We start from the raw sequence: 512509 nt of genomic DNA, 5'->3' as shown, positions 1-512509 counted from the left end.
ATTCTGTAATACTAGACATCTAAGTGGCTTTCATGTCTAATATGCCTGCTCAACTATAAAAATATACAGCGCCAGTATAGCACAGAGAAGACAAGTAGTGATTCTACAGCATCTTACTATGCTGATAGAAAGCGACTGCAATGGGGTATGTGGTGGGGACTTGATAATAGGGGGAAATCTAGTAACAACAATGTTGCTCATGTAAGTGTATATTAATGATAACAAAATAATAAATAAATAAATAAAGTGAATATATATTGGGATAATGGAGTGCCAAATTCTAGGTCACGAGGTCTGAAGGCCCAGTGACTAGGAGTCCTTTGATGCCGGACAGAAATCAAAATACCAAGTTTTATGAAGAACCATTTAAGTGTGATTAAACATGCTTCAAAGTGCTTTCAAGTGGTTAGTCATTTCTCCCTGCATCCCTCTCTGGACTACGAGCTCCATTTCCCTGATGAAGCTATAAGCATTGAGTTTCTTTTAGAAGCATCAGAGAAAATTCTTTCTCTGTCACAGATTTGATGGGGCAGCAGAGTTGGTGATAACCTCTCAAAATCCCATGTGTCTGGGCTGAGATGAAATGGTCAAGCCCTGTCTTCCAGATCCTTTACCTTGAACTGGAACCCTGGTATCCTCACAGCAGATACCTGGGGACAGAATGCCATCAGTGAACAGTCCTCAGAATTAGAACCCACATCTTTTTCTGGTGCAGTACAGTTCGAAAATCAAATTTTAAGGTGTGGGACAAGAATTACCCTATTGATTGGCTTCAGAGCTGAATAGATTCTGTAAGAGACTGGGGAGGGGCAAGATGCTGTGAGCATCAATTATATATGTGTCAGATGTCCAGAAGCTAAAACCCGGAGGGCACTTTAAGAATAAAAACAGAAACCAACCACACAACTCTGAGAAAACATTATTTTTCTTTCTATTCCAAATAGATTTTTATAATCTCGCCAGTGTATATCTTTTATGACAGTGGGCATAACCTTTTTAGAGCACAGTTTAGCAGTATCTGTCTATTTTAAAAACACACATCTCCTTTGAACAAGTAATGTCACTGCTAGGAATTTACTCTATGGGTATACATGGAATATTTCAACAAAACCTATGTGCAAGGGTGGTCACTGAAGCATTATTTGTCATAGTTTCAAAATTACATCAAAATGTCAGTACAGGGACTGGTTAAATAAAAATGACACATCTATTTAATAGGTCACTATTGGTTGGTTACAAGAATGAGATTGATCTGTGTGTACCACTATGGAAAGATCTCTAAGACACACCATTAAAGGACAAAAAGCCAGGTACAAAACAGTGTATATAGTGTGACCCTTTATGTGTTAAGATCCACACATATATGCACATAATGACATGCAGGTATATGCATGCAAGAATCTCAAGAAATGGCTAGAAGTGGTTACCTCTGAGTAAAGGATTTGAGATGGGGTGAAGAAACAGTGTAACAGGGTGGGGAGGCATTTGGGAGAGAGATCCTGGATCAATTTAGGCTTGTTATTTGTACTCCCCATTATTAAAAATACTAATAAATAATCTATTATTACTTTAAAGGGTTGCTAAGTTAGTGTCTTCAAGAGCAATTGGTTGTGTGGTCAAAGAGGGAAGGAAAAGAGATTCTTTGGAAGAGAGACTGATAGAATATTCTCAGCCAGCTGAGCTAAAGAGGAAGTATTCCACTCCACATAGAGGAAGAAGTTGGCCTCTGCAAAAAATGTTTACTGTGTGTTAGGGTGGAGGGGCAAGTGGGAAGAAGGGTAATAATTCATTGAATTTAATTTTTTCTATTTTGCAAAAATAGAAAAATTAATTTTACTTAGCAAAAGAGACTTTGATAAGAAGAGCTAGCTCTTACCTAAAAATATGAGGCACCAAAATGTTGTTCCAATTATCCAGAAAGAAGGAACATCCTTATCCCTTCCCCACCCTAGCGGCCAATCAGAAGGCTAACCAGAGTGTCGGTGTGGGGGTGGGGTATGTTGACAAAGCTACTTAGCAATAGACCTTGAAGAATGAAGAATATACACTAGCCTTAAAGAACAGACCTTCAAGAGCTGCTGGGGGCTCCGTTTCTACTGAACAACATGTCTCCTTTGTTTTCTTGGGACTGGGAAAGAAAAAAAAACCTTGTGCTTTTGCTTATAGTCTTTAACTGCAACTTCCATTAACCCATTTCATGGTCAGGGCTGATGTGGCATATACAATTGTTTATCTAGACAGCAAGAAAAGATAAAAGGCAAGAGTGAGACTCAAAATAGTCCACCGCAAAGTGTCACCTGTCACACAACTTTTGTTTATAATACACATGAAAGCTTTCTATTGGCCAAAACCCACCTCAATGGCTTTCATTACAAAACAAGGTTGTCAACATTTATCTGAGTAAAATATCTACTGGTATTGGCCTAGATACAAATCCTATAATAAGCACAGCTTTAATAATACTTTCTACCTGATAGTGATTCCCAGATTACCAGTCTCGGGGTACGCACAGAATTTTCCTCTCTTGTCACTCACCATCCAATCACTCACGGTCAGGGCAGAAGAGGGCAGGTTAGCAACATTGTAAGCCTTGTTGGATAATTTCTAAATGCTGAAGCTTCTTCAGGAAGTGGACTTTCCCCTAGCGTAGGTTACTTCGGCTAGTTACAGCACAGGGATAATGAGGCCAAGGTCATGAGCTTATTTACCCTGAGGGACAATTAGCTTTGATCAGCTCCATGGCCACACCCTACATGCCTCAACCCAAACAGCTGTTCGAAAAATGGATGCCCTTGATGACAAGGGGACTGGTCCAAAGTAAAACAGATGTATTAGTTCAAATGCTCCTGCAAAAATGACACAAAGTACGTTAAAAATATTAAAATTACACATGTGGTAAGGGTTCCAATGAGTTCAGGAGTAATGAAATCAAACAGATCTAAAAGATCTAAAAGACAACGATCTAAACAGATCTAAAAGATCTGTACAATTGCTAGACTGGTCTTCAGACAGAAAATAGCTATATGTTCAGAGACAGCTCATTTCTTCTTAAGAAGAAGGCTGTTCATACTAAGTATGAGCCCATTTTTCCACCAAAATAATTCTTCAGAGAAAATTATTTCTTTTAGCATATAAACAAGGCTCTACATGCTGTTTATAGGTATTCCCCAAGGGAGGAGACTGGAATCAAGATGAGTCCTATCAAATTCCATGCTCTTTATATCTCACTAAGTATTTTTATACAAAAATTCAACTGAATGGACATTTTAGTCACTATTTGATCTGAACATTTTTCATGCTGATTAGATACTTTTGCTTCTGCAAACTGATAGTTCTTCAAATTTCCCCAGTTCTTCCCTCACAAGCATGTCCTTCATCCACACACTGCATAACGTACCTCCTTTTTCAGTTGGGTCACATATCCCAACACTGATGCTTTCCCACCATTCATAACAAGAAACAAATTTACAAACCGTCTTGCCCCACACTTCTGTCTATCTCCTGGTTTTTGAAATTTCTAACAAAACCTGCAAACATAATCAATATCTGAAACATCACACGCACCAGTATCTGAAGCACATATGAAGACCTAGAGTTACCCTTAGGGACTATCTCACACACTCACTTTAGTCCATTTAACTTTGGGGGCTATCTAGCCCACTCACCTTGACTTAGAATTGCCTTGGGAGCCAACTTACATAGCTTAAAATCTGGGCACATCTGCAACTATAGACTCTCTGATCTTGAGATAATGAAAGTTTGCAATACTACAAAGAAGAATCACAATTTTTAATCCCTGATCCCAGAAAATGGGCAGCTACACTTTTCCCTTATTGGTATGCACCTGTCCTCTGGGGGAGAAGGGAGTCTCGTTTTCTTCGTTCCTTCTAGCTACCTACAGCTGTCTCCTTAAAGACTGAGAAAAGAGTCTATGGGAGGCTGCCAGATCCACCAGTGTCAGGTGCACAATTCTCCCTGCATGCTGGGACAGGACCTTCTGTTATGGACACTGCCCCACCCATCACTGCTCGTTTGTCTGCAGAGGTGCACTGCAGCTAGATCAGGGAGACACCTCATTCTCCAGAGGTTGAACCTGTTTGGGTAATGATCTGAGAAAGTACGTCCCTGCTCAGCAAGACGTATGCTGCCCATGTATATCTTGATCCAAAAACTGCCACATGTGGTTGAACCGTGGATGACTTTCATCAAGTCAGGCTGAGGACAGAGGCTCTGGGATGTGGAATCCATGCCCTTTTTCCATCCTAGATTTTCTGTTCTTTCCAACTTCTTCAAGAACCTCTCCCAGTTCTCCATGGGCTGTCAGCTACCCCACCTTTCCTCTGTTTATCCCCTTTATGGGATACATAGTACATAAAATAAAGTTCCCTCAAATCCCTCCAAACCATGAAGGATTATATGTGAATATCATTTTACTTAATAAAACTGTACATAATATATAGTTTCCCCCTTACTACTTGTTTATGAGGTCACTATGAAAACCCCTACTATTTTAATGTCTTCCTTCCCTATTTATCTTTGATTCCCCCTTCTCCCTCCCTAGCTTTTCCCTTCTTCTCTATCCTATAGTTCAGAGCCCCTTTTCTTTACTGTATAATTCTAAACACAGCCTCTGCCAATAACCCTGAGCCACTGCTGCAGCACGCTGATTTGCACCAGCTGTGCCTTATGGTGGTTAACCTGCACTTATAACAGGGTCTCCTTAGATCTTCCTCTGAGAACAAGATTCCACATAGACATCTAAAAGTCATAACCAGTGGGGTGGAAACTGAGCCAAGAATAAATAGATCTTGCTTTGAACTACTGAGCACATTAAACACACACACACACACACACACACACACACACACACACACACACACACACACACAGTCGGAAACAAAAATACTACCCAGAGTTGTAGCTTAAAGATTTTCTTGGTCACATACAACAAACTATAAGGATAATCTTCCCCTTCAAACATCCCACTTCCAAATATAATATTAATTTTGTCACTATTAATGGGGGAAAGAGGCAGGCAGGGCAGGGAGTGAACAAAGGGAAGACTGTCGTCATGAAGGACTCAAGTGACAATAGAAAGTAAACTCCCATGTTAAAAGAGCGCAGCCAGGAACTTTATCATGTAACGAGAGTTTGCAAAGCTTAGAGTATTTGAGAATCTTACAAAATTATAAAAAACTAATGCATGGAGCAACAGTTGGGAATTACAGTATAATGATGTTATTCTACAACTTTGGGCAAATCGCAACCTTAGATCATCAGTTTTCCTATCAACTCTGTCCCTGAGGAGTCACTAGCAAGGTCGCCAGATGGTTTGTGTACACTGAATTGTCTGGCCCACTTATTTTCCATTATGAAACCATGTGTAATGGTCCTGTGTTTGAACCTGATCAGATTTGTGAATGACTGTCACTAGGATGTAATCATCCTTCTTCAACTCTGCCCCAGAGCGACTGTGTTCCACCTTCCAAAAAGACCAAGCTCCATTCACCCTATCTCCATAGGATAATGGACAAATGCCATTGGTTTTGTTAAAAGAAGAGTCTCCCAGATTGTAAAATTATTTATTAGTTTCAAAGACTCTGGCTAACCTCAAGATCAGAGATACAAACATGATTCATCTGATGGAAAAGGACATCAGCAGTCTAAGAAAAATATGATGAAATTAACTTTCTATTACAAAGCTCATCTCTTTACAAGTTAGGTTCCCAAAGATGAGCTTCAAGTCCATTTCTCTGTAAGTCCAGGAGGACATTTAACAAGCCATGGCTAAGAATTTCCTGTTGACGGCAGGCAACAATGGTGTCCTTTGGACTGAGACAGCTTCAATCCATCTATGAAAGTTCGTAAGTTGAAAATGTGTAGTAGACAGAACTTCTGTACTTATTTTATTCACTTGAAGTAGTTAGAGTGAGTTTCTGTCCACTAAAAATAGCAGAGACATTACTTCAGGCTCCCCAGAAAATCCAGCATCCATCAAACTCCAAGCACTGAATTATCAAGTCCTGGGCACCAACCACATTGGTACAAAAATGGAGACCCCAGCAACAGTGGTCCACAGGGGTCTTGATGTTTTGGTGGACAAACTCTCATCAGGAGGCACAAAGCTTACATGGCCCTTCATGACCAGACCCCTGCCCACTTTTCAAGGCTTTTCTCCATCTACACTATCTACTTTGGACACTGTCTTTCATCCATATTCAGCTACTCTTCATTCCCATCCCCATGAGCCTCTACACCTTTGCACATGCTTTCCCTCTGCTGTGCACAGGACTGCCCTCCCCACTCCCGTCTCTTGGGTGTGAACCTCCATTCTCCACATTGCATTTTACACATCACTTACTCTCACACATCATTAATTACTCTTTGCTTTTCTTAATCTCCCAAGTTGAAGTAAAATGTACCTCATACGTGATTATATATGTTTTTTTCTGACAACCTTGTATTTCCTTTTAATTGCCCTGATCACATGTATGATGCTGTGGGGTAAATGGAAGTTTTCACCCAGAATGTCCAGAATTTCCCACCTGACCTTAGTCCATTTATATTCCAATAGGTGTTCACCACAGCAGAGCCTCTGATTGATCTGGGGCAAGGAGTGGAAAGAAAACTGCCATTCTCTCCTCCCCTCCGTTCCTGGTACTAATTGGTCTGGTGCCAGTCAGTCACCACAGCCCTGCCATGGAGTTCCTGCCAGAAGGGGCGGGCATGGGCGGGGGAGAGTGTGATCCTCGGCAGGAGAAGATGGACGGAGCGGGGCTTGGCTAGCAAACTACAGCAAGCTGTGAGCAATAAAAACTCCTTCTCCCAACCTGCCCTTCCCCTTGTTCTTTGGTTTCTGCGAATTCATAGCGAACTCACCGCGAACTCACCCTGGGGCAGGAACACCCTTCCCCCCAGAGCTACAGATGCCTTTGAAAAATACATATCTGTATTCCCCACTGGTGTGTAAGCTCCACAGGCAGGCGTTAGATCAGTTCTGTTCATAATAGTTACTCAACAAATATTTATCAAGTAAATGACCTCAATTCACTTTTCTGTATTTACTAAGGTAGGAATTAATTTATTTTAGATGTTTTGTTCATTTCATGATACCTGTCATTATATTTAACTCTTCTGTTCTAACAGGTTTAATTTTTAGAATTACAAAAAATACAGAGAAACACATATATAATCATGTGCATATTACCACCATTTGCAACTGACAAATGTTAACAGTTTTGCATATTACTTCATCTATTCAAGACTATTTTCAAAGGATCAAAATTCAAATGATTTTTTTGACCAATCCTGAGTTAACTTAGAGAGGAAAATGGAAACAATATTATTAAGCACTTGCTATGTGCCAATCATTATCCTAGATGGTTCATATACAGGGTATATTCAACCTTCCCAAAAGAATATTATCCACACTTTATACATGAAGAAACAGGTTTAGATGATTACCACCCAAGGTAATACATCAAGTAAATATCACTACCATGTTCAAACCAAATTCTATCTATCCAAAATCTATAGGGTTTTCCCCTTTGTGTCCAGATCCTCAAATCCTATCATGTCTGGAAGGAACTTGCTCTTTTTGAGCCAGAGAATGTACTATCACATATATTATTCATCCATTCATTTAAGAAATCAATTAAATGCCTACTATAGATTGTGTGTTACTATCTCATAAAAGTGCAGAAAATTAAGTTAACCAGGGTACTACATTCACAAGCATTCTGGTTAATTCAGCTAACAAATAAGAAATTAAGTGGTCAAATAATGCCATGGAAGTTTCTCCACTGCAAAAGAAACGTGCAACCATCAAGGCAGTGAGAAAATAGCATTAAAAGGCTGAATAGGCTCCCCATTGGTTAAGGATGACAAACGGCAAGCCACATGCAGACTACATGGCCCATGAAAGTTTTCTACAATAACTATAATGTCATGATTATGGGGTGACAAGACATTCCGAGGGGACCAGATATTTCAGAGACGTATTTAAAAATTGGCTGTCACTTAGGATTTCTACAGTGTCCTCTATTTTTCTTTTCACAATTTAAAAAAAAGAAACACAGAGATGAATAATTTGGCTCCTTTCTCTGAATATCTTCTCAGCTCTCAGTTCAAATTTTTACGGTTGGATAAAGGTCGGCACCTCGGGGTTGTATAGTGCAGTTCTGGTACACTTATGCCTCTGCACCTTTCCCGGGGGTCCCTGCCTCCCTTCAGAGTAGATGAAACCTTGTTCCCTGTCCCAGAGGGGTTACTTGTCCTTGCATGCCTGCTTTGTATCGAGGGGTTTGCTACATTGCTTCCAGTAAGTCCTGAGTGTCTGGGAATCACTCACTTTCTTTTGGACAGTACTGTCAGCATTTTGGACTTCTTTTACTAAGTTATACTACTTCTGGACTCCCATTAGAATCCACTTTCTTGCTTTCCCAGATCTATTGCCCTCAATTATTCCTTTAAAATAACTTCTCCTCTCACCCTGATAAAGCACAATTGTTCCATCACAATGTTTCAAGTCTCTTTGCCATTTTTAGCTTCCTTGATCAACATTTTTACTTTGAAACAATTCAGAATTGTTCTTGCACTGGATCCATCCTACTTAAAATGAACATTTTTGAAGCAAAAAGGAGTTCGTTTATAAGCATGATTTGACCATAAGGGTAAACAAGAGTAGGTGGAGAGGGTATTTTGCTTACTGTGAACTCTTTCCATCAGGCTATTATTGTCACTGTATTTTTGCTATATACACGTATTGTTGAGCTCCCAGAAATCCAGCAAAATTGTAATGGTTCCTATTACTGAAAAGTACAAGCCCCAAAATGAAACATATGATTCTGGGCCTAAGGCCCGCCCTTTTATGATATCAGACAAACACCCCTGACCCCCAGAAATTCTGTCACTTGGGTGCTTTTCTTAGGGTGAGCATCAACATGTGAGATCATTGTTTATCTGTCCCATTCCTTTGTTCATTAATTCACTCAACAAGCATATCTCAGTAGTGTAGATGTAACTTTGAATAAGACAGATGCAGTTCCTCATGTTAGGAGCTTAAAGTATACTGGAAATAATATAAAATAAGTGATTCCTATATAATGTGATAAATGTACATAAAGGAAATGCAGAGTTCTAAAATAAAAAAATGACAAGGCCACACAACATGGTCTGCAGAGATCACAGAAAATTCCTGAAGTCTGAAGGATGAGGAGGAGTTTGCTAGGTAACAGGGAAGGAAGGGCATTCTAAACAGAGAGTACCACATGATGTGCAAAGGCACTGGGTTACCTATACTGAAGTGTAATGTTTTAAAGAATGCTAATCCTTTCCTATTTGTGATGCTCCCTCCCCCAAATCTCTACATGTCTGAAGTTTCCTGAGATTCCAAGACCTGAGTTTCTCATCAAGCAAAGCAGGTGAATTCCTCAGACGCCAGGTCATAGAGGAAGAGTTTATAGTGGGGAGAGGCACAACTTCTCCCAAGTACTCTCCATTTGTAATCCAAGGATAAATGTAAATAATGTCATCTGTTCCTCACATTTGCCCCCTCAAAGGAGAGATAAGTCTGAAGGAAGTCTACTTCCTTTCCCTTTCATGAGGACTATCCCAGCTGTAAGAGCTTCTCCCCACATTCTCTGCCTCTTTATTGCCTCATGCCAAGCTTATCCTGACATAACAGCACTTTCAAAGGAATAAAAACAGATGCTGATACTCTATGCTGATGGACTCAAAGAATTAACATTATAAAAATGTCTTTACTACCCAAAGCAATATACAGATTCAGTGCAATCAACACATTTTCCAATTTTCACAGAACTAGAACAAATAATTCTAAAATGTGTATGGAACCATGAAAGACCCTGAATAGCCAAAACAATCTTGAGAAAAAAGAACAAAGCTCGAGGTACCATGCTTCCTGGTTTCAGACTATACTACAAAGCTATAGTAATCAAACAGTATGGCACTGGCATAAAAAGAAACACATAGATCAATGGAACAGGTTAGAGAGCCAAGCCCACACATATACAGTCAACTAATTTACAACAAAGGAGGCAAGAATATACAATGGGGAAAAGACAGTTTCTTTAATAGTGTTGAGAAAACTGGACAGCTACATGTAAAAGAATGAAACTGAACCACTATCTCTTACCATACACAAAAGTTAACTGAAAATGAATTAAAGACTTGAAGGTAAGACCTGAAACGATAAACTCCTAGAAGAAAACATAGGTGGTAAGCTCCTTGACATCTGATCTTTGCAATGTTTTCTTGGATCTAACTCCAGTGGCAAGGGCAACAAAAGCAAAAATAAATGGCACTACATCAAACTAAAAAGCATCTGTACAACGATGGAAACTAAACAAAATGAAAAGGCAACGAACTGAATGGGAGAAGATATTTGCAGATCCTATAATCAATAAAGGGTTAATATCAAAAATACATTTAGAAACTCATACAACCTAGTTACCAAAACACAATATGATTAAAAAATGGGCAGACGATCTGAATAAATAGTTTTCCAAAGAAGACACACACTGATGGCCAACAAGCACATGAAAAGACATTCAATATAATTTATTATCAGGGAAATTTAAATCAAAAGCACAATGAGATATCACCTTACAACTGTCAAAATGCCTATTATGAAAAAGATTAGAAACAAGTGTTGGCAAGAATGTGGAGAAAAGGGAACCATCAGACACCACTGGTGGGCATATAAATGGGTGCAGTCACTGTGGAAAACAGTATGAAGGCTAAAATTAAAAATATAGCTACCCTATGATCCAGCAATTCCACTACTGGGTATCTACCCAAAGAAAATGAAAACACTAATTTGGAAAGCTACACACCCTCTATGTTCACTGCAACGTTACTTACTATAGCCAAGATATTGAAACAACCTAAGTGTCCACTGATGGATGACTGGATAAAGATGATGTGGTATATGTATGTATGTATATATATATATATATATACACACACACACATATATACATTATATAATATATATTAAATGGAATACTATTCAGCCATAAAAAAGAAGGAAGCACTATCATTTCTAACAACATGGATGGATCTTGAAGGTATCATGCTAATTGAAATAAGTCAGAAAAAAGACAAGTACCATATGATTTCACTTATACATGGAATTTTAAAAACAAAACAAGCAAAACAAAACCCAGACTCATAGATATAGAAAAAAGATTGGTGGTTGCCAACAGGGTCAGGGGTAGTTGGGGGAGACAAAATGGTTGAAGGGGATTAAGAAGTACAAACTTCCAGTTATAAAGTAAACAGGACATGGGGATGTAATGTTCAGCATAGGAATATAATCAATAATATTGTATTAACTTGGCAACAGATGGTAACTAAAATTACTGTGGTGACCATTTCACAATGTGTACAAATATGAAGTTGCTATGTTGTACACCTGAAATTAATATATAACTTTATGTCAGTTATACATCAATAAATTAAAAGAGAGAGACACTTAGGGTTTACAGTGAACGTGTTTGGAAAACAGACACATTGGGCTGAAACAGATCTGCTTTGCAAACATTTTCTTGGAGACCTAAGACCCCATGAATGCAAGCCCATGAATGAGTGACTTTCAGGTGTCTCCCTCCCTCCCTCCCTCCTTCCCTCCCTCCCTCCTTCCCTTCTTCCCTCCCTCCTTCCTTCCTTCTTCTTTTCCTCTCTTCCTTCCTTCCTTCCTCCCTTTTCCTAATTAACCCGAGTTTCCTTTATTCTCTGTACCAAAATGCAAAGAAATGTTCACTTCTAATATGGTGAAGGCAGGCTTCGTGCTAGGTCTGGAAGCCAAACAAAGCAGACTAAATTGGCTGTAAATGTCTAAGATTTTTACAGGAGAAGTTCTCTACATAAGAATTCTGTCTTATTTTACCCTCTTGGAGGCGTCCACCTTTTCCCATTCAAATGGTCCCCTAAGCAATCTGAATCAGCAGCCAAGATAACACAAGGTCTGGAATCAGCCTGTCTGCTCTGGTTCATGAATACTGTCCCTGAAGAGCACACTGCTGACTGAAGTGTCACCCCTCCTCACACACAGGGGAGAGAAGTTGTAGTGCTAAGTAGTTCTTGAAACACCCCATCTGGCCAGTCCCTAAAATCATGCGTGTATATATATAACACAATGCTGTTTCATCAGGGCTAATTATCTTCCTCCTTGGAAGATCACCTGTCAGAACCATAGTGAGGACAGTCTCACTGGAGTCAGGCAGATTCAAATTCCAGTCATTTAAAAACACAGAAAGGATCCCAGCATGTGGGGCCTTCCAGAGTGTGGGGGAAGTCTTGAATACAGACAGCATGGATCAAAAGCAACTGATATGCTGTTGGGCCAATATGCTGTAACATTTTGTACCCTTCCCTGCTCACAATACATTCAATTAGAATAAAGTCTACATCTATTGCTTACCATGTAGGAGGCACAGTTCTAAGCACTTTATATATGATAACTAATCAGCTCTTACAACAACCCCATTAGTATACCCTTCTTACAGAGAAGGAAATGGAAGAACAGAAAAGTTAAGAAATTGATAAGGTCACACAGCAAATCTGGCTCCAGAGTCACACTCTTAATCCATCCGTATATTTTCTGTATTCAATAAATATTTATTAAGTACATACTATGTTCCAAACACTACAAATAATATTGAACATATGCAGATGAATATGACAGAGGCCTTGCCCTTGAGGAGCTTATAGTCTAGTTTGGAAGACACCAGTATATGAACATACAAGCACCATTCATGTGGTGTCTTATGACATAGATAAGTAGAGTTATTAGAACCACACAGTAAGATCACTAACCCTGACCAGAAGGGTCTAGGATGTCCTCTTTGAAGAGATGATACTTGAGCACCTTCTAACACCAACACTGAAATGTAAAAATAATGAAAGTTTTGACATCCAGAGTATCTGCCTTTTGTCTATTGAAAATGTCATGGCATAACTCAAATGGTCTCACACTGGGCAACCTGGGCCTCTGGCAATAAGAGCTGAAGGATAAAAGTAAGAAGATATAAACTGAGTAGCCTGGAGCTGGAGAGACTTCCCTGATAACATGTGTGTGCCCCATGGTGACAGCAGACTTTGGGGAGCAGTGTTTCAAAGGCATAGGAAAACTCTGATGTGATTCTGGCAGGCTTTAACATCCAAGGAAGTAACAGGAGTTCAGGGAATAGGCAAACATATCCAGGTTCCAAGCAACCAGACTGTTCAGTCAATAGCTTGGGGTATGTGGAGCAGAGCTCCGTTGTACAGAAAAGAGAGCTCAAAGAACTTAGTAGCATTTGAGGGCTCCATTTCAGTAAGATGGAGGTCAGGGCAGGTGCAGTTCTCCATGAGACACTGCAATACTATGTGGGAGAACCGATTAGGAAGCCCAGTCATACAACACCATGAGGGATGGAAGCAAGCTGGGACCCAGTGAGCATTGTTTGTCTGTTGTGAACAATGTTCGTTCACAATAGACGTTGCAGAGCCAAGCTCTAGGAGAGCAAGATTGGTACCATTTGTTAAGCTGTAATTGCTGTCCTGGCCAGGATTAGTTGAAATCTAGGCACAGAAACCAGATGTAGAATCAGATTGATTTAAACAATTTTGGTAGACAGCTTCATAAGGAGTTAAGAGTATAAAATGAAGAAACACAATCTTGAGTGTGAATCTTACTCTGCCACTTACCATCTATGTATCTTTTGAGTGCATGTCTTAACCCCTAATCTTCAAAATCTGTATGAAGAATGTACCTATGGCTGTAACAAATATATTGATGAATATGAAAGTGCCAAGTATATACAGCTCCTGACACAGAGTTGTGTTCAGTAAACGATATTTTCCCTCCCTTAGAGATCTGAACTGAACATTATTCAGTCTCAAAATTCTATTTCTCACTACTGACGATATGTCTACTTTAGTCATGAGTAAAAATACATCAAAGCACTTTTATATATTAATAACTTCCTAGGCAGGACATTTCTATCCATTTGCTTCATATTAAAATTTGCGGCACAGAGAAAAAGAAATTCATTCAGAATCGCAAAGAAGAAACTTAGCTCTGTCATCAAACCACAGTCTTTAAGTCCAGCAGGGAACTGGCTCTTCAAAGAGTAGTACAATGCACTCCCACTGCTTGTCCAAATTGTCATCCAGTTTTAAAAACATTCTCTGTCTCCCTGTCCCTCAGTATGATTTAATCCTGAAAGCATGAGTGATGAACACATTACGATTTCCTCCTCCAAAAATGTAATGTTGAAATGTGGGGCCCCATTCCTGAGCTGGATAGAGAGGAAGAGGTCACATGCCCAGTCTTCTTACAGGCATTCACTAGTTTAATTTCACACAGAGAACATCTCTGTTCCATAGACACATAGAACATTGCTTATCCTGGCAGGCTTCTATCAAATGTTAAAACACTGAGCGGATAAGTTCAGTGCATGGTGGATGACTCAATGCAAATTCAATCAACGATGACAAAAAAAAAAAAAAATCACCACTTAGTGCTTATCCAGTGGTGAATGAAATCAATCACCTTTGTGATTAATGTTACCAGAGATGGCAAAATTTTTATTTATGTTATAATTTAGAGAAACAGCATATTACTATGAAATCATAATCATATAATTACTATGAAAATGATTCTTCAGTCAATAATCAGCTATTTTTTTCAACCTGAGTCCAGCAGTGTGCTAGAGCTTTGGGGTCTAGAAGTGAAGTAGAGTTAAAACTAATGGACATGTCAAGTCTAGCTTGAGAGAGAGGATTCCCATCATGAAAAAGGACCAGCCCAAATAATGCCCAGCATTGATGAGCGCAGTGTAGAAAGAAGAAGAGATCAAAGTGGGCTAGAGTGATTTGGAAGTGTTCTAGGCCATCCTTCTCATGTCTGACAGAATAGCATTTCTAAAAAGCAAACCTGACTGTATCACTACCCCCACCTAAAACCCTTCACTGACTCCCCAAGGCCCACGGGATAAGTTCTGAGTTTCTGAGTGAGGTACATAAGACTTTTCATTATTTGTCCCCTCTCAGCTTTAACTCTTGTCATTCCTCTTCTGTTGCAGAAGCTCCAAACTGCAGGATGTCCTAACACTTCTCTTTACAGTTTTCCCCCTTCCAGGAATATCTCTCTGACTTTCCCTCTAGAATTCCATTTGCTGGGTTAACTTTTACTTTCCCTTTAAGAATGAACTCAAGTATTACCTCACCAGGAAGCTTTCTGTCCCTAACACCCATACCTATGTAAGCATATCATACTCATGCTAGGTTATGGCTCATGCTCTAAGCTTTCAAATACCTGTGGAAATATTTATTGCAGCACTTACCACAGTGTATTGCAATTATTGATTTATTTAACTCTGTTCCCTCACCAAATTGCCCGTTTTTAAGACCAACTTTATTAAGGCATAATTGCATATAACAAAATGCCCATTTTAAATGTACAGTTCAATTAGTTTTGACAAATATGAACACCCATGTAACTACTGGGACAATCAAAGGACAGAACGTTTTCATCACCATAAAAACACGTCCAATATCGTCACTGCTCCTTTGCTCATTTTTAAAACTAAGAGATACTGAGATATTATAGACATTTACTTCTCATATTTGACCATTCTATAAAGGTTTCATTATTTTCTAGTATATACAGGTATTATTTGTAATTTAAAAATTGAATAGTTACATCTTAAATATTTAGAATAATTAAAAACTAATCATGACCCTGAAGATAAAATAACATTTTAGCTTCAAATATATTTGACAGACTGATTTGTACCTGTGCAAAAGTTGTAAATGATTATAAGAAGTAAGTTCTAACTATTCATATGTAAGAAGGTATTTAATTAAATGGGGCCAAAAATAATAATAAAGATTCAATATTATCTGGATGACACTTTCTGACAAGTGAAAGGATTTTTAAAAATAAGTTTTAAAAGCACATTTTTAAGACACTTATTTAAATAACTCACAGAGTGTAAGGCTTATATTTCTAGCAATATGATAGACTGAATACCCTAACTCTCCCAGTAAGAGCAATTAAAAAATGCTTGATAAAATAAACTAAAATACTTTTAAAATTGATAGGCTGACAAGAAATTAAGAACTCGCAAAAGCCAAAACCAGTATGAAAGCAGAGCTCACAGAGATAAGCACTGATGTCAGCTTCATTTAGAGGGCATTGTCAAAACAGGGCGTCATAAGCTTTGCTTTCTGTGATGCCAAAACTGCCCACCAAAATTCTATTTGAGCTTCCCCTTCCATGGCATTGAGTTGTCACTAGTGAGTGGCTGCCCAGCCAGAGATTACATTTGCCCCCCTCACCTTCCTCACATCTGTGTGGGGAAATGGGACTAGTTTTCAGTGATAGAATGTAGGGCTATGACACATGCTACTTCTGGTCCAAGAGGGCTAAGAACTGGGTGTGTCTTCTTCAACCTCTTCTTTTTACTAATTACAAGCTGAACACAGAAGATTCCCAGGTCCCAGAGGATGGCAGAGCTACAAGAAGGAAGCAGTCTGAGTCCCTGAATCACCACATGGGAAAAAGCTGCATTCTCATCAGAAACACCTAAATTAAACTATTATGTGATTGGGAAATAAACTTGTATTATGTTAAGCCACTTAAGTTTTTGGCTATGGTTGTTACAGCATTAGTGCTACTCTAGTTTTTATTACTTTAGAGGGTACAGGGAATAGATAAAGTCCAGGGCTGGCTCAAGAAACAGAATCTACAGGGAATCCCTGCTGCACAAAACTGGAATCCCAAAATATTATTCCCTTAGCATTAAGGTGAACTATGAATGAAATGCCCTCCATGACAATACAAGGAAGTTGTTTATATTGAAATGTGGTGCTGAATAGAAGAGGAAGGAGGGGGAGTCATTTCCCACTTAGAATTAATTACCACAAGCATACCCATCCATAGGTTTCCAGCCTTTATTCACATTGAGTGGTCCAAAAAACCTCAAGTTAAGAATATACTTTAAAGTGACTTTCAGCTTCTGGTAAAAGTACTTTTGGTAGTACTGCCAAAAGTAAATATAAAATCTCCCTGGAGAAAACCCCCTTTACTCTAAGAAAAATGAACCCACAGTCAAAAATCATAACATTCACAAAGAAAAAAAATACCATGTGTAAGAGCCAACAGAAATAATAGATAGTAGAATAAGACTCATAGCTATTAGAATTGCCAACTCAGAATATAAAGCCATTATATTTAATTATATTTAATATTGTTGAGAAACACTCCTCCATGAGTCTCTTGTTCTTGCACATCTTGCTTTGTATCCCTAAAGATCAAGGCCCTGGCTGATCTTTACCCAGTTTTTCAGGCTTCTGTTTGCAGCAGATAACCTTAAAGGGTGAGGTAATGTCTCCCACTAGGAGAAAGTGCAGGCTTACTTACCGTCCACTATAAATTGTCATGTTTGCCAAGATCAACACTCCTCTCCTGTATAGGTGGCTGTCTAGGCCCATCTGTGTAACTCCTATAGGAACCAGGACATAGGGAACCAAAACAAGCATGTTGACACTCTGGCTACTGCTTCTTCTGTGAATAATAAAGTCTGTTCTCTCTGAGACAAAGCCTCACGTCTTCTTTCAGCATCTACACAGTTGTGGCAAGCTAACTTTCAAATAGCATAAAATCTCATAACCTTCACAGTTCTTGACAAATAGTCTTAAAAAATAAAAATATGAATAGGAGGCAAGGAACTGAAAAATGACTAGAAGATTTTAAAAGAACAAAACACAGCTTCTAGAAGCATAAAGTAGAGTAATTTAAAACTCAGAGGTTGAGTTAAAGGGCAGACTGGATACAATTGAAGAGAGAATTAATGAATTGGAAGATAGATCTAAAATTAAGCAGAATACAACACACAGAGAGGGAAAAAAAGATAGTAAATCTTAAAAAGAGGTTAAGGGACATGAACAAAGAATGAGAAAAACAAACATAGATCTTGTTGGAGTTACAGAAGGAAAATGAAGCAAAGGCAATTATTTGTAAAGAAAATTATGGAGATCTTTCCAGACTGATGCAAAACATTAACCCACAAATTTGGGAAGCCCTATGAATTCTAAGAGGTTAAATAAAAAGGAAACCACACCTACACACAGAGGAATGAACCTATAAAACAGCAAAAGTGTAGAGAAGATCTAAATTACTACAGAGAAAAGACTTCATATTCAGAGGGGAAAAAATTAGACTTTCAACTAGTTTACAATAGAAACAACAGCAGGCAGAGGACAATGGAATATTTTCAATGTACTGAGAAACAGTAATCTAAAATCTATACCCATCCAAACTATCATTCTAAGAGTGAACTCAAAATAAAGGCACCTTTAGACCAAAAAAAGAAAAGAAGAAAAGAGACTTTTGCTACATTTAAACCCTCAGAGAAGTAAATTCTAAAAGGCAAAGAAAAATTATCTAAGATGGAGCTGAGATATAAAAAGAATTGATGAGCAAAGAATGATATTCTATTTTATACCAACTAGATTGGAGAAGTTAAGAAACATGACAAATCCAAAATTTGGCAAGGATGTGGAACATGGGAAACTTTGCGCACTGCTGATAGGAGTATACACTGATACCACTTTGGAAACAGTATGACAGTAACTTGCGAGAGAGAACTTGAACATACCTACCTCAAAAATTCACCTAACAGGTATTAGTCAAAAAAGACTCTTACGCATGGGGCGTTTGTACACAGGAGCACAAGACACGTATAAGTATGTCCATAGTAGCATTGTTTGGAATGGCAAAAACTGTAAATAATTGAAATGTCCATCAACATAACCATGAGTAAACAAATCTCATAATGGCATATTATTCAACATGAAAATTAATGAATTGCTACTATGTATATTAAAGTGGATGAATCTTAAAAATCTTAGAAACATGTTGAGTGAAAGAAGCAGGTTGTCAAGGAAATCAGCTATGTATCCTGTATGTAAGACTCTATCACTAGTTTATATAACTAAAAAATATTGGTGGGGGATATGTATATATATGCAATTAAACTTCTAGAAAGACAAAGAATGATTAAACAAAGTTTTTTTCAAGAAAGTAGTTACTTTTGCAGTGAAAGAAATCAAGGGGATAGAATGTGGAATAGTCCACATATGGATTCAACCAACTGGAAATGTTCTAGTTTTTAAGTTGGTTGTGAACTCATAAGTGTTTGTTTTAATATTATGATTTATAACATACATGTGTATTATTTTGTAGGCATTAACTATTATAATATAAAGAAATTCACACTCAGCAAAAAAAAAAAGAAAAAGAATCAAAGGGACTTCCTTAACCTTAGCAGGAAAATCTTACAGCAAAAGGGTATAGGATTAAATATTGGTGAAATATTGAGGGTGAAATGTGGAAGCATGATGTAAAGTCAAGAATTTGACAAGATATTTGCTAAATATCACAAAGATTTTGATACTCCTAAAATTAATTAACAAACTTACTGCAATCCCAATCAAATTCCCAGCAGTCTTTTTTTCTTCATATTTGCAGAATTTAACAAGCTCATCCTAAATTCATATTGAAAATCTAAGTTCCAAAAATAGTCAAGACAATTCTGAAGAGCGGTAATGAAGTGGTGGGTCATGCTCTATCAGATATCCAAAGACCCATCCCAGATATTTAAAGCTGGAATAGTGAAGGGTGCCTCCCATCAGCAAAGAGAGTACGTAAAGAAACATGATACTGAGAGAGAGCATTATAAACTAAACAAGAAATGGTGGACTCTCAGAAATAGTACACGGATAATTGCATTTCCATATGGAAAAATTCATGTTAAAACAACAGGGCTCAAAATCAATTGTTTTGATTGACCCAAAACAATCAGGTTGGCCAGTATTTAAAGGTGTGGCAATATCAGTAACTGGTGAGGATGTACAGTAGGGAGAATTCTTATATGCCACTAGTGGCGATATAAATGTATATCCTCACTGGGGAGACCAATCTAGTAATAACTAGTAAAATGGAAGGTTTTCATACTTTATCACCCAGCATGCCACTTCCAGGTGTCTGTGCTAGAGAAATGTGTTATACATTACACTGCCTGGTATTGAAAGAATGAAAAATTAATCAATAAGATAAGAGATAAATACATTTGACTCTATTAATCAATGGAATATAAGGAGTGGTTAAAATGAAAAACCAGAGCTAGATGTATCAACATGGAAAACAGAATAGAGAGAAAAATGGTAAGTTAAAAAAAGCAAGTTGTAGAAGTAGCTATACAGTGTAAAGCTTATACAAAATTTTTAAAAATGTAAACCAATGCTGTTTATTGGATATGTAGATAACTCATATGTAGCATAGACACTGAAATGGCATAAGAATGATAAATGCCAAATGCAGGATAGCGATGACCTTTGGGGAAGGAGGGAAGGGAACAGAACTGGGTGGCACTGGCAGGACTAGGGCAAAGCAAGCAAGGCACCTAGGGTGCAAAGCATAAGGGCGCATTAAATCTCAAGGTTGAGCAAGCACAGGACACAAACCTAAGAGTGAGTGTTTCCTTAAATTTTGTGCCCTCAACATCTCACTTATCTGGCCCTACTTTTGGCCTTGTTAGGTAGACTATACAAAGAGCTCGACTATTCTCTGTGGACTTTTATTCCTTTAAAAAAAAAAGTCTGTTGTGCAAGTATCCCTGTAGAGAGGGTTTACATTTGCTTTGACTGAATTTCACATGTTTAGGACGTTAGTTGTTATGTTACTTTCTTGAACTGGAATCATCACAACATGTGGAGAATAGAGCTTTGGACTCCCAGTGCAAGTGCTGTGAGGACTTGGTATAATGATTTCTCGTGGAAGATTCATTTTCTCTTTGCAGAATAACCAAGAGAAAGAAACGCAACTAAGCTTGGCAGAGAGCCCCTCTCTCCCCTGGCTTTTGCATCTTGAGCAGAGAAATGTGAGAATAAAGAGAGGGTGGGACCAGTTTGAGATTTATACCAAGGGTAGCTCCCTGAACAGTTCCTGCTGCCTTGGTTCCTGTCCAATTTCCAAGCCCAGTTTTCTAAACTTCTCAGCAATTTGGTAAGCCTCCCAAATCCTCCTGTAATTTCCCATTTTCTTTAAATTAATCAGAATCCATTTATGTTGCATGCAACCAAAGAACTCTAATATGCTTAGCCTCTTGCTGTCAAACAGTGAAATTACATATTTATTCCATCTGTTGTGACTGAGCCTGAGGAATTAACTTTCTTATCAAGGTTTGATTTCCCATTTAGGTTTGGGAGAATCCTATGAGCAGAATGTCTATTTGCATATTTTAAGCCCCTGCTGGCAGTGCGACCTCCCCTGGCTGAATCACTGGGGAGTTAATTAAGGTCCAAGGGACACACTCCTGACTTAACTGTTCTCCAGTCATGTTGGGCCTATAATAAAAATTTGCCAAGCTAGCCTGTGATGCTGGCTACACCAGGAATTAGAGTCTCACGTTTTAAGAAAATCCATTACTGAACCATTTGTGTCATTTACACTTATCTTACCTCTTCTGTCTTTAATACTTCCCATATTGGAGCATGATCTTCCACGAGCCAGTGTCCTGTGCTTTCTACCTTGGTGGAAAGTTTGAGTTTAGACACCAATTGAGAAGGCTCGCCCAAAGGTTTCCCCTCCATCTTGAAAGAGCCAGGCAGGAGGCATCACGGATCTGTGTGGAAGAAAAATGTGAGATCTGGGTTAAAACATTAAGTAACATAAAAATCGATATGAAAGCAAATTATCATGCTTATGTGAGGTTAATGAGACCACTGAAGACAATATCACAATAGCCATCAACTTTTAGGGCCACTTTTTCTATGTTAAATATTCATTATTGGTATTTCAATGCAGGCTTCCAGAGGTAGGGATGCATTTTGATAAAAGAAGAAGCGATACAAACTTTAAAGCAAAGTAAAAAGCATTAGCAGCCTGTGTATCTGCTTGTCGCTTTGCTCTGGCACCCTCAGGAGGATAGACAGAAATAGGTGGGTGTAAGACAAGGCCAAGGGGTGTTTTCCTATTGCCACGCCACTCAGTGCACGTGGAGAAGTATGGCTGTGGTCTCAGGAGTCTTGCTCTTCAAACATCTATGGAGCACTGGCTCATACGAGGCTGCATGCTAGGCATACACAAATAACTCTGTAGTTTGTTTCTTAATCTTAAGAAGCTTAGCACCTCAGGGCAGAAGAGGTTATATAAAGAGTAACCACAACATTCTGTACTACAATATAGTGAGTGAAATGCTGCCATAATCATGTTTCCAAATGACAAAGGAAGCACAGAGGAAGATTGTTTTCAATATTTATTGACTGTTACCTTCCTGAGCCTCAGTTTCATCAGTAGTTGCTGTAAAGGCAATATTTAAAAACTGATACCCATTCTATAAAGTATCTATTTCCTTGACAACTTTCCATCTGCCACTGGCTTGTTCAGAATCACATCATGCCTGCTGGGCACCATACTGTCCAAAGGAATCTCCTTGCCTACAGTCAAGTCACCCTGAATCTATCCTCTTCAGGGTAATTTTGAAAAGGCAAATGTGATCATGTTTTTCCATTCACCTAAAATTTTTCCTAGAGACTAAAACCCTAAGTCCTAAGAGGCATCCAAGGCCGCAGGTGTCTGTTTCCTCCCCGTCCCTCCTCCCACCACGCCCTGTCCTCTCCTCAGCCACTCTGTCTCATTCATTTGCAAGTACTGACGGGGCCCAAATAGAGTCAGTGTCTTTTGCATTTGTTTGTGACACTTCTCCTCCACCCTCAACTCCAAGAAAACAGACCTCTCTTCCCCTGGTACTTTCTATATATACTCTGGACAGATTCCTATCATGCCACCTGTAACACTTCATTATATTTATTTTCTTCCAATACTATTTCCACCTTCTGGTCTTTTAAGCATCTCAAAACTAGAGATCGTATCAAATACAAAGTAAGCACTGAAGAAATGTTTGATGAATTGGTTGCTTCAGTAAATCATGGGAATCCAGTAAAAATGAGGCAGCAGTATATAATCAAATAACAGATGTAAAAGTCAAGTTACCTCTTCTCTTCAACTTTGTTATCGCATTAGTGGGCTCTAATCTCTTCATAAGGAAGGGCCAACTCCAATATTCATCACATGCCCCCCCAGGCACCTAAGAATGCAGGTAGCAATTGCTTATTAGGTAACAACAGACTAGTTTTCAAGGAGATGTCTTCAAGGAACTGAGCATGTTTGCCAAAAGCAGGTCTGATGCTCACATAACCTATCGCCCAAATAAAAGCAAATGGGAAACAGCCCTGAGAAGCCAGGCAGGAGTGCTGGTCAGAGGACCCGAGACAAGCTTGTTGCAAAGCAGAGTTGCTTCTCTGCCTCACATGCTCCATGGAGAGATGCCACCTGCTCGCAGAGTCATGATGAGGGGATGGCTAACCAAAGCCGCTGGGTGGAACTTGGAAACACAGAGCACTTAATACACACCTGCTAGGAACCAGGAAACAGAACCTTTATAATTAATGAACAAAGTTCTTCTGCGTGGACATGCTAATAAATGATGCTGACACACACATGCAAGGAAATAAACAAAGGAGAGTCAGACGGAAGTTTCAGTCCAAAAAAAAGGAAATTCAAATAAACAGGCAAAATGGAAACAGGCCAGATGAGTAGGGAAGGAAATTCCATTGTTGGTATTGGAGATAACATTGTAAACAACAAATAGTAAATTAAAACAAAGTGGAAAAACTACACAAAATTGTTTTGGCTGTATCCTTGAATACTATGGAACTGTAACTGGATAAAATAGACAAAACTACAAAATCTCAGGGTGAACAATGGAACATCTGTAAGCATAATGCATCCTAGTGACCCCGTGGCTCTTACTCCACCATCTGCCCTCAGCTGCTTTCTCATCTCTGCAGTGTGGGTGAAAGTTGGCAAATTTTCAGTGCTAGAGACTAAACTGTACTGTGTACTAACTTCCCACAGATTGTTCCTTACCGAGTTTGGGTAGAAGATGCAATTCTGAGTTTGAAGCCATTCAAAGACACTTGGGAACTGGATGCAGAGAGACAACCAGCTCTTAGGAGTATGTTCAGCATTTTGAGATCCTCCACCTTACTTAAGACCTGACGCCTTTTCACCCATCCTCAGAACATCTCATCATTCACAAAAAAATGACCATATATTTAGTGCCTAATGAGCTCCCATTGCAGACCATCCACTGTGCTAAGGTATTTTCCACATTAACTCTAATCCATTCAATAACCCTGCAACGTGGATATCACCATTTTACAATAATGAAAAATTAGATTCAGAGAGGTTAAGTAACTTTAATACACTGCTAGGAAGTTGTAGAGTTCCCAAGATCATGCTCTCTCTCCTCAGTAGGTTCCAAAGACCCCCAAAGCCCACTCCCCACCCCATCACTGGTGGAATGCGACCTCCCTCTCATGCCCCTGCCCCCATGGGCTAGAGTTAGAGTCAGTGTCTTAGCTACTGGCACAACAGTGCCCCTTTAAGAGAGGGTCCAATCTGACAAGTACATAGGTAAGAGTGGGATAAGATACACAGACGGAAATACTGTGAGAAAATAATTCATTCCTTTTCCTTACTCCCATCTCAACTTCTGGCCAGGCTGTGACCTGCGCAGTCACACAGCGCCCCATGCTTGGTTGAATGCTCTGCTAGCACTGTCTCGAAATTCTTCATTTTCGAATAGGGGTCCCTTCATTCTCATTTTGCACTGGTCCCCCAAATTATATAGCTAACACTGCTGCTGACCCGCTTTTTTCCTCTTCAAATCTGAAGTTCCACTCCATACCTTCTTTAAATAATACAATGTGTTATAGGTTTCCTATCTCTCAAAAATGACCTGGCAGTCTGTATAGTGGAGCCACCTTTTGTTAGAATTCATAGACCTCTTCTGATATACTGCGTGTCTTAAAATGCACACAGTCGAGAATTACAAGCCAACTTAAACACAGATACTGCTAAAATGAGCCCATTCAACAGACCAAAGGAAAAAACTATATAAACCTAAAAGGCAGAATCTTCAATTCTACTTAATAATTGGTCTAAACTATCATAAACCTTACAAGAACTCTTGAAAATGACTTTTGAAGAGCTGTCATCCTAAAACACCTGGTACCCCAAACAGAATTTTTTTTAAACCACTAGATGTTGAGATCATCCTTAAAGTGGAGGTAGGGTAGAGAAAGGAAGCTATATGTGTATAAAGGCAATGATCTGGGAAACTGAGAAGGAAAATTTTGCTGAAACTTTTAAAAGGAAAATTGCCTGAAAACTGTTTTTTCCTAATCGTTAAAGGGTCATGATTAGACACTGTCTCTACTGCATGAAACAAGAGAAGTAAAATAAAAATATGGAAGAAAGATGCTTTCACCTGACACTGAGAAACAATTTGCAGATGAGAAAAGCCATGTAGGGGTTTTTGAGGTTATTCTTCTTTCAAATTCTAGAGCCCTACTCTTCCCATCAAAACTGAAAGGTTTTTTAGCTTTTTAAAGTTAGATTAAAATCCAAAGACTATTCTAATCAATATTTATAAATCCTAGCTGTCTTAAAAGAAATTGGTAGCAGTTAGAAATTGGTGAAAATAATCACTTATTATGATTATATCAATAATAAAAATTATTATGTGATTATATCGATGAGAAAGTATGAATAAGTATGTACTTTCTTAAATTTATTTAAAATAAATGTGCTTTTAAGGTCTGTGTTTTCTTTGCAAAATATTTGCTATACTATGCATATGATATAAAATACATAATATATAATATTTCTCCCATTCCTTCAAAAATAATCAGTGGCTGGAGGTCATAACATTCTCTATGGTCTATGGAGACCCATGCTAATGGCTTCACATCCTAAACAATCATTAAGTACCAAAAGTAAATAAGCAGCTTCTTAGGGGCTAATCTTAAAAACATAAGTATTGAATGACACTCTAAGAACACAAATATTTGTCATTATTGGTGCCTGCTCTTAACTACTTGATAAAAATTATCCATAACTCCCATGAATAACCTTTTTGAAACATGGCTTTAAAAATAAGTGCTAGGGCACAACTTCACTGACATCTGTATTAATTTTATTGCTGGATTTTGTTTGATAAGTCAATCTGTACTTTATTGAATTTGACTTTCCTTCCTATGATAGTAAATAATGTATGAGACATCTGTCTAAATCATTACCTTTTTTTCTCCTTCCTCTCCTCTTTACACATTTTTGGAAGGAAAGAAATTTTAATATTCAGAACCTTACTGGAACAGTTGGATATTTCTTGCTTTTATCTATTAGGGCCACGCTTTCCTTGTGCCCCTGCAGATATGCACTAATATTACGGTATTCCTGCCTTATTCCCTTATGCACCTAAACTCTTGCTTGTGCCTGACAAAATCTTTTGATTTTTTAAGTCAATTCCTATTTCTTCTAATCTTGAAAATGTCCAGCATTTGCCCTGTTCCAGGCTCTTTCCATGATTATTTGTCTTGCTGCCATTCTTACCTCCTACCTTCTCTCATCTTCATTCTTCTTCCTAATGAGTTGAGGTCCTGTCAAGATAAGAGGTTTGTTTATCTTTATCTCCCATTCAACTCTTCCATCTAAAAGCCTATCAAGAACATTTTTTGCACTTTGGTTTTACTCAAAGGTTTGGAATGGCATAGTACAAAAAGCACTGACATTCCAGCCAAGAGACCTAGGTTCAAATCATTAGGCTATGGTATATTTTAGATGTAACCCTTGGGGAAACCATTTCACAGTTCTCAGCCTGTTTCCTCATGTTTAATATGAACAGATAGATTATAAGACTGCTGACACCCCTTACAGATTTATTTATTTTATTCACTTATATAAAATAAAGCTCTCACCTTCCTCCAAATGTAGAAAGCAAAACCAAGATGCATTGAATTCTTTTCCAGAAGGGCCGAGTGATTTACACTACTAAACAAGAGTGAAAGGTTGTGATTTCTGTGGGTCACTCACATATTGTACTTATTCCCACATTATGCATGCATGCAGAAGACAAACAAATGGTATGATATTGTGCCTTTTGGCATTCATGGATTTCACATCTGAGTTTTGACTATTCAGGAACAACCCCAAATTATCTGACAGGTAGTCAACTGCATGTTTGCTGAGGCTTTGTAAAACAAGTGTTTGGACGATCTTGCCAATCCTTAGTATCCAAATCCTGGTTCGAGGGTAGACTTCCCTAAGCATGATTGCTTTTGTGGTATTTACAAACTGCAAGATCCAGGAAGATCTTAAGATACAGCCTCCCTCGTCGTGGGAGTACATCAGAATGGCCTCACTGGTCTATTTCTTCTGAAAACAAAGACAGAAGCAGCTGTCTGGAATCAAGGATTCCTGTGCAGAAATGGAGACTGGGCCACAGAGAGACATCAGACGGGAAGGACTCCAGGAAGCCATGGCATAAAAAGAGATTTGTAGTGGGGGGCAGCATTTATCCCAGGAAAGGAGGCACATCAAATCAGTTCACAGCAATACTAAAAGTTGGTTGTGTTTGAAGTGACAATGTATGTCAATATACCAGGAGTAAATGGATCCTCATTATGGTTTCCTCTTTGGAATCTAAAGGAATTCTAGTCTATATAAGGCAATTCTCTTATGTTCTGCATTGCTTTCTTTTGCCTTCCTTAACTTACGTTTTCCTTAACTCCTCTACCAGACTGCCAGCTTTTTGAGAGCAAGACTGAACATAATTTTATAATATTGCTTTAATTTTTTTAAAAAGCTCTGTCACCCTCTTTTTAAAAACTTCATTTTATTTTCTTTGCATTAAAAAAAAACTTCACAGGAATAAGAGATTAAATAGTCACCATTATGATGTATTTTGGAACAAATGTCAATCATTGGGCAACCATTTTCAAAGGAATTTTAATTATGTACTGTCTTCAGTGAACAGTGAGCAAGGTTGCACAATAGAGTCTGTGGAGTCAGAAGTGACTTTCTCTGAGAGCAACTGTCTCCTGTTAAATGTAGAAAATTAAAGAAGTGCAAGGCATTCCTGCTTCATTCAAGTTGATATTTTTTAAGGGCTGGTCCAACTGCACTGAAGACTTTGTGTACTCTCCCCATTCCACCCAACCTCCCCGCCCAACTGATAGTACTTGGCAGAAGTTTTTAATAATAATTCAATAAAAGAGAAACCCAGACTGAGTTTGTACTACCCTTGTGAACCTCCCTGGAGAAATGGCTGCTCTTTGCTCAGCAATTCCTGCTCAGCACAGAGAGCCCGCACACGGAGAGCAGCTGGGCTCCCTTCCTGGTCTCCGCGCAGCGTTCAGTGCATCCTGGAAACAAATCTGCAAAGACAGCGTGGGGGAGGGAGAGGGGACCTGCACAGTACCGAGGCTGAGATCACAAAGAATCCTGCAGCACTGTAAGAGGGAGAGAATTCTAAGGGACTGAATTTCTTAAGACTGCATTTTTATTATGATAAGAAGTCAGCAGTTATGTTGCCTGAAAGCTTGAAGGGAGATGAAACCGTAAATCACATGACTGTCCCAGGCTTAAATGTTGCACAATTCTGTGGACTCCAGCTTTAACTAGCTGAATGAGGGCAAAGTGCAAAAACCATTAGGGGAACATCATGCACTTGAATGGTCACTGGCTAATTTTATCTTCAGGGTGAAGGAAGTCAAGCTGATTGAGTCCGGTGCCGCCCTTTAGGTGCCAAACAATAACAACAGCAACATCGGTAACATGCCCCCCCAACTGCCCACCACAGTGAATGCCAGGCCCTGGCATCAGTTCCTCCTCAGAACAGCCTCAGGAAAAGCTCAGATCAAGAGAGATGAAGGAACAAGCCCTACAGTTTCAAGCTGTCCTGACCCCAGAGCTGCGCCCTGGTTCACTACATGATGCTGCTACACTTTGTCAATGTTCCACTAACAAAACAGCATCATGTAAATGTTGAAAAGCCTGGATTCCCAGGAATCTGAGCTCTTGAAAGGATTTAGAGGTGGATTTCTCATGGGAGGAATGCAAAAATCTAAAAATGTTAGGTTCAGGGAAGGAAATCTGTTGAGTTTATCAGTTAATGCACAAAAATCACATTAACTGACTTCCAAATAGATTGGTCTTTCCACATCTCAGGTTAAAGAGCAGTCTGTTCTCAATCTTTTACTTTACCAGAAGCAGAAGTCTAACCTATTTAATTACAGTCCTTTACTAGGCCGTAGAGTAATGGTAGGTCCCAATGGGGAGAAATCTCTTTCAAGAAAACAGTTCCGGGAGAGGCATGTGCAGTGAGCTGGCTCTAAGCCAATCCTTATCCTCTCTCTAAGCAGCAAGAACACCAGGATTTTTACATATACCATATATTCTTCATTATAATTCCTCTTTCATTAGATCAGATAACATCTTGCCCCACACAGAGGACTCTGGTTTTACACAGGAATGATTAAATCTAGTTGGTATTATTGAAACCCCAGATGACAATTTGCTGCACTAACCAGGTGTAGGAAACTTTATATTCAGAGCAGAATCTTCGTTTCCATCTAACTATACTGTTCCTTCCCTGACCTTGACCTCTGAAACAGGAGTAAATGCCCATAAGTGGTGCTAAGGCCAAAGAGGGGGTCCAAAATTCATGCAGCATAGGGGAGGAAGGGACCTGGGTGCCTCGTGTTACGGTGAGTTCTACCACTGGCTCCCTTTTTCTTACTTTCTTCTCAGCTTTCTTGATCTGCACCTGTGATATGACATGGCAAACCTATCCCATGTGGGGTCAAAAGCTCAATGACCCAGATGAACACAGGAACACTAGGAGACGATGAAATCAAAAGGGAGAAACCACTAAGATTCTGCTTCCTGACCCTGGCTTTTGCATAGATTTTGTAGGCTTATCACCACATGAACACAACAAAAGTCAAAGCTGTATCTCACAGAATTCTAAGACTGCCTCCCGAAAGCTTGAGCTTACCACAGCATAATGACATTTTCATCAGTAAAGGCAGTTATGTTGGCCATGTTCCATGTATATTGGAAAAGATGCAATCATGATTTTCAATATTTTCTAGTTTTCAAATAGTCTTTTAGTGAACTCTATAAAGACACTTCTTTTAGTCTTTTATTTCTTCCATTTGTTTCCCTTTCATATCAAACTCTGTAAGGGTGTAACCACAGAGAAATAGTCCTGCATTCTTGTGTATATTGGCTGAGAGGCAGCTATTAAATTTACCCACCACAGTCCATTAAGGATAGAACCCTCACAATATTTTGGAGTGAACCAAAAGATCTTAAGCCTAAATGAGGCCTTTGAAAACCAAATCTTATTCTTAAGTCCCATATAGGATTCCAAAACATATTTGAAAACTGCTTTGCATAGCAAGAGTCAGGAGTGTTTTCAGCTCAGCCTATGGGAGGAACTTGTTGGGGTACAATAGTTACTGAATTAGGACCTACTTTTTCTATAAAATTGCAAATGTTCCTAGCAGGGCCAAGCCTGGATTTCTCATCAAACCTTCAGAGCAGCACCAGCCAGCCATCAGTTTTTTCAAAGGCTGCATTAAATGACTTTCATGTACATCTGCAGGGTGTCTGTGTTTGATCCTAGATTATGTTTTCACTAAGGTTAAGGGTTGAAGTTTTGATAGTTGTGGCTGTGGTCTAGTTGGCATTTTATCCACCCTTTTCCACACACACATACAGTATTTGATAGCCAAATTTGTGAAATGTCTCAATTTGAATACCAACAAATGAGGGATGGATGGAATGTGGGGCTTGAGTACTAGGTTAGGTGTCAGTTTTAGTTTCAGAGTCAGTATGAAATCCACTGCAGCATCTGTCAGAGGGGAAATAGGATCATTTCATTTTGTGGCACCATTTCCTTCCAGCTGGGTTGCAGTTTCTATTCTCTTTCTTTAATTTTTCCCTCCTTAAACATTTACAGGAATTTCCACTTTCTCCATTTTTTTCATTGCCATACCTTGACCTTGCTATTTCCAATAAACCAAAGAGGAAACCGAATGATATCATGTCTTAGACGCAGACCTCTTAGCACAATAGCACTTGTGCAAATATACAATTTAGCATCACTGACTTCCTAGCTGAGGGGGTCTGTGGGCCAATCTGACTTACTGCAACAAGATGGTAAACTTCCAGGGACATGGAGGTTGGGTTGCTTAAACCTCATTCATATTATACAGGAGGGAAGGGGAAGTCCCTACCATTCTCCTTAGCTGTAGCCCAATCATTGCACCAGTTGTGAATAATTCAGGGAGAAATAAAGATAAGTAAGCGTCCTCCCTTAATTGGCCTACATGCTGGGAGTTCTTAGTCCCAATCACTGGGAAGTCCCCAGTCACATGAAGAGAAAGAGATAGATTTCAAAATAATAGGCTACATTTCACAGATACACTTCAAAATGATGGATATTGATTCAGATGGCACTGATGCTCAGAGAACTTAAGCGAATTGTTCCAAGTCACACAGCAGAATGCAAATTAGAGAAACAGATCTACTGACTCAGAACAAAACCTCTCTTTCCATTCTGTCATAGTCTTTCAAACTTTTCACAGAATTGTGGCCATTGTAATTTTGGGCTTTGTAACTTTAATAATTAAAAAGAAATACTAACTCTTTGCACTCAAGTAGCGAATGGAAGGCCTAGAGGGTTATCTGAAATTTGTGCTTCTTTACCTGCCAAAGCTGAGAGTCAGCTTCTCCCCACCTCCCTCATGTTCCACTTTGCGGGTTCCTCTACATTCTCTGGTACCTACCCCACTGCCCCAGCCCTGCCCTTCCAGAGCAAAATAAACAAATATGCCATGATTTTTAAAGAGTGGCAGAAAACAGAAGCAAAAATTGACATGGTCAGTTATTTCACTTTGTTCACATGTGTAAATTTTTGCTGCAAAAATATGGTAATCTGTAAATCTAATCAGTTTTTAAGGCTTTCTTTAAAACAACATATGGAAACTGTTATACACTCAGTGACTTCTTCGCTTTCGCTTCTGCTCTGGAAGGTGATGGGTTTATGACTTACCGCTCAAGTGAATGCAGTTCTTGGGTTCACTGCTCCAATTTGATTGTGGTTGGCATTGATTCTGGATACTAGAGAGACTTTAACTGTTAACTTGATTGTGGACTGAAAGATGATTTACATACTAGTGAAGCTTAAGTGGGCTCAGAATCACAACTTCTGTGTACTCACTCCATTTCTCCATTTCAGTCTGAACAAAAAGTAAATATATTCCTTCTGTGTGCCCTAAAAAGGAATTTCGAGCTAAAGACCTTATAAGTATAACATCATGAAAAAGATGAAGTGTAGTGAAAACAGGTCCTAATAATTTTGAGGCCTTACCTGAGAAATAAGTGCATTGATAAGTCAGCCTAGAAATCTGTCAATAGGCTCTCTTGGATGAAGGTTGATTAAATTTCTCTTTCTCTGTTTCCTTGCCACAGACCTCCAGAGTTGTTTAGACTCTACTCCAGTAGAACTCTAGTTCCTACTGGACCAATTCATCAAAAATAGGTTCTGTATTCTCCAAATTAAAATCTGGCAACACTAGCCTTCCATGTATAACAGCCTGTCATAGCTGGTCTCAAATAACAACAACAAAAAAAACTGAAACAGAAATGCAAGACTTTGGACACATCTGAGCATCACATTAGCAGAACATCAATTTACATGTAAGCATCCCCAGCACCGTAGGTGAGCCACTGAGCCCACCTAACACTCTTACTCTTCTTCCACATTATTATCTTACGGAGAAGATGTAGTGAATGAAGTAAACCACCTCTTTCGGGATCCTCCCTGCTGGACCAGCCCATGTGGCACCTTCCTCAGGGTCCAGACTAGGACTTCTATCTAGCAAAGAACCCAGTCTTTTTATCTAAGTTTAGGGGGATGTTGTGTTATTTCACAGCCAAAGTTTGTGCCAAAATAGTTAAATCTTGCTTCACTTGAATTATAATGACCTGCTAGGGCAAAGTACCACAGATATAAAGAAAGTTTCATAAATGTTGGTCATAGTGAGTAATGAGTTGTATACCTATTGCAGGAACAACAAAAAAGACCCAGAAAGAAAAGGAGGCGAAAGGAAGGGTCAGTGAGATTTCCCCAGGGTGAAGCTCTACCACCTCTCTGCTCCGCAATGCTGCACACAGGCCTGGCAGATGTTGTCGCATCCCAATGAGTCCGAAGGGCTTGCACACACCCTTCTTGGTACCCAAACAGACTATGTACTGCGGTGCACACAAAAAATACAGTTTTTAATTACGTGTTTGTTTCATCTTTTTCTATTTTGTTTGTGTTTTATAATGCATGTAAATGTTAGAATAATAGTACATGCATATCATTTATAAATAATTGTATATATATTGAAGGATACTCAAAAAATTGTACTGAGAGGAGTACTGCACCAAAATACTGCCTTCCACACACCAAGCCCATCCACTTCCATACGTTCAACTCACCACGGAAACCTTTCCCTCCTCATGAACTTCCTGAGTGCCAATGGCAATACCATCCACCCAAGTATCCAAACTCGCAATCTCAGCACCACCCTTAACTGCTCCCTGTCACTAAGCCCCTATCCAACGGGTCACCAAGTCCTGCTGATTACTTCTTTGAAGCATTGCAGATAGAAGCCTTCTCTGTATTCCAACCACCACCTTGATAGGGACTCTCATCTCTACTGCAATAGCCGCATTACTACACTTTGCCTCCTGGCCCTTTCTAGCCGCTCTCCATACTGCCACCAGAGCCAATTTCCTAAAAATCTTTTCCTAGGAAACTGCCCTGGTTAGGAACCTGCAACAGGAATGCACCAGCGCAGGATAGAGTGTAAGGTTCTTAAGAAAGTTTGCCGTGGTCTGGCTGTATCCTGACCTTCAAATCGTATCTTGCCCTCTGTCCTCCTCCATTGCCCTGCTCTCTCATATCGCTGAATTTCTCACTAGCCTTCAAACAGTGCCCTTTCATGCCTTCGTTTATGTGGCTACTTCTACTCAAAATACTCCTTTCCCTCCCCTTCTCATGTCTTTGTTAGAGCAGCTTAGCCTATGTCCCCCCCCAAATAAAACAGCTTTCATTTACTCAGCATTTACATGCCTGATAACTGTGTTATACAATTCATGGAAACTTATTTTAAGTCTCATTTGACATAGAAAGTAAGCAGCAGAGCCAGGATTCCAATCTATATCTGCCTGGCCCCAAAAGCATATAATTTTAACCACTGGTAATTAAATTTAATGCAAATGCAAATATCTCATCAGTCCCAAACCACTGGGGAGAGTTAATTACTCCCTGTGTAAGTTGTTCATACTTCTATGGCTGCATTTATAATACTGTATTTTAGTTTGCACTCTAGTAGACTGTGAGGTCAAGGACTCTTGGAGGTCAAGGAATATTTGTACTCACCTTTATAAGTTGGGTACCTAGCACATGCTGGCACATATATATCTATAAAGTGCTCGATAAATATTTGTTGAATAAGCCAACTTACACATTTCTGTCCCTATTCATTACTTGCTAGTTTCCCTCAACCCACTATGCTCCATCACAGCTTGAATAAAGATGCAGAAGTCGTCTTATAGAGTGCCCAATACAGAAAAAAAGCTTTATGGTGACAATTGAGAAATTGTCAACCTTGACATAGTTTCTCTGCACTGACTCCCACCCTTGTCCTAAAACACAGAGCAACTACTATGTACAAGGACAATTTTAATGAGGTATAATTTACATATCTCATGTTCAGAGTATATTCTGTGATTTTTGACTAATGTATACAACCATGTTATCAAAACTAAAATCAAAGTATCTATCTAGCACCGCAAAAGGTCTTCCCAGTTGATCTCACTCTATCACTGCGCTCAGGCAACCACAGACCTGCTGTCTGTAACATGGTACATTTTTCTGGAGTTTCATGTCATCAAATATCACACAGTATTTATACTTCTTTGTCTGACTCCTTTCCCTTCCCATACTTAGAGTTTGATCCATGCTGTTGCATGTCTAGGTAATTCATTCATTTTTGCTGCTGAGTAGTATTCCATTGTTAAATATTTTATTTATACATTCACTTATTGACGGACATTTGTGCTGTTCTAATTTGGGTAACTCTAAATAAAGGTGAGAAGAACATTTGTGTACAACTCTTTATGTAAATATGTACCATCATTGCTCTTAGATAAATATCTAAGCATGGAATTGCTTGATTATGCAGTAAATATATGTCTAACTTTATGAGAAACTGCCAAAACTCTTTTCCAAAATGGTTGTAAAAATTTTTATTCCCATTAGGAGTGTATGAGAGTTCCAGTTGCATCATATCCTTACCAACAGTCGGTATTGTCAGTCATTATAATTTTACCCACTCTAATGTTCTAATAGATGTGTAGTGATATCACATTGTGGTTTTAATTTTCATTTCCCTAATGACAAATGATGTGAGCATCTTTCCATGGATATACTGGCTGTCTGTGTATCTTCTTTGGTGAAGAGTTTATGTAAATATGTCCATTTCTATAGACTTTCCATTGGTTCTATTAATGAGTTGTAAGAGTTTGTATATATTCTGAAAAGCAGTCCTTTGTCAGACATATATATTAATAATATTTTCTCCCAGTCTGTGGCTTGCCTTTTCATTTCCATTTTCCTTTTGGTGTCTTATGAGGAGAAGTTTTCAAATTTGATGTACCCTATTTCAAACATTTTATGTTCATGGTTTTTGTGTCCTATCTAAGAAATCTTTGCCTACCTGAAGTTCACAAAGATTCCTTCAGAAATCTTATAGTTTTCACATTTACATTTAGGGCTATAATCCATTCAAGTTAATTTTTGTGCGTGATAAAGTAAGGGTTGAGGTTCATTTTTTTCTATGTAGATAATAACTTGTTCCAGACCATTTGTTGAAAAGCAATCCTTTCCATACTGAATCACCTTGGCATCTTTGTTGAAAATCAATTGACCGTACATATGTGGGTCTATTTTTGGACTCTGTATTGTGTTTCATTGATCCATGTGTCTAAACTTATGCCAATAGCATATTTACTTGATTACTGTAGCTTTATAGTAAGTGTTAAAATCAGTAAATATAAGTCTCCTAACTTTATTCTTTTTCAGAATTGTTTTGGCTATTCTAGGCATTTAGAGTTCCAAATAAACTTCAGAATCAGCTTGGAAGTTTCTACAAGAAATTGGGATTTCATTGAATCTATAAATCAACTTGGAGAGAAGTGACATTTTAATAATACTGACTCAGTAATAATACTGATTTTATTTGGACCTCACTACATCTATAAATCAATTTGGAGATAAATTATAATAATATTGAGACCTCCAAGCTATAAACATGGTAAATCAACTCATTTAGGTCTTCTTTAATTTCTCAGAGAAATGTTTCTGGTCTTCAGGGTAGAGGTATCATATATTTCATGTTTTGGGATGATATTGCCAATGATATTGTCATATTTTTTATTCTATTTCAACGTAGAAATTATATACAGAAATGCAACTGATTTTTGCATATAGATTTTGTATCTAAAATCTTACTAAAATTCCTTGTTAGTTCTAATAGTGTTTTGTAGATTTGTGAAGATTTGCACTTTGCTTGATCATGTGATCTGTAAATAAAAATGGTTTTACTGGTAGCTTTCTAATTTGTGTGCTTTTTCTTTTCCTTGTCTCATTACACTGGCAAGAATGTCCAGTAGAATGTTGAACAGAAGTGGAGAGAGTGACCTTCCTTATCTTGTTCTTGATCTTAGGGCAAAACCATTCAAGTTTCACCACTTAATGATTTGTTAGCAATAGTTTTTATTAGCTCCTTTATTGAGATATAATTCACATGACAAAATCCAACCATTTAAAGTACACAATCCAGTGGCTTTAGTATATTCTTTGAGATGTGCAGTCTTCAGTCTTTTATCAGATTGAGGAGGTTCCCTTCTATTCTTAATTTGCTGGGAGATTATTATTATGAATGGATGTTGAATTTTTTCAAATGCTTTTCTTGCATCAGTTGAAATGACCATATATACTGTGATAATAAGATGAACTCTTATTATCTCCACTTTGATAATAAGGTGAACTACATTAACTGATTTTCAGTGTTAGTTAATCATGTGTTCTTGGGATAAACACCACTTGGTTATGGTGTATTATGCTTTTTATCTGTAAAAGGTTATTTTATCTTCATGTTTGAAAGGTATCTTCACTTGGTCTAGAATTCTAGGTTGACAAATTTTTTCCCAGCACTTCAAAGATATTACTATCTTCTGATTTTTCATACTTTCTAGGAAAAAGTTTGTTGTAATTCTTATCTTTTGTTCCTCTGCTTATAATGTGTCTTCTCCCCTCTGTCTACCTTTAAGGTTTTTCTCAGAATCAGCAGCTTGGATGGTTCGATTATGAGGATCTTGGTGTGGTGTTTGTGGTATGTATCCTGCTTCTGTATGTTCATTGAGCTCCTTACATCTGTGAGTTTAGATTTTTCATAAAATTTGGAATATACTTGGTCATTATTTCTTCAAATAGTATTCTGTTCTCTTTTTTTCTTTTCTTATTTTTCTGGAGACTCCAGTTTACATATTAATCAATTTGGTATTTCACCACATGTCTGTTTATTTTTTTCCTTCATCTTTATTAATCTCTGTGTGTAAGCTTTGTTTTGGATAATGCCTACTGCTATTTCTTCAAGAGGTTCTATTGATTTAACTTCAATATATCTTTTTTTTATGTCATGTCTGTTCTGTTAACACCTTCATCAAGTGAAATTTTCATTTCAGATAATGAAATGTTCATTTTTGTTACCCTGTTCTCTCCTCATTAAGTCCATATTTTCCACTTAATAATTAATCATATTGAGTATATTTATAATAACTGTTTTTGTGTCTTTGCCTCCTAGCTTTATTATCTGTGTCATTTTGGGGCTTGTTGATATTGACTGATTTTTCTCCTGGCTTTGGGTCATATTTTCCTGCTTTTTTTGCATGTTTTATATTTTTTAGTAGATGTCAAACATTGTGAATTTTGCATTTTAAGTGCTAGGTTTATGTTTAATTCTTTTAAAAATGTTGGACATTGCTCTGAGAGGAAATTAAGTCTCTTGTGGCTTAGTTCGATTCTTTTAATGCTTATTTTTAAGCTTTTTAGTGTGTCTAAATTATTCTTTACTCTAGAGCTATTTTAGGCCCACCACTGACACTCAAGTCTAACATAGTCTCTGCAAAATGTTCTATATGTGGAATGAGGCCTCTCTAACTCTGACTGGTAAAACTCAAATTATTCCAGAAGTTTCATCCTACACTTGTGAAGATTTCTATACAGCAAAAGACTCAAGGGGACCCATACGGAGATACCTGGAGCTCTTTCTCAGTATAGCTCTCTCCCTTCCAGTATTCTGACTCATAAATTATAGCAACCTTGGCCCCAATCTCTCTCTTCTTAATTCAGCAAAATCCAGGGTTCTGTTTTATTCCTACTCATTGTACCATGGCTCAGAAATTGCCTGGATGAAGAAGGCCAAGAAAATCACTAGATTCACGTCATTTGTTTCCCTTCTTAGAAATCATAGTCCTGTGCTGCCTATTGTCTGATGTCTCCAAATATATATTTTGCCCAATTTTCTAGTTGTTTTAGTGACAAGATAAATGGTAACCCTCTTCTTCCCATGGCTGGAAGTAAAAGTCTATGTAGTTGCTTTTGCTCAAAAAAAAAACCCCTATATTTTACATATCTATTATTTGTATAGCAACTCCATATAGCATAAGACAGTTCTAAAAATACAATGGCCAGCCTGTAAATCAAAGGAAGAATGATATAAATCACCTAATATATGAAGAAACTGTAAAATATTTTTGAATATGTAATAAATGAGGAATCAGTACTTTTCTCCAAAATGTAATGAAAGCCTGCCAAACAATCTAAGAATCATTCAAGTCTGAATAATATAATAACTGGTTTTAAGGAAATAAGTAGGTTTTTTTTCAGCAATTCATCTGATAACATTCAATTTCCTAATGTTTTTGGCTCTTGGAAAACTGTCCTGACCATTAGTCAGAATTTTTCTAATATTTCATCATTAATCCTGCTCACTCCTCCTTGTAATAGCCTCCTCTCTTTTTGGCTGTTTCCACTTCTCTGAAATGTAAAGATGGTTTTCATATTAGAGTATTAAACAGAAGATTCCCTATGGCACTGGATGTTTCTCTAGAAAATAAACACTCCTCCAAACTTCGAGACTCATAATAATCAGGAAAAAAATGTTTAATCCTATATCTTTATTTTTATTAGAGATGGAGGTTTTTCCCAATCCTCTATCCCCACATTCCTTCAATAAGACCATCACCACCACTACTACACAACTAGTCCCAGCTTACGTACAGGTTAGCTTACAAACTCTTTTTTACAACACTGGTTACGTAGAACTTGGAACACATTTCATATTAGAGGCTTTTTGAGATGCTGTGTTATATGTCAGAGATTGTGTAGAGGATCCAGGCCAATGCAGAGATCTTTTTAAGAAAGAATATAGCTAAGCATGTTCTCAGGGCAACTTCATGACTCCAGAGTCTACCTATCTTCTGTTTCCCACAAGTATTGAGGTGCTGCCTCAAGAGCAAAGACTGGAGTAGTCCTGGCCTTGGTACAAAGGGTTAGATTAAAAGTGCCATCTCAGTAAATCGCTAGCCAATTGTTCCCTAAATTGGCTGAAGGGCAAAAGCATAAACTAACTTTTCCATTGATTCTGCTCAACCACCCTGCCATACTCCATGAACCATCTCAGTGCTGCAGGCTCTCTGAAGCTTAGCATCTGATTGCTCTGAGGATGCACAGCTTACATACTGCACTGCTGTCTCAGAAGCTTAAAATAAATTCCTGCCAGAATAATTGGGTGTCATGAGGGGAAGAAAAACTAACTTGTCAAATTTCTAACTCAAAACTCTCATTATTGAGTATGGAACATGTGTCACCTCATGTAGTCCTCACAAATCTGCAAAGCAGGTACTTTTATTCCCACTTTCCAGATAAGGAAAGTAAACCTTAGAAAGGTTAAGTACAGAGCCCAAGGTCATGTGAGAGATAGCAGTAGAGCCAAAATTCAAACCCAGGTTTGTATCACAGCCAAAACTGTGTTGTTAATCACAGGGTTAGCTTGCTAAGCCCAAACTGGGCTTTTCATGGGTAGAACTCCCAACATCGACTATCCTTTCAAGTGAAATTACAAACTCTCAAAAGAGAATTGATGCTTATTGTTGATGAAGGGTTTTTTAAAGATTTCATCTGGTGGCAGCGAGAAAGTTCAATTGAAATTGAGGAACAACAGTGTCACAGAGACAAGTCTGAAGCTATTAAAGTAGGCAGGGGTAAAATTAGCATGTGCAAAACACATGCTATGGATATGGAAATAAGAGAATAGAGTTAAGAAATGTAACAAATTGGGAGAGGGGCGGAAGATGGCGGCGTGAGTAGAGCAGCGGAAATCTCCTCCCAAAACCACATATATCTATGAAAATATAACAAAGACAACCCTTCCTAGAATAAAGACCAGAGGACACAGGACAATATCCAGACCACATCCGCACCTGAGAGAACCCAGCGCCTCGCGAAGGGGGTAAGATACAAGCCCCGGCCCCGCGGGAGCCGAGCGCCCCTCCCCCCAGCTCCCGGCGGGAGAAGAGCAGGCAGAGCGGGAGGGAGACGGAGCCCAGGACTGCCGAACACCCAGCCCCAGCCATCCGGGCCAGAGTGCAGACACAGTACGTACCCAGGGGGCCCTGGATACTAGGAAAACAGGGCAGCAAGAACAGTGAGCAGGCACCGGAGGCCGGGCGCCGGAGGACATAAGAAAAGCGCGCGACCATTTATTTTTTTTTTTTTCTGCTTTGTTTTGGCGAGTGCTTTTTGGAAGACTTAAAGGGATAGGGACCCCAATACGAGGGAAACAGGGCAGCAAGACCGGTGAGCAGAGGCCTGAGGCGGGCACTGGAGAATAAAGAAAAACGAGCGACCACCTTTTTTTTTAATTAAAAAAAATTTTTTTTTTTAATTAAAAATTTTTTTCTTTTTTTTTTTTTTGGTGGTCATTGTTTAGTTTTGGTGGGTGCTTTTTGGAGTCTTAAAGGGGCAGGGCGGGACACTTAATCCAGAGGTAGGGAATCCGGGGATCTCTGGGCACCCTAACCCCTGGGCTGCAGGGAGCAGGGAGGCCCCTTACGGAGATAAATAGCCTCCCAGCAGCTCCTGCTCCAACGCGACTCCACCATTTTGGAGTAGCTGCCCGAGCCAGGCCACGCCCACAGCAACAGCGGAGATTAACTCCATAGCAGCCGGGCAGGAAGCAGAAACCCTGTCTGCGTGCAGCTGCGCAGCACAAGCCAATAGAGGTCGCTGTTCTCCCAGGAGAGGAGGGCCACAAACCAACAAGAAAGGAAGTTCTTCCAGCCGTCACTCGTCCCAGTTCTGCAGACTATTCCTATCACCATGAAAAGGCAAAGCTACAGGCAGACAAAGATCACAGAGACAACACCAGAGAAGGAGACAGACCTAACCAGTCTTCCTGAAAAAGAATTCAAAATAAGAATCATAAACATGCTGACAGAGATGCAGAGAAATACGCAAGAGAAATGGGATGAAGTCCGGAGGGAGATCACAGATGCCAGAAAGGAGATCGCAGAAATGAAACAAACTCTGGAAGGGTTGATAAGCAGAATGGATAGGATGCAAGAGGCCATTGATGGAATTGAAATCAGAGAACAGGAACGCGTAGAAGCTGACATAGAGAGAGACAAAAGGATCTCCAGGAATGAAACAATATTAAGAGAACTGTGTGACCAATCCAAAAGGAACAATATCCGTATTATAGGGGTCACAGAAGAAGAAGAGAGAGGAAAAGAGATGGAAAGTATCTTAGAAGAAATAATTGCTGAAAACTTCCCCAAACTGGGGGAGGAAATAATCGAACAGACCACGGAAATACACAGAACCCCCAACAGAAAGGATCCAAGGAGGACAACACCAAGACACATAATAATTAAAATGGCAAAGATCAAGGACAAGGAAAGAGTTTTAAAGGCTAGAGCTAGAGAGAAAAAGGTCACCTATAAAGGGAAACCCATCAGGCTAACATCAGACTTCTCAACAGAAACCCTACAGGCCAGAAGAGAATGGCATGATATATTTAATACAATGAAACAGAAGGGCCTTGAACCAAGGATACTGTATCCAGCACGACTATCATTCAAATATGACGGTGGGATTAAACAATTCCCAGACAAACAAAAGCTGAGGGAATTTGCTTTCCACAAACCACCTCTACAGAACATCTTACAGGGACTGCTCTAGATGGGAGCACTCCTAGAAAGAGCACAGCACAAAACACCCAACATATGAAGAATCGAGGAGGAGGAACAAGAAGGGAGAGAAGAAAAGAATCTCCAGACAGTGTATATAACAGCTCAATAAGCAAGCTAAGTTAGGCAGTAAGATACTAAAGAGGCTAACTTTGAACCTTTGGTAACCACGAATTTAAAGCCTGCAATGACAATAACTACATATCTTTCAATAGTCACCCTAAATGTTAATGGGTTGAATGCACCAATCAAAAGACACAGAGTAACAGAATGGATAAAAAAGCAAGACCCATCTATATGCTGCTTACAAGAAACTCACCTCAAACCCAAAGACATGTACAGTCTAAAAGTCAAGGGATGGAAAAACATATTTCAAGCAAACAACAGCGAGAAGAAAGCAGGGATTGCAGTACTAATATCAGACAAAATAGACAAACAAAGAAAGTAACAAGAGATAAAGAAGGACAGTACATAATGATAAAGGGCTCAGTCAAACAAGAGGATATAACCATTCTAAATATATATGCGCCCAACACAGGAGCACCAGCATAAGTGAAACAAATACCAACAGAACTAAAGGGGGAAATAGACTGCAATGCATTCATTCTAGGAGACTTCAACACACCACTCAGCCCAAAGGATAGATCCACTGGGCAGAAAAAAAGGAAACGGAAACAATGAACAACACAGTAGAGCAGATGGACCTAATAGACATCTATAGAACTCTACATCCAAAAGCAACAGGATATACATTCTTCTCAAGTGCACATGGAACATTCTCCAGAATAGACCACATACTAAGCCACAAAAAGAGCCTCAGAAAATTCCAAAAGATTGAAATCCTACCAACCAACTTTTCAGACCACAAAGGCATAAAACTAGAAATAAACTGTACAAAGAAAGCAAAGAGGCTCACAAACACATGGAGGCTTAACAACACACTCCTAAATAATCAGTGGATCAATGACCAAATCAAAATGGAGATCCAGCAATATATGGAAACAAAGGACAACAACAACACTAAGCCCCAACGTCTGTGGGACACAGCAAAAGCAGTCTTAAGAGGAAAGTATATAGCAATCCAAGCACATTTAAAAAAGGAAGAGCAATCCCAAATGAATGGTCTAATGTCACAATTATCAAAATTGGAAAAAGAAGAACAGATGAGGCCTAAGGTCAGCAGAAGGAGGGACATAATAAAGATCAGAGAAGAAATAAATAAAATTGAGAAGAATAAAACAATAGCAAAAATCAATGAAACCAAGAGCTGGTTCTTCGAGAAAATAAAATAGATAAGCCTCTAGCCAGACTTATTAAGAAGAAAAGAGAGTCAACACAAATCAACAGTATCAGAAACGAGAAAGGAAAAATCACGACGGACCCCACAGAAATACAAAGAATTATTAGAGAATACTATGAAAACCTATATGCTAACAAGCTGGGAAACCTAGGAGAAATGGACAACTTCCTAGAAAAATACAACCTTCCAAGATTGACCCAGAAAGAAACAGAAAATCTAAACAGACCAATTACCAGCAACGAAATTGAAGCGGTAATCAAAAAACTACCAAAGAACAAAACCCCCGGGCCAGATGGATTTACCTCGGAATTTTATCAGACATACAGGGAAGACATAATACCCATTCTCCTTAAAGTATTCCAAGAAATAGAGGAGGAGGGGATACTCCCAAACTCATTCTATGAAGCTAACATCACCCTAATACCAAAACCAGGCAAAGACACCACCAAGAAAGAAAACTACAGACCAATATCCCTGATGAACGTAGATGCAAAAATACTCAACAAAATATTAGCAAACCGAATTCAAAAATACATCAAAAGGATCATACACCATGACCAAGTGGGATTCATCCCAGGGATGCAAGGATGGTACAACATTCGAAAGTCCATCAACATCATTCACCACATCAACAAAAAGAAAGACAAAAACCACCTGATCATCTCCATAGATGCTGAAAAAGCATTTGACAAAGTTCAACATCCATTCATGATAAAAACTCTCAGCAAAATGGGAATAGAGGGCAAGTACCTCAACATAATAAAGGCCATCTATGATAAACCCACAGCCAACATTATATTGAACAGCGAGAAGCTGAAAGCATTTCCTCTGAGATCGGGAACTAGACAGGGATGCCCACTCTCTCCACTGTTATTTAACATAGTACTGGAGGTCCTAGCCACGGCAATTAGACAAAACAAAGAAATACAAGGAATCCAGATTGGTAAAGAGGAAGTTAAACTGTCACTATTTGTAGATGACATGATACTGTACATAAAAAACCCTAAAGACTCCACCCCAAAACTACTAGAACTGATATCGGAATACAGCAAAGTTGCAGGATACAAAATCAACACACAGAAATCTGTGGCTTTCCTATATACTAACAATGAACCAACAGAAAGAGAAATCAGGAAAACAACTCCATTCACAATTGCATCAAAAAAAATAAAATACCTAGGAATAAACCTAACCAAAGAAGTGAAAGACTTATACTCTGAAAACTACAAGTCACTCTTAAGAGAAATTAAAGGGGACACTAACAGATGGAAACTCATCCCATGCTCGTGGCTAGGAAGAATTAATATTGTCAAAATGGCCATCCTGCCCAAAGCAATATACAGATTTGATGCAATCCCTATGAAACTACCAGCAACATTCTTCAATGAACTGGAACAAATAATTCAAAAATTCATATGGAAACACCAAAGACCCCGAATAGCCAAAGCAATCCTGAGAAAGAAGAATAAAGTAGGGGGGATCTCACTCCCCAACTTCAAGCTCTACTATAAAGCCATAGTAATCAAGACTATTTGGTACTGGCACAAGAGCAGAGCCACAGACCAATGGAACAGACTAGAGAATCCAGACATTAACCCAGACATATATGGTCAATTAATATTTGATAAAGGAGCCATGGACATACAATGGCGAAATGACATTCTCTTCAACAGATGGTGCTGGCAAAACTGGACAGCTACATGTAGGAGAATGAAACTGGACCATTGTCTAACCCCATATACAAAAGTAAACTCCAAATGGATCAAAGACCTGAATGTAAGTCATGAAACCATTAAACACTTGGAAGAAAACAAAGGCACAAACCTCTTAGACATAAACATGAGTGACCTCTTCTTGAGCATATCTCCCCGGGCAAGGAAAACAACAGCAAAAATGAGTAAGTGGGACTATATTAAGCTGAAAAGCTTCTGTACAGCAAAAGACACCATCAATAGAACAAAAAGGATCCCTACAGTATGGGAGAATATATTTGAAAATGACACATCCGATAAAGGCTTGACGTCCAGAATATATAAAGAGCTCACACGCCTCAACAAACAAAAAACAAATAACCCAATTAAAAAATGGGCAGAGGAACTGAACAGACAGTTCTCCAAAAAAGAAATACAGATGGCCAACAGACACATGAAAAGATGCTCCACATCGCTAATTATCAGAGAAATGCAAATTAAAACTACAATGAGGTATCACCTCACACCAGTAAGGATGGCTGCCATCCAAAAGACAAACAACAACAAATGTTGGCAAGGCTGTGGAGAAAGGGGAACCCTCCTACAGTGCTGGTGGGAATGTAAGTTAGTTCAACCATTGTGGAAAGCAGTATGGAGGTACATCAAAATGCTCAAAACAGACTTACCATTTGACCCAGGAATTGCACTCCTAGGAATTTACCCTAAGAATGCAGCAATCAAGTATGAGAAAGATCAGTGCACCCCTATGTTTATCACAGCACTATTTACAATAGCCAAGAATTGGAAGCAACCTAAATGTCCATCGATAGATGAATGGATAAAGAAGATGTGGTACATATACACAATGGAATACTACTCAGCCATAAGAAAAGGGCAAATCCAACCATTTGCAGCAACATGGATGGAGCTGGAGGGTATTATGCTCAGTGAAACAAGCCAAGCAGAGAAAGAGAAATACCAAATGATTTCACTTATCTGTGGAATATAAGAACAAAGGAAAAACTGAAGGAACAAAACAGCAGCAGAATCACAGAACTCAAGAATGGACTAACAGGTACCAAAGGGAAAGGGACTGGGGAGGATGGGTGGGTAGGGAGGGATAAGGGGGGGAAGAAGTAGGGGGGTATTAAGATTAGCATGCATGGGGGGGTAGGAGAAAAGGGAGGGCTGTACAACACAGAGAAGGCAAGTAGTGATTCTACAACATTTTGCTATGCTGATGGACAGTGACTGTAAAGGGGTTTATAGGGGAGACCTGGTATAGGGGAGAGCCTAGTAAACATAATATTCGTCATGTAAGTGTAGATTAGTGATACCAAAAACAGAAACAAAAACAAACAAACAAAAAAGGGGCAGTTCCTGTGTGGTAACCTCCAGTGAGTTCTACACAAGGGTATAAAGGGCATATAAAAGTGTAGGCAAAGGGTCTGTTTGTGTTTATACTGAGGATCAAAGCCTAATTGGACTACCCCGAAAATGAACTAAGATACGATATGAAAAAGAACTTCCAACATCAGCACTCTCTGGAAGACTCATGCCAGAAGATGATCATCAAAAAACCCCAACAAAGATCCACGCACTGCTACAGCTGTAGATGCACTCATCCCACCAGCTCCTGGACTTGCCATGGGAATGAAGGAGATATCTAAGCTGGCCTGTGCATACAGTAAAACAACAAATTTGACTGGATCTATACTGTTGGAACTCAACCAAGAATTAGGAGAAGTGCAAATTGTAGCGCTCCAAAATCTTACAACTACAGACTATTTACTGTTAAAAGAACATAAGGGATGTGAACATTCCCCAGGAATGGGTTGTTTTAATTTGTCTGATTTCTCTAAGACTGTTCAGGTTCAGTTGGACAATATCCACCATATCATAGATGAGTTTTCACAAATGCCTAAGGTGCCTAACTGGTTTTCTTGGTTTCACTGGAGATGGCTGGTAATTACAGATATGCTTTGGTTATGTAGCTATACTCCTATTATGTTAATGTGTGTGCGCAATTTAAGTAGTAGCTTAAAACCTATACATGCTGAAGTTACTCTACAAGAAGACATGTCAAAGAAATAATGAATCTTCCCAGGTTTTCTGCCGCCTGCTACTTCTATAGCTTTTCTTCTTCCTTCCTAATTACAACCCTTAAATAGAATTCGTGCCTCATATCAAATTTACCGAGTATCATAATTCTTCCAAGTGGTAAAGATACCTCAAGACAAATGCTGGGCATAGAAGCTACAGGGCATAAATATGCAAAGAAATAAAAAGCTAACCTTTTCAAACAATAAGGCTTCCCTCTCACTTACCAACTTCACATTTCCCTGTATGGCCCCGGAAGATGACTGGTTAGCCAGAGATGGGTAAGATTCCTCAAGGGAGGAACAACCTAAGACAGGCACAGTCGCAGGGGGGTCATCAGGTGAGAAATTGGGGATCAACAGAGGTGAGGCTTAGAACCTCACCCCCCTGTTCTGAGAGAAATCTTCTGCATACGTGGATGTTTTATTGCCCTTGTCTAGCTTGGATTAACACATAGTCTACAGGCACACACCTGATCATCTACATTTGCTCTCTTACAACACTAAACTATGTTTTCTACCTTTATCTTGTATCTACCTACCACTTCAGCATTTTATTAAAAATAATAATAATAAAGAGAGAAATGTGGTATCCACATATAAATCAAGTATAAAAACCACATGAGTATTCATATTTGAACTGACTGTTTATAGTTCATAATGCATGAGCAAAACCGAAGGTTTCTGTGATGACTGCCCTTGTACTGTTCACCATGTAACTTATTCACTATGTAAGAATTTGTTCTCCATGTAAGAACTTGTTTGTTATGCCTCAGAAGATTGGAGACTGACGAAAATTAGGCTTGGGGTGGATTAATGATTGTGCATTGAGCATTGACTCCCCTATACAGAATTTTATTGTTGTTAACAACCATTTGATCAATAAATATGAGAGATGCCCTCAAAAAAAAAAAAAAGACAGACTTCCAATGGTAAAATAAATAAGTAACCGGGATGTAATGTATAGCATAAGGGATATAGTCAAGATATTGTAACAGCTTGGTAGGGTGATAGCTGGAACCTAGAATTATGTATATAAATGTTTTATCACTGTGTTGTACATCTGAAACTAATGTAATGTAATACTGTGCATCAACTACACTTCAATAAAAAATAATTATCTAAAAAAAAAAAAAGAAATGTAACAAATTGAAAAGATGGACACAAGATGAGTGAACTGGATTTGCATGTCGAGGGGAGACAGAGGAAGCAGGAAAAGATAATTCCCACTGAATGATTGGGCTGAAGGAAGAGAACCAAGCTTTGGAGGAAGATGGTAAATTTAATTTAGACATGCCGAGTGTGAACAGCCTGTGGTTCCTCCAGGTGAAAATGTTCCTTCAGTAAGCAGCTGGAAATAGAGGTCTGGAGTCAGGAAAGAGGTCAGGTCTAGAGAATTGGGGAGACGGGGACATTAATCTGAGCTCCATACATCTGTCATCCTCTTGGGCATCTCAGGTTTTTTATCTCCCTTCTCAGCGGCTCCAGTGTCCTCCGTTACAGCCAATTAACCTACCAGCCATCCAGAGCTTTGTCCGGATCATCCTTGACACCTCCGCCTTGCTCAGTATCCATATCCAATCAATCACGAATCCTGTTCTGACATCACAACATATCTCCTCAAAGTCTCAGACACTTGATCTGCTGTAGCCTCCAGCTCCCTAACCAGGTCACCTTTAATTCTCACCAAGACTGCTTCTCACCTGGCATCCCTACGTAAGCTCCTACTCCCTCCCCATCCCACACACCAGGCACTGGGACTACACCATGAGCAAAACAGCCACAGTCTCAGACTTGAAGGGCTTTAAATGAATTGAGGGAGCCTGCCGATTAAACACTTGTGATATGGATGAGTATGTCAAGGCAAACGGACACTGAAACAAATCAGTCCTTTGACAGATGGGGCAGCCCAAGGACACAGATCCTGGCATGTTGGCAGCTCCTATGGGTCAATTCTTACAGGTGCATATATGGTTTGGGGCCAGTGGGAATGAAATAAAAGAATGGCAACAAAGCTTGTGCCTGAAGTGAGAGTACAGGAGTGGCATAAAGATTTCATTTCAGGGCGCACATGCTTGTGTGGGTGCCAGAGGCAAAGGAGTGGCTCTTCTGTGGCATTTTTTATGAGCCACACATTAGGCAAGCTCTGTACTTGTGAGCATTTTTCTCCTGATGTTTTGGCATTACACTTTCCGTTAATGACTTTGAAGGGCCTTACTATATATCTCCCTGTGAATTATCAGCTGTATTTTTTCCCTTACTTCATTTCACGTTTTCCTTCTGCCATATACCTTAGTGAATCCTTCCTTTTGCTTTAGGCAAAAGCCTTCTCAAGGCTGATTTTTCTACCACACCTTACATTTATCTTCTGGTTTCTTTTCTCACTCATTCCCTCAGGTAATTCTAAATCGTCTCTTCTTTAATGCCATCTTCATTCAGCTTCTCTTCCCTTCAGCCTGCCAGACCATGCGAGCTTGCTTCTAAGGTCTCCTTTCCCTTGCGATATTTGCTTCGTCCCTAAAAACCCATGGCCTTAAAAAAAACAAAAAACAAAAGACAAAGCCTCATCAGCTCATCAGGAGATAAGGCCCTCAGCTTCTCCTCCAAGGAAGGCCGCTCTCCTCATGACTGTGCCTCAGTGCACTCCAGAAAGGGCTGCGTGTGCACTGGAGAAAAAGAAGAAAGGAAAGATCTCTGATTTCCTCGGCAAGACTGTCCTCATCTATAAGAAGAGACAACATGTAGTCAGAGCGAGAGCAGCAGAGGCGCAGGTCTTCTGGCCAAGGGTCTCAGCAAACGCTCTGTCTGCACTGTCGAATGATGAGCACTAACTCCTGGGCCAGGAGAACTAGCATTTAGAGCAGAAACACAATGCAGTCTTTGAACTTGGCACTTGGAGTGGAGAAGAGAAGCCCAAATAATAAGGACAGGCAGTACAGCATACTGATAAACTAGTCAGTTTCAGAATGTTAAAGACCTGAGTTATAATTGCAGCTCCATCAATTACAAGTTGTACCTTCTCTAGTTGAGTGATTCTGGATATGTTATGCAACCCTCCGAACATCCACCTCCCTATCAGTAAAACAGGGAAAATAACAACTTGCATCAGATTGTGGTGACACAGGAAGCAATCAGGAAAGAATTACATGAATAGTGTGGTTTGCCTCAAGGTGGTACCCCAATTGAACAAAGGGCTAGATTTGACAATGTACCTTTCAGCTTGCTCTGCAGCCAATGAGGTGACAGAGTTGAATCAGCCCTGCATAGTTGAGAGTAAGCCTATAATGCTGCTAATACAGATAAAATTTATTGAGTCCTTATCCTGAGCTAAGCACTTTATATGCATTACCTCATTAAGCTTTAAATTTTCCTCTGTGTTAGGTCCTGTTTAATAGATGCAGACACTGTAGCTCACAGAGCTGACTCTTCATTACACAACAGGTAATCGTGGACCCAGGATTCCACCCCCAGCAGCCTAAACTCGAAGCCCATATTCAAAGCCTCTACACAGGGCCTTGAAAGTTCTTTGCTCACATATCCTTTAGGGAATTTTTATAAGCTATTTGCCACTCAAACATTTTAGATTGATATTAGAAATTTCTCATTGAGAGTTTAAATAGTTAGAAAATGACATAATTATCTGTATGTGGTAAGTATAGAAATATTTAAAATATTTAAAAATAAAACTTAGGTCACTCTTTCAAATGTATCCAGTGGAATTTAAACACCACAGCAATTTGATACCAATCAGCATCCATTTAAAATATATGTGCACAAGATCTTTAACAGAAATAAACACTGCTCCCCTTTCCCCTCTATCCTTGACCCCCAACTGGAATATAATGTTTGAAATTATATAACTGGATATAAATGTTTGAAAGGAAAGACCACTTCTTCGGTACCTTTATCAAATGTCATCACCTCTGAGAGGCTTCTCTTGACCACTGTGCTTATTTTCTTCATAGCATCTATCATAATCTGAAACTGTCTTGCACATTTACTCATGTATCAGTTTATATTCTGTCTCACCCACTAGTATAATCATCCATAAATGTAGAGTCTGTTTCAATCATCACTACATCCCAAGCATGTAATTTTTCTTTTAGTTCCTTGAAATTGTGTTTCAGCTCCACCTTTGCTATAGAATTTTATCTTAATGTAAAATTGTTTTAAAGTTAAAACTATTTTGTATATAAATCAAAAATAATTTGTATAATTTCTGTGGCTATAAGGGATCAGTTAAATAATATTTTAGCTGTTATATTTTCAGTTAGTAGTAGTTCATAATTGATCAAAACAACATAAATACAAACACATTTTCATAAATAATTATTGAGCATGTAAAATAGAATTTGAATGGAAATGTATCTCTCAATGAAATGGATAGGGGAAGTATATTTAGTATCTTGAATATAAGTGATGCCAATTATTTCCAAAAAATCGTTCTGTTTGGTACCCTAGAGATTTTTACACTTAGAACAATGAATTGTGTATGAGTCAGGATGAGTAACGAGTGGACCTTTCTTTGTAAAGGGGGAGAAGTAAGAAATGACAAAACTCCTTAACTGGAGATGTTCTTTGATCTGATTTAGGAAACATACAAACATGTAAAAGTTAGAGATAACTGATCCTCTTAAAACTGTAACACGTTACCCCTTGGAAAACCTTCATGTATGTCAGGGGCACACACACTCCAGTTAGAAGCAAACTGCCTCCCACAGTCAAGGCCTGTGAAGATCAAGGAGTAACAACTTAGCCAGTAAAGGAGCCCCTAAACTTGGCTCCCAGCTTTGCCAGGATGAAGTTCAGCAGGAGAGAAGGTTTGCTGCATCATTAACCCAGGACTTTCACTGCATCCAGAAAAAAGAACGAGCTGCCTTCATATGGAGTAAGATTTTTTTAAGAGAAATACAAAGCCTTTAGAATCCTATATTCTAAAGCAAAACATATCTTGGATATCAAATGTTTAAACCTCTCATTTTACAGATAAGAAAAGATTATCAGCCAATTAATAGAAAAGCCATTACAAGAATATAGACCTGACTCCGTCCAGAGTGTGACAGAAGGCTAGCTATCCTCTGAAAATTTATGTTCCTCCAACCACTGTGCAGGGTCAGTGGCTGAAAAGTGGGCTGTCCCGCCAAGGACTACATTTCCCAGGCCTCTAGCAGCTAGGTGCCACCACGTGACTGAGCTCCATGCAGAGGAATTTGATAAAAATGTTGGGTGCCGTTCCTCACCTGGCTCCCGGCCCCTGCAGTCTTCCCCTGCGTGCTCCTTTACCTTCCAACCCACTGCAATGGGGATGCCTCCTAGGGTGACCTAAGAAACTGAAGACTGAAGGTGAAAGCGCCTCTTTCAGCTGGGGTCCCTGCTGATTTGTGAACTCGCCCGCTACTTTCTTAGGAGCAAGAAATAAACTTCCGTTATGCTTGAGCCATTATACATTTTGGGGTCTGTTACAACGGTCAGCGCACACAAGGTTTATACAGCATACCACCCTTCCTTTCCTTCGGCCTGTTGAGGGACTTCAACCCCTCTTGAAATGTGAAAAGGTAATAGTTCTAGTCTATGGATATAATAGTTTGGTCCATGGGCTAAAGGTTGTTTAGAGTAATTCATTAAATGTCAGCAACTCTTACCGCTTTGATGTTGTAATGGGTAAATAAGGGCCAACAGCACCCACTGTCATAAACTGAAGGTGCTAGTGACATCCCAGTACCCTGAGAAACAAGGCTTACACCTGAAAGAAACAGGGTTCTACGGTCTCCAGTGGTCCTTTTATTACACTGTCCTGGGAGATGACCTGTAGAATCTACATATCAGTTCACAATCCAGGGGAGTAGAGGGTGGGCGGTGGGTAAGAAGGGTGTAAATTAAATCTCCAAAGCTAAAATCAGTAAAAAGAACAGGATAAAATAGACTCACCAGAATTTGGGACCAAGAAAGAATCTCGGAGGTCATCCAAACACTTCCTCTTCACTGTGAGGCCCAGAAGGGGAAACTGAGCAATAACTTTCGGGTAGTATTATGCAGACCAGGGTTCAAATACACCTCTGCCAATTATTAGCGGTATGACCTTAATTTCAGTAGATTTCCTAACCTTTCTAAACCTCAAATCTTCTCATTCTTAAAATAAGAATAACCTTACCACCTAGCAAAGACGGTAATTAGGATTAAGCAAGATAAAAAGCATACAGCATCCCAGTGCCCAGTAAGTGTTGGCTTCTTTCCTGCAACAAAATGGGAGTCAGAACCTTAGCTGCCCCACCCGACCCCCGGTCAGTCTCACCCCATCCCCACCACACTGCCTCCAATTCCCAATCCCCAGCCTCCTGGCAGTACCTCAAGTACTTCCTAAGACTCACTGATCATGGCCCAGGAAGCTCTTCCAGGTGGCCTGGGGGCTGCATCATGCAAATATAAAAGTGGTTCACATCTCTACTCTTGTTTCTGGCTTTAACCATTTGATATACAGTTACTTAAAAAAAAATAAAAAGGCATTGGCTCTCTGGCTTGCTGTGGCAGCATTGTGGAAAAAATGTATTGAGTCAGAGGACTTAAGTCTTAGCTCCAGTTCCTGAACCTCTTTGCTCTGCACCTCTTTGGGACTTGGCTTCCTGGCGTGTAAACCAAGGGGTTTAAATTACATAATCAGACCAAGATTAGTATTGATTCTCAAATTATATTTGTTCATTGATATCTTATAGAAAGTTTCATCTTCCCTTAATTCTAGAGTGTACTTGTTTCTGTGATTTTGTGGCATTGTTTCTGTGTATGCTGGCAAAGCAGATCTAGATAGAATAGGTTCTCTATCTGATCTTTTAAAGTGGTCCTCAGTTTACAAAAAGTAAGATAAAGCACCTTTCAAAAACTGCACATTGCCAACAGAAAGCTGAATTGCATTGTTCTCTGGCACAGTGTTGTGTGCAACTCAGATGCAAAAAAATTAAAGTAGTTAGGTTAAGTTAAACATCACAGAGACATCTCTATGAAATAATCAAGAAAGCAAGAAAATAAATGAATGTCTACCCAAAAAGAGAGAACAATCACCCACCCATGATACACACTCATTCAAGAAATACTTACAGGAAGGAGTTTGGGGAAAACTTTGGTAGAGTTTTCACAGAAAATCACTGTGGTGAAAGAGTCCCCATATTTCTTGTGGCTTAAGATTTTAGCACTTACGACACCCACACAGGCAACCCCAAAGAGTAAGGACTGAGACCCAGAGGTCACCCCCAATGGTAGGCCATACCCCTTTTGTTAATTGATTCATTCATTAAACAAATATTTATTGAGCACCTTCTATACACCAGGTGTGGTTCCTGTGCTACAGTGGTAAACAAAATATGCAAAATACCTGCATTCTTGGACATCATGTTCTAGTAGCTAATTTATGTCTTGTCCTAGAATTTTTTAAGATAATTTCACTCAAAAGGGTCAGTTAAGAATGGAGTGCTATACTTCTAAATTAAAATAAAATAGAGCTTCTTTAGAAGCCTCCATCCATCCCGCTGGCATCCAGCCACCAAAGGCACAGGAAGGCCAGTGGGTCACGGCTATGCTGCAGACTGCTCGCTGCCACCCGAAGAGAATTACCTCCTCCCAGGAGGGCTGGCAGAGGTAAGGCTTGGAACCTGGGATCTTTCAGAAGGTGCAGTGGCAAAATTAAGGGTCAACAGAGACTTCCCAGTTTATTCCCTTCATAAGAATGTCACAAAAGATTTCTTTATTGTAGCCCCAGAAAATTTGACTTCCATACTCCACTCTACTCTAAGAATTGGGACCAAGGTCTATATGAGGTCACCATTCTCTATGGTCCTTGCTATTAGCCAACACTCCCAACAGTGAGACAAGCTAAATTATTATATGACTTACTGTGTTAGCTTCTTTGTCCAAAAAAACAGGTCATCCTAGTAAAATTTGTTTAAGACCAAGCCTGGAAACCCCCAAAGAATGTGGCCCTCTGGTAATCACAAAGTAAGTGACTAGGAATTGTTCACACGGAGGTATGTGTGTATAAACACACTCATTCAAGCACACGTGGAGAGTTCCCACATCACAGTATCAGATCAGCAGGAGTTAGCAGCTGAACAAAAAATGAACCATTTACAACCTGGGCTGTCCTTCCAGACACGGACATCTCCCTCCCATAAGAGTTGACAACGGCAGGCTGTCAAGTGAATACCTCATGGCCTCCTCCCACTGTCCCAGGCCTCACACTGCAGCTTTACAAAGATAAAATAATTACTATGTGTCAATCAGGCCTTCTTAAACTAGCTCTGTGCAATGTCTGTCCAGGCCCCTCCCAGGCCAGTTCCTGCCAGGAAATTACCACTGTCCAAGGAATGGCTGACAGGTCAAGCATAGCCCCTTACTGGGTTTCTTTGTCAATATTTTTCCCATTTCCACAACTCTTCAAATTTGGAAAATACTTCATGATTATTTTAATTACATGACTTAGGGTACTTAAAGCCTGGGAAAAGCCCTGCCTAGTAAATCTGCATCGCTATTCTGGTTGTATAGATGGGAAAATGGAGAGACTCGCCCAAGACCACACAGCAGTTTGGATCTGTGACTAACCGTGTAGTCCTCGGGTAGATAACGTGACTTGTTCTAGTACCTATTTGCTATCAGAGTTGTCAACTCTGAATGCCTTCTGTTTCTTCTCTGCCTCCTCCCCACCCCGCCCATTCCCAGGGTTCTGGGAACATTGTGGTTACTTGAGAGATACTTAGTGAGCAACTTACTGAGATACCACCCCCGGGCAAAGCCCCAGAGGGTTATTGAATCCACTGAGCACCACAGGTTCAGCTGAATGTACAGCAGGATTCTCCGGGTAATTATAACAGAATGTGGAATGGGTTCCCTTCCAAGGCTTGCCAAGGGGAAGCCCAAGGAATCCCTAGAATTTGGCCATTCAGCCTTAGTAACCATAACCCAGTAAGAGAGGGCTATAATATTTCACTCCTGTCCGTGCTGCTCTTCTGGCATTCGTGCACACAACCCCTACACACCCATTAAGTGCAGGAGGGTGCCGGGTGTTGGAGGGCTCCTGGAAAACCTCTCGCTGAGGCTGGGAGTGACTTCAGATCCCACTGCCAGTGTTCACTGAACTGCACCCAGACAGTTCATGGGAGAAACTGATGGTGGTCCCTGTCACCTGGGTATCTGTGGACATAGAGCCCGGGCCTGCTTCCCTCTGAAGAGGTTGACTGGAGCCAGTGTGCAAAGGCTGGGCACAGTCAGAACGGCAGGCTATACGCTCAACATGAATATGTTTGAGCTTCCCAGGATCCAGGTGGACACTGCAAGGCTAGCCAGGCTTGAGCCATTCTGAGGGGACCCCCATCTAAAAGGGCTGACTCAGTAACAGGCTGTGGGGTCAATCTCCAGGACCAGGAGCTCAGGGTGGGAGTCAAAGAACAATGAAGCAGAGATCCCCCATGAAAGGCCTCAGAAGAGCCCAGAAGAGCCCCCCGCAGGAGAGAAGACAGGTAAGCATGTCACACGTGGAGAGGTCAAGGACCAAGAGGGAGCTGGGTAAGCAGGACAGATATACAAAACAATTGTGTCCCTCTCCTTTTAGTTGCCAGTCTCTACCATTGATCCCAGAAAAGACACCAAAAATATAAAGATATGGAAAAATGAGGAGCAAGAGCATCATGTCATTGAAGGCAATGGGGGGGAGGGGGCAAGAAACTGTCTCCTATCTCGACTCTCATTGACTTGTGTCCATTTATCTGCACAACAGATTAAGATAGACCCTGAGGCCTCTTCTCATAGATCATGCCCCATTCTGCTCAGCCTCTCCATTTCTTCTGACCATGTGATTTTTGGATGAAGCAAGTGATGGGATAAAGAAGCAGGGTAGCGAAATGGAGCGCATCTTCCATTCTCGTAGGAACTTCGTTGTCAGCACCTCAGAAATGAGGGTCCACACTAATAACCAGGTGATCTCCAAGGTCAGTTCCAGGCCAGCTCTAGCAGTAACTTATGTTGAGGCTTCAGAGAATGGAAAACCACCCTTTCCTCATCAAAGGTGGGGAGCCCCTGGTTTGGCAGATTGGTAGTCCACAAAACCAAATTCCAGAATCTGTGTAGAAACAAATCCCTAGGTGATTCCAGGGACAACACTTGATTAATCTAAGTCTCACCCGTTGCCAAAGACTCTTGAAACCTGCTTTCTGTCCATCTTCCCTGGACATGGAAAGACTTCATATGAAATCTGTGTTAACAGTATTATGCAAATGGTCCCAATGTAATACTACGAAGTAGAAATCTGGCCCTAATGCTTTCCTCGGGGGCTGGCCCCAGTGGCCAGTCTGGTTTATCATGGAACTTACTGGGTGGGAAGCTTCCTATTATTTTGTTCATATCTAAGTGGGTTGGGGGTGGGAGTGGGAAGAGGTGTCAGAATGTAGAATTAGTATGGCTACAACCCCTGGGAGAACTGGTACAGTCCCATGTAATCAGAGGAGGTTCAGTCGGTAGGCAAAGCACCACATCCAATATATAACAGTCCAGACAGCAATGGCAAAGGTAAAGCAGATGAGATGGCACTGGATCAACAGTGGGCATAACACAACATCAGAGAATGGCAAGGCAGACACTCCGCAGAAGGCCTGGAATGCAGACTATGAGCTTCAAGTCTGTCTGTTAACAGATGGTAGAACCCAGACTTCAGGTTGGAATTGGGGGCAGATCTTTAGGCCCCAGGGAAAGGATAAGTAAGAACAAGGAAGGAACAGATGAATAGGCAGGATAATTAGAGCCATGATGGAGGAACCAAGCTAGTCAAAAGGCCAGTTCTAAAAAAAAAATAGGGTATAGTAGGGATTGCATACGAGAACAAAGCAAACTTTCAAACATTCAACCAGGGCTAAAGGGCAGAGGCAGACCATTCGCAGTGAGGGTAATGAGGCAGGGGAAGCCTGCACAAAGATGCAGTGGCTCAAGCTGGGGAGAGGAGGAAGCCTGGAGAGGAAAGGCCAGGTTGGGCCTAATGCAATTTGTGTGAGACTGCAGCAGAATCTGCAGACATCAGGATAATATTAGAATCGAGGAATCTTTCACATTATATACCCTCACTTGCCCAACTCAGAATAAAATATGTTGGCCTATACAGAAAGATGTGCTGTCCAGAATACTCCTTGGTGAACTTTGTAAGGTGGACATAGAGATAAAAGATGGAATTATAGTCCAAATTGATGACCTGGAGCAATTTCAGAACAGGCCCTAATGCAGTACCAAAAATGGGGGTAAAATACAATTTCAAGGATGCTTAATAAATCTGGAGCAGTAGCATTCAAATAGTGAAAATAAATTTTGAAACATCATTCAGGGCAAATCACATCAACACATGTTGAGGGGGAACATACTGAGTGAACCCTATTAGATTCTGAGCTATTGACTTTGCAGTGAGTGTATTAGATGACCGGCTGCCTTGCCTCAGAAATACTGGTACCATTAGCCATTTATCGTAGTTCATGGTATCCAAAATGGGCACACAACATATGTGATGAATAAGAAGACTAAACTTTTCACAATTCAATTAAGTGAGAGTGTGGATGTCATATTTCTTCCTACTCCAAAGCAAGGTAACGGTACAGATATTTCAAATGAGACAAATTTTTGTTTTGTATGCTGCTAAAGAGCCTTCCTCAGTTTGCTCAAACATAGCATGGTTGCTCTAATTTGTATTGTTATCAGCTGGGGTATAGGAAAGCAGAAATCATTTCCTGTTTCTACAAGGGAAGGAATTTAGTGCAGGGAATGCCTTACGAAAGTGATCAAGGAACTGAGTCCTCAACAGTCCACTACACAGGAGAATCATCTAGAGATGAGTGACAGCTGGAGGGCACTGTCACTCCTGAACTGGAGAGGTAAAAAGGGAAGGAGCTGTTACCAGAACCCAGAGGCCGGGCCCACGGAAGTGGGCTGTGGTTAACAGTGGCTCTCTGTTGGAGGAAGGCCCTGATTTGTAAAGTTTGCTATTTCTGAGAATTGCAAAAACAAACAAACAAACAAACAAAAACAGCCCACTATGGCTTATTTTAAATCATCAATATGATATCACTAAAGATGGAGCTGGGAAAAAGTGAACAGAATTGTCCCTCCTGAGCTGGTATGACCTGGCTCCAGCATAACACTAGGCTAGAGTCACTTGATGGAAGCCGTAGCCGTGGCAGTGGACTTGAGGAAAAAGAGAGGGAAGCGGAAAACACTGGGGCTCTTTCTCCCTCACCTCCCCGTCAATGACTAGGGCCTCCTATTGGCCCAACCCAGACATAAGGGTGCCCAAATAGTCCCCCTACAACACAGAGCAGAGTGGGGAGGGACAGAATGGTCCTGAGACTCTTGTAATCTTGCTGATATTTTTCACATGCTCAGTAAGATTAACTTTGAAATGCAGGGTTGAAATGCATGGTGCTTAGAACTTCAGATGAAGTATCAGCATGCAATTAAAAGTTTAAATTTGGCCTCAACATGTAAAACTGATGACAATTTTGAATATTTGAGTAAATAATTAAGAGATGGGCACAGAGGTATTTGAGATTTTTTTTAATGACACTATGCAACATCTTATGATATTATATGATACACTTAAGTGGTATTTTGTGCAATACAAGGAGAGTTTAAATTGACTAAAATTCCATTCATCACACATGTTCCCATGGAACCCTTACTGTCCTTCATTCAGCAACCATTTCCCGAGCATCCACTCTGTGCAGATGCTGTTCCAGACATTTGGCATACAGCAGTGGACACAACAGACAAAACCCTGTCCTCGAGGAACCTACACACTAGTTGGGGAGCTAAACAATACAAATAAACAAGCAAACCATATAGAATATTAGAAAGTGATGAACACAATGGAGAGAAAGAAGCAATGGAATAGGTTAGAGAGTGACAAGGCAGGGGTTTGTAATTTTAAAAAGATTGGTCAGGAAAGGCCTCACTGAGGTGTCATCTGAGCAAAGACTCAAAAGAATTAAGGGAGTAAGTCATGGGCATAGGATGGGGCGAGGAGAACCTTCCAGGCAGAGGGAAGGCCTAACTTTTGTAGGACAGCAAAAAAGACTGGGGCAGAGTTGGAGCAAGAGGCAACACGGATCATGAATGTATCATGAATGCCATTGTAAGGTCTTTGGCTTTTGCCATGAGTGAAATGGGGAGCCACTGCAGGATTCTGAGAGGAGGACTGACATCATGAGTATCTGGCTGCTGGGTTTAGAATAAATTGTGTTGGTCCAGCAGTTAAATCAGGGAGGACAGTTAGGAGACTACCGAACTAGTTCAAGCTCTCAAGAGATGATGTGGCTTAGAGCAGGACTTAAGAGAAATAAAATGTCCCATTTGGGGTGCATTTGGAAAGTAGATACAGCATGATTTGCATAAGGTTTGGATATGAGAAAAAGAAAGAAGTACAAGGATGATTCAAAAATTGGGGGCCTGATAGATGACAACTGTGAGCAGACCAGCTTTGAGGAGAAAGATCAGGATTTTGTGTTTGAACATGCTAAGTTTGGGATAGCAGTTAGATTTAAGACAAGGGATTGAAAAGGTGTTGCATGGAACACTCCACCTTGTATTCAGGTAGAGGTCTGAGCTGGAGATATAAATTTGGAAGTCATCAACATATACATAGATGGAATTTAAGGCCATGAAAATGGATCTGATCCCTAATGTCTGTGGACTGATCCTGGCAACCCTTCTCAAGGGAAGTTCTGTGCAAAACTTAAGACAGTTCCTTAAGTAATATGTTAATTTGTATGTAATTAATTTCCCTCCTGAGCAGCTAGAACAGTTACTTACCTCAGAAAAACTAAGAAAACAGTCTTTCAAATTGTTTTCTGTGTTGTGTGATTCAGATGAGAAATCATGGTAGGGAAAGGCTAATGAGGGGACTCCAGTCAGGACTACAAGGAGGGACCAAAAGAGAATCGAGAAGTGGCCAGAGAAGTGGAAAGAAGGCCAGGAGAGAGTGGCTTTGTGGGAAGTAGGTGAAGGAGAGTGATCGAGGATGGCCAGAGCAACTGGCAGGTCCCATGAGGTGAGCACGGAGAGCTCAGGGACAGACGGCTGCATGGAGGGCTGGGGATCTTGACAAGCGCAAGTGCAATTTCAGTAGATGGGATTAGACTGGATTTAAGAGGGAATGGGAAGAGTGGGCCTGTTTTGATTACAATTATATTATGATTCAAAATGATCAAAAATTTCCTATTAATCATTTTTCAAGCTCTGGCTCAATCTGATTGAAGATTATTTTGGGCAGGCTTAGCTGTTAGGAAAAGTATACCCATTTCCAAAATTTATCTCTTAATCAGAATTTTTTTCAATGCTGGGAAACCAGCAAAACTTAAAAATGTATCAGATATTGAGGCTCCAACTGACTACATAAATCAAGATTTCAAAAATTTATGTTCATCATAAATACTCTGTTAGTATTACTGGTTAACTTTAAAACAAGTAATCATTAGAAAACTAAACTTACAAAATTAATTAATGCTAAAAAGTAGAACCTATAGCTTAATATATTTTGGGCTTTTACATAAGTTTCATTTGCCAAAAATATTTAAAAATCACTGATACAATCCAATCATTCCTATTGATTTAAACTTCCCTATACATGTTACATATATGGAGAGATTCAACCACTTTGAAGTTGGCAGCTAACAATATAAAATATACTATTGTATAATTCAGATCCAGTGGTCTGTTAAAATGATTTGCACAAGTTACATAAGTTCTCTGAGACACAGTTTCTTTTTCTATAAACCAAGAATAGTAGTACTGGAAGGATTCATTAAAGATGGTTTAAAACTACTAGCAAATACAGTTTCTTAGTAATGATGGTAATTGACATATTAACACAGGACTACTGGAAAATCTGAGATGTTTACTGACCTACATAGATGATCCAGATGACTCAAGTGAATGCAACAAAAAGGACCCAAAATAATAGCAAGTAAAAATATATTAGGCAGAGCTCCCACAAAGCACCTTTTGGTGTGCTTGCTATAGACTCTCCCGACAGCCTTCAGGTGCCATCAGCATTATGTCACATCTGAAGAGCAGCCTCCACTCACGTACTATGTCATGCACACCTTCACTTAACATGGCTTCAACTCTTTACCACTTAGATCACCCAAAAGCTTTGGTGATTGGGGTATGAGTATTTCAGGTTATGTGGACTACTTTGCTTTTCATTTTCAAGGTTTTTCTGAAAACAGCTGCAGAAATACCAAGACCTTTGGAAAAAGGCTGATCTTACTACATTTTCATCCAGACTGCAAGCTGAGAGAAGTGGAAATATTGCAAGCCTATTTTCCTGAAATCCCTGTCAGAGCTGCTCCAGCAGTTTCTTGGCTTTACACATGACCTCAAAACAAGACAATCGCCCTCTCCAAATCCATCTGCTTTTTTAGCTTGAGCTCTAGCCTTACATTTAAACATGCAATTAAGTCAGGCACAATAGCCCCACAGTCCCAGGAGTACCCGGATTTGTAAAACTGAGTTATGATACGACCATAGGATATATAAATCAGATGGTGAACTCAAATCACAACTTCTATACCCAAAGATTCAACCAAGAAATCTTTTACCAGCAACATACTGCAATATATTTTCAGACTGGCTAAAGACAAATGTGCTATGAAGTGATCTTAAGTGAGGGTTGTGGCTGGTTGGCAAATGTCAAGGATTTCAGTTGGTGTTATCTCATAGCCAGAGTTTTACAATCCAGGAAAACCTAGAGAAAGTTTAAAAGAAATGCGGTTACCAATGTTTAATGCAAAGAATGTGAACGATGGACTTCAAACTAATCTTGTGTACACTTAGTCTGATATTAGCAGACTCAGAAAGCTGTTGTAACCAGCACTGCACAGCCACGCCTGCCTGCGGGGAGCTAGCTATATGTGCTAGCTGCAGCTCAGCACACCACCCTCTCCTGGGGGCTGCTGCATCCAAGAGTTCATGCAGCCAGTACTCTTGGAAAGAAAAGTTAACCTTTCCTTTCCTTTTCCAAGAGCTATAAACTCTCTCCTATGGTCCCTCATCTATTTCCTGGGCAAATGACCAGATGGACACCCACTAAGAAAATCAGAAACCAGGTTGCCAAGAAAACAAGAAGTTAAAAGACAATATTGACATAAGAGGTTATATTGCCCTGTGCCTTGCCTTACAGCTCCTTGAAATCTCTAGAAGACTAGTTTAAATTTGGTCCAGGCTCAAGACACAAGTTTATTCTTTCAAAGGGACAGGAAGCTAACTTTGGATTAGAGACACCCTGGGAGGTCTGACCCAAAGGATACTAAAAGGTCAAGATCAACTCAAGGGCTCCTCTAAAGGCCCTCTGGTTAGTTCTGGACTGCATCCAGTTTCTGGAGCTTGGCTTAGTTCTAACTCAGAACACACGCTCAGCTCCAACAACTGGGGAGGCCCCCAGGTCAGGCTGGATTCCACAGGTGGTTCTCTTAAGCGCAGGGCTTCTAGTTTTGGTTTTATTCTGGCTCAGATGTCCGCCCTCAGGACTGGAGGACTAGACCAGCTTCTCATCACCCTTCACTTCATGTTCCTTCCATGTAATCTAGGGTACCACTTCATCATGTCACAGAGCATCAACTTAACTCAGGAAAGAAAGAGAGGAAGGAAGGAGAGAAGGGAAAGAGGGAGGTCTATTTAAAAAAAAGAGAGAGAAATCAAAGAAAAGTTGAATAACCAAGTAATTTTCAGTTTCCATGTAACATCTTTGAAGTGTGCCCTCTACCAACCTAAAGAGCTAAGAAACATGTGGACCACGCACCCCTAGGAACCCTGCTTTCCCATGGCTTCTAGGACTGTTCTGCTGTACTTTGCTCCATCATTTGCCTCTCAAGTATTAAAAAGATCTTTTTATTTTCCTGTTGGCATTGTTTGCTTTATTTTATGTTTTTTTAAAATTATTGTATAGTAAAATGGACTTTTTTGGTGTACTGTTCTGTGAATTTTAACATATATAGACTTGTGTAGCTACCACCACCATTAGGATACAGAACCGATGGCCCCAGAAGCTTCCTGTGCTAACACTTTGCAATAACAGCCTCCCCCCACTCTTAACTCCAGGGGTCACTCATCTATTCTTCATAAAGAGATCCTTAATACATAGTTTCTTTGTTGCACATTCCCAAACATCTAGAAATGCTATTGTTTATAGCTGGGAAGATGAGTATCCGATTATGCCTTAAATCATATCAAAATTTGTACAAATAAAAACTAGATTTAAGTCAATACTCATGAAATCATAGAACATGAACCATCTGAAACTGCACCCTTTAATTCCAGCCAATGTCAACTTGGGACCAGAGAGCCCAGAAAACCCAACCCTGCACAAGAAGGCTGCACCTCCTCTCATTCCCCTGTGAACCTCATTCACCCTGCTCTTGAATGGCCTCTCATCAGCCTTAGATGGAACTGATGATGCGTGTGATTTCTCTAGTTCTGAGCTGCTGCTCCCCCTTGGACGTGGACTGCCCTCATTCCTGCGCATGATGCACCTCCAGATTCTCTAGTCATCTCACCTAAAGCCCCAAATCCTGGGAGTGGCCCATTAGGCCAAAACACCTCCTTGTCCCCGAGCAAGGGGCAACTTCTGAAGATACTACATTCCCCAGCTTGCAGTGCAATCATCTGCCATGTATATGACTTTTTAAAAAAGTACAAGATAGTAAGAAATCAAAAACTGCACTATATATTACTATAGATAACATATATGATTCTAACATTCTATGTATACATATATGGTGTGTGTGTGTATATGCATGCATACATATATCTTTATATTTATCAGTTTCAAAAAATGGGATTGGACCACCACAGACATTATAATGCATTTTGAACATGCACTGAAGTGACCCTTTATGTTGAATCTTTATGATTTGAACAGTCTATTTCTTATAAAATTATATGAGCTGATAATTTACGTAGTATCTTTCATAATACTTGATTTTAAGACTATTTAAATTCAACTCTAAATTAACATTAGTTATGCATTTTTTAAATCAACATTTCCATCATCAAATTGCTCAGCTCTTCCCATTAAACTTAATTTTAAATAGTGTCTTACTGATGTTTGAGATATAATTGAGGTTTATAAGTTTATTCCCTCTCTCAACACTACTATCTTCTTTAACCATGATCAATTAGTTAATTTTATAAAGAAGGAATTATAGAAAAGTCCCCCACTGTTGCATTATTTCTTTGCATAAACTTACAACTTCTTTGCTCCTCAATTACTGAACTCTTATCAATCCCATAAACCAATAATATGAAACACATCTTACATTACACACAGTCCCTTTTGGAACAAGCCAAAGAACAAATGAACAGACTTATTTTTTCATGTGTCTATTTCCTTCTCATGAACTCACACTTGTGACACGAGAGAGCTTGCATGACTCTAAAGCATGTTTGTGATAGCGAACACTCACTAAATCAGAGAACATAAGCCCATCATTCCTGTCCTTGAAACATTAGTATGTCAAGCTCCAGTTGGCAGCAGCTGAAAAAGGGCTCCAATTTGAGTGTTTTCTATGTATTTTGACCATGCAATATTAAAAGAATCTGCATCTATGGCAAATAACCAAACTAAGTTCAATATGTTCGGTTTTTATGATTAAATACAGATTTTTCATTAAGGGGTAAATTCTTAAATTCAAAAGGTTAAATAGAATAATCCTTTTCAAAGTTAGTTGAACAAAGACACTGACAAAGAAAAAAAATCCCAGCCAAGTCTATAGAATTGTCTGCCTTTGAACCTAGTACATTGTCATTTGGGCAACAATGGGATAAATTTTCAGTCACTTTTAGTTTAGTATTTGGTTTCTCTCAAATAGGCAGTGTTGGCCAAGAATTCTGGCTGTTATTGTTTAGATGATCTCTTTTAATAATTAGCTAAAGATGCCTGATGGTTACTGTTACACTATCAGGGAAATATCATTAATAAATATTAATATCTATATTGTTATTTTGCATCTGCAAGCACTACCATGCATCTCCTTTCTCTCTCTCTTCCCATTCCCTCCCCTGTCCCTGAATTCTTCCTTTGCCCCTCTCTTTAAGACCTCATGAAAAGACAAATGGTTAAAATGCTACCTATTCTCCATTAAAATTACAAAATTTAGCATTCTTTTAAAATTCTACATCTATATCTTCAGAAGCTGCATCTATATCTTCAGAAGCTGAAGTTTGTCCCTGGAAATCTGCCTATATACAAACAACATTTTACAAATACTTCCAGGAGTTTAAAGCCCCTCTCAAGTCTAATCATGGATGTACAAAGGGTTTGTAGCCTTCGGAGGAAACTGTACTCCGCAAGCTGATTCCCACACAGCCAGCCATTCAACTCTCCCCTGGCCCAAGGCTTGCTACCTCCTCGGCCATTCCTTCAGTCAGTACTTTAGCCCAAACTAACGCATCTCTCCCCTGTGAAGCCTCCTCCAACCCCATCAGTTCTAATGCCTTTCTACTTCTTCTGGATTCCTGGTACACATAATCAAGTCTCATAATTTAGCATTCAATTTCCCTCTAAATGATTCATAGAGGTAAGTTATACCTCTGAATTGAACTGGTTATATCCTGAAAGCAGGTGCCATGTATCTCACACCCCTATAGTTGCCCCCACAGCACTACTGCCAAAAACCCAATGAATATTTACTGAATGATCAACCACCCATCTGCTTATCTTCTGTGTAGCTTCCGTCCCACCACTGCCATTTTACTCAAGGAGAAGGATGAAGCCACAAACCACATCTTTTTGAGCAGAATAGAGATTATACAGAGTTCAGGGGCTATCACTCACCATTTTGTTCATTATTTAGCAAAAAATGTATTAATTCCCTACTATGTGCATACAAAAATGACAGAAATGTAAGCAACTGATTCATGATGTACGGTATGCAATAACAGAGGTACACATAAAGCAGCAGTAGAAAAGGAGTGGGCAACTATTTATCCAGAGATGTTAGTAAAGTCATCCCTGAGAATAGTGCTTGAAATGAATGTTGAAGAATTAGTATGGATTTCCTGGATGAGGTAGGGTGGGCGAGGCCTCCCAGAAGAGGGACAGCAAATGCAAAAGCCCAAAACTCATGGAAATACCATGTCTCTTTATCCCCTCATCATTTTGCCTAGTCAGTCCCTGGAGGAGTCTCCATTTAAATAAGGCCAGCTCACCTCACCTTCAGGATTATTTACTTGCACTAAGTCATAAGGATTTCTTTTTAAAGATTGACTAAGGTGTATTGCCTAGTAAACATGAATTTCAAAATACTAAGTAAATTCAGTGCTCTGAATTTTGAGATCCATTACAAATCCAAGCTATGGATTGGGAAAGAAATATATGTGACTTACTCAACATATATTTTATTAGGTTGCATGCTTTTAGAGAAGATTTTTAATATAATTTTAATTTTAAGCCTTCAAGGTATAAAATAACATCAAGAAAAAAATGGTTTTAAAGTTACTTATTCAGTTTTTCCATTCCTGTATCATTTACTTCTCCAAGTGAGTTTTAGCTTCTCTGTCTGCTGGCTTTATAAACCTCTCTTTGGGCTTTAACAACCATGGAATCACTTTTACTCTGAAGTTTCATATCCTGCTTTAAAATCCAAATATGATTCACATATTGCTTCTTCAGTATTTCTAAAACACAACAATCTGCTTGGACTTAAAAAAATTACATTTCTCCAGAACACTTAAAAACATGCCTCCTAATACCTGGAAATGGCACTCATTTAAACACATGCAGTAATACTGCTTCAGGCTCATTTTCCTGCCTGGTATTTTAAGAAGAAAAACTAAAAACACTGCTAAACTAATAGTATTTAAGAAATGCTAATGGTATTAAAATGCATTAAGAGTCTGGCTTAAAAAAAAGTTGAAAAAAAAGTCAGGAACAAATGGTTACCGAGGTGCCATTTCTGGCACTCAGTACTTTTTCAGAGACCTGAGCCTATTAAAGCCTTTTAAGACATGAGAGTCTTCATTCTCTCTTCCACAATATATCCAAAGAAGACTTCATATCTGAGATCCTAGAGGATGCTCACAAATCTGTATCAAAGATAAAGCCTCACTGACTGCACTACATAAAAGGTATTTTTATTGTTGTTCATCTCAGATACACATGAACAATCAATTAAACAAGCAAGCAAAAATTGCCCAGCCAAGTCATTTAAAACTATTTTCAGTTGTTCCATGAAACTGAACTCTGATCATGGTCGGCCTCTTCTAAGCCATGGAAGTTCTTGGACCCCAGAGTTGAAAACAAAGAGAATAAAGACCCAGATCCTCCTACTAAAAGGATGAGATTATGATAATCAGGGTAATGCATTCCATTTGTATCATGTGTAAGAATTCTTTCCTGAGATTCACCTCCTGTAATCATTCCAGGGCTCCAATAGAGATAATAAACCTAGATTCCAGAAGCAATGGAGCCCAAGGACATGAAGCCGGCTACTGGCAAGCCTAGGATAAAGCTCAGATCCTGCTGGTACAAAACCCTTGTTTCCATTACCACAGAAATAGAATGACCAATCAATCTCTCTCCCCACCTTGCCCTCATTTTGTTTTGCATTGCTTAATAGAGTCACTGATTTTTTTTTAAACATAGTATTTCAGTATCCTTAGACCTTCATTTTAAGTTTCTAATTTTAAAAATGTATTAATTAGCCCAATATCAATTTCCTCCTTATTCACAGTTAACCTTTACTGGAAGAAGAGCAGTCCAAAATAAATGAAGATGTTTTGCATTTACTTCTCTTTTTTTCTCTTTTATTATCACTGTGCATACTGAATGCTTCTCTCAACTAGCAAATGTTTCTCCCCTTTCACTTATTGGGTGAAGCCTCTCCCAGAAAACATGGTAATTGGCTTCCTTTTCAGGAATTCACAGAAAACCTCTCAGAAAGATTCCAGGAAGCACAAGATGCATGCAACAAGGCCCAAATGGTGCCATATATTTAAGATTATAAGACTCTGATATTAACTTCAAGAACATATTGTTAAATAAATGTCTTTCAACCTGTTCAATCCTTTAAAAAAACAGTCCTATGAAAACTAGCAAAGGAGTAGTTTCTCTGAATCCCCAGCTGCTGAAAGAGCACCAGATTTCTTCATTTCTTTCATTCATTCATTCAACATGAAACTCATATTGCCAGCAGTGTTCTAGGCCCAGGGATTCAGGGGTAACAAGACAAGTTTCTGCTTTGCAGAACTTACATCCTAGAGGGAGAAAGGCAGGCAACAAGCCCATAAACAAATAATAGTGCATATTGTTAGGTGTAATGAAATAATAAAACGAGGTAATAGGGAACAGTGGAAGCAAAAAAACTAGTTGGCAAGTAGTTATGGTAGCCCAGGTGAGAGATGTAAGTTGGTTGGGAAAAAATAGTTAGATTTAGCACTTGCTGATGGATTTGATGTCAAGCTTGAGGAAGAGAGAAATTGAGGGTTATTCCAGCATTTTTGCCTGAGCAAATGAGTGGCTCATGATGCTACTAGCTAAGATGGAAAAGAACTTGAGAGGAACCAGGAGAGAGGTGGGGACATCAGGAATCCTCTTTATTGCTAAGTCAAGTTTGAGATGCCATTGAAGAGGAGATGCCATTTAAAAAATATATACAATTGGATATACAAGTCTGAAGCTCAGAAAAGAAATCAGGCTAGAAATTTGAGAATCATCAGAATTCAGATTGTATTTAAAATTCATGGAACCAAATGAGCTCACCTCAGGCTATGAGTAACCAGAAGGGGTTCAAATCACAGCTTTGCCACTTATTAGCTAACTTGGGCAAAGTCTTTAACCTTTCCACAACCTTTCTATGTAGGGTTAAAATATATCTGAAATGTGCATAGCACAACTACATGTTGTTGTCAAATAAAATTAAACACCACAGAAAGATAGCAACAGTAAAACCAGGAAAGAAAAATACAAATTTCCTGACAATGGTAATAAATTACCAGTTAGTTTGGCAGAGAAGCAAAAAGATTGTCAGCAAATTCCTTGCAAGAACGTATCATTCAGGATAAAAATGAAGGGTGCCCCTTACCTCTGATCCACTGAAGAGAGAAAAGATTTTCATTAACAAATGCAGCAGGTGAAAATGGTATGCCAAGCTATTAACAGGGAATATTCCAGGGGCTGAGTTAATAAAGAATGATTAATACTTGATATCTTATCACAAACATATATTACTTCAATAATTAGAAAAGAAAGCTACATACAAGGGTAATATAATAAAGAATTATGATTTCTAAATATAATGTTGATTTGGCATGACATATATAACTACTGGGGGAAAAATAGCAATTCATGAATGATTTTCAAGAAGCTCCAGTGTGAGACTAGGAATTACCACAGGACTGATAAACCTGGTCTAGAAGATGGTTCTTGCTAAATTCTAAACTAGTGTGCATTGGTAAAATAAAAAGTAAACTAATAATTAAATGAATATTCTTACAAGAGCTGAGGTTTAAAATATAATTATTCTAGGAATGTCAAAGATCCCATGCATTTACCTATTAGAAAACACAAACTAATGAGTAAATAGACTTTTTCTCTGATTGCATCCACCAACATTTGTTAACTGTTGGAAAGAATTTTTAAAAGAGGTGGTCAAATTAAGGATCACAAAATTAATGTATTACCATACAATAAGTATGGAGGAAGCAAGATTATTATCTGATCATATTCTTGCCATGCTTTTGCTTATTTATATCTGCTTACCCTATTTATGTCATAGATTTATGCAATTTAAGCTATAATCCTAGCTTTTATTAGAACATGCAGAAAACTGCTGCTACAGAAAATATTTCATGTAATCTTTATGAAATTATAACCACTATTTTCAATGTTACTATATGATTTTAAAAATTCAACACAAAGGCAGACTTGGATAAAACTATAGTTTTTGCCATGTTTGAACTAAAAGGAAGACTCTTCTAATTATATAAACCTAGAGTCTTAATGTGGTGAGAAATAATTTTAACACTATGTAAGTCACTGGACATAAAGTAGAGTTTCTTAATCTCCCATGTCTCTTACTGGCACTCCAGTTATAATTCAAGTATAAATGAACAGCTAGGTGGTATTGCTGTTCATTTATTTTCCAGGTCTTATGCTATACTTAAAATCTTTGTTATTAACAAGTTAAAGTTCTTGAGTAATTAAAGAAATTTTAAACATTTCAAATAGGAAAAAAACCTCTTGAGCCAATTTAAGGTGCTTTCTACCTCATTATATAGATTTCCTCAATTGCTATTACTCTAAATCAAATTCTCTAGATGAATTTTTATACCTATGTATAAATATAAAAATAAATGTAAATATGAAAATATTTAAATAAAACATTGGTGTACTTTCAGGTGATAATTATAATTTAAGTGGAAAGAAATAAGGTTCTCCAAAGGAAAACACAGTCTTCCACTGAAGGGCAGTGGAACTTGCTCTGCTAAAGCAACTTGCCCACTGAAGGGGCAGGGAGAAAATTATGGGGTTAGCCTTGCCCCTCTGTGATGTGCTTAGGACCTACATACAAAGGCTCTCCTGTCCACTTTGGGACTGAAGGCTCCTGGTCTTTCCACCTAAAAACCAGAAGTGTCAATATGGCAACTGCCCCACCCCAGCAGCTCCTGTCACTATTTTGGGCTTGTAAAGGGGGACCGACAATGACAGTAAGGGGTTTCTTGCTTCGCCCTTGCAAACACTCTCCTCTGCTCCTGCTGTTCAGTCACACAACTAGTGCAGGGAGTGGATCTTCACTAACCCAAGAAAACTTGAAAATCTAAAGTTTTGGGAAGTAATCTTGCCCTTTCAAACATCATAACTTCTTTTTTTCTTTTAAAGAATCTTGCTCTTTTAAAAAGAGATACAAAGTAGCTTCGCAACTCACCACCAACAAAGAAAATGCGAAATACAAAATTCCTTAAAGCTACAATGGAGATGGCCATTCATCAATTCATTCATTTCCTTAATTAATGTGGCAATGCACCATAAATGGTGCTTGGAGCTAATAAGGCAACAATGGGCAGAGGAGATGGGGGTCCCTGTCTTTATAGGGCCTGCTATTTAGTAATAGGTAGTTAGCAATACAATCTTTTTTAGTGTTGATAACGAGTTAGCAGACAGTAATATCGCCTCAAATCCTTTTTGGAATAAGCCTGCTATAACTCACTGATCATGTTATCATGGCAGAAAAGAAGAGAATCTATGGAAAGTAAGAAAATAATTCAAACGAAGTCACTGGTATTTGGTGCACCGACAATTCCACCCAAAGCAAACTGCATTTCACTGCCTATGAGCTCACACAACACTGCACATGTTCTTTATTTCATTTTTACAAAGAAAAGCAAACAGACATTGTGGATGCTGTACAAGAAAACAAATTGGACCATTTTCCTCAAATTATAACTCCTTTCCCCCCAAAGTTCCACCACATCTATGTCTGCTTTAATAACTTCATCTTTATTTTGGAAGTAAAATAGTATTTTAAAAAAGGACTAGAAGTCACCAACAAAATGTTAAATTACAAATACAGACTTAATTTTATCACAGTGAAAGAAAGTTTTCCATCTTAGAAGGTGATTTTATCTAGAACCTCTATTGAAAATTTAGTCCTGAGGATACCCCATTCGCTCATCATCCTAACATCATTGACTGGGCTCAAGGCCTGATCCACACCTCACTACCAGTGTGACCTGCTCTTCTCATCTCTAAATGGAGATGATACCTATGTCATGGTGATACAACATGACTAAGGAAGATCGGTATGTAAAATGCTTGCAACAGTGCTTTGCACAGAGTAAGGGCTTGATAAAGAGCAACTGTTACAATGTCCAAACTTCAGTGAAGAATTCCATTAATATATTCACAAGAGAGAACTGAAAGCAGATGAGTAAGATTTTAAGAGAGCATCTAGATTTTTAGAGAGCATCAGGATTTTAAGAGAGCATCTTCTCTAAAGAAGCTGAACTTTCCTGGCCTGGCCAATCTATATTCTAGTATATGGAAAGAACTTGGCAAATGAGCATCACTGAGCCAACAGAGGGTATCTTTAAGGAAACTTAGCAAATAAGAGAAAAAGCTGGCAAAAAATAAAGTCCCAATTTTCAAAATGATAGACAAAGCAAGTTTTGCAAACTGCTAGACCACACTCCAGAATAGATTAAAGTATGTGGTCACGTAAAGAAAGCTCTGGGGCCACCACTAAAGATGAGTTCATTTGAACACCATTTCATTCTTTCACAGCTGACAAAGAAGTAGGAAATATGAAGGATGGCCAGGAGATATGAGACCATGATACACATGGTTGAATGGAAGGAAGTGTTTATCTTAGAGAAGAAAAGATGTAGTAGAGCATGAGAATGGCTCAGCTATATGGCTGGCCATAGGGAAAAAAGTCACTCTATTCAGTAGCTGTAACACTTCAACCAATGAAATCCAGCTCACATATGTAGCTAATCATATACTAACTTAATTATGCAAAGCCTTCATGAAAACCTTACTACTTGTGACGTGATACTTTCTATTCTATTCTACTCTCATTCTACTCTATTTCTTCTTCTCCTTCTTCTATTTTAATGCTAGTCATATCCAACTCAAATTACTTCACAACTTTGGATTTCAGTCTAAAATTTGAAAAATGCTGCTCTATGTGGTCCCAAGGAGAGAAATTAAGGAGCAGTGGGTAGACACTACAGCAAAGTATACTTTCACTCAACACAGACAATAATGAACTGTCAGCGCTATTCGAAGTTGCAATGGACTAGTTGAAGACTGAGAGAGTGTCCCATCACTGTAGGTGACATAGATATCCCATCATAGGCTGTGGATAGAATAGAAGAGATTCAAGTATTAGTTAAATGGCTGAAAGAGAGGAGCATTAAGTTTTCTTTCTAATCACAAGGTCTCATTATTCCAAACCACATTTTTGTAATAGAAATAATGCTTTCCCTTCAACAATGTCCTTTTTCCAAAACATTCAGGTATGTCCCAAGGTACCATGGCATAAGGGAAGAAGGAAGGAAGAAAAGAAGGACTGAAGGCAAGGATGAGAGGAAGGAGGAAAAGAAGAAGAAGAAAGAAGAAGGGGAAGGAGCAAGAGTAAGGAAGGTAAGGAAAGAAAAATAAAACAGAGAGAAAGGGGAAATAAAGCCTTATAGAATGTGTTTCCTAAGTAAATTAAAGATCTTTGTCTTCAAAATAAAGTTCAAAATGCTACTTTCCCAATATCAGCAAAAATGTAACTTGGGTTCATCCAAAGTACAAGATCCCCAAGTTCCTTGTATGAAAAAAAGAAGGAAAAAATGGCATCTGAAAATCACTCTGGGCTCTATAATGACCTCTGATGGTTTTCCTTTAGATCATTCTGGATGATCGAATCAAAACTGAAGAGCTGAGACTGGTTCAGGACTTGATGCGTAAAATAGCCTTTCAACAGGATTTGGTCGATCTTTTTCGACAGGTATAAATGTTGCAAGAATCTTCAAAGGCAACTTCTAGAAGAGTCTCCTAACACTTTTTGAAGATACTGCCAAGAAAAGGAACAAAGAAAGAAGAGAAATCTAAATAAGGACAAAATGACGGAAAGGAGGACACTAAGTTGAACCCCAAAGGATGCAACTGAAAAAATTAAAGATTCTATCAGACTACTGACCAACCATTCCATCCACATTTCTGTGACTCATTATGAGCACATAGTGCTCTCTTGCTACCAGATTTCTTGTTTAATCTCCAGAGATATGTCCACAATCAAATGCTAACACCACTGGCTCAGCGCTAGGGGTTGCTCTCTGAGTAAAACTGATGTTTCAGTGGTGATCTCAAGAGGGCTCACTAAAAGAAAAAAAAGACTCCAAGCTGGGGTAAATGATCCATCCAATTCTGCCAACAGTTCTCTGGATGCTTTTCCCTGAACTCAATTTCCTTACAAGGTCTCAGAGTAAAAGGGTGCATGAACTAGAACAGCCACAATCCAGACACAGCTGACTGTATTTGGTATACAGGGAGACAGCTGCTCATAAAGTAAGCAAACGAAAGTAAACCAGAGTGTATATCCTCAACTGTAAACTCCTCCTGACAAAATGAGTGATTCAGCATTTATCCTCGATTAGTGCTACACATATTATCAACATATAATAGAAGGTCTTTGGAATCTACATACTCGATAAGTTGTGTTTTTAAAATGAAGTGGAAAATTAGAAGCTTTTCACTAAGACCAACTGGGCATCCTAGAAATCTGAATTCTGAGTTGGACCCAATCCCACATTGCTATAAATCACACTATGATCTCTCAAATCAGGGACAGAGTCTGCTCTAGAAAGATGAGTCCAGGAAATAAACTGAAACCAGACTTAAGGTTGGCAAGTCAGTGAAATCAGAGACTTGGAAAGAGAAGAAAAAGAATAGAGGTTGACATAACTCAGGTAAGCAGGAATTCAAAGCATGCTGGGACCTTGGCAATATAGACCAGCTAGAGTAAGATGATGCCAAAAGTAGGCTAGGCACAGTCTAGGGAAACATACACAAGCTCCAGAGGCATGTCTGCCAGGTGGACAGCTGCAAACTCAATGTGCCATGTCCAAAGACACAGCAAGTTTGTGCTTGATTCAGGTAGACACTGGGAATAGGAGGATGAATTCAAGGGCAGGGAATGGCCATGAATGCAGAGATTCACAGTCATTGCAAGACTTCTATTTCCAGCAATATTGTGATCTAAATACACATAAAAAACTAGAATCAGTGGATAAAATATAACAAAAATTCTAAATGATTGCTGAGTCACAGGGAAGTTAGGTAAATTCCAGAACCAAAGCCAGAGAAGTACATAAACATAGCTGTGTTTCACTGATGCTGATTGGCCAGATAGTATTTGTTGATACTGGTAAGCAAGAAGGTTAGGTTTTTACAGCAGTATGGAAGTAGATGTTGAAGCCTTGCATCTGCTCAATGTGAAGAAGTGGAACATAGTCCCTCTCTGCCCCCATAAGCCATGAAAGGGTTACTGTCTCAGTAAAAAGAAATAACAAGGAACCTGTCTATCTCAGTACAGATTCTTCGTTGGGGGTGGGGAGGGAGCCCTCCCCAGACCCAAGGATCAAATATGTACTACCTAATTGAAGAAGAAGGAACACTTTCAAACTCATTTTACAATCCCAGCATTACCCTGACAAAAACACTTCAAGAAAAGATCATTATAGGCCAATATCCCTGATGAAAACAGATTTGAAAATTCTCAACAAAATGCTACCAAATTTAAGAGAACATTAAAATGGTCATACACCATGATTGGGATTTATCCCTGGGGTGCTAGGTGCTTCAACATACACAGATCAATAAATCTGATACATTGTATTAACAGAATAAAGGATAATTTCAATAGATGTAGAAAGAGCATTTGACAAAATTCAACACCTTTTCATGATAAAACTCTCAAAAAATTAGGTATAGAAGGAATGCATCTCAGCATAATAAAGACTTTATATAATTAGTCCACAGCTAACATCATACTCATTGGTGAAAAGTTACAAAGCCTTTCCTTTGAGATCAGGAACAAGACAAGCATGCCCACTCTCACGACTTCTAGTCAACACAATGTAGGAAGTCCTAGCCAGAGCAATTAGGTAAGAAAAAGAAAAAAAAAGCATCCAAAGAGGAAATGAAGAAGTAAAATTGTTTCTGTTTGCAGACAACCTGATCTTACATACAGAAAACCCTAAATAAAGACTCTACAAAAAAACTGTTATAATAAATGAGTTCAGTAAAGTTGCAGGACAAAATCAACCAACAAAAAATAATTTGCCTTTCTATACACTAATAATAAGCTATCTGAAATAAATTAAGAAAGTAATCCCCTCTATAATTGCATCAAAAACAATAAAATACTTAGGAATAAAGTTGAACCAAGGAGATGAAAGACCTGTACACTGAAAACTACAAAATGTTGAAAGAAATTAAAGAAAACAAAAAAAATGGAAAAATATCTCATGCTTTTAGATTGGAATAATTAATATTGTTAAATGTCTATATTGCCCAAAGTGATCTACAAATATCACCATATAAAAATTCCAATGAAAAATTTCATTTTTCACAGAAAGAGAAAAAGCTATCCTAAGATTTGTGTGGAACCACAAAAGACCATGAATAGCCAAAGCAGTCTTGTGAAAGAATAAAACTAGAGGCATTACACTTCCTGATTTCAAACTATATTACAAAGCTATAGTAATCAAAAGAGTGTGGTATTGCACACCTGTTAAAACAGCTATTAACAAAAAAATTAAAGACAGCAAATGTTGGCAAGGATGTGGAGAAAAGGGAAACCATATACACTGTTGGTGGAAATGTTCACTGGCATAGCCATTATGGAAAACAGTACAGCAGTTCCTGAAATGGAACAGAATAGAAAGCCCAAAAACAAACCTATGCATAAAGAGTCAACTAATTTTTCTTTGACAAGGGTGCCAAGAACACACAATGGGGAAGGATAGTCTCTTCAACAAGTGGTGTTAGGAAAACTGCATATACACGTGCAAAAAAATGAAACTAGAACCCTATCTTATACCATCCATAAAAATTTAACTCAAAATGAATTAAAGACATAAATGTAAAACCTGAACAATAAAACTCTTAGAAGAAAACAGCGAAAAAGCTCCTTGACATTGGTCTTAGCAATCATTTTTTGAAAAAGCATGGGCAACAAAAGCAAAAATAGTGTGACTACATCAAACTAAAATGCTTCTGCACAGCAAAAGTAACAATCAATAAATTTAAAAAGCAACCTACAGAATAAGAGAAAATATTTGCAAACCGTATATCTAATAAGGGGTTAATACCCAAAATATATAAGGAACTCATACAACTCAATAGCAAAAAAGCAATTTTAAAATGGGCAAAGGATCTGAATAGTCATTTTTCCAAAGAAGACAAATAAATGGCCAATAAATGCATGAAAAGGTGTTCAAAATAAGTAGGGAAGGAGCAAATCACAATCACAATGAGAAAGGAATCCTGTTAAAACAGATATGAACAAACACCTGTTAAAACAGCTATTAACAAAAAAATTAAAGACAGCAAATGTTGGCAAGGATGTGGAGAAAAGGGAAACCATATACACTGTTGGTGGAAATGTTCACTGGCATAGCCATTATGGAAAACAGTACAGCAGTTCCTGAAAAAAATTATAAAATAGAACTACCATGTGATGCAGCAATCCCACTCATGGCTATGAATCCAGAGGAAATGAAATCTGTGTGCCCAAGTTCATTGAGCATTATTCACAACAGCCAGGATATGGAAACAACCTAAATATCCATTAACAGATGAATGGGTAAAATGAAATGTGGTGTGTATATACGTAATGGAATATGGTGCAGGCATAAAAAAGAAGGAAATCCTGCCATTTGTGACAACATGGATGGACCTTAAGGTCATTATGCTAAGTGAAATAAGCCAGACAGAGAGACAAATACTGTCTGGTATTACTTATATGTTGAAACTGAAAAGGAAAGGAAAGGAAAAGGCTGGTTTCATAGAAACAGAATAGAAACCAAGAGGTGGGGGAAGGGGAGATGTAGGTCAATGAGTATAAACTTTCAGTTATAAGATGAGTAGTTCTGAGGATCTAATGTACAGCTTGGTGGCTACAATTAATAATATGGTATTTAATACTTGTTATATATTTGAAAGTTGATGAGAGTAGACATTAAGCATTCTCACTACAAAAAGAAAGAATTAACTATATGAGGTGATGGATGTGTTAATTACCTTGATCCTGCTAATCATTCCACATGTATATGTATATAAAATCATGCGTGTTTTACACTTTAAATATATACAATTGTTTGCCAATTATTCCTCAATGAAGTTGGAAAAACAAACAAAAGAATCAAATTGACTTTGTTGATATTCTCTATTAAAAATGTCTTTCTACTGTTAAAAAAATTATATTAACTATGTAGTTCAATACCCAGAGCTGAGAAATTGATATTAAAGTGATCCAGGGCTGGAAATACATTCATGGTACCTGTAAAAATCAAAGGTAAATTCTCTCTAGAGCAGTGGTTCTCAACGTTGACTGTGGAACTTTAAAAACACTAATGCCTCAGTCTCACACATAGAATATCTGAGTTAACTGATCTAGAGTTCAACCTGCCATCCTGATTTTTAAAGGCTTACTAGGTGATTCTAATAATACAGCAAAGATTGAGAGCCACTGCTTTAGAGAGACATGCCTTCAGCACAAGCCACACAGAATCTCCACCAAGCATGACTTAAACACAAAGTTTTACAACACCCAAAGGAACAATCCACCATAAGCAAGAGTAAAAAGAAGTCAGGGTTAAAGGCCCAAGAACTTTAGATAACAGAATTATTTGTTACAGACTATATTAGAATATTTTAAATGATTAGATTTTAAAAATTGGAAGAAAATACAGGCATGAATAAAACTTCTAGAATGATAACCATATTCACTGATTTTAAAAACTCAATAAATGGGTTAAACAGCAGATTAATTTACCTGTAGTGAAAAGTGGAAACTAGGTGATTTCTCTGGAAGAAATACCCAGAATGCAGTCCTGAAAGATGAATAATAGGAATTACTGTAGACAAATCAAAAGTCATGTAGGATAAATGAGAATGTTCATATACCTGTTCAATGTTCCAAAGAAAAGAAAAAAGAATGAAGGACTGGAATATTTCAAGAGATAATGGCTGGTGTTTTCCAAAATCAGTGAAAAATAAGAATCACCGTATTTGAGTTTCAAGTAGGATAAATAAAACTAAATCCATACCTAAACACATCACATTGAAACTCTAGGACATGAAAGGCAAAGAAAGTGTCTTAAAAGTCACCAGACAGAAAATAAACTATCTGTAAAGAAAAAACAATTATAGTGACACTCTTCCCAACAGCAAGCACTTGGAGGATTTTCAGAGCTCACTATGTCCTTAACTGAGTCTACAGCTCTAATATTTTCTGTCCGCTTTCACATACTCTGCCATAATTGAGCAATGAGCTTGAACTGAGCTCAGCTCAGCACTATCAGTGACTTCATTTGGAAGACATTGGGGCCAGAGGGACTGAAAGCTGTGATAAGCTACATATCAAATTTCTTAGTAAGCGTGGTGCCCTTGGAAAGTTATTGGGGATTAGCTACCCAAAAGAAGAAACAGAAGTACTATAGAATCCCATACGCTTTCACTTACTTCCTGTCAAATGACAAGCTTAAAATAAACCTGTCTTTCTAAATTAATAGATTAATACTTCCTTTCACTGACAAAGGCAAGTGTTGACAAGGATGTAGAGTAACTGGAATGCTCACCCTTTGCTAGTGGGAATATAAAATAAGTACACCACTTCGGGAAAAAGTTTTGCAGTTCTTAGAAATTTGAGATGGCTTTACCATACAGCCTAGCAGTTCCACTCTTAAGTATCTGTCCAAGAGGAATAGAAACATATGCCCACACAAAGACTTGGACATCAATGTTCAGAGCAGCTTTTTTCATAATAGCCAAAAACTAAAAACAACACAAATGTCCATAAACAGATAGATAAATTATAATATGTCTATATAATGGAATATTATTCTATATTAAAAAGGAAAACCACTATTATACAGAATCACATAGATGAATCTCAAAAGCAATATGCTGAGCAATAAGCCAAAGATACCACAGTTCATACCTTATGATTCCATTTATATGAAACTTTGGGGGGGGGAAATCTAATTCATAATAACAGCAAATAGATTTTTTGTTCTCCCTAGAACCGTGGGAAAGGTTGATTGACAGGGTAAGAAGGGACACAGGGAAAATTTTGGGATGATGGAAATGTTCTATGTTTTTATTGTAATGGCGATAAGATGAGTATATACATTTGTCAAAACTCATAAAATTGCACACTTAAAATGTGTGTGTTTTATATGTAAACTATACCTCAATAAAGTTGATTTTTTTAAAATGTCTTTCCTCTTGCCAGCAACATTTTTCAGCTGTTTTCCCATACATGCTTATCATCTTATCATGACACACTTTTTCCTACATTTTCTTTTCTTCTTGACTTTATCATTGGTCTCACTTTTGAAATATGATTTTTCACATTTATATATTTATTATAAGTATACATCGTAAATTTGAAATTATTTTCTTTTGCTTGAAAAAAATGTTATGGAAGGATAATGGTATAAAGAAAAGAGTGCTCTGGGTTCAAATCCCAACTCTACCAATTCCCAAAAATATTATCTAACCATTAGTTAAACACTCTGGACCTCAGTTTCCTCATCTCTTACATTTCCTCATTTATTACACTAAAACGAAAAGTGTAATAATAGCCAACCTGTAGGGATGTATGGCCTGTAAGACTTTTGGCACAGAGTAGGCACTCAGTAAATGTTCAACAAATGATAATTTCATTTAAATTCTTCATCATTTATATTAAAATTTAGTGAACTTAGTCAAGTAGAATCACTTCCTAATAGTGATTTCTGTAGGATGGAAACAGTGCCTGAAAGCAGTGTTGCTCAAACCTGAGTCTGTGAAACAGGGCCTGCCCATAAATTTACCAGCATGAACAAGTACAGAAATTGAGAGTATTTAGAAACTTCAATAGACATTTGATACGAATCCGTATGATCTATATCAGAAAAGTGACTTCGAGTTTAAATCTTGCATAAGAGAAGGTTCTAGAGTATAGCTCGGATTAAGGAGTTTGAGCCAGCATACAAAGCAACACACTGCTTTCTTCATCAAGAAAATCTTACTATGAAAAAAAAGTCAGCTGAACAAAATAACATGCTTAGTGACATAATAAAAACTATGAATTACATAAAGGCTGATGCATTACATTTGGGATTATTCTATGTAATAATATGGAGGCTGATCATAAACAACTGTTATTATAGGATAGGTTCAATGGTTATCTAGGAAAGAAGTTCCCTAGAAAATGTTTGAGCTGTTGAATAAACTCATAGAGTTACTGTTGGACAAGAAAACAGTTTGGTCCCAACTTTTTAAAGATATATATCAAACAGCCAGACTTGCCTATTTATCTGAAATCTTCCATATGGTAATAATCTTAATATTTCTAAACAAAGAAGAAATGTGCATATTTTTCAGCAGCAAATGACTGAAAAGTCAAAATAAATATTAGAAGTGTGGAAGAACAGAGTTTCCACAGATTGTTATATCATATTTCATAATTTAACAACTATTCTCAATGCAACAAGCAATTTTGATATTGCAGATCTGCAAAAAGTGGTTACCAAATACCTGACAGAATTAATAGAATGTTTAAATTTCATTCTCCATCAAGAGAAGACCAAAAATCACGGAACCATAAACCATTCCTTTCATTAATAGGTAATTTAAATTTAATATATTTTATAAGATAATATTGGAACTAGCCACTGAAGAAACCCTGACGAATTTTGAAAATAAAATATCACTTGCTCCATTTTAAGAAAATATTAAAAAATAATATCTTGAGCTTGTGAAATTGCCTTAAAATCTTTTCCTCTATTCTTATTAACATACTGTTAAAACTGGCTTTTCTTATTATGATGCTATTAAAACAAACATAGAAACAGTTTGGATATACATTATAACCTAAAAACAGTATTATCATCAATTCAATCTAGAATAGATGAACTGTCAAGCAAGAAGTCAGTTGTTCACAATAAAAATGTTTCAAATGGATGTTGAAAAATGTGTATGTGTGACATTGAACATAGTTTTCCTATATCTTCATAAATTGTTTGTTTAATATAATTGCAGAATATAATAATAATAATGAGTCTGTATTAATCATCTATCAGTAAATCACTTTCAATAAATGACATGTATTGTTTTGGCATTTTCACTTTTTTTGTTATGTTTGTTCTGTTTGTATTTACATAAAGACAGACATATAGACCAATGGGATGGACAAGAGAGCCAAGAAAAAAACCCACACATATATGATCAAATGATCTTTGACAAGGGTGTCAACTACACAATGGGGAAAGGATAATCTCTTCACCCAGTAGTGTTAGGAAAACTGGATACCTACATGTAAAAGAATGAAATTGGACTCCTATCTTAGACCATACACACACAAAAATCTCAAAATGGATTAAAGACTTAAACATAAGACTTGAACTATAAAAGTCATAGAAGAAAATATAGGGAAAAACTCATAACATTGGTCTTGGCAATGATTTCTGGGATATGACATCAAAACACAAGCAACAAAAGCACAAATAGACAATCGTTCTGTTTATATTTATTAAAACGTAATTTAAACTATGTATCTGTTTATGTCTATTGAACTAATCATTTTTAAAATGGGCTTGTCTATGTCTTTTTGTTCATTTTCTATAAAATAATTTTCATTTACTTTTATAAAATTACTAGTGTATTATGGTTTAGAAACTAAATTGGTCCTTCCCCATGGATAATTTAAAACCTTTCTTGAGCATCTATACAGACTCTGGGAGCAAAGATAGTGCCTTCACCCTGAACTTTCCCTCAGCTTAAGTTTGAGGAGCTACCTTTGATTCCAAATATTTGTTAGCATTTCATTTCCTTAATATAATGGGGAAAACCAAAGCGAATTCTGGAAGTCTGGTTTTAGCAAACTACGGGTGTTCCAACGGAAAGTTACCCACTATTAAGGCTGTGCTGCCACCTTGTGGCCATTCTGCTTATGACCCCAAACTGGGAAATCCATCCTCGGCTTTTTTTTTTTTTTTTTGTCTACCTCAAGGCTTAATCCTAACACTTACCCTATCTTTCCTAACTTCCTGGAAAGCTCCATGAAATCTACTGAATTCTCTGCTCTTCTTTATTTTTTTTATTCATTCTTTATTTTTTTTCTTCAGTTTCTGTTTTTTTAGGTAATTGGCAACTACTACATGAATGTGAGCTTTATTATTCAGTGTCGGCCAAACTGCTGCAAAAACAAGGAATTATGTAATTCATTGGGCACAATACCATTCAAATAAAAGTAAAAACTTTTAGCAGTAAAATGTAAATTATTTTACTTCTTGCTGCCCAAAGAAAATGTCACCTAATATGCAGCAATTAGCAACACACAAGCCATCTTGGATATATCCTAAATTAGGATGGCAGAACAGATTAGAAGAAATTTTGGAGTGTTAAACTGAGCAAAGGTCTTTAAAAAATATATATCAGTGTAGGAGAGTTTGGCCTTTGTAAAGCTTTTTCATTATAGTTGCATGGTATTTTTTTAGGGAATATACATTATAACTCATCTTAATGAAGATGAAACGTGGAAAGTTAACCAAGGAAGACAGAAGAAGAAGTCTGCTTAGGAAGTGAGATGTTTCTTCAAAGCATCTCCCTTCCTGAAATGTCACCTTACCAGTAAAAATAGTGAGCAGGGACCCAATGTCAAAGACTTTCACTTCCTTGAGGCTAAATTCAGTTTTTAAAGTCATTCATGCCACCTAAATGGAGCTTTGCAAAGTTATCCATCCTTTGTAGTTTTCCTACACCTAACAGATGTAAAAAATGGAGGCTTTACAATGGTTGCTCATGCAAAAGATTGAAATTGGACCCCACTTTCACACCATATACAAAAGTTAACTCAAAACAGATTAAAGACATAAATGTAAAAGCTGAAACTGCAAGACTGCTAGAAGGGAACAGAGGCTGAAAGCTTCCTGACATTAGTCTTGTTGATGCCTTTTTGGATGTGACACCAAAAGTGCAGGCATCAAAAGCAAAAACAGACAAGGGGGGGGTTAAATCCAACTAAAAAGCTTCTGCCCAGCAAAAGAAATTTAATCAACAAAGTGAAAAAGCAACCTACAAAAGGGCAGAAAAGATTTGCAAACATCATTTCTCGTAAGGGGTTAATATCCAAAACATGTAAGGAACTCATACAACTCAATGGCAAGAAACAAAAATCCCAAATAATCTGATTTTTTAAAAGGCAAAAGACCTGAGTAAACAGGTCTCAAAAGAAGATACACAAATGGCCAACAGGCATATGAAAAGGTGCTCAAACACCACTAATCATCAGGGAAATCCAAGTCAAAACCACAATGAGATCTCACCTCACACTGGTAGGATGGCTATTATCAAAAAGCCAAAAGATAACAAGTGCTGGCGAGGATGTGGAAAAGACACTTGTGTACTGTTGGTGGGAATGTAAATCAGTGCAATCATTGTGGAAAATAGTATAGCAGTTCCTCAAAAAATTAAAAATAGAACTACCATATTATCCAGCAATCCCACTTCTGGGTATTTATCCAAAAGATTTGGAATCTCAGAGAGATATGCGCACTCAGTATTCACTACAGCGCTATTCACAAGAGTCGAGATATGGAAACAACCTAAATATCCAGTAACAGATGAATGGATAAAGAAGATGCGATATGTACACGCTATGGAATATTATTCATCCTTGAAAAAGGAAATCTTGCCATTTGTAACAACATGGATGAACCTGCAGGACATTTTGCTATGTTAAACCAGACACAAAAAGACAAATACTGCATGATCTCATTTATATGTGGAACCTAAAATAGTCACTCACAGAATAGAATGGTGATTGTCAGCAGCTGAGAGAGAGGGAAATGGAGTGATGTTGGTCAAAGGGTACAAAGTTTCAGGTATGCAAGATGAGTAAATTATGGAGATCTAATGTACAGCATGGCGATTACAGCTAACAATACTATACTGCACACTTGAAATTTGCTAAGATGGTAGATCTTAAGTGTACTCACACCCCTCCAGAACAACCTAACTGTGAGGTGGTAGATACACTAATAAGCTTGATTGCTATTATCATTTCACAATGTATATCAAAAGATCAAATTGTACATCCTAAACATATACATTTTTTATTTGTCAATTATACCTCAATAAAGTTTTAAAAAATAGTGGCTACTGGGGATTGCCTGTCCATCAAATCACCCTAAAATGCAATTGGTAAATATATTAGTGGATAGAGGCTCATGTTTAAGGTAATATTTTTAAATGGAGTATCGTTTATTAAGTTTCAATTAAAGGTAAACTTTGGGGATCAACTTTTGGTTTCATACTTCCAAGTTCACTGAGTTAGGACATGCTCTGAAAATGGAGGCAAGAAGTGGGAACAGCAAAGGCATGATCAGCGGCAGATGGCGGGGAAGGAATGGGATGCAACAGAGTGCGCATGCACCGAAGACAGGATGAAGGAAAATGTAACCGAAAAGTAACTAGCTGAGGAGTTAACGAGTGCGTGTGGGACCCTTCAAAGGCACAGAGATCAACATGAAATATCTAAGCTGGAAGCAGCTCCCCGGGGGAGAAAGCACTGCTGCTGTTGTGGATACTGGAGGTTCCACTTCGGGAAACTAATTAAGAGTGGGGACACTGCTACAGGATGCCTCCAGCTGTTTCCATTTTCCCTGATGGGTTAACTTGTGGAGTAGGAGATAAGAACTTTATGGAGGTGACTGATGGAAATGCACAATGGCGCACTCCTTCAAGTAGCCTGAGGAAGAGGAGAGAGGGGAAAACAGAGTGAACACAACGATGCATGACTGTCCACATGGCTAGCGTCCTAGGAGATGGTGCAGAGCTGCAGGCAGCAGGGGAAAAGAATGTGGAAGGACCAGTGGCTCTCCCATCAGCCACAGAGAAAGGGCCGCCACTGGTCAAGGGTCAAAGCTTGTCTTAAACTGGAGGGAACCACATACACAGCAGTAGCAAAAGCCTCCCAGGGAATTTGGAAGAAGAGGAAAATTGCCAGCACATAATAAACCAGGCCTGTGGACCTATTAGTGAAAAGCATCTTTCAAGGCAAGTCTCTGCTCCCACTCACAGGTACCTCCTCCTGGCAGAAGGGCAAACCTCCCAAGGAGAGGGCTTGGCTCCTCCACAGGCAACAGGACCAACAAACGCTGTCCACACACCAAGCCTGGCCCCTATTCTAGATCAGGACAGAGGCACTGAGGAACCTGACCTCAGAGCTTAATTCTTACAGCCAGAGGTAGAAAAAACCCCAACACAGTCACTGAAACAGTCAGATGTTTATACTTTTATCTAGACCAGAGTAGCATTCATGTATATTTTCATCTTTGGAACAGGTGGTTTGAAATGCAAATAAAGTAATACGTGTCAGAGCCGTATCCTAGCAGTGGCTACTTTGCAAACGTTGCCATGGCACCAATTCAACAGTGTTCTGAGAGGCAGCCACACCTCAGCAAGTTCTTTCTAACTTGGGACAGCCAAGTTCAAAGGAACTAAGAGCCACAAACTGTAAAAGACTCCTGAGCCAATATAGAAGGTGAATCTTTACAGCCCAACTGCCCTGTGAAGCTGCTTGAAATAGGGCACGGGACTTAAAGGGAGGAAAAAAGAGAAATGGACCATCTCCTAGAACACCTGGAATGTGACCCAAGCCTGGAGACAAAATGAAGGTAATTAAAACTGCTAACATTTGGTTTTAGCTGTTAACAGATCGTGCACAGATGGAGAAGGGCAAACTCCATTTCTCCAGTTCCTCTAGTGCAAACTGTGCTTTACCAGGACTCACTAAATCCTAGCTGGGTGAAAAGAGCAGATTGTCCTGTTTGGTTCATTTACATTAAACTAAAGAAGTCTGTCCTCAGATGGCTGCAGTCCAGGGGCCACTCACAACCAGATGCAAGCAGCTGGGTTCTGCAGATCTCTACTTCTTCCTGACACTAGATCTGCTCTACTGAAAGCAACACACATTTCCCAACAACAGAAAAAGCAGAAGGAAAAGGACTTGGTGGTAGGGACACAGGATGCTGGGGAAAAAGTCTTTGCCAACCTGGCCTGTGAGCCAATCAAGTTCCCTCAAGTAGGCCCTGGGCTAAACGGGGCATGTCCCCACCTGGTTGGGGGAGGATGAAATAAAAGATCCCAAAAGCTAACAATAAAAAATGGCCTGTGATCAATAGTAACCTGATTGTATAAACCACAAATTCTTTTAAGAGTTCACAGGGGCAGGAGTTATTTCTTGCTTCCCTTTCAGATGAGGGTGATCACAAAGAACAATCCCAGAAAAACCCTCTAAAAAAGTGAAGACTTAGCCAATAGGAAATCAGTCAGTTGACACTGAAAAGCCATCAGCAAGAATGACACTTCAGAGCTCCCCCCATCACAATGGAAGGCCACTAGGCCTCGAGATGTCCTTAGAGATGGTAACAATGCACCAGCCAAGGCCACAATAGCCATAGGACAGGAGGGCAATGGGAAGAGCACTTAGAAAAGCAATCCAGAGCGCCATACTGCCTTCACCATGGAAGGCACAGACTCCTGCTTCCCAGAGGAGGGATTCTGAGACTACTGTACATAGTTAATCCCCCCACCCCCAAATAAAGACAGGAAAGAGCCTCTTGGTGCTGCTTCTATAACATTTTAGCCAAATCAATCTGTAAATTTTCTATGTGTGAACTGGAACTTGTAATTTGAGTAGTAACCTGGACACTAGATACACCACCCAAGGGCAGACCACATCCAGGGCACAATATTCAAAAGAGAGTAAGACTTCTGGCTTGATTTCAGCAGGTTTTAATATTCAGGGGGATTCAGTGTGATGAGTAAGCCTGACAGAGGAGGAGAAGATACAGGGAGAAAAGAGTGCTCAGTATCACAAACAGGGGCTGGTATCAGGTTCCAGTTGATGAGTCTATTGCCAAGGGTTAAGCAGGGAAAGAGTCCAGGGCCCCAAGAAAAAGCTAGGCAAGGTCTAGGAAGCCTCAGGGCAGGAATTCAGTTGCATCAGGAAAATATAGCACTAAGAAGGAAACTGAGGCAAACACCCAGCCCTGTGCAGTCAGCTGATGTGACAAAGGGAAGGAAAAATCTGGAATTTGACAAGTATGTGATGTACAGACTTACTGTGGAGATATTAGCGTTAGGATAATGGTGACAGGAGTAAAGTCACATTCCATCTACAGCTGGATTGAAGTTCCTAAGATAATTTTTGCTCAGGTCAGAATTAACAAAGGGATTCTGCAGATTTCAGCCTAGAGATCAGGCTATATCAAATACAACAATGACTGAGATGATCCAGGCTGAGAAAGACAGAAGTTGATCAAAGTGCTTCCATATGAGAGGCTGTAATAAACACTTCTGAAATTATAAATTAGATTTAGAAAAGTGAAAAACATTTTGTTGGAATGGTCACTTTATCTCTTTCTAAATTTTGTGCTTTATCAGTTTTGCTGCCTAGACAAAGAGTTAACTGAACTCTTTGAAGTTGTTGAAACCATACATACTAGAAGAAAATGCAGGAAATAATCAACTCCTCTTTGAAGGGAAAGTCCTTTCTAGATACGATCTTAAAAAATAAGTCATAAAGGTAAAGATTAGGCCACATAAAAATGCAAAATGTGGTGCAATTAAAAATCAGCATAATTAAAAGACTACAAATCAGGTAAAATATTTGCAATCAATATGACAGCTAGAATTCTTGATACATAAAAAGTTCTTGCAAATCAATAAAGAAAATCCTAAAAAATGGTAAGGGACCACATTTGTTTCACAGAATAATAAGTATTACAGATCAATAACATACGAGAAAGCGTTCAATCTTACTCAGAATTAAAAAGATACAAATTATAATCATGAAAAGATACTGATGCTCACTTCTCAAACTGGCAAAGGGGGTGATAAATAACACCAGGAGAGAATGTGATATAATTGGCACACATTGCTAGGAAGCAATCTGACAAAGTTTGATCTAATAATAATCTGACTTCTGGCAGTCAACATTAAAGAAAAGAATCAGAGATATGAACAATTAATTTACAGAAATGTTCATCAATGTTATTTATAATAGAAAGAGGCAAGAACCCAAATGTCAGTTATATGATGAAGTTCTAATTAGCCATGAATATTGTGTTTTTTTGAAGAATCTTTCACAACATGGGAAAATGCTCATGACGCAATACTAAGTGAAAAAACAAAGTATAAAACACAATTTTATGTTATCCATACATATATAGCAGAAAGATTGGAGAGCATAACATTGATGGAAAAGTAAACTGATACAAACTAGTTTGAGTATTTTTCATTTATATAAAAATATTGTTTATTCTATAAGAAACATGTAATATTTGTATAATAAGATTTTTTAATGCTTTAAAAACTATTATAATGCTTAAGTTGCTGCTTGGGAACAATAATAACTGATGGAATATTTTTTAAAGGAAAAATCATTAAAGTTCTCAACTTTTGGGGTTTAACATGAGGGGAACTATTTATTAGAAATACTTGCTTTCCAGAATGGCAAAGTTTTCACTATGCTATAACAAGAGGTACCCACTGGAAATAAAACTCTCAAATGTCAATGAATGAGTACCCACAACCCAAAGAATACATAAGTGGCTCTTCTACGATTAAGCAAAAGAGACCCCATGATCCTATTCTCCAAAGAATAACCACCTCCAACCTACAGGCAGCAATTTGAAGAAAGAGCTGATTTTACATGCAAGCACACTCCAAACCTCCGCACCATACATACAAATACTACATATGCAGAAAAAGACACAAGAAGAACATTAGGGAGAAAATGCAAAACCCCTGCTTATTCTCTGCCCTTTCATAAGCAAGAATCATCTACATAACCCTGGATTTGTACATTTACCAGTAAGAGCTAATATTTATTGAGTCCTTAATATGTGTCAGGCACATGACAAAGCATCTTATACTTATTCCATCATTCAGTCCTCAAGATAATCTTATGAGGTAGGTACTGCTCTTCTCCTCACTGTACACACAAGGAAGCCCAGAAGTTAAATGACTTGCCAAAAGTCACAAAGCCAGTAAGTGGCAGAGCCCAGATCTGAAACAAGGCAGTCTGTTTCTAGAACTTGCACTGATAACCCATTTGCCTTACTGCCACAGAATCTATGAAACAGGTAAAGGTGTATTATGCCTTTCTCTTTAGTCTCCTCCCCGCTACCCAGGAGTATCAATAAAGAAAGAGTTCTAATCTATGGATACATATCCCTATATTTTAGAATCAAAGACACTACTATAGTTATTGTTCTACCTCCTTTAAAGAAAAGTATGGCTCTATAAAGTAATGCACTGTCTTCAGTTTTTCCAGCACTGGTTTTACATATAATTTCTCTTCTTTGTTTAGGGTTGTAGCTAGAAGACAACAAAACTAGCAATGGAGCCCTTATATGAAGAATACCTAGCAAATCATGGAACAATAGTAAAGCCTTATTACTGGCTAAGCTTCTCTCTAGATTGCTCCTACTGTCCTTACCACATTCGCACAGGTGAAGAAGCAAGAGTTTCCTACACAGAATTTTATCCAATTTTTGGATTCCCTTATGGGCCAATGTATCCTCAAACAAAACACCTCACATTTTATGAACTAAAAACTTCTTCTGGAAGTCTGGTGCAAAAGGGCCATGCTACCAGTTGCATGGGGAATAATGCTCATCCAGAGTCAATGCTATTCGAGATGAATGGTTATCTTGACTCGGCCGTGCACAATAATGACCGCATCAGGCATATCATTCTGTATTCCAGCAACTCCCCTTGTAATGAAGCTAACCACGGCTGCATCAGCAAAATGTACAATTTCCTGACAATGTATCCAGATGTCACCCTTAGTATTTACTTTTCTCAGCTCTATCATACTGAGACGGAATTTCCTGCCTCGGCATGGAACCGCGAAGCTCTCCGGAGCCTGGCCAGTTTATGGCCACAGGTCACTTTGAGCCCAATAAGTGGTGAGATTTGGCATTCTCTCCTCCACAACTTTGTGAATGATGTCTTGGGTTCAACTGGTTTCCATCCCATTTTAACTGGGAGAGCACTGGCTGACAGGCACAATGCATATGAAATCAGTGCCATAACAGGAGTGAAACCTTATTTCACTGATGTTCTTCCCCAGACAAAAGAGAATCACAGCATGAAAGTTAAGGTAGTTTTACAGAGCTACCCTTTAAACAATGCCTTTCCCAGACAATCTTTTCAAGTGACAAATGGACAACCGCAACTCAATCTGACCCCCGACCTCAGAGTTCCTGTCGTTTCTGTGCTGGTGCCTTTCACAGACTTACCACCAATCTATGTGGATCAAACCCCACATAAACCCAGGAACATCGTAAGACATTTAAATATGCCTCAAGTATCATTCCAGGAAACCAAGGACCTTGGGAGGCCTCCCATTCAGATGCCAGTGGAGAGACAGGAAATCACAAAACAGTTTGCAAATAGCAAAGAGGTGGGTGAGAAGAAGAAGAAAGGGAAAAAATAAAATCTACATTACTGCATCACAAGATCAAATAGCTACCAGAGGACCTATTAGTCAACAAAAATCTGGGGACTTTCTTTCTTAGATGTGACCCAAGATGGAAATAAATTTATATATGAAATGCAAAATCTGAATTATTTACCATCTCATCATAAAGATACACTATTTTTAACATCATCCAAAGTGTTTCTATAAGCAACTTAATCTCTCTCCTTTATTTTAAAAGTGACAGTATCAAAATGGAGCCATTAGTACCTTGCTAATATTTTGGTGTGGAAAAGGAAATGTCATTATTTAAGTCTACCCACATCATCTTTCCACTAAAAAGCCCATGGACTAAATAGCTTCCTAAATTGGTTTCAGTATGAAAATGCACTGTAAAATTGGAAAACAGTCTGAAGTTACTGACATTGAGTGCTGTTTGTTTGCAAAAGCAAACAAGTGATTTTCCATTAATTGTAAACCGTGGACAGGTTTTAAGCAGGGCATTTTTTTCCTACAGTGATTCAAAATAGTTTTGTGTGAGGGAAAAGCCCCTTTGCTAATTGATTAGACATAGCTACAGAAATTGATTTTTGAAACCTAGCCAACTGCTGAGTTCAGTCTTTCCCAGCTCAGACCTCTCCCTCCTGAGAAGAATGGTACATGAGAATCTCCAAAGGCTCCTTCCATCACACACCATGGAAAACCCAAGCCACTCTACTTGGGTTTCAAGGCTCCTCCTCCACCTTTCTGATGCCCTGTCTCACCAGCAAAATTGTAAGTTGCTATAAGTCAAGCACCATCCTTCTCTCTACTTGGTTTTCCCTTCCAATCCATCTTTCACAGAATCCAGGCAACATGTAGTAGCAAGGCTATGAATCTACATCTCAGTAACTTCACCAGTCATTACTCCCCAACACATTCCTTCTGCATTTCAGCCAAGTGCCTGCTTAACCATCCTACAATGGACATTTTGTTGTTAGCATCCATTCCACCTTCTTCTGATATAGCTCCCAATGCACAGTTTATTTTACTTCCCTTCTTTCTGACCCCCTTTTTTTTAACCAGTGCATATTGATACCTCTTAAAATCTTGTTCAAAACACACTTCTAGGAAGTGCTACTTGACTAACCCTCTGAGTGTGTATATTAAAGCACTTTGCTATGTTTAACTAATTTACATTTGCTGCCTCACTCCCCTCTCAGAAATATGTGAAGATGCATTACAAGAAAAATGTACATTCATTTCTAACTTACAACTATGTTTTTTTCTAAATATATGTAAAAAGGAATGCAAAGATAAGATAGTTCTGCCATTAGAAGAAAAAAACTCAAAGCACAGAATTAGCCATGCAGAAGAAGAAAAGAAAAGAAAAATGTTAGAATATAAATTTCTATTGTGATTAAAAGAAATATGAATAAAACTTTTAAAGAAATTTCTATTGTTAACCTGAAAATTTTTATCGAATTATTGACATGTAAAATTGTATTTTTGGTATATAGTAATTACTCTTCAAAGAGACACTATTAAAGTTTATTAGACCATGAAATCGTATGTTTATAATTTGGAATGTAGAGTTTAAAACACCCCAATATGACAATTCAGCATCTCTGATCATTACAAAAGTATAGCCAGGTGGACAAGTTGGCTAATGGCACTGGCGGGTCTCAGGGGCTTTAGGATCCAGTCTGACGCTTCTTACCAGGTTCGCTAATGACACCCCACAGCAGCAGGAAAGACCTGCCCACTTTGAGGACTCCTCAAAAAAAAAAATAGATCCAATTAGTTGTCATGAAATCTGTCTCCAAAGTGGTCAAGAAGACCGTAATTATCAGGCCGCAAAGGATCCAGCTAGAAACATAGTCTGAAATCTATAATGAATTCATATTTCAAATGTAAACCTGGATATCAATGGTATATAGCGAAGAGAGAAATGTTGCCAGAACCACAGTGGAAAAAAATATATACTTTTGGCATTAGTTTTTGTACTGGTTGGGTGAGACTGGGGCTAAGAAGAATGTTTCTGACAGGTCTCCAGTCCAGGCCAATATAGTCAAGCCTTTCACGAGAAACTATTAAGAGACCATAAAGATACATGGCTCGAGGCAAGTAGTCTCTACTTCCTCCTCTTGCTTACCTCACAAGGAGTCCTTGGTCATGCCGGGCTAACCCAGGGATTTAGGGAAGGAGAGAAGTTAGAATGTCCCAGCTCTCTTCAGCGAACTGGCCAGGTGACTATTGCAACACACATGGAAATCCCAATAAAGGAAACATAAGCCAGTAAATTAAAGCAGCTAGTGGTGTGATAATCTAAAAAAAAAGCAAGGCAGGGATATTCCAAGAAAATGAAGAGGGAGGGAGAAGGGAGTGTTTCCTGGGTGAATCTACGATGGTCCAGGATTTGACTCTCCGCTTTGTAAGCTCAACTACCTACTGAGTCAACACAGAGAAATGTTTTTTTTAACTGGTGGTAGATATGGATTAGCAAAGTTCCCAAGACCAACATGTAAAAGCAGAAAACTAACTAACTGATTTCCAGTGAGACTGACAGCTGGATATGCAATCAGATATTCAAGCCATCCAGCCTAAGCAGTCTCTCCATGTAGATGAGCCAGAAGAGAAGCCAAGGTGCCATCACAAGGTTGCTTTGGGGACTAGAGGAGTTCATTACATGATTCACATGTCTAGTGCCACCACACTCTGCTTGCCCGGGAAAGACACCTGCCACTTGGAATGAAATGGTGGGACAAGCACAAGGGCCCCTGTGCCCTGGACAGTGTTTGGGCCAAGATGGTAAGAGACAAGATAAGCCTCAATAACCAATTCCTGTGATGACCAGTATAGTTTCTGTAGATTAATGTTTCATCAGGTTACTTAATCCTGCTGGTCTGGGAGCAAATCTTACCTCTTTAAACTGCCATCACATACCTTTTTTGATTCATAGCATATGTAATCCAAAGGGTTTAACTCACAGAACAGAATGTTATTCATCTTATTTCCAAGGGTTTAAGGAAACCTGCATGGTAACCTACACTAATTAAAAAATATTATTATTACCACCTAGCATTTAATGAGAGCTCTATGTCTGGCACTTTTTTAAGCATTTCTGTGTATTAACTCATTTAATCCTCCCAATAATCCTATGAGGTAGGTATTATTATAATACCTATTTTACAAATAAGGAAACTGTGACACAGAGAGCTTAAGTAACTGCTCCAGTGTAAAGGCTGAGCTGAGAGTCAAACCCAGAGGTTGAGCTCCAGAATCCATGTTCTTAATCACTATGCTTTAATGCATCTCAAATAACAATGTGGACTCACTACAAAGCTTGGCAAAATCAATATCCATTTACTACCGGTCCTGCACCTTTCCTGTAATTCTACTCAAACCATTGTACTGATCAGTATCCTCCCTGTGGGAGTTAGGGAGGCTGTGCTAGGGTGTGCTAGGGTGGAGAACTTAAGCAAGTTCTAGATCCCAGAGTTTGAGCACCCTCTCCACCCCCATTCCTTGTTATTTGGACTTTTTACCAAACATGAGTCCTGATATTATCTTATCTTGATGTCCCTGACTCTCAGAGATGTACCAAATCAGAGACCTAAGGCAATGGAACATTGTTTTATTACCCTATTCAGTTAATCAAGTGGAATTGGTTCCTCAAAAAATTTACAAGAGAATTACCATATGATCCAGCATTCCCACTTCTGGGTATATACCCAAAAGAATTGAAAATTGGGTCTCAAAGAGATATTTGTACACCCATATTCATAGCATAATTATTCATATGTGTGTGTGTGTGTATATATATATGTATATATTGTATATATATGTATGTATACATGCACACACAGGAATATTATTCTCCATTGAAAAAGGAAGGAAATTCTCATTCATGCTACCACATGGATGAATCTTAAGGACCTCAAACTAAGTGAAATAAGCCAGTCACAAAAAGACAAATATTGTTAACAACAAAGCAAAACTAAAGGAAAAAAACAGCAGCAGACTCACAAACTCCAAGAAGGGACTAGCAGTTACCAAAGGGAAGAGGGTGGGGAAGGCGGGTGGGGAGCGAGGGAGAAGGGGATTAAGGGGCACTATTATTAACATACATAATGTAGCGGGGGCACAGGGAAGGCAGAATAGCACAGAAAAGACAAGTAGTGACTCTGCAGCATCTTACTCTGCTAATGGACAGTGACTGCAATGGGGTGTGGGGAGAGGACTTGATAATGTGGGTGAATGTTGAAACCACAGTTTTGCTCATGCAAAACCTTACTAATATTGTATATCAATGATACCTTAAGAAATATATATATGGGAAAAAAAGACAAATACTACATAAAGTACCTAGAGATGTGAAATTAACAGAGACAGAAAGTAAAATGTTGGTTGTCAAAAGCTGGTGAGTTATTGTTTAAGGGGTGAAGAGTCTCAGTTTTGCAAGATAAAAAGAGGTCTGGAAGTTGATGGCTTACAACAATGTGAACATACTTAACACTACTTACCTGTACATTTACAAATTTTTAAGGTGGTAAATTTCATGTTAGGTGTATTTTGCCACAATTTTTAAAAATTAATGAATTACTAATCAAAACCTACAGATTTCCTTATATACCAAAAAGAGTGACATCTTTTATGGTAGACTAAATATTAGGTAACAGGCTGTATGTCTAGTCTGAAAATACCGAGATAAGGTGAGGACAGCACATAGGAATATCTGAAAAACAAATATCTTTTAAAAAAATCATTACAATAACAAGATTTTTTTAAGTTCACAATTCACAGTTTATTACAAGCTATTGTGAGTGTTATTTAGAGCCTGATACTTAGTTCTATCCTTATTTTTAGCACAAGGTAAGTAGTATACTGAGGAATAATGAGAAAGATGTATTGAAAGTAGAGAGTGTTAATTAAAAGCACAAATTTGAAATCTGACAAGTGTAATTCCCATAACGGTCTGCTGCTTGCTAGGTGAGTATTGTGGGCTGAGTTACATTCATAAAGTAGGAAGGAACCTAGAGCTACTCTGAGAATGAAATAACGTAAGTAAAGAGCTTATCTACCAAGTGTCTAATGCACAATAAACATTCATGAGGTGCTTGCTATTATTAGTAAAATATTGACAAAATAAAGATAGACAGTAGAAAAGATAGGAATTAGAGGACCTTTCAAATTTTATCAAAACTGTAAGTCTGAGATGGCCATTTTCTATAAGAAGTAAAGATATGTTGTTAGAATTCATGACAATCAGTTTATGGGGAGAAAAGTGTGTTGAGGTTAATATTGTATTTAAATAACTAATAATAGCACTGAAAAAAGCAGTATGTCCATGGTCATGGAAGACCCTGAAGTAATTGTAAGAAAATGTTTTGTGCAACTTCTTGCTCATAAAATGTCAATCTAGATAAAATGCATGATATACTAGGAAAATGCAAATTCTAAAATTGACTCAAAAGATAAAGAACACCAAATAAGTCAATAACCATAGAAGATAAAAGTGATTAAAGATCTGCTTCTGTAAATGGGAGCGTGCCCAGATAATTCTGGAGGCACATTCCATAATTTTCAAAGAAAAAATAGCATGGTTATTTTCTATTATTCAAACCAATTCCAGAGCACAGAAAAAAGGATGAAAAATTTCTCAATTCTTCTTACAAAGCTAGACTAACTATAATATCAAAACCAGATAGAGATAGCACAAAGAAATAAAACTATGGACCAATCTTACTTATACATATAGATTCTGAAATCATGTAAACAAAATATAAACTAATCAAATGTAGCAACTAATTAAAACTGTAACCAGAGTTTACTCTAGAAATGTGGGAATGGTTCAGCACAGAAAAATACATATAATTCATTATATTCATAAATTAAGAAAACAAAAATTAAAAGCTTTTTATCATTAGATCCCCCAAAAGCATTTGATTATTTCAGTAGTTACTCCTAACAATCAAAAAGCAATAGGAAATATAAACTGGTAAAATACCAAAGACATTTCCATTAAAATAGAAACAAAGAAGAGAAGCCTACACCCAATTTTCAACACTGTTTTAAAGAGTCTAGATAGTGCAGTAAGTAAATAAAAGTGATATAAGTATTGGCAGAGAAGATGAAGATTATTATTATCTCAAATATTATGAATGTATACTGTGACAAAAAAAGTAACCTTAAAAAACAGCTAGTATTAAAAAGATTACAGTAATGAGAAAGAATACAGAATAAATAAATTTTAAAACCCACAGTTTTCTTATTATCTATGAAACTATAGGTAAAAAAAATTAAATAGAAAAGGAGTCCCATTCACCATAGTGTTTGATGCACAAAGTTTATTCTTTCATTAAGCACAAAATGTTTTTCCTGAGACAAGAGTACAGATTAAATTTTTAAATCTTTGAAGTACTAACATATAAGTAAGTAAAGGTCCCATTGTAAAACTGTTCACCCTATCTACTTCAGTGTATAATCATAAAGTTATGTAAAATTAATCACAAGAAGAAACTTGAGGTCTTGAAGACTGGTGGTTTCAACACAGAACCAGATCATTTGGGTATTAAGTGCAAGCATTAAACCGTAACATAGTCTATGAGTAAATGCTAAAAAAACCTTTTTATATTGTAGTAATTACTTTACTAGAGAACAGTGCTATTAAGGCATCATTACCATGAATTTTCCATAAATGAAATTTTCTTGTTTTATATTTATAATACATGCTTGGCATATTTGATTAACACTAAATTCACTTCCACTTCAAATAATAAAAACAGTAGTGCCATACTGCTGGAGTCAATGTGTTTGTTAAGTATTTAGTGGCAAGTTTGGAGAAAAGATGTACATAATAACTAGAATACTTGACTGAGAAGGAAGACCTACTATAGGTAGTTTTATCAAAATCCTTTCTAACTAAAAGGTCCTTCACTCTCTGTATCACCACAGAAAATATGAAGGCGCTACATACTATTATGCAGCATTAATCTTGAGAAAATTCGATTCAGTCTAACTTTAATACTGAACCAAACCAGGTTATTTGCACAATAAACAAAATGTCTTAAAACCTTATGGAGCCCTTATTTCAGGGATAAGCACTCATTATGAAAATTAAAATAGGGAGAACAGTATTACCTGAACTAAATACCATGATTAACATAAAAAATTTGTAGTTTGCAAGAAAATGGAATAATGTGTGTTTTCTAATCAAAAGATAATTGAGGACAGGTTTCACACACACACATTTCCCTAAAGTTTTATAAAGATTTACCTCTTAATTAAAGGGGGTAGGGATGTAGTCAAATGTGTCATTAAAAAATACTCATCTCTAAATATGATTCCAAAATTAACTTATCTAATTATTAATTCATTGCATAGAAACGTGTTGAGTACCTACTATATACTAGGTACTAAGCCTTGTGAGACAATAAAAAATGCAGCATTGGAAAGGACATTTTTCACATTATTACATCTCAAATGTAATATGCATTATGCCACTGAGAATTATATTTAACACATTCAATTTACAGAGCAAAATTCTAAGCAATCAGAACAATTACACCCTTGAGCAACTCAATTTTTTAAATTCCCCTCACTATTCCCTTAAGTTCATTTCTACCCTGAGATTTTTCTCAGTTCTAAAATAGGAGAAAAAGAAATTTCCTAAATAAGACCTAATGTGAAACAATAGAGATGTAAAAGCAGGGTGTATTAGCTCTGAATCCTTGTTTCCACTGTTCTCAATAGTGTTTCTAATGCTCAATTTTCTCTTCAAAGAAAATCTTTATTTAGAAGAACAAAAAGTACAATCATCATTAGTACCTAAACATGTATATTGTTTAGCTCTTATTAAAGTCAGCTAAAGATTGAAACTGAGAAAAAAAGTTGAAACAAATCTTTAATCTGTTATATAATGCCATTCACCACAGTAATGACCTGATACTTCAGTATAATGACTTTTTAAAATAAATAACTACCACTGCTATCACCTAAATGATATATCTTCTAGAAGGGTGATTCAATTAGGAAAAGAAAAATACCATAAATGCTTCTTCCTCCCAAGAAAAAAGAATGTGTTTCACTTATGAGGGAACTTTGTCTCTATATATGTATATGTGCATATATATGTATACATGTAAGTCCAACAAAGGCTTGTTTTTGAGACCTCCCTCTTCTTACTGATTTCTTCTTCTCAGTGTAACTCTCACACTGTATTGGCTTCCACATTTTATCGATTCATCAATGAATAACTGAGTACCTGAATGCATTGAGTACCTTCCACATGCTTAGCTTTATGTCAGATGTAAAGAAACATTCAAAAGAATTATAAGACAGTCTTTGCCCTCTGGAATCATTCCATCTCTTCCAGGGGCAAGATAAGACACTGTGTATCTTTAAGCAATTTATAAACTAGTGCCAAAATTAACAGTACAGGTAACATGCTTTTTACGTTTACATTGAATTTTGGTCTTCCAAGCACTTTCCTGTATTTAATCCTCAAAACAATCTTGTGAAGTACACATTATTGGTCCCACTTTAGCAATGAGGAGCCTCAGATTCAGAATTTTAAGTGGAATGCCTCAATCAAACAGATTATGAGTGGAAGAGTCAAGACTCAAGCCAGGATTTTCTGATTCTAAGCCCAAAGCTCTTTTTAATATAGCACCAGAAATCAAGGATTGGGGTACTTAACAGGGCAACAAACGGCCTTATTCTAGAGATGGAATCAAACTAGACCTGCTAGGGTGTCAGGAAACCATACAGCCATCTAAGCAGTATCCAGTCAATGCCCAGGTTAATTTTATTCTGCAAACAGGTGTACCTCAGTGTTATACACACAGCACAGCTACCATTTCCTTAGGCTTAATGCCTTTGCCTCCTCAATAAGAGCTTTGCTCTCAGACATGTAGATGTCAGATATAGCAAAAAGCTGGCCTCGGGTAATCATATGAATCTTAAATCACAAATATAAATCTTAAAGGTCTGGTTTCTATTAATCCTCACACATTGTGCTTTCCCTTAGCACCAGAGAGCAGAACTCGCCCTTACCTTTTCCAGCATTCTTGTTCCAAACAACACTTATTTTAAGATGTTAATGATTGACCCTACCCCAAATTCCACAGGTTCACCCTAGTTTTGCCACCCGACCCCAGTCCCTGCCCAGACACCTCCCGCCCCTCCCAGTGGATTTAATACCTAGTTCAGGTTCTGCAGCTGCGGTCGCTATGCTGTCACACAGCACTGATAGATATGACCTTTCGACTCCGTCCTTGGGGACCTCCCACTGGCCACGCGGGGTAGTTCCAACCCTGGAAAGGGTTCTGGGCTCGAGAAAGCAAGCCACCGGCAGCGCACGGTCCGAAGTGATTCTCTGACAAGTAGAAAGACGCTGGAAGCCCGCGTGCATCACTCCGCCCCATACTCCTGCCAACTGCAGGGCACTTGGTCCGGCGACCAGTCCATCGCACCCCACAGGTAAGTCCGGGCCAGCCGGACCTCACACAGGTCCTCGATGACAGGTCGCAGGTGGCGGCAGCAAAAGGCACGGCCACCCGCCCCCAGTGGCCATCGCCGCCAGCCTAAGACCCCCGTAGACCGGACCGCAGGGAAGCGTTTCTATGGAAACCCCGGGGACCACGTGATACGCCCGAACAACCAATTGCGTCTTACCTCTGCCGCGGCACCCCTTTGCCCTCCCTTCTGCCCCGCCTCCTCCCGCCCCCGCCTCCTTCGCCCCGCCCCGCCCCTCTGCGGAGAGTCTGCGCCTGCGCACTGCGTCCGGCGCGCTCCCTCGCTCGTTCGCGCTCCCGGGGGAAGCGACGGGGCGGTGTGGGTGGCTGGAGCCGAGCTGGCTCGCGGAAGGAGGAGCGCGGCGAGCGCGCACGCCCAGAACAGCCCGAGCCGCGATTGCAGGCGACGCCCCAGAGCGGAAGAGGGAAGTGAGGGCCCCGGGCTGCGGGCTCCTGCCGGGCTGGGCTGTACTAAGAGCCGCACCCAGAGGAGGCCTTCGCCGCCGGTCCGGATCCGGGATGTCGAAGAACACGGTGTCGTCGGCCCGGTTCCGGAAGGTGGACGTGGATGAGTACGACGAGAACAAGTTCGTGGACGAGGAGGACACGGGCGATGGGCAGGCCGGGCCCGATGAGGGCGAGGTGGACTCCTGCCTGCGGCAATATCCTTGGATTCGGGCCGCCGCCGCCTCTGGGTTGACCGGGCGGAACGGGCTACTCCCGGGGCCGGCGCGGAGCTGCCCCCAGCAGCCCGCGGCTCGAACCCGTCTCTGCGGAGTGCCGCTTCCTGAGAGGGCAGGGGGCTCCCCGATTTCCGACCCCGTCTCCCTGAGGCCCCAGGGTTGCGCCCTCGGGAACTTGCCCTTCCTAGCGCGCCCTCCACGCCCCCGATTCCTCAGGTTGCTCCCGGAGTTACTGCCTCCCAGGAACTGGCTGTGCCGACCGCGCCCTCGCGGCGATGGGGGAGGCATCTGATGCAGGGCGTTTAAGGTTTCCTCCCCAGAACGGTATCTATACTAGGTCCCATTAACTACAGAAATATGTGATTGGGAGGATCGGACGTCTTTCCTTGGTGATTTTGTTTTGGTTGTGTTTGGTAGCTTTAAGGTAGTTTATTCCTTGCCGGGAGAGATGGACACACTTTGCAGAGTTGAGGCCCTCTGTCCTTTCAGCCCGTGGGCTTCCCCCGAGAAAAGGGCTTGGCAAAATATAGGTTGCACAGCATTTGTTAATCGGGTGAAGGGGAGTACAAAACAACCGAAACCCCAGAAAGGGAAGCTTGAAACCTTTCACCTGCTAAGCAAAGGACACTAGAAAGAAGACGGGGAATTCATAAGGAGAATCCCTGGAAATATTTAAAATAAACCCCAATGAATAAAATAGAAGATGAGTCACTTGTACAAAGCAGAATCATTTTTGTAATCCACAAATCGTTTCCATTTTAATTTAAATGTGGTTGTCAGTTCCTGAGTTTGGTCTTTGCATATTTGAATATTCATAACAATTTGCATCAGAACTTTTTTTAAAACTGTAAATGTTGCAATAACGGATTCACTCATTTCTAATCTTGGGCGTATTTATAAGATTAGGTGCTTTAGACTCGTTCTTCGTCAACGTCCTATTAAGTTATAATGGGAAAGTATATGAGTGAAAATATTTGGTAGCAACTATATTTGGTCTTAAAGGCACCTAAAATAGTGTCAAACATTTATCAACATACAGCTGTTTCTTTGATTTCTGCATTTTCAAAATCAGCTGTTGCTCTTTTGCATTACATAAATATGTAAACTTTTTGCATCTTAAAAATGAGCCAGTCTACAAAAGGCAAACTTCTCTAGAAGTCCACTAAGGCCTAAAAATAACAGCTTAGCACCAACCATACGTTTTCTTCTGTCAAACCTTTTTTCTTCATGACACGTGGTGAACATTATTCTGTCTAAAAGCATTCATTGTGATGGATCAGTGTTTTGTAAAACTAACATGTTAGGTGATGTGTGATGACTCTTAAAATGGTGCCTCTGTATCCATATAATAGATCTGATATTTGATCAGTTCATCTGAAAATGTAAGATAATTGTCTCCTTACTCTTGTTACCACCAGAAGAGAGAAGCTCTGCCTGCTCAGGCGCTGCAGATGGAGGAACAAGTAAATTCTGTGTGGTTTTCCTTTTAGGGGAATGACTACATTCTGACAGTCTGATTGGCTTTCCTTGTCTCTACTTGCTAACTAGCTAGTGCTTTCAAATAGACTACAGATAATAGATGTGGCGTAAGACAATTTGAATAACCTTCATTCAAACAGGAGAGGAACTAACCCAAAACAGAAAAATGCAGCTGCCACCTAAGGGTCATTATTATATCTTTTAAAATGCCTCTTTTCATCAGTATTGAGAGATGACTATATCATTCAGATGGCTAGAGTAATCTACCAGTGTTTCAATTAACGTAGAATATAATTCAAGTAAAAGTTTGGTCTTCATTTTTCCAGTTGAAAAGTCATTTTGGTTGAGGATAAGCTGTTTCACTTGGGGTCTGAGAATTCTAATACTGTATTTTAGAGTTTTTAAAATACCACTCTGGATAATATTTGCAGGTGTCTTATGGGAAAATGAAAGGTTATCAAGTTCTCATTTAATAATTAGGACCAAAGATGAAACCATCTTTGCTTTATTATGTTCTGTTTTCAGTATTTTACCTTGATTGACACCCTTGAAACCAACATGTTGAATTTTCCAATATTGAACAGAGGGACCATAGTAATTTTTCATTCTGTGCATAAAGTCATGTCTTAAGAACTAATGGTTCCTGGTAGTTACCGTTTTTCCTGAGGGCTGCCCTTTGCTGCTATCTCCTTAACCTCTATCACAGGAAACATGACAGCTGCCCTACAGGCAGCTCTGAAAAACCCCCCTATCAACACCAAGAGTCAGGCGGTGAAGGTGAGTCACAGAGAACACCAGTCTCTGCTGTCTTAACATGCATACCAAAATCTTCTCTAGTGTCACCAAATCAACAAGTATTTTAACTATTTACTCTCTTTGACATAGAAGAGCTTACAGTGTAGTTAGGTAAAGATTTACATATGAAAAGTAGCACTTTAACATTGAGCAGTCCTAGTGCTGTGTGGAGACACTAAGTTCAAATGACAGATCATTTTTGTGTTTTTAGAGGAGGCCACTTAGGTTGAATTTGAGCAGAGGCTTGAAGAGTAAGTAAAACTTTTACAAAATAAACAGATTATACTTGCTTAAAGGTCTTTTAAAATTAAGCAAGTATTAAATATTTATTGCAGAAAACTCAGAAATGTTAGGGGATAAAAAGCTAATCATCCGTAATCCCATCACCCAGAGATAATAGTTATTTCTGGTGTTATATATGCTTACGATTTTTCTGTGAGTGGTTTATTTTTTTAATAAAAATGGAATTTTATAGCCTACTTTTTCAGCAGTGTACATGAATGTCCTTGGCAGTAAGGTTATTTCTCAAAACATCTTTTCTAATGACTGCATATAGATGTACTGCAGTTTATACATACCAAAATGCTTCTGTCATATATTTAGATTATTGTCCTTGTATTTATGTAAACAGCACTAAAATGAACAGGTTTTTTTTTGTAAACTCTTATATTATTTCCTTTGAATAAATTCCTAGAAGTGAATCATTAGAAAGCACATTTTTTAAGGCATTTAATACACATGATATTGCCATTGGCCCTTCAGAAAGGTTCTGTGACTTCTGTTCCCTGCAGCAGTCTTTCAGTAATTCTTAAGAGCCTATTTACTTACTGTTTAAAATGAAGCCCAGAGCATTGGCCTCAACATAGCTATTCAGACATCCTAGGAGCCCCAAGAATCGCTGTAATTGAATAGTAGAAATAACGTAAGTAAATGCATAATAACTCTCTAGGCAAAATAATTTTTTACAAGAGGAAAAATTTCTTTGGTTTTTAAAAGTTGTGAGGAACATCATTGAAATTTCAATTTTACCACCTTCTGCTTTTACATAGGCGGTTTTTTATCACAGTTTGTGGGTGGAAGGTTATATAGCTCTAGATGCAAGGTTATTTTCTAAATTGGGTAATTGCATGGTCTTTAAAACAGAGATAACAATAGGTGGTAGAAACATTCCATAAGTTCCTGACCAGTAGGAATGCCAAAGGTGTCTGTCACTTTGTCTTGAATAGAAGGAGAACCAAATTGTCGGAAGGGTAAATTAAGTGTTCCCTTTGCTTGGTTTGATAGGTAAAAAAATAACTCTGCTATTGGAGCAGCCTTTCATCAAAGAAAAAAGATTATAAATGAAGATCTCTATATCTTAGATCTGTAATCACTTGAGTATAGATATAAAACAAAATAAGTTTTCTTGAAAAACTTAAATTTTTATTCATTAATATTTCTGACAGGTGGTTCAATGTAGGACTGTAATTCAGTTTTCCTTGTTTGGGTATTTTCAAGGTCAAGAAGTAAAATTTAAATACTGATTTATTAAATTGGTAAATTATCACATCTATTTGTAAGCAGATCCTTCCAGCTCTACCTTCAAATAAAGAATCTGTTCCCTGCTGACCACCACCACACTAGCCAAAACCAACCTACATATTATTGCAATAACTTCCTAACTGGTCTACCTGCTTCTCCCTTGTCCCCTGCCCCCAAACCCCCAGTTCATTCTTATCATTGGCAGCCAAAGTGATCCTGTTAAAGTCTAAGTTAGATTTTTCTCAGTGTTCCCAGAATGTTTCAACATCTTCCCATTTCTCTGAGTACCAGCCAGAGCTCTCACCGTGGCATGCGTGGCGCACGTGACCTGTCTTCCCACTCCCTCTCTGACGTCCTGCCCTGCTTTGGCCACCTTGGGTCTTTTTGCTGTTCCTTGAACCCACAGTAACATCACTTGTTCATTCCTCTGTCTAGAATAACCTCAGCTACCCCCCAGGTTTCCTCTTTGAGGTCCTTTGGGTCTTTACTTAGATCAGTGTGGCCTTCCTAAAACTGTAACCCCACATACCTGTTCTGTTATGTGTTTACCCTCAGGACCGAGCAGGCAGCATTGTCTTGAAGGTGCTCCTCTCTTTTAAAGCTAATGACATTGAAAAGGCAGTTCAATCCCTGGACAAGAATGGTGTGGATCTCCTCATGAAGTATATTTATAAAGGCTTTGAGAGCCCCTCTGACAATAGCAGTGCTGTGTTATTGCAGTGGCATGAAAAGGTAAGTTATGAATTATAAATCTGTATGACTGATTCCTTTATAACAATGACATCCTCTCTTACCTAAATAACTAGTTTGACTTCTTGGTTATACGTCATTGTTACTATAAATCAAATGCATGCAAGTCAAAGTTTAGATATATGCTCACTCACCTGGGTCTAAAGAGATTCTGATTTATAACACATATAACACTGAATGATTATTGTTCATTTAACATAATCATGAACTTTGAACTAAATCAAAACTTTGATGATGGCCAAAAGGTGTAAACAACCCAAATGCCTATTGACTGGTGAACAGGTAAATGTGGTACATACACACAATGGAATATTATTCAACCAAAAAAAGGAAGTTCTGATACATGCTACAGCATGAATGAGCCTTGAAAACACTATGCAAAGTAAAATAAGCCAGCCACAAAAGACAAATACTGTGTGATTCCACTTATGTGAAATATCTACAATAGGCAAATGCATAAAGATAGAGATTAGGTTTCAGGGGCGAGGGAGAAAAGAGAAGAGTTACTGCTTAATGGGCACAGAGTTTCTGTTGGAGGTGATGGAAATGTATTTGAAATAGATAGTGGCGACAGCTGTACAATACTGTGAATGTAATTAATGCCACTTAACTGTACATTTAGTGATGGTTAAAATGGCAAATTTCATGTTACATGTTTAACCACAATTTAAAACAAGAAATTGAGGTGAGCTCCAGAATTAAATTTTTTTTCTGTTTTCATGCATTTTATTTTGCAACATAAGCAGATGCTAGTATACTATCCATCCAAAAAAAAGATGGCTAAGGGAAATTCTTAGCTTTAGGTAAAAACTTGGTAAAGTATTCTTTAATATCCAACTCTCATATTATTCTGGTATAAACTAAATCTAGTCTTAAAATAGACCCAACCATAGGTAAGGGGTGTGTTCTCTGATGTCTTAATAATTCCCAAAATTCAGTGTTTCAGAAGCTATTGTGTGTGTATCTGAGTGAAAATACAGACTAAGAAAAGAATAGGTAGTAAAATTCGGTGTTTAGCCTTGGTCAGGCCACTTTATCCCTCTTATGCTTTTAAATAAAAAGAGCTAACATTTGTGGATAGGGTCACCATACCACCCAGTTTCCTAAAACAGTCCCAACATAATTATGAGCAGTTCCCTTTTGCTCTAGAGTGTACCAATTTGGAAAATAATTTGCATGGTTATTCTATTCATGGAACACTTTCTGTTTATCAGCCACTCTACTATAGTTTATGTTTCATTTAATCCTTATGGCAACCCTACAAAGGATATAAACATCTTTATCCTCAGTTGCCAGATGAAGTGCCAGCTTGAAAACCTAAGCGACCTAGTTCCAGAATAGCCTCGGGATCACAGTAAACACTGATTGAGCACTCACTATATTCCAAGTACTTTATAAATATTAACTCACTCAATCCTCATAAAACTAGTAGAAAACTTGCTGTTATTGCCTTTTTGTAGACAGGGAAACTGAGGCACGTGTTGTCTTCATTTCTTCCTAACATCACTCAGCAATTTTTGCCAGTCTTACCTCATGAACAATGCCCAGATCATCCACTGAGCTTCATCTCTAATGCACCTGTTATTAGTATCTCTCCCAGTCTGTTGCTATAACTTCCTAAACTGGTCTCCTGGCTACCAATTGTCTCCCTCAAATTTGTTCCCCACCCCATCACCAGAATGTTCTCTCTAAAATCCAAAACTGCCGTTATCAGAAGTCCTTTTCCCAAGTCCTGCTTTATCTTCCATGTTGGTCTTATACTCCAGCAGTGAGCATAATAATGTGTTTTCCCTGAATACACCATGTTCCCCGGTATACTCCTCTATACTGTTGCTCAGGATTTCTCTGCCTGAGTGCCTCTTCACCTTTTTATGTCAGTCTGTCACCTGCTTGTCCATTTAATGTGTCATTTTCTCCAGGAAGTCTTTCCTGACCATTCCACATTCCTCTATGCTTTCAGGTTGGGTACGTGTCTGTCTTTTGTGCTTTTATATCACCCAGAGCATTGCTCTGTCATTTCATTATGTTATATTGGAGTGATCTGTGTATAAGTCTGTCTCTTCCCTGTAGGCCAGAAGATGCTGTATTTGTTCCCTATGTATCCCCAGGATCTAGCATGGTACCCCTTACACAGAAGGTTTTTCCAACACAAAGCTCCAAATTCCTAATACTAAATCATGACTTCCAATTCTTCAAGGTGACGTCAAAGTTAAAGTTTCTAAGTCCTTAACTATTAAATAAAACATTCTTAGCTTTGGGGAAAGAAAATTTGACCAACTCTGACTAATCTAAATGGAATTGGGATGGTTGATCCCAGTTTGAATTTCTTCTTGGCAGTGCTGAGAATAAGAGCACAGAATGGATGTCCTGAATTTATATTTGAGCACCTTTTTAAGAACGTTGTGCTACAGATCTGTAAGCACATGAGGGTAGGGACTCTGAAGGTTTTGTTTATTACTGTAGCCCCCATGCCAGGAACAGTGCCTGGGTCATATATAATAGGTGCTCAAGAAATATGTATGAAAATTAGTGAATCCAGGATCAATAGTTGCACATGTTCCTTCCTGAAGAAAAATGAATTGACCCTTTATGATTCTGTCAACATTTACATTTTGGTTTGTTTTTAGGCACTTGCTGCTGGAGGAGTGGGGTCCATTGTTCGAGTCTTGACTGCAAGGAAAACCGTGTAGCCCAGCAGGAACTGGATACCTCCTGCGAGTGTAGGAGTTGCTGGTACAAAGACCAAAACAACCAAATGCTCCCGCTGCCCTTTGGGTAGCATCCATTTCTCTCAGCTTTGCCTTCTTGCTTCCTTTTTCGTAACTAAAGAAAATTACATATCAGTTTTCCTGTAATGAAAATTGGGATAATGTAGAGGACATGTTTCAGGAGGAGCGTTTTCATGCTTTCAAAAACTATATCAGTGACGTGTATACCAATCTGTATATAGTATAATTTACGTTCAAATGTAATTGTGCAATTTTTAACCCCTATTGGCCGTTGTTTGTTTTGTTTTTTCGGGTGTTTTGTTTTCTGGTTCGAGTTTTTGTTTTGTTTCATTTTTGACTAACAGTGAGAGATTTGAGGCCAGTTTCCTAACTTTGCTAGCCAGGAAGTGATCTTTATAAAAGAATATATGTGAGAGACTGGCAGCTATTAACATTGCAAAACTGGACCATACTTCCCTTATTTAAGCAAAATATGTTTCTGGAACAAATGGTGAGTGAACACCACTGCCAAGTTCCAGCTTTGTTTCTGCTTGCCTCCAGATGATGTGCGTTTAAGTATGCTTCTTTTACTCAGCATCCAGTAATCATGGCCTCTTGATTTCTATGTGGTCACCCAGGGTCCAGAGCAAGGAGTCTTGCTCTACACAAGTGTATCTACAAAATTACTAGAACCTGTTTGGTATTAGCATAAAACTCTTGTTCCAATAATATGGCCCCATTTGGGGAAACTACTCCAAATCAGAAAGATGTAGAAACAATGATATTGTTCAAACTCTGGGCAGCCTCTTAATGAAATGCTATTTTCTTGAGAAATACAGCCGCTGCCTTAGCCATTATGAGGTGTGTAACTAGTATTGAATATGCCCTATAAATGTCTCCAGTGTTCTTCAGGGTAATTGGGATCTCAGAAGATTTGGTTCAGATCCAAACACATTACATGTCCTGTATTTTAGCTCAGTGTTTTTTTAAAAAAAGAAAATGCCACACAGCAAAAAGTGTTTACTTCGTTGGACAAACCAAATCGGTTCTCAAAAATTGAGCGGTGCTTATAAAAAGTAGCTATTCAGTAGCTCCAAAACAAACCACCTGAATGCATTGACCAAGAGGGAAACCAGCCTGCTTAGTATTTGCATTGGACACCAGTTTCATATCACTGACTTATGTGAACACTGGTGCAAAAATTCTGTAAACTCTGCTGTTTTTGATACCTGCTTTTTGTTTTGTAAAAACAATGTTCAGAAAATAAAATGTCAGTGTTGAATAATTCATTTGTGTAACCCTTCTTTTAATATTTATGAATGTGTAGTTAATTAAGAGGAAAGAGTTCCTGTTTTACTAATTTGGTGCAAAGGGTTTATAAAACTATTTAAATAAAAAGTAGTGAAGAAGAGAGTCGTTAATGATGGCAGAGCACTGCTGAAGCCTTTGGAGTGATCCATAGCCCTCAGGATCCCAACTGAACTCTTCTAGAATCACTGCCCAGAAACCTAGACTAGATGTGCAAATTAGCCTGGCAGCTATAGTCATTTATTCCAGCTTCTAAACACTTTCTTACACTCAAATCTCTTTCCCTTACCTACTCACAGTAGCCTCTGTTTGCTTTCCCACTGCACCTGACCAGATTCCTGGCTTTAGAAACTTAGAGGCAGTTCAGAGGGCTGTGAGTTAGAGAATCTAAGCAATAGGTAATAGAAGTAGTCAGTCATGTAGTTAGAGAATAAGCACTTAGAAACTTTTAAGATGAAAACAAAAGTGTTTCTCCAGTACTTTCTCATAAAATCCTTAACATCACTTTCACAACTGTCACGCTGGGAAAAATCTGGACTTCATATTTTATAGTCAAGAATAGGTGTGTTCAAAATCTTTCAAGTCTATCAGCTTTACTGAGGGGAGAATAAAATATTTTAAGAATTAGTGCAGCATTGGGACAGAGAATGGATGCCAGCTGGAAACAACTGGTTCAACTGATGATTGCATTTTGGCTAAATGGCACCCCAGGGTGTACTGACCATGAAATAATACTGTCTGTGGAAAGAGGGGGGTGATAGGATGAGTTGTGGAAAAAGGATATTGATGCTAAGGGGCACTTTTGATACGAAAGTGGTTCTTTACCACCCTTTCCCTTCTACTTGAATCTCAGTGGTTTTATTGTTCGTTTCGTGTTAGCCATTTTTGTAATGTTTTTGCCACTTTAAAGTGGTACACATGACCTTTTTTTGGTCATTAGGTAACAGCACCATTTAAGTAACAGTCGTACTTAGTATGACGATATCTTAAGGAAATGCATCAACACACGGGTGAAATCAATCTGTGGATGGTATAAGTTAACCAAATATTTACTTTTTAAACATTTACTGTGTTTCCTCAGAATGATGAAGGAGATAGTAGAAGAGAAGTGTCTGGACCTTGCTCACAAGTTGCTTTCAGCCTAATTGAGAAGATTTAAGTACTTTAAAATTAATTCCTATAGTATTGTATGTGACTGTAAATGTAGTTAGTGTTGGGATAACAGCAAAATCCTAGTGCGTGGAGTCAAAAGAAACTGATCAATCTGAACTAGACCTTGCGAGGGGCAGAATGGACTAGTCCAACTGACATGGACAGAGTTGAAAGAGGAGAAAGTTGAAGTAGCTTTAAATTGTTGCTGTTCTTAACAGTTTTAATGTTTTTAGCAAAGTTCTAGACAGTTATTAAGAGGATTAGGCTTTGATAACTTGTATGTCCACGAGAGATTCAAGAAAGTCATGAGATTACAGAAAATCATTCTTTTTTTAGCTGAAATAGACATTGATGGTCACTTAGTCTTATCCTTTTTGTTTAATAGTAAAAGAATGGGAAAATTAAAATTTTTAAGAGGGAAAGCATCGTAAGTTAGTCATAAAGCTTCACTTAAAAAACAGGTGTTAAAGATTTTGTGCTTTCAATGAAATATTATTCAGCCATAAGAAGAAAACAAATCCTACCATTTGCAACAACATGGATGGAGCTAGAGGGTATTATGCTCAGTGAAATAAGCCAGGTGGAGAAAGAGAAGTGCCAAATGATATACTCATCTGTGGAGCATAAGAACAAAGCAAAAACTGAAGGAACGAAACAGCAGCAGACTCACAGAACCCAGGAATGGACTAACAGTTACCAAGGGGAAAGGGACTGGGGAGGATGGGTGGGAAGGGAGGGATAAGGGGGGGAAAAGGGGCATTATGATTAGTACATATAATGTAGTCAGGGGGGGACATGGGAAAGGCAGTATATACAGAGAAGACAAGGCAATGATCCTATAGCATCTTACTACGCTGATGGACAGTGACTGTAATGGGGTATGTGGGGGGGACTTGATAATAGGAGTCTAGTATGTTCAAGTAATTGTGCATTAACAATACCAAAATAAAATAAAAAATAAAAATAAAAGATTTGTGCTTAAAATATTTTTGGCAATTGCCTAAATGTCAGTTGTGTTTAGAGAATGAATTCATTGCAAGTTGCTTGTTAACGTTGAAACATCAGTATTCCTGCCTAGGTCCATGTGGCTCAGAGTTACACAAGTTTAAGAAATATATAAACTATAACAGATATAACACAAATAGCAGGAAACCAAATAGTACCCCGAGCATGTGGTAGTGATAAGGCTTTTTATTTCCAAAGTGAGATTCTTAGTGAACAGGAGGACTGAAACCCAAAAGCCAACCGTTTCCTGAGTTCTTAATATGTCAGTCCCCTCATATATTTTATCTTCAGAACTGAAGCTTAGAGTATATGAAAGACCACACAGTTTGTAGGGGCCAGGCCAGAATTCCAACTCGCATCTGACTGACTTCAAGGTAATACCACACTTCTTACCAAATCTGATGCCTGGGGAATACAGAATTTCCAGGACAGATGAGGACTGGAACTTTCTCTAGAAATCTCAAAGCTTGATGCTTGGGGGTTACTTTTGAGCGGTAAAATCCACTCAGGAGCCCGCCAGAGGCAAAAGTTGACAGATGTAGCAGTCAGAAGACTTGTAGAGGTGGTACAACTGAAGGCATCCTCAGCAGCACCCAGAACATAGCTATTTTTCCACTGGGAGTTTTACTTGCCTTTTGATGATTTTTAAAATTGTGAGGTTAGAGGTCAACACCCATAACATATGTAGCGCTGCTAGAAAAAAGGGGCTAAGATGGGGCTTCTCTTAGCACACAGTTTAATATTTTTAATAGATAACCTGTTCTCCATGTTTTCATACATGATGTATTTTAACTAATAAACTTCTACTTTCATTAGTTTTGTAGTAATTCCATTTTGCAAGAACCAGGGCTGCAATCCCATTGGATTAACCAAGCTCCACAGATTGTTGGCCATAAATTTTTTGCTTAATGAAATTCCTAAGAATCACTTTGGCCACCTTCATTATAAGTGCATAGGGCTCCCATTCGAAGGCACCCCAGATTGGAAGCTTTTTCTCTGTCCACACTTTTGGAGTGCCCTCACATTCTGGTTTCAAAGCCAGTTTTTGCAGTGGAAAATCCTGGGAAATGGAAGACTCCTGAGATAACTCTGGGACTGAGGAAATTGGGATCAAAATCATAAACCTGCATGGATAAAGAGCCAAGGTAGCATTCACCAGGCAGCAGCTTGATGACAATTACTCGACTGCTCCTGTACGGGGCACCGTCAAGTGCCGGCTGGCCTTTGGTTGGTTTCGTGTGGATTCGGGTTAAGTTCTGACTCACTGTTGCCCGCTTCTGTCCTTTCCATTTCTTGTTTTCGTTTGCCTTGTAGTCTTGCCTTTCCCTAGTTTTTTCATCTCTATCTTTTCTCTGTCTTCTGTCCCTGCATTTGCTGCCTGCCTTCTTTCTCTTTCCTCTCTACTCCCGCCTCCTACTGGTTTATCTTGAGCTCATGCCGTGGCCCTCACAGTTACTTTACTAATTAAATAACATGGTTCTTAGGCAAATTGGGTTATGCCCCCCACCCACCCAATTCTCCAACTGACTCAAAATGTTTCAGTTGCTTATTTCTGTGAAATTGCTGATTTTTAAAACTTCCTTAGGTTGCCTTGGCCAACAAATGAGCAGATAACCCAAAATCTAAGGTCCTTTCTTAAATACATTATTTTCTCTTTAGATTTTATGACCACTTTAGATTTACAGATAACTTCATCTTACAGGTGGAAAAGTACAAAAGAGCACCAAAGTAATTGGAAATGGGAAGATAAGCCCAGTGAGAAGGCAAATCACTTGGGCTCTGGACATTTTAGAAAGGGAGCTCTCAAACAAGGCTGCTTCTGTCCATACTCCTGCCCTGCACCTTTCCGCCACCCCACCTCCACCTCAGCCCAATGTAAGAACATTCTGGGTGCTGAAATACAGGTGCCTCGAGTGCTCATCAAGCTCACAGAGGTACAGCATCTCCCTGGCCTCTAGATGGGGCTACTTCCCCACGTTCATGATGAGCCGATGGCAAGCGACGGGACAGCGTTCATCGTGCCATTTGTTTTCCTTCATCATTTATGTTACTTGGATGTTTAAAGATGATAAAAGATAAATATAAATTACCTATGTTCACGTCTCTTATTTCTCTATGAAACAGTTTTCTAGAGGCCACACACACGAAACTCAAAGTGATGAGTGCATGACTCCCCCTGAATTCCCCAATCCCACATTCTAGGACTCCTGTCATCTCCAGCCCAGCATTGAGCTAATGTTCTCCAGGATACCTTCTCTTGACCTGTCTACTAGACTAGATGGCCTTCCTGAAGTCACAGGAACTATGTCTTACTCTCCACAATCCCCTGACATGGTTGATGTTCAACAAATGTCTATTGGTTGTATAATATTAATTGAGTCAAGTCACCAGACTAAAGATACCCTGAAGTTATATGCATATGTCCTAGGGTGCTAGAATGGGAGAACATTTTAGGAGCACAATTTGAGAACTATGCAAAGAGTAAAATAATCCTCCTCGGAATCAAATAGCCTAAATCCAGTCAAATTCAGTTACAAACAAATCCAATTCACTTCCATGTGGAGACCTAGAGAATTTATCAGCCCGAGGTGGCCAGTAGAGCCCTGCTGGGTAGCAGGTGCAGCCTTTGTAGTGTGTGACCCTGCAAGTCACCAGAGAAAGTGGCTGAGGGACAGACTTCCAGCCCACATCGGGCTGATGGGAATGTTTACAGAACAGTTTTCGTTATTCTGTGGCATCCCCTAAGATCAAAGATGTGTCTCGATACTCTGCTTCCTTTAAAGGTAAAACTCATTAAATGATATCCATGAACTTATGTCACCTTTCTTGACTCTATACTTAGAATTTTCTAATCACGTCGACTCTTAGGGTGATGAACCCATAAACAGACAGTGCCAGTGAATAACATTGTGTTTCCTTTTGTTTATCCCAAAATTGAATCAAGTTTCCACAAGTACCTCTGAATTAAGATTTTTTTCAATTTGATGACTGAGGTACAAGGTCAGTTATTCATTGCCCTATGATTTTACATTTTGGTTCATTTTAATTTTTATTCATATATTTTCAAATAAGTAATTTGTTCATATGTTTTAGTTTTCAAAAGGCAAAAAAAAGATGTTCTATGGTCACGGTGCCTCCCAGTTCCCCTTTTTACAATCAACTGATATTAGTAAATTATTGGCATCCTTTCAGATATAGCATATGCATTTATAAGCAAATATATTTCTCCCTTTGTTTACATAAATACTAACATCCTATGCACAGTGTTCTGTGTCTTCTTTTATCATTGCGGTGTATTTTGGCAATAGTTTCCTATCAGTGCACAAAGAACTTCCTTAGTTGTTTTTATGACTGCATAATATTCTATTGTGTAAATAAATGTACCAGTATTTACCTAGCCATTTTCCTATTGAGTTAGGTGTTTTATGTTATACAATTGCAAACAATGCTACAGTGAATGACATTGTGTGATGCTGCATGAGCCATATATGTTAAACCTATTTATAGAAAAATTCCTAAAAGTTGTATTTTAGGTCAACGGGTGAGCATTTATGATTTTGACAGTCACTGAAGGCTAGAGTGTATTCCCTAGAAGTCATGTCAGTGATAATTCCTCTGGCAATATAGGAGAATCCTTGTTCCCATCCCTTAAGACTCTCCTTATGTGTTTGTCATGAAACATTTTTATCTTTGCAAATCTATAGGTTAAAAAAAGATGGTATCATATATTTACATTTCTGTTCATGTAAGTTTGGTTCAGGATCTTTTCATGTTTAAGAGCCAGTTGCATTTTCTGTTTTCCTATATTTCCTTTACCCATTTAATGGTCTTTTTCTTATTGGTTTGTAGGAGCTCTTTTTATGTTTTTATTTATATAGGAATATAAGCCTCCTGTGTGTAATAGGGATGTCAAATATTTTCTCACAACTTGTCTTTTGACTTTATGTTAGTTTTTATTATGAAGAAAGAAGGTTTTTTTATATATAATATAATTGAGTTTATTGATCTTTTCTTTTATAGCTTTTGGGTTCAAGCCATACTTGGCAAGGTTTTTCCCAGCTCTAAAGTTAAACAAAAAATTCCTTTATCCTTTGTTGTTTTCATGATCTTAAATTTTATATTTTTTGTTTTTAAGTTTAGAACATTTTAGTTTTTTTCTTCTTAACAATTGCTGTTCCAAATTTAAGGATCCTACTGATTAGTTTTTCCTCATGCAAAAGACCCACATGGCTCCTAATTGACTGGTTGCCTTTCTCAGGACTTAAGGGTATGTTTCTTAAGTTATACCACTAAAGCTACCCAAAGTATTTCACATGTTAAGGTATAATTCCACTGTCATTCAAACAAATTATCTACGTACTAGGGGCTACTCAGAGTATGTAAGATACAATCCTTATCTTTCAGGACCTAGACGCCAGGGAGCAGACACACACACAAGCAACATTTGCAATTCCTTAGAAAACAAGGAAGAACAGAGAAAGGAAAAAAGTCAAGTACAATATCAGATGGAGAGCAGTGACATCTCCAAGAGTGAATGTTAGGGAAAAGCTCTAAGAATATAACCATTTCAGTGGTCTTGAAGGCTATCTAAGATCAGAAATCACACAATTAGCATTCTAGAATCCTGTTCACTATTGGAATTAAAGCAAGTTAATTACCTGATACCATGGTACCACTAAGTGATGCAACACTGGTTCCAAGTTTTCTTGGTCCTCAGATAAAAAGCCAAAGGTCTCCTTAACTTGGATGCAATTTCAGTGCTTAGCCGGAAGGGAAAGCATCTGCTGCAGAGACAAAGCAACTTATGCATGACAGGCTACAGCTGTTGGGCCGGGAAGCACACGGGCGGGGCACGTGCTGCACGATGGTACCTCTGGAGTGCTGTGCTGAGTAGGACCTGTTGGGGATCAGCAGGAAGGCGGGCCGGGATAGTGAGTGACGCTGGCAGAGTCTGGAGGGCTGGAATGGCAGCACACATGCCATTCAATTATATTCGGTACCTGACTTACTGGCCCTGGCCTTCGTCTACAGGCCCATTCCCCGACTGAAAGTAGGACTGTCCCATAGCACAACCCCAGGGGACCCCACTCATGTCACACTGTCGTGTTCTAGGAGGTGCCGCTCACAGGAAATCAGTGTAAATGATTCTCCCTGATACTGTACAACATAGTATTAACCAAAACTCTGCTTAACTTCACATGCCAACCACCTAAAACTCAGGCCTACATTTCTCTGCACGTCCGCTCTGTTCTTGTTTATATTGCCAACCCGCTTCCTCTCCTTCACCACTCCTTCACCAGTGAATGACCAACATGTCCAGCAGAAGCCCCCTAAGTTCTCCATCTTGGTGTTCAGGCACTCAGACCAAAACTGACATCTCTTTCTCAGTTCTACTTCCAGAATTTCAGGGAAGTATTCTGATTGGCCCAGCCTGAGTCTAAAATCAATATCTGGACCAAATCAACTGTGAAGAATAGGCTGGATCACACTTCACTAATATGAAAACTTTCACTGTAACTGTGGATAGAACATAAAGGGAGAAAAATCCTCAGAAACAGGGGGTTCTTATTTCACAAAACAATCGATGTGTATTTCATATATAGAATTTTTTAGAGCAGGGTCCATGGAAGACTTATCTTTGGTCATTTCATACAACTTGCACATAATTGGGGTCCTGCATATATTGTATTGAAGAACCAGTTATCTTTTGCTGAATGATGAGTGAATGAATGAATTTAGGTATTACTGTCCCCATTTTAATGAGGTTAGTTTGGAGAATCATATTGCCTGGAGAAATATGTACATTACAGTGATCAATTAGAATTTACATGTCTAGTTATAAAAAAGACTTTCCACAACACAGACTCAAAATGACATCTTATAAGAAATCAGGTGATTAGTATAATAAAACAAGCTTTTGCTTTGAAAAAAAACAGACCTTGCAAACTATGTGGCCTCTTTCAAGTCACTTAACCTTTCTGAGCCTGTGTATTCACCTGGAAAGAGAATACAATGTCATTTATAGCATAAGTTGTTATAGGGCATAAATCAATAAGAAGTCTCAAATGTCTTGCATAACTATTTGATTTAAAGAAATGTTATTTATGTTTCCTTTACGTACTAACTGACTGATCTGGGTCTTAGCTGGAGTTGTTTCTGAATTTCCCAGCTATCCTGCATATCTGCATGTCATCCTATTAGATCCTGCCATTATTGATTTTTTTTTTTAGAACATAGACTCTGAGAGGCCAAAATTTTTGTCTATATATAACTTGCTCTTTTTAAATAATACTAAAAAGAAGGCTGACTGTTCTTGAGAATTGAAAACCTGCTACTTGATGGGAACAATGCCTAGAAACAACTTTCTCCTTGGTCTCTGCACAGATTTCTCCAAATACATTCTGTACACAGTGAGATGTTTTTAAATGAAAGATTTTAAAATCCCAACCATATTACATTTCTTTACTTTTTGAAAGTAGCTTCAAAGGCTTCCCATTGTTTTCAGTATAAAATCCAAACTCTTGAATACGGCCACAAAACTCTGTGGATTGGCCTCTGTCTCCCAGCCTAGTTGGTACTCCTCAGTCACACTGGCCTCCCACCAGTCCCTCTGCCATGCTGCCTCAACCACAGGGCCTTTGCACATCCTGCTTCTTCTGCCTGGAATGCTCTTCTCCTCCCCTTCCCATCACCTAACTCCTTGCTCAGTTTACTTTCTCAGGAAAATCTTTCCTAACCCCATCTGATCTAAACTGGGTCCCCCTCATAGCCCTGAATCACTACAGCCCTTTTCCTATGTAGCACTTGGCACTATTATAACTTACATTTATTTATATAATTATTTGATTATCTGTATCACAACTAAATGGTTCGCTGAAAACAGACACTGTGTCTGTTTTCGCTCACCATGTTTTCTCATGTCTAGCAGTGACTCAATATATAGCAGATGTGCAGAAAATATTTAAATAAACGTTCCACAAAAAAATGACCAAAAATGTATTATTTATTGCCACAGCACAAATTACCCTAACATACAGTAACTTAAAACAAAAATAATAATTTATTACCTCTCACAGTTTCTGTGGGTCAGGAATTTGGTAGTAGCTTAGACAGTGTTTTTCGCTTTAAATCTTTCGTGAGGTTCTAGCCAGATGTCAGAACAAACTACAATCATACGAAGGCTTGTCTGAGGCTAGAGATAGGCCTCCAAGGTGGCTCCCTTGCAAGGCTGGTAGCTTTTTGTTGGCTCTTGGCAAGAAGCCTCAGTTCTTCTCTATGTGCGCCCTTTCTTCTTGGATATTCTCACGACCTATGGCTTCTACCAGAGAAAACTATCCAAGTGGACAAGGCAGGAGCTTGTGACGTAACACTGGAAGTCACAGACAGCCAGGTCTACGGTATCCTACTGGTGACATCAGTCAGCTCTGATTGTTTGTAGGACTAGGCAAGGACACGCATACCTGGAGGCATGGATGGCGGGAAGCTATCTTAGACGCTGGCTGACACAATACTTCTGTTCAACTTGAAGACCCCCGGTGGATGAAACATTTGAACAAAGGAGGTAAGTCATCGTTCCCTGAGTCTTCTCTCCTCCCCTAGAACTATCCTTGGTTTCAAAATTCAGGAACTCTAGTGAAAGTCTTGAAAGGTGGCCATCTCATACAGAATTAACTAAGTTACAGCCCCTCAAAGCCTCTGCCCCATTTAAGGGACTAGATGGCCACCTTAGCTTCCCTGCTATATCACTTAACTACTGCTTCATAACGAATTGCCACAATATGTAAAGGCTTAAAGCACCATGTATTTATCACCTTACAGTTACTGTGGGTCAAGAATTCAGGCACAGCTTAGGGGTTCTGTGACTCAGGGTCTCTCTCAACACTACGTCAAGGTGTGGGGCCAGGAGCCACACTCATCTCAAAGTTCAAGTAAGGTAGGACCAGTTTTGCACAGGTGACTGGACTAAGGGCCTCTGTTTCTTGCTGGCAGTTGCCCAGAGGCTGTCCTCTTGGCCACGTGGGCCTCCCAATAGCGTAGCTCAAACATGGCAGCTGATTTCAACAAAGTGAGTAAGTGTGAGAGAGCGCCGGCAAGAAGGAAATCACAGCTATGTTACCTAATTTTCAATGATATCCTGTCACTTTTGCTGTATTCTTTTTTTTTTCTTTTCATGTTATTTTTTTTTAATTTTTTAATTTTGTTTTATTTTAGTTTTTTTTTTTTCTTACTTCATTTGCCATAACTATTCATTAGAAGAAAGGCAGGAGGTCTGTTCCACATTCAAGGAAAGGGGATGTGATCACAGAAGGACGTGAATACCAGGAGGCTGGGATTACTGGGGGCCATCGGCTGCCTACTAGGCCCACTCACTTCCCTGAGTTAAGGAGCATCTCTCTGCTTAGCAGAAACTTCCATTTCAACCTTCCAGCCCTATTTTACTATTTCCTTCCCCTTTGGGACCAACGTTTTGGATAGCCTAACCTGAAGTTTCTGGAAGCAGTCATGGGAAAAATTCTCTGTGCACTCACTGGTTTCAAGACTTCTTCCTTTTTCTTAAAAGAACAAACAAAAAACTCCGTAGTTTCAAATGATTTCAAAAGCAATACAGGCCTCACTGGAAATTCAAACCATACCAAAATATAAAAACTACAAATAAATGTCTCCTAGCATTCCTCCCATATCCCAGGAAGAAAAAAAAATGCTAATACTGCAGCAAATACTTCTATCCCTTTTTCTTATACATGTGATAATATCATATTCTTATTAATTTACCAGAAAGGTACAAACCCTTCTTTGGGGTTTTGTTTTGTTTTGTGTTGTATTGTTTTACTTAACACGGTAGCTTGCCCATCTTTTGATATAAGATCTACTTTGTTCTATTCCTGTCCACAGGTATCATAATTGTTTAATCATTCCCGTATTGGTGGTCACTTAGAATTTTTTCAAAATTCTTACCTATTATAAACATGACTGTAATGTGTATATATGTGTATATGGGTGGGGGGTATATTTGAACAATTGTGTTTTTCAGCAGAACCTGCTTCTAGAAGTGGAATGCTGAATCAAAGCCTATTTCAAGTATATTGAAAGATGTTCTCTGGAAAGGTTGCACCAATTTCAAAATTTCAAAGCTGACAGTGAGCGTTTTTAGAGTAACATCCCTAAATGAAATGGTCTGCTGCCTTTTCAGGGGACCCACAACTCTTTAATTGGGGGACATCCAAAAACAATAGAAAAAAAATTTCTCTGTCAAAGGCCATGGCTGCAATCAAACTTCAGATTTACTCTCGGCTGATCCTAATTCTGCTTCTGCTTCTTGTCTCTATGCTGGTACAGGCCCACCTTGGAGATATTGTGGGTTTTCATTTGAAACCACCACCATAAAGGAATATTGCAATAAAGTGAGTCAAATGAATTTTTTGGTTTCATTGTGGTGCATATAAACATGTGTTTATATAAGACTATATAGACTATTAAGTGTGAACATTATGTCTAAAAAACAACATACATGCCTTGATTTAAAAATACTTTATTGCTAAAAAAATGCTAACCCAGCTTTCAGTGAGTCATAATCTTTCTGCTGGTGGAGGGTCCTGCCCCATGCCTGCTGACTGAGCAGAGTGATGGCTGCTGAAGGCTAGTGTGGCAATTTCTTAAAATAAAACAACAATGAGGTTTACCACATCAACTGACTCTTCCTTTCAAGAGTGATCTCTCTGAGGCAGGTAGAATTTCTTTCGACACTGGAGTCAATCCTCCCAAACCCTGCTGCTGCTTTATCAACTAAGTTGATGTGATACTCTAAATCCTTTGTTGTCATTTCAACAATCTTCACAGCACCTTCACCAGGAGTAGATTCCATCTCAAGAAACCACTCTCCTTGTTCATCCATAGAAGCAACCCCTCATCGGTTCAAGTTTTATCCTGAGATGCAGCCATTCATCCCATCTTCAGGCTCCACTTCTAATCTAGCTCTGTTGCTATTTCCACCACATCTGCAGTTAGTTCCTCCCCTGAAGTCTGGAACCCCACAAAGTCACCCATGAGGGTTAGAATCAGCGTCTTCTCAATTCCTCTTAATGTTGATATTCTGCACTATTCCCATGAATCACAAATGTTCTTAAGGACATCTAGGATGATGAATCCTTTCCAGAAGGTTTCTGATAGGTTTTCCCCAGATCCATCAGAGGAAACTGTGCCCGCTGTAGCCCTACAAAATGCATTTCTTCAATCATAAAGACTTGAAAATCAAAATGACTCTTTGATCTATGGGCTGCAGAAAGGATGTTGTGTTAGCAGGCATGAAAACAGCATTAATCTCATTATACGTCTCTATCAGAGCGCTTGGGTGACAGGCGCATTCTCAATGAGCAGCAGTATTTTGAAAGGAATCTTTTTTTTCTGAGCATAAGTCTCAACAGCAGGCTTAATATATTCAGCTTCTCCACAGGCACTGCTGCCTCACCTGCTCTCTTACATTACGGAGGCGCCTTCTTTTTTTAGACCTCGTGAACCAGTTTCTGCTGGTTTCAAACTGTTCTTCTGCAGCTTCCTCACCTCTCAACCTTCATGAAATTGAAGAGAGTTAGGGCCTTGCTCTGGATTTAGGCTTTGGCTTAAGGGAATGTTGTGGCTGGTTGTATCTTCTAACCAGATCACTCAAACTTTTCCTTATCGGCAATAAGGAAAATATAACCCATGTGTTCACTGGAATAACACTTTTCATTTCCTTCAAGAATTTTTCCTTTGCATTCACAGCTTAACTAACTGTTTGGTGCCAAGAGGCTTGGCTTTTCAGCCTGTCTTGACTTCTGACATGCCTTCTTCACTGAGCTTAATCGTGTCTAACTTTTGACTTAAAGTGAGAGACATGCGACTCTTCCTTTCAGTTTAACACTTAGAGGCCATCAAAGAGTTAATTGGCCTAATTCCAATTCTGTTGTGTCTCAGGGAATAGGGAGGCCCCAGGGGGAACAGCCAGTTGGTGGAGCGGTCAGAACACACCATACAGCATCTACTAAGTTCACTGTCTAATAGGCATGTGGGCTGTGTTGCCACTGAAGAAGTACAATGGTAACATCCAAGATCACTGATCACGGATCACCAGAACAAATGGAATAATGAAAAAGTTTGAAATATTGTGAGAATCACCAAAATACCGCAGAGACACAAAGTGAGCAAATGCTGTTGGAAAAAAATGGTGCTAAGTGTCTTGCTTGACACAGGGGTTGTGACAAATCTTCAATTTGTAAAAAAACGTAATATCCATGAAGTTCGATAAAGAGAAATGTAATAAAAGGAGGTATGCTGGTCCTTGACCAGGAAATGAAGCTGTGGCCCACCCACATAGCTCACGCTGGGCAGGATGACATGGAGCTGCCCCCACATCACGCAGTTCCTCAGCTGAGGCGGGAGAGTGACCGGTGATTCCAGAACAGACCCACCCACACTCCCACCCGGGACTTCCCAGGGGTTCACTGTGATCAGGCCTCTCCCAAGCAGGTAGAGGGGACACCTCTGGGCTTCTGGGCTGGGAAGTTTTCTTGGTGGAGACATTCCTGTGCAGGAATTGGAGCCAGGGTGGGAGGAGCTGAGGAATTCAAAAGCCAGAACCCCTGTAAACAGTTGGCACCCCGTCAGACCGTTTTGCGTACACAATCAGGCTAGATTTGTCCCAGTTACAAGATGATACTTACAATCCCCCATAATAAGAGAGTGCTCTGGAAGTGATGACACGGGCATATACACAGGTAACAGTACACCGAGCTGCACATTTACATATGTGTACATTTTACTATATGTAAATTATACTTGAAAGGAGAGAAAGGAGGGGACATAAAAGAAAAAAGAAAGGGGGAAGAGAAGGGTCCTGTCCACCCTGCCCCAGCACACTGCTTTTCAGGACACTGAAGGAACAAAGGACCAGTGGACCTTTAGCCCTGAGGTCCAGTCTTTACCACGTGACCTGCCAGCACTGGCCCTGGGCCCTTTGCCCAACAGTGGTGCATCTGTTGCTGACAGTCAATGATACAAGGAATGGAGTAATACAAGAAGAGCATCTACACAATAACAGCATGTGGTGAGGTAATAGTGTGAAGAATGAATGAATGAGGGTCCCTCTCACTCACCTTTTAATTTTGTGACCTTTCCCCCATTTCTGCAGAGAAACAGGAGGCTGCCACTTGTCCCATAGGAGAATAGTCATGGTGGAGCCAGAGAAGAAAGACAGCAAATCGTTGGCTTTTAAGTGCAAAAGCAGTCGTCCTTGTGTAACACTGAAAGAGAGGATGGAGAATGTCTGCTGAGCCAGTCTCCTCCATGCGCCACCATCCTTCGCTTTCAAGCACCCTCTCCCCTACTCCCACCCCCCAACCCCCAGAAGATAAAGGGAGAGAGAACAGCTAGATGGGGGCCCGTGGGAGAGGCACTGCAGGCCGTCATCGCCCAGAAACAGCTAGCTTCAGAGGGAGAAAGTGATAGACCCCCCCCCTAGAAAAGTTTGGGGATTCAGAGTCTAGAAACTTGAATAGGTTTAAACCTGAAGTGCCTGAGTATGCCTGGAACTGAAAAGGATTATGTTTCCTGACACCAGAAGAAAACAAGAACTAAAAATAGAGAGTTTGGAAAAATACAGACTTTTTTTTTTTTTTCGTATCTGTATCAGTAAGAAAATGCATATTTGCCACAAAGGTACAGTTCTCCCAAGTGGATGTTTTTGCTTGCATCTCGCATCACCATTATCATAAAGATGCATTTTCCAAGACTAGAAATCACGTATGTTCCTAACTGGGACAGTTCAGAAAAGAAAAGAAAAAGAAGGATAATAGTTATGGCTCAGTTCTTATCCTCTGGAGATTTTTATCCAGAGTGTCAGCTCAGACACTGCATGAGAAAATAGAAGGCACTAGATTTCTCCTCTACCCTTGCCAAGAAAGATCTGTTTCCCAGGCCCCTGTGCCCAGGCCTGCCAGACCAAATGAGGCAAAAAAGGCCATATGACAACCAGGCTTATTTCACAGCCCTTTCGCTTCCTCACCCTTAATGTGACTCAGGGGACACCCAGGTATTGAGAAGCGGTAGAGGATCCAGCTTGCTTACCAAGCGCCACCTGATGGTGTGCTGTGGCACAAGCAAAGGGACAGACTATGGACAAGCGCTTCCCCAAGCCTGGCTCCACATCCGGACACCTGACCCAGCTCCTCCCTCCCCTGCCCATGCCCAGCCTGACCTCAGCCATCCCTGGAGGTGGAAATGTCCCCCTTGCTCACCCTGAGCATGAATGGTTCTAAAAGCTGAACTGGGGGATCAACTGGCCAAAGGTAACAGGTGGGGGTTTTTTTCTTTTCAAGTTCAAGGGAAGCAAATGAACCTAATATTCTATGGTTTTACCTCACCAAATGGGTGCTTGATAAACGGAAGCATGGAGTAATCGGCTGACATGCAGAAACCCCAATTGGGGTGCTTAAATGATTGGGAAATAGTTTCTAAAACAAGAACAATAATGATAACCAGTCAAATGCTAGCTCTAGATTTAGCCAATTGGACCCAAAAGTGTCACCCAAGGTCTAGACAGGTGTTGCAGTTTCACACATTATAAGAGGCACAGAACATCGGATTGCAAGCCATGTGGCTGCAGGACAACCAAAAAAGAAAAAGCAATCCATTTGGTTCACTGAAGATGGCACATTGGAGCAGCCAATCTGCTGAAACACTTTAATTCTGGAAGAAGGCAGAATTCATTTGAATATATTTGTTCAAAGTCCTGAGAATTTAAGCATAAACCATTTTCATCTTCTGAAAATGCTGGCCAGCCCACACAATGTGGAGCTGATTTTTGTACGGGCTGGTATCGTCCCTCTTTGTTCAAGCTCTTCCTATCTCCAACCACGTGTAGGTTTTTTGAGGGCAAGGACTTTGATCCATCCTTTGCTTCTTAAGCCCCTAGACCTACGTACACTGGGACTCAATTACTTGAGGACTTAACTACGCTTGACGCCAATCATGGATTTCAGTTCTCATCTCCCTTTTCTCAGTTAAAACAAGTATAAAGATCGATAAGAAAATGACTGTAATGTAGTTTGGAAGACAGTTTGAATTCAGAGATACAACATGGTGACTTTTGGCTTGAACAAAATGAAAGGGAATTGCTAGACTTTAAATTGCTAAATTTAAAATGCGACCGTTTGACATAAAAATGTAACAGAGCCAATTAATCAGTTTCTTAAAACTGAGCAGGAAGCATCTGATTCTTAAAGCTACCACATGGTCAACTAAACACAATCTTTATTCCTCAGAATTTTTTCTTGAAGAAAAAACAAATCCCTTTGCAAATGACCCTTCCTTGTTGTGAACAGTTCAGTGCTTTTCCTCAGGCTTCACAGGCGGAGCCCTGCTGAGCTGCCGTGTCTTCCAGCTGGTACCCAGGTTGCTATAGAGATCCCAGGAGTGGAATCCAGAGCGAGCAGTTGTCTGAGGTGTCTCCACGTGGGGTCTGCATGCAGCTCAGTGGGAGCATCAGCAGATAACACAGATTTTTCCCAGAGTTAAAACTAAAGCCCCAGGGAGCAAGGATTCACCTGCTTCTTCCCCAGGCAGAGAAAATCTAGTTAAGAGTTTGTCTCCGTTTGACTTTGGCAAATGACCTTGACTGTACTGTATTTGTACTTTCACAGATCATCTCAGGAAAGCTAGGAGATGCCAAATTCCCAGTGCCACCAGAGGGGACATTCTGCTCCCTCTGCCTGCATTTCTGCAAAAGATGCTCCAGCCTGAGCCAGAGAAGAATTCAGGGACTGCCTGGGCAGCCCCTTCAGACCTGAGAAGGTACTTGGGACCAGGGTGATGGCTAAGGGGATAGGTGGAGGTGGCCCCACGGGGCCAGCACCTTGGGAGGCTAAAGCACCATAGCTGACAAAGGAAGAGTACAGACATGCCAGGGTTTGCAAGTTCCAAACGTCTCTGACATTTTGCAAAGTTCTGGCTAGTTCTGTAATTATTTTGGTATTTATTTACCTTTATAGAAACTTGACTGGGGTCACAGGGTGGGGAAGCATTAACAGTTCATTTAATCTTTTAGAAGTTAGAAGGGCAAGATGCAGACTGCTCTGGCCAGCACTCGTGCTGATGGAAGACCCCACTTCTCCATCTCCCCCCACCCCTACCCCAGCACTGCTGAGGCCCTGCCGTATTCCCCTCTGCCCTCAGCTGTTTCTTCCCAGGCTTGCTTCTCCCATGATCAGTTCCCTATCCGGGAGACTCCATTTTTGATTGACTGACAGGTCCCAGACCAGTGACTATAAAGCAGGTGGTGACAGCTTTTGTACATCTGAAGCATTTTAGGAGACCTCTAAAGGTCAAATGATTCCCTGCCTCAAAGGCAGGCTATCGCCATTCCTGAAAGAAAAGTTCCCTGTTTTTGTTTGCTTGCTTTTTAATTAGGGGGAAAAAACAAGTTTAGAGCTAAGATATCTTTGACCTCCTTCGGATTCTGAGAAAGACAAAAAAATTGCCAAAGTGTATCCAGGAGAAGTGAAATGCTTGGGAGGTGACATTTCTCTTTCGTCTTCTTTACTGAGCATGAAGTGACTTTGGAATCAGAAGGACCGTGTTTAATCCTGGTCGTTTATGAGCTCTGTAACCCTGAACAAGTCACTTAAGCTAAGGCTCAGCTTCTTTTACTGTCAGTGGTTTTCGTAAGGAGTAAATGAAATGATGCACATCAAGGGTTAAAGCTTTCTTGGTGCACAGTAAGAACTCCATGGAGAGTAACTGTTATTGTTACAGTTAGTTGCCCAGGCCCCTCCTTCCCTGAAGGATTCCCAGCCTCTGCCCCTACAGCAATTAGATATGTAATTGTCCTCAGGGGTGAGGCTTGCAAACACGGACTCAGGCTCATTTTGGAGGGTCACAACGGCAAACAGGTAAAAACTCTGGGAAGGAGAGATTGTGGGAGAAGGGGCTGGGAGGGTCCTGCTCATTTTCAGCGAAGGTCTGGGACCTCTATGCTTCCAGCTGGTCATTGGCTTAAGCCCTCAGCTCCCTAACCTTCTCCAAGATAAAGTGGAGACCTGCGTGGACCCGTGTCCCTCCCACTTCCACCCACCTATGAGGGGAGGACTTTTTCTGGTTTATTACAGTCATTACTTCTCTTCCATGTCCACACTACCTTTGTGGCATGTCCACCATTCCAAAGTTTGTGTCCAGAGGTGAGGAAGTACATGTGAAAAATGCCTGGAAACCATTTGCCTCAGGCCTCAACCCCTTGAAGTCAGGCTCTGAAGACCTCAGAGTCCCTCCTACTTGACAATGACCTCTACTCTGGGACCCCAGATGTTTCTTGGCTTATCTGGCGTGCTTTGTAGAAATGAGTGAGGGGTTAGCCTCATTTAGCTGCTCAATTCTGTTCAGGAAGAAGGCAGCTAGAGTTTATGTAAAAAGGAGAAGAAAAACACATTTCATCAGGGGAAAGGTGTTACTACAGACTGACCAACGTTTCAGAAAGACTCTTGAAGCTGTGTGGGGTTCCAGCCAGTGCAAGGAAGACACAGAGGACAAAGGGTGCGGGCCACAGTCCAAGGGCCATATCTCTGTCCCTGTGCCATTCCCGCCGGTTTGGGGCTTCAGGCCTCTTCCTTCCCAAAGTGCACAAGAAAGCAGCCACCGTTTTGTCTCCTTACCTCCCGTTGTCTCCTCAGCTTCTCACGACGTGACTCCTGCCCCCATGGTGCACTGCGCCAGTTCTGCCACTGCGCCCACCTTGGCCTCCAGCCCTCTCCTTCCCCTGCAGCACTCCACACTGTTCACCTTGCTCCTGGAAGAGTCTAATCCCCTGGCACATGTGGCTGCCGAACCCTTACTCTTCTCTTGTCTCTCTTCACACTTCCTTACTGTCTGTCTTGCCAGTGGGTTTCAGCCCCAGGCAAGTTCACTATGGAGTCAGTGAGACTGACAAATGACAATGGAATGTTCTTGGGGCGAAAGGGTTCATGCCCAGCTTTATTCCCCAGGTGGCAGAGTTCTGTCTACCTCAGAGCAAGTCTGCTTGCAGCACGCCGGTCTCTGCCTCTGTGTTCTCTGCCCCCAAAGCCGTCTCAATCTCTGTCCTCGGCGCTGCCAGCACTCCAGCCTCTGCTCTCCTGCAGCCCCAAGCACTGGGCAGAGCTCTTACATAGAGTCAGTAACAATGTATTGCCCACATGTGTGCAGTGCGCAAGCCGACCAGGGTCAGGTGAGAATCCTGGCCGTAGGAGCCTTCATTTTCTCTACGCTGTCCTTCACCAGCTCCACCTGCCCTAATTAGGAATTCCCTAAAATTCCCTCCTCACTTTCTTAAGGCCATATCAGCCAATCTCAGATGTATGCTCTCAAGAGACAACATGGCCAGAAACATAATTTGAGAGTTATTTGTATAAAGCTGTGGAAGTGCATGGGATCACCACTCCATTGCCTCCATTCCCTGCAGCAGCCACTGGTGTCACCAGCCACCCCGTCCCTCCAGCTGGAAACGCCAGGGACTGACTCCTTTGGTTCCTCCTCTCCTTGACCTCCACAGGCAAGACCTCCTTGTCTGTGGCATTTATTTCCACCCTTCCTCTGCTCTTGTGGCCTTAGCATTATTATTTCTTGCCTGGAATATTGCAATTGCTTCTTAATATGCTTCCTTGCACCACTATGAACCACTTCTCCGGGCTTCAGAACACCTCATGCCTCCTTCTTCCTTCCAGGATTTGATATTCCAATGGACAGGATAGAAAAAGAGAGCAAGAGAGGGTCTGGAAGAATCATGACTGTAAGAAATAGATGCCTCGCTATGTAGCCTGTAATCAGACAACCCAAAGAAGGAGGGAGGGAAGTGTGAAAAACTCTGTCTAGTGGAAAATTATGATAGATTCTAAAGCAGGAAGTCCTGTATTCTGTGTAAAAGGGAACTTCTATGGCATTTAATAACCCTGGACAGAGTGCCATGGACTTTACGGCTTTAATTGTACCTTAGTGTATAAGCCAGTCTGCAAAGCTTGGTGTGCTAGGAATGTTAAGGAGGAAATGGCTACAGAGCTAAGAGCAGGCAAACCAGAAGCCAGAGAAAATTGCTTGGACTTTGGACAGAAGTGGAACTGAGCGCCCAAAGGTCCAGATGAGGAGGTGGTGCCCAGCACCCTATGAGACTTCTGCTCAGATCAGCCTGGAGTAGGAGGGTGGGAATGTCAGAACAGCGGATCAGTGCCCCAAGAGCCGACAAAGACCATCTGTTCATTTTTCTGTCATAAATTTGGAAATCCAAAAGCCACCACATGTAAACGGCTGCTTGACACTTTATATGACATCTTCTTTCAGTCTCAGGACAAACCAGCGAGTTACACGCTGTGTTTACAACCATTTTACAGATGAGAAAACTCGGGATCTTGAGAAGTGGAATAACTTATGATGGTTCATTTGCTGAAGACGACAGAGCCAGGATTTGAATCCCAGATTTCTGAACCCATGATGCTTTCTTGGTTAAAACACAGGATGAGAAAGGGCCACAGGGGATTAGGCGGTGCCATGGAGCTCAGGGGCATGGATGGGACAGAAGTCCCTGAAGTGCATCCAAATCCTGCTGTGACCAGTTAAGGCTCCCTGGAAAACCTGGGGAAATTGGAACCAGGCTCTCCCCTGGAGGGATGCTAGGAATGTAGGAATCTTCCTTTGAGGAAGATGTGGGACTAGGACAGGTGTCAGCAGAGGGGCCCTAAGCCACAAAAGAAGTGGCCTGGTTTTAGCCTCCATAGATGGTCCCAAGCGGATGCACTCCACCCAGCAACTTTCAGGAGCAACAGGATACGATCTGGCATGGCAGAGGGGTGGCGGTAAGAGGAGGAGATCAGGTGTGTCTGACATTACATGCCGGGCTGGTCACAGAATTTTCGGGGGCCTCTTGTTCAGAATTATGAAGAACTTGAAGATGGTGACAGCAGAGAATTAAACCAAGCTTGGGGACCTCATAAGCCTGGGGCCCCACGTGACTGCATGGATCACAGACGCTATTATATATTGTATCTGGCTTCACTTCTAGCTGCCATTAGAATTTTTTTGAAAGGAAGAGGTGCTAAGCAGAACAAAGAATCTGACTTCTCTTTCTTCCCCAAGTCTTTCAAAAGCTGAATTATAACAGCACCATTTATCCAGGAGGCACTATGTTCCAAGCACTTGACTATATCATCACTCCTAACTTTCCACATAAGAAAAGCAAGTTTGCATGATGCTGTAAGACCCACAGCCAACAGGAAGAATGTCAAGATTTGAACCCAAGTCTCTGGACTCCAAAGCTCACCCCCTTTCTGTGCATTACCTTTGAACCCTGAAAGCAATGGGGATTTCATAGCTTCTGGCAGGAAAGCTAGGCTGGAGCTTCTCACACTCCAGCCCTTTATATGGCACTTTCATAAGTTTTAGCCGTATTTTCAATTTACCTATGCTGTGGTTTACTTAGTATCTTTCTTTCATTAATTCACTTTTTAAAAACTTTAGCCTCATTATAAAATATAGTAACTATGAAACTTGTGAGTTTGGTGTGCCTAATATTTTTCCTAATACACATTAAAATAAAGAAAACACTCTGCCTCACTCATTATACTTCTGTTAATTTATCCTATAAATAATTTCACAGATGTATGAAATGATATATGTACAGGAACATTCACTGCAACATTGTAATGGTAGCATATACTTGGAAGCAACCTGACTGCCCTTCAACTGGTTAGAAGAAGAAAAACTACACAGCCATAAACAAAGAAGGAGGAAACTCCCTATGTTCTGATAAGGAACTATTGTTAAGAGAAAAGAACCACGTGCAGAACTGTGTATCCAATGGTATGCATAGGAAAGGGGAGGAAGTCTGCATTGGTATATGCTTAAAATCTTTCCTGTGAGAAGAATGACAATAACCTAATACAAGCAGCTCCTGTTGGGTGGGAAGAGTTTGAAGTGATGGAAAGAAAATTTTTCTTATTTGTTCATTGTGAACCACGTGAATGTATTATTTGTCCCCCAAAAATATAATTGAATTAAAATAGCAAAAATTATTATGATAGAAATGCTTATCCAGTTAACTGCCTCAAAGCGTCTTGTGAGTCATCAGTGGCATGTGTCTCTACTTGGACAAACACTACTTTCATGGGTTCAACTCTCTGCCCAAGAGCTCATGTGAAGGGGTGACAGCCTTGGTGTACGCTGTCAAGCAGGTGAAAGTTCTAGACAATGGGAACCAACCCAAGTGCTGAGAAGCAAGTGGAAGAGCCCCATCATTAGAAAGGGCTCTTCAGTCATGTTACCGCCAATGAAGTCCATGCTGCTGACTGCCTGAAGCCCAGAAGACTCTGAGTGAGCCCCAGAGAAGGGGCTGTGTTCCTTTGGGAAGAATTCCTGAGCTATGTTTGCTCTGCCAGTTGAACTGTGACTAGATGAGAAAAAAGGGCTGAAGCAGGCACCTTCCAGACAATGTCTTCTAATTTCAGGGAAGGGTTCTAGGGAAAGAAATGTGCACACCAGCCAGATCAGGATGGGAGCCCTGTGACAGACAGCAAGTACTGCAGATGGAAAAGGATGTGTGCAAGTTTATTCCAAGTCAGAGAGTTGGTGCCAGTCTCCTGAGCTGGTCAACAGAGAGATCACTCAGGTCTTTGGGTGGGTAGTTGAGTCAGGAACCATCTGACACAGAGTGGGTTGCACTTCTGTTAATGTAGCCTACAACTGCATTAGCTGTTTCGGCAACCACATGATTCTGTTGACTCATACTGAGGTTGCGGGCAACCCAAAGAATTAGGCTTCTTCCAACATATTGCTCTTAAAAAGTCTTCTTCCTATGTTTGGGCAGTTGAGATTTTAAACCTAGGAGTAAATCTCTACATTTATCCCTATCAGATCTTGACTGGGAGTTCTGGTGAATCAGTATGAATCAGGCAATATTTTACTTCTGATTCTGTTACTATGCTTGTTACTCTTTCTCCAAGCTTTGAGTCATCTGCAAATCTGATCAAAGTTGTTATAAAAAGGTTAAAAGCACAAGTTGACATTGATACATCAAGAAGACTCTGTGGACATAATATTTAACCAACTAAATCATCTAAATTGTCTTGTCTAAGTAATATCTTGGCCGAGTATCTTTCAATATTTGCTTATGGCATCTTCCCAGTCCACCTATCAGTAAAGTCTTCACAAGAAAGGAAAACAGTTTGCTTTGACCTGACCTGTTCTTGGTAAATGCAGGCTAGTTGCTAAAAGTCCCAGCTTCCATTTTGTTTTTAAGCGCATTGTTTAATAATCTGTATTTTAGAATTCTTTCCAGGGATCACCTGGTAAATCTTTGAGGTCATTTTTAGAATTCATGCCTTTTAGAAAACTAAGAACACACTTATCCATCCATCCTAGCTTTCAAGCATCTATCCCAGTCTTTACAGTGTGTCCATTACTGACAAGATTTTAGGGAGCATACCTGCAAAATCTTTGGGCTCCTGGGATTTAACTAACCTGGATTTGATAGCTGGCATGTCCTTGAAGCACCTCTCAGCTTTCTCCCCATCCTCTATGTCTTCATTCCCTGGGTAACTCGGGAACAAAGTGGGAGCCTAGAAGTTCTGCTTTCTCGTTGACGTCTGTTAAAGTGACATCATCTGTACCAAGCAGTGACCCTCCCTGCCCTTCCTTGGCACCAAGGAGCTCTTTGTGTTACCCTTGGTATTTTTTTGCAACCTCAGCTCACTCTGGACTTCAGCTTTCCCTGTGCCCTGCCTTTGATCTGCCCAGCATCTGGAAGTTTCCTTGGTCAGGAACCGCGTCCTCTATCATTTGCGCATGTCTGGTTCCAGAGAGAGTTCACGGGGCCCCACTGCCTCTCCATTTCCTTCATTTCTGGAATCCCTACATACTCTATATGGTTATGTTTGTTTCTGAGAATTTCTCATCTCTCTTTAGCAATCTCTTTTTTTTTTTTAGAGTCTTGGGCCAGGAGTGCACATCTATTTTTCATTTTTTATTAATCAGGTCTCTCTCTCTCTCTTTCTGTTCTTTGGCATACAGCAAAACTAACAGCAGACTTGGGCAAACACCAAAATTCATTATAAGGTCCTACATGTGTCTGTCAGAGGCTAATGGCACGAATTTGGGCAGGCCTCGGGAAAAGCTGGAATCGGGGGGCTAAAAAGTCATTGGGTTTCACCATCTCTGTCACTTGTCTCTAATTCTCACCAGGCAACGGCTTTATTCTCTCTCCATGCAGGCTGGCCTTTTCTGCTTTCCTGGACCTCATGGAAGAACATGGTAGAACCGCCGCTCCCAGGTTTACATGTCGTGGCTCCAGCTCCCAAAGAGATGAGCCTGCTGTCTCTCAGTCCTAAATTCCAGTTCACAGAGGACGGATCCTAATCAGTCCAGCTTGTCAGATGCCCACCGTGGCCCAACCAGCCGGGAATCATGCAGTGCAAATGTGGCCACAGGGCCTACTCTCCAGCTATGGGGACAGGCAGTTCCTAGAGAAGGAGGGAGAGGAACACAACCTCATGGATGTCTATTCTTTATTCACTTACTCATTCATTCACTCAAAAAATACTTAGATGTCCAGACATTGTTTTAATTGTTGTTAGGAACACTATAGGGGAAGCAATAGAGAATCGAAAAATTCTATTTTGCTAAATGTGAGGTTAATTTCTAACTCCTCTGCACTCTTTTGCCCCCTTTTTTGTATTTGACATGGTCAGTTTCTACTCCTTCTATATCAGTTACTGTCCTATGTAATGCAGCATTTCCCCTTAGATACCCACTGACATGGGATTCAGCTTGCCGGATGGAAATATACTGAAGCAACATATAAATAAAACTATCCAGAGACCCAACTGACCTAGAGAGAAAGACCCACGGAGTATCAAGTGTGTCTAAGGAAATGCAAACTGCATCCCAGGCTCTGTGGCTAAATCACATTTAGTGGGTGTGTAGTATGAAGAGAAGACACCTGACTGAAAAGGTAAATTGCATCCAAAAGGAGGAAGTTAGGAGATGTGCAGGACTAGAATCCAATCAGGCTAGCCATAATTTAAAATAATTTTTAAACCAGCACATATTTATTAATTTTTCTATCTAGATGGTAAGTGCTAAGTCCCACGGAAAAGTAAAGAATTAGAAAGCATACTCCATGCCCTCAAAGAGCTTGCAGCTAGCTGAACAGATAAGGTAGAAAATAGGTAATGTGACATAGAGTATTTGTGTTTTGGAGTCCAGATTATAAATGCTACAAGAATTCAGAAAAATGACAATTGCTGAGGTCAGGGAAGGTTAATGTAGGAGATGAGTCTAAGCCTGGCTTTTAAGGATGGGCAGGATGCATATATGCAGAAAAAAAGTCAAAGAACCATTTTATAGAGAAGATCCCTGTTCTACTCAGGATTCAGAGGTTCCATCTGTATGTTTTCATTCATTAATTCATTCATCAAACTTGTACTGAGTGTCCACCTCTGTGGTGCTAGATACTGTGGGTATAAAGGGTACGGAGATAAAAATGATCCTGGTCTCTAGTGTGCTTAATGTGAGGGTCTCTTAAAAGAATAGGCATTGTACATGCCTTCATTTTCACTAAGGGATGGATACATGCATCCTATACACCAACCATACTTTCTTTATCAGAAAGGAAAAAATGTTTCCTAGAAGCCCTCAGCAGACTTCTAACATCTTATTAACATGAATTATAGCTCATGCTTGCACCTAAACCAGTCAGAACCCCACTCCCTGGGGTAGTGGTGGGGGCTTTTCTCCTAAGCACATGGCCTCAGGAAAAGTAGAGACTTGAACAGAACTGGGGTTCTACCAAAAGAAGGGTGGGGAGTGAGGGGATGCTGAAAAGGCCATCGACTAACAGTATCAATGACTGTGGTAATTAAAAGACAGCAGTAATGACTACGTCTGCATTGGGGGACACAATAATCTCACAGATGATATACAGTTACAAACTATGACAAATGCGGTGGCTGGAGAGATCTGTGTGCTGTGGGAGAGATAACAGGGTGACCATAGCGAGGTCATGGATCAAGAAAGGCCATTCCAAGAAAGTGAAAGATGAGCAGGAACCAGCCGGGCAGGGGCTTGAACGTTCCAGGCAAAGGGAACATGAAAGTTCAGAGCCCAGAGCAGCGGCACCAGGAAGGAGGGAGGGAGGAGGAGAAATGGCCTGAGTGTGGGGCCACAGGCAGGGTCCTTCCTGCACCTGGGAAGGAGTTTGCATTGCATCCTAATAGCAATGCAAAGGCACTGAAGGTTTTCAGACGGGTCAGGATGTGATCTGTCTTGTGTTTTTAAAGCAGTCTGGCTGCTATGTGGAGTGTGTGGAGGGCAAGATGGTAGGAAACTCTATGCTCATCCACTAGTGATGGTGGTTTGGAGACAGGAGGGATGGCGAGAGGGTGGACAGAACTGAGAATGCACAGCGTTGCTAGCATTCCAGGGGTTCAAGGATGGAGAGGTCCAGGACTTCTCCGGAGCATACCGTCTATTCAAGGGGCTAAGACGTGCACGCACACACCTAACTCTACTTTGGTGGAGAGCAATTAAGTGCCACGTGGAAGTTCCGAGGAACACAAGACCACAGGTTTGGGAGCTTGAGGATGCGCCTGACTTCAGGGCGGCTTCTGCAGGAAGGTGATATTAGGAGGGCAGAAGGCTGTGCAAGGTGGGTCTGAAGGTGCTGGCATGGGAAGGCAGCCCAGGGAGAGGAACCAGGGTGGGCCAAAGTAGAGGGGCAGGAATGAAGGCCCAGAGGGCGAGGAGCAAGTAGTAGGGCGAGGCTTTGTGAAGGGACGTTCCAGGAAATAAGGCCAGAAAAGTCATGGGGATCCACTTGAGAAGAGGTCTATGTGGCCAGCTGGGAGAATAAAATGAAAACGGGGGTGGGGGGGGAATTAAAATAAAGTCTAGCTTAGCTACCGAACCCCTTGGTTTTCCTGGGAATGATCAATGTGCTAATCAAGTTTTGACTCTTTATTCATGAGATCTCTTCCTGACACCACTGCTACCTGCAGGTCATTTGGAGTGATTTCTAACTTCTACTTAGAATATATCCCTTCATCATTTATTGAATATTGGTGCCGAGATCCTAGAATGAAAGGCAGCGGCCCAGCCTAGGACTTGAGTAGATGAAGAGATAAACTGCAACAAATATGTAAGAGGTAGTACAAAGGAGGGACAAATTCTCTCTGCGACCCAGAACGTGGGGCTAGAATTCAGAGAGGTGGTGACATTTAACTGGGCCTTAACGGACAAGCAGGAGTTCGCCAGGCAAAGATGTAAGGCGGGAAGGCCTTCCACACATGGGGAATGCTCTGTGCGAAGAGACACACGCAGGTCTTCCTGATTCTCACACGTTCCATCCTATCGGCCCTATGGAATGGATGTTTTTAAGTTTTATTTGGGGTCTCTTAGGGAAGCTGGGTGGTAACTTCTGAGTTTTTTCAGTCGTTACAGAACAAGAGTTGGCATCTAAGTGGTTCACCCTCAGAAACCTGCATTTTACCTATTGGAACTAGTAAATGTATTAGTCATCATTGAGACCCCTTTCCCTTCCAGTTTTCCACAGGAAAGAAAAGTCGTAATTCACTCTCATATCTGGCTCCTAGTTTTGGCATTTTCTGGAAATTGATCCCTTCTGAGCTTCCTAAGTGTTCATAAAAGTCATCTCAGATCCAGATGTACACCCAAGACCATCCTGTCTCAGCCATTTATTGCTGATTTACCTCAAGATAAACAAATAACTAAGATGCTCTATAAAGTTATGAGAAAGTGAGCAAAGAATTCATTTAAGACTGGAAAGAACTACCCTCTCACCCAACACCCTCCTTTAACAAGTATGTATAAACTGAGGGGGAGGTGGGTAGACCTGTGCAGGTTGCCCTGAGCCCTGGGCAGAGCCCTGAGGAGAAACTGCCACAGAAGACAGAGAGGATGAGCTGGGTGACGAGCAGAAGCATTTTGGGGAAGTGATCTCTCACAGACAGTATCTGAGGTACTTCCTCTCTCCTCCACAGTCCGCCCCCAATTGTCCTCTCTCTCTCTGTCTCTTTCCTTTTCTCTCTCAGGGTAGCGTTCTGCGTCAGTTGCCAGAAGGTGGGGACATTTCCTGATGCCTTTGCAACACTGAGAAGTTGTCTTAAGGGAGGCCAGACCACATTCTGAGCACCGGGTCAGGCAAGTGGAAGTCTGGGACAGCCCTGCTGGGAGAGACACCTGCTCACTGGTCCCTGTGTCCTGGCAGCCCTCACAGTCGCCTGCTTTGCACCTGACCATGTCCCTGGCTGAGGCCATCAGCCTCTGGAATGAAGGGGTGCTGGCAGCCGACAAGAAGGACTGGAAGGGAGCCCTACACGCCTTTGACACAGTCCAGGACCCCCACTCCAGGATTTGCTTCAACATTGGCTGCATGCACACAATCCTGGGCAACATGCCAGAGGCGGAGAAGGTGAGTGGAGGCGCCTCTCCTAGACAAGGCTCCCTTGGGCTCTTCTAATTGGTGGTTCTCAACCCAGCTGGCACTTTAGAAGCCCTCGGGAGCTTTAAAAGAACAAAAGCTGCCCAGGCCCTACCCCAGAGATCCTGATTTAATTGGCCTGGGGAGGGGCCTGAGCAGCCAGGGTTTTTAAAAGCTCCCCAGTGGTTCCAAAGGGTGGCCTGCTCAGGAACCTCTAACTTGGAGTCATGCTCTCCTTTCTTCTCCATTATTAAATTCAAATCATTCTGGAATCATTTTTTGACACCTTTATGACAACCCCCCTAGTTACATTTTGCTTCATGATTGTCTACTGGCCACATGATCTCTCGTTCACTGCTTCACACCTGATTATAAATTCTTTTGCTGTCTAAGAATTTCACGTGTGTGAGATTTGCCTGTCCAGCAGGTCAAGAAGAGGCACTTTAAAAAAAAAAGGTTTCATCTCAAGTGACAATTCTTATCAATTATGAGGGGCTTTTAAGGACTTTTTAAGGATTCTGAGGCTGGTGGAAGGAAATCATACTGTGATTGATTAATGAGGTCTGCCAAGGGCACCATGTGGGGTGTCTCAGCATCTTTCTCAAATATTTTTCTCGTATCCCCTAGTTCAGGGCCCAGCATTCTCCAGAATTCCTTTTTGAACTGGTCATGGTAGGCTGGAGAGGGAGGATATGGAGTTTGGAAGCAGAATGTCTGGGATCAAATGCCAGCTCCACCTCTCCTGGTTGGGTCCTTTTCACCAAGTCATGCAGGCTTCTGCCTCAGTTTCTTATGAGGTTAAACATCATGAGGATTAAGTAAGGTACTAAGTATTAAAGTGCTGTGTCATTTCACACCACTGTATAAATACGAGAGTTTTTTTTTTTACCTTTTACTGCCAGTCTTTGCAAGGCCATGTGGACAGATGACAGACTCTCAGAACCTTAGAGAGCCAGGTCCTCCCACAGCCATCCTCACCATGACCAGCAGTGAGCAGAGAGGGGAGAAGCCGCTTGGAAAACCCTCACTGCCTGAGAAGGCCATCTCAGACCCCAGAGAGGGCAGACAGGAGCAGGCCAGGGGGTGGATGGCAGCCCCCACCTCCTCTCAGGGGCCTGCCAAGAGGCTGAGCAAATAGCACCACAGATTCCAAGGGCTGCTGGAGACAAAGTGCACATTGTCGGGGAGAGGAGGCTGCAAAGCACAGCTGCCATCTGGGCACAGCTATGCCAGCAGGGCTCTTTGCTCCTGCCTTGGTGGGGCTCCTTGGCCAGGCGGTGCAGTCATGGCTCACCTCTGGGCTCGCTCATTCCCATGCCTTCCTCCTGCTGCTCTGCTTTTTCCTGGCCTCTGCTTCTGGCTTCTCGTTCTCACTGCCTGTGTTTAGTTCCCACGTGAGTCCTTGCTGCTGTCATTTTATATGCATTCTATTTGTTATTATTTTAATTGTATAGTGTATTTCTACTACATTTATATAAAAAACAAATGTAATACCATATACATTTTAATTATGTTATTTTCATACTTAATTACTTGTATTATTTTAAGCCTGTCAGCAATCTTGAAAGGCATTAACATCACCATTTTACAGAGAAGAAAACTAAGGTTCAAACAGATTAGGCAACTTGCCTCATGCTGTGCCACAAGGAAGTGACAACATAGGGTGTTCTGACCCCTAAGCTTTCTGTACCTTCAAGACACCAGCCATTCTCACGACCTTCCTTGCTCCATCCTCTGACTCATCTCACACCTCCTCAAGCCTGGCTCTCTGACCACGTGTGGACCCTGCTTCTCTCTGCAGGCCTTCACCAAAAGCATTAACCGAGATAAGCACTTGGCGGTGGCCTACTTCCAAAGAGGGATGCTCTACTACCGGATGGAGAAGTAAGTGGTCCAGTGTTGCACAAGCAGGGGGAAGTTCATGAGAAACCCAGAGGGGGTCTCGGTGCTGCTAGACTTAGTGTTTGAGAAGTATCTTCCCAGCCGCTGTTGGGAAGCGTGACTGGACCTTCCCTGGGCAGTTACGCAATAAATCAGCACAAAGCAGAGGCCCTCCCTGGGGAGGGAAGGCTGGCCTACTGCCTGGTTGTAAATCAGCTGTGTCATGGCTCACAATGAGCCTGCTAACCACCACAAGCCTGGTATTCAGCTGGAATGGCACCTCACCAGTGTCCCTAATGAGGCACATTCCGGGCAGTGTAGGTTGTCAGTATTTGGGCCATCAAGGGAACGCATGCGGTGGTCTACTATTCTGGGATAGTGAGCTGTCATACAATAAAGACTATCCTGCAACCACATTAAGAAAAGAAAAAGCCTGGTTTAATGCACTCAATGAATGTAATTCAGCCACCAAAATGAGAATATGAACTATTAATAGTATATGTATAAGTATATCTATTAATACAGATAAATAAGTAGCACATATATAAATACAGAAAAAAATTCACAGTAGATGTTAAATTTAAAACACAGATTTTAAAACAATATGTATAGCACAATCCTATATTCTGTTTCACAGAATAGTCTGGAAGGGCATGGACCAAAACATTGTCAGCGATTCTCTCTCAGTGGTGACATTATAGTTTTCATTTTCTTTTGAGATTACTGATACCAGACTATCTGTAGTTTTTGGTGCATTTACAATCAATATGAAATAATTAGTAAAAATATAACTAAATAGAAAAATGAAAGTTTCCAGAGCAAATAGAAAAAAGATAAATAAAAAATGACAATAAAATAAATACAAAATATAAGTAGAAAAGAAAACCTGCTCCCCTCCGAGATACCCAGTAACAACCATACAAATAACAGGAAAAGTATTCTTAGCATCAATTTAAAATGTTTTAAGAGATGGTAAACTGGCCCTTTGTAGAAAGTATTCCATTAGTGTGCACAAGTTCTGGAGAAGAAGAATTCGGCTCAGGCTAAGGAAGAATTCTCAAACAATAAAAATAGTTGGAGCATGATGTGGTCAGTGTGGGGGGGGTGTGCGTGTGTGTGTGTGTGTGCATGTATGTGTAGTGAGGCAAGGTACTGGGGGAGCAGCAGGAAGGCTGCAGAGAGAGTCCAGGCACAGGGAAGGGGCCTGAGCTCTGAGCCTGTGCAAGTCTTGAAAGGCTTAGATCCTTGGATTTAGTCAGAAACACAGCCTATAAAGTCGCTGTGCTCAGCAGTTGCTAGGGACAACAACAATGAGCTCAGATGCCTTTCAAGATGGAGATACAGTCACCTCGTGAACCAGAGAGAGCAGGAGGGAAGTTCTCCCAGAGAAAAACCCAGACACACAGAGGCCATCTGCACAGAGAAGGCCTGGGACTGAGAGGAGATGTACAGCCATGCACTTAACTTTCGGGCGTATCATGCTTCTGTCTCCCTTCTTAATATCCGTCTCCTTCTCAGCCCCCCTTCCCTGATCCCTGACCTTCTCCAGAAGTACACAATATGCAGGGAGGCCTGTGCATAAATCCTCCAGGTGATCTTAAATCTCAAAGACTCTAAGGCCATCCTTCCATCAGCCCTAACAGTCTATAATGAGGACAGGCAGTGGCAGAGTGGGGGGAGCTCCCAGAAGAAATTTCTCCACGAAAATTCCCAGAAGTCCCAGAATCTGGATTTTGAGTGAGTCAGAAAGATCTTAGAAATGTCTAAGAATAGGAGCCAGGATTCCATTATTCTGCGATTGATTATTGTTAAATCTGAGAGAAAAATCTACCAAATATTTATCTTTAATTCAACAGCTGTCTATGGAGGAAATCATGAGTGAGTCACTACTCTTGGCCCTGAGCTGCCTCCTTTTCTTTTGCTCAATCATTGGCCTTACCTGCCAAAGTTCTGCCCTTGACCCTCTGCCCTTGGACCCCATAGCAGCGGTTGTTAAATGGCAACACTTATGGGTTATCTTTCCAGACAAGCAAATACATAATATGTGCAATTTCAGGGGGTTCAGTGTCTCCTGAAAATCCATGTGCAAATCCTTAGGGATCACACCCTCTCTCAAGTCTTCATATCCGTCGGTCACTAACCAGCTGCTAAATCTCAGCATGGGCTCAACCCAGAATGTCTCTTTTCCTAAAACTGTCAAATTGACCTCTTAAATCCACCCACTTCTCTCCATTCCCACCAGCAATGCCCTGATCTAGACCCTCATTTTTCACCAGGACTACTGCAATCACTTCTACCCTGATTTCCCGGCCACCACTCTTGTCTTCTCCACCCATATTCCAGAGTGATCGTCTGAAAAAACAATTATCATCTGCTTAAGAACTGCCACTGGATTCCATTACCACAGGATAAAGGCCAAATTCCCTCACCTGTCCCTGCACGGCCCCTCCACTGCCCACTCACCCACTCATCCTCCACACGTTTGCCCAGTTGCTCTCAACCACTGGGGCGGCACCCACTTCCTTTGTGCCTTGTTTTTATAAATTTGTCTGCTCTGTGGCAGATAGCTGCTTCTATATTTGTCTCCTCCATACTCTGAGTTTCTGGAGAGAAGAAATCTTAACTTATTCACTCTTACATTTTAGTATCTAGGAGAGTAGTTAATCCATGCTTATTGAATTAATTAAATGAAAGTGTGAGCAAAATAGAGCCTCTGCTTTAAGGAAATTATACATTAAAAGGGGGAAAGGTTACAAAGACTAGTGACTATAATGCAAGGCAGAGCGGGGCAAGTGCCCTAAGAGATGTTGTAAAATTAAGTGTCCTTGGGGACCTCAAAAAATCAGTCCTTAATGAGTGGGCTAGGAATTCCTTCAGGTCAGAAGGGCGCTGGTTTTAGGGTGATGGCATTATAGGTGTTTCCCCCAATTTCCTGTGGTGTTGTGTAACAATCCTGACATTATAAGGTTCCACAGGACAAAGTTAGAGTGTGTTTCTGAGATGGCAGGTGGCATCTCAGTGATGACTGTGGTCAGACTCTCACCTCTGACCCCAGCCTCATCATCTGGAAGGGGAATGGAACTCCAAGTTGCATTTCTAATCCTGGACCTTCGACTCAGAGCTGTGACAATAACAACAAGACCATATAGGGAAGGTGGCCTAACGGGACAACACAGGAAAGCCTTTTCCCTACTGTCTTTGAACAGGGCAAGGACACGACCCGCCACCCCTGTCCTAGAAGTGTTTAATATTTTTACTTCTTCCAGCTTGCTAAATAAAACTACATTTCCCTTGGGACAAATAGGATTCTAGACAGCATGGGGCATGGTAGGGCAGGAACAATCAGGGACACCAGTGGTTCCTGAGAAACCTTTGCAGGGAGTGTTACAAGAATGAGGGCTATAAAACCCTGGCAGCTCAGAGCGTGTGAAAGGCCACAGCCACTGCACTGGCGGGCTCCTGCCTGGAGGCGGTGGGGGGGCTCTGGGTCTCGCACAGCCAAGGCTCCTGGAGGCTGTCACCAGCTGTGGGCCTGACGAAAGTACTCAGGCTCAGCCCAGTGGAGCCTGGCAGGAAGCTGCCAGCACCTTGACCTCCTAGGGGACCCTGTGGATTCCAAGCGGCACCAAAGAGAGCTGAAGACAGGGTGGAGGCAGTCAGGGGCTGCCATGGCAGAGCCCATGGGCACAAAAGGCTGAATGCGATTTTGGAATTTCGCACTGAGCTTATTCAGATCGAGCAGTGCAGCCGGAAACAGAGTTGGGCGTCAGAGATGCCCCAGGGGTGCAGCTCCGGGTAAACAAGTCGGGGGCTGAGGAGAGGCCTGCAGCACGCAGTCAGGGGGATGCTTTCAAAGACACATCTAAAAACAGACACTTGGCAGCGGGGCCCCCCCACCCGGTTTTTTAACACAAAGCACTTTGAATAATTTGTCAGTTTGTTCTTTATCACTCCCACGGAAGCCAGATCTTTACACATCATCATGGACAGGAGAATCATGAGAAGGACCTCACTGGGTTCATTCAATGCCAGGAAGACACAGGCAGTGTTACTTCCAGCTGAAATCCATCTGCTAAGCCAGCTTGCCCGGGCGGAAGGCACATTCACAGGTTAATGCTGACAGTGCTCGGGGCGTGCCCTCTGAGGACCTTCTCACACACAGGCAGTAGAACACAGAGGAAACTATCTGCCCAGGAACAGGACACCTGCGTTTCCACCTGCTCCCCTCCACTCCCTGGCTCAGTGAATCGGAGCCCAGCACCCAATCTTCTGGCTTAGAAAGAAGGAACAAGGATGCTTACCTGCTCCCCATTCCGGGAAGGCTGGGAAGGCTGTGTGAACAATGTCCTGCTTCTTGCCAAATGGCCTGCATGCTTTTAATAGGTTTACAATCACCTTTACTGATGACATTAAAGCCATACTCTGGCTTCAAACCCCGCCTGTCTTCTCCCCTTCTCCTCTAGCCGCTGTGGCTGTGTGAGCAATTTCAAAGCACCTGGAGACAGAATAACTAGCTTCTGCCCCAGCCACCCTGGGTACATGTTCCTTAGGTTTCTCATGGCCAGCCGACCTCTTCGTCAGCTCAAAGCTTCCCTGAGATGAGAATTCCAGATCCTAAAACCATGTATTTTTATCTCCTGATAATACCTAATGCAATATAGTGTATTAAGTAGGCAGGCAATAAATGATTGGTCTATGAATTTAATTGCTAGGGTTTTACAGCTGAAAAAAGTAATAATAATAATAATAGTTGTAAATTTCTGTGCATGCCAGGTACCACCCTAAGCACCTGGATACTTCATTTCATTTAGTTCTCACAAGAATACAGTGAGGCATGTGCCATTATTATTCTGTAATTCTAAAGATGAGAAAATAGACTTAGAGAAATAACTTGCCCTTTGTCACTAGATAGTAAGTGACAGAGCCAGGACTCAAGCCCAGCTTTGACTGCAGGAATTAGACCCAGGGCCACATTCCTGCAAGCTCCTCATATTATATGGTCCTGGAATATAATATGCTCCTGGTACACAATGCACTCCTTGTATTATTGACATGGAACCTGAGGCCAGGGAAGTAATTTGCTGGGATCTCGCAGTTAATGGCAGAGCTGATGGATCTGGTCCGAGCCTCTTGGCCCTTGTCCTAAGGTGCCTTCACTGCACCGTACCACCTTTTGAGGGCCCCGCCAGCCTGTGTCCAAACTCCAGACTTGCCTCCAAGAGAAGCCATGCAAAGCGGCTGCGGGGCAGACAGTGGCCTAGGGACTTCCGCTTCAGTTGCCTGGGTGGTTGCCACAACCTGACAGCCAAATTTGTTCTGGTCTGGGGGGCTGTGGGGGTGTGGTAGCTTCTTTGTGCTGCTCCCACGCCCTGCAGCCCAGCAATGGTTTCCTCTCCCCAGGACCCCTGTGGTGGTCTGGGCAGGCCAAGGAGACCCAGTCCTGCACACACCTGCACAGGCACTGTCAGTGTGGGCAGCTCCATCCTCTGCCACAAATCCAGCGACCGTGGCCCACTCCACCCTGAGCAGTCAGCACCCCTCCGGCGCAGCAAAGCCAAGAGCAGCACCAGCAGGGAGTTAGCCGTGCTACCCGGCTGGAGGGGTTCTTTCTTTATTCTTTTTTCCAAAGTGTGTGAAGGAGGAGGGAAGGAAGAGGAGACTAAGAAGCCCACAAAACCAAGAGCTAAGATGGCTTCAGAAGAAGCTGAGGAAGGCTGTGGGCAGAAAGGTGACATCGGCAGCTGTGAGAAGGGGCCCCTTGGAGCCGTCAGGCTGGCCTGGCCTTCTGGTGGGGAACCAGAAGTGAGCAGGCTGCTAGGCAGCTCCCGAGAGACATGAGGGCACAGGTGCTGGCTCTGCTTGCAGCTCTGGGGAGAAAGGGGGGTCCCTCTGGGAGAGTGACAGGCTGGTGGTTAGAAAGGCAGGGCCGTGTGCAGACAAGAGAGAAGAAAATTACCTGTGGCTGCCCAGCCTGGGGACACCCAGAGTGGCCGTGGTGCACAGCCCTGGGGACGCCAGGGTCAGCAGGGCAAAGGACTTGGAAAGGCTTTTTGTACCGGTGAGATGGATGGGGAGAGGGAAGCAGATGGGCATTTCATTTTACTTTTATTCCGCTGTACCTGGGGTGGATTTATTTCCCCCATCTCTGTCCTGCAGATATGATGCAGCTATTAAAGACCTTAAAGAGGCCTTGACGCAGCTTCGGGGGAACCAGCTGATAGACTACAAGATCCTGGGGCTGCAGTTCAAGCTGTTTGCCTGTGAGGTAAGGAGGGAGGCCTGGCTCACCGCAGTGGATGGTGGCTGAGGGGCAGCTGACAGTCCCGCTGAGCTGGCAGGTCAGATGCACAGCGATCTGCTGACACCTCCAGGAGTTGGAGAAGGCAGTTGGCCACCTGTGCCTTGGGACTCTGATTTTCCCTGAAGAGAAGACTTCAGCCTTTTGTGGAGTCTTCAGGTACCTCAGAGCATGCAGTTTACCAATGGGAGGCTCCAAGAAGCCCCCAGAAATGAGCCTGCTGGGCTCTCTGAAGGGTGGCTGGATCTGCGTGTGTCAACCTGTGAAAGCATTCATAATCATTTGCATAATGCAGGTTGACAAGTCATTTGCTCAGCATTATGTGAACAGATCTGAAATTATGGGCTCGCTATCCATACAGGACCTGGCGTGACCTTGCTCTGTCCCCAAGTTACAGACCACACTCTTTGCTGTTAATGGTTCTGGCCTCATGGGCTTGGGTGATACCCAGACAGAGTGAGGATCATTTGGCACAAATCTGTCTCCTCTTGCTCAAAGGATAGTTCAAAGCACAAATCTAGGCAATGTTTCCATAGACGGGTAGTTATCTTCTGTATTACTAAAGGGAATAGACATGACTGGCTTTTCCTTCATAGGCTCCTGTACTTTTTCAACCAACCCTCCCCACTCACCTCCAAAGCCACACACATATATACACCAGTAGCTTTTAAAATGAAAAAATCCCTGCAAATATCATAGATCTTTATTTAGCAGAATCCCTGGAAAAAGTCCCCTTGCTTTGGTTTCTCAGTCAGGAGAAGCCAAGTGTTCCCAGGGTCACCCAGGGCTAATATTAGTGTCTGCAGCTGCCCAGGCCCCTGAGGACGTGTGGCCCCATCCAGGCCCGCAGTTGGGAAGCGACGTACTTCACTTCTCACAACCTAGGCAAACGAGGTGTGGTGGTGGACTGGCTGGCATTTGGCCACCTTCTAGAGTAGGGTTCTCAACTGTGCCACTGTTACTATGTTGGACCAGGTAATTCTTTGTTGCAGGGGATGGTCCTGGATACTGTGGGATGTTTGGCAACATCCCTCTACCCTCCAGATTCCAGGAGCACTCCACGCCCTGTGTGATGACCTAAATATCTCTAGACATTGCCAGTCACCCCTCATTGAGAGCCACCTATACAGATTAAAGGGTTGAGGGATCAAGTAGCCCTAGAGAAAGCATCCTAAAATAGTGAGGTCAAAGCAGAATGCTGTGGGAAAAATATTACCCCTGTAGTTGGAGTTGAAATGATTGGGGGCAGGAAATAGTGGCTGTATGGACCTCTCTGCAAGTGAAGCTGGATTTTGCAATGTGCAAGGCCCTTGTGCCACATGGGATCCCCCAGTCATTGCCCTCCTTATAAGGCCAGCCCTCCCTTCCCAACAAGGTCTAACCCTGGCTTCTGGGAAATCACACTATCCCTTTGGAAAAGAGTCTTGAACTTCTCCAATCTTAGTGTCATAAAAACCTGCCATGGGAAAGGGTCTTAAGAGAAGGTGGCTGAGAACCAAAGAGGAAGTTTTAAATGGCTTTAGTCTCCCTTCTTCCTGCACATGTGGTCAGGGTGGGCTGGGCCAGCCAGGCATGTAAGCAGAAGGCAACAGCTTATCGAGGCTCAGAAACAGCCTGGGAAAGAAATCTAGATCTCCTCTTCTTGTCTTGGTTCCAATCCCCACCACCCAGCACCAGCCACTAACTCCATAGAGACCCTGCCACCCATCCATACTTGCCTTGATGAACTATTCCTTTTATCTGATTAAGGCTCTGAACCAATCACAGTGTGGGTGGCAGACAGAAATAGAGAAGTTTATTAGTCATCCATTGTTGAACACCAAAGTACTTTACACCATCGTGGCTTAAAACAATACCATTTATTATCTCAGTTTCTAGGGTCAGGAATCCCAGAGTGGCTTGGCTGGGTGGTTCTGGTTCAGTGGCTCTTATGAGGCTGCAGTCAAGGGGCCAGCATGGCTGCTATCGTCTGAAAGCTTGACTGGGGCTGACAGGTGTACTTGAAAGGTGACTTACATGTCTGGCAAGTTAGTGACACTTGTTGGCAGGAGGCCTCGGTCCTTTGCCATATGAACCTCTCCTGAGTCTTGTCCTGACATGGTGGCTGGCTGCCCCCAGGGAAAGTAGTGACCCAAGGGAAAGTGATAGGGAATGTCACTATCTTTTATGACTTAGCCTCAAATGCCAACTCCCTCATTTCTATAATATGCCATGGGCTACATGTTTTCATTGTCAGTTCCACTGGATGTGGGAGGGAACAATGCAGGAGGGTGAGTACCAGGAGGTAAGGTCACCTGGGGGTCATCCTGGAAGCTGACTATCTTTGGAATCAGATAAGTAGAAGTCAAACCCCAGGCCAACACTTTCTAGTTGTACGATCCTCGTAAAGTTATGTATCACTTCTAATTGTCAGGCTCCTCTTCACCTGTAAACAACCACCACGTACTTACCACACGCACATTCATTGATAAATTCATTTACTTGGTATACATTTACAATGCCTGCTGTGTCAGCCAATGGAGGTCCAGCGGTCCACAAGACACGATGTCAGCACCCAGAAGCTCATGGTCACGTGTAATGTGAGTTGGTTAGGGTTAGACCAGTGACGTGCTATGGCGGGACTCTGGAAGCACAGAAGTGAGACCCCTAACTCATGGTGGTTCTGAGGCTTAGAGATAATGCAGAGGAAGTGCCCGGCCATAGTAGGTGGTCAGTAAATGGTATGAAAGATGAGGATGATGGTAGCAATAATGACACTGCCTCCAATAGGCAGCACTGAATTGCAGGAGTTCAAAGTTCTTCATAGATTTAGCCTTGTGATTATAAACACAAAGGGCCTCCAGATGGTTTAGTCTGCAAAACTCAGCCCTGCCATCGTCTGCCAAAGAATGTGGATACTGTCACTGTCACTTCTCTGAGAAGGCATGCAGGACTTGGGGGTGGGGGTGACTGTCCTTTGTTCAGCCTCCTAAATTCCCAAGATAAGTACAGCAGAAATAGTAGTAGTAGTGACTATTTATTGAGCATTTACCATGTACCAAGAGATTGAACTCAGTGCTTTTTACATAAATGGTGATTCATATAAATGCTGGTTTACATAAAGGTGGCTGAGGCCAAACTAGAAAACAGCCCTGGGGCATCCATGTTTTCGACCCCTCCCCTGTATTGTTTCCCCCCTTACAGCTAGGAAGGCCAATACTCGCCTCCTCTAGCTGGGCCTCAGTTGGCCTTTGGGTCTCCTCTCTGAGGCCCTGAAGAACCGCCCTCACCCCACCCCAGAGCAACTTTCATCCGTGAAAAGCTTACAGCAGCTCCCAGCTCTTCAGCTCACCCCACACACAGAGCATGGGGAACCCTAAGAACTTGCTGTGCTGTTGTTATAAAGGAAAGTCAGCCCTTTGTGTTAGTTGCTGTCTTGATTTTCTTCTGCCCTCTGTGGCTTTTCCATCTCTGCTTAGGTCTTTTCTATTTCATTTACTCAAGGAGTTCTTTTTATCTTGCTGATAAATTTGATTCTATGTGTAAGTTGTAAAGCACAATAATAAAACAAACATTCATGAACTGGAAAATTATGACTATTAGTGAACATGCGGTTCCCTCCTGCCCCAGGTGAGGCACTGCCCTGGATTTGTGCCCAGTCCCTTCCTGCTCTACTGGACTTTGCCCATTGAGTTTCCTCATGGGCACATAACTCTATCACAGACTCGTACTCCTTGGTTCTGGGCTGTTCTGGTTCTGCTGGTGTGGGATGATGCCTCTGGAACCGTCTCCCTCCCTCCTTATCTCTCCTCACCCCTCACCTGGCTAGGCTTTCATACCTAAGCTCGGTGGCAGGAGCTGGTACGGAGGCCACATGCATGTATTTTAGTCCTGACTCTTCAAGAAGCCATGAGCATATCATAATTCTCAACACTAAAATAATGCAACAGTTTTATCCCCTCCTGAGCTACTCAGTTGCAAAAGAAGGCACATGATGTTGGATTTATGCATTATGTGTTCTCTTAACACCTCTTGTGCTGGACGTAACTCGGTAGCAAGATTTGATTATATTATACTTTAGATTTTTCCAGGAGCACTGGGAATAGGGGAAATGTCCGCAGGCAACATTCCAGGAGTATACACAGGCAAGCTCTTCCCTGGTACCTAGATTTGCAACAGCTTCAAATCTTATGCTGTGGCCTGCCCTTTTCCAGGTATTATATAATATTGCTTTCATGTTCGCCAAGAAGGAGGAATGGAAAAAGGCCGAAGAACATTTAGCATTGGCTATGAGCATGAAGTCTGAGCCAAGACATTCCAAAATCGACAAGGCCATGGAATGTGTTTGGGTGAGTGTATTGGTGAAGCAGGATGGTGAGATTTCATCGGATTTTTATTTGTTTCAGAGGATGAGCAGATTGAGAAACTATAAAAGTGGGGGGAGGCTTTTACTTTCTCTGAGCTCTGAGTCACGCTGACCCTAGGGTATAGTTCCATGTAGGATCTGGAATCTGGAAGTGCTGAGTAGCCCAGGCCTGCTGTGTGTGGGTCAGCAGACCCCTGCCTCACACCACCCTCCAAGTGGGGCTCCCAGGGCCGCATGGGGGAGCTGGAGGCTGGAAGCTGGAGCCAAGCACACAAGGGCAGAAGCTGTGCCTGCTTGTTCACCATTGAGTCCTTGAAGCCTGGCACAGAGCCAGGTACATGCTGGCTCTCAACAAAAATGCATTGATTATATGAATGAATGGTGAAAATTACCCATAGTTTGAGCACATTTAGGATGAAGCTAGTTTCCGGCTATTTAAAGCCCTGGAAGCTAGGGGGCTCTGGTAGCCTTTACATGCCTGGCCACGCCAGCAGACCCAGTCCCAAGGGAGCACTGTCCCAGGCCCGTGCTTGAGTCCTGGGCCCCGCTGTGGTTGTGGTGCTTCCTGCACTGTGAGTGACAGCCCCACCCAAGCCACCCAGAGTGGAGAGGGGCAGCTTCCCTAGGAAAAGAGGCTGCTGGGCAAATAACACCGACAGCTGTCCAGCCAGCCTCTCCAAGTAAGGGGATATTGAAAACAACTGTGCCCACCTTAGATACCCAGAAATAATAACAGGTTCAGTTCTGACACATTTAGAAAGAGTGCTCTCGCGTGGCCATCTCCACGGACCCTTACATCCATTCAGAGAGGGACGCGGGACAGCATCCTTACCCCCACTCTCCAGGTAGGGAAATCCCATGCTCTGTGTTGTAGAAGGAGAAGCTGTATGAGCCGGTGGTGATCCCTGTGGGCCGGCTCTTTCGGCCGAATGAGAGGCAAGTGGCCCAGCTGGCCAAGAAGGACTACCTGGGCAAGGCGACGGTGAGTGGGCTCCCTCGGCTTCCCCCGGGTCTCCCGCAGTGTGGGCCGGGCAGAGCAAGGTGGAGGGACTCTCAGGAAAGGGGCACCCCCTCCCCTGTGGTTCTGGGCTGGGATGGCAGCGAGAGCCAGTTGACAGTGTGGGCATCTTGCCAACAGATGGGCAAAGGCGCTGTGCACTGCCGGCTGTGTGGCTGGCATAGCTGCCTTCCAAGGTGGGCAAACCCTTGTGCTGCACTTTACCCAAGCTCCCCTCACCCCTCACTTCCAGCCTGGCCCTGGGCTGGAGCACAGGCTCACCCACAGGAAGCTGAGTCTCAGGGAACCCGGGCAGCACGGCACCCTCTTGGCTTGATGCCCTGGTAGCCCCACCACCACACCCCATGATAAGACTCCTTTTTAACCTGGACTCCTTCTCGATCCAGGTCTTAAATCCTTTCAGAAATGACCCAGAATGAGTCAAAAGTCCCATTCCCAGTCCCCTTCCCACACCACACTTGATTTTGACACATCTGTGGTGGGCTAATGTTGCCCACTGGCTGTGTGGCTGGCTCTGGCACAGTAGTGGAGTTCAAGAGAGGCTGGGCCATGGAAACAGCCAATGTCCATCAGAGGGCGAATGGAGACACAAATGTGATATAGCCATGAAAAGGAATGAGGTACCCATACAAGTTATAACATGGATGAGCCTTGAAAACACGATGGTATGTGAGAGAAGCCAGGCACAGAGCTGCATTTTATATAACCCCATTTATGTGAAGTATCTAGAATAGGTATGTGCAGAAATAGAAAGCACGCTGGTGATAGCCAGGTGCTGGGAGTGGAAGGATGTGGACTAACTGCTTAACGTGTGTGACTTTCCCTTTTTGGGGTAATGAACATATTTCTTTACTGGATGGAGGTGGTGGTGCACAGCATTGTGAAAGTACTAAATACCACTGCACTGTTCACTTTGAAAAGGGTGAATTTTATACTATGTGAATTTCACCTCAATATAAAAAGACAGGGTGGGTGGGTATTAGTTTTTCCAGTTGCTGGAACTTCAGTCCAGAGGTCAGCCATCCAATCAGGATGTGAGAGAGGTGGGAATCTTGGGGAAAGGTACAGAAGGAATGGGGAAATGGCACTAGCAGGACGCTCACAGCCTCCTCCCTCGATTTTAGGTTGTGGCTTCCGTGGTGGACCAAGACAGTTTCTCAGGATTTGCCCCTTTGCAGCCACAGGTGAGCTAGCCGGTCCTTCTCCTTGAGTGGAGGTCTCCAGAGCTCTCTGGGAAGCATCTGGCAGGGGATATATCTGTGCTGAGCTGCGTCATTGTAAGGGCTCCTTGGACCAGCAATCCACGCTGCTGAGGGCGTCTGCCTGGCCAGTCCTGGTCACAGGTGCCGTGACTGGTGGGAGAGTAGGGCGACTGTAGGCTCCACCTTCAAGTCCTCTGCTTCTGCCAAGTCCTCTGCTTCCCCCCCAAATGCCAATCTTCACTTTTCTAGGTTCTTAGAGAACTTCAATTGATCATCTTTCCCGAAGCCCTGACCATTCTCTCAGAAAATTACAACACAAGTTATCGGAGACTTTGTAACAATGCCCCCTCTCAGACACAGGGGCTAGTGGGGATGCCCATGGAGCCCAGGGTCCGAGGCTGTGGGCTTTTCTGGCTCCATCCATCCATCTGTGAGCAGGAGATTCCCTTGGGAACACTGCTGAGTGCCCAGAGCAACCCCTTTTGCTGCCCAAGCTGGGCTCAAAGAGATGATTCCAGATGGCCTGGATGAGAGTGGGTCCAGAACCGCAAAGGCAGAGCTTCCTTGTGGAGGGAAGAGGGCTGGGCAGGCTGGGGAAGTCTGAGCTCTGCCACAGTAGGACCGTGATGGACAGGAGAGCTGGGCCGCACTGGCAGAGGTTCTGCACGTACCGGTTACCCCAGAGAGTGGCTCTGACAGCCCTCCAGGGTCAGGGTGATGACTGCTGGCCCAGAATGTGACCAACACTGGGGCCCTGAGGCTGAGGGCGAGATGAGCAAAGGAGGACAGAGAGAGTCAAGATTCTTTGATCTCTTTTTTCACAATAAAGTTGAAGGAAGCCCTTTGGAGGTCCTCTGGGCTTCAGAGAAGTCAGAGGACCTCCAAGTGGGGGTAGAAGCCCAGATAACTGGACTCCATGAAATTCAGCATAGAACAGGAAACACATTGAAAGGAGATTCTTGCCTGGTCAGTGAGTTTTGAGATGATTTTAAATACCCAGAAGTGTCTTGTGATACAGCAGTTTCCTTGGAAACTGTCCTAGGAAAGGGATAGATCAGGGTCAGAAGCACCCTCATGACACCATGCTGCTCTGTGGCAGCTAGACTTTGCCAGAAACCAGGTCTGGCTCAGATGGATTTTTGTGCTGGTAAACCTGCGCCCAGGGAGCCGGTGGGAGGTGTGACTTCCCAGTGTCGAGTCAGGGTGCACTGTGCCCTCTCCCCAGACAGCCCTCGGATGGAGCCAGAAATGCATTCTTTGATTTTCTGGTCTGGGGGAAGGCTCAAACTACCATTAACGATCTGTTCTCCCCACTGCCCCCTTCCCTTCTTGTCCTCCCTTCTTCATTTCTTCGGAATGTTCAATAGGCAGCTGAGCCTCCACCCAGACCCAAAACCCCAGAGATCTTCAGGTAAGTTAGACTGAGGTCAGTGTGCAGCATGGCCACGCTCCCAGCCTGAGCCGACGGCAGTGAAGGGGGTGAAGAAGCCGGGGTCAGGGTCTGAGTCCCGTGGAATTCAGCCCGGCAGGGTGGCCCCTTGTGTTTCGGGTGTTGGAATGGAGTGATACAGAGAGGACGGGAGTCCCGACTGTGGTGGCACTGACTGTGGGTGGGGGCCTGGCTGAGCCGTGTGGTGGCCCTGTGTCCCCACGTCTCCCACACAGTGCAGGGCGCTGCTGAGGTGCAGCAGTGCCCCCATGGGACATAGCGCCCCGGGGCCAGGACACTCACCCAGGGCTGGAGGGCAGCCTCACGCAGCCCCTTCAGAAGTGGGGAGGCCGGAGCTCTCCAGAGTTCGAGAGCAGAGTGGGAAGCCAGAACACCCTTTCCTGTCCCTGTTGGCACATGCTTTCTGAAGAAATAAGAGGAAGGACTCGAGAAAATAAGTCATTCTTCCATAAGATAAGAAGCCAAGAATGACATAATCGGCAGCTTTCGCAACAATTTCCTCTAAGCCAGGAAGTAAGCCTAGCGCCCCCCAGTAAAGAAGGTTTAAAAAAGTAGCAAAACAACTAGAAAAATGATGGGGCTGGATTAGCTCATTCCTAAACTCTGTCCCCTGGAGGAGTCGGTAGCCTCTATAGGCAGACGCTGTTTGGAAACAAAAAGAAGGGTGGAGGGGAAGTAACAGGGGGACCGAGAGGGAGGCGGCCAGCTTCCCCCAGGGGGAGGGGAGGCGGCATGAACCCGAATACTTCAGGCAGTCCTGGAGCCCACCTCTCACTCACATACATATTCCAAAGTGGCACCAATTGGACGCTCCAGAACCTTGAGGAGCAATGTAAGTCTCGAGGAAATGGTAGTGGGGAAATGACATTGCGTAACACACAGCAAGGCAGCCTCAGAACCGCCGTGTGTCCCCCCAGGTCCTCGCAGCTCAGCCTGCCTGTTCTGCACCCCCTGGACGGCTGCTGCCTCCCCGCCGCCCCCGGGCTCGCTCTCATCTGCCTGCTCTTCCCACACTCGCCCCAGCGCAAACCTGGGAGCTGGCCACGCATACCCTGGACACCCCCTCCTCGGAGGGCGGGGGAGGGCAAAGACAGCACGGCCTCGGCCTCACCCAGCGTCCTCCCGCTTGCTGTCTTGTTCTCAGCCCCCTGCGCCAACAGTTCTGGAGCACGTGCGCTGGCATTTCCTGCCAGGTGCTCTGGGCAGCTGGGCAGGCAAGCACTCTGCTCGGGCTCGCACGCACTTAGATGCAGAGTTAGAGGGTGCCCAGCGCGTCTCCGGGCTCCGCGCCTGTTGCTGGCTGTCCCCCCGGCGCCACGGCGGGCGGCCCAGGCTGGAGAGTGACGAGTGACGGGGTCTCGCGTCTGCCCCCCGCAGGGCCCTGGAAGGGGAAGCTCACCGTGTGCTCTTTGGATTTGTGCCAGAAACAGCAGAGGAGCTCCAGGTCATGCCCGGGAACATCGTTTTTGTCTTGAAGAAGGGCAACGATAACTGGGCTACCGTCATGTTCAACGGGCAGGTATTCAGAGGGGCAGGAGTGTTCTTGAGGGCTGGGCATCCCGGCAGCAAGGGGCGGGGCTCACTGGGGAGCAGCACCTGCTGCCTTGTCTGCAGGCCGGCTCCTTGCTCCGTCCACCGGTGCTTCCCCATGTCCCTGGGCTCTGCGGTGTGGGTACTGATGAGCACTGACTTATTCTCTCCCTTCGGGTTCTGTGATGTTACATTGCAGAAGGGGCTGGTTCCCTGCAACTACCTTGAACCAGTCGAACTGCGGATCCATCCTCAGCAGCAGCCCCAGGTAACTTCACGCAAGGGCCTGACACCCTGTCCCCCCAGCCATTGCCAGACCTCTCCATGGGAGGGAGAACGGCAGGCTGAAAAGGTGTTACCACTACCACCACAGAAGACGTGCCAGTCCTGAGCCCGCCTTGCGCTGGGCTGCACCCGGGGGTGAAGGGAAGAACCCAGGCTTGGTGAGGGGAAGCATCTGCAGGACCTCCTGCACCCACCCACTGTGTTTCCTCCTGGTCAGGGACTTGGGACCCAAAGGCTATAGTACATCAAGGCTAGGTCTTCCCAGAAATGTCCTCTTCACCTGGAAGAACAGTGAGCTGGCTGGTGCAAAGCTGCGACCACTCCCTCTGGAGCCCCCCTGCCGGGCCTGGGGAGGGGTCTTGCTGGGTCTGAGTGGCTATGTGGATGGCAGCGGAACCCCCTCTCTCAACCCCATGTCCTCTGTGCGTTTGGCCCTCCCTGTCAGGGTCGCTGTATCCAGATGACCTGAAAAGTGTTAAATGCTACACAAATGAGAAATGGAACTGCTCCTTTGAAGGGGCAAGGTGTGGCGTGAGAGGGGCCTCGGGGTCCTACCCACCCCCCGTGGATTTCCAGTATGGCTGCAAGGGGTGGCCAGGGAGCAGGGGGCCTTTTAGCGGGCTTCCAACTCTTCTGTTGTGATTTGTTCCCGCCAGGCCAGCCCTGCCTCCCCTGTGAACCCACACTTCCCTTTACCTCCCCTGCATGCCACCACCACTCCACTTGTAGGGAGTCGTCTGCGCCTGGCTCCTCTCCGTGGGGGTCTGCAGGGGCTCTCCCTCCTGCCACCGAACTTTGCGTGGAGGTTCTCACCGCCTCTTCCTGTCCCCTCCAGGAGGAAACCTCCCTGGAGTCTGATATCCCAGCTCCTCCCAGTTCCAGTGCTCCTGGGAGACCCCAGCTGTTGCCAGGTGAGTGTCTCTGGAGCGGGGGCCAGGGCCTGGGCACCGGAAGGCTCCCGGGCTGCTTCCCGACCGGGTTGCCTCCCAGTCTTCCAGGAAATTCTGGCTTCTCCTCCTCCCAGCACAACACTGGGTTTGTGACCACACAGCCCCCGAACACCCTCTCGCCTGCACCACCCCCACCCCAAACATAGGAAACACGCCTTTTCTCCCAGCCTGTTTGAGGGCACTCATGGGGCTTGAGTAAATGTAGATGGTTTCTGGGGGCAGTAAGAGTCCCAGCTCAAGTGGCCCCAAACCCCTCAGCCCTTAAGTACCAACACCATGTCTCAGGAGGAAAGGTTGAAGTAATTGCACGTGTTTACCTGAGAGGGAGATCGAGTGGCTATTTTCAAAAGTCTGAGGAGCTCTATCTGGGAAAGAAACTGCTCTGCAGAACCCCAAGGGGTGGACAAAGAACACTAATGCAGGTTAAGCAGAGTCTGCATATGTGCTTGTAGAGACGCACTGAACAGCTGGTCTGTCGAGGTGCTGCATCAGTGATCGTCATGCCCACCCAATTGTCTGAACCACTGGGGTGCTTCCCATCCTCATGTTTTGTTTTGTTTTTAAATGTCAAGCCTCCAGAAAAGTTGGATGTACACTACAATAAACACCAGAATACCGTTTACCTAAATTCACCCATTGTTAACATTTTGCACCATGTATTTGCCTGCTGAGTCACTTGGAAAAAAGTCACAGACTCATGATACTTCACAATACACTTCAGCATGTGTCTCCTAAGAACAAGGACGTTTTTCTGCATAACCTCAATGCAACTCTTATATCTAGGACATTTAAGGTTAATATAATATAGAATGTGCATTTCATATTCAAATTTCCCTACTTGTCTCCCAAAACATCCTTGGTAGCTTTTTTGTTTTTGTTTCTATCTTTTTTTGTCTGGTGTCCCTCAAGGGCCACATATTAACACATATAGGCCTTTGATTCTGGTATTTTAGTATTGGAATTGGGCTTAGGAATCTGTATTTCTAGAAAAACTTCCCAGTGAGTCTAATGATTAGCCAGGTTTGAGATTAGTGGTCTTTTTGATCATGTACCCCTATAGGGTGAATATCTTTATGCATACATCTCTTATAGAAATATATGCATATTTCTGTATTAATATATTATGCACATTAGAAAACATACACAAAAATAAAGGATAAGGTGAAAATATGTGGTTATAATATTTTTTCTTGTGGGTCCTGGGTCATCTCACACACCCTGCTTTTCATTGCTTCAGAACCCACTGGTTTGACTTTTGGGATTCCCTCTAGCTCCGTGGGTTGGTGAGGATGTGATGAGGACCTATATGCTTCATAACAGCACAGACTGGGTTTGTGTTCCTGGCTTTGCCCTTCACATTTCTCCAGAGAGAGATTTCTCCCACAGCTTAAGGTTAATAATAACCCTTGAGATTGAAGGGTAGGAAGTTGGGTGTCCCATGCTAAAAGGCTTCATTCTGTGTATGGCAGGGGCTGGCCAAGAGTGTTCATTCATCGTCTTTTGTTTTACTTCTTACCTTCCCTGTTTAGGTCAGAAGGAAAAAGAAGAGCTCAAGGTAACATTTTTCCTGGTACTATGTGAAGTGGTAGAGAACACAAGGGCTTAGGCTGCCTGCCATGGGCATGTCTCCATGGTTTGTAGCAAGGGTACCAAAGGAGGAGTAGACCAGTTGCCACTAAACACGCAGCCCGTGGGCTAGGGACCCCCCCCCCCACTCCCATGCACACATTTCCTACTGGCCCATGGCCGGTGGGCCAGATCTCATGCAGTCAGAATTCCTATCCAAGCGAGACTTGGGCTGTAGGACCCCTGAAAGCCTGTCACATTACTGTGACACCAATTACCTACTGGCCTCTCCCTGCTGCATAGCCCACGTGCTGTGAGCCAGGGTGTTGCACAGCGGAAAGCTCAGGCGCTCATGAGTTCCCACTGCTTCCTCTCTCCTCAGGACATGAAGCTCACTGTCCCCATGCCCTACACACTCAAGGTGCACTACAAGTACACGGTGGTCATCGAAGCTCAGACTGGACTCCCCTACGGCCAGGTCCGGGACATGGTGGCTAAGAAACTGGAGCTCCTGCCAGAACACACCAAGCTGAGGTGAGGCCCACATAGGTGGCAATTAGGAGTGCAGCACAGAACCTGGCGCTGGCCTGGAGGACAGCTCTACACTGATGTCTCTGACTTGGTTCTTAACTCATTATCCCCACCCAGCTATCGGCCTCGGAACAACAATGAGCTGGTACTGCTTTCAGAAGAGAGCATGAAGGATGCGTGGAGCCAAGTGAAAAACTACTGCCTGACTCTGTGGTGTGAGAACACAGTGGTGAGTGCAGTGAGCCCAGGGGCAGAGGGCTGCTGTCTCAACAACAATTCGTCTTTTATCCAGCACTTTCTGAGCCTGGCACTGAGCTTGGAGTTGGGGATATGGATGGTAGTAAGCCGCAGCTCTGCAGCCTAGCCCAGATTGCAGCCAGGAGAGGGTCTCCCACAGGAGAAGAGCAGGCCCTGAACACAGAAAGCCTCGGAGTCCCTTCCATCTGCTCCACACCTTATTGTTTCAACCTTTAGGCCCATCAGGATCAAGCAAGGTCGGGCTGAAGTCACGGCTTGAGGCTGAGCTCAAAGTCACTCTGCCTTAGTCACTGCTAAGGAAGCAGTGGGAAACTCTTCCTTAAGTTTCCATGGGGAGGCACACTTGGCATGAAAGAAAATGAGCGTTAATTTCCCAAGAGATAATTTGGATAACACCTTCCCCTAATAGCTATCGAGAACTTCCCATGTGCCAGATAACTGTGCTCAGTGGACGCTGTGTATTAACTGTTATAATCCTCACTACTATGTGAAGCAGGTATTGGTAGCCTGTTTTATAATTTAAGTAACAAGGCAAAGGGAAGTCAGCTTGGCCAGGATTTCCCTGCTGGTCAGTAGTGGAGCCAGGCAGGCATTTTGACTTCAGCACCTGCTTTTATTCTTGAAAATCTCGCTGTCCTGACTGTTCAAGGGTAGGTTATCTATAGGCCCTGAGGTCTAAAAAAGGGTTAACTGACTTTCCAGCAATAAAGGGAGTCAGAAGCAAAGTCAGAAGCTAGTGGTAGTAGCTACAAGTTAACACTCTTGAACTTCGTCCCTTAGTCTTTAGGGGACAAGCTGCCCTTTCTTTTTGATGGTGTTAGTTCCTCCCCTGAATCATGGGCCCTGAAAACCATCCATCTGCTTTCTACCAACATACTTTTGGGTTTGCCTTTGATGTCATTTCATCTAAGTGGATCATACAGTATACAACACACACACACTTGTGTTGTACTAGTCTGATTCTTTTGATTGCTAAATGTCATTCCATTGTATGGACACAATTTGCTTACTCATCCACCTGTTGGTGGACATTTAGGTCATTTCCAGTGTTTGTCTAGTAACATTTATTCTTCAACAAACAGGTGCTGAGCGCTTTCTGCTCTCTAGATAGGCACTGGAGATATAAAAACTAGTAAGACACAGGCCCTTCTAGCGGGGAGGATAAGGGCAAACAAATGATTACAAAGCATGTGTTAAGTAAACTGATGGAGATGCACAAATGCTGTGCTATGAGCACTTGGGAGCATCTCTCACCCACAAATGCTAGATAACAGTGGGACAAATCAGAGAAAATGATGCTCAAACTGTCTTGAAACTCAGTTTGAAAATGGTAAATACAGTGGAGCGAGGAGGAGGAGGAGGTTAGGGTGCATTGCATGGATGCAGAAAACAAGTTAGACTGTAGGAGTCAGCACAGTGGGTGAAGGGGCTTGATGCTCCTGGACACAACGGGAGGAGGTGGGGGACAAGGCTGGAAAGGCAGCAGGGCCAGGTGGTGGAAGGCCCGTACACTGCTGCTAGGAGGATGCCGGGGGCAGGGGAGGAATAGGTAGGTCCTGCTTTGGAGTGACGAGGCATGAGCATGAGCAGGGCAGGGAGCGCAGCCGGGCTGGCCAGCGGGCTTCCTCTGAGACACCCGCTCCCCACCCATGCTCCTGAGGCTGGGAGGTCCTGACGCAGAGGTGGTGAGGCCGCCGTCTCCACTGGCCATGCTGGTGTTGACTGGATGCCCTAGGACAGCCTCAGTCTCGCTCTCCTCAGTGGTTTCCTGCTTTAGCACTTTTAGTCTGTGCCATCTGCACTTACATCATTGCAGGGGCTATAATATTAAGTAGTTCATACGTGAATCTTTCAGAGCCACTATTTCCCACCTACAAGTGGATTTTAAGGTCATGGAAATGACCACAGCGGACAGACTATTCCAGACCATGTAGGGCTTGGGTCCCCAATAGGAGGTAGTCCTTCTTCTAAACCCTCATCCCACAGCTGAGCAGGGGCTTCTTGCTAAGCTGGGGAAGGGTCTCTTTGGTAGATTTTTACTCAAATCAAAGACAAATGCTTGCTGGAAAAAAATAAAAGTAGGAGAGGAAGAATTAAAGCGGGTGGGCCTAGAGGAAGGACCTCTAGTAAATAAGCCCCAGGTCAGTGGGATCTGAGTCCAAGTTGCCTTCAGGAAGCAGAGGCTCCCTGCTGCCTCCGGCTAAGAGGAGAGTCCCCAGTTCAGTGGGGTTAGAGTACTAGTGGCAGGGCTGCTTGGGAGTTTGAGGGGTCACTCCTGGTTTTCCAACTGTCTACGTTTAAACTAATCCCTTCACTATGTCTTGAAAGGATTCTGCCTAGGAGTTCTGCTCCAAGTGTGAGTTATTTCATGTAAAAGATTGTCTTTACTGCTTTAAATTATTGCTAATCTTCATCCTCAGAAGACAGCTTTGATCTATTTGGCAGCTATCTGGGGCTAACCCTCCCCGTACTCCCAACACAGTGTTTTTGGAACTCAATCCAGTGTTAGAGGTCATTGTTGAAGTCTTTTTATCCCTGTCTCTTACTCTTGGAGGCAGTAAGTCAGGATGTTCTCATTCACTTACTAGAAGGAAAATGACCTAACATTTATTAAGTATCTATGCAAGAAAAGAACACTTACCATTAACAAGTTTGAATATTTACATATGTTTAGACTAGTACGGTCACAAAGTAGGTGTTCAATAACTGTCAACTATTACTCTGTATCTCATTTTGTTCTTCTAGCCTCAGTTTTAGGGGAGGACACAGGTGCTGAGAGGTTACACTGCTTGCTCAGGGACGCACAGCTGGTAAGCAGTGGAGCTGGGATACCAATGCAGGCTTTTGGACTCCTTGCAGCCCTCTCCACCTTACCGTACTGCCTTTTAATGAGGAGGATCTGCCAAAGAGCAAACAGCATCAGAACCCTGGAACCTTTTACCATTTAGTACATTTAGCCTAGCAGGGTTTCTAATGTTGATTTGCTAAATCCCATGAATCACCTCTCCAGAAACCGTATTCTTCTTCTTTTTAACATTTGTGGAACAAAGTGACCATAATGGGGACTACGATGTGTAGTTACACCTGTAAGATAATAAAGCCATTTTTATGGCTTTAGATAGTATGACATTGTGTAGTGGTTCTCAAACTTCAGCAAGTAACAGAATCACCAAGAGGGTTTGTTGAAACACAGATTGCTGGACCTCATCTGCATAGAGTTCATCATTGAATAGGTTGGGCTGCAGATGAAAATTTGCATTTCAAACAAGGCCCCTAGCATGGTGCTGGGGGAAGGGTGTTCGATTCAGAGTTTGAACCCCAGGTTTGACTTCGGGTTTTATCACATACCTATGACTCAACCTGTTCCTCCGTCTGATAAGAAGTACCAGTAGTACCTATTCTGCCATTTTCAGGATTACTCTAAGTCTTCAGTAAGATTTTAAGAGTATATATGGTCTTACAGACCTTTTGGTTTCATGTATCAACCACCCAGCCTTCATAAAGTCCGTGTTAGGTGTATGCTGGCACTGATCACAATTTATATCCCAGGTGCTCCCCTGACACTTCACTGATGGCTTGAGTAATGTTCAATGCTCACTGGCCAGGAATACAGGAAAACTAACAGGTCCTTTATTATTTCAGGGTGACCAAGGCTTTCCAGATGAACCCAAGGGAAGTGAAAAATTCGATGCTAATGACCCGACAACAGAACCGGAGCTTAAGGAAGGAAGCCAAGTGGTTGCACTCTTCAGTTTTGAGGCTACCCAACCAGAAGACCTGGAGTTTCTAGAGGGGGATGTAATCCTGGTAATATCAATGGGTAAGTGATCCTCCGGGATTACAGAAACTAATCTACACATTGGCAAATATACTCAATGGAAGAGAGAAGAAAAAACATAAACAGCCTACAAACCAAACTTGGGCCAGTAGCTTCAATCTCCTCCCAAGCTTTCAGCTGGAGGGAGCAACCCCGAGTGCTCAGCCTTTCCATCGGTTGCTCTAAGGTGCGGGGAAACTACTAATGGCAGACTTAAGATAGTATTTTGGTTACCAAAGATGGCTTTTTTGGAAGTCATGGATTCTCATCACCAGAGTCCATGAATTGGAGGGTGGCTGGAACCATGCTGCCTTTGCACCAAGCTATATGACACTATCTTCTGCAAGCTATTGTTCTTTGAACTGATTTACTTTTTAAAGTAAGGGGATAAATTTTCCTTTAAAAGCAGCTATTCAGAATGGCGGTCTCTGGTGACTTTCCTGATTGTTAGGAATCAAACCCATTAGAAATTGAACTAGTAAGTAGTTTTTAGTCCTCCTCAAACTTCAGTATGCCCAAACATCCTCTGGAGGATTTGCTAAATCAAATTCTTGGCCCATCTCCCCCAAATTCTGATTCAGGTCTGGGGTGGAGCCTATAAGTTTACATTTCTAACAAGCTTTCAGGAGACACCGGCCTAGTGAGCATACTGAGCAGCACTGTACAGATACATGCTTGACACAGTCGTATTTCTCTATCTGGAAACAAATGAGTCCCATCAAGAACTGTGCTCCTATGGCTGAAATGTGCATAAGTAATGCAAAGTGGTGGAAAGAGAATACTATTATCAGTTTTAACAGAGAATCCAATAGATTATGAAATGAGAGCAGATGGTATTAAAGTTAATGGAGTAGAGAATGAGAACACACGTGACAAAGAACCCAAAATAGGAATGATGAAATAAAGAAGCAGGGTTGCAAAGCCAGTGCCCATCTTCCAACTAGGGAGAATGGAAACTCTTTGTTAAGAATTGGGCTTAGTAACTCCCAGAACCATTTTTCTGTGTCAGTATCAATCAACCAGCTAACCACCCAGTTATTCTGGGGGGTGAGGATGAGATAAAAATGAGAGAACACACAGAAAAATCCTCTGGGTAGATATGGACAGACGTGGTGTCCTCCTTACCGTGATACGTACAGAGAAGTCTAAGGCCAGTTAATTCAGGAAGCACCAGTGTAATATTTTGAAACTTTATCCTAATACTTAAATAGAAAACATAATTTGAGCATAAATATTGGGTGGGTCAGGGGGGTGAGTTCAGCTGTATTAAGTGGTCATGAGACAGTTTCATTCAGAAAGTTTCTCAAACTTTAATGTGAATCACCAAGGAATCTTGTTAAAAATGATTCTGACTCAGGGTGGGGGGTAGGCCTGAGAGTTTGCATTTTTAATATGCTCCCAGGAGCCAGGACAAACAAGTACTTCTGGTCCATGACTTACTTTGGAAATAGGAAGGATCAAGACAGTGGTTTGCAATTAAAACTACCTGAGGAAACTTCAGAAATTCAGATACTAGCCACACCCCACACCAATCAGAGCAGAGATTCTAGGGACAGGATCAGAGCTCCAGGGCTCTGACGTGTACTCTGTAGTCTTAAAAGCAAAGGTGAACTTCAGAACTGGTTGCACAGTCTGGTAGATGAGCTCTGGAGTAGGTCATACCTAAGTCGATATTTACTGGCAGGATGACCAGGAACAAGCCGTTAATCTCTCTGGGTCTCCTTTTCCTTAGTAAAATGGGGCTCACCTGAGTTATTACGCAGTCTGAGTGTATATACACATCCTAGAACACTGTCTGCATTTTACTAAAGGCTCAAAACAGGAGCTAAGAAAACCCCTGTCTTTTACATAGATTAACTCCATCATTAGCTCCAAGTCTCAATTCTTTAATCAATCACTAGTGAATGTTAATATATTCAACCAACCGCATGTCCCTTTCCTGTAATCAAAAAGATTCCCAAAAGAGCTCAGATAAAACTGTTTAAAAAAAAATGTATCTAATGATTCACCATTCAATATCTCTCATTTTATTTCTCTGGCAACTTTTTGAAGAAACCTAATACATTTTGCCACTTTACTTCTCCAGTATTGTGTCTAAGACAGAAACCAGTAACAAGGTGGCGAAGTCCTATGCTCACACGTACTTCAAATCACTTTCCAATACTGACTTTTCCTTGCTAGCACAATTGCAGGGTGGAGGACTCACAAAAGATCTGTGCGGAATGTCCAGGTTATCATTTTTCTATACTGGTTTTAGACATTAACGTATACTTTTCCTTTTATCAGTAAATGAAGACTGGCTGGAAGGGGAGTGCAAAGGGAAGATTGGCATTTTCCCCAAAGCTTTTGTTGAACAACGTGCAACTACAGCCTTGGAAAGCAATCCTAGAGGAGTCTAGGCTGTTTCAAACTACAAAGGTGAAGGAAAGGAGGTACTACCTTTGAAAGATGTAGCATGCCTCTGTTGTAGGGAGACATTGTTTGGAAGTGTCAACTAATCTTCCTGTTAAAAGGTAACCTATCAGTGTTAGAGTTAGTGTGAGAATTAGGATGATGATTATGCCGGGGGTGGGACTGGGTAAGGGGGATGGTTGGAAGTGTATGGAAGGATATGAAGGGGTTGGGTCTTCTAGGGTGCTGATAATGTTTCTTGCTCTGAGTGCTAGCTGTCCAGATGTGTTCACTTTGTGAAAATTCACTTACTTGTGTATTTACTAATGGTGCACTTCTCTGTATGTGTGATGCCTTAATAAAAAACTTAAATACCAAGACACCTGGAGTACAGGCCCAAGGCCTAAGTGTAAAAAATATCCCTATTCCTGTACCATTACTGTTGCAGACTTCTAGAACCTGAAGTAACCATACAAGTAAGTCAGAGGGCATACACACTCAAAATTAATTTTTCTTTTTTGGTTTAAAGTCTACTGCTTAAACAGACTCTCAACTGAGTTAGATACCCATGGAACACTGCTTTCAAGTCCATAGAGATTTAAAATACTAAAACTACATTCCTTTATGTCTTCTCCAAGAAACATTTGTTGAATTCAATACTGCATATATGCCACAAACACTTAAGTGATGAAAAGAAGCCTTGTTTAGGAAGCCAGCTTGTTAGTAATACACTGTTAGTTAACATTTCATAGAATGTACATACTAATATTTATGATAGAATGCTATGGTTGTATTTTGTTTATCATTTAACTGAGTGGCTGGTTTTTCAGGGTTAACTTGGGTGAAGGATTCCATAAATACTAGACCTTAGGACCTGGTCTTAATTACCCTCCCTTCCTTACTGTAGAGTATGACTTAGTTAATAATTTCTCAAGCATGTAGGTGCCTGTGAAAAGCAGAGTTAAGAAATGAAGTGTAGATGGAATCAACACCTAGTGAAGGACGGTTGGTCAAGGTGAATACCCACCACTCAGCTATGGCACTGGCCTCTAGCATACTGCTGAAGGCCCAGCGGGTTACCACTGAAAATACTTCAAGTGTAACCCCAAAGCTAAGCAAACTATTTAGTGTCACTGCTCATCAGACAGTGAATGCTATAGGCCAAGAAGATAAACTACCTCTGAATTGCCTTGTTAACAGTAACAACAGGGATGACAATGGTGGGTTGTTAACTCCTTTGCATAAGCCATTCTTTAGTTATCAAATAAAATAATTTTGACAGTTTCCTTCTACTCATCTCTTTCTACCATAATAATGCACATTGGTTTGGAATACCTCCTAGAAGCAAAAATGATCCTGAAGTGTATCTGATTTCTGACCATCTTTGCCTTCCCCTAGATAACTTGTGAATACTTTAAAAACTTGTTCTTTAAGCTGGATTTTCTTTTAGAAGAGAAAAGGAACAATCTATACACACAGATCTGGTTGGAGAGAACATGGTTTAATTAAAGGCAAAGCTGATTTCAGCAGCTGCAGGTCTTGCACAGACAGACCAAAACAGAACAAAACAAAACAAACACAAAATAAAGCTTACTACACAAAACCAGCTTCAGATGAGGATTCTCCTCTCCCTCTTCCTTATTCCACACTGAGGATGGTAAGGCGAGGAACCTCGCCCCGAGAGTCAGAAAACATTCCAAACACCAAATTCTCATGCAAAAACGGGGCTGCAGATAGGACCTGAGTGCTACTGGGGGTGAGATGGTGAACCTGGTTAGCTTGTCTAGGGTGCAAGAATCAGTGACAGTTCAAACACTGGAATGTTGCAGCTGCCTGAATGCAGAGCTCAAACACTGGAAGTGGAGGGTAAAGGCAGCAGGGAAGAGGCTTGGGAGGGAGGGAGTGGGAGAAACGCGGACGAGGGAAAGGGCTGGAGAGGAGCATAGAGGGTTGTATACTGCCATTGGGTCAGGGGGACTTCACCCTTTTAGACCTTTCAAAACAAAACAAAACAAAACAAAACAAAACCCCAAATGCCATGTCAAATTAAAAAGCAATAATGTAAGCGTACGGCTCCAACCACTCTCTAAAGAGCAGTGAGCATTGAACTCACCCCTTTTCTTTGCTGGGGTTGCCCAGACTCTAGTGACAACCGGGCTCTTGGATGTGCTTTGCTCTGCAGCTGTTTTCCAGTTCATTCCGTCCCACACTAACTCCAAGCACACATACACCACCCGCCCTGGGGAGAGCAGATGGGCGTGTGTCCACACACCCACTCAGACACACACACACACAAGGAGAGACCTCCCAGAAAATAAACCCTCCCACTAGCACAGCAATTGGACATTTAGATTGTTTCCATAATTTCGCCTTAAAATATTACTTTTCCAGGAAATGACTAACAGAAATGCTGTCCTTCTGTTTCTACACAAGACAGTTTCAGTCCTCTTTCCTTCTAATAAATATCAAATAAAAGTTCCTTTTCCTTTCTTTCGCCTTTTTCCAGAATGGACTTCACTGGTTTTCTTCTGTGCAGGATGCACGTGTGTCCGTGTTGCCTTGAGTTTCACTCTGAAAGAGGAGGCTGAGGGACAGCGGCTGGGCGGAGGCCTGGCCCCTCCATGGGCTCTGCAGGCGCTGCTGCTTCCTTCCGCCTCAGACAGTCTTTGGGCCCCACTGCCAGACCCCATTCTGTTGCTTCTTGGGGAGATGTCGTACACAAGAGGAATAAAAACAATTACTAGCATACAGCAAAGGACAGAAAAGGGATGGAGGTAGGGACAGGAGGAGGTGGGTGGTAAGCAGGATGGGGGCACAAAAACCAACCAAACAAAAATGAACCACACTGAAAGCCTCTACCTATTAGAACGTGTCAGGCCGTGAACGGACTAGCCTGCCTTCTGTGAGACTGCCTGCTATGCTACTGTAAAATGTACAGGAATCAAAACGTTAATTTAAAATCCTACAGCAGTCATCTACTAGTCCAGCCCAGCACCACCACCCACACTGCATCCTCGGTTGGGGCTCGAGCACCTACAGAGTGAAGGGCATTTCCTGCTGGAGTCTCCAGGCCAGAGGAGGGCCTACCAGAACCTTCTGAGTGCCAAGTTGAGGACTTGCACTCTCCCGTATGGAACACTCGCCATGGGCTTAAGTGGTCGGCTTCTCCATCCTATTGCCACTAACCTCACAGGAACAGGGAACAGGGCTTTCCTTTCTACACACTGACTAGAAGCAGCACACCTGTGTATGGAAGAATTCAGTGTGATATTTTACTACTGAGAGTCGAAACAACAATAAAAGATGTTTAGGAAAATTTCAACTACATTCTCAGTCAGCAAAGCAATCATTAATGGGTTCCCCATTTTATTCCCCAAAGAGGAAAAAAGCACTGAGAAGTTCCCATTGGCTTCTCCCATCTGCCTCCCCTTCTCAGCTTTCACCTCCCATGTGGCTGGGAACATGCACAATGGAGAAGGTGAGAGGTGGTGATATCTGAGTGAGACAAACAGCAGTTTCCCTCTCCCTCCAGGAGACCCTGCGGGGGTGGAGAGTTTCTGATGGTTTTCTCTTTTTGTTGCACTGCGGACGTTTCGTGCACACTCAGTGGGCTGGTGGAACACTTACACCCTCTTGACAGCAAGAAACAGAAAAGAGGGCTGCCACCTGCAGGGGACTGTGTGGGCCAGTCCTGCAAACCCAACATGCCATGGTTTATGGAGCCTTCATTCCCAGGGTTGCCACTTTGGCCTCAGTGTGGAGGATTCATGGTGCCTTGTCCCCGCTGCTGTTTCTGCTTCTGCTGCATTAACAGCTGCTCCAGAGCGGAAGGTCCAGGATGCATCATGGAACTGGACCAGATAGACTGAAAAACAGCCCAGAGCTTGTCAGCTCAGATCAAATGCCTGACTGTCGGAAAGGGATACGTTTTTCAATCCCAGTCTAATATAAAGACATATATGCCCTAATAGCCCCACCCCCTTAAAAAAAAAACCAGTTATTAGAAAAAGTCATTGTCTTCAAGACCATTGTCAAAAAGACTGTCTTCAAGACCACTGAGCTCCCATTTAGATTATTTTGAACGGGAAAAGGTAAAGTATGTTTTATATAAAGTCTTTTTACTGAAACTCAGCTCCATGTGGGACCACAGGGTATTTGCTATAGGGTTTTAAGCAAACAAACTTTTCTAAAATTAGATACTCTTCTTTTACTTGTTCAATAAAGGTTTAAACATCCAAAGATGAATCAGGATTTTCTTAACCTTAGAATGCAATTTAAAACCTTTGTCTTTCTGTCCCTGTGAACTGCTTTGTCACTGGTGAATTTACAAATTAAAAAAAAAAAAAAGTCCCATTCAAGAATCCCAGACCATGTTTCTAGGACTGCTAGATATGTGCTACCACTCAATCAATTCTAAGGGCCTCACTGTTCTTATGAATAAAAGAGACATCTCTTGTGGTTTTTGTTCCTAAAGTCCACTTACCTTTAGGCTCTCCATGAGAACAGCAGAGGAATCCTCCATGGAGGGGCCGTGGCCTGTCCAGGTGCCACTTGGAGTGCTGGCCTGATGCCAACTGCTCTCAGAGGCTGATGTTGCCGAGAGATAATCAATGCCAAACCCACCCATGGCTAAGGGATGAAGAGACAAGAATTCAAAAAGATGTTCTATCATTGCCAAAGGCAAAAACCAAGGAAGGATGTGGTAAGTCATTCACTTTTGCTCGGCAATGAAGTCTGCCTCTCACCTGGCTTATCAGTTTTCCATCGATCTGCAGTTCTCCTATCCCTGCTATCTGGAGTCCCAATGGGTCCAAAATTGGAGAATGGAACAGAATTATGGTTGTGTGTTGGAGGGGAGCTTGGCAGGCTGCTTGGGTTAGAGGAATGAGGAGACTGGCTGGCTGGTGTTGAATGATCTATTAAATAGTAACAACATTGGACTTCAAATAGATGTTTCACAAACATACCAAGAACTAATAACATCTCCAGTAGATCTGACTGCTTAAATCTACTAAAAATAACCACACTTGTTTGCCTTTGGGGGAAAGACAAAATAAGGACCCCCAAACGGATGGCCAGATGCACTAGTCTGCTTATTGCACATATATCTAAGGCACACTCCTTGCCTTTAAACAAAACAAAACAAAACCAACAAAAGAAGACAAAAAAGAAAAAATAAACAGGCAATTTTGTCAAGTGCATCCACTATTTTTGCATGCTTGATTCAAATTAAGTATCTAAATGGTCTTCTCTATCAGAAATAGAATTGCCTAACTTTAAGAGTTACCATTAAATCAGGGATAAAAAAAATCTCTATTTAAAAAAGTATCTACAAACTAAAGAACAGCTGGGAAACCTTGAGAACCAGTTTTCTCTCTTACAAGTCTGCTGGTTACTGAGGATGTAAAAAAGCTTTTTTAGTGGCATTTACTATGTGAACCAGCTCATCAGACTTTTTTCTATTTTTTTTCAGAAGTTACCTAAAACAAAACAAAAAACAATCATATTCATAATTACAAAAGCATACTAACTCTGAAGTCATCAATTTGAGTGTATAGAAAATGCAAGATTCACAATTTAAAGACTTATCAATACCTGAACTGGCAGGAAGTGATGGAGACCACGGAGTCCCTTCAAAAAGGGAGTACAGTGACGTCTCCTGGGGGGCCAAGGGGGGATTCAGTTCTGCTGTGGAACTGGTTGTTAGGTTTTTCCCATATACCTCATTGAACACACTGTTATTTGGGTATCTTTCCTGAAAGACAATGACAACTGAGTTATAATCTCACTGTAAGGTAAGAGATTTAAGAAAATGCAGTGTTCACATTCACGGATGTTTAATAGGCCTTAAGCTTTTCCTAGCAAGACAAAAAGCCTTTTGAAGGCTTTTATTTGTTTCTTTCAGTTTTCCTGTTAAATTATTTTCCCTTTATTTTCTTTAACTCTTTATTTTGCTCTATGTATACCACCCAGGTTTAAAAATATGAATAATTTATTTGGTTGAGCAACAGAGCCCTTAGGATTTCAATATTAATGAGAAGTTAAAGGGTTCAACCTTATACAAGTCCCTGGCGCACCTCAATCAGAGCAGACGGTAAAATCAATTACCTGGAAGATACCAGCCAATATATGGAGAAGAAACGGAGTAAGAAAAACAGACACTGAAACAGCAGGGGAAAGAAAATACTAGCCTACAATAAAAGCACAAAGCAGGACTCTTCACTGTTTACCCACCTGATTAAGAGAGAAGCCGGTGAGGGACAGGAAAGAAGATGAATGTGACATGAGCTCTGAGGGCTTCTCCAACAAGGATTTCTTCACAGTCCCGAAAAAAAAGGTAGTTAAGTTAGGTCTTCCACTTTCTTAATATTAATCTTAAGATACTACACAACCAAAGTAAGAGACTGTAACTTAAGCAAACCTGTACTTACCCACTGTGTATAATGTAAGGCTTAGAAGATATGAATTCAAATCTGCTAGTGCCATGACAGCAGCTAAGCACCCACTGCTACAGGCAAGTCCTACAGAACCCTCCCTCATCAGTACCTCTAATATGGCAGGGATCCTCCTGGCAGGGACCAGGTCCTGGAAAATGGCAGTTCTGAACGATTACTAGGCACAAACCTCGGAAACCCCCTGGCCAACAGTTGCTGTTAGAATACTCTCAAAACAAGATGTTGAACTGACCTGGTACTGTTTTCTCCCCATATTTCTAAAACACTGACATTAGTGATTTAAAAAAAAAGCCTTTCAAATGTACTTGACAACTGGTCTGGTTAACATGGTTCCTATGCAGCTGTATCTGTGGTATATATTAACATAGTTGCTGAAGTCATACTGGCCCCTAAGAAAGTTAGTAGGGAAAAAAAAGCTACATCTCTGATGATCACTGTCATTGAATAGTTGGTCAACAAAGCATTTATTAAACATCTGCTACTTGCAAGGCACTCTCACACACATTTATATCATTAACGCCGTTAAATATAGGAAGCATTACATTCAAGGTTTTTTTTAAAACATGAACAAAAATCCCCACACAGTAAAAAAGTCTGCCCGCCCTTGCCTCCAATTGTTCCACCATCAGTTTCATTTCCAACGAAGGGGCAAACCCAACAGGAGCTAAGGGATCAGGAAACAAGTGGACAGAGAGGCATGCTCAGTCCCTCAAAGCCACACCAGCAGAAAAGCAGCAAGAAAGGCAAACAGAGAGGCGACAGTTTGGCAGCTGGGCTTCCACAGCCCCTAGATGCTGTCACTGTACTGCTACTGTTTAAGTTTCTAGGACATCTTTTATTTCTGCTAACTTCGGGGGGGAAAATGTGGGAGGTCTCTATGTCCACTTACCCAGGCAAATTCTTAAGAGAACTTCAACTGCCAGGGGCAGCAGCTTCTGTCCTGACAGAAATAAGCTTTTATTTCTCCTATACTAAAATCAATGCATTTTAATCTTGTTGTTTTCCTACTCTGTGTTTATAAGGAACAGCAAGAAAATAAAACTCAGGGTTGTTTTATGTTTTATTAGTATGGAATGAGGGGAGGGAAAAACCTGATAGCATACATTCTCTTCCTATATTTTTTATACACCCCCCCACCTTAGTAAAATACAAGCTTTGACAAGAATACAGAGTGACATACTTGGAAATGCAGACTGGGTTTTAGAAGATTCTTTTTAAAAGATACTAATTCTTGGATTTTATTTTATGTCATCCTAGTTGTTTATTTCTATATTCACTCATTCATAGCACTCCAACAATATTTTTTTATAAATGGAACCCTCTTCTTTTTCACTCATTCTGTTTCTGAATCCAGTTCTGAATTTAGATGAGGGCACTTAGTTAAACAAACAGAAAAGAGCCATATACTGTTCAATAACATCAGTAAAAATTCTAGGACATAACTCATTTCATATTCTGAGTATATAAGGAAAAATCTTACTGCTCTTAAGTAAGATTAAATGACACCTGAAAGTCCTGGGTCCAGAAGGAAATGCCACCTAAAAAGTCAGTCAATTTGCCATGACCACATCCTGTGTGTGACCAGCCCCACAGGATGTTTTCTAGACGACACATACAACAAAGCTACAACTCTGAGATCTGGGGGGAACTATGGAGTCAAGAATGTTCTACCATTTGAAGGCAGTTTGGGCAATCAAGAAAAAAGTTTTACCGTTCTATAAAGAAGGCAGGCCCCAGAAAGAAAAAATCATCTACTCCAAGTACTATAAAAACTCAGACGAGAAACTGGGGTTAGAGCAGGAAGAATTATGTCAAATACATACAAAGAGGCTTCGTCCAGGAAGAGAGGCGAGAGGCCCCAGTAGAGCTGGGTAAAGATCAGGAGGGTTAGAAAAAATCAGCTCTTCCTCTTCCTCCAAGGCAGCCAGACTCTTTAACAGGTCCGGAGGAAGCAGAGGGGAGCCCTTGGGGTCCTAGTGACAGAAAGGATCACAATGAGATGCAATAAGGGATGACAAAAGCACAGAGGAGTAAGTAGCATGATTAAGGGGACAGAGGCAATGAAAGTCAAGAAGGAAGTAATTAACAGCCCCACAGTATTATGCAAAGAGGAAAAGGCTCTGAAAAAAAAAGCAAAGTACATAAGGACAGTGGTAGAGAAAGATCAAGACAACAGAAAGAAGCAAAAGTACTGACAAACACAAAGCAGAATGTAAAAGGTTAATGTGGCTAGTGAGTAAAACAATGCGACAGAGCAAAGTGGTTAGCATATCGTGTGCTGAGAGAAACAGCTCTTTTTAAGTTACAAACACACACCTGTTTCTCATGAATAAAGGGCAAGGAAGGGGAACCCCACCATCACAGACAACTGGCTGACTTTGTTCCTCTCAGAAAGCAATTTGTTTAAATATGCAGTAAACCTATTTTTAAACTTAGATGATTCAGCCCAACTGAACCTTTGTTTCAGAATTCTCTAACATGCTGTTAGAGAGATATCTGCACGATTTCTCTGCCAGACCATCACAGTTCAAATTCAGTAACAGAATTCTTCATTTCCCCCAAACCAAACGTACTATGCAATTGTGAAGGGGGAAACCAGAGCTGTACCCATTACTCGGCAGCATTCTGTAGCACGAATGAATGACAGTGACCTTTATAATAAACATCTACTTGAGAAATTCAAAAGATACGGAGCTCCAGACCTATCTCCAATGTGCTTGGTGACAGGAAAGGACACACACCTCGAATGGCATCCTGGGCGCAGGATCCTGCTCTGGACGGAAGACTCCGGGTGGCCGTTTGCCCCTGCGGTCCGGATTTGCTTGCTGTGCCATTATGGCTCTGTTATCGGCCATGCTGTAGGAAGAATCCCAGTAGAATTCTGGGACCTTGACTTCTGAGGGATTATGGTTATATGGCTCCATGGGAAAAGGCTTCATTTTTTTCTCTAGAGGCTGCTGCTGCATTACAGGGGGTTGCAATGACGGCTCAAACAGTTTTATGGGGTCTTGGGTCTGAAGGTAGTAGGGCTGTTTCACAGGCATGATTTTCCCTAATGGGCCTTGAACCTGAGGGGGATTCCACAGTTGTTTGGAGGCATCTGCCTGTTGATACTAAAAAAAGAGATGCCTGTCATCAAGATGAGGATAAAATGCAATGTTGCTTACACTCAATACTCAGGAATCAAAATGAACTTGAGAGATTTTACAATCAACAAAGCTCTACAACCAAGAAAACTCTAGGCAATGTAGCAGTTTCTTTTATCCTCAAGGATGTTTAATACATGGAGCTTTCTGGGAACAGATCATGTGCACTGAACTTCATATTCTCTTTCAATTCAATTACTTAGGAGGTTTCGTGAATGTGTGTGTGTGTGTGTTTCCTCTTCTTATTTCAAGGATATAATATTTAAGATTGGTGTTATATTTCTCTTAACACTCATCAAGATTATGATTCTGTTTCCTTACTGTAGTTTATGTTCAAATAGGAGAGAATTATTCACAGAAAATCTTTTTTCCATAAAAAGCTGAGTAGTAGTACCAGCAAAGAATGGTAGTAAGATCTATCATTTTCACAAGAGTAAAAATATTTGAACTTTCATCAATAGCAAGAATATTCTTGTGTTCCCCATATCATTACAAATCTATGCAAGAAGTATCTGAAAGCTTAATTAGTATTTTTAATAAATCAAACACAGAATAATTTCAGCCCTCCTCTCTCTCCTGACTCAGCTGGACAGTGCATACAACTGTAACTTACCTGCTGGAATCCAGAGTGGTGAGGAGGGCTTTTCCCCAAAGCCGGCACAGCTTTCGTAGGGGACTGTTGCTGAGCTAGAGCTTGAACCTGCAACTGGCTTGTTGTCTGTGCTGTTGGCTGAGCTGGTAAAGATGTGAGGGGTTGCTGGGAAGGTGGCTGTGGTTGTTGAGGTCCCTGGTTCATTGGCCCTGGTCCAGAGGGCCGTTGCTGGCTGTAAGGAATGTGGGACTGTTTCCCAGCTTGCACCTGGTTTCCTGCTGGAGAGTGAGCTGTAGGCTGAAGAAAGGTTCCTGGGACAGAAACACCAGCTGGGAAGGTGTAACCTGAGCCCATAGAAAATGCCACAGGAGGGGGGATAACATACGTTGGGGGCGGGAACCCTTCAAAATAGAAGAACATAGCTTTAGTTCTAAAGAAACTTAGCAAAAGAAAGGCAAAAATAAGTCATTTTAGAGTGGGGTGGAATGTAGGTCTTCTAATAAATTATAAAATGCAGGGATCAATCATCAAGTGAGACTGATAAGTGTCATCTTTAACTTGATTTGAAGAATTAAAATACAGAATACTGGCTACTACTTCTAACAGGAAAGAAGTGGTTCCTTAAATGCCATGCTTAGAGGTAAGACAGTGGTTTATATAAATTACAGAGGAATGGCTCAAACATAATTTCATAAACGTTAGGAAAAAAAGAATTTCCTTTTACCTTTTAACATTATGCTTTAGTAATGTCACTCCAATAGAGTGTAAGTTACTCAGTGAATAGAAACTACTACACAGATGGGGTTAAGTAGAAGAAACTACAAAACATATATTTACCTGGCCGGCTGGGAAGAGGAGGGAAAGCTCCAGGGTGATGAATGGGGATGAACTGGGAGCTACTTGCTTGACTTGGGGTTTGAGTGACAGGTGTTTTTCTGGCTTCAGATACTGGAGTCTTTCTTAGTTCTGTCTGAGATTTTACCTATGATCAACAGAAACAAAACTGTAACAATCTGAAACTCATCACATGTGTCAAAATGAAGAACCTACTCTAAGGAAATATTTAAAACTCCAGCATGTCAAACAAGAATATATGCTGAAGATATTTAAATTCACCTAAATTAAAAATGGGAAAAATCAAAAGTTTAATTACCAATAAAAGATATTAAAGGCTTAGTTTTACTCATGTATTTTGCTTTCATAAAATCACAAAAATGCTAAATATGGTAAAGGCTTGAGATCACTCATTTTACAAATGAGACACAGTGATGCCAGTAGTTTAAAAAATTTGCCTATGATGTTAAGCCACCTGTTATGGGTCCCAGGGCCCTTTATACTCTGATTCATTAAACAACATACATAAATTATGAATTAATAATGACCATCATACCACAGGTGAGATACTTTGTCCCTCAGTTTAATTTCATTTGAGCAGCTTAAGTGCACAAGTTAGGCATCCACCCTCCACCCTGTAACTGCACCACCCTTCAGAATAAATAGATACTTTCAACAGTAAGGAACAGGACCCGAGATCCTACACATGACACCAGGGGAAGTAGATGCCATATGTGCTGCTCCAGATGAGTAAAATGAGGGAAAATAGGTAGCATTTACAGAAAATTTAGGTACAGGGGGTGGTGATACAGTGACTACTGTCAGACTTTCTTTAATCATCATAAGCAGATTTAAGAAGGCTAAGAGACTGGAAAGGAGATTTTATTTCCAGTCTGGACTTTATTGGGAAGCATTTACAGAGAATGGAGGCAGAGCAGGCAGGAAATGCTGGATTCTTTATCCCTAGAACACTGGTCCTTCGGTTTTATAGCTCATTTGCTTTTTCTCCTTGCCTTTCCCCAGCACCCCTTTCTCTTGCCTTGCCTTTTCTTAATATCTACCATGTTTTTTCCTATTTCTCCCCTTGTCATTAATCTTTAACTTGAACTATTGTTTTTATTTCTTCCTTCTCCACACTCCCAACCCTGCTGAAAAAAAGAGCTTTAAGGAAGAGATATTGAACGTCTGTTCATTTGTAAGCAGCCTTCAATAATGGAAGGAAGGTTCCTATGCCTACTACAAACACTTCTGACAAAGAGTGTTATTAAAATCAAATGGCCACTTAGGTATTTATTCAAACATAAAGGTTGGTATTAATAAAACCAGCAGAGAGTGAAGACCCTTTTCTGTTACTGAAATCAAATTATCTGTATCTCACTGAAAAGAAATTAAAAAAAAAAAAGAACAAAGTCACAAGTAACTGAGCAATGTTTCATCTTTTCCCAGCAAGAAACTTGGGTCCTTGCTGTACAAATTCCCTTGAGCCAGAAGAACACTGAAGTGATATAATGCTACTGGCAGGGACAGGTATAAATGTGAAGAAAAAGGGCCTCATCTTTTTCCAAGAATATACTTTAATTGTGGATAATGAATCTGGAAATAAAAACAAAAAAAAAAGAACCAACTATAAAAGCCTTAATATACTCTTGGTTCTGTAAAAGACCCTAAATTTCCCACTATAGCATTAACAAATGGCAATTACGCCTTCCAAAGAAAATATAATTCTTTGTGGAATTGACAGCTCTGCAACTGGTCATGTCAAACCACTTAAATTGGAAAGGACTGGAAAAATGGCAATTCAGGTCAAGATTCTTATCACATTTTAATTCCCAAGAGCTAACGAAGTTACCTTCTACTATAGCTCTTTATAGGCCTTTCCTATGCAGCATTTGAAGAATGCATTCAAGCTTCCACAATAACCAGTTCTCAAGACTTTAGGAACAAAATGAAAAACCTTGCCTTTTGTGTGAGCCTTCCTCTACCTTCTTTATAGTTCAAATACAGCTTACCTGCACTGCCACATTCTGCTTTCCTGTTTCCTGTAACTTTTCTAAGGTGCATTTCTTGGTTTCTGTTTTCCTCTTGTTGTTGTCCTTCTTTCCATCATTCTTAGTTACAGTTATTCCTTTGCTATAGTCCCTTCTCACCTCTTTGGGAGGAAAACTTCTTCCTTGGTCTCTGTTCACTTCTCGTGGCTTAATGTTCTCTTTGAAGGTGACCACTGGTTTCTCTCCTGTGTCACAGTTGTTGCTTAGACTGCGGCCTGTAGACAGCACTGATTTCAGTCCTGGGTTCCCGTCTGCAGCCAGTGACTCTATCATGGATGTTTCTTGCAGAATGAAGTTCTCTTTGGCTTCACTGGGGTCTTCCAGTATTAACTCTGGGATTTCTGTATTAAACAATAATTTCCCTACCTCATTTTCACACTGAATCAGCCTAAAAAAGTAAAAATAAATCCATATATGAAAAACATGAACCCAAAAACCAATGATAATTGACCTGTGAATGGATCCAACAGTCAATACATTCCCAGCCCTAAAAACTTGGAAACAGCAAGATATAACAGTGTGTATTTAGGTAACAAAAAAGTAGTTACGGAGAAATTCAGATTCTTACCACACTTAATACCACAACACATTCCATGCCCTTTAAATATTTTCTAATAATTAGAGTTATATTTACTGAGCATGTTTTAAGTATAAGGCACAAGGCTAGGTCTTTAAAGTAGCTATCTATAATTTCTATATTATAGGTGTGAAAACTGAAGCTCAGAAGTAGTAAGTTCACCTTAACATGCAAACATTTAAGTTCTCGCAGTATGACAGCAACCTAAATACAAAAATGAATATGAAATAGTTACTGCTATGCAAAGGTTACAGTCAACTTGGGAGATCCTAAGGACACACTCCCAGGAAAATGGCACAACTAGAAACTGAAGTCAAACCCATCTGACTCTAAAACCTGTGCCCTTTCCAATACACCAACTACCACATTTGCTTGGTATTTAACCAACCACCAGCACCGTCCTGGTCTGTCCAGATGGAAACTGACCACCATCTCACTATCAATACAAATCACTACAACTGTGAACATACAATTTAGTTAGATTGACAAAGATGGTCACAAACTGGAGCAGAAATTCATGATAAACAAGGGAGACAAGGCCAATTTCTCTACAACAGGCAGTGTAATGGGAAGACATTAAATAAGGAGTATACTTATGATCACTAGAGTCACAGTTTGATGTTATGTTACCAACACTCGACTTAAGAGTTTATAATCAACAGCATTATACCAAGCCTGAAAAACAGCGGTGTGTGTGCGTGCGTGCGTGTGTGTGTATGTGTGTATCTGATGAAGAATACCTTGGTTGATTATCAGCGATCCACTTGCCTACAGAGATCAAGCGCTGCTGCCGTATTTGTCGTTGCTGACCCTCTTTGTCTCCGGTAATACCCTGGTGGCCTTTGGAAAAATCCAAGTTCCTAAAATTGATGTAAGCAAATTATAGAAAATTAAACTGCTAAAGATATTTCCAGGCAACTAAGTTCCCCTAATTAACTTCAATGGCTTCAGATTTTCCACACAGGCTCACTGTTTGATGTAACCAACTGCATTTGTTTGAATTTTTACTTCCAAAAATTTTAAGTACAATGAAACAAAGCAGAAAAAACAATATACAAATTCATTACATTAACATATCTTTACTTATATTTCACTAATTGAGATCTCAAATAAATCACAACCTTTTATTAGGAAAGACTGTTTACTGTGAGAATAAGATTTTCATTAACACTTACCTTGCATTCTAAGTAACTGGGTTGGAATGACTATGGCAATGCTAAGGGTCTCTGAGATGCCTATTCTAATGAATAATATTAATCTGTCCACTTTAAGGTGGCCCTATCTAAATCAGAAGTATGTAAATATCATCAAGTATACAGAGCAAAAAACGTATTAACATTCAAACTCAGTATACGTTTTTTTTTTCATGTCTAAGAATTGCAGGTAGTAGGCTGGATGTTGAAGACATAAAGATAAATGAGAAATAGTCCCTACCTTAAGGAACAAATAATTGTGATGAGTACTATGATAAGAACTATGCAAAGAATAAAACAGTATAGTAATTAGTTCCTTCGATAAGCTCTGAAAGGTTCATGGAGTGATATCTGAGATAGACCTTAACAGGTATGGGTAAGTGCTTACAGGTTGGTACGGGAAGGGCAGAAGAGGAAAAGGGAATGTTCTAGGCATAGCATGAATAAGATCTTGAAGCAATAAAAATAGTTACTTAGGAATAGGACACAGTGAACAAACAGTAGGTATAAGCGTTAGAGAAGAGGAGGGTACAAGAAGCAGAAAATATAGCTGAAAAATTAAGCAACAGATAGTGATAGAAAAATACGGGTGGAAAACTGAAGCACTTGAACATCAAGTTAAAAAAGATACTGAAACAACTGGGGTGGATAACTGAAGTTTTCCTGTTAGTAATGTGACATCATCAGGCCTATACTTTAAAAATACCATTGTGAAAGCTGGATAGAAATGGACTGTGGGAGAAGGACTTGAAGAAGGGAGATTGATTAGAAAGCTTTTTTATATTCCAGCTAAATGGAGATAAAAGCCTGAACCATAGGGAAATAAATGGGAGAAGGTGGAACTGAAATTTTAAACACAGAATTTATAAACACTTAGTGAGAAAGTTTAACAGAAATAACCAATTTTTAGATTATTTAATTTAGATTACATTAATTAGATTAATTAGATTATCCTGTGTGGATAATAGCACACAGATAAAACAGAAAGAAGATCGTTCTTATGCTGACCAAAATGGAAAATGTAAGCTCATTTTTGGTCATGTTAAAGGTCTGAATGCATAAGGCAGATCCGATTGCTAGAAATCTGAGTCCAAACTCCAAAAGAAGTCAGCAGTGAAAATTTTGGACTTCTATCCATGAGATGAAAGCTTATAACAAAGGGCTGGATTTGATCTCCAGGAAGAATGCAGAAAGTGGGGAAAAAAAAAGCAAGGGAAAAAGACAAGATCACTCATTTTCTGAGGCATGTAGTACAAAAGAAGGAGTAAAAGAGGCTGAGCGTTGAGGGTAGGAGAAGAGTGGTGTCACAGAGCTAAGAAAAAGAAGGTTTCACAACGGAAGGGGATCAACACACTCAACCCTACAGAAAATTAGATAGGATGAAACCACAAAGAAGCTAATGGAATCTGGTAGCTAGGAGAGCCCTGAAAGTTTAGTTGCAGTAGGCTGAGAAATGACTGAGAGTAAAGTAGAGTTTTAGTAAGGTTAGCCCATACTACTATTTTAGGAAGTCTGATGATGAAGGGAAAGATAGGGCAACAATAGAGAAAGGTGGGGTTGTGAACTTAACTTTTCAAAAACAATAAGGCATATCTGAATGTTACCAGGCTAAAAGGAAATTTTCGTTTTGTTAAAGTAATTAAAAGATACTAGAAATACAATGCAGAGAGAAAAACAAATGGAGCAAGGTTCTTGGGGATACAGGAAGGGATGGGATCAAGGGCACATATGAAAGCATTAGACTTGAAAAGGAATAGAAGTTATTCCTCTGAAAGAGGAGGAAGAGAAAAGGATGACTGGAAAAACAATGCTTTATTATTATTGATATATATGTCAAGCAGTAAGTATCCTTTGGTTTACTTTTGGTTCCCATTTTTGAAACTTTCCCTTTTATTTCAAGAAAAGTATAAAAGGTAAAATTCAATGACAAAGTGTCACTTGGGAGAAGCAGTTTTCTTTTCCTCCGTGTTTCTTAAAGCACTCAGTATCAGCATTACCCAGGATTTAAAGGCATGACATATACAAATCCATTTCACATCAAAAAACTTTCAATATTAGTTGTTATTATGAAAATAAAACATAGCTGGAATAGATCAAGGTTCTTCTACACCCAAGCCCAATTCATTTAAATACAGCATTCACTGACAAAGAAATAAATCTACTGCCACCCACCTGAAAGAAGGTCTCAAAGCCAAGAATCCTTGTAACTCAAACTCCTCTGGAAGTGGTGTAGCTAGAGAAGGGAAGAATTCAAGATTTGTAAATACTTTAATTAAAATACAGCATATTGCTGCTCACTTATCAGAGAAAATGAGTATCTTTTTACAAAAATAAGCTACCTCTAATGCTCATAGTTCTCTGCTCTTCTTTAGAGTAATCCTAATAAAATAACTTACCTGTCTGATACTTGCATGCTATCTCTGAGCGCCAGAGATACTGTCTGAATGAATACTCAGCTACTACTCAGTGCTGAGGAGAAGGGTACAATGGACTTTTTTTCAGCAGTCTTACAGATTTACAGCCTCAGATAATCCCAATGTTAAGATTATCTTCTTGTTATCAGAGTAGTCAATAATAACACTGGGAGTTTGTAAGAAATGCAGAATCTTGAGCACTATCCCACATCTAATAAATCATATACTGCATTTTACATCCCAGGTGATACATTTGCAAATTAATACTTGAGCAGCATTGATCTAATAAAAGAAAAATATTCAGAAAGGAGTCAACTACAGATTGTTGAGTGCAGGATTATTTATAATGGAGAAAATTTTTAAATGGACAATGATTAAGTAATGGTATATCCACAGGACAGACTATTATGCAGACAGGTAAAAATCATTTTTCAACATGTTTAAAATGACAAAGCAAAGTGCTAACAATATAACATTAAATTTAAAAAGCAGGTACAAAGCTTTATCTGATACCAATTTAATGCAGGTGTGTGTATATACACGTTAAAAAAAGGCCCAAGGAAAATACACTATCATGTGAACAACACAAAGTATCTCTGTATGCAAGAACTACAGATGACTTCCATTCTTTATGTCTGTATGTCCCAAATGCTCTGATAAAAAGGTATTACTTCCACAGAGCAATGTTGTTCACATTAGTTTCTTTTACTTATTTATTTATTTTTATGGAAGTATGGTTGATATTCAGTATTATATTGGTTTTAAGTATACAACACAGTGATTCAACAGTTACACACCACTATTAAATCCTCATCCCAACTAGTGCAGTTTCTGTCAACATAGAAAGATGTTCCAGAATCATGATATATTCTCCATGCTGAACTTCATCCCCATGACCAACTTTTATTACAACTGAGGTTTGGGGGGGATAAAGAGGCACACAATCACATTAGCTTCTTTTACAAATAAAAATGAGGAGGAAGAGAAGATGATGGAAAGAATCTGAAGGTATTGCATTCTCTGCACTATGATTCAAATGTACCTACACAGAATAAGCTGCTGAAAGAGCTGGAAAAATATTACCTCTACTTCTATCCACTTACTCAGTGTAAAGTTGAGACTCACTTCTGATACACTGAATTTAAAGTCAAACACTTAACAATAAAAATGTGTTTTTTACTATTAGTGATGGAGAACAATGTCAGCCACATAAGGTTAAGACAGTCCTTACCATTAGTGCTTGAAAGATCCTCTTCATGGGGATGGAAACTATTTAGAAGAGAAATTAGCCAGGGCCAAATACTGTAAATTAAAGAGAGAGTTCAGATTTTATTTTAACACACAAGAAACCAAAACGTTAATAAGCCATGAAAATGTTTTCTATAGGACCTAAACTTTATGTATTTTTCCCTTGCTTCAGCATTTTAAAGGCTGTATGATTTCCTGAAACATATTTTCAAAGATATCTACATAAAAGATACACCAGTAGGGTCATATTTCCATGATAGAGCCCTACTAGTGTAGACCACTCCCCCGCTCCTAATGTAACAACTAGTGAAAACAATTTGACAGTTTTAAACACTGAAAATTGGTATTTACTAACTTTGACTAGAGAAACAACATATGCTTTTACAGAACTTTCACATACATTATTATCAGTTGTACAACCCACAGCTAGTTCTTAACCTGTTACAGGGTATGATTTATACCATAGCCAACTCACATTCTGTTTAAAGTAATGAATATGCCTTTTTATAAGAGAAAAAAGTCTACACATTGCAACATGTTTCCTTCTAAACTCTGTTTCCTTATACACAGTTAATTTTTGCAAAAGTTTGTGAAATATTATTTTAAATATTTAAGTAAAAATATTAAGACTAATCATATTCTACCTAAGGTAATATATTAAGCTTTTCTTAGAATTTATGACAACCAATGTTGGTGAAAAATGTGCTTTAAAAGAAAGCTAGGAAATACTGCATGACCCAGTATTTCTACTCATGGGAACCTACCCAAAGAAAACAAAATCACTAATTCAAAAAGATATATGCACTCCTATGTTTATTATAGCATTATTTACAATAGCCAAGATATGGAAGCAATCTAAGCATCCACTGATAGATGAATGGATAAAAAGATGTGGTACATATACACAATGGAATATTACTTGGCCATGAAACAGAATAAAATCTTTCCATCTGTGACAACACGGACGGATCTGGAGGGTATTATGCTAGGTGAAATAAGTCAGACAAAGAAAGACAAATATCATGATTTCACTTACATGTGGAATGTAGAAAAAAACAAATGAACAAACAAACAAAAAAACCAATAGAATAGACTGATGGTTACCACAAGAGAGGGCAACTGAGGGAAGTAATGAGTGAAATAGGTGAATGGGATTAAGAAGTATAAACTTCCAATTATACAATAAATTAATCCTGGAGAACTCAGAAAAAAAAATAGGGGGAAAAAAAAGCCTAGGCTGAGGGGCCCAGGCTACAGAAATGTATTTGATATAACTAATTTCACCATGGAAAAAAACTGGAATTTGACAACTGACAGTTCTGCACTTTGAAATATGGGAATAATCTACTTAAAAAAAAAAACAAATAAACATACATAAAAAAAACATATAAGGAAAGAAACATTGAAGAATGAATGTCCGCTATAAGCATTTGAGGATATAAAAATTACAAGACAGTTGAAAAAGAAGGCAGATCACAAGTTCTAGAGATCGAAAAAATTCTGAAAGTAGAAAGTGAAGATTATTTGAATATATATAAATTTTGAATTCACAAAGAGGGATTGTTTTTTCATTACTTCAAAGATATAAATGAAGATTATTACTTTAATGTATCAAACGTATAAGGAAAACCTCCAATTTTAAAATACCTCACACTACTCTTTAGTATGAATAGTATTGTAATTTAAGATGGAATGAAATACCTGCAAGAGCATAATTCTAAAGATCCTGATAATCTCATAGCAGGAAGGAGAAGAGTAAATGATAGAGAAGAAAGAAGAAAAAAATGTTTATAAATTAAACTATTCCTTTTGGCTGAATATCCATGACAAGAAATGGGAACACACAGAACAGGCCAAAAAGGTCACTGTTTAGGAACAAACAAAACAAAACAAAACAAAACAATCAATCCCTGCCCATAAATATAAGCAAATACAAAACACAGAATTATTTTTTCATAGCATTGCTGATACAGGTTATTGAACAACAACAAAAAAAAAAGCAACACAAGTTTGGGTTCTAAAATATAGAAGAGAAGGAAAATTGTATAGCCTCTAAATCAAGAAATGAGAATCTTGTGGAATGAAGCAATGTCTCAAAGTATGAATTACTTAGTAATACAGACATTGACACAGGAAGGAGACGTGTGGTATGCCATGCTATGCTCTAAATACTACCCATGAGAATGTCAAAATTGATGGAGCTTACAGGTTTGGTTTGAGGGGAAAAAGAAAAGAGAATTACACAATATAGGGATCACAGCGTCTTAAATGTGGCTAGGCGACTACTAGGTTGTGACCTTGGTCAATGTGTAGATGTTGAGCCACAAAACAGAAATTTCAGAGATTCTCCTTATACCCATCATCAAAATATGTATGGGAGGAACTTCCTACTCACTACAACGGCTTATTGGAAGTATTTATTCCTATAATCAAAGGTAAACTGAAAGCTTTCATTTGTCTTTGTAAAATCAGTAGTTCCTAGAACTGTGTCAGAATTATTCTGAGTAGAGATTACAGAGTAAATGAGAGAGCCAAAGTAACTTACAGAAATCTATGCTTAAAACAAACAAATGTAATTTAAATTGGGTATTACTGTAAGGAAACATCAAAAGCTCACAGAAAGAAAATGGAAGAAGCAAAAATCTCTTCCCTTCAACTCCTAAACAGAAAATTGGAGCATACTGTACTGGGTTCATTTCAATTTCATTTTGAAATATAAAAATATCTTTTCCCCAGGATGGCAAACAGGAATAGAGGGAGCACACAGGAGTCAGAAATCCTTAAGACTGTAATCAGATGAAGAACTCAAACAAACAAATGAAAAGCATACAAAGAGGTCTTCAGTTCAATTTCCAGAGAGTAGGTGGAAAAATACAGTCTTCCATTGTTTAAATGTTGCATTTTAGAAAACAGTTTCTACATACATATCTTTGAATATCAAACAAATAAAACATACAAGCTAACAAGAAATTCTCAGATACTTACTACTGTCTTTCATCTACCACTGCCTCCTGAAAGATCCTGGGTCTGAGTCTCAGCCAGTCCATGGAGACCTTGACTGCAGGAAGGGGATAGGTGCTGTAGGACTCCTCCTGAGACTTGTTCCGGAGAGGACACTTGCACAGGATGCCAAGAAAAGACACTTAAAGAAAAAGTGTATTCAGAAAGCATAAGACACTTGAAACTTTGAACCACTCCAAATTAAAAGTATCATGAGCTTTCTGCTGTATCCTACTTAGCTTACAGCTTCTTTCTAAAAAAGGCATTTGCTTTCCCATGTTAAAATGTTGTAGATACAGTTGATGAGGGGGTGGTAGCAGATAAAAGGAGAGATAAAAGGAGAGACCTAGGGTTGAGGCCTCCCATGTCAATATTAAGAAACAGAGGACACATTTTTGTCACTAATGCTTTGTTACAATGATGAAGATGCCTAAGTATGCTTTCCAGAGAAAATGGCACAGGAAGTTAAATGATTTAATACTCACTGAAGAGGGCCAGTAACTGTGTCCAACACAACTGTTCATCTTGGCTATAACTATGCTGCTCTGTTTCATTGCTAAAGTCACGAAGGTGATGAAGTTGAAACAGGTTAATGACAGTGACGTGAACTAACTGCTGAGAGTTGAAAGCTTTTTGGAATAACAGCCTCTGTAAAAGAAGACAGGAATACTACATACATTATCTACAACAGGAGCCATCTTCAAGATGAAACTGGCAGTCTGCATGTAGAGCCACAGGCCTAACAGTAGAGTTACAGATGAGTAAACTGTTCCACTCTTAATCCCAGTATTTTATTTCTAGCCTGATGTTTCTCCTGCTGACTCTTTGCCTTGAAAGGAATTAACCCAGATACCATGGAGTTGTTTAAGCTGTTTCTTACAATATATTTTTTTTCCCTGAGAAACTATATATATTTTTAATATGACCTGAGAAAAAAGTTTTGGGGGGATCCATCAGTAAATGTATACATCCTTAATCCATTAGTAGTTGTTTTGTAAGAGGTGCATACACATTAAAATATTAAATTTGAGCCAATGAGTAGAAAGATGCGCATAGTGAAAAACAAATTTCAAACAAAATGACTGAAAAATATGTTTTTGAACTCTTGTTATTTAACATATGACTTCCAAATTTGTCATAAAATTTACTCTTTCAAAAGCCTACCACATTTAAAGAAACTTATTTATAAACAAGGTATATATCAAGAACACACTCTAGAACACAGGGTAAATGATACACTAAAACACTTCTACAAACTATTACACTGACATTTTCCCCTATTAGCTAAGTACATGCATCATCAAACTTTCTTTTACCTAATAACTATGTGTTCACAACAAACAGCTATAAGGAAAAATTCACCTACTGACTCAACTTAACCACCCTTCTACCTGAATATCTGCAGAAGCTTAAGATTATTCATACAAAAAATATTTTTCAAAGGCAAGTTCCTATCAAAGTTGATAGCTACTAGAGATGACACACTGATTTCACCCTACACATCAGCCATAGCCATCTTCCCTTCCTCCTCAGGGAACATCTTTGGAAACAGTAAGGGGTTCACTGTCACTAGCCTTATGGCGGGCAAGAACCTTACTTACAGTTCTACCAACTGTGACAAGAGATCCTACCATCTTAGAAATTTAGAGCTGCCTTTGTCCAGTCTATTGAGGGTTTTTTTTTTCCTATTTAAATCAGGAATCTGAAATATCCAGAATAAGCTCTATGATTCTGTTACCAAGATCTTTCATACTATCATTGGAGGAAATCACAATTCCATTCCACTTTACTCTTCCTCATATCTCTCAATCTCCTTGCCATCTGCCATTCCAGTACATACATCTAGAATGCTGACTCCTTTTCCAAGGGCTTTTTCTTTCTTCAAAATGTCCTGAAATCCTCTCTCTTCTCCAGAATTCTCCCTAACTACTTCTTTTATATCTACATCCAACTTCTAGATAAGCTGACCATTTATACAAATGCATGATACTGTCATAAAATGAGAATACTAATTTGTGTTTTATAAAAAGCATTTTTCATAAGTATAATATAGCAATGTATCCCTTGTATCTATAAATCCACTGTCTTATTTTAGAAGACAATGTCCCAGAGAACAGAATCACAGCACTTGAAAGGATTTCTAGTGTATGCACAGAAGCATTAATGTATGAGTGCAGCCTAGTACTAGCAAAAGTTCATGAAGGTAAAGATTTTGTCTTATTCTCCCCTGTTGTCTCCCAGAGCCTAGAAAGTGCATGGTCCAGAGAAAATACTCAACAAACACTTACAGAAGGAATAACCCAGATCTTTAGAATGTGCAATTAATTATTCAGTTGTAATTCTGTAAAGTTTAGGTTGTACTGTAGTAAGTAGAGGGCTACTTTTTTGGTTACTCAAGGACACTTTCAACAGCAGTTGAGGAATATACTGAACTAAATACCATTAGGAAACAGCACATATTTAACATAAAAAAAGCCTTCCATCTCATTTCCTAAACTCTAGGCCTTAAATCCTTCAATGAGCCTAAACTTGGTAAATATTTTTGCTTAGTAGCTAAAGATTTCTAGTTAGACATGACACACTGAAGATTACATGTAGACGATACTAATTATCTACATATGCTTTAGAAATACTTTTGAATTATTTACTCAACTATGCTAAAATCTCACTTCAACAATGTTTTTCTGATGTTTCACTATTGGGTAAGTTTTAAAATAGATCTGCCTCATACCAAGTTTAAACTTCGGAGCGTTGAAATGGTACTTCAAAGTGGTTTTAGCAATTGTCCACATACACCCAACAAGAACCTCACATACACAAATATATACCTAAAGAGAACATTAGTGTCTGAGGTTGAACCTCAAATGCAAAATTGACTAAATTCTAAACTAGAATAATTTACATACAGGAGACCTCATTAGGGCAGGTTCCCCTTCCCTCCCCATCTAGGGAGTATATCTTTCATAGAACCAGAGATAGAAGCAATCTCAAGAGGTCACCTGTTCCAAGCCCCTGCTATTAAATAGGACTGCATCTAAACCACCCAAAAAAGATGGCTGTCAATCTCACTTTTAAGGTCTCAAAAGAGAGGACAGAATCCTCAGCAACCCCTTAATAGATTTTTACTTAAAGTCTTAAGATTCAATTTTAATTCTGACCTCAGGAAAGACAAAGATGTATTATTTTATTATAATTCTCCATATATCCGAAAACTTATAATTAAATTGTATAAACTTCTTCGTTATTTCCAAGCTGAATAGCCTTGTGCATTAAAAAGTTAGCTGTTCCTTTCATGCACCCATCTCTATATATAATCATGGATCACAAGAGAAACAAAACAGCACAGGGCTCTAGAAGCTTACTTTAAAACAAATTATTTCTACTATAGTTATTTAGTATAATCTCTTGCCAATAAAAAGTATCAACTGAGAAATGATTATCTGTTAAAAACTATTTCACACTGACTATATTTGGCTAATTTATGTCTCTGAATTCTCAAAGTTCTACAATCTCTAGATAGGAAACTTTTATAATACTTACAGAACTGTAAAACAATTAAGTATATAAATACCAAAAGTAATGAAGAAATGTAAAGTGTTCTCTGAGACTATCTTATTTACTACTGTAAATCCCAAAACAGTGACAAACAACAAAGGTTTGCTGAATAAATGAATTAAAAAGTTAGTACTTAATTTTGACTCCTCCCATATGTTATAAATTACATTGTATATTTTATATATTTATGTCATATATATTTTTTATGTATGTCATATATAAATATCTACTATTTTTATACATTTGACATATATATTTTTTATAAACTAACTTAATACACTAATACCAAACCATTTTCATATATATAAACAGAACAAAGGCTACTTAATGTTATCTACTTACACAAACTAGTAAAATGCATTCTTGTTGAATGAAATTCTTAATTCTTTTCCTTTAAGCTAGAAGCTAGCTCAAATCCTGAAGAATCAAAATCAAAGTACAGTAAGAATAGTGAGCTCAGTTTGCAGAATGGAAATATCTATAAAGTAGGTAACAGAATCATATCTAAGAATATAGTACCCATCAAAAGTCTACTTTCAAAATTAAGAAAGAAAGAAAGGTGTTTGGTCTGAGAAGGAAGGAAGGAGTTGCTTTTTTTCCACTTTGATACTTTCTGCCGAATGGCAGCCAGTCTTTTGTTGCTATTGTTTCTTTATACAGACAGTACACCTTGGTTTAAACTGAGGGGATGCTGTATGTAAGATTTCTATATGCTTCCAATTTAACCAACAGTTCACAGTAATGACATAAAAATGAGATACGGGTAGCATCCTCCAAATCTTGTACTTCCTGATTAAGATAAAACATCTTCTGTTTTTGAAATCTAACCTTAAACTGCTCTTCCAATTTCTCTCGAAGAGGGCTCAACTTTTCCAAGCTCTTACTCAGGTACACATGACCGTGGAATTTAATAAAGGCCTTGATGAAGTCAGAAACACCCCATTTGGTTTTCACCTCATCCCGGCTGAAATGAAAGAAGAACTTCATGAATCTTAAGCAGCAAAATGGCTAAAACCTCTTAAAGGAGGTTTTGGTTTGCAAAACACATTATTTTAGCACCTGGTACACAAGGAGAGAATTCTGCACCTGACTAAATTTTTAACTGCAATACACTCAGATCAGTATTCAGCAGGCTGTACTTCTCTACTAGGGACAAATCAGATGCCGACTGGTCAAAATTCAGCTACAACTACACAAAAAGCTATTACAATATCTCTGTATGTTTAGAAATGAGGCGAATATTAATGAGATGCATAGGTAACTGTTCCTAGTGTGCCCAAAGTTCAGGGGTGAAGGCTACCAGGTTATGTAAAGTCTTGGAAAAAAGCCAACCCTACCTTTCCAGTGCTTTAGAAAGTGCCTTTTGTAGATTAGTGGAGGCAGCTGGGAAAGGAAACTTCACAGCAATGCTTCTGCAGTAGTAGAAAATTGTGGTCAGATGGTCTCCTTTGGAAGAGGCTAAGATAGCCAACTGATTATAAGGCTGGCCTAGAGGAGGAAAGTTAAGATTGCAAAGTAACCCAAGGTGAACAAAGTCTTGCTATCAGTATACAGACGATCAGTTTTTAAACCTTTACATTAATAATGGGGAGTTTTAAATAAAGTACATCTTATGACTGCATTACAACTGGGCATAATGTAAAGCAGCACACGTCAGAGATAGTACATACTCGGTTTAGGTTAGTAAGTCATACAATTAGAGCAGAGAGCACTCTATGCTCAAATAAGACTTCACAAAGGGCTAGAGAGCAAATATTTTTGGCTTTGTTGGCCAAAGTGTCTCTGTCACAACTACTCAACTCTGCAACTGTAGTGGGGAAGTAGCCACAGACAACATGAAACAGTGGGCCCCACTGTCGCCCTGCCTGAGACCCTTTCAAGGGGCGTCTTTGCCAATCTAAAGATACTCCAGTGTGGGTAACAGGAATGACTTACATCACCAAATATTTGCTGTAATTGCCTTAATTCAAGAATCACTGATAATGCCTATTTTGGGGCCATCACAAGACGAAAGTACTATCTTTTAGGCAATGAGAGATAATTTTTCTAGGAGGGAAGTAGTGGTATTACAGAGATAATTATTCTTCAAGTAATAAAGGAAGCCAAAGTAACTATTTTAGATCACATTAGGGGATATTCTATTTATATTGCTTTACTGGCAACAATAATCTTATTTTGAAAAATTCACTCCCAGTTATATAGAATGTACACTTAAAAGGAAAAATATGACAACCAACACCAAAACTCACCATCTTTTGCTTTCATAAAACTTGAAAAATGAGCCTTGAGCTATTTTCCAGTTTATTGTGAAGAATAAACTATCAGGGCCAACCCTAGGTTGACATGAGAGGCCCACTCACCATTAGAGGGGACAAGCTGAGCTGCATGCCTATAGTAGGACTCTGCCTGGCTGGTCTGGTTTCTGTAGCGAGCTGAGAGGAAGAAAAAGAAAATTTAAGTTTAAAAACAAACAAAACAATCAGTAGGGTAATATTTCCATAACAACTATTGTTGTAATTCTAAAGATAATAAACACATTAAAATTAATTTAAGGTCATTAAAAATAGAAACTACTTTAAAGCAAATTAACTATAGGATTATGTGTGAATTGTCCACCTGGCCTTTCCTACTTGGGACATTCAGCATGTAACCGATTTTAAAGCTTACCTAGCCCCCATTTTCAGGTCCTCCAGTGTCATCGTCACCAGCTCCCACTATGGACTATGCTGGTGACCTGGAGCCGGCCCACAAGAAGGGGTGAGTTATAAGGCACTTAAAAACAAAACAAAACAAAAAACACTATACAATATGATCTTGAAATTATGTATTTCTTCAATATCCTATAAAGAGATTTTGAATAATGCCTCATACCTATTGAAATATTAAGTATGTGTGTGCAAAGAAAACACTGAAAGCCCAAACAACCTAAATACACTATTTTTTGAATCTCCCTGCAGAATTTGATGCTTCTCTGCTGTGACCCTCATGAAGACAATGAGTTTACAACATCAAGAAATCTAAAATCTTTTAACTTAAAGAAGTAATGTTCTCCATTCCTTGTTACTTGAGGACAGTTAAAACATAATCCTATAGTTAATTTGTTTCACAACCTTTTTAGGTCACTTAGAGGAATGAACAAGAATAAATAAGTTAAATGACATTCCCAGATAAAATATATAAAATGGAAATACAAATTTAACCATAAAAGAAAACAATTAAAAATGAGCTTTTAATGCACTGGGAGGAAGGAAAAGGTGGCAATCTAGCCTCAGAAGGAGTAATTTATAAACCCTGCAGTTCCAAAAGAATACAGACTTTTAATTTACAAATTACGGCACCACTTTTAAAAATTGAGTTTTGATTATACTTTGCTGTTTATTATTTGCCTACATCTCCATAAATCTGAATAAAATTTAAATCTTAATATGAAAGTTACTTCCTTCAAGATCCTTTGCCATTCCCAAAACAGAGAAAATCTAACTTCCTTAAATTACATTTTATAGCTTCCTCTGATGACAATCAAAATTGTGTCTGAATGCTCAGTTTAAAAGAAAAGTGTCCTTTTATGACTACTCCAAAGAAAGGCATGAATGTATTACCAACTCCTTCACACCAAAGGCTCACCAATGTCTCCAAGGTGGACGAGGCAGTGCTGGCAGATATAGGAACAGGAGCTAGACTGTGGCTTCACTATGGCGCTGGTATGCGTCTGTTTATTGCTGATAATTCCCAACTGGGAAGACTTCACACGGCATGGTAAATCTACATTAAACACTGTACACAGTTCTTGTAATAACTAAAGGAAAACATGAGCAAGATTTAATATTAAGTCAGAATTCATCAGTCAGAAGTGCTGTAACAATAGTTTGCATACTTAAACGTATTGCTCAATATCATATTTTGCTGAGACCTGGGCAAAGACTCAAGAAAATTATATAGTAACCTATCATAAAATAACCAGTATAACTAGTAAACTAGTAGCATTTATTACAATTCATCTTTTGAATTGTTAAGGTATTAAAGCAATCTAGGATGTACATCTAAAAGGAACAGCTGAGTTAAAAAGAAAAAAAAACTACTTGAATAAGGGTATGGTCACATTCAGCAAGCCAATTCCATGAAATTATCTGTCTATCACCTATCTATCTATCTAATCTATCATCTATCAATCTATCATCTATCTATCATCTATCTATCTATCTATCTATCTATCTATCTATCTCTATCAATCATCTATCATCTACCTACCTACCTACCTATCAATCAATCATTCCTCTTATAAACACACAAAACCTATTAAAGACTGGTTGGTTATAGCCAACGTGTTTGTATGACTTTAGGAGTTTCCTGAGATTTATTTTCTTAAGTCCTAGGTCACTTTATGTCTTTGTATACTCAACAAATCCCATGGCATTACAGATCTGGAAAGGATTTTTGACATTATGTAGACCATACATTCTTTTCCTCCTTTCTTTTGTAGTCTTACAGGATGAGCGGTTCCTCCTCCAGGACAGAGCAAACCCATTTCAATCTTTTGCCTCCTGCCTGTCATCCTCTTACTCTTTTATCTACTTTTAAATTCTCATGTATCTTTCCTGTGGCCTATAAATATCAAGTGTTACCCACAGAAAAAAACAATTAAAAAAAAAAAGGCAGAACCGAAACACCCCCCTCCTTGACCTAGATTCTTCCTCTAGCAACCTTCTGATGTCTGTGCCTCTTCTCAAACTCCTTCAGAGGAGTCCACAAGTTTAATACCTGCTTTCTCAATGCCTATTCACTCCTTAATCCAGTATGATCCAGCTCCCACACAAACTCTTCTTCCCATCCCACAATCTACAACTCTCTACTGAAACTGTTATAAATATGACAACTGGTTATCTAGTAAGCAGATACAATGGACATGTCTAGTCATCATCTTATTGGACCTATCTGCTGCATTTAAAGCAGCTGAGCTATAGTTGACCATTGAGCTTTTCTAGTTCTTTTATCTTGTCAGTCATTCCTTTTCAGTCTCCTTCATTTGAAGGATTTTCTCCTCCCACTTGCTCCCCAAGGGTTTCATTCCTGCCCCCCACAGACAGTTATTCACATTCTAGTTTTATTCATTCAAATATTTACTCACAAAAATATTCATTCAAGTATCTGGTTATTGTATCAGACATGATGGTATACAACAGAGATATAAGGGTGAATAAAATCTACATCCTTAAAGAGCTCACAGCCAAATGAGCAAGACAGGTACATAAAAGTAGGGGGAGATAAGGGAATGGGTGGGGAGGGAAGAAGGGAGATATATTAAACATTGTAGTAAGCCACCAGAATATTCTATACTTTAATAAACTTCATTCCCTAGGTTGATGTATTTGCCTCATTTTATTCTTTTGATAAATCAGTAGCAATACAGTATATGTACATATAAAGCTCCACTTTTTTTTCAGATGATATGAAAGCAAATATCAAATGATTTAAGTCAGAATTAGAAATATCACTGATTTATCACCATTCTCCTTGACATGCCCAGAATTCACAATACAAAATAGACACCCTGATGCAACTCACAAGGATTTTAAATGTTCCACCTGTTTCCTAAGATTAAAAACACCTCCATAACGGAACATAAATTCTGTGCACCCTTTCTCACTAAGCACAGGGATTTTCTATTTCATCTTTACTTACACTTGTAAACTTGTAATGGACAAGAAATTTGCTGACATAAAACTGGATAAACAAGTTAGTGCCTAAAATGGCTATAATCAGGAACTGTAAAAGGCAAAAAAGAAGTACAGGAAAGAAACAAAGAAAGGAAAACAAAAACAAAAACAGATGACTGTGGAGGATGGCAATAAGAAACACAACAAAAGGATAAAGAACTGAGTTCAGTAGGTACTGAAAGAACAAAAGGAAAACCTAGGCAAGGCTGAACATATATCAAGAAAAAAGAATGTTCACACAACATAAATCAAACATTCATAGTACAATGTCAGAATAAAATTTTTGCTTGAACCCAGAAGTTGTAGGTGGGAATACCAGAAAAGTTCAAGCTACCTCAAGGATTCTGGGTGAAGAGCATTAGTTGGTTCAGAGTCAGAAACAAGGTGGAATTGAAGAGAAACAGATGTTTCATAAGATGAATGGAACTGAATAAAACTGATGAATATTCTGTGAAAACTAGTACACTATTCCACTGCTCCTTAGCTCTTTACTAGGAATGGAAAACTAACTATGAAGGTAGAAAATATCACATTTTAAATCACTACAGGAACTTAGTGTTTTTTATGGCTCCTGTAAGAACTACTGTTTTGTTCTTTGATGTTTTACAAAAAAAGACAGCAGAACGTTACATCTTTTATCAGGAATTTGGTTCTCACTTGAGGCACCATGCTTTAAGTGATTAACAAAATGATAACTAGGAAGTCAAAATCATCTTCACAGAAAATGTAGCTGAGGTTAAACATGTACCATTCTCTCCTCAATCCACTCCAATCAGATTTCCATCCCCACCACTCTACTGCAGTCACATTTCATTAAATTCAAGATACCAAAAATTATAAGATGAACTATTATTTTATATAACATGGAGGGAAAAAAATCTGCCAATAAAATGGCAACTTACTGTCTTTTGAAACTTATCCCTATTTCAGAGACGTTAAAAATGAAAAATATTTTAGAAATGAAGAAATATATATTCACTGATTTCACTGATGACTTTCATACCACAAGTGTTACTGGTCACTTCTTAAACATCTTACTTGACTTCTTAGCAGCACTCAACAGGGCTGATCACTCCCTCTCCTTATTGAAATGCTTTTTCTCTTGGTTTCCAAGGCAGCAATCTCTGACTTTCTATTTCAATGGTGGCTTCTTTTGTGCTACCCAGACCTGTGGCTTTATATACCAAACACTAATGTCTGACTAAGTCAGAATTCTTTACTGTAATCATAAAATTTACTCTGGCCCTGACTTTTTCACTGAGCTCAAAAGCTAGTTTAGCCAATTACCCACTTGACATCTCCATTTAGATGTCAAACAGATATCTGTCTAATTTAACAGGGACAAACTGCTTTCTCCTCAATAAATGTAACAACAACTAGCTGCTTAATCTGATAACTTAAGTCATCTCCGACTCTTCCCTTACCCCGATGCCACACATCTAACCTAATCCATCAGAAATTTCTATTGGCTATCCTTCAAAACCCATCTACTACTACAGTAGCATTCTAAGTAGCTTCTATTCTTGACCCCTGCTTAATTTCTTCTCCACACAACATCCAGGGTAATTTTTTTTAAATGCAGTTCTTAACACATTATTTTCTTGTCTGCCCTCAAACGGCCTGCATGTACACTTGAGACTGAAATTCAAAATTCATCCTGGCCTGTAAGGTCATACAGTGATTTGGACTTGATCTACTTCCTCAATCTGGTGGCTTAATCTGTACTGCATGTAATCAAGGAAGATGTATGGAATTTGTTAGCAACACCATTAACTGCTGAAAGCTGAAGAAGAGCTTATTGATGCACATCCTACAGTAGTTTTATTTGCTCAACCATTGCCTATGGAACACAGGTAGGGAAAACCAATGCTTGTTATAAAAATTTCAAAAAGTAAATTTCAAAATTAGATTACCCATATAGTTTCCCTTATAAAACGGAGACATCTGAAATTGTCTTATTATTCACCTGTTTATAAAATGTTTTCACAAATACCATTCCCCCTCAATAAAAATGATGATTCTTGCTTTCTTTCTTACAGATCAGTTTTGATCAATGTCCAATTAAATCCTTGGAAATGTGTTACATGTATGTCACATCAGAAAAAAGGTTAAGAATCATCTTCCATGATGACAAAGCAATCTGTGTAATGGTTATTATAAAAATATATTGCAGAATGTTGGATGCCTTCCCTCTCTCCCCACCAGGGCCAGCTGTCATGAGTCCTTCCTTCTTTCCCTATTTCAGTTGTGTTCACAGTTCCACTCTATTGCATAGGGGAAGGAAAACAGATTTGAATCAGAAATGAGAACTGGAGTTTAAAACTGGACTATGTTTCAAAAACTTAAAAGCAATCAGAATGTGATGGAATCTGTCTAAGATGTTATAATAGGGAATGGAACTCAACAAAGCATAGCTGAAGGTGGTCATTAGGGAGAACAAAATACTGCTTTTGTTAATACCCCTGAGAGTAGGGACTACTCAATTAACGTATGGAGTCAAACTGTATATATAATTTTACTTCACAATTTTTCACTTAGTAACAATTTTCTCATCATATAAAACATCTTCCTATCATTTATTACAGTTTCATAAATTTCTACTTTATAGATACACTATAATATATTTAACCATCATTCTATTATAAGATATAGGTGCTATTTTGAAACTTCAAGATTTGAATTATAATATGTATTTATTCCCTTAAATACAACTAGTATTGTCATTAAGTATTCACTGATCTGTAGACCAAGAAAAAACTGTATTAAATAAATATAAAAAAACCTTGATAATTAAAAAAACTTCAAATTCAATGAAAGAACAACATGACAAACTGGAGAAAAAAGATGTCTGCCAAAAATAACAGGAAAAAATCAATACCCTTTACGTATAAAGAGCTCAGACAAATCACCATGGAAAAACCTGGGTCCAAATAATGAATGGGTAAAGAAATGAACAGATGATATCTAATAAGATATGAAAGTTCAACACTAGTAATTCACACATTGCATTTTGAATGAAAAATTATCTTTCATCTATCAAGTATAAGTGACTCACTTCACCATTCATTCACTTTTACTGAAAATACTTAACACTGGTGAGTGTGCGTCAAGACAGACGCTTGCATACACTGCCGGTGGAACTATAAAAACAACAATGTGTATCAACAGTATTAAAACTTCACTCATCCAGTGATTTTTCATTCACCATCCAATGAAGAATTGATCCTCAGGAGGTAATCGAACATTAGAGAAGATGTCTTGTACACAAAGATGCTTATCAAACTTTAACAATAAAAGGAAAAACTTACATTATGTTTCTGAAGTAGATACAAGATTGAATATTTACAGTATATATAGAAGTATAAAAATACCAAAAGGATATACATATTCAAATAGTATTTATCTTGGATTGGAGGACTAATAACAATTTTTTAATTTTTTCATAATTTACAAATTTCCTGAAATTAGTATGCATTGTTTTCATAATCAGAAAGCAAAAAAATTTATCTATCAATGAATATATCCATTTTTCTCTTTATTGAGACTAGATATTCCCTTGAAGGTAAAGATTGTCTCTTTTCCCTCTATACTCTACTTATCTAGCATTGTGCCTTACAAGTAGTAGGCTTTTAATAGCTACCTGTGGAATTAATTAATCTTTTAGTAACTACTTAAGGACTAGTTAGTGGCACACCACAATCCCTCTTTCCCAAAAAATCAACTTCTGCTAAAAGTTGGCACCAATTTGAAAACAAATTTTGAGATTAAAAACCATACTTGACTTATTCCAATGAGAAATGGTGATAAATGTTTTAATCTAAGTAAAACAAACTCTGCAAGATGATGGCTAATTATTTGAGAACTTCCAAAACAGAAAATCTTTTTTCTTCATTCAAAAAAAAAATAGTAAAACCAAAATGGAGCAGAAGTACAGGTAGGAATGGTCAAGTAGCAGCATAGAGAGAAAGGGCCAAAAATTGCTTCCAGTGCAAGATCCTTAAAACCTCATCCTGTCATTATAAGATGGGAATTTACATACATTTGGTCAATTAAATTATGAATGCTATTACAAATAGATGAGTGGCAATTTTTAACAGATTCTGCTTACAGTAAAGGAAATTCATTGTTCAGAAAGACTACTGGCATACCTCAGAGATTTGGTGCCACACCACCACAATAAAATGAGTATTATAATAAAGTGAGTCAGATGACATTTTTTGTTTTCCCAGGGTACATAAAAGTTATGTTTACACTGCACTGTGTCTATTAAGAGTACTATAGCATTATGTCTAAAAAACAATGTACATACCTTAAATAAAAAATACTCATTGCTAAAAAATGCTAACCCTCACCTGAACTCTCAGAGGGGCATAATCCTTTTGCTGGTAGAGGTCTTGCCTCCATGTTCATGGCTGCTGACTAAAGTGATGCCTGCTCAAGGCTGGTGTGGCTATGGCAATTTCTTAAAATAAGACAATGAGATTTGCCCATCAATCCACTCCTCCTTTCACAGATGATCTCTCTGCAGCATGAGATGGTGTTTGACTGCCTTTTGCCCACATTAGAATTTCTTTCAAAACTGGAGTCAATCCTCTCAAAACCTGCTGCTGCTTTATCAACTAAATTGGTGTACTATTTTAAATCCTTTGTCATTTCAACAACTTCACAGCATCTTTATCAGTAGATTCCATCTCAAGAAGCCACTGTCTTTGCTCATCCATAAGAAGCTTCATCCACTCAAATTTTATCCTGAGATGTAGCAACTCATCACATCCTCAGGTTCCATGTCTAATCTAGCTCTGTTGCTATTTCCACATCTGCAGTTACTTCTTACAATGAAGTCTTGAACCTCAGGAAGTCATCTATAAGGGTTGGAATCAACTTCTTCCAAATTCCTGTGAATACTGATGTTTTGAACTATTCCCATGAATTATGAATGTTCTTAATGGCATCTAGAATGAATTCTTTCCAGAAGGTTTCAATCAACTTTGCCCAGATCCATCAGAGAAATCACTATCTATGGCAGCTACAGGCTTACAAAATGCATTTCCTCAATAATAAGACTTGAAAGTCAAAATGACTCCTTGATCCAAGGGGCCACAGAATGGGTTGTGTTAGCAGACATGAAAACATTAATCTCATTGTACATCTCCATCAGAACTCTTGGGTGACCAGGTGCATTGTTATTGAGCAGTAATATTTAAATGAAATCATTTCTTCTGAGCAGTAGGTCTCAACAGTGGGCTTAACATACTTAGTAAACCATGTTGTAAATACATTTGCTGCCATCAGGCTTTGTTGTTCCATTTACAGAGCACAGGCAGAGTAGATTTAGCATAATTCTGCAGAGCCATAGGATTTTTGGAATTCTAGGTCAGTAAGCATTGGCTTTAACTTAAGTCACCAGCTATGTTAGCATCTAACAAAAGTGGCACCCTGTCTTCTGAAGCTTTGAAGCCAGGCACTGACTTCTCCTCTCTTAACTATGAAAGACCTAGATGCCATTTTCTTCCAATAGGAGGCTGTTTCATCTACACTGAAAATCTGTTGTTTAATGTAGCCACCTTCATTAATGATCTTAGCTAGGCCTTCTGGAAAACTTGTGCAGCTTCTCACAGGCACTGCTGTCTCACCTGCACTCTTACATTATGAAGACGGCTTCTTTTCTTAGACCTCAAGAACCAATTTCTGCTAGCTCCAAACTTTTCTTCTGTAGCTTTCTCACCTCTCTCAGCCTTCATAGAATTGAGAAGAGGACGTTGCTCTAAATTAGGCTTTGGCTTAAGGGAATGTTGTAGCTGGTTTATCTGCCATCCAGATCACTAAAACTTTTCCTTATCAGCAACAAACCTGTTTCACTTTCTTATAATCCATGTGTTCACTGGAGTAGCACTTTTAACTTTCTTCAAGAACTTTTCCTTTGTGTTCACAGCTTGGCTAACTGTTTGGAGCCAGAAGACCTAGCTTTTAGCTTACCTCAGCATTCAACACACCTTCCTCACTGAGCTTAATCATGTCTAGCTTTTAATTTGAAGTGAGTGATGTGTAACTATTCCTTTCATTTGAGCACTTAGAAGCCACTGGAAGTACTTAATTGGCCTAATTTCAATATTGTTGTGTCTCAGGGAACAGGGAGGCCCGAGGAGAGAGAGATGGAGCAACAGCTGGTACATGGAGCAGTCAGAACACATACATCATTCACCAACTAAGTTCATCATCTTATGTAGGTGTGGCTCATGACACCCAAAACAACTACAATAGTAACATCCAAAATCACAGACCACAGATCACCCTAACAGAATAATAATAAAAAGTTTGAAATATTGTGCGGATTACCAAAATGGGGCAGAGACAAGAAGTGAGGAAATGCTGTTGGAAAATGGCACTGATAGACTTGCTTGACAGTACTGCCACAATTTGTAAAATTTGTAAAAAATGCACTATCTGTGAAGCACAATGGAAAGAACAATAAAATGAGGTATATCTTTATTTACTCTTTTACCTTGCCTGATTTGGAAGTTATATCAGGATGTAACTAACAACAAGGGAAGTCCCTGAAGGTGACGAACAACATCCTATTATTAAAACTGAGGAAAAGCTACTCCCTTTCTTGAACAGTTTAATAGCATTTGAAACTCAAGATAAATTCTACTGTACACATATTTTAAAAAGTCACCTGACATTACAAATTTTGACTATTTCTTACCTAGCACAAAACAGCTATTACTTTCATAATGATATAACCCATACCCACAAATTTCCTTTTGCTCTAATACCACTTGTGACCACTACTACTGTTTCACTAAGGCACTGCTCTCATCCTTTTTCTACTAACACAGTTGTACCTCCAAACTTCAAGCCAAAACATCAACCTTTCTAAGAGCAGAGTCCTTATTGTTTTAAAAGTCCTATAGTAATCAATTTGTGATATTTTTATTCACTTGAGATTATAGGTGATCAACTCCTGGATGGCCCACATAGTGGTTACAAAAAGTACTTATATGAACAAATAGATGTGTCCAAAGAGAATATTCACCACTAATTCTGGAAAAATTGACATACAGTGCAGAACTCACCTGAGTATAGAAGCCACTAGCTGCCTCTAGGAACAGAGAAAGGTTTGCCTGAACTTCACTCCGATTCGGGTTTGCTCGATTCTTTGCCTGGCCTTGTAGTGTTGTGATCTGATTCTTAAAGGCATGATTCCAGCTGAAAACAAAATGTAATTCTATTTGGTATAGCAGTGACTCACTGGGCAGACACTGGTCCCCCTGAGAACAAGAAAGAACTGTTTGTTATAATTATAACACACTACACAATACCTGCATTAAAGTTATTCACTTATTTAAGTTACTTCATGCTCCACTTTGAGTAGACTAGACATGCAATAGAATCCAACTGACCTTAGTAAACACTTACCAAATGTTCGAATAATCAGATTGTGGCTTCAGCTATTAATCTTTTAAAGCTAACAGAATTAGAGCCTATTTAGGAATCCCAGGACAAAATCACAACCACAGTGGCAAGACCAAAGTAAAAGTAAGCTATTAACTAGTTTCTATACTGGGCCAAAAAAATAATTGAGTGTACCCTATCAAGTGACAGGTATAGATAGAAAGCAAAAGAAGGCTTTTTTGGGTAAATATTAAGCTATATCTATTTCCATAAAATTTTTTCCCATAGCACTCAGTTCTACTTCTATGTAATAGTTTATTTCTCTTGGGGTTAGTATTTTCTTTAAAGCTTGAAATGTAAGCTCATTTTTTGGCATTTCAACTTTGGCTTTTTAAAACAATAAACAGAACAATGATGAAATATGGCATACCAAAATCCTGTTATAAAATGCTTTCATTAATCAAGATTTTTTGAGAATCATTTTAAATTCACTTATGGTGAAACAAGTCACTCCCTAATTTGGTAATACAGGAGAAGAAAGGGAAAAAAAACCAAAGAATACAGACTAGGGTGTAGGGAAGATCCTACTGGCTTATCTAAAGGAAGTAAACACAGATACAGGGTTTACAACCTAGCTGGAAAGAACTTAATTCTTCATCAACACCAACTTTTGAGGTTCTAGAGCCTCGGGTTTTTAAAGATTTATAAGGACAATCACTCCCTCAGAATTTCTAATGACATCTTATCCTTGACTCTAATATTATAAATAAGAATTTTGAATGGTTGTAATTAGGCTCTATTATTAGATCTCCTAAAAATATAATATCTAAGAAAGGTGTGGAAGGTTGAGAAAAACTAATCTTTACTACAGCTTAGGATAATAGCCATTACTAAATAAAATGTTCTTAATTAAGTTTTAATTTTCCATCAGACTAATGTCCTTCTTGCAGTTTTTTAAGGCAAGGCCTTCCACAAAAAGCACTTATTTACTCACTTGGGAATGTGGTCATCTGCCATTTCACCCCTCATAGAAAGAGCAAATGGAAGAGCCTAAGTATACAAGATCTTTTTTTAGTCTTATTAGTGTGTAGGGGGAGTAACACCTATTTATTTGATTAAGAGGAAAACATTCCTTACAATGCAAACACATTTTCCTTTAGGAGAAATTTATAGTTTCACATTTATCAAAGAAAGATTTATTTAAAGCCTACTTTTGAATTTCTGTTTTAAAAAATCATGGCTTCAATGTAGGACTGAATACAATACAGAGAATCCAAACACTGTCTCTTGGTACTTGACATGTATGAATTATATTTTGTTAGAAAAAAATCACAAGACTTAGAACTTTTTTCTCCCCCAATGAAAAGCTTACTCTGAGAAAGATTAAAAAAAAAAACACCAATTGTTCTTTTCTACTCTAAAGCCTCCGTGAGATTCTTGATCTTACAGGAACATCCCAAATGATAATACTTACAGATCCTGTTCTACTTTCTTGTCTAAAGCATATTCCAAATCAGTAACTAGCATTTTCTGGTACAGGTCCTGCAGAGCCTGCCTGGATGTCCAGACCTCAGCTGGACCCAGCTTAGAATCTAAGTAACAAAACAAAAACAGAACAGTAGATACAAATAAACAGATAGTTAAGACCATTATACCACACCAATGATTCCTTCCCTCTTCATTCCCCAAAGCAGAAACCTGCTTTAAGTTTTTAAGTAGATTGTTACACAAGTTTTGTACTACCACATTTCAAATGACTTTCACTGTTTGAATAGTAACAAACCTCATTTAAAATGTTTTTTTATCTGTCTTTTAGCTTTGATATAACACCATGAAATAGAAAAGACTAAAAAAAAATGAATGGTTCACCCTTTGCTTTTGGCTTGGATTTCTATGTATTCACATCATAGGAAGCCATATACCTCTTAAGTCCCCCTTTGAAATGACAGACCGCCAAGTTGGTCAGTTTACTCTCATAACTACATCTCTTTGTCCAAAGCAGTTTTCCTTTTCTTTTGAATCATTCTTATGATTGCCCTTAAAGAATCCTCATGTCAGCTCACAATCCAGCAGCTGTATATATATATCAACCCATTAAAGCCACAACAGTGCGCATTATTTTAGTAATTGGTAGACTGTATGCCAAGACACTTTAGTAAGCAATATGTACTTGCTATTTAATGTAAATGAGGACTGGTAGCAGACAATGACTAAACAGCTCAAGAGACCAAATGAGAGACTGGGTAGACGATGAAATCAAGAAGTCAAGCTATGACTATACATAATATCAAACTGGGGCCAGATTATCTGCCAGAGTCCTGTAAGACAAATTAGCCTTTCCGATTGCTATGCTATGACTGCAATAACTGACAGTGTGCTGCCTCAACAAAACTTAAAAATAATGGACTTGCCATCTACATATTTCCAACTGCTAGTTAGGCTATCTAGTTGTATTTAGTATTTTGCTGCTGCACAACAGCATAATCTTCACTCTTCTTTACATCTGCTTTAGTATCTATAGCCACCATAATCCTACTCGTAAAGAGAATTTCCTAGATATTTGAGTTAATCCTCATAAGAGTTTGCTGGCTACTAAAAACAGAGTCTAGTATCAGCTTCTTGGTCCCTTATTTTTTTTTAATGACTAAATGAATAAATTTATAGATTTATTCAACACTGCTTCATAGATGGCAGAGAAAGGCCTAGAAGGGCTCATTAACTTTGATCTACCAAACAGACTATCATTTAAACAAATAGACAATGTCTTAGTTCATATTTCTGGGCAAATGTCCCCTATAAAAGTCAAACACTAAGCCTATTTACTGAGGGTGTTCAATACTTAAGAAAAAGTAGAAGGTATATAGATGGTTTGACATTGCTCCATGAACACTTTTTGTCATATTATACAGATTATGCTTACAGTGCAAATACAAAAGCATAGCACATTAGCTCAGCACTGACACTGACATCTGCAGTTGTGAAAGATGACGACAATTATGTTATGTTACGTTGTTATGGGAAGAACTGGCATGCTATACTAAGGAAACCTATAAAAATTGGTCTTGGTTTTTTGTTTTTGTTTTCTTCCTTGAACAAGATGACAGTAAGATCACCCACAAATTCTTAAAACACTAGCCTGTAATTCTAGAAGTTAAGAAAAAGGTATCTAAACAGTCTCTTGATTGTATTTTGGCAGATATGCTGGTTACCACAATAGTTTAACTCTTCTTTGTAGATTTCACTGCAGAACAAATTCCTCAAAAATTAGAGTAAGATCCATGATCTCTTTTACATTTTAGGACAGCATGTATTCCTATAGAAAGCATATTGATCACTACACATTACTCCATATATTTCATAATTTTAATCATATTCCTTTTAGTGACTAAATCCATTTATTCTTTCAAAAACACCTTGGTTATTATTCAAAGCAAAAAAGGGAAAAAAGAAAAATAGGTGACAAGGCAGCTCATTCAATTTCAAGGAGTTTCAGTAGAGCTTTCCTGCAAATATTTTTTTCTGAAGGTCTACTTACTATTTAAGTTCGGGGAATTATAAACAGGAAGATAGATTATGAATCTAATACCCTAAGATATTTTATGCATATGAATTCTTTCTTCTGTGTCTTAAATTGGTGATCAATAGTTGATAAAAATTAAATGATTATGTGCATTAAATGAGGTAATACTCAATTCAATGTAGCACAGATTATATGAAGTCTTGACAGGTCATCTAAGGTAAGAATTCAAAGTACAGAAACAATGCACATTAAAGATAAATAGTAAGTTCTCGTCTCTTTTGGCAACTAGGACAGTGCGACAAGCAATACAGGAAAGATGATGCCTTCTCTTAATTTAATGCCATAAAATAAGCTGTAAAAGCAAAGGAGCCATCCAATACCTGTCATGTCAGCTTTCAGGACTTCTGCCTGCCTAAAAAAAGGGAAAGAAGAACATCAGTTAGACACAAGTAGGCCTACCCAAAATAAGTAACACTGTAAGTTAAAAGTTCAATGAAATCATAGACTACAATAAGGCTGTAGAGCAGTTCTATTTGTGGCACTGCAAATAGAATAGTAACCCCGCTTTAATATCCTGGGTGGCACTAGGTGTTGGCAGATTAATGCCATTATTTAAAAGTTTACAGAGTCATCATGAACTCTTCTACTGAACAGAGTTCACTTTCTTGCTGTTTCTCTCTGAATTTGATATCAATATTTAAGATAATATTAAATAATACTCATTATATAAAAAACTTTCCCTCAATTAGGCCAGGAAATACTGTTTCTCAATTCACTAGCCATATTGTAACTATTTCAAATCTACATTCTCCTCAAGCTGCTGGTTTCTGCTGCCTTCCTCAGCCCCAACTCCTTTTAGCAAAGGATAGCCCTATATTTCAGGAACACAACATCCAGTTACTAAATCCTTACAATATTCACACAGCTCTCCTCTTTCTTTTTCTTGTTAAAACTCTACAGGCAGTGCACCTCTTATTCAAGACCTGCAATTCCACTTTAGGTATGCTCTTTCTAGTCTTTCTTAAGGACTTCTGCTACTTTAATTATCTGCTTCCTCTTCCAACAATTTTCAAACTTCCCTCTTATTGGAGCCTTCCTTCTTTCAGTACTTAAACATGCCCAAGTCTCTCACAGATTTTAAAACCTTCTATCCCACATTTTCTTCTAGCTGCTGCTGCTTTCCCCTCTCCCAAATCCTTCAAGAATTGCCTGTATTCAAGAGGGCCAAAACTGAACTCATGACCCATCCACACTCCCAGCCCCCTCTCTTCTCTAGCGTTTTCTACCTGAGCAAATGTACCATGGCTTTCCAGTTGTGAAAAACAGATACCTGGAAGTCATCCATGATACCTTTCTCTCAAATCCCTATTAATCTATCAATTCCAGAGACTTTTTTACCTACTAAGTGTATCCTGAATCTTTGATTCCCCTTCACTCCCTTTCCAGTCACACTTGGTCAGGTGACAGCCACCCTGTGCCTAGACTACTGCAAAACCTCCAAACTGTTTTCTCCATGTCATGCTTACCTTGCATCATTTTGTTCTCCCCACTGCTGTCAGAGGGATCTTTTTAAAATACAGATCTGATCTTAACAGCTGCCCATTTAAAACACTTTAATGATTTTCTAATGCTCTTAGGATAGAAAACAAAAAGCTTTATTAATGTGTCCTACAAAGTTCTCTGCACTGTATTACTATTAGTCTCTTCCCTCCCTGATCTCTGGGCTTGTCACTGGACTTCTGGTTTCTCTGATGTGCTCTGCTCCTTTCACACTCAGGGCCTTTGTGAAGAACAGACCCTCTGCTAGGAATACCTCCTACCTCCTCTACCTTTGGTTAATTACTACTCATTCAGTGTCTCAGTCAGAGACACAACTTCCTCAGGAAGTCTTCCTTGAACCCTACGCAGATGAAGGACGTTCTTCTTTTATGCTAAGAAGTTGTATTTTTTCTTTATAGCACACATCACAGATTTAAGAATGCTCACCATCATAAACCCTATGCCTACTAGCACAGGGCCTAGCACACAGCAGGCATTCAATAAATATTTTTTTAAGTGAAGAAAGGAAAAAAGATAAATCATGTTCATATATTCTGTTTAAGAAGGTTAAGTATAAAAACTTAAGAGATTTCCATTTTTAAAAACACAATTTGACATAAAAGCTACAGAATATTCAGATTCTAAAATTTTTGCTGTTATTTTATGTATTTTATTAGGTATTTAATATCAATGGTGAACTTTCAGGATTATCAAATGTAATGTAAATCTTTTCATTTTCTTAGCCTTTAAAAAGATATTAATGTGTTTTTTTTAATTATGCTTCTAAACAACAGAATCACAATAGGGTGCTATACAAGTAATCATTAACAATATGAGAACTATCAGTATAAATGAACAGTTACACATAGTCCTAAAATGTAACATCACATCAAATTCCATTATCTATACAACCTAGCTTCCCTGTTGCTTTGGGTGTTAAAATTTTTACCATTAAAAAAAAAAGTTCACAAGGTTGTTAGCTTATGCCCTTAAAACTGAAGATCATACAGCTTAATACCACAAATCCTATACTACCAATGACACAACCACCCCTACTTAAAAATCCTACTGGACTACTAATTTATGAACCTTACACTAAGAAAACTAGTGCTAATTATACACCTTTATTGGCTGTAATAACCTATTCATTCTCTCCCTGAGCTGCAAAAATTATACACCTTTATTGGCTTTAATAACCTATTCATTCTCTCCCAGAGCTGCAAAGTTACAAAGCATGTATTTTACTACGCTTTCATGTTGGCAAAAAATTCATACTAAAGTACATACAAGATTTCTTACACTTCAGATCCTATTTTTAAAAGCTTTTTTCTTATTCCAAAGATTTGCTTATAAAGGTGAATATAATTTTATGATGCTGCCATTTGGCCAATGAGGATACCAACTTCCAATCAAATGAGTAACTGGGCTTCATGCTGAAGGAATTAATGAAAAGAATGAATGAACCAAGAACCGAAGAATTAAATATTATGCCTTCAATTAAAGAACAGCACCATCAAAAAGTTACAAAGCTTTCAAATATACTAAATATACTGTCTCAGTTCTTAAATAAAAAAGAGAAATTAAACACTTCTATCAAGCAATAAAAAGAAAAAATCATTTAAAGGCTGAATAAAAATCTGAAACATTCAGTGATACTTGAATGTTTGAAAGCTAACAATGCTCTTAGAGAAAACATGATCATCAAGATCTATAAATACATTTAATGAATTCTAATGTACTAGGTACCAAAATAGCTGATACCATAGCACTTACTATTGCCAGAGGCTGTTTTAAGGACTTTATATAAAGTTACCATTTAATCCACATTACGTACTATTATTGCCTCCACTTTATAGCTAAAGAAACTCAAGAAGACAGAGGTTAAGTAACATGTACGAAGTCATCAAGTTAGTAAGCAGAAAAGGTAGCATTTGACCTCAGTTTGGTTCCAGAGGCTAACTCTTAACCATTATAACAGTTCCTCCTTCCTAAGGTTGTGAGAAAAAGAAAATCTGGAATACTTGATAGTAATCACCCACAGAACTGGGGCTTATAATACGTAAACATTTTATGATAATTTTTTTATAACGTCATAGAGGGAAAAAAACCTGAAGTTAATGGTAAGATCAACTATCTTGATTATACACAGCACTTATGTAAAAGTGCAAGGTCACAAATATAGGGTAATCTTTCTTAAGCACACACTTCAAAATGTGGTTTAAAAATATATTTCCAAATCAGGGACAGATAAAATGGAAAATTCTTCTACCTGAGCCCCAAACCCCTTTCTCCTATGAGCAGAACATGGGACTGTAAGTCAACGTCTTGCAAGCTCACAGTTGCTAAGGAAAGGTGAATCAGTTTCTTTTGTTTTGGGACGTGAGCCTAGAGTAACTTCTTTTAGAAATTTAAGTAAAAGCCACAGTAGGGTTTATTTCAAGTTAATTTGTTTAATTATTTCTGTACAGTACTAAGGAGTATTTGGGATAACAGTATTCATCTATTATAATCATAATAGTCTAATCATAATTATTTGTGCAAAATAACAGGCCAGAGAGTACAAGGCAAGTGTATGCTTATATACACACAGGCACATTCACAATCTATGAATCCCTAAGACATCATCAAATCTCATGGTATTAATCAGAAAAAAATAAATCATAGTGCTTTACTCTTAAAATTTCATGAGGAAAGGAACACCTAGAAGATGCTGCTCCTAAAGGAGCTTTTCTTGGTAAGAGATAATAAAAATACTAATTTGCTTTCTTTGTATGGCACTTTACAATTTGTCATGAATTTTCACATCTCCTGATACTTCAAATGCTCTATATGACAACATTCACTCAATAATCCATATTATTTGAAAACATGTACCTAATTTTATTAAGGGCAAACTCTATCCAGGAATATCAAAAGAAGAGAAGGATTACTCTTCCCAGCTGAGAAAACAACACAACAATAAAAGTAAAGCTAAGCCAGTAAAGAAGTAGACTGAAGCATAAAATGCAAGGTAGGAAGCCACAGATGAGCTGGAGAATCATGTTAAGGAGCTCAGATCGTATCTTTTGAAAGTAGGAAACCAGTGCTGAGTTTTAAGAAGGGGCACAGCACTGTAAGAAAGAACTGCTATTCTAAAAGATTATAACAAGATGTATGGAAGACAATTTTTAAAAGGGCAAGACTGGAAGAGAGGAAGAGATAATACAGATGGACAGAAAAACCTAGATTCAAGAAATATCTAGAAGTTAAACTGGCAGAAGATAAATCAGAAGGAACAGTCTAAAATCATACCCAGATTGTTAGTTTGGACAGGTGCACTTATGATAAAGTGCAGGTGTGTAAGCAGCACTTAAGAAATGAGTGTCAAGCATAAGGGAGTCATCAAGAATAGGGAGGGATACATATGGAGTGACCAGCACACTGATCGTAGTTAAGGCTATGAGAGCAAACGTAACTGCCCCAAAGGCAGAGGGATGGAGCTAGCTTCCCATCTTCAGTTTTTAAGGGGCAGAAAAAGACAGTCCATGAAGAAACCATCAAACAGGTATATGAGGGCAAGAGAAGAATGGTATATGGAAAATAAGAATAAAAAGCAAGAGCAGTGAACAGTATCAAAGGCAGTGGGAAAGTACTGTGAAAACTGGAAAGTGTGTTGGTTTTGGTGAAATAAGGATCTGGGAGCCTTGCCAGAGAAGAGATGTAAAATGCAAGGGGTTGAGGAATGCTTACATGAGAGAAGTTTAAATCAACTCTTCAAACACAGGGCAGTGAAAAGAAGGGAGCCATGGTAAAAAGAAGTTCTTTTTTTTTTTTCAATGGGAGGGAAGGGAGCATGTTTACATGCTAGGATAAAGGAATTGGTTGAAGATATAGGAAAGTAAGAACAAAACTGATAAAGCATGGTTCTGAAAGAGATGGAAGAATTTAAGAATGTCATTAATAAGACACAGGCAACACTGGAAAAATGTGGTAGGAGAATTTAGGAATAGTGCAGGATGGAGAGATGTCAAGAGAATTCACAGTTCCACTGCCTCAATTTCAGAAAGAAATACAGTGGGAGATCGTATTAGTGTCTGAAAGAGGAAAACAAACTGAGGAGAATGTCACCACTGGGATAATTACAAAATGAACAGGAAAGCAGCAAAGGAAAGAATTGAGGAAAAGTGATGACAGTCATTTAGACACAATGAAAAATTAGTATGAAAATGTATTAAGATATTAACAGATAAATGGGCAGAGGACCAAACTGATAATTCAAAAAGGAAACATAACTAGTAACTAGTAGCAAATTAAAACGAGTAAATATTTTTATTCTAAGTAATCAAACCAATGGTACATATGCTAGCCTTAATGATGACAGATACTACTTGCATGTAAGGAATTTAAAGTAGGGTAGAAGATACAAAAGACATATACAGATAATTTCAATACAAATCGTTGAGTACAAGGATAGAGATACATGCCTAAGAGTACATCTAGAGGAAGAGGACACCCACTGGGAGTGAGGGAGAAGACAGTGTTCAGGGTTCTATCCATAACACCTAGAACAGCACCTGATACGTGCTAGCTGTTTGCTAAAATTTTGTTGAGTTAATGAATGGTAAAATTTGCATCACACAGAAGACAAAAAATGATAAGAGAATAAAAAAGACTAAGGTCTGAATCTGGGTTTCCTACATATTAGTAGTGCTACCTTGGAAGCTTTTTCCCATTTCTTCATCTGCAAAACAGGGATACAAACTCCCTTTTAGAATTGTTATGAAGAACAAATAAGACAAGAAAGTTATATAAAAGAACCAAAGTGGTAACGCAAAGAGGAAGGGGTTATCTGATTGTGACAAGACCATCAAATTACTTTTGCTAACCTGTTTACTGACACAGGATCCTTTCTGAAGCAGGACCCTGGGTTGAAGAAGACAACATTGCAAGGTGGAGGTCAAAAATCCCAGGTCATCTACCACCACATAATACCAAGTGACAGAGAGAAGCTGAATGTCACGATGACCACATTCTTAGTATGCACAGAAAATAAAGCCAGAGGTCAATACATATAAATTGGAAAATAACTTATATCATTTCCTTCACTGCTTCTCTGCAAACATTAGTTTTGATTATATAACTTGAATACATTTTAAAAAGTGGACCTGATAACACACCAAGCAACTTCAAATTAGAGAAATGCCACAATAACTGATTGTAGGCTCTAAACTCAACTTATAATAGCGTGATCACTTAGTATTTATCAGGTCCTGTTAAAATGCTTTCATAGATTACTGAATCTTTAATTTGAACAACAAATCTATCAGCTAAGTAATAATATTATCCCCATTTTGCTGATGAGGTAACAGGGGCACGAAGTACTTAAATAATTTCCCAAGGTCATACAACTAGGAAGTGGTGGAGATTGGGTTCCACCCTGAAGTCTAGTTCCAGAGCTCATAAGCATTATGCAGTGAAACAGGTCTTTTAGAATGGCCTGGCAATAGATGTCACTGGCATGGTATCAACTTCTAAAGGCAACTACCATTTCTTATTTAAAAACCACATTTTTGAGATCAAACAGCTTCAAACATTCTGTCATTATAACTGATATAAGCTAACTCACCATGTGGTGGAGAGGGCTTCTTTAGCAAGCCATTATATACCATTTCTATAGGTGCCTAGGAGGCTTGACTGTGTCCATGCTGACATAGAGAACTAAGAGCTGATGCCTCCTGCACTCAAATGAACTGCTATAAGTAACCCAAAACACAAACATTTTCATTCTAAAAGCTAACCCACAAGATGGATTGCAGGTCCCTAAGCTTATCATATTCAGAGACCTCATAAACATAAAATTTTCTTGTACTTACTTTAGTAAATGTTTTAAAATTTTCTTTGGACTACAAGATATAAATGTTCATAACAAAGTAAACATATGCCTAAGTTCTCATGAAGTCCCAGTAAAAAAATTTTATCACTCCCCTCCACCCATCTCAGTCAATACCAAATGCTTCAGAAAGTCTCTAACTCTTCAATTAGTGTTGATAAAACTGGAATACTTTAACCATACATCTCTAAAAGGAATACAAACACGTAGAAATCCCTCGTAATTTTTATCCTACCTAATATTACTTGATTTCAGATGCTCCTCTGATTTCAAGTTTCCGGTCCTCATCTGGGACTTAAATGAAACGTTTTCTCCCACAATGACTATCTGCAAGAACATCCAATTTCTCATAAGGTAGAATGGCTTAAGACATTCTAGATAGAGGAAAGGAGGAAAATATGAGTTAACCCACAATAACAGAGAACCGCCTTGAAGAAAATTATTTTCTGTTTATTTGAAATGATTTAAAAGGCAAAGGAAAAATATCAAAGCTTTTTCTCTTTTTGCATTTAGTTTCCTAGAATATACATTTAAAATTCTTTTTTGTAAATTCCTAATATTGTCATTACAGACCTAAATGTGATCCTAATTATCTTCCCTGTCTGAAAGCTGAGTGATGTCTACAGGTCAAACTGATACCGGTTACCCTGCAGGGTCCTTATAGTACCCAGGTGAGAGCGCCCACAGGAGCAGATGGAGGCTCAAAACTGGACTGTGCATCCAAGGGAAACATGTAAACAATTAAACCACAATTATAGGTGGTATGAATAATATTAAATTCTAAGATCAGCTGAATTTGGCAGGTTCTTAGATCTTCATTCACTCACTGAACAATTTCTATGTGCTAGATACAGTGTTAAGGACTGGTACACAATGAAAACAAATATGGTCCTGCCATGGACTTAAAATCTAATGTAGAAACAGACCAACAAGGAAGGAGGAGGCAGTATAAAGTAGTGGTTAAAAGCATGGGCTTGGATGTGTCACAATGTCTACATTCAATGGCATGCTAGAAGGAAGGAAGGAAAAAAACAGTACAATTTCTTAGGGACATTAATTTAACTCAAAGATGTGGACAAGGTTAAGAAAATATTGGCTACAGATAACCACTTACACTTTCAATTATTATGTGACAGATTCTATGCTAAATGTTCTACACACATGATCTCAGAGAATGGGAATTTAATATAGTAAGTTAAGTGCCTTGTTTTCAGACTGTCTGGGTTCACACCAAGCTCTGCCACTTACTAGCTGTATAGCCTTAGGAAAATCACTTCTCTATGCCCCAGTTTTGTTAGAAGGAGATTAATGAAAGTACCTACCTCACTGAGATGTTTTCAGGACTAAATGAGGTAACAGAAATAAAAGACTTGGGATCATTCTTGGTAAGTAAAGTCCTCAAAAATGTTACTGTTATTGTCATTATCATTACTCTCAATGCCAAAGTTATTCCTCCCCACAACCCTAAGATGTAAATGCTATCATTATCCTTACTCTACAAATTAGGAAATTGAAGAACTCATACTAGTCAATTCTAGAATACAAGAAAAAGTTACTTAATAATGAATACTCATCCTTTTAAAAAAAAATAAATTGATACACAATTATGTTGGTTTTGGTTGTACAACATAGTGATTTGACTACTATATACATTACTAACTGCTCACAATTTTAAGTGTACTTATTACCTGTCATTATACAAAATTTTACTATATTATTGACTATATTATTTATGCTGTACTTTTATCCCTATGATTCTTTTATAATTAGAAGTTTGTGCCTCTTTATCTCCTCCACCTATTTCATCTACCCCACCCCCCATGGCAACGACCAGTCTTTTCTCTACATTCATGAGTCTACTTCTGTTTTATTCATTTGTCTGCAAAAAACACTAGTCTTTAGAAAAATTTTAAATATGCAGGTAGTCTATGTGGACTCTGTCTCATACTTCTAATATAGTCAATCTCCCATAACTTCAGTTGTACTTTAGTGGAAAAGGCTGAGAGAAAATACCTCATGATAAAACCCAAGTTCCTTAGCATAGCATGTAAGGTCCCACAGCTCCCCACTTTACACTTTATGACCCAATAAAACAATTACTTTAAGTTCCTTGCTATTTTGCCCCTCAGTATATCTTTATTCATGTTCTTGCACTCAACATGGAATGCCCATCCACTTCCCTCCTTGTTGGGTTAGTCCATTCTCTTATTTTAAGGCTCAGCAACTCCTGTAAGGACCTTGAAATACTCCCAGGGCATCTAATGCCATCTCTACTATAGCACTCATAGCACTATGAGGTTATTTGTTTACACATTTCTTCCACTAAAGACTGTCTTATTTCAACCTTACATAGCCAGTGCCTAACAGTGCCTGCCAACTAAACTTACATTAATTTGGATTACACTCTCAAAAGACCAAGACCCTAAAAATTCAAGGTTTCTCAAAACTGACAACAGTTTCCAATGTCTTTCAGGAAAGCAAGTTGAATGGTTTTTCATTTAATAACCAAGAGTAATATACTTCCTTTTAAGTTCAGAAAATAAACCATTTTATATAGTCAATTAGAGAAGTCCATGATCATTTACTTGGCTCTCTGAAATTCAGGTTCTGTTTTCTTTATACTGGGATCTACACAGTACATATAGCATAGTACATTATTTCTACAGAAATACAGAATCTGAAACCGCAAACAGAACATGGTAAGTTCAACAACCCAAATGAGTTAAACTAGAAATTTAGCTTAAGCCATCAACAGGAGGAATGCTATTTCCCCTCTCAATATTTACATTAGATGAGGTATGATAGAACAACGGTTTTTCAACCCTACTGGGCCCCATACCTTAGGAAAAAAATGCATTCTTTGCAATAACCCCTGTAGTTTCCTGAAAAAAAATTAAGATTAGTATAAATGAAGTATTTAACACATGAAAAATGAATAAATAAATGCCTTACGGGTAACAGAGAAGATAAAAAAGTAAAGCAATTTTTAATAAAATTAGCACCTCAACATATAGTCAGGTAAGACTACCCTTGAAGACATAATGAAGTAATCACCACTTGGACATACTTATAATGGCAAGAGAAGGTTAAGAGAATTCCAAAGATAGGAAAATAAAAGCCAAAATATAAGTAGACACAAGAATTAAAATGAGTGTTAATGTAAATAATAAAAGACCAGACTTACTGGAAATGGTAAGAATAAGAGAAAAATAACTGACAGATAATACAACCAAACAGTTGATTTGAAGAAAGTAAGGGTATATATGACTAGATCCTTTAACAAGTGACAGGGAACAAAAATTAAATTGGAAAAAGAAAACAATAAACAGTCCTCTACTTAATGTAAAACACCACACAAATTTAGATTAGGGAAAAATAAAGTACAACTTCTCAATTTGAAGCAGGGAGCTAACATGGGAGATGGACAAGTTAACTCAAATAGCTAGCAACATTTAAGATACTGTCTGATTTAACTAAATGAAAGAATCTGTACATTATGTTATTATATAGTATTTAATTTTATTATAACTATTTATTATTTATAATTATTTGCAATTATTAAATTGTATATTACAATTTTTCATTTTATTGTAATTATTTATGTATTTTATAGTATACATATATAAGTAGTCTCTGAAATTAAAGAAGAAAAGATATATGAAAGCCAAATTGGATTTTTCCAAAGAACCATTATTTAGCCCACACTTTCAGCCATCAGTTTTAGCTAGTCGGTTTCTTTTTTATTATTTTCCTAACTAATTAAAGAAACGAGTATTCTATTATATTCCAATAACTTAACAGATTAAACCTGACATAGACCATAGAAGGCCTGTGAAAGATTATTATATTAATGGCCCCTAATGAATCACATACCTTCTAGCATCGTCCCCCTTGTGAACTCCCTTCATATACTGACCCTAGGGTTGGCCAACTCACTTACTTTGGTCAACTGGACTTAAGCAAATGTGACACAGAGGCTTGATAATCAAGCAGTTGTGTATTTGGGCTTGCCCTTTTCTAACACTCTTACCATGTTGTGAAACCAAGGATGACAGACCACATGGAAAGCGGAGTCCCAGTTTTCCTGCCTACCACAGCCATCCCAGCTGAGAGTTCAGACACGGAGTGAGGCTCTCTTGGATCATTCAGGTCAGGCTGAGCCAACGGATGACTAAGCCATCCAAACTGACCTAGATGGTCTTACAGATGAGAAACTTTTGGATATTTTGAGTAGAGAAATGACATTATCTAACCCATATTTTAACAGGTTCCACTGGGCTGCTCTGTTGAAAATTGACTGGCTTGGACCAGTAGGCAGCAGTGGAGATGGTAAGATGTGATCAGACTCGGCCCAACAGCGATATTGAGTTAAAAAAAAAAAAAGAGAGAGAGAGAAAATTTAAAATGATTCACAGTTTTCAGCCTAAGCAGCTGGTAGATATACCATTTAATTGCAATGGTATACAGTAGATATACCATTTAATAACAAGAGGAAGGTGCTAGTGATGAGGCATAGGAGAAAGTCCATTTTGGGATAACAGTACTTAGCATATGGTGTTACATAAACACTTGCTATTACTTTTGATAACAAGTTTGAGATGATTATTATACACCCAAGTGAATGTAATTGGCAGTTAGTTAAAGAGCCTGGAATTTAAAGGAAAGGTTTGGAACTACAGATTGGGAATCATCAGCATATAGAAGCTAGAGATGAAAAGGGAATAGTAAACACACCGAGAATTAATGGCCACAGAGGTAGGAGAAACATTTGTTGAATGTGGTGTCCTGGAAGCCAAATGAAGAACTTCAAGAAAGAGGACAAAATTAAAAAATGCTGCTAACGCATCAAGTAAAATGAGGCCTGTGAACTCTGACTATTGGATTTAGTATATGGAAGTCACTGAGGATCTTGTTGAGAACAATTTTGGTGGAGAAGTAGGGCATAAACTCAAGGAGTGACTTCAATAGAAAATAGGAGAGGGACAGAGACTAAAAATGAGTTTAGACATCTTTATTCAGGGAAGGGAGGCAGTAGCTGAAGGGAGGTGTGAAGGTCAAAAGAGTTTTTAAGATGAAATACATAACATGTTCTTTATGAGATGCAATGGGATAATAACAACATGGGAAAGGTTCAATGGAGACACCCCACTCCCCACATAGAAAAAAGGATGAAAAGTTAAGTGTCATGAACTCCACAGGGGCTTGTTTATGACTGGGATTCAAATCTAGGTGTACCAAAATTCAGGGACTTGAAATAATTCTATTCATTATTCCATGATGCATGGTAGACCTCAATTTTCAACTCACATATTTAAAGCTAAAATGTAAATATCTTATTGCTTTTGATTTACTCAGAATTTGCCTTTTTAAGGCATAAGATCCACCTATATACCTTTTCCCTTATTAAACCTGAAAAACCTGAGTTCTGCAGAAAATCTTCCTGGTTTTAGTTTCTAGCATAGGTTCTGTCCCAGGTCTCTCTAGTTGTTCTTCCTACTTTCTCTTCCTCCTCATCACTGTGAAAAACAAAAAATCCTAATTGTTAGAATATTTGATTAGTTAAGACAATTACCAGATCAGAGGTTTACTGCATTTTCTTGCATGAATTACATAGGAGAAATAAACACACAGACTCCAATGGCAATGGCAGAAATGTTCCTTAGATGGACTGTAGGTCATCAACACGTTATTTTCACTATGGTTTAAGGGCCAAAGCTATTCACAGAAAAGTTCCTGAATATATGATTTTTAAAAAGGGGAGGAGATACCTCTGTGGTCAAATCTTCATGCTATACAACTTCCTTAGATAGCATTTAACATTATAATTAAGTTTTACTATACTCTCCCATCCTGCTCCTCTAAAAGCAAAGATATAACCCAGTCTCTATGTGATTCCAACATCACTCAAATTCCAGTTTTTAAGTTCTTTTCTAAACAAGAAAAAACCCTCATTAGTTATTAAATGTGCATTAACATTTACAACTCTATACCATTTTAACAAAATCAAATTATCAGTTCACTTGGGCAACAGACCCCAAGAAGTTAAGAGTTCTTATCAAACCTGGCTCACATCAATTACAGAAAAAAATTTGAAGAAATAATGACAGTTTTCAAAAACTTGATGGAAGTTATAAACCCACACATCTAAGAAGTTCAATAAACTTTAAGCATTTAAATACAAAGAAAACCATACAAAGATATTGTAATCAAACAATTGAAAAATAATGATAAAGGGAAAATCTTAAGAGCAAGCAGAGAAAAAAGACCTATGTAATAGGAGGGTAAATGATAATGATGGCCAATTTCTTATCAGAAAAAATGCAAGCCAAGAGATAATGCAGTATCTCTAAGTACTGAAAGAGAGAAAAAAAAGCCCTGTTAATCCAAAAGTTTATGTCCAGCAAAAATATCCATTAAAACTGATGGCGAAATAAAGACATTTTCAGAAACACAAAAGCTGAGGAAATTGGATGCCAGAAGATCAATACTGTAAGGAATATTTAAATGTAAGTTCTTGAAGCTGGAAAAAATGATACCAGATGAAAAATTATAATAATACAAAGAAATAAGGAGTGCCAGAAATAATAAATATGTAAGTAAATATTCATATTTGGAGATTTTAAAACTCCTCTTTCAGTAACTGATAGAACAAGTAGATAGAAAACTTGTAAAGTTAGGCCAATACTATCAGTGAACAGAACTGGCATTTATAGAACACTTTCTATTGATGCACATTCTTTCAAGAATACACTTAACATTCACTAAGATAGACTACATGCTGAGCCACAAAATAAGACTCCAGAAATTTAAAATAACTAAAATTACAGAACTACAAATCAATTCAGGGAGATGAAAAATTCATCAAATATTAATCATATGGTTAAAGAAGAAATCACAAAGGAAGTTGGAAAATATTTTAAACTGAATGAAAATGGTAACACATAATGTGCAGGATATAATAAAGGCAGTGCTCAGAGATATATTTATAGCTTTACATGCTTATATTAAAATAGAAAGGCTTAAAAGCACTGAAAGCTGGAAAACTTAAACTACCTGTGTCAAAGCTTTTTATAAAGGTGTGATAATCAGAACAGTATAGTATTGGTATAAGGACAAATAGGTAGACCAATGGAATAGAATAGAGTCCAGAAATAGACTCATCTATTTATGTCTGTATGTATACGCACATAAATGTGTGTGTTTGTGTGTATAGCCAAGTGATTTCTGACAAAAGTGCCAAGGCAATTTAGTGGAGGAAAATAATCTTTTCAACAAGTGGTGCTGAACTGGATAAAAATTTAAAAATTGGAAGAATTTAGCCTCAAATAACACATCACATCATACACAGAAATTCAAAATGGATCACAGACTTAAATCTATAAAATCTCTACAAGAAAATTTAGGGAAAGTTTTTAACCCCCATGTGAAAATAAAGAACTCGGTAAAAGAAAAAAACCTGATAAATTGGATTCATTAAAATTGAAAACTTCTGCTCCTCTTAAGACATCACTGAGAAAGTGAAAAGACAAGCCATACTGGGACACACACACACACAGGAATTATGTTCAAAACATATAAGGAGAACTCAGTAAGGCAATAACTAATTTTTAAAATGGGCTAATAATGATTGAGACCCTACAAAAGAAGATACACATATGACCAATAAATACATGAAAAGAGCATCTTTATTCATCTGGAAGATGTAGATCTACAGTGAAATACCAATTTGTACCCACCAAAATGGCAGTAATTAAAAGGATTATCAATACCAAGTACTGTAGTTGAGGTGTGAATAACTAGAACTTTCATACAGTGTTAGCCAGTGGGAGTATAAAATGTTAAAATCACTTTGGAAAACAGTTTGGCGATTTCTTGTAAAGTTACTATATAACCCAGCAATTCCACTCCTCAGTGTTTACCAAGAGAAAAGCAAAAAGCTAGAAAAGATCCAAAGGTTCATCAAAAGGGAATGATAAACAAATTGTGGTATAGTTACCAAGCAGATTTATCTAAAAAAATATTATGTCAAGCAAAAGAATTCTGACACAAGAGTAATTTTGTATTATTCCATTTATGAAGTTTCAGAACAAGCAAATACAATCTATAGTAACAAAATCAGAACAATAGTTGCCTGGGGTCAGAGGAACAAGTAGGGTTAGAAGTGACTGCAAAGAGGCCTGAGAACTTTTTGAGGATTTGGAAATACTCTGTATCTTGAATAGGGTGGGAGTTATAGGGGTACATGTTCATAAAAATTCATAATTTTACACTTTAAATGAATGTATTTTATTATTATAATGATTATCTCAATGTGATTTAAAATGGAATATGCCATATGATCATAATCTGAGTAGAATACACTATCTGGATATGTATAAAATGATATTCTATATTCATAAAAAAGATTGGGAAGTGTAAACAGCACTGGTGGCAATACTACAAAATTTAACATTCTAATGTTATTTAATATACATATACATTTATAACAATTAAGGGTTATTAAAAATAAGTCTCCTATAAGCCAATTTAAAAATATTTTAGTTAGAATGCTTTCTGCATAGAAAGCTTTCACAGATCAGACTAAGGTAATTTCTACAAGATAAATGAATTATCTTTTCCACTGTCTGCAGAAACCCCATACAAAAATCTAAGTTTTTGTTTTTGTTAAGTCCTTCCAATCTAAGAAAGTTTCCATTGATTCTACTATTCTCAAGCATCCCTCCTTCTCACTGCCTCTAAACTTTTAAAAAAGATAATAAATAGCTACTGCGTTCACATTCTGATCAGTCACTTCTAAACCTGTAATTAGGTCTCCATCCTTATCACTGCTAACAAACTTTCTCAAGAGTTAACAATGGCCTTGCCTAATCTAAGAGCTTTTTCTCAGTCCTCATACTACCTGAACTCTTAGTAGTACTCAATGCTACAGTGTATGATCATTTTTTCAAACTAGCCCACATCAGAATCACTGGAAAAGCTTTGGAAAATGATTGCTAGTCCTCATCCCCATAGTTTCTAATCCAGCAGGTCTGAGATGAGACACAACAATTCTATTTCTAACAAGTTCTCAGGCGATGCACATGCTGCTGCTGGTCTGGGGACCACCCCTTGAGAACTACTGCGTTAGACCAACTCCTACATTAAAACTCCCTGCACACTTAGCTTTTCCTGGCACTTCCTACCTTTTTAACAGAGCACTTATTGTTTCTTCTTTCTCCTTTCACTCATACAGAGTAAGTCATGAAGAATGTAAGTTGACCTTTATTATCATGTTACCCATTCCCTCAGGATCTGGCCCTGATATCCTTATACTTGTACCATTTTTTCCCTGCTTTTGGATTCAAGTCTCACCATTATTGAAGAAGGCTGCAAAGTCAATTATTTCCAAACCAGCTCATGCTATGGCCCCATTTCAACTGCCTATTTGACATCTCAGCATAGATATTTCCCTATTTCTAAGAAAAGCCACAGCCAACTTCATTGTCATCAATGACTCTCCCTCTCCCTTTATATCTAAGCAGTTACTAAAGTCTCATCAATTATACCCCAGTATTATCTCTCACGGACGTTTCCGGAATCCTGATTCAGATTTTGGCAGTTTCCTCAAATGGTCTCCATGAGATTACTTGCACAGAACTCCCAGATTTATCATACAAACAACTCTAAACACATTAATTTCCAGATCAAAAATACTGAATTTCCATTTATTCTCAGCTAACGCCCAACCAAACTAAATAACCTGCCACTCCATATCCCCAACTGTCTTCTCATATCTTCCCCTCCATAAACTATGCTCCAGACACTCTGACTCTGCCTGTGTCATATTTTTTAAATTAATTATATTTTCTCTGCCTGGGATATTCTTCTTCAGTTACCAAAATTCTTCCAATTTTAGGGAGATGATACACCCTTCATAAAATCTTCTTGGGCATTTCTGTTAAGTTCCAACCCTTCCACATACTACATCCTAACATGTTATTTCTTCAAATTAATCTCTGAAAGTGTAATTCACACTATAACCCCCAAAACTACCTGGAAGAATGTTTTATTATCTAATCTTCCCTGAATCAATATGCTTAATGCATATTAGTTAACTAAGATACTATTTGTATATTTTTAAAGTATATGTTAAATAAAAACCTCAAGGTGACAAATATGGTTCAGACACAGAAAAAATCTTAACAGTAAAAAAATTTTAATAGTTAAAAAACAGTAGTAAACAGATTGGTTTATAGTACTACTGGCCAATAGGAGAGAATACAATGCAAGTCATATACACTAACATATGTAACCTATTTCTTTTTACTTAAAAGTAAAAAGCAGTAAGAGAAGTCAATGTATTTTATTTAATCTAACATAGCTAAAACATTAACATTATAACATGTAGTCAATAGAAAAACTATTAAAGATTTCAAATTCTTTTTCTTTGCACTAAGTTGTCAAAAATCTGAAATATATTTTACAATTACAGTTCCTGTTAATTAGCCAATTTTTAATCAGAAATATTTGACCTGTAGTCAGATTTCATAGTTTGCTGCTGAAAGACAGATTTACAAACCCAAATTGTTACAACTCAGCCATGCTTAATTTTTAAAAATATAATTAAAAGTACAGTTCCTAAGTCACATTTCAAATGCTCAATAACCATAGGTGGCTAGTAGTTACTATATTGGACAGTGCAGGTATAAACCATTTATGAGAAGATCACTTATTTTAACAATATGAAAGAGAAAACATTACAAGAAGACTTTTAACTCCTGAAACCAAGAAGATCTTTGGTGGGGGTGGTGGGAGGCCTCCAGAGCAACCACTTTGCTTACTAATACAAACAGCTATAGAACAGAATTCACCATTAATTCTGTCAACAAATATTTGAGGACCTACTATATTCTGAGACACAATTCTAGGACCCAGAATACAACAGTAAAGAAAGTACACAAGATTCCTGCTACCTAAGAACTTGCATTCTGGAATAGTGGTCATGGGAGGAGACCACTAGCAAATTTACATAGTATCTAGTGGGGTCACAGTGTGAAATTCGCTAGGTTTCAGCCTGGGAAGACTCCCTGGGAAAAACTAGATCCATTCTTAGGAGGGTGAGGTCCCAGCCCAAGCTGCAGGATCTACATGCACAACAGCCAAAGTATCCTGGTAACAAGCTCTCAGGAAAACTACACTCAGCCTCATATTGCTCCATTTGCTCTCCTTGCCCAGTCCAAGCTGAAAGATTTGGCAAGAACCTAAGATCAAGGCCCAGACATGGGCAGAGCAGCTAGCCTTTTCAGTATTCTACCATTTAACAAAGTACTTAGCACCCTAGGTACCTTATGTACACTGAGTAGAATTTAGTAATACAAATCCCTTCAAACTCTGCTGTTTGACTGTTGGTCTCTCTGAACTTCAATTACCTATGTGAAAAGTGAGGGTAAATTATGCTTATTTTGAAGGGTTTGTTGTATCAATGAAAATACACAACATATGTGAATCAGTATTATGAACTCTAAAGCACCATATGAAAAGGAAAAATATACCATACATAAAGGTTAAAAAAAAAAAAAGCTTAAACATTATTTTTCCTGATTGACCGTCATTCAATAAACATGTGCTGCCACTAGTATAGATCTGAGCTGTCCAATTTAGCAGACACTACCTACCTAAGTACTTGACATGTGGTTAGTAGACTGAGAAACTGGATTTTTTACTTTACTTAATTTAAATAAATTTTGAATAGTCACCATATGGCTAGTGGCTACCATTTTGGACAACACAGATATATACCGAGCAATACCACTGTTACTGATAACCTAATGGAGTGAAGAGAGGCAAGCCTCAAAACCTGCCTATCTTCCTCATATCACCATTGAAAAGGCAAAGGTATAGCCAAGAGCAGTTAAGCAGGCAAAGATACACTAAATGAAAAGCCTTCACAAAACAGAGGCTTCATGTGAGAGTTTGAGAAAAATAGCACTGATTTCTGTTAAGGAGTTGGCACATGAACATTGTTTTTGACTCCTCTGCTCTGGCTGAAACCAGAACAGAAACAGATGCATATCTCATTTCTGACAGAGTTTATCAAATGAACAGAATTCTCAAACCAATGACTCAATGGTTCATTCTTATATTCTTTCCCTGGTTGGCATTCTTTTTTGAAACCCAGCATCTTAATTACCTCTCCTATTTTAAAAAAATTCCCCAACGTAAAAGATAGAACCTATTCCATTCTAGATTTACTAGCTTCCCTTGCAGCTGGGGTGCAGACACATGAATCAGGCTCTATCAATGAACACAGTAACCCCACATGTAAATGGCAGCTAGTGAGAGAAAGAAGGGACCATGGCAAATCCATCATGGACACTGGCAGCAATTATCAGTGGTCCAGCATGAGTGGTGCTGGGGTGGGTCAGGGATACAAGTTATGAAAAGGATCAAGGTCCTGCACAGCAGTGTCTTCACAGGCTGAAGTTTAAGGTTGTGTGTTCCAAGCCATATAACTGTTGTGGGAGAAAGAACAATGGCTTCCCAAAGATGCCCACATCTTAATTCCCACAACCTGTGAATATGCTACCTTACACTGTATAAGGCACTTAGGTTATGTTAGATATGATTAAATTAAGGATTTGGGGAAGAGGTGACTATCCTAGATTAACTGGATGTACCCAGTTCATCACAACGATCCTTATAAGTAAAAGAGTGAAGAGGCAGAAGAGTCAGAGAAGATGAAATGAAGGAAGCAGAGGGTAGCATAATACAATTACTGGTTTTAAAGATGGAAGAGAGCCATTAGTCAAAGAATGCAAGCAGCCTCAAAAGCTAGAAAAGGCAATGGATACTGTCCTAGAACCTCCAGAGGGAAGAACACCTAGATTTTAGCTTCTTGGGACCCATTTTAAACTTCTGACCTCCAGAACTGTAAAGTAACAAATTTTTGTTGTTTTAGGTCACCCAGTTTGTGGTAATTTGTTGCAGTGGCACTAAGAAACTAATACAGCTGTTGACCCTAGGTCTCTACCTCTTTCATGCTCAAATGGGCCAGTTGTTTCTGTTCCTCTCAACTAAGAACCTAACTGATGATATACTCCCACCTATTCTCCCATCCTTAAACCTATACACTCTATTAGCATTTCTTAAAAACAATGACAGCCTTTGCTTCTTTTCAATACCTAAATAAAGCATGCATAGTTTTGCTTATATCACAATGGAGAGTACTATTATTCAGGCTTATCATTTCTTGAAGACTGAGATACATCAATCAGTCTGAGAAATTAATGTAATTCAAAATGTTTGCAGTAAGAATGATCTCATACTAGTCAACATTTACTGAGTGTCAGTGTTACTCGGAAGTTATACCAAGATAACTGAGAGAAAGCTCCTCTCTCAAATGCTAACACGGGAACAAAAGGGCCAACAAACAAAAGTAACATGACCAATGAAAGAGTACTAAGCATAAAAAGAAATATCCGGTAATTTACCTGACAAAACTCTTAAGATGATTCAAAGATTTTCTGAAAGAAGGACCTTTTCAAAAGAAGTCATGAGAAAAGAAGTTAAGACTATGAGGTGACTAGAGAAGTTGTCCCTTTTTTTCTTACATTAACCACAGTCTTACTCTCACAATTGCAGGGCGACTGTGTTTTAAGAAGGAAAACAGTCAACTCAAAGATGGTAGGCCACATATAAAAACTTTCATAACTTGTTACTTTTAAAAATTCAACACTGAGTAGATGAATGGATAAAGAAGATGTGGTACATATACACAATGGAATATTATTCAGCCATAAGAAGAAAACAAATCCTACCATTTGCAACAACATGGATGGAACTAGAGGGTATTATGCTCAGTGAAACAAGCCAGGTGAAGAAAGACAAGTACCAAATGATTTCACCCATATGTGGAGTATAAGAACAAAGAAAAACTGAAGGAACAAAACAGCAGCAGACTCACACAACCCAAGAATGGAGTAACAGTTACCAAAGGGAAAGGGACTGGGAAGGATAGGTGGGAGGGAGGGATAAGAGGCAGGAAAAAAGAAAGGGGGCCTTACGATTAACATGTATAATGTGGCGGGGGTGCACAGGGAGGGCTGTGCAACACAGAGAAGACAAGTAGTGACTCTACAGCAACTTACTACGCTGATGGACAGTGACTGTAACAGGGTTTGTAGGGGGACTTGATGATGGGGGGAGTCTAGTAAACATAATGTTCCTCATGTAATTGTAGATTAATGATACAAAAAAAAAAAAGAACTTATACAATTTAATAGTAAAAAACAAATAACCCAATTAAAAAATGGACAAAGAAATTTAGAAAAAAAAACACTGTTCATTTTGAAGCAACTTATTATCTAAGCTTTGAATTTCATACATGCAATCATTGTATTTCTTTGTGTAGAAGCTGGCACCTGAACATCTCTGTGAAATAACTCTACAAGTCCATAAGAAAAGGCAATTCCAATCTTCTATAGGTAAGTTAGAAAAACTGACAAGTCATTCTGCACTTTTCCTATTAGTCCAGGTGGGTCAGATCCGTTTTTCCCATTGTAGTTAAGTCTCAATACTACCAAGTCCTGGAAGCTAGCCTGTACTTAAGTAACAACTTTGAGGTAGAACTTGCAGAACAGCTATAATGAGAGAGAGGAGGAGCAGGCCAACTACTCAGTTAAGACAGTTCAAAGCAGTCTAAATTAATTTATTTCAAATAAAAAAGAAAAACAATCTGCCTCCTCTGTTTCCCATAATTAGCTTTCTGACAAAACTAGCCTACCCTCTCACCTTTATTATTCTATAAAAAAATAAATGCATTATTGAGATTGTTGAAAAAACTTTGCTCAGATTATATATACATGTGTATTTATGTACATTATTTTATATAAATAATATAATACACAAATAAACCAAACAAAAATGAAATAAAAACAAAACCTATAATCCTAAGCAAATAAGAATATAAAACTATAGAGAAATAGAGTCCATATATATGTGGTCAAAAGCATGGATTCTGAAGCCTGACTCTTGGGGTTCAAATCATGGCTCTGCTACTTTACGTATAATGCTGCGCTTACTATTCTGCCTTTTCTGTTTGCTCTTCTATAAAATAAAGCCAACAGTATTTACCTCATAGGGTTGCTGTGAGGATTCAGAGTTAAACTGTTTGGAACAGCATCTGACACAAAATAAAATTGTTAGCTTGCCATTATTAATCATCTCAAAAGCACAAACCAGCAGCCTTTCTCTATAAAGTTACCATACCTCACAGTTACTCTACACAATCCTCAGTATTAGAACTGAAAAACAAAAGGCATTTCAGCACTGCCAAATTACAGGACCCACATAACAGAGGGTCTAGAGCACAGTAACTAAGGAACCCAAGCCCAGCCCGCCAAACAACAAACAGGCAAAATGACTCCTAAAAACATTTTTTATAGTAAGATCATAACAAACCAAAACAATTTAAATTAACTCAAGATTCCTTTTCAAATTTTCACAAGAATTATACTAAAGGGTATGGCCACAAAATCAGGATATACTGCACACATTCCCCAAATCCAACACAAAAACAAGTAAATCCTCACACAAAAGAAAGCAATTCCCTGTTAGTATTTAAAGTGAGAGAGAATTACTCATGGTGACACACTTTTCAGTGCTGCCATCACTTGTAGCTTCACACCAGCTGCTAAAAATAGTGGAGACAAAAGACAAATTGTCATTTCAGCTATGAAAAAACAGTGGAGGTAACAAGAAAGCAGGAAACTTGAAGCTACTTTATTAGCTTGGTATTGTATTGTACCATTTCAAACTCACTTCACAGTAAACAGCAGTAATTCCTAGATGCTAAATTGTTCTGTCATTTTCATCTTACCTCACCTGGGAATCTGAAATGAGCTGAGTCTCAACCGCCAAAAAAGTCACTCCAGTCTTAACAAGAAAAGCACCTGCTTCAACAGGGTTCTTGAGTGAAGAAAACAGCTACTGTTAGTTACTCAGTCCAGTGCCCCCACTATTTCTCACCTGGAATCTTCTCATTAATCTCCTAATTCACAAGTGTGGTCTTTCTCCTTCTGATTCTATCATTTTCGGTTTAAAATACTTCTATAACTTGCCATGGCTTTCAGGATCAAACTGCACTGAGCTTGATATTTCACCTGACCACCTCATTAGCCTATGTCCTGCCATTCTCATACACACACCTTTCCCATTAGTGCATGGGTCATGATGCCTTTCAGAAAACAAACTGACCTTCTCGTGGAAATGATGCTATAGATAGAATAGTCTTCTAAGGCTGTTGGAATTGTTTCCCGTAGAAGAGCTAGTAATATCCATCACATAGTCATATCCCAATTTCCTTGAAATCAATCACTAAATAAAAACTACAATAAGTTCTACTAGTATTCTGAGATTGAAAGTATAATGGCCATAAATCAAATGCAGCTGTATTCATTCACAGGCTTGTCCCTGATACATTACCCTTTCAGTCCAGAACTTGGTATATATTCAAATTTTTAAAAATCTAAAAAAATCTATTAAAGATAACATAAGACAACTATTTCCTAAGAATGTGAGGCTTTTATATACCAAATAATATACAGCTACTACTAATATTAATCACACTAATTCCATTTATTGTTTTCTTTTTTTTACTAGGTATAGGCACCATGCTAAGAACTTTTACTCTGTTCTCTCTTTTATTCCTTGTCAAACTCTAGAAACATGTAATTTCCATGTTGCCCCTGAGGAAACTTGAATCAAAAATGTTAAGTAACTTACCTAAGATCACACATTCAGTATTCAAACCCAGAGCTGTGAAAGAGTAAAGGCCTTGCTCTTAAACCACTAAACTTTTAAGTCTTATATTTGGCCAATGCTCTCATTTGGATTATCTGGCTAAACTTTCTGCTAACATAGCTCCAGTTTTTAAATGAAAGTAATACATTGATAAAGTAAATACTATGAGGTTAAGTTTACCATATAAGAATAATTATAAACATAACAAGAAAAACACAAATTAAAAAAGTACCAAATTTAAATGGGGGATGGATGGCAATAAAGACGTAAGACCAAAGCAAAGAGTCATAACAGACAACAGTAAACTCAAGTACATTCATACATTCTTTGAATAAATACTCAGCAAATATATATTAAGATTCCACTATGTGCCAGGCATTAGGGATATATTCATTAACAAAACACTCCCTGTACTTACTTAATGAAGAGAGTCTATGGATTTAAAAACAGAGCAGTTTTTGGTGACCTGGACAAGTATAGTTTCAGTGGAGAAGTGGAGGCAGAAACCAGAGAACAAAGGGTTGAGGAAGTAGAGTCAGTGTAGACTGTTTTTAAGGTGGTAACTGGAGAAGATAAATGACATTACTAGCGAGGGAGAGGTGACAGGGAGCTTGTTTAAATAAATGTTTATGTCAAAGCTTCAATAAAGAGAAAAAGGTTAAATTAAAAAAAAATATTTAAGATCCAGACCAAACACAAAGAAAACAATCTTAATAAGGAGGATGAGAACCTTTTCCTTCCTGAGATGAGGGACATAGGCAAGGACTAATAGAGGAAATAGGAAGCAGATCTGTCTCACCAAAAAGGTTTTGTTTTTATGTTTGCTTTAAAGGCCATCTGCTAAGCAAAGTAAAACTTCAAGAAAATAGTAGAAGTTTAAAATAACTACTGTAAAAAACTGGGCAAAACAGGGTGGGGAGAAAGAAGGACCAACAGATACTGAAGTGGACCAGGACTTTAAACAGCGACTGGCCCAGTCTATAACATTTTTTTCCAGTGAGGCTACCCATAATACCCAAAGCAGATTGTCAGAATCATTCAGAGTTGGATTTTCCCAGATAAGTGAGTGGGAAGGAAAAGGGGCCTGAGGATACTACTAAGACAGTAGCTAAAGTGGTATTTAAAGATGGGCAGGAGGGGAGAGCAAAACAGAAAAAGGAAGAAAAGAGATATTTAGGAAGTGACTAAGAGAAAAAAGGAAAAGGAATCAATATATAAACAGAAGCAACTGGATTAATGGGAATGATGATATGGTCAAAACAAAATGGTTGAATTTAAGATTTTAGAGGTAGAAGAAGTAACAAAGTCTAAGATATAATATGGGCATATGTGAAGGTCAACATATTAAGGGAGAGCCACATTTTCAAACAACTGTTCCAAAAAAACATAATCCCGTGAGATGTGCCATAACTTTGGGAAAACACTAAATTATATCTCCCTCTTGGAGGTTCATAATATGCATTAGCATAACACAAGCTCTGAGAAGTCCTAAATAAAGAATCCAGCTTAACACAGTATTCTTAAATTTATTTTGCCTTGGAAAAACTGACAATCCTACCACCTATGAATTTCCTAGAGAACTGATGTTCAGTGGCATACACTCTGGAAGCTAGAGTATTAGAGAGATTTGCCCATGTGCAGTACAAATAAAGGTATCAGGGTCTGCTTCAAAAAAAAAACGAGATGCATGAAACCTTAAGTACTGGTAAGGAAGTAAGGGAACAGCTACTTTTAAAATACTACTACAGACAGAATTAACAGTACAAACTTTCTGGTGCTTTCTGGCAATCTCTACTGTGTTAAATTCCCCATTGCTGCTATTAACAGATTAGCACAAACTTAGTGGTTTAAAATACAAATTTATCACCTTACAGGTCTGAAAGTCAGAACCTTAAATGAATCCCAATGAGCTAAAATCAAGGTGTCGCCATGGGAGTGTTGCTTTTTGGAGGCTCTTGGGAAGAAACTCCATTTTTTCCTTTTCCAGGTTCCCAAAACTGCCTGTGTTCCTTGGCTTGTGATTCCCTTCCATTCCAGCAGGATGCTCTCTGGTGCTGATTCTTCTGCCTCCCTCTTTCACACTTAAAGGATCCCTGTGATTACACTGGGCCCAATGGGTCTCTTTAAAGTCTGCTCATTAGCAGCATTAATTAATTCCCCCTTGCCATGTAATGTAATATATTCATAGGGTCTGGTAATCAGAACATAGACATCTTTTGGAGGGTGGGGGCACACTATTCTGCCTACCACACCTAACAAAACATTTTTAAATGCACATACCCTGTTGCTCAAAGTGTATACAAGGGTATGTGTGTACAAGGATGTTCACTGTAGCGTTTTTTATAATAATAAAGTATTGGAAACATAAACTTTCATTACTAGGAAATTGGAAAATTATAGTATCCCCAAACAATAGAACAGTATGCTGATGTTTCCAATGATGCTGTAGATGTAAAATTATGAACAAGTCTGACAAAATATCAAGTGGAAAAAAGTTCCAAGATTTCAGAACCATATGATAGTCCCATCCTAGTCACTAAGTAATACACACACACATATTTATGTACAAGTATGTGAAGTTAATATTCATATGAAATGTAACTGAAGGCTACACAACCCAGGATGGTAGGGTGACCGTAAGTTTCTATGTGCCTGGAACAGTCCAAATTTATGCCTGCTGTCCCAGCAATGATTAGCGCACTTTTTCACCATCATATGTTCACTTTTACAATTTTGTGGCTTCTGTTTTATTTAAAAACAAGTATGCACTACTCTCCTAGATGCCAAAAGTGGCAAGAATCAGATCTGCAATAGCACTTGAAATTTTTAAAAATTTAGGTAACTTCCTAGAAATATGCTTTTTATACATGAACTTACAACCACTAACTGTGAACCATCTAAATGACATACATTATACCACTTGACGGCACCAGCAGCAAAGGCAGCTAAGGGAAAGGGAACTTTACATTTTAAGAGTGCTGGCCAAGTATGTGCAATAGACAAAAAGGGGGCAGATTAAGACCAATCCCAACTCTGCCACTAATTAGGTATCTTGAGTCTCATTTTCCTTATCTATAAAATGCTAATCCTGTTATACAGGTTATTGTATGCAAGAGTTTAAGATGACAAATGTACAAAAACATTTTAGAAAATATAAAAAACACTACCAAAATGTTTGGTACTCCTGAGGAATAAAGTAGTCCACTTCACAGTAAAGACCCCTTAACCTTGTAGCCATTTAAGGCACAATTTCTCCCACACAATTCACAGATGACATTAACAAGGTTATTAGTTATATATTGATACATTCAGAATGTAGAAAATGAAGAACAGTGTATAAATTAGGCTCTTTACCCACCTGGAACTATACATATACATCTGGGTTTTACATATACATCTCATCATGTAATTTTCCCATTAATTCTGTCATTGTCTTTTTACAGATAGGAAAATAGAAGAGAAAACTTGAAACTAGAAAGGCTCACATTGCTATACATAGCAGAGCTGGGATCTGAACTCAGGACAATTTAAATACAAATTAGGCCAGTCTTAATTCAAAGACTGTTCATTCAACTCACTACACCATGCTGCTTTCTTAGGAAGTCATAAAGACTTAGGAAACCAAAAAGTTCAGTTGTTAGATCTTACAGACAATGGTATTAGGTGTTTTTTAATTAGACAGTGATTAGTCTGTAAACATTTCCTATTTTATAAACCAGAATTTATTACCAATATGGCTTAACATGTCAGTGTGCTTCCTAAAATGTTCCGACTTTTTTCACTAAAAAACAACAAAGCAAAACAAGATTTCAGCCAAATTGTATTATTTTGGGTATTTAAACTAAACAAAGCAAAATTTGATAAGCATTTTACTGAATTATATTAAAGTTCAAAAAATTCACTGTAAAGTATTTTACACAAACTGTGCACATGCACAAAATTTTGCCGATGCCCTGAGGTACTTTCTATATTCGAATTCATCCTGTGGTAGTTCTCTCAACACTATCTTTTAATTTTTTCCACCAGCAATAAAAAAATCTATCAAGAATTAAAGTACAACTTTAATTCATTTCTTCTCGGAATACCATCTTTCAGTTGCATTTTACTCTGATTATCTTACTAATAAGTGTTACTTACACAACACTGAAATACTAGGTTTTTGGCAAGAGTGGGGAAGGAAAAAAGACTTCAACTTAATGTGTTCAGTGAACCCATGGAATTTTAGGAAACAGACTGAGGTTATTAAAGCATTCATACAGCAGCTCTTAAATATAACAGCTTTCAGAATCATGCTTCTCACTTAGGACAGACACTACAGAAGGAAAAATGCTATCAAGAATTGTGAGAACAAAATGTTAATCATCAAAAAGGGTCTGCAACTGTTTTCTTTATGACAAACTTGAAAAGGTTTAATCCAGAGAGACTTCACTTAATGTTCTGACTTCCCCCTGGAGCTACTGAACTCCTTCCCTCATCTCCACCTCCATTCCATGTCTGATCTCAACAGGTAAGGATTCTATAAGTCCTATCAACCCAAACTTATTTTCAGAATTACATGTGTGCACTAAAACTCTCATCTCCTACATAGTTATTTAATAATGTTCCCAATAAAAAAATGTTTGCCTAAGATATCTTTATGTATCTCAAAGGAAGTACTACAGGCATTACATAAATCTTTCTTTCGTGTCTCCCTGTCACAGGAACATGCACAATAAACAGTCGTTCAAGTATAAATTCTCCCATAAGATTAATGACCAGATTTGCTGAAAAAGAACCTTAGACTCCCAAAGGAAACACAGAATAAGACAGCAACTCATCAATATCTCTTTAATGCATATGACATAACCTGACTGCCAGTCTGATCTGATCACAGTGTTTACATTAACCAAACTTAAATCATTCCTAATGCTAAACTTTGTTAGAGTTCCTCAAACATGCTGCCCCCAGACATTTATTCATTTTGTTCCTCTGTCTACTACATTCTTCCCTTCTTTTTTCACCTAACTGATCCTACTCACCTGTAAGACTGAGCTCAGGAGATCAACTCCAGAAGCTTTCTCTGAACTCCCAGGCAGTAAAAGTTCCACTTCCCTCAGTATACTCATGGCATTCCTTGAAAACACTGAACACAGTATTTGCCACATTGTATTGAAATATCTATGCAACATCTGTCTCCCCCAGACCACTATCCTAAGCAAAAAACCAGTTCATTTGTTCTTCTATTCTCAGAGCCTAACACTGGCATTCCTAAGTAGTCCATAAATGTTTTGCAAGAACAAAACAAAAGCATGAAAATTTTATTCAACACCCATTATGTCACACTGTGTGCATTTAAAAATGTTGAGACATGGTCTCTAACATACTCTGCCTAGCTGCAGTGAATATTCACTTATATAAAGAAAGAGAACATTACAAATTTAAAACATTGTAAGTACCAAATGACTAAGAGGCAGGAAATACCACAAATTTCAAAGAATACAAAAAATCACCCAGGTGTGGACAAGAAGGCTTCATAGAAAAGGTGAAGCTTAAGATAGTGGAGGATGGTATTTCTATAGGGGAAATAGGCTGGGAAGAGGGATGAATAAATCATGATTAAAGGATAAATAGATTACTCTGGCTACAGCAGTTGGTTCCTATCAAAAAGGTAAAGAGGTATGTGACAGAGGTAAAAGAGGGTCATATTACAGAAGGTCGAGAATGCCAGAGTAAGGAGTTTAAGCCAGGGAAAACCATATACAAATGCTTTTCAGGAATATTAATTTAGAAGCAATGCAAAAAATTGGCAGGGGGATGTGTAGTGGGAAGTCTGAAAGAGGTCCAAAATTTGTTAAACATATATAAGCCTTTGTTATTTTGTTTAACACTGAACAGCAGTTTTATGAGATCGATGTTCTATTTTAAGGATAAAGAAATCAAGACACAGAAATGTTAGTTCAAAAACACAAACTACTGGGCAGTATTCAAAAACCCAAAGTCAATGCTTTCTTCTTGCTACTCCTGCAAACTACAGGCAAGATACCAGTTAGAAGACTGCTTCAACAATATGGGTATAAAGTTAACAGTGCTACAAATGAGAAAGAAGAGACATAGGAAAGCAACATTTCCAAAATGGAGTATGTGTGGAAGAGGGTTGGAAAACTAGAACTCAAAGATGACTGCATGATTTCAAACCTGGATGGGAAGATGGAGAGTGGCAGCAATGAGGAAAATAAGAAAACATGAGGAATGGGGTAAGAAGAGAAGGGTATGGATTAGGAGTTTACCTTTAAGAGTGTTGAGTTTGCAATGACAGAAAGACTTCTAAAATTAGGAATGTCCAGAAGACAGGGGTACAAAATTATCAGATTAGTCAGTGTTAGCTGCTACTTTTCAGACTTTAAATATACCTGAAACCCTATATATAATGCTTACCATGTGCCAGACATTTCCAAGCACTTTATACATTAGTTCACTTCATCTTTATAACCCTGTGGGATAGATACTATTATTATCCCCTTACCTCAGATGTGGAAACTGAGGTACAGAAAGCTTAAGTAGCTTGCCCAGTAACACAGTAAGAGCTGTGATATGGATCAGGCAGTTGTGGCACACAGATCATGCTCTAAACCACTATCATCAAATGTACTTGTTATGTATTATGCTTATGCCTATTTCATTAAATAGTTTATAAACTCTCTGAATGACTGGAATGATCTTTTTTTCAGCTTGTCTCCCCAGGACCTAGCACAATGATTTTTACTGAATAGATGCTCGACAGATTTTAAACAATAATGATGTGGTAACAGCATAAGTCCTGCAAGGGGGTGTGATTTTGGAAGAAAAGAAATGTTGAATAAGAGAAAAAAGAGAAAAAGAACTATGACTTTCTTTTGGTCACTGGTGGGGTGAGGTGGACCAGGAAAACAAAGAGAGTAAGAGATAGGATAATCAGAATCATAGAGTCTCAGTGCTAAATACAACAGAGCTCAAGAACTTCCCATGAGCTAAATATATATATCACAGCTTACATATCATAAAAGCTATGAACTATGTGCTAATTATGTACTTATCTGTGGGCCTAGTAAAACTGCTTGAGGGTTTACTGTCTTTATCTCCAAGGACATGGGATACACCATGGCCCAAACTCAATGTTACAGGTGGGCTAGATAGACATGAGAGAGACAAAGAAAAGGAAAAACAAAAGTGTGAGTGTGAGACAGAAAGGAAAATAATTAGTGGATGAATTTGGCCATTAGGTGTTTGGCACCTTTGGAAATATCAACTGTAATCAAGTGTTCGGAAAAACAGCTGGATTAAGGAAAAGTAGACAGCAAATAAAAGGGAAAACATATAGGGCAAATCTGGAATTGTTAGCCATAAAAGAATGGTAAGGAAGGACAGAGCTTAAAGAGAAAATAGAGGAGGAGGAAAGGATTTTTAAGAGAAAACAGACTGGTTCACAGAAGAGAAGTCAAGGGAATAATTAAAAAGACTAAAGAAGAGACAGCACAAATGAAATACAGTTCTAGAGGAACAGTATACAATCAAGAGTATAGGTAAGGGAAGGGATTCTGCAAGACTTTAACAAAATTGCTTTTCCCTTTTCAAGACCTATGCAAGTCATCAAGTCTTCAGTATTACCACCTACATATCTCTACTTCTCTGTCCATAACCTATTTTATCTAAGAAAAACTTAGAAAGGCCTGGCCAGAATCCTAATGTCGTGCATTAAATGGGAATGAGTGAAATTTTTAAATTTTTATTTGGAATAAAGGAGCCAGATGTTCCTCACACCTGAAATGTCAATTTGCCCAATATCCTTTCATAAGTCCCATCTATCTTTCAAAACCCAGATTAAATCTCACCTCCCCTAAAATAACTTCCTTATTCCACCTCCACCTCTGTTGGAATAAAGTTCTTCCTTTTACTTATTTACCCTGTTTCTCTATCATAGCAGTTACAAGTTCATCTGCTATTAAAGTTACTTAAACGTCTTTCTCCAGTGTCACATAGTATTTGATAATTGCCACTAAGGTAAAACACAGATTTTAAAAATTCATTTAAAACATGTACAAGTTTTTATGGCTAAAGTCTAAACATGGTAACCAGCCTATTACTACTTAAAAAGAAAACTTATTAAGAGAAGCCTAAGAAGTTACCTGTGGCTTGAAGGAGGAGAAAACAAGAAAATTAATCTATGCTGTGCATATGTATCTTTCCATTATATATTTTCTAAGTCAATGGTTCTCAACTGGGAATGAATCTGCACCCACAGGGAACATTCAGCAACATGTGAAAACATTCTGGTTGTCACAAATGGGAGAGAATGATACTGGCATCTGGTGGGTAAAGGCTAAACACTCTTTGATGCTCAGGGCTGCTCCCTACAAGAATTATCTGGCCCAAAACATCAGTAAGTGCCAAGGTTAAGAAACTCTGTTATAAATGATGCAAAGAAGAAAAAACAAAACTGCTACCTAGTCTGAGACTCTTCAAGTTTTCTTAAACAATTATCAAGTCACCTACTCTTCCTACTGGCAAAAAATTGGGCCTAAGGAGAGTGAAAACAACCTTCCTAAGGAGCTCTGCTTACATGTTAACAAGAAAGGAGCTGGTTACAAGTTCTCACCATGTGACATGTTTGCCAAAGCTCCATCCCTGTATTTTCCTGTAACTGATTAGCCCTTCTTAGTTACAATTACCTAGACCTTTGATAAATCTATCCACAAAAATTCAGCAACTAAATTAAAATATAGCTTTATTACAAAACTTAAATGGCGATTATGTGACGACCATCTGCCAAAATACCCATATACAGATGAACAATCCATTATCCGAAAGACCTGTGCCTAATAATCTGTTCTCTAAACAAGATCAATCAGTTAAACAAATCCACCTAAACTTTCAGGTCCTCACATTCATGCCACCAATAACAAAAATATGAAAGGTTAGCCAAGGCTGGAGATGTAGCTGGAGACCACAAGCAAAGGATACTTCTCCACTATAAAACAAACTTTTCCACTCTAAACTTTTCTGCTATTACAAACTTCAGACCTTCTAAAGTCTAAACTGCCCTCCACCCCAAACCTGCCTCATGAGAAATGCTACACTAGGTGAGTACAGATCTTACTACAACATATCTTTAAAAACAAAATAAAACCTCAACAAATGCTTCCTCTATCACGAAGGTAGAACACAGCAGCTGTTAAAAAGCAATGAAACGTAGGCTAGGACAGGAAGTAAACATTCTGAATCCAACTAAAACCACAAGGGAAACTGAACCACAAGCAGAATTTTAACAGTCAAAATAATTTAGCCCATCAACATTCAAGTAGGTAAAATGCTATCAACACCATTATAACAAAAAACAGACTTAACATGCCTCAAGAGAGTCTTTTTTTCCCCAAATAATGTTATATTTAGTAAATCAGCCATGTTTGATTGATTCTCTGGCCCCAAGGCTATATTTTAAATCTTGGGGGTGGGGAATGAGGGAATGGGTCAAGATGACTTCTCAACCACGTGAATTAATATTAATATGTACTACAGGATGTTTTCAAGCTTTTAGAGACAGTGAATACTCAGCCCAGAATTATCAGATTCTTCTAGATCACTGTATTTAGTGTGTGTGTGTATGTATACATATGTATTCCTCCCACATGCTCCCACTACCTTCCCTGTTCCTCTCTCCAGGCTAGGCTAAGGCTCTGCTTGCTACTTTATTCCACCTCTTCCTCTGTCTCCATACCAAGATTTACAATGACACATTTTATCTGACAACATACTGGATATTTTAATTAGTATTTAAATGACAACCATTTTTCTGCTGTCTTCTAAAACAACCTGCGGCTATTACATTATTTCTACTTCTGGGAACAAAGTTTCTGACAAGTGTGCCACTGGAATGCAGCTTCTTCACTAACAGAAGTATCATGCAAAAAAAATTCTAACAAAACAATTTGTAGACCTTTCTTGTACAGAAAGGTCTAACACCAAGGATCAACTTCAAGTGGATGTCACTGAAAGAAATTAAAGAGGAGAGCAGAACAGAAAAGGAAGGAAAGGACGGAAGTTGGAGGGAGGGCAGAATATAAGTTGCCTCCCACAACAGCAAATGTCATTCAGTGGCACCTGTGTCACCTTTTATAACAGGATTGGAACTGTTTGACTGGTATTCCCCAAGGCTGTGATTATTCTACCTTCTCAGCTTCCAAAACAACTTCAATGATGACTTCCTTGTCTGGTACTTTAATACTTCCCCCACTTCTGCTTTTCCAACTTTGATATGTTAATTTCCATACTTCTGTTCTTGTAAAGCATAGTATACCTCACCTACTATCTCATCTACAGCCTATCCTCACCCTTCTACCACCCATATCAAATGAACTTATTCAATATACCCTTTTCTTTTACTCAACAGAGGTGGCAAAGTCTTTTAAAATCCTTCATTTTGTCATAAATCAAGGAAAGACTGAATTTTTCTCCAATTTGAGTAACAAATTTCTCAGTCTAGAACCCCTTATTTAAGAGTGTTTATTTTTATAAAATGTAAGAAAGTATTATGAACTTATTTGTTCAGATGAGAATCTTGTTAGTCTATTTCAAAAATGACACCTCCTTGAGGCTTAGAAACTTACCCCCCCTGTTTTGAGAGAAATCTGCATCCGTGGATGTTCTGTTGCCCTTGTCTAGTTTGGATTAATACTTAGTCTATAGGCACAGACCTGATCATCTACATTTGCCCTCTTACAGCACTAAATTATATTTTCTACCTTTATCTTGCATCTACCTACCACCTCAGCATTTCATAAATAAATAAGGGAGAAATATGGGATTCACATATAAATCAAGTATAAAAATCAAATGAATAATCATATCTGACTTGATTGTTTACAGTTCATGGGGCGTGATCAAAACCAAAAGTTTCTGTGATATGACTGCCCTTGCACTGTTCACCATGTAAGAACTTATTCACTATGTAAGAACTTGTTCACCATGTAAGAACTTGTTTGTTATGCTTCAGAAGATTGGAGACTGTTGAGAATTAGGCTTGGGGTTGGTTAATGATTGTGCATTGAGTCCCCTATACAGAATTTTATTGTTGTTAACAACCATTTGATCAATAAATATGAGAGATGCCCTCTCAAAAAAAAAAAAAAAAGACACCTCCTTTCTAACAACAAAATTTTTCATCATCCTTTCTTGCCCAGAACATCACCTTCTTTCCCTACAAAGGATGGCTTTTCTTTCCTTTCATCTCTGCTCTATTTATGCAATTCAAGACTAACTCAGTCCCCTTGGTGCAGAATTCCCTCTCTTTCTTCATCTTACTGATGTTTCTTACCTCACATCTTCATTTTTCACTTTTTTGGAACTGCCATCTTGCCAACACCCACCATTTTAGTGACAGACACCTTACTTCACTTACTCTGAACAAATTAATTCAGCTGATACAAAACCAATTTTCATCTACATGGGGGAAGTCATCTGTAGCTATGCAGTTTAAAATAGCCCAGTCATGGTCTTCCACCATTCACAAAGCTAGGCAACAAAACTCTTCCCAAAGTCAAGGTCACATAGAATGACCGCTATACCCCCAACCACACTCCTTCAGCATTATCTAGCAGCCTCCTAAAGTTGCCTATAAAATCCAGTGGTTCCATTTTCACCAAAGAAAAGTGAACCACTGCCTTCCCAAAGACATTCTCTAGTCTCCCCACAGCCAACTTTAAATGGAATGATAAAGAGAAAGATGGAAATTCAAGCTGATGCAAGCTTTTTTTTAATTACCCCTCCCCACCTCAGTCCCAGACTATCAGCCCTTAAAACTTGCTTTATTTACCTAAGACAGATGTGCAAGACTGAGAAAAGACTGGCTTCCAGGAGGAATCTTTAAGGGACTTCAGGTCCAATGCCTGTTCACCTTTAACTGGAAAATATAGGTTATTTAAACACTGTGTTCATTCTGACTTTTTCACTCTTCTTCAAAGAACTGAATTTATCTCAAGCTGTCTACAAATGATTCCATAACCTATGGATAAGTCTTTCCTACCCAGTTGATGATAAAGTATAAGATACAGTAACTCAGAAACCTCTCAAAGCCAACTGATCTTCTCACTAAAATGCCCACCACTCTCTCAGTCTGCTTTTCATCATATCTTACCAATACCACTTTCACAGTATTATTTCTGGTCTTTACTACCCACCATTGCACTACACAGCTTCATCTTCCCAATACATAGCTATGAACGTGAGAATTTCCTTCACGAATCACCTCAAATTCTCCATTGTCCACCCTTTTTAACTATAACTTACAGATCATGATTCAAGACCCTCTCAAATATGGACAACTTATCAAATTGGCTTTTCTTGATCACCCTGTCTATATAAAACAACATGTCTTTATCTTGGTTGATTTTTCTTCCTAATACTTGTTACCACCTGATAAATATACTTACCTATTCACGTTTACTGACTATATCCTTCTACTAGAATATACTTCCCCTGTTCACCACTGTATTCTCAGTGCCTAGAATATAGTGAGCTCTCAATACGTATTTGTGTTAAGAAAGGCTGAACCCAGACAAGCTGCACAGTACAGCTGATAAGGACTTAGAAGACCTACATTGGAGTTACAGAGCTTCCACATATCAGCTACATGACCCTCAACAATTTTAACTTCTTTGGGCTATACTTTTCCCATCTGTAAAAGGAAGGGGTCAAACTTAATATATACAATCTAAGTTTTTCTGGTGCATCACCCTGTAGTCTTCTTTAACTGGGAGAGATGGGGCAGAACATCTCTCCCAGCTCCCAACCTCCCTATCTTTATAACTGCCCGGTTTCCTTTCATCTGAATTCCCCTCTTCTCAGTCCACAACTATCAGAATATTGTTTATCCTTAAGGTACAGTGTGTCTTTTTCTCCTTGAATCCTAACAAACTGTCAACTCTGTAAGAGCACAGTGGAGTTCTTTTTCATTCTTAACAGTGGTGCAATGCCACCCATTTAGGTGATCAAAAAAAATGACTGATGAACCATAAGAATATGAGTGAGCATATGAACAAAGGAAGTTTTTACTGATTTTCCCCCAACTGCTCAGATAATCTGCCTTTGGGCTGCTTTAACACTTCGCCTCATACTTACCATATTTCCTTCAGTGCTGTTATTAACTTACTTGCATAGTATACTAAACTGCAAATTCCTTTAAATTAAGGACTATCCTAATAGTTTCCATATCCCCCTCTACAGCATCCACCATAGATCTTTGCCACAGTAAGTTTATCTCATATGGTAAACAGTAAAGCGATAACAGGAGACAAAAAGGACCTCGATGTACCTTTCCAACTATCCCCATAGTCACGGGAACACATGTGTGGACCCTGTCCCTGCTGTAAATTCAGGCATTCAACATTTTAAAGATCTCATAATTCTCTCCACTCTGCTTAATAAAAATATGACTATAGTACTTTCAAAAGTAGAATACCCAACCTCATGTATCACTTACCACATAAATTCTCCTGCAATATACATATAGGGATCCACTCAAGGCATCAATACTTTCACTTCACTAAACAACGAAATAGCAAAAGTGACGTTTCTGCTTATTTCAGACTTCTACCTCATCCAATTCCCCCCTCCACAAGGTATGAAACCACTTTTTAAAACTTCTTCCTATAAGCCTGTTCTTAGTTCTCCTCTTGAAAGAAAAAAAGGGCTTGTTTTAAGGTCTTGCTTCCCCTTTTCTAAGCAGTAGCAACTCCCCAGTTAATTTCAGGCTCTAAGAACGTTATTTTTCTCTGCTATCAATATTTTGACCCTCTTTTATCTCTACTTCCAAGCTCTTACTCTGCTTCCACGACACCTTCCTAGCTGCACAAAAGCAGGTGTCTTTCTATTCAATGTGCTCTCATCATCAGGTACTTGGTTCCAAAGTGGCTGCATTTTCCCCACCTTAAAATGTTTATCAATAGCTCTCCTTAGTCCACCCCACACACACATCACATATACACAGTCTGTACCCACGCGTCACTCTACGTCCAACATACAGGTGACTTGCATCATTCTTAATGAATGCACACGACTCTCAGAGTGCTATTTTCCGACTACACTGATTCTAACCTAGTTCCTTCTGGGAAACCCAACCCCGTCCACAGTACCTCCCTTTTTCCTCACTTCCTCATCCATTCCCTCTTTCTATGCTCCCACCACGCCAACTAACTACAAATGACATTATTCCTCAGTACTTCCAATCCGAACGTGAAGAACAAACTCCAGTTTCTTGCAGTCTCCCTCTCCTTAAGTCCTCCCTCCCCAGAATTCCCCCACCCCGCCCCAGGTGTGCAGACTTCAGCCGGTCTTCTTGTGCATCGCCCCAGCCAATCCCACACCATACCGCGTTTTCCCAGCTAGGGACATCAGACTCCTCCACACCCATCTCCACTCGGGGTCCCCGCCGGCTTCCCGGGCGCTTCACACACACACACCCGCCAGCTAGCCGGCGACCCCGGGCGCGCGCGCACCCACATTCTCCCTAACATGCTGCCCTAACCTCCTTCTCCGCACCGTGACCAGCCGGCTAGGCTGGAACTCGGCCCGGCCCGCGGGGGCTAGGAACCCGTGCGTGTGCCCGCTCCGCCCCCTCTCGCAGATTCCCCTTGCAGCCCCCCGCCTCCGGCTGGGGAGAGGACGCAGCAACTCCCCCGCCGCCCCGGACATACCCTCTCTGTCGCTCCAAGCCCCAACCCTCGGCTTGCTCCCCTTTCGTACCGGGTCGGCCTCGACACTCACCGGAGATACTGCGCGCTCTGCAGGCTCATCCTCCGCCGCCGCGTCTTCCCGCGAAGCCTCTGTGGGTCTCTCAGGCTCCTCGGAGCGGCCCCGCGGCCCCGCGGGTACTGGCGGCCGCCGCCATCTTCCTCTCCTCCGGCTCCTCCTCGCTTGGCGGGGGGGTGGGGGTGAGTGAGGCGAGGAGGAGGGAGCGGGGAAAGCTGCTCTCACTGCTGCTCCGGCCGGTGGGGCGCAGGGACACTTCGACCCGGGAGGGGTGAGGAGAGGGAGGGAGGAGAACAGGGCGGGGGAAAGAGAAACCCAGGGAGGAAGTCGTGGTCCCTCTCGCGAGATTCCTGAGGCGCCGGTCCCTCTGGGTGTTTTTCGCCTCTGTAGCGCTCTCTTGGGGTCCGCTAGCTGTGAGCCCTTGTGCTGCTCCTGAGCGGCCCGCTGGAGGCGCTTGGCTGCTTCCGGACAATCCACTTCTCTCCTCCCGCGCGAGAGGGCAAACACAGCCTCTCCAGGTACATCGAGCCCAAATCAACTGGGAGTTACACTCAAAGTCTTCCGCCGTCTTTCCACTCCAGCCGATTTCTCGCTTCCTTTTCCACTCCTCCACTCTTCCCTCCCGGAAACTCCCCCTCTTCCTCCTACAGTTCCTCCAGCCAGTCCCTCGACTCCTCTTCCCTCGCTCCCATGAGAGCGAAGCCAAGGACCCTTTCTTCTTAACTGCGGCCCCTCCCCTTGCGGGTTGGGAGTTTGTTGGAAGGGATTGGGTGGAGCCCAGGGAAGAAGAGAAAGGAAACCGACCGGATTGGATAAGTAGCTGCCATGGCAACCAGTGGCTGTGGTTGTACTGTCATAGTAACCAATGTGGGAGGACTGGGTGACCCTCCTTTGGCGAATGATTTCCGGGAAAATGCCCAGGGTTCCCCTTGGCTTCCCTTCCATCTAAAGGCCTCCCCCAAGTTAGGAATCCGGGTGATAATATCGGGGCGAGGAAGTTCACTTCCTCCTCCCTTTCCCCTAACCGATGGGGGGAGACCTCGAGGCGTTCACCTAGGGCTTTTCCTCTAGCCTGCGGGCGGGAACTACCTCCATAGTTTCCTCTCCGTGCTGGGCGTGGAAAAGGCCAGGCCTGCGAAGGAAACTCGGGGCCTGAAGCCTGGCGGAGGCGGCCTGGAGCTGGGAGGGCGAATGCGCGGCGCGAGGCGGCGGCGAGGGCAAGGGGTTTCCCCACCATTGCCTCCGGCGCTGAGAGGCGGGGTCCCAAGAACGGGGTCCCTGAGGGAGGAGAACGTCGCCCGACTGCCGCGATCCCTGGTCCTACCCACAGGGACATCGACTTTTCCGGAAGGTTGAGCCCTTACAGAAATACCCCAATCCCCATCCCTCTCACACCCTGAGCGACCGAGCCTTTTGGGAGTTTCCGTCCGCGGCCGAGCCACCCTGCAGCCGCAAGGAGGCCAGAGTAAGAGTGGGGGCACGTCTTAGAAGGCTAGCAATAGACCTCCCAGTACCTTCCTTTGCAAACGACCTTCTCTGACGGGTCTGCAGTGTTTTAGAACTTGGCACTCTTTTATCTTTTGGGTCGGAAAGGAACACGTTGGGTAAAATACTATCAAGAGGAACCTAGACAAAAGTCGTCTAGGAAGAGAGGTTTCATTCTCAGAACAAATCCTTTTGAATATTATACGTATTATGTGTCAGGTCTAGGGCTAAAAAGCAGAGATGATAAATGGGGTCAGTGATATTATGGAGTGTGTGAGAAGTAGCTGGAAAAGTCAATGGCTTGAAGGAATTATTTGACATTTTATAGGTTCGTATTGTAGAGTCATTTAAGCAGTTGTCCCAAAATACTTTAGGATGTGTCACGGTGTAAGACCCTCCAGGAATCCTCACTGGATAAATCAGGATCTTAGTGGGCTACTTGGGCCTAGCTCCGTTTGGGTACCTGATCTGCTGCCGTCTTCCGTGCCAGCTGAAGAGGTACTTTCAAGATCCTTCCTTCCCTCAGACCACACCTATTTGTAGACTGGACCAATGCTACTGAAACATCATGTGTAAGTTTAGAGGAAATGAAAGTGCAGGCTACTTTGAAATAAATTCCCAGCGACAGATCATCATTAAAGAAATAGAAACTGAACTATGCTCCTCCTGTTGCCAAGCCCCTACTGTGGCGCGGTGTGACGTGGTGATTGCCTCGGTGCAAGACCCGGTCGCATCCCTCGCTGCACAAACGGGCCACCCACTCACGGACAAGAGAGCCATCTAGTGAGAGATTGCTCTCATTTCTGATGTAGGATTCTGCTCTTCAAACTTGAGCCAAAGGATGGAGATTGCTACTATATATAAGCTAAAATGCTCTACATCTCTTTCCTGGAGTTTATTGGTTAGATTTTTTAAAAGATTTTAGCCAGAATAAAAATATTATGTAACATAATTACCCACTTAGTAATCATCATAATAACAACCTTTTATGTCTGTGGATTATATCTCCAGTAAACAGTGTATTAGCACATATAACACTCCTGGTGAGTGATCTGAGAAAATACTGCTATCTTCTCATTTTGTAAATAAGGAAACTGGGATCAGAAAGATGAATCCTATTGTTGGGCTGTTTATTCAATAAATATTTACTGAGCACTTATATTTCAGGCCCTGTCCAGGGCACTATGGATAGATACCACGATGAAAGAGACATGGTCCCTACTATAGAGGAACCCATCTTCTAGAAGAGATACCAAACAGTAGAGAAGTGATGAGGATGCAGTGTGGTGTGTGCAGTAATTAAGGTAAGAACAAAGTACTTTAGTACGCAGATGAAGGTCAGAAATATAAATAATATTTGTATTTGATAGCCATGTTCCTAAGAATTTTATGATTCTTCAACAGCTTTACAATGTCCCTAAAAATTAGATAAAATAGTAACAATTACACTTTACAGGTTACAAGACCTTGATACCCATCTTGAAAATAGCTTTGAAAAATCAGTAGGACTCAGAAAAAGTATGACCCAGAATTTACATAGTGCTTGATATGTTTTCCAGTCTCTTTCTTTCTACTTCCCCCCATTAACAGATTTGTAGAATACAAGCATCTTTCTGCAATAGCTTTTATTCACTTTTTTCCCATGTAGATATAGCTTATGTTAAAACCAAAGAAAGTAAAAAGATGCTTCTCATTCTGTTTACTAATTACCTGATACTAAGTTTTTCAGTTTGTGTCCAGATGACTTATGGAAAGATCATAAGCTAGCAGACCTGAGTGTGCATTCCAACTCTGCTGTGTCAGTCTCTGAACTTCAGTTTCTTCCTTGACCAAAATGGAAACGTTATTACCTATTGCAGGCTTCCTGTGAACTTTAATGGTGATACATGTGACTGAATGAGTGCCTGACGTACAACACAAGCACTTGATAAATGTTAATTTTCTTTTTGCCCTCATGTTCTTTTATATCAAACCAAAATGAACAATTTAAAACTCCTGCAGCATAAAGTCTTTTTTTTAATAGTAGTTTAATCTTGCCTTTCTCTATAATACTCACAGGCCTGACCACACACCCAAATCTATTCTCATTCAGCACTAGAAAATAGGTTCCTTTATCTATGGCTCTGATTACAGAAAAAAAATACAGTATCAAGATATTGTGAGTCAGATTCTAGACGGTTGAAACTTTTGAAAATCCTTTTATCACTAACAATAGCTTAATATAACCACATTTTTGCCCAACCAAACAGAGTAGACAGTTTTCAACCAGACACCAAGTACTTTCTGAGAAGCTATTCATAACATTCCTGCCAAATTTTCACAAAGATTTGGTAACCTGACATTTGGCAACCTGACGCAATTAACACATAGTAAGCCTCCTCCCTTTTTATAATAATAGACATCTCACCTATTCCATGAAACCATAACAGGCACTAATTTATTTTAATATTTACCCACATATTCTGAATGTTTCCAAATTGTGTGCGCTATTAGGTACTTAAGAAGTGTGTTTCTATTTGGATGAGAAGACTGATTTATCAGATGCAGTACTCAGGTACACAACGTATGTGAAGCTGGCCTGTGCTCTTTTTAGTACCACACCTCAGACCATGGAGCAAAGTGATTCAATCAAGTGAATGATTCATTCTGTTCAAATAATGAGTCAGCTACAAATTGACATTTAAACTTAGGGCTCCCATTGCTTAAGATATCTTAGACCAAGGGTCAGCAGCCTTTCTCAGAGAGTTTGTCAAGTATATATTTGTTCATGTACTTCTAAGAGGGAGTCACTGAGCCTGAAAACAGAAAGCATTGCTTCCAAGATCCAAAAAGAAGAAATTTCTGACTTGTGAGGCAGTGAGGCAAAAGTAGGAGAATGGTTGTTGGAGCTAGCTCTCTCTCTCCTCCTCCATTCTCCTAATATTTACTAAGAGAAACTTTATTAGTCTTCAAGAATTTCTTCCAACTCCCAGTGAGAAAATACCTCTAGGAAAGAACCACATCTTAAAATCTAATCTGCTAATTTAATGAACACAGACCATCTGGAGACGACAAGAAGAAATGCTCACAGGGAAGACTGAAGAGTATTTAAAAAGAAAATTAAAACCTTAGCCTCTTAAACTCTGTATTGTCCAAGGGCCTTAGTGTTCATAGATTTCTTTCTTACTCCAAACAGTAATACTGAAGCTATCTTGGGGTCCCTAGTCTAAAATCAATATATTTCATGTCAACATCTGTTGTATTACCCAGAAGCTGCCATTTTTTTCTTTATAAACACCCACCTAAAAGAAAAAGTATTTAAAATTTTATGTTTCTGATGTTCCTAATTTCTATAAGGTGGACTACTATTTTTGAGCACAGAATGGTAATACTCATTGTCATAAATCTGCTCTTAAAAACCATGGGAAACCACATGTGTACACATATACACATCTTCCTCCTTTCCCTGCCTTTATTATTTTATCACCTCTGTTTGCAGTTCAAGTTAAAATGTAGTATGGATGACAAGCAGAGAAACTCAAGATGTATGTTCATCCCTTCAAGGCATCATAAGTATGTGTACCAAAGTACTGTTCTGCTTTGCTTGACTATCCTAGGGTCTTCTCAATTCTCAGAAAAATTCTAAATAGTTTTCCCATATTTATAAATATTAATATAATTAGATTACTAGACATAAAGAGCACACTCCAGAACAAATTAAATAGTAATGTTTCTTATATTCCACATTTTAAACATATTAAGCTCTTTAAAGATTTTTATTTCCTAGCTTAAATTCTCCATTGGCTTTTCATTGCCCTTAGAATAAAGTTCCTAATCCTACAGATGACCTATGTAATCTGGTCCTTGCCTGCCCCTTTTCTAACATTTCCTGGCATCAACCACTGTAGCTATAGTAAGCTTCTCTTAAGTATAGGCACTATTCTTTTCTACTCAGAGCCTTTGCACAACCTGTCCCCTTATCTAGCAAACTCTTCTCCCTAGACCACTCTTCTCCCTTATGCTTCAAGCCTAAACCTGAATTTCTTTGGAAAAATCTTGTGCGCACCCCCAAACCAATCAGGCTAGGTTAGCTACACCTATTACATATTCCCACAGCACCCTGCCCTTCTTCTTCATGTTATTTGTCATAATTATAATTCTTTGTTCAGTGACCATTGCCTCCAGTTGGCTGGTAAGCTTTCTAAGGGCAGACACTGTATCTATTTTGCTTACTACTGTATTATCACTCCCCTAGCAGGATGACTGGTACAAAGAGTGCTCAATAAATGTTCAATGAATCAATACATTTTAGGGGAAAAAAATAGAAATTTGGACCATGACTTTCATAAATGCTTACTATTCATGAACACCTTACTATGAAATATAGAAGTAATCCTTAAGCAATAGGAAAAGAATTTTACTAGACCTTCAACCCATCCGGGGAATTGAAATCTGCTATTACATTTGAAAAGATGCAGGTTTTAATTAATTGAAATTTGCTTTGGTAATGAGTAAAGAGCACGCTTAAAATATTATGAATAACTCATCGATTATTCCACAGCAAAGCCTCATACTTCAAGGTAGAAAAAAAAGCCTTTAATGTCCAAATCACTTCTCTTTAAGTTTTATGTTTTCTAATTTGGAAATCGGGGAAGTAGCTAACCCGTTTATTATGTAGCAAAAGGAAAGCACAGTGCTGGGGGGAAAGAGAGGCTACCAGCAAATTGAAAAAATAGGATAGAAAAATTAAATTTAAAAATTCAGAAAGGAAACTGGATCAGAGTGTAGAATGGAAAGCTCCCTAATCATTGTATTTCTCACCAGAAAAGTATAAATTCTGGCATTAATATTGTTATTTTTTTCTCTTTTATTATATAGGGCTAAATAAATTAAATGTAAGTTTCTTAAGGAAAGCACCATATGTAACTTCTAAAGCAAATGAAATATTTAAGTTATGTTTCTGGAGGTAGGTCTCTAAGCTCCATTAGATAATGCATGTAATATACTATCCAGTGCCAGGTGCTTAGTAGGCGCTCAATAGGTGGTGCTGCTCTTATTATGTATATAGGATGAATCAGAGCTTCATACACTCAACTTCACACTCTAATTAATGTAGGTTAAACTTGTTTTAAAAAAAACACAAGCACAAAATGTTGCAGAATTGCATTTGTAGAGAGGCACACAAGACACTGTCAAAACCCTATGATGAATTGTATCATATGACCAAGTATAAATTGCCAAGACAAGCAACAGCTTTCACCTACTTACAGAGGATTTCTCTGTTCATTAGCAATTTTATGTTTGAATGAGATGAGATCCGAGATCTGTCAAAGATGAGGAGGATAAGGAGGTTCCTAAGGAGCAAAACCAGCTGCTTGTGCTTTCCCCTGCCCTCTTTCAAACTGACATCTCTGGAATGCCTCTCTGGTACACTCTCTCACTTTCTTGCTCTCTCTCAATCACTGGCTGTAAGCTTCCCATTATGGTCTTCTAGCGATCCAATCCTTTATCCAAGAAAATGTGCATAGTTTTAGTTGTTTAGCTATGTCCTTGTGGTGGGACCAAAACTATATGACATACCAAATACTGTAATGCCAACACCTCCAAAATATAGGCAGCAGTGTTACAGATGTTCCTGAAAGTTTTTAGCTGTACAAAGAAGTCAAAGTTAACTTTCTTTAAGTATTTGTATGACAGCCAAAATTTAGTATTAAAGCACAGTAGGAATCTTAGGTAGAGTTAAGAGTTTAGGATCTATAGGGAATGTTCAACTGATGATCAGTTCCTACCTTTCTCTGCTCTTTCAAGACAAATCTAAATCTAAACCAATACTTTACTTCTGGGAACCTTAATCTGGTGTATCCTAATGCTAAGGAGAAAGCTTGATGAGTTATGGATCCTCTAGAATTTTAACATTTAGTTATTTATTCAGTCTTTCACTCATTCAATCTTTAAAAATATACTGAGAATTTTCTGTGTATTGGGTCATATGCTAGTCACTGGGGTGTGAGTGGTGAGCAGTACAGTCTTGCTCTCAGAGTTTACAATTTAAAGGGGAATTAAGTGATGGGGCAGTTATATTACAGAGTGGTAAGTCTGTGTTAGAGGTCTTTGGAACCATTCCACCTTGAGATCCTGTGTAGGCATGCTCTCAGATAATCCATTAAGTGTCCCAGTCAACTACAAAGGTCCTTCAGTGTGAGATGCAGCAGAGTGTACTTTTTCAAATTCTGTTGCCCAGCAGGAAAAGGAATATATACAGTTTGACCAGCCAGAAAAGTGATGGAAAACCTTGACTAAAAGCATTATAGGATAAAATATGCCCGAAAGACATGAAGCTATATAAAGTATAACTATGAAATTGATGCCGGGGTTCTTGTTCACGAAGTTGAAGAATGAGCTTCACAAACACTCAAGGTAGGAGAGCAACGTACAGGCTTTTTGAAGGGCCCCCACCCGTAAGATGGCGAACTTCCTGCTTCTCTTCCAGGTCTTTGGTTCCCGCCGGCGCCACCCGAGGCCCAATCACCTCTCGCTGCCCCCCCCAATCCCAGCACCTGGCCAAAAGCCACCAGACCCGTTGAAGTGACACCTCAATCAGCTTATGTCCCTCCCTATATAACCTAGTACTTTTCCCCAATAAAGTGGAACTCTCCAGTGAATTGCTGCTGTGTGTCGCTCCTTCCTTTCATTTTGGTGCCAAAACCCGGGAGATGGGACACCCCAACTGGGCCCCGTCTTCCCCCAACACCAGCAGTAGCTTACCCTCGTCTCTTTTTTTGGCGCTGGCTCCTCACACTCACCACTCCTCTTTGGCCTTTGGGTAAGTTTTCCCCCAGAGTGGGCCGCTCTTCCCCAAGCTATCGCAGCACCACTGACCGTGATTGTCCAGCAAGGCCCTGATGCTCGGAGACGAGGAGGGAACTCTCCCCACCTCAGGCCTTCACGGCTACGGTGGACCCTCAGGACCCTCCTCCAACAGCCATAAACGAGGTGACTCCTTTGAGGATGAGAACGCTCCCTTCCCCCCCACTCCTCCTTCTGTTCCTTCCGCCGAAAATTCCTAGTACTAGGTTCCTTGTGACTCCGGCACTCTGCCTTCTTAGAGAAGTCTGGGTGACAACCCACACTTCCTAAGAAATTCCGACTCGTATACGAGTTTCCGCAGACCCCCAAGGATCATCAGGGACGCCCTTTGTCTCCTTGCCGTCTGCTCCCAGTCCAAGGATCCCCGTTCGTCTTCCCCTGTTTGTCTCCTTCTCTGTCCTTTAGCCATGGGAGCCTCCTCATCCCTCCCTGAAAGTTCACCTCTTGAATGCCTGCTCAAGTATCTAGCCACCCTCTCCCTGACACCTGATATAAAACCAAAACTTCTCCGTAAATACTGCTCCCAAGATTGGCCGACATGCCCCCTAGACAATCACAACCAATGGCCCGCAGGGGGAGCTCGTGATCCTAACATCACTCGCGATCTCTTTAACTACTGCCAGCGCCTGAAAAAATGGAAGGAGATTCCCTATATCGAGGCTTTTCGCCTCCTAGCCCAAAATCCTGGCCTCTGCACCACCTTTTCCCCGCCCCAAGTTCTCCTAGCCTGCAGGCCGCCTCCCTCCCCTCCACATACTCCCAGTCCCTCTTCGATTACCTTTGACCCAGCCAACGAACCTCCGCCATACAGGCTTCCCCCTTCAGCCCCTCCCCCTCCTACAACCCCTCCGCCCTCATCCGCCATGGCCACCGCCTCCACCTCCTCCCCCGCAGAGGCCTCCCGCCCACTCCCTTCCCCTTCTTCTCCTACAACAGCCCTTCCCCCTTCCTCTCCCACCATCTCCTCCCCCATCTCACCTCCTCCGCCTTCGCCCCCCTCACCTGCCCCTCCCCCACAGATTGAGCCTGAGCCTTTCAGCCCCCCTTTAACTAGGTCCCAGGGGCCTCCTCTATCTTTGCCCTCATCACCTGTTTCTCCCCCACAGACTGAGCCGGAACCCTTCAGTCCCCCTCAGACTCGGTCCCGGGGGCCTCCCCAAATTATCGCCCCCCTCCAAGAGGTGGCAGGACCCGAAGGCATCATGCGAGTTCACGTACCTTTCTCCTTAGGGGATTTAGCCCAACTTGAAAAACGCCTTGGTTCCTTTTCCACTGATCCCATGACATATATCAGGGAGTTTCAATGGACCCTCCAGTCTTACAGCCTCACACATCATGACATTTTCATGCTCCTAGCCAATACCCTCCTTCCTGAAGAGCGTAGACGAGTTTGGGACTTCGCCCAAACACACGCTACTGAAACCCACAGGACTGACCCCACCTATCCCACTGGCCCCACCGCTGTCCCCGAACAAGACCCGCACTGGGATTATAACACCGCTGTAGGTCTCCGCTCTCGGGATATTTTCGCCTCCTGCTTAATAGCAAGTCTGAAAAAGGCAAATAGTCAATTTTCAAAAGCTCCAGGACATAATTCAAAAAAAGGAAGAAACTCCCTCCGAATTCCTAGATAGACTCACCCAAGCCCTATTACAGTATACCAGCCTAGACCCAGAAATGCCGGACAGAAGACATGTCCTTATGACATACTTCCTGGCTCAAAGCTACCCTGACATTAAAGCTAAACTCAAAAGGTTAGATCAGGGCCCCACGACCCCACAGACTGAGATCCTAACAGTGGCCTTTAAAGTCTTCCATAACCGTGAGGAGGAGAAAGAACGCCGTAAACAAAAGGCTGATCAGGTCAACTTTCAGATGTTGGCCCAGCTGATAAAACCACAACCTGGGCGCCCCTCCACAAACAAGCCCCGCCCCCCAGGAGCTTGTTTCAAGTGCGGAAAAGAAGGACATTGGTCAAGGGCGTGCCCCTCCCCCAGACCTCCTACCACCCCATGCCCAAGATGCCACAAAAAGGGCCACTGGGGGTCTGATTGCCCAACCACCCGAAGGGGAGACTGGACGAACAACCCCCATCCTAAGCCCACCATAGTGGGACTGGTGGAGGAGGATTGACGGGGCCCGGGGTCTTCTTGCCCGAACATTTCCATCACCAAACAGGAGCCCAGGGTTACTTCAACAGTAGACGGTCGCCCCATCTCCTTCCTCCTAGATACAGGAGCCACCTTCTCGGTCTTGCGAGAATACCGGGGCCCTACCACGCCAGCCATTACTCCTATAGTCGGGGTAGGAGGAAAACAGATCTTCCCATTGAAAACCCCTCCCCTTTTACGCACAATCCAGGACAATCCCATACCTTTTTCCCACTCCTTCCTGGTTATGCCCTAGTGTCCCATCCCTTTACTAAGATGGGACATCCTTTCTCTCCTCCATGTTTCCATAACTATATCCACTCCCACAGCCCCCAGTACCCCCTTTCTGATGGCCCTCATAGCCGATGACCCCCCTCTATCCAATGAAAGCTCCAGTTTTGCCCTCATACACCCTGTAGATCCCAAGGTCTGGGACATTACAAGTCCCTCCATGGCTCTATGTCCTCCTGCCTCTGTTAAATTATGGGACCCCTCACAGTATTATCTGTCAGGCCCAATACCCCCTGACCACTTCGGCCCTCATAGGCCTCCAACCCATCATTCAGGACCTTTTAAACAAAAATTACCTCAGACCCACTCACTCTCTGTTTAATACCCCCATATTAGCTGTTAAAAAAACCAACGGATCTTTCCGCCTAGTCCAAGATCTCCGACTCATTAACATGGCCATCGTCCCTATCCATCCCTTAGTTCCAAATCCATACACCCTTTTATCACGGATCCCTGCCTCGGCCTCCCACTTCTCAGTCCTAGATCTCAAGGACGCATTTTTTCTATCCCTCTGGACCCCTCCTCCCAAGACTTTTTCGCCTTCACCTGGACGGACCCATACACAAGACATTCTGAACAACTCACTTGGACAGTTTTGCCACAAGGTTTCCGAGATAGTCCCCATATTTTTGGACAGGTCCTAGCTCAGGACCTCAAACAGTTTCATCATGATCACTCCGAGTCCACCTTATTACAATACGTGGACGATCTTCTACTCTGCAGTCCCTCGTGGGAACAGTCTCAACTTGACACTGCCTCCTTACTTAACCTTCTAGCTTCCAGAGGTTACTGGGTATCCCCCGTCAAGGCTCAAATCTCTTCCCCTTCTGTCGCTTACCTCGGATTCCTTCTATCTCAACAAAGAAAGTCCATTACCTTGGACAGAAAACGACTCCTCTCTGACCTGCCCAGTCCCAAAACCAAGACAGAAATCCTTTCCTTTCTAGGCCTAGCTGGGTATTTTGGAGCATGGATTCCTAACTTCTCCCTGTTGGCAAGACCCCTATACGACCTCAGCAAGGGCCCCCCTGAAGAACCATTATCGTCCTCACCCTGACACTCCTTCATTAAGCTCCGTCAAGCCCTTGTGGAAGCCCCAGCTCTCCATCTTCCTGATTTGTCGAAGCCCTTCTCATTATACATTCATGAGAGGTCCAGTAAAGGTCTAGGAGTCCTAAGCCAATATTATGGCCCATCCTTTGCCCCAGTAGCTTATCTTTCCAAGCAATTAGACCCCACAGTTCGGGGATGGGTCCCCTGCCTATGGGCATTAGCCACTGGACAGCTCTTGCAGAAGGAAGCTCATAAACTGACATTCGGGGCACCCCTTACCATTCTGTCCCCACATCACCTAAAAGACCTCTTAACCTACAAAAGTTTACAGACTCTCCTTCCCTCCAGACTCCTGACCTTACTGTCCTCTTTCCTCCAAAATCCAGACATTTCTTTCCTCCCCTGCCCGCCCCTGAATCCGGCCACTCTTCTTCCCCTACCCTACTCTCCTCATACTCCCTCGCATGATTGCCTGGAAGCCCTTCACAACTTCCTTCCGTGCCACTCCACGATCTCCGAAGGAGCCCTCTCACACTCCCACCTCATCTGGTTTACTGATGGGTCCTCCTTTAAACATGAGGGCACCCACTATGCAGGATACGCAGTAGTCTCCCTCAAAGACGTCATCGAAGCACAAGCCCTACCCCCCGGTACAACCAATCAACAGGCCGAACTCATTGCGGCCACCAGAGCTTGCACTCTAGCCCGGGACACATCTCTCACACTGTACACTGATTCTAAATACGTATTCCACATTCTCTTGTCCCATGTAGCAGTATGGAAAGAATGAGGCCTCCTCACCACAAAAGGAAATTCCATCACTAATTCAGCCTTAATTATCAAACTTATAGAGGCTTCACAACTCCCACACCAACTGGGCATAGTCCACTGCAAATCACATCAAAAAGATGACTCCCCCATTACAAGGGGTAACAACAAAGCTGACAGAGTAGCCCGGTCATTTGCCCTATCAGAAGACGCACCAGACAGCGATCCGTCTGCCCTTGCGGTTTTAGCCTTATCACAAGACACCCTCTGTTCCCAGGACAAAGAGTCCCTCTTCCGCTTCTTACACGATCTGTTCCATCCTAACCCCCAATCCTTGATCCATTTTTTACAATCCTTTTTCTCTCTCTTTCCTGAAGACAAAACGCTACTTAACCAAATCACCCGCAGGTGCACCATCTGCCAACGCACTAACCCTAATACCCCCCTCAAGGCCCGACCCTTCCCGGCTCATCAAGCACGGGGTAATGTCCCCGCTGCAGATTGGCAAATAGACTTCACTAACATGCCCCCCGTATGGCATACCAGGTACCTACTCGTGTTGGTAGATACATTTTCAGGATGGGTTGAAGCTTTCCCCACCACTAACAAACGAGCTTCCATGGTTGCCTCTATCCTCCTCACCCAGATCTTTCCTAGGTTCGGGATGCCCACTTCCCTCCAAGCAGATAACGGCCCTGAGTTCACTGCCCAAATCATTCAGAACCTCTTCAAGTCGCTCTCACTCCCCTGGCATCTACACTGTCCTTATCGACCACAGGCTTCGGGAAAAGTAGAAAGAGCCAATAGGACTCTAAAAGACATCCTGACCAAACTATCTCTAGAATTACACCTTGACTGGGTTCGCTTACTTCCCTTAGCTCTACTCCGCATTTGGGCCCTCCCAAAAAAACCTTCCTTCTTGTCACCCTTTGAGATCATGTACGGCCGCCCAATTTTACCCCCAGGGCTCCCTTCCCACAAAGGACCAATTCCTCCCAACATGGCCCTTCCGCTACTCTTTCTCCTCCACACTGAATTATAGAAATATCAGGATTGGCTCCTCCCGGATCCATCTGCTTCCCAAAACCCTCCTGTCTTATGACCCGGTCAACTAGTGTTTTATAAGCCTCCAGAAAATAAGCCCCCTCTCACCCCAAAATGGGAAGGTCCACACCCAGTCATTCTCTGAACCCCCTCGGCCACTAAGCTCTCACTGCCTGATAACTCTGTCACCCCTTGGATTCATATCTCCAGGTTGAAACCAAACACCCAGGACCCACCTCCTCTGGACACCCAAGACCCAACCCAGAGTCCTTCGGATACAGCCCAAGACGCTGTCTACTCTTACATGCTTCATCCCTCTGATCCCTTGAAACTCCACATCTCCCGTTCATCCCCTTTGCCATCCATACCCGAATCATGACCTTTTCTTCCTTTACTGCTCTCTCGCTCTCGTTCCTCATTTCTATCATCTTCCCCGTCACCTCAGCCTCCTTTGTATGGCGATTCAAGGTCAGACAGACTTACACACAGCATCAAACAAAAACCACTGCCCTCATTACCACATCAGACTGCCCTCTGAAAGGCTGCTCCGAGCCTTTGTACCTTCACTTTCCTCCCTCCACCGAAGTGTTCACTAGCAGCCCCCTTTTCACTCCCTACCTCTGCTTCCTCTATGACCAAAAACAAGCCTCATGCAGGCAGTGGCCAGACACCTATGGGGGATGTCCCTACTGGTCTTGTGCCATTCACTACATGGGTGACTCTCGGTACCCACAGTATTACTCCTCCAACCGTTTCATAAAATATCCCAACAGCTCGTTCTCCTTATCAATCCCTGATCCCTGGGACCCTCGATGGGCCGCTGGAGTCACAGCCTCAGTTTACTACGGGGGGTCCTCGACCCCCCACAGTACTCTTCATATCTCTCGAGAGTATGTTCCTTCTCATTCCCAGATCTCTCAAGTTGCATCAGATATCGGACATTCCGAAAAAAGTCATTATTCAAACATTTGAAGGTGCCTCTTCATCTTCCTATCCCCGCCCCTCTTCTAATTTCTCCTGCTCTTGGTTACAGCTCATTCAAGACACCACCATCTTTCTCAACCACACCCTCAACACCGCTAATTGTTTCTTGTGCGCATCTCTACAGCGCCCACTGCTGGTCGCCGTGCCCCTTAATATTTCCAACTACTCCTTCCATGCAGAAGGACAACCCCTCTGCCCCCTGGCAGACATACCCTTATGGGAACCAGAATACGCAGATAATCTCACCATCCACCACTGTGTAGGCCCAACTCCACCCCCCTCCAGCGCACTTCACTGCCTCTCTATCTACACCCCCACCTCCGACTCTAAAACTTTTACACAACCAGGACACTTCTTTTGGTGCAATGGCAGTCTTTTCAACTCACTGCCTCCCAACTCCAATATACCCTGCATTCTCATCACCCTAATCCCACAGCTTACACTTTACAGCATGGCAGAATTTCTTGAGCTCCAACCTCCCTTGCCCTCATGCACAAAAAGGGCTGCTTTCCTTCCCATCATGGTCGGTATCTCTTTGACCACCTCAGCCATTAGGGCAGGGTTTTTGGGAGGGGCCTTGGGTCACTCTCTGTGGGCAATTAAAGATCTCAACGCCAAACCTGAGGGAGCCCTGACATCCACTGCCGATTCCCTGGCCTCTCTCCAAAGACAGGTCACTTCGCTAGCTAAGGTCACCCTTCAAAACCGGCGGGCCTTAGACCTGCTTACAGCTGAGAAGGGCGGCACCTGCGTCTTCCTCGGGAAGAGTGCTGCTATTTCATCAACGAATCTGGCATTATAGAAACTGACATTACCAAACTCACTGACCTTGCCTCCAGCCTCCACTCTGCTTCCAATTCCAACCCATTCTCTTCAATACTAACAAACCCCTTCCTTACCTGGCTCTGGCCCATTGCAGGCCCCATAATAATCATTCTCCTCGCCTGTCTCTTCTTACCCTGTATAATAAAGTTCATCAAATCCCAAGTCAGAAAAATCTGTAACCAAACTTCCAACCAGCTTTTACTCAGGAACTATCAGCTTCTGGCCACAGAAGATCCCTCACCCTCACGTGACCTCCTCACCACACGCTGAGATGGACCCCTCTCTCCACTGGAAATTGTTCCTGGAAACAATGGCCGCAGATGCCTGGCTCCTGACACCCATATCCTCTTGGCACCATTGGAATCAACAGGTCCTTGACCTATGGTTACAGGGAACCTTCATTAATTTCCAATCTGAAGAAGCCCACATCTACTCGTCCTTACTGTGGGGAGTCCTATCAACCCTTTCCTCCCAGTCCTCAAGCCCTCACTCCCTTCTCCACCCCCGTTCAGCAGGAAGCAGTCAGAGAGAAAGCAACGTCCACAACCCCATAGAGGAGAAAGGGGGGAATGAAGGGCCCCCACCCATAAGATGGCGAACCTCCTGCTTCTCTTCCGGGTCTTCGGTTCCCGCCGGCGCCACCGGAGGCCCAATCATCTCTCGCACCCCCCCAATCCCAGCACCTGGCCAATAGCCACCAGTCCCGTTGAAGTGACACCTCAATCAGCTTATGTCCCTCCCTATATAACCTAGTACTTTTCCCCAATAAAGTGGAACTCTCCGGTGAATTGCTGCTGTGTGTCGCTCCTTCCTTTCACTTTTATTTAGAAATAAAGTGAGAGAATAGAGCTCCTGGCTCACACCAGGAGGGGACAAGAGACCCCGTAGTGGTGCATTGTCTAGGAGGTTTTATAGACAGTTGAGGATTTTTCGAGAACATGAAAAAAACTTAGGGGTGTGGACTTGCATCACCTGCCCTGTCCTCAAGGTGGGCTGGGTCAAAGTCTGATTGTTAGGGCTGACAGCAGAGTCACGGGTTATGCTGATACCATTGCAGAACATTCAAACATTCCAGGCCAAGTTGCTTCTGGCCTTTTGACCTTTAACTGATCTCACTGAAGATGTCTATATTCTTAGGTATCTTTTCCTAGAGAATTAGTGTGACTTTGACTTTACATAATGCTTAACAGAGTTTCAATGGGGACTTCTTTGCCCATTGTTATATTGCTCTCACTGTAAATATTCCCCCCTGCTTTTCCCCCCCTGGAGGCCCTCACCCTACTCTGACTACACCCATGATCCCTGTCTCAAAATAGGATTGCATAGAAAATGGTCAGAAATACAATGAACTATTAATAGCAGTTATTTCTGTCAAGTGAACTGTCAATGGGTAGCTTTTATTGCTTCTACTTTTCAGTATCCCCCACCAATCAAAAAGTAAAGTAGATTTCATTGTTGTTGCTGTTGCTGTTAAGAGTTTCATTGTTTGTCATTGTTTTTAAGCAATGCTGAACTATCTGCCACCTTACAGGAGCCAGAAAGCAACAGTGGAAATTGAAAAGGAGGAAGATTAAAGCTAAATGTAGTAGCTTTCTTTTCACATCCTGGTGATTGAAAAAAAAAGAACTTATTTTAGGCAGTTCCTAGGGTATTTCCTAAGGCTCGCTCTAGTGCAGTATCAGGTACTGATACTTTCGTACAAGCAAAAGCTGACAAGGGTTGTCATCTTTGAATCCATCATTGCTCACCCTGTTCGGTAATTTTGGATCGCTGGGAACCATCACAGCCTGATAATCATGGAATGTCCTAGATGGCATTCACAAAAGGATAATTTTAAGTAATGGAAATCTAAGATTAAGCCTTTGCTTAACCTTTTTGCCTTCTCTTACCTTTACAATGCTCTTCTCCTTGTCCCTCAATTTTAGGTCACACCCCTGACTTCTCCCAGTTATGTAACAACCTGCATTTCCTCATTTCTCTGGAATGTGACCAGTCAAGAACCTCAACATTTGCTTTTTTACCTTTTTTCTATTTATGGATGAAAAAAAGAGGCTGAAAAACTGAACTGAGAAAGAAACCAGAATAGAGAAAGAGAAAAAGAAAGAAAAAATAAAAGGAGTGTAAAGAAGGAAAAAGCAGCACCCTGCCTGGTGGCAGTGATAGTCATCAGAAGCCTGTATCTACCAGAAGCTTCCTTCCATGAGAGATAGTAAGAAGAGAAGACTAGATCCCCGATCTGTCTTAAAAACAAAAAACGGACTTGGTGATCTCTGACATACACTGCCAGACTCAACAATCTCTATCTTCTGAATGGGACATCCCTGGTTCTCACTGCCTATAATCTGTGACAGTGGGATGATTTCCATTTAATGATCCAGTTCAAGGAAACGGGTTTACCCCATGGGAAACTTCATATTTTAAAGATCGACATTCTCCCAAACAAAATGTATCATTTGAATTTGGTCTGTGGGTACAAAGTAGAATGTCACACTGCTCTTACCCATTTTGGTAAGAGTGAAAACACCATTTAAAACAAAACAGTACAAAGCAGTGCAGTCCAGACAATTGCTAAACTACTATATACTCTGAAAAAAGTTATTTTTACCCCCCACCCAGGTGACCTTGAGATCATTGGGAACCTTCTAACTAAATCTAACAATCTTATAAGTTTTTATTCTTTCAAACTTTCTGTTCCACTGGACAATATTAATAATGTTTTGTTTACCAAAACTATTTTCATCTTGAATTCATGACATTTTAATTTGTTTTTATTCTACTCTCTTAACCTCCTCTTTAACTCATGGCTATAGTGGTACTTAAGAAATGCTTGGCTATAAAAATTCCTTAACTGAAAATATGACAAAACTTGGTCATTTATTGGATGTGAGAGAGAGGGAGAGGAAGAAATCAAAAAGACTCCTAGGTTTCTGCTTGGGAAACTGGATGAAAATAGAAAACAAGAGAAGAAATCATTTGGAGTGATGTATGGATGTGGAGAAAATGAACTTGTTTGGGATATGTTGAACTGCAGTCGTTGGAGATTGAGAGATCTTATGGATCTGCAGAACTTGAGAGAAATCTGAGCTAGAGCTGTAGATTCAGGAGCCATCAGCATGTAGATGGGAATTAAAGATACTTGAATGGTTTCAGAAAGCTTGCCTGTAAAATGAGAGAGCTAGGAGAGGTTTTGTCATATAAAGAGGTGAGAAACTTCAGCAGGAAAGGATCCAGGAATAGAGAAATAGTAGTAAGAGAGGCTAAGTAGACAGGAGTGTGGCTTCTAAGGGAGAAGACTGGGAAAAAATAGAGAAATGGGAGAGAATAGATTATCAGGGCACAATTGCAGAGTGGAAAATCTCTTTTCTTGTAGAGTAATAATGAGATTGTAATTGTGGGGTTTTCCTCTCTCCCTATTTTATTTTATTCCTTGCTCTTTTGGATTTCAAAACTTAGGTTTACAAAGTTGCAAAGACCCTGAATTATTCAGGACAATGACTGATCATTTCAGAGTATGGCTTTCAACTTAACGATATATTAAAATTCTCTAATTGGTGTATACAGAAAATCAGAGAGGAGAGCAGGAAACCAGGGAACTTTGTACTATGCCTTGGACCTGGAGCCAGAAGCCCTGGGGAGATTTCTAGAGATTCTAAATAGATTCCTGGCATTTGAGAATAAAAGAAGTCTCAATCACTATTACAAGTAAAGCCAAAAAAGGTAGCAAGACCACAGAGTTCCTCACATCTAGAATGGCACAGAAAATAGTCAAAATGGTATTGTGGGCTCATGCTTTGAATTTCTACATCTTCTCCAAGAACTTCAGTCATAAAAACTTTTTAATTAAAAGATATCTCTGGGTATTTATTAACAAGATAATCATTTCTGGGCATCAGAACTGAAAGTGACACAATTGGGTTACTGGGGCTAGAACTGTGGCCCTGATGGTCTTCAGGGCCTGGAAGCAGGTAGAAGTAGGCTAGGAGCTGGAATCCCAGAGTAATGGAGATCATTGGGACCCATACAGGTATGGCATCTTAGTCAGGCTGTGAAATTGGTATCTGGGGAAAGCTCTGACTTCTACCCTGAGCTAGAGTTTAACAAACAAAACAAGCAAAGAAAGAAACCCCGCTTATCTGTGGTAGTGGAAGAAAGCAGAGAAACCAGTGCAGTAAGACTTGTGCCAATCTGTCTTTTGGCTCAGTAAACAGATCTTCTGTGTTCCCCAATAACCCTGAGGGACAGGAGCCCTGAGACACCTAATTCTGGACTAGAGGATTTTGAATCTACACAGAGGGTGTTCTAAAAGAGGAATTGGAGTGAAGTAGGTAGGAAGATAAAGTTACCATTTATGATGAGCTGCAAACTACAATTTACACAGAATCTAAACACTAAAAATATTAGTTAACCTTTCAATTTTGTTACTGTTTAATTGATCTGTTTCTAATAAAATATTAAAAATTCCCAACATACTTTTCTTGTAATTCTGTTATTTTTTTTATTAAGGTATCATTGATATACAGTCCTATGAAGGTTTCACATGAACAACATAGTGGTTACTACATTCCCCCCATTATTAAGTCCCCACCACACCCCATTGCAATCACTGTCCATCAGCGTAGTAAGATGCTATGAGTCACTACTTGTCTTCTCTGTGCTATACTGCCTTCCCCGTGCGCCCCCCTACATTATGTGTGCTAATCATAATGCCCTCAATCCCCTTCTCCCTCCCCAACCTCTTTCCCTTTGGTAACCACCGGATCATTCTTGGGTTCTGTGAGTCTGCTGCTGTTTCATTCCTTCAGTTTTTGCTTTGTTGTTACACTCCACAGATGAGTGAAATCATTTGGTACTTGTCTTTCTCTGCTTCACTTAGTTTACTGAGCATAATACCCTCTAGCTCCATCCATGTTGCTGCAAATTGTAGGATTTGTTTTCTTCTTATGGCTGAATAATACTCCATTGTGTATATGTACTGCATCTTCTTTATCCATTCATCTATTGATGGACGCTTAGATTGCTTCCATATCTTGGTTATTGTGAATAGTGTTGTGATAAACATAGGGGTGCATATGTCTTTTTGAATCTGTGATCTTGTTTTCTTTGGGTAAATTCCTAGGAATGAAACTCCTGGGTCAAATAGTATTTCTATTTTGAGTTTTTTGAGGAACCTCCATATTGCTTTCCACAATGGTTGAACTAATTTATATTCCCACCAACAGTGTAGGAGATTTCCCGTTTCTTCACATCCTCACCAGCATTTGTTGTTGCTTGTCTTTTGGATGTTGTCCATCCTAACTGGTGTGAGGTGATAATTTCATTGTGGTTTTAATTTACATTTCCCTGATTATAACTCTGTTACTTTTTAAATTATATGGTAATACAGTTACCTGGATAGAACTTCCTGTTTACTGATTTTTAAATCATTTTTTAATATAATTTTCTATCATGTAATGTTTATCATTAATATGTATTTGCTTTAAACTATTTTGTCTGATACTAATATTCTACAGCTTTTTTGTTTTGTTCAGCATTTGCTTGCTATAACTTTTTCCTTCATTTCCAACCTTTCTATGCTATTTCATTATTGGCACATCTTTTGTAAATAGTATGTCATTAATAGTATGCAGCTGAGTTTTTGTTTTTTAATCCTGCCAATTTGGTTTTTTAACTGGAAAGTTCAGTTCACGTAAGTGTGATGTATTTGAAATCATCCCTATATCACTACCATGTACTTTTCATTTGCTGTTTATAATGCTTACTCCTCGTTTTTTCAAAAAGTGTTTGCTTTCCTGCCTTGTTGGGTTGATAACTTTTTTTATTCCCTTTCTTTTACCACTGATGATTTGGAAACTATAGATTATATCCTTTCTATGTTATAAGCAGCTACTTTTAAGTTTTCAAATGCATACTTAACCATTCATTTTTCCTAACAATTTAATTTTTTTTGTATTTTTTAAATGCAATTATCCTTCTGTCCCAGTAAAACTGTCTTTTAACTACCAAATATATTGGGCACTTATTGCTACCTAGAATTCTAGTTCCATATTTATTAGAACATAACATAAATCAGTTACTATACAATCAATGTATGACTAGATTTATCCATCTAATTTATCAATTTTTGTATTTACCATTTGTTTCTTTAATACCACATTTTCACTGTGAATTCACTTTTCTTTTTGCCACAAAGCATCCTTTTAGTAACTCAATAAAGATTTGTGGTTGGTAAACTCAGATTTAAAAGAAAAGTTCTCTATTTCATCACTCTTCTGGAATTATAGCATAGCTACGTATGATATCTGTGTTGCATGTTGTTTTCCCTTCAGTGCTTTGGAGATATTACCACATTGATCTCTGTTATCTGTTGTTGCTATGAGAATTCTCATGTCTAATTATCATTCTTTTATGGGTAATCTATGTTTTCTCTTTAGTACTTTTGAAAATTTCTCTTTATTCTTAGTGTTAGGTATCTCACTACAGTGAATCTGGTATGAATTTTTTTTTTTTTCCATTTATTATGTGCTTTGATTTCAAGAACTTTAGAAAATTCCCAGGATCATCTCTCCAAATATTACTTCCAGCTTTCCTTTTATTCTCTTTTTCTGAAACTTCTGATTAGATACATCCTTCGTGTGTTCTATATATTGCTATATAACAGACCACTCCAAATCACAGTGCCATGAAACATTACCCCCTTTATTATACTTCATTTATTTATTATTGTACAGTAGGGATTTGGATAGGTATGTCCAGGTATCCCCATACTACAAGTTTGAGAGCTGCTGTAAATTAAACTCTAGATGAATTAAAGATCTAAACCTGAAACAATATAAAAAATAACTATTTTAAGAAATTACAGATGAACACATTTATGATCACAAAGGAAGGAAGGATTACTTAAATATCAAATCAAAAGCACAAATTATAAAGGAAAAGCTTAATAAATTTGAACATTACAAATGTAGTACTTCTGTTTGACAAAATATCCCATAAACAATATTAAAAGGAAAGCCATAGTCTGGAAGAAAATAATTGTAACATATATATGAAACAAAGGATTAATATTCAGACACAATGTAAATTCTTTTTATAAATGAGAGAAAGACAAACTAATAGAAAAATCAATAAAAGAAAATACACTCAACCTCCTAGTAATCAAGGAAATGTAAAAGCATCCATCAGATTGGCAACAATTTCTAAATCTGACAAGACCAAGTGTTGGATATTACATGAAAGTAAGAAATCTTACTGCTGGTGGAAGTGTATTCATACAACCACTTAGGAGAGCAATTTGGAAATACCTTGTCCAGTTGAAAGTACCCATCTTTTGTGATTCAGAAACTCCACCTCTAGATACAAAATTAAGAAGAAATGTTGAAAAATGCTTTAAGAAATATTACTTAAATCATTTATTACATAAATATTTGTCAAGTTCCTACCAGAACCAAGCATCATAACAGAGCTTGGGAATAAAATATGAACAAGACTGCTGTCAGGAAACCAAGTGAGACAGACCTTTGGATGGATATATAGGTAGGTAGGTAGGTAGATAGATGGATAGATGGATGGATGGATGGATGGATAGATGGATAGATGGATATAGTATCTATATACTAGACAGATAGATAAAGATGTCACCTCAGGGAGTAAAGAGTACCTTGAAGCAATGTTTAGCCGGTAAAGAGATGGGGGCTGGAGGTGCTATTTTAGGTAGGATGGACAGGGAAGGCCTCTCTGAGGAGGTGAATTTGAGAAGACAAGATCTGTTTAAATTCAGAGGAAAGGGTATTTCAGGCAAAAAGACATGACAAACACAAATGCGCTCAGGCAGAAATGAGCTTGAAACATTGGGAGCTTTAAAGCAAGCCGATGAGGTAAAGTGGAGTTAGTGAGTGGGGTAGGATAGAAAGTTATTACTTTGGTGAGAAGAAATCTTAGTAGCCTGCACTTGTTTGAAAGTGTTGAGAAGTAGTTGGATTCAGGATAAAGAATGGACAACTTGGTGATGGAGATGTGAGGTGTGAGGGAAAGGTTCAAGATGACTTTGAGGTTTTGGGCCAGGCACTAGACCTGGTGCCTGGTGATACCATTTACTGACATAGAAATAACTGAAGGATTAGCAGATGGTGAAAAGGAGTAGTAAAGAGTAGTCATTACCGTATTGTTTGTATTAATAAGACACTGGAAATACCCCAAGAAAGAATGAACAGGGAACAAACTATGGAATGTTCAGAAGTTAAAATAACTAAACTGACTCCATGTCAATACATGGGTAAATCTTGAAAACATTCTGTAGCATTGAATTTGTAGACTACTGTAGACACGTTTGAAAATTAAAATATTTTTTGTTGCTTTTGGCTACAAATATATCAGACAAAAGCACAGCAACATGGACTAGATTTGCACCAAATTCATGGTACTGATTGTCCCTAGGGAATAAGGGAGGGAGTGCAGTGATGCTGGGGGAGCTCATGGGTGCCTTTCCCTTAATCTCTACTGAAGGAAATATAAGAAAGAGTAACACTGGCTCATTTGGGGTGATAAGGGCATGGATGGTTTATATTGTTTGTACTTTCGAAAAATTGTTTTCATGAAAAAAAGACAAAGAAAAATTGATCAGTGTCTAGGAGGATGGGCCCAAGTCAGTCCCATGCTGCAATGGACTGACTTGCTGTGCACCCAAGGGAGGTGAAGGAGCTGCAACCCAGCAGCATCCAGCGAAGGCTGACAGTCAGATGGCTGACGATGATCTGCTAGCTACTGGTGCATATAGACAATGGCTGCAGTCTGAATGGTCTGGATCCCCAAAACCCTGTCCATCCTCCTTGGCATAACGGAATCCCCATCCTCTGAAATAGAGATACAGCCCAGAGAAAGAGAGGGAGTTGGCCAATATTATATTTCTGCCAGTGTCAGGACAGGTTTTGTAATGGACATTGAATTTATTCATAGATAAATAAAACTTTTCAAAAACGTGAATTATCATGGCAGAAAAGAAAGCAGCAAAGGTGGATGGTGATATAGATACATTTCTCATTGGGAAAAAGAGTGCGTTCACTTAGGTAGGAAAGGAAGAGGAAAGGGAAGGTGGCTTGATAAATCGACAGAACAAGTATGGCAAGAATAATGGAATGACGTAGCTGGAAGAACAAGAGCTGTGGTCAGATGGTAAGAGGTATGAGTTTGTGATTTGCAGGACTAAAATCCAACTAATTTTAAGGTGTGGCCATAGAAATATGAGGATGAAGTGAATTAGAAGTGTAGACAACCAGAGTCTCCCTCCTTTTCTCTTAATTTATATTTAGTAATGTATAAAAGAATTCTTTTCCCTTTATTTTGTAAAATGTAATCATGGATGGATTAGTAATGAAAATACACTGTTAATTGTTCAGTATTTTCACGTATCCATGGAATTATAGGAATCATAAAATCAGAGAGCTAGAAAACCCTCAACAGGTATGACTTTCCCCATGACTTCTAAAAGTATCAAGGCCAAATTAGGATGGGTAAGAACCTGTTGGCTTCAGAGTGTTTAACTTTTTGAGGTAACCCTGGCAAAGGGAAGCTTTCATCCTAGAGATGTGTCAAATAGGAGTCCAGGGTAGTAAGGCATTATAAAGGCACTAAGCATTTAGGAGAAATAGAGAAAAGCATGCAACTCTGTAGAGAGTGCCATACAAATCCCACCCGGTTTTTATGAAGCAATCCCTGACTATATAGTTTGTAGAGCAAAGCCATACACCAAAATTACAGGAAGATAAAAAGTCATAGTAATTGAATATAGGTTGACAATAGTCTTTTATCCCTCAGGATTTTTTTTAGCCATAAGAGCACCCAAACCTGTCCCAAAATAGTTTCATACAAATCATCTATCCCAATAGTAATCGATGTATATTCTGAATAATACTAGCTTCTTTGGATATTAATAGGTATTGCTTAAACTTATATGTTCCATGATGAAATAAGTTTGGGCAACAGTAGTTTAAACATGATTTTTTTTTTTGGTGGGACTCCTTAGAGCCTATAATGTGCAAGTGTGTATTTCTTGAAGGGAAAAAAATTATGCAGTGTGCCAAAACTGATCTCCCCACAGAAACTTTTTTTAAACCACAGCACATCTTATGGATAAATGTTGTGTAGGACACTTGGAAATAAGTGAGCCTTTCTACTCTTGCCCTGGCCTCCCCATTCTATACTGATGATTAATTTCATCTTGTCTCACCTTACCCTCCCCTGGATCATTACATATCCTCCATCATGATGTTCATACTTGGAAAGTATTGATCATGCAAGGTCTTTCTTATTACTTGTTACCATATCCCTATGCATGAGTACAAGCAGGAGGCTCTGCATTTTCTGAAGCAATTATAATCTGTAACAGGACTCAGGGAGGTCAGACATTGGAGCAGTCCTTATCAGATTGGAGGAGCAACATCTCACTGTCGGTGAGGCCTGCCCTTCAGGTGTCATGATACTGTCTGTAGCCTGGTCTTGTCTTCCCTTAGGCCTCAAAAACTGGATCCAGGGCTTGGCTTTAAGACTCCCTGAAGCAATAATAGTGTTTCTCTACCTCCACATTTGATTCAACTAAAAATTCCTAAATTCTTTAAGGTCAATTAAATTTCATTAGGAAGTCCAGACCATAGAATGCCACCAAACTCCGCCAACACCCGCTACCAAACATGGTCTGACTTGAGAGTGGGACGCACCTGGCCAACATACTCTCCAAGGGTACAAGAAAGCAGTAGATGGTGGCACCAATGATAATGTTCCTCAAGAGCATCTGATTGTATATATATATATATATATATTACTAAAACTAGAATAGGGCTCACTCCAGCCTTAGTGTCCATCTGAATACTTTATCTCATTCAAAGAATCACAAATCCATTAAGAAGCTTTGTCTTTAAAAGCTAATTTTTCACTGAAGTCCTGAAGAAGTAGCAAAGTGATGAATCACACCACTTACCAAACAACAGAACTTGGTTAAAATCCTCTTTTCCTATTTATTCCCCAAAGCCCCATACCATAGATCAGCAGCTGTCCAAATACCCCTTCTCTGATTTTCAGTCACTCCCCTCCTCTCTCATTTCCCTACTTTCTCTGTCCTCTTCCTTCCATAACTTCTCCACTGTGATAATTGCTTATCTTTTAAAAAATTAATGTAAACCACTTTAGCTTCTCCTCCAGTTCTGTCTATCTTTTATCACCCTTTCCCCCATTATCTTCCTCCACTTACCCCATCAACTCAACAAGGAAGCTGTGGGAGAACAGAAGAGGGAATATAGTTAATTCTTACATGTTACGCTTTGTTTCTGTAGTATATATATATATATATATTCATGCACTATGTATTATGTAGTATATAACATATAACACTTTATATATTATATGTTATGTGTTACATCTAGCAGAGCCTCATTATAACAGTCCTTACCTGCTACAGTCAGTCCTATAAAACTGCCAGATTAGTGCACCAACCAGGTATTTTTTAAAAATACCTCAGTAACTAGTTTTGTTAAAAGTTTATGTCTTTCACTCAGTTTTACAGTATAGCAAGTGGTGTTCTAAGGAGTTTCTCCAAAGATTGTATAATTAAGCTGTATGAGATTAAAACAAATGGCCAAAATGCCCAGGTATTGGTCATTTATATGAATAAAGCTGCCTGTCTTTCTCTGGTCAGATAGTCTGAGCTCACACATGGGAAGACCTTTTTATGTTCTACTTGTGCTAAGCAAGAAAAGGAAACCACTGAGTAGGAACTAGGTCAGCTGTCTCCCACTGCTTATCACAGGCATCAAAGCAAATGTCTTAGGCTTGGAAATTTCATGTCTTTTAAATAGATCCCCTGTTCTCTTTTCTATCTATACAAAACAGAAAGGCATTTATCTGCTAATCACCCCATTTTCAAGCAAGTTTGTACATCATTTGTGTGTGTGTGTGTGTGTAGACTTATGTGATATTTCTAAGTTTATTATTTTTGCCTTGCATATCCAATCATCTGCTGGACAAATGCTTCATATGTAAACTATGCAAAAATGCATATGCAGGCTGAGTATAAGATTTTAGAATCAAAAGTAAGAACTTCAGAGAGAAACTAAACTTGAAAAACGAATAGAAAAATGTCAGAATATACTCTCCAATCCTCCTTCTGCTTGATCTTGGTCAGAGTGAAATCAGGATTTAGTGGTGAAGACCACATCCTGTTACCATGGAAATGATTGTACTGTCACAAATTTAGTACTATGACTTCACAGTGAAGGGGAACAGATGGCCTGGAAGAGAATGAAGGCCTCAGGTTAGCAAAATTGTTTAGGGAATAAGCCATCTTAGCTCTTTTTTGGAATAAGGTAGGAACATAAATAATAAGCAAAAATTACTTCACTTAGTTTTACAAAAGCCATTGAGCAAGAAGGCATTTAGTCAGGGTAAAACTGCAAAGCTCTTTCCCAGTGAGAGCAAAACAAACATTCTACTGTGGGATGGAGCACAGGTAAGAATACAACACAGCTTACAGTAAGTCTATATCCCAAAGCTGCCTATTCACCCTTTGCCACTTCTCACTTAACCACTATTGAAGTTAGTAATATCTAGAACCTTCAGGGCCAGCAGTAAGGCCCACACTTGCCATGCTTTTTACACTGTCCCATTTTTTGGTGTTTCTAGCTTCAGTGTTGGTTTGATTCCAACATCCTGGGTCATAAACTTCTAGAAAACAGCCTGAAGACCGCAGGCTTGAAGAGTCGAGCTGGGAGGGTTAGGACCTGCTATAGAGTCTTACGTAGCTAGCTTGTCTTCCCTGAGTGATCACAGTCCAGAGGGAGTTTGCCAGCCATGTTAGCATTCTGCAAAACAGTCTTTACTGATAGGCCAGTAAAATCAGGGTATCCCCAGCAACTCAAAAATTGACCAAAAGCACCAGCTTTTAGAACTGTCTGCCTGTTATCTTTCCATCATGACATTCTTTGTTTAAAGGGCAATGAAATTTCCCAAGCTTATAAATGCCTCTAAAATCACTCATCCTAGGAACACACCTTTATGTGGAATAGAGGCAATGATAGATTTCCCAGCACTATCACCCTTGGGAATGATTATCAGGTAAAATGCCTAAGAGAAGCCAACATCAGCTAACAACTAGTATGTGCCAGCTTAAGTACTTAACATTTTTGTTTTGAAATAACTTTAGGTTTACAGAAGAGTGCAAATAGAGTACAGAGAGGTTGTGGATATCCTTCATCCAGCTTCCCCTAATGTTAACATGTTATATAATAGTACAACTGACTGTGAAATTAACTTTGGTACAACACTATTAACTAAACTACAGACTTCATTCCAATTTCACCAGTTTTTCCATTAATGTCATTTTATGGTTCTGAGATCCAGTCCATGGTACATTTAGTCATTGTGTCTTAAGTCCACTTCAATCTGTGATAGTTTCTCAGTTTCCCTTGTTTTTCATGACCTGGATAATTGTGAAGAGTGTTGGCCAGGTATTTTGTAGAATATACTTGAATTGGAGTTTTTCTGATGTTTTGTCATGGTTTGATTGAACTCTGTATTTCTGGAAATGATATCACAAACCTGAAGTGCCCTTCTCATTACATCATATATGATAAAGGTATGACTTATTACTGATGATAACTCTGATGACTTGGTTAAGCTGGTTTCTGCCAGGTTTCTCTACTGTCAAGTTAACTATTTTTCCCTTTCTGTGCTCTGTTTGTTAGAAGAAATCACTAAATCCAATCCACATTCCAGGAGAAGAAAATTAGGCTTCACCTTCTGGAAGGGTGATTACCAAAGAATTTGTGGACATATGTTTAAACCACCATAATAATTAATATAATGGTGAGATACTTTGAAGCTATGCAAATTCTGTTTCTCCTTAGTTTCACCTACTAATTTTAAGGGATCTTGCTTATTATCACTGTGCTGCTCTAATAATGATTTTCGATTTCCCTGATTCCTTCTCCACTTACTGTTTAGAATTCTTTGGTAAGAAATATTTGCTCCCCTCACAGATTAATTAATTAATTAATTTCAGTCACTTACTTATGTCAGTATAGATGCATTAGATACCGACTTTATTCTTTGAATTATAAAACAATACTAAAATTATTTACTTTGTCATTAAGATTGTTCCAATTTTGACCATGGGAGTGTTTTTAGGTTGGCACCTGTGTCCTTTTGGTATGCCTGTACAGGAAAAAGTTAACATTGCAGGCCAGAAGCTACTATGTTTAGAAGGGCCTGTTTGCAAGATTGCCCTTGGCTGGCATCTGGAAAACTTGTATTGTGAAAGTTTCCCACACTGATTTGAAAAGTTCCCTACACTGGTAAGGTTGTTTTGCCCACTTAATGTGAGCACATACTTCCTTCCGAGGGCCTGAGATTTTGGTAGTTGCCAGACAAAGAATGCCTACGTTACTAGCCCCCAAGGAAAAACCCTAAACTCTGTGTCTCAAATGGGCTTCCCTTGGAGAAGCATTACATGTGTGCCACTGCATTTGCACTGCTAGAAAAAGGACCATACCTGGTATGAACCCTCCTGGCCTGGGAAGGAAAGTATAGAAATTCTGTGGGTGTGTTTCTCCAGACTGTGCCCAATGTGTCTTTCTCCTTTAATGATCTGCTCTATAACTTTACTGTCATTTTAATAAATTTTAGCCATTTGTGCAACTATATACTGAGTCCCATGAATCCTTCTAGTATAGCACAGAATGTGTGAGTGGTACTGGTTACCCCCAAAACATGCTCTATTCTTTATTTTTTAGCACTACCTTACTTTTGGCATTACAAGAAGCTCCAGGCTTGTATTTTCCTTGGCCCAGTCATAGCATCAGCCATTTCTTCAAGGAGCCTGGTTTCTTTAGAGAGTGGTATTTAGAAAGCATCATCTGGGTGCTCATTGCTATTGAGGTGCCATTGTTTCTAGGCCCTTTGACCAGATAGACAAGGAAATGTTTGCTGACCTATATATAAACACAAATTTATACTTATTTCTGCATCTTTCTACCTGTGTACACATACACAAGTACTGAATTCCTACTGATATCTGAACTAGAATTTAGAACCACAAGTTTCCTCCTAGCCTCCTCTGCTTATTTGTAACTTCTTTCTTTGACAGTGATAAACATAGCTTCCATTAGCTACAATTTATTTACTTATTTGCTCAGCCCTAGTATACATGCAGAGTAGTTTCAGAATTGCTAACTTATACCCAGTGAGAAACAAATTTACCAACTAAGTAAAGCATTTATGCGCAGTTGCATTTGCATTTAGCCTAACAGTAACCAGTCAAAACACATTTCCAAAGTTACTTAGGTCAGCTGCTTTTTCTCCATCCACTTCAGTTAGGTTATATCATATATTTGTAATACAGTTTGATTTGTAGTCTCCATTCCATCCTGGAATCCACCCACATCCCAGTTGATTTTTAAAATTTGCACACAGTAAATTCCACTCTTAGTTTTACAGTAAATTATTCTTTGTTAGAATAGGTGTACTGTTCTATGAATGTTGACAAATACAGTCATGTATCCATCACCATGGAACCATATAGAACATTTCTATCACCTCAACTTTGCCTCATGTTGCCCCTTTGCAGTCAACTCTTCCCTACTCCCGGCAGCACTGATCTGTTTTCTGTCTCTATAGTTTTTGCCCTTTGCAGAATTCCATATAAATAGAATCGCACAATTTGTAGTCTTTTAGGTCTGGCTTCTTTCACTACCAAATGCATGTAAAAGATTTATCTATGTTGCTGTGTGAATCAAGAGTTCATTTTTAAAAAATTGAGTAGAGTTCCATTGTATGGCTGTATTACAGTTTGTTAATTTGTTCACTTCTTGAGGACATCTCAGATGTTTCCAGTTTTTGGTGATTATGAATAAAGCTACTATAAACATTCATTTACAAGTTTCTGTATATGCACATTTTCAGTTCACTTTTGTAAATTACCTAGGGTTAGGAAGGCTGGGCCATATGATAAGTGTGTTTAACTTTCAGAAACTGCCAAACTAGCTGTACCATTTTGTATTCCCACAGCAATGACTGAGGGTGCTTGTCGACCACATCCTCACCAGCATTTGGAACTGTCAATTAAAAAAAAATGTTTAGCTATTCTAATAAGTATGTAGAGGTATCTTATTGTGGTTTTCATTTGTGTTTCTCTAATAATTAGTGATTGGAGCATCTTTTCATATGCTTATTTTTCATTTGCACATTTTTTTTGGAAAAGTGTCTCTGGTGTTTTAGTTTTCTTAATTGTGTTGTTTGTTTTCTAATTGAGTTATAAGAGTTATTTATATTCCACCTACAAATCTTCTATTGGATATGTGATTTGCAACTATTTTCTTTAACTCTTGAGCTCTTAATTCTCTTAACCATGTTTTTCATTTGTTTCTTTGTTTGCAAAGCCAAAGTTTTTTATTTTGATAAGTCTAGCTTATCAATTTTTTTCATTTTATGGATTGTGCTTTTATGGATTGACATATCCAAAAACTTACCACCAAACCCAAGATGATGCACATTTCTCTTTTTCTTCCAGAAGTTTGGTATTTCTACATTTTACACTGAAGTGTATCATCCAGTTTGAGTTAATTTTTGCATAAGGTGTGAAGTATTTGTCAAAGTTTTTTTTTGCATGTATATTTTAAATAGTTTTAGCACCATTTGTTGGAAAGACTATACTTTCTCCATTGAACTGACTTTGTACCTTGTCAAAACTGAATCTATTTCTAGGGTCTTCTGTTTTATTGATCTATGTGTCTATCCTTTTGCCAATTCCACACTGTTTTGATTACTGTAGCTTTATAGTAAATTTTAAAATTGAGCAGTATGACTCCTCCAAATCTCTCTCTCTCTCTCTGTCTCTCTCTCTCTCATATATATATATATGTAGCATTATATTTACTTACTATATAAAAAGTATAATATATAATACTTTTATTTTAATATATAAACATATCTTATATAGTATATATATATATTATATTTTTTAAATCTATAAATATATATATCTGTATATCCCTGTCTAGTTCTAACATCTGTATCAATCTGAGTCTAGTTATGATGATTGCTCTGCCTATTCAGGCTGTCAACCCAGATGCATTTTAAATGCATTATCTCAGTTTTCAAATGCATCTGAGAGTTCAAAGAGGATTGTTTTTAATGTTGCATTTGCATTTTATAATTATCTAATATAAGATTATTGTGGAGCTTGTCATACAGTGTTAGTCTCCATGTCTGTTTCTAGTCAATAAATACCTAAAGTAACAGCATATAATATTTAATGAGTGGAGAGCCATGTCAGACTCCTGTTAATTCTCATATCTCAATGTCAAATGATAATAATTGTCCTGCACATATTGCTCTACTTACGTTGATTAATTTTACCAGTTATGTAGACAAAAATTTCACAGCGATAATATTAGTTATTTTCATAGAAAAATACTTAGGCTTACATTACTTGAAATTTTGTTAAACATGATGAAAATGACATAGTGCCACCTAATGAGTAGCAGCTGGCCTAATATGTAGAATCTTTATTTGCAACAAGGGAAGGCTAAATGATGTCATATTAGCTATACAGAAGAAGTCTAGCAGTTTAAATAGAGGAGTAGGAGAATTAAATAATCTCTACCATAACAGTTTCATATTGCTTAAATATTGCCTTTGTCAGCCCAGCTTAACAGATTATTAGCAGAAGTATAGAAGTACAAGCTTAAAGAGTTTCGTACCAACTAGTATTTTTCCTAGAGTTATATTTTGGGGTGCAGTATTGAATAATGGGTATGCCATACAGACACTCCTCAAAGATTTTGTGGATTCAGTTCCAGACTACTGCAGTAAAGCAAATATTGTAATAAAGTGAGTCAAATGAATTTTGGGGTTTTTTTCCGAGTGCTTATAAAAGTTATGCTTATGCTATACTGTGGTCTACTGAGTGTGCATTATGCCTAAAAAATACTATACATATCTTAATTTTAAAATCTGTTGGTGGCTAAAGAAGATTAACCATCACCTGAGTTTTCAGCAAGTCATAATCATTACAGATCACCATAACAATAATAATAATGAAAAAGATTGAAATATTTCAAGAATTGGAAAATGTGACAGAGACACCAAGCAAGCAAAGGCTGCTGGGAAATGGCACCGACAGATGCTTGGGGAAGGTTTGCCACAAATCTTCAATTTGTAAAAAATGTATTATCTACAACGTGCAATAAAGTGAAGGGCAATAAACAAAGTATGTCTATATTGCATTTGGAGTTAAAAACAAGTTAATGTTTAAAATGAAAAGCAAAACACTAACAACAGCTCAAACTTTGGCCAGGGAATCTCAAAAGTCAAATGACATCAGCAAGTGACAGAAAGCAAGAACTCTCATTGCCCTCTCCCCTTATTTGGAATTGGCAGCTTCAACCTGAGCCCTTTGAACAGAGGCAACCCTCCTGTGTACCATTAAGAGGGAAGTTGGTGTAATGACACCAGGTCACCTGACAAAAGAAGTAAGTGGGACCTGAAATCCGTGTGGAGGAAGAAGCACCTTTTCTAACTTACACAGAGGTATTGAATGGGGTAATGGCAGCTCTAGTTGAAGAATCCTTCTCTTTGCCAGGGCTGTTGTATCAGGATACATATAGCTGCAAGTCACAGAACATGCGACAAAGAATGGCTTAAGCAATTAATGCATTTATCTGGAGACAGTTTCTGGTTTTGGAAGTAGCTTGCTGATGCCATTAAAGTTTTTTTTTTTGTTTTTTTTCTTTTCACTCTGATGTCCTCCAGTGTTGAATGTTCATCCTCAGCTAGTAATCTCATGGTAACAAAATTGCTGTTGCAGCACAAAGATCACATCTTCATACAATTGTATTGAAACCCCATCTCTTTTTATCAGGAATAAAAATCATTCCTAGAAGTAAATCCTCCCAGCCCAGTCCACTGCCCCTGGGGTATCATTGGCCAGAAATGGGTCACAAAGCTACCCTGGCTTCAAAGAAAGCTGGAATGACTGCTTAAAAAGGGGAGAAGAAAGTTGACAACCAACAATGTCTATCACAGCCATAAAAGAAAAAAAACTTTGCTACTTTCTAGCTCAAAGGCAACCTCCACATCTCATGAGACGGAAGCATTTCAGCCTTTTCTTTGACTTTGGAATTTGTTTTCTGAATAACTTTGGAATCCCTATACTCTCACACTTCTTCAGACTGATTGGAAAGAAAATAAATCTGAGTGAGTTTGATATAAAAAAATAAGAATAATTTTAGTAACTTGTATGTCTATCACTTTAAACTGCACTTTATCAGTAAGGACTGGGCCAAGAACTGATACTTCAGAAGAGACTTTAAGGAATGAACACTAATCACCTGGGATAAGTATATTCTTTGTATGCAAATGGATCTACCACGCTTCTTAAGCATTTTTTTTTCTGTGTGCCCCCTGCCATCCTGTTTAATGTGTATCTTTTGTGTGTGTAGGGTGGAGGAGTTGTTAATCAAGGGAACAACTAAAGGAAGTGGGCAAAGTAACACCATATTGGCTTCTTCTTGTAACAATAACTTAGTTTCCTAAATCTTATAACGTGAATGCCCAGTTAGCATCTCGGTATTTAAATAAATCCTATTTGTGATTCTTTCTCTAAAACAAAAAAATTCATCAATAATTGAATAACCAATTCCTAGTGATTTCTTAAGTTTAACATGGATTTACATCCATGTATGAAATTTGATTAATATATAGTTTATACTTAGCTTCCTGCCTTGGTTTTGCTCAGTTGTATTATTTTCAATAGTATACACACCTCCTCTCATAATAAAAATTTCTGGGTAAACTCTTGGTCTTAGGCTTCCTGAGCAAGACATTTCTCTCTTCTCATACATTCATGCACACACCCCGAACAAATATACCAAGCCCCACTTTATGCTCAGAAAACCCCCATCTTGTCTGCACTTGCCTTTTTTTTCTCAGTGGAGGTTTTAGGAGAAAAATGTGAGCAAGCTTCATTCTTCCCCTTATGAATCCCATTCCCAAGACTGATAAATCTGATCTGGGTTATTCTCATGTAAAAAGTACTTCGCTTCAGTGTCTGGATTTGCTGAAGGGCACAATGGTAAGAGATAACAACGTGTCAGAATCAGCTATAAAGTCAGTTACTTATGCATTGCATTGTGAAATTGCCTCCTTTTAGTTAGCATATTTCATTTTAATCCATATTATGGCTCCTGCATTTTTCCAGAGAGGCCAAGAAAGCAAAAGACCCATCATTTCTAATAGTGAAAATTCTTTGATTACCTCAAAGTGCTCACTGTCATTTATGTGAGGAATGACCCCTCCACTGTACATTAATGACGCTTCCTGTACTGTGATGAATTGCTCAAGACTTTTCGGAAACCACCTTAACTCACGGGTATCCTTTAGGGCCTAAAGGAATATTTTAAAGCATTTTTATGTAAACTGGTCAGTTTGGCCAGTGAGCCAGCAAACTTACAAATTCTCATAACCAAAGGGCAGAGAGACCTCCGCAGAGAACAGTGAAGGAGAACGCAGAGAACAGTGAAGGAGAACGCAGAGCAAAGGGATTCCAAGCAGTGAGTCTGCCGTACCTTATCCCACATACCACTGGGATTCCACTGGAGGGTCTCCGGCTGGCAGTCACTTCTGGATGAGTTGGTGTGCTCATCCTGCAGGTGGAAATGTCCCTAGGCTGCAGAATGGGCCGACACAGCAGTCTTCTTGTCCTCATCCAGGAGAGTTATCATGTTTGAGAGTCCAAAGACTTGCACTTCATAGTCCTGCAATTGACAGAGGAAGTCATGTACTGCCATCCACGTCTTCTTTCAAAAAGGCAGCATGGGACCTTGCAACAGGAATAGGCCCTGGACTCCAGCGACTCTTGTTCAGGTCCTGGCTCTGCCATGTGTAGTGGCAGAATGATCTTGGGCAAATCATTAGACTCCTCTGAACCTTTTCCCTGCTAGAAAATTGTGATAATCCTTGCCAACTGCCAACTCCCTCCACACACTCAGGTTTAGAGTAAAAAAGTCAGAAAGCATCTGACTTTTAAGCTCACCTGAGAGTTTCCTTTCCTTCTGTCTCTTTAAAATACATTCCCTGTACTGATGTGGAGAGTGAGAAGATCTCCTATCCAGGGGGATGGCAGGAGAAAAGTTTGTGACCAGTGCAGGCAGGTGGGTGTGTAAACGGCAGATTCAGAGAGCATCATTAATCAAAAGCAGCCATAATGATGAGTCGTGCAATGTATCCTCCTCAACTTTACAAAATGAAATCTCAGACCTTCCAGAGTTTGGACCTCTAAGTGCCTCTTTTCACCTTCAGCTCAAAGAGCTACATGGCCGTCTGTCAGCTTTAAAACGGGGTGTACAGGATGTGTTCATTAACTTCACTGTGGTAATCATTTTACAGTGTATACATACATCAAATCATCGTGTTGACACTTTATACAATATGATTTGTTATTTATGCCACAATAAAGCCTGGGGGTGGAGAGGAGACTGAGTATATATTTATGGACTTCAAATATCCTATATGTTCCCTGCAGTTCTCTTTCTAGAGTGCATATACCAGTAACTTTAAAAATTTCTATACACGCATATCCATGGACAGCAGCTCAGTTCCCAAACTCTCCTTTTTTTGAATCCCCTTTATATCCTGACACATTGTTGCTGGCAAGGTGAGCTCCTCCCTTCTGGCATTTTCTCTCCTACTCAGGGCAGGTAACCCTACCTAAGCCCAGCTAACCACAGAGTGACTGCTTGTACTTACTGAGAAAGGGGCTAGTCTAGGGCAAATGCCACCAGACCTGGTAAATTGGGGGAAGCTCTGTAGTGTCCCTAAGGAAGTGTTTCCTCTTCCTCACAATTCCAAGGTCAGAGCCAGATGCATCTATGTTTATCATGGTGCCAGTCATCCAAGGGACAGAGGACTGTTTTCTTCTCACCAGATACTAAAGTGTCCTCCAGGCAAAGGAAATTAATGCTAGAGTCAACTTCTTTGGGTTCTCCTAAATACCTACTTATTCATCCTTCCCTCTCCCATGCCACTTCTGAGCAGCCATTTGTATACTACACTGCCACAGTAGAGAAGCTCTCTATTCTCCAAGCAAGATCCCTCACCCGGTTGCACTTTAAGGTAGAATTGACAGAGATGATAGAAATTGAAAGCTGAGAAGGGGTCATGTGGAAGGTGGACACTAATACCAGGTGCCCTCTGCAAAGAAGGCGACCCACTCACCATAATTCATGAAGTGCTCAGAGGGTGTGCTGTCTTTAATGTGCTCTTAAAATCAAAACTTACAGTCTCTCGCTTTGCCCCAGTGCCTTTCTCTGTGATGAGTAATAAGAACTCAGACAGACTTTAAAGTACAAGACTGAGTCTACTACAATATGAGAGCATCAAGCCAAGAATATTTATGAAATGCCAAATTTCACCTAACCAGTGTGGAGACTAAATCTGCTTTGCTCCTCAGCTCCATTGCCAGACCTTTCAGGGGCTGGTGGCTGAGAAAAAAGAAAGGCACGTACTAATCTTAAGAAAGGCTAGGTTCTTTATGACTGGGTTCCACAGGCTTTGCATTTAAAAACAACTTTTTAAAGCATGCCTGTCATCCTTGACAATCTGAATTCCTCAATTCTCCCTCATTCTTGAGCCAAAATAATTTGTGTAGCTAGCAGCCTGGAGTACAACTCTGGAATTTGGATTCAAGGTTCTGATCCAGCCACTTACTGGCTGCAGCCTACAGGATGTCACTTAAGCTTTCTGAGCCTTGCTTTCTTTTGTCATATGAAAAACCCACAGCAGGGCCTGCAAACGCTTAGCCCACAGAACCATTCTTTGTAAAGATCAAATCTTAACAAATGTGAGAACACTGAGAGATTTAAATGGCTCTACACATGTAAACAATTAATGGATCAAGTTCAAACAATTATTGGATCAAGTTCTTAATAAAAGTAGTAACTTATTAACCAATTCTGCTCTACTATTCCCTTGTAGAACCTGAGCGTTCTCTGCTCATCTTTCTCTCTTTTCCAAGTCATTATCATTCTACTCGATTCATCCTTCTCACTTCCACTACTTGTGAAACACACACAAAACCTCTAATTATTTCACCCATTATTCTGATTCCTGTCAATCAATTCCTTATTCATTACATATTTACATCCCCAAAATAACTGCATTTACATACAATTTTCTCTTGCCTGCACATAAAGATGGTACAGATAGATACAGCATTTAAGGGGGTGCATCAGTTAGGTTTCAATTCAGCAAACAAACAACTCAAGGTATTTCAAGCAGAAAGGGATTAAAAACAAGGAACTAACTACTTACAAAATTCATTGGAAGAGCTAAAGAAACTGAAGTTAGGGGCTGCCGTGGAGTCCAGATTTCAAGGGCACACCATGACAGCTATAGTCTAGAGGTCAGCTGCCAAACTGCCTCTCAACACCCAGGACTTTGGTAACTAGTATTTGGGGACTACTGGAATGTGGATCCTAGCTTCAAACACACATCAACAGTGTTGCTTAGCAACAAGAGCAATAGCAAGATGGTTTTTGCCTTGCTTGTGTCTTCCAAGTCTCACTTGAGGGCATCACCCTGGTAGAATTTGATTAGTATCCAGAAATGGAGCTGCAAGTGAGTCTGAGAAATGTTGTTTCTAACTTTCTAGGCCCTAAAGTTCAGGAACATACATAGAAGGCCTTGGGAATGGATGCCTACTTCCAGCTTACAGTAACATGCTCAAGGAATGAAAAATACAGCCATGGTCCAAAAGAGAGACCCACATGAAGAGAGAGGGATTTCCTTGGGACAGTCATTTTCTTAGTTTTTAAAATATCTAATTCAGAATAGAAATTAAAAATTATGCATAGATACATGGATGTCTATTGCCCTTGTCTAGCTCGGATTAACACATAGTCTACAGGCACACACCTGATCATCTACATTTGCTCTCTTACAACACTAAACTCTGTTTTCTACCTTTATCTCGTATCTACCTACCACTTCAGCATTTTATTAAAAATAATAATAATAAAGAGAGAAATGTGGTATCCACATATAAATCAACTTTAAAAATCAAATGAATATTCATATTTGAACTGACTGTTTATAGTTCATAATGCATGAACAAAACCGAAAGCTTCTGTGATGACTGCCCTTGCACTGTTCACCATGTAACTTATTCACTATGTAAGAATTTGTACTCCATGTAAGAACTTGTTCGTTATGCATCAGAAGATTGGAGACTGACAAAAATTAGGCTTGGGGTGGATTAATGATTGTGCATTGAGTATTGACCCCCCTATACAGAATTTTATTGTTGTTAACAACTAATTGATCAATAAATATGAGAGATGCTCTCACAAAAAAAAATATATATATATATATATATATATATATATATAAACACACTTCCAATTGTAAAATAAATAAGTAACCAGGATGTAATGTAATGTATAGCATAAGGAATATAGTCAAAATATTGTAACAACTTGGTGATAGCTGGTACCTAGAATTATCATGTATATAAATGTTGAATCACTGTGTTGTACACCTGAAACTAATGTAATACTGTGTGTCAACTACCCTTCAATAAAAAAATTAAAAAAAAATTATGCATAGAGAGTGGAATCACCCATAAACAAAAGTTTTTTATAAACAGTTTTCAACCCTTGCTATATGCCAGACTCTGATAGACATTGGGGATATGACAGTGAACAAGATAGATGCTGTTCCTGCCCTCATGGAGCTTTTACAGAGTAGGGTTTAGAAGTGTCTGGTTAACTGGCCAGGTTCAAAGCCTGTCACCACCACTTATTAGCTGTATGACAAGTTATTTAGCTTCCCTAAGGCTCAGTTTTCTCACCAGTAAGGTAGATATAATCAAATAACCTACTTGATTAAGAATACAGTAAAAAATAAGTGAGAAAATGTATGTAGAGTGCTAAGCATACTGCCTGGTTACACAGTAGGGTCTGAATAAATGTTGGTGGAGGATATAAGCAAATCTGAGGGCAAATACAGTATCAGGACACTGTGGTAATGCTGTGACACAAGAAAAACAGCACATGTGAGGAGAGGCATTAACTCAGATGTAAGAGACTCAGATAAGGCTCAGGAAATAAATTAAATAAATTCTGGGTTGTTACTTGCCAACTAGGAGAAAGCATGCCACATTTGATGACTAAAAGAAGTTCAGGGTGACTGCAATAAAGGCAGCAGGATGAGGCTGGGAGGTAGTTTGGAGCAAGATGTTGAGGAGACTTGTAAGATTTTTAAGAGTTTGAATTTTATTCTGAGGGTACCAGGAAACCAATGAAGAATTCAAAGCCAGACAATGATGTGATCTGATTTATAGTCTAGAAAAAAAATCATTTTGGTTGGGACTGTGGAAAATGGCTTAGAGGAGGGAAAGATTCTGGAAAGGCTGGCCAGAATTCTTCAGTAAATAGAGAAAAAAGGTGGTCTGAACCTGGAAAACAGCAGAAAGATAAAAATGGAACACTTTTGAAGATATGCAGGAAGTAATTGGAAAGTAAGCTATACATGTTTTCTGCTATCTTCCTAACTTTATTAGAAAAGAAAAATCTTTCAACAAATTTATCTTATTAGGTAACAGATCAGTGCTGTAATAGAGACCTCTAGAAGCATATGCCCCATGTTCGTTACCTAACATAGTAGAGATATTACTATTGCAAATTTAGAGCCATATGCAGAAAAACGTGAAGTCAGGACTACATTTGCATTCGGCTCTTGCTTTGGTGGCCCTCAAATTCTGTGGTGTAGTTGAGCAATCCCCATCCATTCCCTTCTTAGGATAATCTTTTGATTTGAGCTACTTCTGTAAGAGCCACCTTAGAGGTAATTAAAAATATGTCACATCATTCCTCTTTTAGTTACTGGGCTGTTCTTCATGGTGTTTAATTTTGGGGTGTGTTTGGGGTATTAGAAGTAGATGGTGCCCCAAATGAAAGAGTAGGTAGAGGGAGACATATTTTTTGGCCCCTTGTGAGTAGACCAAGATAGTCCTTTGACTCAAACTGAGCAAAAAGAATTCTCTCTACAGTTTGTACCAAGACACAGAAACTGAGGTCAGTGGGTGTTGGGAAGTGAAGCCATGTGTGGTCTATGCCACAGTTTGGGCCATGAAAATCCAAACCATTCTTACAGAGCAGCAGAAACAAAGAACCTTTTGGAGAAGATGATATACAGAGAGAAGGATGATGCTGACACATGGCACAGACATGATCATGTGGAGGGAAAAGAGAGAAAGAGAGAAGGGACAGGGAGAGGCAGAGAGACTGGAGTTTAGAAGCTCCTAGATGCCAAGCAAGGACATCTTAGAGTCAGATCCTCAAGAGTGTGTTTCCAACGGTGTCCTCATCCTTGGAAGCGACAGCACAAACATCCTGGATTCATCTGGGACTCTGTTCACCTTGGAATGCTTTGCTCCTTTCTCACCTGCTTCTACCCACCCACCAAAATCAATAAGCCTCAGCTTACTTCCTTTAAGGAGCTGAGTTCTGAATATTAACAAGATGTTTTCTGGGGTTCAGTCAGATTGTTCAGCTTGATGTCTACACTACATATTTTCTTATAACAGCACTGGGGACATAATTTTGCCAAGCTTCTCCTCTTTGCTGGGTAACAATCCTGCCCGGCCAAGTAGTTTGAATGGAGTTGGCCTCTTTCCTGTTTCCCTTCTCCTTCAGGTCCAGGATAGGCAAATGAGCTAGGTTTGGCCAATTAGAATACTTCCTCTTTCTAATTAATCTAGTGATTGATTGAGGGTGGGCACATGACCAGTGCAGGACTCTTCAGAGTCTTCTTAAGACTTTTAAGGATATTCCTGGGAAAGACGTGCCCTCTTTCAATGGGATTATGATTTGTAAGGGCAACATCATTTAAGGCTGCAGGCAACCCTTTGTTTTACTGTAGAAAGCATCCACCTGAAAAAAAAAAAACAATCACAAAGGAAAGTAAACAGAGAAATGGTGAAACAAATATATGGGGTCTTAATGATATTTGAACTCTTGGATACAGCTGTGCCTAAAGCTAGGTCTATCTTTTAGCTTCTTTTGTGTGTGTGTGTGTGTGTGTGTGTGTTTTCTTCCTACATATCTTAATGTTTTGACATCTTAAAAAACCTTTCTTGCCAGGGAGAGACTGTGCCCCCCTGAGCTAGCCAATTCTTAGAGAGAGCAAAGGGCCCAGTGAGGAGCATGCCTTTGATATGCAAACTAGTCCAGAGCCAGACCTCCGCCCTCTGGCCCATAAACTCCAGGGGGCAATATTCCTCTGCCTTAGTCACCCTAGGACCAACTATGGAGCAGCTTAGGGACCACCGCTGTAGCCAAAAGCCCTCCAACACTACTCAAATTAGCTTATCCTAATCTGTTCCCTCTGCCCTGCCTTGCCTTTCTTGTGGAAACCCCAGTAAAGGCTGTGGCTTAAGCTCTCCTCTCCTGTCATCTGCCTCTGACCACCCTGGTGTTTCTCCACATGGCTGTGCAGAGCATGTCATCCTTCCTGTCTCTAGGACTTGGGAGAATAATACACTTTGTTTCCTGAGCCTCTACTGCATCTTCACTTGTGACCCGGCCTGGCTGACCATCTCATAAAAGAATACAAAGCAACTCCCCAATCACATATATCAATACATTCTCTCTTTGGCATAAGCTCGTTTGAATAGGGTTTCTGTCATGGAGTTTTGAAACAGTTCTCAGTGAGACAAGAAACTTATAAAATCTAAAAATAGGTGCAGCTACCAACCTTGAGCCACCTCAGCTCCAGCAACAGAATGAATATGGCTTGTGAAGATTGAAGCTAGCAGGTCCAATTGGTGCAAATGTTTCTTATGCTTCCATTTCCTCTGAAATTAGTTATTACTGGCAAGTTATTAGAGCAGCTCAGCTGCACCGCTGTTATTTTCTACATCTCATAAATTTGGGGAGTCATGGGATTGAAATTCTAGGTTAGCTCTGACTTAACCAAATTGTGAAGTATTGACGTAATGGAAAACATATTTTGTATTTTGAGTTCCTTATCCTTTATTTAACACTCCCTTGGGCCAAATATGTTTTCCATTTGGGTGACTTGAAAGAGGGAGGCAGAGATATTCTCAGATGTCATTTCAGAGAATACTTTTACTTAATCAATTATACCTCTTTCTAAAACCGTTAGAACTGATTTTTTTTTTCTATCTCCTATGTCTTCTCTTGGGAAAACTTTATGATGAGTGGTGAGATCTTCAGTCTCATGATGAAAATAATGATTTGTACACACCCCTCCCCCCTAATATCTGTTAGAGGCCATGATGATTAAATCAGCAAATATCTGCATTAGCTGAAGAAATTTGTTATTTTTAATGGTATATGACACTTACTGGTTTAAAGATGTCTGTACTTTTTTCCTTTCACTATATTGCCAGCAGTATTACTATGTTTATAAACTGATAAACAGGTTTTAAATTTTGTAAGCTTCCTTCATTTGTGAAATATGATTTGAATAATTAGAGAAATAATAAGTCTGAGTGAGATGTGTGGGATTTAGGAAGGAGGATCTTGACCTAGGGACATTTTTCACTCCACGGATGTAAAAGTACTTACTTGTGGGCAAGTTGGGGAGAGTGATGCCAATCATTTTAGCTATGTCTCTGAAGATGCTTATCTTGAAGAGAAATGGAGAATACAAAGGAGAGAGAAATACACAAATGTAGAGAACTGCAGAGAATCCCAAAGAGTTATGGTTTTCTCACATAAAATGTTTACTGAGGAAACATAAAATAAATATTCAACATTTGGCTTGATCCCAGGAACTAAGGGAGCCATATCTTTGTATGTGCCATTTTGCTCTTCCTATAAATGATCCCTGATTTACTTTGCAACCCAGTTTCATAAACATGCAATGGTTTCACCTTGATTTGTGATGCAAATGGAAGATCAGTCTGGACTAAGTAAACAGGGAGGTAAGTGAGCATACAGACCCACTCTGCTAAACTTTACATATGAACATTTCAAATCAGACCCAATAGACATTTAAGCCTGCCTATCAGAACAGGTGTTTACAGCAAAGAAAGTTCTGGGCTGGACTGTCTGCCTTAAACCATTTGGAAACTGAACTGGCTGGAGCAGATTGCAAGGTTTAGGCTAGAGGAGAATGACTGATTCGTTTTCAGCCTAAACCAATTATCCAGCTGTTGAAAAGTTGAAATATTAGACCAAATTATATTACCTAAGTTAAAATAAGCACCACCGAGAATAGATGACTATATATATTAAGGTGCATGTATTTTGCAAGAGCTGACATTTCTATTTCTGTATCTTATGAGCCAATCTTGGAATCTTCATTGAAAATAAATTTGTTGTTAGCATGTTTTTGGCTATTTGTTTTCATTGGTTGATTTATACACTATTGGCACATTCGTAGAGCTATTACCTTGAAAGACTGGAACTTCCAGAAACATCCTTGACAAATCCATTAATAGAAACAGCAAAGCACTTAAAAACAAGAGGTATTTTCTTTGTAACAACTGTGGAGTTTGACCTAAAGCTGCAATGTGCTTTTTTTGAAAAAACCACTTATTCACACATGGTCTTATTTGATCCATATAACATCCCTGTAAAGTACACAGGGCACATATATTTTAGTATCTCCAGTTGAAAAATAAAGCCTTAGCAATAAATGACTTGCCCCAAACCATACAATTAGCAAGTGGCAGAACAAAGACTTGATCTCCATGCTTTGTATTCCAATTCCAGAGCGCTCTTTGTTGATACACAAATTAGATACAAACATAAAGAAAATTACAAGAGATAATTAGAATCATACCCAATTAATCTAATCTGTAAAATTTAAGCCATTATTTAAGATATAAACCTAGAAGACTGAAAACACATAACTGAACACATATTTATTGCACTGTATTACAAATTCATCTTTCATTGCTACTCTCAGGGTACTGGACTGGTGACAGATTTTTATACCTAGCCTGTCCATAAATATTTACTGACCACCATTCTGTGTAGGAATTTTGAGTTGGGTATTTTTTATTAAAATTGACTTGTAGAGTTGAGTGAGTATCCAGTCATTCCATAGCAAGTTACATTGAATTTTGTTGCCTACTCTTCCATTTTTCCTGGGTAAAGAAAGGAAAACCTGAAGACTTGGTAAGGCATTTCTCTCTGCTTTTCAAACCTCTGTTAAGAAGTCATATTCTCTCATTTACAAAATAGTTATCACTTATTAGCCATCTACAATAAGTTAGGTATTCACATAAATTACCGGTAATCTTCACATCTCCTGGTGGGTATAGCTGTCTTCATTTTACATGCAGTTAGCGTAGCATAGCAGTGAAACAAGATGAGATAGTAGCCTTGGATCAAGAGCAGGACCTTCAATCAAAACTACTAGGATTAAAATCAGGCTTCATACATACCAGCTGTCTGAACTTGGACTGGTTATTTATTTCTCTGTTCTTCCCTCATTTCTAAAATGGAATAAAATTACATGAAATTACATGACGTCATAGAGTTGTTGTGAGTGTTAAATGAATTAACACCTGTAACTGGCTTATAGTGCCTGGGCTTCTAGTGCTACCCAATGAATGCTACCTATATTATTAATTGTGTACCCCAGGTCTGAATCTCACCGCCTTTTTTCTTCTTTATATCTCTGCTACTCCCTAGGTGGCCTTATTTAATCCTCTGGTCTTAAATATAAAATTATACCCATGATTCCAAAACTTGTATCTCCTGCCAAACTGGTACTTTTCAATTGTCAGCCAACTCATGTCACTTCTCCATCAAAACCCTCCAGTGGCTTCCTGTCTCAGTGAAAAAAACAAAGCCCCAGCCAGGGCCTCTATGGCTCCATAAATTTGTCCTACTTTTCTGATCTGCCCCCCACCACTTTCCACTTTCTTTCTTTTCTGCAGAAATGCAGGTGCGCTTGCTGAACACTCCCAAGCATTTGTGCTCCTCAGACCCTACATTTGCTCTTCTGCCAGGTGTGCTCTTCCCCTGATATTCAAATGATACATTCTTTCACTTCTTTCAGGTCCCTGCTCAAATACCATTAGAGAGGCCATCTCTGACCACCTAAAATAAGGAAGGATTTCCCCTTCCTTTTCTTCTTATCCTGCTTTATTTTTCATTATGGTATCTATTACCATTATGTTTATTCATTTTTTTATGGCCTGTTTTCCCCTCTGAATATGAGCTGTATTAAAGCAGGGACGTTGTTTTGTTCATAGCCCCCAAATCAAGTACTTGGAACATGGCAGACACTCAATAAATATTTATTGCTTAACTGTAATTATGTTAATTGCCCAGTTAGAGTCAGAGTTTCAAACACATGTCAGCCTCCCTTTAACATCTCTTGCTCTTTCTACCCCCCTAATCTGCATCCCATGTCAGGGTAGATGCAAACCCCATTTATAAATATACATCAATTCTTAGGTGTAATTAAAGTAGAAATTTTATGCACATTACGGTTGATTTGCTATTCAGCATAATTTAACAAACATTTACTGTATACCTACTACATGCTCTTGGATAAGAAACAATGACCAGCCTACTAATATAGGGTAGCAGTTTATCCAAGAATCTTGAAGCAAGAAAGGTAAATATTTGTACTTGTGGATCTCTAAGTTCAGAATTATTATGTACACCTAAAACTAATATAATGTTATATGTCAATTGTATCTCAATTTTTTTAAAAGTCTTTAAAAAAAGAATTATTAGGTTTATCTGCTATATCACAATAGAACACTTGGCCGTCCCTCCAACTTCCTCTCCCCACCTTCCTCAGTTTCAGTCAGTCCCCTCATTTGCTTAAGCCACATTTCTAGCCAATTTCCTAGATTTCTCTTTCCCTCATCCACATTCAGCTCTTCTGCAAAGTCCATAATCTCTATCAGCAAAACTTAGCTTGAGCCCACCTGCTGCTCACCAGCTTCACTTCTATAAATCCTAGTCTGGGGACAACTCTACTTGCCTAAGTATGCAACCAGCAGAATCTCCCAAATGTTTTCCTTGCCTTCCCATTTTCCACCTAGCAGCCAGAGTGAGCTTATAAAAATGTGAATTACTTATCACTCCCCTTTGTAAAAGCATCAGTGGTTTCCTTTTGTTATTCCTCTCTAAGTTATCCCAATCAGAAAAATATCCAAACCTACCCTCGACTCCAAACCTACTTGATTTGGTCCTGATGACTAGTCCGTTCTTCTCACCTAGCATTTCCCCACTTATACACTACACTGGCCACCTTTCACTTTTATAAAGTGAAAGAATCATAGTAATAATTATCATGAAATAATGAAAATAAACCCTTCCCTGTCCCAAAATATTTGTACTAGCAACTCCTTGTAATTTAGGTCTCAGTTTAAATTTCACCTCCGCAGAAAGGCCCTCCCTAACTTTCCCATTTATAGTAGTCCCCTCTCTTTCTCTCACCCTTTGTTCAGACATAGGGTGAATTTTCATTCATTCATTGTGGACTGCACAAGTGCCATCTAACATTTTCCTTCTCTGTTTATAATCTATTTTCCTGCAGCACAATGTAAAACTTGATGAAGACAGGGACTTTACTTTCTCAGTAGGATTTATAACAGAGCCTAACACATAGTGAGCACTCAAGAAACTCATTGAATGGGTAAATCTTTGTCTCACCTTTGATAGCTTATGTAAAATCACAATAGTTTTCTAACACAGTTTCGATAACTCTGCCTCATCCATGTTCTCCCAGTCTGATAGCATCGCTTCAACCTTCAAAAAGGAACAATATACTAGGGAAGGATTCAGGTTCTCCAGATTTTTTGGCAACACTAGGTCAAGATCTGGACTGGGTTCAGTTGTTCAAAATCATCAGATAAGGAGAAAAATTTTAAGGACGGGAGAAAGAAAGTAATTCTTAGGATCACACATTTTTGTTGGAAATGTTAGATAAAGTAGCAGTGGACGGAAAAATGTTAGAGTGAGGGAGGAAAACTAAATCAGGAGGTAAGAGAGAAAGCTCACACCAGGCTTTATAAGTATTCATAGTTCTGGGCTTGAGTACCTTGTCTCTGCCTTGTAGATCAACACTAAGAAAGGGGGTGTGATGGAGTGAGGTGGGGTGGGGGCGAGAGAAAGAGATGGGTAGGAAACCAGATCGAGAGTCGCGAAAGAAACTAAAAAGAGACGAGAAGGGCAGAGCAGAGCCATACAAAGGCAGCCCCAGATATTGCCGGAGCTGCAAGCGTTAAAGAGAGGCGGGGAGTGACGCGGTTTGCGTCTGGAGCGGCTCCTTGGAGTCCACAGCATCCACCGCCGGAGCCTCGCCTTCTTTTCTCCCTCTGCAGACATATCGAGACACAAAAAGAGAGGCGACTCCTGGACCAGAGCGGGAGACCCACCCACACCATGACCGAGACCACCAAAACCCACGTTATCTTGCTTGCCTGCGGCAGCTTCAACCCCATCACCAAAGGGCACATTCAGATGTTCGGTGAGTCCTCCCGCCCACCCCCGGCGGCTGCTTCCTCCTCTCTCCTTTCCCTGGCACCTGTGTTTGCCAGGGCGACTCAACGGTGAGGCGTGTGGCCCTTCGGAAGGGTACGCCAGCTGATCCCGCTGATAGGAGGTCAGCCCCTCTCTCTTCCCGGGTCCCGGGAAGGGACGCAGACTGCGCTTCAGAGGCGTCACTTGCTCCGGCCAGACCATGATCGCAAGGGGCCAGGAGGTGGGGGAGGGGAGGGGTCCGAGGTGAGCGCTGATTTGGGCTGGGTGGACGGTCGAGGTTCTGGAACTGGGGTGAGGTGTGCGGTAGTTTGGCTACTTGGCTGATGAGAATCGCGATGGGAGCAGAGGCTGGGGAGCGGATTAGACGAGGCGTGGAGATAACGTGCTGTTTGTTTCGGATGGGCTGGAAGCTCAAAGGAGTTAAATGGTGTACATGTCTCGGAGACACAAAACACATTCACACACTGCATGCACACCGGTGAAGGGGCTGGGGCGTCAGTGAGATTGATTTAGGGTTTGACTGATGGTTCCGGCCGGCTCAGGGCGAACGTTAGAGGTGGACGACTGAGTGAATGGGGTGGGGGGCGCTGGCCGGCCTGGGCTTGGCGGCCGGGACCCGCTGCCCAGGAGGGGGAGGGGCGGGGAGGCCGCTGCAGGCTCTTCGCTAGCTGGTGTTGATGGATCGCGGCCCAAGTTGGCTGAGGCTCTGCCCAGGGCGGCGATGACACCCGGAAGGCTTGCGGTGTGCGAGTATGTGTGTGTGAGTGTGTGTGAGTTGGGGCGGCGGAGGTACATCAACGCGCGTTTGTTTCTTGGAGGCGTTGGGGCGTGGAGAGAGAGAGGGAGAACGTGGGGGCTTCTGGCTGCTGGTTTGGGATTCCGCAGGGGAAAGGGAAAGGTGATCGATGCCTGTCGGAGATCTCGGGCCGCCGGTGGGTGAGCGAAGCGGCTTCGCTCACGCTCTTGTAGGACCCAAAGGCGCGGGGGCGTGCGCGTTTAGACTGAGGGAGGGACACGGAGGTCACTCTAGAAGCAGGAATTGAGGAGAGACTGGAAGTTGGGGGTGTATTTTTCTGGCATTGAGGGAAACGAGGAGGAGAGCTCGTAGGCTGGCGACGGATGACACCGGTAGGAGGCCTTGACCCGGCAGGCCAGCCAGGCGCTGTCCAGAGGCGGCGGTGCTGAAACGCAGGGCGCGCAGACACTCGCTCTGGGCACACGTGTTTACCCCGAGCCTGAGGATTGCGTGAGCCGTCCTAGGGCTGTTCGGTGAAAGCCACATCACATCGGTAAAGACTGCGCGAGGTGGTTTAGACTAAAAATAATCCTCCTAACCTAAAAGGTGCATTAAACTGGGCCTGCTTATTAAAAACCTCACGAAAAGAATATAGACTACTTTGAGCAGACGGTGCATCAGGACACATTTATAGGATACAAGAAGGGAGACTGAGAGGTAATGCTTCCCTTTCTCACCCTCCCTTCAGCTTTTAAAAATATTTTATTAGGAGCTAATGCGAACTTACCTGTTAAATAAAGACTTTTGTCCAAGCATTAAGCAGACAAGAGCATCTCTACTTTCACTTTCTTTGGATTCTGCTGTCTTCGTCCCTGTCCTTCTTTTTCTCTGTCCTGATTTCCTCTAGCCATTTTATGTTGATGTACGTTATTCCCCTCAGGCAGGGATGGACTTTCCTCTGGAAATCCTTGGCTCTGGGAATCTTCAGTGAGCCAGCAGGTACTGCTCCTTTCTTCCTGGGACTAAGGGTGTAGTTAATTCCACTTGTTTTGGATTGAAAGAGGGATAGATTTAGATTGAGAATCAAGGAGTCTATTTTGCAGCTGCAGAAAGTTTGGTAACAGTAAAAAAGGCTTTTGTTAAGTTGATGCTGACCTGCCAGTTCTCCATGAGCTTAGAGATAGAATATATGGAAATAGGCATGTATTATAGCAGGAAGGTTTAGACATACAATAGGTGCAAGGAAACTGTTTGACAATAGGCTTACTTGCTTGATATTGGAGCTGAAGAAAAAGACTATCTTTCAACAAAGCCTTTTGAGTCCATTAGTTACATGTAATCCAGAAAGCAGCATGGAAAGAGGATCCTGTGTGCTCCCTGTGGCTTTAAGGAGCTTATAACCTAATGAAGAATTTAGCACATGTACATATGAAAAGGAAACAAGAACAAGAACACAAAATACATATTAAACTATTTTTTGTAGAATCTTTTGTGGGAATGTCTTAACTCTTGATAAATTTTGTGATTTATTTTTGTAGAATAGTTTCTGATTTACCAATCCTTGTCATATATGTTATATCACTGGTTCCTAATTATGAGTTTACATGAAAGGCATCCTTATCTTAATTTTACACATGAGAAACCCATGTTCAGAGGCTAAGCAACTTTCCTACATGGGTTAAGTGAAATGGAGAGTGGGTGGCAGAGCTGAGACTTGAAACCCACATTCCTGAATCCTCCTGTAAAGGCTCTTTGAACTGTACAAAAGGCAGGAAGAAGTGCTCACTAATCTTCTGACTGCATAATTCTATGAACTCTTATTTCCTTCATACATATACTAGCAAATTGGAATTAAAATAGCCATCAGCTAAATGAGACTCCTAAATATTTCCGTAAGAGCTTTTCTTCCATCCCCATAGGAACCGGCTATCCATGAACTATTTTCTCCTTTTAAATGGCTTTAAAGGTTTTCTCCCTAACAATACAGAAATGATTAACGCAATAAAATATTGCACTTTCTTTAAGGTCCCTGAAATTTGTAATAGAAATTTTTTTTTAAGACCCAAGCAGAACTTTCAAATCAGGTACCTTTAATAAAGCTCTTGTATTTTGAAATCCAATTGCTTGCCAAAGAAAAAAGAGAAGACTATAAAAAAAAAAAGAGAAATGGCCTTTTGAACTAAAAATTCTTCATCTCTGTAATGTAGTACTTGTAGAGTTCTCAATATTTGTAAAATGTTTATAATTAGCTTTTCCCTTTTCAAAGGGAGTTAATATTATTCCTATTTGTGGCTATAGAAACATCAAAAATTGGTATTTGTGATAGAGATATTTGACAACTATATACTTAACTGTAACTAAAGTGTTTTCAGGGATGAATACATGAACTAATGATGTTTTATTTCCTGGGTTTTCCTTATTACAAAAGATCACGTGATGCTAGAAGGTTTTTTTTTTTAATATCATTAATATAAAATCTTATGATGGTTTCACATAAACAGCACAGTGTTTTCAACATTCACGCATATTGTCAAGTCCTCAGCCCCTCCACTGAGGTCACTGTCTATTTGTGTAGTAAGATACTATAGAGTCATTACTTGTCTACTAGAAGCTTTTTGTTTCTTAGTTATTAGGTTTGTAAAGATCATATTTCAGTATAACTTTCTTTGCACTTATATTGCTATGTCTGTCAGTAAATCCACCACTGGGAAAATCTTAAATAGAAAAGTAAGAAAGAACTGATCAAATTAGTTTCTCCATAAAACATAAAGGAATTAAGGGAATCAATCACAATGAAGTATATCCTTTCTGCAAGAAAGATATTGAAATTCATTAACATTATGAAAATAAGATCAAAAAGGGTTTGCTGGATTTGTTAGAAGTACAAAATGGGAAAAAAAAAAACCAAGGCCCCAAAGTTGACTCTTTTTTAATGTTGAGGCTGTGAATTTGGGAATAGTTAATATAGTTCAAAAGACCATTCCAGAATTTGCCTGTCACAATGAGGATGGCTATATATTATTATATAATATGAATGCTTGGGAATTCTAACTCACTGGTAATTTAAAGGTCCACTAATGGAAACTCATGGATCAATCATGGCAGTTTCATTGGCAGGAGCTGTGTTTGCTCATAGCACATGAATAATGACCGAAAAAGAAAATTTAGACATTTCTGCTCACACGAACAGGTGGCTTGATTTACTTTGTCCTGCTGAATTGATTGACACAATCAATCAAGCCTCATGTGGACACAAGCTATGAGAGGTAGATCTGCCATCTAGAATTCATCCCAAACCAAACAACAGGATATAACCAAGAAGAAGGTTGATGTCCTAAGAATGTTGAAATAAGTGTTCATTTCAGGTTTTCTTCTTTTTTTGTTTTATTTGATTTTACTCTATGTTTCTAAGTCTTTATGCTTAGAATGGTCAGCATTAGGAAGTTCATATGCCTCTTAGGAAATAATTGAGCTATTGCTTAGTAGGAACATACTTTAAAAAATGTTATGAATCTCATGAGTAACATTTCTACAGTTTTCCAATGTTAGACCAAGTCAAGTGACCAGCCTGAAGTTTGGAGGCAAACTAAAAAACATAACCTGCCAACTCTCAAGTTTGGACCTCTCTATTAGAAATTGCCTCAACATGACAAGAAAATGCAAAACTAGACGGATAATCTATATTTCCCATTATTTATCTATTTATAGGTGATAACTTTGAAAGTAGTCTATGCGTGACTGGGAAAGAGAATGAAAACTCAGTTTTGAAAATGCTTCTTTAGAAAGATTCAAGTCTAAATTTATAAAATCATTGTCCTCTCAGCCATCAATACAGTGTTCTGTATGCAGTGCTTGCTTAATCAATGCTTAATGATACCATAAAATACACAGTTTCTAGTAGTGGTCTCATTCATTTGTTTTAATTGAAGTATCATTGATATACAATCTTATGTTGGTTTCAATTATACAACACAGTGTGTTTCAACAGTTACCCATATTATTAAATCCTCACCCCTTCTAGTGCAGTCATTATCACTCAACATAGTAAGATATTACAGGATCATTAACTGTATTCTCTGTGCTATACTACCATCCCCATGGAGGTCTCATTCATTTTCAAAAAGTTTTCAAATCATCCTTAATGTCTCAAAAAGATCCTAAGGACACAAAGAAATGCATTAAATATTTTTTCAACACTAGATTTTTGAAAACAATATTTAGCACGCAAATTTTGGTTAAACAAAGGCAGTTAAAATAATTCTCAAGGATTGATATAACAGACAGAGAACAGGGATATAGGAATTTATTTTGTAGAGAATTACATACCTTACTTATGGATATGTTCCATATCTCAATATATGTAAATGCAGTTTTAGTTTATCAGGAAGCAAGATTTCCATTGCCAGAGGTTTTCCAATATTAAGGATTCAATTACATGGAACATTTTCATTTTTGGGGTATAGTTTGGCAGATAGCCTCAGAAGTGTTTTAGCCCAAAAAGATGTGTTCTGTGGCTTACATGGTGTGACCAAGGCCATCCTCCTGACATTACCTCTCTCCTCCTTTTGTATCTCACAATATCTCCATGATCTATGAACTCTGCAGCAAAGGTGAATGTTATAATCACTACCAGCATCATCACCTTTCACATTATCATTTTAATAATGGAGCTACCTTATTTGAGCTTCTTTAACTATTACGCTGTTTTCCATTAAATCTATTGCATGGTTCTCTTTAGTTCTGGACAAAGTGAGCCAGCCAAGAAAATTCTTGTAATGTTGGGATAAGGGGATACAAAGAGGAGGTAGAAAAGGAGCAAGATTCAGGGGCTGAAAGTGGTGGCAGCTAAATCGCACTCTTTTTCTTTTTCTCCTGCATTATATTGCCTCCACATGGGTAGCCATGCTGCTACATATTAACCTCATTTAATCTTACTGGACAATAGGAACATGAGTAAAGTATAGCCCTTAGGTGAGACTAAATGCTTATAGTTCTTCTCTTGCTCCACTTGTTTGAGTCAAAAAACCTTGCACTAGTGCTTGATCCTGCTCTCTTTGCACATCCCATCTGTGTCAGCAAATGTTTTTGGATCTAGGAAATACAACTACGACCAATCATTTTTTCCCCAACTACAACCCTGGTATTAGCCTTTGGTATCTTTCATCCAAATTATTGCAATGGCTGCTTATATGATGTCCCTGCTTCTATCCTTGGCCTCAAGAATTGCCAAAGCAATCTTTTAAAAATGTAAGCCAGATCTATGTCAGATCATGTTGCTCCTTTGCTCAAAATCTTCCAATGGCTCCCTATCTTATTCAGGGTTAAAGTTATTAAATGACCTACAATGCCTCCATGATCTGCCACCTATCCCTGTCACCCTCTGGTCCCAACACACCTCTTTCACCTCATTCTTAGCCAGTGTCACTGACCTCCCTGCTTGGACCTTATAGTCTTTGTACTGAATGTTCCCTCTGCCTGGAATGCCCTTCTCCCACCATCCCCATGTCTAACTCATCCTCCCCAGAGTCTTTGCTCCAATGTAATCTTCTCATTGTTCATTTTGCAGGTCCTGCTCCCCTGATCACATAATTTAAAATCACAGCTCACTCACCCCCAGTCCTCCTTATCCCTCTCTGTATATCTTTTCCCCTTACCTCTCATCACCATTTAACAAAGCAGGTCATTTCCTTATATGTCATGTTTATTGTTTAATGTCTGTCTCCCTAGATAGAGTGAGCACTTCAAGGGCAGGGGCCTTTATCTACACTGCTCACAAATATTTCTCAGGCTCCTAAAAGAGTGCTTGTCATATAGTAGGTGCTCATTAAATGTCTGTTGAATGAGTAAATGAATGAAATATTAGAATTACCTACCATCCTTACCTGAAGTCTATATTCTCTCTGAGTCAGGAAGGGTAGAGTCATGAAAGGACTCAGTGACCATTGATTCCCTTAACAAATGTTTATTAAACTGTGAATGTGCTCAGGCACCATGCTAGGCCTCAGGGGTATGAAAATTAAAGGCACTCCTTCCCAAGCCTCACGTTGATCATCGTCTGTAGAGGGGATAAACAAACTAACCATAGCAGTTCAAGTCCTAAGTGCTATAAAAGAGGCAAGAATGAGGTAAAGTGGGATTCTGGAGGGAGAAGTTATCACTCTAGATATGGTGGGAGGGCCATCAAGGAAGGTATTATTAGTTAGTGTGAGCTTGAAAATCGGAGCTGCCCAGTGGATAGGATGGAGAATGGCATTCTGGACAAGAGCAGGGTATGTGTAAAGGCCCCAAATGGCATGGCACATTACAGAATCTCCAAGGAGCTTGCTAGATGACTAGAATGCGGGTGGGGACAGGGAAGGATGGGAAATGAGAGAGCCAGAAAACAGCAGGGACTTGGGGGAAGTGCAGTGCCCAAAGGTTCAGACTTTCCCCAGCATCTTTAGAGCCCTTGAAGGATGATGGGCAAAGGAGTATGTTTCAGATGGGCTTGCAACCTTAATATCAATGTTTCCTTTAGGGAGGATCTGCCACGGTGATTTTATTTATTTTAAAGCTATTATGTCTGCATCACTCTTTGGAATAAGGAAGACTTTTCCTTTCTTTTTTTTGTTTTTCATGATTTTATTTGTTCATTTATTTTTGTTTTCTGAAAGGAAACCATTGCACTTTGTACAAGCCATATCTGCTGAAGGAATATATAAGTGAAAATTCATACTGCTGTACAACCCACCCAGACAAGCAAACAATTGAACAACCAACCACTTCCCTGACGGCAAGTTGTTCTCACTAGGTTCTAAACGTCCTTCTGTACCTCAACGGGATGGCCCCTTCTTGCTCAAGTATTCTCCGATTTGGTGAATTCAGTTCACCCTAAGTTGATCTTCCATGATTTTGTAGAATTTGGATCAAGTGCCTGCTTCCTTTCCCATGGGCTTAATTGTCTGAAGAGTAAAGACCATGGATAACCTTTTCCTCGACACTTGTTTTAAGCTCTAATCCTCTTTGGAAGTCTTAAACAGTATATTTCTGCTCTTCCTGTAAAACTATGGGTTTCCATGATGTTGAAAGCTACTATTAGATCATTTTATATCCACACATAAGTGACATTCCATTGGGGAGTTGGGTTTCCCAATTTTTTACTCTTCAACATTTTTCTAACCCTTCATCCTGGTACCCACAGAGAGGAGGAACACTCATTCTGTGGAGCACAGAGACTAAACTACATCAATAACTGTTCGTATTTCTTTTGAAATATTTATATGCTGATAAATAGTTAGCAGTATATGGTTCATCACATGAACTACAGGATCTTTAAAATAAGGCAATTTTTTAAAACTTTGAAACTGTTAACCATTTAAGAAAGACAGTAAAATATTGTACACATAAATTTAAGCCATAATTGCTTCATTTACTATGAACCAATCTTGCTAAGCACAGTGTGAAAATTATTTACTTGTTATACCCCAGGAAATCAAAGTTTATGGATAATACATGATTTCCCCATGCTGTAAATAATGTTGATAAAGAGTGGATAAATGTCCCGGTTTTTCATTTTGTTTCATTATTTCTCTATATAAAATTAGTAAACTGAAATTAACAAACTGAATTGCTATTGATTTGGGAATATACTTACTCTCCTTTAACCTTTGTTTTCTCATCTTAAATAGGGTGATTGATATAAGCGAGGGATCATGCTGGCCGAATATGGCTTGCAAGCTGAGAATGGCTTTTATATTTTTAAATGGTTGAAACAAAGTAAAAGAAGAATAATATTTTATGATTCATGAATATCTATGAATTTCAGACTTTAGTATTCATAACTGAAGTTTTATTGGCACACAACCACATTCATGTGTATATTGTCTATGGCTATTTTCACACTGCAACAACAGAGTTGAGCAGTTGTGACAGAAACTGCAGGGACTGCAAAGCCTAAATTATTTACCGTCTGTGTCTACAGAAAGTTTCCCCACTCCTGATATAACTCTACTTCTGGGGGTTGGAATGGGGAGTGAATCTAAAGGGTTCTAAAAATATGAAACGCAGTTAAAATTCATTACCCAGAGGAACTCTTTAATGAACAATTTTCAGTCCAAACTGAATCTCTAAAAAGAGTCATTTAAGTAGCAAATATAGTTTCAATTTCATAATAGTAATTTTTCTGGCTGACTGAGTAAATGACCATGTTCACAATGGGGATGATTTTCTAGTGTTTGGTTTACATTGGATGGTTGATTAGCCCCGCTGGCTAATGTTGGATGTTTATCTGCTTTCCTAGAACATACTTTCCCTGATTCACAGCTACCTCTTTCTTTAAATCTGATATTTTATATACTTTATATTTAAGGATTAAAAAAAACAGCCCATCAATTGCATCAGGCTTTTGCACACTGCTCTTGCAGTCACATCTCATTTTTCTGCAGCATCTCACCTCCCTCTGAACTCAAATAACACTTGGTTTATACCTCTCTTATAGCACTTAGCACATTGTGCTGTGGGTTGTAGCTATTTATGTCCATGTTTTATGTTCTCTATTAGATGTAGGCCCTTGTCAGGGTCATAGGGCTTTTTGTATCTCCTAAGGTGCCTACCACAGTACTCTAGGCACATGAGATACTATGAATGTTTAGCAAATGAAGGAGTGACTGAACTGTTAGGAATATTCAGAATCTCAAAGGTTAAGCAAAATAGGTGATTAAAAATCAGAGAAGAATTTGCGAACCAGTAAATACAGGAAAACAGATTCATGACAGTCAGAGTATAGGACAAATAGCAAACACTCAAGGAGTTCAAAATTGAGATGATTGTTCTCTCCAGAGGATAGCCTATCCCAGAGGATAGCCTTCTCAGAGGCTGTGGGAACTGTGGGAACCTACAAGTTATGTTTGGGAGCTACTGAGTATGTTTAAGTTGTCAGGAACGAGAAATGTGCGGAGGATGAAGGTGAGTCCTAGAACTGTTCACTGGATGTTCCAGTCACATGCATGGTACATCTAGGAATGGTTCTCAGTGGGGCAAAAGTAGGTTTGAGGGTGGCAGAGTTTAATTTTATTTTTATGTATTCACAGTTTGAAAAAAGGTTTTATGTACATGGCACCTGGCAAAGGAAAGCTTTGTATGTTATTTGCTCGCCTTCAAGCAAACTGAACAGAAAACCTTAGTTTGTCAGTTTTAAGTTTCATCTTCAGAAATGACAGAATCTCCATTTGAAGATTTCAAAAATCATGCAGATACTCACGCAGTCCTGAATTCCCCCTTAAAGCATCTTCACAGGTGTTCATCCAAACTCTGCTTGCAATCTTCCAGGGCCAGGGAATGCACTGTTTTCCAAAGCAGCCAAGTAATAGTTGGCACAGTTTTACTTTTTTCAAGATTGTTCCTTCTACTGAGCTGATACTGGTCTTCCTGACACTTTCATTTGTTGGCTCTAGTTCTTTTCCTTGAGATCCATGGAACAAGTCTAATCTGTCTTCTATTTGTAAAACATTCAAATAGCTAAAGACAGCAACTCTGTCCTCCACCCAAGTCTTCTCTTTGGGCTTAACAGGCCCTGGTTCCTTCAGCTGGACATCCATTGCTGTTTCTTGTCTTCATAACATCCTAGCTAATTTCTTTGAACATATCTTCATTGTCTATATCCCTCTTGAAATATTATTTCCAGCTCATGATGCATCTTTCTGATACGGCCTGATGTGTGCTGTCTTTTCTGTTAATGAACTTAGCTTATTGGATGTTCCCGTTATTTATGGTGCTGTGTGTATCACTTCCTCGCTGAATTAGGTAAGGCAGTCTAAGACTACCTGCATGCTAAAATGTCCTGACATTCTGAATAATTGATTGATTATTTTGAACTCAAGGAGTTCAAATAGCTAAAGACTAAGCTGCTAAAGTAGTCCAATTCATTTAAAAATCTGCCTAGTTAAAAAAAATTACTGGTTTTTCATCAAGATATGGTAAATTCTGGAACTTTGCAGACCAATGCACATGTTTAGCTAACATGCTGCCTTGAGAATGAGAAAGAAATTTTGCAGGTTTCCTGACAGGGCTGAGACTAGAAGTCTCTGAACTTTGAACTTTCAAGTTTCTTGATATTTCATGACAGGGGCTGTTTGTTAAATGGATTCTGTTGAGCACTCCAAATTAATTCTTGTCCATGTCTGAAGATCCTGTTTTAGGGACTGCACTCTGAACTTTCTTTCCATCTTGTCTGACTCTTCCCCTCATGGTCGTGCTACTGGCATTGTTCTGTTGCCAGAGCTCCCCTGAGAGTGGCAAAAATGCTCTTGTTCCCTGCGATGGTGACTGACCCAATAGAGGTGGACAGTATCACATTTAAATTGGACAGGTGGAATCTTTAAAAGCACAATTAACAGAAAGGTCATTTCCTTGTGGAAACTTCCAAACATACACAAAAGCAAACAGAATGACATAATGAACCCAGACATGTCCCTGTCACCCAACTTCAGTAATAATCAGTCCATTGCCAATCTTGAGTCATTGATACCCCTACCCCCCAAACCCCCAACCCCTGCCCTATATCCTTTTGAGGCAAATACCAGACACCCTACTGTTTCAAGGTGAGATCCTTTCAGCTAGAACATAATTACTTCTCTGTCTATATGACCTTGATCTTTCTCCTCCCCATTTCGTGTTTGTTTGCTTGACAGTTTGAGCGGCAGGTGGGGCTTGTATGGGGACAATGTCTAATTTCCATTTTGAACAGATACAATAATGCCTCCACCCTGGTCAACAGTGGGTGACATTTTAACCTCATCATGGCCTTTAAAGCAAGGGACTTGTGACCATGCCCCTCCTTCTCACTTCATGTGGAGCCTTGGTGGCTGAGCGTGGACCTCCTACTGGACACAATGGGCCATTCTTCAATGGCACGCAACATTCAGCTCTTTATCCCACGTTGTCGTTCAAACCCCTGACTGTGTTAGAAGATATTCCCGCATCGGTGGTTCCCAACCTGGGGGCTCTGAACAACCAGGGTTTCTCATAAATCAGAATGAGAATCTGGGAATTATTTCCGGTATTTCTAAGCATATTCATTTACCTTTAACATGGCCTAGGCTAAATTCAAGTTTCCATACTTATGCTTGTATTATTACCAGTTTGGTGAGGTAAGCTTATATGATCAGCAGGAGTCCTGCTTGGTGGGTATAGACGTTTTCGATAAACGAAAAAAGAAATAGCAATTTTTTTTGGTCCATTTCTTCATAGGAGGAGGAAAGTAATGAAACACTGTTTGGTGGCAAGGATGGCTCCTGCAATAGCATTTGAGTTCTAAGTTTCCGTTTAGCCTGACTTTAACCTCTGTAGAAAATTAAAATAAAATCCCTCTTATTGGTCCCTTTACCTTCCCTAGCGCAGTTTTAAATCAACTTTCCAAGGTATATTCTCATGTAGTTTTGTTGTCATTTGCATTTAAATGTAGTGACTAAAGAACACCCTGCTGAACCCCTTGGAGGATGTTTAAGCCCAGTGTCCCATTTTGCCCAGTAAATCCTGTGGCTCTGAATATTCATACAAGAGGCTCGAGTGACTTCTCCATGCAGAATTTGCTCTTCTTGGCTGCACTTGTTTTGTTAAGACTGGTTCTTCAGGGTTTCATCTGTAGTTGCATTGAGCTCCAGCAGTGATGGAGAAGGGATGATGGAGAGCTGGTGAGGACAGCCTCCAGAGCGGAGCCTCCCAGCACGGCCATCTGCCATGGGGGCTTCCATACTGTTTATCTGCCATTGCCTCCGCCCACCCCACCTCACTTGCTCCCATCCCCCTCTCAGTACAACCCACAGTAATTTACACATACACGGTTCTTTCAGATGCAAATTAGTTTAGTTCAGTCTGTTGTGCTCAAAACAATTTTTTGTTTGTTTAATGAAATGCAGAAACACACTGTGTTTGATAAAGCTGGAAAGGGAAAATGGAATAAGAAATGACATTACTTATGAAGATTTTTATTGTATGATATCGCTTTGGGGTAAAGTCTGAACTTCAGAAATTAAAGGGATGGGGAAGAGAACAGAAAATCCCACTTGTCAGCTAGGTGACCTCTCAGCCTCCTTTCCACAGGCTTTGACTCTCTCCAGAGGCACTTGCCCAAAGGCCTGTGTGGGAAATGGAACCATTTATAGACACCCTTCCTGCAGTGGGGGAGCAGTAGCTTGACATCCCTGATGCCAGGGCATTTTTCTGGCCTGTGTTGTGACCAGTTCTGTTCATCCTCTTCAATAAACCCTACAAACTAACACACGAGCCAGCACTTACCGAGCACTTACTTCGTGTCAGGTGCTGTTTTAAAGGCTTTCCTTGCCTTACCTCATTTAATCCTCACAGCAATCCTCTTATCATTCCCACTCAGCTAGGGATCAAAGGGTGGGGTGACTTGTGTCAACCCAGACAGCAACAGGGTGGTGGGCAGAAATGCAGACCCACATGCTCTGGCTTCAGAGGTCACTGTTTTAACTACTGTAAGATGCTGCCTTGAATAATTTGTGGAGTACAAAGGGACCCTCAGCACTGTGTTAGGGGCTGTGACAGAGCAGAACCAGAGTGTAAGTCCGGGGATAGGAAATCCCGGGGCAAAATACCTCTGAAAACCGAAATCAATCAAAGGGAGAAATAAAGTTTAAAACCCGTTTATTGCCTACAAACTACAGTCCAGGGCCGTCCTTCTCCCCTGTTCCAGCAGAAGCAAAACTGGCCCTCCCCCTCACCTCTTAGGTACAGGTAAGCCCTCTGTTGCCCAGGTAATTACACACTGATATGGAGATGAACTTCTCTCCACCCCTGAGGAATGATGCAAATGCACTAAAGCCATACTTCTCTCCACCCTTGAGCTCCTTTTGATATGCATACATACTAAAGCCCGGCGAGATATTCTGGAAATATTACAATTTTACCCACACAGGGGCTAGGCTTCACCTGGCACTTGCGCTACCAAGTGGGCCAGTGCCAGGGTTTGCGTGCAGAGGCCAGCATTACTCTGGGGATCTTGCCCAAGGCAGGCCAGGACTCTGCAGACCACGTAGGAGATCTGTGGACAGGTCCAGAGGACAATGAAAGGAGTAAAAAGGACTAAGTCCAGAATCAGGAGATACTGGGGGGAAACAGGAGAAGATGGGGAGCAAATCAAAGAAGGGTCCTGAGTGATGACCTTGAACCGAGTGAAGTAACCACACTCATCTTTTCACTAATTTAAAGGCACAGGGTCAGAGTAGACAGCTCACAAATATAAAGTCTCTCCCTTCTTTTTACATTGTAGTTGGTAAGACTATCTATAGTTAATTTTTAGTAACCTCCCTCCCCCAAAAAACTGTAAAATTAGAATAATAACAGCTACCTTATCAGGTTTTTGAGGATTAAATAATTGAATACATTGTAATGCACCTCCTTTGACTCCCTGGCTCTCACCGTGGGCCTCAGTGCATTATTGCAGCCCCTGCAAAATCACAGATCCAGTCTGGAAGTACTAAGTGGTGTTGATTTTGCTAAACATTTTACAAAGAGCAGGGACTACAGTATAAATCACCAAAATTTCCAAGATGTCCCACCCAACTCTAGGGAGAGGAAATTTGGTTCTCCCCTTATGGTAGCAGGCTCATCTCTCTTCTTCCATCAACCGCCCCCCACCTCCCCATGTCCTTCCCGCAAAATGCCCCCCACCTCCACCCTGCACTTAGCCACCCTGGCCAGCTGCCCTTCCATCACTTTTCCCACCTCTCCAAACCTCTTGGCTGACCTGCCTACGCCACTCAGCAAGCAAAAGCCATCACTGCTAGTCAGACTGTGCAGGCATGTGCCAGCATGTGTATAAAGGGTAGAGCCCATCCTGCCTTCTAAAGTTTTTAGTGAACTATTTTGCCCACAGTAAGTGATAGATAAATGGGGGTAATAGTAGTTGTTGCCAGTGTCTGTCCCACGATGTCTTGCCCAGGCCAGCACACAGTCACCCTGAGGTCTGCTTGCCCATGGAAGTGAAGGATTTGGGAAATGGCTGAAAGGCAAAGGAGGTGGGGTGGTTGCCATCGAAGGATGTTATGAGCAGGCTTGGGTCTCAGGGAAGTCTGCAGAAGTGTGAACATTGTCAAGCCAGAAGTCACCAGAGAGGCAGTCTTCTGTCCAGGACAGTTTGTCCTTCTCCTTCTCATAATTGCTAGTGACCTAACTGTCAGTGAGAATAGAATGACTGGTGAAGACATCCTGCCTGTTGCCCCTGGACAGAGCACCTTGTTTAGATGTGAGCCTCTGATAGGTCCTGCACGGTCAGGCTAGAATAAGCTGTGCCCCAACTCTCCTTGCAGAAGAGTCAGTCTTTGCTGCTGCTGGAAGGATCCAGGGACACGTGTCAGGTGACTGCTCATCCTCTGTGAGGGTTGGCGAGAGAACCAGGGTTTCTGGCCAGATTTTTGGTCCTGTCCTCACCCCATCACATACTGAAACTAATGGTGACTTAGGGTACAGAGAAGCTCCACAGAATGGAAAATAATTGGATTTGCAGTTAGAAGAGACTTCAGAGGTCATTCAGTTGCTTATTGGATGATTTTCATGACAGGGAGGTCATTTCCAGTCTGTTTCATTGCTGGACAGCCTCATTTATTAGAAAGCTATTCTGTCATGAACAAAATCTGTGTTCTTCTAACGTAGGGCTTGTTGTCCCAGCGCCATCTTCCGAAAATCAGCTAGGCTTTGTTTTATTTAGCTTTAATATCACCCCCATTCCCTAGCATCTACAAGACTGGGAATCTTGACCATCTTGTTATTCACATGTATAATAATACGTTTTGTAGACCTTCACCCAACAATTGGAAGCACTGTCTCTCGCACTGCCAGAGGAAGAATTTGCACGTAATATGTTAATAAGCTGTAACTAGGCATCTCTAACATAGCTCATCTGCTCTCTCCCCATCAGTCTCTATCCTTTTGCCCTCAAAGCACTCTCACCCCTGACACATTCTAGGGGGTGTTTATTTGTATATTGACATCTTTTCTCTGAGAATATAGACTCCATGAGAGCATAACTTGGTCCTGGTCTGTATTGTCCTTTTCTGTATGCCCAGTGTCTAGAACAATATTAGAACATAGGAAGTACTTAATTAACATTTGTTGAATAAATCAAGAGCCAAATTAAGACAGAGAGGTCCCAGATCCTGTTATTATTCATCTGAGTACTCCAGAGATGGGCAGATTACTTCTTTAAAGGTCAACTGGTATAGTGGCAATGGTCCTAATCCCGGGGTCAGAGGACTTGAGTTCATCCCAGTTTTGTACTCACTGTCTTGGTGACACTTAAGCTAGGTATCTAACTGCCTTGAAATTTGTCTTGCTCATCTGTCAGATGGGATTGACGCTCTCTGCCTTCTTCAACTTAAGATTGTCCTGAGGATGAAATACAGCTACACAGCAGAAAGAATTCCATAAACTGGAAAGTACTGTATACATATAAGAGTTACTGCTGTTATTATTGTGATTGGGACTGTATAATCTTGATATAGCAAAGGTATATTTAGCCTGAGAATTAGTTTATTTCCCAGTTGAGATGAATTAGTTTTTGGAGTAGCTAAGGATCATGTGATTTCCAGAGATGCTCTTTTTGAGTTTACTTATCAACAGCACAACCAACAATAGTTATACTGTATGTGCAGGCAATAGTCCAGTTGCTGGAGGTACATCAGAGAACAAAACAGACAAACATCCCTGTCTTGATGGCATTTACAGTTGAGAGGAGGCCGAAACACCATAAACAAAATAAGTAATTACGTGGTATGTTAGGATTATAGGTGCCAAGGAATACAATAGAGAAAAAAAGCAGGATAGGGGAATAGGGAGTACCAAGGATGGGAGCTGTAGTTTTAAAGTGTAGTCAGGAGACATCTCTCTAGATGGTGACACTTGAAAAAAGACTTGAAGGAGAAGAGGGATTTAGCCATGTGGATGCTGGGGGGAGAGCCCTTTGCAAATGCAAAGGCCCTAAGGTGAGAGCTTCCCCAAAAGGCCCAAGAAAACAATAATGAAACCAGTGGAGGGAGAAGGGGGAGTGGTAGATGAGGTCAGGGAGATAGTGGATGGCCAGATTGAACAGGGCCGTATAGGACATAGCCAGGACTTTGGCTTTTCCTGGAAGGGGAGCCATTTGAAGGTCTTGAAAAGAAGTATTACGAGATGTAATTTCCATTGACTTATTCCGCCTGCAATGATGAGAATACACTATCAAGGCTGAGAACAGAAATGAGGAAACCACTTAGGAAGTTCTTGCACGTAATCTAGAGGAGAAATTATGGTAGTTTGACCAGGGAGGTAGAGGTGGAAAGAAGCAATAGGACTCTAGATATATTTTGTAAATAGTGCCAATAGGATTTGTTCATGGATATGTTCTGGTGAAAAAGAAAAAGCAATCAAGGATAAGCCAAAAGTTACTGGCCTGAGTCTTTCGAAGAATGGAATCGCCATTTGTTGATGTGAAGTGACTATGGGAAGAACAGGTTTGGGAGGGACTCTGAGGAGCTCAGTCTTGGTCCATTACTTCTGAGAGGATGGTTAGACATTCATATGGAATTGGGGGGAAAGCAATTGCCAGCATGAGCCCAAAGTAAAAAATTAAATCAGTAACTCAGTCATCAGCATATAGTTGGTATTTAAAGCCATGAGACTGACTGAGAAGACTGAGGAAGTGGTGTGGATAGAGCAGAGGGAAAGGACCAAGTTCTGCAGCATTGAAGTTTTAGGGGCTGGGGACCAGGGACAGGGAAAGAGGCAGCCGCGTTGCCTAGGAAAGAGCTGCCGGAGGGGCCGAGGAAAATCAGGAGAGAGTGAGGTCCTGGAAGCCAAGTGAAGCTGGTGCTTCAAGAGGTCAAGACCAACCATGTGTTGAGTGGCCATCTAAGATGAGCAGGAAGAACTGAATGTTGGCATCTCAAAGCAAAGGCCACTTTGATAAGAGAGATTTGCTGGAGTGGTGGGGGCAGAAGACAGAGTGGAGTGAACATAAGAAAGAGGAGTGTATTGGAGACGCTCTTCCCAAAAGTGTTACTCTAAAGGGAGCAAAGAGTGTGTGGCTGGAAGGGATATGGGTCAAGAGAAGGACTTTGTTTTTGTATCATTGTTTTTTAGACGGGAGAAATAACATTATGCTTGTATACTGATGGGAATCACACAATGGATATGGAAAAACTGATAGTGCAAGAAAGAGGAGAGAAATCTTGGCAGGGTGTCCTTGATCGAGACATTGGGAGGTGAGGAGGGTTGAGTTAAGGCAACATGGAGGAGCTGGCCTTGCCCAGGAGCTCCAAAAATTCTGCACTGCAGTAGAAGAGAAAGTAGAGAATATGGAGTCACATGCAGGTGGGTGGATAGATATGTTTGAAAGCGTGGGGAAATTCTCTTCTGAGGGTTTCTGTTTTCTTAGGGGAATGTGGAGAAAGGCCATCAGGTGAGAGTGAGGATGGGGAAGAAGTGCTGGGGTTTGGTAAGAGAAGAGAAATATGCAAAAGGAGCAGGACAGAACCTAATTGACATGGCGGTGGAGATGTTTCTCCAGAGGCTTTGCCCTGCACTCAGGAGAGAGAACTTCAGTGCTGATCAATATTGAAAAATATCAAATGTCCCTATCCCTCCTTCAAGATTTCTTGGTCAGATTTTTATCGACTTTTAGGCATACTTTCTTAAATTAGAACTCAGCTGTGCATCACCCAAATGATGCCACGTTGTGGCAGCCATCAGAATTGTCACGGTCTTTTAAAAAATAGACTTCATAAAAACGAGAAAGAAAAAAAGTTATGCTCTGGCCTAAGCCAACCTTCAAAATGTTCCAAATTTACGCAGCACTGCAGGGTTTAATTTCTCCTTTCTCTTACTAGTTAGAGAGTCAACCCTGGCCTGGGAGAGGAATTATTTCATTTGTTTTGGATAAATGTGCCATCCTTGACATTTCTGCCTGCCACAATGATTTTTATTTATCTGGCCAGGCATTCCAAGCCTGAGTTATTTTATCTTTTTAAAAACTCTAAGTCTTCCCCTGAATCACCACCTTTTAGACAGCAGCCAAGAGTCTCCAGTGTTGTAAGCATAATTTGTACAACTGCCGTGAGAATCAAGCAGCTACCCGTATCTGTGAGGCAGTTATGATGTAACAGCCTGGAAATCATAATGTACGGTGATGGCTCTTACGTGCTTGGCATTAACCATATGCCAGTGAAGGCAGGGTGGGATGGATGCCTTCCCAGGCTCAGCCAACTAATAATAAGGAAACTGAGGACCAAGGGGGTGGGTAACCTTGGCATGTGACAGGAAGGTAACCTTGGCATGAGACATTTTCTCACCGTAAACACTAAAGCACAGTCCTTCTGGTCATTAAGATCTCTTTAATTCCCTTTCAATGCTGGTGGTACCATGGGCATTTTTGAGTAGCTGTTTTCACAATGATGTATATGCTGCTCACCTTGTATGGTCACCTCTGATTTATAAGCAACACGCACACACAAAGCAGCAATGGTCCCTCACCTTCTCTCAGCACTGCTGCCTGCAGGAACTGCCCAGTGCTGTGGATGCCTTCTGAGTCCCTGGAACCATAGAAACAATGTTCTAAGTGGTGATGAGTTTCGCTGGCATTACTCTATAATGCTCCAGTGCTCCTTGGTTGATGGGTCCTTTGGAATAGTTGAGAATTTACTTTAAGGGCAAAAAAAAGAAGGGACTTTTTCTCTAATACCTACTCTGTCTCAGGTGCCTTTCTCTATTTAATTCCTGCAAAGGCCCTGTAGAATTGACTTTATCCCCATGTTTACAAGATTAGAAGGCCAAGGTGGTGAAGAGGGTATGGAATGTGACCAAGGTCATGCAACTAAAATTTGGAAAAACTTGGTCTTTGTGTGTCACAGAAAAAAAATAAAGAGATTTGTAAAAGTGAAAAATTATTTTCAATTCTCATGCTTCCTTCTAAGGACACACAGGTATGAGAGGGTAAGCTGGGGACACTAACGCTGCCCAGGACCAAGGGGGAGCATAGGGATCCAGGTGGACAAGCAGGTGGGGACCCACAGTGCCGGAGTGGAGCAGTGTGAGCGGGTGGGGGGAAGACCAGCTGGCAGGCCAGGAGCTAGCTGCGGGCAGAGATGCCCAGTGGAGATTTGGGAGGGAGCAAAATGCTGTGCTCTGTGTGAGGTTGCTTCTGTCCTTCACCTCCCAACCCCCTCTGGCAAATACCTTTCTTTTCCTTGTGCTTCATGACATGCCCTTACTTTGAGGGTCATGGAATAGTACTGATACCCGAACTCGGGCTGGTTTGCAAGAACAAAGGCTGCCCACAAGGGTCTGGTGATCCTTTTCAGAGTCCGTTCTTTTTCAGATATTCACTTCATGAATATTTACTGAGTTCTTTCTGTGCCAGGCATTGTTCTGGATGCAGAAATAGAGTGATAAGTAAGAATGAACTCTCTGCCCTTATGTAGCTTATAACTAGTTGGGGGGAGGACAGACATTAAAAGAACAAACAAGGAAGTGCTGTAAAGAAAAAAGGCAAGAGAATTATTTTTAAATTGTTGGAGAAATCTTTCTAAAATATCTTTAAGATGTGTCTGCTTTATTAAATGCCAATTGAACTGAGGATTAATGGTTTAGGAAATTTGTTTAACAAAGTTTGATTGATTACCACGCACCAAGTCTTGTTCTAGGTACTATAGTAAGCGAATTGAACATGGACCCTCAAGGAGCATCCGATTAATAGGGGAGCGGTGACAGGCTTATTAGTAATTTGAAGAGTGATAAAGTACCTAAAATGCTACAAGCCTTCCAATGCAGTGTGTTCCGTTGTGCTCCTGACATGCTTCTCTGAGGGCTATGGAACAGAGCACAGCATTTTGCCCCTTCCCAAATCTCCAGCGGGCATCCCTGCCCACAGCTGTCTTCTGGCTCGCAGCTGGTTATCCCTCTCATGCTGCTCGCCTGCAGCACTGGCTGGAGGGTGTTTCTGTGGATCCTGAAATTGGTCCAGAGAGGGAAGACAGAGTCCTAGAGGGACTCCAGTCTGTGCCCTCACTGTGCTGTATCCCGGCCTGATTCATGTTCGGCTTTAACTAAACCTAACGGAACAGGTGTGCCTCTGTATTGCCCACTTTACCAGCCTATCTTCCTGCCCATAGCTGGCGTCTTTTTTCTGGTAGTCCTGACTAAGGTCGAAAGCGTAATGGCGAAGTGCCTCGTTTCTCAGCTCTGTCACTTACGGCTGGGCCACCTTGGGCAAATTACTTAAACTGGGTTGTAATTTCCTTACCTGTAAACTGTGGATAATAATTAAACCTGTTTCATGGGGTTCCTGTGAAGAACAAAGAACACTGCATTGGAAGGCTCATAGCATTTTAGGTACTTTATTACTTTTCAAATTACTAATAAGCCTGTCACTGCTTCTCTATTAACCAGATGCTCCTTGACGACCCATGCTCAATTCACATACTGCAGTATCTAGAACAGGACTCTGAGCATGATAATCAATCAATCAAACTTTGTAAAGCAAATGTCAAATAATTTGTATATATGTATATATATATATACACACAAACACACACACACAGTGACGGTTTTGTATATGTAGATACACCCCAATATATATGTTTTATATATATATACACACACACACACACACATACATACATACATACATACAGGCTGTTTATCCCAATGTTAAATGACCCAAAACTATTGTAATTTTTTGAGTTATCCAATTTTTTTTCATTAGTGATATCTACCTATTAGGTGCTCCACAAGGATTGGTCAAGAGAACCTACATGAATTAATTACCTACAGTATCTATTCAAGAGTATTTCTTATTTTCTCAATAAGCAGTTACAAAAAAACAGATACACAAACTTTTAAGGCTTTAGATGACATTTAAAATAACATTAATTCATGTATGTATTTACTCTTGCAGACTTAAAATTATATAGTGTATGAATAGTATATTAATTTACAAATATCTCTTTTCTTTATGCACATTTCATCAGTTTTATTCATACTCATCGCAGGCATGTTCAACACCAATGCCTTTGTCATCACTCAAGTGGAGTTTTGAACCATCTAATGGTTTTCCAGGGCAGAACATCTTCATGTTTTTCTAAGTAGTTTGCTATAAAGCCCTCTTTGCATCTGTGTATAATAAAATTTTATCCTAAGCTATTAGTGTCCATTTGTATAAAATAAGGATGGTTTTAATCTTTCATTTTTCCTATAGCAAGCTACTTATGATTTCCACAATATTGCTTTTTTATTAGTAAATAATTTTTCATTTTGTGCAAATTTTGACACAATAATGTCAAGTGAAAAAGGCAGGATATATAATTACATCAATATGTTAAGGTCATTGTATGAACTTAGCTATGCAAAAAATATCCCAAACAATTATACTGCTTTAAAAAAGTAATCTGTAAAAGCTTATGTACAATATCTAACCCTTGTTATTGTGAAATTATATCCCCAGGAATAATTATTAGACTGGTGCTAAATTTCTTTGCCTTTTTTTTTTTTTCTGATTTCATTAAATGTTTTCTGTAAGCAAACAAGTTTAGCATAGATTGTGGTTGTTTCGGGTGAAATAACTTCTCCCAATGGTACATTGCTGTTCAAAATCAAGTAATTGAAAGAGCGCCTCAAAGTATTAGACTGGGTAAGGATTTGTACATAAGATAGATAGCACGCTTTTCCTGGAGGTGTATTTTTGAACACCTTATGTTTGGACGTACATGGTCTTTTCCATCAAGAAGTTCTAGTTGTGGGATCCCTTTCCTAACAGCCTTGATTTTTTCTAAGTGAATACGATTTTTTGCCTTAAAGATAGTCATTAGGTAACAAAATGCTATAGCAGCATTAAACAAACAAATGAAAAAACACAAAACATTTCGATTCCCTTGTACAGTCCTCGCAGTGGGCCCCAGGTATGTCTCTCCATCTCTGAAGCTTCCCTGATATAATGGCTCACCACTGTCCTTCCTGCTCTCAGCACCCAGGACTTACCTCCGTGGGACCCTCATCAGCTGGGCTCATGTGGACCCATTTACTTGTCTGGCTCTCTAACTAGACACCAGCTGTCCTGAGGGGAGAGACCGTCTTGTTCACTACCTCAGTCCTGGGCACAATGCCTGAAGGACCGAATGAACAAGTAAGCAACACATAGCCTTCTATGATAAAGCATCATTCCAATATCTGAGAGTGTTGGTACACATTGCATATGATGCCATATGCAGACTATAATGTTGATTGATTCCAACTAGGTACACACATTCAGATAGTTCCTATCTGTTGCCTGAATGTATGGGTGGCCAAATCTCATATGTGAGGTGATGGGAAGAGCACAGACAGTGTCTACAGCTTAAATGTAAAGGCTTCCTGGAGAGAAAAAAAAGAAAAAGAGAGAGAGAAAAGAAGGGAGGGAGGGATAGTGGGAGGGAGGAAGGAAGGAAGGAAGGAATTCAGGCTCTGTTTATATCACATAACTTTGGTTTTGTGGTGATGCCAAGCCACACCCCATCTTCACAGACCATGTACATGTTCACATGTCTGTAGACCAGTAATCTGGTTTGAGTTTGTTTGATCTCAACTAGACGTTCACCTGCCTTCTTCCAAGGTTGTCTTCCACGGGTGTATTTTTAGACTGTGAGATAGTGATGAATGGTTTTCCAGGAATGTCTGGTGTCAGTGGGTTGCAGGCCACTGCTTCAGCCAACCTCCGTCATCACCAGTAGCTCACAGTTTCTACTATAAAAGCACACCCATGCACCTCTACCTATGGGCATTGGTTTTCACAGTATTTTTTTTACATCGATGCGATATTTTGCAAGGGTCTTGGTCACAGTTTATATGCGACATCCTGCCTGGTACTCTGCTCTGTCCTAGCTGATGACTGAAAAGACTCCAAATACAACATAGACACTCATCTTCAATGCCTTTCTTCACATCTGTGTTATTCCCTCAGCCAGAAATCTCAGCACCTCCTACCTCAAGGCAGTGAGAGACACTCACTCTCTGGGTGAGGACATGAGCTGGGAAATTATGACAGGGTCCTAAACAATCAACATTAAGGCATGATGGCACAGAGCGTGGACTCTGGAATCAGGTGCCTGGTTTGAATCTTGATTCTGCTGTTGAGCAGCTATGGGATCTGGAACAAAACTCTTCCTCTATCTGTGCCTCGATTCTCTCATCTGTTAAATCGGTATGTAATAGTTCCTACTCATAGGAATTCTGTGAGGAGTAATGAGGTAACGTGATATGCTTAGAACAGTGCATCACACAGAGTAGCTGTTATTTTAACTACTAGTTATTACCATTTTTCTTATTGAGGTCAAATAGTAGCTATTATTATTATATATGATATTTGTTCTGGTTAACTGGAAAGGAGCGGACTGCCATGACCAGTCCAAAATGGATTATTCTTGCCCTTGAAAAGTAAGGCTGAGTATTTGGTTGGTAACTGATGCTTTCTCTGCTTGCAGGAGTCAGGAGAGAGAGGACCCAGGGCCTGTCAGGCTTCTGTGCAGAACAGGAATCGTGGTATTCCTCCCATCATCTCTGCAGTCCGTCTCTCACTCACTCATCTGCACCACTAACCCTTTCATGCTTTCTGGAGATTTCCTACCACAGGGCACCCCATTTCATCTCTCTCTCATTCTCCTAATGGTGGTCCAGGTCCTCCCTGTCTCTCCTGGACCGCTGTAGAAGCCACCCCGCTCTCTTCTCTCCTTCCAGTCCCAGCATCCCCCTCTGGTCCTCACACTGCTTCTGGAGTGATTTTTCTACAACATATCTCAGTATGTCTCTTTGCTGGAAACCTTTATGGCTCCTTATTGCTGTCACAATAACGTAAGAAGACACCACTTGGCTTTCAGGACCTCCTGCAACATGGTGGAGGCTCATTTCCCCATCTTCCTTTCCTGTCCACTTTCTACTCCAGTCAACTGAACCAGTACTTATATCTCTTGCTTCATTATTTTACACAGACATTTTGTTTTCCAAATTACCTTTCCTGTTAACTCCATCTGTTGAATTCCCATCTTTAAAATGTCAGGTGAGGTATTACTTTTAAAAATGAGGCTTTTTCCCTAGCATCCCTCAGACCCTACCCATCTACTTCTACAGTCAGAATTTTCATCCTTTCTCATACTCCCATAGTGATTTGTTTGTATCTCCATGATAATGCTTAGCCAGATTGCCTTGTGATATTTATTTTTACCTTTATATTTTTTCAAAACTTCTTTTAGATGGCTAACAAAAATGACATGGCAATATTTGTCAAAACTCAGTGAGCAACACACTTAAGATGGGTTTATGTTATTACATGCAAGTTATATCTCAATAAAATTGATTTTAAAAGAAAAATACAGTGAAAGCACAGCAGGACAAAAATTAAACAGATGGGGAAATTGATATGAAGGGAAAATAAGGATGGGAGAATAAAATAAATTCAGGGATAAATTTGATATTAAAAAATGAATGCCCTAAATTTCAATGGGCTAAAAATTTGCCTCTGAGCAACTTTCCCAGCAGCCAAAGGAAGTAAAAGAATTATGACAAGAGAAATAGAGATTTTCCTAGTTACGAAACCTGAGCAAGATCTCGTGGTCTCTTATGAAGATCACTGTGTGATCTAAAGGACAGCTTTCTTAACAATAGCCCTATGTTAAACCTAATAAAGAGTTTTCAGGGCTGTTTCTTATAACATCTCTTAATTCAAGTTGCTGGCAAAACATCAAAGTGCAGTTAAGGAAACAGTTCCATAAGGGACTAAACATTACTTTGCATTAGCAGTTCAAATGCACAACTTTCTAATGGTTTGACTAGATAAGCAAATAACATTTAAAATATCTATAGAAATGGATGGACTACTGATCATTTAAGAAATCCTTTGCATTAATATGAATTTATCTTTTATTAATATTTGAAAGAGTTTAAGGCTATATAGTCTGTGGCCAGGTCCTAGGGAGCAGGTGACTTCTCTCAATCAATGGGAGCTTTGTGTTTGAATATCTGTTGTTAGGCACATACACATCTCTTGATGAATTGGCCCTTTTGTCATTCTGTCTTGTCTGTCTTTACCCTGATAATACTCCTTGATCTGAAGTCTGTGTGTGAAATTGATCCAGCTTTCTTTTGGTTAGCGTTTGCATATATGTCTTCACCCTTTTGCTCTTCATTTATCTTTGTTTTCATATTAAGAGTGGGGTTCTTCAAGATAGTATAGAATTGGGTCTTATTTTTTAAATCCAATCTGAAAACACCTGTCTTTTACCTGGTGTATTTAGATCACTCACATTCAAAGTGATTATTGATATGATTGGATTAAAACTTACCATCTTGCTTCTTGATTTCTATTTGATCCAATTGTTTTTCGCTTATAATTTCTTCTTCTACTTTCTCTAGGTTTAATTAGAATTTTTTTGCAGTACTATATTTATCTCCTCTATTGACATTATTTACATTAGTCCTAGGGCTTATATTACCTGTTTTAAAATAATCTGAGTCTACCTGAAAATAATATACCACTTGAAAGGGGAAGAGCTTGTAACAGTATATTCTCAACTATTCCTTTCCATCCTTTATGTCATTGTTGTATATATTTTACTTTTACCTATGCTGCAAATATATAAGATGTTGTTACTCTTTGCTTTAGGCAGGTATCTTTTAGGACAATTTAAACTTTTAAATAATTTTTTGCCTTCTTCATTTTTAAAATTTAGCTTCAAGTTTCTGACCTGTATTATATTTCTTCTGCCTGAAGAACTTCTTTTAATGTTTCCTGTAGAGTAGGTCCACTGGTAGTGAATCCCCTAACTTTTTGTTTGTCTAGGAAAGTATTTCTTCCTCACTTTTGAAAGCTATTTCTGCTGGGTATAGAATTAAAGGGTTGGTTTTTTTTTCTCCTTTCTTTCAGCACTTTAAAAATAGCACTATGTTGTCCTCTTGCTTAAGTGTTTCTGACAATAAATCTACTGTAAACTCTTACCATTGTTCCTTTATAGGTAATGTGTCTTTTTCTGGTTGCTTTCAAGATTTTCTCCTTGAGCTTCTTGAATCTGTTGTGGTTTGGTATTTCACCCTAATTTTGGAAAATTCTTGGACATTATTTCTTCAAATATTTGTTTTGTCCATTCTCTCTTTTTTCTCCTCTTTCTTGGATTCCAAATTTAATGCTGTGTATTTAATATTGTCTCACAGCTCTCGGATTCTCCAGTGTGTTTCTTTGCTCTTCTTTCTCTTTTTGTTTCAGTTTTGGTAATTTCTATTAATCTGTTTTCAAGTTCAGTGATTTATTGATTCTTTTTTCAGCTGTGTCAAGTTACTGATGAGCCCATTGATAACATTCTTTATTTCTATTCCTGTGTATTTGATTTCTGGTATTCTTATTAGATTCTTTCTTATAGTTGTCAACTCCCTGAAGAAATTATCTATCTGATCTTCCATATTGTTTGCTTTATCCATCGGAACTTTTGACACATTAATCATAGTTATTTTAAATTCCTAATCTGATAGCGCCAACATTTGTATCATTTTATGAATCTAGTTCCAATGATTACCTTTTCTTTTCAGGCTATGTTTTTCTTTGCTTTTTTGTGTGCTTTGTAATTTTCTGTGGAAAGCCAGATGTGTTATATAGTACAATAGGTAATGCAGTGAGTTCATTTCTTGTGCTTGAAGATGAGCACACCTTTCCTTTTGGTGGACCTTCAGTGTGGGGGAATTGAGGTTAATCTAGTCAGAAGTTAGGCTGGGTTTGAAATTTGTTGTTGTGGTTACTCTTGGTGCACCAAAGACTTCACATTCCTCTAATGATGACTTCTGTTCATGGTGTAAACTAATTTATAAGAGGGTATTTGTCAGTGTCTATTCTCTGCTTGACTTTAAATCTTCCTGTTTGGATTGGTCTCCCTTTGTACTGCTTCTCATAGAAAATCTGCCTTTTTTAGTTCCCCCAGATGTATTCCAGTGTTATTTTTACTTGATGCTTGCTAGTGTGGAGAAGGTAGGTGTGGGGAGGGGATATGCTAATCACGCCTCAGCCGTAGGCAGGCACTGTCAATCTGGGACTCAGTGGTTCCTCAAGTGCTCTTGCCCTCCTCCAGGTGTAATGCTGTGACCAGCATGCATTCCTGCCCCTCCAACGGAAGTAGAGTTTTGTTTCTTTTTACCTATTCCCTTACCCCAGCTTCAGTGAATTTCCATCAGACTAATGTTTTGTTGCCCTTCCTGCTGAATATTTTTTTCCTTGGAGAAGAGAAGAGAGGTGGAATTTCAGCAGTGGCTGTTGTTCTCCCCTGGCCAGCACCCTGAGGAAAGCATTCCTCCTGATCTCCCCTGAAAGCCCTTGGTGGGGTTCCTGGAGGAAAAACCTGCAAAAAAAGCCTTATTTTTCACGATCATCCAAGCAGAATTGGACTCCTCTTATGAAATTTAAGGCTCCCAAACAGCTTTCAGGTCAGAAGAGAGGGTCTCGAACTCAGCATGGAGGGGATAGCTGGATCCCATGTAAACAGGGCTGTGATATTTCTTGGAAAATATCTTTGAAGGCTTATCTTCACTTTCCCCACCATGCAGTCAAATGCCTATTTAAGATCATAAAATTCTACACGCAGAAATAGTGGATCCCAGGTTTGGAGTTCATAGGACAGTAAAATTAAGACAAAAAAAATAATTGGGAGGATCAATATAGGTTCTCGTCTTTTGATTTTTCAGACCAAAAAATGCCTATTTGCCATCACATCATTTTGATATGAAAGGACACTTAATATTTCACACTCCTCCCTCAAAATATGAAGGATATATCCTTGGAAGAGTGAGCAATCCTTTACTTAGAATAAATTTAACCCTTTGAAAAATTCAGTGAGGTGAACTCAATTTTTTATCTTTATCATCATAGATCAATGGATGCTTAGTTATGGACCAACACAAGCCCTCAGCCTAGCACTCATGGGTCTGCTATAGAACTTGGCTGCCTTTTCTTTTCTTTCTTTTTTTTAAATTAAGGTATCATTGATATACATTCCTATGAAGGTTTCACAAGAAAAACAGTTTGGTTGCTACATTCACCCATATTATCAAGTCCCCCCACCCCCGCCGTGCCCCATTGCAGTCGCTGTCCATCAGTGTAGTAAGATGCTTGGCGGCCTTTTCACGTAGTTCTGTCTTCTGTATCTGTGTTGTGACCTCCTGGAAAGCAGGATCATGTGCATTCATCTTTGTTTTTCTAACTTGATCCTCAAATATAACTCATTTAATAGATTTTCAGCTAATAATAATGATTAATATTAATTATTAAATTAGTAATTAATACTATACTATATTATTATATGAATACATTAATATTGTTTATATATGTGTGTATGCATATTGCTAAGAAATGTTAGCTGAACCGAACCGACCCTCTGGCATGCCCTTCCCAGCATTCCTTAGGTCCTCTCCCGGTGCCTCCCTAAGTCTACATGAAAGGATGAGAATTTACTTTCATTACCTTTCATCTAGTATTTGGTGAGTGCCCACTCTGAACAAGAAGTTTCTTTTTAGATGCTGTGGGAGATAAAAGAATAAATAAGACAAGAGTATTGTCCTTAAGTGGTTTATAATTGTTATGTACACAGGTATTTATAATACTAAGCAGAGTGTGATCAATGACCTAATTATGAGTACAGAGTGTCATGGGAACAGAGGAGAAAGTGCTCATGTGCCCATGTACTCATAAATACTCTAAGTGGCTGCTTTGTTCTGGACGTACAGTGGAGGGAGGAAAATAAGCAAGGGCTTTGCTTTTAGTGGATGGTAGTAAAGGAGGTAGAAATAATACTATCAAAGTGTAAAGAAATAACAGGGGGATGTGGAAAGAGCATGGTAGTCATGAAGCTCAGAGAGGCGAATGACTACTGTCTGGGGATAGGGGAGTGGCAGGTGGTCAGAGAAGTGATAAATGCTGACTTGGGAAGAGCTCGGAAGGTTTCACAGAGACAGTGGCACTCAAATTGTCCTTGAGGCTGGGTAGAACTTGGATGTATATGGATGTAGAGGAGGGGAATTTGCTACAAGGAAATAGCCTGGGCAAAGACATAGCAGAAGGGAAGTGCAGATCAGGAAATAGAAAGTAATAAAATGAAAGTGGAGAGTAGGTGGAGGGAATGAGGACTAGAAGATGATGGGGAGGCTGCCCGGAATCAGTCTTTGGCTGTCACAGAGCAGGTACTTTATAGATATTTGCCACATCATGGATAAGTGAATGACAGCGTCAGACAAGGGTTGTTGTTTATTTTGTTTATTTCTTTGGGTAGTTAATGGTGAAGAATTTTGAATAGGCTGATGCTATGATCATATTATAACGGTAGCTCTGTGGAGGACAAAGACCAGGCCAACCATGGGCAGAGACATGAGTTAGGAAACCATGGGGATTGTCCTAAATGGACTCCCTGCTCCCAGTCCTGGAAGGTCTGAGTGTCTGCCACTGTGAAAAGCCAGGCTGGAATGCTTCCCTCTTTTGAAACATTTTCGGGTCAATGGATGTTGGCAGTGCTGTTAAATGCAGAGTGTGTTTAAGCACACACTGGCAACATAAACACACATCCTGCTCCTGAGGGGGTGCTAAGGTCTCCTAACTGCAGTTGTGCTAAGGTTAGCCTGGATCCTAGGAAGAATCTGGAGAGGTGACACAGAGCACGATTGTTAGTCCTGAAGACTGTAGAAGCCTCTGAAAGTCCTGGGCTTGATGATTCTCGTTCTCGCTTCCTAAAGGGAAGGTGGAAAGCAATCTGATAGTCCTCTTTTAGCACTGCTCATCTACTCTGTATTGACAATAAACAATGAAATCACGAGGATCTAGATTAAGTAAATCTATTTTCCTTGCATGTGGTACAACACAGTTTGAAAATAAAGAAAAGAAAACAAATCAAATGCTCTGAAAACAAAATGAATGCAAATTAAGGTCTAGAGAAACCTCAGCATCTGAGCATTCACTTTCTCCCTGCTTCTCTTTAAATTAAACCAGCACTGTTTTCTGAAGCTCAGATATGAATCACGGCCCCTTCAGGAATGAGTGATTATGACTGTGGCCTAGTTTAAGTAGATGATTCCCCCACAAGTGCAGGAAGAGGGGCTCTTCTCCACAGGGTAGGAGGTGCTGAGGCTTCAGTCTCTTGAGGGCAGACTGACTGCCAGATGGGGAATTGCCCCGGGGAGGCTGCCTGGAGCCTGGACAATGAAAACAGCCTCCTGGAGAGTGTGTCTTTCCCTCTGATGAACCCATCACTGGTGCTTTTTAATTTTGTTAATGCTCCCTGTTAAAAATTGTTAAATGATACTATAGACAGAGATAACTGGTTTAGACCCTCATCCCTAGATGTGTGACCATGGAAGGGTTACTTAAATTCTCTGAACTGCAGTTTCCACCCCTGTAATGTGGGCACAGTAACACCCATCGCCGGAAGACTTGCATAAGGGTTATATGAAGTAATGTATGAAATGTTTTTAGCAAAGTGGCACATAGTGAGCACTTAACAAAAAGGAGTTTTTCCTAATTATTAGTAAAGATAAGTTTCAACTGTCTTAAAGGAGAAGGCAGAGGCTTTAGACTAATTGCAGACCCTTGTTCTGGACACATGTTCTTTCCTTGGTGACCAGAATTTCATGCCTGTCCTGAAGCTTCTCCCACAGAGGTTATTGCAAAAGAGACACAGAAGGCCTTCTCAGACCTGGGGCTGCCCCATGACAGTCACACCCTGTTACATGTGTGCCCATTCTCTCTCCATTAGGTCCCTGGAGGGAGGAGAGAGAATTGGGTAGTGCATTAAGCCCGTGTAAAGGGTCCTTTGCAATCAGGCCCCACAGATAAGACTTTAGGTACCTACATCTCATATAGAAAGCACTGACTTTTAAAGAGAGCCAGACATTTCATTTGGCAATGTTGCCTGACCTTCTCCTCTCGGGGAATACCCAGAAGAGCAGTCAATGAGCAGAGAAGCTACTGTCAGCTAGAGGGGATGTGCCAGGCCCCTGTCTTCAGGTTCAGGGCTGAGTGCCTCAGTAAGCATCCCAGGCAGTCTGGCCTAATAGCCCTGTTTAGAGTCTGTAAGTTCCAGGATGGGACATTTGGACCTGAACTCAATTGCCTCCCTGGGGGAGCCATTCCTTCTGTATGGAACCCAGAAAGTGAAAGACTTTTACACTCTCTGCTTCACAAGGAGAATCCATGGAAGGTCTCTCCCACCTCCAGGACCTGGAAAATTAACCTCTGATACTCGTTTCTGCCTCAGTTCCCAGGCTGAGCTGCTCAGATGGCATCAGGGTTGAATTCCTTTTTGATGTCATGAAGTATCTTATCCTTATCATAGCATCTCTTTAAACCCACCTGTTCAGCTTGATTATATTCTAGGACTTTCAGATTTTCATTTCCAAAGTCTCCTTGGAAATTATCTAGTCACTAAACAGAAGGGAGGGGACATTTTGCTGTTTTGTTTGCAGAAACAAAGCATTTGAATAAAAGGACAAGGAACTAAGCAATTTGGCAGTACGTTCTGAACTTTAGTCTCACTAAAAAGTTTATTTTGAGGAACAGGACACTGAATCCTGGTGTCTCATCTGCTGTTCTGTACAGGTGGCAAGACACAGATGATATTTAATTTTCTATAGTTGAAGGTCCAGGCTTGTTCTCTGTCTTGCTCTTCCAGCTCTGTCTTGGCCCCTTGCTTTCATCGCCTCTGGCTCAGTCTCCTCCCTCTGGCTTTGCTGTTCCCTTCTCTCCTTTGACTTTCTTCCCTGGCTTTCTGTAGTATGCAGTTTATTTCTCTATCACCGCTGTTTGCGCCTCTGCCTTCGCTCTTTCTTTTCTGTGTCTCTGTCTTTCCGGTTTGCTAAGTATCTCACCTCTAATTTTTCTCACCCACCCTGCCCGGCAGCCCAGTTCCTTGGAAGAAGCATGCCTTTGTTTCTGGAGCCCCTTCCCTGGTTCAGACGGCCTCCTGAAGCCGCCCTTGTTGTCAGAGAAGCAGGCATGCCATGCGTCATTCACTTTTGTTTCTTGCCCAGGAGAGAAGAAATTTGCCAAACACAGCAGCTCCTCTTTTCTTCCTTGCCCTCCAGCCACCAGCAGCCTCAGTGGAGCTCAGAACACCCCTGAGTTTCAGGCCTTTTAAACTTCTTGGATTTAGTTTCAGGAAGTTTCTCTCATGCCCCCAGGTGGCTAAAAATATCAGTCAAAATCTCTCTCTCTCTCCCCTCTGCTTTTTTCTGAAGAAGGCTTGGGAAAACACAGCCTGAAATATTCGTCCAGGCAGTTTGCTCTTCCTAAGTAAAATCACTTTCTAGGCAGTGCAGTCAAGTGTCATGCCTCACTCACTCATTCTTTGATTTAAAGTTATCTGCCGAGCACCCATATGTGGGCACTGCATGGGCTCTGGGCGCACAGTGGAGCCCGGGCTCTGCAGAGCTGTCCAGCCTGTCTGCTGGCAGAGAAGACAGAAGTTCAGGCAGGGATTTGGCATCATTATTATTGTGAGCCCACCGGCGTCCCATTGTTCTGATTTTCCTGCCAGTACTAGAAATTCAAGAGGCAGCACATATTTCTCTGGGGATTTTCTTCCATTCCTCTGGGATTAACAAGTCCCTACCACTCCTTGCCCTCAACTGTACTTCTTTCTCTTCCTCATTCTCTCCCCGGCACACTTGGTAGCTTGAGCCACCGAAGACTGGCCAGGCTCCAGCATGTTCATGGAGTTTTTTTTCAGGCTTCTTCCCAAGGAAGGGTGAGGTGGAGACAGGACAGGGAGGGGAGCTTGCAATGACTGAGTTTCCGTGCCAGGCCAGGCACTGTACCTGATGGTTTTGCAAATTCATTTCATTTAACCTTATTCTCAGCGTACCTGTAAGGTAGATAACATCATTCCCACCCTAATGAAGAAGAAACGGAAGCTCAGGAAAGGTCAGACAACTTGTCCAACAGCAGACATTTAGTACATCACAGAGCGGCTCCTGGAGCCCAGGTCTGTCCAAACCCTAAAATCAGATTCTTGCCACTACAGCTTCTGGGTGTGTGTGCACACCTTTGTGTTGAGATGTGCTGGGAGGGGATAAACTGAACAGCACAAGCCCTCCTAGTTTATTTTACTCCTATCCTGTAGCCTGGATCTGAAGAGCGATCTCATGGATCTCTTCACTCTTATGGTCGGGCTGCCAGCTGTGTGTGTTGGACAGATGTGGCAGTGAGGAAATGAGGTCTCTGGCTGTCTCCTCAGAGGGACTTCTGTCCTCTTTCGCATGGCCTGGTTGGCTCCAGGGCCAGACCACTCAAGTTCTAATCCCAGCTTTTCTGTTGACAAGCTCTGTTGCTTTGGGCCAGTTACTTAAACTGTCTGTGCTTTAGTTCCCCCTTCTGCAAAGGGGATAATAATAAGAAGCCTGTCTTCATTCAAAGAGTAGGCAAGTTCATAAAGACAGGGAGTAGAATGCAGGTGCCGGGGCTGTGGGAGAAGGGAGTGGGGAGGTAGTGTTTAATGGGGACAGAGTTTCGGTTGGGGATGATGAAGAAGGCCTCAGCGTGGTGGTGATGGTTGCACAACAACGTGAATGTACGTAATGCCACAGACCTGTACACTTAACAGTGGTTATGATGGTAAGTTTTGGGTTATGTATATTTTACCACAATAATAAAAAAGTACCTTCCTCAAATGACTTAGGGGATGTGTGAGTGCGATAATGTATGGTGAGCATTTAGAACAATGCCCCTAGTAAATGCTTCATAAACAGGAGTTCTGCTGTGCCCCAGCCCTTTCCCAGGGAGGTCCTCAAAGCCAAGGGCAGAGCTTTCTAGTGCACACCTGTCACTTGGCTCAGGGTGGCCGGGGGGAGGGGAGGTCCGAGCAGTCCCCGAGCACGGTTCGGCAGCTGTCTGGACAGGGGCTGGTGCCTGTGCATTCTAGTGGAAGAGCTCTGGCTGCCCATGTCCGGAACCACAGTTATAAATGGAACACTGCTTGCTAAACTGCCCCATTTTTCACAGACTCATTCCATGAGATGCTGGCTCCGACTAATGACTGAATTTGGTGGTTAAGGTAGAACAAAAAAATTATGAACCCACTGAGGAAAACATCCAATTAAATGGCATCAACACAGTCTGTCTGAGAAAGGAATGGTGTTCTAATATTTTTGCTGGCTTTGCCCACATTTATGGAGTGTCAACAGGGAGAGGGAGAGTGTGAAGCACTCAAGAGTTCAGACCAGACCGGAGAGCCGCACCCCATGTCTCGCCGGCTCTGTTGGCAGGAGTTCCGTCCGACTTTCTGCATGTGGGCCTCCCCAGACACCTCAATTCAATGCAGATCAATAATGCTTATTGTGAGGTGTCAGAGCCCAGCATTTGCAGGCAGCCCAGGCAGTGCAGGGAGCCGTCAGGAGAAGAGGCTCCCACCCTGTTCCGGCCTCCGAGGACCCTCTGGAGTTCACTGCAGTGCGGTGCTCCCCCAGTTGGGAACCCAGAGGGCCCGGCTGCTGTGCACAACGGCCATTCCAGGCCTTTCAGCTCAGGTCTCTAAGGCTTACCATCCATTCTAACACTGACCGAGCTCCCTATGGTGAAAGAGCAGGTTTTTATTTTGCTTTGTTTTTTATTTCCCATCCATTGGGGTAGATACTTTTATAAAATACAATTAAAACGAATTACTAAATTCATTTAAAAATAAATGAAGAAATAGTTTAGAAAAATGAAATAAAGAGGTTCAAAATACAAGGCTAATTTTGAAAAATTCTTTTATCTGGCAGAAGGCACTTACTCAAAGTGCTACAAAAGTTTCTGGAAGCTTTCCTTTCTATTTCTATGCTTTTTGTTGACAGACTAGGAACCAAATGGCTATGCCCCGACACTGGTGGGAGGACCCCTTTCGAGTGGGACTGCTGTAGATCACTGTCTCCAGAATGATGTACCAAGGAAATCCTGGGATACAGGGAGAAAATATTGGCACTTGTTTATATTTTGATTGCATCCTCTTTTAATTTTTATTTTTCTGCATATTTTTAATGGACACAGCACAAGAGTAAAATAAGACACATATAATTTATGAGTAAATAAATGGTGAAATTATGCTTAGAATGTTTTTTTTTTCAGAATTTAATTTTCTTTTTAATGATTCAGAAGATATTTCAGAATCTTACACTCCTCATTTTGAACATCAATCATCATTATATGTTTTTTTTCACTTTTTTTTTCTTTTGGTATCATTAATCTACAATTACATGAGGAACGTTATGTTTACTAGACTCCCCCCTTAATCAAGTCCCCCCCACATACCCCATTACAATCACTGTCCATCAGCGTAGTAAGATGCTATAGAGTCACTACCTGTCTTCTCTGTGTTGTACATCCCTCCCCATGCCCCCCGCAACATTATGTCTGCTAATAGTAATGCCCCCTTTTTGTCCCCCCCTTATCCCTCCCTTCCCACCCATCCTCCAGTCCCTTTCCCTTTGGTAACTGTTAGTCCATTCTTAGGGTCTGTGAGTCTGCTGCTGTTTTGTTCCTTCAGTTTTTCTTTGTTCTTATACTCCACAGATGAGTGAAATCATTTGGTACTGGTCTTTCTCCACCTGGCTTATTTCACTGAGCATAATACCCTCTAGCTCCCTCCACGTTGTTGCAAATGGTAGGATTTGTTTTCTTCTTATGGCTGAATAATATTCCATAGTGTATATGTACCACCTCTTCTTTATTCATTCATTCATCTATTGATGGACACTTAGGTTGCTTCCATTTCTTGGCTATTGTAAACAGTGCTGCAATAAACATAAGGGTGCATGTGTCTTTTTCAAACTGGGCTGCTGCATTCTTAGGGTAAATTACTAGGAGTGGAATTCCTGGGTCAAATGGTATTTCTATTTTGAGTTTTTTGAGGCACCTCCATACTGCTTTCCACAATGGTTGAACTAATTTACATTCCCACCAGCAGTGTAGGAGGGTTCCCCTTTCTCCACGTCCTCGCCAGCATTTGTTGTTGTTTGTCTTCTGGATGGTGGTGATCCTTACTGGTGTGAGGTGATATCTCATTGTGGTTTTAATTTGCATTTCTCTGATGATTAGTGATGTGGAGCATCTTTTCATGTGCCTGTTGGCCACCTGAATTTCTTCTTTGGAGAAGTGTCAGTTCAGATCCTCTGCCCATTTTTTAATTGGATTATTTGCTTTTTGTTTGTTGAGGTGCATCAGTTCTTTATATATTTTGGATGTTAACCCTTTATCAGATATATCATTTATGAATATATTCTCCCATACTGTAGGATGCCTTTTTGTTCTATTGATGGTGTCCTTTGCTGTGCAGAAGCTTTTCAGCTTGATATAGTCCCACTCGTTCATTTTTGCTTTTGTTTCCCTTGCCCAGGGAGATATGTTCATGAAGAAGTTGCTTGTGTTTGTGTCCAAGAGATTTTTGCCTATGGTTTTTTCTAAGAGTTTTATGGTTTCATGACTTACACTCAGGTCTTTGATCCATTTCGAATTTACTTTTGTGTATGGGGTTAGACAATGATCCATTTTCATTCTCTTACATGTATCTGTCCAGTTTTGCCAACACCAGCTGTTGAAGAGGCTGTCATTTCCCCATTGTATGTCCATGGCTCCTCTATCATATATTAATTGACCATATATGTTTGGGTTAATATCTGGGGTCTCTATTCTGTTCCACTGGTCTGTGGATCTGTTCTTGTGCCAGTACCAAATTGTCTTGATTACTGTGGCTTTGTATTAGAGCTTGAAGTTGGGAAGCAAGATCCCCCCTGCTTTATTCTTCCTTCTCAGGATTGTTTTTGCTGTTCGGGGTCTTTGGTGATTCCATATGAATTTTAGAACTATTTGTTCCAGTTCATTGAAGAATGCTATTGGTATTTTGATAGGGATTACACTGAATCTGTAGATTGCTTTAGGAAGGATGGCCGTTTTGATAATATGAATTCTTCCTAGCCAAGAGCATGGGATGAGTTTCCATTCGTTAGTGTCCTCTGTAATTTCTCTTAAGAGTGTCTTGTAGTTTTCAGTTTATAGATAGGTCTTTCACTTCCTTGGTTAGGTTTATTCATAGGTATTTTATTCTTTTTGACACAATTGTGAATGGAATTGTTTTCCTGATTTCTCTTTCTGCTAATTCATCATTAGTGTATAGGAAGCAACAGACTTCTGTGTATTAATTTTGTATCCTGCAACTTTGCTGAATTCAGATATTAGTTCTAGTAGTTTTGGAGTAGAGTCTTTAGGGTTTTTTATGTACAATATCATGTCATCTGCAAACAGTGACAGTTTGACTTCTTCTTTACCAATCTGGATTCCTTGTATTTCTTTGTTTTGTCTGATTGCCGTGGCTAGGACCTCCAGTACTATGTTAAATAACAGTGGGGAGAGTGGGCATCCCTGTCTTGTTCCCTATCTTAGGTGAAAAGCTTTCAGTTTCTCACTGTTAAGTATGATGTTGGCTGTGGGTTTGTCATATATGGCCTTTATTATGTTGAGATACTTGCCCTCTATGCCCATTTTGTTGAGAGTTTTATCATGAATAGATGTTGAATTTTGCCAAATGCTTTTTCAGCATCTATGGAGATGATCATGTGGTTTTTGTCCTTCTTTTTGTTGATGTGATGGATGATGTTGATGGATTTTCGAATGTTGTACCATCCTTGCATCCCTGGGATGAATCCCACTTGATCATGGTGTATGATCCTCTTGATTTATTTTTGAATTCAGTGTGCTAATATTTTGTTAGGTATTTTTGTATCTATATTCATCAGGGATATTGGTCAGTAATTTTCTTTTTTGGTGGGATCTTTGCCTGGTTTTGGTATTAGAGTGATGATGCTGGCTTATAGAATGAGTTTGGAAGTATACCCTCCTCTTCTATTTTTTGGAAAACGTTAAAGAGAATGGGTATTATGTCTTCTCTATATGTCTGATAAAATTCAGCATTGAATCCATATGGCCCAGGCATTTTGTTCTTGGGTAGTTTTTTGATTACCGATTCAATTTCGTTGCTGGTAATTGGTCTGTTTAGATTTTCTGTTTCTTCCTTGGTCAGTCTTGGAAGGTTGTATTTTTCTAGGAAGTTGTCCATTTCTTCTAGGTTTTCCAGCTTGTTAGCATATAGATTTTCATAGTATTCTCTAATATTTCTGTGGGGTCCGTCATGGTTTTTCCTTTTTCATTTCTGATTCTGTTGATGTGTGTAGATTCTCTTTTTCTCTTAATAAGTCTGGCTAGGAGCTTATCTATTTTGTTTATTTTCTAAAAGAACCAGCTCCAGCTCTTGGTCTCATTGATTTTTTTCTATTGTTTTATTCTTCTCAATTTTATTTATTTCTATTCTGATCTTTATTATGTCCCTCCTTCTGCTGACTTTGGGCCTCATTTGTTCTTCTTTTTCCAATTTGTATAATTGTGACTTTAGACTATTCATTTGGGATTGTTCTTCCTTCTTTAAATAGGCCTGGATTGCTATATACTTTCCTCTTAGAACTGCCTTCACTGTGTCCCACAGAAGTTGGGGCTTTGTGCTGTTGTTGTTTGTCTCCATGTATTGCTTGATCTCTATTTTAATAAGGTCATTGATCCATTGATTATTTAGGAGCATGTTGTTAAGCCTCCATGTGTTTATGAGCCTTTTTGCTTTCTTGGTACAGTTTATTTCTAGTTTTATACCTTTGTGGTCTGAGAAGTTGGTTGGTAGAATTTCAATCTTTTGGAATTTACTGAGACTCTTTATGTGGCCTAGTATGTGGTCTATTCTAGAAAATGTTCCATGTGTACTTGAGAAGAATGTGTATCCTGGTGCTTTGGGGTGTAGAGTTCTGTAGATGTCTGTTAGGTCCATGTGTTCTAGTGTGTTGTTCAGTGCTTCTGTGTCCTTACTTATTTTCTGTCTGGTGGATCTGTCCTTTGGAGTGAGTGGTGTGTTGAAGTCTCCTAGAATGAATGTATTGCATTCTATTTCCTCCTTTAATTCTTTTAGTATTTGTTTCACATATGTTGGTGCTCTTGTATTGGGTGCATATATATTTAGAATGGTTATATCCTCTTGTTGGACTGCCCCCTTTATCATTATGTAATGTCCTTCTTTATCTCTTGTTACTTTCTTTGTTTTGATGTCTATTTTGTCTGATACAAGTACTGCAACACCTGCTTTTTTCTCCCTATTGTTTGCATGAAATATCTTTTTCCATCCCTTCACTTTTAGTCTGTGTATGTCTTTGGGTTTGAGATGAGTAGGCAGCTTATAGATGGGTCTTGATTTTTTATCCATTCTATTACTCTGTGTCTTTTGATTGGTGCATTCAGTCCATTTACATTTAGGGTGATTATCAATAGATGTATACTTGTTGCCATCCAGGCTTTGGATTCGTGGTTACCAAAGGTGCAAGGTTAGCTTCTTTACAATCTAACCATCTAACTTAACTCTCTTATTAAGCTATTATAAACACAGTCTGATGATTCTTTATTTCTCTCCCATCTTATTCCTCCTCCTCCATTCTTCATATGTTAGGTGTTTTATTCTGTACTCTTTTATGTTTCCTTTGACTGCTTTTGTGAATAGCTGATTTTATTTTTTGCCTTTAGTTAGTATTTGGTTGGTCTGCTTTCTTTGCTGTGATTTTATTTTCTCTGGTGATATCTATTTAGGCTTAGCAGTGCTTCCATCTAGAGCATTCCCTTTAAAATATCCTGTAGAGGTGGTTTGTGGGGGGCAAATTCCCTCAACTTTTGTTTGTCTGGGAATTGTTTAATTCCTCCTTCATATTTACATGATAATTGTGCTGGATACAGTATTCTTGGTTCAAGGCCCTTATGTTTCATTGCATTAAATATATCATGCCATTCTCTTCTGGCCTGTAAAGTTTCTTTTGAGAAGTTTGATGATAGCCTGATGGGTTTTCCTTTGTAGGTGACCTTTTTTCTCTGTCTGGCTTCCTTTAATACTCTGTCCTTGTCCTTGATCTTTGCCATTTTAGTTATTATATGTCTTGGTGTTGTCTTTCTTGGGTCCCTTGTGTTGGGAGATCTCTGGGCTTCCATGGTCTGAGAGACTATTTCCTCCCCCAGCTTGGGGAAGTTTTCAGCAATTATTTCTTCAAAGACATTTTCTATCCATTTTTCTCTGTCTTCTTCTTCTGGTACCCCTATAATGTGAATATTGTTCCGTTTGGATTGGTCACATAGTTCTCTTAATGTTCTTTCATTCCTGGAGATCCTTTTATCTCTCTCTCTGCCTCAGCTTCTCTGTGTTCCTGTTCTCTGATTTCTGTTTGATTAGCAGTCTCTTGTACCTCATCCAGTCTGCTCTTAAGTCCCTCCAGAGATTGTTTCATTTCTGTAATCTCCCTCCGGACTTCATTCCTTAGCTCTTGCTTATTTCTCTGCAGGTCCATCAGCATGGTTATCTCCCCCAGCCCTCTCTCTGGGGTTGTCTGAGTGATTCTTGACTGGACCAGATTCTTCTGCCTTTTCATGGTGATAGAGGTGGTCGTAGGTAAGTGGTGCGTGTGTCAGCTGGGAGAACAAAGTCCTTTCTTGCTTGCTGGTCACCTTGCCCTTCTCCACTGCCTGTGTCAGTTACCCACAGACAGGAGGTGTCTGCTGCCATGGGTGGGGCAGCCCTTGGGATAGCCCAGAGCCTTGCAGGGAATGGCAGGCATGCCAGATGTGTTCTTCTGCAAGAACGGCACCCCCTTCATGCCTTCCGGACCTTGCTCCGGCTTCCTCTGTCTGTGCTGGGCAGCTACATGCTGGGGGCAGCCTCTGTGTCTGTCCCGGGTAGCTGCATGCTGGGAGGAGATTCTCTGTGGTTGCTGTGGGCAGGGCCGCTCTCTGGCTGCTCCGCCACTGTGGCGGGTTAGCGGGTTTGCTTGCAGCGCTGTCTGGGGAGGGGGTGGGAATGAATGGCAGGCTTCTTATTGCCATGAGGGGCTTTGGGGATGGGTTACCCCCCAGGGGTTTGGGGCACCTCAAGTTCCTTAGGATTCCCAGCCTGCTGGGCTGAGTGTGCTGGGATGGTTCTGTTGAGCTGTTAAGCTCTTGTCCTTTTAAGACTTTCAAAAAGCACCTGCTTTTCTTTTGTCCCAGGGGATCTGGCTTTGGGGACCCACTCACAGTCTCCATCTCAGATTTTACTTTTCCATTTCTGTAATATCCAATACACCATGCAATGTGTATCTGTGTTCCAGGTGCAGATTCCTAGGGCTGGTTATTTAGCAGCCCTGGGCTTCCACGCCCTCCCCACTCTGACTCCTTTCCTCCCGCTGGTGAGCTGAGGTGAGGGAGCGCCCGGGTCCTGCAGGGTCGCGGCTTTGTATCTTACCCTTTTTGTGAGATGCTGAGTTCTTGCAGATGTAGATGTAGTCTGGCTGTTGTACTGTATCTTCTGGTCTCTCTTTTAGGTATAGTTGTATTTGTTGTGTTTTCAAAAATATATATGGTTTTGGCAGGAGATTTCCACTGCCCTACTCATGCCGCCATCTTGAGCCTCTCCCCTCAGAAACTTTTTTACTGAGAAAGTTGTGTGATCAAAAATATTTGAAGTCTGCTGCCCAACTCCTCATGTCAGAGTTATCTATATCCCTCTGTGGGTCTTCTCTTATCTTGCATTGGGTGCCTATTATTTAAGATTTCCTATATAGAGACCCTAAAAATTATAAATTCTTTGAGGGCAGAAACTATGCCTTATTTATGTTTATTTAGTAAGCTGAGAAAAGCATGAATGTGGTGCCAGGTAGTGTAATAAGATTTGGGAATGTCTGTGAACAAGCTCTGGAGGTGGATGGTGGTGACAACTGCACAACAATAAGAAGGTACTTAATGCCAGTGAGCCACTTAAAAATGGTTAAAATGCCAAATCTTATGTTACATATATTTTACCACAGTTTTAAGTAAAGGCATAGAGTTACACTGACACAGCGTATTCAGAGCATGGCATTTTCTGCATTCACTGTGGCTGCACCAAAGGTTGTGAGGATAGGTAAGTGGAGCTCGCAGTCCTCCTGGCTTCACATGTAACAGTATTCCTCCATGCTGTCCCCTCTCCTGCTGTGCACTGCCTTTCCTCCCCACTGGGCCGCCAGGTTTTATATTATCCTCATCTCTTTGCAGCCATTTCACCTCCACCATAACCCCTCCCTGAGGTTGGCACCTGCCCCTCCGCCTTCCCGGAACTGCTCGCAGTGGCCTCTCTGGTGTTAAGTCCCACCATGGACGCAGTCCTGACCTGACCACATGCTTCTTGCGGAAGCTCTCCTCTGCTCCCAGTCCTTTGGCTTCGCCCCCCTGGCTCTCCTCCTACCTTCCATTTCCACCTGGGGCTCCTTTGCAGGTTTCTCTTGCTCCCCTTGTCTCTCCGGAGGCTCTGCCCCACGGTTCCTTCTTGGGTTCTCATCTCTTGTTTCATAGCCTCCTCTTGCTCTCATTCTCTCTACTCCAGATCTCTCATCTGAGCGTAATACCCGGATGGACCTGCCTCACTCTGTCCTGCAAGCTCACACTCACTGTATCCACGGGACCGCCATTGATTCCTGTGCCCTCATCATGCTCCTCCCCTCTGTCACCTCTGACATCTCTTTGGTCAACATCTGTTCAGTTCTCCTTTCCATGTTTCAGGTGCATTTCCTTTCAATAATAATAATAATAATACTTTCTTATAAGACTGCAGTTTTTTAACATTGTGTGCTCTTTGAAGGCAAGGGCTTATTCATCTGGAAACTCCAAGCTAGCAGAGTGCTTAGCTTGCTGCAAATACTAAAATGAATGAGTAATAGTGGTAATGATAATGAAAGTATCTAATGCTTATGTGGTGCCTAATATGTGCCAGGCACTGCTCTAAGCACTTCACATATACTAACTCACTTAATTCCAACAACTACCCTATGAGGTAGATGCTGTTTTTCCTTTTACTGATGAAAAACTGAGGCACAGAGAGGTTAAGTGACTTGTCCAGCATCTGCAGCTTATAGAAGTTCAGTGTTGAATGAGTGAATGAAAACATGAGTGGGAGAATAAATGTGTGAGGCTAGAAAGATGGGCTGGGCTGTATACTGATAATGTGTGCCTGTGTTTAGTTGAGAGATCTGGAGCTGTCTCTTGGGTTTCTTTCTAAGGAAGCACTAACTGTTTTGGCAGTTGTAGTTTGAAATGGGGGGTAGTGGTCCATCAGAGAGAATGAAAATCTGATGTATGTGACCAAAAGAAACAAGGGGCTAAAACATTGTTGATGGAGGGGGAAGGGAAGTTGGCTGGTCCAGCATGTTATTTCAGTTGGAGATGTGAGTCAGGGGTGGATTATCTGCAGTCTGTGCCTGCAGAGGAATATTGGCATCCTGCCTCGTTCAGCCTTTGCTACACAACATCGTGACCAGCATCCCCCAGGGAGCTGCATACCTGGGATTTATATAGCACAATGTCCTGGACATCTCTCAGGGGCTGCTGGCCACCTGTCCTTTTCTCTTATTTTAAAAACCCATTCTTGATACCCTTTTCTCCTCCATTATGTTAGGGCCTGGGTACCACAAATTATTGGCTGCACATTTCCTAATCTAGAAAAATGCCCGGACCCGGTTGCTGTCTTCCTTGATTTCTAATCCTCCCCGAGCTGTTTCTCTGTTTCCGCAGGGCTCTGGGCTTCAGTTCTGGGCTTCTACCTCCACCGCTGCGAGATAAAGGCAGTGGAAAGGGTCTTTCTCCCTCCCCCGCTGCCCACAACCAGACATGAAGATACCTCTATTTTTCCTGCTGCTCCTATTTTCTTCCTTTCTCCCAGCTAAAAATAAACGCATGAATAAACTGCGCACTTGAATTCACAGACTGTCAGAACTGTAAGGAGTCTTCAAGACTTGATGGTTCAACCTCTTCATTTTTAATATCAACAAACGACTTCTAAAAAATGATGTGGATCCTGTGCATGGGGCATGGTTTCGACGAGAACCCTTGTCAGGTTCTTGAGGCCATGGGAGATGGAAATCACTTTCCGCTTGCCCAGATTTCTCCCTGCAGCTTTTCCTTGTATAGAACAAAATTATACTGCAAATTAATTTTAATGCTTTCTGGCGATTTCTCCTTTTATTTTTCTATTGAGAAAAATATTTTAGAATTCCATTTCATTTCCTCTCTGCTGGTTTCCTTCTCCAGCATATGTCTTGTCTTAGAAAAATGAAGGACTGCGTATATTTTTCTCTCTTCCTTTCTAGAGGTTATATGCAAAGGGAGGGATTGCCATTAGGATACATGAGGAAAGGTGAAACCTCAGCGTCTGCTCTTCCTGCAGGTTGGGCCCCGTGTGCTCCACTGAGGAAAATAGCTTTAGGGGCATCATTGAAATACAATATTATTTGTAAATAATCTGTTTACACACCCGTTTTACCCAATGCATTAAGAGTCCTTTGAAGACAGGGACCCTGTTATACTCCCTTTTGTGTTGCCAGTCCATAGCCCAGTGTCTTGCACATAGTATGTGTTCAATAAATGATCGTGGATTAATGACTGAGTTATCCATCTGGCCACTCACTCAGGGCTTATTCTCCCCGTAGAGAACAGTACTTAGAGGAAATGGTTGAGCGTTAATGGAAAGACACACATGATAGCAGGAGGAAGAAGGTTGTTTTTATGCACAGGGAACAAGCCAGACAAAGGCTTGGAGCCTGAGACTAAAATTACTAGGTTGCCCATCAGGAAATTAAACAGCCTATCCATTCATTAGAGAGAGAACAAATGACAGCCTTGTGCATTACCAGACTGTTAATAAGCAAGAGCCGGACTTGCTCTTATGGAAAGCCAGACTCTGAATGTCATGTTATCCAATGCTCTCAAGCCACCCTAACCCACTGGGCACATGCTACCAAGATCTAGTTAGGATCTAACATAATATGGCCAGCAGAATGCTTGCTGGGAGTGTCTGTACATGACAGGCTTAGAAATGAGGTTCTTGACAAATAGCTACAAAAGAGAAAGAACACCTCTTTTGGTTCTGATGTGGGAAACATGACTCCATACAAGTAATATTAATGTATCCTACAGAGATTAAGGTGCTAGGAGTGTACAGTCAATAGGAAACACAGACCTTCATCTATATTATAATAGAATAACAGGTAATCTTAGTGCTAGGATCCACTACTGCCACTTTGATTTGCTCATTCAGTAAGAAATATTTATTGAGTGCCTAGAGTGTGCCAAGTAATGGTGTTAGAATTTATTACATTTTTTCCCACACAGACACCTTATAATGTGTTAGTCTCCCCATTTTACAGATGAGAAAACCAAGGCTCATAGACATTTAAAAAACTGCCCAGTCACACAGCTAGTAAAGACAGAATTTGTGCCAAAATGTGTCTGACTCTAGAGCTAAGGGTCAGAGGGTTGGATTGGAGATTTGAGGTCAGGCAGAGGCTGGCTGCTTACGGACACGTGAGAGTGAGTAGGACAAGCCCCATGGTGGCGTGAGTGATGTCCAGCTGGACCCTGGAGTCAGAGGCCAGGGTTTGAATCTAGTCTCTGCCATCTAATGGGGGTGTTGTGCAGATCTGGTAAGTTATGAAGCAAAAGTGCTTACAATAGGGCTTGGCACAAAGTGAACACTCAGTGTGCAGGGCATTTGCTATTCCTGTCTCTTTGGCATACATGCAAGGGGGCATGGCACTGAGGTTGGGGACTGTCACTGAAAGGGCAGAAAAGTCTTAGATTTACAGGCGAAACAATGGCTATCTCTGGGGAATGGGATTGGGAGGGAGGAGGGTAAAGCAGGAGGAAGGCTATTTCATTCTTCCTTATTTTTACGTTTGAAATACTTTACAATCATGCATTACTTTTTAAAATACAAGAAAACACAGCTGATGATAATGCTTCCAACCATGCGAGAACACTGTACTTGAGGGAAAAACCAAGCCAAACGTGGAACATCTGGGTAGAATTCTTGGGAAATCCAAAAAGTCAGTCTTCTATATGCAATCCACAGCCCAGAGTCTTTGCTGTGAGGGGCACAGCGCCAATTTTACAGATTCACTTACTTTGCTCCTTCAGCCTGTTTTCCATTATGGGAAAATTTGCTGTAATTTGATCTTGACAGATGAGCTGGCAGGTGCTTCTAGACCCCAGCTCTGCAAGGGCACCTCTCAGATACCTCTCTGCTCAGTACCCTCTGGATGGGTGACACTCACAGCAGCCTACAAGCAGGGCCTTCCCCTAGGAGATTCCACTGTGGTGGAGATTTGTGGATGTGGGAGTCTGAGGATTTCAATCATAGGTGCAATCTGGGGCTGAGGAGAGAGAGAAAAGGAAGAGGTGAGCAGTCGATATCCTTCAGGATGTGCAAAAACAAGTATCTCCCCCATCTCACCCTGGGGAGGGAATCTTGGCTGTGCACCTTCCATCTCCCAGCCTCCAGTTCTCCATGCCAGCTCCACAACACTGTTTTTCCTTGGTTGAGATTTAGCTTTCTCATCTAGGAAATAGGTTTCTTTCCTCTGTTCCATGGGGTTTTGGGAAATCAAGTTAGCTTTGGCCTGAAACATATCATATAAGCTTCTGGAGGCAAAGTCAAAATAGTAGAGAAATAAGGACAGGAAATAGGGGTGTGGCTCATCACCAGGTTTGAAGGAATCCAGTGTGAAGGCACAGAATTCACATTTTGACTCAACAGCCCACCAGAAAAGAGTCCAAAGCTAGCAACACTTCAGTGTTTTACACTTACCTTTATATAAGGACAGGATATACTTGGGGCAGACAATAGGGTCGCAAGAAGAAAGCTGCTAGAATGTTGTAAGAGAAAGCACTCATGATGCTTCAGGTCTCTCAACACAAACAATAACTAGAAAATGTTTATATCTAGGTGCAAGTTCCCAGAGCAATTGCCTTCTAGTGTTTTCTGCGTGTAAACCATGCCTGTATCCCACCTCTATTGGACCCTGTCTAACACGTCTCTCCCTTTCCCTCCCATTGCTGAGCCAGAGCTTGGCATGGGGGCAGGAAGGAGAAGCCCTGGGGAACGTGTCCCCACCAGCGTTGAGCTGCTGTCTCTCACGAATCCCTTGCATGTGACACAGACGCCCTCTGTCCCGTTCTCCTGCGCTGGGGAAAAGATTTGCCGGAGGTCAGTGCAGCCTCACCCGGAGGAAGGACAGAGTTCAGAGCTCACATGGCTCAAAAGGTAAATGATCCAGGAAATTAAGAGACAAAGACAATTGGCATCTGCTTTTCTGGGCCTTTCTTCTGTTCTCATCCAGCAGCCAGACAGTACCAGATGGGCTGAGGTGTCATTCCAGCTGACAGACAAATCTGGTGGTTTATATACCACTGTGTTTTCTTCTCTTGCCTATATGCTAGGTGGGTGATGGAGAAAGGAGGGGATTTCTATTTCCTGAGAGTTCTGCATCTGCTTATGGAAAGGTTCCTAATAGCAGCACTACATATGTGTTATAAAGAATTCTAATTTATTAACATAATCTGTCAGTAAGAGTGACACTGGGCACTGGGGAAACTCGAAAGGATCTGGGATATGCTCTACCTTCCACTTCCACAAGGAGGGAACAATTTTGGAAATGTGGTAGAATATTAAAATTATATGATAAAATCAACCATGTGGTGAAATCAGTTTCCTAGCTCTGTAACTGGTTTTAAAGTCATACCTTTTAAAAAGAAAAATCAAGACAGAAAATTCTGTAAGTATATTTGAACAACTCAACAAACAATACTTTAATTGTTCCATCTCTGTCCAGCTGTTCTCTGCCTCACACAACTTCACTCAAATTAACTTGCATAGTGTGTATTACAAGGCAAACACATTCCTCCTCCCCTTCGGTCATGGACCGACCTGCCACTGTATATGCAAGGAATTCGAGCTCACCCCTCTGTTCCCAATCCTTAAGTATTTTATTAATGCTATAACACTAAATCTTGTTTCGATTATGTGATACTTCCCTTCAGGAAGAAGGGATTGGTCTCTTTTAAAGAGAAGTCAAATGATAAAATGGAAGGAGTCAGAAAATCTTCTAATGGGAAAAGACCTCCCAGATCACTTGATCTAACCCTCTTATTTTATAACTGAGGAAACTGAGGGCAGAGAGACTAAGTCATTTGCCCACAGTTACACAGAACTAGTGGTGGAGACCCCAGAGGCCACATCTCCTCACTTTCCTTCCCCAGTTTCAGTCATTCATGCAGAATTAGGAGCAGTTTCACAGGAAGCCTATACCAGCTTTTGAGTGTGTCCAGACCCTTTCAATTTGCTGCCATCCAGAAAGGAGGAGAGGATGTGAGAGGGAAGAAAAAAGGGGAAAACTGCATACTCATGGCATGCTGGAAGATTCCAGAAACATTGTAGACTCAGTGTTGTTTAGGCAACTGAAGCTGTGAGACCAAGGGATGAGGGAGCAGGCGATGGGGCAGGCCTCCCCAGCAGTTCTCTCCTGTGAGTGCTGCTGCCCTTCCACCTTGGCGGGCCCTCCAGTTCTCTGGTCTTAGTCTGGACACTCAGCTGAAAATGTTGCAGAATACATTTGCATCGTTTACACCTTTGCACCTTTGTTTGAGCCTTCCCTCTTTCCTCCCACCCTTCAAGCCCAGCTGAGAAAAATCATGTTCTTTGTTAGGACTCCCCTGTAATGGTCTGAATCTGATGTCCCTCCTCCCTGAGCCACCCAAGCACTTAGCCGTAGCACCTAGGTTTTGCCACAAATTATTTTAGTACATCTTTTGTACTCTTCACCAACACCCTCCAACACTCTGCCCGCACTCACACTCCACCACCCCATAGCTGTCCCATGTTAGCAATTATAAGCTTTCTGAGGGCAAGGGTGCATCTTTCTCATTTTTATATTTCCCATAGCACATAGCACAGACCCAGACCACTGTGGGCAGTACCACTGAATAGAATATTGGCTGTGCCTTGTAACCATAGACCTGATTCTGTTAGTGAAAAGTTGTTTGGGTTTTAGAGGCTCATTTTCTGACCTCTACGGTTTAATCTAGAAAACTCCATCTTCCACTCTCATAAATAGCCCCTGGCAGCCTGAAAGAGTTTTAGCACCCTCCAAAGGTGAACATTTCTCACTTCCTTGCTAGTTAACTCTGCTTGTTTATATGCTGTGAACACAGATAGTCATAACCAGTTGGCTCAGGCCCCTGGTTTATCCAGCTGGTTTTGCCTCTGGCATGGCGTTAGCAGGGTCAGTGGTCTAATGAGTCAGGTCTGAGCACAAGTGCAAATGAAAGATTTGAGATCCAGGACAGATGCCCAGGATGCTGCTGCCACATTTTTGCACTCAATTTAGCAGGTGCACGCTGCTCTACACAGCTGGCTGAGCAGTGCCCTGGCTCCCTGGGGCACTCCCTAGTATTGCTGATTGGAAAGCCTTCAGAGCCGACTGCTTAGATGCACCGGACGGGCTGGCTGCTCACCGGAAGTGGCTCCAAGAATCTGGGGTGCTGACTAATGGGGACTAGTGCAGCATAATGGTTAAGAACAAAGAGGGTTTGGTCAGAACTAGAGTAAAATCAGTCACTAACAGAGTGACATAGATATTTAATCTCTTTAAGGCTCATTTTTAAAAAGTCTGTAAAATGGCATTGTTTTGAGAATTACATGGAATTGTGCATCACTCAGTAGTGTCACACACATAGTAAATGCTGAGTACAAGCCAGCTGGTATGAGTTGTCTACGCCCATGTGCTTAGCAATAGACGCTTGGCCTCTCTGGCGGCAGTTCTCCACCAACTCGGCTTTAAAGCAGGAAGTGCTGCGTTCAGAAGACCAGGCTGAACTGCTCTACCCCCAGGGGCTCTGAGATTTCCAAAAGCAAGATTTAAGAGATAGGGAGAATAATGTACAACTCTGGATGTCAAAAACCTTTCCTCACGTGTTGGAGGCTGGGAGAAGGACAGTAGATCTGTCTCTCCAGCAGGGGCTCTATGGGCTGGAACAACAGCACAACCTATTCAGACCCAGAAACCTGCCGTGAGCAGCAGCTGGGCTGGGCCCTGGCTGGAGAGTGGCCGCTAAGGTCTGAGGAGCAGAGCGTGCTGCAGGAGCCCCCACCAGGGCTGCATTTCTGACCTTAGCCTCCTTAGCATGTCTCCCAACCAACCCATGTGATTAATTCATTCACTCAACAAAAATGCATCAAGTGTGCCTGCTCTGTGCCAGGCACTGAACTCATGGAGTTTTCATCCAAGGAGAGGAGACAGGTGTCAATCATTTGCTACAGGAATAACAATATAGCACTGGCTCTCAAGCCTTAGTGTGCCTCAACCCCCCCCCCCCCAGAAGATTGGTTAAAACACAGATTGGGGGCCCACCCTCCGTTTAGATTCAGCGGGTCTGGAGTGGGGCCCAATCACGTGTGTACTTGTGCCCCAGTGAGTTTCTGGATGATGCTGCTAGTCTACAAACCACACTCAGAGAACCGCTAATACATGATATCAAACTGTGATAGGTTCTCTGGAGGAAAAAGAATAGGGGGTTCTAGGAAAGTATATCAGAAGGTCCTAACTCAGGCTAGAAGCATCGTAGAGGTCCTCTCTGAGGATTGGCATTCAAACTGCCATCTGAAGGTGACAGGTAGGCAAGAGTGGGGGGAAGAATGTGGAGGCCCCGAGGAGGAGGAAGCATGGTGAGCATGTCTGGAGCATGGTGGGCAGGGGGAGAGCTGCTCAGGCCAAGTCGAAGGGGCAGGGCTTGTAGGGATCATCAGGGCCCTTGAGATGAGCAGAAGGGTTGGGTGCTAAGTATAGTGGGAAGCCTTTGCTGAGCAGACAAATGACATCTCCTGATGTATAGTTCTAAGACTGAACTTACTGCCACTGTGTGAAGGATGCGTTGGAGAGAAAGAAAAATGGTAGTGGGAGAGTGGTTAGAAAGCTTTTACAGGGGTCCCGGTGGGAAAACGGCGGCTTGGACATAGACAGTGCCTGTAGAGATTGAGGGAAGTAGGTAAATCTTGGATATAGTTTGAGGTGAAATTGATAGGAGTTGGTGATGGATTGGATGTGGGAAAGAGAGAGGAAAGGAGAAATTTAAGGCCAGTTACAGGTAAGTAGGATGAAACTATAGCAGCAGGGTAGGTCTGATGGTCTTCCTGAGAAAACCGTGAGAACTTCACACCCACACGCACTGGCAGTCTTTAGTTAACTGCACCCCTCATCCTTCCTCCCCCCTCCCCTCTCATCTCTTTGTCTTCAAACCAATCTATACCAGTCTCTCACTTCTTTGGACTACTTGCTATGCAATAGGCTCTCTGAAGATGAGCACAAGGCTCTGGCTAGTTTGACCTCTGGGCTTGGGTTTCCAATTTAACACACATGGTGGGGAGAAAGGATTGTCCACATATACAAATCTGTATCCCGTTCACACTTTATCTCTCAAACTCTAAAAGCATTCACCAGAGAAAGCTTGACATTCTCATGTCATTTCGCTGGGGCAACACTGAGCCATGGAGCAAAACACCTTGCTCTCTACCAGAGAGGTGATGAAGCCAGTCCCAGAGTTGGGGTTGGGGCTTCCTGGCTCCCAGGTGTTTCGCCAGGGCCTCTCACTGAAGCAAGTTTCAGTAGGTCGTGCAGTGTGATTAGGGGCAGGAACTGGATGTTCCCAGCAGGGGGTTTGACTACCGGTGAGTCAAAGTGGAGGTTCTGTGGCGATGGTAATACCTTCTCTTTGGAGACTGGCAATCTAGCAATACAGGGTGAGTCAACTGCTGCTTTGAAAACCTGTTGTATGTCTTCACTTTCACGTCTCAGATTGGAAAGATCTGTGATGACTTGACCAGGAGCATTTGATGGTGTTTCAGATGGTTTTCCACATGGTGGATGTGGTCTTAGGATAGAAGCCAGGAAGCAGCGTGTCACAGTGTGTCTTTCCTCTTGTCCCCTCCACCATCCCCGAGAATGATGGACACTAAGGCTCCAGTGGAGTGAGATTTTCTACTAGTTCAGAAGTCTTTCTCAGGGTATTACGGAATTTTCCAACTTTACTGATTTTGAAAAATACCAAGCAGAGAAGGATGAGTGGAAAAGATCCTGCTGACTATTCCTGAAAGATCTGAGAACCTTTGCCCTGGTTCTTCTGTCCCTTTAGGAGGTTGTGTTCAGAAAAAGGCGGCCAGGGCCTCCTCCCTAAGTCCCTTCCTCATCGGGTCAGATTGCATGCCCACAGTACGGAGGCACCCTTATGCTCCATCTCCGGATGAGTCAGAGAACTCTTGAATCACAGAATATCAGAACTGGAAAGTGCTTCTTCAGTCAGAGAGGGGTGAGCATGGAGCTGCCTGGGACCTTAAGACTTCATTCAGGTGAGGCCTCTCAAGAGTGCAGGACCTTGGTGTGTGACTGGGCTCCTAAGACCAGCCATTAGTTTTATAGGTCCAGGTTTCACAGACTGACTCATGATAACCAGGCTTGCAATAAATTGACAGATAAACTCAAATGTCTATATATACATTTTACAAGGGGGATATTCTATTTCAGTGAACAGAATTCTCACATCTCTTATCCAGTGTCAGAGTTTTTGAGAGCTAGCATTGGTAATCAGAAGCTTACTTAGCAGTCAGAGATTCCAAGTGAAAGGAAGTGGATGACCTTGAGGGATCCTTTTTCTGGGACAGAAACGTCTGATGAACTACCCCTGCCCAGCAAGAGACACTTTTTTGAGTTAGAGCAGAAGGTTCCCATGCCTCTGAGCTAGCCGTTCTCTTCCCAGGAAAGCCTTGGGAAAGGATAATACTGATGGCTTCTGCTCCTTTGGGCTTGTGGGGTCCACTCAGACCATATCCCTGTTGGTAACACATTACATTTCACTGGGTTTCAGTGATCTTGATGCTAATATCATTTGCAATTATGTCCATTCAAATCACATCCTGGTCACCTAGTCTCCTGATTTACTGATGTTCTCTTTAAATGGGTTGATTGTTAATAGGTACCCAATTTCTTTCCAAGGGTACCCAATTTCTATATTTTTACAGGGAGCTCACAAGAACCTCCTCCAGGGCTATAGAAGGACCAGCAGCTCTCCCAGGCCAGCACTGTAGGACACGAATTCACAGTGTCATATCCCAGCCCATCCTGGCTTAAACACTGCCAACAGTGAGGAGCTCACCACCCACTGGGGCTCGGTCCTTTCAACCAAGAACCTAGGCTGAAAGGGATGAACCAGTTAGAGGATATTATCAATATCCTTGTGTATCTAGCACCTGCCCTGTGGACGAGGTTTTTTCTCAAGGTGCAGGGGATATAAGAGTACATGAGATCAGGAATGGGCAGCTGGGCTGTTTCTCAAGTTCTGCAGAGAAGGAAGGTTCAAACCTTCCCAGGCCTGGCAGTTTGTGTCCTCAGCATCCCTGGAGCTTGGTCAGTCACCTAGAACTACTCTTGGCCATCCAGGGCTCCGATTTCAGTGGAACCAGCCAAACTCTGTGGCCCATATGCGGAGTTGTACTGGCAGGGTTGGGCCTATCGCGGAGAGAGCAGCTTGCTTCTAGGGCCCCGTGAGGCTTGTCAGAGTGTCTGGAAATCTCACCATGACTTTGGACCCTTATTTTTTAGTTATAGCATTGTCTCCAGAAGGTTCTTATTATAATGCAAATCATTTTAATGAAATAAGTGGCAGATAAAGACATAAGTGGCTGAGTAAAGAGCAAGACCCCAGAAAATAGGCCCCAGGTGCTGGAGCACTGACCCAGAGTATAGGGCATTGCCCTAAAGAGGAGAGTAGAAATTTGAATGACGATGGATTGGCTGTATGGGTGATGGGACATAGCTCCCAAGGACTCCCCACCTCCACCCCAACCTGAGAACAAGATTCCATCATGAGATTTCATTGCCAATTTTGCTGACACAATTCTGAAACTGGGGAGTTTTCCCTCCAAATTCACCATAAGCTTAGTGAGATACCTTATGGTTCAAATCCCAGCTATGCCACGTAATAGCTTTGTGGTCTTGGTATGGTGCTTAATTTCTTTGAATCTTAGTTCAGTCAGCTGTTAAAAAAAGAATGCCTACCCAGAAGGACTGTTGGTGAAGATTAAGTGAAATTGCACATGATATGTGGCACGTAGTAGGCATGCAATAAATGGAAATAGTGATTTCTCCTTTTATTTCTTGGAGCAGCTCCCTTCAACGTGTTGGTAAGGAATTCTTGCCACTCTACTCCCAAGAGTCCGATCTAGATGTAAAATCATTCACTCGGGTATTCCAGGAGCTGAACTGTGATCAAGCCTAATAACAAGAATGGATTTTGACAAATTAGCCTCGGTCTGTGAAAGTCAGACCTGCATATGCCTTATCAAAGATGATTTATATACTTTTAGTTATAAAACTGTGGTGATAAAAAGGAGGTCCCATTCCAGCCTTCTGTCTCCTTTCCCCTTTTTCCTTCTTCCCTTTGTCACCAAGACCTCCCACCGGCAGGATGTCTTTGAATAGATATATCTCAATTTTCCCTCCCCATGACCCGAGCTAACCAGGACAGCCCCCGATATGAGAAGAGAGGCTCCCTTGCCCTCCTGGGTACTCCAGGTCACGGCTCTCGCTTTCTGTATTAGAAAAGAAAAGGAGGAGGACTCCGCCCCTCATGTTACTCTGTTTTCTCCCGGCACTTGTCTCCTCCGTAGCTGTACCCCTTGTAAAGTGAGCTCTACGTGGGATTGTGGGTATCTTTTGTGCCTTTACGTGCTCAGTGTTTGCACAGTGCCTGGTACACAGTAGGGATTCAATAAGTGTAGGTTGAATGAATGCATGAATGTGTGTGATCACGGCCTTAGGGGTCAGGGTCACAAGGCAAGTCGGGGAAATTGCTGAGCTCAGGAGCCTCTGACTGCTGTCTGCCTGTCCCAGCAAGGGAACCTCCTATTTTGGACCGAGACATGCATCTTCTAGCAAGGTCAGCAATGGGGTGGTTTCAGAGCCTTCTTGCCTAGAGGGGCAAGCCTCCCAGTTCATCCAGTATATAAGGCCAACTCACATTCTCAGGAATGTGGGATTTCAGGATTTCAGGTTCCCTTCCTTCTTCAGCATGGATTTCAGCAGGAAATCAGGATTTCAGGTTCCCTTCCTTCTTCAGCATGAACGTTTGCAGCTTTGGGAATCTCCTGTCCTCCTCACACCACCCAAATGGGAAATTTTTCCTTTGGCTTTTGCACTCTGGCTGCTGTCCTGGCCTTAGCCACATTATTTTCTGCAGCTTTGAGTGCTAACAGCACACTCAGCACTAGACAGAAACATGCAATGACACGGCTCTCAGCTGCCCCGGAGGCTTGCTGGGTAAGTTAAACAAACAATAAAATGCAGACTTCAAAAATGTCAGAGAAGGCATTTGAAATTCTCAGCGGGGGCTGGAAAGAGAATGCTCTTAAAGTCTTTTCATTTCTTCTTCCCTTGCCCTTAGTGCTCCTCTGAGCTGCCTGAGAGTTGTCCTGCCCCTTCTCAGGTTACAGGACCATTTAAAGATGACCGGTGCTTTAGTGAGCAGGCAAAGAGTTGGAAATCTGGCTGTGAGTATGCACAGCTCCTCCCTGCCTCCTCCCAGGCTACCTGAAGGAGCAGAGGCGCCTAAACTTGGCAGCAAACATTTCCAAGCCTGCTTCCAATTCTGCCGTGCAGAGTGGTGTTATTAAGCTGATGATTCAGAATCACAAAACTGCGCAGTTCTGTCCTTTGGGGGAAACATAATTCATATGACTGGTTTCACTTGGGCTATTTGCGAACATCAGAAACCAGCGCCCAGGACAGTGTAGATGAGGAAGCAGGTGAGCCAGACCCCATGGGTCCGCAGCCACCTGGCAGGAGTTTCAGAGGCAGCGCTCTCACTGCCTGCCTTGGGCTTTGCATCAGACATACTGGGGCCAGCACGAGTCCTAGCTGTGCCTGCACTGGTGTTCCTTTCTCCTGGCAAGAACCTAACCTGTGTCATAGGCTCTCCTAAGCATGACATGAGGAGAAACTGCAATGACTTCCAAGGTTCACTTCCTGATCTTCTGCTAAGGCAGTCTTTTCGAGGTAATTTATGCCCAATGTCCAATGAAAGGATCAGGACTCAAAGAGTGAATTCATGGGTCAAGCATCAGGATCTCACCAAAGCCCAAGAACTCAGCACAGTATCATCCTCATATCTGGAGTGTATGGCAGAAGCAGGTGAAGGAAAGGAATTTGGGGTTTTGTTTTGTTAGAGCGAAAGGGCCTGCTCCAACGCCCCTTAAAATGTATGCACTACGCAAATTAAAACCACAGTGAGATATCACCTCACACCAGTAAGGATCGCCACCGTCCAGAAGACAAACAACAACAAATGCTGGCGAGGACGTGGAGAAAGGGGAACCCTCCTACACTGCTGGTGGGAATGTAAATTAGTTCAGCCATTGTGGAAAGCAGTATGGAGGTGCCTCAAAAAGCTCAAAATAGAAACACCATTTGACCCAGGAATTCCACTCCTAGGAATTTACCCTAAGAATGCAGCAGTCCAGTTTGAAAAAGACATATGCACCCCTATGTTTATTGCAGCACTATTTACGATAGCCAAGAAATGGAAGCAACCTAAGTGTCCATCAGTAGATGAATGGATAAAGAAGAGGTGGTACATATACACAATGGAATATTATTCAGCCATAAGAAGAAAACAAATCCTACCATTTGCAACAACATGGATGGAGCTAGAGGTTACTATGCTCAGTGAAATAAGCCAGACAGAGAAAGACAAGTATCAAATGATTTACTGATCTGTAGAGTATAAGAACAAAGAAAAAACTGAAGGAACAAAACAGCAGCAGATTTACAGAACCCAAGAATGGACTAATAGTTACCAAAGGGAAAGGGACTGAGGAGGATGGGTGGGAAGGGAGGGACAAGGGGAAAAAAAAAGAGGCATTACTATTAGCAGACATAATGTAGTAGGGGGGCATGGGGAGGGCTGTACAACACAGAGAAGACAAGTAGTGATTCTATAGCATCTTACTATGCTGATGGACAGTGACTGTAATGGTGTATGTGGTGGGGACTTGGTGATGGGGTGACCCTAGTAAACAATGTTCCTCATCTAATTGTAGATTAATGATGCCAAAATTTTTTTTAAAATGCATGCACCGTGGAAGACCCTTTGTTCCAGCAAATCTCCAGACACTGGGCTGCAAGGCTGGTCTGGTGTATTATGCAAAAACATTTATGTTTTCTCTACTATCCCTCTCCTATCTCCTCTTATTTTGTTTCCAATATTTTCACAACAATACAAAGGTGTTAGCCCCAAAGAATATAAATATCTTTGTAACTCTAATATTTTCTGTGCTCAGGCAGCTGTTTATATATAGGTTGAGTACAATGGATGGACATTCATGGTGAGAGTAGATAGAAATGATCTGACAGTAATTCACTTAGCATCACCAGAATAAATGACTTCCATTCATGCTGCTGCCTATGTGTGCACTCACAGACTTATCATGTGCATGCAAACACACACAGATTAGGACCAAACAAACCGTGTTGCTCAGAATTTCAAGGGGCTGAAAACCCCATGAGAGGTATCTTTGCTGGGTGGCCACTCTTTTAACTAGACCTCTGGCTGAATTGAAAAAGAGAGACTGTATCACTCCTGCTGGGAAAATAAAGGAGCAGACCATTTTACATATGGTCCTGTCTTTTCAAGGAAGGCAGTGAGGACATACTCTTCAAAACAGGGTGGAGGGAGGTATATCAGGAATTCTCTTGGGGACAGTTTTTAGTGTGCATGTCCCCATTTATTCCTTTTAGCCGGAACTGCTGTTGAAGTGAGTCACGTTTCTGAGAAGAGTGTGTGCTTTCTGTCAGAGCACTGGCATGAAAAAAAAAATTGAAGACTGCTGGTCTAAAAGAACAGGATGGATTGGGGCCTGTCTAACATGAGAATGGCAGCATTTAAAAAAGTTTCCATTCAAAGATCTGCAATGCAAGTGAACCCCTGCCACATGCTGCAGTTATATTGCCTCTTCAAAGAAGAGGGCTGCTGCAGTCATTCCTGTGTTCAAAACCATTTTTGAAAATTTCCACATCCATAGCATAGTGCCAAGTGTTTCAGACACAAAGATATTATTAATAACATTTTCAGAATGCTTGCTACCTATCAGGCAAATTCCCCAGCATTTCCATGTGACAATTGATTTAATTTAATTTAACCCTCTCAACTGCCCCATGAGAGAGACACTTATCATCCCCATCTTACAGATTATGACTTAGGAGTTTATGCTCTACAGTAAGGATAGAGCACTCATGGAAGATGGTGATAAAGTGCCAGAGGAGAAGCTACAAAGGACAGGCTGTAGTAGTTTGTAAGAAGGACAGGTCATCTCCAACTGGAAAGATCAAGGAAGGCTTCCTGGAGGAGGTGGCATCTGAGCCGATTAAAGGAATTCCATCTCCAGCCTTCAGTGACAGGAGGGATAAATGAAAGTGGTCTTAGTTTTATTAATGGTATCTAGTCGTAGAATTGTATGGAAACTTACATCCATGTCATTTTCATTAGAATTGGTATGGAGGTCAGAACAGAATTACTTCTTAACTAAGATATCTATTTTGATGTTAGGCTCATAATTAGAAGTTGGTCCTCACCAGATAATGAGTTGCTCACAATTTGGGCTGCAGAGTCTAATGAGGGAATGGAGATAGGTTCTCAGTTGATGTTCATGTCCTATCTACCCTAACCCAGTGGTTCTTAACCCTGGGCAATTTGTATTCCCAGGGAACATTTGACTTTTTAGTTGTCAAGTGTGGTAAGGGGGTTACTACTGGCATCTAGTGAGTAGGGGCCCAGGATGCTGCTAAAAAACAGAATTCAACTGAGTAAATTTACAGATCTAATTGACTTTTTTCAACGATTAATGGATTGAGCAGCACCATGAATAGAAGGGAGCTCTGAGTAGCTGTGCAAGACAGAGGGTTTTATAGGCAGAAGGGGAGAGGCGGAGGTTATTTGCAAAAGAAAAGAAGGGATTGTTTCCTGCAAGGTCACCTTCCCTTAAGGAGAAAAGCAAGGGGTCTTATTATGCAGATACCTCACTAGCTCTCATCTGGACATTCCAGACTGACAGATTTAAAATTCCACTCCTGGGCAAGGCTGAAACTGCAACTAGGTCATATATTAAATCTGGGCAGCACTTAGCAAAAGTGACTCCATTTTGGACCTGTGTTTCTTTATAACACATATTACAATGGATAAGACAGCCCCCACATGGAGAATTAATCTAATCCAAAATGTCAATAATGCTGAGGCTGAGAAAACCTACATTAATCCACTCACTTACATTCATGAAGCACCTACTAAGTGCCAGCTCTAAGCAGAGTGCTGAGGATGTGAACATGAAAGGCAAATTCCTGCTCTCAAATGGCTCACAGTATTGTGAGGTGACAGATGTGCAATCAGTTATATGGAAATAAGATATGTGTTATCCTGGGGTACATGCAAAGCCCAGTTGGAACAATGGAAAAGAAGCCCAGCATGGCAGTTGAAAAGCAGCCTCTTTAGAGTTATCAGTCCTGGATTTGAATCATGGCTAGATTCCTTACTGCATCAGCTGGGACAAATTACTTAATCCCAATGAACCACAATTTCCTCCCCTATAATACAGATAATTATGCTTGCCTCATTGTGCTGCTGTGAGGATTTAATGAATTTAGCACTGTGCTAACACATAATTGGTCAAAAATGGTAATGATGATGAGGATGCTGGGGCCTCTGATAACAATCCTCATAGTGATAGTGACAGTTGCCTGCCTGAGGATGTAAGAAAGCTTCACAGAGTAACATTAACCCGAGGCTTGAAGGATGAAGAGAAGTTGTAGGTGAGCAATGAGGGAGGGGCATTTTAGACCCAGAGCACCTCACAGGCACACACCCGGAGAGGTTATATCATGACTTGTTTGGAAAACTACTAATAACTCAGCTCTACTAAGGTTTACAGAAAGTGGGGGTGTTGACTGTGACTGAGGTTAGGGGCTTAGCAGGGTAAGAGCTATAGGGGTAGATGAAGCCTCACTGTGAAATACTTTTATTCAATGCCAGAGACCAGAGACTTCAGCTTTTGTTCTATAAATTATGAGGAGCCACTGGAGTATTTAAAATGGAAAATGACAAGATCAGACTTATGAGTTGGGGAAAATAAATCACTCTTTTTGAAGTTTGGAGGGTGATTTGGAGGTGGTCAGTAAACATGTAAGAATACCTTTGTAAAAATCCAGTAGAGAGAGATAATAGGAGCCAGGGCCTCATCTCAAAGCATACGCTCCATTCAAGTAATTTTTACTGAGCCTTTACTAAGTTCTTGGTGTTTGGAATATCGTGATGAAAGACACAATCTCTGATATCCTAGAGATTTACTTTGGTGGGATAGACAGAGAATAACCCAAAAGACCAATGAAAAAGTTAAATGGTAGAAAAATTAAATTAGGCAGTGTGATGAAAAGATTGGAATAGAGGAGCAACTTTAGACAGGATGATCACAGAAGGTCACCCTGAGCAGATGACAGTTAAACTAAGACCTGCATCCTGAGAACGTTGTGGTTCAACAGGGATTTGCTGAGTGAACGAATGACCAAATAAAAGAACAAATGCATGAATGCATGAACATGAGTAGTAGCTGTGGGGAAAAAGAAGAGAAGACATTTATTAGAGAGGTTCAGAAAGAAGAGTCAGCAGGGCGTGGTGATTGTTTGGATATGGAGGCTAGGAGATGGAGGTGTCCAGGATGCTCAGCCTCGGCGGCCAGTGGTGGCATCCACTCAAATAGGAAGGAGAATGGGGTTAAGACATGAACACAACAGATCTTGCATTACGCTTCAGTTAATAAGAATTTAAGATGACTTTTTTTTTTTTTTTGAGGGCATCTCTCATATTTATTGATCAAATAGTTGTTAACCACAATAAATTTCTGTATAGGGGGGTCAATACTCAATGCACAATCATTAATCCACCCCAAGCCTAATTTTCGTCAGTCTCCAATCTTCTGATGCATAACGAACAAATTCTTACATGGAGCACAAATTCTTACATAGTGAATAAGTTACATGGTGAACAGTGCAAGGGCAGTCATCACAGAAGCTTTCGGTTTTGTTCATGCATTATGAACTGTACACAGTTCAAATATGAATATTCATTTGATTTTTAAACTTGATTTATATGTGGATACCACATTTCTCTATTATTATTATTTTTAATAAAATGCTGAAGTAGGTAGATACGAGATAAAGGTAGAAAACAGTTTAGTGTTGTAAGAGAGCAAATGTAGATGATCAGGTGTGTGCCTGTAGACTATGTGTTAATCCGAGCTAGACGAGGGCAATAAAACATCCACGTATGCAGAAGATTTCTCTCAGAACAGGGGTGGTGAGGTTCTAAGCCTCACCTCTGCTGCTCCCCATTTTCTCACCACATGGCCCCCTGCGACTGTGCCTGTCTTAGGTTGTTCCTCCCTTGAGGAATAAGATGACTTTCAAATATCTAAGAGGCTAAGTCAAGGGACTGTTGAATTGTAGGCCTGAATACCAAGAGAGAGAGAGCTATCCGGGGATGTGGATCTGGAATACCAGCACAGAGGTGGCCATTGAAATCATGGCATGAAGAGGAAGAAGAGTGTATAGAGCAAATAGAAGAGAATGTCACCCTAAAGGACCTGATGGGTAAGAAGAGGGGGCATCTAGTTCGTTTTCAGAAAAGTCTTAAAGCTCTGCCCCTCAGAGAGTGAACAAAGAAGGGTGTGTGCTGTGATTTTCTCACATGGGTCCAATTTCCCTTCAGCCTGTCTCCAAAGGGACTTTATGAAGCTCTCTTCAGGGGCTATAAAAGTACAAGCCTGAGAAAGGTGAAGCTCTGCTCCTGAATTTCCCAGCACTGTGGGGGGGTTCCCAATCAGAGGCACTGCCTACAGGTTTGGGCCACAGTGGGGACAGCTGGCAGGGACTCGTAGATGACAGAAGGGGCGGCAGAGGGAAGAGGAAGGAAGATAAAACACACATGGATGCAACTAGTCTGTGAGAACCCCCCAAATAATTCAGAGATGGGATTCTACCTCATGTAAATGTCTTTGGGGTAAATCATGCCAGAAGGAATGGGGCTCAGATTGCACAGCTAATTTGGTATTGCATGTCCAGATGAAAAGCACTTTAATAAAACTGAGGGAACCGAAGTGTCTTGATATTCTTTCCCATGTGCTTCTGAGATGACTTTCTTCCTGAGTGCTCCTGATAGAAACTAATCTTAAACACATGAGTCTGAAAAGTAGCCTGAATTGACAGAAATAGTTCATCATATTTAACAACAACCAACATTGATTAGGTGCCTACGGTGTGTGACCAGTTGTGTCAAAGTGTTTTTACTTAAACCATTTGATAATATTGGGGTTGCAACTGACTGATAGGTACATAATAAAGACACGGAATTTCTGGAATCTCAAAGTAAGCCATAACGAAACACCTTCTGACTCACAGCATTCTGTCCCACCAACTTGAGCAGTTCAGTGTGCCAGAGGAAAGGACTTGAGGACACGAAATTAACAGAGCTGGGTTCAAGTTCTATCCGCTGTCCATTAACTGCATGATTTGGGGAAGTCACTTACCTGTCAGAACCTGTTTCCTCATCAGTAAAATAAGGACAAGTCTTGCATTAGCTCACAGCTCGTCATCAGGTCTATTGAAATAATACACGTGGTGCATTTGTGAACTACAGGCTAGCCCAGTTAAAAAATATTATTCTAATAACCACTACCCACCCTGAGAATAAATCCAGATTGTTAGGTAGGGCTTCTGGGTCACAATCATTCTGCTCCCTCCCCTGCCATCGGGACACCTGCTGGATGCCGTAATTACACCAACAACCTGGCAGGTCACCCCTGGGCTGTGCCTCCTCAGCCCAGCTTGGCAGGCCTGGGAAGACAAGTGCTCCCAGCATCCAGGCAGGTATCTTCACACCAAAGTCAAGCAAGCATTTGGAAAAACTTCCCAGTCTGGCTGTCCATGAGAAGTAGCCAACCAGAAAAAAACAGTGTCAGGATGCAGATGGCCACTGGTACCAGCCATTTGCCTCCTGGGTACCAAGCAGCTGTGTGTATGAGGATGTACCTTCTGCAGAAGCAGGAGTCCCCTCTGTGTGAGAGGCTGCATTTGCTGGCACAGCTGTCTGCTCTTTGGCACGCTGGCCCCCTGAGGGAGGCAGCTGCCAGCAAGGGAGCAGCCAGAAAGTCTGACTCCAGCCTGAGGCCCCTCACACGGCTGGTTGGCGGTGGACCTGAAGGAAGGCGGCGGCACCAGGCATCATGGTAATCCACCCAGATGGCCCTGTTGATGGTCAGAGGACCACTTCTCTTTCACGTGTTTGTGTTTTCAGGATCCTGATCCTCAGTAATAGTAATGGCCCCACCTCCCAGGCAGTGCCTGTGTGTTCCAGGCATTAGTGAATGCTTCCAACCACCACCATCTCTGCAGACTCACCCCTTTGGAGCCTCTGGCTGGGCCACATGGAAGGCAGAGACAAAGGTGCTCTCTCCAAAGCAGGCTCATTTCACTGGTGCACATGGTACCTCCCCAGTTGCCAGGGAAGATACCAAAAACACGTGTGTGATGCCTGAGATAATCCATGGCAAGAGCTTGGAACAGTGCCCAGAGGGTAGTAAGCATTCAGTTAATACTAAACATTATTATTGCCTTTACACAATAACCTATAAAGAAGTATTGCTATCATCCCAACTTTAAGCAAGAAGAAATTGGAGCTTAGAGAAAATAAATCTGTTCCCAGTAACCTTCAGCTTGTGAATCACGACCTCAGGATTTGAACCCAAGATTCCTCTGAGCTGGGCTTCCACCCACAAAAGCTGTTAACATTTAAGCTCTTTCCAAAAATGCTAAGAGGGACCAACGCAGTACTCCGGACCTCAAACCCTGTGAGCCTCAATCCCTGTGGATTTAAAACTGTAAACTCAGGAAGGGAGCTGCTGTGCCTGCCTGTAATGGGACATCCTTGTGGAGGGACTGGGGAGGAGCGGCAAATGGCAGGACCCTGTGAACTCAGGCAACAGTGAAATCGAGGCTCTTGGTTCTGATCCCCTTGGACACTTCCTTCTCTCTTCCCAGTCCCACCTCCCTGCCCTATCGCACCCCAACTCTTAGCTCGAGTCAAATGAGGCCATCTCCAGAAGGTTGCCTGTCCAAATCCCCCAGCATTGGGCAGTTTCTCGTTGCTCCATGCCCTTTCCCAAGCCCACAGTCTCCCTCTCTGTAGCGGTCAACTACACAGCCTCCTCAAGCCAGATGCTCCTTCCTAAGTCACTAGTAAAAAATGGACTACCAGCTGAGTTGTCTAGGGAAAGTTTTTCAGACCGATGGATGGTACTCAAGAGACCTGAGTTCTAGTTTTAGTTTGTCCATTTACCAACTTGGATAAAAGGTATAGCAAACATTCCTACAGGCTTGACAAAACAGCTTCTCAAACCTTGTCTCATTTCATTATTGTAAGACCATGTGAGTAATCAGGACAGATTCTCTTCTGCTTTGCAGAAGAGAACCTCAGGTTCAGTTAAAAGCTTAACCAAGGTTGTTCCTCTTCTAAGTGAAAACCAGGGCATGGTCCTAAGATTCTTAGGAGAAATTCCAATGTTATTTCCGTATTGTCATTTCCATCTTTCTCTCCCTCTCTTTCTCTCACACACAGACACATACAATGAACCTCAATTTTTCATGTGTAAAGTGAGCGTATTTGGAGTAAATGATTTTCAAGGGTCTTTCTAATTCTCAGATAGAATCGAGTGTCTTTCAGTTTTCTGACACTCCCTTATTCACCCAAAGAACCCAGAGGTATGATACCTCTATCAGGATTATGATCTTTCACATTATTCCCACTCTGCTCTCTGTGTCCCATACCATTTACATTGTTGCAGTCAATGGAATACTCTCTCTTCAGACACAGGACCTGTCTGGAATCAATAAGAGATCTACCAGCTTATTCCTTAGATTTCACTAGCAAACAAAGAAACAACCTCACAAGTGTGTGCACATTCCAGCAGCCCCTGACTTGGGAATTAAACCACTGAGCAAAGCTCAGTCTCTCTCTATAAAGAAGCCTGCTTTGTGACATCTTCTAGCATCATCTATTGGAGAATTAAACCTTTGGAAAATGACAGTAATAGTGCAAATGGATAGAGAGTATTGATGCCTCAAGGTGTCTAAGTGATTAAGAATTTTTAAATGGAGCAGGAAATTATTGCTGCCAACAGAGAAGAGCTTCAACTGAACCCTTGGTCCATTACTCTAGAAGGAGTAATTATAATAGCCCACAAACTGATGGCAATTCTCTATTATAGATGCTTCTCCATTATATAGTATTTTTGCTGCAGAGAGGAGGTGATGATTATTGGTAGTAAGAAAACCTAGATTCAGGATCTTATTTTTTTCATAAATTACTTAACCTCTTTAAGTGTCAGATTTTTGTTTATAAAATCTACATTACAAGAACAGCGCTAAATAATATATCAAATGATGTGAGGATTTTAGTGTTAAAAGTTAATTTGTAATTATCTCATTCTTTCTCTTATTGTGGAAGTTTTTATCTCCCAGTCTTTTCAGTTTTGAAAACAGATAGAATTTACATTGAGTGGCAAGCACAGATCTTAAATGTACATACAACTCAAATGAATTTTGATAAGTAAATATACCTGTGTAACCTACTCCCCAGTCAAAATGTAGACCATTTCCATCACCCAGAAAGTTCCCTTGTGTGCCCTTCCATGCAATCCTTACCCCCAGTAGGCAGGTGCTCTTGTTTTGATTTCTGTCATCATACTTCTACATTCTTAAATTTCACATAAATGGAATTACACTGTATGTCTTGTTTTGCGTTTGTCTTTCTTTGCTCAACATAATGTTGTTGAGATTTATTTGCATTCTTGTGAATAGCTTAGTTTAGGTTTATCCTTTTTTTATTGCTAAATAGTATTCCGTTATATGACTCTACCACACTTTGTTTATCTGATCTGCTGATGAACATCTGGGTTGTTTCTAGTTTGGGGCTATTATGAACTCAGCTGCTATAAACATTCTCATAGAAGCATTTTTGTTGACATGTTTTCATTTTTCTTTGATAAATACTTAAGAGTAGAATTGTTGAGTCATATGGTGTTTGTTTAATTTTATAAAGAACTGCCAAATAATTTTCCAAAGCGATTGCCATTTTACAATCCCACCAGCAATGTAGGGGTTGTAAAATGCAGGTAGGGAGTTCCAGTTTGTCCACATCACCACCCTTGTTGGCACTGTCAGTCTGTTTCATTGCAAGTCTTCAAACTGTAAAATGTAACTAGTGGGGGAAACTGGATGAAAGTAGATGGGATTCCTTCATACTTCCTTTGAATCTGTATTTTGAAAATGAACTTTGTTTGAAAAAACATTATTTTTTTTAAAAACTGGTGTGAAGTGCTGTCTCATTGTAGTTTGATTTTGCATTTCTGATTCCTAATAATGTTGAGTACTTTTTCATGTGGGTACTGGTGACCTATATATCTTCTTTTGTGAAATATCTGTTCATGTTTTCATATATTTTCCTTTAATTGCTTGTCTTATTTTTGAGTAACAGGAGTTCTTTATATAGTCCAGATGTAAGACCTTAGTTACATGTATTGCAAATATTTTATCCAGGTATTTGCTTTCCTATTCATTTTCTTAAAAATATATTTTGATGGGCATAAGTTTGAAGTTCTGTTGAAGTTCAGTTCATCACTTTTTCGATTATAGTTTATACCTTTGCTATCCTAAGAAATCTTTACCTATACCAAGGTCACAAATTTATTGTATTTTCTTATAGAAGCTTTCTGGTTTTAGTTTTTATATTTAGGTAATGATGCTGGGCTCCATCTCAAATCAGTGTTTAGGTAGAAGTGAATGCTGTGCATAGGAGTTGAAGTTCTCTTTTTTCCCCCCAAACATTTATCGAGTTGTCTCAGCACTAATTGTTAAAAAGACTTTCCTTTCCCCACTGATTACTTTTGTTGTGAATCAATTGACTACATATGTGTAGGGCTCTGGAAAGCCTTGCAGTCAGAATGGACCTCCTGTATTGATCTTCTACCTTTTTTCCCCTCTCCTTTTATTCTTTGTCTTTGTGGTTTACTTTATATGATGCCTTCAACCTAAAATCTTCCAGGTTTTCTTAGAATTTAAATTTTTGACTGTAATATATTTGATTGGCAAGAGCTTTTTCTTGTTCTCATATTTGCTACTTTCTTTGTTCAATGTTTCTATGTTTTTATGTTTAAATGTCACCTTCTCAGTGAGGTCTTCCCTGATCATCCCTTTTAAATTTATGTAATGCCTCCCTGCTAATTCTCCCTAACTTCCTTTCCTGCCATTTATCATCATCCATATTCCCCCTCCATAGCATTTATCATCATCTGGCATACTGTATTTCACTCATTTTTCTGTTTGTTGTCTGTCCTTCTCCACTGGAATGAAAGCTCTGTGAGGGCAGGGATGTTGATATGTTTTCTATACACATGCTACTGCTGTTTCTAGCACCTAGGTTGCTCCTGTGCACCAACAGACACAGTAAACATCTACTGAATGAATTAACAAATAATTGTTTATTTGTCTTAGCATTTTCTTATTTCATGAATGCAAGATCTGTATCTCTCTGAGGATATTATATCTTTGAAATTTTTTTCTATTTCTGCACTTTCTCTGTTTCTCTGAGTTCCTTTTTCTCCCCCCTATTTATTTTTATTTTCCTCCTTTATATTGGATGCTTTCTTCAAATGACTTGTGATATTTGACGGTTTTATTCATAAACTGGGCCTCACTAAGTCATAGATGGAACTTGTTGACTAGTGGGTTTTACAGATAAGTTGGGTGGTTCCACCAATATCAGGCCACCCTGTTTTTGAACAGAGGAGTCCTCAGTCTTCTGCTTGGAGAATGTAAAGCATTCTGCTAATGTCCTGGGAGCATCATGAGAAAGGGAACTGTGGATCTCACTGCTAAGCATGGAGACCTTCATTTCATCTCCTTGCGTTCTAGAACACACTTCCTCTCTGTCCTTCACTTTGTCTGGATTCTTGTAATCTAGAGTCTTTTAGGATTATTTGCTCCAGAGAGTAGTAATCCCATTTCCTGCCAGGATCAGGGAGTGATAATAAACCCACTACATGGAGGGGGCTCCTACAGGGGATGGGGATCTAACAGCCCTGTATGGGGATTTTTACTTGTTCTATGTTCAGCTTTACACTTTCTAAGGTAACAATGTCTCAAATCCTAAGGCTTTCTTAGATCAATGATGCAAATTAGCTTTAGGCATTTAGTTTTGATTTCCTCCACTCTGCCATATCAGTTACCACTCCTTGCATTTATTTCCCAGCTTCCAAAAATGTGTAGATATCTTTTGTCTGGTGTTACCTCCCCTACCATTTTCTTTTTCCATGATGTTTTTACTGTTGTATCCCTTTACTGTTATTTTAATGGGGTTTCAGGAGAGTGCAAATAAATGCATGTATTCAGTCTGCCAGATGTAACAGAAGTCTGGTGTAAGGAATGAATGAAACTGAAGAGGACAGTGGCTCACATTAATAGTGATCATGTTTAATCTAGTTCCCCCTAACTTGGTTCTTGGTTAGTCCAATGGGCTTAGATTCAGGTTTGATCATAGTACTATTCCAATAACACTACAGCGCTGGTGCTAGTGCTGGTTAAAAGCCAACAAACTACAGTTTACTGTGTTGATTTAGGAAGCCACTAAAGTCTGTTGCCAGGGAATAAAGCTTGTAATAGAGGAAATCACATAAATTCAGGGAGTAATTTCTGACTAAGTTAGTTCTTCCCAGAGGCAAGTTTCATAGAGTTCAGACACTCTTGCTGTGAAAGTCTCTGCCTCCTACCTCCTTATAAACCTCATCTCCTAAGAACATCTGAGCACAAAGGATAGGCCAGCTTCTTATATTCACAGATTATTTATTCAACACATTGATAAACATCTGTATATAATGTGCCAGGCACTTGCTGGGGTGGGAATTAAAAGGTAAATAAACCTGGTCCTGGATTCTAAGAGCTAGTTGGAGAAACATCAAAATAATAAAATGAAATAAATGACAGTACCTAAGGATGACTACAAAAAGACATAAGCATAAGTTAGCATGGGAACCCAGAGAAAGATGTGTTCTGCCCCACACAAGGGAAGGCTTCCAGTGTGGAGCCCCTTTCTGGGAAGTTGCATTTTTTCCCCCAAGCTTCAGGAAAGCATCATCTAGATGGGAGAAATATCCATCCCAAGGAGACACAGCCAAGCTGTAAATGAAGAAAGCATGAGCAGAAGCATCTTCAAGCTTGGCTGCAGTAAGAGCACCCACAGATCAGGAAGGGAGCTCCCCGTCCCCACCCCAACCTCACTACAGACAGGGGTGCAGAGTTGATGGCCATGGTGGTGGTTCATTCACAGTTTACACTAATGAATGAAGGGCTATCTCCTTCCCACCCGCATCCAAGCCAGAGCTGTAGATTTTCTGGGTTAAGTGGGGAGGTACAGAGTAGGACACGACCATGTGGCTTCTTCCGGACATTTCTAATTTGGACATCTGAGTGGATGGCTAACAGGGACGGGATCTAAAAAGGGGCAGGACACCTGTTTTGTGGGGAGCAGTTGTTCTGGGTGCAGTTGTGTGGTGGCTTTTCACAGAAGCCCAGTAAAATGAGAATAACGGGTAGTTAGGTGGATTAAATGAGGGCATCTGTGAAGTTGCCTGGTCAATTACATTTGACAATTATTATTAATCAACACAGTGAGGATTTGGGAAATCTGGCTGAGTCGGATGATAACCTGATCCCAAACTGTCCTCTAGTTCCTTCATTCTCCCCACTTAGGACAGCATCACGTGGCCTGTTCCTGACCCACTGCCCAGGGCAGACCAGAAGTGGGCTCAGAGCCTCCCCACAGGGCACACCGGAACCTCCCCAACGCCAGTGCTCAGCTGTCCATGAGAGTCCGAGTTGGGACCTAAAGCCCAAGTGTCTTGTGTTCGCCTTGGCTGCGCACCACAAGTCCTGTGGCAGGAGCAGGTACAGACAGACTCTTGAACATATTGAAGTGTGGTTGTTTCAGCCTCACTAGACATTCATGGAAAGCACAGAATGTGTAGAAATGCAGCAAGAAGCAACTCCAAGGATGGGGCCCTGCGGCCTGACAGCTGCTGCCTGTGGTGGGTGAGCTGGAGTAAAGAGTAGCTTCCACCACGAGGGGCTCAGAGAATCTTGCAGTGGGCTTGTGCCTGAGCAGTGGGGAATAGAGCCAGACAACCTTCCCCTTGAGGAGGCTGTGTAGAAGGACAAGGAAGGTCTCCTTTAATATTTGCCACAGTGCCCAAGTGACAGCTGGGGAGGGGGTGAGGGTGGGGTAGGCTGGGACACATAACCTGCTTGCCTTCCAGCACGCCCCTAGGGGAACCCGGCCCTGCGCATCCCGGGAGGGGCGCTGTGTGGAGGCAAACCAGTCTGCGTGGCTCATGCGTCCCGCGTCTCTGAGTGGGCTGGGGGGCCAACGGATGCACCTTCGATAAGCCCTTCTGCTGGCCGGGTCCCTCCCAGCGTCCTCTTCATTCAGTGAGGGAAAGGCGTCTTGCATGTTTCCCAAAGCCGCAGACTTGTACTTGTTGCCTTCTCCCTCCAGGCTTCTTACTCCCTGGGAATAATTAGACTACCTGGCGGCTCCCTGAGATAACTGGGAGAACAAATTCGCAGCTGAAAAGGAGAGAGTTAATGCGGCAATAAGTGAGGAAGGAGAAGCACCAGCCGCAGACAGTCTGTAAAGAAAGCCCCGAGGAAGCCATGTTTCAGGCTCTCCCAGAAACGGTTTGGGTCATGGGGAACTCAGCTAGCTTAGTGTTTTAGTTTCCTATCACTGCAAAAATTACTGCATAAATTACCACAAATTAATGACTTTATGCAGTATAAACGTATTGCCTTACAGTTCTGGAGGTCAGAAGTCTAAAATAGGCTCCGGGGGCAGGGGGTGGGGGGTGGGGGGCAGCTTTCTGTTCCAGAGGCTGTAGGGCAGAATCTGTTTCCCTGCCCCGTCCATCTCCCAGAGACTGCTGCATTCCCTGGCTGGTGGCCTCGCATACTCTGACCTCTGCTTTCCTCATCACTTCGTTTCTGACTCTGACCCTCTTACTCCCTCTTATAAGGACACGACATTACAATGGGCTAAACCAGCTCATCCAGGATAATCTCCCCACTTCAAGGTCCTTAACTGAAGCACATCTGCAAGGCCCTTCTTGCCATGCAAGGTGACATAGTCACATGTTCCAGGAATTAGGATGGAGGCATTTGGGGTGGAGGGCATTATTCTATCATAGAGGTAACTTTCTCAACCCATCTCCAGCTTGAGTTTCTTTCCATCTAAAGGCCGTTCTTGGGTGCCTCTGATGTTCAGGCACACCTCGGAGCGCTGGGGTATTCAGGACTCACTTCTACCAGCTCCAGAATTCCCTGGGCAGTTCTCTGGGCACTGGCCTCCCCCTGGGTTTTGTTCCTTCCCCCAAAAGGAATTTGCACAGCTGGGTGGAGTCCTTCTTTATAGTCCTGTGAAGCCAGATTCAAGCTGGCTCTGTGCTAACATCGCCTGGTGACACATTGCAACCTGGGGCAGCCATGAGGCCCAGAGGCATTATCTCCAATTTGCTGTTATCCTGTGGTTCCCAACAGGCTGCTGCTGCAAAAGAAAAAGAAAAAAAAAAAAACAAAAACGAGGAGAAATGTGCAGAAGTTTTATAGGCCCAGAAACCAGCCAGGAGGGTGGGAGGGCAAACTACCCAGACCCTGCGTGAGGCTGGGAATTTTCCATGGCGATTTTGGATCCCCAGGGAGATAGTTAGCTCCAGGGAAACCTTAGGATTTCCCTGTAGTCCAGAGTTGTTTAAAAGAGATTCTGGGGTGATCCTCCTGGACTTAACTAGCATGTTGTCTGTCGTTCAGGCTCAGAGGCAGACAGGTCTTTTTAGAATCTCTTTCCCCTGTACTGGTGCAGGACTGGCTGGTAACAATGTCTGGCCGCACCTCGCTTCCACGCCACATGCTCATGCGTATCCCAAACCTCATTCCAAGTCTCGTTTCCATTGTCTTAGCCTTCAGTTTCCCCTCCCTTTGGTTCTGGGCTACGTGACTGAGTGCTTTAATTTTATTCAGCATCTGGTACTTTTTACACTGAGTATTCTCTGCGATTAATATCACATCTGCCTCTTACAATTGAACAGTGCAGTGCATCCTGGATTATCACGTCCCCAGAAGATATTCAGTAAGATAAAGTTATCTGGAAAAAAACAAAAATCCCATGTTGGCAACATCAGAAAACACAGAAAGGAATAGGCTTAACTTTATGAATCGGGGCCCTGCATACAAATTCCAGAAAAGCCCCACCACCACCCAGCCCTTTGTTTAGGGTAACAAACAGGTCTCTAACAGAAGCTGGACCTCCTGGCTAGGGGCATGTGCAATACTTTGACAGGGTTCTTATCAGAAGCTACAGGTTCAGTTTGGAGGGTTACAAAGGGGTGCAGAGTGGGCTGTGCTGCTGGCAAGAGAGTTGACTGGGTGAGTGGGCAGCTTTGAATTACCAGCAGAACGTTACCGTCAGTGGCTCTCTGATTGGCTCAGGCTGACGCCGTGGCAGGAGAGCCCAAGAGAGAGGGCAGAGTCCTCCATGAAGTGGGGGAGATGGAAAAGAAAGCCTGGTGGCTTTCAGGTATGCGGAGATGTTTGCATTCCAGGCTCCCTGTTCCCTTGGTCCTCTCCCTGGGCCAAACCTGCCTCTGCTTTCCCTGCCTCTCAGCCCCTGGTTTCTCCTTTCATCTCATCTCTCCAGCGGGCTCCTCTGCCAGTTCCTCTCCCTCCAGCTTCTTCTCTTCCCCCTCATGCTTCCCCATCGGGCCTTCCTCCTCCTCAAGACCCCAGCTCCGAGCTGAAGACCCGTTTGGCAGCCCTCTCCCCAACCCCTCCCCTGCTTCCCATGCATGTTTTATGACAGCGGCTGGGACTGATGTCTGCTGGGCGCAGAGGGGCTGCTCGGCCCGCTGCTTCCCCACCAATTTCACGTGCCTCCTCCTTTCCCTGGAATTGCTGTGAGGGGCTCAGGTTGGAGGCGACCCCAGATGACTGTCAGGCTGTGTCTCTGCCTGAAAATCAATCCTGGGCCTTGAATGCACCCAGGGAAGTGAGAGGAAGGGAGGGAAGGAGGAAAAAGTGGGGAGAGAGAGTCACAGAGAGAGATTGGGGGTGGTGGGAGGGGACAGGTAAGTGCTGAGCAAAGGAGGGAAACGGGGAAGGTTCTCCGCATAGTTCTGAGATGTTGAACGAAGATCTGAATGAGATGCTAGGATCCTTTAAACAAGAGATTGGGAGCCTTGAGCCCTCAAGGAGGTGAAAACTGTTCTCTGCCTATTTTACCCTAGACCTCTGAGAGGACGCTAAAGGGCGAGGAACTGGGACTGGAATGGGATTCTCCTCACTGTTCCTGCAACCTTAAGGATGCAAGTTGGCAAAAAAGCAAAACCACACGCGTTTTTAGGTCAATAAGAAACACATAATTTCTTTAGGAGTTCCTTTTGTGACCCAGCTCAGCGCCTTTAGAGCTCACACCGGGAGCTCTTAGCCTCTGCCAACAGGAACCTCCAAGATGGTTTGGGGCCCTGCTTTGGGAGGTAACTGGCCAATCAGCCTCTGGCCCCGCTGCCACCAACAATGTCCCCAAGGCCACCAGTAGCCGAGGCATACTTAGGACAAATGTGGTGGTTTCCCGAGGAGGGAGTGTGGGTCAGAAGGCGATGGGCAGCATGGAGAAGCAGCCCAGGCAGCGTGCACCTGCCCGTCTTCCCTCCGGTCTGTGCCTGGCTGCTTTGTAACACAGCCCTACAGCCTAGAGCCGAGGACTCTGCCCACCTAATGTCCCAGAATGGCTCTACCCTCAGACTCCTCATCAGACCTCAGATCTCCAGAGGCTGCTTGCTTTTTATTTAATAAACACACATACAGAGCATAGGATGTGCCAGGCCCTGTTTAAAATGCTTTATTCACACGAACTACAATAGTACTCCAATAATCCTATGCAATGGATGCTGTTTTTATCTCCATCTTACAGATGAGGCAACTGAGGCATAACTGTGTTAAGCAGCTGGGAGCCCCTGCAGCCAGGAGTGGTGAAGCTGGGTTTGACCCTGAGCGCTCTGGCTGTGGGTCCTTGTTCTTGATCCCAGTTAGGCCGCATCCCACGATGGCTTCCTCTGGCTCCCTGCTGGATGCCAGCCTCCCTGCTTTGGCAGGGAAGAGGAGTTTGACAGAGAGCAGAGACCAGCACTGGAGATCAATAAACCTGGCTCTAGGCTGGGTTGTGCCACTAACTGGCCAACTGGCCCTGTGCACCTCGCTTAAGCTCTCTGGGCCCCAGGGCCACATCTTTATTTAGAAGCCGTCTACCCCACTCTAACATTAAGTGCTTCCGAGACCCCCATGGAGTACTCAGCTCTGCTTGGGCCAAGCCATCCCTGCAGGCTCCTGGGCCTCACCTTAGGGGTGACCAGAGGAAGGTGCAGGCAGGGAGGAAAGGGAACACACTTGGCCCAAAGGCAGTGGGTGGCTGGCCTCCTTTGTAAGGTAGCTTCATGTAGCTCTGTGCCCCTCGTGTGGTGGGCATGAGGGCTTAGATGATGATCTTAACAGGGAGATCCTCTTATGATTATGATCCACGATAATGGTTATGATCCTCTTGGCAGGGTCAGTAAGAAGCTGCCAAGCGCTGTTCCTGACCAGCCCAGGGCTAATCTAAGGAGGGGTCCTCCCACACAGGCGGCGACAGAGATTTCAGCTACTCCTTAGTCATTTGGAGATGTGTACACTTTAATTGGATTTAAATGGATCATTTTACCTAATTAAGAGTCAGGATCAAAGTTTAAAATTGAATTCTCCTGTTTCCCAATGCTAAGGTGCATGCCTTTCATGCTGAACTTTTCTGAGATTGGAATAAGTCATACGATGATATTGTCTTTAATGTAGTGTTTTTCCTCCAACACACACACACACACACACACACACACACAAGCATTATTAAAATTGACGTGCATGTTAAATAAAAAACATATAGTAGTAGTATTGCTGCTTTTGTTGTCTATGTTGGTGGTGGGGAGAGAAGACACTTCAGCAAGAAGAGGGACTTTACTATAATAATCCTGAATCCCTATGGGCAGAAGTAGGCATCAGGGGGGCCCGAAACTCGAATTCGGAATGCCGTAGGGAGTCTTCGAGGTATATTCATCTCTCATCTCTGCCTCTTTCTGTGTATCTGATTTATTGTTCACCCTTTCTGCTGACTTGCTACTTCTGCACCTCAAGATTCACAGCACAAACTGGCCAATCACAGCCTCCCAGAAGGACCAAATCTCACTGTCTCCGTGTTTCTTTCTCTTCCAATCCTAACCTTGGGGATAAGATTCCTCCTGGCCCTTCTAGTCCAGTCACTGTGAACAGAAGGGAGAGGATCACATTGGCAAATGACTGCCCTTCCTGTCCCTGTGGGTCGTCAGGTCAGTATAGGGTGACTGTGAGTTAGGCAGACAATCCGTAAAACCTTCCTGACAGGAGGCAGAGGTTCACTGCTGTGGATATCATTTCAGTGGCACTAACTGGGCTGGGAAGGACAGTAGGCTGGACACCCAGAGACACGTCACCTCGGCCAGAGCTGGGAGGATTGCTAACTCCGACAGCTGACCTGGGGGACAGATAAGCAATGGCCATGCTGGCTCAGCCGGAGGTTGCCCAGCGCTTTGCACTGGTCTCAATCTCCATCAGAAAAGACTGGAGGAGAGAGACCATTGCCCAAGATACCTGAGGAGTGGCAGAGAGGCACAGAGGGCAACTCACAGAAGAGGCCTCTCCTACAAAGGCTCAGTAACCTTTAGTACCACAGAGGCTCTTCCCAGAATGCTCTCTGAGGGTCCAGATTTTGCTGGTCTCGGCCTCCGTCCAGGTCCACAGAAAGCGCGGCCCCTCTGCAGTCTTGGAGGTGAAACCGGGTGGAGCGGATGGACGGGGAGGAGGCCCGGAGACCAGGGTTCTGGCCTGTGGTGTCCGGCCCCACCTTTCTAAGAGCCCTGCCATTGCGATCTGACCCGGGGGCTGGAGTCCAGCCGCAGTGCCATGCTGTCTTCTGTTCTGGGACCAGCTGATGAACCCCTCACATGACACCTACCTCCTCATCTCTGGCCCTGAGCGCCGGCTGCAGCAACCTCCCTCCCTGCCCCGGAAGCTGCTGACGTTGATGAGCCTCTGACCTAGAGATTTGGCAAGACAGCTGCTTGCTAAATTGGAAAGGATGCTCAGTGAGAAAGGTTAGTGTTCAGTGCCAGCTCCTCTGAAACCCAGGGGAGCCCAGAAACAGACAGGGGCAGAGAGGAGCAGGGAGGGAAAGCAATAGCCTCCTGGGGCAAAAGAAGAAAACCAGCAGCCGAAAGCACTATTTCTATTTCCAGTTCTCCAGGCACCACTCTCAAGAGCTCTGCTCAAGTGACTCACAAATACCCTTGTGCAGAGAAACCACCTGATATGTGGGTACAGAGAGCTCTGTGCTGCTGAATAAACATTCCTTCTCTTCTCCAGCCACTCACCCTCACCTCCTACCGTGGCAAAAGATTCTGGGAAATACTAGTCTCTGTATTTTCCATGCAGATTTCTAAATTGGAAGAGTTGAAACACAGACAGTAAGAGGCACTGGTGTATATGAATTGTCACGGTAGCAAGGGGGGTGCAGGCAAGTGTAGTCCACTGGCATGCTGGACTGGTGATTCGTGAGCCAGCACATCTACGTAATTTTTGGTGTGAACTGAGAGAAATTATCTCACAAATTTCTGTCTCTATTTTCCTATTAAAGAAAAAAAATAGAGTGATGAACATTTCTGGGACATGGGAACAGTGACAGCCACCCCAACTCTTTAGCTCCCAAGAGGCATGTTTGGAGACAAATTCTGTCTACCTCCTGATCTTGGTCTTTCCCTCCCTAACTCCCGGAACCAAACGTGCAGCTGACCTGGTAATTCTTCCTCCGATGTGTGTCTTGAATCCCTCCTCCTCTTTCCATCTCCCCAATCATCTGTCACTTCATCCAGTGAAATACGGTCTTCTAGCTTCTCCATCCATTCTCTTCACAGCCCGAGTGCATTTCTTAAAACATTGTGTTGCATTGGTGCAACAAAGGGCATTGTGTCACTCGTTTTTTTTATTATTATTATTAAGGTATCATTGATATACAGTCTTACGCTCAGGTTCCACATGAGCAACATTGTGGTTCCTATATTCCCTGCTATTATCAAGTCCCCCCACACACCCCCATTGCAGTCACTGTCCATCAGTGTACTAAGATGCTATAGAGTTACTACTTGTCTTCTCTGTGCTACACTGTCTTTCCTGTGACCCCACCTACATAATGTGTGCTAATCATAATATCCCTTTATCCCCTTATCACTCCCTTTCCACCCATCCTCCCCAACCCCTTTCCCTTTGGTAACCACTAGATCATTCTTGGGTTCTGTGAGTCTGCTGCTGTTTCATTCCTTCAGTTTTTGCTTTGTTGTTATACTCCACAGATGACTGAAATCATCTGGTACTTGTCTTTCGCCACCTGGCTTATTTCACTGAGCATAATACCTTCTAGTTCCATGCATGTTGTTGCAAATGATAGGACTTGTTTTCTTCTTATGGCTGAATAATATTCCATTGTGTATATGTACCACATCTTCTTTATCCATTCATCTACTGATGGACACTTAGGTTGCTTCCATTTCTTGGCTATTGTGAATAGTGTTGCCATCAACATGGGGGTACATATGTCTTTTTGAATCTGTGATCTTGTTTTCTTCGGGTACATTCCTAGGAGTGGAATTCCTGGGTCAAATGGTATTTCTATTTTTAATTTTTTGAGGAACCTCCATATTGCTTTCCACAATGGTTGAACTAATTTACATTCCCACCAATAGTGTAAGAGGGTTCCCCTTTCTCCACATCCTCACCTACATTTTTTCTTTCTTTTGGATGTTGTCATCCTTACTGGTGTGAGGTGATATCTCATTGTGGTTTTAATTTACATTTCCCTGATGATTAGTGATGTGGAGCATCTTTTCATGTGCCTGTTGGCCATCTGAATTTCTTCTTTGGAGAAGTGTCTGTTCAGAACCTCTGCCCATTTTTTAATTGGGTTATTTGCTTTTTGGGTGTTGAAACATATGACCTCTTTATGTATTTTGGTTGTTAACCTCTTATCAGGTATGTCATTTATGAATATATTCTCCCATACCGTAGGATGCCTTTTTGTTCTACTGATGGTGTCCGTTGCTATACAGAAGCTTTTTAGTTTGATGTAGTCCCACTTGTTCATTTTTGCTTTTGTTTCCCTTGCTCAAAGAGATGTGTTCAGGAAAAAGTTGCTCATGTTTCTATTTAAGAGAGTTTTGCGTATGTTTTCTTCTAAGAGTTTTCTGGCTTCATGACTTACATTCAGGTATTTGATCCATTTTGAATTTACTTTTGTGTATGGAGTTAGACAGTAATCCAGTTTCATTCTCTTGCATGTAGCTGTCCAGTTTTGCCAACACCAGTTGTTGAAGAGGCTGCTCTTTCTCCATTGTATGTCCATAGCTCCTTTATCATATGTAAATTGGCCATATATGTGTGAGTTTATATCTGGACTCTCTATTCTATTCCATTGATCTATGGCTCTGTTCTTTTGCCAGTACCAAATTGTCTTGATTACTGTGGCTTTGTAGTAGAGCTTGAAGTCGGGGAGCATAATCCTCCCCACTTTATTCTTCCTTCTAAGGATTGCTTTGACTATTTAGGGTCTTTTGTGGTTCCATATGAAATTTAGAACTATTTGTCCTAGTTAATTGAAGAATGTTGTCAGTGTTTTGATAGCGATTGCATTGAATCTATAGATTGCTTTAGGTAGGATGGCCATTGTGACAATATTAATCCTTCCTACCCATAAGCATGGGATGTATTTCTATGTATTGGTAACTTCTTTGATTTCTCTTAAGAGTGTCTTGTAGTCTTCAGGGTATAGGTCTTTCATTTGCTTGGTTAGGTTTATTCCTAGGTATTTCATTCTTTTTGATGCACTTGTGAATGGAATTGTTTTCCTGATATCTCTTTCTGCTAGTTCATTGTTAGTATATAGGAATGCAACAGATTTCTGTCTATTGATTTCACTCGTTTTCTTCAATCCCCTCAGTGACCTCACCCGTCCTGTAGAGTATGACAACATGATATATTGCCTGCAGAGCCACTCCAGTGATGCTGGACTCTTCATGTTCTAGAACACAGCAAACTTGATCCTGTCCGGAGTCTCTGCCCATGCTCTTACCTCCTCTTGGAATGCTAAGCCTCCAAATGCCTGCCTCTGGATCCTCCTCCTCATTCCTGCTTTAAAGGAATATTTCTTCCTCCGTACTTTCCCTGACAACCATATCTAGGCAGCTCTCTTCCCCATTTCATGTGTAACTGGTTGTGGCATTCCATCTGTTACCTTCATGCCATTTTGCTCAATTTGTATTGATGTGTGTGTTTGTGTATATACTTCAAAGTAAACACCTGCCTTTGTATCCCTCGTCCAGGTTGTAAGCTCTGTGAGGACAGGGACATATCCATTTGGTCCACTTCTGAGCATCAGCACCCAGACTGGGTACCCAGGATTTAGCAGGGGCTCAACAAATATTTATTCACTTCTTTTTTGAGCACTTACTATGTGTAAAGAATTAAACTGTGTGCTGGGCAAACAATGAGGAAACAAAACAGACTGCCTATATGGGACTGATATCATAACCCATGATTGGACTATTATTTGAATATGAAGGAAGAAAAGGTGATGACAGCTCTTCCAGTATCCAAAGCACACTGGAAATGCATTAAAAAAATAGCAGCAGACTTACATGTTTTGCTGCACTGGGGAAATAATATGAGAGGGCAGGTTTTATTTAAAGATGCTCCAGCCCAGGTGTAATACCTTGGGTCTGGTTAGTCATTTTCTCTAGAGGTTTCTGATGCACTTTCCTCAAACCATCCAGCAATAAATTAGCTAAAAGAAAATTTTAAAGATTGCCCTGAGTCTCTTAAAGAACATGACACTTTTCATTTTTCTACTTTTTCATGCAGATAAATGTATGTATCTCTCCAGAGTATTTATGGATTTTAGTCCTTTTTACTAGCTGGCCGTGTTTGCATTCATTTGAAAGAGAGGGAATAAAATCCTTTTTACACTGAGGAAGAAACTGAATTTAGGATGAAGCTGCCTGATGTCGGGGACAAGTGCTGACAAGGACTTGGGTGCAGTTCTTCCACTAAGTAACTGACAAGTCAGACCATCTCTCTGGACCTCAAGTTTCTCACTTGGGGAGTCAAGGGGCTGGACTAAGTGAGCATCCTGATCTACTGAGGGCATAGAGCAGGATACGGATATGGGAAATGGGGTGTCCTGGGCCAGGTGCCCCAACCATATACTCTGTAGCCAGAGAGAAGCCTTGGCATGACTTCCAGCTCTTTGCTCACTTGGCTAGACCACAGGCACTGAACCCACAGCCACCCTGATAGACATTCTGCTGGATGGGCTCTGGGGGCCCAGAGATTCCTTCATTCAAGAAATAGTTGTCAAGCACCTACTACATACATAATGGTACATAACGGTGAGGAAAGTCTTGCAGTCCCTGCCTTCAGGGAGTTTAAGTCCAGTCGGGGAGACAGCCAAAGGGAAAGAAAAAAGCACCATGTGAAGTGCGGAGGGGTTGAAAGCAGGGGTAGAGGGTGACCTAAGGAAAACCGCGCTAGGGTGTAGCCAGAGAGGACTTCCCTGAGAAGGCGGCGTCTGTGTGAAGTAGGGCAAAAGGAGGAGGGGAGGCGGAGAGCATGTCCAAGTGCAGGGAAGGGCGGAGAGTGTCGGAGGAGCCGCTTTGGCCGTCCAGGGAGAGAGGCTTGAGGTGAGGATGGTGAAGAAGACACCGGACCGGGCAGAGCCCGCTGGATCAACGGAGGGGTTTGGATTTTATTTTAAGGGAAATAGGAAGATTGGATTTACATGTCACCAGACTGAAATTTTCCACATTGAACAGTCCAGTGTACAAACCCTTAATTTTGTTTATTCCCTATGATGAAACTCAGCTAAGAGAGTCCTTTTCCCCTTGGTGAGAGCCAGTGACGGTAGGTTCTGATACTCTGGTCTGAGTACCCTCGCAGCTTCAGAATTCAGTACCTCTCAGTTGCAGAAGTCTTCCCTTCCTTTTCCTCCTCCTTTTCTCTCTGCATTTGTCAATATTCTAAGGAGCATATGTATCTCCCTGGTATTGAAGGAGGGCCGTCTGACCTGTGTTGGTCTTCTGCTGGCAGCTGCATTTTAATTTCTTTGGTATTTGTGAAGTGATTTCCCAAGGGGAGCTGAGGGATCTCCCCTTCCAAGTTCTGCCCTCATCTCAGCTCTCACCACTGCCCCTCTAGGTCCCTAATCTGGTCCTCCACCCTGAAGCTGCTGTCAGTTCTCGGCTAGCTTTTATCCTGCCGTGACACATGAGCACTGATCGGATCCATCCCCCATCCTGTAGGAAGCACGGAGGACAGGGTGGGGTGGGGAAAGGTTGCAAGGAAGGTAACCTTTTGGGCCCTCTCTCTGCCTAAATCCACTCATCTGTATTAACATTAAGTGCATCCCTTGTTGGTGCCGAATCACTGTCCAGCATTACAGAGGGTAACAGGGCCAAGTTCTTTCCATTCTCCGATTCCCAAACTTTTCCAGTTTTGACCCCATGCAACAGTAATGCAGGGTAGAGGCAGCAATGAGCAAGGCTCCATCCTCGAGTTTAGACGTGTTCCCTTTCCAGTCCCACTCTCCTCTAAGCTCCACCCCTGCTCCTCCTGACATAGGATCAGCATCACTTGGAGTGTGGTGGGGGCAATGGAGATGGAAAGAAACTGGTGGATTTTACAGCCTGTTGATGGATAAGATGTGCGAGTTAAGGGAGAAGGAGGAACCAGGAAGACCTCCCTGGTTTCTGGCATCAGCAGCTGGGTCCTGGGTAGTGTCACTGTTGCAGGGAGGCTGAGGTGAGGAGTGTTGGTGGTACAGAGTTGGGGATGGATTTGGAGAATCTCGTTTCATATGCATCAAGTTGGAGACATCTGCGAGAAATATGCAAGAGAGATGTCAAGCAGATTAGATCGCTGAGATCCACTCTCAGAGGAGAGGTCGGCAAGGTGATATACATTTAAGAGATGTCAGCAGACAAATGGTATTTAAGATTACAGGACTGCATCTTAAATAGTCTCTAGTGTTGGGCTGGGGCTTAGGCTTTGCTCTGTGATCCTGAACATTTTACCCCATGGTTTGGGTAAGAAAAGCGTAGGCTCCAGACGGCTGCTGCTGGGAACCTGAGGCCCCAGGTGGCGGATCACTGATTCCCTGACGGCTGCTTGGGCCCACTCTGCGGACTTTGTTAGTCTGGATGCATGGACGCTGGGGGACAGTGGCTGGGGCCAGTTCTCCCTGTGTAGGCATAGTGTGAAGAGAGGTCTGGCAGGCTGGAGAGGGGGCGTAGAGGAGGAGATTTCTAGAGGAGCTAAGTGGTTGCGATTATTCCTTGAACCTCAAGGCTGTGGGGGCTGCACAGACAGTGAAGAATCAGAACTAAGGTCCACTGTGCTCAGGTCTAGGGAGAGCCTGTGACCAGAGGCCTGAACATGTTCGCTCCCTCAGGTGTCTCAGAGTCACATGATACTCTAGCCCCTCCTATGGCTGCCCCTTATAAGCGCAGAAACCCACATCATGCACGGCACATATGTAGTACATAGTACGTAGAAACCCATGTAGCCTCAGAGGGGTATTGTACTCATAATTTAAAAGGAATTCCATCTTCACTGTCAAGGATATTAAAGGCACTCAAATATATAGTCCCAATAACATTAATTAAAATCTTATTTCTTTTTCTTGTCATATAATCTACATACTAAAGCTACTGAAGCACCCTCATAGTGAAACCTCTGCCCCTTCCCCTAAATGAACTCTATTCCTCCCCAGCCTCTGGGGCTCCCTCTCTTCTGCTGTTACATTTGTATAGGACTTGGCCAATCTCCCAGGAGGAAAGAATGCATCCCTTTTGAATGTGGGGAAACAAATCTGTGGCGGCAAGTTGCAATGAAAGGATTCTCTCTGGTGGGATGAAGGAATGGGCCTTTTTGTTCCATCACACACATCGTTAGAGGTCGAATTACATTTCCATGATATCATCCCAACTTCCAACAACCTCGCAGGTTAATTGCTCTTACTAATCCAGTTTTATAGAGGAGGGAACTAACGCTCAGATATGATGTGACTTGCCCAAAGCCACGTAGCTTAAAATGAGCAGAGAGGACTAGAACTTCATGCCAACAGGAAGGGACCTGAGAAGTGAAATGTATCAAGGAGAGAAGTGGAGGGCGATTGTTTCTCTCTCTTTCTCTCCACTCTGCTCCTTTTTCTCCTCTGCTCATCCATCTCCCCTCATTTTCTTTCAGTAGCAGAAAGAGCAAGAAAGTTCCACCCCTCGGTCAGGAAATTCAGTGGGAACCAGGGAACAGGGACCTGCCTGGCTCCTGTCTGCTTTGTCTGGAGTATAATGTGGATACTAGAACAGATGACTTCGGATTGCATTTTGTGAATGTCGGTGTAACCCACACAAGGCGTAGCTGTCTCGTAACCTGGGCCTGACATGGTGATACACTCAAAGACACTACTGTCAGATGCCAAAAAGTATTTCACAAAGAAATCTCAACCTCTGCTAAAATCTCTCAAAGAACATTAAAAGGGTGTTCTGCTCAAAATAGAGCAACGCTTTTAAAAAAAATCTCTCTCCCCATGTACAGTCAAATACAACTACCTATCAAATAATGTCACTTCTCTCTACACACCTAGGAAACTCTCCCTAAGCTCATAGGGTTTTCATCCTTCTTATTTTCTCATTTCATTTTCAGGATCTATTTATTTCTCTTCCACCAACAACTCAGAGAGTTACTTTGCAGAGGAAATCAACCCACCCAGAAAGAGAAGAGTTTCCCATCCTGCTCCTGGTTCTTCTGCATCTCAGAGAGCAGCAGGGAAATCAGAGGGTACCTTGGATTGGCTCAACATTTGCATGTATCATCTCATTTAAACTTTACAGCCACTTGGGCCTATGGATATTGCAGTAAAATGATCTATTAGTCTTTTGTCCCACTGGCATATAAACTATTCCAGGGTGTGACTTTGATTTGATAAATCCTTAGATTCCAGAGTGCACTGGCACTGTGTAGGTGCTTGGTGTTGGTGGAACAATAAGTATGCAAAGTGGAATTTTTTAGGTCAGTCAACTAAAGTCCAGAGCCACCAACCAGTTTCCAGTGGTGTCAGAACCAGATCTAGACTAACTTAGGTGAAGTTTGCACTGTGCCCGTCCTGGGAAGTATTTGGTGAGGATATGCAGACACATGCGACCCCAGTCACCGGCTCCTGAGTCCAGAGCAGGTGTGACTCCTGACCCACCCACTTATTAGCAAATCCTTAACTTTTCATTTCTAAACTATGCTTAATGATACCACCCCCACCCAGTAGGGCTGATGGGATGTTAAATAAATAATCACAACAGAAAGGTGATTTTAAAAGTCCTTATTGGCTTACACTTCTCCGCTCTTCACTCTTTCTTGCCCCAGAACACCCAGCTATGTGCTTGGGCCATAAAAGTGCCCTCTGCTCCTGCCTCTGACTTAGGAAGTGCAGTAAAGGTAAAACAAGAAGTGCACTTTGAGGCCTGCTGGGTGTGTGTGTCGACACGGCCTCAGCAGATGGAGCCCGTGGCCTCTGGTTCACCAGACAGGCCGGCCTTGGGCCTTTCCCAGGGAGGGGAGGGCTGGGCAGCATGCTACTGCCCTTCCTTTCCCCGTTCAAGCCTCCCCAGCCCTCAGAAATTCCTCCCCCTACCACCCTGCTGGGGGATTTCCTTTCTCAGGGAGGACAAAATGATCTTGCTGTGGTTTTGGAATTCCAAAACCAGAATAAATCTTCCAGAGCTGACCTGGCTTCCAAACACAGAACGTAATTCCTCCTTTGCTGGGGCCATCGCGTCTGCACCCGCCTCTTCCTCTTAAGCAAGGAGACAGCCCCAAAGGCAGACCCTGTTTCTTCATCTGGCTGGGGCCCTGCTCTAAGACTGGGCTAGGGCTGTAGACAGGCAGGGGAGCTCCAGGATGGAGGCCCAGGAAAGCCCACGTGAGAGGAGCTCATGCTCACGGGCAAAGACCCCGTTAGCCATGGGCAGTGCTGGGGGTTGCAGCTGAATTCCCCATTCTGACAGTGGAACTCAGAGCTTCCCTAGGCCACGAGCTTCCCTCAGTCATTAAAATAATGAGTAACTATAAAACCTATGGCACAATGTCCAGCACTTGAAACATTCAGAAATGTTGGCTGTGATTACAGCTCATAACCCTGTATTGTATTCATCTGTTTATGTATCTCTCCCCAACTCTGTGTGTGCTGTCCGTGTCACTCTAGTAAGCATGCCATCCAGCTCATAGCTGATGCTAATTTAATAAAATAGCTCCTGGCATTACCCTGGGTAAAGGCCTGTCCATTGACCAGTGACAAAAGCCCTAGGGTTAGTGGCCTCGGGGTGGGGTTCATGAATCCTTTCCATTCCACAAGTTATCTTAGTCCCTCTCTGGGCCCTCACTTTCTCATCAATAAAATGACAAGGAAGCAAAATCAACTCTAAAGGGCTTTTTTGCTTCCAGGGCCTGGCAAGAGGTGACTTGTCTGCAGGTGGTGAGGGATGATGATCAGAGACACATAGAAAGCCAGGTGTCCAGCTCGGGGTGGGGATAGGGGTGGGGCTGAGAGATGGCAGGGTGAAGCTGGGCCCACTTCCTGTGATAAAAGGGCCACCTTGCCTTGTGGCCTGAGGGCTCCAATCTAGAGGGATCTACCCCACCTTGACCCAGGTTGCTGAAATGATCATTTCAGAGTCCCTGAGGAGACACAGTGGACTCTTGTTAAAATGTACATTAGACACGAACAGGTAACACAAACAACCCACGTCTAGTGGTTAGTAACAGCTAGCTGAGGACAGGAGGGAGGCACTGAGGGCTGAAACAGGGTCATGCCAAGGATGCTGGATGAGTCACAAAGCTCAGGGCCCAGCAGTAGGACTCAGTGCCTCTAGGAAAGACCTCAGTTTCCACAGGTGAGACGAAGGGGAATCGATAAGGAGCAGTTTCTAATAAATTGTGCCTAGTACACAAGATCCCAGTGGAGAAGTCAGTTTTAATCCTTCCTCACTCACTGTTGAGTATCAGTAATATTTAAGAGGCTCTGCTAAGGGTAGGGTAGGGGGTATGGCAGCAAGCTGGATGAGATACAGTCCTGCCTTCCAGAACAAAAATGAAGTGTGGATGTTCCTAGACAGTCTGCCAGGAACCCATTTCAGCGAGCTTGGAGGCCTGGGACACCCAGTGGGTGGCCTGCCCTGGTTCTGCAGCTGGCTGTTCCAGCAGCCTGGGAGGAAATCTGGGGCTTCTCTTTGGGTCAGTACATGATCGTTACAGACGTGAAAGTGAAAATAGGTCAGAAAGAATGTGTGGGGGTTCAAATCTGCCCCCTTTTCAAGCTGGTGGGCCTGCAGGGGAGAGAGGAGCTGGCCCCCCACCCCTCCCCATCCCACAGAACGGCCATTGATCTCAGGGAGGGGTTGGGGAAACAGACCCCTCCCCCCGCCAGGTGACACAGACCCTCAGGCCTGCTCTCAGGCCACTCTCTCCTCATTGTTCACATGGCTCTCCATGACCTGTGTCAAATGAATTCCAGATTCTAGTAGGGAAGGTCCCTGGGGACTGGAGCATGTGGGGTCAGAGGGCACTCTGGGCCTATGATGTCACCAAAGCTGTCTCCAGCACCCCAGTCTGTAGATGATGTCAGAAAGTTAGCCCCAGAAGAGAAATACAGGCTGGTGGTTCTCCCCCCGGGCAAGCAGTTTATTTCAATAGTCATGAAGGAGAAGAAACCTCTAGGAATCAAAGATTAAAGACTTCGGTTACTCTGAATTTGGTGGTTTGCTCAGTCGTGGGCAACTCTAATATTTTAAAAGCAGTTTGGACGTGATGTCTTTAATTTGAACTGAATTAACCCCGCACCCACACATACACCACACGTGTCCTCCGCATCTGGTGCTTCTGCAAGAATGCTGACCCAGCTACTACATGGTACCGAACATGCGTGATGTGTGCTTGTGTTCACCATTGTGGAAATGCTCCAGGGAGCATTTTAAAAGCATGTATAAAGTATTTTATTTCTATCTGTCTGTTTGCTCCAAGCGATTTCAGAACAGGTACAGATGACCATCACGGTGTGATGGACAGTCCATTGGATCTGCTCTTCTAATTTTTGTTTTTAATTGACATCAGTATCTTTTTGTGGAGGCAAACAGATGTTCTGGATAACAGGAGAAAAGCCAGTTGGCCGGGATATTAAGATGATGTGTTAATTTAAACTTTTGGCCTAATTAGTATTTTATTTATCTCTTAAACTCTGTATGTGATATTAGGAATTTAAATTCACAAAGCAGAACTTTATTTTTATGCCAATAAGTTTCTACATTTCCATGTGAGAAATCCACCTTCAGAATGGGGATTTTGGTTGTCAAGGTGCCCACACTTACATGCATGCAGGTGCTGTCGCTGAGCCCAGAGCTTGGACATCACGAGTGCTGGTTGAGGGTCACCTACGTCTAGTCGATCAGGAGGCGCCAGGTACTGGGGATGCAAAGAAGAGTAAACCACAGTCCTAGAGCCACTTCAAAGAAAAGGTGATAAAATCTATTACAGAAATATGTAAGGGACTGTGTGATTCCCCTTCTCAGGGTCAGGGGAGGTGGCGTGGTGAGTAGGGTTTTGAAGAGTTGTCAGGTGTTGCCAAGCTGGGGAGGGCACTTGAGGTGAAGGCATCAGTGAGCATGCTCACAAATCCATGTTACTGGGGACGTCGGCAGCTGGAACACTGGGGCGGAAAGCGCAGGCGAGGCTGCCAGTGTTCAGATTTAAGGGCTGAGTACACTGTCTTGGGGGTTTGGGCCTTATCCTACAGCAAGCAGTTGGGGAAGGTTTGAAGGCACCTGAGAGGGTGGATGGGGGCCTCTGGAGATGGCAGAATGTGTCACGTGGGACACACTGAAGGCTGCTTCTGACTTTCAGCTGCAATGGCTGTTGGCAGAGCCTGCCTCATAAACCTCATAAGCCACCTTATTCCCAGTAACTGCACACCTGGCAGGTCCCTGGAGAGAAAACCCAGATACAGCTGGAACCAAACCGGAGCTTCTGCCTCCAGCCATTCCTCCCAGCGCTCCCCTTTGGAGCCGCCCTCCGTATTCGTTAGTGATTGATTAACATGCACTGTTTGTTGGATTTAAAGGGTATGTTTCTCAGAGACATGCTTAAAAATGGAAGTATTGAAACATCTTGTGAAAGTGCCAGGGGCATAATAAGTAAAATGTAAACATTAGTTTTCTTTTGTCCTTACTAAGCCAATGTCCAGTTACCCATCTAGGAAAAGAAAGGACAGCTGGTTGACCCAAATGCCCAGAAGCCCAGGTATCGCCCTCTTTTCAGCAGGAGTTACTCAAGTCACTGACTGCTGCTTGTTAAGAGATGAGCTCTCAGCCATGCTCGATTTTTTTGTGCTTGTCCTATTTTAAAGCACAGGTATTATAATAACCTTACAGGAAGGGCATTTTTATTCTTTTTGATTGGAGTTCTTTTTTGATATGCTTATAAACTTCTAAAGTTGTCATGATTAAATTGAACAGAAGACCAGTGTGGGTGGCAGGGAGAGGGGATGTGGCAGTGGAGAGAGAAAGATCAGGGACATTGCATGTGCGATGCCAGCTTCACTAACAAAATCTGTGGGGTGGGGCATCATAGGAAAGGGCACTGGTTGGAGGAGTACTGGGGAATAATAATCCTGAATAAATACAAGAAAATGAGACATGAAGAGAGGAGATAAATAGCAGCTAATACTGAAGCATTATTATTATTGAACCCCGTGTCAGCTGTGTATCAGACCAGTCCATCCATAGTTTTATTATTTATCTAGTGTAAAGAAGAAGTGACTAAAATATATGGGATTTCATTAAGTCCCTTTAGTTTTGCTTTCTTAACTTACTTTTTAAAGAATTGAGGCACTTACAATAAAATGCACAAATCTTAGTGTACAGCTTGATGTTTTCTGACATGTGTGCACACTCATGTAACCATCACCCAGATCAAAATACCAAACATTCTATTTTTTTCCCATTTCACCCATCCTCCCTCCCCTGTCCCCTATGGCAACCACCAGACTGCTCTATGTGTTCATGAGTCTATTTCTATTTTGTCTGTTTTGTTTTTCAGATTGCATATTTAAGTGAAATCAGATGGTGTTTGTCTTTCTCTGTCTGACTTATTTCACTTAGCATAATACCCTCTAGGTCCAACCATGTTACAAATGGCTAGGTTTCATTCTTTTTTGTGGCTGAGTAATATTCCTGTGTGTGTGTGTGTGTGTGTGTGTGTGTGTGTGTGTGTGTGTGTGTGGCATCTCCTTTGTTCATTCATTTCACCATAGTCTTATTTAGTGACTTAGTTCATTTAATCCTCACAGCAACCTATGGAAGAGATATCAGCATTATCCCCATGTTATAGATGAAGAAACTGAGACTTAAGAGGATATCCAAAATCACACTGCTGGAAAGTAGTAAAGCCAGGATTTGAACCTAGATATACCAGGAGATCCATGGGAAATCGTATTTTGCAGGCCCAGACTTTTAAGGCATTTGCCAAGTATTTAGCCTTCCTTCAGCTGGATATAGGATGAGCTTAATAAACTGTCACTCATATGTCCTTCCTGCTAACAAGTGTACTCCAAACAATTTAGAAGCAAAGAAGCAGTATACTATCAAATAGTTTAAGAAGTAATAATAATATGAATATACAGAAAGCAAAACTGATAAAGCAAATTAGGTAAGATACTGACAAATGGGGAATCTGGCTAAATGGTACTTGGGGGTTCTTTGTGCTATTCCTGCAACTTGTTTCTAAGCCTGAAATTATTTAAAAATTTAAAAATTACAAAAAACACCACCAAAAACCTGACTCTAATGTGCCTACAAAAAAGATTCTCTGTCCTTTTCTGTTTCATAGTATAAATTTCTAAATTTGTTTGATTAAATTAGGCAGAACACCAGGGAGGGTGGGGGGGGGCAGGGGGTGTGTGCGTGCGTGCACGTGCGTGCACAGGGCACCAGAAATGTGAGCCATATGGCACAACTATCTCTGTTCTGAGCAGCAGCCCACTTCTTGAGGTCTGCCTGAGAAAAGAAAAGTAGTAAGTACATTTCACGGCTGTTCATTATCAAGTTACAAAGCAAGCCATTCTGTCCTCCAACCTGAGAGGTGGGAGGCAGGTCCTTCCAAGGAGCTTGCCTAGGAACAAGCCTCTTTGTCCACTTCTGCCAAGACAATGCAAAGGGATCCCTGCCATTTGAACCTTCAGAAGAAAAAATGGCACTTTCCCAGCAGAGTGTCAAGAAACCAGAGAAATTCATTTTACCTGATTATTACATAATGCGATTTTAAGCCTAGAAAATAGTCTGCTGAAGAAATCCTTTCATGGTTGCTTGTCTGAATTATTCCCTCAGAGCTTCTCAGAAAGAGCCAATTAATTAATCAGGGCCTTCAAGGATGAGGGGTCTCCTTGATCTCTGGCCCGGGAGTCCCTAAATGGCTCAGTCAGCTAGTTCCAAAATCTGTGCTCTTTAACTACTGTGCACAGCAGCCATTCATTCTGTCAGCTCAGGGGGATTTCTGAAGCTCAGACGCATGACTCCCTAGACAGGAATTCAATTTGTAAAAGCAATGGGAAGGGAATGGATAGAGAGCACGAGAACAAGTGAGCAGGAGTTGGTCCCACCAAGGACCGGTCTCCCTGTTGAGCTTTAGAGTGAGCAGGAACCTCAGGACTAATCTCTCACAACCCTCCCCCAAGGCCTGGAAGTCCCTTTGTGCAGCACAGCATTTTGCCGTAATGGTATTTGACTTCGTCACTTTCTCCAACAGCAGGCCCTTGTGCTCCGAGTGGTGGGAAGGCCGACTCTGAAATCCCAGTGCTCTTGTGTATTCTTCTCTCAGGGCCATACTCTTCCACCTGTGTTAGCATTATTCTTTTCCACTTTACCTTTTGGACAGAGGCCTCGTTTTATTTATTGAGAGCATGGTGTCCCAACCTTGGTGGTCTGGACATATTAGACCAAATAATTCTTGGTCGCGGTGTCCTGTGTATTGCAGGCTGTTCAGCAGCTTCCTTGGTGTGTAGTAGCTAAAAGCTGGTAGCAGCCCCCTTCCAACTGTGACAACCAAACTGCCCCACATGTTGCCAAACGTCTCCTGGGGAGCAAAATCAACCCTGGACAACTGACCTAGACCTTCCTGAAGAATAGGGGTCTTCCTGGTTTTCTTGGGAAGCCACTAGAGCCAGGAGAGGGACCAGAGCAGGCTACAGGCATTTGAATCAAGCTTGGGTCAACGAGGGAAGAGAAATCTCTGCGATTGGCTGTCTGAGGCACTGGGGAAGACCGAGTTTGCTGTATCATTCTGGGTGCTGGTCCTAGAGCATTAGAACTGTCATGTTCTGCACTGGCTATTCACATAAGGGGTTTTTGAAGCAATCTCAGGATCAGGGTAGTTTGGGAAGCTGACCTAGAAATTCTAATTCAAATTGCCAAAGCAGGTCAGGGAATAATTAATAATAATAATAATAATAATAATAATAATAATAATAGTAATAAACCATCTTAGGAATGTTTGGGATAGGCCATCTGAGCCCCGCCTAGGTTGGCTGCAGACTTACCTAATCCTGGCTGTCTTTTTCTTCCTCTCTAATTAGAACTGCCCTCTCTGTGGAAGGTCACAAAACTCATCTTTTACATTCCAGGAACAGGGCCATGGACCGCCCAGGGTGAATTTCCATAATTCTTCAGGTGTCCACCCTATATTTTCAGGGAAGTGCTGAGGTTCATCCAAGAGAAAATATTTGCCATGGCTAAAATTAGGATGAAAAAATAGTCTGGTCTTCTAGGGGGCACTGTAACTTCAGCTAAAAAAAGCCCAGCCCAGCCAGGGACATAGGCCTAAGCACACACACAGTATGCTCAAGAGCTTGAGAATCGGGGAACTCCTCCTTACTTAGGAAGTTTGTACAAGTTTTCATAATTTCTGGGGTCTCCCTTTGACTCTTGGGTTTGGGGGAACAGTACTGCTACCCATTTCATAAACTAACAACACCAGATTGTTGACTCAACTGCTGTGTTCTGGGGAAAGGATTTGACTGATCAGATATGGTCACAACAAAATCATCTGCATAATTAATCAGCTGTAACAAAATTTAATTCTACTGTAATGTTACTCTCCACTTAATGTAGTAGGCTTTTTTACTTTTTAGAATTACGTCTTAGTTACCAAGCATTTCATAAGATGCAGATTAACATATCTCCTTCCGAGGTAAATGATGGCTGGCTTGGTGATGTGGTTGCTCGCGACTGATGTTTCTCCCTGGGCTCCCGTAATTGTCTCCTCATTGGTCTCACTGCCTCTGCTCTTGCTCCCCAACAGTTCATTTTCTACCTAACAGCCAAGTGAGCTTTCCAAAGTGCAGCTCCAGTCATTCTCTTGGTTACAACCCTCCAAGGGCTTAGAATAAAATCCCGAACTTCTTCCCTACTCACAAGGCTCTTCCCTATGGGTCCCCCTCCAAACTCCCCAAATTCAGCAACAGCCTGGCTCTTCTGCCTTCAGGATTTTGTACCAGCTGCTCCCCACTCTGCCACACTTTCCCCCCTGATCTTTGTGGGCTGACACCCTGTCATTCATTTTTCTGCCCCTATCACTTCCGCCGGGAAGCCTACCCACACCACACAATCTCCACATTCTCTCCCTGTTTTTTCTTAGCTGTGTCATTATCATAATCTGAAATTATTTTATACTCATACAGTTTGATTCAAATGTTACCAAACTATAGATATTGTTCTGTGACTTGATCTTTTTCCTGCCACCTGACAGTGTGCCTTGGAGGCCTTCCCATGTCAAACAAATCAGGTCTATTTCTTTCTTTTTAATGGCTTCATAATATTCCTTTAGATGTGTATATACCATAGTCTAACAGTTTCCATATTTACTCCTGATCTTTTACTATGACAAATAACACCAAAGTTAAACATCCTTTTGAATACATCTCAGTGCACATGTGCAAATATAGATTTAGTATAGATTTTTTTTTCTTAGTACAGATTCCTGGAAGTGGACTTGCCAGGTCAAAGGTTATGCCCATTTGTCATTTTGAGAGATGCTGACTGTACTATTGCTTTCCTAAAACGTAAACTTATACTCCCACAAACAGTGTGTTAAGAGTGCAGACTTTCCTCATCTTCACTGACACTAGTTAGTATCATTCAAAATAATATTTTTTTTCCTTAAGGGATATACAGCAGTGGTTATTTCACATCATAATCCTGACAGAAGATTGCTTTCTGCTAGTGCCCCTGGAATATGCTTCCAGGTCACTTTGGGGAGAAGCAACAAAAACCTGTGTGAGCTCTGGGAGTTTCATAAGGCAAACCAAACCTTTCAGAGTGGCCTCTTCCATCCCAGCAGAAACCTCCTCTGTCCTGACCACCAGTGGGGCTCAGCCAATAACCTGGGGAGCAGTGGGCCAGCCTGACATTTCCTGCATGTCATTCTCTCCCATCCATCAACCAGACACACCCAGCAGCTCGGCTGAGGCTCCAAAGTGAGTCGAAATCTGACTGTGTGAGCATGCCCCTCCACTGCACCCTCAACCTTGGCTTCTCTGGCGTCACTCGGAACCCTTTGTTTGGTTTCCCTGAAGGACAAGAGGAGATCAGGGTCTGGTAATAGTCAGATACTCAGTCTCCAGAGATGGCTTCTCAAGCTGAGCACATCTGCTTTCTCTAAGGGAGGGCAGGACAGGAGCGGCAGCAAGCACCAAAAAACACATCTCACTCAGGGCACCGGCAAGTGTTGCAGGTCAAAAGTAAGACTCCAAGACTCCTTAAATGTAATACTCCAACACTGGCAGGAAACATACTTTTTAAAAAGAGTTTTTGAATTTCCTTGTCCCACCTTCACTTTTGTAATAAGAAAAAACCTCAGGTTTCTACCTTCCCGTGTAGGGGTTTTTCCTGTACCATTCTTCCCTACCGTGAGTCTCTCTCCTGGGTGTCTCCTTCACTCCTCATTGGAAACACACTTCTGATACTTCCGGTCACCAAGTGTGGAGAGGATTTTTCCCTACAATAAGCAGTTCTCTCGGGCAACAGCTGGATGTCCTGCAATTTAAATTAATTCTGACACTATGTGCATGGAGACAGAGTCAGACCCACAGGCTAAGGGCTCAGTCCCACAAGACCGCTCTCCTGCCGCCTTCACACTGCAGGTGCCAGTCTCAAGCCCAAGGTGACACCTGTGTTTCTGACCAACTGGCTACAAGTCGGAGGTTCCAAAGACCCCTTCGGTGGTTTCCATTAATTGGCTAGAGTGGCTCACAGAATTCAGGGAAACATTTACTTATATCTACCAGTTTATTAAAGGATATGATAAAGCAGACTAATGAATAGGTGAAGAGACACATAGGGTGAGGTCTGGGAGTCTGGGAGGGTCCTGAGCTTAGGAACTTCTGTGCCTCCAGAGTTGGGTATGTCACCCACCCCAGTGCTGGGTTTGCTGGCCTGGAAGCTCTCTGAACCACCTACTCAGGATTTTATGGAGGCTTCCCCACGGAGGCATAATTGGTCATTAACTCCACTCCTGCCTGCTCTCCTCTCTCTGGGGCTGGGGTGGGGTGGGGCAGAGAGAAGCCATGAAAGACCAAGCTTCTAATCATGGCTTCATCTTTCTGGTGACCAGGCCTCATCCAGGAGGCACCCAGAGGCCCTCCCAGAGTCACCTCACTGGGACAAGAGATGCTCTTTGTGTTCTTATCACTGAACTTTACAAGGGTTTTTAGCAGCTCCATTCCAGAAACTAGGGGCAGAAACAATTTATATATTTTCTATCTTCTCAAAACTTTCCTTCTGTGAGGAAAATGCAAGTTCCTATGGCCAGAATCCTCACCTGATCCGAAACTATTTGATGATGTAATTGGCCTCCTGCTAGGCTAATGTTTCCACACCCCTAGGCGATAAGCTATTATTGACTAAGTCACTATGCAAAGAGCTCCACCCAGGTTGAACCTCTGTGCTATATATTTGAAACTGTTATAAGATTGCATATCAGAGATACTTTAATAACAAAAAAAAGAGCTCCACCCAGTGCTCTGGGCAGAGGCAGCTACGGAGGTGGATTACAGACCTGCAAACTGTTGGATGCAGACATGATTCTAATGCTCGACTACCACTGTGAGAATAAAACCGGGTATAAACCCTTTTGCCCCAGGAACATTCTGTTGTCATTTCTTGGTCTCACCCCATAGTGAACTTCCACAGGGCTGAAACCCTGAGGCAAGGCACCTCCTTAAAGGAATTGTTAGACTTCCCAAGAAGGAAAGTATGGCCAGTGTTTCCTGGGTGCTGGAACTATGCTAACCTCTTTGTGTATATTATCTGACAACCCTGCAAGCTGGATAATATTAGTATCTCCAGCTTAGAGATGAGTTGACAACCAGAGAAGGTGAGTAACTAACCCAAGGCCACACAGTTAGTAATCCCTGGGGCAGGATGTGAACCTACAACCTATACATTTATGCTCGATTGCCTTCTAGGTGAGCTTGGTGTCTTAACCTAAAGAATTTCAAAGGCATTATTTCTGGATGTTTATAGGTTATTGTACATTTCTTACAAGTTTTTTAAAGAGAAAATTCCAAAATAACAATGGAATTACTTTAAATCATGTCCCTTCTGTGACCCTGAAAGAGTCCAACACATTTTCTGTGAGCTGATTTCCTTTCTCCACTTCCATGGGAGCTGATAATTTTTCTTTGGTTCAGTGCCTGTAGAACAAGATGGAATGTTCACTGGGCATCCCAGTCAAGGATGGGGTAGGGTAACAACTGTATTAGTTTCCTGTTGCTAGCAGCTATAATCAATTACCGCAAACACTGGCTTAAAGCAACAGAAGTTATCTCATACTTCCAGAAGTCCTAAAATCAAGGTGTGTTCTTGGAAGTTCTAGGAGAGATCTGCTCCCTTGCCTTTCCAGCTCCCAGAGGCCATCTGCATTCTTCTCTCGTGGTCCCTTCTTTCGCCTTCAGATCTCCCTCTGCTCCCTGCTCTGGTTGTCACATCTCCTCTGAGTCTGACCCTCCTGCATTCCCTCTGTGATTACATTGGACCCTCTTGAATAATCCAGAATAATCTCTCCATCTCAAGATACTTAATTTCAGTCACATCTGCAAAATCCCTTTTGCCATATTAAGGTAGTATATTTATAGGTCCCAGGGATTAGGGTGTGGACACTTTCAGATGACTGTTACTCAGCATGACATCTATCTCAGTTTGCTGGGGTCTAAAATGCGGTCATCGAATATTTAGTGGTAAAACTAGGGAAGTTCTAGCCAAACCTGGACAGTCAGTTACTCTTAGTAAGGGGCCCTTGTTCCCAGAAGGTAATTCTACTGATTCTTGAGGAAGTAGAGAGGGAAGAGAAACACAAACAAGAAAGCTATAAAGGAAACTGTTCCCATAACATTCTTTAGGAGAAAAGCCACCTTTACCCTTAGGTTCTCAGCCTGCATTCCATCCTTATCAGGACCACATCCTTACAAAAAGGAACCATCTATGCCTTGTGTTCTCCCCTTGTTTTATTTGATAAAAACAAAGCTATTTCCTGGATAATACTTCAGAGCCTGAATTTTCCCTGAATAAGGAGCCTGTATGGTGAATTTCTATTCAAAAAGTTTAATGGTTAATAAAGTGGTTAATAGACTTACAGTTAAAAATAGAGCCTGATTCCATGCAAATGACAGAGACGCTTACTGTGCAGCTGAGGTGGGTTTTCTATATCATGTGCCCTCCTGCTGTCTTTATTCCTCTCTCCTCACCTGCCATTCTACCCCCAAGCCACCCACCCCCCAGTTATATTTAGCATTGCAGTCTGTGGGTTTCTAAAATAATTCTCTCTTGTGTTTATGAATCTCACTGAAGGGGAAACCAGTTCATACCATCTTTTTAGGTTTATATTTAGCTTTCCATTTCTGAAGAAATAAATAGAAAAAATTCTTTTTTTCAATAATGGGTGAATTCCAAGAAATTTGGAGCCTGGTTTGGAAATGGGGGGGGCATGGATCTGGGGTGCTTTTCTAGGAGAAAAGATGTGAGTGGAGGCCAGACTGTGGGTGGCATATAGCGGCTGGGGCATGTGAGAGGTTCACCCCAGCATGGTCTGTCACAAGTGACAGTTATGGAAGGGAGGGTCATAAATCATTTCCAAGCTGTGAAGACAAAGGGACTTAGACTCTCCAAAGTTAGCTGTGGTGGAGCAAATACCAGCTATAATCAGGGAGTGAGTGTGTCACTCTGCATTCCTCCCTGACAGTGGGTTCAGGGCTGCAAGAAGTAGTGGCTGCAAAAGCCAGAAAAGGACAAAAATCCAGAAACGAGAGGAAATCCAGGCATGCAAGGGATTTGGGGAAGCATTTATTACTTCCTGCATGACTTCAGACAGCCGAGGAGCATGCAGTGGGAGTGAGGGCAGCTGGTGGGAGTTGACAGATGGTCAAGGGAACAGGACTATGTGTCCAGCGGAGTGTCTCATAGTTTGTAGGGCTGGTCTGAGCACGAGTCTGTTCAGAGACCTCAGCCTGACCCCCATGTGTATCCAAACTCAGCCCACATCTTCTGCTGGTCAGCCACAGAGATTGGGCAGAAGAACGCACCAGATTTGGACACCCTTTCATCCCCTCCGGAAAAACAGCTTCCATCACATGCCTTCCTGTGTCAGAGAGAGCACCAAGAAGCTGTCTTCACTATGAAGAAGGTATTGTGCTCTCATCACCTCTAGGGCTCCATATTTCATTGCTTCTCCTACAGTTACAGATAAAGGGTATGAAGGAAGGGAGCGGACACTGTGCTGGCGAGTCCACATCTGCCCCCAGGTTCCCTGAGGTGTGATGGCAAGTGTTTGTGGATGGTGGACCAGGGCAAGGCTGGCTGCCTTCAGGAAGAGCAAAGCTAATTGCTCCCCTGGAGAGTAAATCTGTAACTAGTCTGTACTTGGTTTAGGGGCCTTCAACCCACTCAGCTAATGGTGTCCAAGGGATGACACAGTGGGCTCCCATGTAGGAATCAAGTAGGAATCTTTCTTGAAGACTGCCTTATGGCTTAGGCTGCACAACTCAAAGAGAGAATCTAATATGACAGACTGTTTTGCCCACCTTGGGGAGTGTGCTCGTCTAGCCTCTTGCTTCCCAAACAGATTAGGAGAGGATCTGGGACTAGAGGAAGATCTAGAAAGGTGCTGCAGCTTGTGTGGAGGAGCGTGAGACACCCTTAGTGACAGGATGAAGACGGTATCATTGCTTTTCAACAAAGAAAGCCACGCCCTGGAGCCTTCAGTAGGACCTGGAGACTGTTCCTTGGCTTGAATTACCCTGTCTGCCAGATGAGTGCGTAACTCCAGGGGAAAAATATGATCCCACCTTGGGGCAAAAAACCTTTGACGCCAAAATCAGTCAAAGGGAGAAATAAAGTGGGAGAAACCCATTTATTGCCTACAAGCAGTCATCTACTTGGGCTCACCCGTGTCTCTCACTGCAAAAGGACCCCACCACACCTCTGTGGTCCAGATATGCCCTCGCTCCAGGCCTTATCACCTGTTGATATGGAGATAGGCTACTTTTCTCAACCCCTTGGAAACACCTACTGATATGGAAATGCACTAAGGCCAGGCTAGAGATTCTGGAAATATTGCAGTTTTACCCACAGAGTGTCTTTCTTCTGTTTTAAAGTGTAGATTTTACTATTGTTTAGGAGTGGCATGAAAAACGAATGAGGAGATGATTGCCTTTGAAAAGATAGGGGAGCACCGGCTCAGCCGGCTCAGTCGGGAGGCAGAGGGAAAGCAGAAAACTGGGGCAAGAGCCTTTCTTAAGGCTTCTGCAGGAATGAAGCGGGGGCGGCAGGGAGGCAGGATAAGCAGGTTCCAGATTGGCTAAACTGAGTAAGTTCAGGGGGTTTTGTGACAGAGGAGCTGTTGCTACTTGTGTGGTACCCGGCCCTGGGGTGACGGGGCGGGGGAATAGTGGCCCTGAGTCTGAGAGCCTGTAGAGGAGCTGGATGGGGAATGGGCTCTGTGTTGGTTAGTTTGCATTTGAAAGGTTTGCTCTAGGGCCAGTTGTTTACTATCTCAAGGAATTGGCTAAACCCAGGGAGGGGTGGCCCCTCTAGAGTCAGCAAGGCCCCTGGTGTCCAAGCTCAAAGCCTCAGAAAACAGAAAATAGAAAGATAAGGTTACTACACCTCCCTCTTTTCCACTGGCAGGACCCAGCTCAAGTCTCATTTGTTCTAGGAAAGCTTCCCAGGCCACCCCTCCCACTGGGGTCACAGCCTCCCCAGAAGTCCTCCAGCACTTAATGCCTCTGCCATTAATTTTGGTATCGATTATCTAAGTAAAATGTGTTGTGTTTCCGCATGGAAAACCTAATCTCCTTGGAGGTGGGGGATTGTGCGTTTTACTTCTCTGTGTCCCCTACAGCACCTGGCACAGAGCCTTAAACATAATATACAGTCATTAAATTGTTGTTAGGGAATGCCCATGGCTCAGTTTGGTGGGCCACAGGGATGGTTACTTAAAAATAATTTTTTTTTTGTTAACCCCTGAGCAGGAATAACCCTCTCTAGAGAGACTTATAGCTTGGTTTCTTCCTTTATTTTCTAGTGCTTGATCTATCTAAGATTTAGAATGTTTACAGATCCAGACCGCCTTTGTAAAATCCACAAAGAAAATTCAAGCAGCTCCAGCTGTGAAAACAACTCAGAAGGGGTCACTTCTAATTGCAGCTGAAAAGGAAAAATTGAGTTAGTATTGATGCCCTGACCACAGTGTTTCCTCCATTAACTGCCTGGAAGAGGAGAGTAGATTACACATCAGCCAGGTTCACTGAGTAACCAGGAGGCAGATGAGACATGTCTGTCTCATGCATTATTATTAATGGAGAAATCATCTGTGTTGTGTCTGTGCTTGGCTGACGGGTCCAACACAGGCTGTCAGGAAGGGAGATTTACCTGGTTCCAAGGGACCTCGAATGAATTCAGAGACACAGTGGGTCCTCAGGGTACCAATGGCAGGACATACGATGCCACCCGTGGCCTTGGGCTCCTCCTGCTTGAGAATGGGAGCAAGAAAGGCAGACCAAATGGAGGTTAGGTTGGACCTGAGTATAAAATGTTAGAGTGATTTGGCTCTGTTCCTGGGGCAGAGCTGATGGGCAAAAATAGATCACATCTTGGGAAGCCTGGCATGAAATGAAATTCCAGGGCCCCAGCTATAGCTTTGCCAGTGGGCTACTTGCCAAAGTCCAGAAATGCTCTTGTCATGCAAAATGGAGGTAGTGGGGAATCAGGGAGGGAGGGGGGCTTCTTTTGTGGATAACTTAACATTGCAAGGGCTTCCCCACCTATCCTTAATCCCTTGCTATTCAAAATATAGTTTACAGACCAGCAGTACTGGTCTCCTGTGGGAACCTGTTAGAAATGCTGAATCTCATGCAGGGCAGGGGAATAGGGTGAGGTCAAGGGGATGCCCCTGCCTCCATTGCAAAATTTAAGGTGGTAAGCAAAATCTCTGTAATCAAGATAAACAGTATTTTTAAAAATCAAAATTAATGCAAAAAAATCCATGATTAACAAAATACATTTTAAATGCAACTTGAATGATCCTGCCCTTCTTATCTCACCCTAATCCTGGCCCTAATCTCAGGCCCCATCCAGACTGTTGGAATAGGAATCAGCATTCTGACAAGAGCCCCAGAGTATTCACAGGCACATCAAAGTGTAAAAAGCACTGATGTGGACACACCTCCCAAGCCATAACAACCCAAGATCTTGGAATCCAGAAGGCAGCAGAAATGGAAAGGGGTGAGCAGAGATAAAGTTCCAGAAGCATCCAACCACACAACTTTGCTTGTCATTTGTCTGGATTTGCATACTACTGTGTTAAAAGTATACAGTGTTTCATAGTTTACCATGAATTTTTTTAAAAGGTTTTATGTGGAAATAATTATAGATTCATAGGGAGTTACAAAGATAGCACAGAGATCCCATGTGTCCTTCACACACTTTCCCCTAATGGTTTCATTTTATGTAACTGTAGTACAATATCAAAATGAGGAAATTGACATTAGTATAAAATATAGTTATATGTCATTTCATCACATGTGTAGATTTATGTAACCAATCCAATTAAGATAGAGAACTAGTCCATCATCACAAAGATCACCCTGGACCTACACTTTTGTAGTCAAAACCACCTCTCTTCCCTGCCCAACCCTCCACCCCCACCACCCCCACCATCCTTAACCCTTGGCACCACTAATCAGTATAATTCCTGAGAATGTATATAAATGAAATAATTTATGCACCTTTTTGAGACTGACATTTTTTTAAGTCAACATGGGAAACTGGAGATTTTTGCATTTACCATTAGTTTGTTCCTTTTGATTGCTAAGTAATATTCCATGGTTTAGAGATACCATAATTTGTCTAACTATTTACCTATTGTAGGATATTTTATTTGGATATTACAAATAAAGCTGATATGAACTATCATATACAGGTTTTTGTGTAGACATATTTCTATTTCTCGGAGATAAATACCCAGTAATGCAATTGCTTGTTCGTATGGTAAGTATATGTTTAGCTTTTAAGAAACTGCCAAACTATTTTTCAGAGTAGCTTAACATTTTACATTTCCACTCACACTGGGGAGATCCAGTTTCCCCACAACTTTGCTAGCATTTGGTATTGTCATTATTTTTTCTTTTAGCTATTCTGATAGGTGAATAGTGGTATCTCCTCATTGTCTAAATTTACATTTCCCTAATGCTTAATGGTATTGAATATTTGATGTGTTTATTTGCCATCCATGTGTCCTCTTTGGTGAGATGTCTTCTTGTCTCTGTTGCCCATTTGCTAATTGTATTGTTAGTTTTTTTACTGTTGAGTTCTCAGGGTCCTTTCTATATTCTAGATATGACTCCTCAGATACGTGGGTTGCAAATATTTTCTCCAAGTCTATAACTTGTTCTTTCATCCTCTTAATAGGGTCTTTCACTGGAAAAAAAGAAAAAAAGAAAAAAATTAAATTTTGTCGAAGTCCAATTTATTGTTTTTTTTCTTTTATGCATCACGCTTTTGCTGTCATGTCTAAGAGTCTTCAACAAGCCCTGGGCCCAAAGATTTTCTCCTATATCTTCATAAGTTTGATACTTTTACGTAATTTAAATCTACAGTCCATTTTGACTTAATTTTTTATAGAGTATGAGATTTACATTGAAATTTTTGTTTTGTTTTTTGTTTTGTCTATGGCTCCCAGTTGCTCCAGAACCATTTGTTGGAAAAACTGTCCTCTTCTATTGAATTGTGTATGCATCTTTGTCAAAATTCAGTTGCCCATACTTGTGTGTGTGACTATTTCTAGACTTTGTATTCTGTTTGATAGATCTGTGTGTCTATTTCTCTGCCAATACCTCCCAGTCTTGACTGCCATATCTATATAAGTCTTGAGATTTAGGATAGATCAATTTTCCCACTTTATTCTTCTTTCTTAGAAAAGTTTTTAACTATTCTAGTTCCTTTACCTTTCCATATGAATTTTAGAATTATGTTGTCTGTATTATTTACACAAAAATTCTTGCTGGCATTTCAATCAAGGCACATTAAATTTATCTATCAGTTTGGGAGAATATCTTTACTCTCTTGAGTCTTCTAAACCATAAACATGGTATGTTCCTACATTTATTTTATTTAGATCTTAGATTTCTTTCATCAGCATTTTGTAGTTTTTAGCATACAATTTCTGTATATGTTTTATTATATTTATACTTAAATATTTCATTTTTATGAGTCTTTTTAAGTGACCTTTTTTTAAAATTCAGTTTCCACATATTTGTTCAGCTTATAGAAAAACAATTAATTTTCTTATGTTGTTCTTGTATCCTATGACCTTACTAAACTTGCTCATTATTTCCAGGAGCTTCCTTGTAGATTTCTTACGATTTTTAAGTAGAGAATCATGCCATGTCCAAATAGAGACAGGGTTTTTTTTTCCCTTTTTGATCTCTATACCTTTCATTTTCCTTTCTTGTTTTACTGAGCTATCTAGGACTTCTAGCACTATGCTGAGTAACAGTGGTGAGAGCAGACACTTTGCCTTGTTCCTGGTCTTAGAAAGCACTCAGTCTTTTACCATTAAGTACGTTGTTTGCTGTAGGTTTTGTGGATGTTCTTTATCATATCGAAGAAGCTTTTTCTTCTATTCCTAGTTTTATCAGTTTTTATCATGAAGTAATATTGAATTTTGTCAATTGCTTTTATGTATGGATTAATATAATCATAAGACTTTTCTTCTTTAGTTTATTAATATGGGGGATTACATTGAATGATTTTTCAAATGTTAAAAACAGCCTTGCGTCCTTGGAATGCAAGGATGCCACATGGTCATGGTATATAATTCTATATATGGCTGGATTCTATTTGCTAAGTGTAGCTCCAGGAGGAGGGTGTTCCCCACCTGGGGCAAGTTCTCTATGAATTCAGTGAGACTGAAGAAATGCAAGGGCAAAAGTTGGGGGTAAAGGGGGTTACCACGTTTATTCTCACTGCAGGCACAGGCAGCTTGGTACAGGTGTCTGGCTCAAATGTGCTCCCTAGACTGGCTACAGGTCCTGCTCCCCGGCACAAGCTTTATTCTCTAGGCAGTAGCCTCACTGTCTCCTCGCTCCCCATCCTCTAAGCTCCCTGCTGCCACACACAGGCTTAACTCTCTAGGATCACGGGGGCTCCATGGCTCCCTCTTTTCCTCCCTCCCTGCTTTCAGGCTCAGGGCAGTCCCTGGTGACTGGTGGATGCCTGATTAGTACCAAGAACACAGGCAGAAGAGAGAATGGTGTTTCCTTTCTACCCTTCCCTTGGGCAGGTACTCTCGCAACTGACCAGCGGCTCTGTTGACAGTAAACATCCCATAAATGTGCACACATGCTCTTATTATATACACAGTGGGTGCTATTAAGGCCAGATGGGCATCCTGGTCAGAAAGTTTCATTTTCTCCACATTAGTATTTTGCTGATTTTTGCATGTTTTGTACTCTACCTGGTTTGGGTATCAGGGTAATACTGGCATCATAAAATGAATTAGAAATGTTTCCCTCCTTTTCTATTTTCTAGAAGATACTCTAGAATTGTTTTTTTTTTTTAACTTGAGCTTTATTGCAGTATAATTGGCATATAAAATTTTAAGATATTTAACATGCACATTGTGGTGATTTGATATACATATGAATTGTGAAAGAATCTAGTTAATTAATATACCCATGACACATCACATATATTTACCTCTTTTTTGGTGAGAACATTTATGTTATCCTCTCTTAGCAATTTTAATTATCCTATAGTAATATTTCCATACTGTGATTTATAAGAAATGTATGTTTAGTTATTCAGATGACCAAAGTATATTTCTCATATATATTTGGTCCTCATCCACAGTTCCTAGCTCACAGCTCCCAAACCCTTGGAATTTCCTGAGAAATAAAAGCAATGGGAGCTACTTTTGTTATAATATTTGGTCATTTATCCTTAATTCCTGAATACTGCTTCAGATCCATAAAGGTGAAATTGGGTGTCTTGTTATTATTCATAACAAGTCTCTTTGCAGCACAAGTAGGTTTATGTTATAAGTCGATTTTTGCAAAGCATGTAAGGATGGGGGCTGGTTGCCAGGGGAACTAACTATGAACAGAGGGTTGGACCTTTCAGTCCTGCCCCCTGAATTCTGGGAAGGGGAGATAGGCTGGAGATTCAGTCAATCACCAATGGCCAATGAGGTAATCATTCATGCTCCTGTAATGAAGCCTCCATAAAACTCCCAAAAAGGAGGGGGTTTGGAGAGTTTCTAGGTTGGGAAACCAGAGTGCTTCCACACACCACTGTGCCAGACTCCAAACTCCATGAGGAGAAAGTCTCCTTTCCAGACTCCACCCTATGTATCTATTCATCTGGCTGTTGTTTAGTATCCTTTAGTATCCCTTGGAATAAATGAGTCATCTAGGGTGTAAACAGGTTTCCTGAGTCCTGTAAACTACTCTAGCAAATTAATCAAACCCAAGGAGGTGGTCGTGGGAACCTCTGATTTACAGCCCATCAGTCAGAGGCACAGGTAACAACCTGGGCTTGTGATTAGTATCTGGAGGGGAGGAGGCAGTCTTGTAGTACTGAGTCCTTACCTATGGGGTCTGATGCTCTCTCCTGGTAGGTGGTGTCAGAGTTGAATCATAGGATACCTTGTTGATGTCTGAGAATGGCTTGGTAGTATAGGAAACACACACATGTTGGAATTGAGTGTTGGAATCATTTTAGTTATCAACTATAATCACCATGTTTTACAGTAGATCCTTCCATAGCATTAGTTTCAATTCTTTGAATGTTTGGTGATATTTTCCAGTAAAACCACATGGGCATTATGCACTTTTATATTCAGAATTTGATCCTCATAACATCCTTGCAAAGAAGACATTTTACAGATATGGAAACATAAGACTCAGAGATATTAAGTGACTTAGCCAAGATCTAGAAGTCTTCTGATTCCAAGTTCAGTGTTATTTCCACAATATTTTAGTTCTGGAGTTAGACCACTAGGAAAGAAACAAGGAAAGAGAATAATTGTATCTGTTCTTGGTCGCTTTTGTTTTGCTGGGTACCAGTTTCTTTCTTGCTGACATTCAAGTTAGAGGCTAATCAGGCAATTAGTGAATTACAGAGTGTAAACCCTAGTACTGTTAGTATAATCACAGAGGTACAGCCTAAAAGATTGATGCTCAGGGGACATGGCATTGACAGCCAACTGCAAAGCCCCTGAAGCAAAGCAAACAAAAATGTCCAGAGAGAGAAGGGCATTCTACTTTCTGTGGTTCCTGATCGTTCTCTGGGAAGTTTCAATGTGCCATCTCCCTCTTTCTCCCTCATAATCTGGCTCAAAATTTCCTGCCAGGAATGATGTCTCCTTTAAGATAGAGTTCTCACTACCTTCACTATCCTTTCTGTGCATTTTTCTTCCTGCTCAGAGCATATCACTTCCCCATTCAGTAGCCTTCAGTGATTCCCATCTGTCTATATTTCTCAACTTTATGGTTGTTGTCTAATGTCTATGGTTCTCAAACTTACAAGAACAGAATAATCACCAGAAGCAAATAATTCTAAATGTAGACTGTTAAGTCCCAAGCCCAGGGATTTTGATTCAGTAAATCTAGACTGGGACCTAGGCATCTGCATTTTAATAACCTTCCCCTAGTGATTCTAGCACAAGTGGTCCACAGAATACACGCTACCAAACAGTGATCTCTGGCATAAAGGTCACACTCCTTGGCCAGGCCTTCAAGGACCAGGGAGAGTTTGATTTTCAAATTTGATTCCAGCTTACTTAGCCAACAGTACCCTCCTCACCCCTACCCCGACCCCTACCAGTTCCTACAGCCCAATCACAGTGATTAAGACTAGTTGCTAAGCGTGCTTTACATTCTGCAATGCCTGAGGGTTTGCTGGAATTCCTCACTCTCCTTGGAAAGGCACAGTTACTCTCTCCTGTCCGGTTTCCTCCTTGCCTTTAGCATCTCAACTTTGTGTACAGCTCAAATGGTAGGTTGCCACACACTAATAGGTTGTGGCTTGCTTTTTATTTAAATTTATGATTGCTAGAATAGAATCCACTAGAAAATGCCAGTGTGCATTGCAGTACTAAGGGTATTGTAATATTTTTTTTCAGTTATTTCAAATATACATACATTTGTATGTATTGTGTCAAAATATAAAATGTATTTCTTACTGTGAGTTGCAGTAAAACAACAACATTGAAGGCCACAGCTATAGCACTCACTTGACTTGTCTCTCATTGGAGCCATCAGGATAGCCTTCTGTTTCTCTATTATTGTGACCCTTTGGAGATAATATATAAAGCCGTCTTTACCCTTTTATCCCTCTATCATCATGGTGTTTTGTGCTCAGTGAATACTAGCTGAGTTAAATCAGCTGCATGATCACTGTCATGACTGTGCTGGGTTTAACTATTTCAGATCAAGCATCCTTTTTTGGGTATAGGGACCCTTTCTTTCAGAAGTTGTCTCTTTGTGAGACAGTAAACTCTGGAGCATTGCCAAGGGGAAGCGGCCCCTCACCTTGGCCAGAAAAAAAGGGTAACATTTTCTAAGGCAATGAATTTCCTTGGTGCAGTGTATTTCCCCTGGTAATTCTGTGATGTGGTCTGAGGAATGGAGGGGGTGGCTCTCTGGATGAAGAAAACCCAGTGGAAGGACACCCTAGAGGGGCAAGAGTAGGGAAGGTAGCTACATGAGCCTTTGTTGAGATTTTGTTGCTCAAACACAAGTCACTCTGCTGGATGCTCAAGTTCCCAAGAAGTCTTCGGCATGGGTGACAGACTGAACCGCATCTGGACCACAATACATTTTCCTAAGCCTGCAGAGTGTCTCAAACAGCAATTTAATGGGTTAAGGTTATTTGAATGTAACTCGTCTTAAAACCAGCTTGCTTCTCACATGTGGGTTAACTAGACATCTCCTTGTAGCTTGGGCGTTTGGGACCTCTTATCTACAGCAAGGTTCCTGACTTTGGAGAACTCAACACACGAAAGGAGTGAAGACACAACCTCTCAGAAACAATTTCAAGGCCCATGAACTGAGTGGACTGTGAGCTAGTAGGGCAGGGAGGGGACGGTGGGTGGGACAATCATGCTGGACACTGGCTTGAGCTGGGCTTCAAAGGAAAAGCTCGGGTAAGTGGAGAGTAAGGAGAGGGCACTTTCTGGAGGGCAGGGAGAGGAAGGAAGGCCTGGCTTATGGCAGCAGAGCACCCTTGACAGCCAAGAGCCAGAAGTAAATGATGGTGAGGAAGACGGATGTGAAGGGCCACGGGAGGGGAGGAGGGGCTATGGAATTTATTCAAACACCAGAAAGATTTTGTCACAAGGCCTACACAATTTGTCCTCACCCTCAAAATAAGACTCAAAAACAAATAAAATAACATTACTTTTTTAAAAAAAAGATGACACACCTATTAGAATGGCTAAAATAAAAAGGTACTGATAATACCAAATGCTAGTGAGATTGTACAGCCACAGGAATTCTCATGCATTTCTGGTGGGAATGCAAAATGGTGCAGCTTCTTTGAAGACAGTTAAGCAGCCTCTTACAAATTAAATATACACTTATCATACAATCCAGTAATTACACTCCTAGATATTTACCCAACTGAGTTGAAAACTTGTGTTCATATAAAAGCCTGCGCAAGAATGTTATTTCAACTTAATTTAATCCTTGAAAACTTGAAACAACTAAGATGTCCTTCAATTGCTGAATGGGTAACGAAAAAGTGGTACATCTAGACAACAGAATATTATTCAGCAATGAGAAGAAATGAGTTATCAAGCCACAAAAATACATGAAGGAAGTTTAGAAACATATTGCTAAGTGAAAGAAGCCAGTCTGAAGAGGCTACATAATGTATGAGTCCAGCCATTTTTCATTTTGGAAAAGGCAAAACTATAAATATCACAAAAAGATCAGTTGTTAAGGGAAGGGAGAGGGATGAATAGGTGGAACACAGTGTAATTTTAGGGTGGAGAAACAATTCTGTATCAAACTATAATGATAGATACATGTCATGATCATGCACCTGCCAAAACCCATAGAATTTTACAAAACAAAGAGTGAATCTTAATGTAAACCATGGCCGATAGTTACTAACAGTGTGTCAGTATAGAATCAAGTGTGACAAATGTACCACACTAATAATAGGGGAAATGGTGTCGGGGCAACAGAGAAGAAGGTGGAGGGCTGACTACATAGAACTCTATGTATTAGCTCTCTGTTCAATTATTCTGTAAATCTAAAACTCTGGTTAAAAAAAATTAAGTCTATTAATTTTTAATTAGGTCTATTGATTTTTTTAACTCCAAGATTTCACGTTGAAAGAAAAAAAAAAGGCAAACGTGATGAGAACTATTTTTAAGGGCGCCAACAAGGTAACCCTGGAGACTTGCTTATAAAGGACACAGCTGTCCAAGCCCTTGTTCACTTATAGAATCCCTCACCTGTAAGATAAAAACATGCTGTGCAAGCTCAGGCGCTATGGGGCTTGTGCAATGAACCCCCTTGGAAGTAAGATGACCTAAATTTTCATCCCCTTGCTCGTTTCCTGAGATTTCTTATGAAGATGATATTGGGCTTGTCTGGTAAATTTGAAAAAGCACAATTACAAATTCCTTGCAAAGAAAAAAAGGCTTTTCTCTGGCTGCACTTTGCTCAAGCAACTATAATGACAGGTTTTTTAGTCTGATTGTTAATTTTCCCTAATTAGGTAAAAGACCCTTTAAATTTGTTTTGGTGGTTTTTCTTTTCTGAGTAACCAGATGCAGCAATCAGCCCACCTTTCATATTTTAAGAAGGCTTCACTTTCTTTTTTTTGTTTAACTACTCCTTTACTTTGGAATTTCTGCAAGTGATCAGAGGGGTGAATTCCAATCTGTGGCTCTAATGGCTTTTAGTGAGATGCTTGTTTTGAATCCCTCCGAACTACACCAGCTTGTTCAGCAGAGGACCTTTAAAACTGGATTAATCCCCTTGAGTTCTAAATCCTTTTGCTTCGGGGGCTTGAAGTCTTTTTTTGAATCACCACAATTTGCTTTGAAGTTGGCACTTTCTGTTTAAATGGCAAGAGATGGGAAATAAGCCTTACAGAGCTGAACATATTGATTTCAATCATCACCTTTAATCCATACCTTTCCTCTATAATGTGTGGTTTTTCTTTTAATTAGAAAGAGCCAGAGATTATCTGCACAAAAGTGGAAGATTCATTGTGATTGGCGGAATTGTCTCTCCCGTCCACGACTCCTACGGAAAACAGGTGGGTCCCTCCTCGGCCCCTCTCGGCCCTCACCCTCCCTCCCTGACTGGATGGCTTCTCTGGCATAAAGCTGCCCCAACTGCCATCTCTGCCACGATTTCTGGAAACACAGATGCCCAATAGCAGCCTCCCATCTCTGGGCCACGGTCAGGCCCGAGCACATGGGTGATGGGCAGCAGCTGGGAGGACAGCTGCCTGTGGCCCCATCAGAACTCATTGAAAGAGGAGCCTGTGCCTGTACTGAGGACCAAGTATGACTGGGTAAGGAGGCCAAATCATGGTCTGCTTATGTGCTGGGCACGTGTTTCCCGGGATTCTAGGAGGAAAAGGCCTCCGCCTTTCATCATCTGATAAAAAATTCATGTCCCTGCCCCTCCCTCCCTGCCACAGAAAACCGAGTTCTCCCAGTCATTCCCTTTCTCCCCCAACTACAGGTTGGTGGTCTGGAGGGAAGGGGGTCAGCTACGCAGCCAGATTGAGCCATGAGACAAGGCAGCGTTTGCCAAGTTAGTCTCATCTCTGCGTGGGGCACACACTGGCTGCTTCATCAGGGGAGACTGGCCTGTTGCCTTGCTGAGGCTGGTAGACTCCACACGACCTCCATTCTTCTTCCTTCCCCTCTGCCACTCCCTGCCTGTCTGTGTGGTAGATGGACAAGTCGAGGGGTCATGCCCTCACTCCCTGTCACTCCTGAAGAATGGCTGCCCTTGCACGAGGGCTGGCGTGGGACGGCATCTCGGGGAGGCTGCAGGGAGCGGGCAGAGCCTGCCAGTGACTGCTCTGTTCCTTCGCAGGGCCTAGTGTCCAGCCGGCACCGTCTCATCATGTGTCAGCTGGCCGTGCAGAATTCCGACTGGATCAGGTAGGGCTGGCCTGATGGCGCCAGAGCGGGGTGGCCTGGGACTCACTGGGGTGGTGGAGGAAGAGGAGGAGTCCTGGCAGCACTTTGGCTCCTGCCTGGCTGGCAGGGCCAGGGGAGACATTAGCCCCTTGCAGGCCATGGTTTCACGGACCTTCAGAGGTGGCCCAGTGATGACTTTATTTTTAACCAAGCAGTGGGGCCATGAAATTACAGAGGGAGTTTTCAGTGCCTCATGTTCCCCGGCGCCCTTGTTGGCCTCCAAAAACATCACTGGGCTCGGGGTGCGGCAAGGCCAGGAAGTCTGGGATGCCTCTCCGCTTTCCTCCCTGCTCCCTGGGCGGGAGCTCGTGCCTTACCCTCAGACAGTCCCCGCCCAGTCCTCTGCTACGATGGTAGATGCCTCGTTATCCTCCGAGCTTGCAGTGTAATTAAAGCAAGCCTCCACTAATTATGCTAATTATGCTCCCTGAAGTTCCTACAGTTATAATTTGCATGAGAAGATGACATTTAAAAAAAATAATAACACACCATTCGTACCGTAATTTCCCCCCATGGAAAAATCAGTGGCACCTAGAGGTTTCCATGGAAGGAGGGAAGTGAAGGGAAGCTGGCCTCAGAATGAGGGATGCAGAGTTGGGGGGTGAGATGGGGTGGCAGGGGTCGGAGGGGGGTGTCAGGGCACAAGCACCAATAGTAGTTCAATAGTGATCCTGCCGTTTGTGGGCAGTGATTGGTGGAGAGGTACATGCCGTTTGTAGACTTCTGAAGGTGGATGTTAGAGAGAGAGAGACAGCTGCCTTTCCTCAGGTGAGAAACAGACACAGCGAAGTCAAAGAGCTTGAGCGTTAACAGCAGACCTGTGGTCAAGTCAGGAAGAAATGAGGCCTCTTAACACTGTAACTCATGATCTCCAGGGTAAAACGGGGTCCAGTGGGGAAAACACTGGGCAGAAGGTTGTTACTGCCTGGATGTGATTAGAAGATTCTGAAATAATTCCCTCATCCATTCAACAAATATTTACAGAGCACATACTGCCCGCCCTGCCCTGCTCTAGGCACTTGGAAAATCAGGAACTCCGAGACTGAGATCAGCAGGGAGGCTCAAAGCTGTCTCTAGAGATGGGGCTGGGCATGGCAGGCCCTGGACTTGGGGAGCCTGTTCAGCAATCAGATGTCTGCCCATCTCTGCCTGGGGGTGGTCCGGGATCAGGGGGGAACGAGGCTCAAGGAAAGCTGACTCCCCAAGGGTTTTCAGCTAGCGAGATCTCATCTCTGGGAACCTTAGGTGTGTGTGCATGGTGGGAGGTGGGCAGGGAATGCTCAGCTGCTGAGGAAATGTTTGGGAAATATCCCAATTTAGCAGCTCATGAAGCTGGCAATTAAGCTAATGGCTTTATCAGACTGGGGCTGGATCCCTGCTCAACTCACACCCCGGTGTGCAGAAGGGGTTGGCCAGCCTGCAGGTCTGTGCCTTCCAGCCTGACCGCCATGCCCACATCCATGCCCCCAAGGTGCCCTACACACAGGGAGGCCAACCGGGCAGATCCCCAGCTCAGATAACTGAAGCTGCCACTTGATGGTTCATTTAATCCTTATCACACTCTTCTAATCCCTGGCTCATTTAACCCTTTTCACAATCCTCTAAGATCTGGGGAGAATTCCCACTTTGCAGGTAAGAATAAGAGCAGGACTGTGAAGCACTTTACATACAAAACTCATTGAGCCCTTCTGATAGCCCTGTAAGAGAATTATTGTCATTATCCCCATTTTACAGATGGTGGAAAAAAGCCCTGAAAGACTGCATAACTTTCCCAAAGCCCCACAGTTGGGAAGTTCTGGGGCTGGGATTAAACCCTGCCAGACTAGTACCAGCATCATTAAGCCCAAATACACCTCTCTCGTCTTACTCAGGGGGAAACTGAGGCTCAGAAAGGGGTTTCCAGCGCATGTTTTATCTGATTGAAGATCTCAGTAGTGATCTAACCAGGCCTGCTGAGCTCCCTGAGCTGGGGGTCTTTGGGAGGGACAAGTAGGTGTGAGGATGGAAACCGAGGGAAACATCTTTCTGCTTACGTCAGGGTGGACCCGTGGGAGTGCTACCAGGACACCTGGCAGACGACCTGCAGCGTGTTGGAGCACCATCGGGACCTCATGAAGGTGAGCGGGGCTGCGGCTGGGGAGCGGGGGTGGGCCACAGAAGCCAGGCAGGTCACGGAGAGGGGCGGCTGGCCTGCTCACCTGGTTGGCCTTCCTACTTCTCAGCCAGCTGTGGGGAAAGCAGGGCCAGAACAGCTCGAAGGAGAGAGGGAAATAGGAGCCCAGAGCAGCACCAGAAGCTGCCCCCTGCTTTGCTCCCCTTGCCAGATATAACTTGGGGTGGTTTTCATCTGGCAGCAAATTCAAGGTGGGATTCAGAAGACTTCAGAAATGAGGGAAGAAGGAGCTGGGGTGGAGACTAGCTCTGGGAGGAATCACAAGCAGCCAGTCCTCCTGCCCCACCCGTTTGGGACCCATCAGGACTTCCTGTAAAACGGGATGCTGTGCCTGAGGCACCTCACACCTGCCAGTCATTGTCCCTCCCTCCTCACACCAGCCCCATGGCAGACAGCGTTCTGATCCCTGTTTTATTAGTGGGTAGAAGGAAGCACAGAGACACACAGCGACTACTTAGCGAACACGGATGGTTGCCAGGGCTTGCCGCTAGGCTGCAGTGACTGAAGGGCTCATCAGCCAGTGGGTGAAGAAAGCACCCTCCGCAGATCAAAACCAGCCCTAGTCCCACAGCGACAGGATGAAAGCAGTGCCATCCACAGCAAGAGGCCTAACCACCATGATGAGACTCACTCAGCCCCGCTCACCCCCACTGACCTGTGCGGTGTTCTCTCTGCCCAGACGACTGTCGAGTGGCCCTGCTCTGACACAGGGAGGGCCTCCACCCCTCTGTGTTTTCTACCGGAGGGCCTGGCAGAATCTTCTCCTTGGAGAGCTGTCAGCAGCCCCGATCACCCCACACTCCCACCTTCAAATTGTGCTTTCCTTTAACGGACATGGTGCTTTAGGGCCCCAGCCCATCCAGGAATCAAGAGCAAGAGCAGGGGACTAGCTGGCTGTCCCTTCATCTATCACATTTTCCCCCCTGGGGAGCAAAGACATCCCTCTCCCTTCCCTCTGCTTTCAGAACCGTTCACACACATCCTGAGTCTTTCCTGGTCTCCTTGCAAGAACTCCGACATAGGGTGGCACTGACTCGCTCTCTGTGCTGGCCTCAACAACAGCAGTAAGAAAAGACATCCCATCTTACTGTATGAGGGTGTATCTGTCAGAATGGGCCAAGACACACTGGTAACAAACACCCTTATATCTCCGGCTTCACACAGATTTATTTCTCACACTACATGACACGTCAGCTGGGGGGTCAGCTAGCAGTCTGTTCTAGTCACACAGGAGCCTCAGGTTCCAGGACGGAAGGAAGGAATCAGGGCCCTGCAGGCATGCCTGAACCCTGGCTTTACCAGCCATCAAGCCTGGCTACTGTTTCACTATCTCAGTGCCTGGGCTTCCCAAACCATCCTTCTATTGCTCCTGCCCAGAGGCGCGGGTCTGGCCCACAGCACTCGGCCAGGAGCCCCACTATGCAGTGGTGGGCACAGGTCAGCCTGGAATGTAAGTCAGGCTGGGCCTCTCCTCAGAGTGGCGGCCTGGAGCTTCTTCCTGATGACTCTGGATATCCCCAATCCCAGCATCGGGCCAGCTTTCTGGCCTGAAGTGGGGACTGCCAGACAGACAGACGCAGGGCTGAATAGGGGACTCAAGGCTGATAGAAAGGCCTCTGAGAACAAGAGACCCGGAGGGCTGATGACAGCAGAGTAGGGCATGCGGCCAGCCTTTTTCTCCTTCTCTGCCACCGAACAAGTCGAATGAGACTACGAACGCATGTGGCAAGAGGAAGAAATTCCTCAGTTACTAGACCAGTTATTAAATGAGAACTTGGCATTTTCTGGGGGTAGTCTGTCCCTTTGACTCCACCGGGTGCAGCTGGGCAGACGGTCCGGCAGAGCAGGCTGAGAAGATCCCATGGTACCCAACCTCAGCTGGCCCCGATGTGACTGGATACTGCCGTGACCTCGTCCGGGCAGGAATATTCCATGAGTGGCAGGTCCCCCCCGTCCCCAAGACAAATGCCTGCCCTTCCAGGGATCATGTCCTGCTCTCTGTGGAAGAGGCACCTTTGGAGCATCACCCTAGCCCCGGGGATCAGGGTCCCCTGGCAGCAGGACTCAGCAATGCAGAAAAGGTGGTGGGCGGGAGTGGAATGCTGGCTTTCAGGGACAGGACCTTGAATCAGCAGTGGCCCTTAGGAAGCTGAACAGACTGGAAATTCATCCTTTGTTTCTCTGTGACTCAGTGGCTACTCCCCCCCGCACCACCACGAGCCGGGAGGTTGCTTCTGGGTCAGCTGGGAAGAATGATGCCTTATCAGCTCTCTGTTTTCTGCAGGACTGGGAGAAGCAGCAGGCCAGATAACAGAGGACAATGGATAATATATGTAGGATTTCCATTTGGCTCTGGAATGTGTGTTCACACTGGCGAGCAGGCACAAGAGTACCCAGAACCCTGCCCCCTCTTCCTGCATCCTGCTCTGCCTGGCACCGCTCTCTGGCTTGGCCCTGTTATTGGCATCTCTGGCCTGGAGAGGTGGCAGGTGGTGACAGTGCCTGGTGTTTGTATGACCTTTCTCAAGCATCCACGGCCCTTTGCAGACGTGACCTCATTTGAGCCCTGTGAAGCAGGCAGGTGGCTGGTATGCATGCTCCATGGAAGGTCACCATACTGGCTGCCATGTACAAAGCTCATGCCACATGCCAGGTCTTCTGTAGGCACCTTGCTTATGTTCCCTCGTGAAATCCTACCACAGCCTAGCAAGGCAGCTATGTTGCCTCTGTGTTAGTCTCTTGAGCTTGAGTTTCAAGAGAAGTCAAGTAGCTATCCAAGGTCACACAGCCAGAGGGGTCAGAGCTCAAATTCAAACTCAGGTCTGTGCAATACCACGTCCTGTGCTTTTCCCACTGAACTATCCTGCCTCCTGCCCAGCTAGTGTGGCCACATGGTGCAGCTGGGAAGAAAACCTACCCCCAGGGCTCTCTCTCAGCTCCAGGCGATAAGTGTTTGGAGATAAGTCAGGACGCTTTTCATTGGTCACTTGGCTAACGACACTGACTACTTCTCTCTCTCCCCAGCGGGTGACTGGTTGTATCCTCTCCAATGTCAACACACCCTCCATGACGCCTGTGATCGGACAGCCCCAAAATGAGACGCCCCAGCCCGTTTACCAGAACAGCAACGTGCCCACCAAGCCTACTGCAGGTAGGGGAACGCTGGGGTAGACTGGTGGTTCTCAAACTTCAGAGTCCCCCGGGTGGCCTGTTAAAATCCAGATGGCCAGCTACCACCGCAGAAACCGATTCAGTAGGCCTGGGAAGGGGAAGAGAAGTTGCATTTTTAATGAGGTGATGCTCCTGCTCTGGTCCTGGGACCAGACTTCGAGGACCCTTACTGTAGAGCATCAGAAGGAGAGAGAGGAGAGAAAGGGGTGACAGTGTGCATTTTTCTTCTGTACTTAAATATAAATATAATTGCCTTCACCGGTAATTAAAGATTCAAAAAGGAGCATTTTTCTCTGCCATTTCCAAGAGGATTGAAGATTTCGCCTGAGGTCCTACAGTGAGGAAATAGCATGGCCAAGAGTCAAACCAGGCAGTCTGCATCCAGAATCACACACTCTGAGCCACCTCTTCAGCGACAGAGAACAGGGGGCTCCCGACACTTACCCAACAACTAGTACTGTATGCCCGAACCTCAGTGCTTTACATGGCTTCTCATTTAATGCAGTATTTCTGTGATATAGGTATTATGTTCCCGTTCACAAAGGGAAAACCAAGATTCAGAGAAGGCAAATGATTTGTCTAAGGTCACACAGCTCAAAAGTAGAAGAGCCAGAATTCATATTCAGGACTAATTCCAAGGTCTATATTCTTTCTAATATTCAGGGCAGTTGCAAGAGACAGATCCGATCCCCCAAAAGAATTACTTTTCAAGCCTAGAGATCATAAGTTGTTATATCTTTAGTCTGTTATAAACAGGGTAATTCACGAAGAAGAACCAGAATTTCATAGTTTGCATACAGCTACATGTGGGGGTTCAGAAAAATTTTCTGGATTAGAGCTCAGAGAGATCATTGAAAACCATATCCCTCCCAGCCAAAGTATGTCTGATTGTTCTAAAGACCATGTGCAGGGGAGGGAATGCCTTAGCCCAGCAGAAATTATTTCACATAAGTTCTTTGCCACCGGCCAGGTCTCCTTGAATCTGGTGTTAGTGTTCAGTGATGGGAGTGGCTAAGGAAATGCTCATGGTATTAAAAAATGAAAAAATCAAACAGCATATATCCCCTTTAAATGTAGAAAATGATCAAACTTGTTATGTAGACATGTCTGCATAATACACATTTAAAAAATGGAAGAAAATAAATTCTATGTCAATATGTTAGTGGTGGTTATCTCTAGGGGTGGAATTATGAGTGCTTTTTATTGTCCTCTTTATTTATTTTCCAATTTTTCAACAGTATAATAAATACAACCAGAAAACAGATTTCAGTCTATGGCTCAAAATGCTTGTGCCTTGGACTATGAATGAGAAGAAGGAATTTTGCTGCCATGTTTCTGTTCTTTTTCTCTACCCTCCTTTTGCCCCCACCACCCACCCCACCCCCGTTGTTTACAGTGGCCCAAATGCCGGGCTGACACAAGTGTAAGTTGTGAGTCGTTCTCTCCCTCTCTCCCCGTCTGTCTTGCTCTCTCTCCCACAGCCAAGATCTTGGGAAAGGTGGGAGAAAGCCTAAGCCGGATCTGCTGTGTCCGCCCGCCCGTGGAGCGCTTCACCTTCGTGGGTAAGGGCACGGGAACCTCTTTCCCCGTCCTGTCGGCTCTTTCCTCCCTCCCTTCCTTTGTCCAGCAAACACCCCCCAGCACCTGCTATGGGGCGGCCACTTACAGAGCCACCTTCGAGAGGAAACAGGTGAACGGGAATGTCTCTAGGCCTGCACTGCCAACCTGTTTTGAGAGTCCAGAGGGCATGGTCACTGGGCCTGGGGCCACCTGGGCGGCCTCAGTGGTCATGTGCTCATTTCCCATCCTCCACAGATGGTTCCGTATGCCTAAGAGTTTTCAGGGGCCCAGAACACTCCCTCAGGTTCTCCCTGCTCTGGCAATATCTGTGCTCTTGCCAATAGACTAAAAACGTACATGCTCTTTCTTGAATTCTTTGTTTTTTGGCTGCTTCCCCATGGCCTTAGCATGGATGAGAATATCAGAGTCCTTGGGGCTCTTTCAGAGGCCCCAGATCCAGCTCCGCAGGACTGCTGAAGGGCTAGACCTCATTCTTTTGATTCTTTGGGGCTAACTTCCACCATTTCTGAGATTTCCAATTTCAGTCATGTTGAAAGGGACTCAGAGAGATGGTTGAAGAAAGGATGCAGGGTGCCCAGATGGCACCTCTGTGGTTTTGTGCCCGCTCAAGAGCACGTGTCAAGGGCTCTCTGTCTCTCACGTCTTCCTCCGGCCCTTGCTGCATTCTGCCATGTGGAAATCACAACATGCTTAGTTTTACTTATTCTTTGAACCTCTCCCTAAGGGGAGAGGGCCACCTCCTTTTGACTCTACAAGCTGTCTCCCTAGGGTGGGGGGACCTTGCTTTTGTGGCCAGCCTCCCTGATGTACAGAAAGAAACAGAAGGCGCTCAGCATGAGTGTGCGTGTGCTCGTCACTGGCTCCCCAGCGAAGCCGTCTGACTCGGACAGTCCTCCAAATGTGAAGGTGTGCCCTGGCACATGGGGAGAGGCTCCCTCTCCGTTCCAGGCTGGCCTGTGCTCTCCATTCACTCTGCTCAGATGCGCCCTGTGCAGGGAGGCCAGCGGCCCCTCCCCCACCCTCCCCAGCCCATCCCACGTACTCCTCCCAAGGAGACCCCTGGGTGGACCACGTGTTGGGAAGCCGGTTCCCTAATGCCTCTGCCTTCCCTCTTTCCTCCCTAGATGAGAATGCCAATCTGGGCACTGTGATGCGGTACGAGGAGATTGGTGAGTGGGGCTGGGAAAGGGGGGGCATTTGAGCCACCTGCCTCCACCACGAACAAAAGCAGGGAGGAAGCTGATGCTACCTTCGCAACCTCCATGCAGCCTTCGGTGAAGGTGAAGGCATCTACGGCCTGTGTGAGGCCACGCAGGGCGAAGGCCAGAGCAGGTGGCGTGTTACACACAGCCATCAGACAGGAAGTTCCTGGAAGTGGGTGGAGTCCTGGGTAACCCTGGGAAGCAAACCAGAAATCTTCCCAAGGTTCTAGAGTGGGTGGTAGACACAAGTGGGTGACCCAAATGTCTGAAGCTGATAAACAGCAGACAGATGCCAGAATGGAGCTGGAGCTGGCACAGATTCCAGGTGCCAAGGAGAGTCAGTGACAACTGGAGTGCCTGGATCTCTAGGATAAGGGGCAGCCTGGTTTCCTGCAGGCATCTCAGTCTTACACTTGCAGTGACAAAGATACTCCAGGCGAACTCTCCTGGTATTACTCTGTCTGAGGCTGGAGGTCATTGGCTCCTGCTGGGATCCTGGGAGGTATGGGGCTGTATCTGAGCATCAGGTTCTCCCAGGAGGTCCAGCAGATGGGACATCATTTCAAGGGGCTTCTCTGGGTCTTGTCCTCTGACCCGAGATGCAGTGGTGTTCCTGAGCTGGCTCATACTGGTTTGTTAGAACCACTTGAAAGCTTCTTAGGAATTTTGCCAACCAATTGTTAAATGCAGCCCATACTAAAAATCAAAGTATATTAAGTAACAGTTAAAATAAATAAATTGTATTACAAATGAAGATAATGAGTACTTAAAACTCCTCACTTCCTAGTTATTTTACCAATGTTAATACCCTTTATTCCCCAGCACATCACAAAAAAATGACACCTGGCCTCCTGGTTGCTCCCCAAAGCATCTGGCTCCAGACTCCACAGCCCCAATTCCCCAAAAGGCAAGGATGGGAGCAAAAGCCTTGCACTCCCACTTCCCTGCGGTCCCACACCTGGCCAGAACTGCCTTCCCGGAGAAGTCTCGAGCAGTAGAGCTCAGAGCAGTCTGCCGACTTTTAACTGTATTCCACTGTATATTTCTCTCACTCTTTGTTCCTGAAACAATGTATTGTGGCCAAGCTTCAGCTGTGACCTTGTTTACCTTCCCAGCAGGCAGGGCGAGTGCCCTGGGGAGGTCCCCCTCCTGCTGGGAGGCCAGGCCAGTGGTATTTGCACAGCACTGCTGCATGCCCCACGCCCTCAGGAACATTTTCGCTCTGGGGGCAGAGCTGGTCTTAGCCCCATCTTACTCTTCTTTCGGAGAAAGGAAAGCCGGGTGGCTACAGCTGTCAGGATGGATGCGTGGCCTGCAGTGGTACAGGTGGCGGCTGCCTCTGTGTGCAGGGGGAGCTGGAAAAGGCCGCAGGGCTGGACTTCACATAGCCAGGATTCCTGGAAGGGGAGTGTGGCAGCAGAGCGCTGATTCTGGCTCCCAGCCCTGGATCCTGGGATCAGGGTGAACTGGAGGAGTAGGTGCAGCTGGAAGGTGGCTGTCCTGCCGCTGCCAGACTGTGGAGCTGTGGGGCCCTCTGCTTCACGCATCCCCTTTTTTGATATTCCTTTGCACACTTTACGAGAAGAAAAACCCATTTTCTCCTAGCTTAGCATCTATGGCGCCTTTTCCACGTTCTTAAGCAGCTGACTGCTCCTGGTGGGCTGCCCCAGACCCGAGGCATGCATCCCTCGTACAATAAACCGGGAGAAGTCACTGCTGCCCTCCAGTGGCCACGCATGGGAGCCTAAGCCCTGCTAGGGCCTCTGGTCTGGGACAGAGGCATCTGTTTGACCTGCAAGAAAAAGTGGGGAACCCACTCTTTAACCTTCTGTTCTTTTTCTTAAAAAAAGGAATCCAACATTATACTTGAAGGGGAAGTAAGTCTCTGGCCTGGGAATAGAAAAGCAAGTCATTGTCGTGGCTGCAGAGCAGGGTTTCTCAACTGTGGGCTACCGACAATTGGGGGTGGATAATTCTCTGTTGTGGTGGTGCCGTGTGGCCTGCGGGACGTTCAGCAGCATTCCTGCCATCTAAGCACTAGACACCAATAGCACAACCCCCTCCCCAGTCCTGATAACCAGAAATATCTCCAGACATTGCCAAATTCTGGAGACAAGATGAGTGAAAGCCATCAATACAGAGAAAGATGAGGGCCAGCACGTCCTCTGGACAAGGCTGCCTAGTTGAACTGTTAGGCAACCAGAGTTACAGAGTCTCAGCCTTTCAACAGACAACTGACCTGGAACTCTGGGTGGCTCCAAGTAGGGGATGGAGAGCAACAGGACTCCAGGAATGAAGCCCGTCTGGCTTCTCTCAGCCATACCAAGACTGGTTCATTTCCACAGATGGGGAGTTGGGCCAGCAATCCAATGGCGTGACATGGAGGAGGCAATCACACTGAGTAGGACAGGCATTTTCCCCAGGGCACCGATGCTGCAAGAGCAGGGTCACAGCAGCCAACACCGCCCTGCCCCACATGGCTCTTAGACAGCCTGTCTTCATGGCCTCTGTGGTTAGCTTGTCTGTTGTTCACTTATTCACTACGTCCTGAGCACCTACTGTGTGCAGGTCACTCTGCCAGGCCATGGGGATATAAAGATAAATTAAGGTCCCTATGCATAAACAGATCACTAGGCTACAGTAGGGCATGGAGAAGAGTGGAGAGACTGCAGTGCCCATGGGGCTCCTGAGGATGGGCTGCCAGGGTGGCATGGTGACATGGATGGTCTGTCATCAGCCCAGCAGCCTGCCACCGAGCCATCTGGAGACCCCTGCAGCAGGAACAAGCTCGCCATCTGAAGGTCTGTCAGGTCCCTGAGCTAGCTGTGGGGCCTAAGGCAGGCAGGCAGGGCTGTCGGTCATCTCAGCCTCACGGTCCAGGGTGGCAGTGGTCTCTGGAAGACTCGGCAGGGCGGTCTTACTCTTTCAGACAAGATGCCCACAGCCTCGGCCTCTTGAGGAGGGCCGGGGATGCCTGGGAACCAAACACACCACCCTGAGCCACGCCCCCAGCAAGGTCCTTCCCCAAATGTTTCCAAGGATCCCAAGGATTCTTCATCCCCATTGCTCGGTTTTAATGAGCAAGTCAGTTTGCTGCCTGTTCTAAACGATAATGGGCCTCCCTGGGATAGTTCTGCATGGGCTTAATGAAGGAAGAAAAACAACTGACAGGCAGGAAGTGTGCCCGGGAGCTGGGGCTCGGCCTTGCTTCTCAAGCCCTTTGCTGAAGGCAGTGGCCATGTAAGAAAAGACATCTGATGGCCTCAGCTGCCGCATGGCACGCTCAGTGTGCCCCCATTCTCCCTGCCACAGCAGCACTTGTGATTCTGGAGACAGATCCGGGGTGACACAGGGCCACAGAGAAGCCGAACTCCGCTGATACTTGAGTTCAATACAGAACAGGGAGAGAAGCCTTTAGACCTTAGACAAGACACAGTCGGCTTGGACTCTGTTAGGATGCCTGACCATCCTGGTTTAGCACTGACGTTCCCATGTCCCCAGAAACCCCTCAGTACCAGGCAAACCAAGACTCCCTGAAGTAATTCTTCTCACAGGGGAAGAGGCTGGTTGGAAGGCAAGCCTGAGGGAGGGGCCAGCAAGGTTTCTGCACCACAGACACTGTGGTGCCGGAGTGCCTGGAAGATCTGGGCTCTGGAATTCACTGGGGAAGAACAATTCCCAGGTGTCCACTTACGCCCTTTGCAAACTCTGTTCCCTCTCCACAGAGCTGCGGATCTTGCTGCTGTGCGGCAGTGACCTGCTGGAGTCCTTCTGCATCCCAGGGCTCTGGAACGAGGCAGATGTGAGTAGCCAAGCCACCACAGCTGGCATGGGGAAGGGTGGGGAGGGTGCACTTGATTTTGGCCTCTAGTCTTCCCACTCCCTGTGGCCTCCATCCCCGCCCTGAGACTCTCACCCACTATGAGCTCCCAGAAAAGTAATCCCTTCGCATCACTGTGGAAGGAAATTGCCACCTACCCCAAAGGTCATCCTACTGCATTTTTACACTCCTCCTCATGCTTGCTCTGTAAAGCCTGGCGTGGCGGGGCAATCTGAGCCATAGAATACCTTCTCCAAGTAGTGCTTGAGGCAGTAGGGGGGTGGGGGTGGCAGAGGGTAGCCCAGGAAGGAAGGCTTAAAAAAAAAGCCTTTATCCTTTTGAGATTGTTGTGTCTTTTATTTGCTTTTGATTCCTTTTGAAAAGGTACCACCCTAGAATTCCCTCAACAAGAAAAAAGAGGCCAAGTTAATTGCAAAAGGTCAAGAGGATCCTTCTGGCAATTGACTTGGGATAGAGGGAACCAAGAAGTTAAATTTACAAAACTTGGAAACTCAGTTGACATCTTCTGCTGCCAGATCTGACTGTGGTGGCCTTAAACCAGCTAATTTATAAGTTAATCACCCTTAACAGATACATTCATTCTTACTCTTTCATTAATTAATTTGATTGCCTGAGCTAATGCTAGCTTCTAATCCCATAGCCCTGCGCAAGTTAGAGTCTCCAGGCAGCCATTCCATACCTAGTCCTTTTTTATTGACTTACTGTGTGATCCTGTCAAGTCACTCAACTCCTCTGGGCCTCAGAGCTTTTTTTCTCAGTTTTATTGAGATATAATTGACATATAACATTGTATTGGTTGACGTTGTACAACATAATGGTTTGTATATGTACGTATATACTGTGAAATGATTATCACAATTAGTTAACATCCATCACCTCACGTAGTACAACTTGTTTTTTAAAAAACTATAAAATTGATAGAATGTTATCTATAGCATTCTGAGATTTTAAAGAAATATACAATACAGTCCTTGCCCCCAAGTATTAGGTGGCAAGACATATACATATGACATTTTTTCATGTGCATATACATGTCTCTGAGAGAGAGAGGGATGCCCTTTAGGATCAGAGTCCAGTTTTACTCCAACACAGTTGCTGGCAAAATAGATTCCTGAGCATCAGTTTTTCCCATCTCTAAAATGAGCATAATAATTTACCTACCTCTGTACCTGGTAATGGTCTAGATGGGAATATCTCAAAACAGATGGCTTTTGCCTCAGAATCTATACAAGAGCCAAGCATTGGAATTTGTCTCAGTAAATATCATCAGTGAAATGTAGTCAATAAATAAACAAAAGTGACTAATGAAAAAAATGTACCTACCTCAGGGATTTCCAGAGAATTAAATGAGATTGTCTATGTGAAATGCCTAGCCTAGCGTCTGACACACGGTTACATGCAATAAAGGTTAATAAGTGCATTTACCTAAAAAGCACAAAGATGTCCACATATATATTCCAAGTGAAGAGCATAAATGCTAACATGCTGTGGGATAACCAAGAGGGGAGAATGAGTTTCAGCAAAGCAAATTATACTGTGTAGTCCTTCCATCTCTACCTCTGAACAATTTCCTGCAGGTGAAATTCTAAACCTCCTTTCAGTTCTGGATTAAGTGGTTTAATTAAGTTTTACTTCCCTGTACTTCACAAGCTGCTGTGGAAGTAAAAAGTAGTGGGAAAATTTCTGTACAAGATCTCAGCAAAAGCTCAGACCCCTGGGGAGGCCAGGCAGTCCTGGAGGGATAAAGGTGCCGCCGGGGCAGCAGCCTGAGGGGCCTGAGGGGTGAGCAGGGAATCTCTCTAGGGCCTCCCTCTCAAGGGAGCCTGAAATTTACACAGTTTGGGTCCCTGGAGGCACAACCAGCCCCTTCTTGTTCCTCCCAGTTAGACTACTGACACAGGTCCTCTCTAAAACGGAGCTCTGGATGTTGTCAGATCCCACTTGGAGACCATGAAAAAGGGCCCAGGTCTTCTCTTCTGGTTGGTCCCTGGTGCTGAAATGGCCTGTTGGTTAAGACAGAAAATGAGAGAAACCAATGGCTGTTGATTTGCTGGGAGTGTGACAGTGGAGGTGGAGAAAGACCCTCATCTATTCAACCATTCCCCACTTAGCTGGTCACCCTGGTGTTCCAGAGCAGTCGGCCTGGTAGCCGCTCCCGGAGGGCACACCAAGGGGCCAGCGGGGACCACACGCTATGCAGAGTGGTGCAAATTCCAATCCACAGCACCAGCAGCCGGGGATTTGGGCTAAGCAGACGCCCAAAGCTCACTCCAGAGGCTTTCTGGGGCCATTTAGAGCTCTACCTCCTTGTCCTCACCCAGACAATGGCTCCATCCCCTCATTTAACCCACAGCCAATCTATGAGGTCCTTAGAATCATGGCACCTGAAGTAAAGGCAAAAAAAAGTCAAGGAGCTATTTCCTTACATAATTAGTGTGACTCTCAGCCTACAACAGAGGTGTGCCAGAAATACTGCATGTGGTTTATTTAAATCAAATTAAAATTCAACTCCAGATCTCCGTTCCACAGGAATGATGAGTAGTCTCAGGCATTACTGACTAGCAGAGGCCAAGAGGCTTTTGTGCGCAAGCCCTGAACACAAACATCAGCTCTTCAGGGTCCCCACAGGCAGCTCCCCTAATGTGGGCCTTCATGGTCCCTAGAAGTTGGAGGCACTTTGCTCCATTCCCCCGCGGGCACAGGACTCCCAGCTAAGTCCGGAAGCCCAGAGTTGGGCCCCACCCACCTATGATGCCAGTTCATTTTCTTCTGAGGCTTTGCCCCCCAGGGTGCTGTCTGGGAGGGAGGAGAGGACCTGCTACCATGGGAATAAAATTGCGTATAAACCGTTTGCCCCAAAAACGTTCCACTGTCATTTTTTCGGTCTCATTGAATCCATAGTGAACTTGTCTGGGACTGAAACTCATTAACAAGACAGGGAGATAGATACCTTCAGAGTAGCAAAAAGAGCTTTTCCTATTCCCCACCCTCCCACTTCCACACTAGAAAGAAGCTAGTAATTTTATTCCCATATTAGCAGGTCAATCACTAGAATCCCATCCACTCAGAGCAAGTCTGCATGCAGCAAGCCGGTCTGTGCCTCTGCACCTCTCCACCACAGCTGCCTCAGTGTCTATCCTCGGCACTGCAACCCCTCCAGTCTCTGCTCTCCTGAAGCCATGCAGCCCAGAGCCCTGGGCAGAGCTCTTTATATAGAGTCAATAACAACGTATAGCCCACATGCATACAGTCAGCAAGCCAACCAGGGTCAGGTGAGGATCCTGGCCATAGGAACCCTCACTTTCTCCATACTTCCCTATTTGCTCTTCCCTCCTCAGGACATTTAGTAAAATCTCTTAGTTTAAAGCCATTGACTCCAAACTATTCTATTTCCCACACTGCAAATTAAAGGCCAAGGTCTGGTAAAGGATCTGGTTCTCTGCTAGACATAGGGTTGGAGTCAGGCAAAGGGTGTATAGGGAGCACAAAATTAGTTAGTAACTCAGTTAATTATTCCACCGCCCTCATTTGGGGATGTTTGGATCTCAGGGTGTAGAAAAGGAAGCTTGCTCTTTTAAGACTAGGCATTGGGTGAGCCCTGCTTATTCTACTAGAAAGTTCTATCAGAAGGTTGCCTAGAAGCAGCCCATTTTAGAGTTTTCAGTCCCTAACCATGAGATTACGAGGGTTGAGGTACAGGTCACGGGCTTCTATCCCAGGTTTCATTCATTCATTCAATCTTTATCAGATGCATTTCTCTTTACTGCCTCGGGTCCTGAGGTGATACTTGTTGGCTACAGACCTCTGCTCAGTGGCCATGAACCTAAACCCATGGGTTTTGCCCGTGACTGGGACCAGGAGGAAGGAGGACAGCAAAGCTGCTTGGAAAAGGCCTCGGCTGGCTCCACATCCTAGTCTCCTGTGTCTTCTCCAGAATCCTCAGAAACAAGGCAGGAAGGAAGTCACTCATTCAAACAGGTCTGGGCAGAAATAGAAGCCTTTCTACCCTCCGCTAAGAAAGCTCAGAGGGGCCGTAGAGAGGATTTGCCCCCAGCCAGGCTGGGCAGCCGCTGAGACAGTCCGTTCCGCAGCAGGACTGCCAAGCTTCCTCCAGCACAGGCAGAAACTCTGCTGAGCTGCTCTTTCTCCTTTCATTTGGATTCCTGGGCCCATGCTCTCCATCCAGAAATCAAATTACCAACTAAAGGCACGGCCCACCGCCACCCACACACATCCCTTGGGCATTTCCTATTTGGCACAAAGATCCATTAACCCTCAGTGAATTCTAACCTCCTCTGACCAGTAATGTACCCCTTCCCCTCACATTCCACGGGGGGAAAAATGCCATATGTATTCATCCAGCTTCTCTCCACTGAGTACAAAAAAGCTGCCTGATGGCCTGGCAGTTGGCCTTTTCATTCTTGACTCATGAAAGAAATCAAGATCCAGATTCCTGGACTAGCCTTGGAGGTTAGGACCCAGCCCCCCTAGCTCAGCCCGCTCCCAGATTTTTTATTAGACAACTAGGCTTCCTGAGGAGACCTGATCTTGGCTGTGCTGGGTCATAACCGCACCACCAAAGCAGGTGTGCAGGCATGGGCCAGGGTCTGTGGGAAATCAAGGCCAAAGGATAATGGCTCAGCATGGACAGATTTGTGAAGAGGGAAACTTTTATACTCCCCTCCTCCAAACAAAGCCCGGGGCCTAGGGCTCTTATGCTGTCAGCCGCTTTGCCCATCATATTATGACAGAAGGCAATCTGGCGAATGAATTCTGGTTTAAGCATTCTTTCCTTCAATCAGTCTTTCAACTAAGACCTCTCAAGTGCCTGGTGTGAGCCTAAGAATGGTATTTGTCCTTCAGGCACAAAAATATCTTACTTTTTTATTATATATATTTTTTTATATTACATAAAATAAAGCATGTAAAGGCATAGAAGAATTCCTGAACTTAGTAAACACTCAATAAATGTTCTCTGTTATTAATTTATTGGTTTTAAAACTTTTATTGAGTACCTAGCGTGTGCCAGACACTCTTCCTGGGCCAAAAGAAAGAGAAAACAAAGTAGACAAAATTCCCCACTGTATGTACTTTACTTTCTAGGGGGGAGACAGACAATAAATACTTGGATTATTTCTCAGGGATCATCTCAGTTAACCCCCATAGAATGCCCCCAGGGAAGTGGAATCTCTGTTCCCTTTTGCAGATATGGAGACCAACGTGCACATGGATTGTGACTTGTCCAAGACCTCATGGCCACTGAACAGTGGGACAGGATTTCCCACAAGCCTTCAGATCCTTAATTCCGATTAGGCAGATAAGTGAGAAAGTGATACATATAATTCATAGCAGACCACAAGGGAGGAGGTAGCCCTTGACCCGGGCTTTAAATGATGGCCAGGATTGGGCTAAGTGGGTAAAAACAGAAAGGCTATTTGGGGTTGAGAGAAGGCTGTTTCAGTGGGGAGGAACAAGACCTTTTGGGGGGATGGTTCTGGCTAGTTGAAATAGAGGTTTATCTCAGTCTTTAACTGAGAAGTTTTCAACTTTTCAGCAAGCAGGTAAAATCATTAAACTTAATGATTAAATGTGTTTGCTGCTTTCAAATGGTATTTGCATTTGAAATGAGCAAGTATCAATAATTAACCCAAAGGAATGAAAATCTAAAGGTGGAACATTAGGTGCCAGAAATGGACCAACGAGAAAATTGTTTTTCCTTCTCTTTGCACTTCTCAAAGCCCAACAGTCCACAGGCTGGCTCTAATTGGCTGTATCCTACATTTTTCCAGCCAACCAGCCATGGGCTAACTGCTTCCTACATCCACCAGCTATGGGAAAACAACCAAAGAAAATAAACAGAGGAAGAGCCTGGGGCCCTAGCCAGTCCAGAAGAAATCCCAGGGCTCCAGGACCAATGGAGCAAAGACAAACATTGGTTTTTCAGGCTCAGATGGTTTTTATCAGACAGCGCAGTCCCAGCCAGGAAGCCCCCCGGACACTTCCACTGGGGATTAGGCCCCCGGGCTGCTGAAACCAAAGCTGAATTTACAGATTCAGGGGAAGGAGGCTCAGCACCTCCCATGGGAGCTTCTGCTTCTTCTGTGAAGAGCTCTGGTTTTGGTTTTCTGGCTTTTGATTTGAGTCTGGAATCCCTTGGTTCCCACACCCGCAAAGCAGAAATGCAAGTGGAGACGATTTCTTCTGGGAACACCCCTCGTGCAAGTTCATTCATTTATTTGCACTAAGTGAGCTGTCCTGGAAATGCACTCCCACCTCTGACCATACCTGGTCTTCCGCACAGAGAGGAGCGTTGCGGGGAGGGGGGAGCCAGAACCAGGGTGGAGGATTCTTTACTGAAATGGGTGGAGCATGTTTCAGAAGCCCCTCACCTACTGGGTCGCTTCTGCCTGACATTCTCTCCTGCCATCTTTTCTAACCTGCTCAGAAGTGTACAAATTATATACTCCAGGGGGCGATGTAGAGTAATACTGAGGACTTCATTCCTAGTCAGCCTTGAGAGAAGATAAGAATATACAGTATTTTCAAATCTGAAAAGCTATAAGTCACTAAAATATTCTTACAAGTGGATTAGAAGAGGTGTGATGTGGTAGAAAGAGCCTTTAAAGGAATCCAGAGTGGGTTCAAATTCTCTTACTAGCTGTGCAGCTCGTAAACTGGGTACTAAACGTCACCGAGTCTTGGTTTCCCCATCTACGAATTGAGAGCTGAGATGCATATCTCAAGAAGATAGCTGTCTTAAGATTAAATGTAATAATAAATGAAGCCCCTAGTAGTGTGCTTGGTGCAGCCAAGGTACCTTAAGAAATGTCTCTTTCCTTCCGTCCTGGTCGCCCAATGTTCATCCCCAAACTCTTATCTGGAGCAGAAACGCAAGTGGGCTCAAGTCACCCACAGCCTGTACCTTGAGAAAAGAGCACTATTTTGGGGAGACACCCAGGATTCTGAGCCTTGGTCTCAGAATGATCCTACAGAGGGTCTCACCCGTTAGGCTTGCCTGGGTAAGTCAATACAAAGAGGATCCAGTTGCTAAGGGAAGTCAAGTCCTCTGTTTAAAAGGCTTACAGCTTCTCCTTGCAGTTGGAATGAAACCCCATCTTTGATCTGGTCCTTGTCTACTTTTCTACTTCTCTGTGCTCCAGTCCCACCTGTTCTTCTCCTTCTTCTTTTTTTTTTTTTTTTTACCAGTTTTGCCCACCTCAGGCACTTTGCACTAGCTGTGGCCCCACTGGGAATGCTCTTCCCCCAGTGATCCTATAGCAGATCCTTTAGGTTCCAGCTTAAAGGTCATTTTGTTTTATTTTCAATATTGTTGGCTCGACCTGACCTGTTCTTATTTATATTTGTATGTGTTTATGGTCTCCCTATGAGAAGGTGAGCTCTGAGCGTGCTAGACTTGCCTGTGTTATGGGGCCACACCAGAATGGTGCCCAGTCCACCGTATACACTCAGTGCAAGTTTATTGAATAAAAGAATGAAAGGCTACCTGGGACAGCTTGACTGGAGGCTGTTCTGTGCAAAAGGTAGTTTGCCTCCACCATGAGAAGTGGCCCAAACTTTCACCAGTTACCAAACTTTTGCCATTATCTGCTGCAAGATCTTAGCCACTTAATAGGAACCTGCCCTGCTCTTCATAGCAATAGATACAGTTGAAATAATCATCTGTTTAATGTCTCCCTCTAGATAACAATCGATCCAAGGGACAAAACCCCGTATGTCTTGTTCATCCCTCTGTCCCTGGTGCCTGGTGCCAGGAGAGTGCCTGGCTGACTGAGCTCACAGGGCATCCCCTGACCCCAGGCATCCCTGAACTCCAGCAGGGCAGATTGTGAAATTCAGCCTCCCGGAGGGAAGATGATTACTCCACATTCCTTACTAGAGATCTGCCGCCAGGGGCCAGGGTCATCATGAGCGTTTGCTCCCAGGGCCGAGTTGCTTCCTGCCTCAATATGTCTCATATCCTTCCCTCCAAATCCCCACATTTGGGGAAGAAGAACCTGCCTCCCACTTCCTCTCCCCATCCCCACCCCTGCCTCCCCTGGAGAGCCTTTGACCAGAAGATGAAAAAATAGGATCAAAGCTGTCCCTGGGAGCAGGAAGTGAGAGCAGGATGAATGCCACAGACCCCTACCTCTGAGATGTGACATGGGCCAGGCTAAACTGGGAAGGTCACTGTGTGTTGCAAGGTAGCGGGGTGGGAGGAAGAGGGGACCCTGAGCCTGCCCACGGTGGTGTGGCAGTATGAGGTCACAGTGGCCACCACTGGGAAAGGGCCGTGCCAATCAGGACAGCTTTGCTGCACGGGCCACTCATTTCCCCACCTCCCCACCTCAAGGCGAGCCCTGCGGAGACCTCCTCATGAAGGCCCAGGAGGCGCCCTCCTGCTGGAACAGACACTCCCTAGCAACCCTCCATTCCTGGGGTCCGATGTCTGCCCTAACCTCCGTGAGGGGGCATGTCCTCATTCCTGCTGGAATCCCCAGAGGTGCTTGTCGCCCAGAGGTGTTGACCACGTCCTAAACCAAGCCAGCGGATTAGCAGCTTAGTTAACTGCCTACCTGATTTAGAGCAACAACTTCCCAAAGACTGGTGCACATCTGAAGGATCAGGAGGCTTTGTAAAGAGAGGCTCCAGGCAATCCTAGATGGGTCGTATCAGAATTCCCGGGGTGAGGTCCAGGCATCTGTTGTTGCTATTGTTTTTAAAGGTCCTTCAGTTGATTCTGCTGGCCAATCAGATCAAGTCTGGGAACGGGCAAAACTAAAATCCCCCTTACTTGTCATAGGGACCAGAGTGTCTGTCTTTAGAGTAACCTCTTTGGGTCTCCCAGGTCTCTGTTAGGTACGATGGGCTTCCCTCCATGTCCTGCGACAGGGAGAGTTAATCAGCTGATGGCACCATGGTGACTGCCAGGAAAATACTGCAGGAATCCACTTATTTGATAGCACCTATGAGCATCTATGATGAGCCGGGTCTTTTTCCACTAGGGACACAGCAATGAGCAAAACACAAACATATCCCTGCCCTCATGGGGGTTACTTTATAGGGGAGGGAGAAAGAGACAACAATAAGGTTAAACAAAACAAAGAAAAAGCCCAGAGTGTCAGATGGAGATAAATGCTGAGGAGGAACAGGAAGCACAGAAAAGGGTAAGGCCTGTGTGGCGTAGGGACTGTGTGGGTCTGTGTGCCCAGGGAAACGGGTTGAAATAGTGTGGCCAGAGATGGTCTCAGTGAGAAGGTGACTTTTTAAAAACTAGGGTTCCGTTAAAAAAAATTTTTTTTAATATAGGTATATATTTTTAATTGAAGTATAGTTGACATACAGTATCACATTAGTTGCAGGTGTGCAAGATAATGATTCAATAATTTTATACATTACAAAATGCTCACCACAAGTATAGCTGCCATCCATCACTATACAAAGTTATTAAATATTATTGACTATATTCCCTATGCTTATTTTTCATCGCCATGATTTATTTATTTTATAATTGGAGGTTTGTACCTCTTTATCCCCTTCACCTATTTCACCCGTTCTCCCCTTCTTCTGGCAACCACCAGTTGTTCTCTGTGTTTATGAGTCTGCTTTTGTTTTTTGTATGTTTGTTCATTTGTTTTGTTTTTAGAGTCCACATATAAGTGAAATCATATGTCTTTCCCTGCCTGACTTATTTCACTTAGCATAATAATCTCTAGCTCCATCCTCATTATTGTAAATGGCGAGGTTCCATTCTTTTTTATAGCTGAATAATATTCCATTGGGTATATATCTTCTTTATTCATTAATCTGTCAATGGACACTTAGAGAAGAGTTTTGAGCCAAGGAGCAGCATAATTTGACTTATGTTTTCACGTTATTGGTCTGGCTGTTGGGAAGAGACTGAAAAAGGCCAGAGGAGAACAGGGAGACCAGAGTAATTAATCCAAGTGGGACATGATGGAGACGAATTTGTTTTCCATTGGTGCAAACTTGATGGCTTAAAACCACACACATTGATTCTCTTAAACTTCTGGAAGCCAGAAATGTGAAATAGGTTTCAGTAGGCCAAAACTCAGTTGTTGGCAAGGCCATATTCCCTCCCGAGGAGTTCCCTCCCTGCCCCACCTGCTTCTAGAGCTGCACTGCTCGCATTCCGAGGCCCATGGCCCCTTCTTCAATCCTCCAGACCAGTGGTGGAGCTTCTTCCAATCTCTGCTCCATCTTTGTATCACCACCTCTCCTGTGTGTTAAACCTCCCTCTGCCTCCTTGTTATTGCATTAAGACCCACCTAGATTATTCAGGATAATTTCAAGGTTTTTAGTTTAGTCACATCAGCATACATGTTGCCATATAAGGTAATGTTTACAGGTTTCAGAAATTAGAACCTGGATAGCTTTGGGGGCCATTGTTTAACCTACTAAAGGAGGCTTGGACCAGGATAGAATCGATGAAAATGGTGAGAAATCAGCAGAGTCTTGGATTTGTTTTGAAGACAGAGTCAATTGGGTTACCTTACAGATTGAAAGCCAGATGTGAGAGAAAGAGAGAAATCAAGGAAAATGCCATTGTTTGGCCTGAGCAATTGTAAGAGGAGAGTTTTCAGTTACAAAAGTGAAAAAGACTGTAGGAAAAGCATTTCCTTTTGGGTGGAGGGGATTGACTGACCAATGTCAGAGGACATTTTGGACATTTTAGGTTCGAGATGCCCCATCCAAGTTAAATATTGAATGTTGGCAAGGCTGCTGGATATACGAGTCTGAACTTCAAGAGAGAAGTTTATATTGGAGCAATTAATTTTGGAGCCTTAAGTGTGACTTCAAAGCTTTGAAATTGAATGAAATTTTCAGGGTATGAGTATAGACAGAAAAAAAGGAGGTCCCAGGGCTGAGGCCTAGGGACTGCAGTGGTTCAAGGCCAGGGAGATGAGAAAGAACCAGCACAGGGAGACCAGAAAAGAGCAGCTGGTGGAAAAGGAAGACCATCAGGAGCAGGATCCTGGAGGCCAGCAGGAGGCAGGAGACAGGGACTGGGGGGCAGTGGTGGCAAGGACAGCTAAGGCCCTGCAAGGTGAAAGGCACAGCTCACAATTCTAGCTGGCCCCTCTCCCTGCCCCAAACATTCACAAAGATGCCCTCCTGCATGGAAATCAAGCCCAGTGCCCTATGGTCTGGCCAAAGGAGCAGAAAATGGGCACAGTCTCTGGCCTAACCCCCAGCAGAGATGCTGCTTGGATGAGGTAAAGCGGTGTGTCTTGTCTCCATCACCCACTTGTGATTCTCAGAGGGCAAGTCTGTCACCTGTTTCTGGAAAAGAAAGACATCTCCAGCAGCAAGGGCTCCATCTGCTTGCCACCCCCTGAGCCGCCTGGCACTGTTACTGATTGGGGCTCAGATCATTAGTTCCCGAGTGGAGAGCAGCAGCTGCCCTAATGTCACCCACAGGGCGAGTCCCCACGGGATCTGACTACCCTTCTGAGCCATCATTTTCATGCCTTAAACCAGACCACGCACTTCACAGAGACCCATTATTTCACACATCACGTATATGAAACATTCATCAAGTTCTCAGAATCAAATTGAAGGCAGGATCCTACATGATGTGATGTACACCAGATCTCTTGAAACACCTACACAGCAGGCAGTTTAAGGAATCTCTGTGTATACCAGCTTGGATGGATTCTTCTCTTCTCTGTCTCTTCCCTGCAACTACCCCTGGAGTTTTAATTACACCACTGGTTCTCAGGCTTGGTTGTTTATTGGAATAATCTGGAGAATAAAAAGCAATTGATGCCTGGGTCCCATTCCCAGAGATTTTGATGTAATTGATCTTGGATGTGAGTTGGGCTTTGGGACTTAAAAAAGCTCCTCAGGTAATTCTAACAAGCAGCCAAGTTTGAGAACGAGTGCCTCAGGTTATCTTCTGAGTAATAAATCCCAGTGCAGTATTCTAAAAGCTATGGCAGAGGCTGGATCTACCTACAACTCACTGCCCTGTCTCTCCCTAACATTCCTGATTCATAGGACAAACACGCAGTGCCCATTTACCCAATCTGAATACCACCAATAGCTGCAACAAATTATAATGTCCTGTGTCTCCCAAATGGCGTGATCCAGTGGGGGCTCTGGTAGTCTATACTTGGATTGCTTGCCCCTGGAGCAGGTCTTGCTCAATGAGTTGCCCTGCATAGAAGCAACATGCTTCCCCCTCATTTCTGCACAACTTCCCTCCTAGAGCACCGCCAGCCAACTTTTTAGTTCAGCAACACCAGAGTTCCAGTTGCAAGCAATGGGACAAGTAGGCTAAAGGTGGATGGAAATATCCGAGAGTGTGGATGAGCTCGTGCTCATGCGCACGTGCACACACACACACACACACACACACATACACACGCTGAATCAAACTTGGAAGCAGAAATCTACTGGTACAGAAGTCCCCTGGTAGAGAAGAAATGGCCACAGTGCTCCATAAAGTCTGTGTTTACGGCCCTCATTTGGAGAATTATGGGGAAACCCTGGGTCCCTTGCTGTCAGAACAGGGCTTGGCTCAAATGAACTGCACCACTTAGAAGCCACCTGCATCCCCCTTTTTCTCGCCCCATCGGAATCCTTAATTGGCAAGATCCAAACAGTAATATGTCCGGGCTAGATCCAAGCCTATTAAATGCCATAACTTTCAGGCTCTTTGAAAATAAAAATTGGCACGAGTTTTCAGAAAGCAACATGGTAATATGTCTCAAGAGCTTGAAATATGTCTAGTTCATATCCTTTCCTCTAGTTATTTTACTTCTTATCCTAAAGGAATCATCAGCAATGTGGTAAAAGATTTATGTATAAAGATCTTCAAGAGAGCATTATGTGTAATTGCAAAAAATCAGAAGTAACTGTATACTTTCTAAAGTACAAGATTGGTTTACTATATCATGGTATATCATAGTACAGACAATGAAATATATGTAGTGTTAAAACAATATTTTCAGGTAATTTTGGACAATGTCAGAAAATGCTCACAATATAACGCTAAGTGAAAAAAAGTAAACAGGTAAAATGATTAATTTTACAATTTAATCCAATTGTGGATATATGCACTTATTTGTAGAGAGGAAAACACTGCCCAGAAATACATGATGTTAACAGTAGATATCTGGAGTATATGGTTGTGATTGACTTTCTTTTTTTTTACCCTGAGTTCCCCAAACTTATATTGTGTCTACAATCAGAAAAAAAAAAAGTTATTCTTTAAACATAAAAGTTTCATTTCTCATTATGGCAGCAAGCTTCTATCAGAGGCTGATCTCAGAAATGACCCCCAAATCTCCCTGCTGTCACTGCCTGTGTGCACGCTGATGCATTCCAAGCCCTGCCTAGCTCTTCGCTGCCCTTGAGTCCCACAGCACCTTTGACGTGGGTGAGCCAGGAAAACTCTCCAGCCACCCCCTCAGTAGTCCATCTGGGGCCAGGGGTATGCTTGTTGAGCAATGGGTTCTGTCACCCATGGGAGTGTCTACCAGGTAAGGCCTATATGTCATTCATGTTACTCTTCAGCATTATGAATTCAATAGGAGCTTCAGGAACTGGAGAGATATTGCCCGAACATGTAGGAGCACATTTATTCATTCGGTCTCGAGGTATTTATTAAGCTATCTTCTGTGTGCCAGGCAAAGTTTCCACTCATTCCACTAACACTGTTACAGGTTGTTACTTGAACTGAAGGGGTTGACTGACAGGCCTAAGGCAACTTTAGGACCAACGCTTGGGGTTCCACGTGGAAGAGAACTCCCCACTGCTAGATGGTTGGTAGGTGTTTGGAATCATGGTTTCCGCAAAGGGCATGCTCTCGCTCTCTCTTTCTTCAGATGGAGGTGATCGTGGGAGATTTTGGGATTGTGGTGGTGCCCCGGGACGCAGCTGACACAGACCGAATCATGAATCACTCCTCAATACTCCGCAAATACAAAGTGAGTCCTCCGTCTCCCTGCTCGTGTAGCTCTGAGACACCTGGGGGCTGGGGAGGGAGGGCACAAAAGGAGTTTCGTGTGAGGGGCTAGCAATCTCCTCTCTCTGCTCTACCCCCAGAACAACATCATGGTGGTGAAGGATGACATCAACCATCCCATGTCTGTTGTCAGCTCAACTAAGAGCAGGTACGTTTTGACAAATGCTGGAAGACTTGGTCAAACCAGCTTATAAATTTCCATATAACTGTCCTCAGTCGAAGCTGACTTAGACTGGCCTCCACCTGTTGCCCTGCTACTCAGCTTCTTTTTGCCCCCAATCATTTCCTTTTAAAAGGGGGATAAGCCATTAGATAGCATTAGCTGGTTTGAGGAGGGAAGAGGATTTTTTAGTCCCAGACTCTTTAGTTTGAGGTGCTTATAGAATACTGTATTAGTAAGAGTATAGGCTAAGCTGCCATAACAAAAAGACCCACCGATCTCCAATACGCAGAGTTTTAAATAAGATAAATTTTATTTCCCTCCGACTGAAGTCAAAAGGGATTGGCTCTCTGGCCTCTTCAACATGAAGCCTCCATATCTGGGTCCACAGCTGTTGTAATGATTGATGTTAGCCAGTAGGAAAGGGCAAAGAGCTCTGTCTTTAATAAGGTGACTCAAAGTTGCACACATCACTTCCCCTTGCATCCCACTGGCTCAGCTTCAGTTACTTGGCCATACTTAGGAGCTTCAAGAGGGGGGATGGATAGACTTTGTAGCTTGGCAGCCATGTGCCCAGCTAAAACTTGGGAAGTTATATTAGTAAACAGAAGAAGGAGAATGGACACCATGGACCAGTTAACAGTCTCCACCTCACACCCCAAGTGGAAATGTCCAGTGGAATAGTGAGATATATGGAATTATAGGGGTCTAGAGGTATAATAAAACTGAAAACCAGGAGCATATAAATGTAAATTAAAGTTAGAGGCATGGCTTACTCACAGGGAAAGTCAGTAAGAAGAAAAGAAGGCAATGGGGATCTTTTAAAACAGCATTTCAAAGAATACAAAGGAGCAGTCCAAACGGCCAGCAGTGATGGCCTGGGGACGAGGGCAGAGGAGGGCACAAAGTTGGAGAGCATTGTCATCTGGATCACATGTTTCAGAGAAATCAAATGAGCCCATGGTTTTTAAATGTCCACTGGACTTCTTCCCTGGACTGTAGGTGATTATGCAGACACTTGAAAGAGTAGCACCAACTGTGAGGTACAAGCAGAAAACCGATGACGGTGGCCGATGAAAGGGGTCAGGAAGACTGCAGGTCCACACATGGCCGCACAATAGAATTACCATGAAAACTTACACAGCACAAATACTTGTGTCCGTTTAGTCCCACTGAATCAGAATTTCTGGGCTTGGGCAGGGGTCTGCTCCCTGTATGACTCAGATGAAGTTGGGATTGGCTTTTGGAAAACACGGGTATAGACTACTTCTTCCAGAGGCCACCCTGCAAACTGCAGGGAGGCACTTAATGACCTGGCTTGCTTACTAGGTGAGGACAGTGTCTGCATTGAAAAGGCAGTGAGCCAGCCTCCGGGGAGATCTCAAAGGGCAGGGTTCCAGTGCCTTCTAGAATCTAGGTCTGGAGGAGTATATGAATTTTTACAAACAGCTCCTTGGGGCCTGACATACCCAAGACCATCATATGAATAAAGAATTGGAAGCAGCCAGACAAAGACTGGAGCAAAACTGTACAGAATCCAAAGTGGATCCTGAAGCCCATTTGTACCTTAGTGCCTTTCTCCTTGGGCCCCCCAGGGTTTGGGAGAGGGCCTCAGAGAAGGGCACTTCCTCTGTCAGAGCTCCAGAAGGAAGGAAAAGAAATGGTCAATCAAGAGATTCATTTTCATGAGACCTGTGCAGAGAAACACAAAGGAATAAAATAAGAATAGCTACCATTCACATTTAAATGCCTACTGTATGCATGGGTTATTCTAAGTGCTTTGCATAATGGTTTATTTAATCCATTTAATCACTAAATGAGATAGGCTCAAATATTTCCCTCATTTTACAGAGAAGAAAACTAAAGAACAGACAGGCTTCAGTAACTTGCCCAAGGTCCCTTGGTCAGGAAGTGGCAAAACCAGGATGAAGTCGAGTCGCCAGGATGGCGAAGGAAATACAGGGGCAAGAGGGCTTTTCCTAATAGGAATACCAGTTACATAGCCGAGCAAAGGCAGGTCATGTGGTGTTGGGGAAGCCCTTTCCCTGAAAAAGAGTGGGCAGGCCCGTCCTCTGCTCTGCTTCTGGGAAGGATGTGGTCTGATTACCCTCTCTTCTCCTCCAGGCTGGCCCTGCAACACGGGGACGGCCACGTGGTGGATTACCTGTCCCAGCCCGTCATCGACTACATTCTCAAGAGCCAGCTGTACATCAATGCCTCCGGCTAGCGGCCACGCAGCCCTCTGCTCCACTCTCCCCTCGTCCTCCACCACCATGCTGGCCCCTCACGTCTCTGTCGGTCCCCATTTCTCTCCTGCCTCTCTGTTTCTCCATCTCCTCACCTTGACTGTTCTCCCCACTTGCTGACTCACTGCCCCACAGTGTGGGGGACCTGCAGACCACCACGGCATACCCTATTCCGCAGTCATCTTTGGACAAACCTTCCCCTAGTCTCTAGGCTGAGGGTGGGTGGGGGAACAGGGTGGACGCTGGGGGAAGCGCAGCCCTTGGCCATGTGCTGGTGTCTGTCCCCCAGCATGCTCTAGAGAGCGGCTCTGGTGCCCGTCCTCCCAGCATGCTCTGGGGAGGCGGCTCTGGCTCTCGCCTTCCCAGCATGCCCTTTACCACAAAGGGCTACTTTTCTTTATTTCTTTCTTTTGTGTTTTGTTTCATGTTTTTGTCGTTGTTCACTCCTCAGAGAACTTGGATGAAATCAGTGTCCTTGGTTCTTTATGTCTTTAGTCTTGATGCAATCCTGTGGTATTTCTTCTCTCTCGATAGGATGCCATAGCAGCCTCAGCACTCAGAAAGTGTACGAGGGCCACACCCATTGAAGAAGGCCCAGCCACATCCACTTTCCTGAGGCCCCCCACCATCTACCCACACACAGCAGCAGTCTGGGGTCAGGACTGAGACTTTAAGGTTCTGAAACCTAGTAGGATTTCTCAGAAGAATCTCAGCTCATTTCTTTAGTTTCAGGAGACCATGTCCTAATGCCCAGGGACTGTGATCACCCAGAGCCAGTCCATATGCATATCCTGGTGGCGTCTGGACAGTGACTTATTTGGGTTGTGACAGATGGCCGACTGTGGGTTCCCTGACAGCCCAGGCATTCCCAAGGAGCCTTCAGAGCACCATCTAAGCCCTTGGAGGCCATACTTAGCACATCCCTGTGTCCGAGAAGAACCGCAGAGGCAGGGCAATTCCTAATAGGCAGTCACTTCTAAAATAAAACATGCTAGGGATCCACTCAACCCTACAGATCTTTGCAAATTGGAATTATTTATTGCCTGTTTGGCTGGGAAGTGTCTGTCTTGATGTTAAGACCAGGATGACCTAGGACAAAGCAATTTATTGCCCTGTTGGGATGAGTCTCACCCACTCCAGCTGCGGGAACGCGGGTGGGGCCTGAGGCCAGTTTCTCCCTGAAAAGCAGGGCCTTGGCCTTGTTTCTGGGGCTGGTCATGTCCCCTGCAGAGCCCAGAAATCACAGCACTGTCTGAGGAAATCTGCCTGGCAGGGGACTGAGTTCTTGGAGCAGACATCACGGAAGGCAAAGGCATCAAGAACTACTAAACCATTTCACCCTTTTTCTCCCTAATGTCCCACCTTTGTCTGCTGCCCCTGCAAACAGTTCAGACAGACCATTCTAGTTGTCAGGCCTCATTCGTGTTCTGCTTGAGAACCAAAAGGAAATGATTCTGTCATGCTCAGTGTCTCTCATCCAGGCTCTCTGGCTCTTGGGTTTCGGCCTCTCTTTGGGGAGTGGTCCCTGAGCAGCGGGCGAGCTTAACCAAAGTCTCCCGCCAGCTGTGGCCCGGGGGTGCTGGGTGAGATCTGACACCAGAGACGCCATTCTTCACCACGCCTTTCACGTCAACGTCCTTCAATAGCCTCAGGAAAGGAATTGGATTCAACAGAAGAACATGGCAAAGTAGCTTCCAGGAGGGTGTTATTTCTCTTGGATTATGGAAATAATCTCCAGAGCAGGGAAGGAAGATCCTATTCTTGGGTCTCAGTGTTTGTCTAAGGATCATGGAATCATAAATGAAAAGAGATGAATTGATCCAACACCCTCTTTTATGAGGGAGCCGAGATCCACTGGGTTAAATGGCTGGTCCAAGATCACAGAGCGAGTGTAGAGCCTGGCAACATGATGTTGTTCCCCTGACCGTTAGGTCATCCCACCACATGTCCCCTCTGGTTCCTCATGATGCCGACTGGGAAACGTGGTTTCTACTTTTCTCAGCCTTTACCTGGCATTTTTGTCTTAAATTATGTCTGACCCAGGCTTTGCATGTGCAGTACTGGGGGAGGATGGGCTGGTGAGGAAGGCTGTAGCTAGGTAACCCTTAGAAATCAAGAGATCTTAACAGCTTGGACGATATACCCAGAAAGTGAACCTCTGAATCCAAGAAAGAAGTGCTTTGTAGAAGATGAAGAAAGATCCGGAATGCTCAAGATGACACCAGTGCTGGAGAGAGAAAGACGGAGAAAGACTTTGTCCAGGCACAACAGTTGTAAGGCCGGAAGTGAAACAAAGGAAAATGGGGCATTGGATTCTCTGGGGGAACGATGGCATTTTCAAGGATATGGAGTTTATGGATAGAGGTTAGTATGTGGATCCACACGAGCAGAAAGACCAGATGTCTTTTGTGTCTTTGGTCCATTTTGTTACTCTGCTGGACTCTGGGGTCAAGCCCAATTTGGTCCCCAACCCATGAGAAGGAAGTGAGCTGGCTCTCATACTCAGTGTGGGGCTGGGAAACACATGGGAGGGGAAAGTGAGATAAGCTAAGGAAAAGAACAAGGACAACCAAGTCTATGTCAAGACACAAAAAGGGACAGATCCCGGTAGATTGCTTTACAATTCGCTTTCCTTTAATACAAGGAAAAGTGAATCCCCTTTGGGTAGAATTGTCTATTCCCTACCCTGCCCCATTCTTCCTTTGCTAAGGGGGAGGTCTGAGCCCCTCTCACAGTCCAGGGCAGGACACTGAGGCTGTGACCCTGTTAAGGCCAAACAAGAAAGATGATTCAGACTTTGAAGCTGTGCCCCAAGTACCAACAGGATGACCCCTAGGCCCTGATTTTCCCTCTGGGGTCCTGCTCCTTTCTACAGAGGTCAGCCGAAGGCTAGCTTGACTCAGAGATCGTGAGAAAGGCGTGGACTGGAATGATCTCAAGAAGGGTCTGAGTCTCATTTCCTGCCTAGCAATAAAAACATCCCATTTTTCTGAAAGTGGCTGATGTAAGAGCAAGAGGGAAACCTTTTTGCGTTAGTTACTCTCTCCTTAAGGAATGGCCCCTGGAGAGATCTGGGGGGTCTGTGCTACTAGCTGGCCCCTCATTTGCCATCCCCCCACAACCCAGGCAGCCCGGGGGCCTTCTGGCTTTCGTTTTCCGTGAATGTGCATAGGAACAGGGCAGGGAGGAAAGTCTCTTACTGAAGTGCCTGGAACACAGAGCGAGAGCTTCTAGAGACTCTGTTCTCCCTGTCTCTCTCTGCTTGGCCAACCTTTCCCCAGGGTTCTCTAGTCTCATGCTTCAGCTTCTCGGAAAGAATAAAAGAATTTGCTACTCTAACAAGTAGAAAGTGAGACTCAAAAGTCAAACTACAACAAAAGGCAGCAAATTACAGGGAGAAATGACATGTATTTTAACAGCCCAAATCTACTTACCCAAACTGATACACACACACACACACACACACACACACTTTCAGGGACTAAGAGAGAGAAGCATGTTATTATATTTTATTCATCAAAAGAGTAATGCAAAATTAACAGTAGAACATGAAAAGCGCAGGATCTCTCCCGAGGCTACTGCAAGAAGGCTATGAGGCGAGATGAGAAGGTTGGAGACAGGAACTGATTCTGTAGCTCATCCAATTAGGAGACCTTAGGAATGGCATTGTGATAGAGATGATGAATATGCTCTGTGAAATTCATCCAGTCCGCACCTTCCTATAGCTGCCCAGTAAGCTCAGTTCTCCACGTGGTTCCTTGGTTGTATAAGTTTGGAGCATCTGATTAGCTTGTTCAGGTCAGCCAAGAATGAGTTCTACCCTTTCCCTCCTCCTTCAGCACAGGTGCAGGGCCCAGCACTCAGCTTCATCCAAGCAGTCTCAGGACTGGCATGGGGAGAGAGAAGCTTTTTTTGAATCACTTTTCGGCCACTGAATCTCCCATGTTAAGAGTGAGATTTGCTTTATGGAAATCAATTCGTGAATAAAAACTACATTCAAGTTGTAACACCACTTCACAGTGAAATATTTCGAGTAAAATTTTTTTTGCTAGAATAGCCATGGACAAAAGTTTTATCAGCCAAATATTTCAATTATGTTAATAAATAAGACAATGCTATTAGAGTCCCATGTTTTGGTCTAGAATCTTCTCTGAGTTGCAGAATTAATCACTTTTTCTTCATTATCTTACTTGACAGGAGCCAACGGTTGGAAAAATGTTCTTAGAGCAGGAGATTTTCTGTCTGATTTAGCTGATGTCATGTGTAATATAAAAGTGCATATAACCATACCCAAGGATCATAAGCAGGGAAGAATAATTAGCAAATTTGTGAATTGTGCCTAAATTTTCTCAGTTTTTAAAAAAATAAAATGTAAGATCCTACCTAATCTGCATAGTCTGGTATGAGTTAGCTTTGGCTCCTCAGTGAAATTAGTTCTTTATGAAATAAAAATATATTTACAAAAATTTAAAAACTTGAATAACTTGCTTTGTGGTATGAAAGATCTTAAGACATATTGTTAAGCTCAAATTTTGTTTTGGTAATATCAATAAGCAAAAAACTAACTTGTTAATTGTTCAATCCTGCTGTGACTATTAGTTCTCATTTTATTTTTAGTTGTGACATATGTTACGTATGATTCAGGTCTAGATGGTGATTGTCATTAGTTAATATCAGTTGTGGCTCAGATAGAGACAGAGCAATTCCCCATTATACCAGCTCATTTAAGGATTAACTATGTGTTTGTCAGATTAGTTGTGTTTTTTAAAAGAGTCATCTTTGTTCTTAGTATGTTTTCTGTTTAAGATGGGGATTAGTCAGCTTTGTGTATAACCATGTGGATTTGGTGATACACCATAATTTAGATGCTTGTATAAGCCTTGTAAATTGATTACTTACATTTATGCTTCCTATTTTGGTCACAAAGCTAAACACCATTTTTCTCTGTCCTGAGACTACGTAAATTGATGGGAACTTGTTTAAAATTGGGTATAAACACTGGTTTAATTTGCTAACTTACACTAACTTAAAAATATATTTGTACTAAATGTGAATTAACATACTTGCACATACACATTTCTTCCTTGATGGCCCCAAAGAAGGCTTCAGCTCTGTGAAGTTCCTAGAAAATTCCATGCAGCTCAAAGTATAAAGACAGCAGAGGGGGGAAAAATGCTTTCCAGGTGGGAAAATTGAACCACAGCAGAAATCCACAACATTTTGTTCCACGACCATGCAAAACATGAAGAAGACACAATAAACATATTTCTGGTCCTCGAGACTTGTTCCAAACACTGGACACTATTAAGTATCTTCTTACTGTTTTCTCCAGCCTCCCAAGAGTACTGAAAAGAAACCACATCCTGAGATAAGATCAGAAACGCATCTGCTAAGAAGTTATGGTCTATAAGCAGGTCCATTTCTATCGCCCTCTTCAAACAGAAATCCCTATGAGTCAAAGTAGATGATGATACACGTAATAGGTTACATGGGGCACAATTAATCAGGATCAGAGAAGTACAAGGAAGTTTTCACTACAAACTATAAACACTGATGAGAAATAGAAAGGAAAGTTCCCTTAACTTGGCAGGGTCAGGTCAAGACGAGTAACAGAGGTTAAGTCCTAGGTGAACTATCTCTAAGCCACATGCCCCTCCTCCCTTCTTAGGGACAATTTGTCAGGTTCTTAGAAATGAGGAAATCGTTTCTATATCAAAAGAGTCACATGAGTCACTTTTCCATCCCCCACCCCCATCAGGGGTCTCCCATTTTGCCAGGGAAGGCATTCTTAACAATCTATTCCAGTCAGGAATCCTTTCATGATTACACGTATCTTTGTTAGGACTAATGGGATCCCTCACCAAATTCCCTAGAATATGTACTGCCTAATTCTACACATGGCAGAGATAGCCAGTTACTAACTGTGCAGTTTCCCCTTTCATGGTGTGGAATTGTCACTGAGATGTCACTTCCTATGAAGGGACCATATTTCCTAGACCTCTTGCAAGTGAGACGTGGTCATAATACTGGGTTCTGGACAAAAGAATGTGAGAGAAAGAGATAGGCAGCGCCTCCCAGGCCTGGCCTATGAATACTTTCCATATCCCTCCCTTTTCCATGTAATTTTCCCTTTCCACTCCCTGAAATCTCTGGTGATGATCTGAAAATCACAGATGATTCCCACGGCAACCTTAAAAGTCACATGTCAATGGCAAGGCCTTTGGAATGGTTAGTTGGTGGGCCATCCTGCCAACTTTCTCCCTATGCAGTATGTTATGGGATCAGGAAGAAAAGGCCTATTGTGTTTGCGTCATGCACATTTTTAGGTCTGTGTGATACAGTAGCTAATCTAATTAATACACATAGATTTTTCTGGGCTCTGATTGTTAATTACAGTGAGAGATTTGTAGGATATGTGATTGAGTGTGCCAAGACAGGATTATAAATTTATTTCCACAAAAGGTAAAGCAAAGTGATCAGATCTGTGTGAATTTGGTGGGAGTCAGTGTGGACGGGGACAGAGTATTTTCCTCAGCCACTTAAGATAGATGGTCAATTCAGGAGCTTAATTTATTAAATTTTAACTTATTTAAAAGCACGACAATGTACACAGACTATTGATTTTACTTTTACTTTATAGCTGTTGAAAAAAAGACAAAAATATTAATTATAACTCCCACCCTGCTCAGGTCGTTCCAGGAATAAATCCTTCACGCTTAGGAGACAGCACCAGTTAAACCTCGTAAAGCGTTCTCCCAGCTGGAAAGGGCAGAAGAAGATGCTCAGGAAAAAGAATTAACAGTGCTAACTCTAGGACTCATGACTCTTTCTGTGGCATTTTGGTTTCCATTGCTTCCATTAGGCACCTTAGGCTTTGAGTTTAATAATTAGAAATTGACCATAGACATTTAAGAATTGTTCTTCATTTAAAAACATGTCCATGAAAAGCCAAGGAAATACAGAAGTGAGGCAATACCAAAGTCTTCCACGCCGAGGTAGAAGTACCCCTGGTTTTTCCAGCAAATTCCCACTGGTGTTATCATGACTCAACAGTCTGTGGCGATCAGTTGTGGAAGGGGGTGGGGATGGGGGGACAGCTGGAATGCAGAGAGCGTGCACCCAAGTTCATCTCGGCTTTGCCAAAACGTAAGTGCCCCCATGGGAGTATCTTGCAACATACGTTCTGTTGAGAAAAGAAATTGCAAACCACGGGATTATTGCAACAAACACTACTTGTGATAAACAAGATTTGTAAGTTTAAAGTTTTTTTTCATGTGTGTCTTTCTCACTAGGCAATCGACTCTATGAGGGCAGAGACTACAGTCACCACTGTACCCCAGCCCCTGGCACAGATTAGGTACTCAATAAATAGAAGTGGTAAGGACAGATGGAAGGATGTATTCTACCCCACTCAAGTGTGAACAGGAACATTCTCTGGGAGAGAGAGAGAAAGAGAATAGATTGTAATTTTTAGTGTTTGAAAACTGGGATTGAATTTGACTAATACATCTTTTAGGTCATTATACCTTTTCCAACACCCGAGCTACATTTTTCTATCGCTTTGAAACCCCAAAGTAAACACCTTCCCAATGTTTGCTGTGCTGGTAGGAAATGCTTTAATAAAAATGTAGTCCCTACAGTGCCATGGCATCCATCATCAGAAAAAAGGATAGCACTCCCAGGCCCTGAAGAATTTGCAGGTAGCAGGGCCCAAGCAGGCACCGATGACTCCAAATGGGCCAGCCTCCCAGCCCCTCACTCCACTCCTTCACTGCTCACCTCTTCCAGCTCGAAAGCAGAGTACATTTTGACAAATTGGGCAGTAAAGGGGAGGTATTCTGGTCAACAAGAAACTTGCATTCCATACTATGAGGCAATAGTATTTTACTGGCCACAGTATGACCGGACTTCACTCTCGGTTGTGACATTAGGAAGAATTTTATGGGTGGGCAAAGTCAAAATTTTTTCCTTTGTTCACATGACTCAACAAATAGGCTGACTGTAACCCAGCAGCGCTTGTCCATGCTCCCGGACTCAGTTTACGAGTACTCTGAGGCAAAAATCGGCCCATGCAGTTTGTCCTTCCATCCAGTTTACCCTTTGGGGTCCAGGCCCTGATCAGTCTCACACCCAGTGCTATTTGCCCCATTGCCCAGCATGGGGGAGCAAATAGTATCACACCTGTGCCATGAGACATTTATTAGGCCCAGGTCTCAGGGATGGGATAAGGTTCGGTTGGCCTCAGCACGCCCATTCAACATGTTCAAATGTCCCCAGCCCACCCCACCCACATGAGACGGCTCCAGAGCCTTGAGGCGTGTATGAAAAACCTTAGTTGAAAATCATCTATAGCAGCTTCACTGTTGCTCAAGAGCTTGGGTATTGTAGCAGCCTGGGGGCAGGTTGTCCCTGATGTTCTCCAGGTTCTTCACATCAGCCAGAATCCCATCTATTCTCGTCTCCAGCAACTGGAGGTGGCCCCTCTGCCAACGTGCCCTCTCTTCTAGCTCTGACACCAAGGGCCGCAGCTGGCTGTTGACCTGTGTCTTGGCTCGGAAAAGCTTCTGCTCCAATAAGATCAGCGCCTCTTCATCCACACTGCCAGGCTGGCCTGTTTAAGGGGATAAGAAAGGAGTTACTACAGAAGAGCTGTGGTTAGATCTCCTTGAACACAAATGGGCCCTCCTGTATACTTAACTAATTCTTGCTTCCATCTGCCCAGAGCAAAGAGTATGTCATGCATTCAAAAAGCTTATTTTCAATTAGAAATAATGTAGAAAAAATTTTGAGAGCTCTTGCCTAGTAACTGGATTATGAAGGAAGCACCCAGTTCAAGATTCTGAGCTCTGTAGGATAGCAATATGCACCTTGGATTTCTCCCTTCATGTTAGGGTCAAGAGTTCATGCTCTGAAAAGATGAAGGCTGAAGGTCATAGGGGACTGAGTATTGTCCTAGGTGTCTGCCCAACACAGCTCACTCTGGGATCAGAATCAACTCTAAATTGTTTTCTGAACCACACTTAGGAAATATCTTGCTATTTTCCATTAGAAGACCTTCAGAAACTGGCTGGGTTTCAGGGTTTATAGAAGCCAAGGTATGCTTTGCTATTTGGGGGATGGATTCCAGCTGTTAGGAAGTGATGTAAGACTTCATTCTGGCCTGAAACAGTGGGAACCTGGCTAGATACTGATTTATTTCCATTATGAAATGTAGTCACATTTGTTCAAGTATGTTTTACCCATAAACGACCTAACACTAATGTCAGCAAGAAGGGCACCTGGCCAGACCTGTTTGGTTTGAATAGGTTTGAGCAGCCCTTGGTCACTTCAAATTCAAGGTTAGGTTCTTCACAGATCTAAGCTGCAGTGATAAAGTGTTTGACAATAATAACAACGATTAAACTTTTATTATTCCAGGACTCAAGACAGCATATAGAGTAGAATCAACACCATAACAAAAATGTTGAGCTAATAGATCTGCCTTCACCTGAGGGCAGGGGAGAATTCAAGAATTTGGGGTTCTAACACATACTAGGAAAGTTAAGTAAGTTGGGACAAAATAATCATGTCTGTAGAGAGGCAGCAGGAGCTGCTCAAAAATAGCAGGAGTGTTGGAAACAAAGGATCTCTGTTTGAATCCATAATTTACTACACTATCTGTAGGACATTATTAACCTCTCTGAGCTGTCAGTTTACTCCTTTGTGAAATAAAATAATAAAAATAATAAAACCCACCTCGTAGGACCTTTAAGAGATTTAAGTGATATTACACCATGAAAATGCCCGGCGTGCCTGACACATAGTGAATATTAATAGTTAGAACTTATCCTCCTGGCCCCACTCTCATTTTCTCTTTAAAGGCCCTAGTGATTTCATTACCTTTTTCAGAACACTAAATAAAGCTGCTGAAATCTCAACTGGCCAGCATTCTTTATCCTTAGAAGGTATTTTACTCTTTGAGGCTCATTGGACCACAAAGCGGACCCATTAGTATAACAGAGACACTATTGATTTTTCAGGGTGATGATAATGCTTCACAGAAAAATCAGGTTTTATAGTTGTTCTACTGAACTGAAAAAGTAGAACCAAGCCTTTTCCGGAATGTTGCTGGAACCTATCAAGATAGTTGCATCTCTGCTATAGTCCAAGCTTGATAAAATAGGCCATATGAGGGTTTGATATCAATTTTACTAAATCCTAAATTTTAATTCAAATCAGGTTTTTTTGGTAGGGAAGGATTCTGTGTGGAAATCGAAGTCATTGCCACACTGTGCTATCAAATCTATTTCATGGACCTATTGCTTGTAAGTTTCTTCTGGGTTTTCCTACAGGTACCTCAAGTTTCCACAACTGGTTATGTCAAGGTAAACTGTGGTTTGGGGAGGAACAAATGGCAGAATCAGCAACTGATTCTTGACTGCACTGACTGGCCCCCCCACCAGCACTTCCGCTTCCTCACAGGAGGCTCCCTCATCTCAGCGGCCCCATCGATCTCCTGAGCGGGCTCAGCCCACCTTTTGTCTACCCGTCCTTCAAGCTCTCCTCCACTCAGCTGCCCTAGTGATCGTTCTGAAATGTACAGCGACGATGTTATTCCTCTGCTTGGAGCCGCCCACTAGCTTCTCAGGAGCAAGATCAGAATCCTTAGCTATCCGTCCAGTCTTCTCTTTAGCTGTGAAGTTTGAATCCTGCCTCCACACAATTTACTGTGTGGTCTTCAAAACATTATTAACCTCTCTGAGCCTCAATCCACCTTCCCTAAATATACCCAGTTCTCTGACCTACAGACTTTCCCCTAAAGGGCAATAGATGCTCAGTGACCCATCTTAGAGATAGTAAAACAGAGTCCAGAAAATGTAAAGGGACTCACCCAAAGTTTCCGGGCCTGGAAACAAAGCAAATTTCTGACACACTTAAGGGAAGCTGAGACTCCCACTCAGCAGGGTTGGTCTCCTCAGTCTTCCGGGGAGCAGCCCCGAGGCGCGGGGCTGGACAGTTACGGGCAGTCCAACATACCTATTAGGTGTAAGATGCTGTCCAGTGTGTTGAGTGTGTCTTGGATCGCAACTCCCGCATTCTTGGCTCTGTTATCAACTCTTTGGGCTTCTGTAATTACCTAAGGAAAAATAAATACAAACCAATCTTGAAAGGGTGTTTCTCACATTGGCAAGTTTAAAGGGATCTCCCGTGGACAGCAAGGGAAACTGTACCGCGTCCAGGTCGGGGTCGGGCTCTTGCTCCCTCCGTTCCAGCTCTCCTTCCACCTCCCTCACCCTGCTCCTCAGAGCGGCCAGTCCCTTCTCCATGGCCAAGGCTCCATCTGCTGTCACGTTGGCTTCCAAGTTCAGAGTCTCTATCTCCTGGGAGAAGAAAGGGAGCCAGGGACGGAAGGGGAAACAGGGATGAGGCACACAAACATCCCAAAGACAACTGCAGAAAAAATACAGCTGCAGCCAGGCCCTGACGCAGGAAGTTAGAAGAACAATGGGAGTCAGGCTTGGGGGGACACACCCTGCCCCAAGCTCTGACTCAAACAAGGAATTTGGGGTGCATCTTTAGGGACTAGGAGGGTCAGCAGTGAGGCACTGCTTCTCCCTCAGGTGAACTCTCACTGAAAGGTAAAAATAGGAACCATTTCGAAAGACCCGGAGGGTAAGAAACTCATTTCATTCTCTGCCTTATTTATTTGCTGCCAATCTTTTGAGTGACTTTGCTAGGATCCTGAGATGTTGAGTTTGGGATAAAGAGAATGAATGAGCTACAGCTGTGAGTTTTGTGTTAGGAAAAACGTTATATATTTATCAAGAAGCCAATCCCTGTTTCTCTTTACCTGTTCTATCCTGTCACTAATCTCCAGGGCCTCCCTGGCTGCGTTCTTTGCTCTCTGGGCGTCAAGAGCAGCACCTCCCAGGGCTACTTCGGCCTGCTGGGTCTTGTCACTGGCAACTGCAACCTTCTGGCTGATGTAAGGGAGTCTCTTCATGGCTTCCTCAGCTTCTGCTTTTCTGTCTCCAACCTGGAGGTCAAACTCTGAAATGAAGACAAGAAAACATTGCCACAAAGATGAAAACTAACTTACAAAACGAACTTACAAGTGAAGATCTGGGCTGAATCTTTTAAGAAAAAATTCCGGAGTGTTCTTACTCCCTGGGGGCAAGAGTATAGGAAGTGGTGGCTGTTACTGCTCTCTCTTACTCAGGAGAAAGCATCTTAAAGGAGGCACTGAAAGGGCCACAATTAGTTCTTTGCTTAGAGAAACTGACCATCAGCCTGCCCTGGGTCCCCACCACTGCAAGAAGATTAAGACCCCAAAGTAGATCCAAAGCAGGTGGAATCTTTGAAGCCCAAAGTTGAAACCCTACACTGCTAATGACAGTACAGGTGACCCTTGAGCAATGTGGGTTTGAACAGCACAGGTCCATTTACATGCAGATTTGTTTTTCAATAAATGCATTGGAAAATTTTTTGGAGTTTGGGACAATTTGAAAAAACATTTTCTTTCTCTAGCTTACTTTATTGTAAGAATACAGTATTAATACATGTCACATATAGAATATGTGTTCATCGATGGCTTCTCATGTCAGTAAGGCTTCCAGTCAACAGTAGGCTATTAGGAGTTAAGGTTTTGGGGGAGTCAAAAGTTGCACGTGGATTTGCACCTGCGCAGAGGTCAGCGCCTCTAACTACAGCGTTGGTCAAGGGTCAGCTTAGTCGGAGGTTGGACAGAATGGGTAGAGAGGCTCTATCTTTGAAGAAAATCTCAGGACAAGGAATGTTTCTTTTTTATTCCTTAGTGAATAAGCCTAAAATTTTAACCAAATCTCTGAAGACACAACCCGAATTTCCTGGGCTTTAGATGCTGTGACAAAGCTTGTACCGTCATCACCACCCAGCAACTGCATCAGTTCTATATGGGGACCTACCAGGCTGCAAAAGAAATGGGAAAATATCTGTATGGTATGAAATGTTGGGTCTTTGAGGGATCTTAGAGATGACAATTCAACCTACTCTTTTCCAGAGGAGGAAATTAGGGTCTGGAAAGGCTCTGTGACTTGCCTGTGGTCACACAGCCAGCTTAGATCTGTCACGTGTCCCAGCAGAGGCCAGAATGCAAGTCATCTGACACCTAGTTCAATTCTTGCAACTACATCAAATATGAATGAAAGTTTTTTCTTTAGAAAGGCATTCATTAAGCATCTGTTAATACCCCAATGTGCCTATCACTCAGAGAGATATATGAGGATTCAAACTAAATCAAAGTCACAGTTGTACCTTCAAAATATTCAAGTGACCTGAACTGTGAAATTCTCACCTCTGAGGCTCCTTAAGATGTTTTCAACTTCATAAAAAGTGGCATTGCCCATATTCAGTGCTTCTTGGGCTCTACTTTTAGCAAGGTTGGCACGGGAAAGCAGCTGATCTGATTTCTGTAAATAGGCAGACAGAACAAGATCACAGAGAATATAACACACACCCAAGAAGTGCGTTCCTGCCAGCAAATTCACCCTGACACGTTCCTCTTCATGACAAAAGAATGCTGTGGCTTACCAGAGTCCAGGGGTGCTGGAAGCAAAGCCCCTTACAATCTGGGCCAAAACAAACTTTATAACCCAACAACACGTCCTATGTAGAGAAGAGTCTCAAACTCTAATCTACTATCTAGGACAAGCACCGTTTTGCAAATCATAATTTTAAATCCTATAGCTAGCTAATGGACAGAGTTAGACCAAACTTGGACTCAGGAGGCCTGAGTGCTATTCTGGGTTTGAGGGCTGACTCAGCGGGTGGAACTGAGCTAATTACATCATGTTCTCTGTATTTCAGGTACTCCATCTATAAAACTGTGGTACCATGACCTTCAGAGATTTTGATAGTTCCTCTTGACATATTTATTCACGTGGTTTAGGCATTCAGTACATGCACTCTGAGTGAATGAATTAACCAAAGGATACCTGTCTCCCATTCTTTCCATTCTGTAAGAGCTGCTGTAATTCTTCTTCCCAGTTTCCCAGATTACTTTGCACATGCTTGAACTCATCCATATGCCTTGTCACCAGGCTTGAGAGAGAATCAGCTTTTTGTCTGATCTTCTTCACTTCGACCTGTGAGCCCAAGAAACGAATGAGTTCTGACTTTCTGCTCACCAGTTACCACACCAGCTTTCTTAGGACCTGGCGTCATTGTTTGAAAACAACGAAAACCTAGGCCCAAAGTCTAACAGAAATGAGGCAATATGCCTAATGACAGTCAGGAAGCAGGTTCCCCAGCATCAAACAGGTTTTGTCTCTGCTTTTTTTTAAACATATTAGTTTATCTATGCATTTTTTAAGGGAATCCTTGTGAGTGCTTTTTGCTGTGGGAAGAATGCTGAATTTTCTTAATCTAGTAAGTCTGAAACAGTTAAGGGAACTGATGACAGAAACACTCTAGAAACTTTTGAGAACAATAAAAGTCTTCTGAATGGCTGTATGTAGAGACATACTATAAATTGGATCCACAGGTTTCAACAGTCCCCAGAATGAAGGAAGAGATATAAGACTTTTATCTACTAATAGGTTCAGGATATGGGCCAAGACCTTTACAGAGACCAAAACTTGGGTTTAAGAATAAAGAATGGATATGAGAAAGATGAATACTCTTCCTAATCTAAAGCAAGAAAGGTCTACATGGAGAAAAAGCTGAATGATTGAATGCTGTTATGAAACCCCATAGAGGAAAGCATTATGACCCTTCTTCTGTATGCCAAGCACGTAAACTAGGTGCCCTCACCTGAAAGGACGGATCGTTGACTCCCTGAAGTTGAGACATGGAATTGAGAAGGTGGAGACTCTGCTGATAAGACTTCTCTGCTTCAGTGTCAGCTTCCGTGGCCTCCCTGGACAGCTGCTGGGCCAGAGACTTGCTTTTCTCCAATCTGCAGTGGAGGAAGAGAAAGAACTTCGAAAATTCACTTTTCATTAAAAGTAAAAACTCATCCCATTGTTTTAAAAGTATACAGTTAAAATTATCAGAAGAACCAAGTGAGATTATGTGTCAGATATGAGTTCCTCTCCACAATCTATACATAAGACTTAAAGTTTACGAAGCTTGGGTCAGAAAATAATTCAACCCAAGTTTCCCAATTCTTGATAATATAAATATATTATTGTTACATCCCCCATGCCATCAGATGGGCTTACTCACATCCTTCATCTACCACAGAGGGTGACATATTTCCAAATATTACGGTCTTGCAATCAAAACACAAACATACTTAGATTAATCAGCTTTTTCTTCTTTCAGCTGTAAAGGCATCTGCTTTCCCCTGAAGTAACACTCTTTTCTCTTTTCCCTCTTATTAATATTTTTTAAAGAAACACGGTGCCTCTCAAATGTGGTTTGCATTATACCCAGGGAGGATGCAGATTATATTGGTCGCACGAAAACCCGTTGAAACATACTTTCCCACAAGCTCTTGCACCACAGAGCTGTCCGGACTACTTCCACCTCCTTGACTCAGGGCCTTGCGAGCCAGCGACAGCGCTTGTGTGGAGTAGCCCTCGGCTTCCCTTACCAGTTTCTCCATGTCACTGGCTGACTCAACATGGCTGAAAGGATTAAAGACAAAGGATTAGAGTTTTCATAGGAAAAGGCTTCCTTTAGGCCTTTTATTTAAATGAAGGGCAGGATTGAGGGAACTGGTTTGGCTAGAAAAGCCCAATAGGATTGACCCAGATTAGACAGAATTAGAGGAACTTTCAGGAAGCGGAAGGCGTCCTGGAGAAGTAGCCTCAGGTCACTGATCTTTTGTTGACCTTATATTTGTGCCAAAATCTGGGGAAGCCTTGGGTGGGGGTGGGGATGGGCAGGAGTCGTCTAGGGGGGATAAAATATTGCATTTATAAGCCGCTTTCTTTCTTTTTTTTTTTTTGTGAGGGCATCTCTCCTATTTATTGATCAAATGGTTGTTAACAACAATAAAATCCTGTATAGGGGGGTCAATGCTCAATGCACAATCATTAATCCACCCCAAGCCTAATTTTCATCAGTCTCCAATCTTCTGAAGCATAACGAACAAGTTCTATAAGCTGCTTTCTGCAGAAAGAAATCCCTAGGGACTTTCTGGGACAGGTACCGTTTTGCAAATCATAATTTTAAATCCTATAGCTAGCTAATGGACAGAGTTAGACCAAACTTGGACTCAGGAGGCCTGAGTGCTATTTTGGGTTTGAGGGCTGACTCAGCTGGTGGAACTAAACTAATTACATCATGTTCTCTGTATTTCAGGTACTCTGTCTATAAACAGTGGTACCGTGACCTTCAGAGATTTAGATGATTCCTCTTGACATATTTATTCACGTGGTTTAGGTTTTCTTTCATCCCAGATCCAACCCCCTACTCACTTTTGCTGAAACACTAAACTGGGTCCACCCCTGGGGGGACAAAGCCTGTCAATAAAGGTCCCTCAGATGCTTTTGTTCTCCTAGTTCTAGCAAGTGATCAAAACAAGCTCAGGAGGCAGCTCATGCTACAAAATCACAAGCCAGCCCCCCTCTGCTGACTGCATTCCACTTGGGATCAGCAGAGCCTGCTACCCCACTGAGCACTCTCGCGTGCAGACCTCTTCAGCGCTATAGGGTGTGTAGTCCGGCAATGACTCCAGAGGGGCCTGTTACCACTAAGGACCTGCAGAGCGGCTTTGCGGAGGAAATCCCCCTTCTGCAGTCTTGGCTCCCACAGGCTAGCAAACAACCTGAGGCTACTTGTCCCCAGGCTCCATATGGGAGCCTGGGAGTCCCTCGAAGCTGCACAGCGTTCTTTTCCAAGGGCTGATTGATTTCATGGGGCCCGAGGAATCACATCTGACAGCCACCAGAGCCATAGAGAAATCTGGGAAAGAAACACCCCCACCCAACTCCTACCAAAAGACCGGTGGCCATCTACACACTAATGGCTTCAAGGCAGGGGCATGACTGCAAAGGAGCGTGGAGGTAATACACGTGTTGCACAGGCCCTGAGTACCCTACAGTCTTGTTCAAGTCTGGCCTCTCAGAGATGGTCTGAAGCAGAGGTGCCTTCTAAACAACTTACCTGTCTGCCAATCTCGTGGCCTCCTGAGCCATACTGTCAAAACCGTTTGGCCCCACATGGTGATTTGAGGAAGGAATGTTCTGTGCAAAAAGGAGAGTTGGTTAAGGCTTTGCACTTGGCCACAGAGCCCAAGCTGGATCTGCACCTGTCCTGTCGGAACTGCTTGTCATTAGCCACACAGCATTCTACACATCAGGAGTCCCCAGTCACCGTGATCATTACATTAAAAAAAGGTATAGACAAGAATAAAATGGAAATCCAAGTTCAAAAAAAAAATCTGTATATAGATATAGATGGATTTAAAAATACATACATGTTTATATTTTCACATATATTTAAAGTCCAGTGGAATATATATCAAGTTTTAATGGTGGTTATTTCTTAGGAATGGGCTCATAGGGGATTTTTATGTCTTTGCTAAATTTTCTACAGTAAACATTACTTTTGTGATAAGGAACAAATCGACAATTTTGTTTTTTAAACCCCTCATCCCCTCCGCATAACATCTGATTATCTTCTCATTTCTCTTATTCACCTGCCCCCCACCCACTTACGTTAATGTCACCACTGTCTTCATTACTCAGAAACTGAAGAGCGCCCAAACAGATCTCTCCCTCCTGCCACGCTATAAACACCGTCATTAGGAAAATCACACCAGTGACAATTTTCTTCCCATTTTTAGAACCATGTCTTTATGGGCTCCTTTCCTTCCTTCTTCCCACTCTTCCTCCCTTTTCACTTGTTCTTTCATTGATTCATTCATGCAGCAAACATTTATCACAGCCACACAGTGCTGAGGGCTTAGAATGCAAATATGAACCTTTAGGAGGTATGCAGCAAGAAGAGGGAAGAGACAGGGTCTGGAGGAGGATATATGGTTAGCAAGAAACGAACTAGGGAGAGGAACATAATGCAGTAAAATGAGAAACTGCAGGAAACCAGAGAACACAAGAGCAGGTCTGACTGTTTCAAGGGGAAGGGGGCCAGTCATCTGCCAGATAGACCGGAAAGTCTGAGAAAGAAAGTGAGCCAGCGATATGGCAGGTGTGCCTCCCCACACAGCAGTGGTTCCCAGCACTGCAACCCAGCGGCACCTACTGAGGTTTGCAGGGAAGCCTCGCTCTCCTTCAGGCTCAGGCGCATCTGAGTGATAAGCCTGTGTGTGTCCTGAGCTCGGTTCTGATACTGACTACCCAGCGCCCGGACTCTTTCCACAGTCATCTTGAGGTCATCCAGGCGGGTCCGGAAGCTATTCTCCTGGCTCCTTGCCTTGGCCAACCGGAGTGTGAGAGATCCAAGAGCACCTGACCAACAAAGAAAGGGAGAATGAGCCCTTTCGGTCAGCATAGAGTAACCCAACGTAACCGAGGACTGAAAAAGTAATTTTGACTGATGTGTGGCAAAATGATTATAGACAATAAATAAATGTATCTGCTCTTTTATCTCCATCATTCAGGTCCCAGGAGAATATCTCAGTCTTTCCACCTCTGCAAGGACTAGGCAGACACCTGCTGGGCTGTCACCTGCAGAAGATTCTATGTCCCAGTAGAGCAGTGCTTTCTAGGACTGTGAACTCACTCCTATCTAAAGGGAAATTGGCCTTCGTCACCTCCTGAAATCTGGGCTTCTCTCAGAATGTCTTGAAGAGCTCGCTCAGCTTGCCGCATCCTGTCCTCCAGCTCTGAGCTGGGAACTCCTCCACCACCACTCTGAGAAATCAGGGCCTCCAGGCTCTGGAGCTGCTGCATAAACAGATCCATCTGAAACCACACAGGAAAGAGGATCAGAACAGATGATGGAGCTCACAGTTGAATACCAGGTACCAGAGATAATAGCTAAGAGTCTGGAAATGCTTGGCATGACATGGTCATTAGAAGATTAGACTCTAGAGCCTAGACTCTCAGAGTTTGAGTCCTGGCCCCACTACTCACTAGCTGTATGACCTTGGGCAAGTCACTTTATCCACAAGATGGGAATAATAATAATATCTCATAGTTATTACTTGGACTAAATGAGTTAGTATTTGCATAGTACCTAGACTAATGTCTGGAACAAGGCAAGTACTATAGAGGCCTGGTTAAATAGATAAATTTACACATGTTGAATTTGTTCCACATTTGGCATTCTATTTGGGCCTTTTCTTCCCACCCTTCACCCCAGTAAAATAATAATGAACAATTAACACCACCACATCAATTTCATTCTTCTCTGGAATTTGAATTAGGAATCCACTCTTGTTTGGGCAGCTTTGACACCTTCTGGACTCCTCAGACATTCTATATGTTTATTTATGTTTTTCTTCATTTTTTTACAAGGACGTCTCAGGGAAAAAAATTCAACTGGAAAGTGCAAGAACATTGAACTCAGAATCAAAGGACATGGGTGAGATTCTGTTCCACCTGGCCATGTGACTTTGAGAAACTGCAAAATATTTGAGACTTTGCTTAGTGAAAAGTGGAGTCAGAATGCTCTTTCTTCCAAGTTGACTAACTTGTTAAGAGTACCAAATGAGATACCCAAGGGGTTTTGAAAATGGTATATATAAGAACATAAACCAAAAGTATATTCACTATTATACAGAATTTTTTTAATACAGCAACTTTAAAAGCAAGAACTAGTAAGCCCACTCCCACCCCCAGGAGACTAAAAGGGTCCTTGATTTGTGACAAAGTCATCCATAGACACTTGAAGATTTTACTCATGAGGTAGAGGGTTGGTTAGAATGCACACCTGAATCTTCACTTGATTGTAGCAAGCTGGACAGCTGGTTAACGCCGCATGCTCACAGCTGAGGCCACCAAATCCTGGCTTGCAAACACAGCTGCCATCACTTCTACATTCCACAGGCTCTGAGCCCATTGGGTTACAGGTGCAAGCTAGAGACAAAGGACAAACAAGAAGCTTTAACGTCAAGCTAATTCCAGAAACTGGAGGTATAGCAAAGATAAAAAGAAGAATCCTTCTTTGCCCTAGATTCATATTGCATTGGATTCATCCCTTGACTATGCCTCCAAGGACATTCCTAATACAGATAGGTCTTAGGAATCATCTGGCAAGTTTGTTTGGGGTGTGTGTGGATGAAGAGGTACTATAACAGTCCACCCCTTCTGGTGGCACTTATTTTTTTCCTCCCATTACATTGTAAGCCTGTTGGATATTCTGCAGGCATTCTCACTTTGCTCTCAAGGGGGATAACAATTCTTCTGCGCCTGTCATATGCCAGGTAATGACATTTCCCACTCTTTTACAGATGATGAATATGAGCTCAGAGAGGTTAAGCCACTTGTCCTAGGTCGCACAGCAAGTAAATGGCAAGCTGGCATGAGAACCTGAAAAGAGGCAGTGCTCTTTACCCTCTGCACTTCTGCCTTTGATATAGGAAATGCAATAAGAAAGCAGTAGCTTTATTCCTTCAGTCAAATTGATTGAGCGCCTACAAGGTGCCCTATTCTGTTTAAGGAGGTGAGGATATAACAGTGGAGGAGATACTGCTCTAATGGAATCATGGTGATTCCCTGGGTTGCTGTATCTCGGGTGCTCACAAAACTCTCGGCACATAGTAACATGATCACAGATCTAAGTGTACTGCCATTATTTGCTTACCTATGTCTTCCTTTTTAGCTTATGAGCTCTCTGGGAGCTGAGCCTGATCATTATAACCTTAGCATCTAGGTCCACATTGGGTACATGGTAGGTGCTTGACAAAAGATAGTTGAGTGAAGAAATGTATGGCCTGAAGCCAGTGACAATTCTATTAATAGCACCGTATAGATTGTAAATTTTACAGTGTACTTTCTATATTCTATTTTGTTTTATCTTTGCAACCACTGTGAGCTGAAATTACTCATCCATATGAAGAAACTGAGACTCAGAGAGATTACTGGGCATAATCAGCATAATACAACAGGCATGTTTAAAAGCTGAACTTGAACTCAGTGCTGCTGATGTCACGTGGGCTCTTCCTACCACAGGATGCTTTCTAGCACATTGCAGCCAGCCTGCAGGTTGGGGTCAGGGCAGGTGGGATTCATGCCCCTGGGTGGGAGCTCCGGGTTGCATGGAGGTCCTCAGGCATTCCCAGGGCTGGGGACTCCCCTGTGAGTGGGGGTTCTGGGCTCCCTGCAGACCTCCTGGGGAACCAGGAGTCCTCCAGTCTGGGTCCCCAGAGCCTCTTTGAGTTCTGGGCACCAGGGCTGGTCTGGGACCTTTGTGACTGAGGGAGAAGTCTGTGGGTGGCCCAACTCCCTAGACCTGAACTCATGCCTGCAGTCACCATGTGAGAGGCTGGAAAGAAGGGTTAAAGCGGGAGGATCTGCATATGCATGTTAGATCTGAAGCAGCCCTTAGGAACACTCTACTGGAGCTGCTGCTTTGAAGCTGAGACTCCTCAGAAGTTGTGACTGTTCCCTGTCCATACGCTGATCATGCACACATCCTGAGAGCGTCCCTTAAGGGATTCCAGCCCAGCCCCTCCCCACCCCAGTGTGCTTAGTTAGGCTCAGTCCCGAGTTGTTGACTGCTCTCCTATGACAGGCCTGGCAGCCACTTTCCTGCCAACCCGCCTCAGGTGGGGCACAGAACGTGGCCCCACTGGACCTCCTTCCATTAGGAATGAAACCTGGTGAATTCACTTCTCCCACCCAGCGTCCCCCAGTGCTGTCTTCCGGAGGGGCAGGGCAAATTGGCCTTAAGGCCTTTAATAGGTGAACGGTCCAGGCTAGCTGGTCAGAGAAACCGAAGCAGCATCGTGATATTCCCAGCCCTTGGCCAGCTGATCTGCATGTTTGTACATTTGCACCCACTAGCAAGCTTACGTGTACACACACGACCGGTCCAACCTGCCTGGGGTCGCAGTCCTACCTCGACACTTGTCCACTGGGTTTGGAGCCAAGGGATCCCCAAAGTAGCCTGCTTTGCACTGCTCACAGTGGACACCAGCTGTGTTATGGATGCACTTCAGACATCTGCCCGTCAGGGGGTCACAGTTCCCGGAGGCCCTGGGGTCCACATTGTTGTTGCACAGGCAGAGCTGACAAGGCTGCACTGGGCCACGTTCCCCAAAGGGGTCCCCAAAGTAGCCGTCGGCACAGAGCTCACAGCGGGCACCTGGAGGGAACAACACCACATCCAAGCGGTCATCTACCAGCAGTCAGACTAGACGCAGAGGCCTAAGGCTGCCCTCTAGCAGAGCTCCCTGCCCTGGGTCCCAGAACAGACATCTCAGGAGCAGGTGTCTGGGACAAAGGGTTGGATCTTGTACTCCATGGTGGTCCCAGATTCTAGAACAGAGCGGCTCCCCTAGGAGGCGTACTGCCAATCAAGTAGATGTCTGGGGAAAAGTCAGATTTAGTGCCATGCCATCAAGGCTGCTGCTGAGGAATTAGCTCTTCGCTCAGATGGACCGGCAAAGAGATGGGATATTTGCAAGGTCACTAAGTTTCCCTTCTTCACCTTGGTTCCTTTTTTAAAACTTAGTTAAACCATGTATTTCATCTGAAAACACCTTCTCCTACTTGCAAACCTCCTAAAACAGCTCTTGATGTTTCCTCCCATTGTACACTCTGTCCTTCCTCAATCCGCTTTACCTCTCAGGCATCAAAATAGTACTCTTCAGAATGAGCCCGTTTAGATTAACCCCAAGTAATTACAATTCCCTAGAAATTCCTTGGAATAGAAGCGATTTATGTGAATTCATGGCATCGGGAGAGGGAAGAGCAGGCGCTGGCCTTACCAGTGACCCCCTGGGGGCAGTTATTGCACACCACCTCCTCTGTCTCGGGCATCACGGAGCAGCTGAACCCGTTGCGACAGGGGCACGGCTGGCAGCTGCGGGGGTCATGCGGATCGTTGTAGAAGCCAATGGGGCAGTCGGCACATTCAATGTCAAGATTTTCATCCCCTGAGTAACAATCTCCTGGGAGGCAGAGGAAGAATGGAGGTGCAGAGAAGTGAGCAGGGTAAAACAATACACTTCCTTTAACATGGATGGTACGTGGTGGGCAGAGCTCAGCAACTCAAAGCCTGCCTTTCTGAAGCGTTCCCCAGTGTCCAGCACTGGCACTCACCTTTGTCCTGACACCAACTCTAAACGTGGCCCCGACCCTGAATCTCACCCCCACTCTCCCATGCTAAGTAGACGTACATTTCCGTGTCCCTGAGCTCACACTGGTCCCCTGTTCCCATGGCCTGACACCACTGGAGGGCACATTCATTCAGACCCTCACATTGCCTTTGATCTTCCCATACAATTCTTGCAACTCAACACCAGCTCCCCCACCCGTCACTGAACCATGACAGCCATTTCCTGTAACCTAGCACCTTTCTCACAACCCTGTGGCATTTCCATAATGAAAAGGATTGAGTGTAATAAAGCACTGTGTCCATTTTCCCTGACTCCAGCGCTGCTTTCCTTAATCCTTTCCCATCTCTGAAATGAGTTCAGGCACGTTCTTTCTTACGCAGCTCTATCTGTTTCACAGGAGACCCCGGTCACCTGGCTGCACCCCCCAGCCACCTGGCCAGGTGTTGTTTCACTCACCTGTGTCTGGATCGCAGGTCCCTCCCCCTTGGCAGTTACATGGAACACAGGTGCCAAAAGGTCCCAGTCTGGCTGAATCTCTTTTGTAGCCAGAAGCACAATCCTGGCAGAACTGCCCCTTGTACCCAACAGGACATACACATTGTTCAACCCAACGTGCTGGAGCTCCCGAGATGGGACGGGCTGAAATCAGCATCACATTGTCAATGTACCCAGTGCCTGCAGTAGAGAGAATAAGAGAAGTAGCAAGCGGTAAGGTTGAAGCATCTAATGTCAGGCCTCTCTTTGGACTTTATTTCACTTAATTCCCTATCAAAGACAGGTAGTGTTCACTATGTCATGTGTGGAGGTATAACAGTCCATCGTGGCGGAGCACACAGGCTCTGGTGTGAGGAAAATCAGGACTTTAATTCTAGCTCTACCTTCACTAGCTGTGTTAACCAGGTAAGTCACATAATTGCTTCATGATTGAGTCTCCTCAACTGTAGGAGAGGTGACAGTGGTATCTACCTCCTATGTTTGTTGTGAAATTAAATGAGGCAATGCATATATTGTAATGTGTCTGGCGTGTAGTAAAGATTCAATAAATTATTCAGAAACACCTTTTCTACTTCCTGCTTTACTCACTGCATTTGTGGCCCGGAAATGGTGCATGCCAGCCAAGCTTCCTTTGTACATGAGTGCTAAAAAATTTAAGGAACTCTCATTTAAATAATTCCAATTGGGATTAAGAGTACCCAACATATGAAGTTCAATAAAAGGAATTAATAGAATCCATGGTCATGCACAAACATGGTGGCACTGAGTGTAATCCTAAAGGAAGCTCTACTCAAGGAAGAGGGCCTTGTAAATGCCATTTCCTAGCTAAGGGAGCGTGCCTGTTTGTTATAGGTAGTTTTCGGCTAGTAATCAGCTTTCACTTAATTTGCAGACTCTTTTAAGCAGGATAGCATCATTCATTTTTCATCAGTGCTCACCTTTTTTAGAGAAACATTGTTTTCAAAAATTTTTTCTCGAATATAAAAATTTAGACCCAATGGAAACTCTATATCAAAACCATCAAGGAGTTTATCTACTTGTTTGGAGGCTGTCACCACCTTAGAGAGTTGAAACAAATCAAACTAAATCCTTAAAAGAGAGGAATTCATGTCTCTTAGTCACTTACTATATTCTCCATATGTAGCTCGGATCCGAAGGGCTGTGAGATTCCTCAGTAGCCTCCGATACTCAAAGTAACTCAGCTGGGGGCTCCAGTGACTGCTTGGATGTTCATTTAATCTGCGTGATTTAAGACCAATAGCTTAAAAATCCAATTCTTATCAAAAGTTGTAACTTGTATACCTGATACACTATGCCTGGGAATGTGGGAACAGCTAAGCCCCTTTCCTGACAGATGAAGGACTGGTCGCCACGTCCATGCAGGCACGAACTTGGAAGCTCTCTCAATCCCTGGGGAGCACAAACCCCACAGGGTGTGGTGGAGGGCATCCCGGGGTAGGAAGCTGAGTTCCAAGGGTCATGCCATCCAGTGCTGATCCAAGTCCTCAGAGATCACTTTCTAACCGCAGCCACGTAAAACCTAATATCTGAAACAATGTCTGAGCTCAAGAAGTTCTGATCCTCAAGAGCTACCATCCATTTTGGGCTCTGCTCTTTAAACGATTTGTTATTTGAGCATGTTTCACTGACTCTTTCCAAAAGTCAGTTCCACCCTCTACGCTGTCCACATCTAATAATTCTTGATTTGGCATCATAGTGCCTCACGTCATCACATCACCAGCCCTGTGATACTCTGTTACATTTGTTTTGTTTTTTACTAGAAAAGCCCTCCAAGGAACAGCGCTACTCCTTTTGTTTCATTCACTGGTTCATCAAACAAGCTTCCCGTACCCTTGGTTTGGGCCAGAAGCTGTGTTAGGCTGGAAGATACAAAGACGACTAGGCTGAAGTGATCAGCATCCAGCCAGCAGGGTTGGTGGGTAAACAAATAATTACACGGCAACGCCGTGAGTGCTACAACTAATGCATGTACAGGATGCCACAGGAACCCACGGGATTCTGAGAAGGCGAACACAAAGGAAAGCTGAACCTCTAAGCTGAATCTCAAAGAGTAACTTCATGCTGAGAAGGTGGGAATGGTATTCCAGGTAGGGGGTGTGTATCCCTGGCCTAAGTCACATTCGGTTACTTAAGTACCCATTGCATGTGGGCTGTGGGTCTTCTATTCTCTCCTCCCATTACCTCTGCCCTCGATTAGCCCCCACCAACCTCACCTGAACCACTGTGAATATGTTCTGATGGTCTAATTAAGGACCTTCCCTGAACTATCCTCCACATGGTATTTGCACCCAGTCAGCATGATTCAGACCTGATCATGCTGCTTCAACTTCCGCTCTGTGCCTTTCCATCATATTGCAGGCATGGGCAAGATCTCAGCAACTTGACGTGACCTGCAAGGCCTGCCATGATGGGGCCTTTTCCACTTTTACAACCTTATCTGCCCACCTCCCTCACCCGCACTATGTTCTAGCCATCACTGTCTGTTGCCCGTTCCCCCTGTATTACACCTTTCCACATCCCCACATACTCTCCCAGGTTCAGGTTGTCCCCTGATTTTCTCCCTGGAAAGCCCTGTGCTTCTTCCTGTTCTCAGCCCACGTTTCCTCCTCGGTGAAGCTTTCCCCAACTCCTCCAGGCCGAATTAAGCACTCTTCCCTCCCCTCCTGAGATCCGATGAATGGGCACTACCCCTGAAGTGATGATTGTACTGTGTGGTGCCTGCTTTTTGACATGATGTGTATCCTACTGGACCATGAGCTCTCCGAGGGCAGAGACCATGTTTCTTCCTCTTGAGTTGTCATCTAGCCTCTACCGCAGCACTGAGCACTTAGCAGGCACAGCCCCCTCCCCCGACCTCTGCACCCACCATTCAAACTTCTACAGGATAACACACCCCTCTTTGGACACACACAGGGCTGTCTGTGACTTCTTTCTCTGACCTCACTTCTCACTGTATTCCTTTCCCCAACTCGATGCACCAGTCATTCTAACTACCTGGAATTTCCTAAATGCACAAATCTTCCTCAAGCATGATATTTCCTCTCCCTTGTTAACCTTCCCCCCTTTTGTTTCTTTAATGAGCTGCTCTTCACTTGCCCTGTCTTCTTGAGAAACATTCCTCAGTCACTCCAGTGTGGGTTAGCTGTGTCTCCCATGTGTGTTCCAAACACATGTGTCTGTCCTGTCTTTCTCATCACTTACAAGCTGCATTGTTTATTTTGCTCTCCGTTTATTTTTCTCCCCCACCAGCCTGTCGGGGACTTGAGGACAGTAAACATGTCCTGTCTCAGCACATAACACCATGTCTGGTATGTAAATGGTGCTCACAGGAGCTTGTGGAATGAATGAATGATGATTGAGTGAATGAACAGAGGAACTGGGCTTCAATCACAGTTTGCTTTATTTGATCCCCTCATAGTCTCTCTTTTTACCTGAACGTGTAAGTCTTGGTGATCCCACAAGGCAGTGTCTTGCCAAGGGGCATCAAGGGAGCTGCGATCCGTAGACCAGCACCTTCCAGGGTCACATCGTGGGCAGATGGGTGTCTGCCTCCCCTGTCCACACGGTAGTCAAAGGACAGGCTTTGCCCATAGCTCACCTGTTGATTCCCAAGAAACTTGGCTATGAAATAGAATTTGAAAAGATTGAGATCAGTTGTGACACTGCATAAGTAAACAATGAGTGAGTTTGCATTAATGTTAGTGATTTATGTTGAAGTTCTATGTTATCAACCCATCACTTTGCCCCAAACCACCCTTCCAGAGAGCCAGTTCCTGGCCCTGGAAGTGGCCATATGATTCTTGGCTACAAAGGAGGGTTAGTTATTGAAATGCTAAAAGGGCTCCATTATAAGACAACTCCATCTATTAGATGATTCAAAGCAGGGCCCTTATGACCGACCAATGTGGAAAGATTCCAACTATGTCGGCAGCAGTGCCATTTGCTATGTAATGCTCTATTGTTTGCAGACATCATCACATTTGATGGTAATAATTCCTGCAGGGAGGTATTGTTATTCCCATTTAACAGCTGAGAGAACTGAAATTTGCAAAAGTTCAGAGGACAACTTGCCCAGGAATCATACATTAGCTAAGGATATAAACTAGGATTAGGATTCCAGCCAGCGCTTTCCCATCTGGCTTTTCTATACCATTGACTAATGTTTTTGTTTGTTTATTTTACTTACAAGTATTTAAAGCTTTAAGAAATGCCTTGTTTCTGCTTTTCCAGCTGCTGCTCAATAGACCCACAGATTTGATTACTGTCCCTAATTTCCTGCCTTGGTGAAAAATCTAGAAACTTCCCATTTGAGTAAAGTAGCAACCAGGGTCTGACCACCTGGACACCCAGTTCTGCTCTATTGTGCCATATCTTGGTGACTTCGAGGCATGCATCTTAAGTTCCAACCATCTTCTGGAGATACTGGCTCAGAACACTGAGTGATATGAACACATTTTCAAATTCCATGTTTCTGTCCTGACTTCCTAGTCTTGAAAGTCATCTTCTGTAGGAAAAATACATACATACCAGGAGCTACGAAATAGACAGGGTCTGACCGTCGTGCCGAGCTAAACACGTCCCGATGGCGCTGTGACCACTGGAGTTTTGCAGGAGACCCATTTCTTTGGACAGCCTTCCAGCCATCAACATCTGGAATACAAATAAAACTTTGCACTCGGGACAAAACTCATCATCTATTGAGTTAAGCAAGGCAATGCTTGCCAGAAAAACTGAGCAGTGAGTAGCAAGTAGGGTTTTTAAAAAAATATTTCCACATTAATGTACAGTCTTCAAAATTCCCCATGCACCTCTCAATTCGGGTCTCAACTTTGCCCACTCCCACTCCACAGCTGTTTTGACTCCCTGTCTTTGAGCGTGACTCTTATAATAAAAGAGCACATGTTCATCTGCCTGTAATGATTGCATCTGCATAAACAGGGGCTGGCTTAGTGAGGTGAGAGGGGCCAGTATGTTCAAGGAGAAACTCAGACTTAACAGTTGAAATGATATCAGTCTCCCATATTTTTATAGTTTGTAGCTAGGTAACTAATTTCACATACATTAACCCATTCCCTGTATGTGAAAGCAGTGTTACCAGTGAATGTGAATTCCAGGAAGGCTCTCATAACCTCCCCAATTCAGATGAATAATTCTTTTGTAGTTTAAAAAGAGGGGGATGGGAAATGCAGGGTGATGAATATCCAGTCTCTTTTTAGTTATTTTTTAAAGTTATTCATAGGCTGGTATGAGTCATCCATTCAGCTATAACTTTGCAGGACCCTAGGGTCTGCCTTATGGCCCTGACAAAATAATGTACATTAAAAGCTACAAGAGTTATTAAAGATGACTTGAGGCTCCCACCCTGTGAATGGGGAAGTGGTTGTAAGCACAAAGCCCTGTACAATGTTAAAACCCAAGTCTTAGAAAACAGAACACTTTACCCTGAGAGAAGGTAGAGGTGATTCTGTGGACACTGTAGTCCCCAGAGCTGCGGCAGCTGGCAGAGTGCCCGTAGCAAAAACACTGGGTACAGCCTTCAGGGTTACCTCCCTCCAGGTGATAGTAACCGGGGCGACACCTGCAGCAGCATTTTAGAAATCAGGATGATATTACAGGTTATTTCTTATTCCATATAAAGAATATGATGACTGATCTTTTTTTCTCTCTCTCTCACCCAGCCCTATTAATTCCCAGAAGTGGGAAATACTAAATGGCACCCTCAGTCTCAGAACACCTGGGGTGCAATCCCAGTCCCCCACTGAGAGAGCATCAGAAACATAGCGACTTTCCCATCCTGGGTGAGGAAGTGAGCGGAGGTCGCAAGGGCAGGAGGGGGAGGGCTGGGCAGAAAAAGGCAGGGCTGGCCCTGTCCTGGGGCAAGGTTTTAAAGAGGACAGAGTGCGGGCGGTGGAGGCCTGGAAAGGAAAGGAAAATGCTGCAACCCCAGCCCCTCCTCAGCTGCACTGTCCCTCTCACAAGACCACTAGATGTTGCCCACCCTCCCTGCCACCTGTGTCCAGGCTCTGGCCCACCAGGGGAAGGGGCAGCAGAAGATATGCCAGAGAAAGACAGCTAGAGGCCCTCCACAGAAGCCAAGGGTAGGCTGGCGATCCACCTCTGCTTGCAGCTCAGACTCCCCAGTGGCTTCTCGGGGGACCAGCTGCTAGACAAGTCCCAGACGCTGGGTCCCAGAGAGGAAAGGAGCTGGGGAGGACTTGCTTTTTTCTCTGTTCAAGTTCATTACATCTTCTATGCGAAATACAGACAGTTTCAGTTATCATTTATTTAGTGCTTATGATACGCAAGCACGTTCTGTATGCTCTCTCATTTAATCCTCACTGCACCCCTATGAGATAGGATTGTTATTTCCAATTTCCTTAGATAAAGAGACCAAGGCCAGAGAGGTTAAGAAACTTGTTCAAGGTCAAACAGCTGGTAAGTGGCCGAGGCAAGGTTCAAACTCAGGGATATCTGCCTCTAATCATAGAGTCTAGTCCCTTGGATCATATGTGAGGAGTATGTTCACCGGGCAAAGTCACAGAAAAGCAGGGTAGCTGTGAACAGTACACAGTAGTCCCCAGAACTGTGGCAACTGGCAGGGTGCCCGTGGCAAAAACACGGGGTACAGCCTTCAGGGTTTCCTCCATCCAGGTGACAGTAACTGGGGCGACATTGCTTCCGAGAACAGCTGTAAATAAATAAGCATTGTGTTTTCCCTACAGAGTAAGGGTTTAGAAAATCATTATGGTTTCTGTGGAGGAAACCTGTAGATTAAAAGAGATTAAAAAGTGAGGAAGAAAAAAAGGAGGAAGGACAGAGGCAGGGAGGGAGGGGAGGAGGCGGCACAGAAAGGGTGGCGGGGAGGGGATGGTAGAGGGAAGGGAGGGGAGGAGACTAAAGAAGGTCAGGCAACACTGAAGGATAATGCTTAGGGATGGACTTGGATAATAACGGATGGAGGAAAGCAGGGAAGTGACTGCCAGAGAAGTCAGAATAGCAGTCACTTCTAGGAAGGAGGGAAGGTGTCGCCATTGGAATGGCACATTTTTAGCCAAGATCTATTTCATATAATGGGTGGTGCAGACAGCATTTGTTTTATGTGGCTTTCCATTTCTGTGTAAAAACATTTTTAAAAAGGGACTCCTCTTTTAACATTTAACCCCACCACCCTGAAAAAGAAAACTAGGAATGTGCCTGGCTTCCTCTGTCCAGGAGGAAGGAATTGTGAAAACACCAAAGAGCTGCTTTCTGACTTCTAAGGCAATGAGGAAGAAGCCTTTACCTGTGGGCCCGACGTCACATTCCTCTGCTCACACCAATCTCAGGGCAGGGAAGAGTGTTAAGCCTGAGCTGTTTGTATTTAAGAAATGTTCTGCAAGCTGCAACCAAGGATGGCTCACTCTTTATCGCACCACCCACCCCAGCATGGCTCAGTGCCCAAAGGACTTGCTCACGCCTCTCTCCCCCAGTTCGTGTGCCTGCATGTAGCCGCCATGCCAGCCTCGGGTGGTTCCTCTACTGCACATGATGGTTATATATGGCCATATGCTGCAATATTCCATCTCACTAGGATTTGCCCAACATGTTGAGTTAGGCCAGGCCTTTTCTGGGACAGCCGAGCCACGTGACCTCATTACTGCATTCCACCTTGTATCCAGAGCACCTGGGACTCGGAGCCAGCTGGCAAAGAGACTCCCTGGAGCCCTGTGCCTCTGCCACCATGTAAACCAAGGCAAAGGGCCCACAGCAGAAGCACGAGGAGTCCAGAGAGACTTGGAGGCTCAACTGTATTAAGAAAAAGCCTAGTTTTTGAGGACAGAGGGCAGGAAGAAAGTCATCAACACTGGTTTAAGTGTCCCTTTTCCATAATGCACTCCATTCTCATGCTAGTTGCCAAGGGACTGTCCCTACCGTGTCGGTAGCCCCCCAGCTCACACAGACCTATCACAGCGCTCTCCGGTGACAGCTGGCTTGCAGACACAGCGGCCAGTGTCACAGGGCCCAGAGATGCCAGCTGGGTCACAGTCACACTTGGAGTCTCTAGAAAAGAAAAAAAACAAGGAAATCAGGGTGCGTTTCCAAATGCTTTGCAACCACACACATAAAGACAGAGCGCTCGTAAGCAAATGTCACAAACTTGAGTAAATCTTTCATCTTCGGTGAGGCCTCTCTTAGCCCTCCTTGTCCATGCTAACCGCTCTCGGACCCTTCAAGGACTCATTTGTCTACATCCGTGCTCTTTAAAGTGTAGGGTCGGCAGGCAGAAGCTAGTCCATGAACTGTCTGTGACTCACCCCTAAAGAGAGGATGGGTTGCATGCCAGAATGTGAACCACATTCATCACTAAACTGTTTAGCTTAGTTTGGTTGCTTGTTGGGTTCAGCGACATTTTTTTTTAATTTATCATTTGTTTCTCTCTTGTTCAATTCAGTGATGTCTTCTTTCCCTATATCTTTGCTATTTTAGTTCATTTTATTCCTTCTTTTGATAACACTTCTATTGAGATGTAATTGACACACGATCCTATGTATCCACCTCATGCATCTAAAACCAAGTCTGTTGTCTCTCTCCTACTGATCTACTTCCCCTCTGCCCTATAACCCCATGCAAATCCTACCCAAGCCTGGATTAACTCCTCCCTCTCTCTCTCATATTCTTTATCCAATTAAGCTTCCAGAAGATTCTTTTCCCGGTGCTCACCTTTCAATCCAGATGGTTTTCTCCCATTTAAGTCCCCTTATCCAGGCCATTTGATAAACATTATTTGACATCTACTTGTTACTAAGCATCATGGATGCTAAGAAATGGGAAATAGTCCCTGTTCTTTAGGAGTCTCAAGGCAGGCAGATCAGTGGCCATAAAGCATCACGGGGGCTATAGCCAAGCTGGCACCATCTCTGTGGCCTCTTCCTACTCTAGGCACCAGGGATACTGCAGAGAACAAGACAAAATCAACACGGGGCTTACATTCTAGTGGGAGAGACCCAAATAAATACATACAGAAAACAGGAGTTGAAGTAAAACTGAGTCAGAATGAGGAATGGTGGAGAGATCATGGGAAGATGGCGGCATGAGTAGTTCAGAGGAAATCTCCTCCCCAAAACATATATATTTATGAAAATACAATAAATACAACTATTCCTAAAAGAGACACCAGTGGATGCTGTACAACAGCCAGGATACATCTACATCTGCGAGAACTCAACATCACACGAAGGGGGTAAGATACAAGCTGCGGCCAGGTGGGACCTGAACGCCCCCCCACCCCAGAACCTGGTGGGAAGAAAGGAGTCAGAACGGGGAGGGAGTGAAAGCCCAGGACTGCTAAACAACCAGCTCTAGAAATCCGCACCTGGAACGCAGACACAAGGTGCACGGGGTGCTGGATATTAGAGAAATGGAAAAGCAAAAACTTGTGGGCAGGTCCCCACAACCAGCGCCCCTGAGACAAAAGAAAAGCAAGTGCTGTCTGCAAGTCTTAAAGAGACAGGGACCCCATAGTTGGACGAAGTCATCCTGGCACACTTAGCCAGCAGCTGGGAATCCTGGGGAACCTTAGGCGCCCCAAACCCCAGGGAGGGAGCACAGCTCTGAAGCCCCTCATGGCACCAAGCAGCCTGCCAGTCGTTCTTCCAACTGGTGCAGACCCGACACACCGGCCCAGTAGCGGGAGAGTGGCAGCGTGTGCCAGGGGCAGCGGCGCCGGAAGGGACCGGGAGCAGATTGTGGGTGCCAACAGTGCCAGAGGGGACCAGGATGGGCTTGTGCAAGCCCGCAGCTGCGGTGACCAAACAGCCCGGATGTGGCTCGCATGCACCGGTGGCAGTGGAGCCAGAGGAGCCCAGTAGAGGCCCACACGGGAGAACCCCGCGCGCACCTGCAGCAGAGCCAGAGGGAGCAGGCACGCTCCCAGCAGCCGACCGGAATCCCAGGCCAACGCACAGCCGCCCGAGCCAGACCCAAAGGCCGCTGCTGGTACACAGCTGCCCGGCAGGGGCTCCGCTATTGTGGAGGAGCGCACCTGGCATGCCTGCCACTCCCCGCAGGGCTCCGTGCTGGTCTGACGGAGACCCCTGCCCACAGCAGCTTAGGGACTAACCCAGTGGCTGCTCCAGGAGTGCGGGTAACTGACACAGGCAGCGGAGAAGGGCAAGGCATCCAACAAGCAGGAAAGGACTTTCTTCTCCCAGCTGACACACCTGCAAACTGCCTACAGCCACCGCCATCACCATGAAAAGGCAAAAAAATTTAGTCCAGTCCAAGATAGTTCAGAAAACACCGGAGAGAAGATCTGCAGAGACAGGCCTGACCAGTTTCCCTGAAAAAGAATTCAAAATAAAAATCATAAACATGCTGACAGAGCTGCAGAGAAATATACAAGAGCTAAGGGATGAAGTCCGGAGGGAGATCACAGATGCCAGGAAGGAGATTACAGAAATGAAACAAACTCTGGAAGGATTTATAAGCAGAATGGATAGGATGCAAGAGGCCATTGATGGAATAGAAACCAGAGAACAGGAATGCATAAAAGCTGACATAGAGAGAGATAAAAGGATCTCCAGGAATGAAACAATATTAAGAGAACTGTGTGACTAATCCAAAAGGAACAATATCCACATTATAGGGGTACCAGAGGAATAAGAGAGAGAAAAAGGGATAGAAAGTGTCTTTGAAGAAATAATTGCTGAGAACTTCCCCAAACTGGGGGAGGAAACAGTTGCTCAGACTACGGAGGCACACAGAACTCCCGAGAGATGGGATCCAAAGAGGGCAACACCAAGACACATAATAATTAAAATGGCAAAGAGCAAGGACAAGAATAGAGTATTAAAGGCAGCCAGAGAGAGAAAAAAGGTCACCTACAAAGGAAAACCCATCAGGCTATCATCAGACTTCTCAACAGAAACCCTACAGGCCAGAAGAGAATGGCATGATATATTTAATGCAATGAAACAGAAGGGCCTTGAACCAAGGATACTGTATCCAGCACAATTATCTTTAAATATGAAGGAGGGATTAAACAATTGCCAGACAAGCAAAAGTTGAGGGAATTTGCCTCCCACAAACCACCTCTACAGGGCATCTTACAGGGACTGCTCTAGATGGGAGCACTCCTAAAAAGAGCAGAGAACAAAACACCCAACATATGAAGAATGGAGGAGGAGGAATAAGAAGGGAAAGAAATAATCATCAGACTGTGTTTATAATAGCTCAATAAGTGAGTTAAGTTAGACAGTAAGGTAGTAAACAAGCTAACCTTGAACTTTTGGTAACCACGAATCTAAAGCCTACAATGGCAATAAGTACATATAAAATCTTTCAATAATCACCCTAAATGTAAATGGACTGAATGCACCAATCAAAAGACACAGAGAAATAGAATGGATAAAAAAGCAAGACCCATCTATATGCTGCTTACAAGAGACTCACCTCAAACCCAAAGACATGCACAGACTTAAAGTCAAGGGATGGAAAAAGATATTTCATGCAAACAACAGAGAGAAAAAAGCAGGTGTTACAATACTAGTATCAGACAAAATAGACTTCAAAATAAAGAAAGTAACAAGAGATAAAGAAGAACATTATATAATGATAAAGGTCTCAGTCCAACAAGAGGATATAACCATTATAAACATATATGCACCCAATACAGGAGCACCAATAAATGTGAAACAAATACTAACAGAATTAAAGGATGAAATAGAATGCAATGCATTCATTTTGGGAGACATTAACACAACACTCACCCCAAAGGACAGATCCACCAGACAGAAAATAAGTAAGGACACAGAGGCACTGAACAACACGCTAGAACAGATGGACCTGATAGACATCTATAGAACTCTACATCCAAAAGCAACAGGATACACATTCTTCTCAAGTGCACATGGAACATTCTCCAGAATAGACCACATACTAGGCCACAAAAAAAGCCTCAGTAAATTCCAAAAGATTGAAATCCTACCAACCAACTTTTCAGACCACAAAGGTATAAAACTAGAAATAAATTGTACAAAGAAAGCAAAAAGGCTCACAAACACATGGAGGCTTAACAACATGCTCCTAAATAATCAATGGATCAATGACCAAATTAAAATGGAGATCCAGCAATATATGGAAACAAATGACAACAACAACACAAAGCCCCAACTTCTGTGGGCCGCAGCAAAAGCAGTCTTAAGAAGAAAGTATATAGCAAACCAGGCATATTTAAAGAAGGAAGAACAATCCCAAATGAATAGTCTAATGTCACAATTATCGAAATTGGAAAAAGAAGAACACATGAGGCCTAAGGTCAGCAGACGGAGGGACATAATAAAGATCAGAGAAGAAATAAATAAAATTGAGAAGAATGAAACAATAGAAAAAAGCAATGAAAACAAGAGCTGGTTCTTTGAGAAAATAAACAAAATAGATAAGCCTCTAGCCAGACTTATTAAGAGAAAAAGAGAATCAACACACATCAACAGAATCAGAAATGAGAAAGGAAAAATTACGATGGACCCCGCACAAATACAAAGAATTGTTACAGAGTACTATGAAAACCTATATGCTAACAAACTGGAAAACCTAGGAGAAATGGACAACTTCCTAGAAAAATACAACCTTCCAAGACTGACCCAGAAAGAAACAGAAAATCTAAACAGACCAATTACTAGCAATGAAATTGAATCGGTAATCAAAAACTACCCAAGAACAAAACCGCAGGGCCAGATGGATTTACCTCGGAATTTTATCAGACATACAGAGAAGACATAACACCCATTCTCCTTAAAGTTTTCCAAAAAATAGAAGAGGAGTGAATACTCCCAAACTCATTCTATGAAGCCAACATCACCCTAATACCAAACCCAGGCAAAGACCCCACCAAAAAAGAAAACTACAGACCAATATCCCTGATGAATGTAGATGCAAAAATACTCAACAAAATATTAGCAAACCGCATTAAAAAATATATCAAGAGGATCATACACCATGACCAAGTGGGATTCATCCCAGGGATGCAAGGATGGTACAACATTCGAAAATCCATCAACATCATCCACCACATCAACAAAAAGAAGGACAAAAACTACATGATCATGTCTATAGATGCTGAAAAAGCATTCGACAAAATTCAGCATCCATTCATGATAAAAACTCTCAACAAAATGAGCATAGAGGGCAAGTACCTCAACATAATAAAGGCCATATATGATAAACCCATAGCTAACATCATACTGAACAGCGAGAGGCTGAAACCTTTTCCTCTGAGATCAGGAACAAGACAGGGATGCCCACTCTCCCCACTGTTATTCAATGTGGTACTGGAGGTCCTAGCCATGGCAATCGGACAAAACAAGGAAATACAAGGAATCCAGATTGGTAAAGAAGAAGTCAAACTGTCACTATTTGCAGATGACATGATATTGTACAGAAAAAACCCTAAAGACTCCACTGCAAAACTACTAGAACTAATATCGGAATTCAGCAAAGTTGCAGGATACAAAATTCACACACAGAAATCTGTGGCTTTCCTATACACTAACAATGAACTAATAGAAAGAGAAACCAGGAAAACAATTCCATTCACAATAGCATCAAAAAGAATAAAATACCTAGGAATAAACCTAACCAAGGAAGTGAAAGACCTATACCCTGAAAACTACAAGACACTCTTAAGAGAAATTAAAGAGGTCACTAACAAATGGAAACTCATCCCATGCTCCTGGCTAGGAAGAATTAATATCGTCAAAATGGCCATCCTGCCCAAAGCAATATACAGATTCAATGCAATTCCTATCAAATTACCAACAGCATTCTTCAATGAACTGGAACAAATAGTTCAAAAATTCATATGGAACCACCAAAGACCCCGAATAGCCAAAGCAATCCTGAGAAGGAAGAAAGTGGGGGGAATCTCGCTCCCCAACTTCAAGCTCTACTACAAAGCCACAGTAATCAAGATAATTTGGTACTGGCATAAGAACAGAGCCACAGACCAGTGGAATAGAATAGAGACTCCAGACATTAACCCAAACATATATGGTCAATTAATATATGATAAAGGAGCCATGGACATATAATGGGGAAATGACAGTCTCTTCAACAGATGGTGCTGGCAAAACTGGACAGCTACATGTAAGAGAATGAAACTGGATCACTGTCTAACCCCATACACAAAAGCAAATTCAAAATGGATCAAAGACTTGAATGTAAGTCATGAAACCATAAAACTCTTAGAAAAAAACATAGGGAAAAATCTCATGGACATAACCATGAGTGACTTCTTCATGAACATATCTCCCCGGGCAAGGGAAACAAAGGCAAAAATGAACAAGTGGGACTAAATCAAGCTAAAAAGCTTCTGTACAGCAAAGGACACTATCAATAGAACAAAAAGGTGTCCTACAGTATGGGAGAATATATTCATAAATGACAGATCTGATAAAGGATTGACATCCAAAATATATAAAGAGCTCATACACCTCAATAAACAAAAAGCAAATAATCCAATTAAAAAATGGGCAGAGGAGCTGAATAGACAGTTCTCTAAAGAAGAAATCCAGATGGCCAACAGGCACATGAAAAGATGCTCCACATCGTAATCATCGGAGAAATGCAAATTAAAACCACAATGAGATATCACCTCACACCGGTAAGTATCACCATCGTCGAAAAGACAAACAACAATAAATGTTGGCGAGGTTGTGGAGAAAGGGGAACCCTCCTACACTGCTGGTGGGAATGTAAATTAGTTCAACCATTATGGAAAGCAGTATGGAGGTTCCTCAGAATGCTCAAAATAGAAATACCATTTAACCCAGGAATTCCACTTCTAGGAATTTACCCTAAGAATGCAGTAGCCCAGTTTGAAAAAGACAGATGCACCCCTATGTTTATCGCTGCACTATTTACAATAGCCAAGATATGGAAGCAACCTAAATGCCCATCCGTAGATGAATGGATAAAGAAGATGTGGTACATATACACAATGGAATATTACTCAGCTATAAGAAAAAAACAAATCCTACCATTCGCAACAACATGGATGGAGCTAGAGGGTATTATGCTCAGTGAAATAAGCCAGGCAGAGAAAGACAAGTACCAAGTGATTTCACTCACATGTGGAGTATAAGAACAAAGGAAAACTGAAGGAACAAAACAGCAGCAGAATCCAGAACCCAAGAATGGACTAATAGTTACCAAAGGGGAAGAGACTGGGGAGAATGGGTGGGAAGGGAGGGATAAGGGCAGGGAAAAAGAAAGAGGACATTACGATTAGCATGTATAGTGTGTGGGGGGTACGGGGAGGGCTGTGGAACACAGAGAAGACAAGTAGTGATTTTACAGCATCTTACTATGCTGATGGACAGTGACTGTGAAGGGGTATGTGGGGGGGACTTGGTGAAAGGGGGAGCCTAGTAAACATAATGTCCTTCATGTAATTGTAGCTTAATGATACCAAAATAAAAATAATAAAATAACAAAATAAAAGAATGAGGAGGGGTGGGGACCGGTCAGAGGTGGCGTCTGTGGAGATGGCTGAGGTGGGAATGGAGCCCCGTGAAGGCCTGGGTGGTGTGCGGGAAGGGAGCAGGCTCCAGGCCAAGGCTGAGGTCACCTACTGGGGCCTCTGAGGAAGGGAAGGAATGCTGGCGAGGCGGGAGTGCCGGGAGTCGGGGTGAGTGGTGACGAGTCAGCAGGCGCCCACCGCTGAGGGTGGAGAGGATGGGAGCATCATGCAGGGCCCTCCCGGTCTGGAGGAGAAGGTTGGGTCTCATTCTGAGTGGGGAAAGAAGCTAATGGAAGGTTGTGAGCGAGAGGTGGTAGGATCTACTTCATGTTTTAAAAGGTTTATGAAAGGGAGATTAGGCCCAGGGAGGGTCTCTGAGAGAACCCGGGGCCAGGATTACTGGGACAGCACAAGCATGGCTGGACGGTGGCTCTCCTGTGGGCAGGGGCGGGAAGGCAGGCACAGGCAGGTGATTCCTCTGTGGGTCACCTCCTAGCTGATGGCTTCACTGCTGAGCTCCCCCCAACTCCAGCCATCCCAACACCTGCCGGCTTGCTTATGTGATTTACCAGGTGTACTCTATCCTCTTCCAAAAAAGGATTTGAGGAGGGATTAGAGGATGTGTCAAACTCAAGGGGATTAAAATTATACAGAGGAGTTCTTCAACTCCAAATTCCCAGGTTAGAGTTTGAAGGACTTTTTACCTCCATCCTAGGTCATGTAAATGGGGGCAACTGTCAGAGTAAAAAGCCCGGGTTCCAGAGCCCAAACTCTGGGCCTAAATATGAGGTCATCTTACCAGTAACATTGGGCTACTACTTAACTCTTCTGATTTACATTTCTTACCTTTAGCACGAATATAATGCTAATCTTTAGGGTTATTGTAAGGATTCAGTGAGATAGCCCATATGATGCCATCAAAACAGTGTCCGGCACACCGTAGGTGCTCAATAAAGATCAGTGGTCACTAGTGTTCATATAATTGTCATTGTTCACGGCATAAGCAGTGGTCACGAGTGTAGGCACTTACAGAAGGCTTTGGTCCTGGATACACCCAGTATCTGTGAGTGTGTGGAAGCCTGGAAGGCATCGGTCACACCTGTCTCCTGCCACACCTGGCTTACAGCTGCACCGTCCAGAGTCATCACACTGACCACTCAGAGAACCTACAGCCAACAAGGCAGGGAAAAGGGCAGAAGAAAAAGACATATTTGATTTATACAGCCTTATGTCACCTTGTGGAGCTCAATACATGCTAAGCAATTACCGCCACCTTCTGCCTGCAATTCTCTCATGTCATCTGGGTATTTGCCCACTCAGGACAGTTCTGACAGCCAAGGATGGCTTCTTCAGGGAAAGAATGGAAACTACTCCTGAGAGCATTTTTATTTCTATATCTGCTCTGATGTCAACATCAAGTAGTGGCTAAGTCACTGCTTTTGAAAAGAAGTTGTCAAATCCTGCAGATAGAGGAAGGAAAATTTGTGAATGAGCACAGCACCCCTCTCCAAGAGGGAGTGAGGAATGAGCACGCCCTCACTTGTTTCCGGCAAGTTAACGCCATCTATAAAGGGGCAGTGCCTGGGGTGTGGGTTTTAAGAGCACAAACAGCCTCGTAACCAGAAATCTCTCTAATTGCCCAGAGTGGTAGGAATTCTCGTCCTTGGAGCATCACCTCCTATGAGGAACGAAGGACCCGGGTGTCTGACCCAGCTTACTAACTAGAGTACTTGTCCTGCGGTGAACGCTCGCAGACATGCCTTCCTTACAAAGAGGCTCTCTCCGACTGAGCGCTGATGAAAGACGGGAGGTGTTCGGGAAAGCACGTGCCACCCTGTGACCCAGCCGGTTCTTACCGCCTCCCGTTCAAGCCCCACCTTCTCGCACCTGGACCCCGACTCCCATTCTCCTCCCTGCCTCCGTCCATGCCTCCCCACACTCTGTGCTCTATACAGAAGCCAGAGCACTCTTTTAAAAGTGGAATTCCGTTCATATTACTCATCTGTTTAAAAGTCTTCTGGTGGCTTCCCACGAGAAGCAAAATAAAATGCAAACTCGGTATCATGGCCGGCAAGACTCAGCCTCTCCAACCGTGTCCCTTACCCTCCTTCATAAGCCGCAGCTCCCCTGCTCTCCTCCTGGTTCCTAAGATTTGCTAAACTGCTTCCCTCCTTGGGGCATTTGCATGTGCTGCTCCCTCAGCTGCAATGCTTGTGCCCTAGAACTTCTAGTTGGTCCGTTCTCAGCACTCAGGTCTTGATTAAATATTCCTTCTCTAAAGAAATCTTCTGATTCCATACCTAAAATATCCATCCCACGGTTACTCCAGTCCCTAGCCCTGCTTACTTACGACCACCTCAGCTTATACTCACTGCTGCACCCCCAGCCCAGCACAGTGCGCAGCACAAAGCAGATGCCCAGAAATATGTTGGATTAATGCACATACGCCCAGAAAAGGACTGTGAAGAGACTTAGGAAGGAGACAAAAGGTGATCTGGAAGGTGGCGGGAGGTATAACTCGCCTCCTTTCTAACTGCCCGGCACTGGCAGACTTATAATGTATTGTAACTATAGATCTCAACTAAATAATGTAATACAACCACATATCTCAACTAACTGAGATAATGGGGCTATCCATCATCTACAAGGCCAACAGAACACTAACCAGTTACTCCTTTTTTTCTAATCTGTTATCCTTCTGCAAACTTCTAATTCACTAGTAGATACAATTCAATAGGGTAGTGGATCTACTATCAATAGTAGATACAAATCAATATTGGCTCTGTGCCTATAGAAAGGCTCTTATGCCCCATGTAGAACATGAAATAAATGAATCACAGTCACAGTTAGAATCTGCAAGACTCCAGGTCAACTTTGCAAGGTTTGAAGGGGCCCTCAGTGATGACAGTATAAAGTACATTTTTTGAACACCTACTATGTATGAGACACTATGTATTTATATGTGTAAGCTCATGGTATCTACTAGGGGATTTAAATCTGACAGATGGATAACAGATCCAACTGTGCATAACAGGAACTACCAGCCTAGCAGTTTAGAAAGAAGCTCTAGAGCAATCTGCAGGTCGGCGCGGGGAGGAGAAGCCGGCAGGCTCTCCGGAAAGGAGCACTCCCAGGCCGTGAGGCGGTGGCCTGGATTAGAGGAGTCTGGGTGAGAAGGAGAGGAGGGCATCGCCGTGAGAGCCACTGCGGGTGTGGGGCGAGCAGGCTCCTGGGAAACGGATGCTGGGGGGCGGGGATCACCTGGATGGCACGAGGTCCCCCGGGCACAGCTGGATGGAATGTGACGCTATTCACCAAAGAGGAGGGAAAAGGAGGAGCAGGGTTTCGGGATGAATCACCAAGTAATGAGTTTAGTTTGGGACATAGCGAACTTGAGTTTCTGGAAGCATATTAGGGTGGGAATGTGCATCTGGAGCTCATGTGAGAGGCTGGAGATGAAGATGTAGGAGCCCTCAGCACACAGGCTGTCCTAGGGAGCCTCAGCAGGTGTAGGTCTCTCCAGAGCCCGTAGAGAGAGGAGGGGAAAGTGCCTCTGGCAGAAATGGAACCTCACTAACTCAGGGACCTTCTGTAATCAGAAGGAGGAAATCCCAGGACAGTGGAAGCCAAGCAAGGCGAGTTCTGAGGAGGGCTAAGGAAGGAGGAGGGTGGGATGGTATTTAGGATCTAAGGCAGGAGAGCATTTAACGAGACGAGAATGAAGGGTGCTGTGGAGTTCGGCATGTAGAGACCGCCACCCTCACTGCTCTACCAACAGTCAGCAAACAGAGCAAAGAGGGACATCTCCTTTCTGAATTATGTTCTGATAAGCGACATTAAGGAGGAGAAATCTCTCTTTAATAACAATTTAGTTGGTTTTAGCACAAATGAGCATTGATCTGGGACTCAGAAAAGCATCTATTTCCCCCCCCAAATTAATGGATTATGCTTTTGATCTAAGAAAATGCTTCTTACAGTAGTTTTTCAGAAGTGAATTATTCTTATAAGATGGAGAAGACTGTAATTTGCTTTCGGGTCTGGCCCATATAGCCCAAAATGGCACCCTACAAAACATGTTTCTGAGGGGTGTTAACAGTCATCTCAAGAAAATAGGCATTCTTTGTTCAAAAGAGTTTGGGAAATGGAACTTATTTTATCTTTCAAAGATTAATGGCTTAATAGTACATTCAGTAGGCATGAAGTTTGTTTAACTTCTTAATGCCAGTGTTTCCAAACATTATATGACATTCTTACAGGTAAGGCCTATTATTATCTTGCAGAACATGGTGTTACATAAGTCATTATCTAGAAAATTCTGCTCTAGATGCTGGGGGTCGTGAAAAGGCTTTGAAGTCCGACAGATCTCACTTCAAATACCAGCTCTGCCACTTACCAGCTGTGTGTTCTTGGGCAAACTGCTTACTCATCATGTCTTTTAAGTGGGGATAACAACCTATACCCTGTACACCTATTGTAAGACTTTGTGCCTAATTCAGTGTCTCATGCATAGTAGGTGACAAGGAGATGTACACAGGCTCTTAGTATGAACATGACTAATTTATCTCATGTTCCAAAACTTCCAAAATAATAGCACTGGGTTTTCAAAGTAACTCATTAATATAAAAATGCCTGTCCCAATTCCAAATCATGAGCTACTCTTAGGGATTATGAACAACTTAGTTTAAGGGACTGACAAGGATCGGCTTCCTATGTCAAGTTCATGTCCCAAAAAGCCCTTCAAGGCCATGTGTTATAGTCTACGTGCAGAGGACTTGGGAAGGTATTCTAAAATGATTAATATTTGACATTTAAATGAAGAGAATATACCTCTTCTCAAGAACCCCTTTAACAATATATGTACACTTGCATTTTAAAATATTATTATTTAAGAAGTATATTCAATAATAATTAAATTACTATTTAAGACATGTTTTAAATAGCTCAAATGTTATGAACTGAGAAATCCATTGTCAGAGTCATCGATAGGTAAAAAAAAAAATTACATTATGAGAATAAGTCCAATATCTTTGATGTCCATGTAGATCTCAAGAATTTAGGTGCCATGGGAGGAAAGAACTCATGTGCACAGAGAGTGAATTTCAAAGCATCCACCAAAGGTTACCAGAGCTTATACGTGTGGTACCAAGAGTTGAAGCTAACTCAGTCCTGCTGCTGAGCCCATAAGCCATCACCTAAAAATAAGCCTAGTTACTGTATTTGCAAGAAATTGATGTGAAGTCCAAAATCTGTGACCACTTTGGAGGTCATTGATGCTGTTAGTTTCATTTGCCATCCGTGGAACGATAGCATTTTCTAGTAAGATGCACACTTCTGCATTTGAAATTGAATATACAACAAATGCCCTTGTGAAGTTTATTATTTGAAAGTGAAAAATATCCTCTGGCTGATTGGGAGACTGCGAAATCACATAGGGAATTCAACTTGTGCCTCTGGGTTAGTGATCTGTGTGGCCAACGTGTAGTCAGAGATGGCACATGGCAGGAGGGGCCCCTGCTACCAACAGGCCACTCAGCCTGGGCAGCTCAGACCCTGGGGCTTCATTTTCCTCTTCTCTCTAAGGGTGATGGAACATGTTAATACATGCAGGTTGCCAAGCTGTTAGAGAACTGAAGAAGACATAGTATATGGAAGAATTCTGGGGAAGTACAAAACATTACCCAGATCTTAGGAAATAATGTCCATGAAGTTTCTCCCGGATATCTAACTATATGCCCCTGGGAATCAAAGGACACCATTCAGAATTTTTTTTTTTCTTTCACAAGGAGGGAATAGAAGGGAACAGCTCTCCCTCAAAACATCTGGATTGCAAGTTTAGCTCTTGGAAACACTTGCTGGGAGACTTGAGGCCATTCATTACCATGTCTACTTTCTCCACTGTTAAAAAATATTTGAAAAATTCACTGCCAATTTCAGGATATCAATAATAAATTAAATGTTAATAAGTAGTTTTAGACCAAATACACAGCCTCTACAAGGCTTCTTTCTCAGTAGGAATGTAATTTTTTAAAAAGCCAGTGCTTCAGGACAGTGGAACCCTGACTTCTGTCCTAAGAAAAAAAACAACTACATCAACTACAATTTACTGAATTGTCTACCATGTGCTTAACAAACCTCATTTTATCCTCCCACAATCCTGTGATGTTAATAGTATGATCACCCTTTTACAGATGAGGACACCCGGGCAGCAAGAGGTTAAGGAACATGTCCAGAGTGACACAACAGTAGTGGTTCTGTCAAGATTTGAACTCAGGCCTTCTGGCTCCACAGCCCACCGCTCTATTCTACGCTATGATCTTTGATGCCAGCACATCTGGGGCTGGAACCCTTGCTCTGCCACATAGCTTCAGAACCTTCGACAAGTTTCTCCACTCCTGCTCTAGGCCTCTACTTCCTCCTTTGTAAAATGGAATGATAATAGCACCCACTTCGTAGGGTTATTTGTGGAGATTGAATCAGTTACTGGAGGAAAGCATCTAGAAAAGTTCCTGGCACAGAGTAAGCATGTAATGCATGTTAGCTATCCCACAGGATATAAATCATCACCGGGCTCCCCACTTCCTACCAGGACGTTCCCGCTGAGTCTGGGATATCTATTCCCCCAAAGAAGAGAAAAAAAGCCAGGCTCGTTGTTGCTGGGCAAGCAATGGAGACTAAGCAGGAAAAAGAAGAGACAGTGTGGCAAAGCCTCCATTATCATCTTTGTTTGCTACAAATCAGGCTCCTTGTCTATTTTGAGGCTTTAAACCTAGTCTTCAGGCCAGGCTTGCTAGCTCAGCCAGTTAGATTCCTAGTTACATTCTCACCGGTCATTTTGCTGGGATGACCCAACTCCAGTGACTCACAGTGAAGCTGCATGACCTAAGGGGATATTGGCTCTTTAGGGAAAAATGCCTGTTAAAATGGAATCATTCTTCTTTATGAAGTTCATGGATTTATAGGGAGAAATATTAAATCCAAAAGATTCTGGATGCTGATTCTACGCCACAAAGCTGAGCAAGTCTGACCCAAACCTCATTGTAAGAGCAACTTGTGAACTCAGGGGTGATTGCCCAATCACTTAAAACGGGGTCACCCCAAGTTTTCTATAAGCCTTCCCAGCACATGCTACCAGCAATGCATGGCTTGACCAAAATCTGCCTGTGTTTAGATTCTTTCAGCCACTGCTACACTGACATAACTTTTGGTGGATTAAGAGTCATCATATTATTCTATTAAACAATTTCTAGCAAAGAGGGGAAATGGAGGCTGTCAAGAAAGATAATAAACAAATAGGTAGTTTAAAAAAAAAAACAACTCAACATACTTAATAGAAATACTTCTCTCTCCCTGGTTCCTACAAACCAGTCTTAAGAAAAACATATTTCCTTGAAAGACCAGCGTCTAGTAGGTTCCCAGTTGTTCTGGAAGCTCAACGCCCCTCTCTTGGCCCGCCTGCCTCTCCTCCTTCCTTTCTCCCCTGCCTCCCTCCCCCTCCTCTCCCTCTGGCCAACTACCTTTGGTGTGACAGTTGCAGGGTAGGCAGCGGTCTCTCTCTCTCTGCCGGTAGAACCCCTCCTGGCACCTCTCACAGCGAGTGCCATCAGTGTTGTCCTTGCAGCCCAGGCAGCGGAATCCATTTCCTGTCTGTCTGAGAAGTTCCTGATCAAAGACGCATTGCTCGGACTTCCCACTGCAATCACAGACTGGGGATCAGGCGAGAAAGGCTCTGTTAGTAAAAAAAAAACTCAAAGCCCATTCTCCCAGGTGTTGTATTAGCATTCACATTCATTAGCATGGGGTACTACACATTAATTCCTACTACTGGAGCCAGGTAAGTGTGAAATGGGCGTGAGAACTGTGAGGGTCCTTGTCCCACCTAAAGGAAGGAGCAGCTCCACAGTGCTGGGGGCAATGCTCAGGGAGAACATAAGTTCAGGGTTGCTCGACTGTCCAATTCCTCAAGAGGAACCAAAGATTGTATTTTACATGTTCTTATGTCAAAATTCCTGGCTTGAATATCTGCAAGAAATTTATTTTTAAAACCCTGTGCAACCCCACGGAACAAGTGTAAGGACTGGAGGAGATCTGGACTGCCAGCGTATGCACCCCGGCGCGGCTTCTGGCAGCTGATGGTTATCTGTTCAAGATACACAACGTCTGTCCTTCCCGGGATGGTCAAGGCTGAGGAGCTAATAAGACTGTCTGGAGAGGCATCTCCCACCCACATACGCACACGCTGTGCCTTGAGTGGAGTGCCCTTCCCAAAGCCAGGGGTCAAAGGGAACCACAGTCCCATGAGGAATCACCTTTCCCCAGCATCTAGGAAAGTTCACCCTGTGGGTGTTCCAAAGAGTCTCATGAAGTGACAGCCCCTTGCGGGGCCTAAACAGCCACCGAGGTGACACGTGGAAATACTTATCAGAGAACCGGGACTACCGCAGACCCTCCAAAGACGTTTCAGCTGCGGCTGAGAGGAGAAAGCTGATGGGCCTTCAAGCTGGAAGAATTGGATGCAATACCAGTTCTGCTCTTTTCTTGGGCAAATCCCTTCACTCTCTGAATGTTGGTTCTTCTCTTAATAATGTAAAAGGCACTCTCTGCCTCCCTGGATTGTTGAAAGGATCCCACTGAGAAAAGATTATCAAGTCTTCCAGAGAGGCTAGCTCACCCCTCACTCACACGAGCTAGGCATTGACTCGGATGGGAAAAACGCAGCTCAGAGAGGTTAAATACCTGACCCAGGGGAGAGCTGGGCTTTGAACCTCTGATGCCAAAGCCCACCATCCTTCCTCCAGGCACGCTGCCTCCACTGTCCACATGGCCTCAGTGAGAGCCTGTGTCTAGAAGAGCCTAGGGCCATGATTTACCCAGAGTATTGATTTTTTTTAAAGTCAAAAAACATGTCAACACTTACTGTGCTGAGCAGCTGCTCTGTCCAGGGTGCGTCAGGCTCTGAAGGCACAGAGGTGACTGAGTAAGTCTGATGAGCTTCCTTACAGCCGTTCCTAAAAGTCACTTCTTGCTATTTTGATACCGTCTGATCAAGGGAGAGTCAGCTAACCCTATTCAGAGCCCACTCTATTTCCAGGACTTCTCATACTTCAGCTCAGTTAATTCTCACAATAATACTTGAACATGGCTTTATCATCCCCACTGAATGGATGAAGAAACTAATGCTTAGAGGTAGTAGATTTCTTCCTTAAAATCATACAAATAAATGGCAAAGATGTGATTTGCTCTACAGCCTGTCCAATCACAAAGCCCTTTTCCTTTAACCCCTGCTCTCAAGTCTCATCTACCACTGCATGTAGGCCTTTTTTCTATAAATCCCTCATAGAGGGTTGTTCAGCCCCTTCTCAAATCCTTCTTAATCTAGTACAATGTCCTGTCCCTCCTTAGACAGCGCTGGTTGTTACAAATTACTTTGCATGGGGTTTTCAATCTGCCTCCCTTCTTGTAATTTCTACCCTCTGTTCTTGTTCTTCCCTATCAAATGACACACATACGCACACACCGCTACTCTCTTCCTCGCTTGTTCATTTATCAGATATTCATTCCAGACATCGTTTCATGAGGCATGCATCAGCCAAGCCCTGGACTGCCTGCACATAGCTGCAGCATCTTCCTCCTCAGTCTTCCCTCGGGTCCCACTGAAGACCTGTTGACTCCAGGTCTTTCAACCATTTCCCATACCATGATTTCTAGATTCTTCTTGACTACCCTCCTAAGAACAAAGTCTAATTTTCAGTATCTTTCTTTAAATGACCAGTATTTATTACGGCACTTCAAGTGTGGTTTGAACAGCTCAGTTCACAACAGGACTAGATATAATTCCATGGATGCAGCCTAACATTTCATTAAACTTACAACATATTAAGTGTGCACTCAATTCAAACCTTCAGGGCTTTTTCACAGAACTGGTGCCAAGCTAAATCTTTCCCAACAAGTGCTTGTGTAACTGATTTTTTGGCTCCCAAGCAGCTGTGCCACACAGCTGTCACGTGCTGTGAAATTTCTACCAGCACGTCATGAGGCACGTACAAGAGCTAGCCATCGATCTCGTGAGGTCGCCCGGCTGGATCACACGGTAAGCCCATGCCTTTTCCGCTCTGGATGCCTTTCGAGAGCAATGTCAAACCAATTACAAAATTTTCATTGTGCCTTCCATATTCAGAATGAACTCTTTGCTGATGATGGTTAACTTCTAAAGGATAGCTCGTGATATATTTATTTAGAGCAATCTTAAAAATAGACAACCCTGTTATCATCTTTCTTGTAGACCTCCTCTCTTTCTGTCCTTTCTCCTGTAAACTCTACTCTGAGAGAACTGTGTTCTCCTTTAAATTCACAGCCTGTCCTCGAGATGCATTGCACTTCTGCAAGGGAGGTCTTCAGCCAGCGTCTCTACTATGGAATTTGCCCAACAGGTTACAGACCTATTGCCAAACTACCCTCTTCTCTCTCAAATGAGTTTCCATTAAAGCCCAGGGCTAGGCTGACTGGGGGAAGGGGTGGGGGGGCCTCCTGTGTCTGCCTTACGTGGGAACTCCATGAAGACACACTCCAGCCTTGCCTGCAGGACTTCGAAGTTACCAAGCTGCACTGGGCTCGACACCTGAGTGCACGGCACTTAGCTCAATATCTAGTCTTCTGAACATTTGCACCCAGAGAATGAGGGGAGACAGTTTTGCTCCTTTTGCATAGAATTACCCTTTTTGTCATTGATGCATTTGAAATGTGGCCTTTCTCAAATCATCTTCCAAGTTTAGCTTAAATTCCCTAAAACCAATTTTTACTCATTCTCACTAGTGGAAAAACAGTCTTTATCGTCAAATTCCAGAATATTCCTGCAACCAGGCTTATTAAATGGGCCTCGTACAGCTTGTGCCTGGTCTTTTATATTCTGTGGCCAATTTCTGTCCAGCCACTACCATGGACACACTGGCCACCAAAAGGCACTGCCAGACTAGGAATAAGGCAATAGGGAGCAGTGGGGACTCTACCAAATGGGCTAAAGGGAGAAACAGCCCTTCACCCCTCCCCAGCCAACTGTAGCCATGTGAGAATGATGGAGGCCTACTAGAGTCAGCATTTCCACTTACATTTTTAAAGCAGACAGAAATCTGGCTTTGTATATAAAATCAGATTTTTTAAATGTTGGCAATTATCTAAACATTTTTTAAATTAAAAAAAATTATTTTTGAAATAAAGCTGTGTCTCGGGCAAATCTTTGCACTTGACTCTGCTCTTCTAACAGAAAGAAAACGTATCTCATGCTTTAGAAAAAGGAAAAATGAATCCATAATCTATGGCACAGTACTTGGCCCATCATGGGTACTTAATGTTTTTTAATGAACAGATACTGAATCTTCTCTTGAACTTCAGGAAACCTCTAGATGTATTTCTACCATTTAAAGGACTTCATGGGGCCCTACATGTCTGGACATGACCTAAAAATACAAATACCAAGATACAGCAGTCACTCTCTTTCCTCTTCCTTGAGGGGTTCCTTTTTCCTACAAAAGCCCCATCCAGAAAACAGCGTTTCTTGGTAACTTGCAGTACAATGATTTATTTAGATGCACAGACCTAAATACAAGCCTATAACACATTTTAAAGCAAGAGGAAATACTAAAAAAAAATTTGTTGTGCTTTCTTTCATATATATTTAGCCTTTTTCAAGTTTTCATCTAGAATTTTGTCCATTTTTATTTTGTAATCTCTTTCCTATTCTTCCAAATTTGGGACCAGCTGCAAATTTCATAAATATGCTGTCTAGTAAGCAAGTGACGGAACTGTAAAAATGGGGGTCTTGGACACTTCCCAGGTCAACTGGGAACCATTTATCAAAGTGCATTCATTCATCTTGTCATTCAACAAATCTATATTGGGCATGTACTATGTGCCAGGCCCTGTTCTAGGCACTGGGGATACAGTGATAAACAAAACCAACAGATATCCCAACCCTCATGAGGTTTTCATGTGAGTTGGAGGAAAAGAAAATAAACAAGATAAGCAATAGAGAGAGAATATTGGGATAGTGATTTCATTATGGAGAAATACGTAAAGCAGTGATGGGAAATAGGAAGTTAGGAGGCAGGTAAATTGGGGAGGAAGGGAAGGTGGAAAAGTGCCATATGCTGGTTTACTATTTTATTTCGATTTTGATTCTGTTTTGTTCATGAGTTTTGTCCATTTATTGATCGGGTATGATGTTTCTCTTTAAATTATCATGAATTATTATATAACAACTGTATCAAACTTTTCACCTGTTACTCTGGGATAGATTTTCTTATACCCTTCCTGATCGATCCCCTCTCTCTTCAAAATACCTCAGTGCTAGATTGCTTTCCTGATTCTTACTCCTTTTTCACCGTCCTTCTTCTGTCCTTAGTCAGTGAGATGTCCATTTATTTCATTCATTGAATAAATTCCACTTCACACCTAAAGGGTGTGGTACCAGTGCTTGGACAACGGGACCTCATGAGCCAGCAAGATTTCAAAAGAGGCAGCTGCCAGGGTCTTATTTTGTTGAACAAGATAATAGGTATATATGCATTTAATATATATTGGGCTTTGCCAAGCACCCTCACATTATCCAGGTTTTCCTCATTTCACCATGCACAGGCGTGGTCTGGGACCCAGAATTAAGATTTCATTGCGACAAAAAATACAGAAAAAAATCAGACTTGGACCCTGAACAGGCTTACAGGGACTGGGAGTGAACACAGACAGGGTTTTCCTCCCTGTTTCACTGGACTCTGTATCAGCGGTCCCAGGTCCCATCCATTACTCTTATTTGACTATTATTTGTACTGGACTCTTTCCAAACTAGGGACATCTCTGCAAGATTTTGTCCTATCCTCTCTCTGCTTGTCCCCTCACTCCCACTCCCCGGAATCCTTGTCTCTGCCAGCTGGGGTTCTCTCCCCACCTACACGGATGAGATTCAAGTGGATTCTCTCATAAACACATCTGAAACCGAGTCATTTTACATGGTTTTTCCCATATTTGCTTCACTCTGGTCAAATGGGTGGTAATTCTGCCTGACTGTGCTGTACACTACCTCTTTGGCTCATAAGTATTAATTATAAAAATAACTATTATAGCACACTGTTGCTGGTCCTCAAAGCGTTTCTTAGAAAAAAGCCTGTCTAGTAGCCAGACAGGCCTATCTGCCCACTGCCACCCACACTCCCCGGATCCAAGGGGCTGGAAATCCTGCGAACAAAGGAGTGAGGTGCGAGGACCCCTCAGGCTCAAGGCACAGCACGCCCACCTCCAGCGCACAGCTGAGACAGGTCAGGACAGGAAGCACAGGGCAAAGGCTGTTTCCAAGCTGCATCCTTAGGAGAACGGAAGGAAACCGAAACTATTTCCTAGGGCTGTACTCGCAGCAAGGCCATGGAATAATCAGCCTCAATGGCTGCAGTTCATCAAGACCTCGTTTTAAATTTCCCATAGGAAACGCACGCAATTACGAGAAATTTTAACAATCTGGCATTAACATGCACTTCTGTGTATAAGCAGATCCTCTGTCTATTGTTCTAAACTTAAAAACATGCTCCTTTTTCATACAATTCATGGAATCATTGTGCTTTTTAGTGTTTTAACAGTGACAACAAAATCACAAATCCAAACTCCTTTGCAAACCCTGCCCATCTGGCCTGCTGCTCTCTGCAACCTGTCTCCATCTTTCTCTCCCCTGCTGACCGGGCTCCTGCACACAAACCTGTGAGTGAACTCGGGGGCGCACCAAGCTCTTCCTCATGTTCAGGTTTGTTCTTTCCTTCGCCTGGGGACTGACTACCTGCTTCCACCCTCCCTAAACCCACAAGGCAACCAGAGCGTTCAATTTAAGAGCAGAAGTTAAATGAGTCAGTTAAACGGCAGACGTGTAGGGTCCCTGCTGACCCCCCATCAGCCTCTCCCTCCTCTGAAGGCCCATAGGACCTCTTCCTCACCTCGCTCTGGCATCTTTTTCTACCCTGTGGCATCACTATCTGAGCGCATGACTAACTTCCTCTATGGCATTTTTCACATTTGTATCCCCACAGTACCTACCACGGGGTTGGGACCGTGGTTGTTGGATGGATGGATAGAAAAATGAACAGAAAAGGGAAGGAAGGAAGGAGGGCAAGAAAGAAAGAGGGGGAAGGAAGGAAAGAAAACAGGGGGGAAGGAGAGGCGGTAGGACCCTAAGAAGAGCCAAACAATAACCTGAGCATCCGGAAATCTCCCAGGAGTCCAGGACTCAGTATGAAAATTCCTCAACACAGTACACAAAGTTTTCATTGTCTACACATAGGGCATTCAGTACAAAAAAGGCTAATGTTTCAACTCAAAAAATCCAGGGTGAGATGGGAACAGAAAGAATCGTGAGAGAAATGTGATACTTGGAGAAGGAGTGTGGGAGACTCTTCTTCCAGGCTGAACTCTGCGCCAGGACTGCCTGCGCATCTGGGGTCTGTGAGCTGGAGCTCAGGCTGGTCAGCCTGCCATCCCCAAGGGCGCGGGGCTGGGGCTGCGGCTGCGCAGGAAGGGCAGGGAGATGGGGCAGGCTGGAGGCCGTGAGATCAGTGTGGGGTGACCAGGCAGCCTGCACAGGTATTATACTTGGCGGGCGTGTGGGACTATCTCAGGAGCCAGGAATGTGAGCGTCATGTTGGAACCTGACGGTGTAAGCTGCTATTACGTAGAGCGTTGCCCCGGCTTCCAGTTCAGCCGCTTAGGGTGCTAATACCGAGTCAATTAGACGGCAGCACGTTTATAAGTTACCTGTAAGCTCCTGTGGGTGAGACCAGTATAAACCATTCAGAGATGACACAATTCTCTTCCTTGACTTAGAGGGAAGGTATGTGTCCTGTGTCTCCTTTCCTGCATTTTGTGCCCCTCATTTCCTCTCTGAGGCACCGAATCTTTTTCTCTCCTTCCTTTTTCAAACTCTCTTTCCTTGGATACTAGGACACCATGCTATCCGGCTTCCTTTTGGCTTCTGACCTTGCCTGCCACACCCATCCAATTATTCGAGGGCTCTTCTCCTCACCCCGACTCTACCTGCAGGTATTCCTCAATGCTCAGTCCTTAACCTCTGTGACTCCTCATTCTAGAACTCTCTCATCCAAGCCAAGGGCTTCAAGAACCATGGTAGGTGTTGGCAGACATGCCAAGATGCTTCTCTGGCCCAGATTTCATATTCAACTTTTGACCCTCATGCCCAGCCACCCAATTTACAATTCCATCTAGTTGTCCCACAGGCTCTTTACACAAACATTTTTAAAATCAAACTCCTAATTGTCATCCCTTTGAGTCAAAAGCTGGAAGCTAGCCTTATAATGCTCCGTCTTTCATACCTGCCCATATTCTATTCAATACCAATATTGGTATGACCCACTAAGAAGCTCAAGTCCACTGACGTCTACCTCCACTATAGCCTCTCTAAATCACCTACTGCTGGCAACACCTTCCTTACTGAATTCTCTGCAACCTCTCTTGCCTCTCTCCATTCAGCAGTCAGAAAACCTTTCCAAAATACAAATTTTATCAATACCTCTCTGCTTAAAAGTCACTGATGCCTCTACTTTTAAGCTAAAGACCAGAATTCCTTAACAATGCCTATGAAGACTTGGTCTACCAAGATGGTTTAATCCCATCTACTTTTCCAGTTGCATTCCATATAACACTTCCCACCAGGACATCTTCATCTCTCCTGCATTCATTTCACTTGTATTTCATTTTACGTCTTTCTTTCCTCTGCTTCTTAAAATTCTTGCTTTGTAATGGAAAAACATCATGGTGGGGAAAGGTGAGCTGGGGCCACCAACCCCAGCCCCTCTTTTCCTTTTGTTTGTTCAAAGAAGTTACACTAAGTATTAAACCCTAATTACTTTATTGGCCATCACTTCCTTCCTCCGAGTCAAAGAACCAGCCTCCTGTAAACTGACAACCCTTTTATACTCAAAGATGAATGAAATCAGTTGCAGCAAGGCCCTTCAATAGGAAGTCCAAATGTAAATAGCTAGATTGAAAATGGTGAATAAAATTAAAGTTGAGGATAGTATCCTCAAAAAAATCTGCAAGTGCTTATTTTCAGAAAAAAAGCAACTATTGAAAGTATTACTTAAATAGTTATCTATTATAATGTATTTTTTATTACTGTTACAAATACTCAAATTACACATGACTTATGAAGTCTTTAGCATGACACACCTGACATCTACCAGTTTGATATCAAAGGCATTGGAAGCTATCATCCTATTTGCAAAAATCAGTCTCCAAATCTGAGATACTCAAGATAACAAGATGAGTATTTTATTGTATTATACTTCCATGTGATGATGAAAAATGCTCCTATGTATCTTCTAATTTTAAAACCTCCTCCATGAAGTTTTTCTTTCCAAATTTTGATGTTTCTCATCTTGGGTGAAAAAAAAAATTTGTACATTTCAGAATTTAAACTGATCTTGAATTTGATGGTTTAAATGTGTGAATGTCTGCTGCTTAGTTTTATCTTTTCAAGGCATGTCACAATATGTTTTCTAATTAGAATGAGAAACTGAAATGTTACTTTCCACACTAGGAGTCTTCTAAGTGAATTCAGTTTTCTCTCCCCCATTTTTCACAGCTGCCTCTGCGGCCAACACATCCAGAAACACTGGTGCCACATCCTGCGTGATCCATTTCCTTACTGGTACCTGTAAATGCCACGTGGTGGAAGGAGGGCTGCAACATGAAGTGCTCTGAGGAGAGGAACCACAGAGGTCAGTGCTCTGATCACATGGGCCATTTTGAATGATAAAATATGAACATATCTTTCTAACTCTATATAGTGTAGTCATCACGAGTCAATGAAAGTCAGATCACCACATTTTCCTCCTAATGATTATGGCTTAAAAGGAGTCACCTATGATCACTGAGAATTCATAGCACAAAATATTACAACCTAGACTTGGAAACTCCACATGTGGACTGCAGATAACTCAGCCTGTTGGGGACTACATCAGGAGACCATGCTGGACTGTCTTCCCCTAACACCCACTGGTGCCCAGGCAGACAGTGGGGAGAGGGAAAGAAAGGCTCAGTGAACAACGAGGCTGGGGACACCAACTTTTGTCTGATGAGCAAAGGAGCTGAGGGTAAAGGAGGAGGCTGAGGACTCAGTCTAAGTTCAAAGGAAAGGGGAAAAGATTGGAACACAAGAGATACAGAGGGCCCCCCCTTCTCTTGCACCTGGCACCTGTAAAGGCTCTACTCCCAGCAGCTGGTGTCAGCTACCCCACGGAGACTCCATGAGTGTTCACGGTTAGGATTCCATATGAAGGTCGTCATCACCCACATGTGACCCCACACCCTATGACCACAGAAATAGCAATTTCTATATTTCTATGAGATCATCTATAAAGAAAAGTGTTCCAATATAGAAAGCACATTTGACTGTTATTAAAAGAGCACAGTATCCTAGAGCATTTCCTACACAGCCCAGCAAAAGGTATCATATGCTCCTTTAAGAAGCAGCTGAAATAAAGAAAATTAGAGAAACCAGGACAGCTAGAGGTGACCCCTAAAGCGATAAGGATAAAAGAAAAGAAATCATGAATGAAAAATGTGAATAAAGAAAAGTTAAAAAGGAAATCTGATTTGTACTGAAATGCTTTGGGAGTACACGTTAAGTGTGGTCTTTCGATCATTTAAATTTGTGTTTTGTTGGCTCCTTAAAAATAAAAATTACCTGATAAATCATTCTTTCTCACTAAACCCATCATGAGGAGTGAATTTTTGTACAAGATTAGCCATAAATATTTTGCTATCACTACATCCCTTCACAAAGATACACACATTTACATATGGGGTCTGCTTACGCACCATTGCAGTTCTCAGTTTTGGCAGAAGAACAATGGTAATTAATGGACATTTACAATGTTGAGAAAATATGTATGGAATGCATTTATAGAATCTTCCTTAAAGATTTCTTTCTGAAAAAAAAAAATCCATTTGAAAACAGTGAATTAAACTGTCCTGCTTCAAGTCAGAAGAGTTAGTGAAATGGTATTTTAGGAACTCAACCATTTATATACATATATCCATGAAGAGAAGTAGCAAATATTCCAGGGATTGGACCACCAGGGAGTGGGAGCAACATGTCCTGCATCTCAGTTAAACAAATGTGTTGCTGTTCCACTCTCATTTTCCACGAGAGCTCACCTGTGGCCTCACCTCTGTCCCCGCAGATCTTCAGCATGTGGTCCCTTCCTACTAGGTACACGAGGCATGAGTGGGAGCTCCGGGTTAGTGTAGGACCCAGTGCCATCTCAAAGCAAACCAGTCTATTTGAGATGAGGAGTGATCTTTAAACACTCGGAATCCCCTTTTGCTGAAAGCCAGTGGGCAGTAATTCAAAATAGCAGTGTGTGTAAAGCTTACACAGTCCATGTTCTGGCCATAAACTGACCAGATCCTGAAAGACTCTAAAACCTATACCAAGACTGTCCAACAGACAGAGAAAAAGAACCACTGGACACAAATCCGCATACATAGTTTCAAAATGTCAACAGTCCCTGAAGAACAATGCCACTGTCCCTCAGTTGTCCTGTTTGTTTGTTTTTTAACTGAGCCACTTGGTCAATTCCAAACTGCGTGAAAAGCTAACAAGAGTTGAACAAAAAAAAGAGAAGACTTGGTCAATTGAAATCTGTTCTCCTGTCAGTGCCCCACAAATGAAAGCTTGTACTTGGTTTTAACCTGTTGTTCTCTGAATTTTTGGAAGGAAAGGCCACTACGCTGACTCACACACACATACAGAGACTTCTGAATAGACAGGACACAGATGTCCCTAGGATCAACTAGGAACATAAGGAACATTCTCATAATTCAGTAAGATTCTATCATGTCTGAAGAGCAAGTTTAAATGAAAATTCTTAATAATTAGAAATAAGCCAAGAAGTATCTTATTAAAGAATATTAAACTAGCAGCTAAAATCTGGTCCTGCTACTAACTGCATAGTTCTGCTCAAGGCAATCACTTTTCAGTGAATTTCTCAATTTTCTCATCTATAAATGAGGGTTACACATGCCAGGGCCCAGCTCTGCTACAACCAGCTGTGAGAATTTGGACAGCTACTTTACCTTCCTGGTGCCATTTTCCTCATCTATAAAATGAGAGTCTTTTACAGAGAACCCCCAAAGCCCATTTTCACTTAATTTTACAAAGCTGTAAGAGAAAAAAGTGATGAAACATGAAACCTTTTTATAAGAAACGCCCCATCTAAGTGCAGCTGAAGATTTGGGTAATTTTTCTAATGTTTGAGTTAATGTGGGAAATAATTTGACCGCAATTTAATTTTTTTAGAATGTGAGGATCCATATTCATATAATGAATAAAAATAAAGTCTGGAAAACAATAGTTGGAATTCTGTCAATGATTGACAAGCCTGAAGATTTCCAGGATACGGAAGCCTTTGCCCAACTGATGCAGCAGAAGGGAAAGACGGGAGCCTTTCCACTGATCAGTGTTGGAGGAGTCATCATCCTTTTCTTCTTTCATAATTGTAACATAAAGCAGCATGTGTTTGTTGGGGAGGCCCATACACAGACATACAGTCACCCACAGACACAGAAAAGACAGCTTTTGGCCTTGGATAGGATTCAAATATTGTATCATATAGCTGGAGGTTATATCAGAACACAGGACAGTAATGATTCAGTGATCTACTAGGTCTAATTTGTGACTAACTCAGAGTATGCCAGAATCTGTGGAGCTCCTATTTCTACATAATAAATGATTCAACTCTTGTTCTTGAGAATTTCTCTAGGTTAAAAAAAAAGTCTATATGGTTGAGCCACTAAAAACTTAAGTGGGAAAGAATTGCCTCAGGATTGTCTCAACACCTTAATTTTATGCTCCTAATTTTACCATAAATACTAATCATAATTGACATTTTTTCTGGAATCACTGGATTCCTTGGATCATTCTACTTGGATCATTTTCAGACCAGTGGAGCTAAAACCAGTGGCTGCCTGCAGGTCAGGACACCCAGACTTTAAGCCTGCATAGAAATTTCCAGCTTTTACTCCAACTCAATTCTATACTCCTGTTTATGGTACATACTTGAATATAAGGTGGAGGTTTTTGTTTTCCCAATTTCTTCTCTCAGGGGAGAAAAGGTCACATGTAAGTCTTCAAAATTTCTCATATCACAGGGCACTTCCTCAATTACTTTATTTTAAAAATAAAGTATTCTGGGAGAAGACACATTAATCTGAAATGACCTCAATCAGTGTTTTGGGTACTTATCAGTAATAGCTACTGAACACAATTCACATAATTGTTCATTATCTCACAACTGTAACCACTGAAAGTTGTCATAAATAAGCCTTTCAAGGTATTTAAGCTGTGAAGGTCACAATGAGCGCTTTAGGACAATTTTTAAATCTTCTAAATGTTTTGAAAATTGTGAATTTTCTAGTGAGAGCATCAAAAGCAGGCTCAGAGTTGTCTCTCAAGCCACCTTGTCTGAAGCAAAGAAGAAACTATATTAAAGTAGTTTTAGGAATGCTACAGATGGAGCTTGAATATAAATACTTTATGAAATATGAATGAACAAGCCAATACTTCTGTTATTATTTTATAAATTATATGACTTTAAATATGTTTATGTAACTAATTTACTAAATTAAAGATACATGTGACTACTGCATCTATATTCCTAAATGTTTCCATAATCAAGTTGGCTAAATCTGTTATTAAGTGTTGGTCGAGAGACCTTCCCATTGAGAAGTGAGAGACCATCTCATGCGAGGGTTATCTGGTATTTGGGCCTGTTCTGGAGAGCAACAGATTTGCTGAATCTGTATATGATGATGTCTGGTGGTTAACAAAAGGCAAGGAGAAGAAATGGAATTTCAACCTTGAAATTCCAACATGCTTTGGTTCCTTGTCAGGAATTCCATTTGTTTCAAGTGGGTAAAATTTGGGGTTCATCTCAGTCTGAGCAGAGAACTCCTTGGGCTAATGAATGGAGCCTTTTAAAAAATTTCATCACTTAAAACTCAGAAGGCAATATACTGACCTTCAGTATTGGCAGGCCAGTGAGTTATGGAACAATGATATTGAACACATAATGAGTGCTTACCAGGCAATGGGTATAGTGCTTTACAAGTAATGATCACAACAACTTATTATCCTCATCTTAGAGCTGAGGAAACTGAATTACAGGCGAAGTGGTTTGTCTAAATCCCACAGTTGGTAAATGACCAAGCTAAGATTTGAACCCAGGCCTGCACGCTAATGCATAATGCTGTAACACTTGAATGATTTAAATAACAGAATCTACGGAAAGCACTAACCTTTCCAGGGGGACCTTTCCACTAACCACAGTATCTCTTTTTTAGTATTAGGCCATAGGAGAAACCAAATTAGCAACCTATAATAATCTTGGATTCTTAGCATCCTAAAACAATCACACCCAACAGTACCATTTTAGTTCTCATTCTTTGTACATTCTTATTTTTCTATCTGAATACCATATATTGGTTGACAAAACACTCCTCTTTATTAACTCTCCTCTGTCCTCAGTGTTCATGCCTTCTCATTCTCCTTTGTTGTTCTGTCTCCTTGTTGAATTTTCTTTACCTCTGTGTCCCAGGTAGTCTCAAAGTTGTCAAAGCTTTGCTTTCCACCTTTGGGCTCCCTATTCTATATTCTAAACTTGTCTTCTAAACTTCAAAATCATGGTTCCAGCTGTTCACTGGGACCGGTGGTCATCTCTAGTCGCATCTCAAATTCAACGGGTCCCTGCAGGAACCCCCTCCCTTCCTCTTCATCCACTGCCCAACCCTGTTGGCAAATCTGATCCTCTGTTCAGTCCTCATTTCCTTTGATGGCATTGCTGTCTAACCAGTCACACTAACCGGAAGCCTTGGACCCATCTTGGACTCCTCCTCATCTCATGATTTTCCCTTTTGTCCCTAATGCACACATTCACTGGATCACCAAATTATTTTAATGTTACCTTCTAAATGTCTCTGTAACCCATTTCTTCTTTGCCGTTTCTACCTCTGTGGTGGAAGCCTTCATCATCTCTCACTTGGATTACTGCAATGGCCATTCATTGGCCTTGCCTGCCTCAACTCCATCCTCTAAGCTGTTCAATGATGGTCTTTCTAAAAAATGAATCTGGCCATGCCCATTGCTGCCCATAAACCACCTACAAGTCTTTGCCTACAGGGCACTAACACATCTGCACAGCCTGGCACCTAAGGCTCCATACAACCAGATTCTTGGTTACATTTCTAGTCTCATTCCTGTCTCCTCTCACCCCTTCTCCAGGCCTACCTCCCCATGTGAACTATGACCCAGACCAATGGAGCCACATGCTCCAGCCTAAGAACTCCTGGATCAAGCACCAGATGTGTCTATGCCAATAGCTGCTTGTGTGGCTTTGCACAAATCCATTTCCATGTTTTCATTCTTTAAGCCAAGGGATTACAGTAGTTAATCCATAAGCAGTCCTTTTGAATTCTAATACTTGGAGACTATCCTTACTTTTCGGATGATTCTCACTAGGTTAAGGCTACTTATCCTAACTCTAAGGGAACGTAACCTGCATGGTGATTTTCTTAAATGTTTTTTAAAATGGTAGTCAGGGATGATGGGTTGGAAGTGAATTCCAAAATGATTCAAAAAAAAAAAAAAAAGGACTGCATCAATGCATTCAAACACATGCTAACATATTCATGCCATTTTAAATACAATTCAGACCAGCATCACCCAGACTGCACAGTAAAAAATAGAATGTCTGAGATAATTCCATGTGCACATGAACATTGTCTCATGTTCACACAGGTACATGTGTGAAAATGGCTCTTGGGCCTATTGAAATGATTATTGAAATGCCATCAGGTGCAGGAAGCAATATAAATATGAAAACTCAGGGTAATTATATAGCAAATTAGCATATACATATTTGGTAAAACTAAGTAACAAGGAAAACACCTGTTATGTGTTGTCATAGCTGCACATGCATACAGTGAGCAGTTGCTAGGTGTTCAGAAAGTTTTGTTTACATAAGCTGAACTTCTCACGACATGACAGCCACTGGGTGCCCTGGATATGATCGAATGATCTACGGCATGGGTGCCCAATAAATGCCTATGAAATGAATATCACGTGACAATACTACTAAAAGTAACATTATGCAAAAGTAAAGCATTGTTAAGACTCAAGGTGCATTTTCCATCCCAAAGATGAAATGGAAATCCCAGAGGGACTATTAAAGAGGCTCCTTTTCGATCTCTGTGGTGCTGTCACAAAAAACATTCCCACAACATACCATCGGCAAAAACACGCATAGAGAAAAGAATTTATATGCCAACATATTGTTGATTACTGATATTACTGATCAAACAGGGGCCCCTTTATCAAAAAAGCAGCTGAGAAGGAACATTTTTAAAGTAGGAAAATCCCAGTTTGGCACAACCTACTGGCTTCATATTTTTAAATCAGACTTTACATACAATATTAGTCTTGTTTTAAACCGCTCTGGGGAAGCCCCAGCTGCGGAAGGGGGAGGGCGCTCCAAGAGGTCCTGGGCAACCTGGGAATCCCCGGAATCCCCGGAGGTGCCCTCGGCCATCAAGTTGTGCAGAGAGGCCAGCTCACAGCCCAGGGCTGCGAAGTGCCCCCCTGGAAGCCGACTCACCTTCCCTCCTGGAGGTGGCCTGGGCTGCAGGCAGGAGGAGCGACCAGCAGAGACAGCAGCTCAGCCAGAGAGCAGGCATGGCCGGGCCGTCAGCCGCTGCAGGAGACGCTGCCCCGCGCCTCGGGCTGGTAGTTTTCACTCTGCGCTCCGCTCTGCCTTCCTTTTCCTTGATCAGGTGGTTTTATCAGCTCTTCTACCTGACTCAGCCCTGACAGGAAGAGAGCCTGCGTTTCAGGGTGTGACTCACCTGTGAATAAGGTGGACCAGCCCTCCGGAGGCAGACAAACGGCAGCACTCACCCGAACCGCCGGCTCCCCCCGCCGCCTCCAGATGGGCGCACACCTGGCCTGGGCCAAGGGTGTGCTGTAGAGGCTGCGTCCCAGGATCCTTCTGGAGGAATGTGCCAGATGCCCCAGAGCCCTCCTTCTCTCCAGGGTGGTCCAGAATTCACAGAGGGAGCTGCAGCCTGCCCCTTCCTCAGACTGGGAGGCCCCGTCCCAAGGGTGCAAACTCAGTAATAAGTCAGCAGCCCTGATCAGCTCTGGTCTAAAAGACACCAAAGAGAACAGGCCAGTCTGAGAGTCACAACGGGGTCCCCTCCACCCTCTGGCCTAGGTGCCACCTTTCTGAATGAAATACAGCAGCCCACCCCCACCCAGCCCCTCTGCTGACACTTCACTCCTTCCCTGGCCAGGCTGCGTCCCTGACAACTGGTGCAGTCTCTAACTCACAGTCGGTGCTCAAGAAATGTTCTGTTGAATGGAATAAGAAAGAGAATTCAGATTGTGTAGTCCTTTTCCATCTTGGAGCCTATTTCTCATGCCATTCTCTACGGCTCCGTTAGACAAGGTTGAGACTACCTGAGTACTTTCATCCAAGTCCATTGTGCTGGGCGAAGTGAGTGACGTCTAGAACACTGCAAGTCTTGTAGGTCTTACGTTGTCCATTTCCCCATGGAGGCTGGTAGCAATAATTGCCAGAAGTCAAAGAGAAGGCTGTGGTCCCTACTAGAGATTTTTTAATTACCAGAGATTTATATATACACACAATATATATACGTACACAATCTGTCCAAACAACCACACCTACTTTTCACATCGTCAAGGCCTGCAAAGAACCCTAGAAAAATGCTGTTCACTGACTAAATGAATGAATGTTCCCTAAATAGTTCTATAGATGATAACAACATAGGGCAACAAACAATAAGAGATAGACATGACTAGGTGTCAAGGGTGTAAAAATTTCAGTTTCTGCATGGAATCGACCCCAGTCTGGGCTGACAGATACAGCTAGGGACGGCTTTGTGCAGAACATGGAGCATGAATGAGGCATTCAGGAATAACCAGGATCTGAACGCAGTAACAGAGCCACAGAGGCCAGGTGGTTTGCCACAAACTGGCCGACACCTACTCTAAAATGTCCAGCAACAACAACAAAAAATAAAATAAAAAAAGAAGAAGAAAAGGAATAGAAAGGGAAGTTCAATGTTCTCATCCCAAGCTTGGTTCTCTTCTACTCTGTCCAGGAATCAAACAAACAGCATCAAGATTCTTCTACCTCAAAACTCAGTGTCCAGACTGCTAGAGTGTCAGTTCAGAGATAGGTTACGTAGCATTTTCCCTGCTAGCAGCTGGGGCACTGGAGAGGCTGAAGTCATATCCCTGAGCCTCCTGATCCTTGTACTTTTACCCATCAGGATTGTGCAATGCTCCACAGTCCTGCAGGAACAAAGAACAGGGCCCTGGAGTAACATCTTACAGGCAAACTTCATTTTGGTACAGAGTACTCTGGTCTATTATATCTCCAAAGTTGGAACAGATACTTTCATCTATCATTATTTTTGGATAGTGATCCTAATAGTAGCTAACACATACATAGGACCTCCTCATTGTCATCCAGGTTGTAAAATCCTTTGCACATAATCACCCCCATAATCTTCAAAACAGTGCTATAAAATAGGTATATTAATTCCCCCATTTCTCAGATGAGAAAATAGAGGCATGGAAAGGTCTTGTAACAGGCAGCAGTGTGCTCAAAGACACATCGCTAGTAAGGGGCAAAGCCAAGATTCAGAACCAGGCAATCTAGTTCTGGAGTCCATAAACTCATTGTTAGATCAGATTAAAAAGACAAATTTACAATATGCACTCAGTGGTTACTTATCAACATAGATGACAATCCAATCAGATTGTGGACTATGGGCAAGAAGAATGCCAGGTCACAGTGGACTCTGAACAAATATTTCTGATTTTCCTAGCATGTTAGCTCTGAAAGGGCACCTGGGATCACCCAGAGGTCACCGGGACCTGGGGTGAAAAATGAGCAGCAGGCCACCAGGCGCCAGACCAACCAGGAGCCTTTTATGTGAACAGTATGCTCACTGCCTTATGCTGGGGCTCTTCACACACCTCAGCCACCCGCCTGGCCCAGGCGTGAGGCCTCTGCTCGGGGCTGGATCTCCTGCCTCGCTCAGGGACCATATCAACCCCCTCTGCCAGTCTGAGAATTTTTCTGAGTGCTGCGAGGGTTAAGAGTGCTCTAGTGGGCACAAGTCCAGGTCTGGAGCAGGTTCCCAGGGCCAAATCCTGGCTCACCTGCCGTCAGGTGACTTACTTTTCTCTACACCTCAGTTCCTTCACCTGTAAATGGGGATAAGTAATAGAACACTTACCTGGTAAGGTTGCTGGGAAAATTGTTAGTTAATGACCTACATAGTGCTCAGGGCAGCACCAGTCATATAATACACACTCTACAAGTAAACTATAACAATAAAAATTATTGTTGCTATTATTACTATCACTAAGAACCATCCATTTTTCCTTTTTACAGCTACAAATACCACATGAAAAAGATGGGATGGGTTTTTTTTTTTGTTTTTTGCTTTATCCCTTCTACTAATTGACTATTCAATCATAATTTTAAACTTCTGTGGAACTCTTGGTCTAATCCAGGTTCATGTCCAGATTGCCGACATTTACTTGGAAGTTGTTAATTTTTTAGTTAGTTAATTTATTTTTGCTACATATCTGGAAATTTCCTTCACATTCAGGTTTGTCTGCCTACTGCTTCAAGATTTTTTTATTTAGTACTTCATTTTTAATAATTTGAAAGCTTTATAATTTATTTCAAAATCTCATGATTCAGAGAAAACATACAGGTGAAATGGGTTTGAAGGTATTCTTATGATTAACTTCAACTAACACATGCTTTCCAAAAAGGCCACAAAAATCCCCTTGGTTTTCTATCTGACCCAAATAAATCTCATTTATTTCCAAATTCAGACAAAAATCAACTTGATACTATTTAGCAATAAAAAGGAATGAACTACTGACATATGTACAACATCGATGAACTGCAAAGCATTGTGCTAAGTGAAATACCTCCAGAGAGGTATTGGCATGGAGTTTCAAGGGATCCTGGGTCACATCAAAATGAAGATAATAATAGCACCCTCTTCAAAGGGCGGTCAGTGGTGAGGAATGAACTCCAGAACCTCCTGCAAGTCTCCCTGCACCTGGCCGGCCATATGCAAAATATTTAGGAAAGCTTCACCGTCGGTAGTGTAATGGCCAAAATTATTATTACATGTTAAAAATGCATCCAAAGTTTCCTATATAAAGTGAACAATTAGACTCTAGGTGCTGAAGAGTTTTTCAGACTTTATAAATTTAAATCACTAAAGGTGAAAGAGTTCCAGATTGAAACTAAGAAGCCCATTGTTTCCTGGATTCATTTCTTCCCTGGGAAAGACAAGGGTGAGGATCTCTGATCTAGGGGTGGACACCCCTCACTTCCAGCTTCTCTTGTCATGGCTGCAGCCCTTGGCCCACAACTCTTTCACTGTCTCGTTTTCCTATGTGTCTGTCATCTTTTTCTGAGCATGCGTCCCTCTTCTCTCTGCTCCTCCCGTTTGTTGTGTTGATAAACAAATACTTGATTGGAGCTTTTCTGTCTATAATAACTACACCAAAAAAGATGCAAAGGGGGCTGTTCTTTGTGTGTAGGTACACCCCTGGCCTGGGTGTACAGCCAGCCCACACAGCAAAAGGATCATCTTCCCTTGAAAAATAAAAGGCATGCCTTGAGCTCTGGCCTGGCCTCTACTGCTCCCTGAAAACTAGCTGTGGGAAAACGATATACATTTCTGCATAAAATGGAAGCTTGCCACTTCTGCCAGGGTGCTTGCTTCAGAGAGTGTTGTTTTCTGGAATCCTGCCAACCTCAGAGAATTCACCCAGTCATCCAGGAAACACTGAATCATTTCCATGTATGGACATTTTCCTTTATCAATTAAGAACAAAGGGACGTTGTTGTTTTTGCCCCTGATTGCTGTTACTTTACATTAAAATTTTTTTATGCAAATGCTGACATAATCAGAACTATCTGGGGAGATTAAGGCCAGGGAATGAGACCAACAGCCCTGTCTGTTGCTGGCATTTAACAGCCAGTGCTTCAGTTTTTAGAAGTGAGTTTGAAAGCCAGGGTGACATGCCAGACATTCCTTCTGAAAGTTAGATAAGGTAATGATGGAGCTCAGAGCAAAAACCAGCATTTCGCTTGCAATTCTGTTTGGGTGACTGGGGTGGAGGATGACAGTTCTGTGGAGTGATTTACATGGCATTGTAAAAAAAAAAAAAATGTCCGCGGGTGATGACTGAGACATGAAACAATGGACATCCAGGGCCACTGCCAGCAGAAATACCCCAGGACCTTTCCACCTCCAAGACTAGAGAACTTGTGCATAGAACATTATCCCCCACCCGGACACCAGGGGCTACACTCTCAATGAATGTGGCAAGGTGGGGGATGATAATAGGGAAACCCAGATGCTGACTTCCTAGAACAAAGGTCCAAGATGGGTTTGAAATCTGTGCCCCAGAGCAAACATTTCAGAAAGACATCTCTCACCAAAGCACGTTACCTTGGGTAAATTGCCCAAACAGACAGGTTTGCAATTTTTGGTTGGTATTTCTGGCTCAAGTACCTTATAGCATATCAGCGGAATGTCAGGGCTGGACTCCGGGCTGCGGCCTCTCTGCAATTTGTGCAGACACTGATGTGTTTCTAATCTTAGGTGTGAGTTTGCACGTTTGAACTGAAGTAGCATCTTAAATATTTTTATTCATTTATTTATTTTTATTAAGGTATCATTGATATACAATCTTATGAAGGTTTCATATAAGCAACATTGTGATTACAACATTCACCCTTATTATCAAGTCACCCCCCACACCCCATTGCAGTCATTGTCTATCAGCATCTTAAATGTCTAAATTCTGTGAGTTTCTCTTATTTTTTTAATACCAGTTTTACTGACATTTAATTTATAAACAATCAAATTTACCTATTACTTTTGACAACTATTGTATTTCAGAATACTTTTTCATCTACAGTATAAAATCAAATTAAGCCTCTCACTGAATAAGCACACCCTGCCCCATTTAAAAAAAAAAGCTGAGTTGGATCTTTAAATAAAACATGTAGTGCCTACTCCTTATAACATATACTGTATTTTACCATGACTCCTTTCCTGCAGATCAGCAATAAAGGTTTGGTTACTGGGGGCGCATTTCCCTCACATTACCTTTCTTAATTCTTCAGTGCACAGTGACTTCAGACTCTTAGGCAGCTTCCTTTTCCATCATCCACTCAGGTTTTGATGGTTTTCTCTTGGTCTGATACCTTAATCCAGGTATAAGAGCTCCTTATAATTGGAAATTAATAACAGCGTAGTGGAAAGAGTCCGAAGCGTCTGAAAGAGGACCAGAATTTAGTAACTCTCTCCCTGGGTTCAGTTTTCCTAAGGCCTGAACACAGAAATCCCCGAACATTCCTGGTGGTTCTTTTGCAGGAAGCCCACCAATTGGATTCGACTTCGGTTAAAATGTGGAACCACTGCAATTATGGTGAGAGCTACAAATAATCACAGAAAAATCTGGAGACACTCCTCACTAACCTAAAAATTTCTCATCGCCTCAATGTTTCCCCTTAGATTAAGGAGAAGAATTATTGCAGTGATTCACACAACAAACCAAAATTATACATTTCCCTCAACTACCCAGCAGTTTTAGGCAAATGTATTTTAGGTCTGAATTATTTGAACAATTGTTTCAATGTTCTGTTTTTTATTGTATGAATACATAGCAAAACAAGATTTAATTGCCAGTGCTTTATGAAGGCTACTAATGCCTTTGCTATTTTCTTACCTTGGGGTCCTCTATTAATACAACCTTTGGAAGTAACTTAGAAAGTCTCAGCTAAAGCAAAACATGGCTACCTGATTTTGCAGCAGAATTGTTTATATAGGAATGAATACATTATATGTGCCTTGGTGTAACTCTGGGGGGGAAATCCTGGAGCAAAATACCTTTGAAACCAAAATCAGTCAAAGCGAGAAATAAAGTAGGAGAAACCCATATTTTTCTTACAAGCGGTCATCCACTTCTGCTCTCCCATGTCTCTCACAACCCGGCTGCAGAAAGGGCCCCATCCAACCTCAACCTCTCCGGCGGTCCAGATAAGCCCTCGCTCCCCCTTGTAATCACCTATTGATATGGAGATGGTACTTCTCTCCACCCCTTGGAAACACCTATTGATATGGAGATGCGCTAAGGCCAGGAGAGAGATTCTGGAAATACTGCAATTTTACCCACACTTGGTAGACTTAAGATGGATTATATCTATGTTAAAAATTTTACACACCCACACAGATATATATTCCTCGATCTCTGGATTGAAAATCTCCTTTTGAGTAAAATTGTGGGGCTTATATTTGGTTGGTTTACTTTTTTAGGGTTTAATCTTACATTCACTATTTTCTAAAGAAAGGAGAGTTCTAGAACTTCTGACTCTTAAGAGCCTGTTACAAAGTCGATCTTCGAAGTAACAGTTCCGGTATTATCTGCATTCTAATCTTTCTTGTTGAAATTTTCTGAGGAATCCTTATTGGCTTGATAAATAAATTCATACTAATACAATTAATTTAGCAAGCTTTCTTTTTAGAACCAGATCTTATCTAATCAGTCAACTACAATGTTGATTTTCCCCCTGGAACACAGACAGGGCCAAAAGAGTGATAACAGGTAAAATGCCATGCTGATCGGATCAATGCCACCTTACAAAGAACTAGACTGCACTTCCCAGGAGAACTTGCGGATGTTTTGAAAGTGGGCTTTTCCCACTACACTAACCTTAAATGTTTAAGAAAACAATCAAAAATACCCTGGAAAGTCCTTATTAACATATTGTGGAATTAGTACCCATAAAGTTAACCAACTCTCTCTTTTACATACTTTCTAGAAGTTTTTAATCTGCCTTATAAAATTGACTTTCTTTTATTTTATTACATGGAACTTTTAAATGTCCCAGGTTCTAGTACTTCAGGATTTGCTAAATGCAAGTATATTTCAACATTTCCCAATCCCTTATGACTTTATAAGTTTTATCTATATGTCCCTTTTGCCTTTCTGGCTGAAAAATCCCATTTTTTGTCTCACCTGGTAGCCTAGTGATTTTGATTGCTCTTCTTAGGATGTTTCCAAGCCTTCCCATTATATCTTGACACAGAGGGCCCAGAGCGAAAAAGCTTCTTGTATTTGGATGAGCCACAGCTTGCATACTGGCAGCATAATGGTTTTGAATGAAGGGCTTCATGCAGCTCACCTTGGAGGGTTATGCCTAGCACCACGGCATCTGGCAGAGGAGGTGTGCAGAGGCCAGGGGCGAAAGAGCACTAAAATCCATCCGAGAGCTTCTCTTACCAAGCCAGGCATCCTGCCACAGTGTGCATGAGGCCAAAGAGAAGGAAAACTTTTCTCTGCTTGGTCTGCTGAGAAAGGCCCCTTTACCCATCAGCAGGAAGTGAGAACCGAAGGATCATTCTTCATGACTCCTTGACTTTGTCTTTGATGTGAAGCTGGTAATTCAGAGACCATCATTTGGTTACTTTTATTTAGATTATTTTTCCCTAAATATAACAGTGAACACCAATTTTCACTGAACTTCATCTTTCTACTTACTCCAGTTCTTGTCAGCTTTACAAGGAGTTTCTTTCCTCTGCACCATATCACTAGTTTCGGTGATATACCATCTAGAAAATTAAACCATGTATTACATTTTCCAGGTAATTTACAATCATTTTAGAAAGCACTGCTTACCACACCAATTTCTGGAGGCTATTGCTTTTAGCATGTCTTCCTCCATCCAAAAAACTGCCCACTCCCTCTAAGCAACTTTCCTGTGTATAATAAAATATTACCTCTGGTTCTAGGGACACAACAGTTTTCAAATAATTTCTTGTGTGGAAGTTTAGTGATTCTTTTGAATATCTAAAGTACTATTGTTTCTAGCTTGTCTTTAACTACTTAGGCTCCCAAAGAGCTGTTGTAGCGTGATCAGATGTACTTTTCCCAGAATCCATGTTTCTTTTTCCAGTAGGTTGCTTCTCTGCCTTTATTAAAGATTCTTTCAGCCTGACTCCCTTGCTGTACTTTCTAAGGCAGTGCTGTCCAGTGGGAATTTCTGCACTGATGGAAAATTCTGGAATTGTGCTACGTAACAAGGAGTCACAAACCACATGTGTCTATTGAGCATTTGAAATATGGCTAGTGTGACTGAACACCTAAAATCTAAATTTTCTCATTTTATTTAAATATAAATAGCCACAAGTGGCTAGTGTTTACTATGTTGAACAGCACAGGTCCAAGACCTTCTCCGGCACCCTTTACAAACAGACATCTCACTAAGCACCTCCTTCACAGCACTCGTTTATAACTAGATAGTGTATCCTGCGGTCAGCAGTCTCATAATTTGAGCTGTTGCAAAATTAGTGAATAAAGAGAATCAGTTCTGATGGGGAAAAAGAAGTTCTAAAAAATAGTTGTTTAACTATTAAAATTTTACCCAGCAGAAGCTTTATATGTTATCTAAATTTTTCTCAAGCTGCATTTCAATTGTCAAATATCACTTTTATATAATCAAATCCTATAACTAGATGCCTGGGAATGGGGTGTAAGTTCCTTGCTCTGACTTTTAGCTTAACCTTCTTGAGTCTAAAATTTGGAAAGTTACACATTATTTTCACAGTTGTAAAAAAAAGTATTCATGTTGTTATATCTGAAGGGTATTCTATAAGAAATGAAATAAGTAGCAATTGTAAAACACCTGAAAATAAATTTTAAATTGCTTTCTAGAACATTCTTGGCAACTTACTCAGGTATTATAATCACCTACAAATGGAATTTACCTTCAAAAACTGTCATCATAATGGATAGCATAAGGAATATAGTCAAAATATTGTAACAACTTGGTATGGTGATAGCTGGTACCTAGAATTATCATGTATATAAATGTTGAATCACTGTGTTGTACACCTGAAACTAATGTAATGTAATACTGTTGTCAACTACCCTTCAATAAAAAAATAAAAAAAAAACAAAACTGTCATCACAAAGCAGGTTTTAGTTATATGATTTGATGTTTAAAAAAAAGATAATAGACAAGAAAGAGAAAAGATGTGTTTGCAATCTGTCTTCAGTGATGCTAGGGAAAATTCCTTCAAGTCTGACATTCATTCTACTGAGAGAATTTTTATAGAGAACACTTATTACAATATTTTGCTGGGCTCATTCTCTCATTTACTTATTCAATGAATTCTTTTGAGCATCTATTCTGAGCCAGACATGGTGGTAGATGCCTAATAAGTAATACAGCTTTATTCTATATAGTAATCTATGGAAAAAGGATGATAAAGGTGCTCCAGAAGCACACTTTTCTAGGCATGATGGGAATCAAAGGAAAAAGCATTGTTACAAAGTAGTTTCAAAGCTTTGTCCTGGTGGACTAAGTTGCACTGAAATAGATCATCAATGAATTCCTTCAATCTATTTAATAAATGTCTACTCCCCCTTGTTAAGACTATAAATCAGCTTGATGGAGAGTGAAAATTCATAAATTTTACTCTTTGCTATTGCTGGGGACATTTGGGCTTGTCAGAGAGTCTGTAGACTAGTGACCCTCCCAATGCTTTCTGTATCTTCTTACCACTTCTTACCACCTGACAGAAGATTTCTGTGTTTATTTTCTGTCTCCCCCTCTAGAATATAAGCTCCAGGACAGCAGGGATTCTGCGTTATAACAAAGCCTAGAACACTGCATGGCTCTTAGCGAGCTTCCAGGAATATCTTTTTGAATGAATGAGTAATACATGTTTAGTACTTATTATGCAAGACTGAACTCACTCATCTTTCTGTATCTCAGTTTAAATATTAATATGATGAGGGAAATCGTATCAAGTTATCTTATTTTATTAAAAGACTGCACGGATCACCACAGCAATAAAGTCATACAACTAAGAGAAACTAAAATGAATATCAAGAAGCATGAAACACTAAAATTCAAAATGAGATGTTGCTGATGAAGAGTACCTTTTTCTGTTATTACATTTTACAAGTGTTTTTTTATTGTTGCTGTGTTTGATAAACTCTTTGCACTAAGGCCTAAAGTTTCTGAGCATTTTTTATTTTTCAGTTTTAGATGTGAATTTGAAAGCACTTTCTTACATTTTAGGGCTTAAAGGCGATGAAGGGAAGAGACCTGTATTTAGGACCCAGGGTGTTAACGGAAGACAGAGTGCAGATCCTTGGTGCCTTTTTGCATCCATATTCTTGGTCTCATCCAGACAAGTACCCTCCAATTGTGATATTCCATAAATTAAAGGTCATTTAATCAAACTTTCCCTGCCCTCTGGAAGAGCCACAGTCAACAGTCTAGGTAATTAAAAAGAGCGATAATAGTATTAGTCCCTATTTTTCATGTTTATTTTTAACAATGGAAATGAAAGGATATTTTACAGAAACAGATAGCAACTCCTTTTTGAGAGTCATAAGTTATTTTTATATTTCCCATCAGCTAGGCTGCATTTATCGGCATGAAATAGAAATCCCAAAGCAAAGTGGTTTTTACAATAAGCCCATTTATGGGCTCACATAATTGAAACTCCAGAGGTTGGGTGGGAAATAAGGTTAAATTATCCTGTGGTCCAATGACACCATTCAATATCCAAGTTCTATCTTATTCTTCTGTCATCCAGACTCCATTTCCTCTGAAGGCTGGTCCCTCTCATACTTGTAGGCTGGTTGCCAGTAATAATCAGTTACATGTTCCTTACTCCTGTAGGGGGGAGGAGATCAAAACCCTCCACCCCAAACTTCAACAAAAATATTTTCTCTTCTTGACTGGGCCAGTTTTGGTCATATGCCTACCTCGGAATCAGTAACTAGCACCAAGAAAAAGCTTTATTCTGATTGGTTTAAGCCTGGGTACCCTCATCACTGACAAATGGGGTGGTGTAATTGTGATTGGCTTAGGCCAGAAGTCGGCAAACTATGGCTGTGGGCCAAATCCTGCCCACTGACTGTTTCAATAAAGTTTTATTAGAATACAGTCACACTCTTCCTCTACAAATTATGCATGACTATTTTTCAGTACAGCAGTAGAGTTTAGGAGCCGCCAACAGAGACCACAGTGCCCATAAATCCTCAAATATTTACTATCAGGTCTTTTACAGAAAAAGTTTGCCGATCCCTGGCATGGGTCAACATGGACCCACTTTGCAGCTGAGTCCAACACCCTAAACTATCACGAGACTGACATAACCACAGAATGTTGGACTCAATGGGATTGATGTAAATCCCTCACTTGTCAACTTAATTTTTTCTCTCTCATTCTTTCCTGAACAGAGCTGAAAAAGAAATGAACACGCACGCTCTGGAAGGAAAGCCTCAGTTTTTGACGTCCTTTGACTTCCCCTCATTCCTCTTTTCCAGATTGGAATTGATTTCTTCCATTGATCTGTGATCCAACTGTGACTGTATGGCATTTTTGTTTTGTTTTGTTTTCCCTGAATTGTCTTTGAGTTAGCTGAGAATTTCACAGAAGCTGACTACTCAGACTCTCTGCGAGACTGCCAGCTGGACATGAACTGGCATCCCCAGGTCCCGCTCAGGCACAGCAGAGGTCTCAAGCCAGGGCACTGCTTTGCAACGTTTGGTCAGTCGCAGGAGGAGCCACTTCTGTACGTGGTCACATCACGATCTCTTTATTGATTTATTTTTACAGCTTTTCTTATTTATTTCTATTATGCCAGGAGCAAGACATGTCCATTGTAGAAACATTAGAAGACACAGATAACTAGAGGGGATAAAAAAAAGAAACCCTGTCACCATCC

General features: G+C 41.7%; 6 protein-coding genes across 14 annotated transcripts; 4 read left to right on the top strand and 2 right to left on the bottom strand.

The window, feature by feature from the left end:
• Window positions 1–87303: 87303 nt before the first annotated feature.
• Window positions 87304–92848, top strand: APOBEC4 (apolipoprotein B mRNA editing enzyme catalytic polypeptide like 4). Its single transcript, XM_036912570.2, has 2 exons — window positions 87304–87891; window positions 91593–92848. The coding sequence occupies exon 2, from the start codon at window positions 91623–91625 to the stop codon at window positions 92721–92723; it is 1101 nt and encodes a 366-aa protein (XP_036768465.2). The 5' UTR covers window positions 87304–87891; window positions 91593–91622; the 3' UTR covers window positions 92724–92848.
• Window positions 92849–102536: 9688 nt separating this feature from the next.
• ARPC5 (actin related protein 2/3 complex subunit 5) lies at window positions 102537–111425 on the top strand. Its single transcript, XM_057507941.1, has 4 exons — window positions 102537–102865; window positions 105070–105141; window positions 107236–107412; window positions 110058–111425. The coding sequence occupies exons 1-4, from the start codon at window positions 102722–102724 to the stop codon at window positions 110118–110120; spliced, it is 456 nt and encodes a 151-aa protein (XP_057363924.1). The 5' UTR covers window positions 102537–102721; the 3' UTR covers window positions 110121–111425.
• A 28252-nt stretch (window positions 111426–139677) lies between these two features.
• Window positions 139678–168950, top strand: NCF2 (neutrophil cytosolic factor 2). Its single transcript, XM_036912580.2, has 15 exons — window positions 139678–140073; window positions 141884–141966; window positions 148120–148228; window positions 152455–152589; window positions 153481–153588; window positions 154749–154808; window positions 156194–156237; window positions 157654–157795; window positions 158006–158074; window positions 158927–159002; window positions 160571–160596; window positions 160990–161141; window positions 161256–161367; window positions 165039–165216; window positions 167500–168950. Exons 1-15 carry the CDS (start codon window positions 139900–139902, stop codon window positions 167610–167612), a joined length of 1581 nt encoding a protein of 526 aa, XP_036768475.1. The 5' UTR covers window positions 139678–139899; the 3' UTR covers window positions 167613–168950.
• A 2003-nt stretch (window positions 168951–170953) lies between these two features.
• On the bottom strand, window positions 170954–248597 carry SMG7 (SMG7 nonsense mediated mRNA decay factor). Of its 6 annotated transcripts, none has more exons than XM_036912572.2 (24): window positions 248255–248597; window positions 216939–217077; window positions 209676–209707; window positions 207250–207367; window positions 205457–205589; window positions 196291–196462; window positions 195027–195098; window positions 194004–194154; window positions 193495–193630; window positions 189597–189759; window positions 189097–189253; window positions 186095–186165; window positions 184622–184682; window positions 181997–182116; window positions 180641–181067; window positions 178635–178779; window positions 177819–178198; window positions 176801–177172; window positions 175883–176032; window positions 173839–173919; window positions 173200–173359; window positions 172350–172520; window positions 172088–172233; window positions 170954–171469 (listed from the first exon to the last, which is right to left on the bottom strand). In XM_036912572.2, the coding sequence occupies exons 2-24, from the start codon at window positions 217052–217054 to the stop codon at window positions 171356–171358; spliced, it is 3648 nt and encodes a 1215-aa protein (XP_036768467.2). In that variant the 5' UTR covers window positions 217055–217077; window positions 248255–248597; the 3' UTR covers window positions 170954–171355. The 6 variants fall into 6 exon arrangements, with proteins under 6 accessions (XP_036768467.2, XP_036768469.2, XP_036768468.2 ...); XM_036912574.2 differs by having other exon boundaries at window positions 180779–181067; window positions 248255–248520; XM_036912573.2 differs by lacking the exon at window positions 216939–217077.
• Window positions 248598–248618: 21 nt separating this feature from the next.
• Window positions 248619–438435, top strand: NMNAT2 (nicotinamide nucleotide adenylyltransferase 2). 3 transcript variants are annotated; one of them, XM_036912582.2, is made up of 14 exons: window positions 249140–249704; window positions 250215–250296; window positions 250892–251028; window positions 297047–297192; window positions 408067–408155; window positions 408950–409017; window positions 411095–411173; window positions 414254–414380; window positions 415882–415962; window positions 417106–417150; window positions 420909–420985; window positions 434878–434979; window positions 435098–435165; window positions 437302–438435. In XM_036912582.2, the coding sequence occupies exons 4-14, from the start codon at window positions 297108–297110 to the stop codon at window positions 437402–437404; spliced, it is 924 nt and encodes a 307-aa protein (XP_036768477.1). In that variant the 5' UTR covers window positions 249140–249704; window positions 250215–250296; window positions 250892–251028; window positions 297047–297107; the 3' UTR covers window positions 437405–438435. The 3 variants fall into 3 exon arrangements, with proteins under 3 accessions (XP_036768476.1, XP_036768477.1, XP_036768478.1); XM_036912581.2 differs by lacking the exons at window positions 249140–249704; window positions 250215–250296 and adding an exon at window positions 248619–248757; XM_036912583.2 differs by lacking the exon at window positions 250215–250296.
• A 5139-nt stretch (window positions 438436–443574) lies between these two features.
• On the bottom strand, window positions 443575–500482 carry LAMC2 (laminin subunit gamma 2). Of its 2 annotated transcripts, XM_036912579.2 has the most exons (24): window positions 500284–500482; window positions 484102–484290; window positions 477618–477753; window positions 469033–469131; window positions 466533–466669; window positions 465619–465741; window positions 464523–464712; window positions 462197–462309; window positions 461032–461250; window positions 460225–460407; window positions 459354–459599; window positions 457224–457369; window positions 456103–456253; window positions 455592–455797; window positions 454494–454573; window positions 452864–453010; window positions 452193–452337; window positions 451376–451525; window positions 450736–450850; window positions 449254–449453; window positions 448634–448783; window positions 448440–448539; window positions 445754–446034; window positions 443575–444606 (listed from the first exon to the last, which is right to left on the bottom strand). In XM_036912579.2, exons 1-23 carry the CDS (start codon window positions 500360–500362, stop codon window positions 445781–445783), a joined length of 3558 nt encoding a protein of 1185 aa, XP_036768474.2. In that variant the 5' UTR covers window positions 500363–500482; the 3' UTR covers window positions 443575–444606; window positions 445754–445780. The 2 variants fall into 2 exon arrangements, with proteins under 2 accessions (XP_036768474.2, XP_036768473.2); XM_036912578.2 differs by lacking the exon at window positions 443575–444606 and having other exon boundaries at window positions 445291–446034; window positions 500284–500481.
• Between the last annotated feature and the right edge of the window lie 12027 nt (window positions 500483–512509).

This window comes from Manis pentadactyla, chromosome 9 (genome assembly GCF_030020395.1).
Source record: "Manis pentadactyla isolate mManPen7 chromosome 9, mManPen7.hap1, whole genome shotgun sequence".
Taxonomy (NCBI): domain Eukaryota; kingdom Metazoa; phylum Chordata; class Mammalia; order Pholidota; family Manidae; genus Manis; species Manis pentadactyla.
The sequence above is the reverse complement of the archived record's forward strand: the minus strand, read 5'-3'. Positions and strand labels throughout refer to the sequence as shown.

What these genes read in the sequence shown, in the direction of transcription:
- APOBEC4 (XM_036912570.2), top strand. Translation starts at nt 91,623, where the DNA reads ATGGAGCCCTTATATGAAGAATACCTAGCAAATCATGGAACAATAGTA.
- ARPC5 (XM_057507941.1), top strand. Translation starts at nt 102,722, where the DNA reads ATGTCGAAGAACACGGTGTCGTCGGCCCGGTTCCGGAAGGTGGACGTG. An exon ending in TGGACTCCTGCCTGCGGCAA is followed by an intron (nt 102,866 to 105,069) that starts TATCCTTGGATT and finishes ACCTCTATCACA; the next exon opens with GGAAACATGACAGCTGCCCT. An exon ending in TATTGCAGTGGCATGAAAAG is followed by an intron (nt 107,413 to 110,057) that starts GTAAGTTATGAA and finishes GTTTGTTTTTAG; the next exon opens with GCACTTGCTGCTGGAGGAGT.
- NCF2 (XM_036912580.2), top strand. Translation starts at nt 139,900, where the DNA reads ATGTCCCTGGCTGAGGCCATCAGCCTCTGGAATGAAGGGGTGCTGGCA. An exon ending in ATCCTCAGCAGCAGCCCCAG is followed by an intron (nt 158,075 to 158,926) that starts GTAACTTCACGC and finishes TGTCCCCTCCAG; the next exon opens with GAGGAAACCTCCCTGGAGTC. An exon ending in AGGAAAAAGAAGAGCTCAAG is followed by an intron (nt 160,597 to 160,989) that starts GTAACATTTTTC and finishes CTCTCTCCTCAG; the next exon opens with GACATGAAGCTCACTGTCCC.
- SMG7 (XM_036912572.2), bottom strand. Translation starts at nt 217,054, where the DNA reads ATGAGAAATTGGATGTTCTTGCAGATAGTCATTGTGGGAGAAAACGTT. An exon ending in CTAGTGGCTTCTATACTCAG is followed by an intron (nt 196,463 to 205,456) that starts GTGAGTTCTGCA and finishes GTTTTCCTTTAG; the next exon opens with TTATTACAAGAACTGTGTAC. An exon ending in ACAGTTACTGGCCCTCTTCA is followed by an intron (nt 189,254 to 189,596) that starts GTGAGTATTAAA and finishes TTTTTCTTTAAG; the next exon opens with TGTCTTTTCTTGGCATCCTG.
- NMNAT2 (XM_036912581.2), top strand. Translation starts at nt 297,108, where the DNA reads ATGACCGAGACCACCAAAACCCACGTTATCTTGCTTGCCTGCGGCAGC. An exon ending in CAGAATTCCGACTGGATCAG is followed by an intron (nt 409,018 to 411,094) that starts GTAGGGCTGGCC and finishes TGCTTACGTCAG; the next exon opens with GGTGGACCCGTGGGAGTGCT. An exon ending in ACCATCGGGACCTCATGAAG is followed by an intron (nt 411,174 to 414,253) that starts GTGAGCGGGGCT and finishes CTCTCTCCCCAG; the next exon opens with CGGGTGACTGGTTGTATCCT.
- LAMC2 (XM_036912579.2), bottom strand. Translation starts at nt 500,362, where the DNA reads ATGCCTGCTCTCTGGCTGAGCTGCTGTCTCTGCTGGTCGCTCCTCCTG. An exon ending in GCCACGAGATTGGCAGACAG is followed by an intron (nt 453,011 to 454,493) that starts GTAAGTTGTTTA and finishes TAATCCTTTCAG; the next exon opens with CCATGTTGAGTCAGCCAGTG. An exon ending in TTAGTGACAGGATAGAACAG is followed by an intron (nt 448,784 to 449,253) that starts GTAAAGAGAAAC and finishes TTCTTCTCCCAG; the next exon opens with GAGATAGAGACTCTGAACTT.